This window comes from Ambystoma mexicanum, chromosome 6p (genome assembly GCF_040938575.1).
Source record: "Ambystoma mexicanum isolate Mex_15411 chromosome 6p, UKY_AmexF1_1, whole genome shotgun sequence".
Taxonomy (NCBI): Eukaryota; Metazoa; Chordata; class Amphibia; order Caudata; family Ambystomatidae; genus Ambystoma; species Ambystoma mexicanum.
In genome coordinates, this window is record NC_090935.1 from 176,989,147 (window position 1) to 177,565,862 (window position 576,716).

The following is a 576,716-nucleotide window of genomic DNA, read 5'->3' on the forward strand; positions in this document are numbered from 1 at the left end:
AGGATATGAGCAGTATTCAGGGTTTACACATTAGGACTACAATACTCATGGAACAAGGAAACACTGACCAAAGCTTTGTATCAAAAATAATATATATATATTTATTTTACACACTCTGATGTTCACACACAATTCACTATTATAAAAGCAAGTTATATCAGTCAAGAAAAGTATACACAACTCCCTATTTAAATTGTAGACAAGTTTGAGCAACAGTGAAAACTGAGCAAAACAGCACAGTGAAAACCAAGCAGAAATGGCACTCTATCAATTTCCCAAAAGGGAGGGAAAGGCCAAGTTATACCAGAATATACTCTTAAACACACCAGCAACACTTCCCAAGAAGATTGTGAACAAGTTAGGCCAGGCAGTACTTTAGCATGTGTAATACTGAGGTGAAAACCGAGCAAAATGGCACTTCACAAGTTTAAAAAGAGGGAAGGAAAAGGTGATTATAAGAGTTAGGTGCACCAACACATTTATAGGTGAGAAGCATTCTAGAGGAGGCAGATTTAGCCAGAGTCAATAGGCCTGTGCTAGAGTCAGTGGTACAGGGCAAAGGGCCCAGGAGCAAAATGTTCTTGTAGCTGCAGTCAAGTCTTTGTTAAATGATTCAAAAAGGTGGTTGCAGAAGGTGAAAGAGAATGTTAGATGATAGGGGCGGCCAACACAGTAGGTAGGTTAAGGATTGAAAGCACCTTTAGCAGTATCCAACGAAAAGGGAGGCCTGGCGGAAAAATGTACCTTAAAAAGTAGAAGAGGCTCCTGCGGTGGCGGTATTTCCTGGCAGTTCCTGCAGTTCGGGAGGTCCAGCAGAGGAAGAGAGGCTCTCGTCGTGGAGGAAGGTTCGAGTTACTGCACTGCCCAGGGATGAAACCAGCCACGATGCTGCCAAACAAAATAAAAGGTACACTCCTTTAAATTGCGGTCCGGGTAGACGAGTGCCTGGCTATCCGGTCTCCTAGTGCTTGGCACTGGCGATTCGACCAAGGCAGGTCCTGGAAGGCGATTGGCGACTGATTGGCCCCACCAGCTCAAGGGAAGAAGACTCTTGCAGGGGAAGATCTTCTCGAGTCGTTGGAGAAAAGTGGTGAGGATCTGCAGCAGGGCTGCGCCGGGGCTTCAGTCGCTGCAGATGTCTTTGGCTTCTCTCCTCTTTGGATTCTTAGTTCCAGTGGCAACGGCTTGTCCTCCAGTCCTCAGGACCCTGCTTTTATGCAGCAAGACCCCCATTCATACAGCCTAGCTGTCACTCACACAGTGGGGTAGCTCTCCTGGTGGGAGAACCCCCCAGCCTATCAGGGCAGAGTGCGACATGGGTTGCGTAGGCAACCCTGTCCAGGGTGCCTATCCCCGTCCCACACATTCGGTCTACCCCAGACTCAGTGACGCCGAGAGGAGGGCTTCTGTGCAGAAGCCCGCCAAAAGGACGAACAAAGGATCCCCGACCTTGGTTAGGACTATAGAGAAAGACACGAGAAAGAAATTAAATCAAAGTTCTGGCAATAAAAACCTACTTGAGTAAAGTTAATATTAAAATAAACTGACGGTATGTTAGAGGCTGTCAGTAAAAGTGGTAGCCTCGAACAATGGGAAAATCCCATAGGAAAATATTTGCGGTCGAATATTTTCAGTAGTAACCACTGCCACTAGCCAGAAACATTTGAGAGAGGGATTCGGTACTCCCTCGAAAATGAACACTAAGGAAAAACTATTAACCCTTCCCAGTACCTCCATAGTAAGATGGGTTGTACTAGTTTTGTTCATAAGATTTGACTAGTAAAGTCAATGGGGACTTTACATGCCCTGGGAGACAGTAGTCAGTCCCAGGGTATGGAGTCTATGTTTGGGGGTCACTACAACACCCCTGTAATATGGCACGGAGGGTGCTGTGTACCACACATGAAAAAGTGGATTCAATATGCGGGTGAGAAAATCCCCATAGACCATAAGCACACACTAGTAATCTGTCTAAGAGTGAGAAAAAAGAGTCTAACTCTTCGCAGGAGAAAAAAATAAACCCATCAAATCCTCAAATCCAGCAAAGCTGCTGGGGGACTCTATAGGTAAGGGAAATTAGCCATAGAAGAGAATTCTCCCTAACGACCTGCTAGCAATGTGCCCAGAAGAAATGTATACAAACCTGACCTATGTGTCGTAAGGCGAATGGAAGTCAGGTGACTTCCTGTTCAGAATAGACAATACACCTATAAGAACAGTTCATGTAGAGCGGGATGGGGAAACAGATAGCTTGGGATATGAGAATGTGGGGTCCCACAGAGGGGACGAGGAGTATTGGAGTGACTTTGATGACACAGAGGAAGATGGAGAGGGAGGGGCCGAACAGGCACCTCAAGCCACATCGAAATTAGAGAGCCTATGAGATGGAAGAATAAGAGAAATGTTCGGCAGAATAGCACTAGCACAGAAGAAGGGAAGCATAACCAAGAGCGGGAGAGGAAAGCCAAAAATACAAATGCCAATTATGCACAAGGGTGCAGGGTGACCACACTACGTACCGTGGGCAAAAATGGACAAAAACAACCTCCTCAAGGCACCTCCGCCACTGACAGTGGGGGTGGGAAAATAGATCTATACAATTGAGAACAACAAAGAGGGGGTACCCCTCGCAATAGGGGACATTAAGAGTTTCCTGGTAGCCACAGTGGGAGATCAAGCAGAGATGGTGTGGGTTAAAGCTGGGTACCCAGGAGTAACACTAAATAACGATGCCCATGATGGAGCATCATTCAACATGATCAAAGCGCGAGTATGGGATGCGCTGTGATGCACATTCCTAGACACCCCAGATTTACAATCAATAATGCAATGCACATTGGGGGATGAGCAAGATGCTGCACAGTATATTCTTAGGGTTCAAGCGATGCGGAGAGCAAAAACAGCCAGTGCTTGGGATCAATCGACATCGTTGTTTTATTTTATTGTAAAAAAGGGACTCCCCAAAGAAGTGCAGAAAGTGCTTGATAAGATAGTGGGGGTGGAAGCAAAGGGGTGGCCCGAGATTCAAAGTATCATAGTCCACCATTGTAGGAGGATCAAAGAGTGGGAGAAGTAAACTATTCAGAGGAGGCAGGCAGAGGAAGCGAAATTGGTTCAAAACAAACTAGTGACAGTAGCAGCAGTATTGACAGGTCCGCCCCAAGAGCAGATGAGAGAGGAGGGGTGCACCTCAATTGCAACACAGGCAGGAATAGCTGCAGTTTGGGCTGATGGTGGACAATGACAGTGGGGAGGAAACCAGCATTTTGTGGGACCCTAGTGGCAAGGAAGGCAACAGCAAGGATGAAGTGGGTTCTGAGGACTAAGGAGAGGTGGATTTGGAGGACAAGGACCAAGGGGTAGCGGTCCAGGACAGTGCTGGTAGAGAATTTTGCAGCAGGCAGTGAGGGAATTATAACTACAACCAACAACATAATGGGTACCCCCAAGGTAGCACTCAAGGGCCTGCTTAGGGAATGTCATTGATTCCGTACAAGATTCGCCAGGCCTATACTCAATTAACCTCATAGATCCCAGCCCTTACCACCCACCACACCAGCAGCAAGCCATGCAGCCACACCAGCCCCGCGCCAATCAGAAGCCCAGAGAGAACAGACACCCATTCACAACTGTGCCAAACAGAGCAGCTGCCCCATATCAGGGAGACACAGTAGTAGGGGGAAACCCGTTCTCGTTCCCTGGGACAGAAACATACCCCGACTAGGACAGCCCACAGAGAGCACTTGCATGTCCAGTCCTGCCAAGTACCTTACATCTAGAACAGGAACCACTGGTGGGGGCAGAGATAGGGAACAAACAATTCATCTTCATGCTGGACTCAGGAGCAGAGAAGTTGTGCATTAGTGAAGGTAACTTCCTGATTTCTGGAAAGACTCTCGACATGCAGGGATTCTATGGGGCTGTTTTAATGGTTCCTTACACAACAGATCTAGACTTCAAGGTGGGAGGGAAGGTTGTACAAGCCCTTCCTCCTCTATTCAGAGTGTTTTCCTATCAACCTACCAGGTAGGTATCTGCTTAGAAAATTGAACATGACCATCTTGTTTACGACAGAGAGATTGTCTGAACAACACCAGGCATGTGTTACCTAAGAGCAATGCTGGTAAGACATGCAGTGGTCAGTGAAGTGGCAGTGAGAGGCATCTCTGTCAATCCCAACATGTTTGTCTATGGCATCAAGGTACTGGCCTGAGCGGTCCCACTGATTACACGAAAAGAATGGATTGTGCCCACTGACATTATTTTCCGACCTGTAGTTCTCCCCGAGCTGGTTGTTGGAACCATTTTATCACTAGACTTGGAAGGGCTGCTTGTGTCTGTTAAAAGGATTGTAGTGCTGGGTACTGACCCCCATGGTTGCCAATGGTACATTGTGTTGTGCATCAACCCCAATGTGCCCTTAAGAGAATTTTCTGATGAAGATCTTTTTGAGGATGGCAACAATGATGGAGAAATAATACTCAAGATGTGTATACCTTGAGACATAATGGTCCAATACAGGAAAGTGCAGAGCCCCCACATGGCTGTTCTTAGTGGTCCACCCCCATTCAACGAGACAGATTTCCAATACGTCACCACACACTTATGGACAACTAACCCGCATGATGTTGGAATGTTGCAAGTGACCCCTGTAAAAATAACAAACATACCAGGAGCAATACTCCTGCGGGTCAAACAATACCTCCTGTCCAGAGAGGTGGAGGAGGGAATTCAGGAAACACTGCAGGCCCTATTATTACACCAAGGGATAATAGTGCCCTCCACCTCACCATGCAATATGGCTAAACCCCATTAAAAAGGTAAGGTGGGGGAGTTGGAGGATGATCCAGGTTTTGTGACCTCTTAATGATATTGTACAGAGTTTCCACGTGTTCCCAACACGGCATCCATTTTGTGTAGCATTCCCAAAGAGGCTACCCATTTCACTGTGGTCGATTTGAAAAATGCATTCTTCTCAGTACTCCTCCATCCAGACCCACAGTACCTTACAGCATTCACCTTTGGCGGAAAGCACTATGAACACTGTTGCTTGGCCCAGAGGTACTGTGAGAGCCCCAGTATTTTTAACAGGATATTACATGAAGATCTAGGGAACATTCTGGTGCCAAGCACAATCATTCCATACATAGATGACCTACTGGTCTGCAGTGACAGCAAGCAGAGCTGTAAAAGGGACTCCATTGCATTACTACAGTTGCTAGGAAGAAAATGGTACAAAGTGGACAATGCAAAACTTCAGTACTGTCAACTGGAAGTGCTTTACTTAGGGCAACTAATTTCCAAGGATGGTAAGCTGATAATTACTGATAGGGCAGCTACAGTACGTGCCACTCCCAAGCCATTCACAGCGAAAGCTATGCAAACATTCTTAGGATTATGCAACTATTGCAGGGCTTGGATCTTGGACTTCGCAGCATACACAAGGCTGCTCCTACAAGGCCTTAAGGACGCACAGAAAGATAGCAACAAAGTTGAATGGACACAAGGGATGACAACTAGTTTTAATGATTTTAAAGAAGTCATTTCAACAGCACCTGTCCTCCAGATTACACACAGGAATTTTACATTTTCTCACACTGAAATGGCACCCTCATTACAGCAGTACTCACACAGAAGAGCACAATGGGTCATAAACCACTGGCCTATTGCAGTGGCACAATAGATTCTGTCATGCAGGGACAATTTGCCGGTGAACAAGCTCTTGCTGTTGCATCCTTTGCTATTGAAAAGAGTTCCACAATTGCCATGGGCTGCTCAGTAACACTGTATGTGGAGTACTCACTTTTTGCTATCCTAGACCAGTCCAAGTCCACACTCACAGCACAAAGAGCGTCAACATGAGATCATATTATCTAGCCCCCACATCCAAGTTGTAAGATGCAAGACTGTAAACCGTGACACGTTTTTCACTCAGCCATGATTGGCTGAAGACTTACAGCTGCATGATTGTGCATCATATGAAGGGGAAGACAATGATATCCAGAAAGCAAACTATAAGCCCCCTACAAGAGGGAGAAGGGGTCTTCGTTGACCGGTCAGCATCAATTGATCAGGAAACAGGGGAAAGACATGTAAGGGCAACAGTGGTACGCCTGGAAGAGGGAGAATATGAAACAATGATCATGAAAAGACTACCCCTACATTATTATGACTCCCCAGTACAGCACTCTGCCTGCTTAACACATTGAGTTCCGCCCTCGGAAATACCTCTGTGGTGGCGGTCATCAAATGCGCAGCACATAACCACAACACAGAAAAAATATCACTGGTAAATGCAGCCGCCAAAGCAGCAGCGAAGGATGCAGCATACATCTCAGTACCAACATCCGCAGAACACATTGTGACCACAGCAAACATGAAGCCACACACAGATGTATAACAGCTCTCCCTATAGCACAAATCAACGAACTGCAGCTCAGGGCACCCCCACATGAACAGAACCAGTCGGTCAAATGTGGATAAATGAAACCACCCACAGATCTCTTGTGGAGACAGCAGAGCACAGGAAAGGTAGTAATGCAAGTGGAATTACTGCACACAGCCTTTGAGCAATTGCATTTCCCATCTCACATCTCTAAACAACACATTTCAGCAGACTGTCAAGAAGACTGGTTTGTCCCAAACTTACAGGAGCACCTACCTACAATGGTGGTCCAATGTACAACGTGTCAGGTGTTCAGTACAGGAATGCCACTAAGGACACTAAGGGGGACCCTGCCCCACCCCATTGGTCCATTCAGTGAGCTGCACATTGACTATGCATATATAGGATAGTGATGTAATGGGGCATGATACTTGATTGTGGTGGTGTGTCCATTCTCGCGGTGTGTTGAGACTGGTCCATGTGCCCACCCAAATGCCAAGTGTGCTGCAAAATTCCTCATCAGAGAGGTCCTCCCCTCTGGGGAGTATGTGATGTCTTAAGGTCACATACATATTTCTTTTATTGGCTTTTCAAAGAAATAACTACCCTGCTAGGAATTAAACATTGTATGTGTTCCATTCAACACCCACAAACCAACAGGGAGGTGGAGAAAATCAACACTCTCCTTAAAAGCAGACTTTCCAAATTATGCAACACCGTGAAAAAGAATTGGGTGTACTGCCTGCCACTGGCCCTGTTTCATTTGTGCACACAGGCCAGTAAGGACCACCACCTGTCCTCTCACGGAATAGTGACTTGCCGATGCATGCAAACACCACCGGTCACCATTACAAAGAGCATCAGAAGCTGTGATTCTAGGGGAGCAATTAAAACAATACCTGTCTCAAATGACAGACGCAATAATGAGTATTGCAAAAGCAATGGCTCCGTCACACACAGAAAACACACAAGCATCAACTGCCCCACAAACTGACACCGCCCCAGAGCAACCATGTTTTCCAGGGGAAATGGTCTATGTCAGAAGCTTTGTGCGAAAATGGAACAATCCCAGGTTCCATTGCCCCTACGAGGTTGTGTACTCTACCCCCCTTGAAATTAATGTGAAGGGGCTCAGGTATTGGATATACCTCTCAGACATTTGCATGGCACCACAAGTCGCAATGCCAAGTGCCCACAGTGATCAACAATCATCCACCTCAATATTCAAAATTGATTTCAAGGTTCAGTAGAAGGAATCAAATATAAGTTAAAAGAAAAGTAAAAGAAAAATGATTAAGAACTGTCTATCCAGTAATTAATTGAAGAAACATTAAAGTAACTTAAATAATCTTATCTGAAGAATCTTCTTAAAGGAGATGAACTGGAATTCATTGATGTAGTGAAAGTTCCTGAAATCAATTTCAAGTCCTCTAGGCCTCTTGCAGGGGACACACAGGTATAATAAGATACTGAGGGATAAGGGGTGTTGGTAGTAGACAAGTTTCTAATCTGTTTTAATGTTTTCATTTCCTACAGATTGGGGATTCGCTGAAGATAAAATCTGTGTTCCTTTTTTTTATTTTCTCCACATCCCCTTTCCCCCAAAGGAGTATGAAATACAGCTGTTTTTTAAATTCAGTTGTGAACCACACTTTTCTGGGGGACTGTGGGGTTCAGCAGCTTCCGCAGACAGAAGACACCAGGACCAGACAGACTCACTGTAACTCGCCTTGGTTGGTTGTACCCCTTCACCCTTTGCAGACTCCATGACCTGCTGTAACTCACCTTGGTTGGATGCACCCCTTCCGCCTTTGCAGAATCTATGACTTGTTGTAACTCACCCTGGTTGGTTGCACCCCTTCTCCCTTTGTGGACTCCATGACGCGCTGTAACTCACCTTGGTTGGTGGCACTCCTTCTCCCTTTGTGGACTCCATGACTCACTGTAACTCACCTTAAATGGTTGTCATCTATATGAGTATTGTGTGTGATGATTCATATCATTACATTTGTTTCTTTATTGTTTTGATTCCATATTTGTTTCATAATTTGCACCTGGCAATATATGTTTCTGTTGGCAATGTTTGCCACCACACCAATGTAAATAATAAAAAAATATTGTGATTGAGAAACACGCGAGATATTCTTTGTGACTTCCTTAGCACTTTATTAAATCTATTAATTAATTAGAATAGATACAACACATTACATTGTTTTGCATCGTGGTTATATATGTTGTTCCTCTGATTATATTTTGAGCCGAACCACGTTCGCCCACCGAGGGTCTCAGACACTTTTTTGTAATATTAGACCACAACTAGTCATCTATCTACCCAGCAGTAAAACCTTCCATGACTGTCAGAGACAAGACCACATCTATTCATCTACCTGGACTTAATGCCCTCCCCGACTGTCAGAGACTAGACCACAACTAGTCATCTAACTACCAGCACTAGAATCGACAATGACTGTCAGAGAGAAGACCACAACTAGTCATCTATCTATCTGGATCTAATGCCCTTCACGACTGTCAGAGACTAGACCACAACCAGTCATCTATTTACCCAGCATTAAAACCCTCCATGACTGTCAGATATAAGACCACAACTAGTCATGTATCTAACGGGAAAAACACCCTTCAATGGTAATGAATCACATTGGGATGCTCCTTTCTTTATTAAATGTGCCTTTATTTTTCTAGGTGACGAAACACTCTAAAGTAGCTGTAAATGAGAGTGAAATTCATAAATTAAAAACTAATATGATCTGTTTGAAGATATTTTAATCTTGCCCTGCTTGCTGTTGATCTGTCCTCCCACAGTCTTGCATTTATGGCACTTTAGTTGATTTCTGAAATGTGCTGAGGGCCTATCCTTCGCCTCTGTTCTCCTGTGCACAGCACTTAGGATTCCCAGCATACGCCTTCTAATTGTGAGCAGGCACCCCATTGCAAAACGGATGTCAGTGGACTCGCTGAACATTTCCACACATTCTCCCCAGCTAGGCAAGCCACCAGAATGGCCCCATAATTACATTTTGAAATTAGTTAACTCAAAATAGAAAAATGCTTACAAAACAAGTGAGTATTAGAGCATAATGCACCTGTAGTCTCTGGAGAAGATATTTGTCTGCAAGGATATCATTTTAGCAGATTCTGGTTATCATTGCAACAGACACAGAATCTTTTTCCCCGTGTATTCAATTTCAATGGCATTCCTTATAAATGTATAACAATCTCCCAACGCCATTTCTCTCCATCCTTTACCCTCTTGCCTGTCCCGCTCTCACTCTTCCTAATGTCTTGAACTAGTGCTCTTTGGCCATCAGTAAGTCAAATCCTTGAGGACTTCCAGTAACTCACACACTCACGTGGTTGGATGCATCATTTTGGAGAGCTCCAGATTCAGCTAATCATAGAGTGTGTCATGACACCCATGACCCAGTGTTTGGGGCTACCCTATGACTTTTACTAAGCTGCTAGGACTTGGCGCAAGTGCGTTCAGGTCGCTGGTGTTTCTGTGGTCAGCACCCTGAAGAGGAATAGTGCAGAAGCCTGGATTGAGACATGGGGACGGTGGTGCAATAGTTTCATCCACTGACACATAAAAGGGCAACATTGTAAGGGTAGTGGTAATCATAAAAAAACTTGTGGTATTTATAAAGTATCGCCTAACTATGAGTTGAGATAGCATTGGATATTTGGGGGGTAAATAACCGATATCTACACCATCCAGTATCTTTCTGCCACATTACCAAAAATATTCCATTCAATCCAAATTCATAATTAGTTGGTATTTTAATAATACGAGTTGTTTGAAATACCGCTTTTTAACCATTATCCCCATGAACAAAGGCCTTCAAGATAAGCCCCTGTTTATTTATGTATCTGTCTGCTTGTGATCTATAGCAAGCCATGTGTGAAACAGGTCACTTCTGTGAATCTGAAGGGGGGCAGCTGGAGGATCTGGGGTAAGAGGACATAGGTGGAGGGGTCCAGGGAGTCCAGAGAAGTACCATTCACAGTAAAGTCAACAGCACTTTCCTGGTTCCAAAGGGCAGGATGGTTAATCGCTTGGGGCAGTAAAGACAGGACTACCACTGTCAAGGCCTTCATGAATATTTGCAAGTTTTGTTGAGTGTTTAATTCTGATAAATGATCATCCAGAAATAACTATTGGTGAGTTGGTAGCAGCTGTCCCAGCAATTCTTTCATATGTGGCATGAGTTAACGCATCCTTTGGGCCGCTGAAGATCCGGGCGCTTTCATGAGCTGCGATGATTTGCTGCACATTTTTATAATTCCTAACTCTCATTGTGTACCAATTGCCCACAGTGCATCATTTGTATGGATTAATGTGTATTAAATGCATTCCTTACTCCTGAAATGGATGAAATATCACATCCTACATCCGTATGTGTTTTTCTTGTGGTTAACCTTGTACCTTATAGGTCTACAAATTACTTTTCACAAAGTGTTCTTCTGTTCATATTTCGACTGAGTAGAATTATGTGACATTTAGGCATGAATATACAGCCCAGCAGTCCAGCACTGGAAGCCAAGATTGCAAAGACCTCCACAGCCACCATGAACCTGCCCTTAGTGCTAAGGTAGGCTGGGATGAAGGAGACCCAGACGCTGCAGAAGACCAGCATGCTGAATGTGATGAGCTTGGCCTCATTGAATCTATTGGGCAGGTTTCTGGCTAGGAAAGCCACCATGAAGCTGGCAAAGGCCAACAGACCTATGTAACCAATCACAGCATAGAAGGCAGTGATAGATCCCGGGTCACACTGCAGGATCATCTTCCCATTCTCAGAATGAAAGTCTGTGTGAGGGTGAGGTGGAGTGGTGAGCAGCCAAGAGAGACATATGACTACTTCCCCCAGAGTGCAGATGATGACAATGGAGCCAGACACTCTGGACCCGAGCCACTTGCTCAGTCGACTCCCAGGTCGTGTGGCATTGAAGGCGATGATGACAGTGATGGTCTTTGCTAACACACAAGACACAGAGACAGTGAAAATAATCCCAAAGGCAGCCTGCTGGATCAGACAGGTCAATGTAGCCGGGCGTCCAATGAACAAGAGGGAGCAGAGAAAGGCCAACATCAGCGAGACGAGCAGCATGTAGCTGAGATCCCGGTTATTGGCCTTCACTATCGGTGTGTCCCGGTGTCGGAGAAATATCCCCAGCACTGCTGCTGTGGTTATGCAGAAGATAACAGCCATGGAGGCCAAACTCACACCAAGACCATCGCTGTATGAGAGGAAGACCACGTATTTGTAGAGGCAGCCGTCCTTCCTGTCATTGGGCCATTGGTCCTCAGGACATTTCAAGCAGTTTTCCATGTCTGCAAGAAACACATTGACAATAGTTAACAATGCACAGACATGAGAGATTGGAGAAGTACTGTAAGATGAGCATGAATCCCTAAGAATTGAATAGTTAAATACATGAAACCAATTCACTTTTGTGTTTCGACACAAGAATGAGCACTCTGAGGCCTGTGGGGAAACAGCGCTTTATGCAAATAAAGATAGATAGATAGATAGATAGATAGATAGATAGATAGATAGATAGATAGATAGATAGATAGATAGATAGATAGAATAGCATCAAAACATGTGCATAGAGATTCATAGAGATAGCATGCATGTTACATGGCATCACGCGTGTAATAGTATGCAATAGAGCACAGCTTGGAGACTTTCTGCAAGGCTCTTTCAAACGCTACCAAGCTCTAGAGTTATTCAGCCGCCCAGCTGGCCATCCTCCTCACTACAGTACAGATAAGGAAGGCTTTCTAGTCTTGTTCAAGCTGGATGGGTTTTCTGGGCGGAGAGAAGGTGAGCCAGAAGATCCTCTAGGATCAAATAAATCTATTAAATTGGTCATTAAGTTCATACTCTCAAATTGCACTAACAATAAAACCACTGGCTAGGATCATTGACACTTATCTCGAGATTGTCATCAATTAATTCCACAGCCTTCACACAATTGTTTTTCAAAATTCAAACTATATTGACATCCATATGACGAAATTAGACTTCATTTCGGATAACAACAGGCACATAATCAATAGAATGTTCACTCTCACTGAACCATTCCTTGGACATAAACAAATAACACAAGAGCTGTTTTCCAGATAAAAAATCCATCGAAGTTCAAAAACTCACATCGACAATAAATACATCCTGCACAATGAAGTTTAAAACGCATTACAAATAGAATTTCTCTTGTATATATACATCTAAAGTTTTACAACTAGCTGTGCAATTAAAATGTTTAAACCATAGATACTGTCAGTATTTGTATTTTAGTTTTTTTTAATTTATTGTATATAGCTGAATTAATCAACTTTTACAATTTCGTAATAGCATTATATAAGAAAAAGAAACAAATATCAAAAATTACAATGTTACACACTTTCATACAGATGAATCAAGATTAAAAAATAAAAATGAAATGAATTTAAATGAAGAACAAATCCAGTACAAGGAAAATGTAAAATAGAGCAAGACAAGTACTAAAAACCCATTTCATTCAGACAATTTTGAACATAGTACATTATAACTAAAATTGATCCACAGAAAAAATTGATCAAAACAATAAAAATAGTCTTGTTCATAATATCCTTTGTCGACAGCCATATCCCTTAATTAGCAACATTACTTGATTCATCACCGTAGAGATTGTTACTTATTTCATTCATATTAACTTGAACAAGTTTTAAAGCTCGCAAAAAATGTATTAGAGCAATTCGCAAAGACACCAAATTACCTGGGAATATCAATTCCCACATATGTTCAGGTGACAACTCTCTATACATCATTAGAGGTTTTTTAAAAAACTGTTTACGTTGGTTACTTACATTTTTACATGCTGTTACTATATGTTTTAAAGTTTCTATTTCACCTGTAAGGTTACAAAATCGGCAATAGGGCGTCGAGTTTGCCGTAAGTTTGCGTCTATGCAAAATCTGATTGGTTGGCCATATATTAAATCGCATGCGCATAAAATCTGCTCTATGATGAACTGACGGGGAACAATTCGGATATTTTTCTGGTTGACAGTATTTTTTCTGAGTAAAAGGATGACTGTAAAAATGATGATATTTCATACATTTATCTCTGGTCCGAATCCAATCTAATTGAAAAAGTAAAGCTTTTGCTTTAACTGGATTGCTTAATAAGGTGTCCAAAGATATGTTAGCATCTGTTAAAGCTCGTGTTGCTGTTAATCGCCATCTTCTGGCAAACAAATCATTAGATCTAAACATATGTCTTGATAACATGCCTATCAGCAAATGAGAATCAATTGCCAGCAGACACGTCCTGACAAGAGAAATTACTTGCCAGATGTAACACGCAAACAGTGAACTAATGCCCAATTCATGTCTAATTATAACACCTGGAACACATCCCGGTAGTTTGAGAACTCGTTTCCCAAATCAAAATTCCAAACTATTCCACTTTATTTCAGTGACATGGTTTTTTGTTTCTGCACCATATAAAATGATGGGGGTAGTTTTCTGTAGAAAAAAGGTCAAGGTAGACAGGACCGAGAATTTGCCATAAGTACCATTAATTATGGTCGCTTGCGACATAGATCGAATTAGTTTCAGCTCCAAACACTGTTAATGGGCTTTGTCATGTGCTTTACTTGTTATGGTTACACCTAGATACACATTATGTTGTACCTGTTCTAGGACTTCGCCCTGAAGCACCCACTGACATTTCTAACTACCCTGGCTTCTGTTCTTATGACAGATCATCACTTTAGTTTTTGTCAGATTTATGGACATACAGTTCTCCCTTACATAACTAGACAATGAGTTCAGTAACCTCTTTAGGCCTTCTGGTGACTTGGAAATTAAAAAAAGGTTGTCCGCATAGAGAATGGCCGCGATGATTTTTCCAGCCAACTTGGGAGAATCAGACAAGATGTTCACAAAGGCATCTCCAATATCAGAGATGAAGAAATTGAAGAGGGCAGAGGCTAGTATACAACCTTGCCTCATCCCTCTTCGTGTCTCGACAACTGCGGTCAGAGAGCCCGGTAAATCCAGTCTAACCTGCATTTTGGTGCCGGTATGTAGATCTTTTATTAACTGTACCAGGTGTGCCGGACATTGAGCCTCAATCAGTTTTTGTAACAGAAGTTCCCTGGAAACAGAATCAAACACTACTTTGAGGTCAACAAAAATAATGAAAAGTGACTGATTCAATGGGAGATAATGGGTCACCAGAGCCTTAAGAGTAAGCAAGTTAATGGATGTGCCCATGTCTGCTATAAAACCTGTTTGAAACGGGTCACGTTTAAGATGCGTTATTGACCATGCGTTAAATTCTCTCATAATAAATCGAGAGAATAACTTGCCCGGGGCGTCGAGCAGGGAGATCAGCCTGTAGTTGTCAGGGCACGACCAATCTCCCTTCGTGAATATTGGTATGACGATCGAGCAACTCCATGACTCAGTGACACAGTGTTACATTCAATTATTTTTTTGAACAGATTAAAGAGGATCTGAGTCCATTTTTATGGATGCTGCTTAAAGACCCAATTACTAAACCCATCAGGGCCTGGTGCCTGCGAGCTACTGGATTTATTTATGAAGAGCAATATGTCTTCCTTAGTAATTTGTAATTCACCATAACTGTGCTTAGGATAATTGTCAGTCTCAATCTGATTTCTAGGAGAAGCATACATCTGCGAAAAGTGATCTCTCCATTGTAGTTCTGTGACTCCGTTGACCTGTACCTGCAATTGTTTAGAAGCAATAGCATTGTTTAGCAGGACCCAAGTATCATTGTACAGTTTTATGGTCAGGGGTCTTGGGCTGGTCAGTACACTCAAATGGATGTGTCCTAGGCTTGGGAGTCCCCGGTTGCTATAACTTAAAGGTCAGTACTGGTGAAGGCTTAAAGCCTCTACACCCTTTCTCATGGGATAACTCTTCAAAGATCAACTCCTGCACTCTCTTGGACTTGAAGGGCAAATTCCTTGTGGGTTACATGTACTAATGGTAAGAGATAACGGAGAACTGTGTATTTCAAATCAATTAACCTTCTGCAGGGCTGTGAGCAGAAAATGCATGCACACCCTTCTAACCCTCGGGACTGGATTAAGCTTACTGCCATAGCTCTAACACTAGTCCTCGATTTCAAGATGGTGTCTAACTTGTAAAATGGAGTCTCGTTCAACACATACTGTTAGTATCAAACATTCACTATATTTCCACTACAATCCCGTTTCTATGGGTGGCCCACTCGATTCTCTTAGTTCCCTCACACCATCTCCTTATATAATCATCTCACCATAAATTGCTGAGGTGCTTGAGACTTCCTGTCCTGCTCCCCAACACTGCACCAATCACATAGGAGAAACACTGATTGTAAACAGCTGTAGGAGTGTGTCTGATCCACAGCATTGAGTTGAGGACTCCTAATAATAAGTGAAACATACAGTCAGAGTGTGCGGGTTGGAGATGGGCGAAGATGCAAGCAGAGGGTCTAAGAGGTTCATGGGTTAGGATGCACAATCCACACAACCTCTTGGCTTCTGTAGGGTATGTTGTATAAACGTGGGGCTTGGCAGTATTTTCTTAACGCCAAAAACAATGGTAATTTGACAGTGACTATTCCTTGCATTCAGATTGGGTTTGACTTTATAGTGGAATACATTTTGTTGGTGGTATTTTGGTGAGCACAATTTCTTTGTTTTATTTGTGGCCCCACCATACAAAACCCCTTTCTTTTGTTTATACTGTTCTTGTGATCTCTAGAGGCCTCAGACTTCTACATTATTCAGAAACACCACATTTTCATATGAAGTGCCACCTATGGCTGTTATCACTAATTTCTTTACATTAGTGAGACTATGTTTCCATGGAGTATTCACAATAACATGTGGTATTATCACTAATTTATGTACATTAGTGAAACTATGTTTCCATAGGGTATTCACAATAACATGTGGTATTATCACTAATTTATTTACATTAGTGAGACTATGTTTCCATAGGCCTCTCTCTGCTGATTCATATACGCTCAGCAGACTATTGCATTATATTCCACTCAGAAGCCACACACACATACCCTGAGTGGAATCACGCGCACAACTATTTATAATGGCTCATGACATTGCTTCATGTGTGTAAGAAACTTGTCACGTTAAACATCATTCCCTCCCCTACAGAGTATTTTCTTTTTTTTTATAGGCACCAAATGAGGAACAGAAGCAAGAATACTCTCAGGCAGACTGCGTGTTATCACAATTTTATTTCAAAATGATACATTACCATTCTGGTGAGACAATCCTTTCTGAAATAAACATAAGAGAAACAAATGCAATAATACCATGAATTTCATTTTACATTTTCAACAAGCAAAAGAGAGATTATATCATGTGCCTTGCAACATTATAACGTGGCAGTTGACACAGGAGAATTCCCTATCGCTGCACTGCCTGTCTAACAGTAGATCATTCGTCCGGCAGTCACAGCAATCTCACTCCATTTGTATATTTACCAGCTATTTGTAGCTTTTCAGCACGCAAAATCTCCTGGCTTGTCATCTTTGAGCAGTGACCCAGGGCTCTCTTTTTTTTTCTTTCTTTAAAGCACCCAGCAAGAACATGCAGTTCAATCTGCAATCTGCAGTTCTCAAGTCGGTGCCAAGTGACTAGAAAACCCTAGTCTCTGAAGGTCAGTGGTCCAGCTCCTCACAGCAGCAGAACAAAGGCGACCTCACTGCAACCCCGCAAAATGTCTTCTCCTTGTAATTCTGACAGAGACACTCCAAAAGACCTCTGTTACCGCCCCTAAATCTACGTAGATTATTGTCTCATCCTTCCTCAACAATTGCTCACTTTTACAGAAAGCAACTGTTTCTAACTGATTTCCTGGCATTCAAATTTTGCTTCCTGCAAAGACAGTGAACAGGGCAAAGAAAAATTGCCCGTTTAAAAATGAATCTCAGCCTGCTTCATTTTGCACATGGAGAGCACATTATAATGTTAAGTAGTTAGAATCGTGTTAGTATTTGTTAGTTAAGTTAATTAATCAAGTATCTAATGTGTCTCCTGTAAGTGAGGCATTTCAAGTGAAGAAAAAAAATAGTGTGCTTTTAAATAGGTATTGAGAAAAAATAATGAGAAAAAAATGGTGTGCTTTTAAAAATAGATAGCCTGTCTTCATATAGTGCTTTTAAAATAGATAGCCTGTCTTCATATACATGTCCATATGTTACCCTGGCAACACATGGATTGCTGTACCACAGCACAGTAATAATGTGATATCATGCAGTGGTGCTGCACTCCAAAACACGCTAAATTATACTACATATCCCCTCCTTTTTCTGAGAATTTGGCCATGGTCCAAGCTACAATTGGAAGAAACCCAACTTGCTCTCGTTCTTCTTTTAAAATGTATGCGTATCCAACAAAATGAATATTCATATGTAAAAAATGAAACTTGAAAAATCACTGTTCAATCATCATAATATCAAAATTCATCTCTGAGTCCATCAATTCTTATAAAATATTTTACATATATCTTCCCAATGGAAGTGTCCATAGTCCAGTGTCTTACTTTTATACTTGAAGTCAATCACAAAACAATAAAATAAAACAAATAGTTAAAATAAAGAATTAATATAACAGATTAAAATAATTAATTAAAATAATAAATATGTGGAACTCTATACTCCAGGACACTTGTCTGCCTCTGATATGTCCCGACCAGCGATGTCACATCATTTGGTTCATTTGGGTACTATTTCATCCTGGCACTCTTGGACCCTTTTTCCATAGGAGTCATCTCTTTTTGGCATTCCGGTTACTTTGTCTTGACCTCCACCCAGAGGCAGGCATCATTTGATCTTCATCCAGTGGACTCCAGGACTCCATCGTCTCCCGCATCCTACGGTCCCGGGACCTCCGACCCAAAATACGTTAGTATTCTAAATCAAAATAGAAAAGGAACAAATTAACTGGCCGATTCATGGAATTAATGTGCGCCGAAAATTCCCGCGCAGAGGTGCCAAAACGTGCGATTCGCAATAAAAGTGTGAAAATCGCAGTGCAACTGCGAAAATCGCAGGGAAACCAGCGCACATCGATTCATGGAAGTCCGTGCGCGAGAAAAACATTGGATGTGCGCTGAAAAAGTGCGCGGCGCACGCCTGCGCGCAGATCATCCAACGGCGTGAGCCACTGCCGCTGCAAATTCGCACATAGCGCGGCACACATTACAAAAGTAGGCGTAACACGGGGCGTAACAATCGGAATGGGGAACAACGCGTGGAAATATGGGCATCACAGGGAAGTACAGGAGGCAAGTGCGCGGAACGCCCACACGCTCGCCTACAACTCGTATTCATGGAATCCAATAGGGCAAACCAGCGCACGGTCAAAGACGCGCACAGGGCCAAACAAGTACACCCCAAGAAAGCAGGGGTTAGCGTCCCTGCGCCTGAAATAAATGTGCGCCAAAATGTGCGCTAACAAAAAGCACCCATATACAGCTATGATGAATGATCCATACAGTGGCCCTCTAGGACAAATGAGGTGCAAAGGGGTACCGACAAACACGGACACCCGCTGTGTGAAAAATAGCATGTGCGTGTATTACGGGGTTCGCGGAAGTTCCACACGCGATTGGCCTGGACACGTCTATTCCGGGGTGCGTGGGAAGTTTCACACGCAAATTTGCAGGGTACGTGTATTTCGGTGTGTGCGCGTGAAGTTCCACATGCAATTTCAGCAGGATACGTGCACTCCGGGTGCGCGGCAAATTCCACACGCGAATCCAGCAGCCTACGTGTATTTCGGGGGTGCCGGGGAGTCCCACACGTGAATTGGCCGTGTGGGTCCTCCCAGCTGTTCCCTCTACACCCTCCATGGCCCCAGTAGGCGGACCACACAACAGGGGATTACCCTAGACCCCTGCACATGTCCCGCAGGCAGCCCATCCACCATGGCCATGCCCCCCAGCCAACCCACATGTCACCTTGCACTACTGCCCACCAACGCATGTCTCCCAGCACCCCTACACCCCTGCATCCAGGGGCACACTCCACCAGGCGCCCACTCCTGTCTCCCTGCATCCCCACCCCCCTGCATCCAGAGGCACCCTCCACCAGGCCCCCACTCATGTCTCCCAGCACCCCCACCCCCCACCAGTCAGGGGCACCCTCCACCAGGCCCCCACTCATGTCCAACTCATGTCTCCCTGCACCCCCACCCCCCAGCACTGTGGGGCACCCTCCACCAGACCCCCACTCATGTCTCCCTGCACCCCCAGCCCTCAGCACTGCTCAGCACTGTGGGGCACCCTCCACCAGGCCCCCACTCATGTCTCCCTGCACCCCCACCCCCCTGCATCCAGGGGCACCCTCCACCAGGCCCCCACTCTTGTCTCCCTGCACCCCAACCCCCAGCACTGTGGGGCACCCTCCACCAGGCCTCCACTCATGTCTCCCTGCACCCCCACACCCCAGCAGTGTGGGGCACCCTCCACCAGGCCCCCACTCATGTCCCCCTGCACCCCACTCCCCTGCATCCAGGGGCACCCTCCACCAGGCCCCCACTCATGTCTTCCAGCACCCCCACCCCCCACCAGTCAGGGGCACCCTCCACCAGGCCCCCACTCATGTCCCCCTGCACCCCCACCCCCCTGCATCCAGGGGCACCCTCCACCAGGCCCACACTCATGTCTCCCTGTACCCCCACCCCCCAGCACTGTGGGGCACCCTCCACCAGGCCCACACTCATGTCTCCCAGCACCCCCACCCCCCACCAGTCAGGGGCACCCTCCACCAGGCCCCCACTCATGTCACCCTGCACCCCCACCCCCCTGCATCCAGGGGCACCCTCCACCAGGCCCCCACTCATGTCTCCCAGCACCCCCACCCCCCACCAGTCAGGGGCACCCTCCACCAGGCCCCCACTCATGTCACCCTGCACCTCCACCCCCCTGCATCCAGGGGCACCCTCCACCAGGCCCCCACTCATGTCTCCCAGCACCCCCACCCCCCACCAGTCAGGGGTACCCTCCACCAGGCCCCCACTCATGTCCAACCCATGTCTCCCTGCACCCCGACCCCCCAGCACTGTGGGTCACCCTCTACCAGGCCCCCACTCATGTCCCCCTGCACCCTCACCCCCCTGCATCCAGGGGCACCCTCCACCAGGCCCCCACTCATGTCTCCCTGCACCCCCACCCCCCAGCACTGTGGGGCACCCTCCACCAGGCCCCCACTCATGGCCAACTCATGTCTCCCAGCACCCCCACCCCCCAGCACTGTAGGGCACACTCCACCAGGCCCCCACTCCTGTCCCCCTGCACCCCGAACCCCCACCAGTCAGGGGCACCCTCCACCAGGCCCCCACCCATGTCCAACTCATGTCTCCCTGCGCCCCCACCCCCAGGCACTGTGGGGCGCCCTCCACCGGACCCCCACTCATGTCTCCCTGCACCCCCAGCCCTCAGCACAGCTCAGCACTGTGGGGCACCCTCCACCAGGCCCCCACTCATGTCGCCCAGCACCCCCACCCCACCACCAGTCAGGGGCACCCTCCACCAGGCTCCCACTCATGTCTCCCTGCACCCCCACCCCCCCAGCACTGTGGGGCACCCTCCACCAGGCCCCCACTCATGTCTCCCTGCACCCCCACCCGCCAGCACTGTGGGGCACCCTCCACCAGGCCTCCACTCATGTCCCCCTGCACCCCACTCCCCTGCATCCAGGGGCACCCTCCACCAGGCCCCCACTCATGTCTTCCAGCACCCCCACCCCCCACCAGTCAGGGGCACCTTCCACCAGGCCCCCACTCATGTCCCCCTGCACCCCCACCCCCCCTGAATCCAGGGGCACCCTCCACCAGGCCCCCACTCATGTCTCCCTGCACCCCCACCCCCCAGCACTGTGGGGCACCCTCCACCAGGCCCCCACTCATGTCTCCCAGCACCCCCAACCCCCACCAGTCAGGGGCACCCTCCACCAGGCCCCCACTCATGTCACCCTGCACCCCCACCCCCCTGCATCCAGGAGCACCCCCCACCAGGCCCCCACTCATGTCCCCCTGCACCCCCACCCCCCTGCATCCAGGGGCACCCTCCACCAGGCCCCCACTCATGTCTCCCAGGACCCCCACCCCCCACCAGTCAGGGGTACCCTCCACCAGGCCCCCACTCATGTCCAACTCATGTCTCCCTGCACCCCCACCCCCCAGCACTGTGGGGCACCTTCCACCAGGCCCCCACTCATGTCCCCCTGCACCCCCATCCCCCTGCATCCAGGGGCACCCTCCACCAGGCCCCCACTCCTGTCCCCCTGCACCCCCACCCCCCTGCATCCAGGGGCACCCTCCACCAGGCCCCCATTCATGTCACCCAGCACCCCCACCCCCAACAGTCAGGGGCACCCTCCACCAGGCCCCCACTCATGTGTCCCAGCACCCGCACCCCCCAACAGTCAGGGGCACCCTCCACCAGGCCCCCACTCATGTGTCCCTGCCCCCCACCCCCCAGCACTGTGGGGCACCCTCCACCAGGCCCCCACTCATGTCTCCCAGCACCCCCATCCCCCACTGCATCCAGGGGCACCCTCCACCAGGCCCCCACTCATGTCTCCCTGCACCCCAACCCCCCTGCACTGTGGGGTACACTCCACCAGGCCCCCACTCATGTCTCTCAGCACCCCCACACCCTACCAGTCAGGGGCACCCTCCACCAGGCCCCCACTCATGTCCAACTCATGTCTCCCTGCACCCCCACCCCCCAGCACTGTGGGGCACCCTCCACCAGGCCCCCACTCATGTCCCCCTGCACCCCCACCCCACTGCATCCAGGGGCACCCTCCACCAGGCCCCCACTCATGTCTCCCTTCTCCCCCACCCCCCAGCACTGTGGGGCACCCTCCACCAGGCCCCCACTCATGTCTCCCAGCACCCCCACCCCCCACCAGTCAGGGGCACCCTCCACCAGGCCCCCACTCATGTCCAACTCATGTCTCCCTGCACCCCCACCCCCCAGCACTGTGGGTACCCTCCACCAGGCCCCCACTCATGTCCCCCTGCACCCCCACCCCCCTGCATCCAGGGGCACCCTCCACCAGGCCCCCACTCATGTCTCCCAGCACCCCCACCCCCCCACCAGTCAGGGGCACCCTCCACCAGGCCCCCACTCATGTCCAACACATGTGTCCCTGCACCCCCACCCACCAGCACTGTTGGTACCCTCCACCAGGCCCCCACTCATGTCCCCCTGCACCCCCACCCCCCTGCATCCAGGGGCACCCTCCACCAGGCCCCCACTCATGTCTCCCTGCACCCCCATCCCCCAGCACTGTGGGGCACCCTCCACCAGGCCCCCACTCATGTCCTCCTGCACCCCCACCCCCCTGCAACCAGGGGCACCCTCCACCAGGCCCCCACTCATGTCTCCCTGCCCCCCCACCCCCCAGCACTGTGGGGCGCCCTCCACCAGGCCCCCACTAATGTCTCCCTGCACCCCCACCCCCTGCATCCAGGGGCACCCTCCACCAGGCCCCCACTCATGTCTCCCTGCACCCCCACTCCCCAGCACTGTGGGGCACCCTATACCAGACCCCCACTCATGTCCAACTCATGTCTCCCAGTACCCCCAGCACTGTAAGGCACCCTCCACCAGTCCCCCACTCCTGTCCCCCTGCACCCCCACCCCCCTGCATCCAGGGGCACCCTCCACCAGGCCCCCACTCATGTCTCCCAGCACCCCCACCCCCCTGCATCCGGGGGCACCCTCCACCAGGCCCCCACTCATGTCTCCCTGCACCCCCACCCCCCAGCACTGTGGGGCACCCTCCACCATGCCCCCACTCATGTCTCCCTGCACCCCCACCCCCCAGCACTGTGGGGCACCCTCCACCAGGCCCCCACTCATGTCCAACTTATGTCTCCCTGCACCCCCACCCCCCAGCACTGTGGGGCACCCTCCACCAGGCCCCCACTCCTGTCCCCCTGAACCCCCACCCCCCTGCATCCAGGGGCACCCTCCACCAGGCCCCCACTCATGTCTCCCAGCACCCCCAACCCCCAAAAGTCAGGAGCACCATCCACCAGGCCCCCACTCATGTCTCCCAGCACCCCCACCCCCCACCAGTCAGGGGCACCCTTCACCAGGCCCCCACTCATGTCTCCCTGCACCCCCACCCCCAGCACTGTGGGGCACCCTCCACCAGGCCCCCACTCATGTCCAACTCATGTCTCCCTGCACCCCCACCCCCCAGCACTGTGGGGCACCCTCCACCAGGCCCCCACTCATGTCCCCCTGCACCCCCACCCCCCACCAGTCAGGGGCACCTTCCACCAGGCCCCCACTCATGTCCAACTCATGTCTTCCTGCACCCCCACCCCCCAGCACTGTGGGGCACCCTCCACCAGGCCCCCACTCATGTACCCCTGCACCCTCACACCCCTGCATCCAGGGGCACCCTCCACCAGGCCCCCACTCATGTCTCCCTGCACCCCCACCCCCCAGCACTGTGGGGCACCCTCCACCAGGCCCCCACTCATGTCTCCCAGCACCCCCACCCCCCACCAGTCAGGGGCACCCTTCACCAGGCCCCCACTCATGTCTCCCTGCACCCCCACCCCCAGCATTGTGGGGCACCCTCCACCAGGCCCCCACTCATGTCCAACTCATGTCTCCCTGCACCCCCACCCCCCAGCACTGTGGGGCACCCTCCACAGGCCCCCACTCATGTCCAACTCATGTCTCCCTGCACCCCCACCCCCCAGCACTGTGGGGCACCCTCCACAGGCCTCCACTCCTGTCCCCCTGCACCCCCACCCCCCACCAGTCAGGGGCACCTTCCACCAGGCCCCCACTCATGTCTCCCAGCACCCCCACCCCCCACCAGTCAGGGGCACCCTCCACCAGGCCCCCACTCATGTCCAACTCATGTCTCCCTGAACCCCCACCCCCCAGCACTGTGGGGCACCCTCCACCAGGCCCCCACTCATGTCCCCCTGCACCCCCACCCCCCTGCATCCAGGGGCACCCTCCAACAGGCCCCCACTCATGTCTCCCAGCATCCCCACCCCCCAGCACTGTGTGGCACCCTCCACCAGGCCCCCACTCATGTCCAACTCATGTCTCCCTGCACCCCCACCCCCCAGCACTGTGGGGCACCCTCCACCAGGCCCCCACTCATGTCCCCCTGCACCCCCACCCCCCTGCATCCAGGGGCACCCTCCACCAGGCCCCCACTCATGTCTCCCAGCACCCCCACCCCCACCCCCCAGCAGTCAGGGGCACCCTCCACCAGGCCCCCACTCATGTCTCCCAGCACCCCCACCCCCCCACCAGTCAGGGGCACCCTCCACCAGGCCCCCACTCATGGCCAACTCATGTCTCCCTGCACCCCCACCCCCAGCACTGTGGGGCACCCTCCACCAGGCCCCCACTCATGTCCCCCTGCACCCCCACCCCCCACCAGTCAGGGGCACCCTCCACCAGGCCCCCACTCATGTCCAACTCATGTCTCCCTAAACCCCCACCCCCAGCACTGTGGGGCACCCTCCACCAGGCCCCCATGCATGTCTCCCAGCACACCCACCCCCCAGCCGTGCGATTTGCCTGGGTACGTGTATTTCGGGGTGCACGGGAAGTTTCACATGCAAATTTGCAGGGTACGTGTATTTCGGTATGTGCGCGTGAAGTTCCACACGCGACTGGGCCTGTGAGAGTGGGGTACGTGTATTCCTGGGGTGAGCGGGAAGATTTACATGGTCGCCTACAACGTGCCAAAAAATAAAAGGACCAATCCTGAAACACGTACGCCAGCAGGAAGCAGGCGCACATCCCGCGCAGCATAAAAGAGTGCGCAAACAACAAACAAGCTCAGACGCCAGGATGAATATACCGTTCCTAGCAGCAGTGGCCGTGGGATACCGCAGGAGGAGGAGAAGGATAGTCAGGGCCAGAATCTTCACACCCAGAACCAGCCTATTTGGTATGCCTGATGACCAGGTGTATGGGAGGTACAGGTTTCCACCACACATAATACTCGGCCTGGTCAGTGAGTGGGAGGATGACCTCACATCACCCACCCTGTGCTCCCAAGCACTCAGCCCCCTGGAGAAGGTCCTCAATGTACTGCACTTCTTGGCTACCGGATCATTTCAGCGGACAAGTGCCATAGTGGGGGGGGGTGTCACAGGCCACGCAGTCACGGTGCCTACACCAGGTTTTGGCCATCATCACTGCACGCTCATCAGTCAGCAGGCACATATACCTGCCCAGAACACCTGCAGAAAGGCAGTCTGTCAGCCAGGATTTCTACAGGGTGGCACAATTCCCCAAAGTGCTAGGTGCCATTGATTGCACCCATGTGGCTCTACGTCCCCCCAGGGCATCTGAGCACATCTATAGAAACCGCAAGCACTGGCATTCCATCAACATCCAGGTAGTATGTGATGCCAAGGGAATCATCACCTCAGTATATGCCAACTATCCAGGGTCCACCCACGACAGCTTAATTTACAGGATGTCAACCCTAAACCAGGACATGGAAGCTGGGCGGCATGGCGATGCATGGCTGCTTGGTGAGTAGAAATGCCACAGCACACGCCTGCATGACAGATACAGAGTATTGCCAATACCCCACTAATGCTCCCCATCACCACCTCCCCAGGGGACAGTGCCTACCCTCTGAGCACACACATGATGACGCCAATTCGGAACCCCATCACGCCTCCCGAAGTAAGATACAACACAGCCCATATTGCAACCCGGGGCATAGTGGAGCGCACATTCGGAGTGCTCAAGTCACGCTTTCGCTCCCTTGACCGTTCAGGCGGGCAGCTGTTATACGCTCCCCCAGTAGTGTGCAGGATCATAGTGGCAGCTTGTGTCCTGCACAATGTTGCAACACGCCGGGGCCTGGCTGTGGACATGGTGGTGCCCCCACATCCCCAACCACATGCACGCCCACTGCGCATGGGAGGGGAAAGGGCACGGGGTGAGGCAGCCCGTACGCAGCTGGTGGCTAATTACTTCACCTAGAAAGCACACCCCTGTGGAGTGCACACAGCCCTGGCACATACCATCTGACAATCAATGATGACTCAATCTGACAATTATGATGAACAAAGGGACAGTCAACTGTCAGAACCATAGCAGCCTGAGATTGTTCATCTGGAAGTGTCACAATGTGTGCATCCTTACCTACACAAACACCACCAATGCAGTGTCATCAAAAGACACACTTCCATGCAGCAAAAATGAATACCCACTTGCAAAATACAACATGAGAACAGTGGCATGTCACCCAACCCCTCCCCGGCACGGCCACACAACACACCATGGCATGTCATGCAATGTGAGAGCAAACAAATTAATCCCCACAACATGCCCCAAGTGTCACCAACTACAGTGTCACTAATGGAAACTGGCCACACACGAAATGCTCACAGTAATGCAGGACCAACAAAACACATTACCAAATACTTACCAAGAATACCAATCACCTACACAACCTCCAACCTACCATAAACATGACAGTACGGACTTAAAAAATTGGTAGCCTCACTACCTGATAATGGCAGCACTTCGAACACTTCCAAGTATACAGTGTTAGCGCCACGCAAGAGTGTAGGTGCACTGCTTACAACATGGACTCCAGTCCCAAAGTAGAAATGGACCTGCAAATTAGGAGGATGAGATGGAAGCAGAGCCACATATCAATATGCCATGCAGTGTACAATACAACAACAATATGCACTAGGAATGTATACACAGTATTGACTACAGACTGCCCACACATCAAATGGGAGTCCAACGTCACCGTGTAAGTCAATGTCACTTGTGCACACCCTTTGCAAGCCCATGGAAACGGGAAGCAGGAGGGGTGTGTGTCACACAAAAAATTCAGGACAAGCCTGCATGTGCCCAGCCACAATACAGCGTATGCGCACGGGAGCCACACAAGGCAACACACTCTCCAAAAAATTAAAATAAATAAAAATAAATAGAAATAAAAAATGGCCATTAATGTGCCCGGGGGTGGGGGGAGGGGAGGCTACCCAGGAGGTCCGAGGACAGGGTGCACACCAAAACCCACCTGTGTGGATCTTGCGGAAAAAAACACCTCCATGGGCTCATGGCCTGCACGGCTACCCTATTGTGGGAGAATCGCTGCTGTCGCTCTCCTCACCCTCTGCAGCTGCATCAGGAGGTGGTGGCACTATGGGAGACAGCCCACGCAAAGCCCTAGTCTGGTCCTCCATGGCAGCAAGCATGCGGGTGTGGAAGGTCTGGTTCTGGAGGATAATTGTGCGTAGGTCCCAGTGCAACAACTCACGGGATGCCCGGACCTCTGCCCTAGTTGCCTGCATCTCAGCTGAGAGCGTACGTGTGAGCCGCTCCAGCTGCTGTTCTGTCCTCGTGTTAGCTGAAGCCTCAAGCTCAACCAGAGTTGCCCATAGCTGACGGAGTTCCACCCTCAGGGCTTCCCTCTGGCCCTGGGACTCAATGGAAATGGCTTCCCGCAGAGTCTCCAGTGCCGCCCGCCTGTCCCTGTTGGACGCCAACATGTCCTCCCTGTGTGACTGGCTAATGGAGTCTGTTGCCTGCTGTAGTTGTTCAATTAGCCTTTCTTGGGGGACAATGGAAGTGGCCACCCTATCCATGGCCTGAGCCATCATCTCAGTTGATGCTGCCTGTTGGCTTGCCATACCGTATATGGATTGCTCCCATGCAGTATTGCCAGGTGGCGTACGGCCACCGCGTCGGCGGGTACCACACCTGTCTGGGGCAAGGCGAACTGCACCTTGCTGTGCCGGTACTGCCTGAGGCTGCAGGAATGCATTCCCCCTCTGATCTGCTGGCCCAGGAACAGGATCAGATGTAGCAGAGTGTGACCCTGCATCCGTAACCACCAAAGGCGGACCTACCAACACTGACATCCCCATTGAGGGTTCTACCCTTGGTGCAGGTGGGTTGGACAGTACAGAATCCCTCCCAGAAACACTTACCTGCGACGCAACATAGGTCTCATCATCCGAATCGACACCTGAATAGAGCTCGGGGGAGGTGCACCCAGAGACACCCCTTGAGATGACGGCCTGCAGCAAGTGTGGGTTCTCACCCACCACCACACCACGTCCCTCACTGGTGCCCGGTCGGGCCTGAGACCCCTCCTGGGTCTGCACCATCTCCACAACCCCAGCAGTATCAAGTGCGTCATCCCCTGGAAAGACATGAAAGAAAAGAAATGGGAACAGGCATTAGCAACATGGAACACAATTAGGGCTGAGAAGCAACAGAAACAGTACTTCATTGACACATGTACCACATGACTATAACCCTCCCATGCATGCACTGTCACTGCGTATGAAGGGGAGGCAAATGGCACACATTGATGACACCAAGATGGAAGACCAACAAATTTGCTGCATGCTGCCTAGCAGTGCCATCACACATTGGCCTGTGATTGGCATGTCCAATACACATACATGACACATGCCATCACACAGATGGCATGTACCCTAGCCATGTCACACATGTGACAATAGGACTGAGAAATGCCTAGTAAAAGTGGTGGAATGCAGACAATGAGCCTGAATGAACACAGAATAACATGCAACTATGTTGTGGCAAGATGACAATTCAAGGGCAACTGGTGTGAGGTTGGGCTGAATGTCTACTGTTGCCAGAAGGGATAATGCAACACCCAAATCCTGGTGCGCAGAATGTATTGGATGAAGCACATGGGTGACCCAAACCACTCAGGCACACACCCCCTCACCTGGCACTCAATCAGAAGCACTCACACACACACCATGCACATGGATGACACACACATGCATGTGCACTCACCGGACAATGCCTCGTAGTCTGGCAGGTCTCCCACGCCTTGGATATGTTCCTCCGTGACGTAGGTCCCAGCAACATACTCATGTGGAGTGAGTTCCATGTCCTCTGCCGGAGACCCACCTCCAGTCGCTAGAGTTGCGGCATGACTTGAGACCAGCTTTTTCTTTGCCCTGCGCTTAAGGTCATTCCAGCGCTTGTAGCAATCATTGGCTGTGCGCCTCACGAATCCAAGGGCACTTATGAGTTCCGCAATGGTCTGCCAGTGTGCCTGACGTTGTGCAGGTGTGGTCTTGCATCCTGCAGTAATCACCATTTCGCTGTCATGTGCGGACACATACTCCACAAGTGCATCAAGTTCGACCTGATTGAAGCTGGGCTTCCTTGGTGGGCCGTACTGTGTAGCCATGTCTGGGGCATCAGCCTGTACTGGACGAGCACTCTTCCTCTTCTGCTTGGAAGGTGGTGGTGATACTGAGTGTCCTACGCCACTCTGGGCACTAGGGGCAGGAGCCCCGGTGGACTGTGGACTAGGAGTGTGGGAATGAACACTCACCATGGGACTTGGTGCAGGCATTAGCTGAAGTGTGATGCAGTCAGAGGGAACGTCAGCAGGATGGAGTAGGACTGACACTGTCCTGGCTGGGACACTCAGAGCTGGGGTGGATGGAGCCGCAGCTGCCCCTGCAGCCTCCCCACCCTGCCTACTCGGGGCAGCAGATGACATAGCTGCCCCTGATCCACGTGGGCTGGTAACACCAACATGCACCGCCACACGTGGCCTACACCTGCTGACCTGGAAGTCAGCCATGGAGTCACCCAGTGCCAGGTCTGGTGCCACAATGGGCTGGTCCAACAAGGGCTGAGCAGGGATGGTGACAGCCACAATACCCTCAACCAAGGGGGGGTGGCATGGGTGTCCCTGACTGGTCACCCACACATGGGGGGCTAGGGGCACCCTGCAAGTCCTGGCCACGTCCCCTACCGTATCCACCACGGCCACCTCTTGTGGCTCGGCCACCTTTGCCAGCCTTACCGCGTGTTCACCTCCCAACCATGGCACTGATGTAGTTGTGCATATGGGAGTTGCAGTAAACTATTGTCCTGGGCAATTGGGGGTCAAAGGGGTAGGGTACTACATGGAATTCGTACCCTAGTGCTCTAGCAAGGCTGTATGTGACCCCTGGGGGAAGATGACGGGTCACGCAACGCACAGGCACCCCGAAAAAGGGAGATAATGTGCACGCAACCCCTCCTAGACCACGTGCGTGGAAAAAAAAACCTGCACTACGCTGTGGCACCCAGAAACACAAAAATGAACGTATGCGTGTCACACGCAGCCTAGATTGACCTCTGAAGGGGTAGGCAACACACGGGGCAAGCACAGATGTCAAATAAGTGCGCGACTCACCGTCTGCCAGGAAAAATCGTGTGTAAAATACGCGCATGTGCGCGTTGGCAACACCCCCGCCAAAAGAAGAATTGTACACTGTCTGAGGAGACAGGACAACAGGAGAAGTGAACGCTGTTTGAGGAAACAGGCCCAGGAAAAAGACAAGAAGGGAAAAAGCTGTCAGAGGTAACAGGGAGTACGAACTTGGCACGCCATGAAGTAAATCGCGTGTGAACCGACAAGAAGTACAGATTTCACCCACTCGCTCTCCACGAAAAGCACGTACAAGGAAATGGCATTCTACACGTACCTTTTAAACATGCCCACACGTCCAGCGTCACTTCTGCGTGTACGCGCTAAGGCCCCATCCTCCAATTACATGAGCTGACGCTCTGACGTGCAGTCATTTGACGTGTAACATGCACCCGTGTACAGAGAAACGCCCGCGCACGCACGTCACAGACGCGCATACGCGCTGTTGGCCTTTGGGCCAATGAATTTGCGTACGTGTGCTGATGCGCTTACGCGCTAAGGCCCTTTCCTCGAATTACACGCAGACGTGCTGGATTTTCACGTGCCAAATTACTCCGTATCAAGCTGGCCACGCGTAAGCACACGGAAGACCACGCTCCTGCCCAGAAGGCCGAATTACTGCCCCCCAGAGCTCCGAGCACGCTCCCACCTGCCATCTGCTGCTGCCTGATTGCCTGCTGCCCACATGCCCTGCCATTTGCTGCCTGCACATCAGCCAGGGGTGCAGTTGCTGTGACCACCCCTGCTGGAACCAAAGACTCCCGACTGGGATTCAATCGCTCCACAGCCCAGCCCCAGGACCGAGTTGCCCACCCACTCCTGCCTCTGGGGTTGTCATGTCGGGCACTGCAACATCTGGCACCACTGGCAACCCCCGGCCAGAGAGGCAGAGGGGCACCAGCTTCACTGCCACCGAAGTTGGTGTCCTGGTGGAGCAAGTCCTGGGGCAGTATGAAGCCCTTTTCGGAAGTTTGCGCGCCAAAAAGGAAGGACGGACTCGGATCTGGACGGACATCGTGACTGCCATCAACCCGGAGGGGGTGGCAGTCCGCGACTTCCAACATGTCAAGAAGCGCTGGGAGGACTTCAGGTCCAGGACCCTCAACAAGGCCCGGCACCTCTTGAAGGCAGCGGATTGTCGGGGGGGATTCTGCCGGGGTCGGCCGGGCCGTCCGCAGACCTCCGGGCAGGGAGGCCCCAACTCCTCCCGTGTATATCTCGGATCGAGACAGAGTATGAGGCACACACAAGGAGCAAGGCAACTTCTGTCGTTTATTATGCAAACGGCAGGGATGGGTCAAGGAGCGTACGCGTTCGTCCTGACACACACACAATAGTGGGGCTCGCAGGCCCTTTTTACTACATTATGACGCGCTACTTGCGTCATTCCAAAAAGTTACCAAAAGAACCTATCGCCACTCTTGATTGGTTGCTCGAGTGGTGGGGTTAGTATAGTACGCATATAGAGAATGATATTAGTGGTTAAGATGTAGTCAGGTGGTATATCTGGGTTGTCCCTACAATTAGATACATAAGAATTGTTACATGAAGACCCCTGAGGATTGGCTAACGTTACTGACGTCTGAGATAAGAACCTCATGTTCTGATTGGTGCATCCGTGAGCTCCCCAGCCTGGGACCACCGTTGTTCCCAGCACACGGTGCACCTGTGGTTGCAACAGTGTTTCAATATGGGTACGTGCAGGCAATGTGAGGATTTATTCATAGGTGGGAGACTGACCGTTCCCACTGTAGCAGGTGTCCATTGAGCCTTTCAAGTGTGTCGGCCTGCGTCTCGTAGCGAGGTACCCAGACGCCTTTTCTCTCCTGGGTTTTGGCATCTCGTCAGGTTCGGCTTGGTCACGTGGGGAGGGACCGTGTTTGAGGCATAATTCTGCACAATTAATATTGTTTTTCCACTGTATGTCCGGTTTAATTTGCAGATATGATTTTAACATTGGTACGTGGAGTGCGAGGTTGCAACATCGTGCCTTTAAAGATTTTTTTCTTGACTGTGGGTTTGCAACATTACGACCTTGGCTGGTTGCTCCACTGGGTTCTTTCTGCAGGCTCAGCAACCTGACTTTTGCTTTGTTAATGTCCACGGGAACTCTTGCTTGAGGCCTACTTGGGCCTGGTGCACGAGTAATCCATTTAGTGCATGGATGCTTTAGGTTATAGTGGCATACAGTTTCATGGCCAGTATCGTGTTTCCATTATATCTCTCATGATGGTAACGGGTTTCAAGAGAAGCGTGAGCAAGCGTTATAAATGAGCTCATGGTGCGTCTTGCGTTTCTGCATTCTGAAAGCCTATGTAAAAATAATAAAGATGCACGTCCGTGAATAAGCCTGTCGCCTACGTCAGAGCACTGAGTATGTTCTTCGTGTAGATTGGTGTGGAAATGTTCAGCGTGTATAATAGTTCAGCGGTGCTTCCCGTTATCTAGGTCGTCATGGCATCTCTAACGATGTGTAGATTTCAGTCTAGTTGGTCCGTGCCGCAGGTGTCGGCATGGCCAGTGCGGGCTGTTGGGCAGGCAGATGGACACATCCGTATGTTTCTGTACCAGGGTATTTGGTCATCTGGTAAATGGGCAAACTCTTCTCGTGGCGGGTGTCTGGGCCGCGACCCTCTAGGCCAAGCGCGAGAGGTGAAGGACGGGAGTCTGGTTTTCCATTCTCCCACTTCAGTCCCCCCTCTGGTCGACTTGTCGACCACAAACATATCCTTCTCGTTATCTCCTCTTACTCTCCATATCTTGGTTATCCCTCCGAGATGTCCATAATGGTTTACGTGATCTTCAAATGACCAATACATGTATTCGCATGTTCCTCCAGGAGTACAGTACACCCATCTTCCTATGTAGCTCCTAGGGTTCCTTGGGTTCTCGATCTTCACTGATGGTGGGTCTAGATGATTGGCGATGATTTGGGTGCGCAACTTCTCCCTTTCGTGTATTATCACACCTGTGTGCTGGCCGTCATCCGCTGGCATCAAGGGGTGCATTCCCACCATTTCCAGCAACTCATCAGTTGAGCGCGCCTTCCGGGCTTTCCAAAATCTAATTATTATCAGTGCAGCTCCAGCCAAAATAGCACATCCCACTATTATTTTCAGTCCATCTGACAGCCAAGATGGCATCCATGACCATAATAGTGAAAACCAGCTTTTATCCTTGTTTACGCCGTTACTTTCGTCCATCATTTTGGAGTGCATCTGGGCCAATTGTGAAACTGCTTCTGTTAGTGTACCATTGTCGGCATCGTTGGCAGGTATGAACGTGCAGCATGATTGTCCTATCTTTGCACAAACTCCTCCTTCCATTGCTGTGAGAAGGTCCAATACATATCTGTTCTGTAGTGCTACCATCCTTACAGCTCGCAGCTCCTCTTTAATTGCGTTAAACCCATTTACTGTCGAATTTATGGTCATCATTAGTTCCCATCTGGTTATTTGCAGCCATTTTGCGTTTGCGTATGCCTGCAGTCCCGGATGTATTATTGAGGAGAAGAACATTGCTGCTCTGCTGAATAGTCTGTGTTCTGGCGGTATTGATGTTAGTTCCGTTTCCGACCTTCCCCACAGATAATTTCCTGTTAATGGCTCTCCTTGTCTTTTTCTCCTGTTTAGGACAGTATCATTGCTGTTTGTCCTGTTTTCTTGCTCCTTCTGGAGTGGTGCAGATCTCTTTCTTCTCCTGTCTCCTTCATCCATTTTCGGAAATTTCGCCACATCGACATGCTTCTTAGGTACCACTAGTGATGGTACATTGACGTGTACCATTGTGCACACACCACTCCACAGGGGAGGCAGTGTATGATATGCCTTTTCTCCGCAGGCCCAATAATGGTCCATTATTACTGCTGTTCCCGCTCCCCCCTCAGGTAACTCCATCACACTTGCACAATTGGTGTTATATCCCACGTCCACCTCTCCTTTATGCTGGTAACATACTTTGGGCGCAGTCAATGGTAATATAGTTATCGGGTCTTCATCTTCTTCTACCCACGTGAGCATTGGTACATACTTGATCCATGTCGTCCAACATCGATGATTGTGTGTCTCGATGGTTGAGATAGTTTCTTTTGTTACCATGTTGCTGCCAACCACTCCTATCTCCCAGCTGGTACCCAGGAACACCTTTCCTGTTATCGTCAGTAATGGCCTCTCCCAGCATCCTTGTTTACCCGGAACTTCCGTGGCGTACCAATCACATGGTAGATACTGCAGTGTTACCTTCTTTGTTTCTCCTTTTTCAGGGCCACTTGTTATGTATCTGAATGCTTCAGCATGTAAACTGGTCTTGTGATAACTCAGATAGGTCTTGAGGAAGTTGTTTTCATATGGGTATGAGTCTCGTGTTTTCCATGTCATGTGCACTACTGTTCCTTGGAATCTTCCTTTCGTTTGGAACAGGGCCAAATATATTATGCACTGTGCTGTTTTTTCATCTATTTCTGTGGCAACAAATGTTCGTGAAGCGCTCATGGCGTATGGTATTAATGAGCAAACGTAACAGCTATCCTCAGTTGTCTGCTTACCAATGCGGGTCATGTGCTGGTACCATATGTTGTTTGTGACGTGTGCTGAATCTTGTACATAATTATCAATACCTTTATTGTCTGAGTATGTGCTGCGTTTAACTTTATTTCGCTTTTGTTCATTGTTACTGTTACCACCTGACGTAACACCTGTTGCAGCAGGGAGGTGGGGTACATTAGGTTTGGGTGCAGCAAAAAAACTCATAGCATAGCTGTACTGCCATACAGAGGCAGCCAAAACTCCGGTGATCATAAAAATCCCTATTATTTTTATTACATATGCTAACCTCACCGACATTTTTGCTCTTACCTTGCTGCAGTCCTGGCAGCGTATTCTTGCGACGTTAAAGTTGCCCGCCTAAAAATTCTCAAAAAGTGCTTGTTATTAAATGTTAGTTTTGTTTCATTAAGCTCTCCCTATCAAATAGTCATTCAGTGCCCAGGTGAAGAGTTGCTCCCACGCTACTCTAAGTGATCGGTCTCTCAAGACCGGCAAGTATGGGCGGAGGTGGGGCATGTAATTTTCTATGGCCAGGAGGAAGGCCGTGTAGTATACACGTACCCTTTTCTTTTTTAAGTATGTTGGCCTTTTTATTTCGTATACAAATTGGTGTGACAATTCTTCTGGGTAACTATCGTCTGGCAGCACCATCTACGCCTGCACACTGAATTTGTTAGATAACTTTTCTTAACAATACAATATTACGCAGCTCCTGTATGTGCGAGAGAAAAAGAGAACATTCACGTGTTTACATGTGTATTGGTGCAAGCGAAGTCCTTAGTTTTTATTACAATTGTATTTAGTAGTCAATGGGGGGGGGGTTTGCTCAGATGGCGGGAGCAGTTTTACTCTTTGAACGTGTGACCATGGGGTGGGCAGTGTGGGGATCACCCCCTTCTTCGTCCGTTATTCTCTCCGAGGGAACAATTGGGTCGTTGTCTGTGGTTGTGTTTTCTTCCGCTGCCGGGGATGTTGTTGGCGTTTTTCCAATGGACCTGTCGTTGGCGCTGGGGCGGGTCTGCAGTTTGTAGATTTTTACATCATGCAGGTGGTTCCACGCACGCTTATCCTTTAGTTTTACTGCTCTTGTTGATACGTCCTCTACTAAATGGGGGCCAGTGAACCTCTGCTGGTTCCACTTTCTATTAAAATTTCGAAGTAGTACGTGGTCACCTTTGGCAAGTTGGCACAAGTTCTCCTTTCCCAATTCTGTATTTTCGTCTATTTCTTGGTTGCTGGTGGACCCGCCCCGTGTGCGCTCGAGCTGTTGAGACACAAACACAACGCTAGTAATCAAAGAAGACACATATTGATACATTTCATCACCTAACACATTCGCAGAACTTTCTTGGTCGGTGAATGCCCTTGACGTTGGTGTTAGGGGAAGGCGCATTTGGCGTCCAGTAACCACCTCGTGTGGGGTGAGGTGGTGGTCGGACCCTGGCCTGTTTCTAAGTTCGAACAGTGCTAACGGAAGGCAATACAACCAACTTTTCTTTGTTGTTTGCTGTATTTTAGCAATTGCCTCCTTCAATAGGCCATTCAGGCGTTCACATACACCATTGGCCTGTGGGTGGTACGCACATGCAAATTTGTGTTTAATGTTCAGTAGGGATGTGATATGCTGGAACATTTCATTTGCGAAATGGGGTCCGTTGTCTGATCTTAACACCTCGCACACTCCCCACCTGGGGAATACCTCCCTTACTATAAATTTGGCTGCTCTAAACGCATCAGGGTGTGAACAGGGCCCTGCTTCGATCCACCTAGAAAATGGGCATACTACTACTATCATGTATCTATTGCCTTGACAAATGTTGATCATATCAACATAGTCAATGTGGAGGTGCCGAAAAGGTCCTTCTGGTCGGGGTATGGTACCTCTTATCACCTTTAAAGTATGACCGGCCGTGAACTGTTGACATGTAAGGCAATTGCTGATAAAATTTGACACATGGGATGTTAACTCGGGACAGAACCAATCTTCTCTAATTCGTGCTGCTATTATTTCTTTGCCTGTATGGGCAGGGTGATGTAATTGGTTCAAGGCGGTATTTAACAATGCCAATGGTATTACAACTTTCCCAGTGCCACCCTGGCGCCATAGTGCGTCGGTTGGTGACATTGTGCATCCTCTTTTCACCCATACTTCTTTTTCGGCCATTGGTGCAGCCGCTTGTAACTCCATAATCTGGGTGGCTGGGAGATGGGTGTACCCTTCTTTTATTAACATCTCCCTCGCTATTCCCCTCCCTCTCCCTCTCTGTGAGTCTGTGGGGTTCCATATCTCACCAAAATATGCAGCATATTTTGCATGTGCGTCTGCTGCTGCATTTCCTTTTGATATATAGTCTTCTCCATTGGTGTGTGCTGTGCATTTTACTAGGGCTAGTTCTTGGGGATCGTTTATTACTTCAATTAGTTCAGCCAACAAGAGGGCATGTTGTACTGGAGTGCCGTCAGCTCTCCTAAACCCTCTTCTTCTCCACTTTGATAGCCCTGAGTGGACAGTGGATGTAACATATGCACTGTCGGAATATATAGTAACTTTTTTATCAAAACTTTCCTTTAGTGCCAATATGAGTGCAACCAGTTCCGCCGCTTGAGCAGAGTAATGCTGTGGTAATTGTACACACTTAATAGCCACACACACTGGCGCTTCCATCATTTGTACTACTGCTGCCCCAGTCCTCCTTATCCCGTCTCCTTGATCAATAGTTGATGACCCATCAATAAACAAAAGCTCACCTCCCTCTAGTGCGTTTTCTTCAACTTTCCTAGTACATGAGTACATCTCAGTTACTTGGGTGCAGTCGTGGGCGTAATCTCCCTCTTCAATTACTTCTGCTAGGAACCTTGCAGGGTTAACCGTGCTACATCTAACAATTGCCAGTTCAGCTTTGGACAAAATAATCTCATAACCTGTTGCCCTCTGTGTCGTCAGTGTGGACTTAGGTTTATTCAATATCGCAAATAGTGCATGTTCTACAAATAGTGTAGTTGGACACCCCATAGTTATTGATGATGCTTTTTCTACTGCAAATGCAGCTGCAGCAAGACCTTGTTCGCAAGAGAATTGTCCTAACATTATTGGATCTAAGTGACCGCTGTAAAATGCTACTGGTTTATAGCCCATGCTAGTCTTTTGGGCCAATACTGCTTTCATTACTGCTGAGTCGCAATGTGAAAATATAAAAAATCGTCGCTCATAGTCTGGGGATGCTAGTACTGGAGCAGTTGATATTGCTTCTTTTAATTCATCAAATGCCTCCTTCATTTCCATAGTCCATCCCAACTTTTTCTCCCCTTTATTTGCTTCCTTCAAACCCTCAAGCAGGGGTCCTATGTAAGAGCTGTAATCAAATACCCATGCTCTACAGTAGTTGCACAGTCCCAGAAATTGCTGCAGTTCTCTTACAGTCTGTGGCACGGGAGTGCCTGATATTGCCTGTGCTCTTTGTGGTGCAATCCTTCTTCCATATTGTGATATCAGTTGGCCAATGTAAAGTACCTGTTCCTGACAGTATTGTATCTTTTCCATGTCTACCTTGTACCCCTTTTCAGCCAATATCGTCAACATTTTTAATGAGTCCTCTCTACATTTATCTTCATTTGTACTGCAAATTATTATGTCATCCACATACTGTAACACTGTGCTTTCCAACTCAACGTTACCCAAATCCATCTGTATTACCCTATTGAAAATTGAAGGTGATTCACAATATCCCTGTGGTAATCTGGTATGTTTCCACTTCCTATTTCGGTAAGTGAAGCTTGTCAAGTCTTGTGAGTCTGGGTGTAATGGTATTGAGAAAAAAGCATTTTTAAGGTCAATCACTGTAAACCGTGATGCTTCTGCTGGAATGCCACACAAAATTGTGGCCGGGTTTGCTGTTACTGGATACTCTGCTTCTACTATGTTGTTCAACGGTCTGAGGTCCTGTATGAACCGCCAAGACCCTCCTTTAGCCTTGCGCACCGGGTACACAGCTGTGTTGCATGGGGATTCTGAGGGGACCAATATGCCATTGTTTATAAGGGCTGTTATGGTTTCGTATATGCCCTCATCTGCCTCTCTTGACAATGGGTATTGTTTCACTCTTGGTAGTATGGCACCCTTTTTTAATTTTATCCTTACACCCCCTATGCTTTTAATGCATCCTACATCATAAGGGCTAATAGTCCATAATGATTTTGGCACCTTTGACATATCTTCTTTAAAAAATGGGACTGGTGTGCCAGCGGGTGCCTCAAGTGCCATTGCAATTTTCTGTGCCACTTGTTTGTGAGCCACTGTTAGCCACATTTCTACACTCATCATGAACACCATTTCATTTTCCTCCTTTTCTTCTGAAAACAACTCTTCATCTGACACCTGGGTCAGCCTACATCCTTCTGCTAGTGCTATCACCGCCCTCCATGCTCTCCCTTCTTTATCTTGGGCGTGCACAGCAACATAATCAGCTGTTGCAATAATGCTCTCAATGTCCACTGCAAGGACCTTCCCTTCCAGTTCATTAGCTGGTGTTTCTGGTCGGAATAGATAGGCTGCTGGTCTCCTCCATATTTTCCCTCCTATCCCTGGCATCCATGCAAATGCCATGTCTGTTCCGTACTGGAATAGCTCGCCGTCTACCGGCTCCGCCCTGATCGCTATCTGTCCACAGTATGCTTGCAAAATCTGTCGTGCTGCAAGCATGTTAATCCCTGGAGTAGAGCAAATTATGCCATCCTCTGTAAAGGAGATCGTCATATTTAATCTGTTCATTATGTCCCTCCCCAGTATGTTTACTGGTGAGGCACTATAATACAAAAGTGGTACTGACAGATCGTAATCTCCAATAGATAGCGGAACGTTATCAGTAAATGGAACCAACCCTTTAGCCCCAGAAAACCCTTGTGTGTTCATGGCTTCGCCTGACATCTTAAACTTACCTTCCCTTATGCAAGACCGGGTTGCCCCGGTGTCAACAAGGAATGATAATTTTTTGTCACCTATCGTTACCTCTATGCGTGGCTCCTCCGCACTATTAGGTGTTACTGACAGGATGGGACACACCAAGGCCGTCTGTGGGCTGTCCTATTGGGGGTACAATGACTGGCCATTCCCTGTGTAAGGGTTGTGCCCCAACACCGTCACCCCACCCAATTGCGTTCGTTCAGGTTGTGGTGGTGGTTGTATTAACGCTGCACCAGTTACTTGTGGCAGGTATTGTTTTATTTGTTGTTGTGGTAGGGAATAGTGTTGGTCACTCCCTTGTGGTGACATCTGCTGTGGTTGTATGCCCTGCTGTTCTTGTGATGTCCTATGTTGTGCTTGTTCGTTCCATGCTGGTGTTCCTGGCCTGACCCTGCATGTACGTGACATGTGTCCTAATAGTCCGCAGCTCCAACACACGGGTGGTTCCCTGTTTTGCCATGGGAAGTTCCCTGTGTTGTCCTGGTATACTGGTTGCCCTGTCTGGTAGTTATTTCTGAGTCCCCCAGCCTGTTGTTGGGTATTATATCCGTATCCTCTTCCCCTCATAAACCCTCCTCTCCCTCTATTATAATTATAATACCCAGCTCCTTGCATTGGGTACCCTCCTCCCACGTTCTGTGCGTGTGATTGCAGAGGCAGCACTTGCTCTATTACCTCTTGTGGGGGCGCTATTTGAGCTGGATTTTGTGCAGCCACTACTTGCGTTGGGCTTTGGGCCATTGGTGTTGGCGCAGTTATTAGTGCCCCTTCCATGGTATATTTAGTAAGTTTTTTCTGTACTAATTTGGCCTCTTCTGTTTTCCTGTCCTCTTCCTTTTGTTTCATTTTTCCTTGCCATGTTCTACAGTGATGTACTATAGTCAGTTGTATTTCCGGCCATGGTTTTGCTTCCATCCCCACTACTTTCTTTAATTGTCTCTGAACTCCTTCTGGGAGCCCTTGTACTAGTATATGATAAAATATGGCTGGTGTTTTGTCCCATTGTTCTCTAGTTTCCATGCGCCACTTCTCTTGAATATCCTGGATATAATCAACAGGATCCTCGTTCTCACCCATCTTACGGGAAGTAATGGCTCCTATGTCTGATGTGTCTGGGTACTGCACTCTTAGTGCCTGCCATAGCGCATGTCTGCAGTTTGCAAATGGTGCCCCATCATGCGATGTGTTTGTTATTGTTACCCCATGGAATCCCGCTCTTTTCCAAATGTCATCCGCTCTATCCCCTAATATTGATATTAACAGGCCCTTAACATCTCCCACTGCTAGTTTCTGTCCTGCGGTGTGTTTTTCCATTTCATATATCCATTTACCCGCACCTCCACTTAATGATGGGAGCCTACATTTTATGTTTTCCTTATCCGTATGTTTCCAAGGTACATATTGTGGTCTAACCCCTCCTCTCTCCAGCAGTGGCATTACATTCTGTCTTGTGTCATCCTTTATGCTCCATGATGTTAACTCTTCACACCCCTCCTCTTCCCCCATTCCTTTTACTACTTCAAATCCTTCCTTACTACCTCTTCTCCTACCTCCCTCTTCTTCCTTTCCCCTTTTTTCATCCTTTCCTGTGTTCAATATTGGCACGTCTGTTTGCCTGTCTTGCCTGCGACTAGGGAGGTCCCTAAGCCGACATGCATAAGGTGTAACTTCGTCCATGAAGGGTGCGAGCTTTATTCTGTGCAGAGAGCGTGCAGTTGTTGAACATGTGGGGTGTGGCGTTAGAGAGCGTGATGGTGATGTGGGTGGCGTGTGTTGGTTGGTGAGCGTCGGTGGCGTGTGTTCGTTAGTTTGTGTTTCTCCCATTCTTTTCACTTCCTCCTTACTTCTCTCCAGCTCCTCCCATCTTCTACTCACCCATGGCGAATCTATGTTTGTTCTAGTGAGGTATAGCTTATCTAAGCTTTCCCTTTCACTCTTCCTTCCATCCTCACTACAAAAATCATTCATAAATTGCGCCCCCCACTCTGCCTTTTTTCCTTTTATTGTTACAGTTTTTAAGTCTATTAGGTCTCCCTCTTCCTTTCCGTTGTTACCACCTGTTCCCCTTAGTGCTGACGTTGTTGCTACCTCTCTATTTTTATATACTTCTCCCCATCTTTCACTCTCCCTCTTACTCTCTTCTCTCTCCCCTTCACTCCTCTCCTCCATCTCCCTACTATTTTCCTCTCTTTTCCTTTTTAATTCCTCCATTACTTCGTTGCTCATCTGTTCCAATATCCTTTCATCCTCTCTCCTCCTTTCCCATTTCACCCTTTCTCTTTCTACTATACTCTCTATTACCTTCCCCTCTTCATATTTTTTAGCTGTCTCTGATATTATCCTCCTCCTCCATATTTCCATTTCTTTTTCATTTTCTTCTTCTTCCTTCTTCTTCTCCCTCATCACTACTCTTGATACCCTTTCTGCTGCTGCTTTTACCCTTACAGCTTCCCTCTTTCTCTCCTCACTTTGCTCCCTTAATTTTTCCAATTCGTCCTTACCTTCTTTCCTTTTCCTCACTCTCTCTCTTTCCTCCCCCTCAAGTTGTTTTATCAGTTCATTCTGCTCATCCCTTAGTTTAGCTAATCTTTCCTCCAAAATCTCTTCCTTCTGCCGTAGCAGCTCCTCTCCCCTCATTTCACTCTCTCTTTCACTATCCTCGTTTGTTCTCTTTACCGCCTCCCTTTCCTCTCCAGTTAGTGATCCTCGTAATTTCAACAATATCTGTGCAGCTACCCACTCATCGTTTCCTATCTCTACAGTCTGCTCTTCTCTCCTCCCGTCCCCCATTGGTATCTTTCCATGAGCCACATATGGTGGAGGGCTGTATGCCGGGTTTGAGTATCCTTCAGCCGCCCTTAACTGTCCTTTTATTTCTCCTAATTCTCTTAAAGGGTACAACCCTCCTCCCTCTGTTTTCACTCCCGGTGTTAAGGGTATCTCATTGCTCGGTTCCTGTTTTATGTCAGCTAATTTATCAACCTTTCCTCCACCCAGTTTTTCATTCCCCATATTCTTTGTTCCTTCACTCTCCTTTTCCCCATCCGTTCCTTCTTTCTTAATCTCCTTTTCTTCCGGTGTTTCCCCCATAGTGAACATTCCATTTGGTCCTGGTCTAGACCCCTGGAACATCCTCCATAAGTTAAACACCTCCACATGGTTTGCCAACTTCTTCCCCTTGTATGTATTGTGCAGATGGTTTAATAGTGAATGTTGGGCATATGGGTCAAAGCTACCATTAGGCGGCCATGGTGTCAACATTTTGTTGTCCGTCCCCTGGGTCCACTCTATGCTGTACTTAATTAACTTCTCCCTATGTGGTGGCAGTGTGGTGCATATATGTTGTAGTGGGGTAGTGAGGGTATTCCCCCACCCTCCCAACCCTCTCCCGTATGACATACTAGCGCACCCTTTCTTACCCTTCCCCTTGCTACCAGTTTGCAACATACAACCTTTTATTGCTTACCTTGCCCCGCAAGTGTGGGGACTTACGACAATCCTTTGACAAATTATGCAATGATAATAATCACAAAAAAAAAAAAAAAAAAAAAATTATAAAACAAATATATTTATGATGTTATATTATATTCCTTCCCCTACGGCCCCCTGCGGCCGAAGCGCACGCAGCCCCCTGCAGCTGCGTACCCCTTACGACGATCTTACACAGTCGTCCTTTTTCCCCGTTCTCCTCCCACCTTTACACTTGCCGTGGCCGGCGTTCTCCGTGCGCAGCCACGCCCCCTTCCCCTTCTCCTCTTTGATCCACTCGTTTATCGTTTATCTCCGTGTCCGCTCCTTTATCATGTTTCTCTTCCCCACCAATGTCAAACCCAAAGCTTCTTGTGTTCACGATATCTTACTAAATCCCTACTGGTGACGTCACCTATTTCTTCGAACTACTGGTATATTCGTGTTATGTTCTTTAAATTCAAAATACACTTGCAATCTACCCCGCTAACCCTACAGCTGTCTTCCTGTCTCTCCTGGAACAAGGTAATCTCATCAATACTATAACCGGACTGCGCACGCTGCGTCGCCTCGCGTGTGATACGCCCCTCAACAGGAGGGCTTAACCAGCCAATTATCTTCCGTTTTGGGCAACTACGTAACTAGCCACCGCCCACAGGGAAACGTCATCTACCTATCGAGTTTCTTGCTCGAACAATAGGGAACCTCATCTACCTATCGAGTTTCTTGCTCGAACAATAGGGAACCTCATCTACTCATTGAATGATAAATGTCAAATCGTAGGAAACCACACACACCCACCCTCACACGTAGTCGCGATTTAGGCCAATCAGTGTCTTTCGAGCGGCTGCACGTGATGTTTTCGTGCCCCGCCCCCCTCTTTCGCGTAACGTTAGCTTTTTGTTGCGAGCGTCTGCACGTGTTGTTCTCGTGCCCTGCCCCCCTCTTTCGCGTAACGTTAGCCGCCTTCTCTCGCACTCAATTCACTACCATTCATTCCATTATCATCACTCAATTAAACCTTCACCCCACCTTTTTACAATACCTCCCTCCTCCCTTATTTACTTCCGCCCCCTCCCTCACAATTTCGCATTGCTTGTTGTGCGTGTCATGCTCACCAAGTTCCCTCGATGCAGGGCCGCTCGACTGCGTGCACCCCTCCAAGCGGCTCGCCACCTCCCCTCGTCTGGACCACGTCTGGACACTCGCCGACCGCGGGCGGGATACTTCTCAACCGGCTCCCGAGGGCCAATATCCGGATTGCGCTGTCCGGTCCTCTCGCAGCTCCGCGATGGTCCTGTAGTCCTCAGAAGGGGGCAACGGCAGAGGGGGCCGCGCCGCCGGGCCTCCCCGCAACGGGAGTGCCTGGAAAAATAAAAAATAAAAGTCGATCTTAAACAGATCTCAGCAGTGCCTCCAACTTGTCGGGGGGGATTCTGCCGGGGTCGGCCGGGCCGTCCGCAGACCTCCGGGCAGGGAGGCCCCAACTCCTCCCGTGTATATCTCGGATCGAGACAGAGTATGAGGCACACACAAGGAGCAAGGCAACTTCTGTCGTTTATTATGCAAACGGCAGGGATGGGTCAAGGAGCGTACGCGTTCGTCCTGACACACACACAATAGTGGGGCTCGCAGGCCCTTTTTACTACATTATGACGCGCTACTTGCGTCATTCCAAAAAGTTACCAAAAGAACCTATCGCCACTCTTGATTGGTTGCTCGAGTGGTGGGGTTAGTATAGTACGCATATAGAGAATGATATTAGTGGTTAAGATGTAGTCAGGTGGTATATCTGGGTTGTCCCTACAATTAGATACATAAGAATTGTTACATGAAGACCCCTGAGGATTGGCTAACGTTACTGACGTCTGAGATAAGAACCTCATGTTCTGATTGGTGCATCCGTGAGCTCCCCAGCCTGGGACCACCGTTGTTCCCAGCACACGGTGCACCTGTGGTTGCAACAGTGTTTCAATATGGGTACGTGCAGGCAATGTGAGGATTTATTCATAGGTGGGAGACTGACCGTTCCCACTGTAGCAGGTGTCCATTGAGCCTTTCAAGTGTGTCGGCCTGCGTCTCGTAGCGAGGTACCCAGACGCCTTTTCTCTCCTGGGTTTTGGCATCTCGTCAGGTTCGGCTTGGTCACGTGGGGAGGGACCGTGTTTGAGGCATAATTCTGCACAATTAATATTGTTTTTCCACTGTATGTCTGGTTTAATTTGCAGATATGATTTTAACATTGGTACGTGGAGTGCGAGGTTGCAACATCGTGCCTTTAAAGATTTTTTTCTTGACTGTGGGTTTGCAACATTACGACCTTGGCTGGTTGCTCCACTGGGTTCTTTCTGCAGGCTCAGCAACCTGACTTTTGCTTTGTTAATGTCCACGGGAACTCTTGCTTGAGGCCTACTTGGGCCTGGTGCACGAGTAATCCATTTAGTGCATGGATGCTTTAGGTTATAGTGGCATACAGTTTCATGGCCAGTATCGTGTTTCCATTATATCTCTCATGATGGTAACGGGTTTCAAGAGAAGCGTGAGCAAGCGTTATAAATGAGCTCATGGTGCGTCTTGCGTTTCTGCATTCTGAAAGCCTATGTAAAAATAATAAAGATGCACGTCCGTGAATAAGCCTGTCGCCTACGTCAGAGCACTGAGTATGTTCTTCGTGTAGATTGGTGTGGAAATGTTCAGCGTGTATAATAGTTCAGCGGTGCTTCCCGTTATCTAGGTCGTCATGGCATCTCTAACGATGTGTAGATTTCAGTCTAGTTGGTCCGTGCCGCAGGTGTCGGCATGGCCAGTGCGGGCTGTTGGGCAGGCAGATGGACACATCCGTATGTTTCTGTACCAGGGTATTTGGTCATCTGGTAAATGGGCAAACTCTTCTCGTGGCGGGTGTCTGGGCCGCGACCCTCTAGGCCAAGCGCGAGAGGTGAAGGACGGGAGTCTGGTTTTCCATTCTCCCACTTCAGGATGCTAAGGGGCGCCGGGGCCACTTGTCGGACAATCAGATGAGGGTCCTGGAACGCATATCCCCAGCGCTCCACGTCCAGGTCCTTGAGAGGCAGATCTGTCTGGAGTCGAGCGGTAAGTGTACATGCATCATGATTGTAAGCTGTGCGTGTGGTGATGTGCCAGTAGTGTGCAGGTTGCACATGTGTTTGTATGGGGCCGAGTATGGGTGGGGGTGTACAGGGCCGTGAGGCTAACACATGCGAGGGCTGTCATGTGTGAGACATGGATGGTGCTTGTGTGTGTAGGCTTGCATGCCAAATGCAGTTGTGTGGGCACACATGTTTGGATGAATGTGTCTGTAAGTAGGCATGTTCGTGATGTCACACATGGATGTTGTTTTCAGCTGCATGTATCAGCACTGTGTACATGTGCATGTGTGTGTATTTGACAAGGGTGCAACAGTGATGCAACATGGATGCATGTGACAGCGTGATGTGGAGTCCTGATTGGCAGATGTGACATGGATGCCGATCTGAACACTGCGACAGTTGGCAGAGGTGTACACATACATGCAAGTGTGGTGGTGTGTGTGCATGTGTAGTGCACTCCGTGTGTTTCATGTGATGTCTGGCTCACCTTTGCCTGCTCATGCTGTTGTATGTGTATGGATGGTGCTGGCAGTTGCGATATGGCTGTGGTATGGCTCATGTGTGCAAGTTGAAATGACATGTGTGTTGGCGATTGTGATGCTATGTCTGAGGTTTGCCAATGCCACTCATGTACAACTGTCATGTGTGTATGTGTCCATTGTACAGTGCCCTGATGTCTGTGTTTTATTTCTCCCTGTCTGCAGCGTCAACGGATGAAGAGGGCGGAGAAGGTGCTGTGGAGCACAGCGGCGGGGATCGCACCGCCAGCCGGAGACGCAAGGCCCAGCTCCCCTCCCAGGTTGTGATCTCGTCGGGAGTGAGGAGTCCGGTGCCGCATCCCAGGCCGCAGCTGCGGTCCAAGAGGCGGTGGTCGGAGTTGGACTCCTCAGCAGCAGAAGGGGCAGCTGGGACCCCACAGAGCCCAACGGGGGAAGATGGCACGGAGTCATCCAGGTTGGTGGGGGGTTTAGTGGAGGAGGAGGCCGTGCAAGCAACAGGGACGGGGTCTGGAGGTGGGGATTCCACTGGTGCTAGTGGTGCAGTGCAGGACCAGGGACAGGAGGCAGCACAGGCCGCCGCGGAGGTGCCTGTGTGCAATCCTGTCCCTGATCCTGTCACTGCATCATCTTGCACCAGCAGGGATGCCTACGTCCAGACCCGTTTTCAGGCAGGGGATGAGCTCACAACAACTGGCCTTCCTCTGCCTGCAGACGTGGCTATCCGGGTCCGGGTTGAGCCTGTCCTGACTGGTGTGGCGTTGCGTCAACGGGCCATGCGATGTGACCTGCAGTCTTTTCATGAGGAGACTGCACGTCATCTCGAATGGCTCGTTGACCGCATCGGCCTACTGGGACAGGTCACCCAGGCCGGATTCCTCTGTTTGATGGGGCTTGCTCAGACCCCCTCCTCAACTGAACCCCCTATGCGCCAGTCGTCCTCCGTGCCATCTTCCCACCCATTAGTCACCTGGGTGCCCTGTGGAGCTGCCTCTGACGGTACGGCCAGGCTGGTGGAGGAGGCATCCCTGCCAGTCGGGAGTTGGACGTCCAGCAGGGGTGACCACATCAACGACTGCACCCCAGCCAGTGGAGGATGTGCAGGCAGCAGGAGCCAGGGCAGAGGCACAGCAGCAGCAGCAACGAGGTGGGAGCCATGATGGCTCGGGGCCTTCGACATCGGAGGGGCAGGCATCGACCGGAGGGCAGGAGGACCCAGGACGGGAAGTGTCTTCCGTGTGGCAGCGGTTGGGCTACGCCATAGATGCGGAGCGGCAGCGGGCGGAAGAGGCACGGCTCACGATGGTCAGGGCGGAGAACTCCATACAGGAGGGCCCTGAGGCGGGCCGAGTGCTTCAAGGCAATCCACAGGGAGTTGGAGGTGAACATGTCGACGGCCCTGCGGACCCTCTGGGCCATGGAGGAGGACCGCCTCTGGGACATTGAGCAGGAGTTCGATGATGCCCTTGCCCGGAACATCCCGAAGTGAGCCGTCGGACTTGCCCACTGCCCTTGTAAATAGTTCTGTAGTTAGTGTTAAGTTTCCTTTTGTTTTGCATTTTTTTTGGACCTTTTGTACAATGGGCCACATTTTTGTTTATAGTTTTTTTTTATTAGGTAGTGTTATTAGATAGGTTTCATTTCTTCTGTTGGCATCATGGACCCTGGATTGTTTATCTGTATATACTTGACTGTTGGATTTTCATTTTTTTTTGTTATGATTTACCCATGGAGCAATGGTTTTCGATTTTAATTTTCCATTGGATTTACTTTTGTGAACTGTGACTTTGGACATCTTTCCTTTGGATTATGATTTGTGGTTTTACATTATTTCACGGACATGCTGCTTTTTTTTTTTTAATTCCCATTTTTGTTTGTTTATTTTTGATTCAATTTATGTTGTTTTTAAAACATATTTTTTCTTCAAACTTCAATGTGTAGTATCATCTCATTGGTTTCGTGCATATCATGATATGGGTTTTGACATTCACTGACACCCATTGTGTGTATGTGAGGCACATGTGTTCATTTACACACTTGCAATTGGGGTTCTATCATGTAATTGCCATTTCTAAGTGGGTGGATGCAATACTCGGGTGGGTGTTTGGCATTTGGAGGCTGACCATAAGGGCCAGGGATCTAGATTGTGATGACATGTTGGCTGGGGGACATGTGTGGGGGCCTGGTGGAGGGTGCACCACAATGCTGGGGGGTGGGGGTGCAGGGAGACATGAGTGGGGGCCTGGTGGAGGGTGCCCCTGGATGCAGGGGGGTGGGGGTGCAGGGGGACATGAGTGGGGGTCTGGTGGAGGGTGCCCCACAGTGCTGGGGGGTGGTGGTGCAGGGAGACATGAGTGGGGGCCTGGTGGAGGGTGCCCCTGGATGCAGGGGGGTGGGGGTGCAGGGAGACATGAGTGGGGGGCCTGGTGGAGGGTACACCACAGTGCTGGGGGGTGGGGGTGCAGGGAGACATGAGTGGGGGCCTGGTGGAGGGTGCCCCTGGATGCAGGGGGGTGGGGGTACAGGGGGACATGAGTGGGGGCCTGGTGGAGGGTGCCCCACAGTGCTGGGGGGTGGGGGTGCAGGGAGACATGAGTGGGGGCCTGGTGGAGGGTGCCCCTGGATGCAGGAGAGTGGGGGTGCAGGGAGACATGAGTGGGGGCCTGGTGGAGGGTGCCCTACAGTGCTGGGGGGTGGGGGTGCTGGGAGACATGAGTTGGACATGAGTGGGGGCCTGGTGGAGGGTGGACCTGACTGGTGGGGGGTGGGGGTGCAGGGAGACATGAGTGGGGGCCTAGTGGAGGGTGCACCACCGTGCTGGGGGGTGGGGGGGCAGGGAGACATGAGTGGGGGCCTGGTGGAGGGTGCCCCTGGATGCAGGGGGCTGGCGGTGCAGGGGGACATGAGTGGGGGCCTGGTGGAGGGTGCCCCTGGATGCAGGGGGGTGGGGTGCAGGGAGACATGAGTGGGGTCCTGGTGGAGGGTGCCCCTGGATGCAGGGGGGTGGGGGTGCAGGGAGACATGAGTGGGGGCCTGGTGGAGGGTGTCCCAGACTGGTGGGGGGTAGGGGTGCAGGGAGACATGAGTGGGGGCCTGGGGGAGGGTGGGCCACAGTGCTGCGGGGTGGGGGTGCTGGGAGACATGAGTTGGACATGAGTGGGGGCTGGTGGAGGGTGCCCCTGGATGCAGGGGGGTGGGGGTGCTGGGAGACATGAGTGGGGGCCTGGTGGAGGGTGCCCCTGGATGCAGGGGGGTGGGGGTGCTGGGAGACATGAGTGGGGGCCTGGTGGAGGGTGCCCCTGGATGCAGGGGGGTGGGGGTGCAGGGGGACATGAGTGGGGGCCTGTTGGAGGGTGCCCCTGGTTGCAGGGGGGTGGGGGTGCTGGGAGACATGAGTGGGGGCCTGGGGGAGGGTGGCCCACAGTGCTGGGGGGTGGGGGTGCTGGGAGAAATGAGTTGGACATGAGTGGGGGCCTGGTGGTGGGTGCACCACAGTGCTGGGGGGTTGGGGTGCAGGGGGACATGCGTTGCTGGGCAGTAGTGCAAGGTGACATGTGGGTTGGCTGGGGGGCATGGGCATGGTGGATGGGCTGCCTGCGGGACATGTGCAGGGTAGTCCCCTGTGGTGTGGGCCGCCTGCAGGGGCCGTGGAGGGTGTCGAGTGAACAGCTGGGAGGACCCACACGGCCGATTCACGTGTAGGACTGCCCGGCACCCCCGGAATCCACGTAGGCTGCTGGATTCGCGTGTGGAATTTCACTTGCACCTTGGAATACACGTACCCTGCTGAAATCGCATGTGGAACTTCCAGCGCACCTTGGAATACACGTACCCTGCTGAAATCGCGTGTCAGACTACACACGCAACCCTGATATAAACGTACACAAGCGAATCGCACTGCTGGGGGGTGCGGGGGGTGGTAGGAAGGAGTGGGGGCCTGGTGGAGGGTGCCCCTGGATGCTGGGGGGTGGGGGTGCTGGGAGACATGAGTGTGGGCCTGGTGGAGGGTGCCCAACAGTGCTGGGGGGTGGGGGTGCAGGGGGACATGAGTTGGACATGTGTGGGGGCCTGCTGGCAGGTGCCCCACAGTGTAGGGGGGGTGAGGGAGACATGCCTTGTTGATCAGTAGTACAAGGTGACATGTGGCTTGGCTGGGGGGCATGGCCATGGTGGATGGGCTGCCTGCGGGACATGGGCAGGGGTGCAGGGTGGTCCCCTGTGGTGTGGGCTGGCTGCAGGGGCCGTGGAGGGTGTAGAGGGAACACCTGGGAGGACCCACATGGCCAATTCACGTGTAGTGCTCCCTGCGCACCCCTGAAATACACGTGCCCTGATGGAATCGCGTGTGATACTTCTTGGCGCATAGCCGTATCAGAAAATCTTTCTCTGCATGTTTATCGGCTGCATTTAATAACCTTAGAAGGCAGACCTGAATTATGCTGCCTTCTGCAAAAATGTTGTCTAGTTTTTCTTTCTGCACCTCACCATGAATGTGGTCATGCCATTCTTAGGCACTGTTCGATGACCACGTCCCATGTGCATATAACTTTGCCTCTAAATATTGCACTAGCTCTGGGAATGTGGCTTCCATTTGAGACGTTCTGAAATTCGTTTTTAGTGACACACTGTTATTATGAAATGGGTTCCCTTTAATGTACAGATGGCAGTGTGAGACACACTTGCCACGCCCAGTAGGTACTCTATGATCACTTTCCCGGCCTGCAACGCACCATAAATATGTAGGGTATTTTGTATAAACTTGGGGCTTGGCAGTATTTTCTTACCGCCAAAAACAATGGTAATTTGACAGTGACTATTCCTTGCATTCAGATTGGGTTTGGCTTTATAGTGGAATACATTTTGTTTGTGGTATTTTGGTAAGCATAATTTCTTTGTTTTATTTGCGGCCCCAACATACAAAACCCCTTTCTATTGTTTAGACTGTTCTTGTGATCTCGCAAAGCCTCAGACTTCCACATTATTCAGAAACACCACATTTTCATATGAAGTGCCACCTATGGCTGTTATCACTAATTTATTTACATTAGTGAGACTATGTTTCCATAGGCCTCTCTCTGCTGATTCATATTTTTTTTTTTTTTATTTATTTTTTTTTTTTATTTGTTTCGGCTTAAGCCTTTACAAAAGAGGAAGGCAATACAAAACAGTTTGCGTTAGGTACGAAGAAGACAAAACTTGTGTTAAAGTTTCTTACTGTCCACCAACCCTGCCAAGTTTTTTCTGGTCCTATAAATTACCTGCTTAGGTACCTCTATCCTTTGGATCGTTGTGTTAGATTGTCAAACCACTTTCTATTAGCACCTGGATTGCTGCAAACGTAAGTGCAGCATTTTTCCCTGAGATTATTCTGTCCCAGAGGAAGTCTGTAACTATGTCTTCCTCCCTCCGTACCAGATCTCTGAAGAATCTTAATCGCTGAAGCCAGGTGCCTTTGCAATCCATTAGGATATGTTTTAGCGTTTGTTTGGCAGGGTTTACGCAAATTGAGCATAATTTCATTGCCATGTGCCCTTGGTTACGTCTTGCCAGAACCGCCCCACAGTGGACGAGATTCAGTCTCATTCTGAGGAAGTCTGAACGCAATTTTCTATTTGGAGACTTCAGTAGGTAACATGAGAGTGATCCAAGTTTCTTTTCTCCCTTCAAAAATATATTTTGAGTTGGGTCCTCTCGTACTTTCTCCACTGTTTCAATCCAGTCCCGTTCTTCTAGTCTACACTTAACTTTAAGAGGGTTTAGAGCCAAAGTCTCTTCATTCAGATCCAGTTTTTTTAGCATTTCCAAAGTTTTCCGTTCCAACGAGATGAGAATAGCGGATTTTTTCAATAATGCTTCGTGTTTGAGGTCGCCATACAACGTCGAGTCCTTACTAAGTGTTATTTCCCTAAACAGTGAAATGAGCTTCCAATCAGCCATACAGTTTAGAGATTTTAGGCCTAATTCAAATCTTAGGCTTTTTAAGGTGGCGCAGTTTGGAAGACCCAAAACTCTTTTCCAGAGGCGGCCCTCATAGTTGTCCCAGTTTATGAACCAGAGATCCGGTTTTGCTTCTAGACCGTATAGAACAACTGGAACCACATTGGCGAGGTAGAATTTTACCAGAGGCAAAATAGAGAACTTGCAGAATTTATAATTTAACTTAATCATCTGTGATGTAAATTGTGTTATTTTAACTGCCACTTCATTTTCTACTTTGTATGTCGCTGGATGTGCATGGATGTTATAACCCAGATATTTTATGGTTTCTACTGTTTTGATCCGTTCTCCTCCCATGGTCCAATTTATGTTTTTTACTTTTGACAATGGATGTTTAAAAATCAAGATGTTTGATTTAGATGGATTAACTGTTAACTTGTTTCATCCTACGTATTCATTCAATTTGTCCAGTAGATGTTGTAACCCAATTGGTGTTCTGTCGAGGAGAACTATGTCATCCGCGTATGCCAACCAGCAGATTTTCCTCCCATTTAGTATTGGGCTTATCAAAGCAGATGTTTCTAGAAAGTGGCCCATATCTGCCAGGAACAAGTTGAAAAACAGAGGTGCCCCCAGACACCCTTGTCTTACACCTCTATTAACTTCAACTAGTCTGGACAGGTGACCCATTGCATCGAGCCGTATTCTTAGGTTGGTGTTTTTATGAAGTTCCACCAAAATTGACAGAAGAGATTCTGGTATTCCCCAGTTCCGGAGTTTATCCCACAGTAGGGTTCGTTCCACCTGATCAAAAGCTTTGGACAGATCTATCCAGGCTCCGTACAGCATTTGTTTTTTCCCCCCTCTCTCTTGCTCATTCAAGATGTTTAGAATCAGGCCGTTAATAGATGTTGAGTGGCCTTTGCGAAATCCTGTTTGGAAGCGTGATAGAATGTTGAAATCTTCGACCCATTTCGAGACATGAGTTAGTAATAGTCTCATGAAGACTTTGCTTTCAATGTCCAGCAATGCTATCGGTCTATAGTTCGTTGGATTACGACGATCCCGGATTTAAAAAAAGGAATTATAAGGGCCGTTTTCCAAGATGCAGGAAAGGTTCGTTGCTTTAGTATTTCTTTGAAGAGAGCGGATAATAACTTTGACCACAATAATGGTTCGCTTTTCAGTGCCTGATAGGTCAAACCGTTTAAACCCGAGGCTTTTGATGATGAGGAACTGGCTATAATTTCCTGTATATCTTCTTCACAGAAGTTAAGTTGCCAAGTAATATCTGGTTTGGATCTAAATTCGCGGGTTTCAACGCTCTTAAATGTCTCTGTCAGGTAGCTCACCCAGCCATCTTCTGACACTAGGTTACATAATGATTGTGCATGATCCCCTTCGAACTGGTTCATTACTTCCCAGAAGTTCTTGCTGTTTTTTTCTCTGAGTGTTTGGAGTATGTGCTCGCCATCTGTTTGCATACGAATTGTGTTATGCGAAATCGACCATGATTTGTAGTTGGCTTTTTGGGTTCTTATTTCAGTTTTCATCTCCTCCACTGAAAGTCCTGCCTTTTTGATGTCTCTTAACGTTTTCCTGTGCTCTCTTTTTCTTCTTTGTGTAGATTCGTCAAAGGAGTGCAGGTGTTTCTGTTTGGCTTCTCCCGCTAAGTATTTGGGTGCTAAAGTTGCCCATAGGAAGTTGGTAAATCGGTGTGGATCGCATTGTGATTTTCATATGTGTTCGGGAATCATTTTAAGTTTTCCATTTAAGTTAGTCCCCCCATCTTTATATTTTACAACTCTAAGTTTTCCTTTCTTCCCCTCTAGCATCTGTAATTCTCGTTCAGCTTCTGTAGTCAGAATGTTTTCGAGTGACAGCTCCAGTCTGCTGTGGTCACTTCCAGACTCCTGTATTATTTTTAATGTATAGGGCAAAGCAAGCAGAGTTTTTGAGACGAAAATATAGTCTAAGGCTGAGGAAGATTTACCTCTTCTCCAGGTCATGTATGGTTCTTTTACACCCTCCTGTAAGCCCACTACCATGTGGAGGTCCCATTGTTCCATAAAATCCTGCCATTGTTTTCCCAGAGTACTTTTTCTCTGGGTTGCTCGATCACAATTTCCTTTTGGGGGATAAAGGCAATTCGTGTTGAAATCTCCAGCTACCACGATCTTACTAGAAACTAGAGTTGTTTTTAGTAGTTCGAATAGAGATGCTAAATTCTCTAAAAAGCAGTCTAGTTTCGATGTTGCTGGGTTCCAGTAAATATTTACAAAGACCCAAGTTGTGGTGGTTTCTTGTGTAGATATTTCAGCTCTGCATGCCTGAATGCCCTGGGGATTATTCCATATTTCCTTTGCATTTTTAAAGACTTGGTTTTTTAATGCTATTAGTAAGCCTCCTGAGGGCCGGCCCAGTGGTTTTTGTGTGGCTGACAGACAATGGACCATATACCCTTCGATGTTTAGCGGATTGACCAACCAAGTTTCTTGTAAAAGAATTGCATCCCCTTGATTGAATAGGTGTGACCTTGCTTTTTTGCCTCTAATGACACTAGAGCCTCTTGTGTTCCAGCTAAAGATATTAACATGGTTCTTTCTAAAGTTGTTGTGTGCCCAGACCCAGCTTCTTCAGAACTTCTGACAGTATATCTGGTAAGAGCATAAGGGTGTTTTCTTTTGTTTTGAAGTCTTTTTCTAAGCTTCCTTGCTTTGTGAGGATTGCCTCATTTTGATATATTGTTTCTTTGTTTGGGCGTGGGGGAATGCAGTGTTTGGCCATGATGTTATTTCTCTTCTTGCAGTATGAGACTTCCAGTCCATAGGATTCCAACTCGATTGAGTTTCGCAAGATGTCATTTTTTGCGGTCTCTGAGGTCATAATAAGTTCAACCAAAAATGGATCGCATGACAATGGGAATTTCACGCTTTCAATGTCATTAGATGTTAAAGAGTGGAGGTCTCCTATTTTTTGTATTAAGTTCAAAATCACTCCCCGGTTCAAGGATTTGTAGTGGCCGTAGTTTGAACGCAGTCTCAGCCAAATCCTTCCATTTACATTTCCCATTGCTGTATTTTCGGATAGTTTGCCGCATATATCGGAGAGTGAGTGGGTACCTTCAGCGTTCCCCTCATGGTGCCTCTCAGTATCAAGTTTGACGAATTTCCCTTCTCCGTTTTTGGCTTGGTTAGCATTTATTTCAGGTGTATTTCCCCCCAGCCTGTTTGCTGGAGCAGTTGCATCTGAAGGGGTTATACTTAAGTCCTTGAAGGCCAACGGCTTCTTTGTTAGAAAGATGGGGGCAAGTTTCCTATTTTCCTGTTGATTTGTTGCAGTGACACTCCCACAAGATCTTTTTACTGCATACTGCCCTGTTTTTTGTGTGAAAATTGGAGCCCATTTGACTGCTTTGGCTATATTTTCTTTTTGAGGTTGAGCGGCTAGGTTTTTTTTTCTTGGTGTCTCCTCCGGACTTATCTGTTCTTTCAGGTCCTTTCCAATCTCTGTGCTTTTCTTTTTTAGATTGTTTTTTTGTCCTGTCAGCTCCTCTGTTTGTAAGCCAATGCTTGCTTTTGTTATTGGAGCTGTATCGTCCAATTGTTTGTCTTTGGTTAATTTGTTTTTTTTAGGGATGTCGATTTTGGCTTTCTGGTTTCCCTTTCCTGTTTTGAGTTTATTTTTTTTTGTGCCAATAAGAGGGGTTTTAGAGTCGCCCACAATGGTGTCCTGCTCCTCACTAGACATATCGGAATATATTTTTTCCTGGATCTTACCTTTTTCTTTTGCGATTTTGTTTTGCTTCAGCCCTTTGTTACGTTTGCTTTTATTTTTTGACTGTGAGGATTTGGAGCCCTTTCTCTTTGCTGAGCGGTTTCTCCTTTTTCTTCTGCCTCTTGATGTTTGTTCCCCTTGTTCTTGCCATTCCTGAGTTTTTTCTGCCAGTCTGGTTTTTTGGTTACCAGAATTGATTTCTTTTGTGCTTTTTCCAGTATCTGCCTCTTCCTCTAGTACTGTGGCTAGTCTTAAGAATTCTTCCAATATTGAGTCTGATAGTGGGGTATCCTCCAATGAGTAGTCCTGAGTTTTTTCTACAGTTTCTTCTCTTTGAACTGGGGGCAGTTGTCTTTTCAATATTGAGAAAATTTCTTTCAAAAGTGTGTTGTTTTGGTTTTCAATTTGATTTTTTTCTTTCAGCGATTTCTGGATGGAGGAGATGTCGAGTCCTTGTTTTGCAATCTCAATGTTCAGTGCCTGAATTGGGGTGCTCAGTTTTGTGTTCATGGCATTTGCCAGGCCCACTAGAGTAGAGTCACAAAGAGAAATTTCTTTAGTCATTTCTAGCAGTGTCCCATTTTGCGATTGGACCTCTCCTTTTAGCATCTCAAAGACTGAAACCAATGAGCTAAGAACAAAGTTCAGTGCTTTTAATGTGTCTGGATTTGGATTTGTTGTTGCTTCTTCTTCATCTTTTCTTTCTAGGTCCCTTTGTTCCAGCATTTGCTGCGCAACAGTCGATGAAGATTGTATGTTTTGTAGAGTTAGGGTGAATGCATTATCTTCCACAGGTAAGGTACAGATTTCTTCTTCCGGATGTACTGCAACAGTATGTATTTCTGTGCTAGAAGCGGGGGTTTGAGAGTGTCTTGGTTCTTCCCAAAGAATAAGGGATTCTCCTTCGATGTCACTGTGGCTTTTATGTCGCTTATTCCCGAAATGGTTTTCTATTTTACTTTGTATTTTTCTTGTTGAGATAGTGTATTCCAACCCTTTTTTCCAGTTGTTCATTATAGCAATATTTGGATTTTTCTCTGTCTGACTTGGTGTTGGGGTACTATGTTTTTCATCAGCATGTACCAAAACTTGGATTACGTGTCCATTCGACAGGTTGACATTCTCCTGGGCGAGTTGGGCAGTTGGTATGACCACTTCGCAGCTTTGATTTAAGTACGAACCATTCCCTGCCCCTTCCATGTCTTTGGTGCTGCGAAGTTTCATCAAGTTTTGGTGTAGTCGACACTCTGTGAAGTATTCACTGATTGTTGGTAACAAGTGGTAAACGGTATGTCTTACAGCATTAAATAGATCAAGGGTAGATGGTCAGCTTGTATCAAAAGTGCTTACTACCAAGGTTGAAGATGAGGTGCTAAATAGATTCTTTGGAAGTATCAGGTCCGAAAAAAAAGAAAAAAAAAAAATTACGAAACGACTTTTATCGTGCCGTAGTTGGACAATACAGCGCGATCAAAGGATATAGATTCCCGCAGTCTCACGCTGTGTGAACAAGTGTTATATACGATGTAGGCCTTACCTCAGGTTCGCCTCAGCTATTATTGGCAGCTGTTGATCTTATGCAGGACCCATATGATTATTTGCGCCAACTGCGCCCAACAGCCGCACAACAGTCACTGGGCTTTACTCCAGCCGGGCTTAACGCCACAAGGGTGGTTGCCTTGGTCCTTTGTAGGCGGCCGCGATCACGTGATCCAGTCACGTGTTGCTCCTGCCTCCTGCCCCGCCTCCTCCAGGAAGCACGCTGGTGCGAGGTACGAGCGGCAACACACAGTGCTGTTTCAAATGCACAACAAAATGCAGCTCTCTTCACGGGTGGGTTTCGCTGTGTTTTCGCAAAGTTATCAATGGGCGGGCGGCTGCCTTGGTCCTTTGTAGGCGGCCGCGATCACGTGATCCAGTCACGTGTTGCTCCTGCCTCCTGCCCCGCCTCCTCCAGGAAGCACGCTGGTGTGAGGGACGAGCGGCAACACACAGTGCTGGTTCAAATGCACAACAAAATGCAGCTCTCTTCACGGGTGGGTTTCGCTGTGTTTTCGCAAAGTTATCAATGGGCGGGCGGCTGCCTTGGTCCTTTGTAGGCGGCCGCGATCACGTGATCCAGTCACGTGTTGCTCCTGCCTCCTGCCCCGCCTCCTCCAGGAAGCACGCTGGTGCGAGGGACGAGCGGCAACACACAGTGCTGGTTCAAATGCACAACAAAATGCAGCTCTCTTCACGGGTGGGTTTCGCTGTGTTTTCGCAAAGTTATCAATGGGCGGGCGGCTGCCTTGGTCCTTTGTAGGCGGCCGCGATCACGTGATCCAGTCACGTGTTGCTCCTGCCTCCTGCCCCGCCTCCTCCAGGAAGCACGCTGGTGCGAGGGACGAGCGGCAACACACAGTGCTGGTTCAAATGCACAACAAAATGCAGCTCTCTTCACGGGTGGGTTTCGCTGTGTTTTCGCAAAGTTATCAATGGGCGGGCGGCTGCCTTGGTCCTTTGTAGGCGGCCGCGATCACGTGATCCAGTCACGTGTTGCTCCTGCCTCCTGCCCCGCCTCCTCCAGGAAGCACGCTGGTGCGAGGGACGAGCGGCAACACACAGTGCTGGTTCAAATGCACAACAAAATGCAGCTCTCTTCACGGGTGGGTTTCGCTGTGTTTTCGCAAAGTTATTCATATATGCTCAGCAGACTATTGCATTATATTCCACTCAGAAGCCACACACACATACCCTGAGTGGAATCAAGCGCACAACTATTTATAATGGCTCACGACATTGCTTCATCTGTATAAGAAACTTGTCACTTTAAACATCATTCCCTCCCCTACAGAGTATTTTCTTTTTTTATATAGGCACCAAATGAAGAACAGAAGCAAGAATACTCTCAGGCAGACTGCGTGTGTTAGGGAGAATTCTCTGTTTAGGCTGAATTTCCTAACCTAGTGAGTCCCCCAGCAGCTTTGCTTTTTTTCCATCCTGCCAAGAGTGAGACTCTTTTTCTCCCACTCTTGGACAGGAATGTGGTTAATTTCTTTGGATGTCAATGTGTTCTATGGGCTATGGGGTATTTTACTCCATAGGGTCTCATGTGTTTTGCTATGTGTGTTACACCGAACCCTCCGTGCCGTAACACTGGGGTGTCCTAGAGGATCCCCACCATAGACTCCATACCCTGGGGCAGACTACTGTCTCCCAGGGCATGTAAAGTCACCATTGGCTTTACTAGACCTAAATTTACTAACAGAACTAGTACAAACCATCCTATTGTGGACGTACTGGTAGGGGTAATTCGATTACCCCTGGGTCTGTTATTCGAGGGGGCACTGTCCCGTCCCCCCTCGTCGAGTTTTGGCTGGTGGCAGTGGAAACTACTTATTATATTCGACCCCGAATATAATTCTATGGGATTCTTCCCATTGTTGGGGGCTAATACTTTTTCCCGTTAGTCTCTAACATACCGGAGGTTTATTTGTCTTAAATAAATCTACCGGTTGGTATTTTCTGCCAGAACTCGGTTTTTAAAATGGCGTCTGTGTTCGCCTCTGTAACTCCGAACCAAAGGTTGAGCCCTTTGCTCCACTTTTGGCGGGCTTCTACACAGAAGCCCTCCAAAGTGGTGCCATTCTGTCTGGGTACCAGAGGGGGGTGTGGGAGGGAGTTTAGGCACCCTGGACTGAGTTGCCTTGCCAACTCAAGTCGCACTCTGGTGTGATTGGCCTAAGTGGTGAGCCATCCCGCTCTCCACTTAGCGTGTTTTGATTGACAGCTAGGCTGAATGAATGGGGGTTTTCTGCATAAAAGCAGGGCTTTTGGGACTGGATCTTCAGAAGTCGCCACAGGACCTAAGAATCTGACGAGGGTAAAGCTGAGCCGACCTGCAACAACGACACCTCCGGTGGAGCCCTGCTGAACCGACTCACCACTTCCCAACGACAGAGGAGATCTCCCTGCCGGAGCATCTTTTTCCCCTGATCGGTGTGAACAACCAGTCCCTTTGCTTTTTCTTCGCTTCCAGGACGTAGTGGTCGAATTGCCTGTGCTGAGCACCCCGGCAACCGGATAGCCACTAACCACTGTACCACGACCAAAAGAGCATCTCATCTCTTGGCAAAGCCCCGACTTGCATCCACCACCAGGAACAACTGCCCCCGCCGGAGCTGCCTCTGCACTTACAAGGTACTGTGTCCATCTGGCTGCCCTTGTGACAGTTAGCGTGAGGTGTCTTAATCCTTACCTTGCCCTTGGGTCGCCTCCAGACCTTCTTAACTTTCTGTTCTAAACTGGTCCAACCTTTCTGTTACAATTTGCTACAAAGACTCAAAGTGCATTTCCACTGTGATACTTCCTGGGACATATCGCCTTGCCTCTCTCCGAGTGGGCCTGGCCTCTGAACTTTGTGATCGACAGTAGACCCTGCCTTACTTGCCTTGCATTTGCTTCGAAAAAGTGTTGGTACCGAGTTGGTTTCATACCCTGCATTTTCTCTCCCGTTCTAACGAATATTAGAGTGCCATCTGGGTTAAAGCATTCACCTCTGTCTGCAAATAAGTGGTGCCATTGAACCTAGACTTGTCGAAATATTGTTAGAGGATTGAGATACTTTTACTAATCGTGATTGAAGTTGTTTGCCGTATTAGAGCCACTTTGTTTTCATAGATGTGTCTTTAAAAAATAAATAAGTATATATCTTTACACCCCAGCTCTGCTCCGCGTCTTCTTGTTTTACTGTGTAAATTGCCCTATTTTGTAGACTCCACATACTGCCTAACTTTTCTTGAGAGAAGTCTGACTGCTCAGGCACAGCTACCAGGTGAATCTGTGTGGTACAGACGGCTACCAAGTGGGTTTACTGCCAAACACCTGTAGGCCTAAATCTTTTGCAGTGGTCCCAGAGGGAACTGCACAGGTTTCCGCTTAACAGCGTGTTATCACAATTTCATTTCAAAATGATACATTACCATTCTGGTGAGAAAATCCTTTCTGAAATAAACGTAAGAGAAACAAATGCAATAATACCACAAATTTAATTTTACATTTTCAATAAGCAGAAGAGAGATTATATCATGTGTCTTGCAACATTATAACGTGGCAGTTAAACACAAAATTCCCTATCGCTACCCTGCCTGTCTAATAGTAGATCATTCATCCGGCAGTCAGAGCAATCTCACTCCATTTGTATATTTACCATCTATTTGTAGCTTTTCAGCACGCGAAATCTCCTGGTATGTCATCTTTGAGCAGTGACCCAGGGCTCTCTTTTTTTTTCTTTCTTTAAAGCACCCAGCGAGAACATGCAGTTCAATCTGCAATCTGCAGTTCTCAAGTTGGTGCCAAGTGACTAGGAAACCCCGGTCCCTGAAGGTCAGTGGTCCAGCTCCTCACAGCAGCAGAACGAAGGCGACCTCACTGCAACTCCGCAAAATGTCTTCTCCTTGTAATTCTGTCAGAGACACTCCAAAAAACCTATGTTACCTCCCGTAAGTCTATGTAGATTATTGCCTCCTCCTTCCTCAACAATAGCTCACTTTTACAAAAAGCAACTGTATCTGACTGATTTCCTGGCATTCAAATTGTGCTTCCTGCAAAGACAGTGAACAGGGCAAAGAAAAATAGCCCGTTTAAAAATGAATCTCAGCCTGCCTCATTTTGCACATGGAGAACACAATGGCCCTCATTACAACTGAGGTGCTAAGTGCACCAACTTTACCACCATGGTGTAAACTACGTTTACACCATGGTGGATGGCGGATTTACCGCCCCATTACAAGGTGAGTGGGGCGGTAAATACCCATTTCCCATTTTCCCTTCCCCATTCCCATTTTTGCCCCATAGGGCATAATGGGAGTGGGGAAGGCGCTAATTACGGCACCGTAAATTACGGTGCCGTAATTAGCACCAAGGTGCCTTAGCACCATGGAACTTAACGCCTGCAAAAAGCAGGCGTTAAGGTGGGAATCAGGCGTTAAGGGTTAACGGTGGCGTTAACCCTTAACGCCTGAGTTGTAATGAGGGCCAATATAATGTTAAGTAGTTAGAATCGTGTTAGTATTTGTTAGTTAAGTTAATTAATCAAGTATCTAATGTGTCTCCTGTAAGTGAGGCATTTCAAGTGAGAAAAAAAATGGTGTGCTTTTAAATAGGTATTGAGAAAAAATAATGAGAAAAAAATGGTGTGCTTTTAAAAATAGATAGCCTGTCTTCATATAGTGCTTTTAAAATAGATAGCCTGTCTTCATATACATGTCCATATGTTACCCTGGCAACACATGGCTTGCTGTACAAGAGCACAGTAATAATGTGATATCATGCAGTGGCGCTGCACTCCAAAACACGCTAAATTATACTACACTTCTAGACTGTCATATGTCCACCCATTTTCGCTTTAAATTGTCTGATTTCTCTCTTGACAGCAGATTTCCGGAATCAGAAGATCATCCACTATACAAGCTGCAAAAGATGCTGCTTAGGTCTAGAAGGAGTGCAGATTACTGAGGGAGTGTGTGTGCCACAGGGTGGCACCTGCAAAAGACGCTGTCACTGTCTAGAAGGAGTGCAAGTTACTGAGAGAATGTAAGTGCAACAGTGTGGCACCTGCAAAAGACGACGAAAAGTTCTCGAAGGAGTACAGGCTACTGAGGGAATGTGTCTGTCACAGGGTGGCACTTGCATAAGACGCTGCCAAGGTCTAGAAGGAGTGCAGGTTACTGAACGAATGTGTGTGGCACAGGGTGGCATGAGCTGCAAAAGACACTGAAATGGTCTAGAAGGAGTGTAGGTTATTGAGAGAATGTGTGTGGCACAGGGTGGCATGAGCTGCAAAAGACGCTGCCAAGGTCTAGAAGGAGTGATGTGTGTGGCACAGGGTGGCGCAAGCTACAAAAGACGCTGCCAAGGTCTAGAAGGAGTGCAGGTTACTGAGATAATGTGTGGCACAGGGTGGCACAAGCTGCAAAAGACGCTGCCAAGGTCTGGAAAGAGTGAAGGTTACTGAGCGAATGTTTGTGGCAGAGGGTGACACAAGCTGCAAAAGAAGCTGTCAGGGTACAGAAGGAGTGCATGTTACTGAGAGAATGTGTATGGCACAGTGTGGCACCTGCAAAAGATGCTGCCAAGGTCTAGAAGGAGTGCAGATTACTGAAAGAATGTGAGTGACACCTGCAAATGATGCTGCCAAGGTCTAGAAGAAGTGCAGATTGCTGGGAGAGTGTGTGTGCCACAGGGTGGCATATGCAAACGACGATGCCAAGGTCTAGGAGTGCAGATTACTGAGAGAACGTGTGTGGCACATGGTGGCTCCTGGAAAAGACGCTGACAAGGTCTAGAAGGAGGAAGATTACTGAGAGAAAGTGAATGCCACAGGATGGTTCCTTCAAAAGACGCTGCCAAGGTGTAGAAGGAGTGCATATTACTGAGAGAATGTGAGTGCAACAGTGTGGCACCTGCAAAAGATGATGGCAAGTTCTCGAAGTAGTGCAGGCTAATGAGAGAATGTGTGTGGCACAGGGCGACACAAAATACAAAAGACTCTGCCAAGGTCTGGAAGATGGACAGATTACTGAGAGAATATAAATGCCACAGGGTGGCACCTGCAAAAGACGCTGCCAAAGTCTAGAAGGAGTGAAGATTACTGAGAGAATTAGTGTGCACATGGTGGCACCTGCAATAGACACTGTCAAAGTATAGAAGGAGTGCAAATTACTGAGAGAATGTTTGTGCCAGAGGGTGGCACCTGCAAAAGACGCTGCCAAGTTCTGGAAGAATGGTAGATTACTGAGAGAATGTGTGTGGCACAGAGTGGCAGCTGCAAAAGACGCTCCCAGGGTCAAGAAGGAGTGCAGATTACTGAGAGAACGTGTGTGCTACAGGGTGGCACCTGCAAACGATCCTACCAAGGTCTAGAAGGAGTGCAGATTACTGAGAGAATGTGTGTGCCGCAGGGTGGCACCTGCAAAAGACGCTGACAAGGTCTACAACGAGTGCAGGTTACTGAGAGAAAGTGTGTGGCACAAGCTGCAAAAGACGCTGCCAAGGCCTGGAAGGAGTGCAGATTACTGAGAGAATGTGAGTGCAACAGGGTGGCAACTGCAAAAGATGCTGTCAAGGTGTAGAAGGAGTGCCGATTACTGAGAGAATGAGTGTGCCACAGAATGGCACATGCAAAAGATGCTGCAAAGGTCTAGAAGGAGTACAGGTTACTGAGAGAATGTTTATGCCACAGGGTGGCACCTGTAAAAGACGCTGCCAAGGTCCAGAAGGAGTGCAGATTTCTGAGAGAATGAGTGTGGCAGAGGGTGGCCCCTGCAAAAGACACTGCCAAGGTCTAGAAGGAGTGCAGATTACTAACAGAATGTGAGTGCCACAGGGTGGCAACTGCAAAAGACGCTGCCAAGGTCTAGAAGGAGTGCAGATTACTGAGAGAACGTGTGTGTTACAGGGTGGCACATGCAAAGCGTGCTACCAAGGTCTAGAAGAAGTGCAGATTACTCAGAGAATGTGTGTGCCACAGGGTGGCACCTGTAAAAGACGCTGACAAGGTCTAGAAGGAGTGCATTTTACTGAGAGAATGTGTGTAGCACAGGGTGACACAAAATGCAAAAGACTCTGCTAAGGTCTGGAAGATGGGCAGATTACTGAGAGAATATAAATGCCACAGGGTGGCACCTGCAAAAGACGCTGCCAAGGTCTAGAAGGAGTGAAGATTACTGAGAGAATTAGTGTGGCACAGGATGGCACCTGCAATAGACACTGTCAAAGTATAGAAGGAGTGCAAATTACTGAGAGATTGTGTGTGCCATAGGGTGGCACCTGCAAAAGACGCTGCCAAGATCTAGAAGGAGTGCAGGCTATTGAGAGAATGTGTGAAACACAGGGTGCCACATGTAATAGACGCTGCCAAGCTCTGGAAGAATGGTAGATTACTGAGAGAATGTGTGTGGCATAGAGTGGCAGCTGCAAAAGACGCTGCCAGGGTCAAGAAGGAGTGCAGGTTACTGAGAGAACGTGTGTGCTACAGGGTGGCACCTGCAAACGATCCTACCAAAGTCTAGAAGGAGTGCAGATTACTGACAGAATGTGTGTGCCGCAGGGTGGCACCTGCAAAAGATGCTGCCAATGTCTAGAAGGAGTACAGGTTACGGAGAGAATGTGTGTGCTACAGGGTTGCACCTGCAAAGCATGCTACCAAGGTCTAGAAGTAGTGCAGATTACTCAGAGAATGTGTGTGCCACAGGGTGCACAAGCTGCAAAAGACGCTGACAAGGTCTAGAAGGAGTGCAGGTTACTGAGAGAATGTGTGTGGCACAGGGTGGCACAAGCTGCAAAAGACGCTGCCAAGGTCTAGAATGATTGCAGATTACTGAGAAAATGTGTGTGGCACAGGACGGCACATGCAAAAGACGCTGCCAAGTCTGGAAGGAGAGCAGATTACTGAGAGAATGTGAGTGCAACAGGGTGGCAACTGCAAAAGACGCTACTAAGGTGTAGAAGGAGTGCCGATTACTGAGAGAATGATTGTGGCACAGAATGGAACATGCAAAATACGCTGCAAAAGTCTAGAAGGAGTGCAGGTTACTGAGAGAATGTGTATGCCACAGGGGGGCACCTGCAAAAGACGCTGCCAAGGTCCAGAAGGAGTGCAGATTTCTGAGAGAATGAGTGTGGCAGAGGGTGGCCCCTGCAAAAGACGCTGCCAAGGTCTAGAAGGAGTGCAGATTACTGACATAATGTGATTGCCACAGGGTGGCAACTGCAAAAGACTCTGCCAAGGTGTAGAAGGAGTGCCGATCACTGAGAGAATTTGTGTGCCACAAGGTGGCACTTGCAAAAGATGCTGCCCAGGTCTAGAAGGAGTGCAGGTTACTGGGAGAATGTGTATGCCACAGGGTGGCACCTGCAAAAGATGCTGCCAAGGTCTAGAAGGAGTGCATTTCATTGAGAGAATGTGTGTGGCACAGGGAAACACAAACTGCAAAAGACGCTGCCAAGTTCTGGAAGATGTGCAGATTACTGAGAGAATGTGTGTGGCACAGAGTGGCAGCTGCAAAAGATGCTGCCAAGGTCTAGAAGGAGTGCAGGTTACTGAGAGAACGTGTGTGCTACAGGGTGGCACCTGCAAACGATCCTACCAAGGTCTAGAAGGAGTGCAGATTACTGAGAGAATGTGTGTGCCGCATGGTGGCTCCTGTAAAAGATGCTGACAAGGTCTAGAAGGAGTGCATTTCACTGAGAGAATGTGTGTGGCACAGGGAGACACAAACTGCAAAAGACGCTGCCAAGTTCTGGAAGATGTGCAAATTACTGAGAGAATGTGTGTGGCACAGGACGGCATATGCAAAAGACGCTGCCAAGGTCTGGAAGGAGAGCAGATTACTGAGAGAATGTGAGTGCAACAGGGTAGCAACTGCAAAAGACGCTGATAAAGTGTAGAAGGAGTGCCGATTACTGAGAGAATGATTGTAGCACAGAATGGAACATGCAAAATACGCTGCAAAGGTCTAGAAGGAGTGCAGATTTCTGAGAGAATGAGTGTGGCAGAGGGTGGCCCCTGCAAAAGACACTGCCAAGGTCTAGAAGGAGTGCAGATTACTGACAGAATGTGAGTTCCACAGGGTGGCAACTGCAAAAGACTCTGCCAAGGTCTAGAAGGAGTGCCGATCACTGAGAGAATTTGTGTGGCACAAGGTGGCACTTGCAAAAGATGCTGTCCAGGTCTAGAAGGAGTGCAGGTTACTGGGAGAATTTGTATGCCACAGGGTGGCACCTGCAAAAGATGCTGCCAAGGTCTAGAAGGAGTGCATTTCACTGAGAGAATGTGTGTGGCACAGGGAAACACAAACTGCAAAAGACGCTGCCAAGTTCTGGAAGATGTGCAGATTACTGAGAGACTGTGTGTGGCACAGAGTGGCAGCTGCAAAAGATGCTGCCAAGGTCTAGAAAGAGTGCAGGTTACTGAGAGAACGTGTGTGCTACAGGGTGTCACCAGCAAACAATCCTACCAAGGTCTAGAAGGAGTGCAGATTACTGAGAGAATGTGTGTGCCGCATGGTGTCTCCTGCAAAAGATGCTGACAACGTCTAGAAGGAGTGCATTTCACTGAGAGAATGTGTGTGGCACAGGGAAACACAAACTGCAAAAGACGCTGCAAGTTCTGGAAGATGCGCAGATTACTGAGAGAATGTATGTGGCACAGAGTGGCAGCTGCAAAAGACGCTGCCAAGGTCTAGAAGGAGAGCAGATTACTGACAGAATGTGAGTGCTACAGGGTGGCACCTGCAAACGATCCTACCAAGGTCTAGAAGGAGTGCAGATTACTGAGAGAATGTGTGTGCCGCATGGTGGCTCCTGTAAAAGATGCTGACAAGGTCTAGAAGGAGTGCATTTCACTGAGAGAATGTGTGTGGCACAGGGAGACACAAACTGCAAAAGACGATGCCAAGTTCTGGAAGATGTGCAAATTACTGAGAGAATGTGTGTGGCACAGGACGGCATATGCAAAAGACGCTGCCAAGGTCTGGAAGGAGAGCAGATTACTGAGAGAATGTGAGTGCAACAGGGTAGCAACTGCAAAAGACGCTGATAAAGTGTAGAAGGAGTGCCGATTACTGAGAGAATGATTGTAGCACAGAATGGAACATGCAAAATATGCTGCAAAGGTCTAGAAGGAGTGCAGATTTCTGGGAGAATGAGTGTGGCAGAGGGTGGCCCCTGCAAAAGACACTGCCAAGGTCTAGAAGGAGTGCAGATTACTGACAGAATGTGAGTGCCACAGGGTGGCAACTGCAAAAGACTCTGCCAAGGTCTAGAAGGAGTGCCGATCACTGAGAGAATTTGTGTGCCACAAGGTGGCACTTGCAAAAGACGCTGCCCAGATCTAGAAGGAGTGCAGGTTACTGGGAGAATTTGTATGCCACAGGGTGGCACCTGCAAAAGATGCTGCCAAGGTCTAGAAGGAGTGCATTTCACTGGGAGAATGCGTGTGGCACAGGGAAACACAAACTGCAAAAGACGCTGCCAAGTTCTGGAAGATGTGCAGATTACTGAGAGAATGTGTGTGGCACAGAGTGGCAGCTGCAAAAGATGCTGCCAAGGTCTAGAAGGAGTGCAGGTTACTGAGAGAACGTGTGTGCTACAGGGTGTCACCTGCAAACAATCCTACCAAGGTCTAGAAGGAGTGCAGATTACTGAGAGAATGTGTGTGCCGCATGGTGTCTCCTGCAAAAGATGCTGACAATGTCTAGAAGGAGTGCATTTCACTGAGAGAATGTGTGTGGCACAGGGAAACACAAACTGCAAAAGACGCTGCCAAGTTCTGGAAGATGCGCAGATTACTGAGAGAATGTATGTGGCACAGAGTGGCAGCTGCAAAAGACGCTGCCAAGGTCTAGAAGGAGAGCAGATTACTGACAGAATGTGAGTGCAAAAGGGTGGCAACTGCAAAAGACTCTACCAAGGTCTAGAAGGAGTGCCAATCACTGAGATAATTTGTGTGCCACAAGGTGGCACTTGCAAAAGACGCTGGCAAGGTCTAGAAGGAGTGCAGGTTACTGGGAGAATGTGTATGTCACAGGGTGGCACCTGCAATAGACACTGGCATGGTCTAGAAGGAGTGCGGGTTACTGAGAGAACGTGTGTGCTACAGGTTGGCACCTGCAAAGGATGCTACCAAGGTCTAGAAGGAGTGCAGATTGCTGAGAGAATGTGTGTGCCGCAGGGTGGCACCTGCAAAAGACGCTGACAAGGTCTAGAAGGAGTGCAGGTTACTGAGAGAACATGTGTGCTACAGGGTGGCACCTGCAAAAGATGCTGCCAATGTCTAGAAGGAGTACAGGTTACGGAGAGAATGTGTGTGCTACAGGGTTGCACCTGCAAAGCATGCTACCAAGGTCTAGAAGTAGTGCAGATTACTCAGAGAATGTGTGTGCCACAGGGTGCACAAGCTGCAAAAGACGCTGACAAGGTCTAGAAGGAGTGCAGGTTACTGAGAGAATGTGTGTGGCACAGGGTGGCACAAGCTGCAAAAGACGCTGCCAAGGTCTAGAAGGATTGCAGATTACTGAGAAAATGTGTGTGGCACAGGACGGCACATGCAAAAGACGGTGCCAAGTTCTGGAAGGAGAGCAGATTACTGAGAGAATGTGAGTGCAACAGGGTGGCAACTGCAAAAGACGCTACCAAGGTGTAGAAGGAGTGCCGATTACTGAGAGAATGATTGTGGCACAGAATGGAACATGCAAAATACGCTGCAAGGGTCTAGAAGGAGTGCAGGTTACTGAGAGAATGTGTATGCCACAGGGTGGCACCTGCAAAAGACGCTGCCAAGGTCCAGAAGGAGTGCAGATTTCTGAGAGAATGAGTGTGGCAGAGGGTGGCCCCTGCAAAAGACGCTGCCAAGGTCTAGAAGGAGTAAAGATTACTGACATAATGTGATTGCCACAGGGTGGCAACTGCAAAAGACTCTGCCAAGGTGTAGAAGGAGTGCCGATCACTGAGAGAATTTGTGTGCCACAAGGTGGCACTTGCAAAAGATGCTGCCCAGGTCTAGAAGGAGTGCAGGTTACTGGGAGAATGTGTCTGCCACAGGGTGGCACCTGCAAAAGATGCTGCCAAGGTCTAGAAGGAGTGCATTTCATTGAGAGAATGTGTGTGGCACAGGGAAACACAAACTGCAAAAGACGCTGCCAAGTTCTGGAAGATGTGCAGATTACTGAGAGAATGTGTGTGGCACAGAGTGGCAGCTGCAAAAGATGCTGCCAAGGTCTAGAAGGAGTGCAGGTTACTGAGAGAACGTGTGTGCTACAGGGTGGCACCTGGCACCTACAAACGATCCTACCAAGGTCTAGAAGGAGTGCAGATTACTGAGAGAATGTGTGTGCCGCATGGTGGCTCCTGTAAAAGATGCTGACAAGGTCTAGAAGGAGTGCATTTCACTGAGAGAATGTGTGTGGCACAGGGAGACACAAACTGCAAAAGACGCTGCCAAGTTCTGGAAGATGTGCAAAGTACTGAGAGAATGTGTGTGGCAGAGGACGGCATATGCAAAAGACACTGCCAAGGTCTGGAAGGAGAGCAGATTACTGAGAGAATGTGAGTGCAACAGGGTAGCAACTGCAAAAGACGCTGATAAAGTGTAGAAGGAGTGCCGATTACTGAGAGAATGATTGTAGCACAGAATGGAACATGCAAAATACGCTGCAAAGGTCTAGAAGGAGTGCAGATTTCTGAGAGAATGAGTGTGGCAGAGGGTGGCCCCTGCAAAAGACACTGCCAAGGTCTAGAAGGAGTGCAGATTACTGACAGAATGTGAGTGCCACAGGGTGGCAACTGCAAAAGACTCTGCCAAGGTCTAGAAGGAGTGCCGATCACTGAGAGAATTTGTGTGCCACAAGGTGGCACTTGTAAAAGACGCTGTCCAGGTCTAGAAGGAGTGCAGGTTACTGGGAGAATTTGCATGCCACAGGGTGGCACCTGCAAAAGATGCTGCCAAGGTCTAGAAGGAGTGCATTTCACTGAGAGAATGTGTGTGGCACAGGGAAACACAAACTGCAAAAGACGCTGCCAAGTTCTGGAAGATGTGCAGATTACTGAGAGAATGTGTGTGGCACAGAGTGGCAGCTGCAAAAGATGCTGCCAAGGTCTAGAAAGAGTGGAGGTTACTGAGAGAACGTGTGTGCTACAGGGTGTCACCTGCAAACAATCCTACCAAGGTCTAGAAGGATTGCAGATTACTGAGAGAATGTGTGTGCCGCATGGTGTCTCCTGCAAAAGATGCTGACAAGGTCTAGAAGGAGTGCATTTCACTGAGAGAATGTGTGTGGCAAAGGGAAACACAAACTGCAAAAGACGCTGCAAGTTCTGGAAGATGCGCAGATTACTGAGAGAATGTATGTGGCACAGAGTGGCAGCTGCAAAAGACGCTGCCAAGGTCTAGAAGGAGAGCAGATTACTGACAGAATGTGAGTGCTACAGGGTGGCACCTGCAAACGATCCTACCAAGGTCTAGAAGGAGTGCAGATTACTGAGAGAATGTGTGTGCCGCATGGTGGCTCCTGTAAAAGATGCTGACAAGGTCTAGAAGGAGTGCATTTCACTGAGAGAATGTGTGTGGCACAGGGAGACACAAACTGCAAAAGACGATGCCAAGTTCTGGAAGATGTGCAAATTACTGAGAGAATGTGTGTGGCACAGGACGGCATATGCAAAAGACGCTGCCAAGGTCTGGAAGGAGAGCAGATTACTGAGAGAATGTGAGTGCAACAGGGTAGCAACTGCAAAAGACGCTGATAAAGTGTAGAAGGAGTGCCGATTACTGAGAGAATGATTGTAGCACAGAATGGAACATGCAAAATACGCTGCAAAGGTCTAGAAGGAGTGCAGATTTCTGAGAGAATGAGTGTGGCAGAGGGTGGCCCCTGCAAAAGACACTGCCAAGGTATAGAAGGAGTGCAGATTACTGACAGAATGTGAGTGCCACAGGGTGGCAACTGCAAAAGACTCTGCCAAGGTCTAGAAGGAGTGCCGATCACTGAGAGAATTTGTGTGCCACAAGGTGGCACTTGCAAAAGACGCTGCCCAGGTCTAGAAGGAGTGCAGGTTACTGGGAGAATTTGTATGCCACAGGGTGGCACCTGCAAAAGATGCTGCCAAGGTCTAGAAGGAGTGCATTTCACTGGGAGAATGTGTGTGGCACAGGGAAACACAAACTGCAAAAGACGCTGCCAAGTTCTGGAAGATGTGCATATTACTGAGAGAATGTGTGTGGCACAGAGTGGCAGCTGCAAAAGATGCTGCCAAGGTCTAGAAGGAGTGCAGGTTACTGAGAGAACGTGTGTGCTACAGGGTGTCACCTGCAAACAATCCTACCAAGGTCTAGAAGGAGTGCAGATTACTGAGAGAATGTGTGTGCTGCATGGTGTCTCCTGCAAAAGATGCTGACAAGGTCTAGAAGGAGTGCATTTCACTGAGAGAATGTGTGTGGCACAGGGAAACACAAACTGCAAAAGACGCTGCCAAGTTCTGGAAGATGCGCAGATTACTGAGAGAATGTATGTGGCACAGAGTGGCAGCTGCAAAAGACGCTGCCAAGGTCTAGAAAGAGAGCAGATTACTGACAGAATGTGAGTGCAAAAGGGTGGCAACTGCAAAAGACTCTACCAAGGTCTAGAAGGAGTGCTGATCACTGAGAGAATTTGTGTGCCACAAGGTGGCACTTGCAAAAGACGCTGCCAAGGTCTAGAAGGAGTGCAGGTTACTGGGAGAATGTGTATGCCACAGGGTGGCACCTGCAATAGACACTGGCATGGTCTAGAAGGAGTGCGGGTTACTGAGAGAACGTGTGTGCTACAGGTTGGCACCTGCAAAGGATGCTACCAAGGTCTAGAAGGAGTGCAGATTACTGAGAGAATGAGTGTGCCACAAGGTGGCACCTGCAAAAGACGCTGACAAGGTCTAAAAGGAGTGCATTTCACTGAGAGAATGTGTGTGGCACAGGGAGACACAAACTGCAAAAGATGCTGCCAAATTCTGGAAGATGTGCAGATTACTGAGAGAATGTGTGTGGCACAGAGTGGCAGCTGCAAAAGACGCTGCCAAGGTCTAGAAGGAGTGCAGGTTACTGAGAGAACGTGAGTGCTACAGGGTGGCACCTGCAAAGGATCCTACCAAGGTCTAGAAGGAGTGCAGAGAACTGAGAGAATGTGTGTGCCGCAGGGTGGCTCCTGCAAAAGACACTGACAAGGTCTAGAAAGAGTGCATTTCACTGAGAGAATGTGTGTGGCACAGGGAGACACAAACTGCAAAAGATGCTGCCAAATTCTGGAAGATGTGCAGATTACTGAGAGAATGTGTGTGGCACAGAGTGGCAGCTGCAAAAGACGCTGCCAAGGTCTAGAAGGAGTGCAGGTTATTGAGAGAACGTGAGTGCTACAGGGTGGCACCTGCAAACGATCCTACCAAGGTCTAGAAGGAGTGCCGAGAACTGAGAGAATGTGTGTGCCGCAGGGTGGCTCCTGCAAAAGACACTGACAAGGTCTAGAAAGAGTGCATTTCACTGAGAGAATGTGTGTGGCACAGGGAGACACAAACTGCAAAAGACGCTGCCAAGTTCTGGAAGATGTCCAGATTACTGAGAGAATGTGTGTGGCACAGAGTGGCAGCTGCAAAAGATGCTGCCAATGTCTAGAAGGAGTGCAGGTTACTGAGAGAACGTGTCTGCTACAGGGTGGCACCTGCAAAGGATCCTACCAAGGACTAGAGGGAGTGCAGATTACTGAGAGAATGTGTGTGCTGTAGGGTGGCTCCTGCAAAAGATGCTGCCAATGTCTAGAAGGAGTGCAGGTTACTGAGAGAACATGTGTGCTACAGGGTGGCACCTGCAAAGGATGCTACCAAGGTCTAGAAAGAGTACAGATTACTCAGAGAATGTGTGTGCCGCAGGGTGGCACCTGCAAAAGACGCTGACAAGGTCTAGAAGGAGTGCAGGTTACAGAGAGAATGTGTGTGGCAGAGGGTGGCACAAGCTGCCAAAGACACTGCTAAGGTCTAGAAGGAGTGCAGATTACTGAGAGAATGTGTGTGGCATAGGGCGGCACATGCAAAAGACGCTGCCAAGTTCTAGAAGGAGTGCAGATTACTGAGAGAATGTGAGTGCAACAGGGTGGCAACAGCAAACGATGCTGCCTAGGTCTAGAAGGAGTGCCGATTACTGAGAGAATTTGTGTGCCACAGGGTGTCACATGCAAAACACGCTGCCAAGGTCTAGAAGGAGTGCAGATTACAGAGAGAATGTGTGTGGCACAGAGTGGCATCTGCAAAAGATGCTGCCAATGTCTAGAAGGAGTGCAGATTACTGAGAGAACGCGTGTGGGACAGAGTGGCACATGCAAAAGACACTGCAAAGGTCTAGAAGGAGTGCAGGTTACTGAGAGAATGTGTATGCCACAGGGTGGCACCTGCAAAAGACGCTGCCAAGGTCCAGAAGGAGTACAGATTACTGAGAGAATGAGTTTGGCACAGGGTGGCACCTGCAAAAGACGCTGTCGAGGTCTAGAAGGAGTGCAGGTTACTGAGAGAATGTGTATGCCACTGGGTGGAACCTGCAAACGATGCTGCCAAGGTCTAGAGAAGTGCAGATTACTGAGAGAATGTGTGTGGCAGAGGGTGGCACCTGCAAAAGACGCTGCTATAGTCTAGAAGGAGTGCAGATTACTGAGAGAATGAGTGTGCCGCAGGGTGGCACCTGCAAAAAACACTGCCAAGCTCTACAAGGGGTGCAGAATACTGAGAGAATGAGTGTGGCACAGGGTGGCACCTGCAAAAGACGCTGCCAAGGTCTAGTGAAGTGCAGATTACTGAGAGAATGTGTGTGGCAGAGGGTGGCACCTGCAAAAGATGCTGCTATAGTCTAGAAGGAGAGCAGGTTACTGAGAGAATGTGTGTGGCACAGGGTGGCACCTGCAAAGGATGCTACCAAGGTCTAGAAGGAGTGCAGATTACTGAGAGAATGGGTGTGCTGCAGGGTGGCACCTGCAAAATATGCTGCCAAGATTTAGAAGGAGTGCAGGTTAATGAGAGAATGTGTGTGGCACAGAGTGACACTTGCAAAAGATGATGCCAAGGTCTAGAAGAAGTGCAGTTTACTGAGTGAATGTGTGTGGCACAGGATGGCACCTGCAAAAGATGATGCCAAGTTCTCGAAGTAGTGCAGGTTAATGAGAGAATGTGTGTGGCACAGAGTGGCACTTGCAAAAGATGCTGCCAAGGTCTAGAATCATTGCAGGTTACTGGGAGAATGTGTGTGGCACAGGGTGGCACCTGTAAAAGAAGCTGCTAAGGTCTCGAAGGAGTGCAGGTTATTGAGATTGTGTGAATGCCACAGGGTGGCACCTGCAAAGGATGCTGCCATGGTCTAGAAGGAGTGCAGATTACTGAGAGAATTAGTGTGGCACAGGGTGGCACCTGCAATAGACACTGCCAAAGTATGGAAGGAGTGCAAATTACTGAGATAATGTGAGCGCCAGATGGTGGCACCTCCAAAGATGCTGCCAAGGTCTAGAAGATGGTCAGTGAATGTGTGTGGCACAGAGTGGCAGCTGTAAAAGACGCTGCCAGGGTCAAGAAGGAGTGCAGGTTACTGAGAGAACGTGTGCGCCGCAGGGTGGCACCTGCAAAAGACCCTGACAAGGTCTAGAAGGAGTGCAGGTTACTGCGAGAATGTGTGAGGTACAGGGTGGCAACTGCAAAAGACGCTGCCAAGGTGTAGAAGGAGTGCCAATTACTGAGAGAATGAGTGTGGCACAGAATGGCACATGCAAAAGACGCTGCAAAGGACTAGAAGGAGTGCAAATTACTGAGAGAATGTGTGTGCCAGAGGGTGGCACCTGCTAAAGAAGCTGCCAAGGTCTAGAAGGAGTGCTGGCTATTGAGAGAATGTGTGAGACATAGGGAGCCACCTGTAAAGGACGCTGCCAAGTTCTGGAAGAATGGTAGATTACTGAGAGAATGTGTGTGGCACAGAGTGGGAGCTGGAAAAGACGCTGCCAAGGTCTAGAAGGAGTGCAAATTACTGAGAGAATGTGTGTGCCAGAGGGTGGCACCTGCAAAAGATGCTGCCAAGGTCTAGAAGGAGTGCAGGCTATTGAGAGAATGTGTGAGACATAGGGTGCCACCTGTAAAGGACACTGCCAAGTTCTGGAAGAATGGTAGATTACTGAGAGAATGTGTGTGGCACAGAGTGGAAGCTGCAAAAGACGCTGCCAGGGTCAAAAAGGTGTGCAGGTTACTGAGAGAACATGTGTGCTACAGTGTGGCACCTGCAAAGGATCCTACCAAGGTCTAGAAGGAGTGCAGATTACTGAAAGAATGTGTATGCCTCAGGGTCTCACCTGCAAAAGATGCTGCCAATGTCTAGAAGGAGTGCAGGCTACTGAGAGAATGTGTGTGTTACAGGGTGGCACCTGCAAAGCGTACTACCAAGGTCTAGAAGAAGTGCAGATTACTCAGAGAATGTGTGTGGCACAAGCTGCAAAAGATGCTGCCAATGTCTAGAAGGTGTGCAGATTACTGAGAAAATGTGAGTGGCACAGGGCGGCATATGCAAACGAAACTACCAAGGCCTGGAAGGAGTGCAGATTACTGAGAAAATGTGAGTGCAAAAGGGTGGCAACTGCAAAAGACACTGCCAAGGTCTTGAAGGAGTGCCTGTTACTGAGAGAACTTGTGTGCCACAGGGTGTCACCTGCAAAACACGATGCCAAGGTCTAGAAGGAGTACAGATTACTGAGAGAATGAGTGTGGCACAGAGTGGCACATGAAAAAGATGCTGCAAAGGTCTAGAAGAAGTGCAGGTTACTGAGAGAATGTGTATGCCACAGGGTGGCACCTGCAAAAGACGCTGCCGAAGTCCAGAAGGAATGCAGATTATTGACAGAATGAGTGTGGCAGAGGGTGGCCCCTGCAAAAGACGCTGCCCAGGTCTAGAAGGAGTGCAGATTACTGAGAGAATGTGAGTGCTACAGGGTGGCAACTGCAAAAGACTCTGCCAAGGTCTAGAAGGAGTGCCGATTACTGAGAGAATTTTTGTGCCACATGGAGGCACCTGCAAAAGACGCTGCCAAGGTCTAGAAGGAGTGCAGGCTACTGAGAGAATGTGTATGTCACAGGGTGGCACCTGCAAAAGATGCTGCCGAGGTCTAAAATGAGTGCAGGTTACTGAGAGAATGTGCGTGCTACAGGGTGGCACCTGCAAAGTATGCTACCAAGGTCTAGAAAGAGTGCAGATTACTGAGAGAATGTGTGTGCCGCAGAGTGGCACCTGCAAAAGACTCTGACAAGGTCTAGAAGGAGTGCATTTTACTGAGAGAATGTGTGTGGCACAGGGTGACACAAAATGCAAAAGACTCTGCCAAGAAGACTCTGCCCAGGTCTGGAAGATGGGCAGATTACTGAGAGAATATAAATGCCACAGGGTGGCACCTGCAAAAGACGCTGCCAAGGTCTAGAAGGAGTGCAGATTACCGAGAGAATTAGTGTGGCACAGGGTGGCACCTGCAATAGACACTGTCAAAGTATAGAAGGAGTGCAAATTACTGAGAGAATGTGTGTGCCAGAGGGTGGCACCTGCAAAAGATGCTGCCAAGGTCTAGAAGGAGTGCAGGCTATTGAGAGACTGTGTGAGACACAGGGTGCCACCTGTAAAAGACGCTGCCAAGTTCTGGAAGAATGGTAGATTACTGAGAGAATGTGTGTGGCACAGAGTGGCAGCTGCAAAAGACGCTGCCAGGTTCAAGAAGGAGTGCAGGTTATTGAGAGAACGTGTGTGCCGCAGGGTGGCACCTGCAAAAGGCCCTGACAAGGTCTAGAAGGAGTGCAGGTTACTGCGAGAACGTGTGTGCTACAGGGTGGCACCTGCAAAGGATCCTACCAAGGTCTAGAAGGAATGCAGATTACTGAGAGAATGTGTGTGCTGCAGGGCGGCTCCTGCAAAAGACACCGACAAGGTCTAGAAGGAGTGCATTTCACTGAGAGAATGTGTGTGGCACAGGGAGACAAAAACTGCAAAAGACGCTGCCAAGTTCTGGAAGATGTGCAGGTTACTGAGAGAACGTGTATGCTACAGGGTGGCACCTGCAAAGGATCCTACCAAGGTCTAGAAGGAGTGCAAATTAGTGAGAGAATGAGTGTGGCACAGAATGGCACATACAAAAGACGCTGCAAAGGTCTAGAAGGAGTGCAAATTACTGAGAGAATGTGTGTGCCAGAGGGTGGCACCTGCAAAAGACGCTGCCAAGGTCTAGAAGGAGTGCAGGCTATTGAGAGAATGTGTGAGACATAGGGTGCCACCTGTAAAGGTCGCTGCCAAGTTCTGGAAGAATGGTATATTACTGAGAGAATGTGTGTGGCACAGGGTGGCAACTGAAAAAGACGCTGCCAAGGTTTAGAAGGAGTGCCAATTACTGAGAGAATGAGTGTGGCACAGAATGGCACATACAAAAGACGCTGCAAAGGTCTAGAAGGAGTGCAAATTACTGAGAGAATGTGTGTGCCAGAGGGTGGCACCTGCAAAAGACGCTGCCAAGGTCTAGAAGGAGTGCAGGCTATTGAGAGAATGTGTGAGACATAGGGTGCCACCTTAAAGGTCGCTGCCAAGTTCTGGAAGAATGGTAGATTACTGAGAGAATGTGTGTGGCACAGAGTGGCAGCTGCAAAAGACGCTGCCAAGGTCTAGAAGGAGTGCAATTAGTGAGAGAATGTGTGTGCCAGAGGGTGGCACCTGCAAAAGATGCTTCCAAGGTCTAGAAGGAGTGCAGGCTATTGAGAGAATGTGTGAGACATAGGGTGCCACTTGTAAAGCACACTGCCAAGTTCTGGAAGAATGGTAGATTACTGAGAGAATGTGTGTGGCACAGAGTGGAAGCTGCAATAGACGCTGCCAGGGTCAAAAAGGTGTGCAGGTTACTGAGAGAACGTGTGTGCTACAGGGTGGCACCTGCAAAGCATGCTACCAAGGTCTAGAAGGAGTGCAGATTTCTCAGAGAATGTGTGCGGCACAGGGTGGCACAAGCTGCAAAAGACGCTGACAAGGTCTAGAAGGAGTGCAGGTTACTGCGAGAATGTGTGTGGCACAGGGTGGCACAAGCTGCAAAAGACGCTGCCAAGGTCTAGAAGGAGTGCAGATTACTGAGAAAATGTGTGTGGCACAGGATGGCACATGCAAAAGACGCTGCCAAGGTCTGGAAGGAGTGCAGATTACTGAGAGAATGTGAGTGCAACAGGGTGGCAAATGCAAAAGACGCTGCCAAGGTGTAGAATGAGTGCCAATTACTGAGAGAATGAGTGTGGCACAGAATGGCACATTCAAAAGACGCTGCAAAGGTCTAGAAGGAGTGCAGGTTACTGAGAGAATGTGTATGCCAGAGGGTGGCACCTGCAAAAGACGCTGCCAAGGTCCAGACGGAATGGCAATTTCTGAGAGAATGAGTGTGGCAGAGGGTGGCCCCTGCAAAAGATGCTGCCAAGGTCTAGAAGGAGTGCAGATTACTGACAGAATGTGTGTGCCACAGGGTGGCACAAGCTGCAAAAGACGCTGCCAAGGTCTAGAAGGAGTGCAGATTACTGAGAAAATGTGTGTGGCACAGGATGGCACATGCAAAAGACGCTGCCAAGGTCTGGAAGGAGTGCAGATTACTGAGAGAATGTGAGTGCAACAGGGTGGCACATGCAAAAGACGCTGCCAAGGTGTAGAATGAGTGCCAATTACTGAGAGAATGAGTGTGCCACAAGTTGGCACTTGCAAAAGACGCTGCCAAGGTCTAGAAGGAGTGCAGGTTACTGGGAGAATGTGTATGCCACAAGGTGGCACCTGCAAAAGATGCTGCCAAGGTCTAGAAGGAGTGCAGATTACTGAGAGAATTAGTGTGGCAAGGGCTGGGACCTGCAAAAGACGCTGACAAGGTCTAGAAGGATTGCATTTCACTGCGAGAATGTGTGTGGCATAGGGAGACACAAACTGCAAAAGACGCTGCCAAGTTCTGGAAGATGTGCAGATTACTGAGAGAATGTGTGTGCCACAGAGTGGCAGCTGCAAAAGACGGTGCCAAGGTCTAGAAGGAGTGCAGGTTACTGAGAGAACGTGTGTGCTACAGGGTGGCACCTGCAAAGGATCCTACCAAGTTCTAGAAGGAATGCAGATTACTGAGAGAATGTGTGTGCTGCAGGGCGGCTCCTGCAAAAGACGCCGACAAGGTCTAGAAGGAGTGCATTTCACTGAGAGAATATGTGTGGCACAGGGAGACACAAACTGCAAAAGACGCTGCCAAGTTCTGGAAGATGTGCAGATTACTGAGAGAATGTGTGTGGCACAGAGTGGCAGCTGCAAAAGACGCTGTCAAAGTCTAGAAGGAGTGCAGGTTACTGAGAGAACGTGTATGCTACAGGATGGCACCTTCAAAGGATCCTACCAAGGTCTAGAACGAGTGCAGATTACTGAGAGAATGTGTGTGCCGCAGGGTGTCTCCTGCAAAAGACGCTGCCAATGTCTAGAAGGAGTGCAGTTACTGCGAGAACCTGTGTGCTACAGGGTGGCGCCTGTAAAGGATGCTACCAAGGTCTAGAAAGAGCACAGATTACTCAGAGAATGTGTGTGCCACAGGGTGGCACCTGCAAAAGACGCTGACAAGGTCTAGAAGGAGTGCAGGTTACTGAGAGAATGTGTGTGGCACAGGATGGCACTAGCTGCAAAAGACACTGCTAAGGTCTAGAAGGAGTGCAGATTACTGAGAGAATGTGTGTGGCACAGGGCGGCACATGCAAAAGACATTCCAAGGTCTAGAAGGAGTGCAGGTTACTGAGAGAATGTGTATACCAGAGGGTGGCACCTGCAAAAGACGCTGCCAAGGTCCAGACGGAATGGCAATTTCTGAGAGAATGAGTGTGGCAGAGGGTGGCCCCTGCAAAAGATGCTGCCACGGTCTAGAAGGAGTGCAGATTACTGACAGAATGTGTGTGCCACAGGGTGGCAACTGCAAAAGACTCAGCCAAGGTCTAGAAGGAGTGCTGATCACTGAGAGAATTTGTGTGCCACAAGTTGGCACTTCCAAAAGACGCTGCCAAGGTCTAGAAGGAGTGCAGGTTACTGGGAGAATGTGGATGCCACAGGGTGGCACCTGCAAAAGATGCTGCCAAGGTCTAGAAGGAGTGCAGATTACTGAGAGAATTAGTGTGGCAAGGGCTGGCACCTGCAAAAGACGCTGACAAGGTCTGGAAGGATTGCATTTCACTGCGAGAATGTGTGTGGCATAGGGAGACACAAACTGCAAAAGACGCTGCCAAGTTCTGGAAGATGTGCAGATTACTGAGAGAATGTGTGTGCCACAGAGTGGCAGCTGCAAAAGACGCTGCCAAGGTCTAGAAGGAGTGCAGGTTACAGAGAGAACATGTGTGCTACAGGGTGGCACCTGCAAAGGATCCTACCAAGGTCTAGAAGGAATGCAGATTACTGAGAGAATGTGTGTGCTGCAGGGCGGCTCCTGCAAAAGACGCCGACAAGGTCTAGAAGGAGTGCATTTCACTGAGAGAATATGTGTGGCACAGGGAGACACAAACTGCAAAAGACGCTGCCAAGTTCTGGAAGATGTGCAGATTACTGAGAGAATGTGTGTGACACAGAGTGGCAGCTGCAAAAGACGCTGTCAAGGTCTAGAAGGAGTGCAGGTTACTGAGAGAACGTGTATGCTACAGGGTGGCACCTGCAAAGGATCCTACCAAGGTCTAGAAGGAGTGCAGATTACTGAGAGAATGTGTGTGCCGCAGGGCGGCTCCTGCAAAAGACGCCGACAAGGTCTAGAAGGAGTGCATTTCACTGAGAGAATGTGTGTGGCACAGGGAGACAAAAACTGCAAAAGACGCTGGCAAGTTCTGGAAGATGTGCAGATTACTGAGAGAACGTGTATGCTACAGGGTGGCACCTGCAAAGGATCCTACCAAGGTCTAGAAGGAGTGCAGGTTACTGCGAGAATGTGTGTGGTACAGGGTGGCAACTGCAAAAGACGCTGCCAAGATTTAGAAGGAGTGCCAATTACTGAGAGAATGAGTGTGGCACAGAATGGCACATACAAAAGACGCTGCAAAGGTCTAGAAGGAGTGCAAATTACTGAGAGAATGTGTGTGCCAGAGGGTGGCACCTGCAAAAGACGCTGCCAAGGTCTAGAAGGAGTGCAGGCTATTGAGAGAATGTGTGAGACATAGGGTGCCACCTGTAAAGGTCGCTGCCAAGTTCTGGAAGAATGGTAGATTACTGAGAGAATGTGTGTGGCACAGAGTGGCAGCTGCAAAAGACGCTGCCAAGGTCTAGAAGGAGTGCAAATTAGTGAGAGAATGTGTGTGCCAGAGGGTGGCACCTGCAAAAGATGCTGCCAAGGTCTAGAAGGAGTGCAGGCTATTGAGAGAATGTGTGAGACATAGGGTGCCACTTGTAAAGCACACTGCCAAGTTCTGGAAGAATGGTAGATTACTGAGAGAATGTGTGTGGCACAGAGTGGAAGCTGCAATAGACGCTGCCAGGGTCAAAAAGGTGTGCAGGTTACTGAGAGAACGTGTGTGCTACAGGGTGGCACCTGCAAAGCATGCTACCAAGGTCTAGAAGGAGTGCAGATTACTCAGAGAATGTGTGCGGCACAGGGTGGCACAAGCTGCAAAAGACGCTGACAAGGTCTAGAAGGAGTGCAGGTTACTGCGAGAATGTGTGTGGCACAGGGTGGCACAAGCTGCAAAAGACGCTGCCAAGGTCTAGAAGGAGTGCAGATTACTGAGAAAATGTGTGTGGCACAGGATGGCACATGCAAAAGACGCTGCCAAGGTCTGGAAGGAGTGCAGATTACTGAGAGAATGTGAGTGCAACAGGGTGGCAAATGCAAAAGACGCTGCCAAGGTGTAGAATGAGTGCCAATTACTGAGAGAATGAGTGTGGCACAGAATGGCACATTCAAAAGACGCTGCAAAGGTATAGAAGGAGTGCAGGTTACTGAGAGAATGTGTATGCCAGATGGTGGCCCCTGCAAAAGATGCTGCCAAGGTCTAGAAGGAGTGCAGATTACTGACAGAATGTGTGTGCCACAGGGTGGCACAATGTAACGCTCACCTGATTCTCGCAGAGGCGCCGGTCTTGACTGGGCGACTACCGTATCTTCAAAGGTGATGTGTAGCACCCGGTTGGCTCTTTGGGCTGGACCTCTGTGCACTGTATGCCTGACGTGTAGAGTAAGATGTCTTAGGTAAGTGAATGCCGAGCTCTCCATCTGCCTCGGGGCAGGGTGCTGTAACCAGTTTCTTCACTGGATAGGTAGCGCAGGCCTCTTGACTTCAGAGGACTGCTGTCCGTCGTTTACTGCACGAACGGTAAGTTTCGAGTCATTCAAATGTCTTTAAAGTCTTTAGTAATGATGTCTCTTGTTTTGCAGGGTTCCGGCGATGGCGGATGACGGGCTGAAGTGAGTTGAAGATGGAGCCCGTGTGATGAATAGAAGCGCCTGGAAGCACGTAAGTAAGCGCTTGTTGCCTGCTTCACTATGCGCTCTAACTGTCTTTTTATTTTGCAGGTACGAGTTCGGAGCGGCTGCAGGGTGCCGGAATACCCACTGGATTAGATGTGGAAAGGAGTAATGGCACGGGAGTATTAAAGTTCCCCAATGTCTTTAAACGCACCTTGTTTTGTCTTTCAGATGCGGGATGCAGCGCCGAAGGCCTCCGGAGCGTACGAAGAGTAGGTAAGCCTTTGCCTTTCAGATGCCGGAATGCTAACCTGTTCTTTCTTGTCTTTATAGGTGTTGCTGAAGACTGGATTCAGGATGGTAAGCCTTTGCCTTTCAGATGCCGGAATGCTAACCTGTTCTTTCTTGTCTTTATAGGTGTTGCTGAAGACTGGATTCAGGATGGTAAGCCTTTTTCCTTAGGCCCAGGACCGGATGCAGAAGACACGATGAGCGTTCTGCTGCAGAGGTTGCAGAATAACGCAAAGCAAGATTCATCCACCGGGTGTGGTTTAAATAGCCTCCTGTAGTGCTTAGGTGTCTCCTTCCACAGCCACGCCTAAGTAAGAAAAGAGTTCCTGGTAAGAAAAGAGTTCCTGCCTTCCAGAAGAGTTCCAGTGTTCTGAATCTAGGGAGTGGCTCCAGCCCCACCCAACAGGAAAAGCAGTTCCAAACAGAAGAGGATCAGAGGCTCAACTGGCAGGCAAGTAAGCAGCATGGTCTGCTGAAGGTAAGTCCTTCCAAGCATTATGAGCCCGGCGCTTCCAGCGCTGGGACTGGGCATATTTATGAGCCTGGTGCCACTGGCGCCAGGACTGGGTCCAAAAGGTCACTCGGAACCTGGGTTATGGATCTGCTTCCAAGGGAGTTGGGAAAACCCTGACCTTTTGGAAGCAGAGATCATGACACACAAGCTGCAAAAGACGCTGCCAAGGTCGAGAAGGAGTGCAGATTACTGATTACTGAGAAAATGTGTGTGGCACAGGATGGCACATGCAAAAGACGCTGCCAAGGTCTGGAAGGAGTGCAGATTACTGAGAGAATGTGAGTGCAACAGGGTGGCAAATGCAAAAGACGCTGCCAAGGTGTAGAATGAGTGCCAATTACTGAGAGAATGAGTGTGCCACAAGTTGGCACTTGCAAAAGACGCTGCCAAGGTCTAGAAGGAGTGCAGGTTACTGGGAGAATGTGTATGCCACAGGGTGGCACCTGCAAAAGATGCTGCCAAGGTCTAGAAGGAGTGCAGATTACTGAGAGAATTAGTGTGGCAAGGGCTGGGACCTGCAAAAGACGCTGACAAGGTCTAGAAGGATTGCATTTCACTGCGAGAATGTGTGTGGCATAGGGAGACACAAACTGCAAAAGACGCTGCCAAGTTCTGGAAGATGTGCAGATTACTGAGAGAATGTGTGTGCCACAGAGTGGCAGCTGCAAAAGACGCTGCCAAGGTCTAGAAGGAGTGCAAGTTACTGAGAGAACGTGTGTGCTACAGGGTGGCACCTGCAAAGGATCCTACCAAGGTCTAGAAGGAATGCAGATTACTGAGAGAATGTGTGTGCTGCAGGGCGGCTCCTGCAAAAGACGCCGACAAGGTCTAGAAGGAGTGCATTTCACTGAGAGAATATGTGTGGCACAGGGAGACACAAACTGCAAAAGACGCTGCCAAGTTCTGGAAGATGTGCAGATTACTGAGAGAATGTGTGTGGCACAGAGTGGCAGCTGCAAAAGACGCTGTCAAAGTCTAGAAGGAGTGCAGGTTACTGAGAGAACGTGTATGCTACAGGGTGGCACCTGCAAAGGATCCTACCAAGGTCTAGAAGGAATGCAGATTACTGAGAGAATGTGTGTGCCGCAGGGTGGCTCCTGCAAAAGACGCTGACAAGGTCTAGAAGGAGTGCATTTCACTGAGAGAATGTGTGCGGCACAGGGAGACACAAACTGCAAAAGATGCTGCCAACTTCTGGAAGATGTGCAGATTACTGAGAACATGTGTGTGACGCAGGGTGGCTCCTGCAAAAGACGCTGCCAATGTCTAGAAGGAGTGCAGGTTACTGAGAGAACATGTGTGCTACAGGGTGGCACCTGCAAAGGATGCTACCAAGGTCTAGAAAGAGTACATATTACTCAGAGAATGTGTGTGCCACAGGGTGGCACCTGCAAAAGACGCTGACAAGGTCTAGAAGGAGTGCCGGTTACTGAGAGAATGTGTGTGGCACAGGGTGGCACAAGCTGCAAAAGACACTGCTAAGGTCTAGAAGGAGTGCAGATTACTGAGAGAATGTGTGTGGCACAGGGCGGCACATGCAAAAGACACTGCCAAGTTCTGGAAGGAGTGCAGATTACTGAGAGAATGTGAGTGCAACAGGGTGGCAACTGCAAAATACGCTGCCAAGGTCTAGAAGGAGTGCCGATTACTGAGAGAATTTGTGTGCCACAGGGTGTCACATGCAAAACACGCTGCTAAGGTCTAGAAGGAGTGCAGATTACAGAGAGAATGTGTGTGGAACAGAGTGGCACCTGCAAAAGATGCTGCCAAGGTCCAGAAGGAGTGCATATTACTGAGAGAATGAGTGTGGCACAGGGTGGCACCAGCAAAAGACGCTGCCGATGTCTAAAAGGAGAGCAGGTTACTGAGAGAATGGGTGTGCCAGAGGGTGGCACCTGCAAAAGACGCTGCTATAGTCTAGAAGGAGTGCAGATTACTGAGAGTATGGGTGTGCCGCAGGGTGGAAACGCAAATAGACGCTGCCAAGCCCTAGAAGGGGTGCAGAATACTGAGAGAATGAGTGTGGCACAGGGTGGCACCTGCAAAAGACACTGCCAAGGTCTAGAGAAGTGCAGATTAGTGAGAGAATGTGTGTGGCAGAGGGTGGCACCTGCAGAAGACGCTGCTACAGTCTAGAAGGAGAGCAGGTTACTGAGAGAATGTGTGTGCCACAGGGTGGCACCTGCAAAGGATGCTACCAAGATCTAGAAGGAGTGCAGATTACTGAGAGAATGGGTGTGCCGCAGGGTGGCACCTGCAAAAGACGCTGCCAAGATCTAGAAGGAGTGCAAGTTACCGAGAGAATGTGTATGCCTCAGGGTGGCACCTGCAAAAGACGCTGACAAGCTTTAGAAGGAGTGCAGATTACTGAAAGAATTAGTGTGGCACAGGGCGGCACCTGCAATGGACACTGCCAAAGTATAGAAGGAGTGCAAATTACTGAGAGAATGTGTGTGCCAGAGGGTGACACCTGCAAATGATGCTGCCAAGGCCTCGAAGGAGTGCAGGCTATTGAGAGAAAGTGTGAGCCACAGGGTGCCACCTGCAAAAGACGCTGCCAAGTTCTGGAAGATGGGGAGATTACTGAGAGAATGTGTGTGGCACAGAGTGTCACCTGCAAAAGACGCTGACAAGCTCTAGAAGCAGGGCAGGTTACTGAGAGAATGTGTGTGGCACAGGGTGGCACAAGTTGCAATAGATGCTGCAAAGGTCTAGAAGGAGTGCAGATTAATGAGAGAATGTGTGTGGCACAGGGCGGCACATGCAAAAGACGCTGCCATGGTCTGGAAGGAGTGCAGATTACTGAGAGAATGTGAGTACAACAGGGTGGCAACTGCAAAAGATGCTGACAAGGTCTAGAAGGAGTGCCGATTACTGAGAGAATGTGTGTGCCACAGGGTGTCACCTGCAAAATACGCTGCCATGGTCTAGAAGGGGTGCAGATTACTGAGAGAATGTGTGTGGCACAGAGTGGGACCTGCAAAAGACTCTGTCAAGGTCTAGTAGGAGTGCCGATTACTGAGAGAATGCGTGTGCCACAGGGTGGCACCTGCAAAAGACGCTGCCAATGTCTAGAAGGAGTGCAGGTTACTGAGAGAATGTGTATGCCACAGGGTGGCACCAGCAAAAGATGCTGCCAAGCTCTAGAAGGAGTGCAGAATACTGAAAGAATGAGTGTGGCACAGGGTGGCATCTGCAAAAGACGCTGCCATGGTCTAGAAGGAGTGCAGGGTACTAAGAGAATGTGTGTGCCACAGGGTGGCACCTGCAAAGGATGCTACCAAGGTCTAGAAGGAGGGCAGATTAGTGAGAGAATGGGTGTGCCGCAGGGTGGCACTTGAAAACCACGCTGCCAAGATCTAGAAGGATTGCAGAATACTGAGAGAATTTGTGTGACAGAGGGTGGCACCTGCAAAAGACGCTGCTATAGTCTAGAAGGTGTGCAGGTTTGTTTGTTTGTTCATTTATTAAGCGCACCAGACTCGTAAGTAAAAGGGCGCAACGATAAGGAGATGCAAGGCTTACATAGTTACATACACATAGGTTACAGAATTTACATATCACAGGATGAACAATTTTGCATGACTTCAGGATATATACAATATGAACAATAGGTTACATATACACAGGCTGCAATATTTGCCATTTACAATATTTACAAAAGAAAGAATATAGCAGGATATACTGTTTCTCAATTGCAGGATAGTGTCCTCGGGGAGAGGGAGATGGGAGGCTAAGGGTTGGAGGCAGTGATGTGTTTTATTCAGTTTTTTCTGAAGAGTGGATATGGTTGGTCAGTTCTCAGCTCCTGGGGCAGTGAATTCCAGCTTTTGGCTGCCTTAACAGTGAAGCCATTACCCCTGATAGTAGTAAGTTTGTATTTGGGGATATTCAGGCAATTGGTGTTCTCACTTCTAGTTGGTCTGAGAGAGGTTCTTCTCTGAAGTTTGTCTATAAGGTAACTAGGGGCTGCATTGTTCAAGGCTTTATGCGTCAAGGAGAGTGTTTTTAGAAGTATTTTATTGGACGTGGAGAGCCATTTGTGTTGACGACTCAAGGCAGAAATGTGGGTTTTCTTGTTTATGCCAAGGGTTGCTCTTAAAGCGTTATTCTGTAACGTTTGGAGCTTTTGAATGGTAGATTTGTTAGCCCCAATGTAGAGGGCATTGCAATAGTAGATTCAAGAGAGTATGAGAGCTCTAGCCAGGATCAGACAACTATTGTCAGAGAGGAACGGTTTACCAGCTCTGAGAAGTTTGCATGTGTAAGCCGTTGCCGAGGTAAGGGATTTGACCTGCTTGTCAAAGGATAGTGTGGAATCCAAGTAAAATCCCTGGGTTTTTACTTCCTTGGAGACTTTAGGTTACTGAAAGAATGTGTGTGCCACAGCGTGGCACCTGCAAAGAATGCTTCTAAGGTGTAGAAGGAGTGCAGATTACTGAGAGAATGTGTGCGCCGCAGGGTGGCACCTGCAAAAGACACTGACAAGGTCTAGAAGGAGTGCAGGTTACTGAGAGAACGTGTGTGCTACAGGGTGGCACCTGCAAAGGATGCTACCAAGGTCTAGAAGGAGTGCGGATTACTGAGAGAATGTGTGTGCCGGAGGGTGGAATCTGCAAAAGACGCTGACAAGGTCTAGAAGGAGTGCAGGTTACTGAGAGAATGTGTGTGGCACAGGGTGACACAAGCTGCAAAAGACGCTGCCAAGGTCTGGAAGCTGCTGCAGATTACTGAGAGAATGTGAATGCCACATGGTGGCACCTGCAAAAGACGCTGCCAAGGTCTAGAAGGAGTGCAGGTTACTGAGAGATTTAGTGTGGCACAGGGCGGCACCTGCAATAGACACTGCCAAAGAACAGAAGGAGTGCAAATTACTGAGAGAATGTGTGTGCCAGAGGGTGGCAACTGCAAATGATGCTGCCAAGGTCTAGAAGGAGTGCAGGCTATTGAGTGAATGTGTGTGCCGCAGGGTGGCACCTGCAAAAGACACTGACAAGGTCTAGAAGGAGTGCAGGTTACTGAGAGAATGTGTGTGTCACTGGGTGGCACAAGCTGCAAAAGACGCTGCTAAAGTCTAGAAGGAGTGCAGATTACTGAGAGAATGTGTGTGGCACATGGCGGCACATGCAAAAGACGCTGCCAACGTCTGGAAGGAGTGAAGATTACTGAGAGAATGTGAGTGCAACAGGGTGGCAACTCCAAAAGATGCTGCCAAGGTCTAGAAGGAGTGCCGATTACTGAGAGAATTTGTGTTCCACAGCGTGTCACCTGCCAAACACGCTGCCAAGGTCTAGAAGGAGTGCAGATTACTGAGAGAATGTGTGTGGCACAGAGTGGCACGTGCAAAAGACGCTGCAAAAGGTCTAGAAGGAGTACAGATTACTGAGAGAATGTGAGTGCCACAGGGTGGCAACTGCAAAAGACTCTGCCAAGGTCTAGAAGGAGTACGGGTTACTGAGAGAATGTGTATGCCAAAGTGTTGCACCTGCAAAAGATGCTGCCAAGCTCTAGAAGGAGTGCAGAATAGTGAGAGAATGAGTGTGGCACAGGGTGGCACCTGCAAAAGACGCTGCCAAGGTCTAGAGAAGTGCAGATTACTGAGAGAATGTGTGTGCCAGTGGGAGGCACCTGCAACAGACGATGCTATAGTCTAGAAGGACTGCAGGTTACTTAGAGAATCGTTCTGCCTCAGGGTGGCACCTGCAAAAGACGCTGCCAAGGTCTAGAAGGAGTGCAGGTTACCGAGAGAACGTGTCTGCCTCAGGGTGGCACCTGCAAAAGACGCTGCCAAGGTCTAGAAGTAGTGCAGAATATTGAGAGAATGAGTGTGGCACAGGTTGGCACCTACGAAAGACGGTGCCAAGGTCTAGAAAAGTGCAGTTTACTGAGAGAATTTGTGTGCCAGAGGGTGGCACCTGGAAAAGACGCTGCTATAGTCCAGAAGGTGTACAGGTTACTGAGAGAATGTGTGTGTGCCACAGGGTGGCACCTGCAAAGAATGCTTCCAAGGTCTAGAAGGAGTGCAGGTTACTGAGAGAACATGTGTGTTACAGCGTGGTACCTGCAAAGGATACTACCAAGGTCTAGTAGGAGTTCAGATTACTGAGAGAATGTGTGTGCCGCAGGGTGGCACCTGCAAAAGATTCTGCCAAGGTCTAGAAGGAGTGCAGGTTACTGAGAGAACATGTGTGTTACAGCGTGGTACCTGCAAAGGATACTACCAAGGTCTAGAAGGAGTGCAGATTACTGAGAGAATGTGTGTGCCGCAGGGTGGCACCTGCAAAAGACGCTGACAAGGTCTAGAATGATTGCAGGTTACTGAGAGAATGTGTGTGCCACAGGGTGCCACCTGCAAAAGACGCAACCAAGGACTAGAAGGAGTACACACATTACTGATAGAACATGTATGGCTCAGAGTGGCAGCTGCAAAAGACGCTGCCAAGGTCTATAAGGTGTGCAGGTTATTGGGAGAATGTGTATGCCACAGGGTGGCCCCTGCAAAAGATGCTGCTAAGGTCTAGAAGGAGTGCAGATTACTGAGAGAATTAGTGTGGCACAGGGTGGCACCTGCAATGGACACTGCCACAGTCTAGAAGGAGTGCGGGTTACTGAGAGAACATGTGTGCTACAGGTTGGCACCTGCAAAGGATGCTACCAAGGTCTAGAAGGAGTGCAGATTGCTGAGAGAATGTGTGTGCCGCAGGGTGGCACCTGCAAAAGACGCTGACAAAGTCAAGAAGGATTGCATTTCACTGCGAGAATGTGTGTGGCACAGGGAGACACAAACTGCAAAAGACGCTGCCAAGTTCTGGAAGATGTGCAGATTACTGAGAGAGTGTGTGTGGCACAGAGTGGCAGCTGCAAAAGACGCTGTCAAGGTCTAGAAGGAGTGCAGGTTACTGAGAGAATGTGTATGCTACAGGGTGGCACCAGCAAAAGATGCTACCAAGGTCTAGAAGGAGTGCAGAATACTGAGTGAATGAGTGTGGCACAGGGTGGCACCTGCAAAAGACGCTGCCATGGTCTAGAAGGAGTGCAGGTTACTAAGAGAATGCGTGTGCCACAGGGTGGCACCTGCAAAGGATGCTACCAAGGTCTAGAAGGAGTGCAGATTACTGAGAGAATGGGTGTGCCGCAGGGTGGCACTTGAAAACCACGCTGCCAAGATCTAGAAGGATTGCAGGTTACCGAGAGAATGTGTATGCCTCAGGGTGGCAGCTTCAAAAGCTGCTGCCAAGGTCTAGAAGGAGTGCAAAATACTGAGGGAATGAGTGTGGCACAGGTTGGCACCTACGAAAGATGCTGCCAAGGTCTAGAGAAGTGCAGATTACTGAGAGAATTTGTGTGACAGAGGGTGGCACCTGCAAAAGATGCTGCTATAGTCTAGAAGGTGTGCAGGTTACTGAAAGAATGTGTGTGCTGCAGGGTGGCACCTGCAAAAGACGCTGACAAGGTCTAGAACGAGTGCAGGTTACTGAGAGAACGTGTGTGCTAAAGGGTGGCACCTGCAAAGGATGCTACCAAGGTCTAGAAGGAGTGCGGATTACTGAGAGAATGTGTGTGCCGCAGGATGGCATCTGCAAAAGACGCTGACAAGGTCTAGAAGGAGTGCAGGTTACTGAGAGAATGTATGTGGCATAGGGTGACACAAGCTGCAAAAGACGCTGCCAAGGTCTGGAAGATGGGCAGATTACTGAGAGAATGTGAATGCCACATGGTGGCACCTGCAAAAGACGCTGCCAAGGTCTAGAAGGAGTGCAGGTTACTGAGAGAATTTGTGTTCCACAGGGTGTCACCTGCAAAACACGCTGCCAAGGTCTAGAAGGCGTGCCGATTACTGAGAGAATGTGTGTGGCACAGAGTGGCACGTGCAAAAGATGCTGCAAAAGGTCTAGAAGGAGTACAGATTACTGAGAGAATGTGAGTGCCACAGGGTGGCAACTGCAAAAGACTCTGCCAAGGTCTAGAAGTAGTGCGGGTTAGTGAGAGAATGTGTATGCCAAAGTGTTGCACCTGCAAAAGATGCTGCCAAGCTCTAGAAGGAGTGCAGAATAGTGAGAGAATGAGTGTGGCACAGGGTGGCACCTGCAAAAGACGCTGCCAAGGTCTAGAGAAGTGCAGATTACTGAGAGAATGTGTGTGCCAGTGGGTGGCACATGCAACAGACGCTGCTATAGTCTAGAAAGAGTGCAGGTTACTTAGAGAATGTGTCTGCCTCAGGGTGGCACCTGCAAAAGACGCTGCCAAGGTCTAGAAGGAGTGCAGGTTACCGAGAGAATGTGTCTGCCTCAGGGTGGCACCTGCAAAAGACGCTGCCAAGGTCTAGAAGTAGTGTAGAATACTGAGAGAATGAGTGTGGCACAGGTTGGCACCTACGAAAGACGGTGCCAAGGTCTAGAGAAGTGCAGTTTACTGAGAGAATTTGTGTGCCAGAGGGTGGCACCTGGAAAAGACCCTGCTATAGTCCAGAAGGTGTACAGGTTACTGAGAGAATGTGTGTGCCACAGGGTGGCACCTGCAAAGAATGCTTCCAAGGTCTAGAAGGAGTGCAGGTTACTGAGAGAACATGTGTGTTACAGTGTGGTACCTGCAAAGGATATTACCAAGGTCTAGTAAGAGTGCAGATTAATGAGAGAATGTATGTGCCGCAGGGTGGCACCTGCAAAAGATGCTGCCAAGGTCTAGAAGGCGTGCAGGTTACTGAGAGAACATGTGTGTTACAGCGTGGTACCTGCAAAGGATACTACCAAGGTCTAGAAGTAGTGCAGATTACTGAGAGAATGTGTGTGCCGCAGGGTGGCCCCTGCAAAAGACGCTGACAAGGTCTAGAAGGATTGCAGGTTACTGAGAGAATGTGTGTGCCACAGGGTGTCACCTGCAAAAGACGCAACCAAGGACTAGAAGGAGTACACACATTACTGATAGAACATGTTTGGCTCAGAGTGGCAGCTGCAAAAGACGCTGCCAAGGTCTATAAGGTGTGCAGGTTATTGGGAGAATGTGTATGCCACAGGGTGGCCCCTGCAAAAGATGCTGCTAAGGTCTAGAAGGAGTGCAGATTACTGAGAGAATTAGTGTGGCACAGGGTGGCACCTGCAATGGACACTGCCACAGTCTAGAAGGAGTGCGGGTTACTGAGAGAAAATGTGTGCTACAGGTTGGCACCTGCAAAGGATGCTACCAAGGTCTAGAAGGAGTGCAGATTGCTGAGAGAATGTGTGTGCCGCAGGGTGGCACCTGCAAAAGACGCTGACAAGGTCTAGAAGGATTGCATTTCACTGTGAGAATGTGTGTGGCACAGGGAGACACAAACTGCAAAAGACGCTGCCAAGTTCTGGAAGACTTGCAGATTACTGAGAGAATGTGTGTGGCACAGAGTGGCAGCTGCAAAAGACGCTGCCAAGGTTTAGAAGTAGTGCAGGTTACTGAGAGAACGTGTGTGCTACAGGGTGGCACCTGCAAAGGATCCTACCAAGGTCTAGAAGGAGTGCAGATTACTGAGAGAATGTGTGTGCCGCAGGGTGGCTCCTGCAAAAGACGCTGCCAATGTCTAGAAGGATTGCCGGGTACTAAGAGAATGTGTGTGCCACAGGGTGGCACCTGCAAAGGATGCTACGAAGGTCTAGAAGGAGTGCATTTCACTGAGAGAATGTGTGCGGCACAGGGAGACACAAACTGCAAAAGACGCTGCCAACTTCTGGAAGATGTGCAGATTACTGAGAGAATGTGTGTGGCACAGAGTGGCAGCTGCAAAAGACGCTGCCAAGGTCTAGAAGGAGTGCAGGTTACTGAGAGAACGTGTATGCTACAGGGTGGCACCTGCAAAGGATCCTACGAAGGTCTAGAAGGAGGGCAGATTACTGACAGAATGGGTGTGCCGCAGGGTGGCACTTGAAAACCACGCTGCCAGGGTCTAGAAGGATTGCAGAATACTGTGGGAATGAGTGTGGCACAGGTTGGCACCTACGAAAGATGCTGCCAAGGACTAGAGAAGTGCAGATTACTGAGAGAATTTGTGTGACAGAGGGTGGCACCTGCAAATGACGCTGCTAAGGTCTACAAGGAGTGCAGATTACTGAGAGAATGTGTGTGGCACATGGTGGCACAGGCAAAAGACGCTGCCAACGTCTGGAAGGAGTGAAGATTACTGAGAGAATGTGAGTGCAACAGGGTGGCAACTCCAAAAGATGCTGCCAAGGTCTAGAAGGAGTGCCGATTACTGAGAGAATGTGTGTGGCACAGAGAGGCACGTGCAAAAGACGCTGCAAAAGGTCTAGAAGTAGTACAGATTACTGAGAGAATGTGAGTGCCACAGGGTGGCAACTGCAAAAGACTCTGCCAAGGTCTGGAAGGAGTGCGGGTTACTGAGAGAATGTGTATGCCAAAGTGTTGCACTTGCAAAAGATGCTGCCAAGCTCTAGAAGGAGTGCAGAATAGTGAGAGAATGAGTGTGGCATAGGGTGGCACCTGCAAAAGACGCTGCCAAGGTCTAGAGAAGTGCAGATTACTGAGAGAATGTCTGTGCCAGTGGGTGGCACCTGCAACAGACGCTGCTATAGTCTAGAAGGAGTGCAGGTTACTTAGAGAATGTGTCTGCCTCAGGGTGGCACCTGCAAAAGACGCTGCCAAGGTCTAGAAGGAGTGCAGGTTACCGAGAGAATGTGTCTGCCTCAGGGTGGCACCTGCAAAAGACGCTGCCAAGGTCTAGAAGTAGTGCAGAATACTGAGAGAATGAGTGTGGCACAGGTTGGCACCTACGAAAGACGGTGCCAAGGTCTAGAGAAGTGCAGTTTACTGAGAGAATTTGTGTGCCAGAGGGTGGCACCTGGAAAAGACGCTGCTATAGTCCAGAAGGTGTACAGGTTACTGAGAGAATGTGTGTGCCACAGGGTGGCATCTGCAAAGAATGCTTCCAAGGTCTAGAAGGAGTGCAGGTTACTGAGAGAACATGTGTGTTACAGCGTGGTACCTGCAAAGGATACTACCAAGGTCTAGAAGGAGTGCAGATTACTGAGAGAATGTGTGTGCCACAGGGTGGCACCTGCAAAAGACGCTGACAAGGTCTACAAGGATTGCAGGTTACTGAGAGAATGTGTGTGCCACAGGGTGCCACCTGAAAAAGACGCTGCCAAGGTCTAGAAGGAGTGCAGATTACTGAGAGAATTAGTGTGGCACAGGGTGGCACCTGCAATGGACACTGTCACAGTCTAGAAGGAGTGCGGGTTACTGAGAGAACATGTGTGCTACAGGTTGGCACCTGCAAAGGATGCTACCAAGGTCTAGAAGGAGTTCAGATTGCTGAGAGAATGTGTGTGCCGCAGGGTGGCACCTGCAAAAGACGCTGACAAGGTCTAGAAGGATTGCATTTCACTGCGAGAATGTGTGTGGCACAGGGAGACACAAACTGCAAAAGACGCTGCCAAGTTCTGGAAGATGTGCAGATTACTGAGAGAATGTGTGTGGCACAGAGTGGCAGCTGCAAAAGACGCTGCCAAGGTCTAGAAGGAGTGCAGGTTACTGAGAGAACATGTGTGCTACAGGGTGGCACCTGCAAAGGATCCTACCAAGGTCTAGAAGGAATGCAGATTACTGAGAGAATGTGTGTGCCGCAGGGTGGCTCCTGCAAAAGACGCTGACAAGTTCTAGAAGGAGTGCATTTCACTGAGAGAATGTGTGCGTCACAGGGAGACACAAACTGCAAAAGACGCTGCCAACTTCTCGAAGATGTGCAGATTACTGAGAGAATGTGTGTGGCACAGAGTGGCAGCTGCAAAAGACGCTGTCAAGGTCTAGAAGGAGTGCAGGTTACTGAGAGAACGTGTATGCTACAGGGTGGCACCTGCAAAGGATCCTACCCAGGTCTAGAAGGAGGGCAGATTACTGACAGAATGGGTGTGCCGCAGGGTGGCACTTGAAAACCACGCTGCCAGGATCTAGAAGGATTGCAGAATACTGTGGGAATGAGTGTGGCACAGGTTGGCACCTACGAAAGATGCTGCCAAGGACTAGAGAAGTGCAGATTACTGAGAGAATTTGTGTGACAGAGGGTGGCACCTGCAAAAGACGCTGCTAAGGTCTACAAGGAGTGCAGATTACTGAGAGAATGTGTGTGGCACATGGTGGCACAGGCAAAAGACGCTGCCAACGTCTGGAAGGAGTGAAGATTACTGAGAGAATGTGAGTGCAACAGGGTGGCAACTCCAAAAGATGCTGCCAAGGTCTAGAAGGAGTGCCGATTACTGAGAGAATGTGTGTGGCACAGAGTGGCACGTGCAAAAGACGCTGCAAAAGGTCTAGAAGTAGTACAGATTACTGAGAGAATGTGAGTGCCACAGGGTGGCAACTGCAAAAGACTCTGCCAAGGTCTAGAAGGAGTGCGGGTTACTGAGAGAATGTGTATGCCAAAGTGTTGCACTTGCAAAAGATGCTGCCAAGCTCTAGAAGGAGTGCAGAATAGTGAGAGAATGAGTGTGGCACAGGGTGGCACCTGCAAAAGACGCTGCCAAGGTCTAGAGAAGTGCAGATTACTGAGAGAATGTCTGTGCCAGTGGGTGGCACCTGCAACAGACGCTGCTATAGTCTAGAAGGAGTGCAGGTTACTTAGAGAATGTGTCTGCCTCAGGGTGGCACCTGCAAAAGACGCTGCCAAGGTCTAGAAGGAGTGCAGGTTACCGAGAGAATGTGTCTGCCTCAGGGTGGCACCTGCAAAAGACGCTGCCAAGGTCTAGAAGTAGTGCAGAATACTGAGAGAATGAGTGTGGCACAGGTTGGCACCTACGAAAGACGGTGCCAAGGTCTAGAGAAGTGCAGTTTACTGAGAGAATTTGTGTGCCAGAGGGTGGCACCTGGAAAAGACGCTGCTATAGTCCAGAAGGTGTACAGGTTACTGAGAGAATGTGTGTGCCACAGGGTGGCATCTGCAAAGAATGCTTCCAAGGTCTAGAAGGAGTGCAGGTTACTGAGAGAACATGTGTGTTACAGCGTGGTACCTGCAAAGGATACTACCAAGGTCTAGAAGGAGTGCAGATTACTGAGAGAATGTGTGTGCCACAGGGTGGCACCTGCAAAAGACGCTGACAAGGTCTACAAGGATTGCAGGTTACTGAGAGAATGTGTGTGCCACAGGGTGCCACCTGAAAAAGACGCTGCCAAGGTCTAGAAGGAGTGCAGATTACTGAGAGAATTAGTGTGGCACAGGGTGGCACCTGCAATGGACACTGTCACAGTCTAGAAGGAGTGCGGGTTACTGAGAGAACATGTGTGCTACAGGTTGGCACCTGCAAAGGATGCTACCAAGGTCTAGAAGGAGTTCAGATTGCTGAGAGAATGTGTGTGCCGCAGGGTGGCACCTGCAAAAGACGCTGACAAGGTCTAGAAGGATTGCATTTCACTGCGAGAATGTGTGTGGCACAGGGAGACACAAACTGCAAAAGACGCTGCCAAGTTCTGGAAGATGTGCAGATTACTGAGAGAATGTGTGTGGCACAGAGTGGCAGCTGCAAAAGACGCTGCCAAGGTCTAGAAGGAGTGCAGGTTACTGAGAGAACGTGTGTGCTACAGGGTGGCACCTGCAAAGGATCCTACCAAGGTCTAGAAGGAATGCAGATTACTGAGAGAATGTGTGTGCCGCAGGGTGGCTCCTGCAAAAGACGCTGACAAGTTCTAGAAGGAGTGCATTTCACTGAGAGAATGTGTGCGTCACAGGGAGACACAAACTGCAAAAGACGCTGCCAACTTCTCGAAGATGTGCAGATTACTGAGAGAATGTGTGTGGCACAGAGTGGCAGCTGCAAAAGACGCTGTCAAGGTCTAGAAGGAGTGCAGGTTACTGAGAGAACGTGTATGCTACAGGGTGGCACCTGCAAAGGATCCTACCCAGGTCTAGAAGGAGTGCAGATTACTGAGAGAATGAGTGTGCCGCAGGGTGGCTCCTGCAAAAGATGCTGCCAATGTCTAGAAGGAGTGCAGGTTACTGAGAGAACATGTGTGCTACAGGGTGGCACCTGCAAAGGATGCTACCAAGGTCTAGAAAGAGTACAGATTACTCAGAGAATGTGTGTGCCACAGGGTGGCACCTGCAAAAGACGCTGACAAGGTCTAGAAGGAGTGCAGGTTCCTGAGAGAATGTGTGTGGCAATGGGTGGCACAAGCTGCACAAGACACTGCTAAGGTCTAGAAGGAGTGCAGATTACTGAGAGAATGTGTGTGGCACAGGCCGGCACATGCAAAAGACACTGCCAAATTCTGGAAGGAGTGCAGATTACTGAGGGAATGTGAGTGCAACAGGGTGGCAACTGCAAAATACTCTGCCAAGGTGTAGAAGGAGTGCCGATTACTGAGAGAATTTGTGTGCCACAGGGTGTGACATGCAAAACACGCTGCTAAGGTCTAGAAGGAGTGCAGATTACAGAGAGAATGTGTGTGGAACAGAGTGGCACCGGCAAAAGACGCTGCCAAGGTCCAGAAGGAGTGCAGATTACTGAGAGAATGAGTGTGGCACAGGGTGGCACCTGCAAAAGACGCTGCCGAGGTCTAAAAGGAGTGCAGGTTACTGAGAGAATGTGAGTGCCAGAGGGTGGCACCTGCAAAAGATGCTACTATAGTCTAGAAGGAGTGCAGATTACTGAAAGAATTAGTGTGACACAGGGCGGCACATGCAATAGACACTGCCAAAATATAGAAGGAGTGCAAATTACTGAGAGAATGTGTGTGCCAGAGGGTGACATCTGCAAATGATGCTGCCACGGTCTAGAAGGATTGCAGGCTATTGAGAGAAAGTGTGAGCCACAGGGTGCCACCTGCAAAAGACACTGCCAAGTTCTGGAAGATGGGCAGATTACTGAGAGAATGTGTGTGGCTGTCAAAACTCACAAGGGAATAGGGGACTCAACCCCCTCTCCCGAACCACAGAAGCCAAATAGGTCGACCCTCCCACCGTGGTTGGTACGGGCGCCTGAATATAATATCACAGGGAACCATGTGGCAGCCAATGGGGGGAAGATGGAGTTAGGGAAAGGGGGTGGATTGACAAAGGAAAGGAGGGGGAAACATAACAAGAAAGTACATAGCAATAATAATACCTATTAGGTCAATACTCCTGAAACCTGTATCTTACTTCTATACCTGTATCCTAAACCTCACATACCTATAATTACCTTAGTACATTTGGTAGCAAGCTCTTTATATTTTTAGCAATGTCCTTATGAAACACCACCCTTGCGTACAACACAACAAATTAATGTTAGCAACTTAGACTTGACATAAGACTGAACCCCTTTTGAAAGCACTCTTGAAACATGGGGGTTGCAAACAAGCAGAATGGCACATACAAATGAATGTACGAGATTCATGGCCCAAGGGGCACATTGAAGCAACAAACATGGGTTCACAAATACTAAGCACATGTCCTCTGGTTGTTCTCTGAAATCATATTTAGCTCTAGGTGATTCTCTTGATGTAAAACGAATAATAGCCAGTGTTAGCAGTTAGCATATTCAGAAATTAGATGGCGTGTTTAAGCATTAGCTGTTCACACAAGAAATAGCGTGTTCCTTCACACGCTCTCTCTTTTCGTGGCATCACATCATTCAGGCAGTACGCTCATTAATATGAAAATAGCATGAGTAACTTAACTGACGGTCCGGACGCCTGATAGGACATCCGGACCCTGAAGATCAATGCCCAACACCAAGAACGAAGCCGTTCAACTCCTCAGCCGGGCTCTGTGGTTTGCAGTAGAGAAATGCACCGTTGCGGCCCGGGATACAGCTTCTCAGTCCTCCGGCGTTTGAGCGTTCCTGCATATCATCGCGTCCTCAGCTGCCACCGCCCGTGCAGACAATCTGTAATTACCTGCAATGAGGCACGGGCGGCGGCGTTTTTTTAAGCAAGCAGACCAGCCCACAAATCAGAAACAGCTGACGTGCCGCGCGAACGCTAAGGACTACATATTTCCCAAAGCATGCTGGGAAGTGAAGTTTTTAGCTACTTAGCGCCTTTTTGGATACAAAAAACGCCTTCCTTTGCCCCATATTTGATTCCTGAAAGTGGCACAGAGTGGCAGCTGAAAAAGACGCTGCCAATGTCTAGAAGGAGTGCAGATTACTCAGAGAATGTGTGTGCCACAGGGTGGCACCTGCAAAAGACGCTGACAAGCTCTAGAAGCAGTGCAGGTTACTGAGAGAATGTGTGTGGCACAGGGTGGCACAAGCTGCAATAGACGCTGCAAAGGTCTAGAAGGAGTGCAGATTACTGAGAGAATGTGTGTGGCACAGGGCGGCACATACAAAAGGCGCTGCCAAGGTCTGGAAGGAGTGCAGATTACTGAGAGAATGTGAGTACAACAGGGTGGCAACTGCAAAAGATGCTGCCAAGGTCTAGAAGGAGTGCCGATTACTGAGAGAATTTGTGTGCCACAGGGTGTCACCTGCAAAATACGCTGCCATGGTCTAGAAGGAGTGCAGATTACTGAGAGAATGTGTGTGGCACAGAGTGGCACATGCAAAGACGCTGCAAAGGTCTAGAAGGAGTACAGATTACTGAGAGAATGTGAGTGCCACAGGGTGGCAACTGCAAAAGACTCTGCCAAGGTCTAGTAGGAGTGCCGATTACTGAGAGAAAGCGTGTGCCACAGGGTGGCACCTGCAAAAGACGCTGCCAAGGTCTAGAAGGAGTGCAGGTTACTGAGAGAATGTGTGTGCCACAGGGTGGCACCAGCAAAAGATGCTGCCAAGGTCTAGAGAAGTGCAGATTACTGAGAGAATGTGTGTGGCAGAGGGTGGCACCTGGAGAAGACGCTGCTATAGTCTAGAAGGAGAGCAGGTTACTGAGAGAATGTGTGTGCCACAGGGTGGCACCTGCAAAGGATGCTACCAAGATCTAGAAGGAGTGCAGATTACTGAGAGAATGGGTGTGCCGCAGGGTGGCACCTGCAAAAGACGCTGCCAAGATCTAGAAGGAGTGCAAGTTACCGAGAGAATGTGTATGCCTCAGGGAGGCACCTGCAAAAGACGCTGACAAGCTTTAGAAGGAGTGCAGATTACTGAAAGAATTAGTGTGGCACAGGGCGGCACCTGCAATGGACACTGCCAAAGTATAGAAGGAGTGCAAATTACTGAGAGAATGTGTGTGCCAGAGGGTGACACCTGCAAATGATGCTGCCAAGGTCTCGAAGGAGTGCAGGCTATTGAGAGAAAGTGTGAGCCACAGGGTGCCACCTTCAAAAGACGCTGCCAAGTTCTGGAAGATGGGCAGATTACTGAGAGAATGTGTGTGGCACAGAGTGGCAGCTGAAAAAGATGCTGCCAATGTCTAGAAGGAGTGCAGATTACTCAGAGAATGTGTGTGCCACAGGGTGCCACCTGCAAAAGACGCTGACAAGCTCTAGAAGCAGGGCAGGTTACTGAGAGAATGTGTGTGGCACAGGGTGGCACAAGTTGCAATAGACGCTGCAAAGGTCTAGAAGGAGTGCAGATTAATGAGAGAATGTGTGTGGCACAGGGCGGCACATGCAAAAGATGCTGCCATGGTCTGGAAGGAGTGCAGATTACTGAGAGAATGTGAGTACAACAGGGTGGCAACTGCAAAAGATGCTGACAAGGTCTAGAAGGAGTGCTGATTACTGAGAGAATGTGTGTGCCACAGGGTGTCACCTGCAAAATACGCTGCCATGGTCTAGAAGGGGTGCAGATTACTGAGAGAATGTGTGTGGCACAGAGTGGGACGTGCAAAAGACTCTGTCAAGGTCTAGTAGGAGTGCCGATTACTGAGAGAATGCGTGTGCCACAGGGTGGCACCTGCAAAAGATGCTGCCAAGGTCTAGAAGGAGTGCAGGTTACTGAGAGAATGTGTATGCCACAGGGTGGCACCAGCAAAAGATGCTGCCAAGCTCTAGAAGGAGTGCAGAATACTGAAAGAATGGGTGTGGCACAGGGTGGCACCTACAAAAGACGCTGCCATGGTCTAGAAGGAGTGCACGGTACTAAGAGAAGGTGTGTGCCACAGGGTGGCACCTGCAAAGGATGCTACCAAGGTCTAGAAGGAGGGCAGATTAGTGAGAGAATGGGTGTGCCGCAGGGTGGCACTTGAAAACCACGCTGCCAAGATCTAGAAGGATTGCAGAATACTGAGAGAATTTGTGTGACAGAGGGTGGCACCTGCAAAAGACGCTGCTATAGTCTAGAAGGTGTGCAGGTTTGTTTGTTTGTTTGTTTGTTCATTTATTAAGCGCACCAGCCTCGTAAGTAAAAGGGCGCAACGACAAGGAGATGCAAGGCTTACATAGTTACATATACATAGGTTACAGAATTTACATATCACAGGATGAACAATTTTGCATGACTTCAGGATATATACAATATGAACAATAGGTTACATATACACAGGCTGCAATATTTGCCATTTACAATATTTACAAAACAAAGAATATAGCAGGATATACTGTTTCTCAATTGCAGGATAGTGTCCTCGGGGAGAGGGAGATGGGAGGCTAAGGGTTGGAGGCAGTGATGTGTTTTATTAAGTTTTTTCTGAAGAGTGGATATGGTTGGTCAGTTCTCAGCTCCTGGGGCAGTGAATTCCAGCTTTTGGCTGCCTTAACAGTGAAGCCATTACCCCTGATAGTAGTAAGTTTGTATTTGGGGATATTCAGGCAATTGGTGTTCTCACTTCTAGTTGGTCTGAGAGAGGTTCTTCTCTGAAGTTTGTCTATAAGGTAACTAGGGGCTGCATTGTTCAAGGCTTTATGCGTCAAGGAGAGTGTTTTTAGAAGTATTTTATTGGACGTGGAGAGCCATTTGTGTTGACGACTCAAGGCAGAAATGTGGGTTTTCTTGTTTATGCCAAGGGTTGCTCTTAAAGCGTTATTCTGTAACGTTTGGAGCTTTTGAATGGTAGATTTGTTAGCCCCAATGTAGAGGGCATTGCAATAGTAGATTCTAGAGAGTATGAGAGCTCTAGCCAGGATCAGACAACTATTGTCAGAGAGGAACGGTTTACCAGCTCTGAGAAGTTTGCATGTGTAAGCCGTTGCAGAGGTAAGGGATTTGACCTGCTTGTCAAAGGATAGTGTGGAATCCAAGTAAAATCCCTGGGTTTTTACTTCCTTGGAGACTTTAGGTTACTGAAAGAATGTGTGTGCCACAGGGTGGCACCTGCAAAGAATGCTTCTAAGGTGTAGAAGGAGTGCAGATTACTGAGAGAATGTGTGTGCCGCAGGGTGGCACCTGCAAAAGACACTGACAAGGTCTAGAAGGAGTGCAGGTTACTGAGAGAACGTGTGTGCTACAGGGTGGCACCTGCAAAGGATGCTACCAAGGTCTAGAAGGAGTGCGGATTACTGAGAGAATGTGTGTGCCGCAGGGTGGAATCTGCAAAAGACGCTGACAAGGTCTAGAAGGAGTGCAGGTTACTGAGAGAATGTGTGTGGCACAGGGTGACACAAGCTGCAAAAGACGCTGCCAAGGTCTGGAAGCTGCTGCAGATTACTGAGAGAATGTGAATGCCACATGGTGGCACCTGCAAAAGACGCTGCCAAGGTCTAGAAGGAGTGCAGGTTACTGAGAGATTTAGTGTGGCACAGGGCGGCACCTGCAATAGACACTGCCAAAGTACAGAAGGAGTGCAAATTACTGAGAGAATGTGTGTGCCAGACTGTGCCAGAGGGTGGCAACTGCAAATGATGCTGCCAAGGTCTAGAAGGAGTGCAGGCTATTGAGTGAATGTGTGTGCCGCAGGGTGGCACCTGCAAAAGACACTGACAAGGTCTAGAAGGAGTGCAGGTTACTGAGAGAATGTGTGTGTCACTGGGTGGCACAAGCTGCAAAAGACGCTGCTAAAGTCTAGAAGGAGTGCAGATTACTGAGAGAATGTGTGTGGCACATGGCGGCACATGCAAAAGACGCTGCCAACGTCTGGAAGGAGTGAAGATTACTGAGAGAATGTGAGTGCAACAGGGTGGCAACTCCAAAAGATGCTGCCAAGGTCTAGAAGGAGTGCCGATTACTGAGAGAATTTGTGTTCCACAGGGTGTCACCTGCAAAACACGCTGCCAAGGTCTAGAAGGAGTGCAGATTACTGAGAGAATGTGTTTGGCACAGAGTGGCACGTGCAAAAGACGCTGCAAAAGGTCTAGAAGGAGTACAGATTACTGAGAGAATGTGAGTGCCACAGGGTGGCAACTGCAAAAGACTCTGCCAAGGTCTAGAAGGAGTACGGGTTACTGAGAGAATGTGTATGCCAAAGTGTTGCACCTGCAAAAGGTGCTGCCAAGCTCTAGAAGGAGTGCAGAATAGTGAGAGAATGAGTGTGGCACAGGGAGGCACCTGCAAAAGACGCTGCCAAGGTCTAAAGAAGTGCAGATTACTGAGAGAATGTGTGTGCCAGTGGGAGGCACCTGCAACAGACGATGCTATAGTCTAGAAGGAGTGCAGGTTACTTAGAGAATCGTTCTGCCTCAGGGTGGCACCTGCAAAAGACGCTGCCAAGGTCTAGAAGGAGTGCAGGTTACCGAGAGAACATGTCTGCCTCAGGGTGGCACCTGCAAAAGACGCTGCCAAGGTCTAGAAGTAGTGCAGAATACTGAGAGAATGAGTGTGGCACAGGTTGGCACCTACGAAAGACGGTGCCAAGGTCTAGAAAAGTGCAGTTTACTGAGAGAATTTGTGTGCCAGAGGGTGGCACCTGGAAAAGACGCTGCTATAGTCCAGAAGGTGTACAGGTTACTGAGAGAATGTGTGTGCCACAGGGTGGCACCTGCAAAGAATGCTTCCAAGGTCTAGAAGGAGTGCAGGTTACTGAGAGAACATGTGTGTTACAGCGTGGTACCTGCAAAGGATACTACCAAGGTCTAGTAGGAGTTCAGATTACTGAGAGAATGTGTGTGCCGCAGGGTGGCACCTGCAAAAGATTCTGCCAAGGTCTAGAAGGCGTGCAGGTTACTGAGAGAACATGTGTGTTACAGCGTGGTACCTGCAAAGGATACTACCAAGGTCTAGAAGGAGTGCAGATTACTGAGAGAATGTGTGTGCCGCAGGGTGGCACCTGCAAAAGACGCTGACAAGGTCTAGAATGATTGCAGGTTACTGAGAGAATGTGTGTGCCACAGGGTGCCACCTGCAAAAGACGCAACCAAGGACTAGAAGGAGTACACACATTACTGATAGAACATGTATGGCTCAGAGTGGCAGCTGCAAAAGACGCTGCCAAGGTCTATAAGGTGTGCAGGTTACTGGGAGAATGTGTATGCCAAAGGGTGGCACCTGCAAAAGATGCTGCTAAGGTCTAGAAGGAGTGCAGATTACTGAGAGAATTAGTGTGGCACAGGGTGGCACCTGCAATGGACACTGCCACAGTCTAGAAGGAGTGCGGGTTACTGAGAGAACATGTGTGCTACAGGTTGGCACCTGCAAAGGATGCTACCAAGGTCTAGAAGGAGTGCAGATTGCTGAGAGAATGTGTGTGCCGCAGGGTGGCACCTGCAAAAGACGCTGACAAAGTCTAGAAGGATTGCATTTCACTGCGAGAATGTGTGTGGCACAGGGAGACACAAACTGCAAAAGACGCTGCCAAGTTCTGGAAGATGTGCAGATTACTGAGAGAGTGTGTGTGGCACAGAGTGGCAGCTGCAAAACACGCTGTCAAGGTCTAGAAGGAGTGCAGGTTACTGAGAGAACGTGTATGCTACAGGGTGGCACCTGCAAAGGATCCTACCAAGATCTAGAAGGAGTGCAGACTACTGAGAGAATGTGTGTGCCGCAGGGTGGCTCCTGCAAAAGACGCTGCCAATGTCTAGAAGGAGTGCAGGGTACTAAGAGAATGTGTGTGCCACAGGGTGGCACCTGCAAAGGATGCTACCAAGGTCTAGAAGGAGGGCAGATTACTGAGAGAATGGGTGTGCCGCAGGGTGGCACTTGAAAACCACGCTGCCAAGATCTAGAAGGATTGCAGAATACTGTGGGAATGAGTGTGGCACAGGTTGGCACCTACGAAAGATGCTGCCAAGGACTAGAGAAGTGCAGATTACTGAGAGAATTTGTGTGACACAGGGTGGCACCTGCAAAAGACGCTGCTAAGGTCTAGAAGGAGTGCAGATTACTGAGAGAATGTGTGTGGCACATGGCGGCACATGCAAAAGACGCTGCCAACGTCTGGAAGGAGTGAAGATTACTGAGAGAATGTGAGCGCAACAGGGTGGCAACTCCAAAAGATGCTGCCAAGGTCTAGAAGGAGTGCCGATTACTGAGAGAATTTGTGTTCCACAGGGTGTCACCTGCAAAACACGCTGCCAAGGTCTAGAAGGAGTGCAGATTACTGAGAGAATGTGTGTGGCACAGAGTGGCACGTGCAAAAGACGCTGCAAAAGGTCTAGAAGGAGTACAGATTACTGAGAGAATGTGTGTGCCGCAGGGTGGCACCTGCAAAAGAGGCTGACAAGGTCTAGAAGGATTGCATTTCACTGCGAGAATGTGTGTGGCACAGGGAGACACAAACTGCAAAAGACGCTGCAAAGTTCTGGAAGATGTGCAGATTACTGAGAGAATGTGTGTGGCACAGAGTGGCAGCTGCAAAAGACGCTGCCAAGGTCTAGAAGGAGTGCACGTTACTGAGAGAACGTGTGTGCTACAGGGTGGCACCTGCAAAAGATCCCACCAAGGTCTAGAAGGAGTGCATTTCACTGAGAGAATGTGTGCGGCACAGGGAGACACAAACTGCAAAAGACGTTGCCAACTTCTGGAAGATGTGCAGATTACTGAGAGAATGTGTGTGGCACAGAGTGGCAGCTGCAAAAGACGCTGTCAAGGTCTAGAAGGAGTGCAGGTTACTGAGAGAACGGTTATGCTACAGGGTGGCACCTGCAAAGGATCCTACCAAGGTCTAGAAGGAGTGCAGATTACTGAGAGAATGTGTGTGCCGCAGGATGGCTCCTGCAAAAGACGCTGCCAATGTCTAGAAGGAGTGCAGGTTACTGAGAGAACATGTGTGCTACAGGGTGGCACCTGCAAAGGATGCTACCAAGGTCTAGAAAGAGTACAGATTATTCAGAGAATGTGTGTGCCACAGGGTGGCACCTGCAAAAGACGCTGACAAGGTCTAGAATGAGTGCAGGTTCCAGAGAGAATGTGTGTGGCACAGGGTGGCACAAGCTGCAAAAGACACTGCTAAGGTCTAGAAGGAGTGCAGATTACTGAGAGAATGTGTGTGGCACAGGCCGGCACATGCAAAAGACACTGCCAAATTCTGGAAGGAGTGCAGATTACTGAGAGAATGTGAGTGCAACAGGGTGGCAACTGCAAAATATGCTTCCAAGGTCTAGAAGGAGTGCCGATTACTGAGAGAATTTGTGTGCCACAGGGTGTCACATGCAAAACACGCTGCTAAGGTCTAGAAGGAGTGCAGATTACAGGGAGAATGTGTGTGGAACAGAGTGGCACCTGCAAAAGACGCTGCCAAGGTCCAGAAGGAGTGCAGATTACTGAGAGAATGAGTGTGGCACAGGGTGGCAACTGCAAAAGACGCTGCCGAGGTCTAAAAGGAGTGCAGGTTACTGAGAGAATGTGTGTGCCAGAGGGTGGCACCTGCAAAAGACCCTGCTATAGTCTAGAAGGAGTGCAGATTACTGAGAGAATGGGTGTGCCGCAGGGTGGAAACTGCAACAGATGCTGCCAACCCCTAGAAGGGGTGCAGAATACTGAGAGTATGAGTGTGGCACAGGGTGGCACCTGCAAAAGACGCTGCCAAGGTCTAGAGAAGTGCAGATTACTAAGAGAATGTGTGTGGCAGAGGGTGGCACCTGAAAAAGATGCTGCTATAGTCTAGAAGGAGAGCAGGTTATTGAGAGAATGTGTGTGCCACAGGGTGGTACCTGCAATGGATGCTACCAAGATCTAGAAGGAGTGCAGATTACTGAGAGAATGGGTGTGCCGCAGGGTGGCACCTGCAAAAGACGCTGCCAAGATCTAGAAGGAGTGCAAGTTACCGAGAAGATGTGTATGCCTCAGGGTGACACCTGCAAATGACGCTGAAAAGTCCTAGAAGGAGTGCAGATTACGGAAAGAATTAGTGTGACACAGGGCGGCACCTGTAATAGACACTGCCAAAGTATAGAAGGAGTGCAAATTACTGAGAGAATGTGTGTGCCAGAGGGTGACATCTGCAAATGATGCTGCCACGGTCTAGAAGGAGTGCAGGCTATTGAGAGAAAGTGTGAGCCACAGGGTGCCACCTGCAAAAGATGCTGCCAAGTTCTGGAAGATGGGCAGATTACTGGGAGAATGTGTGTGGCTGTCAAAACTCACAAGGGAATAGGGAACTCAACCCCCTCGCCCGAACCACAGAAGCCGAATAGATCGACCCTCCCACCGTCGTTGGTACGGGCGCCTGAATATAATATCACAGGGAACCACGTGGCAGCCAATGGGGGGAAGATGGAGTTAGGGAAAGGGTGTGGATTGACAAAGGAAAGGAGGGGGAAACTTAACAAGAAAGTACATAGCAATAATAATACCTATTAGGTCAATACTCCTGAACCCTGTATCTTACTCCTATACCTGTATCCTAAACCTCACATACCTATAATGACCTTAGTACATTTCGTAGCAAGCTCTTTATATTTTTAGCAATGTCCTTATGAAACACCACCCTTGCGTACAACACAACAAATTAATGTTAGCAATTTAGACTTGACATAAGACTGAACCCCTTTTGAAAGCACTCTTGAAACATGGGGGTTGCAAACAAGCAGAATGGCACATACAAATGAATGTACGAGACTCATGGCCCAAGGGGCACATTGAAGCAACAAACATGGGTTCACAAATACTAAGCACATGTCCTCTGGTTGTTCTCTGAAATCATATTTAGCTCTAGGTGATTCTCTTGATGTAAAACGAATAATAGCCAGTGTTAGCAGTTAGCTTATTCAGAAATGAGATGGCGTGTTTAAGCATTAGCTGTTCACACAAGAAATAGCGTGTTCCTTCACACGCTCTCTCTTTTCGTGGCATCACATCATTCAGGCAGTACGCTCATTAATATGCAAATAGCATGAGTAACTTAACTGACGGTCCGGACGCCTGATAGGACATCCGGACCCTGAAGATCAATGCCCAACACCAAGAACGAAGCCGTTCAACTCCTCAGCCGGGCTCTGTGGTTTTCAGTAGAGAAATGCACCGTCGCGGCCCGGGATACAGCTTCTCAGTCCTCCGGCGTTTCAGCATTCCTGCATATCATCGCGTCCTCAGCTGCCACCGCCCGTGCAGACAATCTGTAATTACCTGCACTGAGGCACGGGCGGCGGCGTTTTTTTAAGCAAGCAGACCAGCTCATAAATCAGAACCAGCTGGCGTGCCGCGCGAATGCTAAGGACTACATATTTCCCAAAGCATGCTGGGAAGTGAAGTTTTTAGCTACTTAGCGCCTTTTTGGATACAAAAAATGCCTTCCTTTGCCCCATATTTCATTCCTGACACTGGCACAGAGTGGCAGCTGAAAAAGACGCTGCCAATGTCTAGAAGGAGTGCAGATTACTCAGAGAATGTGTGTGCCACAGGGTGGCACCTGCAAAAGACGCTGACAAGCTCTAGAAGCAGTGCAGGTTACTGAGAGAATGTGTGTGGCACAGGGTGGCACAAGCTGCAATAGACGCTGCAAAGGTCTAGAAGGAGTGCAGATTACTGAGAGAATGTGTGTGGCACAGGGCGGCACATGCAAAAGAAGCTGCCAAGGTCTGGAAGGAGTGCAGATTACTGAGAGAATGTGAGTACAACAGGGTGGCACCTGCAAAAGACGCTGCCAAGGTCTAGAAGGAGTGCAGTTTACTGAGAGAATGTGTATGCCACAGGGTGGCACCAGCAAAAGATGCTACCAAGCTCTAGAAGGAGTGCAGAATACTGAGAGAATGAGTGTGGCACAGGGTGGCACCTGCAAAAGACGCTGCCATGGTCTAGAAGGAGTGCAGGTTACTAAGAGAATGTGTGTGCCACAGGGTGGCACCTGCAAAGGATGCTACCAAGGTCTAGAAGGAGTGCAGATTACTGAGAGAATGGGTGTGCCGCAGGGTGGCACTTGAAAACCACGCTGCCAAGATCTAGAAGGATTGCAGGTTACCGAGAGAATGTGTATGCCTCAGGGTGGCACCTTCAAAAGCTGCTGCCAAGGTCTACAAGGAGTGCAAAATACTGAGGGAATGAGTGTGGCACAGGTTGGCACCTACGAAAGATGCTGCCAAGGTCTAGAGAAGTGCAGATTACTGAGAGAATTTGTGTGACAGAGGGTGGCACCTGCAAAAGATGCTGCTATAGTCTAGAAGGTGTGCAGGTTACTGAAAGAATGTGTGTGCCACAGGGTGGCACCTGCAAAGAATGCTTCTAAGGTCTAGAAGAAGTGCAGATTACTGAGAGAATGTGTGTGCTGCAGGGTGGCACCTGCAAAAGACGCTGACAAGGTCTAGAACGAGTGCAGGTTACTGAGAGAACGTGTGTGCTACAGGGTGGCACCTGCAAAGGATGCTACCAAGGTCTAGAAGGAGTGCGGATTACTGAGAGAATATGTGTGCCGCAGGATGGCATCTGCAAAAGACGCTGACAAGGTCTAGAAGGAGTGCAGGTTACTGAGAGAATGTATGTGGCACAGGGTGACACATGCTGCAAAAGACGCTGCCAAGGTCTGGAAGATGGGCAGATTACTGAGAGAATGTGAATGCCACATGGTGGCACCTGCAAAAGACGCTGCCAAGGTCTAGAAGGAGTGCAGGTTACTGAGAGAATTTGTGTTCCACAGGGTGTCACCTGCAAAACACGCTGCCAAGGTCTAGAAGGCGTGCAGATTACTGAGAGAATGTGTGTGGCACAGAGTGGCACGTGCAAAAGATGCTGCAAAAGGTCTAGAAGGAGTACAGATTACTGAGAGAATGTGAGTGCCACAGGGTGGCAACTGCAAAAGACTCTGCCAAGGTCTAGAAGTAGTGCGGGTTAGTGAGAGAATGTGTATGCCAAAGTGTTGCACCTGCAAAAGATGCTGCCAAGCTCTAGAAGGAGTGCAGAATAGTGAGAGAATGAGTGTGGCACAGGGTGGCACCTGCAAAAGACGCTGCCAAGGTCTAGAGAAGTGCAGATTACTGAGAGAATGTGTGTGCCAGTGGGTGGCACATGCAACAGACGCTGCTATAGTCTAGAAAGAGTGCAGGTTACTTAGAGAATGTGTCTGCCTCAGGGTGGCACCTGCAAAAGACGCTGCCAAGGTCTAGAAGGAGTGCAGGTTACCGAGAGAATGTGTCTGCCTCAGGGTGGCACCTGCAAAAGACGCTGCCAAGGTCTAGAAGTAGTGTAGAATACTGAGAGAATGAGTGTGGCACAGGTTGGCACCTAAGAAAGACGGTGCCAAGGTCTAGAGAAGTGCAGTTTACTGAGAGAATTTGTGTGCCAGAGGGTGGCACCTGGAAAAGACCCTGCTATAGTCCAGAAGGTGTACAGGTTACTGAGAGAATGTGTGTGCCACAGGGTGGCACCTGCAAAGAATGCTTCCAAGGTCTAGAAGGAGTGCAGGTTACTGAGAGAACATGTGTGTTACAGCGTGGTACCTGCAAAGGATATTACCAAGGTCTACTAAGAGTGCAGATTAATGAGAGAATGTATGTGTCGCAGGGTGGCACCTGCAAAAGATGCTGCCAAGGTCTAGAAGGCGTGCAGGTTACTGAGAGAACATGTGTGTTACAGCGTGGTACCTGCAAAGGATACTACCAAGGTCTAGAAGTAGTGCAGATTACTGAGAGAATGTGTGTGCCGCAGGGTGGCCCCTGCAAAAGACGCTGACAAGGTCTAGAAGGATTGCAGGTTACTGAGAGAATGTGTGTGCCACAGGGTGTCACCTGCAAAAGACGCAACCAAGGACTAGAAGGAGTACACACATTACTGATAGAACATGTTTGGCTCAGAGTGGCAGCTGCAAAAGACGCTGCCAAGGTCTACAAGGTGTGCAGGTTACTGGGAGAATGTGTATGCCAAAGGGTGGCACCTGCAAAAGATGCTGGTAAAGTCTAGAAGGAGTGCAGATTACTGAGAGAATTAGTGTGGCACAGGGTGGCACCTGCAATGGACACCTCCACAGTCTAGAAGGAGTGCGGGTTACTGAGAGAACATGTGTGCTACAGGTTGGCACCTGCAAAGGATGCTACCAAGGTCTAGAAGGAGTGCAGATTGCTGAGAGAATGTGTGTGCCGCAGGATGGCACCTGCAAAAGACGCTGACAAGGTCTAGAAGGATTGCATTTCACTGCGAGAATGTGTGTGGCACAGGGAGACACAAACTGCAAAAGACGCTGCCAAGTTCTGGAAGATGTGCAGATTACTGAGAGAATGTGTGTGGCACAGAGTGGCAGCTGCAAAAGACGCTGCCAAGGTCTAGAAGGAGTGCAGGTTACTGAGAGAACGTGTGTTCTACAGGGTGGCACCTGCAAAGGATCCTACCAAGGTCTAGAAGGAATGCAGATTACTGAGAGAATGTGTGTGCCGCAGGGTGGCTCCTGCAAAAGACGCTGACAAGGTCTAGAAGGAGTGCATTTCACTGAGAGAATGTGTGCGGCACAGGGAGACACAAACTGCAAAAGACGCTGCCAACTTCTGGAAGATGTGCAGATTACAGAGAGAATGTGTGTGGCACAGAGTGGCAGCTGCAAAAGACGCTGTCAAGGTCTAGAAGGAGTGCAGGTTACTGAGAGAACGTGTATGCTACAGGGTGGCACCTGCAAAGGATCCTACCAAGGTCTAGAAGGAGTGCAGATTACTGAGAGAATGTGTGTGCCGCAGGGTGGCTCCTGCAAAAGACGCTGCCAATGTCTAGAAGGATTGCAGGGTACTAAGAGAATGTGTGTGCCACAGGGTGGCACCTGCAAAGGATGCTACCAAGGTCTAGAAGGAGTGCATTTCACTGAGAGAATGTGTGCGGCACAGGGAGACACAAACTGCAAAAGACGCTGCCAACTTCTGGAAGATGTGCAAATTACTGAGAGAATGTGTGTGGCACAGAGTGGCAGCTGCAAAAGACGCTGACAAGGTCTAGAAGGAGTGCAGGTTACTGAGAGAACGTGTATGCTACAGGGTGGCACCTGCAAAGGATCCTACCAAGGTCTAGAAGGAGTGCAGATTACTGAGAGAATGTGCGTGCCGCAGGGTGGCTCCTGCAAAAGACACTGCCAATGTCTAGAAGGAGTGCAGGGTACTAAGAGAATGTGTGTGCCTCAGGGTGGCACCTGCAAAGGATGCTACCAAGGTCTAGAAGGAGGGCAGATTACTGAGAGAATGGGTGTGCCGCAGGGTGGCACTTGAAAACCAAGCTGCCAAGATCTAGAAGGATTGCAGAATACTGTGGGAATGAGTGTGGCACAGGTTGGCACCTACGAAAGATGCTGCCAAGGACTAGAGAAGTGCAGATTACTGAGAGAATTTGTGTGACAGAGGGTGGCACCTGCAAAAGACGCTGCTAAGGTCTACAAGGAGTGCAGATTACTGAGAGAATGTGTGTGGCACATGGCGGCACAGGCAAAAGACGCTGCCAACGTCTGGAAGGAGTGAAGATTACTGAGAGAATGTGAGTGCAACAGGGTGGCAACTCCAAAAGATGCTGCCAAGGTCTAGAAGGAGTGCCGATTACTGAGAGAATTTGTGTTCCACAGGGTGTCACCTGCAAAACACGCTGCCAAGGTCTAGAAGGCGTGCAGATTACTGAGAGAATGTGTGTGGCACAGAGTGGCATGTGCAAAAGAAGCTGCAAAAGGTCTAGAAGGAGTACAGATTACTGAGAGAATGTGAGTGCCACAGGGTGGCAACTGCAAAAGACTCTGCCAAGGTCTAGAAGGAGTGCGGGTTACTGAGAGAATGTGTATGCCAAAGTGTTGCACCTGCAAAAGATGCTGCCAAGCTCTAGAAGGAGTGCAGAATAGTGAGAGAATGAGTGTGGCACAGGGTGGCACCTGCAAAAGACGCTGCCAAGGTCTAGAGAAGTGCAGATTACTGAGAGAATGTGTGTGCCAGTGGGTGGCACCTGCAACAGACGCTGCTATAGTCTAGAAGGAGTGCAGGTTACTTAGAGAATGTGTCTGCCTCAGGGTGGAACCTGCAAAAGACGCTGCCAAGGTCTAGAAGGAGTGCAGGTTACCGAGAGAATGTGTCTGCCTCAGGGTGGCACCTGCAAAAGACGCTGCCAAGGTCTAGAAGTAATGCAGAATACTGAGAGAATGAGTGTGGCACAGGTTGGCACCTATAAAAGACGGTGCCAAGGTCTAGAGAAGTGCAGTTTACTGAGAGAATTTGTGTGCCAGAGGGTGGCACCTGGAAAAGACGCTGCTATAGTCCAGAAGGTGTACAGGTTACTGAGAGAATGTGTGTGCCACAGGGTGGCACCTGCAAAGAATGCTTCCAAGGTCTAGAAGGAGTGGAGGTTACTGAGAGAACATGTGTGTTACAGCGTGGTACCTGCAAAGGATACTACCAAGGTCTAGTAGGAGATTACTGAGAGAATGTATGTGCCGCAGGGTGGCACCTGCAAAAGATGCTGCCAACGTCTAGCAGGCGTGCAGGTTACTGAGAGAACATGTGTGTTACAGCGTGGTACCTGCAAAGGATACTACCAAGGTCTAGAAGTAGTGCAGATTACTGAGAGAATTTGTGTTCCACAGGGTGTCACCTGCAAAACACGCTGCCAAGGTCTAGAAGGCGTGCAGATTACTGAGAGAATGTGTGTGGCACAGAGTGGCATGTGCAAAAGAAGCTGCAAAAGGTCTAGAAGGAGTACAGATTACTGAGAGAATGTGAGTGCCACAGGGTGGCAACTGCAAAAGACTCTGCCAAGGTCTAGAAGGAGTGCCGATTACTGAGAGAATTTGTGTTCCACAGGGTGTCACCTGCAAAACACGCTGCCAAGGTCTAGAAGGCGTGCAGATTACTGAGAGAATGTGTGTGGCACAGAGTGGCATGTGCAAAAGAAGCTGCAAAAGGTCTAGAAGGAGTACAGATTACTGAGAGAATGTGAGTGCCACAGGGTGGCAACTGCAAAAGACTCTGCCAAGGTCTAGAAGGAGTGCGGGTTACTGAGAGAATGTGTATGCCAAAGTGTTGCACCTGCAAAAGATGCTGCCAAGCTCTAGAAGGAGTGCAGAATAGTGAGAGAATGAGTGTGGCACAGGGTGGCACCTGCAAAAGACGCTGCCAAGGTCTAGAGAAGTGCAGATTACTGAGAGAATGTGTGTGCCAGTGGGTGGCACCTGCAACAGACGCTGCTATAGTCTAGAAGGAGTGCAGGTTACTTAGAGAATGTGTCTGCCTCAGGGTGGAACCTGCAAAAGACGCTGCCAAGGTCTAGAAGGAGTGCAGGTTACCGAGAGAATGTGTCTGCCTCAGGGTGGCAACTGCAAAAGACGCTGCCAAGGTCTAGAAGTAATGCAGAATACTGAGAGAATGAGTGTGGCACAGGTTGGCACCTATAAAAGACGGTGCCAAGGTCTAGAGAAGTGCAGTTTACTGAGAGAATTTGTGTGCCAGAGGGTGGCACCTGGAAAAGACGCTGCTATAGTCCAGAAGGTGTACAGGTTACTGAGAGAATGTGTGTGCCACAGGGTGGCACCTGCAAAGAATGCTTCCAAGGTCTAGAAGGAGTGGAGGTTACTGAGAGAACATGTGTGTTACAGCGTGGTACCTGCAAAGGATACTACCAAGGTCTAGTAGGAGATTACTGAGAGAATGTATGTGCCGCAGGGTGGCACCTGCAAAAGATGCTGCCAACGTCTAGCAGGCGTGCAGGTTACTGAGAGAACATGTGTGTTACAGCGTGGTACCTGCAAAGGATACTACCAAGGTCTAGAAGTAGTGCAGATTACTGAGAGAATGTGTGTGCCGCAGGGTGGCACCTGCAGTAGACGCTGACAAGGTCTAGAAGGATTGCAGGTTACTGAGAGAATGTGTGTGCCACAGGGTGCCACCTGCAAAAGACGCAACCAAGGACCAGAAGGAGTACACACATTACTGATAGAACATGTTTGGCTCAGAGTGGCAGCTGCAAAAGACGCTGCCAAGGTCTACAAGGTGTGCAGGTTACTGGGAGAATGTGTATGCCACAGGGTGGCACCTGCAAAAGATGCTGCTAAAGTCTAGAAGGAGTGCAGATTGCTGAGAGAATTTGTGTGGCACAGGGTGGCACCTGCAATGGACACTGCCACAGTCTAGAAGGAGTGCGGGTTACTGAGAGAACATGTGTGCTACAGGTTGGCACCTGCAAAGGATGCTACCAAGGTCTAGAAGGAGTGCAGATTGCTGAGAGAATGTGTGTGCCGCAGGGTGGCACCTGCAAAAGACGCTGACAAGGTCTAGAAGGATTGCATTTCACTGCGAGAATGTGTGTGGCACAGGGAGACACAAACTGCAAAAGACGCTGCCAAGTTCTGGAAGATGTGCAGATTACTGAGAGAATGTGTGTGGCACAGAGTGGCAGCTGCAAAAGACGCTACCAAGGTCTAGAAGGAATGCAGGTTACTGAGAGAACGTGTGTGCTACAGGGTGGCACCTGCAAAGGATCCTACCAAGGTCTAGAAGGAATGCAGATTACTGAGAGAATGTGTGTGACGCAGGGTGGCTCCTGCAAAAGACGCTGACAAGGTCTAGAAGGAGTGCATTTCACTGAGAGAATGTGTGCGGCACAGGGAGACACAAACTGCAAAAGACGCTGCCAACTTCTGGAAGATGTGCAGATTACTGAGAGAATGTGTGTGGCACAGAGTGGCAGCTGCAAAAGACGCTGTCAAGGTCTAGAAGGAGTGCAGGTTACTGAGAGAACGTGTATGCTACAGGGTGGCACCTGCCAAGGATCCTACCAAGGTTTAGAAGGAGCGCAGATTACTGAGAGAATGTGTGTGCCGCAGGGTGGCTCCTGCAAAAGACGCTGCCAATGTCTAGAAGGAGTGCAAGGTACTAAGAGAATGTGTGTGCCACAGGGTGGCACCTGCAAAGGATGCTACCAAGGTCTAGAAGGAGGGCAGATTACTGAGAGAATGGGTGTGCCACAGGGTGGCACTTGAAAACCACGCTGCCAAGATCTCCAAAGATTTCAGAATACTGTGGGAATGAGTGTGCCACAGGGTGCCACCTGCAAAAGACACAACCAAGGACCAGAAGGAGTACACACATTACTGATAGAACATGTTTGGCTCAGAGTGGCAGCTGCAAAAGACGCTGCCAAGGTCTACAAGGTGTGCAGGTTACTGGGAGAATGTGTATGCCACAGGGTGGCACCTGCAAAAGATGCTGCTAAAGTCTAGAAGGAGTGCAGATTGCTGAGAGAATTTGTGTGGCACAGGGTGGCACCTGCAATGGACACTGCCACAGTCTAGAAGGAGTGCGGGTTACTGAGAGAACATGTGTGCTACAGGTTGGCACCTGCAAAGGATGCTACCAAGGTCTAGAAGGAGTGCAGATTGCTGAGAGAATGTGTGTGCCGCAGGGTGGCACCTGCAAAAGACGCTGACAAGGTCTAGAAGGATTGCATTTCACTGCGAGAATGTGTGTGGCACAGGGAGACACAAACTGCAAAAGACGCTGCCAAGTTCTGGAAGATGTGCAGATTACTGAGAGAATGTGTGTGGCACAGAGTGGCAGCTGCAAAAGACGCTACCAAGGTCTAGAAGGAATGCAGGTTACTGAGAGAACGTGTGTGCTACAGGGTGGCACCTGCAAAGGATCCTACCAAGGTCTAGAAGGAATGCAGATTACTGAGAGAATGTGTGTGACGCAGGGTGGCTCCTGCAAAAGACGCTGACAAGGTCTAGAAGGAGTGCATTTCACTGAGAGAATGTGTGCGGCACAGGGAGACACAAACTGCAAAAGACGCTGCCAACTTCTGGAAGATGTGCAGATTACTGAGAGAATGTGTGTGGCACAGAGTGGCAGCTGCAAAAGACGCTGTCAAGGTCTAGAAGGAGTGCAGGTTACTGAGAGAACGTGTATGCTACAGGTTGGCACCTGCAAAGGATCCTACCAAGGTTTAGAAGGAGCGCAGATTACTGAGAGAATGTGTGTGCCGCAGGGTGGCTCCTGCAAAAGACGCTGCCAATGTCTAGAAGGAGTGCAAGGTACTAAGAGAATGTGTGTGCCACAGGGTGGCACCTGCAAAGGATGCTACCAAGGTCTAGAAGGAGGGCAGATTACTGAGAGAATGGGTGTGCCACAGGGTGGCACTTGAAAACCACGCTGCCAAGATCTCCAAAGATTTCAGAATACTGTGGGAATGAGTGTGGCACAGGTTGGCACCTACGAAAGATGCTGCCAAGGACTAGAGAAGTGCAGATTACTGAGAGAATTTGTGTGACAGAGGGTGGCACCTGCAAAAGATGCTGCCAAGCTCTAGAAGGAGTGCAGAATAGTGAGAGAATGAGTGTGGCACAGGGTGGCACCTGCAAAAGACGCTGCCAAGGTCTAGAGAAGTGCAGATTACTGAGAGAATGTGTGTGCCAGTGGGTGGCACCTGCAACAGACGCTGCTATAGTCTAGAAGGAGTGCAGGTTACTTAGAGAATGTGTCTGCCTCAGGGTGGCACCTGCAAAAGACGCTGCCAAGGTCTAGAAGGAGTGCAGGTTACCGAGAGAATGTGTCTGCCTCAGGGTGGCACCTGCAAAAGACGCTGCCAAGGTCTAGAAGTAATGCAGAATACTGAGAGAATGAGTGTGGCACAGGTTGGCACCTACAAAAGACGGTGCCAAGGTCTAGAGAAGTGCAGTTTACTGAGAGAATTTGTGTGCCAGAGGTTGGCACCTGGAAAAGACGCTGCTATAGTCCAGAAGGTGTACAGGTTACTGAGAGAATGTGTGTGCCACAGGGTGGCACCTGCAAAGAATGCTTCCAAGGTCTAGAAGGAGTGGAGGTTACTGAGAGAACATGTGTGTTACAGCGTGGTACCTGCAAAGGATACTACCAAGGTCTAGTAGGAGATTACTGAGAGAATGTATGTGCCGCAGGGTGGCACCTGCAAAAGACGCTGACAAGGTCTAGAAGGATTGCATTTCACTGCAAGAATGTGTGTGGCACAGGGAGACACAAACTGCAAAAGACGCTGCCAAGTTCTGGAAGATGTGCAGATTACTGAGAGAATGTGTGTGGCACAGAGTGGCAGCTGCAAAAGACGCTGCCAAGGTCTAGAAGGAATGCAGGTTACTGAGAGAACGTGTGTGCTACAGGGTGGCACCTGCAAAGGATCCTACCAAGGTCTAGAAGGAATGCAGATTACTGAGAGAATGTGTGTGCCGCAGGGTGGCTCCTGCAAAAGACGCTGACAAGGTCTAGAATAAGTGCATTTCACTGAGAGAATGTGTGCGGCACAGGGAGACACAAACTGCAAAAGACGCTGCCAACTTCTGGAAGATGTGCAGATTACTGAGAGAATGTGTGTGGCACAGAGTGGCAGCTGCAAAAGACGCTGTCAAGGTCTAGAAGGAGTGCAGGTTACTGAGAGAACGTGTATGCTACAGGGTGGCACCTGCAAAGGATCCTACCAAGGTCTAGAAGGAGCACAGATTACTGAGAGAATGTGTGTGCCGCAGGGTGGCTCCTGCAAAAGACGCTGCCAATGTCTAGAAGGAGTGCAGGTTACTGAGAGAACGTGTATGCTACAGGGTGGCACCTGCAAAGGATCCTACCAAGGTCTAGAAGGAGGGCAGATTACTGAGAGAATGGGTGTGCCGCAGGGTGTCACTTGAAAACCACGCTGCCAAGATCTACAAAGATTTCAGAATACTGTGGGAATGAGTGTGGCACAGGTTGGCACCTACGAAAGATGCTGCCAAGGACTAGAGAAGTGCAGATTACTGAGAGAATTTGTGTGACAGAGGGTGGCACCTGCAAAAGACGCTGCTAAGGTCTAGAAGGAGTGCAGATTACTGAGAGAATGTGTGTGGCACATGGCGGCAAATGCAAAAGACGCTGCCAACGTCTGGAAGGAGTGAAGATTACTGAGAGAATGTGAGTGCAACAGGGTGGCAACTCCAAAAGATGCTGCCAAGGTCTAGAAGGAGTGCCGATTACTGAGAGAATTTGTGTTCCACAGGGTGTCACCTGCAAAACACGTTGCCAAGGTCTAGAAGGAGTGCAGATTACTGAGAGAATGTGTGTGGCACAGAGTGGCACGTGCAAAAGACGCTGCAAAAGGTCTAGAAGGAGTACAGATTACTGAGAGAATGTGAGTGCCACAGGGTGGCAACTGCAAAAGACGCTGCCAAGGTCTAGAGAAGTGCAGATTACTGAGAGAATGTGTGTGTCAGTGGGTGGCACCTGCAACAGACGCTGCTATAGTCTAGAAGGAGTGCAGGTTACTTAGAGAATGTGTCTGCCTCAAGGTGGCACCTGCAAAAGACGCTGCCAAGGTCTAGAAGGAGTGCAGGTTACCGAGAGAATGTGTCTGCCTCAGGGTGGCACCTGCAAAAGACGCTGCACGGTCTAGAAGTAGTGCAGAATACTGAGAGAATGAGTGTGGCACAGGTTGGCACCTACGAAAGAGGGTGCCAAGGTCTAGAGAAGTGCAGTTTACTGAGAGAATTTGTGTGCCAGAGGGTGGCACCTGGAAAAGATGCTGCTATAGTCCAGAAGGTGTACAGGTTACTGAGAGAATGTGTGTGCCACAGGGTGGCACCTACAAAGAATGCTTCCAAGGTCTAGAAGGAGTGCAGGTTACTGAGAGAACATGTGTGTTACAGCGTGGTACCTGCAAAGGATACTACCAAGGTCTAGTAGGAGTGCAGATTACTGATAGAATGTGTGTGCTGCAGGGTGGCACCTGCAAAAGATGCTGCCAAGGTCTAGAAGGCGTGCAGGTTACTGAGAGAACATGTGTGTTACAGCGTGGTACCTGCAAAGGATACTACCAAGGTCTAGAAGGAGTGCAGATTACTGAGAGAATGTGTGTGCCGTAGGGTGGCACCTGCAAAAGATGCTGACAAGGTCTACAAGGATTGCAGGTTACTGAGAGAATGTGTGTGCCACAGGGTGCCACCTGCAAAAGACGCAACCAAGGACTAGAAGGAGTACACACATTACTGATAGAACATGTTTGGCTCAGAGTGGCAGCTCCAAAAGACGCTGCCAAGGTCTACAAGGTGTGCAGGTTACTGGGAGAATGTGTATGCCACAGGGTGGCACCTGTAAAAGATGCTGCTAAGGTCTAGAAGGAGTGCAGATTACTGAGAGAATTAGTGTGGCACAGGGTGGCAACTGCAATGGACACTGCCACAGTCTAGAAGGAGTGCGGGTTACTGAGAGAACATGTGTGCTACAGGTTGGCACCTGCAAAGGATGCTACCAAGGTCTAGAAGGAGTGCAGATTGCTGAGAGAATGTGTGTGCCGCAGGGTGGCACCTGCAAAAGACGCTGACAAGGTCTAGAAGGATTGCATTTCACTGCGAGAATGTGTGTGGCACAGGGAGACACAAACTGCAAAAGACGCTGCCAAGTTCTGGAAGATGTGCAGATTACTGAGAGAATGTGTGTGGCACAGAGTGGCAGCTGCAAAAGACGCTGCCAAGGTCTAGAAGGAGTGCAGGTTACTGAGAGAATGTGTGTGCTACAGGGTGGCACCTGCAAAGGATCCTACCAAGGTCTAGAAGGAATGCAGATTACTGAGAGAATGTGTGTGCCGCAGGGTGGCTCCTGCAAAAGACTCTGACAAGGTCTAGAAGGAGAGCATTTCACTGAGAGAATGTGTGCGGCACAGGGAGACACAAACTGCAAAAGACGCTGCCAACTTCTGGAAGATGTGCAGATTACTGAGAGAATGTGTGTGGCACAGAGTGGCAGCTGCAAAAGATGCTGTCAAGGTCTAGAAGGAGTGCAGGTTACTGAGAGAACGTGTATGCTACAGGGTGGCACCTGCAAAGGATCCTACCAAGGTCTAGAAGGAGTGCAGATTACTGAGAGAACATGTGTGCTACAGGGTGGCACCTGCAAAGGATGCTACCAAGGTCTAGAAAGAGTACAAATTACTCAGAGAATGTGTGTGCCACAGGGTGGCACCTGCAAAAGACGCTGACAAGGTCTAGAAGGAGTGCAGGTTCCTGAGAGAATGTGTGTGGCACAGGGTGGCACAAGCTGCAATAGACACTGCAAAGGTCTAGAAGGAGTGCAGATTACTGAGAGAATGTGTGTGGCACAGAGCGGCACATGCAAAAGACGCTGCCAAGGTCTGGAAGGAGTGCAGATTACTGAGAGAATGTGAGTACAACAGGGTGGAAACTGCAAAAGATGCTGCCAAGGTCTAGAAGGAGTGCCGATTACTGAGAGATTTTGTGTGCCACAGGGTGTCACCTGCAAAATATGCTGCCATGGTCTAGAAGGAGTGCAGATTACTGAGAGAATGTGTGTGGCACAGGGTGGTACCTGCAAAAGACGCTGCAAATGTCTAGTAGGAGTGCCGATTACTGAGAGAAACCGTGTGCCACAGGGTGGCACCTGCAAAAGACGCTGCCAAGGTCTAGAAGAAGTGCAGGTTACAGAGAAAATGTGTATGCCACAGGGTGGCACAAGCAAAAGATGCTACCAAGCTCTAGAAGGAGTGCAGAATACTGAGAGAATGAGTGTGGCACAGGGTGGCACCTGCAAAAGACGCTGCCATGGTCTAGAAGGAGTGCAGGTTACTAAGAGAATGTTGGCGCCACAGGGTGGCACCTGCAAAGGATGCTACCAAGGTCTAAAAGGAGTGCAGGTTACCGAGAGAATGTGTATGCCTCAGGGTGGCACCTTCAAAAGCTGCTGCCAAGGTCTAGAAGGAGTGCAGAATACTGAGGGAATGAGTGTGGCACAGGTTGGCACCTACGAAAGATGCTGCCAAGGTCTAGAGAAGTGCAGATTACTGAGAGAATTTGTGTGACAGAGGGGGGCACCTGCAAAAGATGCTGCTATAGTCTAGAAGGTGTGCAGGTTACTGAAAGAATGTGTGTGCCACAGGGTTGCACCTGCAAAGTATGCTTCTAAGGTCTAGAAGAAGTGCAGATTACTGAGAGAATTTGTGTGCTGCAGTGTGGCACCTGCAAAAGACGCTGACAAGGTCTAGAAGGAGTGCAGGTTACTGAGAGAACGTGTGTGCTACAGGGTGGCACCTGCAAAGGATGCTCCAAAGGTCTAGAAGGAGTGCGGATTACTGAGAGAATGTGTGTGCCGCAGGGTGGCATATGCAAAAGACGCTGACATGGTCTAGAAGGAGTGCAGGTTACTGAGAGAATGTATGTGGCACAGGGTGACACAAGCTGCAAAAGACGCTGCCAAGGTCTGGAAGACGGGTAGATTACTGAGAGAATGTGAATGCCACATGGTGGCACCTGCAAAAGACGCTGCCAAGGTCTAGAAGGAGTGCAGGTTACTGAGAGATTTAGTGTGGCAGATGGCGGCACCTGCAATAGAGACTGCCAAAGTACAGAAGGAGTGCAAATTACTGAGAGAATGTATGTGCCAGAGGGTGGCAACTGCAAATGATGCTGCCAAGGTCTAGAAGGAGTGCAGGCTATTGAGTGAATGTGTGTGCCGCAGGGTGGCACCTGCAAAAGACACTGACAAGGTCTAGAAGGAGTGCAGGTTACTGAGAGAATGTGTGTGTCACTGGGTGGCACAAGCTGCAAAAGACGCTGCTAAGGTCTAGAAGGAGTGCAGATGACTGAGAGAATGTGTGTGGCACATGGCGGCACATGCAAAAGACGCTGACAACATCTCGAAGGAGTGCAGATTACTGAGAGAATGTGAGTGCAACAGGGTGGCAACTCCAAAAGATGCTGCCAAGGTCTAGAAGGAGTGCCGATTACTGAGAGAATGTGTGTGGCACAGAGTGGCACCTGCAAAAGACACTGCAAAAGCTCTAGAAGGAGTACAGATTACTGAGAGAATGTGAGTGCCACAGGGTGTCAACTGTAAAAAGAGGCTGTCAAGCTCTAGAAGGAGTGCAGAATAGTGAGAGAATGAGTGTGGCACAGGGTGGCACCTGCAAAAGACGCTGCCAAGGTCTAGAGAAGTGCATATTACTGAGAGAATGTGTGTGACAGTGGGTGGCACCTGCAACAGACGCTGCTATAGTCTAGAAGGAGTGCAGGTTACTTAGAGAATATGTCTGCCTCAGGGTGGCACCTGCAAAAGACGCTGTCAAGGTCTAGAAGGAGTGCAGGTTACCGAGAGAATGTGTCTGCCTCAGGGTGGCACCTGCAAAAGACGCTGCCAAGGTCTAGAAGTAGTGCAGAATACTGAGAGAATGAGTGTGGCACAGGTTGGCACCTACGAAAGACGGTGCCAAGGTCTAGAGAAGTGCAGTTTACTGAGAGAATTTGTGTGCCAGAGGGTGGCACCTGGAAAAGATGCTGCTATAGTCCAGAAGGTGTACAGATTACTGAGAAAATGTGTATGCCGCAGGGTGGCACCTGCAAAAGATGCTGCCAAGGTGTAGAAGGAGTGCAGATTACTGAGAGAATGTGTGTGCCACAGGGTGGCACCTGCAGAAGATGCTGCCAAGGTGTAGAAGGACTGCAGGTTACTGAGAGAACATGTGTGTTACAGCGTGGAACCTGCAAAAGACGCTGCAAATGTCTAGAAGGAGTGCAGATTACGGAGAGAACGTGTGTGGCACAGAGTGGCACATGCAAAGACGCTGCAAAGGTCTAGAAGGAGTACAGATTACTGAGAGAATGTGAGTGCCACAGGGTGGCAACTGCAAAAGACTCTGCCAAGGTCTAGTAGGAGTGCCGATTACTGAGAGAAAGCGTGTGCCACAGGGTGGCACCTGCAAAAGACGCTGCCAAGGTCTAGAAGAAGTGCAGGTTACTGAGAGAATGTGTATGCCACAGGGTGGCACCAGCATAAGATGCTACCAAGCTCTAGAAGGAGTGCAGAATACTGAGAGAATGAGTGTGGCACAGGGTGGCACCTGCAAAAGACGCTGCCATGGTCTAGAAGGAGTGCAGGTTACTAAGAGAATGTGTGTGCCACAGGGTGGCACCTGCAAAGGATGCTACCAAGGTCTAAAAGGAGTGCAGATTACTGAGAGAATGGGTGTGCCGCAGGGTGGCACTTGAAAACCACGCTGCCAAGATCTAGAAGGATTGCAGGTTACCGAGAGAATGTGTATGCCTCAGGCTGGCACCTTCAAAAGCTTCTGCCAAGGTCTAGAAGGAGTGCAGAATACTCAGGGAATGAGTGTGGCACAGGTTGGCACCTACGACAGATGCTGCCACGGTCTAGAGAAGTGCAGATTACTGAGAGAATTTGTGTGACAGAGGGTGGCACCTGCAAAAGATGCTGCTATAGTCTAGAAGGTGTGCAGGTTACTGAAAGAATGTGTGTGCCACAGGGTGGCACCTGCAAAGAATGCTTCTAAGGTCTAGAAGAAGTGCAGATTACTGAGAGAATGTGTGTGCTGCAGTGTGGCACCTGCAAAAGACGCTGACAAGGTCTAGAAGGAGTGCAGGTTACTGAGAGAATGTGTGTGCTACAGGGTGGCACCTGCAAAGGATGCTACCAAGGTCTAGAAGGAGTGCGGATTACTGAGAGAATGGGTGTGCCGCAGGGTGGCATCTGCAAAAGACGCTGACAAGGTCTAGAAGGAGTGCAGGTTACTGAGAGAATGTGTGTGCCACAGGGTGCCACCTGCAAAAGACGCAACCAAGGACTAGAAGGAGTACACACATTACTGATAGAACATGTTTGGCTCAGAGTGACAGCTGCAAAAGACGCTGCCAAGGTCTACAAGGTGTGCAGGTTACTGGGAGAATGTGTATGCCACAGGGTGGCACCTGCAAAAGATGCTGCTAAGGTCTAGAAGGAGTGCAGATTACTGAGAGAATTTGTGTGGCACATGGTGGCACCTGCAATGGACACTGCCACAGTCTAGAAGGAGTGCGGGTTACTGAGAGAACATGTGTGCTACAGGTTGGCACCTGCAAAGGATGCTACCAAGGTCTAGAAGGAGTGCAGATTGCTGAGAGAATGTGCGTGCCGCAGGGTGGCACCTGCAAAAGACGCTGACAAGGTCTAGAAGGATTGCATTTCACTGCGAGAATGTGTGTGGCACAGGGAGACACAAACTGCAAAAGACGCTGCCAAGTTCTGGAAGATGTGCAGATTACTGAGAGAATGTGTGTGGCACAGAGTGGCAGCTGCAAAAGACGCTGCCAAGGTCTAGAAGGAGTGCAGGTTACTGAGAGAATGTGTGTGCTACAGGGTGGCACCTGCAAAGGATCCTACCAAGGTCTAGAAGGAATGCAGATTACTGAGAGAATGTGTGTGCCGCAGGGTGGCTCCTGCAAAAGACTCTGACAAGGTCTAGACGGAGAGCATTTCACTGAGAGAATGTGTGCGGCACAGGGAGACACAAACTGCAAAAGACGCTGCCAACTTCTGGAAGATGTGCAGATTACTGAGAGAATGTGTGTGGCACAGAGTGGCAGCTGCAAAAGATGCTGTCAAGGTCTAGAAGGAGTGCAGGTTACTGAGAGAACGTGTATGCTACAGGGTGGCACCTGCAAAGGATCCTACCAAGGTCTAGAAGGAGTGCAGATTACTGAGAGAATGTGTGTGCCGCAGGGTGGCTCCTGCAAAAGACGCTGCCAATGTCTAGAAGGAGTGCAGGTTACTGAGAGAACATGTGTGCTACAGGGTGGCACCTGCAAAGGATGCTACCAAGGTCTAGAAAGAGTACAAATTACTCAGAGAATGTGTGTGCCACAGGGTGGCACCTGCAAAAGACGCTGACAAGGTCTAGAAGGAATGCAGGTTCCTGAGAGAATGTGTGTGGCACAGGGTGGCACAAGCTGCAATAGACGCTGCAAAGGTCTAGAAGGAGTGCAGATTACTGAGAGAATGTGTGTGGCACAGGGTGGCAACTGCAAAAGATGCTGCCAAGGTCTAGAAGGAGTGCCGATTACTGAGAGATTTTGTGTGCCACAGGGTGTCACCTGCAAAATATGCTGCCATGGTCTAGAAGGAGTGCAGATTACTGAGAGAATGTGTGTGGCACAGAGTGGCACCTGCAAAAGACGCTGCAAATGTCTAGAAGGAGTGCAGATTACGGAGAGAACGTGTGTGGCACAGAGTGGCACATGCAAAGACGCTGCAAAGGTCTAGAAGGAGTACAGATTACTGAGAGAATGTGAGTGCCACAGGGTGACAACTGCAAAAGTCTCTGCCAAGGTCTAGTAGGAGTGCCGATTACTGAGAGAAAGCGTGTGCCACAGGGTGGCACCTGCAAAAGACGCTGCCAAGGTCTAGAAGAAGTGCAGGTTACTGAGAGAATGTGTATGCCACAGGGTGGCACCAGCAAAAGATGCTACCAAGCTCTAGAAGGAGTGCAGGATACTGAGAGAATGAGTGTGGCACAGGGTGGCACCTGCAAAAGAGGCTGCCATGGTCTAGAAGGAGTGCAGGTTACTAAGAGAATGTGTGTGCCACAGGGTGGCACCTGCAAAGGATGCTACCAAGGTCTAAAAGGAGTGCAGGTTACCGAGAGAATGTGTATGCCTCAGGGTGGCACCTTCAAAAGCTGCTGCCAAGGTCTAGAAGGAGTGCAGAATACTGAGGGAATGAGTGTGGCACAGGTTGGCACCTACGAAAGATGCTGCCAAGGTCTAGAGAAGTGCAGATTACTGAGAGAATTTGTGTGACAGAGGGGGGCACCTGCAAAAGATGCTGCTATAGTCTAGAAGGTGTGCAGGTTACTGAAAGAATGTGTGTGCCACAGGGTGGCACCTGCAAAGAATGCTTCTAAGGTCTAGAAGAAGTGCAGATTACTGAGAAAATTTGTGTGCTGCAGTGTGGCACCTGCAAAAGACGCTGACAAGGTCTAGAAGGAGTGCAGGTTACTGAGAGAACGTGTGTGCTACAGTGTGGCACCTGCAAAGGATGCTACCAAGGTCTAGAAGGAGTGCGGATTACTGAGAGAATGTGTGTGCCGCAGGGTGGCATATGCAAAAGACGCTGACATGGTCTAGAAGGAGTGCAGGTTACTGAGAGAATGTATGTGGCACAGGGTGACACAAGCTGCAAAAGACGCTGCCAAGGTCTGGAAGATGGGTAGATTACTGAGAGAATGTGAATGCCACATGGTGGCACCTGCAAAAGACGCTGCCAAGGTCTAGAAGGAGTGCAGGTTACTGAGAGATTTAGTGTGGCAGAGGGCGGCACCTGCAATAGACACTGCCAAAGTACAGAAGGAGTGCTAATTACTGAGAGAATGTATGTGCCAGAGGGTGGCAACTGCAAATGATGCTGCCAAGGTCTAGAAGGAGTGCAGGCTATTGAGTGAATGTGTGTGCCGCAGGGTGGCACCTGCAAAAGACACTGACAAGGTCTAGAAGGAGTGCAGGTTACTGAGAGAATGTGTGTGTCACTGGGTGGCATAAGCTGCAAAAGACGCTGCTAAGGTCTAGAAGGAGTGCAGATGACTGAGAGAATGTGTGTGGCACATGGCGGCACATGCAAAAGACGCTGCCAACGTCTCGAAGGAGTGCAGATTACTGAGAGAATGTGAGTGCAACAGGGTGGCAACTCCAAAAGATGCTGCCAAGGTCTAGAAGGAGTGCCGATTACTGAGAGAATGTGTGTGGCACAGAGTGGCACCTGCAAAAGACACTGCAAAAGCTCTAGAAGGAGTACAGATTACTGAGAGAATGTGAGTGCCACAGGGTGTCAACTGTAAAAAGAGGCTGTCAAGCTCTAGAAGGAGTGCAGAATAGTGAGAGAATGAGTGTGGCACAGGGTGGCACCTGCAAAAGACGCTGCCAAGGTCTAGAGAAGTGCATATTACTGAGAGAATGTGTGTGACAGTGGGTGGCACCTGCAACAGACGCTGCTATAGTCTAGAAGGAGTGCAGGTTACTTAGAGAATGTGTCTGCCTCAGGGTGGCACCTGCAAAAGACGCTGTCAAGGTCTAGAAGGAGTGCAGGTTACCGAGAGAATGTGTCTGCCTCAGGGTGGCACCTGCAAAAGACGCTGCCAAGGTCTAGAAGTAGTGCAGAATACTGAGAGAATGAGTGTGGCACAGGTTGGCACCTACGAAAGACGGTGCCAAGGTCTAGAGAAGTGCAGTTTACTGAGAGAATTTGTGTGCCAGAGGGTGGCACCTGGAAAAGACGCTGCTATAGTCCAGAAGGTGTACAGGTTACTGGAAGAATGTGTGTGCCACAGGGTGGCACCTGCAAAGAATGCTTCCAAGGTCTAGAAGGAGTGCAGATTACTGAGAGAATGTGTGTGCCGCAGGGTGGCACCTGCAAAAGATGCTGCCAAGGTGTAGAAGGAGTGCAGATTACTGAGAGAATGTGTGTGCCACAGGGTGGCACCTGCAAAAGATGCTGCCAAGGTGTAGAAGGACTGCAGGTTACTGAGAGAACATGTGTGTTACAGCGTGGTACCTGCAAAAGACGCTGCAAATGTCTAGAAGGAGTGCAGATTACGGAGAGAACGTGTGTGGCACAAAGTGGCACATGCAAAGACGCTGCAAAGGTCTAGAAGGAGTACAGATTACTGAGAGAATGTGAGTGCCACAGGGTGGCAACTGCAAAAGACTCTGCCAAGGTCTAGTAGGAGTGCCGATTACTGAGAGAAAGCGTGTGCCACAGGGTGGCACCTGCAAAAGACGCTGCCAAGGTCTAGAAGAAGTGCAGGTTACTGAGAGAATGTGTATGCCACAGGGTGGCACCAGCAAAAGATGCTACCAAGCTCTAGAAGGAGTGCAGAATACTGAGAGAATGAGTGTGGCACAGGGTGGCACCTGCAAAAGACACTGCCATGGTCTTTAAAGAGTGCAGGTTACTAAGAGAATGTGTGTGCCACAGGGTGGCACCTGCAAAGGATGCTACCAAGGTCTAAAAGGAGTGCAGATTACTGAGAGAATGGGTGTGCCGCAGGGTGGCACTTGAAAACCACGCTGCTCGAGATCTAGAAGGATTGCAGGTTACCGAGAGAATGTGTATGCCTCAGGGTGGCACCTTCAAAAGCTTCTGCCAAGGTCTAGAAGGAGTGCAGAATACTCAGGGAATGAGTGTGGCACAGGTTGGCACCTACGACAGATGGTGCCAAGGTCTAGAGAAGTGCAGATTACTGAGAGAATTTGTGTGACAGAGGGTGGCACCTGCAAAAGATGCTGCTATAGTCTAGAAGGTGTGCAGGTTACTGAAAGAATGTGTGTGCCACAGGGTGGCACCTGCAAAGAATGCTTCTAAGGTCTAGAAGAAGTGCAGATTACTGAGAGAATGTGTGTGCTGCAGTGTGGCACCTGCAAAAGACGCTGACAAGGTCTAGAAGGAGTGCAGGTTACTGAGAGAACGTGTGTGCTACAGGGTGGCACCTGCAAAGGATGCTACCAAGGTCTAGAAGGAGTGCGGATTACTGAGAGAATGGGTGTGCCGCAGGGTGGCATCTGCAAAAGACGCTGACAAGGTCTAGAAGGAGTGCAGGTTACTGAGAGAATGTGTGTGCCACAGGGTGCCACCTGCAAAAGACGCAACCAAGGACTAGAAGGAGTACACACATTACTGATAGAACATGTTTGGCTCAGAGTGGCAGCTGCAAAAGACGCTGCCAAGGTCTACAAGGTGTGCAGGTTACTGGGAGAATGTGTATGCCACAGGGTGGCACCTGCAAAAGATGCTGCTAAGTTCTAGAAGGAGTGCAGATTACTGAGAGAATTAGTGTGGCACATGGTGGCACCTGCAATGGACACTGCCACAGTCTAGAAGGAGTGCAGGTTACTGAGAGAACGTGTGTGCTACAGGGTGGCACCTGCAAAGGATGCTCCAAAGGTCTAGAAGGAGTGCGGATTACTGAGAGAATGTGTGTGCCGCAGGGTGGCATATGCAAAAGACGCTGACATGGTCTAGAAGGAGTGCAGGTTACTGAGAGAATGTATGTGGCACAGGGTGACACAAGCTGCAAAAGACGCTGCCAAGGTCTGGAAGACGGGTAGATTACTGAGAGAATGTGAATGCCACATGGTGGCACCTGCAAAAGACGCTGCCAAGGTCTAGAAGGAGTGCAGGTTACTGAGAGATTTAGTGTGGCAGAGGGCGGCACCTGCAATAGAGACTGCCAAAGTACAGAAGGAGTGCAAATTACTGAGAGAATGTATGTGCCAGAGGGTGGCAACTGCAAATGATGCTGCCAAGGTCTAGAAGGAGTGCAGGCTATTGAGTGAATGTGTGTGCCGCAGGGTGGCACCTGCAAAAGACACTGACAAGGTCTAGAAGGAGTGCAGGTTACTGAGAGAATGTGTGTGTCACTGGGTGGCACAAGCTGCAAAAGACGCTGCTAAGGTCTAGAAGGAGTGCAGATGACTGAGAGAATGTGTGTGGCACATGGCGGCACATGCAAAAGACGCTGACAACATCTCGAAGGAGTGCAGATTACTGAGAGAATGTGAGTGCAACAGGGTGGCAACTCCAAAAGATGCTGCCAAGGTCTAGAAGGAGTGCCGATTACTGAGAGAATGTGTGTGGCACAGAGTGGCACCTGCAAAAGACACTGCAAAAGCTCTAGAAGGAGTACAGATTACTGAGAGAATGTGAGTGCCACAGGGTGTCAACTGTAAAAAGAGGCTGTCAAGCTCTAGAAGGAGTGCAGAATAGTGAGAGAATGAGTGTGGCACAGGGTGGCACCTGCAAAAGACGCTGCCAAGGTCTAGAGAAGTGCATATTACTGAGAGAATGTGTGTGACAGTGGGTGGCACCTGCAACAGACGCTGCTATAGTCTAGAAGGAGTGCAGGTTACTTAGAGAATATGTCTGCCTCAGGGTGGCACCTGCAAAAGACGCTGTCAAGGTCTAGAAGGAGTGCAGGTTACCGAGAGAATGTGTCTGCCTCAGGGTGGCACCTGCAAAAGACGCTGCCAAGGTCTAGAAGTAGTGCAGAATACTGAGAGAATGAGTGTGGCACAGGTTGGCACCTACGAAAGACGGTGCCAAGGTCTAGAGAAGTGCAGTTTACTGAGAGAATTTGTGTGCCAGAGGGTGGCACCTGGAAAAGATGCTGCTATAGTCCAGAAGGTGTACAGATTACTGAGAAAATGTGTATGCCGCAGGGTGGCACCTGCAAAAGATGCTGCCAAGGTGTAGAAGGAGTGCAGATTACTGAGAGAATGTGTGTGCCACAGGGTGGCACCTGCAGAAGATGCTGCCAAGGTGTAGAAGGACTGCAGGTTACTGAGAGAACATGTGTGTTACAGCGTGGAACCTGCAAAAGACGCTGCAAATGTCTAGAAGGAGTGCAGATTACGGAGAGAACGTGTGTGGCACAGAGTGGCACATGCAAAGACGCTGCAAAGGTCTAGAAGGAGTACAGATTACTGAGAGAATGTGAGTGCCACAGGGTGGCAACTGCAAAAGACTCTGCCAAGGTCTAGTAGGAGTGCCGATTACTGAGAGAAAGCGTGTGCCACAGGGTGGCACCTGCAAAAGACGCTGCCAAGGTCTAGAAGAAGTGCAGGTTACTGAGAGAATGTGTATGCCACAGGGTGGCACCAGCATAAGATGCTACCAAGCTCTAGAAGGAGTGCAGAATACTGAGAGAATGAGTGTGGCACAGGGTGGCACCTGCAAAAGACGCTGCCATGGTCTAGAAGGAGTGCAGGTTACTAAGAGAATGTGTGTGCCACAGGGTGGCACCTGCAAAGGATGCTACCAAGGTCTAAAAGGAGTGCAGATTACTGAGAGAATGGGTGTGCCGCAGGGTGGCACTTGAAAACCACGCTGCCAAGATCTAGAAGGATTGCAGGTTACCGAGAGAATGTGTATGCCTCAGGCTGGCACCTTCAAAAGCTTCTGCCAAGGTCTAGAAGGAGTGCAGAATACTCAGGGAATGAGTGTGGCACAGGTTGGCACCTACGACAGATGCTGCCACGGTCTAGAGAAGTGCAGATTACTGAGAGAATTTGTGTGACAGAGGGTGGCACCTGCAAAAGATGCTGCTATAGTCTAGAAGGTGTGCAGGTTACTGAAAGAATGTGTGTGCCACAGGGTGGCACCTGCAAAGAATGCTTCTAAGGTCTAGAAGAAGTGCAGATTACTGAGAGAATGTGTGTGCTGCAGTGTGGCACCTGCAAAAGACGCTGACAAGGTCTAGAAGGAGTGCAGGTTACTGAGAGAATGTGTGTGCTACAGGGTGGCACCTGCAAAGGATGCTACCAAGGTCTAGAAGGAGTGCGGATTACTGAGAGAATGGGTGTGCCGCAGGGTGGCATCTGCAAAAGACGCTGACAAGGTCTAGAAGGAGTGCAGGTTACTGAGAGAATGTGTGTGCCACAGGGTGCCACCTGCAAAAGACGCAACCAAGGACTAGAAGGAGTACACACATTACTGATAGAACATGTTTGGCTCAGAGTGACAGCTGCAAAAGACGCTGCCAAGGTCTACAAGGTGTGCAGGTTACTGGGAGAATGTGTATGCCACAGGGTGGCACCTGCAAAAGATGCTGCTAAGGTCTAGAAGGAGTGCAGATTACTGAGAGAATTTGTGTGGCACATGGTGGCACCTGCAATGGACACTGCCACAGTCTAGAAGGAGTGCGGGTTACTGAGAGAACATGTGTGCTACAGGTTGGCACCTGCAAAGGATGCTACCAAGGTCTAGAAGGAGTGCAGATTGCTGAGAGAATGTGCGTGCCGCAGGGTGGCACCTGCAAAAGACGCTGACAAGGTCTAGAAGGATTGCATTTCACTGCGAGAATGTGTGTGGCACAGGGAGACACAAACTGCAAAAGACGCTGCCAAGTTCTGGAAGATGTGCAGATTACTGAGAGAATGTGTGTGGCACAGAGTGGCAGCTGCAAAAGACGCTGCCAAGGTCTAGAAGGAGTGCAGGTTACTGAGAGAATGTGTGTGCTACAGGGTGGCACCTGCAAAGGATCCTACCAAGGTCTAGAAGGAATGCAGATTACTGAGAGAATGTGTGTGCCGCAGGGTGGCTCCTGCAAAAGACTCTGACAAGGTCTAGACGGAGAGCATTTCACTGAGAGAATGTGTGCGGCACAGGGAGACACAAACTGCAAAAGACGCTGCCAACTTCTGGAAGATGTGCAGATTACTGAGAGAATGTGTGTGGCACAGAGTGGCAGCTGCAAAAGATGCTGTCAAGGTCTAGAAGGAGTGCAGGTTACTGAGAGAACGTGTATGCTACAGGGTGGCACCTGCAAAGGATCCTACCAAGGTCTAGAAGGAGTGCAGATTACTGAGAGAATGTGTGTGCCGCAGGGTGGCTCCTGCAAAAGACGCTGCCAATGTCTAGAAGGAGTGCAGGTTACTGAGAGAACATGTGTGCTACAGGGTGGCACCTGCAAAGGATGCTACCAAGGTCTAGAAAGAGTACAAATTACTCAGAGAATGTGTGTGCCACAGGGTGGCACCTGCAAAAGACGCTGACAAGGTCTAGAAGGAATGCAGGTTCCTGAGAGAATGTGTGTGGCACAGGGTGGCACAAGCTGCAATAGACGCTGCAAAGGTCTAGAAGGAGTGCAGATTACTGAGAGAATGTGTGTGGCACAGGGTGGCAACTGCAAAAGATGCTGCCAAGGTCTAGAAGGAGTGCCGATTACTGAGAGATTTTGTGTGCCACAGGGTGTCACCTGCAAAATATGCTGCCATGGTCTAGAAGGAGTGCAGATTACTGAGAGAATGTGTGTGGCACAGAGTGGCACCTGCAAAAGACGCTGCAAATGTCTAGAAGGAGTGCAGATTACGGAGAGAACGTGTGTGGCACAGAGTGGCACATGCAAAGACGCTGCAAAGGTCTAGAAGGAGTACAGATTACTGAGAGAATGTGAGTGCCACAGGGTGACAACTGCAAAAGTCTCTGCCAAGGTCTAGTAGGAGTGCCGATTACTGAGAGAAAGCGTGTGCCACAGGGTGGCACCTGCAAAAGACGCTGCCAAGGTCTAGAAGAAGTGCAGGTTACTGAGAGAATGTGTATGCCACAGGGTGGCACCAGCAAAAGATGCTACCAAGCTCTAGAAGGAGTGCAGGATACTGAGAGAATGAGTGTGGCACAGGGTGGCACCTGCAAAAGAGGCTGCCATGGTCTAGAAGGAGTGCAGGTTACTAAGAGAATGTGTGTGCCACAGGGTGGCACCTGCAAAGGATGCTACCAAGGTCTAAAAGGAGTGCAGGTTACCGAGAGAATGTGTATGCCTCAGGGTGGCACCTTCAAAAGCTGCTGCCAAGGTCTAGAAGGAGTGCAGAATACTGAGGGAATGAGTGTGGCACAGGTTGGCACCTACGAAAGATGCTGCCAAGGTCTAGAGAAGTGCAGATTACTGAGAGAATTTGTGTGACAGAGGGGGGCACCTGCAAAAGATGCTGCTATAGTCTAGAAGGTGTGCAGGTTACTGAAAGAATGTGTGTGCCACAGGGTGGCACCTGCAAAGAATGCTTCTAAGGTCTAGAAGAAGTGCAGATTACTGAGAAAATTTGTGTGCTGCAGTGTGGCACCTGCAAAAGACGCTGACAAGGTCTAGAAGGAGTGCAGGTTACTGAGAGAACGTGTGTGCTACAGTGTGGCACCTGCAAAGGATGCTACCAAGGTCTAGAAGGAGTGCGGATTACTGAGAGAATGTGTGTGCCGCAGGGTGGCATATGCAAAAGACGCTGACATGGTCTAGAAGGAGTGCAGGTTACTGAGAGAATGTATGTGGCACAGGGTGACACAAGCTGCAAAAGACGCTGCCAAGGTCTGGAAGATGGGTAGATTACTGAGAGAATGTGAATGCCACATGGTGGCACCTGCAAAAGACGCTGCCAAGGTCTAGAAGGAGTGCAGGTTACTGAGAGATTTAGTGTGGCAGAGGGCGGCACCTGCAATAGACACTGCCAAAGTACAGAAGGAGTGCTAATTACTGAGAGAATGTATGTGCCAGAGGGTGGCAACTGCAAATGATGCTGCCAAGGTCTAGAAGGAGTGCAGGCTATTGAGTGAATGTGTGTGCCGCAGGGTGGCACCTGCAAAAGACACTGACAAGGTCTAGAAGGAGTGCAGGTTACTGAGAGAATGTGTGTGTCACTGGGTGGCATAAGCTGCAAAAGACGCTGCTAAGGTCTAGAAGGAGTGCAGATGACTGAGAGAATGTGTGTGGCACATGGCGGCACATGCAAAAGACGCTGCCAACGTCTCGAAGGAGTGCAGATTACTGAGAGAATGTGAGTGCAACAGGGTGGCAACTCCAAAAGATGCTGCCAAGGTCTAGAAGGAGTGCCGATTACTGAGAGAATGTGTGTGGCACAGAGTGGCACCTGCAAAAGACACTGCAAAAGCTCTAGAAGGAGTACAGATTACTGAGAGAATGTGAGTGCCACAGGGTGTCAACTGTAAAAAGAGGCTGTCAAGCTCTAGAAGGAGTGCAGAATAGTGAGAGAATGAGTGTGGCACAGGGTGGCACCTGCAAAAGACGCTGCCAAGGTCTAGAGAAGTGCATATTACTGAGAGAATGTGTGTGACAGTGGGTGGCACCTGCAACAGACGCTGCTATAGTCTAGAAGGAGTGCAGGTTACTTAGAGAATGTGTCTGCCTCAGGGTGGCACCTGCAAAAGACGCTGTCAAGGTCTAGAAGGAGTGCAGGTTACCGAGAGAATGTGTCTGCCTCAGGGTGGCACCTGCAAAAGACGCTGCCAAGGTCTAGAAGTAGTGCAGAATACTGAGAGAATGAGTGTGGCACAGGTTGGCACCTACGAAAGACGGTGCCAAGGTCTAGAGAAGTGCAGTTTACTGAGAGAATTTGTGTGCCAGAGGGTGGCACCTGGAAAAGACGCTGCTATAGTCCAGAAGGTGTACAGGTTACTGAAAGAATGTGTGTGCCACAGGGTGGCACCTGCAAAGAATGCTTCCAAGGTCTAGAAGGAGTGCAGATTACTGAGAGAATGTGTGTGCCGCAGGGTGGCACCTGCAAAAGATGCTGCCAAGGTGTAGAAGGAGTGCAGATTACTGAGAGAATGTGTGTGCCACAGGGTGGCACCTGCAAAAGATGCTGCCAAGGTGTAGAAGGACTGCAGGTTACTGAGAGAACATGTGTGTTACAGCGTGGTACCTGCAAAAGACGCTGCAAATGTCTAGAAGGAGTGCAGATTACGGAGAGAACGTGTGTGGCACAGAGTGGCACATGCAAAGACGCTGCAAAGGTCTAGAAGGAGTACAGATTACTGAGAGAATGTGAGTGCCACAGGGTGGCAACTGCAAAAGACTCTGCCAAGGTCTAGTAGGAGTGCCGATTACTGAGAGAAAGCGTGTGCCACAGGGTGGCACCTGCAAAAGACGCTGCCAAGGTCTAGAAGAAGTGCAGGTTACTGAGAGAATGTGTATGCCACAGGGTGGCACCAGCAAAAGATGCTACCAAGCTCTAGAAGGAGTGCAGAATACTGAGAGAATGAGTGTGGCACAGGGTGGCACCTGCAAAAGACGCTGCCATGGTCTTTAAAGAGTGCAGGTTACTAAGAGAATGTGTGTGCCACAGGGTGGCACCTGCAAAGGATGCTACCAAGGTCTAAAAGGAGTGCAGATTACTGAGAGAATGGGTGTGCCGCAGGGTGGCACTTGAAAACCACGCTGCTCGAGATCTAGAAGGATTGCAGGTTACCGAGAGAATGTGTATGCCTCAGGGTGGCACCTTCAAAAGCTTCTGCCAAGGTCTAGAAGGAGTGCAGAATACTCAGGGAATGAGTGTGGCACAGGTTGGCACCTACGACAGATGGTGCCAAGGTCTAGAGAAGTGCAGATTACTGAGAGAATTTGTGTGACAGAGGGTGGCACCTGCAAAAGATGCTGCTATAGTCTAGAAGGTGTGCAGGTTACTGAAAGAATGTGTGTGCCACAGGGTGGCACCTGCAAAGAATGCTTCTAAGGTCTAGAAGAAGTGCAGATTACTGAGAGAATGTGTGTGCTGCAGTGTGGCACCTGCAAAAGACGCTGACAAGGTCTAGAAGGAGTGCAGGTTACTGAGAGAACGTGTGTGCTACAGGGTGGCACCTGCAAAGGATGCTACCAAGGTCTAGAAGGAGTGCGGATTACTGAGAGAATGGGTGTGCCGCAGGGTGGCATCTGCAAAAGACGCTGACAAGGTCTAGAAGGAGTGCAGGTTACTGAGAGAATGTGTGTGCCACAGGGTGCCACCTGCAAAAGACGCAACCAAGGACTAGAAGGAGTACACACATTACTGATAGAACATGTTTGGCTCAGAGTGGCAGCTGCAAAAGACGCTGCCAAGGTCTACAAGGTGTGCAGGTTACTGGGAGAATGTGTATGCCACAGGGTGGCACCTGCAAAAGATGCTGCTAAGTTCTAGAAGGAGTGCAGATTACTGAGAGAATTAGTGTGGCACATGGTGGCACCTGCAATGGACACTGCCACAGTCTAGAAGGAGTGCGGGTTACTGAGAGAACATGTGTGCTACAGGTTGGCACCTGCAAAGGATGCTACCAAGGTCTAGAAGGAGTGCAGATTGCTGAGAGAATGTGCGTGCCGCAGGGTGGCACCTGCAAAAGACGCTGACAAGGTCTAGAAGGATTGCATTTCACTGCGAGAATGTGTGTAGCACAGGGAGACACAAACTGCAAAAGACGCTGCCAAGTTCTGGAAGATGTGCAGATTACTGAGAGAATGTGTGTGGCACAGAGTGGCAGCTGCAAAAGACGCTGCCAAGGTCTAGAAGGAGTGCAGGTTACTGAGAGAACGTGTATGCTACAGGGTGGCACCTGCAAAGGATCCTACCAAGGTCTAGAAGGAGTGCAGATTACTGAGAGAATGTGTGTGCCGCAGGGTGGCTCCTGCAAAAGACGCTGCCAATGTCTAGAAGGAGTGCAGGTTACTGAGAGAACATGTGTGCTACAGGGTGGCACCTGCAAAGGATGCTACCAAGGTCTAGAAAGAGTACAAATTACTCAGAGAATGTGTGTGCCACAGGGTGGCACCTGCAAAAGACGCCGACAAGGTCTAGAAGGAATGCAGGTTCCTGAGAGAATGAGTGTGGCACAGGGTGGCACCTGCAAAAGACGCTGCCATGGTCTAGAAGGCGTGCAGGTTACTAAGAGAATGTGTGTGCCACTCGGTGGCACCTGCAAAGGATGCTACCAAGGTCTAAAAGGAGTGCAGGTTACCGAGAGAATGTGTATGCCTCAGGGTGGCACCTTCAAAAGCTGCTGCCAAGGTCTAGAAGGAGTGCAGAATACTGAGGGAATGAGTGTGGCACAGGTTGGCACCTACGAAAGATGCTGCCAAGGTCTAGAGAAGTGCAGATTACTGAGAGAATTTGTGTGACAGAGGGGGGCACCTGCAAAAGATGCTGCTATAGTCTAGAAGGTGTGCAGGTTACTGAAAGAATGTGTGTGCCACAGGGTGGCACCTGCAAAGAATGCTTCTAAGGTCTAGAAGAAGTGCAGATTACTGAGAGAATTTATGTGCTGCAGTGTGGCACCTGCAAAAGACGCTGACAAGGTCTAGAAGGAGTGCAGGTTACTGAGAGAACGTGTGTGCTACAGGGTGGCACCTGCAAAGGATGCTACCAAGGTCTAGAAGGAGTGCGGATTACTGAGAGAATGTGTGTGCCGCAGGGTGGCATATGCAAAAGACGCTGACATGGTCTAGAAGGAGTGCAGGTTACTGAGAGAAGATGTGTGCTACAGGGTGGCACCTGCAAAGGATGCTACCAAGGTCTAGAAAGAGTACAAATTACTCAGAGAATGTGTGTGCCACAGGGTGGCACCTGCAAAAGACGCTGACAAGGTCTAGAAGGAATGCAGGTTCCTGAGAGAATGTGTGTGGCACAGGGTGGCACAAGCTGCAATAGACGCTGCAAAGGTCTAGAAGGAGTGCAGATTACTGAGAGAATGTGTGTGGCACATGGCGGCACATGCAAAAGACGCTGCCAAGGTCTGGAAGGAGTGCAGATTACTGAGAGAATGTGAGTACAACAGGGTGGCAACTGCAAAAGATGCTGCCAAGGTCTTGAAGGAGTGCCGATTACTGAGAGATTTTGTGTGCCACAGGGTGTCACCTGCAAAATATGCTGCCATGGTCTAGAAGGAGTGCAGATTACTGAGAGAATGTGTGTGGCACAGAGTGGCACCTGCAAAAGACGCTGCAAATGTCTAGAAGGAGTGCAGATTACGGAGAGAACGTGTGTGGCACAGAGTGTCACATGCAAAGACGCTGCAAAGGTCTAGAAGGAGTACAGATTACTGAGAGAATGTGAGTGCCACAGGGTGACAACTGCAAAAGTCTCTGCCAAGGTCTAGTAGGAGTGCCGATTACTGAGAGAAAGCGTGTGCCACAGGGTGGCACCTGCAAAAGACGCTGCCAAGGTCTAGAAGAAGTGCAGGTTACTGAGAGAATGTGTATGCCACAGGGTGGCACCAGCAAAAGATGCTACCAAGCTCTAGAAGGAGTGCAGAATACTAAGAGAATGAGTGTGGCACAGGGTGGCACCTGCAAAAGACGCTGCCATGGTCTAGAAGGAGTGCAGGTTACTAAGAGAATGTGTGTGCCACAGGGTGGCACCTGCAAATGATGCTACCAAGGTCTAAAAGGAGTGCAGGTTACCGAGAGAATGTGTATGCCTCAGGGTGGCACCTTCAAAAGCTGCTGCCAAGGTCTAGAAGGAGTGCAGAATACTGAGGGAATGAGTATGGCACAGGTTGGCACCTACGAAAGATGCTGCCAAGGTCTAGAGAAGTGCAGATTACTGAGAGAATTTGTGTGACAGAGGGGGGCACCTGCAAAAGATGCTGCTATAGTCTAGAAGGTGTGCAGGTTACTGAAAGAATGTGTGTGCCACAGGGTGGCACCTGCAAATAATGCTTCCAAGGTCTAGAAGGAGTGCAGATTACTGAGAGAATGTGTGTGCCGCAGGGTGGCACCTGCAAAAGACACTGCAAAAGGTCTAGAAGGAGTACAGATTACTGAGAGAATGTGAGTGCCACAGGGTGGCAACTGTAAAAAGAGGCTGCCAAGCTCTAGAAGGAGTTCAGAATAGTGAGACAATGAGTGTGGCACAGGGTGGCACCTGCAAAAGACGCTGCCAAGGTCTAGAGAAGTGCATATTACTGAGAGAATGTGTGTGACAGTGGGTGGCACCTGCAACAGACGCTGCTATAGTCTAGAAGGAGTGCAGGTTACTTAGAGAATGTGTCTGCCTCAGGGTGGCACCTGCAAAAGACGCTGTCAAGGTCTAGAAGGAGTGCAGGTTACCGAGAGAATGTGTCTGCCTCAGGGTGGCACCTGCAAAAGACGCTGCCAAGGTCTAGAAGTAGTGCAGAATACTGAGAGAATGAGTGTGGCACAGGTTGGCACCTACGAAAGACGGTGCCAAGGTCTAGAGAAGTGCAGTTTACTGAGAGAATTTGTGTGCCAGAGGGTGGCACCTGGAAAAGACGCTGCTATAGTCCAGAAGGTGTACAGGTTACTGAGAGAATGTGTGTGCCACAGGGTGGCACCTGCAAATAATGCTTCCAAGGTCTAGAAGGAGTGCAGATTACTGAGAGAATGTGTGTGCCGCAGGGTGGCACCTGCAAAAGATGCTGCCAAGGTGTAGAAGGACTGCAGGTTACTGAGAGAACATGTGTGTTACAGCGTGGTACCTGCAAAGGATACTACCAAGGTCTAGAAGGAGTGCAGATTACTGAAAGAATGTGTGTGCCACAGGGTGGCACCTGCAAAAAATGCTTCCAAGGTCTAGAAGGAGTGCAGATTACTGAGAGAATGTGTGTGCCGCAGGGTGGCACCTGCAAAAGACACTGCAAATGTCTAGAAGGAGTGCAGATTACGGAGAGAACGTGTGTGGCACAGAGTGGCACATGCAAAGACACTTCAAAGGTCTAGAAGGAGTACAGATTACTGAGAGAATGTGAGTGCGACAGGGTGGCAACTGCAAAAGACTCTGCCAAGGTCTAGTAGGAGTGCCGATTACTGAGAGAAAGCGTGTGCCACAGGGTGGCACCTGCAAAAGACGCTGCCAAGGTCTAGAAGAAGTGCAGGTTACTGAAAGAATGTGTATGCCACAGGGTGGCACCAGCAAAAGATGCTACCAAGCTCTAGAAGGCTTGCAGAATACTGAGAGAATGAGTGTGGCACAGGGTGGCACCTGCAAAAGACGCTGCCATGGTCTAGAAGGAGTGCAGATTACTGAGGGAATGAGTGTGGCACAGGGTGTCACCTGCAAAAGACGCAACCAAGGACTAGAAGGAGTACACACATTACTGATAGAACATGTTTGGCTCAGAGTGGCAGCTGCAAAAGACGCTGCCAAGGTCTACAAGGTGTGCAGGTTACTGGGAGAATGTGTATGCCACAGGGTGGCACCTGCAAAAGATGCTGCTAAGGTCTAGAAGGAGTGCAGATTACTGAGAGAATTAGTGTGGCACAGGGTGGCACCTGCAATGGACACTGCCACAGTCTAGAAGGAGTGCGGGTTACTGAGAGAACATGTGTGCTACAGGTTGGCACCTGCAAAGGATGCTACCAAGGTCTAGAAGGAGTGCAGATTGCTGAGAGAATGTGTGTGCCGCAGGGTGGCACCTGCAAAAGACGCTGACAAGGTCTAGAAGGATTGCATTTCACTGCGAGAATGTGTGTGGCACAGGGAGACACAAACTGCAAAAGACGCTGCCAAGTTCTGGAAGATGTGCAGATTACTGAGAGAATGTGTGTGGCACAGAGTGGCAGCTGCAAAAGACGCTGCCAAGGTCTAGAAGGAGTGCAGGTTACTGAGAGAACATGTATGCTACAGGGTGGCACCTGCAAAGGATCCTACCAAGGTCTAGAAGGAGTGCAGATTACTGAGAGAATGTGTGTGCCGCAGGGTGGCTCCTGCAAAAGACGCTGCCAATGTCTAGAAGGAGTGCAGGTTACTGAGAGAACATGTGTGCTACAGGGTGGCACCTGCAAAGGATGCTACCAAGGTCTAGAAAGAGTACAAATTACTCAGAGAATGTGTGTGCCACAGGGTGGCACCTGCAAAAGACGCTGACAAGGTCTAGAAGGAATGCAGGTTCCTGAGAGAATGTGTGTGGCACAGGGTGGCACAAGCTGCAATAGACGCTGCAAAGGTCTAGAAGGAGTGCAGATTACTGAGAGAATGTGTGTGGCACATGGCGGCACATGCAAAAGACGCTGCCAAGGTCTGGAAGGAGTGCAGATTACTGAGAGAATGTGAGTACAACAGGGTGGCAACTGCAAAAGATGCTGCCAAGGTCTAGAAGGAGTGCCGATTACTGAGAGATTTTGTGTGCCACAGGGTGTCACCTGCAAAATATGCTGCCATGGTCTAGAAGGAGTGCAGATTACTGAGAGAATGTGTGTGGCACAGAGTGGCACCTGCAAAAGACGCTGCAAATGTCTAGAAGGAGTGCAGATTACGGAGAGAACGTGTGTGGCACAGAGTGTCACATGCAAAGACGCTGCAAAGGTCTAGAAGGAGTACAGATTACTGAGAGAATGTGAGTGCCACAGGCTGACAACTGCAAAAGTCTCTGCCAAGTTCTAGTAGGAGTGCCGATTACTGAGAGAAAGCGTGTGCCACAGGGTGGCACCTGCAAAAGACGCTGCCAAGGTCTAGAAGAAGTGCAGGTTACTGAGAGAATGTGTATGCCACAGGGTGGCACCAGCAAAAGATGCTACCAAGCTCTAGAAGGAGTGCAGAATACTAAGAGAATCAGTGTGGCACAGGGTGGCACCTGCAAAAGACGCTGCCATGGTCTAGAAAGAGTGCAGGTTACTAAGAGAATGTGTGTGCCACAGGGTGGCACCTGCAAATGATGCTACCAAGGTCTAAAAGGAGTGCAGGTTACCGAGAGAATGTGTATGCCTCAGGGTGGCACCTTCAAAAGCTGCTGCCAAGGTCTAGAAGGAGTGCAGAATACTGAGGGAATGAGTATGGCACAGGTTGGCACCTACGAAAGATGCTGCCAAGGTCTAGAGAAGTTCAGATTACTGTGAGAATTTGTGTGACAGAGGGGGGCACCTGCAAAAGATGCTGCTATAATCTAGAAGGTGTGCAGGTTACTGAAAGAATGTGTGTGCCACAGGGTGGCACCTGCAAAGAATGCTTCTAAGGTCTAGAAGAAGTGCAGATTACTGAGAGAATTTGTGTGCTGCAGTGTGGCACCTGCAAAAGACGCTGACAAGGTCTAGAAGGAGTGCAGGTTACTGAGAGAACGTGTGTGCTACAGGGTGGCACCTGCAAAGGATGCTACCAAGGTCTAGAAGGAGTGCGGATTACTGAGAGAATGTGTGTGCCGCAGGGTGGCATATGCAAAAGACGCTGACATGGTCTAGAAGGAGTGCAGGTTACTGAGAGAATGTATGTGGCACAGGGTGACACAAGCTGCAAAAGACGCTGCCAAGGTCTGGAAGATGGGTAGATTACTGAGAGAATGTGAATGCCACATGGTGGCACCTGCAAAAGACGCTGCCAAGGTCTAGAAGGAGTGCAGGTTACTGAGAGATTTAGTGTGGCAGAGGGCGGCACCTGCAATAGACACTGCCAAAGTACAGAAGGAGTGCAAATTACTGAGAGAATGTATGTGCCAGAGGGTGGCAACTGCAAATGATGCTGCCAAGGTCTAGAAGGAGTGCAGGCTATTGAGTGAATGTGTGTGCCGCAGGGTGGCACCTGCAAAAGACACTGACAAGGTCTAGAAGGAGTGCAGGTTACTGAGAGAATGTGTGTGTCACTGGGTGGCACAAGCTGCAAAAGACGCTGCTAAGGTCTAGAAGGAGTGCAGATGACTGAGAGAATGTGTGTGGAACATGGCGGCACATGCAAAAGACGCTGCCAACGTCTGGAAGGAGTGCAGATTACTGAGAGAATGTGAGTGCAACAGGGTGGCAACTCCAAAAGATGCTGCCAAGGTCTAGAAGGAGTGCCGATTACTGAGAGAATTTGTGTTCCACAGGGTGTCACCTGCAAAACACGCTGCCAAGGTCTAGAAGGAGTGCAGATTACTGAGAGAATGTGTGTGGCACAGAGTGGCACCTGCAAAAGACACTGCAAAAGGTCTAGAAGGAGTACAGATTACTGAGGGAATGTGAGTGCCACAGGGTGGCAACTGTAAAAGGAGGTTGCCAAGCTCTAGAAGGAGTTCAGAATAGTGAGAGAATGAGTGTGGCACAGGGTGGCACCTGCAAAAGACGCTGCCAAGGTCTAGAGAAGTGCATATTACTGAGAGAATGTGTGTGACAGTGGGTGGCACCTGCAACAGACGCTGCTATAGTCTAGAAGGAGTGCAGGTTACTTAGAGAATGTGTCTGCCTCAGGGTGGCACCTGCAAAAGACGCTGTCAAGGTCTAGAAGGAGTGCAGGTTACCGAGAGAATGTGTCTGCCTCAGGGTGGCACCTGCAAAAGACGCTGCCAAGGTCTAGAAGTAGTGCAGAATACTGAGAGAATGAGTGTGGCACAGGTTGGCACCTACGAAAGACGGTGCCAAGGTCTACAGAAGTGCAGTTTACTGAGAGAATTTGTGTGCCAGAGGGTGGCACCTGGAAAAGACGCTGCTATAGTCCAGAAGGTGTACAGGTTACTGAGAGAATGTGTGTGCCACAGGGTGGCACCTGCAAATAATGCTTCCAAGGTCTAGAAGGAGTGCAGATTACTGAGAGAATGTGTGTGCCGCAGGGTGGCACCTGCAAAAGATGCTGCCAAGGTGTAGAAGGACTGCAGGTTACTGAGAGAACATGTGTGTTACAGCGTGGTACCTGCAAAGGATACTACCAAGGTCTAGAAGGAGTGCAGATTACTGAAAGAATGTGTGTGCCACAGGGTGGCACCTGCAAATAATGCTTCCAAGGTCTAGAAGGAGTGCAGATTACTGAGAGAATGTGTGTGCCGCAGGGTGGCACCTGCAAAAGACGCTGCAAATGTCTAGAAGGAGTGCAGATTACGGAGAGAACGTGTGTGGCACAGAGTGGCACATGCAAAGACGCTGCAAAGGTCTAGAAGGAGTACAGATTACTGAGAGAATGTGAGTGCCACAGGGTGGCAACTGCAAAAGACTCTGCCAAGGTCTAGTAGGAGTGCCGATTACTGAGAGAAAGCGTGTGCCACAGGGTGGCACCTGCAAAAGACGCTGCCAAGGTCTAGAAGAAGTGCAGGTTACTGAGAGAATGTGTATGCCACAGGGTGGCACCAGCAAAAGATGCTACCAAGCTCTAGAAGGCTTGCAGAATACTGAGAGAATGAGTGTGGCACAGGGTGGCACCTGCAAAAGACGCTGCCATGGTCTAGAAGGAGTGCAGGTTACTAAGAGAATGTGTGTGCCACAGGGTGGCACCTGCAAAGGATGCTACCAAGGTCAAAAAAGAGTGCAGATTACTGAGAGAATGGGTGTGCCGCAGGGTGGCACTTGAAAACCACGCTGCCAAGATCTAGAAGGATTGCAGGTTACCGAGAGAATGTGTATGCCTCAGGGTGGCACCTTCAAAAGCTGCTGCCAAGGTCTAGAAGGAGTGCAGAATACTGAGGGAATGAGTGTGGCACAGGTTGGCACCTACGAAAGATGCTGCCAAGGTCTAGAGAAGTGCAGATTACTGAGAGAATTTGTGTGACAGAGGGTGGCACCTGCAAAAGATGCTGCTATAGACTAGAAGGTGTGCAGGTTACTGAAAGAATGTGTGCCACAGGGTGGCACCTGCAAAGAATGCTTCTAAGGTCTAGAAGAAGTGCAGATTGCTGAGAGAATGTGTGTGCTGCAGTGTGGCACCTGCAAAAGACGCTGACAAGGTCTAGAAGGAGTGCAGGTTACTTCGAGAACGTGTGTGCTACAGGGTGGCACCTGCAAAGGATGCTACCAAGGTCTAGAAGGAGTGCGGATTACTGAGAGAATGGGTGTGCCGCAGGGTGGCATCTGCAAAAGACGCTGACAAGGTCTAGAAGGAGTGCAGGTTACTGAGAGAATGTATGTGGCACAGGGTGACACAAGCTACAAAAGACGCTGCCAAGGTCTGGAAGATGGGCAGATTACTTAGAGAATGTGAATGCCACATGGTGGCACCTGCAACAGACGCTGCCAAGGTCTAGAAGGAGTGCAGGTTACTGAGAGATTTAGTGTGGCACAGGGCGGCACCTGCAATAGACACTGCCAAAGTACAGAAGGAGTGCAAATTACTGAGAGAATGTATGTGCCAGAGGGTGGCAACTGCAAATGATGCTGCCAAGGTCTAGAAGGAGTGCAGGCTATTGAGTGAATGTGTGTGCCGCAGGGTGGCACCTGCAAAATACACTGACAAGGTCTAGAAGGAGTGCAGGTTACTGAGAGAATGTGTGTGTCACTGGGTGGCACAAGCTGCAAAAGACGCTGCTAAGGTCTAGAAGGAGTGCAGATGACTGAGAGAATGTGTGTGGCACAAATGGCGGCACATGCAAAAGACGCTGCCAACGTCTGGAAGGAGTGCAGATTACTGAGAGAATGTGTGTGGCACAGAGTGGCACCTGCAAAAGACACTGCAAAAGGTCTAGAAGGAGTACAGATTACTGAGAGAATGTGAGTGCCACAGGGTGGCAACTGTAAAAAGAGGCTGCCAAGCTCTAGAAGGAGTTCAGAATAGTGAGAGAATGAGTGTGGCACAGGGTGGCACCTGCAACAGACGCTGCCAAGGTCTAGAGAAGTGCATATTACTGAGAGAATGTGTGTGACAGTGGGTGGCACCTGCAACAGACGCTGCTATAGTCTAGAAGGAGTGCATGTTACTTAGAGAATGTGTCTGCCTCAGGGTGGCACCTGCAAAAGACGCTGTCAAGGTCTAGAAGGAGTGCAGGTTACCGAGAGAATGTGTCTGCCTCAGGGTGGCACCTGCAAAAGACGCTGCCAAGGTCTAGAAGTAGTGCAGAATACTGAGAGAATGAGTGTGGCACAGGTTGGCACCTACGAAAGACGGTGCCAAGGTCTAGAGAAGTGCAGTTTACTGAGAGAATTTGTGTGCCAGATGGTGGCATCTGGAAAAGACGCTGCTATAGTCCAGAAGGTGTACAGGTTACTGAGAGAATGTGTGTGCCACAGGGTGGCACCTGCAAATAATGCTTCCAAGGTCTAGAAGGAGTGCAGATTACTGAGAGAATGTGTGTGCCGCAGGGTGGCACCTGCAAAAGATGCTGCCAAGGTGTAGAAGGACTGCAGGTTACTGAGAGAACATGTGTGTTACAGTGTGGTACCTGCAAAGGATACTACCAAGGTCTAGAAGGAGTGCAGATTACTGAAAGAATGTGTGTGCCACAGGGTGGCACCTGCAAATAATGCTTCCAAGGTCTAGAAGGAGTGCAGATTACTGAGAGAATGTGTGTGCCGCAGGGTGGCACCTGCAAAAGACGCTGCAAATGTCTAGAAGGAGTGCAGATTACGGAGAGAACGTGTGTGGCACAGAGTGGCACATGCAAAGACGCTGCAAAGGTCTAGAAGGAGTACAGATTACTGAGAGAATGTGAGTGCCACAGGGTGGCAACTGCAAAAGACTCTGCCAAGGTCTAGTAGGAGTGCCGATTACTGAGAGAAAGCGTGTGCCACAGGGTGGCACCTGCAAAAGACGCTGCCAAGGTCTAGAAGAAGTGCAGGTTACTGAGAGAATGTGTATGCCACAGGGTGGCACCAGCAAAAGATGCTACCAAGCTCTAGAAGGCTTGCAGAATACTGAGAGAATGAGTGTGGCACAGGGTGGCACCTGCAAAAGACGCTGCCATGGTCTAGAAGGAGTGCAGGTTACTAAGAGAATGTGTGTGCCACAGGGTGGCACCTGCAAAGGATGCTACCAAGGTCAAAAAGGAGTGCAGATTACTGAGAGAATGGGTGTGCCCCAGGGTGGCACTTGAAAACCACGCTGCCAAGATCTAGAAGGATTGCAGGTTACCGAGAGAATGTGTATGCCTCAGGGTGGCACCTTCAAAAGCTGCTGCCAAGGTCTAGAAGGAGTGCAGAATACTGAGGGAATGAGTGTGGCACAGGTTGGCACCTACGAAAGATGCTGCCAAGGTCTAGAGAAGTGCAGATTACTGAGAGAATTTGTGTGACAGAGGGTGGCACCTGCAAAAGATGCTGCTATAGTCTAGAAGGTGTGCAGGTTACTGAAAGAATGTGTGTGCCACAGGGTGGCACCTGCAAAGAATGCTTCTAAGGTCTAGAAGAAGTGCAGATTGCTGAGAGAATGTGTGTGCTGCAGTGTGGCACCTGCAAAAGACGCTGACAAGGTCTAGAAGGAGTGCAGGTTACTTCGAGAACGTGTGTGCTACAGGGTGGCACCTGCAAAGGATGCTAACAAGGTCTAGAAGGAGTGCGGATTACTGAGAGAATGGGTGTGCCGCAGGGTGGCATCTGCAAAAGACGCTGACAAGGTCTAGAAGGAGTGCAGGTTACTGAGAGAATGTATGTGGCACAGGGTGACACAAGCTGCAAAAGACGCTGCCAAGGTCTGGAAGATGGGCAGATTACTTAGAGAATGTGAATGCCACATGGTGGCACCTGCAACAGACGCTGCCAAGGTCTAGAAGGAGTGCAGGTTACTGAGAGATTTAGTGTGGCACAGGGCGGCACCTGCAATAGACACTGCCAAAGTACAGAAGGAGTGCAAATTACTGAGAGAATGTATGTGCCAGAGGGTGGCAACTGCAAATGATGCTGCCAAGGTCTAGAAGGAGTGCAGGCTATTGAGTGAATGTGTGTGCCGCAGGGTGGCACCTGCAAAATACACTGACAAGGTCTAGAAGGAGTGCAGGTTACTGAGAGAATGTGTGTGTCACTGGGTGGCACAAGCTGCAAAAGACGCTGCTAAGGTCTAGAAGGAGTGCAGATGACTGAGAGAATGTGCGTGGCACATGGCGGCACATGCAAAAGACGCTGCCAACGTCTGGAAGGAGTGCAGATTACTGAGAGAATGTGAGTGCAACAGGGTGGCAACTCCAAAAGATGCTGCCAAGGTCTAGAAGGAGTGCCGATTACTGAGAGAATTTGTGTTCCACAGGGTGTCACCTGCAAAACACACTGCCAAGGTCTAGAAGGAGTGCAGATTACTGAGAGAATGTGTGTGGCACAGAGTGGCACCTGCAAAAGACACTGCAAAAGGTTTAGAAGGAGTACAGATTACTGAGAGAATGTGAGTGCCACAGGGTGGCAACTGTAAAAAGAGGCTGCCAAGCTCTAGAAGGAGTGCAGAATAGTGAGAGAATGAGTGTGGCACAGGGTGGCACCTGCAAAAGACGCTGCCAAGGTCTAGAGAAGTGCAGATTACTGAGAGAATGTGTGTGACAGTGGGTGGCACCTGCAACAGACGCTGCTATAGTCTAGAAGGAGTGCAGGTTACTTAGAGAATGTGTCTGCCTCAGGGTGGCACCTGCAAAAGACGCTGTCAAGGTATAGAAGGAGTGCAGGTTACCGAGAGAATGTGTCTGCCTCAGGGTGGCACCTGCAAAAGACGCTGCCAAGGTCTAGAAGTAGTGCAGAATACTGAGAGAATGAGTGTGGCACAGGTTGGCACCTACGAAAGACAGTGCCAAGGTCTAGAGAAGTGCAGTTTACTGAGAGAATTTGTGTGCCAGAGGGTGGCACCTGGAAAAGACGCTGCTATAGTCCAGAAGGTGTATAGGTTACTGAGAGAATGTGTGTGCCACAGGGTGGCACCTGCAGAGAATGCTTCCAAGGTCTAGAAGGAGTGCAGATTACTGAGAGAATGTGTGTGCCGCAGGGTGGCACCTGCAAAAGATGCTGCCAAGGTGTAGAAGGACTGCAGGTTACTGAGAGAACATGTGTGTTACAGCGTGGTACCTGCAAAGGATACTACCAAGGTCTAGAAGGAGTGCAGATTACTGAGAGAATGTGTGTGCCGCAGGGTGGCACCTGCAAAAGACGCTGACAAGGTCTAGAAGGATTGCAGGTTACTGAGAGAATGTATGTGGCACAGGGTGGCACCTGCAAAAGATGCAGCCAAGGTCTAGAAGGTTTGCAGGTTACTGAGAGAATGTGTGTGCCACAGCGTGCCACCTGCAAAAGACGCAACCAAGGGCTAGAAGGAGTACACACATTACTGATAGAACATGTTTGGCTCAGAGTGGCAGCTGCAAAAGACGCTGCCAAGGTCTACAAGGTGTGCAGGTTACTGAGGGGACATGTGTACATAGGGTGGCACCTGCATAGGACGCTACCAAAGTCTAAATGTAGTGCAGATTACTTGAGGGAATGTTTGTGCCACAGGGTGGCACCTTCAAAGGTCACTGCCAAGGTCTAGAAGGAGTTCAGGTTACCGAGAAAATGTGTGTGCCGCAGGGTGGTACCTGAAAAAGACACTGCCAAGGTTTAGAAGGAATGCAGGCTACTGAGAGAATGGTTTTGGCACAGTTTGGCACCTGCAAAAGACATTGCTAAGGTCTAGAATGAGTGCAGGTTACTGAGTGAATGTGTGTGCCACAGGGTGGCACATGCAAATGACTCTGCCAAGGTCTAGAAGGAGTGCATTTTACTGGGAGAATGTTTGTGGCTCAGAGTGGCAGTTGCAAAAGACGCTGCCAAGATCTACAAGGAGAGCAGGTTACTGAGAGGACGTGTGGCCACAGGGTGCCACCTACATAGGATGCTACCAAAGTCTAAAAGGAGTGCAGATTACTGAGAGAATGTTTGTGCTGCAGGGTGGCACCTGCAAAAGATGCTATCAAGATCTAGAAGTGTAGGTTACCGACAGAATGTGTGTGCCGCAGGGTGTAACCTGCAAAAGACACTGCCAAGGTTTAGAAGGAGTGCAGTTACAGAGAGAATGTGTTTGGCACAGGGTGGCACCTGCAAAGGACGCTACCAACGTCTAGAAGGAGTGCAGATTACTGAGAGAATGTGTGTGCCAGAGGGTGGCACCTGCAAAAGATGTTGCCAAGGCCTAGTAGGAGTGCAGGTTACTGAGAGAATGTGTGTGCCACAGAATTTCACCTGCAAAAGAGACAGCCAAGGTCTAGAAGGATTGCAGGTTACTGAGAGAATGTGTGTGCCACAGGTTGCCACCTGCAAAAGGCGCAACCAAGGACTAGAATGAGTGCACATTACTGATAGACCATGTTTGGCCCAGAGTGGCAGCTGCAAAAGACGCTGCCAAGGTCTACAACGTGTGCAGGTTACTGAGAGGACATTTGTGCATAAGGTGGCACCTGCATAGGACGCTACCAAAGTCTAAAAGTAGTGCAGATTACTGAGAGAGTGTTTGTGCCACAGGGTGGCAATTTCAATAGTCACTGCCAAGGTCAAGAAGTAGTGCAGGTTACCGAGAAAATGTGTGTGCCGCAGGGTGGTACCTGCAAAAGACACTGCCAAGGTTTAGGAGTGCAGGTTACTGAGAGAATGTGTGTGCCACAGGGTGCCACCTGCAAAAGACGCAACCAAGGACTAGAAGGAGTGCAGATTACTGAGAGAATGACGCTATCAAGGTCTAGAAGGAGTGCAGGTTACCGAGAGAATGTGTGTGCCACAGGGGGGCACCTGCAAAAGACGCTGCCGAGGTCTAGAAGGAGTGCAGGTTACTGAGCGAATGTTTTTGGCACAGGGTGGCACCTGCAAAAGACGCTGCCAAGGTCTACAACGAGTGCAGGTTACTGAGAGAATGTGTGTGCCTGTCACACCTTTCACATCACGTCCCCATAGCTTAGCCCCACCCCTACACCCAGGTACCCCAGGCAACCCCTCTATCTTGAGTCCTCCTGTGTGCACCCAGCAGCGGCATATTGTGGTCAGGCATTATGTTTTTCCCGTTTCAGACAGCCTCTTTTCACGCTGTATTCGATGCCAGTGGCGCCTATGGCCGCAATGGAGAATGCGGTTACCATTGGGACGGGGCACAAACCACTGCAACGCATCACATGATTGGAACGGGACGTTCATAAGGAAGTCCCTCACTCACAACTTTGCTTATCAGCTGTTCCCAGTTTGGGTTTGTTGAACTAATGCAAGGTTATTTGATCATGGACTGCTTATCGGATTGCCTCAGCCTAGCCCTCATTACTATTGCTATCGCAAGGAGCCTCTGTTTCTCTCTGCAGGGACCCTGGCACGGCTCCTTTCGTCCTACGCCTCCTGGCAGCCTTCTTGTGTCCCTTGGAACAACAGAACTTTTGTTCTACATGTCGACATAGATCTACCGCTGCTGGATCCACCTTCCTGTTCCCTACTTTCCCCTGTCTTTCCATAGCTCCCCCTCAGGTGTAGAGACAGAACATCTTTACAGCATATCACCACCCTCATTAGGTAGGTGTTCATTGTCTTGTGGTATACTGTTGTTTGCAATATATTATTAGTAGTTAATCACTGCCTTTCTTTGCAGTGGTCCGGGATCCTGTGTTCCTGCTCTCACCTACCTGTGGCCCTAATAACCGGTCAGCAAGTTTAATATAATCTCTCTGGCTGGTGCTTCGGGACAGAGGTTTTCATAATCCACGTTGTTACAGTTCCTTACAGACTGATAAGCCTCTACTCAGGTCAATGTGGAAGCCATTTATTATTTGTAGAGTCGGAGTCACAGGTTTTTGAGAGTTGTTTCATAGGGGCATTATGCGGGAATGCCATCCAAAGAGAAAGACATGCCCTGCTCGCAGACCCGGAATTTGGGGATCCACAACCAACCCCTAGTGCTCCCTGTGGTCCCAGTCCGCCAACTCCTGCCTATGTCCTTATCCCATTCCCCTTGGCAGCTCCCGAGAAACTCCAGGGACATCCCCGAAAGTTTGGTACTTTTATCAATCAATGCAAGCTACACTTCCTCTGTCACCCTCAAGCATTCCCGGACTCCACTACCAAGGCTGCCTTCCCCCTCTCCCATTTAAGTGGAATATCTGCCACCTGGGCCAACCACCTGCTTGAAGGCGACAGCCCTGTACTTTATGACTCTGATAGATTGGTTACCGAAATGACATGTGCATTCGACACCTGTCACAAAGCACAAGCCTGCGACCTTGAACTAGTTTAGTTGATTATATGACCCGTTTCAATCCACCATCGATTGAGACTTCCTGGCCTGAGAGCAAAAACGCTGTAGTGTTTTACCGACGTCTGAGTGACCACATGAAAGATGCTCTAGTAGTAGTTCCCTTTTTGCCCACTCAATATCCAGAGTTAGTTGATTTGGCTCTACAAGTAGACGCCCAACGCACTGAGTGTAAATTCGGAACTGGTAGGGGTTCTGGTTGGTTTACTTTCCCTGCCCTAGTATCTGTCCCTGCAGCAAGTGAACCTATGCAAATTAGGGGCACCAGAAGCACCATCACTGCCACGGAAAGGGAGAGACGCCGGAGTTCCAATTCTTGCTTCTACTGCGGACTGCAGGGACATTATGTTAGGGAATGCCCAAGACGCCCACGTCTCAAACCGCAGGATTTTCAGAAGGCTCGTCGTTAGTTCCAGGGGCACGGACAAGCCCATGGCAAGCCCCTGTTTTCTTCCGGTATAACAAAACCCATAGTAATTACTGCTCTCCTTGTGTCCCCTGACAATCTTACACACTCAGTTCAATTGGTTGTATATTCAGGGGCTACCGGCAACTATGTTGAAATTACAATAGCAGCTTCTTTGAATCTGCCCCTGAAAATAGGAAAAAACCTGAATACGTGCAGGCAGTAGGCGGTACCACGCTTGTGTCTGGCCCCATCCTGCAACACACAGCCCCGTTGACCCTAATCATTCAGGACACTCATAAGGAAACAGTATCTTTTGACCTCATCACTACACCTCAATTCGGCATGATATTGGGCATCCCTTGGCTGCGTATTCATAACCCATCCATCGAATGGTCAAGTGAGAAGATATTCTTTGAGTCCCCTTACTGCCAGGAACATTGTCTTACGATTTCGGATACCGTGACATCTCCATCCCAGGTTCTGGGTGCCCTGGCTCGATTGACTGTAGGGGTTGATGATTCCCAATCTTTGGGCTCTGACTCTCCTTATCACATGATTGGGGCCTTGGTGCCCTGCATCCCCATAGAGTATCAAGAGTACTCAGAGGTGGGGCCTGGCCAGCAGCAGCGCAATGCGGACGTGAGCCCTCGGAGCTCCCGTAACCGCCACAGAAATCCTGACAAAATAGCCTGCCATCCGTTGCTAGAGTGACCCAAAAAAGTCTGTACCGAAAGATAATGAGCCTTAACATGCCTGGACGAAAGCTGGTCCTGCATTTCGCCCGATCTGGGGCAAACGACGGTGAAGAATCTCCTCTGTGCGTGCTGGTAGAAACTATTCCAAAATTGCAGCAGTGGTATGAAACAACACTAAGCCCGGCGGCGGAGGTGGAGAGTCTGCATGCGACGGTGAACCCGAGGAGCTAAAAACTGTAGGCGAGCCCTGCCAAACCCACATAGGCAAAGAGGAGCGGAGGATAGCAGGAGTGAACCGTGTGTGCGGACCGGACTGGGGAACATCTCGCAACACGGAAGAGAGGGAGGTGCGTAGCTTAAACCAAGACGCACTCCGTAACACGGCCTCGGAGGGGTGACAATCAGCTCCAGCAAGCTAAATTGCTACGCATGTTGGAAAGAGAGGCAGCCCCAGACACAAGCCACAGGGAGACCTGATCTACAGTCCCACCCCAGGCGCTGCTGAGCTACACATACCTGGTTGAGCCACGGCACGGACATAGCGTGCAGAATGGCAGTGAGCACTGGCAGTGAGAGGGGCTGGCAGTGGAGGAGGACAACCTGCCCTTGCTTCCACTGCTGAAGATCTGCTGAATATATACTGTGGTCCTGTGGCGGCATAAAACAGAGAGCGGGAGGGGTGAACACTACTCCGCAGTGCCGGTGAGAGACAAACAGTGCGGCCAAATCTGCAGAAAGGAACACAATTTTACCGACCTGGCAAGCTGGTAGACAGCCCGTAATCCTACCCGCTGGAAGGCAAGTAAGTGGGGAAGGAAACAAAGATACAGCCTGTGCCATGAGCCACAAACCTGTGGGTGTGTGTACGGGACTGGGAGCGGGCACTGCTGAGCAAAACACAGGCACATTCGGAAGCATTGACCACCAGGAGCCTGAGTCAGCCCCAATTACTGAAGCCCGCAGGAGACCCAGTAACCACTTTAGTTCAGGCAATTATGGTCCTGCGGGCAGATATGTCAGCTGCCAGGGCAGCCATACACCAAAGATTGGATACCATCCAAAGAGAAAGATATGCCCTGCCCGCAGACCCGGAATTTGGGAATCCACAACCAACCCCTAGTGCTCCCAGTGGTCCCAGTTAGCCAACTCCTGTCTATGTCCCTACCACATTCCCCTTGGCAACTACCGAGAAACTCCAGAGAGATCCCCGAAAGTTCTGTACCTTTATCAATCAATGCAAGCTACACTTCCTCTGTCACACTCAAGCATTCCCGGACTCCACTACCAAGTCTGCCTTCACCCTCTCCCATTTAAGTGGAATAGCTGCCACCTGGGCCAACCCCCTGCTTGAAGGCGACAGCCCTGTACTTTATGACTTTGATAGATTGGTTACCGAAATGACATGTGTATTCGACACCCCTCACAAAGCACAAGACATAGCGTGCAGACTGGCGGTGAGCACTGTCAGTGAGAGGGGCTGGCAGTAGAGGAGGACAACCTGCCCTTGCTTCCACTGCTGAAGATCTGCCGAATTGATGCTGGACCCGGGGCAGCATCAAACGGAGAGCGGGAGGGGTGACCACTTTTCCGCAGTGCCGGTGAGAGACAAACAGTGCGGCCAAATCCGTGGAAAGGAACACAATTCTACGGACCTGGCAAGCTGGTAGACAGCCCGTAATCCCCCCCGCTGGAAGGCAAGTAAGTGGGGAAGGAAACAAAGATACAGCCTGTGCCGTGAGCCACAAACCCGTGGGTGTGTGTACGGGACTGGCAGTGGGCACTGCTGAGCGAAACACAGGCACATTCGGAAGCATTGACCACCAGGAGCCTGAGTCAGCCCCAATTACTGAAGCCCACTGACTGCGGCGGGTGCATTGTTCCCCCCCTATAGCGGGCCTTGGCTCAGATCTGTGGGAAACAACTGTGGGGGGTGGCAGTGTCCATCCAAAGCCTCGCATTGACCAACACTACTGGGGAAAAACAAGCAGCGAACTTGCATAGAAAAATGCTATTAAAGGATAGTTCCGGGACTTTTTTTTTATTGTCCCTACGGTTCGGCCATGTGTTTTTAAGCATAAATCGGTAGATCGTAGAAAACTTTCCTATGGACCTTACCCGACTTTTCATCTATTTACGCACTCGAAATCAGCCGCCATTTTCTGATAATCCTATCATTTCCCCCCATCGACCTGGCTCACCTGCTTTTGCGGCACTAAATCAAATCCCCCGCCCCTGAAACAGACTTTATCAAAACATTCATATTCCCTGCCTCTATCCGTGACGTGACTGTGCTGCGTAGGCAAACGCGCCCAGGCGTCTTCTACGCGACTCCACACAGAACCCGGAAACCAACACAGATCAGCTCACAACACAGCGCGCCACAATTCGGAATATGAAACTGTACTTTTAAATCAAACCGCAAGATTGTAAATTTGGTAAAGTACATTTATTTGACATCAAATGTTTAGAGAATATTCAGCGATTTGCATTTTTCTTTGCTCTCGAGCCAAAATAGTTCGTCTTGAGACAAGCGATGTTCCTTTGCTGTACACAGGGTCTTAGATCATCTCACAATACAGCGCCACAATTCGGAATATGAATCTGTGGTTTAAAAGCAAACGGCAAGATTGTACATTTGGCAAAGTACATTTATTGGACATCAAATGTTTAGAGAATATTCAGCGATTTGCATTTTTCTTTGCTCTCGATCCAAAATAGTTCGTCTTGAGGCAAGCGATGTTCGTGTGCAGTACACAGGGTGTTGGTTTACGATAAAATAAGCTCTTCGGTCGCACGGATAATCGCATGGCTGTTCCAACAACGAGGCACTAGGCCACTACAACGGTCTGTATGTTGCATCTAGCCGTTAGTACCGCGTAAGGGCATACTTGTACTTGGCGATGGTCCCATAAAATGGTCAGGGTGGTAACGTTGTTCACGCGGAGAAGCAACTGGCGGTTGAAAAAGCCATCCGCCGGTGTCTGGTACTCGTGACACATACAATAATGAAGGATGTACCTGTTTTAAAAACATAAAAAATGAAATGAGTCTCACCATCAGATCTTTATTAAAATTATTCATTTTATATATTAGGTCGGAAATTATTTCATAGCTAGGACAGTGCAACTGGGTATTATACGTCAAGGGGGGGCTGTAGGATACTGAGACAGTCCTGCAGTGCAGGGGTTGACAGGGAGGCAGTGCAGGTAGAGAGTGGAAGGGCCCAGGACCGAGGTCGCAGACAGTGGACCAGTTGTAGCAGGGGAGAGGAAGAGAGAAAGCAGAAGCAAAGAGGAAGGTTTTGAGGTGCTTCCGTAAAAGGAGATGGTTCTCCTCAAGATAGTGCGCGGTACAAAACAATATGCCACATAGAACGAACAAGTACAACTTAACCCGTCTTTAAAGCTACTGTATAGTAATTAAATTGCAGTATAAACTCATCTAAAGAGTTACTTACATTATATTTGCATTTTCCATTGTGTCTGTGCGTAGGGCAGCCCCGAAATACCACTCCTTCTATGCCGACGTTATTTCTTCTAATGAACGAACATTAAATGGCTTTCGTTTCTGAAATTATATTCATTATCGTTTCTTACGTTATTGCCCCACACCCCCAAAAAGAAGTCTTTCGGGATGGTCCCGGCCTGTCAAGGTCAAATAACAATAGAACCTTATACTGAGTCGTGGGCCATTCCAGCACCCGAGCAAAAAATCAAATCAAAGCAGCTGACCTTCACTTTGAACGAGCACACATTCCTAGTTAGCTACATTCAGTGTAAGGCCATCTCACAGGACTTGAAATTTACACTCCATCTTTGCATTTTGTCTGCGTGCATTTGCAGCCCCAGCGAACCATAAATACGGAGACATTCTATATATTACTGTTTGGTTTAATTTAATTCGCAAATGAACAAGGGTGGAGAGACACATTGCATGTACACTGAGCAATCACTTTTATTTACACAATACATAGCTACACATATTCAATGGGCCTGCGACATGAGGAGACTCGAGAGAACAGACAATCAAATTACAATCATTTAAACCGTGATGTGTATTTCTCAATGAGCTCTGCTTTAGGTGGACATGGAACAGAGGCAATGTTGGGTGGCAATGCAGTTGTCCCCTGCACAGGTTCGTTCACAACTCCATGTATGTGCCTATCTAGGACATCAACAATAAGTCTCTCAATAAACTCATATTGCATATCCTCAAACACTGGTTTGATCACCCATTGTTTACTTCTTTTAGTGAAGGCCTTATTGTAGCGAAGCGTCCCTAAATTTCCGGTCGTCCTACTTTGTTGACGGCCAACTTTATGGTTATGTGCCAAGACCGCTAGAAGAGTCCGATTTATCATGCCCTCCATGCCAAAATGCAATCGTTTTGGCCTGTACTTTAGGCACATATTGTGGAACACCTCCAAATCTCCTGTGTGGCAGAATTCCGTGAGTCCCCTCAAATCTCTTGTTATAGTTTTATCAAATACAATCTTTTCAATGGCTTTGTGAGTGGGTGATGAAGGAATCAACCACTTCTTCTTCCGTGCCTCCTCTGTGGACAAATGGCCATGTTCACAATTGTGGAAATGTTGGTTTGTGGTCCAGCGGTGAACGTTGCTACAGTGTAGCATTACTGACCGCCATTTTTCCAGTAGAATTTCCAACAACCCTCCACATGTTTTTGAGCTCCACCAAAGATGGTTGCTGATTGACTTGGACCACTGTGAAATACCTTGCATATCTTTTTTACCTGCAGCCGACATTTTTTTATTGATTGTTTTTGCAAGATGCCAAACGTCAAATTGGTGATTTATATTTTTGTACTCTTCTCTCATTGTCTTGGCAATTGAAACGTGTCTGTCCGTGGCTATCAGGTCGATCACCATTCCCCGCGATTGTAGTTCTTGCAATGATGCTACAAAGCCAACTTTCTCCATGGCCACTGAGGATGTACTTTGTGACACCTGCACGACAACCGAACTCACAATTTTCTTACTTTCCATGTCCTGAAAGTGGTAGGTGCAGTACTTGGCTGAAAATCCTGGGCTGTCGCACTGTCCATCACCGGCTAGCCTGAACCGTTTGCCCGCGAATGTACTATCAATAGACATTTTTTCCATTCTCCAAGCTTCGCTAATGGCTGGAAATAGATAATCGGTTTAGTATTTGTAGAACTGAGTTTTCGCAATGAAATGGATTCCCACAAACTGAAAGAAAGACTCTAACTTTTTAAAACTTGAACCACTAAAAAGTGCAGCCGCTGCACAAAGTAGATTGCCTGCTGGAAGTTGCCCCAGCATGGGTTGTGCAGACCATGAGAAAGGATGATATTTTGTACAGGTGGCATGTATTTTAAGGTTAGTGCCTCGAATTGCACGAGTCACATTAATCAATGGCTCCCCACATACTTCCCCACCAACCGAATGCCCACATTTCATCCGAATAATAATATCAATCAAACAACTATCGAATACAATGAATTTGGCCTCTTTCCTTATACTGTCACTCTGCATCCCAGCTGGTTCGGCCTGTAACGTTGAGGACATGTCACTCACATGAAAGGTAGAATCTCTGATATCATCTTCCGCTATATTCAGTGATATTGATGGTGTTTCATTGTCGTCCACTTCATTCTCTTCCATTGCAACATCTGTTCCTTCTCCGGCGATGGGTGAATAAAACAATTTCTTCAACTTTCTCGCGGTCTTACTTTTTGCGGGTGTGGATTCTGTAAATTGATCTCCGACTGCATCCGAACTACCAGGAGGACATTCACTATCAATGGCTGGTGGTGGTATAGCTCCGTTGTCAATCACTTCATATTCTCCCCATTGGCACGATGCATCTCCAGTCTCAAGTCCCTGCCAAAAGGTTTGACAAGCAACATCTCTCGTTCGCTTCACTGTCTGTGTAGATCTAGTTCGTACACCCACTCGCAACTAGAGGACAGATTGGAAAAGGGATGTTCAGTTTGAACACAACTTACAGTATTGAACTATTAACAGTGAAAAACAACATAATATAGTGACCAGGACACTAACCTTCTTTTGCTTTCTTTTCTTTGAAACTTTCTTGCCTCGAACTTCAACATCAGGACGCTGTTGCTCCGACTCGTGTGTGCATGTCTCCACTTCCTCTTGCGCTGCAACGACTATATTTTCATGATAAGCACATCCATCACGCACTGACGCTCCATCGACTCCCTGAAACATAGAACTTTCATTAGTATGTATAATAATATTGAAAACACAAAATGTACTTGGGGACCAATACCCACGTACATCTCAATAGCAAAACACGAATGAACACATTGTGTAGAACATTCAAACGACAATTATTCACGCATAGTTGATCTAGTTAGATGGAACTGTCAAGATCCATACCTCGGGCTCCTCATTGACTTCCATTGATGATATTATTGAAGATGATGCTTCAGTAACTCCCTGAAACACAGCAACTGCATTAGTATGGTTTTCTATTTTGTTAAAAAAGAACATAAACTTTGTGCAGGCGTCAACGGCTCATCTAAATAGACCTGCACAAAAGATCAGTTGTCTAAAATAAATAATGGATATATAAATATGATTCGATTTGCTCGATCGTTGGAAGTGTCACCACCCAGAGATCTGCATCAACTACTAGGGGTGATGTTCTTGTAGAAGAAGCTCCGTCATCTCCCTGAAACATAGTACTTGCGTTAATAAAGAAGGAAGTATAGCGGATGTAATCATGTCATATGATTTCGCTTGATCGAACTGTCAGTATCCATACCTCGAAATGCATAAGAACATCAAGGGACGATGTAACTGCGGTGCACACTTCTGCAAGCTGTTGCGCCGACCCGTAACTGCATGCTCCCCCTTCTTCTGGGACTAATGCTCCATCGACTCCCTGAAACATAGGACTTTCATTAGTAATGAACACAATATTGAAAAAAGAAGACACATAGGAGGGCGACGACAGAAGGACATATCAATGGCTAAAAACGAAAGAAACATTGTGTGTAGCAATCACGCTACAAGAATGCAAGATCTGATGATCTCCATCGATGGAACTGTCCGGAAACGTACCTCGAGCATCTGAGTGACATCAACGGTTGTCGTCAATACGTTGGACTCCTCAGCATCTCCCTGAAAGACAGTACTTGCATTATTTTGGATAACAATAATTAGAACTGAAAACAAAGACTAGAGGACGAGTACAAGGGTGTACCATTAGGTAAAATAATTACAGGATAAATTAAAACTATTGATTTACATGCCTAAAACAAGTCAGTGGCAGAATAGCTAAGTAAGATTACCCGATAGGCGCTTGAAGTGGCTGATGACTGCAATAACGACACGGATGGAGAATCTTCCGCCTTCATATTGAGTGGATACATAAATGGGGAAATTATTGTTAGCTAATGCTACACACTACCGCAAGGCCGAGAGATAAATACGTAAACTTGACTCACCAGTGGAGGGATGTGGACGGATAGAGTGGGAATAGCGGTTGAGAGCAATTTTCGCCTCGCTCGCGGTGTGTTCTTCTTTATTAGCAATGATGTGGAGTACATGTCTGAGCTAAAGTGCCTGCTGCAGATGCGGTATCGATCACCCCTCTTGTCCGCAAAGACTTCTAGGACTCTACTTTCAAGCTCAGACGGTGGATATCCGCAATATCGGACCCATTCTCTTATCTGATCTATTGTCTTAGGGAAAACATGCATTATAGTACCTTCAGATTTATTATGGGTCTTCGAAGGGCAACCGCCAATGGAACAGGCAGGCATTGTGGAAAGTTCTGAAAAGTAAAGATCAACAATTCTCTATGAATACCAATGTGTTAAAAAATTAAATGACACATAAAAGGTTCGATGCAAGGTTCGTTTTGGTTCTTGGAACTATACACGTTATTCACATGCGGATATGTTTTTGAATAATTTTAAAAAAATAGAAAAATAATTTGACTAAACTCAGAACATGTGACTAGTTCCTGGCATGTACTGTCTTGAACGAAAAGAAATTGGACGCAAAATGATTATGGTACATGGCCTTACCTTGACGAACAAACAGTTAGATGCAGGGATCAGAGTAGTTTCTTGTCGTAGAACAGGGAGCAGTTCACAGGTTGCAAACTGACGAGTTTCCTCGAAGTGGTCACGGAAGTTCACAGAGACGAAGAGCAGATAACCAGCACCATCACGGGTTGACTAGCAAAGCGCAAAGAAGTTCTCATTAGAAATATGAAGTGGGTTATAAAGAATTCGAAACAGGGGTGTGTTTGTGAATGAATGACGTGTATATGTCGTGGCATTATGCGGTTTGCAGGGGGCCGTCCAGCGTGAGGGGGGATGCTTGGCAGGAGACACGGGGTCTGGAGGTAGACATGGGAACAACAACCCATGCTCTATAGACCACTTTGAAGTGTACATGGTCTTTGGCACCTCTTGGCCTTTATCGCTCCCTGACAGCTCCACTTGCCAGCACAAGTACCCCGGTGCGAACTGCCTTTGATAGGGCGGGGGGTGGATTGGGGCGGTGGTCATGCAGACAAGACACAGGAAGACTCGTGAATGGAGACACACTTATGTGGATTGCAGGGGGGCGTCCAGCGTGAGGGGGGATGCTTGGCAGGAGACACAGGGTCTGGAGGTAGACATGGGAACAACAACCCATGCTCTATAGACCACTTTGAAGTGTACATGGTCTTTGGCACCTCTTGGCCTTTATCGCTCCCTGACAGCTCCACTTGCCAGCACAAGTACCCCGGTGCGAACTGCCTTTGATAGGGCGGGGGGTGGATTGGGGCGGTGGTCGTGCAGACAAGACACAGGAAGACTCGTGAATGGAGACACACTTATGTGGGTTGCAGGGGGGTGTCCAGCGTGAGGGGGGATGCTTGGCAGGAGACACGGGGTCTGGAGGTAGACATGTGTTAGGGAGAATTCTCTGTTTAGGCTGAATTTCCTAACCTAGTGAGTCCCCCAGCAGCTTTGCTGGATTTTCGAGGTTTTATTTTTTTCTCCTGCCAAGAGTGAGACACTTTTACCCTCACTCTTGAACATGATTTGAGAGTGTTACTGTGACTTGCTATGTGCTTATGGGCTAGGGGGTATTTTTTCCCCATAGGCTATCATTGGTTTTTGAATGTGTGTTACACAGCACCCTCAGTGCAGTAACACAGGGGTATCATAGAGACCCCCAAACATAGACTCCACACCCTGGGACTGACTACTGTCTCCCTGGGTCTGTAAAGTTGCCATTGACTTTACTAGTCTTAATTTAGGAACTTAACCAGTACAAACCATTTTACTGTGGAAGTACTGGTAGGGGCAATTAGATTGTCCCTGGGTCTGTTGTCGAGGGGGTACTGTCCCGTCCCCCCTCGCTGAGTTTCTGGCTGGTGGCAGTGGATACCACAGAAATATTCCACCGGAATATTTCCCAATGGGATTTCCCATTGATTTTAATGCACCACTTTTTGGTGCAATGTTAAAGATACCGCCGGTTTATTTATTTAATATAAATTCACCGGTTGGGATTTTTTGCCAGAACTCGCCGCCAAAATGGCGTCCAGGTTCACTTCAGTAACCCTGAACCCGAGTCGAGCCTTTGTTCCACTTTTGGCGGGCTTCTGCACAGAAGCCCTCCAAAATGGTGCCATTCTGTCTGGGTACCACAGGGGGTGTGGGAGGGGGTTTAGGCACCCTGGACTGAGTTGCCTTGCCAACTCATGTCGCACTCTAGTGTGATTGGCCCAAGTGGTGAGCCACCCCGCTCACCACTTAGCATGTTTGAGTGACAGCTAGGCTGTATAAATGGGGGTTTGCTGCATAAAAGCAGGGGTTTTGGGACTGGTTCTTGAGAAGTCGCCACAGGACCTAAGAAGCCGAAGAGGGAGAAGCCGAGACGACCTGCCAAGACGACACCACCGGTGAAGCCCTGCGGAACCGTCTCACCACTTTTTCCGACGACAGAGGAGATCTCCCTCCAGAGAGTCTCCTTCCCTTAACTGGTGGGGACAACCAGTTGCTGCCTTCTTTTCGCCGTCCCGAAGCATCTCGTGGCTGCCTTGCCTGTGCCAAGCACCCCGGCAACCGGGATACCACTTTTTACCTCAACCGCGAAAGAGGGGTAAACTCCTTTGTGACCGGAAAACTCCACGGCTGGCCTCATCCCTGGTAGTGCAACGACCTGCAGCTTTCCTCCACGTCGAGCTAACCTCTTCCCCTGGACGACGCCGCAACTTGCACCCACTACCAGGAACGACTACCACTGCTGGAGGATCCTTTCCACTTTTAAAGGTACTGTGATCCGCCCGGCCTCCCTTGCCACCGATTGTACGGGGTAGATTTAGCCCTCGGCTCTCGAACCTGGGTAGGTCGGGGACACCCTAACTAAACTTTTCAGAACCGTAGTAAAACCTTTTCTACTTACCTGCAAAGACTTGCGACATTGTGTGATCTTGGGCATATTTTTACCTGGCTCTCTCTGAAGCGGGCCCCGAACGAATTCTCCTTGTTCCACCATTGACTGTCTTTGCTAACCTTCTGTGAAAAGTGTTTTACCTTACTGCTCTCATTATTTCTGCTTTTCCCTCCCTTTTCTAATAACTTGTTGGAGTGCCATCTGACGTTAAGCGCTCACCTCTGTTTGGAAATAAGTGGTGTTAACTTAGACTTGTCCAACAAATGACTAGGGATGTACATATAAGTAATAGTGACTGTGTTTTGACTTACTTACCTTTTTTTCTGTGCTAGTGTAATTTTAGGAGTGTGCCTTTAAAATAAATAAGTATATACGTTTACACCTAGCTCTGGTCAGTGTTTGTTTGTACTACTGTGACTCTGTACCTATCCTGTATCCTCTATATACTGCCTAACTCTTCTTGAGGGAAGTCTGACTGCTCAGCCACAGCTACCACAGTGAATCTGTGTGGTACAGACTGCTACCAAGTGGGTTTACTGCCAACACCTGTAATCTTAAATCTTTAGCAGTGGTCCCAGAGGGAACTGCACAGGTGTCTGCTTAACACTGGTGGCAGTGGTGGGATTTGTATTGAGTATACACTTTAGTGTACTTTTGAGATACCTTAGTGCAAACTAACCACAAAGAAAGGAAAAAGTCATTTTCTATCCTGTCTACTATGGAAAGTTATAGTCAAGAATCCCTTGCTACAAAAACTGCTGATTGTCTAAGACTTCTCTGTAAGCATAAGAATCTCATGACTAAAGGAAAGAAAATGGAGCTAATAGAAAGGTTGTTAGAAAACCAAAGTCTGGATGATGGTTCAGAGGAACCTATCACTCCAGCAAATGTAGAGAACAGCAATGATAATGATATTGAACAAAGTATTGATGATCTTGGGTCAGAACCAGAAGAGGAGGATGAAACTGTTATAAATGTTCCCCCTAGGCCTCTGTCTGCTCTACCAGCTGTACCAACTGGGCCTTTGCCAGGTCCCACATTCAACCCTCAATACTTTGAACTAGAGAGAATGAAAATTGAATTAGAGTACAAGAAACTTACTGCTCAAACTGAAAAAGAACTAAGGCTAAGAGAAATGGAGCTCAAGTATGAGCTAGAATTGAAGAAATTGTCTGTTGAAAATGCTTCTCTCTCTGGCTCCTCTAGAAGTTCCAGTCCTAAAAGACCCAGGATGCCTAAGGAATTGATTGGTATGTATGAGCCTAAGTTGGATGTGTTGGATTGGTTGTCTATGTTTGAGTATAATCATGGGCTCCAGAACATCACAGGTAATGAGTTACTCACCTGGTTGTTCTCTAGGCTTCCCCCTGTTGCAACTGATGCGGTAATGGAGTTGGGGGAGGAGGATAGGAAAGAGTATGAATGTGTGAAACTAGCTTTGATAGCTAGATTTGGGAAGACCCCTTCCCAGTATCTTAAGAGGTTTAGGAGCCTCAAAAAGCATGATGGTACCCCTTGGGCTACATGGTGTGTGAAGGGCTGAAAAACTTAGAGGGATGGATTAAGGGTTACAAAGTGAACACTTATGAAGGAATGAGGAATCTTGTAATGATGGAGTCAATTTATGATGCCTGCTCTCCTGAGCTCAGACAGCACTTGGCTGATTCACGGGAATTAGACCCTAGGAAACTAGCTAAGGCTGCTGACTTGTGGGTTGCCAACAGGGCTACTCACAAGGATTCTGGGGTAACTCAGAAGAAGGATGAGGGAAGACAGCTTAAGAAAGACTCCAAAGAGAATTCTAATAACTCCAATTCCAAAGAGGGCCCCAAACCAAACCATAAGGGTAAGCCACCTGGGAAACCACAGCAGAGTAGTATACCTTCTGGTGCTAAACCAGAAGGAGGTCAGAACAAGCCTCCATTCCAAAGGACCTTTGGGGCCTGTTATGTTTGTAAGGCTACTGACCATGTGAAAGGAGATCCAGATGTAAGGGTAAACCTTCAGGGGTCCAACTTGTCTCCTTAGCCTTTGCTCCAGAGGAGGAAGTCACTATGGCAAGTGGAAACTTTCTACAACTGGCTGATGAACCCACTGGAGTCTCAGCCAGTGTTTCTTTAGTCTCTCTGGGGTTATGGGAACAACAGAATTTAGATGTGTATAATTCTATCCCAGATAATACTAAAGAGTATTATAAGGACAGTGTCCAAGTGAATGGTCAGGAGACTCCTGCCACCAGGGACACTGGGGCCAGCATAACTGTGGTGGATGAATCATTTTTCAAGGCAGAGGATGTTGCTAAGGCACCCAAATGCCTCACCAAGTTAGCTGGAGGGCCTGTGCAGATGTGTCCCCAGTTACCAGTTCTCATCCAGTGTAATGATATGGCCGTGAAGATACCTGTCAGTATACAATGTGAAGTACCAGGAAGGGTCCTGTTGGGAAATGACCTGAAAGCTCTTGGAGTTGTGTCACATACCCCCAGGCCTCCTAGTAAAAGGTTACAGGAGCTCACCAAACCTGCAAGAGAGAAAACCCTGCGAGGTTTATCTCAGGAGATGATGACAGAAATCACTCCTCTCCCACTGGAGCAACTTACTGCAGTAACTACCAGATCAGGAGCAAAGGGGCAACCCAAGACTCGTAGGAAAAAGCCTACAGCAAGCACTCCAGTGCATCCAACGAGGACTTCCCCGAGGTTGTCCAAAGTTGCACCTGTAACTCCACCTCCAGCTGAGGCTGAGAGGGAGGTACAACCCTGTCTGGTTGAACTAGACTCTGAAGAAGAGCTAGTAGGAGGCCCAGAACTTATTGGAGACCTGGACCCGGCTGACCATCCTGAGCTGCAGTCTTTACTGGCAGAAGGTGGACCCAGCAGGACAGCTTTTCGTAAGGGACAAAGAGAATGTCCAACTCTGGAGGGTCTCCACCAACAGGCTGCTTCTCAGGCTGATGGGCAAGAGCCTGAGAAGTATAGGTTACACTGGGAAGATGGCCTCTTCTACAGTGAACCCACTGAATCTGAACCTGGAGCCTACCAACGCCTGGTAGTGCCCCAAGAGAACAGACAACAGTTCTTGCAACTAGCCCACGAGATTCCTTTGGCTGGTCACTTGAGTTTCAAGAAGACCAAGGAAAGGCTCTCCCTCTACTTTTATTGGCCAAAGATGGGGGCTGAAGTAGATAGATATTGCAGGAGCTGCCATACCTGCCAGACGTCTGGTAAGGTTGGTTCCAAGAATGTGGCACCTTTAGTGCCTCTCCCAGTTGTGGGAGTCCCATTTGAGAGGGTAGGGATTGACATTGTTGGTCCCCTTGATCCTCCAACCTCCTCAGGCAACAGGTTTATCCTTGTTGTAGTAGACCATGCTACTAGGTACCCTGAGGCAATTCCTATGAGGACTGTTACAGCTCAGGCTGTGGCTAAGGCCCTCCTTGGTATCTTTACCAGGGTTGGGTTTCCTAAGGAGGTGATTTCTGACAGGGGGTCAAATTTTATGTCCCACTACATGAAAGCCATGTGGAAAACCTGCGGAGTCACCTACAAGTTCTCAACCGCCTACCACCCTCAGACAAACGGGTTGGTAGAAAGGTTTAACAGAACTATGAAGAGCATGATAGGTGCTTTAGAAGAACCCCTTAAGAAGAAGTGGGACCTTCTACTGCCATGCCTTCTATTTGCTTATAGGGAAGTCCCTCAGGAGGGAGTAGGTTATTCTCCCTTTGAACTTCTCTATGGCCATCCAGTCAGAGGCCCCTTGGCCCTGATTAAGGAGGGGTTGGAGAGTGCTCCTTCCCCCAAGCCAGTCAGAGTGACTGACTATGTGATAGGTCTCCGAAGGAGAATGTCACACATGATGGCAGAAGCAAGTGACAACTTGAAAGCTGGCCAAGGTCTGATCAAACATTGGCATGATCAGAAAGCTAACATGGTTGAGTTTACTCAAGACCAGCTAGTTCTAGTTATGCTTCCAACAAGGCAGAGGGCCTTGCAAGACAAATGGATGGGACCCTTCAAGGTTGTGGGAAAACTTGGAGAGGTCAACTATCTGGTGGATCTGGGCAACCCCAGGGAAGCTCCCCGAGTCTTCCACACCAACCGCCTCAAAGCCTATATCTCTAGACCAGAAGTAGAAGCCTTGCTTCTAGCTTCATCAGGAGAGGAGGAGGAGAGTGAAGCTCTACCTGACCTCCTAAGAGGCTTACCTTTGGACGAAAAGGTTGAAGGAGTTAATCTCTCTTCAGATCTGACCCCTGAGCAACAGGAGGAGTGCAAAGCGATGTTAAATCAGTTTGCCCCCCTGTTCTCTCTTTCACCAGGCTTGACCCCTTGGGGACAGCATGATATACTCACTGGTGACTGTCTGCCAGTCAAAAGCAGAGGATATAGAATGTCAGATCATATCAGAACCCACATCAAAGGGGAGGTCAAGAAGATGCTTGATCTCGGGGTAATAGAGCCCTCTACTAGTCCATGGTCTAGCCCAGTGGTGTTAGTACCAAAGGCAGGATCCAAAGAGTTGAGATTCTGTGTGGACTATAGAGCTCTTAATGCAGTCACCAAGACTGATGCCCACCCTTTGCCAAGGACAGATGAGTTGGTGGATAAACTTGGTGCAGCCAAGTACCTCAGCACACTGGACCTTACGTCAGGCTATTGGCAAATAGCCCTGACAGACCATGCCAAGGAGAAAACTGCATTTTCTACCCCAGTTGGCCTATACCAATTCAAGGTTATGCCTTTTGGACTAAAAAATGCACCTGCAACATTCCAAAGGATGGTGAACCAAGTTCTAGCTGGGATGGAAGACTTCTGCATGGCATACTTGGATGACATTGCAGTCTTCAGCCACTCCTGGGAGGAACATGTGTCCCACTTAGGGCATGTTTTGCAGGCTCTTGAGCAGGCCCATCTGACCATAAAGGCCACCAAATGCCAAATTGGACAGAGTAAAGTGGTCTACCTTGGACATGAGGTAGGAGGTGGAGAAATAAGGCCTTTGCTCAGCAAGATTGAAACTGTGCAAAATTGGACAACACCTACTACTCAGACCCAGGTGAGAGCCTTCTTAGGCCTCACTGGGTACTACAGGAATTTCATTGAGAACTATGGGACCATAGCTTCTCCTCTGAATGTGATCTCCTCTCCAAAATTCCCTAAAAAGGTCAAATGGAATGAGGAATGCAATCAGGCCTTTGAAAACCTGAAGAAAGCCCTTTGCCAAGCTCCAGTACTCAGAGCTCCTGACTACCACCAAACTTTCATTGTACAAACTGATGCTTCCAATGTAGGTATAGGTGCAGTTCTTAGCCAACTGGATGAGAAGGGTAGGGAACACCCCATTTGCTTCATCAGTAGAAAACTGAAGGATCCTGAAACAAGGTGGGCAACAATTGAAAGAGAATGTTTTGCTATTGTGTGGGCACTGAAGAAGTTTAGGCCATACTTGTATGGTTCTACTTTTGTCATTCAGACTGACCACCAACCCTTGAGATGGTTAATGCAAATGAAAGGGGAAAATCCAAAACTATTGAGATGGTCAATCTGCCTCCAAGGGTTTGATTTCACCATTGAGCACAGGTCAGGGTGTCACCATCAAAATGCTGATGGACTCTCTAGGATGTATGTCATCGACTAGAGGTATGAGGTTCATCCAGGAGTGGATTAAATCCTCCTGTCCCTTAGTCTGGGGGGGGCGAGTGTTAGGGAGAATTCTCTGTTTAGGCTGAATTTCCTAACCTAGTGAGTCCCCCAGCAGCTTTGCTGGATTTTCGAGGTTTTATTTTTTTCTCCTGCCAAGAGTGAGACACTTTTACCCTCACTCTTGGACATGATTTGAGAGTGTTACTGTGACTTGCTATGTGCTTATGGGGTAGGGGGTATTTTTTCCCCATAGGCTATCATTGGTTTTTGAATGTGTGTTACACAGCACCCTCAGTGCAGTAACACAGGGGTATCATAGAGACCCCCAAACATAGACTCCACACCCTGGGACTGACTACTGTCTCCCTGGGTCTGTAAAGTTGCCATTGACTTTACTAGTCTTAATTTAGGAACTTAACCAGTACAAACCATCTTACTGTGGAAGTACTGGTAGGGGCAATTAGATTGCCCCTGGGTCTGTTGTCGAGGGGGTACTGTCCCGTTCCCCCTCGCCGAGTTTCTGGCTGGTGGCAGTGGATACCACAGAAATATTCCACCAGAATATTTCCCAATGGGATTTCCCATTGATTTTAATGCACCACTTTTTGGTGCAATGTTAAAGATACCGCCGGTTTATTTATTTAATATAAATTCACCGGTTGGGATTTTTTGCCAGAACTCGCCGCCAAAATGGCGTCTAGGTTCACTTCAGTAACCCTGAACCCGAGTCGAGCCTTTGTTCCACTTTTGGCGGGCTTCTGCACAGAAGCCCTCCAAAATGGTGCCATTCTGTCTGGGTACCACAGGGGGTGTGGGAGGGGGTTTAGGCACCCTGGACTGAGTTGCCTTGCCAACTCATGTCGCACTCTAGTGTGATTGGCCCAAGTGGTGAGCCACCCCGCTCACCACTTAGCATGTTTGAGTGACAGCTAGGCTGTATGAATGGGGGTTTGCTGCATAAAAGCAGGGGTTTTGGGACTGGTTCTTGAAAAGTCGCCACAGGACCTAAGAAGCCGAAGAGGGAGAAGCCGAGACGACCTGCCAAGACGACACCACCGGTGAAGCCCTGCGGAACCGTCTCACCACTTTTTCCGACGACAGAGGAGATCTCCCTCCAGAGAGTCTCCTTCCCTTAACTGGTGGGGACAACCAGTTGCTGCCTTCTTTTCGCCGTCCCGAAGCATCTCGTGGCCGCCTTGCCTGTGCCAAGCACCCCGGCAACCGGGATACCACTTTTTACCTCAACTGCGAAAGAGGGGTAAACTCCTTTGTGACCGGAAAACTCCACGGCTGGCCTCATCCCTGGTAGTGCAACGACCTGCAGCTTTCCTCCACGTCGAGCTCACCTCTTCCCCTGGACGACGCCGCAACTTGCACCCACTACCAGGAACGACTACCACCGCTGGAGGATCCTTTCCACTTTTAAAGGTACTGTGATCCGCCCGGCCTCCCTTGCCACCGATTGTACGGGGTAGATTTAGCCCTCGGCTCTCGAACCTGGGTAGGTCGGGGACACCCTAACTAAACTTTTCAGAACCGTAGTAAAACCTTTTCTACTTACCTGCAAAGACTTGCGACATTGTGTGATCTTGGGCATATTTTTACCTGGCTCTCTCTGAAGCGGGCCCCGAACGAATTCTCCTTGTTCCACCATTGACTGTCTTTGCTAACCTTCTGTGAAAAGTGTTTTACCTTACTGCTCTCATTATTTCTGCTTTTCCCTCCCTTTTCTAATAACTTGTTGGAGTGCCATCTGACGTTAAGCGCTCACCTCTGTTTGGAAATAAGTGGTGTTAACTTAGACTTGTCCAACAAATGACTAGGGATGTACATATAAGTAATAGTGACTGTGTTTTGACTTACTTACCTTTTTTCTGTGCTAGTGTAATTTTATGAGTGTGCCTTTAAAATAAATAAGTATATACTTTTACACCTAGCTCTGGTCAGTGTTTGTTTGTACTACTGTGACTCTGTACCTATCCTGTATCCTCTATATACTGCCTAACTCTTCTTGAGGGAAGTCTGACTGCTCAGCCACAGCTACCACAGTGAATCTGTGTGGTACAGACTGCTACCAAGTGGGTTTACTGCCAACACCTGTAATCTTAAATCTTTTGCAGTGGTCCCAGAGGGAACTGCACAGGTTTCTGCTTAACAACATGGGAACAACAACCCATGCTCTATAGACCACTTTGAAGTGTACATGGTCTTTGGCACCTCTTGGCCTTTATCGCTCCCTGACAGCTCCACTTGCCAGCACAAGTACCCCGGTGCGAACTGCCTTTGATAGGGCGGGGGGTGGATTGGGGCGGTGGTCATGCAGACAAGACACAGAAAGACTCGTGAATGGAGACACACTTATGTGGATTGCAGGGGGGCGTCCAGCGTGAGGGGGGATGCTTGGCAGGAGACACAGGGTCTGGAGGTAGACATGGGAACAACAACCCATGCTCTATAGACCACTTTGAAGTGTACATGGTCTTTGGCACCTCTTGGCCTTTATCGCTCCCTGACAGCTCCACTTGCCAGCGCAAGTACCCCGGTGCGAACTGCCTTTGATAGGGCGGGGGGGTGGATTGGGGCGGTGGTCGTGCAGACAAGACTCGTTTGCCGCAGGGCCTCACCAAGGAGAGGCCATCTAACTGCATGTAAGAGGCAGGCTGCAGGATCTAGTACATGGAAGGCAGGGGGGTGAGTTTATAAATACCTCACCCTCCCAGGAGAATATATGGGTGCAGTTCACCCTGGAGACCCTGGATGCCCAGGCAGTTAGTCAGCAGCAGGCTGGCCTGTGGTGGCAAGGCGGCACGGGCCAGAGGGGGTCATCTCTGTACCCGGTGCCCAAAAGGATGATTTATTATGATCAACCATATTGATTATTTACCTATAACCATGTTTTGTATCAATAAAATCCAACAGCCTTTTATTGCCAACGCTTGAACAAAGTGGTGTGGTAAGTATTTTTGGGGGAGGAGGCAAGGCCAACCCGCAAAATAACATATGTATGTCTGCTGCATATGGGTTCAATGGTTATGTGGATTGAAGGTGGGCGGCCAGCGTGAGGGAGGATGCTGGCCGGAGACATGTGGTGTGACAAGACAAGGCACAGGAAGACTATTCAATGGAGACACACTAGATTCATTTAAAAACTCAAAACAACCATTGTTAAAATATATGTTGGGTTTTATTTTAGATCTTAATTTCAATTGAACATAAATAATAAACATTACACATTGTAAAGTTCCGGTTGCAGCACATCCAGGGAAAATCCGCGGTATTGTCCACTGTCGCTGGGGAAATGTTGTCTAATGGCAAGTACCGCACAGGCAGGTATTACACTCCGAACACGGTGTCCGAGCCTCCCGTGAAGCCACCAAGTGAAGCAACGATAGGCCACCAGCCTGTACCACCTGTGAAAATGAAAGATGCAAACTGTATTAAAATGACAAAACTTTCTTATCACTGTCGATTCAGGTAAAAAATGTCATTCTGCTTTGAAAAAAATTCTATCTAGAAAATGCACAATATGGAACCAATTTACATGCATTCGAATGATATGTAGATGTAATTTTATATGTGGGAGACGACCATGAAATAGTAGTGGCATCACTGACATCACAACCAGAGTATACTTACTCGTTACTCGGATTACGCGGACGAACAGTGCCGCGAAGTTCGTGCATAAGCACCATCATCATCCTCAACACGGTCCGTGAGAGGCAAGCTTCCCTGAACTCTGGCAGCTCGGTGATGCATTGCGGACTTGGCTCGCCTTCCGAAATGTAGGCCAAGCACCCAGAATTTTCACGGCAGCAGCAGTTCTCCTCCTCAGTTGGCATTAGCTCGCACCGATTGCACGTGCACCAGGTGGAGACGCCGTCCATGCGACATGGTCCAGGCTCTTCATCCGTTGACTGGTCCTCCCAACTGCCGTCAGAATCCCCATCGTTTTCGCATGCTTGCCTTTCCAGTAGTTCCTCCTCGGTGTACTCGGGCTCGTACATATACGGCATTATTGTAGCCATTGTGTGGTAAAGAAAGTAAAATAATTTACAGAGATGGTACAGGTGTTCACAAGGCCTAGAAGCGGCGAAGGTAGCTGACCAGAGCACAGAAACGAGTCACAGAATACTCAAAGTAACACAGAGAGAGGAATGGAATCGAAAATCTGCTGCTGTGTGTTGTGAAACGGTGTGTTTATACTTATTGAGGAAAGAGGCGTCCTGCCATTTCCATGGCGACACTTCATTAGCTGAGGCGCAGCGATTGTTGACACGAAACGTGCTTTGGCGTTGGGAAATGGGCGGTACGCGTCTGCTGATGTCAGGCTCAGGGGCGGGGGATTTGATTTAGTGCCGCAAAAGCAGGTGAGCCAGGTCGATGGGGGGAAATGATAGGATTATCAGAAAATGGCGGCTGATTTCGAGTGCGTTAATGGACGAAAAGTCGGGTAAGGTCCATAGGAAAGTTTTCTACGATCTACCGATTTATGCTTAAAAACACATGGCCGAACCGTAGGGACAATAAAAAAAAAGTCCCGGAACTATCCTTTAAGGCCCAAGGATAAAGCTGCATAACAGAGCCCGGCGTGGAATCAGTCCCCGAAGCGCAGGAACCGTGGACCAGCACGGTTAACTTCAGAGCCCCGGCGACAAGATGGGCCCAAAGCATACTTAACCTCGGAGCCCATTCTGCATGGATGATAAGCTGTAAAGAGACATAGGCTTGATGCCCAATCTGGCCCACTGAGTCCAGCAAAACAACGTATCCCTGCCCTGAGTGGCAGCACTTACGCCGGAGACGCTCAACGGCAAGAAACACAAATAAACTATTGCAGAACCATTTGCCACTGAAGAGCAACAGCGGACAAGCGGACCGCCTCCCGGTGCGCCTAAAGAAGGTGCGAACGGCAAAAGCACAACCCAGCGCCACATAATACTAGCATGGGCAAAGACAGAGGGAAAAAGCCAGGCACCTAGAGCAAAATAGATCAGTTTACCACACCCATGACATCCACGACACCCGAACAGCATCATCCAGTGGTCATGGCGGAGGTGGGGGAAGTAATATCCCTAAAAGATGTTATGGCAGCAAAAGCTGAATCGCGGGCGTCCATGGAGCAGAAGATGGACGGTATCAGCATGGACGTCTCACTGCTGCGACACGACCTCCAAAAACTGACGTCTCGTACAGGGGAGGCAGAAGAACGAATTTCAGGTGCAGAACATGGGCTGAGACACCTGGAACAGCAGCTCAATAGAGTTACAACGTGTCTGAAGGTAATGGAAGGGAGAGTGGATGAGGGAGAGGGCAGATCAAGACGGAACAATGTTCGGATACTGGGACTGCCGGTAAAAATGGAAGGACCAAGTGTAGAACTGTTCCTCGAACAATGGCTGGCGGCCATTTTTGATCCGAAAGTGTTCTCTAAATTCTTCTCGATCGAGAGAGCGTATCATGTGCCAACTGGTCGAGTGGTACCAGGCGCCCCACCACGCACGGTAATAGCAAAATTCTTAAACTATAGAGACCGTGATGCGCTGCTCCAGATGGCATGTACCAAAGGCACGATAACCTACAACGGATCTAGAATCGCATTTTTCCCAGACTACACCAGGGAGGTAAAGAAGGCAAGGCAGTCTTTTGACCATCTCAAGCAGCAGCTACATGCCCTGAATGTTAAATATGGTCTTGTGTTCTTGTGTTCCAGGTGCAATTGAAAATCTATAATAGAAAGGCACATCTGTCCACTTTACGGACCCAAAAGAAGCCTGGATATGGGCAGAACAACACATTGAGGGTGACTGGAGTGGAAGCCGAAACAACAGAAATGGGAACCAAAGAGCCTGGCAGCGCAAGACCCGCCCGAATGAGACCCACAGAGACGAGAAGGAGACGCACCACTGCCGATAGAGGATGACTGAAACAGTGGAGGGCGTTATATGGCATTACCCGTATCCATGGTGCAATAGATGCGCCGTGGAGTTCTCATATGAAGGCTCAGAATGTATCAAGAAGCAGCAAAGATGAACACAAAATGTGCGGTAGGTCGGGACGGAGAAACTTTCCCGTTCCCCTCCCCAACCCACTAAGACTGGTAGTTTACTAGTTAATTGCATTGTAAGTTAGGTTGTAATTATGTTCGGGCAACATGTACTTCGTGTTGAGGTGGAGTATGGGGGTGGGGGAAAGGGATAGTTTATGTTGTTTTTGTATTGATCCTAAGTTACGGTGCATTCACAGGGTTAATGAATCATACCAATCAGCACATGCCATCATATGCTACCCCCAGATGGCAGCACACCCCCTCTGTGACCAACCCCTGCATAATGCCCCTATGAAACAACTCTCAAAAACCTGTGAATCCGGCTCTACAAATAATAAATGGCACCCACATTGACCTATGCACTATCTCCTGAGCGACCCAAATCCTTCAAACTGATAACATGGAACGTGAACGGGCTAGGCTCCGGAATGAAGAGACGTCTTGTGATGCAATTCTTGAACAGACACTCCCCAGATATTGCCCTAATTAATTAAACACACTTAGCCGGAACTAACTGCACCTTCTTTCGGAGAACCAACTACCGAGTGGCATTACATGCGGGATATACTATGGGATCCAGAGGGACACTCATACTGATACACAAAGGCCTTCCATTCGAGACATTGACAGTAGAACGGGATCCCAAGGGTCGCTATGTGGTGGCCATTGGAACGCTAGGGGAGGAAACATTAGCCATTGTATCAGTGTACTCTCCACCGGGGCTCGTGGAGGAGCTACTAAAAGACCTGGTTATCCTCATGGCAAAACACCAACCCGACATGTGGGTCTTGGGGGGTGACTTTAATGACGTCATGTGCAACAGTAAGGATCGCACTCACATCAGGGACCGCAATTCGAACACCTCCACTAATTTAGCCAAATTTGCATCAGCCTGGGGCCTCCGAGATGTGTGGCGACATCTTCACCCTGACACCGAGGCTTACTTGTTCCACTCGGGTGCACATGGCTCCTTGTCCAGATTGGACTACATCCTCCTCCCAAGTACCGACATACACAGTGCGATGGCTGCGGATCTGCTCTCCCGTGGCATCTCAGACCACTCACCCTTGATAATGGTGTTGTGCATGTCGGGCATGGCTCACCTCAAGTCATGGAGATTGAACAGCTATTATCTGGGCTTCCCTGATTTTGTCGACCGACTCACTGAAGCAAGCAACTAATATTTTGAAAATAATCCCACCACAGTGAATAGCCCTGTTATTATTTGGGAAGCGTATAAAACAGTGCTGAGGGGGGAGATAATCTCCTGGACGGCAAACAAAAAGAAGGAACGGCTTTGGGAACTAGTGAAGGCAGAAGCCGACATGAGTGACTGCAAAGCCAAATACGTTCTTGACCCAAACTCTGAGATCTCAGATCCTTTAAGGGCGCTAGAGAGAAGCTTCGTAACCTCGAACTAGACAACGCTAAACACGCCCATCGAGAGTCCAGAGCAAGGGTCGGTGAACAGGGGGACAAAGCTGGGAAAATGCTGCCCTGGCTAGAAAGGAGAGACGAGGGTCAACGCCATGTCAGAGAAATTATAACCTGCAAGATGTAGAATGCCACTCAGACCGCGAAATAGCAATGGCTTTCGCGGACTTCTATGCCACTCTGTACGGCACCCCGGTATCTCCATTGAACCACTCCCTTCTAGATGACATTACTCTGCCCCAGCTGTCGGAACAGCAAAAAGCACAACTGGACTCAGGTCTTACCGAAGCAGAGATATCTGAGGCTATAGCCCAATTACAGTCCGGGAAAACACCAGGCCCCAATGGATTCCCGGTTGAGACCTGGAAGAAGCTGGGTGGGGAAAAGCTAGCACCGTACCACCACAAAATGTTCCTTAGGGCTCGAGACCATGGTGCTCTCCCGCCGGATTTGCGCAAAGCCACGATTATTGTCAGCCCCAAGCCAGGTAAACCACCTGAGCAATGTGCCTCCTATAGGCACATCTCATTACTTAATACTGAAACCAAAGTCCTTGCCAAACTCCTAGCTAACCGGCTACAATTGATCATTACCTCCTTGGTCCACCCAGACTAATGGAGGTTTATGCCACATAAATCAACACGTATGAATATACGACGCCTCCACCTACTATTAGAAAGAGGCCCAGTTATAGACAAACCACTTGCATTACTAGCCATAGATTTTGAGAAGGCATTTGATTCAGTCCGCTGGGACAGCCTTTGGGAAACTATGCAGAGAATGGGCTTTGGGGACATTTTCCTGGGATGGGTACAACTCCTCTATACAGATCCACATGCGGAGGTGAGGGTAAACGGTTGGCCCTCAGAGCCCTTTCCCCTTGGTAAAGGCACACGGCTGGGATGCCCCCTTTCCCCCTCTCCTCTTTGCTCTTGCAATCGAGACACTCGCCTTATGGCTCCGCCAGAGCGAGGATTGGATAGAATTTAGATGGCCGGAGGGACATGAGGACAGGGCGTCTTTGTATGCTGACGACCTCTTGATCTATCTGGGCGACCCGATACGAACCTGCCCCATAGTGACGCAGATGCCTTTCCGCTTTGGTGAATTCAGTGGGCTGAGAATCAACTGGAGCAAGTCTATCCTTTTTCCGGTGAAGGGCGGTGCACAAGCCATCCCCCAGGATTGCCCATACATGGTGGAACATAGCAGATTTCGATATCTGGGGATTTGGGTATCAGAGGACCCGACACGCTACACAACCCACAATCTCCAACTAATCATGGACCGTTTTAGAGATGATGTCTGCCACTGGAAACTTCTCCCCCTGACACTTATGGTCAGAGCCGCCCTCTTTAAGATGATAACCCTGTCAATGTCTATGTATTGCAAAATGCCCCGCTTGAGATTCAGTATCCCAAATTCGACCGCCTCGATAATCTCCTTAGAGAACTCATATGGGGGGTCAGCCCCGCATAGCACTGGCCACGCTTCAGAGATCGATCTGGAAGGGAGGAATCAGCGTGCCCCGCCTTCGGGCGTACTATTGGGCCTCCCAGCTAGCGGTGGTCAACGACCTACTACACGGGGCTGGGAATTACCACACATAAGGGCTGAAATAGCAGCCTTGCATGACATAGATCCACTACACCTGCTCTAGCAGCCCCTCCGCAGACCCCCTCCACAAACAATGGCAGCACATGTTACTATGGTCTGGAAACGGGCACACGCTTTTGTGGGTTGGAAAGATAAGATCACCACCGCACAAGCCTTGTGGCACAATGGTAACCTAACGGAACTTGGAAAACTTAAACCATGGTCCAGATGGGAGGAAGCCGGTATCACTCAGATCGGGGATGTCCTGGAGGGCGGGGAACTCGCCTCATTCGAAGCACTGCGACTAAAATTCCAGCTCCCACAACTGAACAATATCATTATACTCAGCTGGCTCACGACCTACGAACACATATTCAGACAGGCTCTGCCATTCCCGAGAACACACCCATAGAACGCAACATATTCCCGGTATACATTCCTGCTAAATTCACCTCCATATTATATAACGCCATGTCCTCCTTCGCCACTCCGGAACTCCCTCACCTTAAATCCAAATGGGAGGAGGATGTGGGTACCATAGATCTGGAGGACTGGATCCAGATCCTAATTCATTGTAGGGAAATCGCTATCTCTTCCAGGCTCCGTCTGGTGCAACTGAAAATCCTACATTGTATATATTATCTTAGAACTATGATACACAAATGGATGCGTGCCCCAAACCCGTATTGCCTCCGATTTGAGAGAGAAACTGGATCAGCCATACATATCCTGTGGGAATGCCCCCGAATCCAGACCTTCTCGGGTGAATGCTGCAGGGAATTGTCTGGAATATTAGGTCGCAACATAGCACTAGACCCGAAAATACTGTTACTGGGTAAACCCGACAAAAACATTGCGAACAAATGGGAGGGATTGCTGCTGGCAACGGCCGCAGGACTGATGAAGTGAAATATTGCACAGAAATCCGGCGATCCGGAATCACTGAAACTGGATCAGTGGGCAGATGATATGGAAACATGTGCAATGTTGGAACACAGAGTCTACAAGGCAAGGGGCTGTCCCACTAAAGCTTCCAAAATGTGAGGGAAATGGGAGGAATGTGACTCCCCGTAATCTTTGACACCTCGAAAGAATACGCTTTATGTACACATGGAGGTAGCTATAGATGGGAATCCTCGGACTTTAACCATACTTTATTATTGATTCACTCTTTGAATGCATATGTTTTGTTTTGATTTTGTTTTTTTGTTTTCTTGTTGATTGTGATTGTTGTGAAAATAAATAAATATATTATTTTTAAAAAAGAGTACTCAGAGGTTTTTGACAAGAAATGTGCTGAACACCTTCCACCACACCGTCCCTATGACTGCCCTATCGATTTGGTCCCAGATGCAGTTATTCCCACAAGTCGGATATACTCGCTGTCTCCCTCCGAAGACCAGACCCTTAGGGAGTATATACAGCATGCCGTCAGTATTGGACACATCAGGCCCTCTCGTTCATCTGCATCCAGTCCTATCTTCTTTGTGCCAAAGAGAGAAGGGGACCTCCGTCTCTGTGTGGACCACCGGCGGCTTAACCAGGCGACCATAAAGAACCAGAACCCGATCCCACTTATCAACCCCCTTCTGGACTGTTTAAACAACGCTACGGATTTCACAAAACTCGACCTCCGAGGTGCCTATAATTTGATTTGCATTCGGAGGAGCGATGAATGGAAAACCGCATTTTATACCCAACACAGGCCCTAGGAATACACTGTAATGCCTTTCGGACTATGTAACGCCCCTGCCACTTTCCAGCGGTTTATGGATGATGTATTTCATGATCTCATGGACAACTTTGTCATCGTCTATTTAGATGAAATTTTGATTTTCTCGACTTCCATCAGTGAACACTTGCTACACGTCCGGGAAGTTCTAGCCCGACTCCAAGCCCATGCATTATACGCCAAGCCTGAAAAGTGTCTTTTTCATGTAACAGAAGTAGACTTTCTAGGGTTCTGCATTTCTTCGAGTGGGTTATCCAAGCACTCTTCCAAAGTCAAGGGAGTCCTTGATTGACCTGTTCCCACCACTGTAAAACAGCTTCAGTCTTTCCTTGGCTTTTCCCAATTTTTATCAGCGTGTTATTCCAGGATTTTCCTCCATAGTTACCCCCCCCTAACCGCTCTTACCAGTCCCAATACGCCGTTATTAGGGTCCTCTGTACACCAAGAAGCATTCACCACACTAAAGACTGCCTTCACTACAGCACCTATTCTTCAGCACCCCAATGAAGACCTACCTTTCATTGTCGAGGCTGATACCTCCTCTTATGCTTTGGGTGCTGTTCTATCCCAATCTTGTCCCACCACAGGTATTCTTCATCCAGTAGCTTTTCATTCTCTTAAATTTACTACAGCGGAATCTGACTATACAATGACTGAAAAAGAATTACTGGCCATCAAACATGCTTTTCAAGCATGGCGACATCATCTATTGGGCGCCAGACACCAAATCACTGTATATACAGATGAAAGAAATCTGCAGGATCTGGCTACCTTTAGATGTGTCAACAGTCGACAGGTACGGAGGCATCTTTTATTCTCTGCCTAAGATTTCGGTGTGCGACATCACCCTGGTGCTATCCACGGCAAAGCAGATGCCCTGCCACGTCTACCTGGTGGCGACTCCCTTCCAGTTTTTCCTGAATCCCTTCTAGGCAAACACCATGTCATTTGTTTGTGTGCCCCTCCAGATCCCTACTAGATTCCATCAAACAATGGATGTCCTGTAATCCTGACCAAATATTGGATTGGAACTTGGTAATCCACAACGAGTTACCCTTTTTGCATGACAAGCTTTATTTGCCCACTCATAACATTCGTCTTCGTGCACTGGAATGGTCACATGACGCCCCTATTAATGGACACCCCGGTCAGAGGCGAACCCTGGCTTTATTACAAGGGTGGTGTTGGTGGCCCTCTATGTGCAAGGACGTGTGTACTTATGTCAATGGCTGTCCCGTCTGTGCCCAGTGTAAAAACAGGAGGGACAAACCCCTGGGTTTACTCCAACCATTACCCCTCCGGCTCCGTCCCTGGCATACGGTATCCATGGATTTTGCGACAAATCTACCCAAAGTGCAGGGTTACAACACCATTTGGGTCGTGGTCGACTCCTTTACCAAAATGGCCCATTTTATTCCCTGTACTGAGGTGCCCTCTGCTCGCACCTTGGCTGATTTGTTTTTTCGTTCTGTTTTTTTGCCTGTTTGGTCTCGCCTCTGTCTTCATTTCCGATGGGGGTTCCCAGTTTACTTCACGCTTTTGGCGATCCCTCACTAAATTCACTGGCATTGATGCTCGATTTTCCTCTTCCTATCATCCGGAATCCGATGGCCAAACTGAACGTGTCAACCAATCACTCGAACAATACTTACGTTGCCTGTCCTTGCAGTTCCAGCATTCATGGCATCGTGTGTTGCACATTGCTGAGTTTGCATACAATAACGCCCCCACTCATCCACTGGTTTCTCCCCCTTTTACGTTTTGTGCGGTCAACATCCTCGCACTCTGCCTTTACCTGAACTTCCTTTCTCAGGCACCCCTGCCGCCGATGCCTATCTCTCTGGAACCTTTCCGCCATTCATAGCCAGACACTGTCCCATCTCCGGGAATCACAGACCCTTATGTGTTGGGCCGCTGACAGGCACCGGACTTCGGCTCCTTCATACCATGTTGGTGACAAGGTCTGGTTATTGACTAGGCATTTGGGCATTCCTGGTTGTAAGAAGTTGTTGCCACGTTTTTTGGGCCTCTATAGGATCTCTAGAGTGATCAATCCGGTGGCTTATCGCTTATCGGTTCCCGGCACCTGGAAGATCCACTCGGTTTTTCAAACTTCCCTTCTGAAACCTTTTCTCCCCGCTACTCGGGCAGTTTTGCCAAAATCTCAGGCCTCTCCATATGCTCCCGGGGAATTTGAGGACAGCGCTATCCTTGGCTCTCGACTCATTAGGGGTTGCCTGTTTTACTTCGTGGACTGGTAGGGGTTTGGTCCCGAGGAGAGGTCTTGGGAGCCTTCTGGGAACGTTCATGTCCTGCTTTTGGTTTCCCGTTTTCACAGGGACAATCCGTCCAGCCCACGGGGTCATGGGCCTTTTCTGGGGGGCTCTGTCATGCCTTTCACATCATGTCCCCATAGCATAGCCCCACCCCTACACCCAGGTACCCAAGGCAACCCCTCTACCTTGAGTCCTCCTGTGTGCACCCAGCGGCGGCATATTGTGGTCAGGCGTTCTGTTTTTCCCATTTCAGACAGCCTGTTTTCACTCCGTATTGGGTGCCTATGGCCGCAATGGAGAATGCGGTTACCATGGGGACAGGGCACCAACCACTGCCGTGCAACGCAGAACCAATCACGTGACCATGCAAATCCCGATCACGTGATTGGAACGGGATGCTCATAAGGAAGTCCCTCACCCTTAACTTTTCTTATCAGCTGTTCCCAACAGTTGCTACGTGGCTCCTCGACCTTGTTACTTGGATCTATTTTGGTTTCTGGAATCTTGCTTCGTCCCCAGACTGCATCTGCATCACGTTTGGATATGCTAACGACTACGCTTTTGATTACGGGACTGCACTTGGATCACATTTGGGTTTGTTGAACTCCTGCAAGGTTATTTGATCACGGACTGCTTATCGGATTGCCTCAGCCTAGCCCTCATTACTGCTGCTATCACAAGCAGACTCTGTCTCTCTGCAGGGACCCTGCCATGGCTCCTTTCCTCCGACGCCTCCTGGCAGCCCTCTTGCGTCCCTTGTAACAACAGAACTTTTGTTCTACATGCCAAAATAGATCTGCTGCTGCTGGATCCATCTTCCTGTTCCCTACTTTCCCCTGGCTTTCCATAGCTCCCCCTCAGGTGTAGAGACAGAACATCTTTACAGCACATCACCACCCTCATTAGGTAGGTGTTCATGGTCTAGTTTGTGGTTTACTGTTGTTTGCAATATATTATTAGTAGTTAATCACTGCCTTTCTTTGCAGTGGTCTGGGGTCCTGTGTTCCTGCTCTCACCTACCTGTGGCCCTAATAACAGGTCAGCAAGTTTATTATAATCTCTCTGACTGGTGCTTCGGGACGGAGGTTTTCATAGTCCACGTGCTTGCACTTCCTGACAGAGCCACAGGGTGGCACCTGCAAAAGACGCTGCCAAGGATGGAACCTTGTCATGATCACAGACCTTAATTCTATGGGCCTGGTCTCTTGCCCCCGCCTTAGGGCTCCAAAGTACCATCAGAAGAACCATGGGTGGCCCCGGGTGAGGTTACAAGCAGGGGCAAGGTGGGCTAAAGCATGGCAGGATTGGTGACATACCAGAAGTACTCGAGCATGGCAGTATTGGTGGCATACCAGAAGTACTTAAGTGAACTGGTGATGGGCATTCATGGGTTAATACTTTCAGGGGTTAATAGAATCACGTTGGGTAAAGCCTGTGCCTTTCAGGCCCTTCAAGATGGAGGCATTACTTTTGCTGGCATCCTTAGCTGCAGGCCAGTCTTCTGGGCGTGGCTGGGGCTGGCTTACTATAAATAGCCATGCCCAAACCAAGATCCTCGCTTCGCGTCGTTCTGCTGATGCAGCGTGACCCTCCCGGGATTGTTCCTGCAAGGGAAAAATAAAACAACAATTAAAGTCTGCAAGTGCAGGGTCCTCCGATCCCCAGCAACTGTTACCTGCATTCCATCCTCACAGCGACGCCTTCCAGGAACCTCTGTCTTCTCGAGATCAGCTGCAGCCTCCAGGATTCCCTCCGGCTCCTCAAACATCGCTCTGCTCATCAGCTGTTGCAGCCGCATGCCGCGTTCTTCTTCCAGTGAGCGGCTTCTCCACGGCGGAATGTCAGCTGTTTAACAGCGCTCCTAGCAACAAGGAAAAACAAACAAGAAAGGTCAGTGAGCAACAAGGGATACCGCGTGAGCTCCCTACACCAAGTTCACCATCAATGCCTAGAACAAAAGACAACAAAGCACTTTGAAGACATTATGAACAAAATGCACTGTAATTAGCAAAAGGAATAATAAGCGCCACAGCTGAAGGCGTAAGGCACGCATTGGGACAATAAGGGGTCACAAGGCTCCTAAAACACAGCATCGTCATAGTGGCGCCAGGACTATACCAAAGGCGTTAGCACCACGGATCTAAAGACTATTTACAAGAGAACTGTCACGTGGGCATTTGCACCAACCTGATAGAATTCTTCAATAAAGAACTTCACGCCGCAGCAGGTCTGGGTGGAACTCCAACAGCCAGTGAAGTAACTGGCTGCGTCTAAAAGCGCCCCTGTTGAGATATAGCAGGATGGAGAGTTTCCTGTAACATTAAAACAGGTGAGAGAGGACCCCAGAGGTTGAGTATTGGGTGGTGGCTCCTTCCTGCACACCGCATCAGCTAAAATTCCTGTACATTCCCTTTCAGATACACGTTTCACAGTCCAGTACTCCAGCACATACCAGAAAAGGCAGTAGTGGAGGATTCCAGGTGCCCCTGTAGAGCTAAGGTGAGCATTACAGGACGCAAAGCCTCTTACTGAACCTCTGCCTGGGCATCATGGAAACCTCAGACACGGACCAATTAGTGCAGTTGCTAGGGGAACTCCGAGCAAAGGTACACGCAGCCCGCCAGGAATCTACAGCCCTACGGAGGGAAGTAGTGGTAAACAAAGACTGTACCGAGGAGCTGTCCAGACAGCTCCTCGCTAGTCAGGCCAGTCAATCCCCATTACCACAGAGCCAACCTCAGCCTCCGGTGCAGGTCGTATTCCCTGGTTCTGTTCCTCTAGCCCCACCGGAACGGTTCCTAGGGGACCCGAGGAAGTTTTCTACCTTTGTCAGCCAATGTTGCCTACACTTCTTATGCAGGCCAGGGGTGTTCCTGAATGATCAGTCCAAGGTAGCTTTTGTTTTGTCTTATTTGGGGGGAAGCGCGGCCGACTGGTCTGTTCCCTTAGTGAACCGGGATGATCCCGTGCTACAAGACTTTGCAGGATTCCAGAGGGAATTAGAGAAGCTGTTTGCTCACCACACTAGGGGACACGCCTTGGATAATGAACTATTGTCACTCCGGCAAGGCAGTCAAGACCTGCTCGCGTATATAGTCACATTTAACCGATTAGTTGCTGAGACCAACAGGCCAGAGGAAAAGAGGACTACCCTGTTCTATCAGGGTCTGCGGGGGGAGCTAAAAGATGTACTAGCCCAGGTGGTGAACTCGCCTGACGTGTGTGCCGAGTACATGGACCTTGCGGTACAACTAGACCATAGACTACAGGATAGACGAGCGGATAGGGCACGGGCCGAGGGGGAGAACAACCTACTTACGACCTAAGCAGAATCTATCCTGTCCACCTGAGAACCAACCTGAGCCCATGCAACTCGGAGGAATTAGGGGGCCTCTTATCAGAACAGAGAGAGAAAGGAGAAGACAACAGCAACTCTGTTTGTACTGTGGGAAGGCAGCCCACTTTTTACGCAAATGTCCAGTAAAACCGCCCTGGAAAACTGTAGGTGCCTTGGAAAGAGAAGAAACCAGCCCTGACTCGAAAACTCCAACGCTCGACAAGCGTAGGGGTCCGCTCGCCAAGCAAGGTGAAGGAATCACAGACCTCCCATTTCGCCATGCCGGTAGTTCTAATTAACCAACAACAGCCTTCTAAAATGCACGCCCTACAGGCCTTCATAGACAGCGGAGCAGTAGGAAATTACATAGACCAGAATCTGCAAACGCGGATTGGCCTACCTATATGTCCAAAAGTCGCAACGGAGAGCATTACTACCGTCGATGGTTCTCCACTGTCTTCCGGATTAGTAACCCACACCAGCGATGTGGTAACACTCCTTTGCCAAAATGGCCATAGGGAAGGCATCACCTTCGATTTAATAAGTGCTCCACAGTTTCAGTTGATTCTGGGGATTCCTTGGTTGGAGGCTCACAATCCGCGCATCGACTGGCGTGCCAGTGAGCTGTCCTTCTCCAGCGAGTGTGCACAATCCTGATAAGCGGACCAAGCACACTCTCCAGTTGAATCAGTCCATGCAGTTCCAAGGAGCGAATCAACATTAGGACTAACGGGTGTATTACCCGGTTTATTCTGCCTATCAGGATGTGTTTCAAAAGGAAAAGGCAGAAACATTACCTCTGCACAGGGTATATGACTGCCAGATTGACCTTATACCAGATGCTCAAGTGCCTTGCAGTCGTATCTATGCACTAACGGAACAGGAAAACCAGCACCTAAAGAAGTACCTTGATCAGTATTTGGCAAACGGGTTCATCCGGCCAGCCAAGTTCCCAGCTGCCTCTCCCCTCTTCTTCGTCCCTAAGAAGGAGGGAGACCTTAGGGCATGTATCAATTATAGATCGTTGAGCCAAGTAACGGTCAAGAACAGGTATCCCTTGCCCCTGATCCCAGAATTATTGGACCAAGTGAAAAGTGCCCAAATATACACCAAGCTGGACCTCAGGGGGGCCTATCACCTGGTATGTGTAAAAAGCGGCGATGAATGGAAAACGGCTTTCAGAACTAAGTACGGGCTTTACGAGTATCAGGTGAGTCCCTTTGGGCTCTGCAACGCTCCAGCGGCATTTCAAGGTTTTATGAACAATGTGCCGAGAGATCTGTTGCATATTTGTGCGATCGTCTACATTGACAACATTCTGGTCTATTCTTCCACCGAACAAGTGCCGAGAGATCTGTTGCATATTTGTGCGATCGTCTACATTGACTACATTCTGGTCTATTCTTCCACCGAACAAGAACACATCGGACATGTGCAAGCAGTACTAGAAAGGTTAAGCAAACACCGGTTGTACGCCAAACTGGAGAAATGTTCCTTCCATGTCAACGAAGTTGAGTTTTTAGGATTTGTTCTTACTCCTCATGGCATCAGGATGGACAGTTGCACAGTGGATGCGATACTCAACTGGCCTTCACCAACCTCTGTAAAGGGAGTGCAAAGTTTCCTAGGTTTTGTGAACTTTTATCGCCATTTCATCCCTGGTTTCTCACTAATTGTGCATCCCATCACAACACTGTTACGAAAGAACCAACGCTTTGTCTGGACCAGTGAAGCTGAAAAGGCCTTCCAGGACCTTAAGCAGTTATTTACATCAGCACTGGTTTTACAACATCCCAGGCCTGATCTTCCATACATAGTAGAAACCGATGCTTTCAATGTTGCCATGGGGGCTGTTCTCTCGCAAAGAAACCCTGAAACTGGGCATCTACATCCCGTAGCCGTCTGGTCCAAGAAACTATCCCCAGCGGAAAGAAACTACACCATCACGGACAAGGAGCTTTTGGCAATAAAGGCAACTTTCAAAGAATGGAGCCACTACCTCCTAGGGGCCAGACACACAGTTACAGTAATCACAGACCATAGTAATTTACAATACCTCCATTCTGCCAAGGCCCAGTCATCATGTCAGTTACGATGGGCCTTGTTCTTTGCAGAATATGATTATGTAATTACCTTCAGAACAGGAGTCCGGAATGGCAAAGCGGACGCACTGTTTTGTCTAGGAGAAGGAGATAATGCGTACATTGCACCAGAACCAATCTCCATTATACCCACCGATAAGATCTTGAGCGTGGTGACCGCATCTCCATCAAACGAGTTGAGAAATCGTATACAAGACCAGTTAAGTTCTAAAGCCTTACAGGAATGGGTCTCGACCAGTGCCAGTCATACAGTTGAGGATGGGTTACCATTCTATATGGATCGCCTCTATTTACCACAGAAAGCTCAACAGGAACTAATCATTGCTAATTACCATGACTCTACTCTGGAAGGGCATCCAGGGTTAACCAAGATAAATGGCCAAGATTAAACAGGGTTATTGGTGGCCGACTTGGCGGAAGGACATCATTCAATACGTTACGACTTGTGGAATCTGTGCACAAAGCAAGAATACTAAGCAGAAACCTGCAGGACTTCTACGGCCATTAATGGTATCCCCAGACCCCTGGCACATGCTGAGTCTGGATTTTATCACAGACCTACCCCCCTGTGGCGGGTACAATACCATTCTAGTGGTGGTCGACATATTCACAAAGATCACGCATTTAATCGCCATGAAGGGACTACCTACGGCAAGCACTTTGGTGAAAGTTTTCCTGGAACAAATCGTGAGGCTATATGGGTTGCCATCGGTATTGGTATCAGACCGTGGGAGCGAATTTATTTCCAAGTTTTGGAAGGAATGCTGTTCTGCCTTACAAATAGATGTACGATTATCCACTAGCCACCACCCCTAAATGGATGGTCAGACCGAGCGGACCAACCAGATGCTTGAACAGTACTTAAGATGCCTGCTCCACCAATCGGAAGGCACATGGAAGGAACTGTTGTGGGTTGCGGAATACGCATACAACAATTCACATCACACAGCAACTGGGCAAACACCGTTTTACATTCTATTTGGCCAGCATCCACGAACTTCTGACTTTGATGTTTCAAGGGAATTAGGAATGCCCGCTGTCAAGACCCTGCATACCAGAATCCATACAGCATTCAAAGAAGCATGCAAGCACCTTACCTTTGCAAAGGAAAGACAGACGAAATTTGCGGACCAACGCCGTCAGGAAGCCCCTGCATAAAAGGTTGGAGATTCCGTATGGCTAGCTTCAAAACACATATCCACGAGAGGACCGAGAGCATTTTGTCCCCGATACCTGGGCCCGTATACCATTAAGGCAATAGTTAATCCTGTCGCCATGAAACTGGATTTACACACAAGCATGCGCATCCACTCCGTGTTTCCCGTCTCCTCTTAAAACCTGTGAAGTCAGGGACTCGCTTAACAACGCCCCCAGCTCCAGTACTCATAGACGGAGAACCTGAATATGAAGTGAAAAAGATATTGGACTCATTGCATTATCTGGTGGATTGGGCTGGGTATGGGCCACAGGATAGGTCCTGGGAACCCAGTGATCAGGTACACGCACCAAGATTAGTCAGGAGATTCCCTTGCAAGCATCCGACTAAGCCTGCCCCTGTGATATCAGGTTCATTCTTGACAGGGGCCTTAGGGGGGAATGCTGTCACGATCACAGACCTTAATTCCATGGGCCTGGTCTCTTACCACTGCCTTAGGGCTTCAAAGCACCATCCGAAGCACCATGGGTGGCCCCGGGTCGGGTTACAAGCAGGGGCAAGGTGGGCTAAAGCATGGCAGGATTGGCGACATACCAGAAGTACTTGAGCATGGCAGGATTGGCGGCATACCAGAAGTACTTGAGTGAACTGGTTATGGGCATTTATGGGTAAATATAGGAGGCTGGGACAGACTTTCAGGGGTTAATAGAATCACGTTGGGTACATCCTGTGCCTGTCAGGCCCTTCAAGATGGAGGCATTACTTTTGCTGGCATCCTTAGCTGCAGGTCAGTCTTCTGGGCGTGGGTGGGGCTTGGTTACTGTAATAGCCAGGCATTGTTCCTGCAAGGGAAAAAGAAAAGAACAATTAAAGTGTGCAAGTGCACGGTCCTCCGGTCCCCAGCAGCTGGTACCTGCATTCGAACCTCGCAGCGACGCCTTCCAGGAACCTCCGTCTTCTCGAGATCAGCTGCAGCCTCCAGGATTCCCTCCGGCTCCTCGAACATCGTTCCGCTCGTCAGCTGTTGCAGCCGTATGCCGCGTTCTTCTTCCAGTGAGCGGTTTCTCCATGGAAGAATGTCGGCGGTTTAACAGCGCTCCTAGCCACAAGGAAAAACAAACAAGAAAGGTCATTGAGCAACAAGGGATACCGCGTGCGCTCCCTACACCAAGTTCACCATCAGTGCCTAGAACAAAAAACAACAAAGCGCTTTGAAGACATTATGAACAAAAGGCGCTGTAATTAGCAAAAGGAATAATAAGCGCCACAGCTGAAGGTGTAAGGCAAGCATTGGGACAATAAGGGGGCACAAGACTCCTAAAACACAGCATCGTCATAGTGGCGCAAGGACTATACCAAAGGCGTTCGCACCACGGATCTAAAGACAATTTAGAACTGTCATGTGGACATTTGCACCAACCTGATAGAATTCTTCAATAAAGAACTTCACGCCGCAGCAGGTCTGGGCGGAACTCCAACAGCCAGTGAAGTAACTGGCTGCGTCTAAAAGAGCCCCTGTTGAGATATAGCAGGATGGAGAGCTTCCTGTAACATTAAAACAGGTGAGAGAGGACCCCAGAGGTTGGGTATTGGGTGGTACTGGGTGGTGGCTCCTTCCTGCACACCGCATCAGCTGACATTCCTGTACATTCCCTTTCAGTTACATGTTTCACAGTCCAGTACTCCAGCTCATACCAGAAAAGGCAGTAGTGGAGGATTCCAGGTGCCCCTGCAGAGATTAGCTGACCATTACAGAACTGCAAAAACGCTATCAAGGTCTAGAAGAAGTGCAGGTTACCGAGAGAATGTGTGTGCCACAGGGTGACACCTGCAAAAGACTCTGCCAAGGTCTAGAAGGAGTGCAGGTTACTGAGAGAATGTGTGTGCCACAGGGTGCCTCCTGCAAAAGACGCAACCAAGGCCTAGAAGGAGTGCAGATTACTGAGAGAACGTGTGTGGCTCAGAGTGGCAGCTGCAAAAGACGCTGCCAAGATCTACAAGGAATGCAGGTTACTGAGAGGACGTGTGTGCCACAGGGTGGCAACTGCATAGGATGCTAACAAAGTCTAGAAGGAGTTCAGATTACTGAGAGAACGTGTGTGGCTCAGAGTGGCAGCTGCAAAAGACGCTGCCAAGATCTACAAGGAATGCAGGTTACTGAGAGGACGTGTGTGCCATAGGGTGGCACCTGAAAAAGTTGCTGCCAAGGTCTAGAAGGAGTGCAGGTTACTGAGAGAATGTGTGTGCCTCAGGGTGGCACCTGCAAAAGACACTGCCAAGGTTTAGAAGGAGTGCAGGTTACAGAGAGAATGTGTTTGGCACAGGGTGGCACCTGCAAAAGATGCTGCCAAGGTCTAGGAGTGCAGATTAATGAGTGAATGTGTGAGCCACAGGGAGGCACCTGCAAAAGACACTGCCAAGGTCTAGAAGGAGTGCAGGTTACTGAGAGAATGTGTGTGCCGCTGCACCTGCAAAAGACACTGCCATGGTTTAGAAGGAGTGCAGGTTACAGAAAGAATGTGTTTGGCACAGGGTAGCACCTGCAAAAGATGCTGCAATGGTCTAGAACAAGTGCAGATTACTGAGTGAATGTGTGAGCCACAGGGTGGCACCTGCAAAAGATGCTGCCAAGGTCTAGAAGGAGTGCAGGTTACTGAGAGAATGTGTGTGGCTCAGAGTGACAGCTGCAAAAGACGCTGCCAAGGTCTCCAAGGAGTGCAGGTTACTGCTAGGACGTGTGTACCATAGGGTGGCACCTGCAAACAAAGCTACCAAAGTCTAGAAGGAGTGCAGATTACTGAGATAATGTGTGTACCACAGGGGAGCACCTGCAAAAGACACTGCCAAGGTCTAGAAGGCGTGCAGGTTACTGAGAGAATGTGTGTGCCGCGGGGTGGCACCTGAAAAAGGTGCTGCCGAGGTCAGAAGAAGTGCAGGTTACCGAGAGAATGTGTATGCCACAGGGTGGCACCTGCAAAAGATGCTGCCAAGGGCTAGAAGGAGTGCAGGTTACTGAGAGAATGTGTGTGGCTCAGAGTGGCAGCTGCAAAAGATGCTGCCATGGTCTACAAGGAATACAGGTTACTGAGAGGACAATTGTGCCATAGGGTGGCACCTGCAAAAGTCACTGCCAAGGTCTGGAACGAGTGCAGATTACTGAGTGAATGTGTGTGCCACAGGGTGGCACCTGCAAAAGACGCTGCCAAGGTCTAGAAGGAGTGCATGTTACTGAGAGAACGTGGGTGGCTCAGAGTGACAGCTGCAAAAGACGCTGCCAAGGTCTACAAGTAGTGCAGGTTACTGCGAGGACATGTGTGCCATAGGGTGGCACCTGCAAAGGACGCTACCAAGACTAGAAGGAGTGCAGATTACTGAGAGAGTGTGTGGGCCACAGGGGGCACCTGCAAAAGACACTGCCAAGGTCTCGAAGGAGTGCAAGTTACTGAGAGAATGTGTTTGCCGCAGGGTGGCACTTGAAAAAGATGCTGGCGATGTCTAGAAGGAGTGGAGATTACTGAGAGAATGTGTGTGCCACAGGGTGCCTCCTGCAAAAGACGTAACCAAGGACTAGAAGGAGTGCAGATTACTGAGAGAACGTGTGTGGCTCAGAGTGGCAGCTGCAAAAGAGGCTGCCAAGGTCTACAAGGAGTGCAGGTTACTGAGAGGACGTGTGTGACACAGGGTGGCACCTGCATAGGACGCTACCAAAGTCAGAAGGAGTGCAGATTACTGAGAGAATGTGTGTGCCATAGGGTGGCACCTGCAAAAGTCACTGCCAAGGTCTAGAAGGAGTTCAGGTTACTGAGAGAATGTTTGTGCCGCAGGGTTTCACGTGCACAAGACACTGCCAAGGTTTAGAAAGAGTGCAGGTTACAGATAGAATGTGTTTGGCACAGGGTGGCACCAGCAAAAGACGCTGCCAAGGTCTAGAATGAGTGCAGGTTACTGAGAGAATGTGTGTGCCACAGGGAGGCACCTGCAAAAGACGCTTTCAATGTCTAGAAGGAGTGCAGGTTACTGAGAGAATGTGTGTGCCATAGGGTGGTACCTGCAAAAGACACTGCAAGGTCTAGAAGGAGTGCAGGTTACTGAAAGATTGCGTGTGCCGCAGGGTGGCACATGCAAAAACCACTTCCAAGGTTTAGAAGGAGTGCAGGTTACAGAGAGAATGTGTTTGGCACAGGGTGGCACCTGCAAAAGACGCTGCCAAGGTCTAGAACGAGTGCATATTACTGAGTGAATGTGTGTGCCACAGTGTGGCACCTACAAAAGACGCTGCCAAGGTCTAGAAGGAGTGCAGGTTACTGAGAGAACGTGTGTGGCTCAGAGTGGCAGCTGCAAAAGACGCTGCCGAGCTCTGAAAGGAGTGCAGGTTACTGAGATAATGTTTTCGGCACAGGGTGGCACCTGCAAAAGACACTGCCAAGGTCTAGAAGGAGTGCAGGGTACTGAGAGAATGTGTGTGCCACAGGGTGGCACCTGCAAAAGACGCTATCAAGGTCTTGACAGAGTGCAGGTTACAGAGAGAATGTGTTTGGCACAGGGTGGCACCTGCAAAAGACGCTGCCAAGGTCTAGAAGGAGTGCAGGTTACTGTGAGAACGTGTGTGGCTCAGAGTGAGAGCTGCAAAAGATGCTGCTGAGGTCTACAAGGAGTGCAGGTTACTGTTAGTACGTGTGTACCATAGGGTGGAACCAGCAAAGGACGCTACCAAAGTCTAGAAGGGGTGCAGATTACTTAGAGAATGTGTGTGCCACAGGGTTCCTCCTGCAAAAGACACAACCAGGGAATAGAAGGAATGCAGATTACTGAGAGAACATGTGTGCCACAGGATGGCACCTGCAAAAGACTGTCAAGGTCTAGAAGGAGTGCAGGTTACTAAGAGAATGTGTGTGCCACAGGGTGCCTCTTGCAAAAGACACAACCAAGGACTAGAAGGAATGGAGATTACTAAGAGAACGTGCGTGCCACAGGGTGGCACCTGCAAAAGACGCTGCCAAAGTCTAGAAGGAGTGCAGGTTACTGAGAGAACGTGTGTGGCTCAGAGTGACAGCTGCAAAAGACGCTGCTGAGGTCTATAAGGAGTGCAGGTTACTGAGAGAATGTGTGTGCCACAGGGTGGCACCTGCAAGAGATGCTGCCGAGGTGTAGAAGGAGTGCAGGTTACTGAGAGAATGTGTGTGCCACAGGGTGCCTCCTGTAAAAGACACAACCAAGGACTAGAAGGAATGCAGATTACTGAGAGAACGTGTTTGCCACAGGGTGGCACCTGCAAAAGACGCTATCAAGGTCTTGACGGAGTGTAGGTTACAGAGAGAATGTGTTTGGCACATGGTGGCACCTGCAAAAGACGCTGCCAAGGTCTAGAAGGAGTGCAGGTTACTGTGAGAACATGTGTGGCTCAGAGTGAGAGCTGCAAAAGATTCTGCTGAGGTCTACAAGGAGTGCAGGTTACTGTTAGTACGTGTGTACCATAGGGTGGAACCAGCAAAGGACGCTACCAAAGTCTAGAAGGGGTGCAGATTACTGAGAGAACGTGTGTGCCACAGGGTGGCACCTGCAAAAGACGCAGCCAAGATCTACAAGGAGTGCAGGTTACTGAGAGGACGTGTGTGCCACAGGGTGGCACCTGCATAGGACGCTACCAAAGTCTAGAAGGAGTGCAGAGTACTGTGAGAATGTGTGTGCCATAGGGTGGCACCTGCAAAAGACACTGCCAAGGTTTAGAAGGAGTGCAGGTTACAGAGTGAATGTGTTTTGCACAGGGTGGAGCTGCCAAAGATGCTGCCTAGGTCTAGAACGAGTGCAGGTTACTGAGTGAATGTGTGTGCCACAGGGTGGCACCATCAAAATACACTGCCAAGGTCTAAAATGCATGCAGATTACTGAGAGCATGTGTGTGCCACACAGTGGCATCTGTAAAAGATGATTCCAATGTCTAGAAGAAGTGCAGGTTACTGAGAGAATGTGTGTGCCACAGGGTGGCACATGCAAAAGATGCTATCAAGGTCTGGAAGGAGTGCAGTTTATCGAGACAATGTGTGTGCCACAGGGTGGCACCTGCAAAAGACACTGCCAAGGTCTAGAAGGAGTGCAGGTTACTGAGAGAATGTGTGTGTCACAGGGTGCCTCCTGCAAAAGACGGAACCAAGGACTAGAAGGAGTTCAGATTACTGAGAGAACAAGTATGGCTCAGAGTGGCAGCTGCCAAAGACGCTGCCAAGGTCTACAAGGAGTGCAGGTTACTGAGAGGACATGTGTGCCACAGGGTGGCACCTGCATAGGACATTATCAAAGTCTAGAAGGAGAGCAGATAACTGAGAGAATGTGTGTGCCACAGGGTGGTACCTGCAAAAGTCACTGCCAAGGTCTTGAAGGAGTGCAGGTTACTGAGAGAATGTGTTTGGCACAGGGAGGCACCTGCAAAAGATGCTACCAAGGTCTACAAGGAGTGCAGGCTACTGAGAGGACGTGTGTATCATAGGGTGGCACCTGCAAAGGACGCTACCAAAGTCTAAAATGAGTCCAGATTACTGAGAGAATGTGTATACCACAGGGGGGCACCTGCAAAATACGCTGCCAAAGTCTAGAAGGAGTGCAGGTTACTGAGAGAACGTGTGTGGCTCAGAGTGACAGCTGCAAAAGACGCTGCTGAGGTCTACAAGGAGTGCAGGTTACTGAGAGAATGTGTGTGCCGCAGGGTGGCACCTTCAAGAGATGCTACCGAGGTCTAGAAGGAGTGCAGGTTAGTGAGAGAATGTGTGTGCCACAGGGTGCCTCCTGTAAAAGACACATCCAAGGACTAGACGGAATGCAGATTACTGAGAGAACGTGTGTGCCACAGGATGGCACCAGCAAAAGACGCTATCAAGATCTTGACGGAGTGCAGGTTACAGAGAGAATTTGTTTGGCACAGGGTGGCACCTGCAAAAGACGCTACCAAGGTCTAGAAGGAGTGCAGGTTACTGTGAGAACGTGTGTGGCTCAGAGTGAGAGCTGAAAAAGATGCTGCTGAGGTCTACAAGGAGTGCAGGTTACTGTTAGTACGTGTGTACCATAGGGTGGAACCAGCAAAGGACGCTACCAAAGTCTAGAAGGGGTGCAGATTACTTAGAGAATGTGTGTGCCACAGGGTTCCTCCTGCAAAAGACACAACCAAGGAATAGAAGGAATGCAGATTACTGAGAGAACATGTGTGCCACAGGGTGGCACCTGCAAAAGACGCTGCCAAGGTCTAGAAGGAGTGCAGGTTACTGAGAGAATGTGTGTGCCACAGGGTGCCTCCTGCAAAAGACACAACCAAGGACTAGAAGGAATACAGATTACTGAGAGAACGTGCGTGCCACAGGGTGGCACCTGCAAAAGACGCTGCCAAAGTCTAGGAGTGCAGGTTACTGAGAGAACGTGTGTGGCTCAGAGTGACAGCTGCAAAAGACGCTAGTGAGATCTACAAGGAGTGCAGGTTACTGAGAGAATGTGTGTGCCGCAGGGTGGCACCTGCAAGAGATGCTGCCGAAGTCTAGAAGGAGTGCAGGTTACTGAGAGAATGTGTTTGCCACAGGGTGCCTCCTGTAAAAGACACAACCAAGGACTAGAAGGAATGCAGATTACTGAGAGAACGTGTGTGCCACAGGGTGGCACCTGCAAAAGATGCAGCCAAGATCTACAAGGAGTGCAGGTTACTGAGAGGGCGTGTTTGCCACAGGGTGGCACCTGCATAGGACGCTACCAAAGTCTAGAAGGAGTGCAGATTACTGTGAGAATGTGTGTGCCATAGGGTGCAACCTGCAAAAGTCACAGCCAAGGTCTAGAAGGAGTGCAGGTTACTGAGAGAATGTGTGTGCCGCAGGGTGACACCTGCAAAAGACACTGCCAAGGTTTAGAAGGAGTGTAGGTTACAGAGTGAATGTGTGTGCCACAGGGTGGCACCAGCAAAATACACTGCCAAGGTCTAAAAGGCATGCAGATTACTGAGAGCATGTGTGTGCCACACAGTGACATCTGTAAAAGATGGTTCCAATGTCTATAAGAAGTGCAGGTTACTGAGAGAATGTGTGTGCCACAGGGTGGCACCTGCAAAAGACGCTGCCAAGGTCTAGATGGAGTGCAGGTTACTGCGAGAATGTGTGTGCTACAGGGTGGCACCTGCAAAAGATGCTATCAAGGTCTGGAAGGAGTGCAGTTTATCGAGACAATGTGTGTGCCAAAGGGTGGCACCTGCAAAAGACACTGCCAAGGTCTAGAAGGAGTGCTGGTTACTGAGAGAATGTGTGTGTCACAGGGTGCCTCCTGCAAAAGACGGAACCAAGGACTAGAAGGAGTGCAGATTACTGAGAGAACATGTGTGGCTCAGAGTGGCAGCTGCAAAAGACGCTGCCAAGGTCTACAAGGAGTGCAGGTCACTGAGAGGACATGTGTGCCACAGGATGGCACCTGCATAGGACGTTATCAAAGTCTAGAAGGAGAGCAGATTACTGAGAGAATGTGTGTGCCACAGGGTGGCACCTGCAAAAGTCACTGCCAAGGTCTTGAAGGAGTGCAGGTTACTGCGAGAACGTGTGTGCTACAGGGTGGCACTTGCAAAAGATGCTATCAAGGTCTGGAAGGAGTGCAGTTTATCGAGACAATGTGTGTGCCACAGGGTGGCACCTGCAAAAGACACTGCCAAGGTCTAGAAGGAGTGCAGGTTACTGAGAGAATGTGTGTGTCACAGGGTGCCTCCTGCAAAAGACGGAACCAAGGACTATAAGGAGTGCAGATTACTGAGAGAACATGTGTGGCTCAGAGTGGCAGCTGCAAAAGACGCTACCAAGGTCTACAAGGAGTGCAGGTTACTGAGAGGACATGTGTGCCACAGGGTGGCACCTGCATAGGACGCTATCACAGTCTAGAAGGAGAGCAGATTACTGAGAGAATGTGTGTGCCACAGGGTGGCACCTGCAAAAGTCACTGCCAAGGTCTTGAAGGAGTGCAGGTTTCTGAGAGAATGTGTTTGGCACAGGGCGGCACCTGCAAAAGATGCTACCAAGGTCTACAAGGAGTGCAGGTTACTGAGAAGACGTGTGTATCATAGGGTGGCACCTGCAAAGGACGCTACCAAAGTCTAAAATGAGTCCAGATTACTGAGAGAATGTGTATGCCACAGGGGGGCACCTGCAAAAGACGCTGCCAAGGTCTAGAAGGAGTGCCGGTTACTCAGAGAATGTGTGTGCCATAGGGTGGCACCTGCAAAAGTCACTGCTAAAGTCTTGAAGGAGTGCATTTTACTGAGAGAATGTGTTTGGCACAGGGTGGCACCTGCAAAAGACGCTTCCATGGTCTAGAACAAGTGCAGGTTACTAGGTGAATGTAGGGTGGCAACTGCAAAAGACGCTGCCAAGGTCCCGAAGGAGTGCAGGTTACTGAGAGAACGTGTGTGCCTCAGAGTGACAGCTGCAAAAGACGCTGCTAACGTCTACAAGGAGTGTATGTTACTGAGCGGACGTGTGTACCATAGGTTGGCACCTGCAAAGGATGCTACCAAAGTCTAGAAGGAGTGCAGATTACTTCAAGAATGTGTGTGCCACAGGGGAGCACCTGCAAAAGACGCTGCCAAGGTCTAGAAGGAGTGCAGGTTACTGAGAGAATGTGTGTGCCGCAGGGTGGCATCTGCAAAAGACGCTGCCGAGGTCTAGAAGGAGTGCAGGTTACTGAGAGAATGTGTGTGCCTCAGAGTGCCTCCTGCAAAACACGCAACCAAGGACTAGAAGGAGTGCAGATTACTGAGAGAACGTGTGTGGCTCAGAGTGGCAGCTGCAAAAGACGCAGCCAAGATCTACAAGGAGTGCAGCTTACTGAGAGGATGTGTGTGCCACAGGGTGCCTCCTGCAAAAGACACAACCAAGGACTAGAAGGAATACAGATTACTGAGAGAACGTGCGTGCCACAGGGTGGCACCTGCAAAAGACGCTGCCAAAGTCTAGAAGGAGTGCAGGTTACTGAGAGAACGTGTGTGGCTCAGAGTGACAGCTGCAAAAGACGCTGCTGAGATCTACAAGGAGTGCAGGTTACTGAGAGAATGTGTGTGCCGCAGGGTGGCACCTGCAAGAGATGCTGCCGAAGTCTAGAAGGAGTGCAGGTTACTGAGAGAATGTGTGTGCCACAGGGTGCCTCCTGTAAAAGACACAACCAAGATCTACAAGGAGTGCAGGTTACTGAGAGGGCGTGTGTGCCACAGGGTGGCACCTGCATAGGACGCTACCAAAGTCTAGAAGGAGTGCAGATTACTGTGAGAATGTGTGTGCCATAGGGTGCAACCTGCAAAAGTCACAGCCAAGGTCTAGAAGGAGTGCAGGTTACTGAGAGAATGTGTGTGCCGCAGGGTGGCACCTGCAAAAGACACTGCCAAGGTTTAGAAGGAGTGTAGGTTACAGAGTGAATGTGTGTGCCACAGGGTGGCACCAGCAAAATACACTGCCAAGGTCTAAAAGGCATGCAGATTACTGAGAGCATGTGTGTGCCACACAGTGACATCTGTAAAAGATGGTTCCAATGTCTATAAGAAGTGCAGGTTACTGAGAGAATGTGTGTGCCACAGGGTGGCACCTGCAAAAGACGCTGCCAAGGTCTAGATGGAGTGCAGGTTACTGCGAGAATGTGTGTGCTACAGGGTGGCACCTGCAAAAGATGCTATCAAGGTCTGGAAGGAGTGCAGTTTATCGAGACAATGTGTGTGCCAAAGGGTGGCACCTGCAAAAGACACTGCCAAGGTCTAGAAGGAGTGCTGGTTACTGAGAGAATGTGTGTGTCACAGGGTGCCTCCTGCAAAAGACGGAACCAAGGACTAGAAGGAGTGCAGATTACTGAGAGAACATGTGTGGCTCAGAGTGGCAGCTGCAAAAGACGCTGCCAAGGTCTACAAGGAGTGCAGGTCACTGAGAGGACATGTGTGCCACAGGATGGCACCTGCATAGGACGTTATCAAAGTCTAGAAGGAGAGCAGATTACTGAGAGAATGTGTGTGCCACAGGGTGGCACCTGCAAAAGTCACTGCCAAGGTCTTGAAGGAGTGCAGGTTACTGCGAGAACGTGTGTGATACAGGGTGGCACTTGCAAAAGATGCTATCAAGGTCTGGAAGGAGTGCAGTTTATCGAGACAATGTGTGTGCCACAGGGTGGCACCTGCAAAAGACACTGCCAAGGTCTAGAAGGAGTGCAGGTTACTGAGAGAATGTGTGTGTCACAGGGTGCCTCCTGCAAAAGACGGAACCAAGGACTAGAAGGAGTGCAGATTACTGAGAGAACATGTGTGGCTCAGAGTGGCAGCTGCAAAAGACGCTACCAAGGTCTACAAGGAGTGCAGGTTACTGAGAGGACATGTGTGCCACAGGGTGGCACCTGCATAGGACGCTATCACAGTCTAGAAGGAGAGCAGATTACTGAGAGAATGTGTGTGCCACAGGGTGGCACCTGCAAAAGTCACTGCCAAGGTCTTGAAGGAGTGCAGGTTTCTGAGAGAATGTGTTTGGCACAGGGCGGCACCTGCAAAAGATGCTACCAAGGTCTACAAGGAGTGCAGGTTACTGAGAAGACGTGTGTATCATAGGGTGGCACCTGCAAAGGACGCTACCAAAGTCTAAAATGAGTCCAGATTACTGAGAGAATGTGTATGCCACAGGGGGGCACCTGCAAAAGACGCTGCCAAGGTCTAGAAGGAGTGCCGGTTACTCAGAGAATGTGTGTGCCATAGGGTGGCACCTGCAAAAGTCACTGCTAAAGTCTTGAAAGAATGCATTTTACTGAGAGAATGTGTTTGGCACAGGGTGGCACCTGCAAAAGACGCTTCCATGGTCTAGAACAAGTGCAGGTTACTAGGTGAATGTAGGGTGGCAACTGCAAAAGACGCTGCCAAGGTCCCGAAGGAGTGCAGGTTACTGAGAGAACGTGTGTGCCTCAGAGTGACAGCTGCAAAAGACGCTGCTAACGTCTACAAGGAGTGTATGTTACTGAGCGGACGTGTGTACCATAGGTTGGCACCTGCAAAGGATGCTACCAAAGTCTAGAAGGAGTGCAGATTACTTCAAGAATGTGTGTGCCACAGGGGAGCACCTGCAAAAGACGCTGCCAAGGTCTAGAAGGAGTGCAGGTTACTGAGAGAATGTGTGTGCCGCAGGGTGGCATCTGCAAAAGACGCTGCCGAGGTCTAGAAGGAGTGCAGGTTACTGAGAGAATGTGTGTGCCTCAGAGTGCCTCCTGCAAAACACGCAACCAAGGACTAGAAGGAGTGCAGATTACTGAGAGAACGTGTGTGGCTCAGAGTGGCAGCTGCAAAAGACGCAGCCAAGATCTACAAGGAGTGCAGCTTACTGAGAGGACGTGTGTGCCGCAGGGTGGCACCTGCAAGAGATGCTGCCGAGGTCTAGAAGGAGTGCAGGTTACTGAGAGAATGTGTGTGCCACAGGGTGCCTCCTGTAAAAGACACAACCAAGGACTAGAAGGAATGCAGATTACTGTGCCACAGGGTGCCTCCTGTAAAAGACACAACCAAGGACTAGAAGGAATGCAGATTACTGAGAGAACGTGTGTGCCACAGGGTGGCACCTGCAAAAGATGCAGCCAAGATCTACAAGGAGTGCAGGTTACTGAGAGGGCGTGTGTGCCACAGGATGGCACCTGCATAGGACGCTACCAAAGTCTAGAAGGAGTGCAGATTACTGTGAGAATGTGTGTGCCATAGGGTGCAACCTGCAAAAGTCACAGCCAAGGTCTAAAAGGCATGCAGATTACTGAGAGAATGTGTGTGACACTGGGAGGCACCTGCAAAAGACGCTATCAAGGTCTAGAAGGAGTGCAGGTTACCGAGAGAATGTGTGTGCCAAAGGGTGGTACCTGCAAAAGACGCTGCAAGGTCTAGAAGGAGTGCAGGTTACTGAAAGATTGCGTGTGCCACAGGGTGCCTCCTGCAAAAGACACAACCAAGGACTAGAAGGCATGCAGATTACTGAGAGAACGTGCGTGCCACAGGGTGGCACCTGCAAAAGACGCTGCCAAAGTCTAGAAGGAGTGCAGGTTAATGAGAGAACGTGTGTGGCACAGAGTGACAGCTGCAAAAGACGCTGCTGAGGTCTACAAGGAGTGCAGGTTACTGAGAGAATGTGTGTGCCGCAGGGTGGCACCTGCAAAAGATGCTGCCGAAGTCTAGAAGGAGTGCAGGTTACTGAGAGAATGTGTGTGCCACAGGGTGCCTCCTGTAAAAGACACAACCAAGGACTAGAAGGAATGCAGATTACTGAGAGAACATGTGTGCCACAGGGTGGCACCTGCAAAAGACACAGCCAAGATCTACAAGGAGTGCAGGTTACTGAGAGGACGTGTGTGCCACAGGGTGGCACCTGCATAGGACGCTACCAAAGTCTAGAAGGAGTGCAGATTACTGTGAGAATGTGTGTGCCATAGGTTGCAACCTGCAAAAGTCACTGCCAAGGTCTAGAAGGAGTGCAGGTTACTGAGAGAATGTGTGTGCCGCAGGGTGGCACCTGCAAAAGACACTGCCAAGGTTTAGAAGGAGTGCACGTTACAGAGTGAATGTGTTTGCACAGGGTGGAGCTGCAAAAGATGCTGCCTAGGTCTAGAACGAGTGCAGGTTACTGAGTGAATGTGTGTGCCACAGGGTGGCACCAGCAAAATACACTGCCAAGGTCTAAAAGACATGCAGATTACTGAGAGCATGTGTGTGCCACACAGTAGCATCTGTAAAAGACGGTTCCAATGTCTAGAAGAAGTGCAGGTTACTGAGAGAATGTGTGTGCAACAGGGTGGCACCTGCAAAAGATGCTGCCACGGTCTAGAAGGAGTGCAGGTTACTGCGAGAACGTGTGTGCTACAGGGTGGCACCTGCAAAAGATGCTATCAATGTCTGGTAGCCGTGCAGTTTATCGAGACAATGTGTGTGCCACAGGGTGGCACCTGTAAAAGACACTGCCAAGGTCTAGAAGGAGTGCAGGTTACTGAGAGAATGTGTGTGTCACAGGGTGCCTCCTGCAAAAGACGCAACCAAGGACTAGAAGGAGTGCAGATTACTGAGAGAACATGTGTGGCTCAGAGTGGCAGCTGCGAAAGACGCTGCCAAGGTCTACAAGGAGTACAGGTTACTGAGAGGACATGTGTGCCACAGAGTGGCACCTGCACAGGACGCTATCAAAGTCTAGAAGGAGAGCAGATTACTGAGAGAATGTGTGTGCCACAGGGTGCCACCTGCAAAAGTCGCTGCCAAGGTCTTCAAGGAGTGCAGGTTACTGAGAGAATGTGTTTGGCACAGGGTGGCACCTGCAAAAGATGCTACCAAGGTCTACAAGGAGTGCAGGTTACTGAGCGGACATGTGTACCATAGGTTAGCACCTGCGAAGGATGCTACCAAAGTCTAGAAGGAGTGCAGATTACTTCGAGAATGTGTGTGCCACAGGGGAGCACCTGCAAAAGACGCTGCCAAGGTCTAGAAGGAGTGCAGGTTACTGAGAGAATGTGTGTGCCGCAGGGTGGCATCTGCAAAAGACGCTGCCGAGGTCTAGAAGGAGTGCAGGTTACTGAGAGAATGTGTGTGCCTCAGGGTGCCTCCTGCAAAACACGCAACCAAGGACTAGAAGGAGTGCAGATTACTGAGAGAACGTGTGTGACTCAGAGTGGCAGCTGCAAAAGACGCAGCCAAGATCTACTAGGAGTGCAGCTTACTGAGAGGACGTGTGTGCCACAGGATGGCACCTGCATAGGACGCTACCAAAGTCTAGAATGAGTGCAGATTACTGAGAGAATGTGTGTGCCATAGGGTGGCACCTGCAAAAGTCGCTGCCAAGGTCTAGAAGGAGTGCAGATTACTGAGAGAATGTGTGGGCATAGGGTGGCACCTGCAAAAGTCGCTGCCAAGGTCTAGAAGGAGTTCAGGTTACTGAGAGAATGTTTGTGCCGCAGGTTGGCACCTGCACAAGACACTGCCAAGGTTTAGAAAGAGTGCAGGTTACAGATAGAATGTGTTTGGCACAGGGTGGCACCTGCAAAAGACGCTGCCAAGGTCTAGAATGAGTGCAGGTTACTGAGAGAATGTGTGTGCCACTGGGAGGCACCTGCAAAAGACGCTATCAAGGTCTAGAAGGAGTGCAGGTTACCGAGAGAATGTGTGTGCCAAAGGGTGGTACCTGCAAAAGACGCTGCAAGGTCTAGAAGGAGTGCAGGTTACTGAAAGATTGCGTGTGCCACAGGGTGCCTCCTGCAAAAGACACAACCAAGGACTAGAAGGCATGCAGATTACTGAGAGAACGTGCGTGCCACAGGGTGGCACCTGCAAAAGAAGCTGCCAAAGTCTAGAAGGAATGCAGGTTAATGAGAGAACGTGTGTGGCTCAGAGTGACAGCTGCAAAAGACGCTGCTGAGGTCTACAAGGAGTGCAGGTTACTGAGAGAATGTGTGTGCCGCAGGGTGGCACCTGCAAAAGATGCTGCCGAGGTCTAGAAGGAGTGCAGGTTACTGAGAGAATGTGTGTGCCACAGGGTGCCTCCTGTAAAAGACACAACCAAGGACTAGAAGGAATGCAGATTACTGAGAGAACGTGTGTGCCACAGGGTGGCACCTGCAAAAGACACAGCCAAGATCTACAAGGAGTGCAGGTTACTGAGAGGACGTGTGTGCCACAGGGTGGCACCTGCATAGGACGCTACCAAAGTCTAGAAGGAGTGCAGATTACTGTGAGAATGTGTGTGCCATAGGTTGCAACCTGCAAAAGTCACTGCCAAGGTCTAGAAGGAGTGCAGGTTACTGAGAGAATGTGTGCCGCAGGGTGGCACCTGCAAAAGACACTGCCAAGGTTTAGAAGGAGTGCAGGTTACAGAGTGAATGTGTTTGCACAGGGTGGAGCTGCAAAAGATGCTGCCTAGGTCTAGAACGAGTGCAGGTTACTGAGTCAATGTGTGTGCCACAGGGTGGCACCAGCAAAATACACTGCCAAGGTCTAAAAGACATGCAGATTACTGAGAGCATGTGTGTGCCACACAGTAGCATCTGTAAGAGACGGTTCCAATGTCTAGAAGAAGTGCAGGTTACTGAGAGAATGTGTGTGCCACAGGGTGGCACCTGCAAAAGATGCTGCCAAGGTCTAGAAGGAGTGCAGGTTACTGCGAGAAAGTGTGTGCTACAGGGTGGCACCTGCAAAAGATGCTATCAAGGTCTGGTAGCCGTGCAGTTTATCGAGACAATGTGTGTGCCACAGGGTGGCACCTGCAAAAGACACTGCCAAGGTCTAGAAGGAGTGCAGGTTACTGAGTGAATGTGTGTGTCACATGGTGCCTCCTGCAAAAGACGCAACCAAGGACTAGAAGGAGTGCAGATTACTGAGAGAACATGTGTGGCTCAGAGTGGCAGCTGCAAAAGACGCTGCCAAGGTCTACAAGGAGTGCAGGTTACTGAGAGAATGTGTGTGCCTCAGGGTGGCATCTGCAAAAGACGCTGCCGAGGTCTAGAAGGAGTGCAGGTTACTGAGAGAATGTGTGTGCCTCAGGGTGCCTCCTGCAAAACACGCAACCAAGGACTAGAAGGAGTGCAGATTACTGAGAGAACGTGTGTGACTCAGAGTGGCAGCTGCAAAAGACGCAGCCAAGATCTACAAGGAGTGCAGCTTACTGAGAGGACGTGTGTGCCACAGGGTGGCACCTGCATAGGACGCTACCAAAGTCTAGAATGAGTGCAGATTACTGAGAGAATGTGTGTGCCATAGGGTGGCACCTGCAAAAGTCGCTGCCAAGGTCTAGAAGGAGTGCAGATTACTGAGAGAATGTGTGGGCATAGGGTGGCACCTGCAAAAGTCGCTGCCAAGGTCTAGAAGGAGTTCAGGTTACTGAGAGAATGTTTGTGCCGCAGGTTGGCACCTGCACAAGACACTGCCAAGGTTTAGAAAGAGTGCAGGTTACAGATAGAATGTGTTTGGCACAGGGTGGCACCTGCAAAAGACGCTGCCAAGGTCTAGAATGAGTGCAGGTTACTGAGAGAATGTGCGTGCCACTGGGAGGCACCTGCAAAAGACGCTATCAAGGTCTAGAAGGAGTGCAGGTTACCGAGAGAATGTGTGTGCCAAAGGGTGGTACCTGCAAAAGACGCTGCAAGGTCTAGAAGGAGTGCAGGTTACTGAAAGATTGCATGTGCCACAGGGTGCCTCCTGCAAAAGACACAACCAAGGACTAGAAGGCATGCAGATTACTGAGAGAACGTGCGTGGCTCAGAGTGACAGCTGCAAAAGACGCTGCTGAGGTCTACAAGGAGTGCAGGTTGCTGAGAGAATGTGTGTGCCGCAGGGTGGCACCTGCAAAAGATGCTGCCGAGGTCTAGAAGGAGTGCAGGTTACTGAGAGAAAGTGTGTGCCACAGGGTGCCTCCTGTAAAAGACACAACCAAGGACTAGAAGGAATGCAGATTACTGAGAGAACGTGTGTGCCACAGGGTGGCACCTGCAAAAGACACAGCCTAGCCAAGATCTACAAGGAGTGCAGGTTACTGAGAGGACGTGTGTGCCACAGGGTGGCACCTGCATAGGACGCTACCAAAGTCTAGAAGGAGTGCAGACTACTGTGAGAATGTGTGTGCCATAGGTTGCAACCTGCAAAAGTCACTGCCAAGGTCTAGAAGGAGTGCAGGTTACTGAGAGAATGTGTGCCGCAGGGTGGCACCTGCAAAAGACACTGCCAAGGTTTAGAAGGAGTGCAGGTTACAGAGTGAATGTGTTTGCACAGGGTGGAGCTGCAAAAGATGCTGCCTAGGTCTAGAACGAGTGCAGGTTACTGAGTGAATGTGTGTGCCACAGGGTGGCACCAGCAAAATACACTGCCAAGGTCTAAAAGACATGCAGATTACTGAGAGCATGTGTGTGCCACACAGTAGCATCTGTAAGAGACGGTTCCAATGTCTAGAAGAAGTGCAGGTTACTGAGAGAATGTGTGTGCCACAGGGTGGCACCTGCAAAAGATGCTGCCAAGGTCTAGAAGGAGTGCAGGTTACTGCGAGAAAGTGTGTGCTACAGGGTGGCACCTGCAAAAGATGCTATCAAGTTCTGGTAGCCGTGCAGTTTATCGAGACAATGTGTGTGCCACAGGGTGGCACCTGTAAAAGACACTGCCAAGGTCTAGAAGGAGTGCAGGTTACTGAGAGAATGTGTGTGTCACATGGTGCCTCCTGCAAAAGACGCAACCAAGGACTAGAAGGAGTGCAGATTACTGAGAGAACATGTGTGGCTCAGAGTGGCAGCTGCAAAAGACGCTGCCAAGGTCTACAAGGAGTGCAGGTTACTGAGAGGACATGTGTGCCACAGAGTGGCACCTGCATAGGACGCTATCAAAGTCTAGAAGGAGAGCAGATTACTGAGAGAATGTGTGTGCCACAGGGTGCCAAATGCAAAAGTCGCTGCCAAGGTCTTCAAGGAGTGCAGGTTACTGAGAGAATGTGTTTGGCACAGGGTGGCACCTGCAAAAGATGCTACCAAGGTCTACACGGAGTGCAGGTTACTGAGAGGACGTGTGTATCATAGGGTGGCACCTGCAAAGGAAGCTACCAAAGTCTAAAACGAGTCCAGATTACTGAAAGATTGTGTATGCCACAGGGGGGCACCTGCAAAAGACGCTGCCAAGGTCTAGAAGGAGTGCCGGTTACTGAGAGAATGTGTGTGCCATAGGGTGGCACCTGAAAAAGTCTCTGCCAAAGTCTTGAAGGAGTGCATGTTACTGAGAGAATGTGTTTGGCACAGGGTGGCACCTGCAAAAGACGCTTCCATGGCCTAGAACGAGTGCAGGTTACTAGGTGAATGTAGGGTGGCAACTGCAAAAGACGCTAACAAGGTCTAGAAGGAGTGCAGGTTACTGAGAGAACGTGTGTGCCTCAGAGTGACAGCTGCAAATGACGCTGCTAAGGTCTACAAGGAATGCATGTTACTGAGCGGATGTGTGTACCATAGGTTGGCACCTGCAAAGGACGCTAACAAAGTCTAGAAGGAGTGAAGATTACTTCGAGAATGTGTGTGCCACAGGGGAGCACCTGCAAAAGACGATGTCAAGGTCTAGAAGGAGTGCAGGTTACTGAGAGAATGTGTGTGCTGCAGGGTGGCACCTGCAAAAGACGCTGCCAAGTTCTAGAAGGAGGGCAGGTTACTGAGAGAATGAGTGTTCCACAGGGTGCCTCCTGCAAAACACGCAACCAAGGACTAGAAGGAGTGCAGATTACTGAGAGAACGTGTGTGGCTCAGAGTGGCAGCTGCAAAAGACGCAGCCAAGATCTACAAGGAGTGCAGCTTACTGAGAGGACGTGTGTGCCAGAGGGTGGCACCTGCATAGGATGCTACCAAAGTCTAGAAGGCGTGCAGATTACTGAGAGAATGTGTGTGCCATAGGGTGGAACCTGCAAAAGTCACTGCCAAGGTCTAGAAGAAGTGCAGGTTACTGAGAGAATGTGTGGCACCTGCAGAAGACACTGCCAAGGTTTAGAAGGAGTGCAGGTTACAGAGAGAATGTGGGTGCCACACAGTGGCCTCTGTAAAAGACGGTTCCAAGGTCTAGAAGAAGTGCAGGTTACTGAGAGAATGTGTGTGCCACAGGGTGGCACCTGCAAAATATGCTGCCAAGGTCTAGAAGGAGTGCAGGTTAAAGAGAAAATGCGTGTGCTAGAGGGTGGCACCTGCAAAAGATGCTATCAAGGTTTAGAAGGAGTGCAGTTTACTGAGAGAATGTGTGTGCCACAGGGTGGCGCCTGCAAAAGACCCTGCCAAGGTCTAGAGGGAGCGCTGGTTACTGAGAGAATGTGTTTGGCACAGGGTGGCACCTGCAAAATACACTGCCAAGGTCTGAAAGGCATGCAGATTACTGAGAGAATGTGTGTGCCACACAGTGGCCTCTGTAAAAGACGGTTCCAAGGTCTGGAAGAAGTGCAGATTATTGAGAGAATGTGTGTGCCACAGGGTGGCACCAGCAAAAGACTCTGTCAAGGTCTAGAAGGAGTGCAGGTTAAAGAGAGAATGCGTGTGCTACAGGGTGGCACCTGCAAAAGACGCTATCAAGGTCTAGAAGGAGTGCAGTTTACCGAGAGAATGTGTGTGCCACAGGGTGGCGCCTGCAAAAGACACTGACAAGGTCTAGAAGGAGTGCAGGTTACTGAGAGAATGTGTGTGCCACAGGGTGCCTCTTGCAAAATACGCAACCAAGGACTAGAAGGAGTGCAGATTACTGAGAGGATGTGTGTGGCTCAGATTGGCAGCTGCAAAAGACGCTGCCAAGGTCTACAAGGAGTGCAGGTTACTGCGAGGACGTGTATGCCAGAGGGTGGCACCTGCATAGGAAGCTACCAAAGTCTAGAAGCAGTGCAGAGTACTGAGAGTATGTGTGTGCCACAGGGTGACAACTGCAAAAGTCGCTGCCAAGGTCTTGAAGGAGTTCAGGTTACTGAGAGAATGTGTTTGGCACAGGGTGGCACCTGAAAAAGACGCTACCAAGTTCTAGAACAAGTGCAGGTTATGGAGAGAAGTGTGTGCCACAGGGTGGCACCTGCAAAAGGCGCTATCAAGGTCTAGAAGGAGTGCAGGTTACTGAGAGAATGTGTGTGCCACAGTGTGCCTCCTGCAAAAGACGCAACCAAGGGCTAGAAGGAGTGCAGATTACTGAGAGAACGTGTGTGGCTCAGAGTCGTTGCTGCAAAAGACGCTGCCAAGGTCTACAAGGAGTGCAGGTTACTGAGAGGACGTGTGTACCACAGGGTGGCACCTGAAAAGGACGCTACCAAAGTCTAGAAGGAGACCAGATTACTGAGAGAATGTGTATGCCACAGGGGGGCACCTGCAAAAGATGCTGCCAAGGTCTAGAAGGAGTCAAGGTTACTGAGAAAATGTATTTTTCACAGGGTGGCACCTGCAAAAGACACTGCCAAGGTCTAGAATAAGTACAGGTTACTGAGAGAATGTGTGTGCCACAGGGTGGCACCTGAAAAATTTGCTGCCAAAGTCTTGAAGGAGTGCAGGTTACTGAGAGAATGTGTGTGCCACAGGGTGCCTCCTGCAAAACACGCAACCAAGGACTAGAAGGAGTGCAGATTACTGAGAGAATGTGTGTGACTCAGAGTGGCAGCTGCAAAAGATGCAGCCAAGATCTACAAGGAATGCAGGTTACTGAGAGGACGTGTGTGCCATAGGGTGGAACCTACAAAAGTCACTGCCAAGGTCTAGAAGAAGTGCAGGTTACTGAGAGAATGTGTGTGCCACAGGGTGGCCATGCAAAAGATGCTGCCAAGGTCTAGAAGAAATGCAGGCTACTGAGAGAATGTGTGTGCCACAGGGTGGCACCTGCAAAAGACGCTGCCAAGGTCTAGAAGGAGTGCAGGTTAAAGAGAGAATGCGTGTGCTAGAGGGTGGGACCTGCAAAGACGCTATCAAGGTCTAGAAGGAGTGCAGTTTACCGAGAGAATGTATGTGCCACAGGGTGGCGCCTGCAAAAGACCCTGCCAAGGTCTAGAAGGAGTGCAGGTTACTGAGAGAATGTGTTTGGCACAGGGTGGCATCTGTAAAATACACTGCCAAGGTCTGAAAGGCATGCAGATTACAGAGAGAATGTGTGTGCCACACACTGGCCTCTGTAAAAGGCAGTTCCAAGGTCTAGAAGAAGTGCAGGTTACTGAGAGAATGTGTGTGCCACAGGGTGGCACCTGCAAAAGATGCTGCCAAGGTCTAGAAGGAGTGCAGGTTAAAGAGAGAATGCGTGTGCTACAGGTTGGCACCTGCAAAAGACGCTATCAAGGGCTAGAAGGAGTGCAGTTTACCAAGAGAATGTGTATTCCACACGGTGCCTCCTGCAAAAGACGCAACCAAGGACTAGAGGGAGTGCAGATTACTGAGCGAACGTGTGTGGCTCAGAGTGGCAGCTGCAAAAGACGCTGCCAAGGTCTACAAGGAGTGCAGGTTACTGAGAGGACGTGTGTGCCACAGGGTGGCACCTGCATAGGAAGCTACCAAAGTCTAGAAGGAGTGCAGATTACTTAGAGAATGTGTGTGCCACAGGGTGGCACCTGCAAAAGACGCTATCAAGGTCTAGAGGAGTGCAGTTTACAGAGAGAATGTGTGTTACACAGGGTGGCACCTGCAAAAGACACTGCCAAGTTCTAGAAGGAGTGCAGGTTACTGAGAGAATGTGTGTGCCACAGTGTGCCTCCTGCAAAAGATGCAACCAAGCACTAGAAGGAGTGCAGATTACTGAGAGAACGTGTGTGGCTCAGAGTGGCAGCTGTAAAAGACGCTGCCAAGGTCTACAAGGAGTGCAGGTTACTGAGAGAATGTGTATGCCACAGAGGGGCACCTGCAAAAGACGCTGCAAAGGTCTAGAAGGAGTCCAGGTTACTGAGAGAATGTATTTGGCACAGGCTGGCACCTGCAAAAAGACGCTGCCAAGGTCTAGAACAAGTGCAGGTTAATGAGAGAATGTGTGTGCCACAGGGTGGCACCTGCAAAAGTCACTGCCAAAGTCTTGAAGGAGTGCAGGTTACTGAGAGAATGTGTGTGCCACAGGGTGCACCCTGCAAAACACGCAACCAAGAACTAGGATGAGTGCAGATTACTGAGAGAACGTGTGTGGCTCAGAGTGGCAGGTGCAAAAGACGCAGCCAAGATCCTACAAGGAGTGCAGGTTACTGAGAGGACGTGTGTGCCATAGGGTGGAACCTGCAAAAGTCACTGCCAAGGAGTGCAGGTTGCTGAGAGAATGAGTGTGCCGCAGGGTGGCACCTGCAAAAGACACTGCCAAGGTTTAGAAGGATTGCAGGTTACAGAGAGAATGTGTTTGGCACAGGGTGGCCCTGCAAAAGATGCTGCCAAGTTCTATAATGAGTGTAGGTTACTGAGAGAATGTGTGTGCCACAGATTGGCACCTGCAAAAGATGCTACTAAGGTCTAGAAGGAGTGCAGGTTACTGAGAGAATGTGTTTGGCCCAGGGTGGCACCTGAAAAATACACTGCCAAGGTCTGAAAGGCATGCAGATTACTGAGAGAATGTGTGTGCCACACAGTGGCCTCTGTAAAAGACGCTTCCAATGTCTAGAAGAAGTGCAGGTTACTGAGAGAATGTGTGTGCCACAGGGTGGTACCTGCAAAAGACGCTGCCAAGGTCTAGAAGGAGTGCAGGTTAAAGAGAGAATGCGTTTACTACATGGTGGCACCTGCAAAAGACACTATCAAGGTCTAGAAGGAGTGCAGTTTACCGAGAGAATGTGTGTGCCACAGGGTGGCGCCTGCAAAAGACACTGACAAGGTCTAGAAGGAGTGCAGGTTACTGAGAGAATGTGTCTGCCACAGGTTGCCTCCTGCAAAAGACGGATCGAGGACTAGAAGGAGTGCAGATTACTGAGAGAACGTGTGTGGCTCAGAGTGGCAGCTGCAAAAGACGCTGCCAAGGTCTACAAGGAGTGCAGGTTACTGTGAGAACCTGTGTGGCTCAGAGTGACAGCTGCAGAGGATGCTGCTGAGGTCTACAAGGAGTGCATGTTACTGCGAGGACGAGTGTACCATAGGGTGGCACCTGCAAAGGAAGCTACCAAATTCTAGAATGAGTGCATATTACTGAGAGAATGTGTGTGCCGAAGGGTGGCACCTGCAAAAGACGCTGCCGAGGTCTAGAACAAGTGCAGGTTACTGAGAAAATGTGTGTGCCACAGGGTGGCACCTGCAAAGAACGCTGCCAAGGTCTAGAAGGAGTGCAAGTTACTGAGAGAATGTGTGTGCCACAGGGTGGCACCTGCAAAAGACGCTATCAAGGTCGGTCTAGAAGGAGTGCAGGTTACAGAGAGAATGTGTGTGCCACAGGGTGGCACCTGCAAAAGATGCTGCCAAGGTCTAGAAGGAGTACAGGTTACTAGGTGAATGTAGGGTGGCAACTGCAAAAGACGCTAACAAGGTCTAGAAGGAGTGCAGGTTACTGAGAGAACGTGTTTGCCTCAGAGTGACAGCTGCAAACGACGCTGCTTAGGTCTACAAGGAGTGCATGTTACTGAGCGGATGTGTGTACAATAGGTTGGCACCTGCAAAGGACGCTTACAAAGTCTAGAAGGAGTGCAGATTACTTCAAGAATGTGTGTGCCACAGGGGAGCACCTGCAAAAGACGATGTCAAGGTCTAGAAGGAGTGCAGGTTACTGAGAGAATGTGTGTGCTGCAGGGTGGCACCTGCAAAAGACCCTGCCAAGTTCTAGAAGGAGGGCAGGTTACTGAGAGAATGAGTGTTCCACAGGGTGCCTCCTGCAAAACACGCAACCAAGGACTAGAAGGAGTGCAGATTACTGAGAGAACGTGTGTGGCTCAGAGTGGCAGCTGCAAAAGACGCAGCCAAGATCTACAAGGAGTGCAGCTTACTGAGAGGACGTGTGTGCCACAGGGTGGAACCTGCAAAAGTCACTGCCAAGGTCTAGAAGAAGTGCAGGTTACTGAGAGCATGTGTGGCACCTGCAAAAGACACTGCCAAGGTTTAAAAGGAGTGCAGGTTACAGAGAGAATGTGTTTGGCACAGGGTGGCCCTGCAAAAGACGCTGCCAAGGTCTGAAAGGCGTGCAGATTACTGAGAGAATGTGGGCGCCACACAGTGGCCTCTGTAAAAGACGGTTCCAATTTCTAGAAGAAGTGCAGGTTACTGAGAGAATGTGTGTGCCACAGGGTGGCACCTGCAAAATATGCTGCCAAGGTCTAGAAGGAGTGCAGGTTAAAGAGAGAATGCGTGTGCTAGAGGGTGGCACCTGCAAAAGATGCTATCAAGGTCTAGAAGGAGTGCAATTTACTGAGAGAATGTGTGTGCCACAGGGTGGCGCCTGCAAAAGACCCTGCCAAGGTCTAGAGGGAGCGCTGGTTACTGAGAGAATGTGTTTGGCACAGGGTGGCACCTGCAAAATACACTGCCAAGGTCTGAAAGGCATGCAGATTACTGAGAGAATGTGTGTGCCACAGGGTGGCACCAGCGAAAGACTCTGTCAAGGTCTAGAAGGAGTGCAGGTTAAAGAGAGAATGCGTGTGCTACAGGGTGGCACCTGCAAAAGACGCTATCAAGGTCTAGAAGGAGTGCAGGTTACTGAGAGAATGGGTGTGCCACAGGGTGCCTCTTGCAAAATACGCAACCAAGGACTAGAAGGAGTGCAGATTACTGAGAGGATGTGTGTGGCTCAGATTGGCAGCTGCAAAAGACGCTGCCAAGGTCTACAAGGAGTGCAGGTTAGTGCGAGGACGTGTATGCCACAGGGTGGCACCTGCATAGGAAGCTACCAAAGTCTAGAAGCAGTGCAGATTACTGAGAGTATGTGTGTGCCACAGGGTGGAACCTGCAAAAGTCGCTGCCAAGGTCTTGAAGGAGTTCAGGTTACTGAGAGAAAGTGTTTGGCACAGGGTGGCACCTGAAAAAGATGCTACCAAGTTCTAGAACAAGTGCAGGTTACGGAGAGAAGTGTGTGCCACAGGGTGGCACCTGCAAAAGGCGCTATCAAGGTCTAGAAGGAGTGCAGTTTACAGAGAGAATATGTGTTCCACAGGGTGGCACCTGCAAAAGACACTGCCAAGGTCTCGAAGGAGTGCAGGTTACTGAGAGAATGTGTGTGCCATAGTGTGCCTCCTGCAAAAGACGCAACCAAGGGCTAGAAGGAGTGCAGATTACTGAGAGAACGTGTGTGGCTCAGGGTGCCTCCTGCAAAACATGCAACCAAGGACTAGAAGGAGTGCAGATTACTGAGAGAACGTGTGTGGCTCAGAGTGGCAGCTGCAAAAGACGCAGCCAAGATCTACAAGGAGTGCAGCTTACTGAGAGGACGTGTGTGCCACAGGGTGGAACCTGCAAAAGTCACTGCCAAGGTCTAGAAGAAGTGCAGGTTACTGAGAGAATGTGTGGCACCTGCAAAAGACACTGCCAAGGTTTAGAAGGAGTGCAGGTTACAGAGAGAATGTGTTTGGCACATGGTGGCCCTGCAAAAGACGCTGCCAAGGTCTGAAAGGCGTGCAGATTACTGAGAGAATGTGGGTGCCACACAGTGGCCTCTGTAAAAGACGGTTCCAATTTCTAGAAGAAGTGCAGGTTACTGAGAGAATGTGTGTGCCACAGGGTGGCACCTGCAAAATATGCTGCCAAGGTCTAGAAGGAGTGCAGGTTAAAGAGAGAATGCGTGTGCTAGAGGGTGGCACCTGCAAAAGATGCAATCAAGGTCTAGAAGGAGTGCAATTTACTGAGAGAATGTGTGTGCCACAGGGTGGCGCCTGCAAAAGACCCTGCCAAGGTCTAGAGGGAGCGCTGGTTACTGAGAGAATGTGTTTGGCACAGGGTGGCACCTGCAAAATACACTGCCAAGGTCTGAAAGGCATGCAGATTACTGAGAGAATGTGTGTGCCACACAGTGGCCTCTGTAAAAGACGGTTCCAAGGTCTAGAAGAAGTGCAGATTACTGAGAGAATGTGTGTGCCACAGGGTGGCACCAGCGAAAGACTCTGTCAAGGTCTAGAAGGAGTGCAGGTTAAAGAGAGAATGCGTGTGCTACAGGGTGGCACCTGCAAAAGACGCTATCAAGGTCTAGAAGGAGTGCAGTTTACCGAGAGAATGTGTGTGCCACAGGGTGGCGCCTGCAAAAGACACTGACAAGGTCTAGAAGGAGTGCAGGTTACTGAGAGAATGTGTGTGCCACAGGGTGCCTCTTGCAAAATACGCAACCAAGGACTAGAAGGAGTGCAGATTACTGAGAGGATGTGTGTGGCTCAGATTGGCAGCTGCAAAAGACGCTGCCAAGGTCTACAAGGAGTGCAGGTTAGTGCGAGGACGTGTATGCCACAGGGTGGCACCTGCATAGGAAGCTACCAAAGTCTAGAAGCAGTGCAGATTACTGAGAGTATGTGTGTGCCACAGGGTGGAACCTGCAAAAGTCGCTGCCAAGGTCTTGAAGGAGTTCAGGTTACTGAGAGAAAGTATTTGGCACAGGGTGGCACCTGAAAAAGATGCTACCAAGTTCTAGAACAAGTGCAGGTTACGGAGAGAAGTGTGTGCCACAGGGTGGCACCTGCAAAAGGCGCAACCAAGGTCTAGAAGGAGTGCAGATTACTGAGAGAATATGTGTTCCACAGGGTGGCACCTGCAAAAGACACTGCCAAGGTCTCGAAGGAGTGCAGGTTACTGAGAGAATGTGTGTGCCATAGTGTGCCTCCTGCAAAAGACGCAACCAAGGGCTAGAAGGAGTGCAGATTACTGAGAGAACGTGTGTGGCTCAGAGTCGTTGCTGCAAAAGACGCTGCCAAGGTCTACAAGGAGTGCAGGTTACTGAGAGGATGTGTGTACCATAGGGTGGCACCTGCAAAGGACGCTACCAAAGTCTAGAAGGAGTCCAGATTACTGAGAGAATGTGTATGCCACAGGGGGGCACCTGCAAAAGACGCTGCCAAGGTCTAGAAGGAGTCCAGGTTACTGAGAAAATGTATTTTTCACAGGGTGGCACCTGCAAAAGACGCTGCCAAGATCTAGAATAAGTGCAGGTTACTGAGAGAATGTGTGTGCCACAGGGTGGCACCTGCAAAATTCGCTGCCAAAGTCTTGAAGGAGTGCAGGTTACTGAGAGAATGTGTGTGCCACAGGGTGCCTCCTGCAAAACACGCAACCAAGGACTAGAAGGAGTGCAGATTACTGAGAGAACGTGTGTGACTCAGAGTGGCACCTGCAAAAGACACTGCCAAGGTCTAGAAGAAGTGCAGGTTACTGAGAGAATGTGTGTGCCACAGGGTGGCACCTGCAAAAGACACTGCCAAGGTTTAGAAGGAGTGCAGGTTACAGAAAGAATGTGTTTGGCACAGGGTGGCCATGCAAAAGATGCTGACAAGGTCTAGATGGAGTGCAGATTACTGAGAGAATGTGTTTGGCACAGGGTGGCACCTGCAAAATACACTGCCAAGGTCTGAAAGGCGTGCAGATTACTGAGAGAATGTGTGTGCCACACAGTGGCCTCTGTAAAAGACGGTTCCAAGGTCTAGAAGAAATGCAGGCTACTGAGAGAATGTGTGTGCCACAGGGTGGCTCCTGCAAAAGACGCTGCCAAGGTCTAGAAGGAGTGCAGGTTAAAGAGAGAATGCGTGTGCTAGAGGGTGGCACCTGCAAAGACGCTATCAAGGTCTAGAAGGAGTGCAGTTTACCGAGAGAATGTGTGTGCCACAGGGTGGCGCCTGCAAAAGACCCTGCCAAGGTCTAGAAGGAGTGCAGGTTACTGAGAGAATGTGTTTGGCACAGGGTGGCATCTGTAAAATACACTGCCAAGGTCTGAAAGGCATGCAGATTACAGAGAGAATGTGTGTGCCACACAGTGGCCTCTGTAAAAGACGGTTCCAAGGTCTAGAAGAAGTGCAGGTTACTGAGAGAATGTGTGTGCCACAGGGTGGCACCTGCAAAAGACGCTGCCAAGGTCTAGAAGGAGTGCAGGTTAAAGAGAGAATGCGTGTGCTACAGGTTGGCACCTGCAAAAGACGCTATCAAGGGCTAGAAGGAGTGCAGTTTACCAAGAGAATGTGTATGCCACACGGTGCCTCCTGCAAAAGACGCAACCAAGGACTAGAAGGAGTGCAGATTACTGAGAGAACGTGTGTGGCTCAGAGTGGCAGCTGCAAAAGACGCTGCCAAGGTCTACAAGGAGTGCAGGTTACTGAGAGGACGTGTGTGCCACAGGGTGGCACCTGCATAGGAAGCTACCAAAGTCTAGAAATAGTGCAGATTACTGAGAGAATGTGTGTGCCACAGGGTTGCACCTGCAAAAGACGCTATCAAGGTCTAGAGGAGTGCAGTTTACAGAGAGAATGTGTGTTCCTCAGGGTGGCACCTGCAAAAGACACTGCCAAGTTCTAGAAGGAGTGCAGGTTACTGGGAGAATGTGTGTGCCACAGTGTGCCTCCTGCAAAAGACGCAACCAAGGACTAGAAGGAGTGCAGATTACTGAGAGAACGTGTGTGGCTCAGAGTGGCAGCTGTAAAAGACACTGCCAAGGTCTACAAGGAGTGCAGGTTACTGAGAGAATGTGTATGCCACAGAGGGGCACCTGCAAAAGACGCTGCAAAGGTCTAGAAGGAGTCCAGGTTACTGAGAGAATGTATTTGGCACAGGGTGGCACCTGCAAAAAGACGCTGCCAAGGTCTAGAACAAGTGCAGGTTAATGAAAGAATGTGTGTGCCACAGGGTGGCACCTGCAAAAGTCACTGCCAAAGTCTTGAAGGAGTGCAGGTTACTGAGAGAATGTGTGTGCCACAGTGTGCCTCCTGCAAAACACGCAACCAAGAACTAGGATGAGTGCAGATTACTGAGAGAAAGTGTGTGGCTCAGAGTGGCAGGTGCAAAAGATGCAGTCAAGATCCTACAAGGAGTGCAGGTTACTGAGAGGACGTGTGTGCCATAGGGTGGAACCTGCAAAAGTCACTGCCAAGGTCTAGAAGGAGTGCAGGTTACTGAGAGAATGTGTGTGCCACAGGGTGGCACCTGCAAAAGACACTGCCAAGATTTAGAATGAGTGCAGGTTACAGAGAGAATGTGTTTGGCACAGGGTGGCCCTGCAAAAGATGCTGCCAAGTTCTATAATGAGTGTAGGTTACTGAGAGAATGTGTGTGCCACAGGTTGGCACCTGCAAAAGACGCTACTAAGGTCTAGAAGGAGTGCAGGTTACTGAGAGAATGTGTTTGGCACAGGGTGGCACCTGAAAAATACACTGCCAAGGTCTGAAAGGCATGCAGATTACTGAGAGAATGTGTGTGCCACACAGTGGCCTCTGTAAAAGACGCTTCCAATGTCTAGAAGAAGTGCATGTTACTGAGAGAATGTGTGTGCCACAGGGTGGCACCTGCAAAAGACGCTGCCAAGGTCTAGAAGGAGTGCAGGTTAAAGAGAGAATGCGTTTACTACATGGTGGCAACTGCAAAAGACGCTATCAAGGTCTAGAAGGAGTGCAGTTTACTGAGAGAATGTGTGTGCCACAGGGTGGCGCCTGCAAAAGACACTGACAAGGTCTAGAAGGAGTGCAGGTTACTGAGAGAATGTGTGTGCCACAGGTTGCCTCCTGCAAAAGACGGATCGAGGACTAGAAGGAGTGCAGATTACTGAGAGAACGTGTGTGGCTCAGAGTGGCAGCTGCAAAAGACGCTGCCAAGGTCTACAAGGAGTGCAGGTTACTGTGAGAACCTGTGTGGCTCAGAGTGACAGCTGCAGAAGATGCTGCTGAGGTCTACAAGGAGTGCATGTTACTGCGAGGACGAGAGTACCATAGGGTGGCACCTGCAAAGGACGCTACCAAATTCTAGAATGAGTGCATATTACTGAGAGAATGTGTGTGCCGAAGGGTGGCACCTGCAAAAGACGCTGCCGAGGTCTAGAACGAGTGCAGGTTACTGAGAAAATGTGTGTGCCACAGGGTGGCACTTGCAAAAAACGCTGCTGAGGTCTAGAAGGAGTGCAAGTTACTGAGAGAATGTGTGTGCCACAGGGTGGCACCTGCAAAAGACGCTATCAAGGTCGGTCTAGAAGGAATGCAGGTTACAGAGAGAATGTGTGTGCCACAGGGTGGCACCTGCAAAAGATGCTGCCAAGGTCTAGAAGGAGTACAGGTTACTAGGTGAATGTAGGGTGGCAACTGCAAAAGACGCTAACAAGGTCTAGAAGGAGTGCAGGTTACTGAGAGAACGTGTGTGCCTCAGAGTGACAGCTGCAAACAACGCTGCTAAGGTCTACAAGGAGTGCATGTTACTGAGCGGATGTGTGTACCATAGGTTGGCACCTGCAAAGGACGCTAACAAAGTCTAGAAGGAGTGCAGATTACTTCGAGAATGTGTGTGCCACAGGGGAGCACCTGCAAAAGACGATGCCAAGGTCTAGAAGGAGTGCAGGTTACTGAGAGAATGTGTGTGCTGCAGGGTGGCACCTGCAAAAGACGCTGCCAAGTTCTAGAAGGAGGGCAGGTTACTGAGAGAATGAGTGTTCCACAGGGTGCCTCCTGCAAAACACGCAACCAAGGACTAGAAGGAGTGCAGATTACTGAGAGAACGTGTGTGGCTCAGAGTGGCAGCTGCAAAAGACGCAGCCAAGATCTACAAGGAGTGCAGCTTACTGAGAGGACGTGTGTGCCACAGGGTGGAACCTGCAAAAGTCACTGCCAAGGTCTAGAAGAAGTGCAGGTTACTGAGAGAATGTGTGGCACCTGCAAAACACACTGCCAAGGTTTAGAAGGAGTGCAGGTTACAGAGAGAATGTGTTTGGCACAGGGTGGCCCTGCAAAAGACGCTGCCAAGGTCTGAAAGGCGTGCAGATTACTGAGAGAATGTGTGTGCCACACAGTGGCCTCTGTAAAAGACGGTTCCAAGGTCTAGAAGAAGTGCAGGTTACTGAGAGAATGTGTGTGCCACAGGGTGGCACCTGCAAAATATGCTGGCAAGGTCTAGAAGGAGTGCAGGTTAAAGAGAGAATGCGTGTGCTAGAGGGTGGCACCTGCAAAAGATGCTATCAAGGTCTAGAAGGAGTGTAGTTTACTGAGAGAATGTGTGTGCCACAGGGTGGCGCCTGCAAAAGACCCTGCCAAGGTCTAGAGGGAGCGCTGGTTACTGAGAGAATGTGTTTGGCACAGGGTGGCACCTGCAAAATACACTGCCAAGGTCTGAAAGGCATGCAGATTACTGAGAGAATGTGTGTGCCACACAGTGGCCTCTGTAAAAGACGGTTCCAAGGTCTAGAAGAAGTGCAGATTACTGAGAGAATGTGTGTGCCACAGGGTGGCACCAGCAAAAGACTCTGTGAAGGTCTAGAAGGAGTGCAGGTTAAAGAGAGAATGCGTGTGCTACAGGGTGGCACCTGCAAAAGACGCTATCAAGGTCTAGAAGGAGTGCAGTTTACCAAGAGAATGTGTGTGCCACAGGGTGGCGCCTGCAAAAGACACTGACAAGGTCTAGAAGGAGTGCAGGTTACTGAGAGAATGTGTGTGCCACAGGGTGCCTCTTGCAAAATACGCAACCAAGGACTAGAAGGAGTGCAGATTACTGAGAGGATGTGTGTGGCTCAGATTGGCAGCGGCAAAAGACGCTGCCAAGGTCTACAAGGAGTGCAGGTTACTGCGAGGACGTGTATGCCACAGGGTGGCACCTGCATAGGAAGCTACCAAAGTCTAGAAGCAGTGCAGATTACTGAGAGTATGTGTGTACCACAGGGTGGAATCTGCAAAAGTCGCTGCCAAGGTCTTGAAGGAGTTCAGGTTACCGAGAGAATGTGTTTGGCACAGGGTGGCACCTGAAAAAGACGCTACCAAGTTCTAGAACAAGTGCAGGTTACGGAGAGAAGTGTGTGCCACAGGGTGGCACCTGCAAAAGGCGCTATCAAGTTCTAGAAGGAATGCAGTTTACAGAGAGAATATGTGTTCCACAGGGTGGCACCTGCAAAAGACACTGAGTGCAGGTTACTGAGAGAATGTGTGTGCCACAGTGTGCCTCCTGCAAAAGACGCAACCAAGGGCTAGAAGGAGTGCAGATTACTGAGAGAACGTGTGTGGCTCAGAGTCGCAGCTGCAAAAGACGCTGCCAAGGTCTACAAGGAGTGCAGGTTACTGAGAGGACGTGTGTACCATAGGGTGGCACCTGCAAAGGACGCTACCAAAGTCTAGAAGGAGTCCAGATTACTGAGAGAATGTGTATGCCACAGGGGGGCACCTGCAAAAGACGCTGCCAAGGTCTAGAAGGAGTCCAGGTTACTGAGAAAATGTATTTTTCACAGAGTGGCACCTGCAAAAGACGCTGCCAAGGTCTAGAATAAGTGCAGGTTACTGAGAGAATGTGTGTGCCACAGGGTGGCACCTGCAAAAGTCGCTGCCAAAGTCTTGAAGGAGTGCAGGTTACTGAGAGAATGTGTGTGCCACAGGGTGCCTCCTGCAAAACACGCAACCAAGGACTAGAAGTAGTGCAGATTACTGAGAAAACGTGTGTGACTCAGAGTGGCAGCTGCAAAAGATGCACCTAAGATCTACAAGGAGTGCAGGTTACTGAGAGGATGTGTGTGCCATAGGGTGGAACCTGCAAAAGTCACTGCCAAGGTCTAGAAGAAGTGCAGGTTACTGAGAGAATGTGTGTGCCACAGGGTGGCACCTGCAAAAGACACTGCCAAGGTTTAGAAGGAGTGCAGGTTACAGAAAGAATGTGTTTGGCACAGGGTGGCCATGCAAAAGACGCTGTCAAGGTCTAGATGGAGTGCAGTTTACTGAGAGAATGTGTTTGGCACAGGGTGGCACCTGCAAAATACACTGCCAAGGTCTGAAAGGCGTGCAGATTACTGAGAAAATGTGTGTGCCACACAGTGGCCTCTGTAAAAGACGGTTCCAAGGTCTAGAAGAAATGCAGGCTACTGAGAGACTGTGTTTGCAACAGGGTGGCACCTGCAAAAGACACTGCGAAGGTCTAGAAGGAGTGCAGGTTAAAGAGAGAATGCGTGTGCTAGAGGGTGGCACCTGCAAAAGACGCTATCAAGGTCTAGAAGGAGTGCAGTTTACCGAGAGAATGTGTGTGCTACAGGGTGGTGCCTGCAAAAGACCCTGCCAAGGTCTAGAAGGAGTGCAGGTTACTGAGAGAATGTGTTTGGCACAGGGTGACATCTGTAAAATACACTGCCAAGGTCTGAAAGGCATGCAGATTACAGAGAGAATGTGTGTGCCACACAGTGGCCTCTGTAAAAGACGGTTCCAAGGTCTAGAAGAAGTGCAGGTTAAAGAGAGAATGCGTGTGCTACAGGTTGGCACCTGCAAAAGACGCTATCAAGGGCTAGAAGGAGTGCAGTTTACCAAGAGAATGTGTATGCCACACGGTGCCTCCTGCAAAAGACGCAACCAAGGACTAGAAGGAGTGCAGATTACTGAGAGAACGTGTGTGGCTCAGAGTGGCAGCTGCAAAAGACGCTGCCAAGGTCTACAAGGAGTGCAGGTTACTGAGAGGACGTGTGTGCCACAGGGTGGCACCTGCATAGGAAGCTACCAAAGTCTAGATGGAGTGCAGATTACTGAGAGAATGTGTGTGCCACAGGGTGGCACCTGCAAAAGACGCTATCAAGGTCTAGAAGGAGTGCAGATTACTGAGAGAACGTGTGTGGCTCAGAGTGGCAGCTGTAAAAGACACTGCCAAGGTCTACAAGGAGTGCAGGTTACTGAGAGAATGTGTATGCCACAGAGGGGCACCTGCAAAAGACGCTGCAAAGGTCTAGAAGGAGTCCAGGTTACTGAGAGAATGTATTTGGCACAGGGTGGCACCTGCAAAAAGACGCTGCCAAGGTCTAGAACAAGTGCAGGTTAATGAGAGAATGTGTGTGCCACAGAGTGCCACCTGCAAAAGTCACTGCCAAAGTCTTGAAGGAGTGCAGGTTACTGAGAGAATGTGTGTGCCACAGGGTGCACCCTGCAAAACACACAACCAAGAACTAGGATGAGTGCAGATTACTGAGAGAAAGTGTGTGGCTCAGAGTGGCAGGTGCAAAAGATGCAGCCAAGATCCTACAGGGAGTGCAGGTTACTGAGAGGACGTGTGTGCCATTGGGTGGAACCTGCAAAAGTCACTGCCAAGGTCTAGAAGGAGTGCAGGTTACTGAGAGAATGTGTGTGCCGCAGGGTGGCACCTGCAAAAGACACTGCCAAGGTTTAGAAGGAGTGCAGGTTACAGAGAGAATGTGTTTGGCACAGGGTGGCCCTGCAAAAGATGCTGCCAAGTTCTATAATGAGTGTAGGTTACTGAGAGAATGTGTGTGCCACAGGTTGGCACCTGCAAAAGACACTACTAAGGTCTAGAAGGAGTGCAGGTTACTGAGAGAATGTGTTTGGCACAGGGTGGCACCTGAAAAATACACTGCCAAGGTCTGAAAGGCATGCAGATTACTGAGAGAATGTGTGTGCCACACAGTGGCCTCTGAAAAAGACGCTTCCAATGTCTAGAAGAAGTGCAGGTTACTGAGAGAATGTGTGTGCCACAGGGTGGCACCTGCAAAAGACGCTGCCAAGGTCTAGAAGGAGTGCAGGTTAAAGAGAGAATGCGTTTACTACATGGTGGCACCTGCAAAAGACGCTATCAAGGTCTAGAAGGAGTGCAGTTTACCGAGAGAATGTGTGTGCCACAGGGTGGCGCCTGCAAAAGACACTGACAAGGTCTAGAAGGAGTGCAGGTTACTGAGAGAATGTGTGTGCCACAGGTTGCCTCCTGCAAAAGACGGATCGAGGACTAGAAGGAGTGCAGATTACTGAGAGAACGTGTGTGGCTCAGAGTGGCAGCTGCAAAAGACGCTGCCAAGGTCTACAAGGAGTGCAGGTTACTGTGAGAACCTGTGTGGCTCAGAGTGACAGCTGCAGAAGATGCTGCTGAGGTCTACAAGGAGTGCATGTTACTGCGAGGACGAGAGTACCATAGGGTGGCACCTGCAAAGGACGCTACCAAATTCTAGAATGAGTGCATATTACTGAGAGAATGTGTGTGCCGAAGGGTGGCACCTGCAAAAGACGCTGCCGAGGTCTAGAACGAGTGCAGGTTACTGAGAAAATGTGTGTGCCACAGGGTGGCACCTGCAAAAAACGCTGCTGAGGTCTAGAAGGAGTGCAAGTTACTGAGAGAATGTGTGTGCCACAGGGTGGCACCTGCAAAAGACGCTATCAAGGTCGGTCTAGAAGGAGTGCAGGTTACAGAGAGAATGTGTGTGCCACAGGGTGGCACCTGCAAAAGATGCTGCCAAGGTCTAGAAGGAGTACAGGTTACTAGGTGAATGTAGGGTGGCAACTGCAAAAGACGCTAACAAGGTCTAGAAGGAGTGCAGGTTACTGAGAGAATGTGTGTGCCTCAGAGTGACAGCTGCAAACAATGCTGCTAAGGTCTACAAGGAGTGCATGTTACTGAGCGGATGTGTGTACCATAGGTTGGCACCTGCAAAGGACGCTAACAAAGTCTAGAAGGAGTGCAGATTACTTCGAGAATGTGTGTGCCACAGGGGAGCACCTGCAAAAGACGATGCCAAGGTCTAGAAGGAGTGCAGGTTACTGAGAGAATGTGTGTGCTGCAGGGTGGCACCTGCAAAAGACGCTGCCAAGTTCTAGAAGGAGGGCAGGTTACTGAGAGAATGAGTGTTCCTCAGGGTGCCTCCTGCAAAACACGCAACCAAGGACTAGAAGGAGTGCAGATTACTGAGAGAACGTGTGTGGCTCAGAGTGGCAGCTGCAAAAGACGCAGCCAAGATCTACAAGGAGTGCAGCTTACTGAGAGGACGTGTGTGCCACAGGGTGGAACCTGCAAAAGTCACTGCCAAGGTCTAGAAGAAGTGCAGGTTACTGAGAGAATGTGTGGCACCTGCAAAACACACTGCCAAGGTTTAGAAGGAGTGCAGGTTACAGAGAGAATGTGTTTGGCACAGGGTGGCTCTGCAAAAGACGCTGCCAAGGTCTGAAAGGCGTGCAGATTACTGAGAGAATGTGTGTGCCACACAGTGACCTCTGTAAAAGACGGTTCCAAGGTCTAGAAGAAGTGCAGGTTACTGAGAGAATGTGTGTGCCACAGGGTGGCACCTGCAAAATATGCTGGCAAGGTCTAGAAGGAGTGCAGGTTAAAGAGAGAATGCGTGTGCTAGAGGGTGGCACCTGCAAAAGATGCTATCAAGGTCTAGAAGGAGTGCAGTTTACTGAGAGAATGTGTGTGCCACAGGGTGGCGCCTGCAAAAGACCCTGCCAAGGTCTAGAGGGAGCGCTGGTTACTGAGAGAATGTGTTTGGCACAGGGTGGCACCTGCAAAATACACTGCCAAGGTCTGAAAGGCATGCAGATTACTGAGAGAATGTGTGTGCCACACAGTGGCCTCTGTAAAAGACGGTTCCAAGGTCTAGAAGAAGTGCAGATTACTGAGAGAATGTGTGTGCCACAGGGTGGCACCAGCAAAAGACTCTGTGAAGGTCTAGAAGGAGTGCAGGTTAAAGAGAGAATGCGTGTGCTACAGGGTGGCACCTGCAAAAGATGCAGCCAAGATCCTACAGGGAGTGCAGGTTACTGAGAGGACGTGTGTGCCATAGGGTGGAACCTGCAAAAGTCACTGCCAAGGTCTAGAAGGAGTGCAGGTTACTGAGAGAATGTGTGTGCCGCAGGGTGGCACCTGCAAAAGACACTGCCAAGGTTTAGAAGGAGTGCAGGTTACAGAGAGAATGTGTTTGGCACAGGGTGGCCCTGCAAAAGATGCTGCCAAGTTCTATAATGAGTGTAGGTTACTGAGAGAATGTGTGTGCCACAGGTTGGCACCTGCAAAAGACACTATTAAGGTCTAGAAGGAGTGCAGGTTACTGAGAGAATGTGTTTGGCACAGGGTGGCACCTGAAAAATACACTGCCAAGTTCTGAAAGGCATGCAGATTACTGAGAGAATGTGTGTGCCACACAGTGGCCTCTGAAAAAGACGCTTCCAATGTCTAGAAGAAGTGCAGGTTACTGAGAGAATGTGTGTGCCACAGGGTGGCACCTGTAAAAGACGCTATCAAGGTCTAGAAGGAGTGCAGTTTACCGAGAGAATGTGTGTGCCACAGGGTGGCGCCTGCAAAAGACACTGACAAGGTCTAGAAGGAGTGCAGGTTACTGAGAGAATGTGTGTGCCACAGGTTGCCTCCTGCAAAAGACGGATCGAGGACTAGAAGGAGTGCAGATTACTGAGAGAACGTGTGTGGCTCAGAGTGGCAGCTGCAAAAGACGCTGCCAAGGTCTACAAGGAGTGCAGGTTACTGTGAGAACCTGTGTGGCTCAGAGTGACAGCTGCAGAAGATGCTGCTGAGGTCTACAAGGAGTGCATGTTACTGCGAGGACGAGAGTACCATAGGGTGGCACCTGCAAAGGACGCTACCAAATTCTAGAATGAGTGCATATTACTGAGAGGATGTGTGTGCCGAAGGGTGGCACCTGCAAAAGACGCTGCCGAGGTCTAGAACGAGTGCAGGTTACTGAGAAAATGTGTGTGCCACAGGGTGGCACCTGCAAAAAACGCTGCTGAGGTCTAGAAGGAGTGCAAGTTACTGAGAGAATGTGTGTGCCACAGGGTGGCACCTGCAAAAGACGCTATCAAGGTCGGTCTAGAAGGAGTGCAGGTTACAGAGAGAATGTGTGTGCCACAGGGTGGCACCTGCAAAAGATGCTGCCAAGGTCTAGAGGAGTACAGGTTACTAGGTGAATGTAGGGTGGCAACTGCAAAAGACGCTAACAAGGTCTAGAAGGAGTGCAGGTTACTGAGAGAACGTGTGTGCCTCAGAGTGACAGCTGCAAACAACGCTGCTAAGGTCTACAAGGAGTCCATGTTACTGAGCGGATGGGTGTACCATAGGTTGGCACCTGCAAAGGACGCTAACAAAGTCTAGAAGGAGTGCAGATTACTTCGAGAATGTGTGTGCCACAGGGGAGCACCTGCAAAAGACGATGCCAAGGTCTAGAAGGAGTGCAGGTTACTGAGAGAATGTGTGTGCTGCAGGGTGGCACCTGCAAAAGACGCTGCCAAGTTCTAGAAGGAGGGCAGGTTACTGAGAGAATGAGTGTTCCACAGGGTGCCTCCTGCAAAACACGCAACCAAGGACTAGAAGGAGTGCAGATTACTGAGAGAACGTGTGTGGCTCAGAGTGGCAGCTGCAAAAGACGCAGCCAAGATCTACAAGGAGTGCAGCTTACTGAGAGGACGTGTGTGCCACAGGGTGGAACCTGCAAAAGTCACTGCCAAGGTCTAGAAGAAGTGCAGGTTACTGAGAGAATGTGTGGCACCTGCAAAACACACTGCCAAGGTTTAGAAGGAGTGCAGGTTACAGAGAGAATGTGTTTGGCACAGGGTGGCCCTGTAAAAGACGCTGCCAAGGTCTGAAAGGTGTGCAGATTACTGAGAGAATGTGTGTGCCACACAGTGGCCTCTGTAAAAGACGGTTCCAAGGTCTAGAAGAAGTGCAGGTTACTGAGAGAATGTGTGTGCCACAGGGTGGCACCTGCAAAATATGCTGGCAAGGTCTAGAAGGAGTGCAGGTTAAAGAGAGAATGCGTGTGCTAGAGTGTGGCACCTGCAAAAGATGCTATCAAGGTCTAGAAGGAGTGCAGTTTACTGAGAGAATGTGTGTGCCACAGGGTGGCGCCTGCAAAAGACCCTGCCAAGGTCTAGAGGGAACGCTGGTTACTGAGAGAATGTGTTTGGCACAGGGTGGCACCTGCAAAATACACTGCCAAGGTCTGAAAGGCATGCAGATTACTGAGAATTTGTGTGTGCCACACAGTGGCCTCTGTAAAAGACGGTTCCAAGGTCTAGAAGAAGTGCAGATTACTGAGAGAATGTGTGTGCCACAGGGTGGCACCAGCAAAAGACTCTGTGAAGGTCTAGAAGGAGTGCAGGTTAAAGAGAGAATGCGTGTGCTACAGGGTGGCACCTGCAAAAGAGGCTATCAAGGTCTAGAAGGAGTGCAGTTTACCAAGAGAATGTGTGTGCCACAGGGTGGCGCCTGCAAAAGACACTGACAAGGTCTAGAAGGAGTGCAGGTTACTGAGAGAATGTGTGTGCCACAGGGTGCCTCTTGCAAAATACGCAACCAAGGACTAGAAGGAGTGCAGATTACTGAGAGGATGTGTGTGGCTCAGATTGAAAGCTGCAAAAGACGCTGCCAAGGTCTACAAGGAGTGCAGGTTACTCCGAGGACGTGTATGCCACAGGGTGGCACCTGCATAGGAAGCTACCAAAGTCTAGAAGCAGTGCAGATTACTGAGAGTATGTGTGTGCCACAGGGTGGAACCTGCAAAAGTCGCTGCCAAGGTCTTGAAGGAGTTCAGGTTACTGAGAGAATGTGTTTGGCACAGGGTGGCACCTGAAAAAGACGCTACCAAGTTCTAGAACAAGTGCAGGTTACGGAGAGAAGTGTGTGCCACAGGGTGGCACCTGCAAAAGGCGCTATCAAGGTCTAGAAGGAGTGCAGTTTACAGAGAGAATATGTGTTCCACAGGGTGGCACCTGCAAAAGACACTGAGTGCAGGTTACTGAGAGAATGTGTGTGCCACAGTGTGCCTCCTGCAAAAGACGCAACCAAGGGCTAGAAGGAGTGCAGATTACTGAGAGAACGTGTGTGGCTCAGAGTCGCAGCTGCAAAAGACGCTGCCAAGGTCTACAAGGAGTGCAGGTTACTGAGAGGACGTGTGTACCATAGGGTGGCACCTGCAAAGGACGCTACCAAAGTCTAGAAGGAGTCCAGATTACTGAGAGAATGTGTATGCCACAGGGGGGCACCTGCAAAAGACGCTGCCAAGGTCTAGAAGGAGTCCAGGTTACTGAGAAAATGTATTTTTCACAGAGTGGCACCTGCAAAAGACGCTGCCAAGGTCTAGAATAAGTGCAGGTTACTGAGAGAATGTGTGTGCCACAGGGTGGCACCTGCAAAAGTCGCTGCCAAAGTCTTGAAGGAGTGCAGGTTACTGAGAGAATGTGTGTGCCACAGGGTGCCTCCTGCAAAACACGCAACCAAGGACTAGAAGTAGTGCAGATTACTGAGAAAACGTGTGTGACTCAGAGTGGCAGCTGCAAAAGATGCAGCTAAGATCTACAAGGAGTGCAGGTTACTGAGAGGATGTGTGTGCCATAGGGTGGAACCTGCAAAAGTCACTGCCAAGGTCTAGAAGAAGTGCAGGTTACTGAGAGAATGTGTGTGCCACAGGGTGGCACCTGCAAAAGACACTGCCAAGGTTTAGAAGGAGTGCAGGTTACAGAAAGAATGTGTTTGGCACAGGGTGGCCATGCAAAAGATGCTGCCAAGGTCTAGATGGAGTGCAGGTTACTGAGAGAATGTGTTTGGCACAGGGTGGCACCTGCAAAATACACTGCCAAGGTCTGAAAGGCGTGCAGATTACTGAGAAAATGTGTGTGCCACACAGTGGCCTCTGTAAAAGACGGTTCCAAGGTCTAGAAGAAATGCAGGCTACTGAGAGACTGTTTGCAACAGGGTGGCACCTGCAAAAGACGCTGCGAAGGTCTAGAAGGAGTGCAGGTTAAAGAGAGAATGCGTGTGCTAGAGGGTGGCACTTGCAAAAGACGCTATCAAGGTCTAGAAGGAGTGCAGTTTACCGAGAGAATGTGTGTGCTACAGGGTGGTGCCTGCAAAAGACCCTGCCAAGGTCTAGAAGGAGTGCAGGTTACTGAGAGAATGTGTTTGGCACAGGGTGGCATCTGTAAAATACACTGCCAAGGTCTGAAAGGCATGCAGATTACAGAGAGAATGTGTGTGCCACACAGTGGCCTCTGTAAAAGACGGTTCCAAGGTCTAGAAGAAGTGCAGGTTACTGAGAGAATGTGTGTGCCACAGGGTGGCACCTGCAAAAGACGCTGCCAAGGTCTAGAAGGAGTGCAGGTTAAAGAGAGAATGCGTGTGCTACAGGTTGGCACCTGCAAAAGACGCTATCAAGGGCTAGAAGGAGTGCAGTTTACCAAGAGAATGTGTATGCCACACGGTGCCTCCTGCAAAAGACGCAACCAAGGACTAGAAGGAGTGCAGATTACTGAGAGAACGTGTGTGGCTCAGAGTGGCAGCTGCAAAAGACGCTGCCAAGGTCTACAAGGAGTGCAGGTTACTGAGAGGACGTGTGTGCCACAGGATGGCACCTGCATAGGAAGCTACCAAAGTCTAGATGGAGTGCAGATTACTGAGAGAATGTGTGTGCCACAGGGTGGCACCTGCAAAAGACGCTATCAAGGTCTAGAAGGAGTGCAGTTTACAGAGAGAATGTGTGTTCCACAGGGTGACACCTGGAAAAGACACTGCCAAGTTCTAGAAGGAGTGCAGGTTACTGAGAGAATGTGTGTGGCACAGTGTGCCTCCTGCAAAAGACGCAACCAAGGACTAGAAGGAGTGCAGATTATTGAGAGAACGTGTGTGGCTCAGAGTGGCAGCTGTAAAAGACGCTGCCAAGGTCTACAAGGAGTGCAGGTTACTGAGAGAATGTGTATGCCACAGAGGGGCACCTGCAAAAGACGCTGCAAAGGTCTAGAAGGAGTCCAGGTTACTGAGAGAATGTATTTGGCACAGGGTGGCACCTGCAAAAAGACGCTGCCAAGGTCTAGAACAAGTGCAGGTTAATGAGAAAATGTGTGTGCCACAGGGTGGCACCTGCAAAAGTCACTGCCAAAGTCTTGAAGGAGTGCAGGTTACTGAGAGAGTGTGTGTGCAACAGGGTGCGCCCTGCAAAACACGCAACCAAGAACTAAGATGAGTGGAGATTACTGAGAGAACGTGTGTGGCTCAGAGTGGCAGGTGCAAAAGAAGCAGCCAAGATCTACAAGGAGTGCAGGTTACTGAGAGGACGTGTGTGCCAGAGGGTGGAACCTGCAAAAGTCACTGCCAAGGTCTAGAAGGAGTGCATGTTACTGAGAGAATGTGTGTGCCGCAGGGTGGCACCTGCAAAAGACACTGCCAAGGTTTAGAAGGAGTGCAGGTTACAGAGAGAATGTGTTTGGCACAGGGTGGCCCTTCAAAAGATACTGCCAAGTTCTATAATGAGTGCAGGTTACTGCGAGAATGTGTGTGCCACAGGGTGGCACCTGCAAAAGACGCTACTAAGATATAGAAGGAGTGCAGGTTACTGAGAGAATGTGTTTGGCACAGGGTGGCACCTGAAAAATACACTGCCAAGGTCTGAAAGGCATGCAGATTACTGAGAGAATGTGTCTGCCACACAGTGGCCTCTGTAAAAGACGCTTCCAATGTCTAGAAGAAGTGCAGGTTAATGAGAGAATGTGTGTGCCACAGGGTGGCACCTGCAAAAGACGCTGCCAAGGTCTAGAAGGAGTGCAGGTTAAAGAGAGAATGCGTTTACTACATGGTGGCACCTGCAAAAGACGCTATCAAGGTCGGTCTAAAAGGAGTGCAGGTTACAGAGAGAATGTGTGTGCCACAGGGTGGCACCTGCAAAAGATGCTGCCAAGGTCTAGAAGGAGTACAGGTTACTGAGAGAAAGTGTTTGGAATAGGGTGGCACCTGCAAAAGAGACTTCCAAGATCTAAAAGGTGTGCAGATTACTGAGAGAAGGTGTGTGCCACACAGTGTTATCTGTAAAAGACAGTTCCAAGGTTTAGAAGGAGTGCAGGTTACTGAGAGAATGTGTGTGTGGCACAGGGTGGCACAAGCTGCAATAGATGTTGCCACGGTCTAAAAGGAGGGCAGGTTACTGAGAGAATGTATGTGCCAGAGGGTGGCACCTGCAAAAGACACTGCAAAGGTCTAGAAGAAGTGCAGGTTACTGAGAGAATGTGTGTGGCACAGGGTGGCATCTGCAAAAAAATGCTGCCAATGTCTAAAAGGAGTGCATATTACTCAGAGAATGTGTGCGGCACAGTTTGATACAAGCTGAAAAAGACGCTGGTAAGGTCTAGAAGGAGTGCTGGTTACTCAGAGCAGGTGTGTGCACAGGGTGGCACCTGTAAAAGACCCTGCCAAGGTCTAGAAGGAGTGCATGTTACTCAGAGAATGTGTGTGGCACATGCATGTACCTTCAAAGACGCTGCCAAGTTCTCGAAGGGGTGCAGGTTACTGAGAGAAAGTGTTTCACAGGTAGGCACCTGCAAAAGACGCTGCCAAGGTCTGGAAGGATTGTAGATTACTGTGAGAATGTTGGTGGCACTTGGTTGCACAAGCTGCAAAACACCCGGCCAAGGTTTAGAAGGAGTGCAGGTTACTGAGATAATGTGTGTGGCACAGAGTGGCACCTGCAAAAGATGCTGCCAAGGTCTAGAAGGAGTGCAGGTTACTGAGAGAATGTGTGTGGCACAGGGTGGCACAAGCTGCAAAACACTCTGCTAAGGTTTAGAAGGAGTGCAGGTTACACAGAGCATGTGTTTGCACAGGGTGGCACCTGCAAAAGATGCTGCGAAGGTCTAGAAGGAGTGCAGGTTACTGAGAGAAAGTGTTTGGCATAGGGTGGCACCTGCAAAAGACACTGCCAAGGTCTAAAATGCATGCAGATTACTGAGAGAATGTGTGTGCCACACGGTGTCATCTGTAAAAGACGGTTCCAAGATCTAGAAGGAGTGCAGGTTACTGAGAGAATGTGTCTGGCACAGGGTGGCACAAGCTGCAATAGATGTTGCCAAGGTCTATAAGTAGTGCAGATTACTCAGAGAATGTGTGTGGCACAGGGTGGCACAAGCTGCAAAAGACGCTGCCAAGGTCTCGAAGGAGTGCAGATTACTGTGAGCATGTGTGTGGCACTTGGTGGCACAATCTGCAAAACAGAGTGGAATAACTCTATTATGACTAGTGCTCTCAGTTTGCCCTTATAGTAGGGACCTTCCAATTTCTTGCTGCAATTACTGTATTTACATAAAAATTCAACATAGACATAGTCCGTCGTTTTCTCAAAATAATTTAATATTTATTGCACATCGATTAATGTTCTTATCACTTCTGAATATTCATTCTCATATTCAAAGTGGATGGGCTTAAAGATAATGACTATAATATTGTGTTCGTTAGCCAATGCATTTCATTTAATTTAACCTTCGTCAGGGCCATACAATGATTTTGATATGCCCAATCTATCGCCGTTACAAAACAATAATTCAACATAATGCAGGAACAGTCATTGCACAATCAATTCAAAATCAAACGTATATGATCACACATACCAATTCCAAGATTCGTTCCAACGGTATAGTAGTAGTTGTAAGAGTGGAAAGAAAAAGAAACAAGAAACACAATCAGAGATTTGCAATAGGACTGTTATAGATGTCCTTAGTGTAGCGTGTAATCAATCAAATGTACCTTATAATCCATAGGACACTAATGTTCGTTATGGACCAGTCCAGTCTGAGTAATCAATCCTGTTAAAGTTATGTGAAAAAGGTATCAGAATGCAGTCAATCTTTAAACCTGCTCTGATCTCGAACGTGAAAAAATCTGCTTACCGTTACTCTGCAGAAATGATCCTACAATGTCAAACGCTGCCGCAGGAGTGCGAGCGCGATTGACAAGAGCGGTATTTATTGGTTACCATGGTGATACCAAGGCGTTGCTTGGATGCACGTACGCCAAAAAAGGTCCCGCCTCTGTGCAAGCACAGGAGGCGGGACTGTCACCATGATTACTAGACGCTTGTTAACGTAGTGTCGGGTTATTCAAGAACATACGCTCAGTGCGTTAAGGGAAAGCTTAGTATCTGTGGAATGAGAATGTCTCGCCTGTGTTGGCAGAGAAGCCTATTGTTTACGTGATAGGTGGCAAAAAGGCCATGCTGGGTGGAAAGTGAGTGTGAGGTATTTAAAGAGATACACGACTAAAAAATACGGGTACAAGTTGCACTCGAGCCTCACAAAGGCGAGCAATGAAAACCGTTGTTTAAGAGGAACATGGTGTTTGTGAAGTGCTTAATATCATGCACATACTCATTTATCTGTGGTATGGATGTCTGAGTACATTGTGTTGTCGCATGTACAAATCAACTGGGGTAGATTTTACGTGCGTAAGGACCCCCACCCAAGGTAGCAGCTCCTGAAGAAGATCCCAAATACATTCTAAAATAATGGGAAAAAATAAAAAATGAAAGAAAATTCAACAACAGTCAAAATTCTAAATTCTAATTTTCAAAAGGTGGTTTCACTCATAAGAAGCACATATAGTTTATTTCTTCATTCAATCCCCAGGGTCTCAGAGAGCTGAGATGATCTATCCAAAATGTTTCTCGTTGGTCGAGTCTTTTTTGTAGATTTTCATACTTGTTGTATTTCTGGACCACTTCCAAAATTATGAATCTGATCTGTGCCAAATTGTGGTGTTTCTCTTGCCAATGTCTAGCCACCGCTGAAGTCGCTGTGTTATTCCTTATGCATGAACAGTGTTCATTCCATCGAATTTTTGCAGTCCGTTGTGTCTGGCAAACATAGTATAGCCCATAGGGGCATTTTATGGCATAAATAATGTTTTGTGTGTCACAAGTAGCATAATCTTTCAACTTGATCTTCGTTCCCGAATGTGGATGATTTATGCTTGTTCCTTTGATGATGTAGTTGCTATCATGCCTAGTGCATGCTTTCAGCACTGCCCTGGGAACACGCCATGCCACTGCTTGAACCATCTGCGAATAGCATGCTATCATGCTTATTGCATGCTTTCAGCCCTGCCCTAGGAAGCCGACATGCCACTGAGTGAACCATCTGGGCATAGCATGCTATCATGCCTGGTGCATGCTTTCAGCAGTGCCCTCGGAACCCACTTTGCCACTGAGTGAACCATCTGGGCATAGCATGCTATCATGCTTAGTGCATGCCATCAACTCTGCCCTGGGAACCCGCCATGCCACTGCTTGAATCATTGGGCATAGCATACCATCATGCTTAGTGCATGCTTTCATTCCCGCTCTGGGAACCTCCCATGCCACTGCTTGTACCTTCTGGGCATAGCATACTATCATTCTTAGTGCATGCGTTCAGTCCCGCCCTGGGAACCCGCCATGCCACTGCTTGTAACATCTGCAATATTTTGAGAGATCCTTCAGGGAGCAAATGTTCCCCACTGTCCGGACGTTAGGGCAAAAAGTTGATGCACGCTTTGTCCTAGTGAGAGGCCTCTGTGTAATACCCATCAGGAATAATTGTCTATTGATTTAATGGAATAAGGGCAGGCCTTTTTCTCTCAACCCTTTTGTTGACCCGAGGTTACCTACGTTGAATTCAAACAAGATACCTGTCGGACCTGTATGTTTAGTTCTAAAGGTTGTTGACCTTTTCTTGAAGGTGGTCCAGCACAGGCTTTTCTTCCCTCTTTACCTCCTCAGTGTTATTGGTATCGAGTACGGTTGATTAACCGTGAGGTGTTATTTACCTTTCTCTAGCCAATTGGGATGGCACTAGGAGGGTCCGAGTTTGTATGGTTCCCGTCACGTCATTATCACTTTGCTGCTAGGATTCTCCCAAAATGGCACTAGAACGGTACTTGAGCTATGACGAAAATTATGTAAAAGAACTGCTTGAGAAAGCCTCAGGATTAGGCGGTTCACCCGAGGCTACTAGTAACATCACGAACTGGGATGAACTCAGCCAACTCAAAAAACGACTAATAAGGTCCGAGCTACACGGCTCAATTATGCTGGAATACCTGAAGAAAGGGACCTTACCACAAGGATTAGTTGTTAGAAATGAACCCAGGTTATTCTTAGACAATAAAAACTTCATATTACAGTGGAGTTATATCGCTAATAAATGCGGCAGGGACTGGGTGATTCTGATCATCGATACTGCATCTGAGACAACGGAGAACATCTTAGTTGATCTCAAAACACTGGAGGAGGAGATTCAAAAATTGGTTCCCCTCGATACTTACAAAAAAAGAATTGACACCTTATTGGCAGAAATGACAGCCTTTAAAGAGAGTACCTTAACTGAACGAGTTTGGAGGATGAATAAAGATCTTACCAATTTTTCCCACGAAAAAGCGTTCAGATATACACAGGATAACTATTTCCAGACCATAGCCAGAGGAAACTCTCCACAAGGGGCAGAGAAAAAAGTCCAATTCAGGAACACTTTTTTCAGCTCGAGCAACGGCAGCTCCAATGGAGATCCAACCCCTAGACAAGGTCAATCAAACCGTAGACCTAGGAATTCAAAAAACAACTACCGTGGGAAGAATAACTCAAACCGTGGTGCTCCCCAGAATAAAAGTAGAGCCCCTCCAACAGCACAGCCTTTTTTAGAGAGCAACCCAGAGGACTGGGATGTGGAACCGAGGATTACTCGGAGCATGCAAGCATTATGGTGAATCTCTCGAAGTATACACCTACCGAGGATGAGATTAAGGTAATTGAAAAGGGGTTGGGATTTGGACCCACCAACAAACATGACCCCTTCAATTTCCGACAGGAATTTTTTAGCTTTATGAGAAAAATCCACCTCTTCCAATTTTTTGATGGCATTGACTCTGAACCTGACAATTCGGATTCCAAACTTCACAATAAGTCCACTTTTTGTGTCCCGACTCAAGCACAAACCGCAGAGGCCAATGTATTTCAGAAATGTGTCCTCCATGACTTAGAGCAACTGGAGAAAAAAACCAAGAACAAGAAAACGTTTATGAATATGACCACACGGGAAAAGGACGCAATGAGAGCTCTACTTACGAATGACCAAATGGTTATTCGAAAGGCGGACAAGGGGGTGCAATTGTATTACAAGATAAAGATAAATACAAAAGGGAATGCAATAGACAATTGCTCGATTTGGACAACTATCGGCATCTCGACCATGACCCCACTGACAAACTTAAGGAATTAATTGCGCAAAAAGTTGAAAAAGCTAAACAGAGGGAGTTGATTACACCGAAGGAAGTGGATTTTCTCATCAAAACCAAACCTCGGATCCCCCAGTTCTACACGTTGCCCAAAATTCATAAGTCTCTATCAGATCCGCCAGGTAGACCGATTGTGTCGGGTGTGGAATCAGTGCTTGAACCCTTGTCTAGGTCCACTGATACTTTCCTTCAGCCTTTGGTTCGAAAGATGGCATCTAACATACAACACACTACTCAAATGATCAAACTAGTAGAAAATTTACCTTTCGATCCAGAAACAGAAATCCTTTTAGGATTAGATGTAGTGGCACTCTATACGAGCATTCCACAGAGAGAATCGATCGATATGTTGGAAGAGAAATTATTGAATGACCACACAGTGAGTAATACCCCCATCTCTTTCATCCTGTGGTGCGCTGGGATGAGCCTCCAGGAAAACTATTTCCACTTTGATGGCGATTTTTTTCAACAAATCCAAGGAACAGCCATGGGCGCTACATTAGCCCCCAGTATCGCCAATCTTTATATGGAATCGTTTGAGCTCTCTAAAATCTTTCATGCCACCAATCCATTTTTGAAGAACATTTCCGAATGGAAAAGATATATAGATGACATATTTGTCATCTGGAAGGGTTCCATCATAGATCTTCAACATTTTCTCACTTGGATCAATACTCAAAATCGGTTTCTCAAATTTACTTCAAACTTCAGCAAGGAAAAACTCAACTTTCTAGATATCACAACAACATCAGATATTCAGTCAAAAACCTTGTATGTCAGATCATATAATAAACCAACTGACCGCAATTCTATGCTCCATTATGAGAGCTTTCACCCGAAACATGTTCGGGACAATTTACCTCTGAGCCAGTTTTTAAGACTGAAAAGAAACAGCTCTACCAAAGAAGATTTTCAAGCAAGTGCGACTAATATGAAAAACAACTTGCAACAAAGGGGTTATCCCAAACAAATAACAACACAGGCTTTGAAAAGGACTAGAAATAATCATCGGGAATCCTTGTTGTAATACAGAGAACACAACCAACGGAAAAACCAAGACAGGAAACTAGTATTTGTAAACACCTACAGTGACAGATCCAACCAAATCAAGAAAATTGTACTAAAAAATTGGCATGTCCTGAGTAAAAGCGAGACACCAGTCCCTAGACCTGTGGTTGCGTTCAAACATAGCAAAAACATCAAAGACTACATAACTAGGAATCACATTACCACCAGAATTAAACAGCAAAAAAGCATCACAGAGACATGGAATATGCCCCCAGCAATTGGTCGTTTTCCTTGTGGTCACTGTACCTACTGCAATTCCACTAAGAGAAGCACAGAGTTAGATTTGGGTCTTGATTCACTGTGGAAACAAACCAAGCTCACCAACTGTAACACAAGTATGGTCATTTATACCATCTGGTGTCCCTGTAGAAAAATCTACATTGGCAAAACAGACTGAAAGGTGAAATTGAGGATAGGGGAGCACAAGAGCTGCCTCAGAAATAGAACTGCCAATGCTCCACTGGTCAACCATTGGATCGAGTTTGGACATAAAGTCGAAGATCTACAATGGACAGTAATATACAAACTTACACCCAGCTCCGACACTAATGGAGACAAGCGTCTACTTCTCCGTAAAGAACAAGAATTAATTTTCTTAACCAAAAGTGCCACCACAGGTCTGAATGATAAAATCGACTAGCTTAATATTTGATCTCGAGTTGGTATGAGGGTTGAGATTGGTGGGTCATATTGGACTCCACTTTCTTTTTCCACACCCTCTCCCTCTTGTCATACTTACCCCCTGTGGTTTATATTCTTCTCTCCCCACCCGTGATGGCTGATATTTCTTGCCTTACTCCCCAGCACTGCAGATGCTGGTGAGTTGTTTATGGGCGGCACGCGCCTGGTAGGGCCGATGCCGAGTATGGCTTGTGTACAGTTCAGGATGTTTCGTACTCATGGTACGTTATAGCGCGATTACGTTCACTAAGTTACCACTGTTGTGTACGTAAACAAGCAGGGACATTGACGTCACATGAAATAGCACATGACACTAGATACGCGATAGGAATCGAATTGGGTTTTCGTGCGGATACATCCAAGAATGTCACATGACTGAACGTAGAGCACAGGCGCTCCAATCATAATGCTCCGTCAATTTCCACTTTCTGCATAACGGACGGCGTAGGGCGGATAGATGAGCAATTCCCGCCACGCCCACGTGACATACCGGAAGACGGAACTGTACGGAAAGAAGCCCGACTGCAACCAGGTAAAAAACAGTGGCTAGTCTTAAGTGTTTTCATTAATGAGCACCCGCGAGGTCTAGACTCACCCACATCTCTCTCTTTTTCTCCTTCCCCATGTGTTTCTCTTCTTGTTTCTCTGCTAGTGTCTACACGTGTTAGACCCTGCATTAAGAAGCATGCTGTAGGAAATTTGGATTCCAAGGCTTCTCGTTCCCCCTTTTTCCTCATTAGACAACTCTACCTATTTATGGATGGAATTCTGCTTACAAAGGTAATTGTCATGCGACCCGGATTGCAGAAGGATTACGTTAGAGTTTACCTTTTTCTTCTCCCTATTGCTTTGGGAAATAGACCTATTGAGGTCCACTTATGTGTTGTGTGTTTCCACCTTGTTACAGAAGAGAATAGATGTGTGATGCACAAGCAAATTCTGGTTGAGAATATCCCGCAGCAGAGGATCTCTACGCCTGGTGTGTATTCCATTCGGTCAAACTGCCCACGTGAGAGTGCAGTTGAGCCTCCTGGACCATCCTTTGGATGGTAAGCACCTGCCCCACACAAGTGATGTACTAGCTGGGACACAGGAACAGAGGCATATTTATAGGAATAGTTACCCGGGGTGGTAGCGGTAGTGATGGGCACCCACTGTAGACTCGGACCTCGGTGTTGTACTGATGTCGGCTGGTGGTGTTGATTGGTGAACACTTTTCTCTTTTTTTGCTTTTAGCCAAATTGAGTTCTTTTTGTAAAAAAATAGAAAAAAACTCGCAACTGGTAAATTATATACTGGTTAGTTTGGTAGGGCATTTGGACCATGTTCTAATTGTCCTTCTTGTTTTTCTTTTTCCGTAGGTAACTTATCGTTTCAACAAGGGGTTGTGGCTGTGGATATACACCCTATAGGAATACTAGAGTGGCGCATTGTTCTTATGCCATTATTTGGACTTTTATATAGGCACTGATAGGATTGTATCACGAGAGAATCAATTAATGTGTGTGTTCTTGTGTTTTACTTAGTGCACAAATGACCGACATAGACGTGACAGTTCCCTGACGAATTTCCTTTCATTTTTTGTTTATACCCCCTCTTTTTGTTGAGTGGTTGACGGAAAGAAATATGTTGGATAATTGTATGTTGAGAAGGGTGTGTATGAGATATGTTGAACGAGAGAATGCTGTGTATGTTTGAGAAAACCCGGTGTTACTTTGCTTACATTTTTGCGTAATTGCACTTGCACATGACACTTTATGTGCATAATACCTCAAACTTGTAGGAGAGCTATTATGCTCTGTCCTGTACACCCTAGACTGACGGTTTTATCTATGTCATTGCACTGATGTTCGTCTTTTTTCTTGTCCATTATTGCTAACACTGAAGAAACAAGGAGGGTTAATTTGACAATCAGCAAACTATATTGTTATCCCTCCCTGAACTACTCAATGTCAGTACAACCTCTTCAAATGTACTGCTATACTCTTCAGTGAGTGTATTATCTTTGTATAGATTCTTATGATCATTTGTTGTGAATATTAATAAAATTGTATATTTTTCTACAAATTGCCTATTGATTTAATGGAATAAGGGCAGGCCTTTTTCTCTCAAGCCTTTTGTTGACCCGAGGTTACCTACGTTGAATTCAAACAAGATACCTGTCGGACCTATTTGTTTAGTTCTAAAGGTTGTTGACCTTTTCTTGAGGGTGGTCCAGCACAGGCTTTTCTTCCCTCTTTACCTCGTCAGTGTTATTGGGGTCCCAGGCCAGGGTAGAAGCATGCACTAAGGAATACAGCATGCTAAACCCAGATGGCACAAGCAGTGGCATGGAGATCCGAGGGCAGTGCTGAAAGCATGCACTAAGCATGATAGCATGTTATGCCCAGATGGCTCATGCAGTGTCATGGTGGGTACCCAGGGCGTGGCTGAACGCATGCACTAAGCAATAAAGCATGCTATGCCCAGATGATACAAGCAGTGGCATGGCGGGTTCCGAGGGCAGTGCTGAAAGCATGCACTAAGCATGATAGCATGCTATGCCCAGATGGCTCAAGTAGTGTCATGGCGGGTTCCCAGGGCGTGGCTGAACGCATGCACTAACGATTATAGCATGCTATTCCCAAATGGTGCGCTCATTCGCAAGGCAAGTTCCCAGGGTTGGGTTGAACGCATGCACTAAGCATGACAGCATGATATGCCCAGATGGATCAAGCAGTGTCATGGCGGGTTAGGTTGAACGCATGCACTAAGCATGACAGCATGATATGCCAAGATGGATCAAGCAGTGTCATGGCGGGTTCCCAGGGCAGGGCTGAATCATGCACTAATCAATAAAGCATGCTACGCCCAGATGATACAAGCAGTGGCATGGCAGGTTCCCAGGGCAGTGCTGAAAGCATGCACTAAGCATGATAGCATGATATGCCCAGATGGCTCAAGCAGTGTCATGGCGGGTACCCAGGGGGTGGCGGAACGCGTGCACTAACCATTATAGCATGCTATTCCCAAATGGTGCGCTCATTGGCATGGCAGGTTCCCAGGGTTGGGTTGAACGCATGCACTAAGCATGACAGCATGATATGCCCAGATGGATCAAGCAGGGTCATGGCGGGTTCCCAGGGCAGGGCTGAAGCATGCACTAAGCAATAAAGCATGCTACGCCCAGATGATACAAGCAGTGGCATGGCGGGTACCGAGGGCAGTGCTGAAAGCATGCACTAAGCATGATAGCATGCTATGCCCATATGGCTCAAGCAGTGTCATGGCGGGTACCCAGGGTGTGGCTGAAAGCATGCACTAAGCAATACAGCATGCTAAGCCCAGTTGGAACAAGCAGTGGCATGGCTTGGTCCCAGGGCGGGGATGAAAGCATGCACTAAGCATGATAGCATGCGATGCCCTGATGGTTCAAGCAGTGGCATGGCAGGTTCCCTTGGCAGAGCTGAGAGCATGCACTTAGCATGATAGCTTGCTATGCCCACATGGTTCACTCAGTGGTATGGTGGGTTCCCAATGAAGTGCTGAAAGCATCACTAGGCATGATAGCATGCTATGCCCAGATGATTCACTCACTGGCATGGCGGCTTCCCAGGGCATGGCTGAAAGCATGCACTAGGTAAGATTGCATGCTATGTCCAGATGGTTCACTCAGTGGCATGGCAGGTTCCAAGAGCAAGGCTGAACATATGCTCTATGCCTAATAGCATGCTATGCCCAGATGGTTCACTCTGTTGCATGGTGGGGTCCCAGGTCAGTGATGAAATCATGCACTAAGCATGATAGCCTGCTATTCACAGATGGATCAAGTAGTGGCATGGCGGGTTACCAGGGCGTGGCTGAATGCATGCCCTAAGCATGATTGCATGCTATGCCCAGATGGTTCACTCTGTTGCATGGTGGGGTCCCAGGTCAGTGCTGAAATCTTCCACTAAGCATGATAGCCTGCTATGCACAGATGGATCAAGCAATGGCATGGCGGGTTACCAGGGCGTGGCTGAATGCATGCCCTAAGCATGATTGCATGCTATTCCCAGATGGTGCGCTGAGTGGCATGGCGGTTTCCCAGGGTGGGACTGAATGCATGCACTAAGCATGACAGCATGCTATGCCCAGATGGATCAAGCAGTGTCATGGCGGGTACCCAGGGAGTGGCTGAATGCATGCACTAAGCATGATAGCATGCTATTCCCAAATGATGCGCTCATTGGCATGGCGGGTTTCCAGGGTTGGTTTGAATGCATGCACTAAGCATGACAGCATGATATGCTGAGATTGATCAAGCAGTGACATGGCATGTACCCATGGCAGGGCTGAAAGAATACACAAAGCAATACAGCATGCTAAGCACAGATGGTACAAGCAGTGGCATGGTGTGTTCCCAGGGCAGTGCTGAAAGCATGCACTAGGTATGATAGCATGCTATGCACAGATGGTTCATTCAGTGTCATGGCAGCATCCCAGGGTAGGGCTGAAAGCATGTATTAAGCATGATAGCATGCTATGTCCAGATGGTTCACTCAGTGGCATGGCAGGTTCCAAGAACAGGGCTAAATGCATGCACTAAGCATGATAGCATGCTATGCCCAGATGGTTCACTCCGTGGCATGATGGGTTCACAGGGCAGTGCTGTAAGCATGCACTAGGCATGATAGCATGCTATGCCCAGATAGTTCACTCAGTGGCATGGCGGCTTCCCAGGGCAGGGCTGAAAGCATGCACTAAGCATGATAGCATGCTGTGCCCTGATGGTTCAAGCAGTGGCATGGCGGGTTACCAGGAAAGTGCTGAAAGCATGCACTAGGAATGATAGCATGCTATGTCCAGATGGTTCACTCAGTGGCATGGCAGGTTCCAAGAGCAGGGCTGAACACAAGCTCTAAGCATCATAGCATGCTATGCCCAGATGGTTCACTCTGTGGCATGGTGGGGTCCCAGGACAGTGCTGAAAGCATCTTATCAGCATGATAGCATGCTATGCCCAGATGGTCCACTCTGTGGCATGGTTTGTTCCCAGGGCAGTGCTGAAATCATGCACTGAGCATGATAGCCTGCTATGCACAGATGGATCAAGCTGTGGCAGGAGTGAATTTAGAAGTGTGCCTTATAGCATGCCCTTGGTTTACCTTAGAAGTGTGCTCATTAGCGCGCCTTAGTTGAATATCCTCACTGTGCAAATTTAAATTTGGTTGCCTAATATCATCCCCATTGCAAAGTTGTTTTGGTTGCCTATTATCCTCTTTCTGCAAAGCTGAATATAGAAGTGTGCCTATTATCCTCTTTGTGCAAAGTTGAAGTTAGAAGTGTGCCTAATAGCGTGCCTTGGTTGAATTTAGAAGTGTGCCTGATATCGTGTCCTGGTTGTGCTTAGAAGTGTGCCCATTAGCGTGCCTTAGTTGAATATCCTCTCTGTGCAAATTTAAATTTGGTTGCCTAATATCATCCCCATTGCAAAGTTGTTTTGGTTGCATATTATCCTCTTTCTGCAAAGCTGAATATAGAAGTGTGCCTATTATCCTCTTTGTGCAAAGTTGAAGTTAGAAGTGTGCCTAATAGCGTGCCTTGGTTGAATTTAGAAGTGTGCCTGATAGCGCGCCCTGGTGGTACTTAGAAGTGTGCCTATTAGCGTGCCTTGGCTGATTTTAAAAGTGTGCCTAATATCCTCTCACTACAAAGATGATTCTAGAAGTGTATATAACAACACCACTCTGATATAGCAGGATTTGACTGTGTCCCCAATAATGTCACTGTGCCAAAGTCTAGAAAGTCTGCCCTATATCGGGTGAGCGGGTGAAGTGGATGCCCTATATCGGATGAAGTATGTGGATGGAACGGGTGAAGTATGTGGACGGAAAGGGTGAAGTATGTGGACGGAAAGGGTGAAGTATCTGGACGGAACGGGTGAAGTGTGTGGACAGAACGGGTGAAGTATGTGGATGGAACGGGTGAAGTATGTGGATGGAACAGGTGAAGTATGAGGATGGAACGGATGAACTGATGTAGAATGGGTGAAGTGGGTAGAATGGGTGAAATGGTAGAACGGATGAAGTAGGTGAATGAATGGGTGATGTGCTTGGAACCGGCAAAGTGGGCGGAACTAATGAAGTGCATGGAACGAGTGAAATGGGTGTAATTAGTTAAGTGAATGGAACGTGTGAAGATGACGTATGTGGATGGATGATGCATGGAGTAAGGATAACATGGGTAGAACGAATGAAAGGAGCAGTGTGAAGATGACGTATGTGTATGGATGATGCATGGAGAAAGGATAACATGGGTAGAACGAATTAAAGGAGTAGTGCATAAAATGGTTGAAGGACATTGAACAGATGGGAGTGCATGGAATGGATGGGAGTGCATGGAACCGATGGGAGTGCATGGAACCGATGGGAGTGCATGGAACGGGTTGGAGTGCATGGAACAAATGCGAGTGCATGGAACGGGTTGGAGTGCACAGAATGGCGTGACATACATGGAATGGTTTGGAGGGCATGGAACGTCTGAAAGAGCTCTGATAGGAACGGTCTGAGTGCCTGAAACGGTCGTAATGCATGGAACAATCAGAGTACACAGAACGGATGAAGTTCATGGATCTATTGGAGTGGGCGCGATCTCAAGCACCTTCAGTAAACCACCATATTCACATCTCCACGCTTACTCTCTTCTTTACACCAGCACTCAAATAGAACACAGCGATACTATGACACCATTCGGTATAGCTGTTCCCATACCAACATCTGTCTCATACTCCCCATCACTCTAACTAAACACTGCTGGTTACACACCCCCCAGCCAGGCGTTCTCCTCAGGCCTAATGCAGCCACAATCGGTCTGGATAAATCCTGCCAGAACGAACACATACTATTGACCTCTCAACCACCACACCTACCGCTATGAAGCAGCTATTTCACGAATGCCACACCAGCTGCACACATATCCGGTGCTCACACGCACCTTTGACTCTCTCTACTCTCTCTACTGACTTGAAATTCGGTTCCCAAGGGCGTTCAACCTACCAGCGCCTTCAGACCATACCAATTGTACATAAGGCGCTATATAAATGCAAAGTAACATAACATAACATAACATAACTAAGCATGACAGCATGCTATGCCCAGATGGCTCAAGCAGTGCCATGGCGGTTTGCCAGGGCAGGGCTGAAAGCATGCACTAAGCATGATAGCATGCTATGCTCAGATGGTTCAAGCAGTGGCTTATCGGTTTCCCAGGGCAGGGCTGAGAGCATTCACTAAGCATGGCAGCATGCTAATCCCAGATGTTTCACTCAGTGACATGGCGGGTTCCAGGGAAGTGCTGAAAGCATGCACTAAACATAATAGCATGCTATGCCCATATTGTTCAAGCAGTGACATGGCTGGTTCCCAGGGCAGTGCTGAAAGCATGCACTAAGCATGACAGCAAGCTAAGCCAAGATGGTACAAGCAGTGGCATGGCGGGTTCCCAGGGCAGGGCTGAAAGCATGCACTAAGCATGAAAGCATGCTATGTCCAGATGGATCAAGCGTTGGGTTCCCAGGGCAGTGCTAAAAGCATGCACTAAGCATGAAAGCAAGCTAAGCCAAGATGGTACAAGCAGCGGCATGGCGGGTTCCCAGGCAGGGCTGAAAGCATGCACTAAGCATGATACCACGCTATGTCCAGATGGATCAAGCATTGGCATGGCAGGTTCCCAGAGTGGGGCTGAAAGCATGCACTATGCATGATTGCATGCTATGCCAAGATAGTACAAGCAGTGGCATGACAGGTTCCCAGGGCAGGGCTAAACGTATGCACTAAGCATGATAGCATGATATACCCAGATGGTTCAAGCAGTGGCTTTGTTGGTTCCCAGGGAGGGCTGAAAGCAGGCACTAAGCATGATAGCATGCTATGCCCAGATGGTTCACTCAGTGGCAGGGCGGATTCCCAGGGCCTGGATGAAATCATGCACTAAGCAGCATAGCATGCTTGCCCAGATGGTGTACTCATTAGCATGACGGGTTCCCAGGGCAGGGCTGAAAGCATGCACTAAGCATGGTAACATGCTATGCCCAGATGGTTCAAGCAGTGGCATGGTGGGTTCCCAGGGCAGTGCTGTCAGCATGCACTAAGCATGATAGCATGCTATGCCCAGATGGTTCACTCAGTGGCATGACAGGTTCCCAGGGGAGGGCTGAAAGCATCTTACAAGGATGATAGCATGCTATGCCCAGATGGGCCACAGAATGGCATGGTGGGTTCCCAGGGCAGGGCTAAATGCATGCACTGAGCATGATAGCATGCTGTGCCCAGATGGTTCAAGCAGTGGCATGGTGGGTTCCCAGGGCAGTTCTGAAAGCAACTTACACGCATGATAGCATGCTATGCCCAGATGGTCCACTCCATGGCATGGTGTGTTCCCAGGGCAGTGCTGAAAACATGCCCTAAGCATGATAGCATGCTATGCCCAGATGGTTCGGTATCAGGTAATATAATCGCAGCAAAAATGTTGAGGTAAAAAACTATTGCGGCAAAGATGCCGCCGTTGGACCCCTTAAAAGTGTGCCCCATTATACCATTTAAGTGGAGCAGGGGTTGCGGGGGTGTCCCCCGCTCCCCTTAAATGGTATAATGTGTCCAGGGGTTGGGGGGTGTCCCCTGCATGTTTTACATGGACTGCGGCACAAAAACGGCAGCATTTTTGCCACGATATTTTGTTACCACAGCAATTTTTGCCGCGATTATATCACATGGAACCGATGGTTCGCTCTGTGGCATGACTGTTTCCCAGGACAGTGCTGACAGCATCTTATAAGCATGCTATGCCCAGATAGTACAAGCAGTCGCATGGCAGGTTCCCAGGGCAGGGCTAAACGTATGCTCTAAGCATGATAGCATGATATGCACAGATGGTTCAATAAGTGGCTTTGTTGGTTCCCTGGGTGGGGCTGAAAGCATGCACTAAGCATGATAGCATGCTATGCCCAGATGGTTCAAGCAGTGGCATGGTGGGTTCCCAGGGCAGTGCTGTCAGCATGCACTAAGCATGATAGCATGCTATGCCCAGATGGTTCAAGCAGTGGCATGGTGGGTTCCCAGGGCAGTGCTGTCAGCATGCACTAAGCATGATAGCATGCTATGCCCAGATGGTTCACTCAGTGGCATGACAGGTTCCCAGGGGAGGGCTGAAAGCATCTTACAAGGATGATAGCATGCTATGCCCAGATGAGCCACAGAATGGCATGGTGGGTTCCCAGGGCAGTGCTGTCAGCATGCACTGAGCATGATAGCATGCTATGCCCAGATGGTTCACACTGTGGCATGGTTGGTTCCCAGGGCAGTTCTGAAAGCATCTTACAAGCATGATAGCATTTATGCCCAGATGGTCCAATCCATGGTATGGTGTGTTCCCAGGGTAGTGCTGAAAGCATGCACTAAGCATGATAGCATGCTATGTCCAGATGGTTCACTCAGTGGCATGGTAGGTTCCAAGAACAGGGCTAAATGCATGCACTAAGCATGATAGCATGCTATGCCCAGATGGTACTCTCAGTGGCATGGCGGCTTCCCAGGGCAGGGCTGAAAGCATGCACTAAGCACGATAGCATGCTGTGCCCTGATGGTTCAAGCAGTGGCATGGCGGGTTCCCAAGGCAGTGCTGAAAGCATGCACTAGGAATGATAGCATGCTATGTCCAGATGGTTCACTCTGTGGCATGACAGGTTCCAATAGCAGGGCTGAACACAAGCTCTAAGAATCATAGCATGCTATGCACAGATGGATCAAGCTGTGGCATGGTGGGTTCCCAGGGAGTGGCTGAATGCATGCACTAATAATGATTGCATGCTATGCCCAGATGGTGCGCTCAGTGGCATGGAGGGTTCCCAGGATGAGACTTAACGCATGCACTAAGCATGACAGCATGCTATGCCCAGATGGCTCAAACAGTGGCATGGCAGGTTCCCAGGGAAGTGCTGAAAGCATGTACTGAGCATGATAGCATGCTATGCCCATATGGTTCAAGCAGTGGCATGGCGGGTTCCCAGGGCACTTCTGAAAGCATGCACTAAGCATGACAGCAAGCTAAGCCAAGATGGTACAAGCAGTGGCATGGCGGGTTCCCAGGGCAGGGCTGAAAGCATGCACTAAGCACGATAGCATGCTATGTCCAGATGGATCAAGCATTGGCATGGCAGGTTCCCAGAGTGGGGCTGAAAGCATGCACTATGCATGATAGCATGCTATGCCCAGATGGTCCACTCCATGGCATGGTGTGTTCCCAGGGCAGTGCTGAAAGCATGCCCTAAGGATGATAGCAAGCTATGCCCAGATGGTTCACTCCGTGGCAGGATGGGTTCACAGGGCAGTGCTGTAAGCATGCACTAGGCATGATAGCATGCTATGCCCAGATGGTTCACTCAGTGGCATGGTGACTTCCCAGGGCAGGGCTGAAAGCATGCACTAAGCATGATAGCCTGCTATGCACAGATGGCTCAAGCAGTGGAATGGTGGGTTCCCAGGGACGTGCTGAAAGCATGTACTAAGCATGATAGCATGCTATGCCCATATGGTTCAAGCAGTGGCATGGCGGGTTCCCAGGGTACTGCTGAAAGAATGCACTAAGCATGACAGCAAACTAAGCTAAGATGGTACAAGCAGTGGCATGGCGGGTTCCCAGGGCAGGGCTGAAAGCATGCACTAAGCATGATAGCATGCTATGTCTAGATGGATCAAGCATTGGCATGGCAGGTTCCCAGAGTGGGGCTGAAAGCAGGCACTATGCATGACAGCATGCTATGCAAAGATAGTACAAGCAGGGGCATGGCAGGTTCCCAGGGCAGGGCTAAATGTATGCACTAAGCATGATAGCATGATATGCCCAGATGGTTCAAGCAGTGGCTTTGTTGGTTCCCAGGGAGGGCTGAAAGCAGCCACTAAGCATGATAGCATGCTGTACCCAGATGGTTCAAGCAGTGGCATGGCGGGTTCCCAGGGCACTGCTGAAAGCATGCACTAAGCATGATAGCATGCTATGCCCAGTTGGGCCACTGAATGGCATGGTGGGTTCCCAGGGCCTGGATGAATGCATGCACTACGCATCATAGCATGCTTGCCCAGATGGTGTACTCAGTGGCATGACGGGTTCCCAGGGCAGGGCTGAAAGCATGCACTAAGCTTGATAGCATGCTATGTCCAGATGGTTCACTCATTGGCATGGCGGATTCCCAGGCGGAGCTGGAAGCATGCACTAAGCATGATAACATGCTATGCTCAGGTGGATCAAGCAGTGGCATGGCTAGTTCCCATGGCATGACTGAAAGCATGCACTAAGCATGATAGCATGCTATGCCTAGATGGTTCACTCCGTGGCATGACGGTTTCCCAGGACAGTACTGATAGCATTTTATAAGCATGATAGCATGCTATGCCCAGATAGTACAAGCAGTGGCATGGCATATTTCCAGGGCAGGGCTAAACGTATGCACTAAGCATGATAGCATGATATGCCCAGATGGTTCAAGAAGTGGCTTTGTTGGTTCCCTGGGCGGGGCTGAAAGCATGCACTAAGCATGATAGCATACTATGCACAGATGGATCAAGCAGTAGCATGGGGGTTCCCAGGGCGGGGCTGAAAGCATGCACTAAGCATGATAGCATGCTATGCCCAGATGGTTCAAGCAGTGGCATGGTGGGTTCCCAGGGCAGTGCTGTCAGCATGCACTAAGCATGATAGCATGCTATGCCCAGATGGTTCAAGCAGTGGCATGGTGGGTTCCCAGGGCAGTGCTGTCAGCATGCACTAAGCATGATAGCATGCTATGCCCAGATGGTTCACTCAGTGGCATGACAGGTTCCCAGGGGAGGGCTGAAAGCATCTTACAAGGATGATAGCATGCTATGCCCAGATGGGCCACAGAATGGCATGGTGGGTTCCCAGGGCAGTGCTGTCAGCATGCACTGAGCATGATAGCATGCTATGCTCAGATGGTTCACACTGTGGCATGGTTGGTTCCCAGGGCAGTTCTGAAAGCATCTTACAAGCATGATAGCATGTTATGCCCAGATGGTCCAATCCATGGCATGGTGTGTTCCCAGGGTAGTGCTGAAAGCATGCACTAAGCATGATAGCATGCTATGTCCAGATGGTTCACTCAGTGGCATGGTAGGTTCCAAGAACAGGGCTAAATGCATGCACTATGCATGATAGCATACTATGCACAGATGGATCAAGCAGTAGCATGGGGGTTCCCAGGCGGGGCTGAAAGCATGCACTAAGCATGATAGCATGCTATGCCCAGATGGTTCACTCAGCGGCAGGACAGGTTCCCAGGGGAGGGCTGAAAGCATCTTATAAGCATGATAGCATGATATGCCCAGATGGGCCACTGAGTGGCATGGTGGGTTCCCAGGGCAGGGATGAACGCATGCACTACGCATGATAGCCTTCTATGCCCAGATGGTGTACTCAGTGGCATAACGGGTGCCATGGCAGTGCTAAAAGCATGCACTAAGCATGATAGCATGCTATGCCCAGGTAGTTCACTCAGTGGCATGACAGGTTCCCAGGGCAGGGTTGAAAGCATCTTATAAACATGATAGCATGCTATGCCCAGATGGGCCACTGAGTGGCATATTGGGTTCCCAGGGCATGGATGAACGCATGCACTAAGCATCATAGCATGCTATTCCCAGATGGTGTACTCAGTGGCATGACGGGTTCCCATGGCAGGGCTTAAAGCATGCACTAAGCATGATAGCATGCTATGCCCAGATGGTTCACTCCATGGCATGACAGGTTCCCAGGACAGTGCTGACAGCATCTTATAAGCATGATAGCATGCTATGCCCAGAGGGTTCACTCAGTGGCATGATGTGTTCCCAGGGTGGTGCTGAACGCAAGTACTAGGCACTATTGCATGCTTTGGCCCGATAGTTACCTCAGGGTCATGGCGGCTTCCCAGGGCAGTGCTGAAAGCATGCACTAAGCATGACAGCATGCAATGCCCAGATGGTTCAAGCAGTGGCATGGCGTGTTCCAAGGAGGGGAAAGCATGCACTAGCATTATAGCATGCTATGTCCAGATGGTACAAGCAGTGGCAAGGCGGGTTCCCAGGGCAGTTTTGCAAGCATGCACTAAGCATGATAGTAAGCTATGCCCATATGGTTTAAGCAGGGGCATGGCGGGTTCCCATGGCAGTGCTGAAAGCATGCACTAACCATGATAGCATGCTATGCGCAGATGGTTCACACAGTGGCACAATGGGTTCCCAGGGCAGTGCTGAAAGCATGCACTCTATGGCCAGATGGTACAAACAGTGGCATGGCGGGTTCCCAGGGCAGTGCGGAAAGCATCATAACATGCTATGCCCAGATGGATCAAGCAGTCACATGGCGGGTTCCCATGGCAGTGCTAAACACATTCACTAAGCATGATAGCATGCTATGCCCAGAGGGATCGCTCAGTGGCATGGCAGATTCCCTTGGCAGTGCTGAAAGCATGTACTAAGCATGATAGCATGCTATTCCCATATGTTTCAAGCAGTGGCATGACAGTTCCCAGGGCAATGCTGAAAGCATGCACTAAGCATGATAGAATGCTATGCCCAGATGGTACAAGCAGTGGCACGGTGTGTTCCCAGGGAAGGGATGAATTTATGCACTCACCATGATAGCATTCTATGTCCTGATGGCTCAAGCAGTGGCATGGCGGCTACCCAGGGTAGGGCTGAAAGCATGCACTAAGCATGATAGCATGCTATGCCCATATGGTTCAAGCAGTGGCATGGTGGTTTCCCAGGGCAGGGCTGAAAGTATGCACTAAGCATGGTAACATGCGATGCCCAGATGGTTCAAGCAGTGGCATGGTGGGTTCCCAGGGTGGGGCTGAACGCATTCACTAAGCATGATAGCATGTATGCCCAAATGGATCACTCAGTGGCATGGTGGGTTCCCAGGGCAGTGCTGAAAGCATGCACTAAGCATGATATCATGCTTTGCCCAGGTGGATCAAGCAGTGGCATGGCTAGTTCCCATGGCATGACTGAAAGCATGCACTAAGCATGATAGCATGCTATGCCTAGATGGTTCACTCCGTGGCATGACGGTTTCCCAGGACAGTACTGATAGCATTTTATAAGCATGATAGCATGCTATGCCCAGATAGTACAAGCAGTGGCATGGCATATTTCCAGGGCAGGGCTAAACGTATGCACTAAGCATGATAGCATGATATGCCCAGATGGTTCAAGAAGTGGCTTTGTTGGTTCCCTGGGCGGGGCTGAAAGCATGCACTAAGCATGATAGCATACTATGCACAGATGGATCAAGCAGTAGCATGGGGGTTCCCAGGGCGGGGCTGAAAGCATGCACTAAGCATGATAGCATGCTATGCCCAGATGGTTCAAGCAGTGGCATGGTGGGTTCCCAGGGCAGTGCTGTCAGCATGCACTAAGCATGATAGCATGCTATGCCCAGATGGTTCAAGCAGTGGCATGGTGGGTTCCCAGGGCAGTGCTGTCAGCATGCACTAAGCATGATAGCATGCTATGCCCAGATGGTTCACTCAGTGGCATGACAGGTTCCCAGGGGAGGGCTGAAAGCATCTTACAAGGATGATAGCATGCTATGCCCAGATGGGCCACAGAATGGCATGGTGGGTTCCCAGGGCAGTGCTGTCAGCATGCACTGAGCATGATAGCATGCTATGCTCAGATGGTTCACACTGTGGCATGGTTGGTTCCCAGGGCAGTTCTGAAAGCATCTTACAAGCATGATAGCATGTTATGCCCAGATGGTCCAATCCATGGCATGGTGTGTTCCCAGGGTAGTGCTGAAAGCATGCACTAAGCATGATAGCATGCTATGTCCAGATGGTTCACTCAGTGGCATGGTAGGTTCCAAGAACAGGGCTAAATGCATGCACTATGCATGATAGCATACTATGCACAGATGGATCAAGCAGTAGCATGGGGGTTCCCAGGCGGGGCTGAAAGCATGCACTAAGCATGATAGCATGCTATGCCCAGATGGTTCACTCAGCGGCAGGACAGGTTCCCAGGGGAGGGCTGAAAGCATCTTATAAGCATGATAGCATGATATGCCCAGATGGGCCACTGAGTGGCATGGTGGGTTCCCAGGGCAGGGATGAACGCATGCACTACGCATGATAGCCTTCTATGCCCAGATGGTGTACTCAGTGGCATAACGGGTGCCATGGCAGTGCTAAAAGCATGCACTAAGCATGATAGCATGCTATGCCCAGGTAGTTCACTCAGTGGCATGACAGGTTCCCAGGGCAGGGTTGAAAGCATCTTATAAACATGATAGCATGCTATGCCCAGATGGGCCACTGAGTGGCATATTGGGTTCCCAGGGCATGGATGAACGCATGCACTAAGCATCATAGCATGCTATTCCCAGATGGTGTACTCAGTGGCATGACGGGTTCCCATGGCAGGGCTTAAAGCATGCACTAAGCATGATAGCATGCTATGCCCAGATGGTTCACTCCATGGCATGACAGGTTCCCAGGACAGTGCTGACAGCATCTTATAAGCATGATAGCATGCTATGCCCAGAGGGTTCACTCAGTGGCATGATGTGTTCCCAGGGTGGTGCTGAACGCAAGTACTAGGCACTATTGCATGCTTTGGCCCGATAGTTACCTCAGGGTCATGGCGGCTTCCCAGGGCAGTGCTGAAAGCATGCACTAAGCATGACAGCATGCAATGCCCAGATGGTTCAAGCAGTGGCATGGCGTGTTCCAAGGAGGGGAAAGCATGCACTAGCATTATAGCATGCTATGTCCAGATGGTACAAGCAGTGGCAAGGCGGGTTCCCAGGGCAGTTTTGCAAGCATGCACTAAGCATGATAGTAAGCTATGCCCATATGGTTTAAGCAGGGGCATGGCGGGTTCCCATGGCAGTGCTGAAAGCATGCACTAACCATGATAGCATGCTATGCGCAGATGGTTCACACAGTGGCACAATGGGTTCCCAGGGCAGTGCTGAAAGCATGCACTCTATGGCCAGATGGTACAAACAGTGGCATGGCGGGTTCCCAGGGCAGTGCGGAAAGCATCATAACATGCTATGCCCAGATGGATCAAGCAGTCACATGGCGGGTTCCCATGGCAGTGCTAAACACATTCACTAAGCATGATAGCATGCTATGCCCAGAGGGATCGCTCAGTGGCATGGCAGATTCCCTTGGCAGTGCTGAAAGCATGTACTAAGCATGATAGCATGCTATTCCCATATGTTTCAAGCAGTGGCATGACAGTTCCCAGGGCAATGCTGAAAGCATGCACTAAGCATGATAGAATGCTATGCCCAGATGGTACAAGCAGTGGCACGGTGTGTTCCCAGGGAAGGGATGAATTTATGCACTCACCATGATAGCATTCTATGTCCTGATGGCTCAAGCAGTGGCATGGCGGCTACCCAGGGTAGGGCTGAAAGCATGCACTAAGCATGATAGCATGCTATGCCCATATGGTTCAAGCAGTGGCATGGTGGTTTCCCAGGGCAGGGCTGAAAGTATGCACTAAGCATGGTAACATGCGATGCCCAGATGGTTCAAGCAGTGGCATGGTGGGTTCCCAGGGTGGGGCTGAACGCATTCACTAAGCATGATAGCATGTATGCCCAAATGGATCACTCAGTGGCATGGTGGGTTCCCAGGGCAGTGCTGAAAGCATGCACTAAGCATGATATCATGCTTTGCCCAGATGGTCAGTTCAGTGGCAAGGCATGTTCACAGGGCAGTGCTGAAAGCATGTACTAGACATGATAGCCTGCTATGCTCAGATGGTCCACTTAGTGGCATGGCGGGTTCCTAGGGTGGATCTGAATGCATGCACTAAGCATGATAACATGCTATGCCGAGATGGTACAAGCAGTGGCATGGCGGGTCCACAGGATAGGGCTGAAAGTATGCACTAAGCATGGTAACATGCGATGCCCAGATGTTTCAAGCAGTGGCATGGCGGGTTCCCAGGGCGGGCTGAACGCATTCACTAAGCATGAATGCATGCTATGCCCAGATGGATTGTTCAGTGGCATGGTGGGCTCCTAGGGCAGTGCTGAAAGCATTCACTATGCATGATATCATGCTTTGCCCAGATGGTCCGTTCAGTGGCAAGGCATGTTCACAGGGCAGTGCTGAAATCATGTACTAAGCATGATAGCATGCTATGCCCAAATGGTTCAAGCAGTGGCATGGGGGCTCCCAGGCCTGTGCTGAAAGCATGCACTAAGCATGATAGCATGCTATGCCCAGATGGTGCACCAGTGGCATGGCGGGTTGCCAGGGAATTGCTGAAAGAATGCACTAAGCATGATAGCATGCTATGCCCATATGGTTCATGCAGTGGCATGGCGGGTTCCCAGGGCAGGGGTGAGAGCATGCACTAAGCACGATAGTAAACTGAGTCACCTCAGCCTTTTAAGATGAGTACCAATATCCTGGAGATGGATGGGGTTGCAGATTCTATTCATACATCAATAATCAAGATGACTCAGGATGTTTGGCAAAAGGGAGTCTGTTTTAATATCAATTGTCTAAACAGGGAGTACTACGAACATCCGCATTTGCTCTATACTCTTACTCAACAAACCTTACAAAGAAACTGAGGTTTTATTAGGCACATTGGCCATCAGTGACATGTCAACCTGCGTCACTACCTATGTGGCAAACTACAAAAACCTATTTGAGGGAGTGATAGGCTCTAAGTGAATGTCTAAGTACAAGTTCCATATCAGTATAGAACCGTGAACGAAAGTGTTAGGATACTTAACATCAGGTGAGGCAACTAAGTCCTCCCATCAAAATGGCCACTATGAACGTCACTAAATACACAACGTTCCATTGCCTACACAAACTATAGGACCCTTAATTGTGTGGCCCTCTATAATTGGTTGGCTTCTAACCCCCGTCAGTACTTTTCCACCTACGTCTATCAGCATTCAGACTGAACATCCAAGTGCTAGTGGGCTCATCTTAACACTAGCTTCCCACCAATTAATATATCAATCCATCATCACCTCAATGATCCTTTGTCAATTAGTGCTTTGAAATTTGGCCTTGAGTTTGTACTGTGCTCTGAGACTTGTTAAGGAGAGTAGACACAGCCTGCCCTTGTGCGTAGGTGTGACCACCTCGATCGTCCAACTTCCTCCTTCCACGTGACTGGACACCATGAAATCGAGCCTTTTCGTGTATTTAATATTATATTGTAATAGTCCTTTGACGGATTAAGTTTTGCTCGAGCTTTCTGAACAAGAGTCACTGTTCTTTCACACAATTTGTATCCAATGTCTGCCAATTCCTGTTTAATAAGACCTTGGCTTCTTGGCTAATTCAACTCCTTCTGCTGAGATTTCATTTGTAATTTAATTTGCTTTTAACTGCAAAATACTGAAGTGACGCTTCTTGTTAATGTTCAGCACTGCTTTATAATGCGGAGTGGAAACATCCATCTTTTATTTGGCCATATACATCTATTTATATTGGCGCTTGCCGCAATCTATTTGCTATGCAGCTTGAGATTAGCTTTCAAGATGACTTTGCTGCTTGCATTTCTGTTGCATCTGTACACGTTTAAACTAGCTTAATATATACATCTATTTCTGTGGCATAAGCTTTTTCACCTTAATCCAAGATGTCACTTATCCTTGGTACCTTCTTGATGCCTTATAGACTATCTACATTCTCTGGTCTCTGCATCTCTTCTGTGTGTGTCCTTTCTCTCTCTGTGACGTAACCATTCATCCTTGCCTTTCATCTGCTCAGTTTCTTCAGGAATCTCCTTCAAATGGCCATCATATTGTCTTGCATAAAGGTACGATTTTATCAATGGGTAACTTGCCTCCCAGATTCATGTAGGTGCTGGCACTCTTATAGGTACTGCACAGAGTCCACGCTCTGCTCTTTGTTGGTTCAATTGTTCAGCGGTTCCCACTCTATAGGTAAAAGAGGCAGGCCAGTCGGAGTAGGGGTACTTTGCTCCTTCTCTACATTAGCATGCTATGACCAGATGGTCCACTCCGTAGCATGGAGGGTTCCCTGGGCAGGGCTGAAAGCATCTTATAAGGAAGATTGCATGCTATGCCCAGATGGATCGAGCAGTGGCATGGCGGGTTCCCACGGCGGGGCTGAGAGCATGCACTAAGCATGATAACATGCTATGCCCATATGGTTCAAGCAGTGGCATGCCGTTTTCCCAGGGCGGGGTTGAACACATCCACTAAGCATGATAGCATGCTATGTCCAGATGGTACGCTCAGTGGCATGGTGGGTTCCCAGGGCAGTGCTGAAAGCATGTACTAAGCATGATAGCATGCTATGCCCATATGGTTCAAGCATTGGCATGGTGGTTTCCCAGGGCAGTGCAGAAAGCGTGCACTAAGCATGATAGCATGCTATGCCCAGATGGTTCGCTCAGTGGCATGGTGGGTTCCCAGGGTAGTGCTAAAAGCATGCACTAAGAATGTTAGCATTCTATTCCCACTTGGTATGCTCTGTGGCATCGCAGATTCCCTGGGCAGTGCTGAAAGCATGTACTAAGCATGATAGCATGCTATGCCAAAATGGTTCAAGCAGAGGCATGGCGGGTTCCCAGGGCAGGGCTGGTTGCATGCCCTAACCATGATAGCATGCTATGGGTTGATGGCCCAAGTAGTGGCATGGCAGCTACCCAGGGTAGGGCTGAAAGTATGCACTAAGCGTGATAGCATGCTATGCGCATATGATACAAGCAGTGGCATGGTGGGTTCCCAGGGCAGGGCTGAACGCATGCACTAATGATGATAGCATGCTATGCCCAGATGGTGCACCAGTGGCATGGCGGGTTGCCAGGGAATTGCTGAAAGAATGCACTAAGCATGATAGCATGCTACGCCCAGATGGTTCGCTCAGTGGCATGGCATGTTCCCAGAGTAGCACTGAAAGCACGCACTATGCATGATAGCATGCTTTGCCCAGATGGATCAAGCAGTGGCATGGTGGGTTCCCTGGGTAGTGCTGAAAGCATGCACTAAGCATGATAGCATGCTATGCCCAGATGGTACACGCAGTGGCATGGGGGTTCTCAGGGCAGGGCTGAACGCATGCACTAACCAAGATAGCATGCAATGTCCAGATGGCTCAAGCAGAGGCATGGCGGCTTCCCAGGGAAGGGCTGAAAGCATGCACAAAGCATGATAGCATGCTATTCCCAAATGGTACAAGCAGTGGCATGGCAGGTTCCCAGGGCAGGGCTGAATGTATGCACTAAGCATGATAGCATGCTATGCCCAGATGGTGCACCAGTGGCATGGCGTGTTCCCAGGTCATTGCTGAAAGCATGCACTAAGCATGATATCATGCTATGCCCAAATGGATCAAGCAGTGGTATGGTGGGTTCCCCGGGTAGTGCTGAAAGCATGCACTAAGCATTGATATCATGCTATGCCCAGGTGGTTCAAGCAGTAGCATGGCGAGTTCCCAGGTTAGTGCTGGAAACATCTTATAAGCATGATAGCCTGCTATTCCCAGATGCTTCACATGGTATTATTGTGGGTTCTCAGGGCAGTGCTGAAAGTATGCGCTAAGCATGATAGCATTCTATGCCCAGCTATTACAAGCAGTGGCATGGTGGGTTCCCAGGGCAGGGCTGAACGCATCTTATATGAATGATAGCATGCTACGCCCAGATGGATCAAGCAGTGGCATGGCGGGTTCCCATGGCAGTGCTGAAAGCATGCACAAAGCATGATAGAATGCTATGCCCAGATGGTGCACTCAGTGGCATGGCGGTTTCCCAGGGCATTGCTGAAAGCACCTTATAAGCATGATAACATGCTATGCCCAGATGGATCAAGCAGTGGCATGGCGGGTTCCCATGGCAGTGCTGAAAGCATGCACTATGCATGATAGAATGTTATGCCCAGATGGTACAAGCAGTGGCATGGCGGGTTCCCAGGGCAGGGATGAAAACATGCACTAAGCATGATAGCATGCTATGTCCCGATGGCTCAAGCAGTAGCATGGTGGGTTGCCAGGGCAGGGCTGAAAGTATGCACTAAGCATGATAGCATGCTATGCACACATGGTGCACTCAGTGGCATGGCGGGTTCCCAGGGCATTGCTGAAAGCATGCACTAAGCATGATTGCATGCTATGCCCAGATGGTAAAAAGCAGTGGCATGGTGGGTTCCCAGGGCAGGGCTGAACGCATGCACTAAGCATGATAGCATGCTATGCCCAGATGGAGCGAGCAGTGGCATGTGGGTTCCCAGGGTAGTGCTGAAAGCATGCACTAAGCATTATAGCATGTTATGCCTAGATAGTTCGCTCAGTGGCATGGTGGGTTACCAGTGTAGTAATGAAAGCATGCACTAAGCATGATAGCATGCTAGGCCCAGATGGTTTAAGCAGTGGTGTGGCGGGTTCCCAGGACAGTGCTGAAAACATCTTATAAGCATGATAGCATGCTATGCCTGATGGTTCAAGCAGTTGCATAGCGGGTTCTCAGGCCAGGGCTGAGCACATCTTATAAGCATGATAGCATGCTATGCCCAGATGGTTTAAGCAGTGGTGTGGCGGGTTCCCAGGACAGTGCTGAAAACATCATATAAGCATGATAGCATGCTATGCCTGATGGTTCAAGCAGTTGCATAGCGGGTTCGCAGGCCAGGGCTGAGCACATCTTATAAGCATGATAGCATGCTATGCCCAGATGGTTCAAGCAGTGGCATGGCGGGTTCTTAGGTCAGGGATGAAAGCATGCACTAAGTATGATAGCATGCTATGCCCAGATTGTTCGTTCAGTGGCATGGCGGGTTCCCAGGGTGGGGCTGAACACATGGACTAAGCATGATAGCATGCTATACCCATATGGGTCAAGCAGTGGCATGACGGGTTCCCAGGGCTGGGATGAACGCATGCACTGAGCATGATAGCATGCTATGCCCAGATGGTTCAAGCAGTGGAATGGTGGGTTCCCAGGGTAGGACTGAACGCATCTTATAAGCATGATAGCATGCTTTGCCCAGAGGGTACATTCAGTGGCATTACGGGATCCCAGGGCAGGGCTGAACGCATGCACTAAGCATGATAGCATGCTATTCCCAGATGGTTCACTCAATGGAATGGCGGGTTCCCAGGTGGGGCTGAAAGCATGCACTAAGCATGATAGCATGCTATGTCCAGATTGTTCACTCTGTGGCATGGCGGGTTCCCAGGACGGGGCTCAATGCATGCACTAAGCACTACAGCATGCTATGGCCCAATGGTTCCCTCAGTGGCATGGTGGGTTCCCGGGGCAGTGCTTAAATCATGCACTAAGCATGATAGCATGCTATGCCCAGATGGTCCACTCCGTGGCATTGTGGGTTCCCATGGCAGCGTTTTCCCAATAAGCTCATGAAATGGCCTTAGTGTGTCCATGGATGGGCATAAGGTGGGTCCACTGAAGGTTGGGAATCAGAATACGGCATTATAAAACGTGAAAGTAAGGACTGTGATGTGGAAGTGTAGACTTAGCATGCATCGAGATGAGCTGTGATTCGGGCGTGTGTAGGGAGCTCACATGGCACACAGCGGTGCACGTGTGATCGCCAAGACACTGCTCCATTAGAGTAGAATGAATGGATCCGGGTCACCCAGGGAAGTGTGAAGAGGTGCTTCATCCTGGCATGGCCGTATCTACTCACCCAGGGCTGCCATGCCCAAGGCTGGCCAACAGACCCAGAGTCGAGCAATAGAGGACCTGTGTGGCCCCTGCGAGTTTGGAGCACCCATGGTGTTCGGGTCAACAGCAAGTGAACAAAAGAAGAGTTCCTATTGGTAATAGGAACTCCCGTCCCCTGCACACCATACACATGGAAAAAAGTATTCCAATCAAAATTCAATTAAAGTTTTCCTTGGCTTAATGATTTAAGTATTCAAATTTGAAAGAAATTGAAGTATGTACCACCAGTACATTAGTCAATACACCAAAGCTTAATGTTTATAATTAGTCTATTATTTGTATACACTCTTATTTATATAACCAAATATACCACACAATTTTGTTGTGTCAAAGAGTTCAATTTACTCAAAATGTATAATACTGGAAAATAGTGATTTTTTTATATACAAAACGTGTTGAGAAAAACATCACATAATTAAATACAGAGCTCTACGCGTTTCGAGAGTTAAGTACTCTCTTCTTCAGGAGCAGAAAATATTTCTACATGTTCAAAAAAAGTAATTTTCTTCAAATGACTTGATACAAATACATTTTTTGAGTTAAACTCTGTTAGAAGTGCAATATCGTTGTGAGTTCATGGGAACATCATCTGTTGGTGTCAATGTTCATTCGGAATTGATCGGTAAATTATATTGTATAATTTAGTGCTGAGAGTATAAATATGGTGTTACATGTTATAATAGAAGAATTGTAATAATGTCCTATGACCATACGGTCTGTACCTGAATGCTGAAAAGATTTCTCACAATTGTAAGAGAGGGTCTTCCGGATTTCACGTTGTGAGAAGGATGAAAATGTCACCATTGAATTCTACATCTGTGTGACCTAAAATTACAAGAGTTGCTCTACTTGGTGTGTGTGGTTTACAATCACCTTTCTGTACTATCTTTTTAGCTAATCAAAAATGGTGAGTGTACTCACCATTCAGATGTTTTGCATGATTCCCAACCATAGTATTGCTCGTAATTCTGGTCAGTATGCCAATCCGTCTGTAAAGATCGGAGTGGTGTTAGAGAGGTAAAGTATACTTCAAACGGTGAAAAATGTCAAGACATTTCATAGTGCTTACCTAGCTAATTCAAGGAGTAGTAAAAGGACTAGCCGCATTTCCTCACGTCAATGCCAGGAAAGCCTGTTGCTTAGTGACTGTTCTTTTACATAATCAAATGTCTCAGGAACCGCGATCATATGATCTGAGGTGCTTCTGGGAATAGTAGTTCCCAATCATGAAAATACGTATTGTTAACTTTAACTTTGGTCTTGCTCTATAGCTCTAGTGTTGCCGACCTAACGTATCAGCTGGATTAGGTTCCCAAGTGCCAAATTAAATACTTACATGTATGAAAGATTAATGTAATTAATTCGCCGTTACCTTAAATCATAGCGTGGTTGTGAAAAGCCGCTGGGAGTCGTAGTTACTGGTCCTAAAGATGCTCAAACTCCCGGGTGAATTATATATTTATCAATAATGCTAATGATGCCAAGCTTCTGTTATCACTAGATCAAGTTCATAAGGCCCATTAGTTACTTTAGTGCTAATTGCACTAATGTCTTTCTATGGTCGAGGTTTGCTAAGAATTCTGGGAGTTGTAGTGCCAGAAAAACAATGTCAGATTGTTTATACTGTTGCAGCCTAAAGCTACAAGTTTATTGGCTGACATGTTGAAGTAATAATATGCCAAGAGATTTATATTCAACAACTCATTCTGAATTACTTGTATAGAGCAAGAAGATTAATTAGGTTCCAAAGAAATGATTTGTAAATTAAGCAACATTACACAACTTGTGATGTCTGGTTGGAATCAGATGGTTATTCCATTAATTCACACCGTTATTTTCAGTTCACGGTAATGTGGTATTACCTCTGCAACCTTGTACATCCGGTTAACAATGCATTACCTCCACGTCCACTCTTCCTCGTCCCAGTACTTACTTCATGAGGCCCCTGCCTCCGACACAGGACCTTCTTCTATTTCTTTAAATTCCTATAACTCCTCCCCCACATCCACGTCACTTAGTGTAATTTTTCCTGCCTCCGGCAGGTTGGACTTTTTCTTCCCGGTGCGGGGCACTGGGGAGCACCGATTGCTGGCCCCCTGGGGGGGGGGGGGCTGTGTGGCGGGGCCCTCGGCTCCCTCAGGTGCGGCGCTGCTCCTGGGCCACCTGCGGGGCTTGGGGTCACAGTTGAGCGGGATTGCCTCGCTCGGTTCTTTGCTGGGCTCCGGACCGCAGCGTGAGCATTGTGTCCCGGGTCCTGCATGGCCCGGGGGAAGGTAAGGAGAGGGGAGGACTGGGCTTGATGTTTTTCCCCTCTCCTCCTGTTTTGGCCATCTTGATTCGACAGGCCTTTTCCTCGTGCTCTGTGTACACATCTTTATTAGAAATGATGGCAAGCACTTGGCAGTATGGGCTAGCCTTCCCTTTTGTTGTGTGGCCTCTCTGCTTCTTGTCGTGGGGTGACAGTGGCAGAGAGTCTTTGAAAGTGCGGGGGCTCTGTTCTGTCGCAGGCATGTCACATACCACCCGCTCCTCAGACACACACAGCACAGGATGCACCGGATGTTAGCTGCATTCTCTGGGGGAAGGTAAGGAGAGGGGTGTCGGTTGCTGGCAACCTGAACAGAAAAAAACTTTTTTCACTACAGCTACCAGAATCCTTTGAGTCTAATTAGACACACCTGCTTAACAGCCTCCCTGATGATTATTTGAGATAAGAAAGCGCTAGGAGGAGAACAACCACAGACCACAGAACTGCAGCTGAGGGATCTAACCCTGTTAATACTGACTACCTGATTTGCAGCAAGGGATTTAACCCTGTTAATACTGACTACCTGATTTGCAGCAAGGGATCTAACCCTGTTAATACTGAGTACCTGATTTTCAGCAGAAGGGATCTAACCCTGTGAATATTTGTCCATTTTGGGATGTGACCCAGCTACCTATTTTTTGCAACAGGTTTAATTGACCAGGACCGGGAGTGCGCGCCTCACCCACCTTCTTTTTTGTACTGAATGCTATGGGAGTCCCGGGCTCCAGAGGCAGCGCCACGGGGTGACTGTGCCCCATTTTGGAGAATCATAAAGATGGTTCTCTCCCCTCCCCCAAATTTGGGAAGGACTTGTGCTTTGGAGGGGTGTCGGTTGCTGGCAACCTGAACAGAAAAAAACTTTTTTCACTACAGCTACCAGAATCCTTTGAGTCTAATTAGACACACCTGCTTAACAGCCTCCCTGATGATTATTTGAGATAAGAAAGCGCTAGGAGGAGAACAACCACAGACCACAGAACTGCAGCTGAGGGATCTAACCCTGTTAATACTGACTACCTGATTTGCAGCAAGGGATTTAACCCTGTTAATACTGACTACCTGATTTGCAGCAAGGGATCTAACCCTGTTAATACTGAGTACCTGATTTTCAGCAGAAGGGATCTAACCCTGTGAATATTTGTCCATTTTGGGATGTGACCCAGCTACCTATTTTTTGCAACAGGTTTAATTGACCAGGACCGGGAGTGCGCGCCTCACCCACCTTCTTTTTTGTACTGAATGCTATGGGAGTCCCGGGCTCCAGAGGCAGCGCCACGGGGTGACTGTGCCCCACTTTGGAGAATCATAAAGATGGTTCTCTCCCCTCCCCCAAATTTGGGAAGGACTTGTGCTTTGGAGGGGTGTCGGTTGCTGGCAACCTGAACAGAAAAAAACTTTTTTCACTACAGCTACCAGAATCCTTTGAGTCTAATTAGACACACCTGCTTAACAGCCTCCCTGATGATTATTTGAGATAAGAAAGCGCTAGGAGGAGAACAACCACAGACCACAGAACTGCAGCTGAGGGATCTAACCCTGTTAATACTGACTACCTGATTTGCAGCAAGGGATCTAACCCTGTTAATACTGAGTACCTGATTTTCAGCAGAAGGGATCTAACCCTGTGAATATTTGTCCATTTTGGGATGTGACCCAGCTACCTATTTTTTGCAACAGGTTTAATTGACCAGGACCGGGAGTGCGCGCCTCACCCACCTTCTTTTTTGTACTGAATGCTATGGGAGTCCCGGGCTCCAGAGGCAGCGCCACGGGGTGACTGTGCCACACTTTGGAGAATCATAAAGATGGTTCTCTCCCCTCCCCCAAATTTGGGAAGGACTTGTGCTTTGGAGGGGTGTCGGTTGCTGGCAACCTGAACAGAAAAAAACTTTTTTCACTACAGCTACCAGAATCCTTTGAGTCTAATTAGACACACCTTCTTAACAGCCTCCCTGATGATTATTTGAGATAAGAAAGCGCTAGGAGGAGAACAACCACAGACCACAGAACTGCAGCTGAGGGATCTAACCCTGTTAATACTGACTACCTGATTTGCAGCAAGGGATTTAACCCTGTTAATACTGACTACCTGATTTGCAGCAAGGGATCTAACCCTGTTAATACTGAGTACCTGATTTTCAGCAGAAGGGATCTAACCCTGTGAATATTTGTCCATTTTGGGATGTGACCCAGCTACCTATTTTTTGCAACAGGTTTAATTGACCAGGACCGGGAGTGCGCGCCTCACCCACCTTCTTTTTTGTACTGAATGCTATGGGAGTCCCGGGCTCCAGAGGCAGCGCCACGGGGTGACTGTGCCCCACTTTGGAGAATCATAAAGATGGTTCTCTCCCCTCCCCCAAATTTGGGAAGGACTTGTGCTTTGGAGGGGTGTCGGTTGCTGGCAACCTGAACAGAAAAAAACTTTTTTCACTACAGCTACCAGAATCCTTTGAGTCTAATTAGACACACCTGCTTAACAGCCTCCCTGATGATTATTTGAGATAAGAAAGCGCTAGGAGGAGAACAACCACAGACCACAGAACTGCAGCTGAGGGATCTAACCCTGTTAATACTGACTACCTGATTTGCAGCAAGGGATTTAACCCTGTTAATACTGACTACCTGATTTGCAGCAAGGGATCTAACCCTGTTAATACTGAGTACCTGATTTTCAGCAGAAGGGATCTAACCCTGTGAATATTTGTCCATTTTGGGATGTGACCCAGCTACCTATTTTTTGCAACAGGTTTAATTGACCAGGACCGGGAGTGCGCGCCTCACCCACCTTCTTTTTTGTACTTAAGGAGGACTGTGCTTGATATTTTTCCCCTCTCCTGCTGGTATGGCCATCTTGACTCCTTCAACATGCCGTTTCCTCGTGCTCTGTATACACATCTTTATTGGAAATAATGGCAAGCACTTGGCAGTATGGCCTAGCCTTCCCTTTTTGTTGTGAGGCCTCTCTGCTTCTTGTCGTGGGGTGACAGTGGCAGAGAGTTTTTGAAAGTGCTGGGGCTCTGTTCTGTCACAGGCATGTCACATATTACCCGCTCCTCAGACACACGCAGCCCAGGATGCACCGGATGTTGGCTGCATTCTTTGCGTGCAGCCTGTGAAACGGCGCAGATTTGGACGCGTCTGCAACGGCCTGAAGGGTACCGGCCTGGCATAGTCTACACTTTGGGTTCGAGTCTCTGCGGTGCTGACTCAGCATTTCATCCTTCCTAGACGGATGCATTGGAACGATTTAGAGCTTGGGGCTACCAGCTACTGGATACAGGGCTCAAGCCACCTCTCAGTAATGTGGCGAGTTAGTGGTGTGTTTGGGTCTGTGCTAGCTATGGACGCAGACTCCTTGTCCTGTCCTCTTCCTCTGAACTGCACGAGGGAAGGTCAAAGGAGATGATTTTCTTTTCCCTTGTCCGGCGTGGAATTATAGAAAATGCATCATGGAAGTAATGGCCATTCAGACGGTTCCCAGTGTCTCTTCTTTTAGGGCCTAGGTCCTCCTGTGCTGACGTGTTGCTTTCACGCCTCCTCTCAGACTTGTGGGAAGTGATATGGCACATGGTGGCACATGTCTGTGCTTAGAGGGGTTCTCAGAGCCCCTGGTGCCGGTGGAGGGGGATGTCACTTCAGTGGGTTTTTCCAATGTAGGAATACCACAGGTGGGGGGTTGCCTTTGATGTCTGCTATCCGGGATGGATTGCTTTGCCCTGCTTTGTGACAGTACTCTGCCCTTTTGACACCAGCCTGGTGGCTCCTCTGTCGGCTGGGGGGGCCCTGGTCTGCTGGACTTCTGGGCTGTCCTGTATCTTCCTTTTGATAAGTCGGATCTTTTTGTGGGCTGACAAGCATGCTGTTATATTGTGGCGCAGGCATGCTTCAACGTCCTGTGATTTTCCTCTGGTGCAAGTGCAGTGACTGGCGGTTTTCCCTGGCTCCTCGTCTCTATCTTCTCTGAGGTGTATGGGACCGGTGGGGTTCGGCTTCCTGGGTAATGGGCTCCTTCCGGAGGGGGGTATCGGTTGCAGTTCTTGTCTCCTCCTGTCCAGGTTTGCATGGTTAGGACTTTGGTACCCAGCTCACGGTCCAAGTAGTTACCGTCTTGCCCGTTCCTCTCCCTGTTCAGGCTCAAGTTTTCTACTTGCGGGTGTTCCTGGTCCCTATGCCTTCTAGGATGTGTCAACTGCTTATGGGTCTCAAGACCCTGCACTGCTTGTCTGGACGTCTGGGGAGAGTGTACTCTGGATGTTGTGCAGGGGGGGCGCTTGCTGGCTGGTCTGCGCTGGGTTCTCAGAAGGCAGTGTGTCTAGGCTTGCCTGTTGCTGAAGTTACGGGGCACGTGGCGTCTTGCGTTTTTCGGTTCCTTGAGCCTGTCTTCGGTTATGTCCCCTGGTGTCTTATACTCTCTCCCACTGGTTTCCGACGTCTCGGCTTTCGTAGTTGTGTTTTCGATGTCCCCAGCGCTGCGAGTCTCCCCGCTGTGGTAGCGTGGGGTTTCAGGTCTACAGGCTGAGGTGTGCATGGTCCATCCTCCTGTGGCCTCTCTTACTACCAACGCCAGCAGAAAGGGTCTACATTGGGGGTCCTCTCAGCTCAAGGGTTGTGTGATCTGGGGAGAGCCGGCGATCATCCAATTGGCAAGAGTTGTGCCATTGTCCAAGCTCTGGTGTACTACAAGGAGTTGCTGGACGGTCGGCGGTTTTGATCTGATCGGACAATACGACGGCCTTGGCATATGTCAACTGCAAAAGGGGTTCCAGCTGTTCCTTGCATGCTCTGGCAGCGCTGATAGGCACCTGGGAGAAATCTCATCTGGTGTCTCTGGTGGCCTCACGTATCAGAAGGGTGGACAATGTTCAAGCGGATCTTCTCAGATGCTGGTTTTCACTCCTCAGCGGAACTGGTCCTGTTGGCCCAGGTCTTTGCAGTGACTTGTGTCAGATTAGGGTCCCCGGTTCTAGACCTGTTTGCATCCCCGGCCTCAGCAGAAGTTCGCCTCTTCTGCTCTCGGTTTCAGGCCGGGGGGATTGGGGAATGGACGCCCTCTCTGTACAGTGGCCTTGGGGTTTTCCTTTATGCCTTTCCACCTATTCCCCTTCTGCCCCGCATGGTTTGGCGCATCAGAGTGTCCAGGGTGACTGTGTTGTCGTTAGCTCAGTTCTGGTCCCGCCGGAGTTGGCTCCCCTCTCTGTTGGAGCTTCGGTCCTAGGAACCTTGGCTGATTCTGAGGTGGCCGTGTCCCCTTCAAGGGGATCTGCGGGTGGAATTCCACTGGATGCAATGGGCAGTGTGGCTATTGCTCAGTCTAGGTTGATATCTCGGGGTTCTCAGATCCTGTAGTTGAGTACATAATGGATGCTCTTAGACCCTCCACTCTGAAGGTGTTCTGATAAAGGGCTTCCCCCTTGGCATCTCCCTCTTGTATTACGGTTCATTCAAGGGCCTCCTTTTGAGCCCTTTTCCGAGATTGATATCAAACATCTTACACTGAAATCTGCTTTTCTTATTGCCTTTGCTTCTGCCCGTAGGCTTGGGGAGATTGGGGCTCTCTTATGTCACCCTCCTTTCCTGAGGGTGCTGCCAGACTCGGTGCTGCTGAGGTGTGGCCCGAAGTTCCTCCCTTAAATTGTATCTCGGTTTTCATACCTCTCAGGATCTGGTTCTCCCTGACTTCTTTCATGATCCGAGAATGCATGAGGAGGTGGCTTGGCTTAACATTATGTCCGGCGGGACTTGTTGGAGTATTTGGCTAGGTTTGCTTTTTCCCACCAATCTGATAGTCTTCTGATTGCTTGTGGTCCGGCTGGGGCTGGGCAAAACGCATCTGTGGTTTTCCATTTTCCGATGGTTCCGGGTTGTGATCCCAGTGCCTATATGGCTTTTGGCCTGCCTGTGCCTGCGCACGATCAGGGGCTGTCCGCCAGGGGTTTGGCGGCTTCCTGGGCCGATGCAAGGAGGGTTTTTCTCTGTTTCTCATTGGGACCTTTTCCCGTTGCTGCTTTGGTATACCTCATGAAGTAAGTACTGGGACGAGGAAGAGTGGACGTGGAGGTAATGCTCTGATTACTTACCGGTAATCTTCATTACTCCTAGTCCTACTCTTCCTCGTCACAGTACTGACGACCCTCCTCACCCTCCCTGTGGGGAAGGTCCCATGCTCTGGCTTGGTAATATGAAACTGAGTGACGTGGATGTGGGGGAGGAGTTATAGGAATTTAAAGAAATAGAAGAAGGTCCTGTGTCGGAGGCAGGGGCCTCATGAAGTAAGTACTGTGACGAGGAAGAGTAGGACTAGGAGTAATGAAGATTACCGGTAAGTAATCAGAGCATTCACATCCGTCATTTTAGAGGTAGATTAAGCGATTACCTTATCGTTGTAAAACAATAGTAAGTAATGAATAATCAATTGCAAAAACATAATCAAACTTCATTATTTATCATTGTGTTGTGTTAGGCAGAATCCTGTGCAGTGCCCTTAGGGACCACTACACTCCATTAAGACTACAGGTGGCAATACAAGTTTTACCTTTGGTACAAGCCTGTACTACTATGTCAGAGTGGTAGCAGTGGCACAGCAGCCAGGATTATCTCAACAGTATATGAGCAGTAGCAGAGATTACACAAAGGGACCACAATTACTGTGACTCAAGCAAACACTGACTCAAGGTTTCAGGTAGAAAAATATAAGTACATTTATTTTTAAACCATTTGTTATAAACACAACACTTCTATTAAACTCAAACACAAACCACACGTAAAATATACTACAACTAACCAATTCACTTTGTACAGTAAATCTCAAGGTATGGACCGGTGTTATGAACAAAACACGTTACCGTGAATACGATTGCGATCAATTTTTGACAGTTCGGTCTACTAAATAAACGCGTATCCGTGACATGAAATGCTACCGGGGCAAAAACACACTTAGCACCTGAGATACCCAGAGGGAGTTGGACGCAAAAATCACAGGCAATATTTTGGTTAGGCAGACAGAATCGAGAAACACTCAGAGACAAGAGTTCAAGAGTCAAAGGGCCGGAGCCAGGGTAAAGTGACACGGAGTCCTGTTGCCGAAGATCACACTGTCAGACAGTTCACGATTCAACGTAGCCAAGATTACTTCAATATTGTCAATGCTCGGAAGCAAAAGTTATAAGAAGGAGGGAAGACAAGGGCAAGCTGTGAAGATGAAGAAAAGGGGTTCACCGAGTTTCCTCAAGCAGAACACAGTACCTTATTCCAATGGTGCAGCTGGTGCCCTGGCAGTTGTTCCTGTTGGTTTCCCGCAGATCCACGGTTCCTGGTGCTTCGTTGTGAAGGAGGATGTCTGAAGGGGGTCTGCACCACACAGGGATGAGGACGGCAGCAGCGACAAGGAATAAAAGGTGCCCTCCTTAAAAACAGGAGAGGCTCTTCAGATGGCTATCCGGACGACTACAGCAGTGTGCAGCGATTTCGACCAAGGAAGAGGATCCTCAGGCTATGGAAGATGAGCTGGTTATCCCCACCAGGCTCAAGGGAAGAAGACTCTGGAACGGATCTTCTCTAGTCGTTGAAGAGTAGATAGCTCAGGACTGCAGCAGGGCTTCACCGGGACGGGGTAGCAGACGTCATTCTCTCTGCTTCTCTTTAGTTCCTTGTAGTTCCAGTGGCGACTCTGACTTCTAGCCCAAGACACCTGCCTTTTATGCGCAAAACCCCCATTCACACAGCCTGGCTGTCAATCACCCAGCAGGGGGGTGTCCAGCCTGGGCAACCATCTCAGCCATTCATGACAAAGTGCAACTTGGGTTTCCTAAGTTTACCCTGTGCAGGGGGTGACTACACCCCTCCCTCACAATCAGCCCACCTAGACACCCAGGCGCTTGGTGGAGGACTTCTGAGCAGAAGCCTGCCAAAAGACGGTGAACAAATAAGGCAAACCTAGTTTGCCGTGCAAAGTAAAACACAAGAAGGACTTTAACAAAAAGAAATGGCGAATAAACCCAACCGGAGCCAAGAGAAAGACAATTTGGTCAAGCAGGTTTATGTTCGAGGCTGATATAATAGCCAAGAACAATACCACATTTATCTAATATAATTGCGGTAGAAAAGTTAGGGTAGATACCACTGCCACCAGCCAAGTCTAAATGTTAAAAGAGAGAAACAATGCTCTAGGAGGTACAGATAAAAAGGGATACGAATTAACCCTTTCCAGTACTCCATGGAAGATGGGGTGTACTGGATCTGTGGTAGATTGACTAGGTAAATTTAATGGTAACTTTACCCTTTTATGGGGGACTGTAGTCAGCCTCAGAAATGGAGTTGGGGGAAGTCTCAAAGACAACCCTGTGTCACTGCACTGACGGTGCTGTGTGACATACATAAGAAGGGGGCTACTAAAGTGGTGTACTCCAGAGTCCACAATCACAAAAAAAAGAGAAATATACTTGCCAAAACACAGGTTGGAGTGGGTGAAAAGCTCACACTCTTACCAAGTGGAAAAAAATAAACTCCAGAAGTTCAGCAAAGCTGCTGGGGGACTCAATAGGTGAGGGAAATTATCCATAAATGAGAATTCTCCCTAACTGTTGCCCCCCCCAGACTAAGGGACAGGAGGATTTAATCCACTCCTGGATGGACCTCATACCTCTAGTCGGTTACAAACATCCTAGAGCGACCATCAGCATTTTGCTGGTGACTTCCTGCTCTGTGCTCAATGGAAAAATCAAATCCTTGCAGGCAGATTGACCATCTGAGTAACTTGTGTTTTCCCCTTTCATTTGCATTAGCCATCTCAAGGGTTGATGGTCAGTCTGAATGGTGAAGGTAGATCCATACAAGTATGGTCTAAACCTCTTCAGTGACCACACAATAGCAAAGCATTCGCTTTCTATTGTTGCCCACCTTGTCTCAGGGTCCTTTAACGTCCTGCTGATGAAACAAATGGGGTGTTCCCTACCTTTCTCATCCAGTTGACTAAGGACTGCACCTATACCTATATTAGAAGCATCCGTCTGTACAATGAAGGGTTGGTGATAGTCAGGAGCTCTTAGGACTGGAGCTTGACAAAGGGCTTTCTTTAGGCATTCAAAGGCTTGATTGAACTCCTCATTCCACCTGATCTTTTTAGGAAATTTGGGAGAGGAGATGACATTCAAGGGAGAAGCTATGGTCCCATAGTTCTCTATGAAGTTCCTATAGTACCCAGTGAGACCTAGGAAGGCTCTGACCTGGGTTTGAGTAGTAGGGGTGACCCAGTTTTGTACAGCCTGTACTTTGCTAGGCAATGGCCTTATTTCACCTCGTCCTACCTCATGCCCAAGGTAGACCACTGAACTCTGACCAATTTGACATTTGCTTGCCTTTATGGTCAGATGGGCCTGTTCAAGAGCTTGCAATACGTAACCTAGGTGTTCAACATGTTCTTTCCATGTAGGGCTGAACACTGAAATGTCATCGAAGTATCCCATGCAGAGGTCCTCCATCCCATTCAGTACTTGATCGACCATCTTCTGAAATGTAGCAGGTGCATTCTTTATTCCAAAAGGCAGTACCTTGAATTGGTAGAGGCCAACTGCGGTGGAGAATGCAGTTTGTTTTCTCCTTGGTATGGTCTGTCAGGGCTATTTGCCAATAGCCTGACGTTAGGTCAAATGTGCTGAGGTACTTGGCTGTGCCAAGTTTGTCCACCAGCTCATCTGTCCTAGGCAAAGGATGGGCATCAGTCGTTATGACTGCATTTAGAGCTCTATAGTCCATGCAGAATCTCAATTATTTGGATCCTGCCTTTGGTACAAGCACAACTGGGCTAGACCATGGGCTAGTAGAGGGCTCTATAACCCTGAGTTCAAGCATCTTGTTGACCTCATTCCTTATGTGGGATCTGATATTTTCTGACATTCTGTACCCCCTGCTTTCGACAGGCAAACAGTCACCAGTTTGTATGTCATGCTGGCCCCAAGGGGTCAAGCCTGGTGAAAGTGAGAACAGGGAGGCAAACTGATTTAACAGCAACTTGCACTCACCCTGCTGGTCAGATGTAAGAGTGGAAGAGAGATTGACTCCTTCCACTTGCTCATCTAAAGATAAGCCTCTGAGGAGGTCAGGCAGAGGTTCACTATCCTCCTCCTCCTGAGCTGAAGCTAGAAGCAGAGCTCCTATGTCAGGTCTAGAGACATACACCTTTAAACGGTTGGTGTGAAAGACTCTGGGAGCCTCCTTAGGATTGCCTAAGTCCACCAGATAGTTCACCTCTCCAAGTTTACCCACAGCCTTGAAGAGTCCTATCCATTTGTCCTGCAAGGCCCTCTTCCTTGTTGGGACCATAACAAGAACAAGCTGGTCTTGAGTAAACTCAACCATGTTAGCCTTCTGGTCATGCCAATATTTGCCCAGAGCTTGACCAGCCCTCAAGTTATCACTTGCCTCTGCCATCATGTGTGACATTCTCCTCCGAGACCTATCATATAGTCAGTCACTCTGACTGGCTTGGGGGAAGGAGCTCTCTCCAACCCCTACTTAATCAGGGCCAATGGACCTCTGACTGGATGGCCATAGAGAAGTTCGAAGGGACTGAATCCTACTCCCGTCTGAGGGACTTCTCTATATGCAAAGAGAAGACATGGCAGTAGAAGGTCCCGCTTTCTTCTAAGGGGTTCTTCTAAAGCACCTATCATGCTCTTCATAGTTCTGTTAAATATCTCTACCAACCCATTGGTTTGGGGATGGTAGGCAGTTGAGAACTTGTAGGTGACTCCACAGGTTTTCCACATGGTTTGCATGTAGTGGGACATACAATTTGATCCCCTGTCAGATATCACCTCCTTAGGAAAACCTACCCTGGTAAAAATACCAAGTAGGGCCTTAGCCACAGCTGCAGCCATAACAGTCCTCATAGGTATGGCTTCAAGAAATCTACTGGCATGGTCCACTACAACCAGGATGAACCTGTTGCCTGAAGATGTGGGAGGGTAAAGAGGACCAACAATGTCATTCCCCACCCTATCAAAAGGAACTCCCACCACTGGGAGAGGCACTAAGGGTGCCACATTCTTGGATCCACTCTTGCCAGAGGTTTGGCAAGTGTGGCAGCTTCTGCAGAATGTGTCTACTTCTGTACCCATCTTAGGCCAGTAGAAGTACAGAGAGAGCCTTTCTTTGGTCTTCTCAAAACTTAAGTGACCAGCCAAAGGTACCCCATGGGCTAACTGCAGAAACTGGAGTCTGTTCACTAGAGGTACTGCAAGTCTTTTGTAGTCTCCAGGAGTTGACTCAGTTGGTTCACTGTAGAAGAGGCCATCCTCCCAGTGTAACCTACACTTCCCGGGCTCAGTCCCATTGAGCTGAGAAGTGGCCTGTTGGCGAAGACCTTCCAAGATAGGACACTCTCTTTGTCCCTTACTGAAATCTTCCCTGTTGGGTCCACCTTCTGCCAGTAAAGACTGCAGCTCAAGATGGTCAACAGGGTCAAGATCTCCTTCCAAGGTAAAATCCTCTTCTAGATCTGATTCCTCAGTATCTAGTTTAACAATACAGGGTTGAAGCTCACACTCAGCCTCAGCTGATGTGGGAGTCACAGGTGTGACTTTGTACAGTCTCGGAGATGTCCTTCTGGGCACAGGAGTGCTTGCTGGTTTCTTGCTGGCAGACGTTGGTTTCCCCTTTGTCTTTTCTTGTCCGGCAATGGCAGTAAGTAAGTCCTGTGGACTTGGGGTGATAGCTTCCTCTATCATGTCCCCAGGAGAGCCTCTTAAGGTTCTCTCACATGCAGACCTTGTGAGCTCCTGCTTCCTTCTGCTGGGGACCTGGGGGTATTAGACACAACTCCAAGAGTTTTAAGGTCATTACCCAGCAGGACCCTCCCAGGTACGTTAGGTTGCACACTTACAGGTATCCTGACAGTCATGTCATTACACTGGATGAGAGCTGGTAACTGGGGAACCATTTGCACAGGGCCTCCAGCTAACTTGGTTAGGTGTTTGGGTGCCTTAGCAACAACCCCCACCTTTAAAACACATTCATCAACCACAGTTATGCTGGCTCCAGTGTCTCTGATGGCAGGGGTTTCCTGACCATTCTCAAGTACACTATCTTTGTAATACTCTTTAGTATTATCTGAGATTGAGTTGTAGACATATAAGTTCTATTGTTCCCAAAGACCCAAGGACACTATAGAAACACTAGCTGAGACACCCATGGGCTCATCAGCTAGTAGTTTCTAAGTTTCCACTGGCTATAGGTACTTCATCCACCTGGGAGAAGGCTAAGGAGACACTGTTGATCCCTGAAGATTTACTCTTACACTTGGGATCTCCTTTCACATGGCCAGGTAACCCACAAACAAAGCATTTCCCAACTGCTCTCTGTAATGTGGGTTTGCTCTGACCTACATCTGGTGTGGAACCAGATGGTACACTAGCCTGATTCGGTTTACCTTGTGGCTTACCCTGGTTATGTTTGGGGCCCTCTTTTGGATTGGAATTCTTGGAATTCTCTTTGTTGTCTTTCTTTGGCTGGTTCTCCTCATACTTCTTCTGAGTAGACCCAGAATCCTTGTGAGTAGCCCTGTTGGCAACCTCTAAGTCAGCAGCCTTAGCTAGTTTATTAGGATCTATCTCCTTTGAGTCAGCCAAGTGCTGTCTAAGCTCAGGAGAGAAGAGATCAAAAATAGACTCCAACATTACAAGATTCCTCAAACCTTCATAAGTGTTCACTTTGTAACCCTTAACCCAACCATCTAAGTTTTTCAAACATTCACACACCCAGGTAGCCCAATGGGTACCATCATGCTTTTTGAGGGTTCTAAACCTCTTAAGATACTGGGAAGGGGTCTTCCCAAATGTAGCTATTAATGCTAGTTTCACACACTCATAATCCTGTTTATCCTCCTCCCCCAACTCCATTACAGCATCACATGCAACAGGGAGGAGCCTAGAGAAAAGCCAAGGAATCAACTGATTCCCTGAGATACCTTGAATCCCATGATTGTACTCGATCATTGCTAACCAATCCAAAATATCAAGTTTAGTCTCATACATACCAATCATTTCCTTTGGCATACGGGGTCTCTTACAGCTGGAAGACCTAGAAGACTCTGGGAGAGAAGCATTTTCTAGAGAGAGTTTCTTCATTTCTAGTTCATGGTTCAGCCTTAACTCTTGATGCTTAATGGCAGTTTGTGCATCAATACATTTCACTTCCAATTCAAGTCTCATTTTCTGAAGTGCAATAAACTCAGGAGTAAGTTTAGGACTTGTGGGGGATCCCTGTGGACAGAGGTTGTGCATTCTGAGCGGGAAAAGGAGTTGTAGGGTTTCCTAACAAGGACTCATCTACTTCTTCACAATTAACACTCTCAGAATCATCAGAAACATCAAAATCCACATTTGCTGGAGTGGTAGGCCCTTCTGTCCCACTCTCCAGACTTTTTCCCATTAACTTTGCAACCAGTTCAGATTTATTTCCTTTCCCAGAGAGATTCTTATCCCTACTCATGGTTCTCAGAACCTCAGCAGCATAGAGTAAAAGATTCTATTCAGTGTAGCTTTCCATATTTGACATGATTTCTTCAGTTAAATAGAATTAGTGGTGTTAGCCTTGTGGTTAGTTGAACCCAAGCAACGGCAGCACTCTAAGTGTAATCACTCTACTTCCAAATCCTCACCGCTGTACACCAGTGTTAGGCAGAATCCTGTGCAGTGCCCTTAGGGACCACTACACACAATTAAGACTACAGGTGGCAATACAAGTTGTACCTTTGGTACAAGCCTGTACTACTATGTCAGAGTGGTAGCAGTGGCGGAGCAGCCAGGCTTATCTCAAGAGTATATGAGCAGTATCTGAGATTACACAAAGGGACCACAATTACTGTGACACAAGCAAACACTGACTAAAGGTTTCAGGTAGAAAAATATAAGTACATTTATTTTTAAACCATTTCTTATAAACACAACACTTCTATTAAACTCAAACACAAACCACACGTAAAATATACTACAACTAACCAATTCACTGTACAGTAAATCTCAAGGTAAGTACCCTGTGTTTAAATGGACCGGTGTTATGAACAAAACACGTTACCGTGAATACGATTGCGATCACTTTTTGACAGTTCGGTCTACTAAATAAATGCGTATCCGTGACATGAAATGCTACCGGGGCAAAAACACACTTAGCACCTGAGATACGCAGAGGGAGTTGGACGCAAAAATCACAGGCAATATTTTGGTTAGGCAGACAGAATCGAGAAACACTCAGAGGCAAGAGTTCAAGAGTCAAAGGGCCGGAGCCAGGGTTAAGTGACACCGGAGTCCTGTTGCCGAAGATCACACAATCAGACAGTTCACGATTCAACGTAGCCAAGAGTACTTCGATATTGTCAATGTTCGGAAGCAAAAGTTATAAGAAGGAGGGAAGAAAAGGGCAAGCCTTGAAGATGAAGAAAAGGGGTTCACCCAGTTTCCTCAAGCAGAACACAGTACCTTATTCCAATGGTGCAGCTAGTGCCCTGCCAGTTGTTAGAGTTGGTTTCCCGAAGACCCACGGTTCCTGGAGCTTCGTTGTGAAGGAGGACATCTGAAGGGGGTCTGCACTACACAGAGATGAGGCCGGCAGCAGCGACAAGGAATAAAAGGTGCCCTCCTTAAAAACAGGAGAGGCTCTTCAGATGGCTATCCGGACCACTACAGCTGTGTGCAGCGATTTCGAACAAGGAAGAGGATCCTTTGGCTGTGGAAGATGAGCTGGTTATCCCCACCAGGCTCAAGGGAAGAAGACTCCGGACAGGATCTTCTCTAGTCGTTGAAGGGTAGATAGCTCAGGACTGCAGCAGGGCTTCACCGGGACGGAGTAGTTGCAGCAGTCGTCGTTCTCTCCTCTTCTCTTCGGTTTCTTGTAGTTCCAGTGGCGACTCTGACTTCTAGCCCAAGAGACCTGCCTTTTATGCACAAAACCCCCATTCACACAGCCTGGCTGTCAATCACCCAGCAGAGGGGTTGTCCAGCCTGGACAACCACCTCAGCCAATCATGGCAAAGTGTGACTTGGGTTTCCTAGGATACCCCGTGCAGGGGGTGACTACACCCCTCTCTCACATTCAGCCCACCTAGACACCTAGGTGCCTGGTGGAGGCTTTCTGAGCAGAAGCCCGCCAAAAGACGGTGAACAAATAAGGCAAACCTAGTTTGCCGCGCAAAGTAAAACACAAGAAGGACTTTAACAAAAAGAAATGGCGAATAAACCCAACCGGAGCCAAGAGAAAGACAATTTGGTCAAGCGGGTTTATGTTTGAGGCTAACATAATAGCCAAGAACAATACCACGTTTATCTAATATAATCGCGGTAGAAAAGTTGGGATAGATACCACTGCCACCAGCCAAGTCTAAATGTTAAAAGAGCAATCAATGCTCTAGGAGATTCAGATAAAAAGGGATACAAATTAACCCTTTCCAGTACTCCATGTAAGATGGGGTGTACTGGATCTGTGGTAGATTGACTAGGTAAAGATAATGGTAATTTTACCCTTTTCTGGGGGACTGTAGTCAGCCTCAAAAATGGAGTCGGGTGGAAGTCTCAAAGACAACCCTGTGTCACTGCACTGACGGTGCTGTGTGACACACAAAAGAAGGGGGCTACTGAAGTGGTGTAGTCCAGAATCACAAAAACCAAAGAAATATATTTACCAAAACACAGGTTGGAGTGGGGGAAAAGCTCACACTCTTACCAAGTGGAAAGAAATAAACTCCAGAAGTCCAGCAAAGCTGCTGGGGGACTCACTAGGTGAGGGAAATTAGCCATAATGTGAGGAGAATTCTCCCTAACATGTTGCAACAGTGTGTAGTTATTTTGTGCATTAGTCATTTACGAAAACATGATCATATTTATGCATAATCATTCTTCAAAGTTCAAAAATCTATAGGCTCATGTTTACTCAATCACATGTTCAGCTTCAAAGGTTGGCTTTTAACTAGTGCATTTATAGAAAAACATTCCATGAAAACTCCTCATTCATTCCTCTGGGTTCTAATGCTTCTCGTTTATGTACCCAAAATATCTCCCTTCTTGATAGTATCTGCTGTAAATTGCCTCCCCTTGGTGGTCTTGTCACTGTTTCAAGAACTACAAATCTTAATTGTGAGATTGTGTGATGTTGTTCTTTGAAATGTCTGGTAACTGGTGATTTCATGTTTGAGGTTCTTATGTTGGATTTGTGTTCTGTAATACGATCTTTCACTCGTCTAGTTGTCTGGCCAATGTAGTATTTCCCACATGGGCAGATTAGACCATATACTACACATTTGCTTTCGCATGTGGCGTAGTGTCGTAGGTTTATCTTTTGTCCTGTATACGGATGTCTTATGAGCTGGCCTTTCTGTACATTATTGCAGTGACAGCAAGTCAAGCGGGGGAAAATTCCTTTCTTTGGCTTTGAGAGAAATTTCTGTTTGGCTGTTTTCACTCTTTCAGCTTTCACTAAAGAGTCCCCTAGATTTCTCCCTCTGTTGTAGGCCATTAGCTTCATGTGCACTTCTGGAGTGTGCCCTTGTTAGCCTGACCCCCGGACACCAGTGGTATTTTCCTGTGCCCCCTCTACAGCTCCTGTCCTTGCTTTTGCTGCCTGCTTAGAGGGTCTCCTTCTGCCCCCCCTATTTATTGCTTCTGTTCTTCCTCACATTGCAGTCAGAGCGCTGCCAAGCTGTGGCCTTCTCCTCCTGCCTCACATCGCATAAGATGAGCACACGCGGTGCGTGATGCATCTTGACATGCAGTCAGGCTGTGCTCGGCCACCAGACACCCCACACGTCAGAGAAGGCCCAGTGTCTCTTGTACAGTCACTGCCACAGGAAGAGGCTGAGCTAGTCCTGGACGTTAGTGTCCAAATCCAGGAGACGGCCTCATTACATGATCTGCTCAGCAAAGTGCAGTGTCTTTTCCTTAGAAAAGGCTCTGCTATGTTTAATATAAATTCACAAAACGGCTGATGTCCATTGCAGAGCAAGCAAGGGGCTTATTTATATGCATGACAGTGAATGGCGCATGACAGAGAGTTGGAGGAACCTGGACAGGCACATGTAGTTACATGAGCAAGACTGGGACCAGCATTATGCGGTTCCAGGAAGGCTCATGACCCTCACCACCCCAGCTAGGATACAGCAGTGAGAGGTGTCCTGCCATACCTGCCTCGTGTCTCAAGGATGGCTGCAGTGCGCTGTGGGATGTATTTACCCATGCATCCGAGCCCTACCTCAAAACTGTGCAGTACTGACATGGAAAACATCATGATGGCCAGAGCTTCCCAGAAAATGCACAGGGAAATGCATGAAGAATAGGCTGCCATTCATTTTTGCCGATGTTAGGGGCACAGAAGGAAACTGCCTAAAACCACCATTGGACTACCACACAGTAGTCTGAAACCATTGGGAATGGAAATGCTGATTGCCAAATGCAACCTAGAATTGTGGGGAATTCATTTCTTAAATCCCAAAAATGGGTGCAGTACCAGTACTCACCACTATCCAAAAGCCGGCGTTTTAAAACCACTCTGTTTCCCTGAAGGCAAGCCAAAGTGCCTATTTCAAACATTGCAATATGTGCAAAATATTCACTGAACACCAGCAGACATTTGGTAGAATGGAGTTTTGTGTGCCTACAAAATCTGGGAAATGAAGAGCCCAGAACAATGCTTATAACAAAACTGGCTGAGCTATGGAGTCAGCAGTTTAAGTTGCACTGGATTTAAAGACACTAAAATCTAAATGTTTAAATTGACTGAGTGACCTACTTTTGAGTATCACATAGGTTGCAATTGTTTAAATGTCATAGTTTTAAACTTAGAATCAGCCTTCTAGCTGCATATGTGAAAATGTTTAGTTTTATTTGAATGCAGGAACTGGGGAACAAAAAGTGACATTTTATCTGAAACCTGGCTATTGGAACTGAATTCTGCCTGGCAACTACCCCCATCAGAAGGGAAACTTGAGTCACAGCTGTGTTCCCAGGCCATCTGCCCTTTTGCTGCTCACACAAAGGATATGCCATCTATCTGATAATTGAATTACCTGTGCTCTGCAGGAGAGTGAACAAAGCCCTCTTCACTCAGGCAAAGGTTTTTATTACCGCAGTCGTAAAATGTAGCTTCCTCTTGGCAGGAGCTGGGAGGGGCACTGCCTGTGAGAGCAAGCTGGCTTGGCAGAACTGGATTAACCAGTATTTCTACCTTGTGCTGAGAGAAAACCACACCCCTTTGTAGCCAGAATATTGTTTAGAAAAAGATTAATAACTCATGGTGCGGACATGTGAAAATTTTATAAATGATACCATAATTCTTGTGATTTTTCTGCCCACATTTTAAGAGGTTTTTCGACCCGGTGGCGTGTTCAGGGGGGTTTTAGCGGAAAAGTGGATATTACTCTAAATGTATGCATGTTAAAAATCTGAAACTTCATCAGTTAATGTCCCTACTCCCTGCGCACATGTATGTAAAGTTGGGTCAATGTCAGAAATTGAAAAATCAGTTAAAAAGTGAAATATGTGCCATTTCTGAATGCAAGCTCCCAGGAAGAGCAGAGTTTGAACAGGGGATACCTCCTGTAATGCATGATGAGTGCATATGATTTTAAAACAATATGTACCTCTGCAAACATGTATTTGTTTCAAATCTAGATTTGTGTGTAAGTTGACAGGAGGAGTGGACTTTCTGCAGGCTGTAAAATGACATCACTCTGACTCACAGTTCATTCCCCAATCAAATGATAAATGGAAGTTTGACCAATTAGAAGCTGAGAGAGAGGTAGGGTCAGTGATGCTAGAACACACCCACATTCTAAACACATAAAAGCAGACAGACAGGACAGATAGGGACCTTCAAATTCCATCTGCAGCGGGACGCTCTGCCGGAAAAATCCATACTTTACCTCCATCAAACCTCCAGAGAGCCAAACTAGAGACTTCAATCTATCCAGAACTAAGAGACCCAGACCAGCAGAGAGAGCTGACCCAGATCACTGTGAAGTGCAGAGGCCAGACCAGACCAGACCAGAGTCCAGTTTAAAACCCTGACCAGATCCATGGCGAGGCCCATTTCACTCAAGAATATAGTGTGAGTACCCAGCTGAACTGTGTAGAACCAATCTCTTAGTTTAAATTCATCTAATTCAACCTATTTTAATCTAAGTAGAACTGTCACCTGTCATTTGTAAAGCTGTCACTTGTCATTTCCGAGTTGCAAGTTGCACTTGTCATTTTGAACTTTAAAATTTCAAATCTGAAAAACGACCTTTATTTAATCGCTCATATCTCCGCAACCGTTTGTGCTAGAGACTTGCAGTAACTTTCATTTGGAAGATGAGATCCTAGGCTTTCCTAGGACCCCAAAACGATAGAGATAGTCCTTGTGGTTCTCCTGTGAGAGCGCTCGGCGCATCCGCGAATTTTACCGCGATTTGCAAATTTCTTCACATGTAAAAACTGCTGCTGCTTGCCTTCCATTTGCCAGAAATTTGTTTAACCTGCTAACTATCCCTGCCCCATTGCTAGTGTTAGCCTGGACTAATATTAACTAGATACCACTCACCCTGAACCTCTGAAAGGGAATTAAAAAGCATTTCCAGCATATTTCTCATCCATTGCTAGCACATATCAAAGCATTTGGGCCTGTGTTTTCAAAACTCCTATCTGTGTTTTAAACTTCTGTTGTCTAAGCTTGGGGGGGATTGAACTGATTACATTGATTGCATTTCTGAGAACTGTGTGCTTTCCTCCCATTTCCTTGCATTGCATAAAGAGGGGGGGAGTGAATAGCCAGAGAAAAGTGATTACATTGTTTTGTTGAAATCATATTGAGTATTTTCTATACTGCATTTCATTCATTCAACCTTGCATTTCCTTGAACCCTATAAAGCATTCTCTACCACATTATACTTCTGTACCTATTTACCAGTGTGCTACCTTATCCATTTCATCTCAACTCATTAGTGATTATAAGAAGTGTGCTAGTGCCAGATTCTCCGTTGTTGATCTTTATCATATCAGATTAAGTGTGCTATTCAATTATTAATTTATTATAAAGTGTGATATATATATATATTTTAAATTATCAAATAAACATTTTAAACTTGCAAAACAGAACTAGTTCTTGGCTCAGTGGGGTCAGGGGGATTCCAAGAGAGGGGTGTTATATAGGGGTAGTCATCCAGAACGCATGAACTGGACATAAAGATATATCAATAAGGGTTTTCATTCAGTATTATAGACTAGGCGTTGACTTAGCTGTAGTGTTGAATTGAATCCTCTTACAAATTGGGGGCTCGTCCGGGACGTTTGGGTTAGAATACCACTTGTGCAGCTTAATACAGTGTGCTAACTGACGGGATACATACATCCGGTCGGATCACCACGCTGCATTACGCTGTGAAGCATTCCTCAAAAGGGACACTCGAAGAAAAGTTCTGTTCTGCAAAAATAAAATACTAACTTCTGTAAGTCAGGACAGAGACCAATCTCTAGAATGACGACCTTAGTAGACATGAAAATAGCCAGAGAGCACCTCTTGCATAAGCTATTTGTGAGAGGTGAATGGACCGAACAGGGCCAGGATGCCTGGTTGCAGGCCATCACGCGACAGGCCACTGAAACAGGGTCAGACCTATGGAGAGATCAGGGTCCATTACATGTGGCCCTGAGTGAACTATATATGGCTCCTAAGGCCAAAGATGAACACGACAAGATTGTTAGGATAGCGGCATATTTATATTTATATATGGGAGCCATACAGAATAAATGTGCTGAAGGCCATGATCTGGCAAAAAGGCAACAGATGGCGTTAGAGAAGGCCCAATCTGATCTGGACTCTTCTGAGCAAAGGCTGCACAGAAGCCAGGAGTCAGAAAATGAGACCAGACAGTACATCACTAAAATAAAGGAGGATATGGATGTGCTGCAAAAGGAAAAGTCAGAACAGGATACCAGATTTCTGGCCTTGCAGAAGGAGTACCAAGAATGTTTGGACTCCCTACTGCAAAGCCAGAAAAAGCTGGAGCAACAGCTAGACTTTAACAGGGCATGTGCTGAGCAGGTAGTCACCCTGCAAGGCCACCTAGATAGGGAAAAGGCAGAAAGCAATAAACTGATTCTGAAAGACCTGGATACCCAGGCAGAGTTTGATGAAGAGCGCCGGAAAGCTGGTGCCCTTCAAAGGCAGAGGGATGACCTGGCGGCACAGATGCAGGCTCTTACTCAGGAAAGGGACACCTTAGGCCAGGAAGTCTGCCAGTTAAAAAGAAAAATGGAAGAAAATCACCTGGCCCACCAGGGACTGGGTGATCTCCAAAAAGAACACCAGGACTTGTTAGAGCACACCAGGAGGGTGGAGGATGCTCTAGCAAGAAAGGAGCAGGCCAATAGGGACACAGCTCAGGAGGTAACCCTCCTGCAGCAAAGACTGTCCCAGTTCTCCAGGACCAATCAGGAAGCACAGAGGGAAAACGAGGCCCTCTGTGAACACAATGATAGGCTCCAACAACAGGTAGCGATGCAGGAGAGACTGATAGAGTCCAGTAAGGCCTTAACTGAGGAACTGAAGGCACAAATGCAGGCTCTTGCATTGCAACAGGGAGCAGGGGCGGATAGAGAAGAGGTTCGCTGGGAAAGGGAAACTCCGGAGCATAACCTCAGGAGCCCTAGTACCAGAGGCCCTCATACCTCTCAGTCCCTGGACTCTGCCACCCCCATGTTCCCTGGCGCACATGAGCACAGGGCCACAGGGATGGCAGATTACTATCCAGCTAAGAGTATGGGGCTCATAGGCCACCCAGGAATGGAGGGGTGGGCATCCGGGTATGGGCACCCAAGTACAGTACAGTTCAAGGGGGAACCCCAGGAGAGTAGGCCCATTAAGGGCATCCTGAAAACCTCTGCCCAGTTAGGTCAGTGGAGGGGGTACCCATCAAATCCTGGCAGCAAGGAGGAATCTGAAGACTCCTCTGAACTGCGCAGGACACAGGAGACCAGGTCCCCACATTCTGCCAGCCATTCCCAGGCTTGCAGAATCCGGGAAAACCTGGAAGAGCAGACGGGAACCTCTGGGAGCAGTGCCTCTGAGTCCGAGGAGGAATGGACAAGGGTTACCCGAACCAAAAAGGCCAATAAGGCAAAAAGGGCCTTGCTTAAGGACCCCTTAAAGCAGATTAAGGCGATCAGGAGCGTCATCACGCCTTACCATAAGAACGCTAAGTATTCTGTTTGGGAGCACTTAGAGTTGTTTGAACAAATGATGGAGACTTTCCATTTGAAGGACAGCCAAAGCTGTATTCAATATGTAAAGTGGACCTTCTCCCCGGAATACTCCAGTTTCTTTGCGGGGCTGGAGGACCAAAATCATTTAAGATGGTCCACCTATAAGGCGGCCATCTTGAAACATTTTTCTGTTCACAGAAATCCTCAAGAGGCTCGCAAGGCAGCCTACAATTTGCAATGTGGGGAGGATCAGGCCCCACAAGAATTTGTGCAGGAGTTAAAGCGTGCTTTTGCACAGACCACAAGAAGGGTGCGCACAGATAGTAGAGAGTTCATAAATACGTTTTTCCATGCCTTGCCCAAATACATCATGACCCAGCTCGTGAGGGATTTTCACGAGAAAAGATCCTTAGATTGGGTCATTGAACAGGCTACCCGGATCTATGAGGTGCAGAAACCGATAGATAGCAAAAGTAATGCCCAGAAAAACCCCAAAGCCAACAGCACCCCTGCTGCTGCCAAGGTGGCAGAGGTAAAGGTCACCCCCGTTTTGGATTTGGAGATGGGGGGGCCTAAAAACCTACCTGCACCTAATAATGCTAGGCCCAGAAGGTCTTCGGGCCAGTCACAGACAGGGAGCCAAGGAGGCAGCCCCACAAATGGGGTCCCTCGCTCTCCTGATTATGTAAGTCCCCGTTACAAGGGAAATCGACCCATCCTGGGTTATGTGTGGACTCCTCCAGCCCAAGGGGGGGGATCCAGCCAAGCACCTAACCCAGGGAACTTCCCTCCAAACTTCCCACAGGAGGGCAGAAATTTACCAAACCCTGGGCAGAACTTTTTCCTCAGATATCCACCCGACTTTCAGCCCCAAAACCATCCATCCTTCTTTCCCCAATTCCCTGAGCCCAGACCACTGAATCCGGGAGAGGGGAGGCCAAGGGTGGAGAGGTACCCAAATCTTCCCAACCAGGGGTACTACCAGAGGAGGGACAGCTACCCTTCCCGGGATCAGCCCAGGGGAGAAAACAGGGCCCCGTATCAGCCTGAGCGGGTTTCCCAGTTAGAGAGCCAGGTTCAAAACATGGCGCGGGATATGGGTCATATACTGAGGGCGCAGCAGAACCCTCAGATCAGCATGCCGGCGCAGAACGCACCCAACTCTGGACCTGGTGCTCCAGAACAATGACGGGGGCAGCACCCCGATAACTCACTGGTTCCCAGGGAGGAGGCACAAGGGGAAGGGGGGTGTAAAGCCTTGGAGGAAGCTTCCTTCCTCACTTGTAAACAGCCCCTGGAAACCCAGGAACCGGAAACAAAATCTCTTGCCCCTGAAAGTCTGCCTCCTAAGGAGCAGAGGGGGGGTAGGAGAAACAAAAGACCCAAACAGACTCAGTTTGAGGAGGAGGTACAGATCTTCCAATTTGAGGGAGAGGGATCCTCAGAGGATCCTGAGAAAAGGATCTTCTCCTTCAGAGAGGGGGGAACTCCTCCCAAAGAAAAATGGGTCCCTAGGGATGCAAATCCAGACTGGGGAGATGTGGAGACTGAGCTACCGCCGCCCACCATGTCATCCCAGAACCAACAGCAAGAAAATCCCCTGGTTCAAACCCATCCTGGTGACTGCCTCCAAAAAGGGGGGGGCGGCCCAGAACCGGAGCCAGGGGAACCCACAAAGGCTCTGATCTCCAGTTGCAAAATTTTTCTTTCAGATTCCCAAGGCTCTCCACAGAATTCTGCCCAAATCTCTTCGCTAGCGATGTCCAAAACTAGAAAGTTAGCCCACCAGTTGTCCAAAAATGTGCATTATCTGTGCCCCCTTGAGGAGAAGGAGGGAAGATATTATGCCCCGGTACAAGTACAGGGGCAGGGTACAATCTCGGCACTGGTGGACACGGGATCTCAAGCTACCCTTCTGTCCAGAAGGGCCTTTGACGAACTGAATGCAGGAAGGGGAGAGAATTATCAAATTCCTCTCACCTCTCTTCCTGGGCAACTCCAGAACTTTGACGGGAAGGAAATTCCCGTCGAGGGGACAGCAGACTTGGACATTAAGATCGGGCGACACAAGTTGAAACACCCGGTCATAGTTGTGACTCCAGAGGGCACCCCTTGTTTACTAGGGAATGACCTCCTGAGAAGGTTGTCACCCCTAATAGATTGCGTAAACAAGGTCCTCTGGACCCAGACTAGCCGACCGATAAAATTAAAACAGAGTGTCAACCATGTTAGTTTAAACGGCACCTGCCACATGGTTGAACAAAAATCTGACCAAGTAGAATTTCACTTCCAGAATAGCCAAATTCCAGACGTGACAGTAATAGCAGTAGGACAACAGACTGGTGATGGGGGGTCCTCTCTATTTCTGAAAATCAACCTTCCTTCCAGTCTAAAGTGGTATTCCACGCTGGAAGGAAACACTCTGAAATTCTATACCAATCCACAACCTGAAACTCCCACTCCTATAGTCCAGAAAGATGTGAAATCAGCTCAGAGCCTGGCTGATATTCAGCAAATTGGAGAGCAGTTGTTCATCCCTGTTCAGTTAAATGATGGGAAGGACTCTGTTCTCGCTCGAGTGTGTGTGAACAACGGTAAGAGCTTCATCAGCGAAGCCATGTTCCGCCAACTCCCAAAAGATCCAGCCCTTCCCACCTTCAAACTGATAGACAAATGGGAAATGGACCTGGAAGCACCTAATTCCAAACATCTCCTGCCAAGCAGGTGTATGCTCAAAATCTCCATTGGCAACAAGAGCATAGTCTACAATTGTTGGGTCGTGCGAGACGTCCCTGCCGCCTTTTACTTAGGCAGTGACATTCTCAATCGCTTTGCCATTAGTTTGGACCTAATAAACTTCAAAGCTTGGTCCCGATTAGCGGATAATCCCATGGGCTTTGATGATCCAGAAAAAGCATTTAGGTCAGCTCAATTGCTACCTTATGCAGTTGAAATTCAGGTTAAAGAGGAAGTCACCATCCCAGAAAGGACCCGACAATTCTCCCTGGAAGTGAAAGTTAAAAGGGGACAAGAGTTGAAAAACCCTGATGCTTACATACATCTAAATGCTTCTTTCCAACAGCAAGGGTTGGGGGTAAACCCAACTCCATTAGTCAACATAGAACATGACACCATTCTAATAGAGGTGGATAACAGCGACTTAAAGAGTATTACTCTAGCCGCGGGCACCATTATTGGAATGGCGGTTGATGACCGACATTTCTCCATTGATCTTGTAAATGAACTGTTAGGACCAATCCCCAAGGACTGTGTTGACAGTGACAGTGAGGACAATACAACACCAGACAGGATTTTCACCCGGCATGGGGGGAACTTCCTGGTGTACACTTCCTGCCCCTATGGTAAGGAAGATGTGACGTGTGACTTCAGGAGGGATGAGGTGATTTTCCAGGTACATGAGGGCTGCCTTTCCCACCTGAAGCCTCCGGTCCAAATCAGCACTCTGACCAGGGACTTCTCCACCCAGCTGGAGGAGGCCGCGGAAATAGCCAAACCAGAAGTCTTTCCAGGCTTCAGGCAGATGGTGGAAGAGAGAGTCAACCTAGCTGATGCCTGTGTGACTCTGGAACAAAAGCAAAAGTTGAAACAAGTTTTCTTGGATTTCCAAGATCTCTTTGCGGTAGACTCATATGACTGTGGTCGCACTGACATCCACACAACAACAATCCCCACGGACCCTGGCATGACTCCTGTGTTTGTGAAGCAATATCGCTTGCCTCTCGCATCAATGGAGTCCCTTACGGAAATAATTAAGAACCTTGAGTCCCGGGGAATAATCCGTCCAGTCCACAGCACCTTCAATAATCCGGTGCTGGGAATATTGAAGCCAAACGGCCAGTGGAGACTCTGCGCCGACCTTAGGGAGCTCAACAAACGGGTCCATACTTCCCGATGGCCTCTGCCCTACATTGACCAAGGGCTGGCCCAGATCCAGGGGTCACAGGTATTCACTGCAATAGACCTGACCAATGGATACTGGACTGTGCCTGTCAGTAGGGAGGACCAATACAAGCTGGCGTTTACCTTTGGGGGCCAGCAGTACACCTGGACCCGGACTCCCTTCGGATACCTCAACTCCGGCAATGAATTCAACATTTTTCTACACAAGGCCATGCCTGACTTGGGTGCAAGGGGTAACCTGGCTTATGTAGATGATGTCCTCATCAAAAGTTCATCTGTGGAGGAACACATAGCGGAGATCCGTTATGTTCTGACACAGTTGAGGGCCGCCGGAGCAAAACTTTCCTTTCAGAAAGCACAGTGGTGTAAAACCCGTGTTAACTTCTTGGGGCATGAGATTACTCCTCAGGGTCTCTGTCCCCAGGAAAAGAAAGTGGAAGCACTTCAGAAACTGAAAGACCCCACAACTCTGCGGGAACTAAGGAGCCTCCTTGGACTGACTAATTACAGCAGAAAGTTCATTGAGGGCTACGCAGAGATCACCAGACCCCTGATTCATCTCCTGAAGGGGGGGGTCAAGTGGGAATGGGGTCCAGAACAAGCCGAGGCAGTAAAACAACTCAAAAGAAGCCTCTCACAAGCGCCTTGCCTAGCTTACCCGGTCAGAAACAAGGAGTTCTTCCTGGAGACAGGGTTCTCTGATACGTGCTTGACGGCAGTATTATATCAAAAGCATGACAAGGTCAATAAAGTAATCTCCTATGCGAGCAAAACTTTATCCTCTGTGGAGGAAAAATTCAACGATTGTGAGAAGGCACTCCTGGCAACGGTGTGGGCATTGAAGAATTACCGCCCGTTTATCCAGGGGGAACACATCATAGTGGAGACTCCACACCAGCCTCTGCAATATCTCCAAAGTGACAGAATCCGGGCCGGAAATGTGAGTAATTCCCGAATTACTTCCTGGATTCTGTCAATGCAAGGCTTTCCTGTGGAGGTCAGATATGGCCAAAACAAGAAGAGTCCCCTCGCGCAAGGTCTGGCTGACTTGCATGACTGTGCCAGAGAAAACTGTCTCGAGGACGAAAGTCTAAAAATAAAGGACAACATGGAGGCATACCTTAATTCCCCACACAAAGTCTTTGAAGAGGACAAGTGTGAGGGAATGCCCACTGTCTATGTGGATGGATGCTCTTACCATGTTGACAACAACGGGGAGAAAGAACTGGTGGCCGGCGTAGGGAATGCATGGGTAAATGAGTCCCCAGAACCCTCCGCTGGATACAAAATTGGTCCCCGAAGTAGTCAGGTGGCAGAATTGATGGCTGTGCATCAGGCCATCCTCACTGCTGTCCAGCATCAACTCCACGAACTGGTCATAATCACAGATTCGGATTATGTACGGAACGGGTTCGTGGAGCACCTGGTTAATTGGAAAACCAGAGGCATGTTATGTGCTAACAACAAACCCTTGAAACATGGGAAGTTGATCCAAAACATTGATGATCTGGTCACCTCGAATGAGATGACCATCTATTGGAAAAAGATCAAGGGTCATTCCAAAGTAGAGGGACCAGACAAAACTGGAAATGACTTAGCTGATCAGCTGGCCAAAACCGGGGCCATCCAAGGGGATCTAATTGAGATTGAGTCCCTGTTGGGGGAAATCCAGGTCACTGCCATCACTAGGTCCCAGACAAATGCTCACAACGACCTTTCAATTGCACAATGGAGTAAGGAGACCCCTGATGCTGATTTGATTACTGCTCAGAGGGGGATCCAATAATTGGTAAATTTTACCAGCACCTTGAGGACCCTGAGAACTTTCCTCTGACGGATACCGATTACATTGGGAAAGAGGACCTAAGAGTGTTGATGAAATGTCCAAAAATGTTCCGGATCCAAGACGGTTTGTTGGTAAGGAAATCCAAAGCTGGCCACGACCAGTGGGTGGTTCCTACCTCATTCCGAAGCCTGATGTTAAGTCACGCCCATGATGCGGCCACCGCCGGTCATAGGGGGTTTCACACAACATTGGAAACCTTAAGAGAGGTTGCATACTGGCCACACATGGGCCAGGACCTCAACCAATATTTGAAGGGTTGTCTTGTGTGTGCACAATTTCAGCCGACATCCCTCACACACCGGGCGCCTTTACAAAAGAGGGGGATGACACTGCCATGGTCAGATTTACAAATCGACTTTGTAGGCCCTGTGATTCGCTCGGCTAGGGGGAATAAGTACATGTTGACTGTGACATGCTTGTTTACCAAGTGGGTGGAATGTCTCCCAGCCCCAAACTGCAAGGCAGAAACGGCAGCTGCCTTGATGATTAACCACATCTTTTCCCGTTTTGGTCTACCTCAAAGGATTGAGTCAGACAGAGGTAGCCACTTCACCAGTGAAGTAATGACAAAGATGTGGGAGATACTGGGGGTCAAAAGGAAGTTGCATATTGCTTATCGGCCAGCTTCTTCTGGGGCAGTAGAGAGATATAACCGGACAATTGTGAGCATATTAAAGAAGTTTGTGGCAGATTCTGGGCCAAGTTGGGATATCCGATTACCTCTGGTCCTAATGGCTATCAGATCTACCCCTTCATCTGCAACCAAAATGTCACCATTTGAGTTGATGACTGGGCGCAAGATGGTGCTTCCTCAGCATTTGCTCTATAGGACCCAAGAGCAGACACTGATAAATGCCTCCACTACTCATGAGTATGTGGAGAATTTAAGGAAACACCTCCAACATGCTTTTGCTTATGCTCAGCGGAATCTAGAAAGATCAGCTGATAGCATGAAGACCCATTATGACCTGAAAACTTCCAGGAAGGAATATCAGGTGGGAGACCGGGTCTATCTATACAACTTCCAAAGGAACCAGGCCAAGCAGCGCAAATTTTTGCCTACATGGAAAGGACCCTTTGAGATCATCGACAAGATCTCCCCTGTGGCCTACAAGATCCGCATCCCCAAAGGCGGTTCGGCAGAGGGGGAAGACAAGTGGGTCCACATAAACCAGTTGAAGTGTTGCCATCCCAGGCACACTCTGCAACAACTGGAGGAATCCTCTGGAATCCTAGCGGGTACTGTCTCAGACTAATTCAGTTCCAATCATAAAACATACCACATCTAGTCTCTAAAAATACTGTGATTTGCATGAAACTGTCTCTTAGTTATACTGTTTTTTATCAAAATAAGAATGTAATGTTTCGCTATGATAAAATGCATATGCTGCCCCACTATCTCGACAGTGGTGGGAAAAAAAAAAAAAAAAAATCGTCTATGAGTAGATATTGCCGCTTTTGCTTTATCATCCTAGGAGAGATGAAACCATGAAGAATAACCAAGAAGGACGATCCGGAGACCGGGAACGAAGATCCAATGGGCCCAGTGGACCGCCCAATACTCCCATCAGGACTGGCGAGGAGAACCGATCGATCAGTACCGGATGGAGAAGAAGATGATGAACTGTGCCATCTATTGGAAGAAGATGAGGAAACATCCCAGGTCTTGCGAGTCCCATTCGTGAAATAGAATGGCCATCGCAAGAGGGGGGCTTGTGGGATGTATTTACCCATGCATCCGAGCCCTACCTCAAAACTGTGCAGTACTGACATGGAAAACATCATGATGGCCAGAGCTTCCCAGAAAATGCACAGGGAAATGCATGAAGAATAGGCTGCCATTCATTTTTGCCGATGTTAGGGGCACAGAAGGAAACTGCCTAAAACCACCATTGGACTACCACACAGTAGTCTGAAACCATTGGGAATGGAAATGCTGATTGCCAAATGCAACCTAGAATTGTGGGGAATTCATTTCTTAAATCCCAAAAATGGGTGCAGTACCAGTACTCACCACTATCCAAAAGCCGGCGTTTTAAAACCACTCTGTTTCCCTGAAGGCAAGCCAAAGTGCCTATTTCAAACATTGCAATATGTGCAAAATATTCACTGAACACCAGCAGACATTTGGTAGAATGGAGTTTTGTGTGCCTACAAAATCTGGGAAATGAAGAGCCCAGAACAATGCTTATAACAAAACTGGCTGAGCTATGGAGTCAGCAGTTTAAGTTGCACTGGATTTAAAGACACTAAAATCTAAATGTTTAAATTGACTGAGTGACCTACTTTTGAGTATCACATAGGTTGTAATTGTTTAAATGTCATAGTTTTAAACTTAGAATCAGCCTTCTAGCTGCATATGTGAAAATGTTTAGTTTTATTTGAATGCAGGAACTGGGGAACAAAAAGTGACATTTTATCTGAAACCTGGCTTAAGGAACTGAATTCTGCCTGGCAACTACCCCCATCAGAAGGGAAACTTGAGTCACAGCTGTGTTCCCAGGCCATCTGCCCTTTTGCTGCTCACACAAAGGATATGCCATCTATCTGATAATTGAATTACCTGTGCTCTGCAGGAGAGTGAACAAAGCCCTCTTCACTCAGGCAAAGGTTTTTATTACCGCAGTCGTAAAATGTAGCTTCCTCTTGGCAGGAGCTGGGAGGGGCACTGCCTGTGAGAGCAAGCTGGCTTGGCAGAACTGGATTAACCAGTATTTCTACCTTGTGCTGAGAGAAAACCACACCCCTTTGTAGCCAGAATATTGTTTAGAAAAAGATTAATAACTCATGGTGCGGACATGTGAAAATTTTATAAATGATACCATAATTCTTGTGATTTTTCTGCCCACATTTTAAGAGGTTTTTCGACCCGGTGGCGTGTTCAGGGGGGTTTTAGCGGAAAAGTGGATATTACTCTAAATGTATGCATGTTAAAAATCTGAAACTTCATCAGTTAATGTCCCTACTCCCTGCGCACATGTATGTAAAGTTGGGTCAATGTCAGAAATTGAAAAATCAGTTAAAAAGTGAAATATGTGCCATTTCTGAATGCAAGCTCCCAGGAAGAGCAGAGTTTGAACAGGGGATACCTCCTGTAATGCATGATGAGTGCATATGATTTTAAAACAATATGTACCTCTGCAAACATGTATTTGTTTCAAATCTAGATTTGTGTGTAAGTTGACAGGAGGAGTGGACTTTCTGCAGGCTGTAAAATGACATCACTCTGACTCACAGTTCATTCCCCAATCAAATGATAAATGGAAGTTTGACCAATTAGAAGCTGAGAGAGAGGTAGGGTCAGTGATGCTAGAACACACCCACATTCTAAACACATAAAAGCAGACAGACAGGACAGATAGGGACCTTCAAATTCCATCTGCAGCGGGACGCTCTGCCGGAAAAATCCATACTTTACCTCCATCAAACCTCCAGAGAGCCAAACTAGAGACTTCAATCTATCCAGAACTAAGAGACCCAGACCAGCAGAGAGAGCTGACCCAGATCACTGTGAAGTGCAGAGGCCAGACCAGACCAGACCAGAGTCCAGTTTAAAACCCTGACCAGATCCATGGCGAGGCCCATTTCACTCAAGAATATAGTGTGAGTACCCAGCTGAACTGTGTAGAACCAATCTCTTAGTTTAAATTCATCTAATTCAACCTATTTTAATCTAAGTAGAACTGTCTCCTAACTGTCACCTGTCATTTGTAAAGCTGTCACTTGTCATTTCCGAGTTGCAAGTTGCACTTGTCATTTTGAACTTTAAAATTTCAAATCTGAAAAACGACCTTTATTTAATCGCTCATATCTCCGCAACCGTTTGTGCTAGAGACTTGCAGTAACTTTCATTTGGAAGATGAGATCCTAGGCTTTCCTAGGCCCCCAAAACGATAGAGATAGTCCTTGTGGTTCTCCTGTGATAGCGCTCGGCGCATCCGCGAATTTTACCGCGATTTGCAAATTTCTTCACATATAAAAACTGCTGCTGCTTGCCTTCCATTTGCCAGAAATTCGTTTAACCTGCTAACTATCCCTGCCCCATTGCTAGTGTGAGCCTGGACTAATATTAACTAGATACCACTCACCCTGAACCTCTGAAAGGGAATTAAAAAGCATTTCCAGCATATTTCTCATCCATTGCTAGCACATATCAAAGCATTTGGGCCTGTGTTTTCAAAACTCCTATCTGTGTTTTAAACTTCTGTTGTCTAAGCTTGGGGGGGATTGAACTGATTACATTGATTGCATTTCTGAGAACTGTGTGCTTTCCTCCCATTTCCTTGCATTGCATAAAGAGGGGGGGAGTGAATAGCCAGAGAAAAGTGATTACATTGTTTTGTTGAAATCATATTGAGTATTTTCTATACTGCATTTCATTCATTCAACCTTGCATTTCCTTGAACCCTATAAAGCATTCTCTACCACATTATACTTCTGTACCTATTTACCAGTGTGCTACCTTATCCATTTCATCTCAACTCATTAGTGATTATAAGAAGTGTGCTAGTGCCAGATTCTCCGTTGTTGATCTTTATCATATCAGATTAAGTGTGCTATTCAATTATTAATTTATTATAAAGTGTGATATATATATTTTAAATTATCAAATAAACCTTTTAAACTTGCAAAACAGAACTACTTCTTGGCTCAGTGGGGTCAGGGGGATTCCAAGAGAGGGGTGTTATATAGGGGTAGTCATCCAGAACGCATGAACTGGACATAAAGATATATCAATAAGGGTTTTCATTCAGTATTATAGACTAGGCGTTGACTTAGCTGTAGTGTTGAATTGAATCCTCTTACAGCGCCTTCAGGGGCCGGGAAATATGCAGAAAGTCTGGGTGCAGAGCGGGCATGTGCCAGTCACACGCTAACAGGATCTGCTTGTGTGTCTGAAACCATCAACCTCTATGACCCTCCACTCGCCTGTCCCCAATCTCCAAGCACCCATCCTCTTTGACTGCATGTGGCGCCTTCTATCAGATGCCCATCTCTCAATGCCGGGGATCAGGGGGGTGTTAGGCAAAATTGCATGCAGTACCCTCTGGGACCACCACATACAATTAGGACTACAGGTGTAAGCAAAAAACAACCTTTGCTATAAGTCTGTACCACACAGTTTTGTGGCAGCATGCTGAGCAGCCAGGCTTATCTCTAGAGGGAATGTGAGCAGTACAAGAGATTACACAAAGGTCTTACAATCACAGGGTTTCAAGTAGACACTTACACTCAAGGTTTTTTGCTAAAACACTTGTTAATTTATTACACAATCACTTAGAAAACATTCACTAGAAGAAGGCAACTTAATATTGTACACAAACACACTCCAAAAGCAAACCAATACGTTTCTGAACAAATTAGGCTCTGCTGAAATAGGAGCAAAATGGCATTTCAGTTCATTTCAATGGGAGCAAAAAGGCACAAGCAGAATAGATCACAAATACTTTCTTAGGCTGTGCAAATAGTTAAAGTTCACTAGAGGACTCGATTCAGTTCAATAGGCATAGGCCAAAGTCAATGGACTTGTGTCTTGGATAGGAAAGAGCAGTTCTTGAAGTAAAGAGTAAAGTCTTTGCCAAAGTTCTCAAAAGTAGTTTGTACGAAAAAGAATCATATGTTAGATCACAAGCTGATTAGGCCTGCAAGTTGGGAAAGTTCTACAAACATTCACAGCAAGAGAAGTGTTCTCTCAATCGGGTTGGCACAGTACCTGAGTATGAAGCAAAAAATGCAGCTGAAGATGTTGGTTCCTGGCAGTTCCTGCAGATCTCACTGTTCCTGAGCCTCATTTGTGGGGACTAGAGGGAGGACGTCGGTGGACTCCTGCACTGCACGGGATCATCAGAAAACACTGACAAAATGGAGACACTTCAGTTCCAGTAGCTGTTCATCAAGCATACAAGCTGGTGTCCTTCCCCCTGGTTAATCCTAACCAGCTTCGAGAATGGTATCCAGGTGGCTTACAAGTTGATAGGTCCCACCAACTCAAAGGGAGAAGTCGTCCTTGAAGGGGCTTCTCTGTCGAGATGAACTTGGTCATTCGGACCTTTAGCTGGGCTTCACCAGGCAAACCAACGGTCCAGGAGTAGCAGCAGCCGTCCTCTTCCAGCTCATCTTCGGTTCTTTCGTTCCAGTGGTCGACTCTGCTTTCCAGTCCAGGAGACTCACCTTTTAAACAGTTTTCTCCCATTCATTCCAGCTTAGCTGCCACTCACCCAGCAGGTTTGCTGTCCTTGCCAGACAGTCAGCCAGCCAATCATGTCAGAGTACATTTGGGTCTCCTAGGAGACTAAGCACACAGAGTTTCGGACACCTCCCTCACTTCCTGCCCACCCCAGACACTCAGACACCAGAGGCGGTCTTCAGTCCTGCAGCCCACCAAAGGCATGGAAACAAAGGGACCATACCTGGGTTGGCGCGCAGAGACAAACACTAGAAGGACCTTTCAAAAAAGAAATGATGAAAAAAGAAGACCGGGAACTGTTTAAACAAAGGGATTTAAGGTGCCATTTTAGCACCCGCGATTTTTAGCTACCGGTGTTCGCGGTCGGGAAAAATCATGGTAGTTTGTTCTGAAACCACTGCCACCAGCCATTTCGATAGAAAAGGGTAGCATTTGACTGCTACATGAGTTTCTAGCCACAGGGGATACTAGGTAAACCTTCAGCCCTCTATAGGGAGATAGTGTGTGCTGGGTCTAGGAATTTAAAAAGACTAGTATAGTCAATTTAACCTTACATTGTCTGGGAAACAGAAGTTTATCCCAGAGAAGGTATTTAAACCTTTGGGAAGTCTTGTCACTGCACTGAGGGTGCTGTGTAATGCACATGAAAAGATGCCTATGGAGTTATATTAAAACTCTCTAATCCAAGAACATAAGAATAAAACATTCATCAACATACATGAAAGATTTTGAGAATTCTCCCTAACAGGGGGTCTGCAGCTCTGCATCGTCAGTGCTTCTCCTGTGTGCTTGCTGCAGGTGGAGCGGTGCAGGGAACTCATCTCCACTCGAGCACCCTACACTGCATGCAGCATCTTGTAATGCCCGATGCGGGGCTCACCAGGGGCTGGGTGCTCTGCGGTCATGGACACTCATAACATGTTCTGAGTGTGGAGGGTCATTCTCAGGGGATAAAATGTTACTCGGTGCTAGAAGATATTCCTTAAGTGCTCATAGCTTCAGTGTGGGCGATGCAGTGATCTCCTGCCACCAGAGCACCGGGATGCGCTTCATGCCCACACTGTGTCCAGCATTGCACAGCAGACGGGGGCTTCCACCCCCCTCGGTTCTCCCTACTCACACATTAAGGGTCTGAGATACTGCTCGAGGAGTGAGGAGCTTTGCTACCAGGGCTCTTTTGCCATTGAGTTCCTTGCCACTAGAAATCAAATATTTGACTAATGTTTGTTTCTTTCATCAATCTTTGAACACCTGGTGTTACTACATTTTTCACTTATATTGTGCTGTTTTCCTCGGTCTCTGATTGCATTGGCTGCTCCTCTTACAATTTATTTTGCAGTGTGTGTATTACACGTATATGTTATTATTGTCAATTACCCCTATTGAAGAATGTTCTGTGTGACCGCGAGTAGAAGTCAAGGCGACACACATTCATATCTTTGGCCTCTATCGTGGCGGTAACCAATACTGCTCTGCCAGAACACGACTTGGTGCAAATACCGCTGATTGAAAAACCTGCCAGCGCTATTACAGCGCTGTAATAGCACCGGCTGAAATAGCGCTGACAACACAAAGCGCAATTACAACTATATCACAAATCAGCGGTATTCACTCTGTAAACTGATGCTAATACTGCAGAGATTTACCTCCAGCCTCTACTGCTTTCGACATGGTAAACCACAACATCCTAATCACCCTTCTCCCTGATACCCTGGGCATCACAGATCAGGCCCGGGCATTGCTCGCGTCCTTTCTCTCTGACCGGTCCTCTCAGGTGGAACTTGGGTCCTTTCTCTCTGCTATCACTCTCTCTCTACTTGTGGTATTCCCCAGGAATCTAACCTATCCCCCTAGTTCTTCAATGTCTACATGGACCCTTATGCCCACATAATCTCATCTTTCACATTCAATTTTTGCGGATTACACACAGCTCTCTTTCAGGTTAACCTCGGCCTCCGCCTCCTCACTCATCCGTGACTGTCTGTCCACAATTCAGTCCTGATGTGATGCTAACGATCTATGCCTGAATGCCAGTAAGACAGAGATTGTTGTTAGGACTGATTTTCTATACTCTGGCCTGTTGGATAAATGCATAGAAGGCCAACCTATTTTGTGACAGGAACAACTTTGGTACGCTGTAGCCAAACCAGTTTAGGTAGCAGTGACAGGCGGTCTAGGCTAAGTTCTTCAGAGGGGGCGCGCTTGTAAAGGGCCCACAATGAGGTCACACAATGGGGATCACAGATTACACTTAGATAGGATGTATAAAATACAGTTATTTATTTATGGCCAAAACACCCTATAGAATAATGACTACTAGCAGGTAGACTTACACACAACACTATCAAACTAAATACATATATACATTCACTTTGGTATAGGGCATAATGCACATCAGAATCTCCTGCAAAGCAAACGTTGAACAAGCATTATGCACCGTTGGTCCACAGAGATGATCCCTAACTAGAATTGTCCAGCCCTATATTGCCTGGGGTCTTGTGCCCAATAGTTCACGTTCAAGTTCCACGGAAGTTAGGAGGCAAGGGCTCCTCTTCTTATCCTAAAAGCCAGGTAAGAGCTGAAACTCACACTAGCAAAGAGAGGACAAGCCCACACACACACACCCCAGCAGTGCGCCAATCAGGACCACTGGTGTGAACATTCATGCATACCACTCAGACACACTGAAAGCAGTTTGTGGATTGGGGTCAGGCAGACCCAGCCCACATCCAGCCTGCAAACACATGCAACCCTCCAGTAGCCCACCAAAAGCCTCTGCTTTCCCAGGCACGTCCGAAAAGTCTGAATATCAGCTGCACTTCCTCAGAGGCATTCTACCTTTTCTCACCTTCCCCCAGAGGCTCATCATCTGCAGAGCCTTGGTCCTCTCCAGACTGGATTACTGCAACAGTCTTTTTGTCAATCTTCCTACTTCTATCCTCCGACCTATTCATCTAATCCAGAAAAGAACCGCAGGACTTATCCTTGGCCTCAAGCCCATGGATCGCATCTCTCAGGCACTGAAATCCCTCCACTGGCTCCACATGGCTGAAAGGATCAAGTTAAAATCCCTAATCTTTGATGCATAGTCCACAAGGCTTTCTGGGGCCAGTGCTCTATCTATCTACAATGCTCACTTCCAAAATACTCTCCTGTTAGAGCCCTCTGTTCAGCCTCCTCCAACACTCTGTGGGTGAGCTGTTTTTCCAAACAGAGATTTGGGGTAGATCCTTATCCTATGCAGGTGCCTCCCTCTGGAACAGCATCCCTCCCTCTCTCTGTCTTGAGCCGGACCTCCTCAACTTCCGTGATACTACTCAAGACTTTCCTCTTCTCTTCCTCTTTCTCTCTCCTTCTACCCTGCTAACCTCATTTCTATTCTCTCCTGCTTCCCTCCTTCTTTATCTTACTGAACTTGCTCATTTCACAGTTCCAGTCTCCCCCCCCAGTCCTTGACTTACCTACGGCCCGCTGCACTATGCATGGCACTACTGCACCCGCAATCCGTTCCATGAGGGGGACAACCACTCTGCACTTAACCCAGGCCCGTGCTGGATTGGGCGCACTTGTCCCCCACCCCTTGTGTCTGCGCACTTGCACAACCTTGAATGTACTAGGCCTAGTAATTTTGTCTGTCCTGTCCTCCCTCTGTCTCCCTTTCCCAGCTTGGTGGTGCCTGAAATACTATGCTTTCGCGCATTAGATGACCAACCACCAATCAATCTGAAACGTCGCCAGGGCTAGTATTGTAGTTTATTGTTCTGTATGTCCTTACCCTCTCCCCCCCTTCTCTCCCCACTCTCTGTCATGCACTTACACTGGTAGATATGCCTCTGGCCTAGTATGCTAGTTATTTTTGTTAGATCTTTCACAATCTTCAAGGCCTAAGAATGACGACTGTATTTCCCTTGTTCCCTTCCCGCCTTGAAGCTCTATGAAGCACTTCACTTGTGTATAAGTGCTTTACAAATTTACAATTACACAGGGCAGCAGGAGTCATGCCATTCATGATGGTCTTGGCCTCTTCTCCTGACCCCCAGAAACCGGTGACAGTGTGCGCAGCTGGTGCAGGGACCGCCGTCTAGGTTGCTCTGATGCAAATCCTATGTTGATGTGGTTGACGTAGATGGTATTGAAGCTGCCCCCTGCAGCTGATGCCGTTGGAGGGCATTGCTCTCCCAGATTTGTTCTGCAAGGGCTGTGACACCCTCACACAACTCACGCACCCTTTGCCCGAACCCAATCAATGAAGCGGTGCATACTCTGACACTTCACCTTGTCCGTGCATTGTCACACGCCATCGTCCCTGTGGCCCATGGATGGTGTCACAGATGGCCTGCATGTGTACACTGTGTGCATTGGAAATGTCCTCCATCTGCCTCTGCCTTGCTTCCATGTCATTGAGTCTTTTCATGAACATGCCCAAAGTGGCTGTAGGCTGTGATGGAGAGGGGATGTGTTATCTGCATGTGCTGTCAACAGGAGAGCCAGAGGTGGGGGTGTCTGTGTCAGGTTTGGGGGTGTGTGTGCACCAGCAGCATGGTGGGCTATGTGGGCTCTGGCTGTGCTCTCTCAGATGAGCTGGGCCCTCGAGTGTGGTGGGTGGTTGAGGGTGCAGACTGCGGCCTGGGGTTGGGGGCACTGCTGCATGGGGCTGTCACCACTGCTGTTCTCCCATTGTACCTCCAGAGACATCGTTTGCAGTGGTGTATCCTCTCTGGCGTTGTGCAATGCCACAGTGGTGTCATCAGTAGCAACTTGTGTGCTCTGTCGGTCTGGGCTGGGGGTCTAGGAGAGCCCCTGCTGTGGCAGGGTGTGGTGGGCTGCCTCTTGCGCAGAGGAGTTGCATATCGCTCCCTTTGTGGGTTGGTGGTGGTGCGGGAGGGGCGCATGTGCAGACAGCCCTGCTGCATCCTCGTCCTCTGACGCCTCTTGAGATGCTTGTGTGCCTGTAGGGGAAAAAGGAGATGCATGAGAACACATTATCCCACGTGTTTTCGCATACACAACAGTAAAAACATGGTGATGGGTGTGGCAACAAGCTATAGGACTGATGCATGGGCCTGGTCTGGTTGCATTTGGTAGTGGATTGGCAACGATGGATACATGTGCTAGAAGGGGGCGGGTTCATTGCAGGATTGAATTTGGCCATGGCGGCATGGCAGGGGTACACTGCTGGCCTAGCTGGTGATTGACTTGCATGCATCTGTTCACCATGCACCAAATCTGTAGACACAAGTGGTAATTGAGGGGTGGGGGGCTGGTACTTGTCACTGTCAGGTCCCATGTCTGCGTGGTGCATGGTGCTTGGTTGTGTCCCTTGGTTGCCCTCGACACTGCTCTGACTCATAGGGGTGACCTTGGTGTGCTGGCATATGGGTGCTGCAGTAGGTGCCTGTTGTGGTGCTCACACACTGCCCCCAGTCGCAGTGTCTGGCTCATGGGCCATTCCATTGGGGGATGCTGTGCTAGGCTGTTGTGGTCACAAGCAAATGTGGGGGGGTTGACTCACCTTCTGCCTCCTGACCACCACCACCTGCCTGGGCACCTTCGATACCCTTGATACCCTCTATGTCAAGGACCGAGCTGCACTTTTCATCCACTACGTGAGGTCGAGTTCCGGTGATGTCCTTCCCTTTGAGGCCACGTTGTCCTGTCTGTGCTTGGCCAGCATTCAATTTCTGGCAGTCTTCCCAGTCCCGTGGGAGGCTACCGACTACAGAAACCTTCCTGCTCACCACCTGCAGATTTGGGTGTGCCGCTGGCAGGAGGTTTTGCACTGTCTTGTGCGATAGAGTTCATCATGGTGCGCCACAAAGTCATCCACCAGCACCACCTGCTCACCCTCTTTAAATGTGGGGGTACGCAGGTGATCTCTTAGGCTGCCTTGCCCCTAACCTTCTCCTGTGACATTTCTGCAACTCAGGGAGTGTGGATGGCTGTTAGGGGCTCTGATTTCTTATATATTGTGATTTTCAAAATGGCCGCCACAGTGTTTCATATTCGGCTGTGATGCGTTTCCCGCCAGAACCATTAGCGTGCGCTAATTTCGCCAGCGCTAATAATGCTGGCAGCAGTAGAGCTAATAGCGCTGGGATTTTGGGCGGTAGCCCACTATCCGGTGCTGTTTCCACCGGGCACAATGAGCGTTTATACCAGGCCCATGTGCACGCATACATGTGATTTGTCGCTATTTGCGCCACAGGTCCCTGTGGTAACGCTATTTCTGCTCGGCGGAAATAGCGACTGTTTACCGGCCAACTCGTGATGAAGCCTTTTGTCACTTACCCTTTCCTAACCTGGTATTGGGTGACCATTAATAGAATTCAAGAAGAAACACTTTCACATATTTGTCACCTACCTGTTCCAAATAATGTACTGGATGACCATGAGTAGAAGTGAAGAAGACAAGAAATTAAACCTTAAGCACTTTAACCTTGATAACAATGCACTGTGGGACAGTGAATAGAATTCAAGAAGGCAGTCTTTCACATCTTCGTGACCAACCCATTCCGTACAGAGTGACTATGAGTAGATGTCAATAAGACATACTTTCAAATGTTTGTCACGTACTGTTTCCTACCAATGTAGTGGCCATCCATGGGTTGAAGTCAAGAAAACAGACTCTCACATCTTTGCACCTTAGCCATTCCTAACAATGTTCTGGGTGACCATGAGTAAAAGTCATGAAGACAGACTTTCACATGTTTGTCACCCTCTCCTACCAATCTAATGGGTAACGATGATTGGTAGTGAAGAAGACAGACTTTCACATCCGAATCACTTAAATAATGATAACAATGCACTGTATGACCATGAGTAAAAGTCAAGGAGACAAACTTTCACATCTTTGTCCCATACCCACTCCTACCAATCTACTGTGCAACCATGATTAGAAGACAAGAAGAAAGGCTTTCACATATGTATCACCAACTAGTTACTAACAATGTACAGGGAGACTATGAGTAGCAGTCAAGAAGACAAACATGCGCATCGTTGACATTTATATGGCCGAACAATGTATTTGGTGACCATGTGTAGAAGTCAAAAAGACAGATGTTCACATTGTTGTCACTTAATCTCTCCTAACAATGTACAGGGTGACCATGAGCAGTCAAGAAGGCAGACTTTCACATCTTTCTCATTTACCCTCTCCTAAAAATCTACACAAAGCACTCAGGAGCAGAACAGCTTTAGATCTAGCAACCTTGTACTTGTCGGATTGTATATCCTTCTGGAAACCCTCTGAATCCCCACTCAACCCTCTGAATCCCCACTCAAGCCTCTGAATCCCACTCAACCCTCTGAATCCCCACTCAGCCCTGTGAATCCCCACGCAACCCTCTGAATCCCTACTCAACCATCTGAATCCCCACACAAATCTCTGAATTCCCACTCACCCACTGAATCCCCAACCAACCCTCTCAATCCCCACTCAATGCTCTCAATACCCACATAACCCTCTCAATCCCCACTCAACCTCTGTATCCCCACTCAATCCTCTCAATCCCCACTCAAAACTTCCAATCCCCACTCAGCCCTCTGAATCCCCACTCAGCCCTCTGAATTCCCACTCAGCATTCTGAATCCCCATTCAACCCTATGAATCCCCACTCAACTCTGTTAATCCCTACTCAACCCTCTGAATAACCACCCAACCCTCTGAATAACCACCCAACCCTCTGAATCCCCACTCAAACCTCTCAATCCCCACTCAACCCGCTCAATCCCCACTCAATGCTCTCAATCCACACCCAGCCCTCTGAATCCAAACTCAAACCTCTGAATACCCAATTCAACCCTCTGAATCCCCCCTCAACCTCTCTGAATCCCCACCCAATCCTCTGAATTCCCACTCAGCCTTCTGAATTCCCACTCAGCCCTCTGAATCCCCACCCAACTCTCTGAATCCCCATTCAACCCTCTGAATCCGAATTTAACTCACTGAATTCCCACTCAGCCATCGGAATTCCCACACTTTGAATTCCCACTCAGCCCTCTGAATACCCACTTAAGCCTCTAAATTCCCACTCAGCCCCCTTAATCCACAATCAGCCCTCTGAATCCCCACTCAGCCCTCTGAATCCCCACTCAACCCTCTGAATGCCCACTTTACCCTTTGAATACCCACTCAACCCTGTGAACCCCACTCAGATCTCTGAATCCCCGCTCAACCCACCGAATCCCCACTCAACCCTCTGAATTCCAATCACCCCTCTGAATTCCTACTCAGCCCTCTGAATCCGCACTCAACCCTCTGAATCCCAACTTAACCCTCTGAATCCCCACTCAACCCTCTTAATCTCCACTCAGTCCTGTGAATACCCACTCAACCCTCTGAATCCCCACTCAACCCTCTGAATTCCAACTCACTCTCTGAATCATCACTCAACACTCTGAATCCCCACTCAACCCTCTGAATCCCCACACAAACCTATGAATCCCCACTCAACTCTCTGAATTCCCACTCAACCCTCTGAATCCCCAACCAACCCTCTCAATCCCCACTCAATGCTCACAATACCCACCCAACCCTCTGAATCTGCACTCAGCCCTGTGAATACCCACTAAATCCTCTGAATCCCCACTCAACCCTCTGAATTCCAACTATCTCTCTGAATTATCACTCAGCCCTCTGAATTCCCACTCAGCACTCTGCATTCCCACTAAACCCTCCGAATCCCCAACCAACCCTCTCAATCCCCATTCAATGCTCTCAATACCCACCCAACCGTCTGAATCCCCACTCAACCTCTCTCAATCCCCACTCAGTCCTCTCAATCACCACTCAAAATTCCCAATCCCCACTCAGCCCTCTGAATCCCCATTCAACTCTCTGAATCCCCACTCAACCCTGTTAATCCCTACTCAGCCCTCTGAATCCCCACTCAGCCCTCTGAATCCCCACTCAGCCCTGTGAATCCCTACTCAACCCTTTGAATCCCTACTCAACCCTATGAATACCCACCCAACCCTCTGAATCCCCACTCAACCCTCTCAATCCCCACCCAACCCTCTCAATGCTCTCAATCCACACCCGGCCCTCTGAATCCATATAAAACCCTCTGAATCCCCACTCAACCCTCTCAATCCAAACACAAACCTCTGAATCCCAATTCAATCCTCTGAATTCCCACTCAACCTGTCTGAACTCCCACCCAACCCTCTGAATCCCCCCTCTACCTCTCTGAATCCCCACCCAACCCTTTCAATTGCCTCTCAATGCTCTCAATCCCCACTCAATCCTCGTAATCCCCAACTCAGCCCTCTGAATTCCCACTCACCCTTCAGAATTCCCACTCAGCCCTCTGAATCCCTACCCAACTCTCTGAATCCCCATTCAACCCTCTGAATCCCCATTTAACTCGCTGAATCCCCACACAGCCCTCTGAATTCTCACTCATCACTCTGAATACCCACTCAACCCTCTGAATACCCACTCAATGCTCTCAATCCTCTGAATCCCCACTCAGCCTTCTGAATTCCCACTCAACCTTCTGAATCCCCACCCAACTTTCTGAATCCCCATTCAACCCTCTGAATCACCACTCAACGTGCTGAATTCCCACTCAGCCCTCTGAATTACCATCCTCTGAATACCCACTCAGGCCTCTGAATTCGCACTTAACCGTCTGAATACACCCTCAACCCTCTTAATCCCCACTCAGCCCTCTGAATCCCCACTCAACCCTCTGAATCCCCACTAAACCCTCTGAATCCCCAGTTAACCCTCTGAATCCCAACTCAGCCCTCTGAATCCCAACTCAGCCCTCTGAATCCCCACTCAACCCACTGAATCCCCACTCAACCCTCTGAATCCCCACACAACCCTCTGAATTCCAACTCACCCCTCTGAATTCCTACTCAGCACTCTGAATCCACACTCAACCCTCTAAATCCCCACCAAAACCCCTGAATTCCCACGTAACCTTCTGAATACCCACTCAACCCTCTGTATCTCCACTCAACCCTTTGCATTCCCACTCACCCCTCTGAATTCCCACTCACCGCTCTAAATCCCCACTCAGCCCTCTAAATCCACACTCAACCCTCCAAATCCACACTCAACCCTATGAATTTCCACTCACCCCTCTGAATTCCCACTCAGCCCTCCGAATCCCTACTCAACCCTATGAATCCCCACCCAGCAATCTGGATTCCAACTCAGCCCTCTGAATCCCTTTCAAACCTCTGAATACCCACTCAACCTTCTTAATCGCCACTCAGACCTCTTAGTCCCCACTCAACTCTCTCAATCCCCACTCAACTCTCTCAATCCACACTCAATGCTCTCAATCCACACCCAGCCCTCTCAATCCCCACTCAACCCTCTCAATCCCCACTCAACCCTCTGAATCCCCACACAAACCTATGAATCCCCACTCAACTCTCTGAATTCTCACTCAACCCTCTGAATCCCCAACCAACCCTCTCAATCCCCACTCAATGCTCTCAATACCCACCCAACCCTCTGAATCTGCACTCAGCCCTGTGAATACCCACTCAACCCTCTGAATCCCCACACAAACCTATGAATCCCCACTCAACTCTCTGAAGTCTCACTCAACCCTCTGAATCCCAAACCAACCCTCTCAATCCCCACTCAATCCTCTGAATCCCCACTCAACCCTCTGAATTCCAACTCACTCTCTGAATTATCACTCAGCCCTCTGAATTCCCACTCAACAATCTGAATTCCCACTCAACCCTCCGAATCTCCAACAAACCCTCTCAATCCCCACTCAATGCGCTCAATACCCACCCAACCATCTGAATCCCCACTCAACCTCTCTCAATTCCCACTCAACCTCTCTCAATTCCCACTCAATCCTCCCAATCCCCACTCAGCCCTCTGAATCCCCACTCAACCCTCTGAATCCCCACTCAACCCTGTTAATCCCTACTCAGCCCTCTGAATCCCCACTCAGCCCTCTGAATCCCCACTCAGCCCTCTCAATCCCCACCCAACCCTCTCAATCCCCACTCAATGCTCTCAATCCACACCCAGCCCTCTGAATCCATATAAAACCCTCTGAATCCCAACTCAACCCTCTCAATCCAAACACACACCTCTGAATCCCCAATACAATCCTCTGAATTCCCACTCAACGTGTCTGAATTACCACCCAACCCTCTGAATCCCCCCTCAACCTCTCTGAATCCCCACCCAACCCTCTCAATTACCTCTTGATGCTCTCACTCCCCACTCAATCCTCTTAATCCCCAACTCAACCCTCTGAATCCCAACTCAGCCCTCTGAATTCCCACTCACCCTTCAGAATTCCCACTCAGCCCTCTGAATCCCCATTTAACTCGCTGAATACCCACACACCCCTCTGAATTCTCACTCACCACTCTGAATACTCACTCAATCCTCTGAATACCCACTCAATGCTCTCAATCCTCTGAATCCCCACTCAGCCTTCTGAATTCCCACTCAACCTTCTGAATCCCCACCCAACTTTCTGAATCCCCAATCAACCCTCTGAATCACCACTCAACGCGCTGAATTCCCACTCATACCTCTGAATTACCACCCTCTGAATACCCACTCAGGCCTCTGAATTCGCACTTAACCGTCTATATACACACTCAGCCCTCGTAATCCCCACTCAGCCCTCTGAATCCCCACTCAACCCTCTGAATCCCCACTTAACCCTCTGAATACCCACTCAGCCCTCTGAATTCCAACTCAGCCCTCTGAATCCCCACTCAACCCACTGAATCCCCACTCAACCCTCTGAATCCACACCCAACCCCCTCAATCCCCACTCACCCCTCTGAATTCCCACTCAGCACTTTGAATCCGTACTCAACCCTCTAAATCCCCACTCAACCCTCTGCCTCCCCACTCAACCCTATGAATTTCCACTTACCCCTCTGAATTCCCACTCAGCCCTCCGAATCCCTACTCAACCCTTTGAATCCCCACCCAGCAGTCTGGATTCCCACTCAGCCCTCTGAATCCCTTTCAACCCCATGAATACCCACTCAACCTTCTTAATCCCCACTCAGACATCTGAATCCACACCCAACCCCCTTAATCTACACTCAACCCTCTGAATCCACACCCAACCCTCTTAATCCCCACTCAACTCTCTCAATCCCCACTCAACTCTCTCAATCCACACTCAATGCTCTCAACCCACACCCAGCCCTCTCAATCCCCACCCAGCCCTCTCAATCCCCACTCAACCCTCTCAATCCAAACTCAAACCTCTGAATCCCCAATTCAAACCTCTGAATCCCCAATTCAAGCCTCTGAATCCCCACTCACCCCCCTGAATCCCCACTCAACCCATTGAATTCCCACTCACCCCTCTGAATTCCAACTCACCCCTCTGAATTCCCACTCAGCCCTCTGATTCAACACTCAACGCTCCAAATACTGACTCAACCCTCTGAATCCCAAATCAACCCTCTGAATAACCACTCACCCCTCTGAATAACCACTCAGCCCTCTGAATACCCACTCAACCCTCTGAATCCCAAACCAGCCGTCTGAATTCCCACTGAGCCCTCTGAATCCCCATTCAAAGCTACGAATCACCACTCAACCCTCTTAATCCCCACTCAACCCTCTGAATCCACACCCAACCCCCTCAATCCCCACTCACCCCTCTGAATTCCCACTCAGCACTTTGAATCCATACTCAACCCTCTGAATCCCTACAAAATACCCTGAATACCCACGTAACCCTCTTACTACCCACACAACCCTCTGAATACCCACTCAGCTCTCCGAATCCCCACTCAACCCTCTGAATCTCCACTCAACCCTTTGAATTCCCACTCACCCTGCTGTATTCCCACTCACTGCTCTGAATTCCCACTCAGCCCTCTAAATCCACACTCAACCCTCAAAATCCCCACTCAACCGTCTGAATTTCCACTAACCCCTCTGAATTCCCACTCAGCCCTCTGACTCCCTAATCAACGCTCAGAATCCGCACAAAGCCGTCTGGATTCCCACTCAGCCCTCTGAATCCCCATTCAACCACCTGAATCCCCACTCACCCTTCTTAATCCGCACTCAGACTTCTGAATCCACACCCAACCCCCTTAATCCCCACTCACCCCTCTGAATCCTCACCTAACCCTCTTAATCCCCACTCAACTCTCTCAATCCCCACGCAATGCTCTCAATCCACACCCAGCCCTCTGAATCCATATAAAACCCTCTGAATCCCCACTCAACCCTCTCAATCCAAACACAAACCTCTGAATCCCAATTCAATCCTCTGAATTCCCACTCAACCTGTCTGAATTCCCACCCAACCCTCTGAATCCCCCCTCTACCTCTCTGAATCCCCACCCAACCCTTTCAATTGCCTCTCAATGCACTCAATCCCCACTCAATCCTCGTAATCCCCAACTCAGCCCTCTGAATTCCCACTCACCCTTCAGAATTCCCACTCAGCCCTCTGAATCCCTACCCAACTCTCTGAATCCCCATTCAACCTCTCTGAATCCCCACCCAACCCTCTCAAATACCTCTCAATTCTCTCACTCCCCACTCAATCCTCTTAATCCCAAACTCAACCCTCTGAATCCCAACTCAGCCCTCTGAATTCCCACTCACCCTTCAGAATTCCCACTCAGCCCTCTGAATCCCCATTTAACTCGCTGAATCCCCACACACCCCTCTGAATTCTCACTCACCACTCTGAATACTCACTCAATCCTCTGAATACCCACTCAATGCTCTCAATCCTCTGAATCCCCACTCAGCCTTCTGAATTCCCACTCAACCTTCTGAATCCCCACCCAACTTTCTGAATCCCCAATCAACCCTCTGAATCACCACTCAACGCGCTGAATTCCCACTCATACCTCTGAATTACCACCCTCTGAATACCCACTCAGGCCTCTGAATTCGCACTTAACCATCTATATACACACTCAGCCCTCGTAATCCCCACTCAGCCCTCTGAATCCCCACTCAACCCTCTGAATCCCCAGTTAACCCTCTGAATCCCCAGTTAACCCTCTGAATACCCACTCAGCCCTCTGAATTCCAACTCAGCCCTCTGAATCCCCACTCAACCCACTGAATCCCCACACAACCCTCTGAATTCCAACTCACTCCTCTGAATTCCCACTCAGCACTCTGAATCCACACTCAAACCCCTAAATCCCCACCAAAACCCCTGAATACCCAAGTAACCCTCTGAATACCCACTCAACCCTCTGAATCTCCACTCAACCCTTTGAATTCCCACTCACCCCTCTGAATTCCCACTCACCGCTCTGATTTCCCACTCAGCCCTCTAAATCCACGCTCAACCATCCAAATCCCCACTCAACCCTCTGACTCCCCACTCAACCCTATGAATTTCCAATTACCCCTCTGAATTCCCACTCAGCCCTCCGAATCCCTACTCAACCCTTTGAATCCCCACCCAGCAGTCTGGATTCCCACTCAGCCCTCTGAATCCCTTTCAACCACATGAATACCCACTCAACCTTCTTAATCCCCATTTAACTCGCTGAATCCCCACACAGCCCTCTGAATTCTCACTCATCACTCTGAATACCCACTCAACCCTCTGAATACCCACTCAATGCTCTCAATCCTCTGAATCCCCACTCAGCCTTCTGAATTCCCACTCAACCTTCTGAATCCCCACCCAACTTTCTGAATCCCCATTCAACCATCTGAATCACCACTCAACGTGCTGAATTCCGACTCAGCCCTCTGAATTACCATCATCTGAATACCCACTCAGGCCTCTGAATTCACACTTAACGGTCTGAATACACCCTCAGCCCTCTTAATCCCCACTCAACCCTCTGAATCCCCACTCAACCCTCTGAATCCCCACTCAACCCTCTGAATCCCCACTCAGCCCTCTGAATCCCCACTCAGCCCTCTGAATACCCACTCAGCCCTCTGAATCCCAACTCAGCCCTCTGAATCCCCACTCAACCCTCTGAATCCCCACACAACCCTCTGAATTCCAACTCACCCCTCTGAATTCCTACTCAGCACTCTGAATCCACACTCAACCCTCTAAATCCCCACCAAAACCCCTGAATTCCCACGTAACCTTCTGAATACCCACTCAACCCTCTGTATCTCCACTCAACCCTTTGCATTCCCACTCACCCCTCTGAATTCCCACTCACCGCTCTGAATCCCCACTCAGCCCTCTAAATCCACACTCAACCCTCCAAATCCCCACTCAACCCTCTGACTCCCCACTCAACCCTATGAATTTCCACTCACCCCTCTGAATTCCCACTCAGCCCTCCGAATCCCTACTCAACCCTATGAATCCCCACCCAGCAATCTGGATTCCCACTCAGCCCTCTGAATCCCTTTCAAACCTCTGAATACCCACTCAACCTTCTTAATCCCCACTCAGACATCTGAATCCACACCCAACCCCCTTAATCTACACTCAACCCTCTGAATCCACACCCAACTCTCTCAATCCCCACTCAACTCTCTCAATCCCCACTCAACTCTCTCAATCCACACTCAATGCTCTCAATCCACACCCAGCGCTCTCAATCCCCACTCAATCCTCTCAATCCCCACTCAACCCACTGAATCCGAACTCAAACCTCTGAATCCCCAATTCAAGCCTCTGAATACCCACTCAAACCTCTGAATCCCCACTCACCCCCCTGAATCCCCACTCAACCCATTGAATTCCCACTCACCCCTCTGAATTCCAACTCACCCCTCTGAATTTCCACTCACCCCTCTGAATTCCCACTCAGCCCTCTGACTCCCTACTCAACGCTCAGAATCCGCACAAAGCCGTCTGGATTCCCACTCAGCCCTCTGCATCCACACCCAACCCCCTTAATCCCCACTCACCCCTCTGAATCCTCACCTAACCCTCTTAATCCCCACTCAACTCTCTCAATCCCCACTCAACACTCTCAATCCCCACTGAATGCTCTAAATCCACACCCAGCTCTTTCAATCCCCACTCAACCCTCTCAATACACACTCAACCCTCTGAATCCCCACTCAACCCTCTGAATAACCACCCAACCCTCTGAATCCCCACTCAAACCTCTCAATCCCCACTCAACCCTCTCAATAACCACTCAATGCTTTCATTCCACATCCAGCCCTCTGAATCCAAACTCAAACCTCTGAATCCCCAATTCAAGCCTCTGAATCCCCCCTCAACATCTCTGAATCCCCACCCAATCCTCTGAATCCCCTCTCAATCCCCATCCAGCCCTCTGAACCCCCAATCAGCCCTCTGAATCCCCACTCAGCCCTCTGAATTCCCACTCAGCCTTCCGATTCCCACTCAGCCCTCTGAATTCCCACCCAACTCTCTGAATACCCATTCAACCCTCTGAATCCGAATTTAACTCACTGAATTCCCACTCAGCTCTCGGAATTCCCACCCTTTGAATTTCCCATACAGCCCTCTGAATACCCACTTAAGCCTCTAAATTCCCACTCAGCCCCCTTAATCCACATTCAGCCCTCTGAATCCCCACTCAGCCCTTTCAATCCCTACTCAACCCTCTGAATCCCCACTTTACCCTTTGAATACCCACTAAACCCTGTGAATCCCCACTCAGATCTCTGAATCCCTGCTTAACCCACCAAATCCCCACTCAACCCTCTGAATTCCAATCACCCCTCTGAATTCCCACTCAGCCCTCTGAATCCGCACTCAACCCTCTGAATCCCAACTTAACCCTCTGAATCCCCACTCAAAACTATGAATCTCCACTCAGCCCTGTAAATACCCACTCAACCCTCTGAATCCCCACTCAGCCCTCTGAATCCCCACACAAACCTATGAATCCCCACTCAACTCTCTGAATTCCCACTCAACCCTCTGAATCCCCAACCAACCCTCTCAATCCCCACTCAATGCTCTCAATACCCACCCAACCCTCTGAATCTGCACTCAGCCCTGTGAATACCCACTCAATCCTCTGAATCCCCACTCAACCCTCTGAATTCCAACTCACTCTCTGAATTATCACTCAGCCATCTTAATTCCCACTCAACCATCTGAATTCCCACTCAACCCTCCGAATCCCCAACCAACCCTCTCAATCCCCACTCAATGCTCTCAATACCCACCCAACCATCTGAATCCCCACTCAACCTCTCTCAATCCCCACTCAATCCTCTCAATACCCCCTCAAAACTCCCAATCCCCACTCAGCCCTCTGAATCCCCACTAAGCCCTCTGAATTCCCACTCAGCCCTCTGAATCCCCATTCAACCCTCTGAATCCCCACTCAACCCTGTTAATCCCTACTGAACCCTCTGAATCCCCACTCAGCCCTCTGAATCCCCACTCAGCCCTCTGAATGCCCGCTCAACCCTTTGAATCCCTACTCAACCCTATGAATCCCCACCCAACCCTCTGAATCCCCACTCAACCCTCTCAATCCCCACCCAACCCTCTCAATCCCACCTCAATGCTCTCAATCCACACCCAGCCCTCAGAATCCATATAAAACCCTCTGAATCCATACTCAACCCTCTCAATCCAAACACAAACCTCTGAATCCCCAATTCAATCCTCTGAATTCCCACCCAACCCTCTGAATCCCCCCTCAACCTCTCTGAATCCCCACCCAACCCTCTCAATCCCCTCCCAATGCTCTCAATCCCCACTCAATCCTCTTAATCCCCAACTCAGTGCTCTGAATCCCAACTCAGCCCTTTGAATTCCCACTCACCCTTCAGAATTCCCACTCAGCCCTCTGAATCCCCACCCAACTCTCTGAATCCCCACACAGCCCTCTGAATTCTCACTCATCACTCTGAATACCCACTCAACACTCTGAATACCCACTCAATGCTCTCAATCCTCTGAATCCCCTCTCAGCCTTCTGAATTCCCCCTCAATCTTCTGAATCCCCATCCAACTTTCTGAATCCCCATTCAACCCTCTGAATCACCACTCAACGCACTGAATTCCCACTCAGCCCTCTGAATTACCACCCTCTGAATACCCACTCAGGCCTCTGAATTTGCACTTAACCGTCTGACTACCCCCTCAGCCTTCTTAATCCCCACTCAGCCCTCTGAATCCCCACTCAACCCTCTGAATCTCCACTCAGCCCTGTGAATACCCATTCAACCCTCTGAATCCCCACTCAACCCTCGAGATTCCAACACACTCTCTGTATTATCACTCAACCCTCTGAATCCCCACACAAACCTATGAATCCCCACTCAACCCTCTGAATTCCCAACCAACCCTCTCAATCCCCACTCAATGCTCTCAATACCCACCCAACCCTATGAATCTGCACTCAGCCCTGTGAATACCCACTCAATCCTCTGAATCCCCACTCAACCCTCTGAATTCCACCTCACTCTCTGAATTATCACTCAGCCATCTGAATTCCCACTCAACCCTCTGAATTCCCTCTCAACCCTCCGAATCCCCAACCAACCCTCTCAATCCCATCTCAATCCTCTCAATACCCACCCAACCGTCTAAATCCCCACTCAACCTCTTTCAATCCCCACTCAATCCTCTCAATCCCCCCTCAAAACTCCCAATCCCCACTCAGCCCTCTGAATCCCCACCTGAATCCCCACTAAGCCCTCTGAATTCCCACTCAACCCTCTAAATCCCCACTCAACCCTGGCAATCCCTACTGAACCCTCTGAATCCCCACTCAGCCCTCTGAATACCCACTCAGCCCTCTGAATCCCCACTCAACCCTTTGAATCCCCACTCAACCCTATGAATATCCACCCAACCTTGTGAATCCCCACTAAACCCTCTCAATCCCCACCCAACCCTCTCAATCCCCACTCAATGCTCTCAATCCACACCCAGTCCTCTGAATCCATATAAAACCCTCTGAATCCCTACTCAACCCTCTCAATCCAAACACAAACCTCTGAATCCCCAATTCAATCCTCTGAATTCCCACCCAACCCTCTCAATCCCCCCTCAACCTCTCTGAATCCCCACCTAACCCTCTCAATCCCCTCTCAATGGTCTCAATCCCAACTCAATCCTCTTAATCCCCAACTCAGCGCCCTGAATCCCAACTCAGCCCTCTGAATTCCCACTCCTTCAGAATTCCACTCAGCCCTCTGAATCCCCACCCAACTCTCTGAATCCCCATTCAACCCTCTGAATCCCCATTTAACTCGCTGAATCCCCACTCAGCCCTCTGAATTCTCACTCATCCCTCTGAATACCCACTCAACCCTCTGAATACCCACTCAATGCTCTCAATCCTTTGAATCCCCACTCAGCCTTCGGAATTCCCACTCAACCTTCTGAATCCCCACCCAACTTTCTGAATCACCATTCAACCCTCTGAATCACCACTCAACGTGCTGAATTCGACTCAGCCCTCTGAATTACCACCCTCTGAATACCCACTCAACCCTCGAATCCCCACTCAGCCCTGTGAATCCCCACGCAACCCTCTGAATCCCTACTCAACCCTCTGAATCCCCACACAAATCTCTGAATTCCTACTCACCCACTTCATCCCCAACCAACCCTCAATCCCCACTCAATGCTCTCAATACCCACCCAACCCTCTGAATCCCCACTCAACCTCTCTGTACCCCCACTCAATCCTCTCAATCCCCACTCAAAACTTCCAATCCCTACTCAGCCCTCTGAATTCCCACTCAGCCCTCTGAATTCCCACTCAGCATTCTGAATACCCACTCAATCCTCTGAATCCCCACTCAACCCTCTGAATTCCACCTCACTCTCTGAATTATCACTCAGCCATCTGAATTCCCACTCAACCCTCTGAATTCCCACTCAACCCTCCGAATCCCCAACCAACCCTCTCAATCCCATCTCAATCCTCTCAATACCCACCCAACCGTCTAAATCCCCACTCAACCTCTTTCAATCGCCACTCAATCCTCTCAATCCCCCCTCAAGACTCCCAATCCCCACTCAGCCCTCTGAATCCCCACTAAGCCCTCTGAATTCCCACTCAGCCCTCTGAATCCCCATTCAACCCTCTAAATCCCCACTCAACCCTGTCAATCCCCACTCAGCCCTCTGAATCCCCACTCAGCCCTCTGAATCCCCACTCAGCCCTCTGAATCCCCACTCAACCCTTTGAATCCCCACTCAACCCTATGAATATCCACCCAACCTTGTGAATCCCCACTCAACCCTCTCAATCCCCACCCAACCCTCTCAATCCCCACTCAATGCTCTCAATCCACACCCAGCCCTCTGAATCCATATAAAACCCTCTGAATCCCTACTCAACCCTCTCAATCCAAACACAAACCTCTGAATCCCCAATTCAATCCTCTGAATTCCCACCCAACCCTCTGAATCCCCCCTCAACCTCTCTGAATCCCCACCCAACCCTCTCAATCCCCTCTCAATGCTCTCAATCCCCACTCAATCCTCTTATCCCCCAACTCAGCGCCCTGAATCCCAACTCAGCCCACTGAATTCCCACTCATCCTTCAGAATTCCACTCAGCCCTCTGAATCCCCACCCAACTCTCTGAATCCCCATTCAACCCTCTGAATCCCCATTTAACTCGCTGAATCCCCACTCAGCCCTCTGAATTCTCACTCATCCCTCTGAATACCCACTCAACCCTCTGAATACCCACTCAATGCTCTCAATCCTTTGAATCCCCACTCAGCCTTCTGAATTCCCACCCAACCTTCTGAATCCCCACCCAACTTTCTGAATCCCCACTCAACCCACTGAATCCCCACACAACCCTCTGAATTCCAACTCACTCCTCTGAATTCCCACTCAGCACTCTGAATCCACACTCAAACCCCTAAATCCCCACCAAAACCCCTGAATACCCAAGTAACCCTCTGAATACCCACTCAACCCTCTGAATCTCCACTCAACCCTTTGAATTCCCACTCACCCCTCAAAATTCCCACTCACCGCTCTGATTTCCCACTCAGCCCTCTAAATCCACGCTCAACCATCCAAATCCCCACTCAACCCTCTGACTCCCCACTCAACCCTATGAATTTCCAATTACCCCTCTGAATTCCCACTCAGCCCTCCGAATCCCTACTCAACCCTTTGAATCCCCACCCAGCAGTCTGGATTCCCACTCAGCCCTCTGAATCCCTTTCAACCACATGAATACCCACTCAACCTTCTTAATCCCCATTTAACTCGCTGAATCCCCACACAGCCCTCTGAATTCTCACTCATCACTCTGAATACCCACTCAACCCTCTGAATACCCACTCAATGCTCTCAATCCTCTGAATCCCCACTCAGCCTTCTGAATTCCCACTCAACCTTCTGAATCCCCACCCAACTTTCTGAATCCCCAATCACCCTTCAGAATTCCCACTCAGCCCTCCGAATCCCTACCCAACTCTCTGAATCCCCATTCAACCCTCTGAATCCCCATTTAACTCGCTGAATCCCCACACAGCCCTCTGAATTCTCACTCATCACTCTGAATACCCACTCAACCCTCTGAATACCCACTCAATGCTCTCAATCCTCTGAATCCCCACTCAGCCTTCTGAATTCCCACTCAACCTTCTGAATCCCCACCCAACTTTCTGAATCCCCATTCAACCATCTGAATCACCACTCAACGTGCTGAATTCCGACTCAGCCCTCTGAATTACCATCATCTGAATACCCACTCAGGCCTCTGAATTCACACTTAACGGTCTGAATACACCCTCAGCCCTCTTAATCCCCACTCAACCCTCTGAATCCCCACTCAACCCTCTGAATCCCCACTCAACCCTCTGAATCCCCACTCAGCCCTCTGAATCCCCACTCAGCCCTCTGAATACCCACTCAGCCCTCTGAATCCCAACTCAGCCCTCTGAATCCCCACTCAACCCTCTGAATCCCCACACAACCCTCTGAATTCCAACTCACCCCTCTGAATTCCTACTCAGCACTCTGAATCCACACTCAACCCTCTAAATCCCCACCAAAACCCCTGAATTCCCACGTAACCTTCTGAATACCCACTCAACCCTCTGTATCTCCACTCAACCCTTTGCATTCCCACTCACCCCTCTGAATTCCCACTCACCGCTCTGAATCCCCACTCAGCCCTCTAAATCCACACTCAACCCTCCAAATCCCCACTCAACCCTCTGACTCCCCACTCAACCCTATGAATTTCCACTCACCCCTCTGAATTCCCACTCAGCCCTCCGAATCCCTACTCAACCCTATGAATCCCCACCCAGCAATCTGGATTCCCACTCAGCCCTCTGAATCCCTTTCAAACCTCTGAATACCCACTCAACCTTCTTAATCCCCACTCAGACATCTGAATCCACACCCAACCCCCTTAATCTACACTCAACCCTCTGAATCCACACCCAACTCTCTCAATCCCCACTCAACTCTCTCAATCCCCACTCAACTCTCTCAATCCACACTCAATGCTCTCAATCCACACCCAGCGCTCTCAATCCCCACTCAATCCTCTCAATCCCCACTCAACCCACTGAATCCGAACTCAAACCTCTGAATCCCCAATTCAAGCCTCTGAATACCCACTCAAACCTCTGAATCCCCACTCACCCCCCTGAATCCCCACTCAACCCATTGAATTCCCACTCACCCCTCTGAATTCCAACTCACCCCTCTGAATTTCCACTCACCCCTCTGAATTCCCACTCAGCCCTCTGACTCCCTACTCAACGCTCAGAATCCGCACAAAGCCGTCTGGATTCCCACTCAGCCCTCTGCATCCACACCCAACCCCCTTAATCCCCACTCACCCCTCTGAATCCTCACCTAACCCTCTTAATCCCCACTCAACTCTCTCAATCCCCACTCAACACTCTCAATCCCCACTGAATGCTCTAAATCCACACCCAGCTCTTTCAATCCCCACTCAACCCTCTCAATACACACTCAACCCTCTGAATCCCCACTCAACCCTCTGAATAACCACCCAACCCTCTGAATCCCCACTCAAACCTCTCAATCCCCACTCAACCCTCTCAATAACCACTCAATGCTTTCATTCCACATCCAGCCCTCTGAATCCAAACTCAAACCTCTGAATCCCCAATTCAAGCCTCTGAATCCCCCCTCAACATCTCTGAATCCCCACCCAATCCTCTGAATCCCCTCTCAATCCCCATCCAGCCCTCTGAACCCCCAATCAGCCCTCTGAATCCCCACTCAGCCCTCTGAATTCCCACTCAGCCTTCCGATTCCCACTCAGCCCTCTGAATTCCCACCCAACTCTCTGAATACCCATTCAACCCTCTGAATCCGAATTTAACTCACTGAATTCCCACTCAGCTCTCGGAATTCCCACCCTTTGAATTTCCCATACAGCCCTCTGAATACCCACTTAAGCCTCTAAATTCCCACTCAGCCCCCTTAATCCACATTCAGCCCTCTGAATCCCCACTCAGCCCTTTCAATCCCTACTCAACCCTCTGAATCCCCACTTTACCCTTTGAATACCCACTAAACCCTGTGAATCCCCACTCAGATCTCTGAATCCCTGCTTAACCCACCAAATCCCCACTCAACCCTCTGAATTCCAATCACCCCTCTGAATTCCCACTCAGCCCTCTGAATCCGCACTCAACCCTCTGAATCCCAACTGAACCCTCTGAATCCCCACTCAAAACTATGAATCTCCACTCAGCCCTGTAAATACCCACTCAACCCTCTGAATCCCCACTCAGCCCTATGAATCCCCACACAAACCTATGAATCCCCACTCAACTCTCTGAATTCCCACTCAACCCTCTGAATCCCCAACCAACCCTCTCAATCCCCACTCAATGCTCTCAATACCCACCCAACCCTCTGAATCTGCACTCAGCCCTGTGAATACCCACTCAATCCTCTGAATCCCCACTCAACCCTCTGAATTCCAACTCACTCTCTGAATTATCACTCAGCCATCTTAATTCCCACTCAACCATCTGAATTCCCACTCAACCCTCCGAATCCCCAACCAACCCTCTCAATCCCCACTCAATGCACTCAATACCCACCCAACCATCTGAATCCCCACTCAACCTCTCTCTCAATCCCCACTCAATCCTCTTAATACCCCCTCAAAACTCCCAATCCCCACTCAGCCCTCTGAATCCCCACTAAGCCCTCTGAATTCCCACTCAGCCCTCTGAATCCCCATTCAACCCTCTGAATCCCCACTCAACCCTGTTAATCCCTACTGAACCCTCTGAATCCCCACTCAGCCCTCTGAATCCCCACTCAGCCCTCTGAATGCCCGCTCAACCCTTTGAATCCCTACTCAACCCTATGAATCCCCACCCAACCCTCTGAATCCCCACTCAACCCTCTCAATCCCCACCCAACCCTCTCAATCCCACCTCAATGCTCTCAATCCACACCCAGCCCTCAGAATCCATATAAAACCCTCTGAATCCATACTCAACCCTCTCAATCCAAACACAAACCTCTGAATCCCCAATTCAATCCTCTGAATTCCCACCCAACCCTCTGAATCCCCCCTCAACCTCTCTGAATCCCCACCCAACCCTCTCAATCCCCTCCCAATGCTCTCAATCCCCACTCAATCCTCTTAATCCCCAACTCAGTGCTCTGAATCCCAACTCAGCCCTTTGAATTCCCACTCACCCTTCAGAATTCCCACTCAGCCCTCTGAATCCCCACCCAACTCTCTGAATCCCCACACAGCCCTCTGAATTCTCACTCATCACTCTGAATACCCACTCAGCACTCTGAATACCCACTCAATGCTCTCAATCCTCTGAATCCCCTCTCAGCCTTCTGAATTCCCACTCAATCTTCTGAATCCCCATCCAACTTTCTGAATCCCCATTCAACCCTCTGAATCACCACTCAACGCACTGAATTCCCACTCAGCCCTCTGAATTACCACCCTCTGAATACCCACTCAGGCCTCTGAATTTGCACTTAACCGTCTGACTACCCCCTCAGCCTTCTTAATCCCCACTCAGCCCTCTGAATCCCCACTCAACCCTCTGAATCTCCACTCAGCCCTGTGAATACCCATTCAACCCTCTGAATCCCCACTCAACCCTCGAGATTCCAACACACTCTCTGTATTATCACTCAACCCTCTGAATCCCCACACAAACCTATGAATCCCCACTCAACCCTCTGAATTCCCAACCAACCCTCTCAATCCCCACTCAATGCTCTCAATACCCACCCAACCCTATGAATCTGCACTCAGCCCTGTGAATACCCACTCAATCCTCTGAATCCCCACTCAACCCTCTGAATTCCACCTCACTCTCTGAATTATCACTCAGCCATCTGAATTCCCACTCAACCCTCTGAATTCCCTCTCAACCCTCCGAATCCCCAACCAACCCTCTCAATCCCATCTCAATCCTCTCAATACCCACCCAACTGTCTAAATCCCCACTCAACCTCTTTCAATCCCCACTCAATCCTCTCAATCCCCCCTCAAAACTCCCAATCCCCACTCAGCCCTCTGAATCCCCACCTGAATCCCCACTAAGCCCTCTGAATTCCCACTCAACCCTCTAAATCCCCACTCAACCCTGGCAATCCCTACTGAACCCTCTGAATCCCCACTCAGCCCTCTGAATCCCCACTCAGCCCTCTGAATCCCCACTCAACCCTTTGAATCCCCACTCAACCCTATGAATATCCACCCAACCTTGTGAATCCCCACTCAACGCTCTCAATCCCCACCCAACCCTCTCAATCCCCACTCAATGCTCTCAATCCACACCCAGTCCTCTGAATCCATATAAAACCCTCTGAATCCCTACTCAACCCTCTCAATCCAAACACAAACCTCTGAATCCCCAATTCAATCCTCTGAATTCCCACCCAACCCTCTCAATCCCCCCTCAACCTCTCTGAATCCCCACCTAACCCTCTCAATCCCCTCTCAATGGTCTCAATCCCAACTCAATCCTCTTAATCCCCAACTCAGCGCCCTGAATCCCAACTCAGCCCTCTGAATTCCCACTCCTTCAGAATTCCACTCAGCCCTCTGAATCCCCACCCAACTCTCTGAATCCCCATTCAACCCTCTGAATCCCCATTTAACTCGCTGAATCCCCACTCAGCCCTCTGAATTCTCACTCATCCCTCTGAATACCCACTCAACCCTCTGAATACCCACTCAATGCTCTCAATCCTTTGAATCCCCACTCAGCCTTCGGAATTCCCACTCAACCTTCTGAATCCCCACCCAACTTTCTGAATCACCATTCAACCCTCTGAATCACCACTCAACGTGCTGAATTCGACTCAGCCCTCTGAATTACCACCCTCTGAATACCCACTCAACCCTCGAATCCCCACTCACTCTCTGAATTATCACTCAGCCATCTTAATTCCCACTCAACCATCTGAATTCCCACTCAACCCTCCGAATCCCCAACCAACCCTCTCAATCCCCACTCAATGCACTCAATACCCACCCAACCATCTGAATCCCCACTCAACCTCTCTCTCAATCCCCACTCAATCCTCTTAATACCCCCTCAAAACTCCCAATCCCCACTCAGCCCTCTGAATCCCCACTAAGCCCTCTGAATTCCCACTCAGCCCTCTGAATCCCCATTCAACCCTCTGAATCCCCACTCAACCCTGTTAATCCCTACTGAACCCTCTGAATCCCCACTCAGCCCTCTGAATCCCCACTCAGCCCTCTGAATGCCCGCTCAACCCTTTGAATCCCTACTCAACCCTATGAATCCCCACCCAACCCTCTGAATCCCCACTCAACCCTCTCAATCCCCACCCAACCCTCTCAATCCCACCTCAATGCTCTCAATCCACACCCAGCCCTCAGAATCCATATAAAACCCTCTGAATCCATACTCAACCCTCTCAATCCAAACACAAACCTCTGAATCCCCAATTCAATCCTCTGAATTCCCACCCAACCCTCTGAATCCCCCCTCAACCTCTCTGAATCCCCACCCAACCCTCTCAATCCCCTCCCAATGCTCTCAATCCCCACTCAATCCTCTTAATCCCCAACTCAGTGCTCTGAATCCCAACTCAGCCCTTTGAATTCCCACTCACCCTTCAGAATTCCCACTCAGCCCTCTGAATCCCCACCCAACTCTCTGAATCCCCACACAGCCCTCTGAATTCTCACTCATCACTCTGAATACCCACTCAGCACTCTGAATACCCACTCAATGCTCTCAATCCTCTGAATCCCCTCTCAGCCTTCTGAATTCCCACTCAATCTTCTGAATCCCCATCCAACTTTCTGAATCCCCATTCAACCCTCTGAATCACCACTCAACGCACTGAATTCCCACTCAGCCCTCTGAATTACCACCCTCTGAATACCCACTCAGGCCTCTGAATTTGCACTTAACCGTCTGACTACCCCCTCAGCCTTCTTAATCCCCACTCAGCCCTCTGAATCCCCACTCAACCCTCTGAATCTCCACTCAGCCCTGTGAATACCCATTCAACCCTCTGAATCCCCACTCAACCCTCGAGATTCCAACACACTCTCTGTATTATCACTCAACCCTCTGAATCCCCACACAAACCTATGAATCCCCACTCAACCCTCTGAATTCCCAACCAACCCTCTCAATCCCCACTCAATGCTCTCAATACCCACCCAACCCTATGAATCTGCACTCAGCCCTGTGAATACCCACTCAATCCTCTGAATCCCCACTCAACCCTCTGAATTCCACCTCACTCTCTGAATTATCACTCAGCCATCTGAATTCCCACTCAACCCTCTGAATTCCCTCTCAACCCTCCGAATCCCCAACCAACCCTCTCAATCCCATCTCAATCCTCTCAATACCCACCCAACTGTCTAAATCCCCACTCAACCTCTTTCAATCCCCACTCAATCCTCTCAATCCCCCCTCAAAACTCCCAATCCCCACTCAGCCCTCTGAATCCCCACCTGAATCCCCACTAAGCCCTCTGAATTCCCACTCAACCCTCTAAATCCCCACTCAACCCTGGCAATCCCTACTGAACCCTCTGAATCCCCACTCAGCCCTCTGAATACCCACTCAGCCCTCTGAATCCCCACTCAACCCTTTGAATCCCCACTCAACCCTATGAATATCCACCCAACCTTGTGAATCCCCACTCAACGCTCTCAATCCCCACCCAACCCTCTCAATCCCCACTCAATGCTCTCAATCCACACCCAGTCCTCTGAATCCATATAAAACCCTCTGAATCCCTACTCAACCCTCTCAATCCAAACACAAACCTCTGAATCCCCAATTCAATCCTCTGAATTCCCACCCAACCCTCTCAATCCCCCCTCAACCTCTCTGAATCCCCACCTAACCCTCTCAATCCCCTCTCAATGGTCTCAATCCCAACTCAATCCTCTTAATCCCCAACTCAGCGCCCTGAATCCCAACTCAGCCCTCTGAATTCCCACTCCTTCAGAATTCCACTCAGCCCTCTGAATCCCCACCCAACTCTCTGAATCCCCATTCAACCCTCTGAATCCCCATTTAACTCGCTGAATCCCCACTCAGCCCTCTGAATTCTCACTCATCCCTCTGAATACCCACTCAACCCTCTGAATACCCACTCAATGCTCTCAATCCTTTGAATCCCCACTCAGCCTTCGGAATTCCCACTCAACCTTCTGAATCCCCACCCAACTTTCTGAATCACCATTCAACCCTCTGAATCACCACTCAACGTGCTGAATTCGACTCAGCCCTCTGAATTACCACCCTCTGAATACCCACTCAACCCTCGAATCCCCACTCAGCCCTGTGAATCCCCACGCAACCCTCTGAATCCCTACTCAACCCTCTGAATCCCCACACAAATCTCTGAATTCCTACTCACCCACTTCATCCCCAACCAACCCTCAATCCCCACTCAATGCTCTCAATACCCACCCAACCCTCTGAATCCCCACTCAACCTCTCTGTACCCCCACTCAATCCTCTCAATCCCCACTCAAAACTTCCAATCCCTACTCAGCCCTCTGAATTCCCACTCAGCCCTCTGAATTCCCACTCAGCATTCTGAATACCCACTCAATCCTCTGAATCCCCACTCAACCCTCTGAATTCCACCTCACTCTCTGAATTATCACTCAGCCATCTGAATTCCCACTCAACCCTCTGAATTCCCACTCAACCCTCCGAATCCCCAACCAACCCTCTCAATCCCATCTCAATCCTCTCAATACCCACCCAACCGTCTAAATCCCCACTCAACCTCTTTCAATCGCCACTCAATCCTCTCAATCCCCCCTCAAGACTCCCAATCCCCACTCAGCCCTCTGAATCCCCACTAAGCCCTCTGAATTCCCACTCAGCCCTCTGAATCCCCATTCAACCCTCTAAATCCCCACTCAACCCTGTCAATCCCCACTCAGCCCTCTGAATCCCCACTCAGCCCTCTGAATCCCCACTCAGCCCTCTGAATCCCCACTCAACCCTTTGAATCCCCACTCAACCCTATGAATATCCACCCAACCTTGTGAATCCCCACTCAACCCTCTCAATCCCCACCCAACCCTCTCAATCCCCACTCAATGCTCTCAATCCACACCCAGCCCTCTGAATCCATATAAAACCCTCTGAATCCCTACTCAACCCTCTCAATCCAAACACAAACCTCTGAATCCCCAATTCAATCCTCTGAATTCCCACCCAACCCTCTGAATCCCCCCTCAACCTCTCTGAATCCCCACCCAACCCTCTCAATCCCCTCTCAATGCTCTCAATCCCCACTCAATCCTCTTATCCCCCAACTCAGCGCCCTGAATCCCAACTCAGCCCACTGAATTCCCACTCATCCTTCAGAATTCCACTCAGCCCTCTGAATCCCCACCCAACTCTCTGAATCCCCATTCAACCCTCTGAATCCCCATTTAACTCGCTGAATCCCCACTCAGCCCTCTGAATTCTCACTCATCCCTCTGAATACCCACTCAACCCTCTGAATACCCACTCAATGCTCTCAATCCTTTGAATCCCCACTCAGCCTTCTGAATTCCCACCCAACCTTCTGAATCCCCACCCAACTTTCTGAATCACCATTCAACCCTCTGAATCACCACTCAACGTGCTGAATTCGACTCAGCCCTCTGAATTACCACCCTCTGAATACCCACTCAACCCTCGAATCCCCACTCAGCCCTGTGAATCCCCACGCAACCCTCTGAATCCCTACTCAACCCTCTGAATCCCCACACAAATCTCTGAATTCCTACTCACCCACTTCATCCCCAACCAACCCTCTCAATCCCCACTCAATGCTCTCAATATCCACCCAACCCTCTGAATCCCCACTCAACCTCTCTGTATCCCCACTCAATCCTCTCAATCCCCACTCAGCCCTCTGAATTCCCACTCAGCATTCTGAATCCCCATTCAACCCTCTGAATCCCCACTCAGCACTCTGAATCCCCACTCAAACCTCTGAATAACCACCAGCCCTCTGAATCCCTACTCAAACCTCTCAATCCCCACTCAACTGTTAGGGTTGGCTCCTGTGCTTGCATGTATGCTGCGCCAGGATATGCTGTGCCAGGATCGATGACATCATTAGAATGTAGGCTGTGAGTGTGAGGTTAGAATGTTTAGAGTTGAATTAGTTCTAACCCAGGCAGTTACAAGATGTGAGCCTGGGTGGTGGGAGCCAGTGGGCTCTTGTCCCTGATCCTCTTTGTATCTCAATGACTTGATGACATCTGATCCTGTAACCTAAGAAAGCAATAAAGTAACCGCTAAGAGTACCTGGCCTGAGCATCTTGAGTGTCCTTTGGAGTGAACCCTATGACCAAGAGCTGGACATAACATCAACCCTCTCAATCCCCACTCAATGCTCTCAATCCACACCCAGTCCTCTGAATCCAAACTCAAACCTCTGAATCCCCAATTCAACCCTCGGAATCCCCCCTCAACCACTCTGAATCCCCACCCAATCCTCTGAATTCCCACTCAGCCTTCTGAATTCCCACTCAGCCCTCTGAATCACCACCCAACTCTCTGAATCCCCATTCAACCCTCTGAATGCGAATTTAACTCACTGAATTCCCACTCAGCCCTCGGAATTCCCACCCTTTGAATCCCCACTCAGCCCTCTGAATCCCCACTCAACTCTCTGAATGCCCACTTTACCCTTTTGAATCCCCGCTCAACCCACCGAATCCCCACTCAACCCTCTGAATTCCAATCACCCCTCTGAATTCCTACTCAGCCCTCTGAATTCGCACTCAACCCTCTGAATCCCAACTTAACCCTCTGAATCCCCACTCAACCCTCTGAATCTCCACTCAGCCCTGTGAATACCCACTCAACCCTCTGAATCTCCAATCAATCCTCTGAATTCCAACTCACTCTCTGAATTATCACTCAACCCTCTGAATCCCCACTCAACCCTCTGAATCCCCACACAAACCTATGAATCCCCACTCAACTCTCTGAATTCCCACTCAACCCTCTGAATCCCCAACCAACCCTCTCAATCCCCACTCAATGCTCTCAATACCCACCCAACCCTCTGAATCTGCACTCAGCCCTGTGAATACCCACTCAATCCTCTAAATCCCCACTCAACCCTCTGAATTCCAACTCACTCTCTGAATTATCAATCAGCCCTCTGAATTCCCACTCAACCCTCTGAATTCCCACTCAACCCTCTGAATCCCAAACCATCCCTCTCAATCCCCACTCAATGCTCTTAATACCCACCAAACCGTCTGAATCCCCACTCAACCTCTCTCAATCCCCACTCAAACCTCTCGATCCCCACTCAAAACTCCCAATCCCCACTCAGCCCTCTGAATCCCCATTCAATCCTCTGAATCCCCACTCAAACCTGTTAATCCCTACTCAACCCTCTGAATCCCCACTCAGCCCTCTGAATCCCCACTCAGCCCTCTGAATCCCCACTCAACACTTTGAATCCCTTCTCAACCCTATGAATACCCACCCAACCCTCTGAATCCCAACTCAACCCTCTCAATCCCCACCCAACCCTCTGAATCCATATAAAACCCTCTGAATCCCCACTCGACCCTCTCAATCCAAACACAAACCTCTGAATCCCCAATTCAATCCTCTGAATTTCCACTCAACCTGTCTGAATTCCCACCCAACCCTCTGAATCCCCCCTCAACATCTCTGAATCCCCACCCATCCCTCTCAATTGCCTCTCAATGCTCTCAATCCCCACTCAATCCTCTTAATCCCCAACTCAGCCCTCTGAATCCCGACTCAGCCCTCTGAATTCCCACTCACCCTTCAGAATTCCCACTCAGCCCTCTGAATCCCCACCCAACTCTCCGAATCCCCATTCAACCCTCTGAATGCCCATTTAACTCACTGAATCCCCACACAGCCCTCTGAATTCTCACTCATCACTCTGAATACCCACTCAATCTACTGAATACCCACTCAATGATCTCAATCCTCTGAATCCCCACTCAGCCTTCTGAATTCCCACTCCACCTTCTTAATCCCCACCCAACTTTCTGAATCCCCAGTTAACCCTCTGAATCCCAACTCAGCCCTCTGAATCCCAACTCAGCCCTCTGAATCCCCACTCAACCCACTGAATCCCCACTCAACCCTCTGAATCCCCACACAACCCTCTGAATTCCAACTCACCCCTCTGAATTCCCACTCAGCACTCTGCATCCACACTCAACCCTCTAAATCCCCACCAAAACCCCTGAATACCCACGTAACCCTCTGAATACCCACTCAACCCTCTGAATCTCCACTCAACCCTTTGAATTCCCACTCACCCCTCTGAATTCCCATTCACCGCTCTGAATTCCCACTCAGCCCTCTAAATCCACACTCAACCCTCCAAATCCCCACTCAACCTTCTGACTCCCGACTCAACCCTATAAATTTCCACTCACCCCTTTGAATCCCCACCCAGCAGTCGGGATTCCCACTCAGCCCTCTGAATCCCTTTCAACCCTCTGAATACCCACTCAACCTTCTTAATCCCCACTCAGACCTCTGAATCCACACCCAACCCCCTTAATCTACACTCAACCCTCTGAATCCGCACCCAACCCTCTTAATGCCCACTCAACTCTCTCAATCCCCACTCAACGCTCTCAATCCACACTCAATGCTCTCAATCCACACCCAGCCCTCTCAATCCCCACTCAACCCTCTCAATCCCCACTCAACCCACTGAATCCAAACACAAACCTCTGAATCCCCAATTCAAGCCTCTGAATACCCACTCAAACCTCTGAATCCCCACTCACCCCCCTGAATCCCCATTCAACCCATTGAATTCCTACTCACCCCTCTGAATTCCAACTCACCCCTCTGAATTCCCACTCAGCCCTCTGATTCAACACTCAACGCTCCAAATACTGACTGAACCCTCTGAATCCCAAATCAACCCTCTGAATTCCCACTCACCCCTCTGAATAACCACTCAGCCCTCTGAATCCCCACTCAACCCTCTGAATCCCAAACCAACCGTATGAATTCCCACTGAGCCCTCTGAATCCCCATTCAAACCTACGAATCCTCACTCAACCCTCTTAATCCCCACTCAACCCTCTGAATCCACACCCAACCCCCTCAATCCCCACTCACCCCTCTGAATTCCCACTCAGCACTTTGAATCCGTACTCAACCCTCTGAATCCCCACAAAATACCCTGAATACCCACGTAACCCTCTGACTACCCACTCAATCCTCTGAATACCCACTCAGCTCTCCGAATCTCCACTCAACCCTTTGAATTCCCACTCACCCCTCTGAATTCCCACTCAGCCCTCTGAATCCCTACTCAACCCTCAGAATCCCCATAAAGCCGTCTGGATTCCCACTCAGCCCTCTGAATCCCCATTCAACCCCATGAATCCCCACTCAACCTTCTTAATCCGCACTTAGACCTCTGAATCCAGACCCAACCCCCTTAATCCCCACTCACCCCTCTGAATCCTCACCCAACCCTCTTAATCCCCACTCAACTCTCTCAATCCCCACTCAACCCTCTCAATCCCCACTCAATGCTCTTAATCCCCACCCAGCCCTCTCAATCCCCACTCAACCCTCTCAATACCCACTCAACCCTCTGAATCCCCACTCAACCCTCTGAATAACCACCCAACCCTCTGAATCCCCACTCAAACCTCTCAATCCCCACTCAACCCTCTCAATACCCACTCAATGCTCTCAATCCACATCCAGCCCTCTGAATCCAAACTCAAACCTATCAATCCCCATCCAGCCCTCTGAATTCCCACTCAGCCTTCTGAATCCCCATTCAACCCTCTGAATCCGAATTTAATTCACTGAATTCCCACTCAGCTCTCGGAATTCCCACCCTTTGAATTCCCATTCAGCCGTCTGAATACCCACTTAAGCCTCTAAGTTCTCACTCAGCCCCCTTAATCCACAATCAGCCCTCTGAATCCCCACTCAGCCCTCTGAATCCCCACACAACCCTCTGAATCCCCACTTTACCCTTTGAATACCCACTCAACCCTGTGAATCCCCACTCAGATCTCTGAATCCCTGCTCAACCCACCAAATCCCCACTCAACCCTCTGAATTCCAATCACCCCTCTGAATTCCCACTCAGCCCTCTGAATCCGCACTCAACCCTCTGAATCCCAACTTAACCCTCTGAATCCCCACTCAACTCTCTGAATCTCCACTCAGCCCTGTGAATACCCACTCAACCCTCTGAATCCCCACTCAACCCTCTGAATTCCAACTCACTCTCTGAATTATCACTCAACCCTCTGAATCCCCACTCAACCCTCTGAATCCCCACACAAACCTATGGATCCCCACTCAACTCTCTGAACTCCCACTCAACCCTCTGAATCCCCAACCAACCCTCTCAATCCCCACTAATGCTCTCAATACCCACCCAACCCACTGAATCTGCACTCAGCCCTGTGAATACCCACTCAATCCTCTGAATCCCCACTGAACCCTCTGAATTCCAACTCACTCTCTGAATTATCACTCAGCCATCTGAATTCCCACTCAACCCTCTGAATTCCCACTCAACCCTCCGAATCCCCAACCAACCCTCTCAATCCCCACTCAATGCTCTCAATACCCACCCAACCATCTGAATCCCCACTCAACCTCTCTCAATCCCCACTCAATCCTCTCAATCCCCCCTCAAAACTCCCAATCCCCACTCGGCCCTCTGAATCCCCACTAAGCCCTCTGAATTCCCACTCAGCTCTCTGAATCCCCATTCAACCCTCTGAATCCCCACTCAACCCTGTTAATCCCTACTCAACCCTCTGAATCCCCACTCAGCCCTCTGAATCCCCACTCAGCCCTCTGAATCCCCACTCAACCCTTTGAATCCCTTCTCAACCCTATGAATACCCACCCACCCCTCTGAATCCCAACTCGACCCTCTCAATCCCCACTCAATGCTCTCAATCCACACCTAGCCCTCTGAATCCATATAAAACCCTCTGAATCCCCACTCAACCCTCTCAATCCAAACACACACCTCTGAATCCCCAATTCATTTCTCTGAATTCCCATCCAACCCTCTGAATCCCCCCTAAACCTCTCTGAATCCCCACCAACCCTCTCAATCCCCTCTGAATTCTCTCAATCCCCACTCAATCCTCTTAATCCCCAACTAAGCGCTCTGAATCCCAACTCAGCCCTCTGAAATCCCACTCACCCTTCAGAATTTCCACTCAGCCGTCTGAATCCCCACCCAACTCTCTGAATCCCCATTCAACCCTCTGAATCCCCTTTTAACTCACTGAATCCCCACTCAGCCCTCTGAATTCTCACTCACCCCTCTGAATACCCACTCAACCCTCTGAATACCCACTCAATGCTCTCAATCCTCTGAATCCCCACTCAGCCTTCTGAATTCCCACTCAACCTTCTGAATCCCCACCCAACTTTCTGAATCACCATTCAACCCTCTGAATCACCACTCAACATGCTGAATTCGACTCAGCCCTCTTAATTACCACCCTATGAATACCCACACAACCCTCGAATCCCCACTCAGCCCTGTGAATCCCCACGCAACCCTCTGAATCCCTACTCAACCCTCTGAATCCCCACACAATCTCTGAATTCCTACTCACCCACTTAATCCCCAACCAACCCTCTCAATCCCCACTCAATGCTCTCAATACCCACCCAACCCTCTGAATCCCCACTCAACCTCTCTGTATCCCCACTCAATCCTCTCAATCCCCTCTCAAAACTTCCAATCCCCACTCAGCCCTCTGAATCCCCACAAGCCCTCTGAATTCCCACTCAGCATTCTGAATCCCCATTCAACCTCTCTGTATCCCCACTCAATCCTCTCAATCCCCACTCAAAACTTCCAATCCCCACTCAGCCCTCTGAATCCCCACAAGCACTCTGAATCCCCACTCAAACCTCTGAATAACCACCAGTCCTCTGAATCCCCACTCAAACCTCTCAATCCCCACTCAACCCTCTCAATCCCCACTCAATGCTCTCAATCCACACCCAGTCCTCTGAATCCAAACTCAAACCTCTGAATCCCCAATTCAACCCTCGGAATCCCCCCTCAACCACTCTGAATCCCCACCCAATCCTCTGAATTCCCACTCAGCCTTCTGAATTCCCACTCAGCCCTATGAATCCCCACCCAACTCTCTGAATCCCCATTCAACCCTCTGAATCCGAATTTAACTCACTGAATTCCCACTCAGCCCTCGGAATTCCCACCCTTTGAATCCCCACTCAGCCCTCTGAATCCCCACTCAACTCTCTGAATGCCCACTTTACCCTTTGAATACCCACTCAACCCTGTGAATCCCCACTCAGATCTCTGAATCCCCGCTCAACCCACCGAATCCCCACTCAACCCTCTGAATTCCAATCACCCCTCTGAATTCCTACTCAGCCCTCTGAATCCGCACTCAACCCTCTGAATCTCCACTCAGCCCTGTGCATACCCACTCAACCCTCTGAATCCCCAATCAACCCTCTGAATTCCAACTCACTCTCTGAATTATCACTCAACCCTCTGAATCCCCACTCAACCCTCTGAATCCCCACACAAACCTATGAATCCCCACTCAACTCTCTGAATTCCCACTCAACCCTCTGAATCCCCAACCAACCCTCTCAATCCCCACTCAATGTTCTCAATACCCACCCAACCCTCTGAATCTGCACTCAGCCCTGTGAATACCCACTCAATCCTCTGAATCCCCACTCAACCCTCTGAATTCCAACTCACTCTCTGAATTATCACTCAGCTCTCTGAAATCCCACTCAACCCTCTGATTTCCCACTCAACCCTCCGAATCCCAAACCAACCCTCTCAATCCCCACTCAATGCTCTTAATACCCACCAAACCGTCTGAATCCCCACTCAACCTCTCTCAATCCCCACTCAATCCTCTCAATCCCCACTCAAAACTCCCAATCCCCACTCAGCCCTCTGAATCCCCATTCAACCCTCTGAATCCCCACTCAACCCTGTTAATCCCCACTCAGCCCTCTGAATCCCCACTCAGCCCTCTGAATCCCTACTCAACCCTTTGAATCCTTTCTCAACCCTATGAATACCCACTCAACCCTCTGAATCCCAACTCAACCCTCTCAATCCCCACCCAACCCTCTCAATCCCCACTCAATGCTCTCAATCCACACCCAGCCCTCTGAATCCATATAAAACCCTCTGAATCCCCACTCAACCCTCTCAATCCAAACACAAACCTCTGAATCCCCAATTCAATCCTCTGAATTTCCACTCAACCTGTCTGAATTCCCACCCAACCCTCTGAATCCCCCCTCAACATCTCTGAATCCCCACCCATCCCTCTCAATTGCCTCTCAATGCTCTCAATCCCCACTCAATCCTCTTAATCCCCAACTCAGCCCTCTGAATCCCACCTTAGCCCTCTGAATTCCCACTCACCCTTCAGAATTCCCACTCAGCCCTCTGAATCCCCACCCAACTCTCCGAATCCCCATTCAACCCTCTGAATGCCCATTTAACTCGCTGAATCCCCACACAGCCCTCTGAGAATTCTCACTCATCACTCTGAATACCCACTCAACCCTCTGAATACCCACTCAATGATCTCAATCCTCTGAATCCCCACTCAGCCTTCTGAATTCCCACTCAACCTTCTTAATCCCCACCCAACTTTCTGAATCCCCATTCAACCCTCTGAATCACCACTCAACCCTCTGAATCCCCAGTTAACCCTCTGAATACCCACTCAGCCCTCTGAATCCCAACTCAGCCCTCTGAATCCCCACTCAACCCACTGAATCCCCACTCAACCCTCTGAATCCCCACTCAACCCTCTGAATCTCCAGTTAACCCTCTGAATACCCACTCAGCCCTCTGAATCCCAACTCAGCCCTCTGAATCCCCACTCAACCCACTGAATCCCCACTCAACCCTCTGAATCCCCACACAACCCTCTGAATTCCAACTCACCCCTCTGAATTCCCACTCAGCACTCTGCATCCACACTCAACCCTCTAAATCCCCACCAAAACCCCTGAATATCCACTCAACCCTCTGAATCTCCACTCAACCCTTTGAATTCCCACTCACCCCTCTGAATTCCCATTCACCGCTCTGAATTCCCACTCAGCCCTCTAAATCCACACTCAACCCTCCAAATCCCCACTCAACCTTCTGACTCCCCACTCAACCCTATAAATTTCCACTCACCCCTTTGAATCCCCACCCAGCAGTCTGGATTCCCACTCAGCCCTCTGAATCCCTTTCAACCCTCTGAATACCCACTCAACCTTCTTAATCCCCACTCAGACCTCTGAATCCACACCCAACCCCCTTAATCTACACTCAACCCTCTGAATCCAAACCCAACCCTCTTAATGCCCATTCAACTCTCTCAATCCCCACTCAATGCTCTCAATCCACACCCAGCCCTCAAACCTCTGAATCCCCACTCACCCCCCTGAATCCCCACTCAACCCATTGAATTCCCACTCACCCCTCTGAATTCCAACTCACCCCTCTGAATTCCCACTCAGCCCTCTGATTCAACACTCAACGCTCCAAATACTGACTCAACCCTCTGAATCCCAAATCAACCGTATGAATTCCCACTGAGCCCTCTGAATCCCCATTCAAACCTACGAATCCCCACTCAACCCTCTTAATCCCCACTCAACCCTCTGAATCCACACCCAACCCCCTCAATCCCCACTCACCCCTCTGAATTCCCACTCAGCACTTTGAATCCGTACTCAACCCTCTGAATCCACACAAAATACCCTGAATACCCACGTAACCCTCTGACTACCCACTCAACCCTCTGAATACCCACTCAGCTCTCCGAATCTCCACTCAACCCTTTGAATTCCCACTCACCGCTCTGAATTTCCACTCAGCCCTCTAAATCCACACTCAACTTTCAAAATCCCCACTCAACCCTCTGACTCCCCAACTCAACCATCTGAATTTCCACTCACCCCTCTGAATTCTCACTCAGCCCTCTGAATCCCTACTCAACCCTCAGAATCCCCACAAAGTCGTCTGGATTCCCACTCAGCCCTCTGAATCCCCATTCAACCCCATGAATCCTCACTCAACCTTCTTAATCCGCACTCAGACCTCTGAATCCACACCCAACTCCCTTAATCCCCACTCACCCCTCTGAATCCTCACCCAACCCTCTTAATCCCCACTCAACTCTCTCAATCCCCACTCAACCCTCTCAATCCCCACTCAATGGTCTTAATCCCCACCCAGCCCTCTCAATCCCCACTCAACCCTCTCAATACCCTCTCAACCCTCTGAATCCCCACTCAACCCTCTGAATAACCACCCAACCCTCTGAATCCCCACTCAAACCTCTCAATCCCCACTCAACCCTCTCAATACCCACTCAATGCTCTCAATCCACATCCAGCCCTCTGAATCCAAACTCAAACCTCTGAATCCCCAATTCAAGCCTCTGAATCCCCCCTCAACATCTCTGAATCCCCACCCAATCCTCTGAATCCCCTCTAAATGCTCTCAATCCCCATCCAGCCCTCTGAATCCCCTCTCAGCCCTCTGAATCCCCACTCAGCCCTCTGAATTCCCACTCAGCCTTCTGAATCCCCATTCAACCCTCTGAATCCGAATTTAATTCACTGAATTCCCACTCAGCTCTCGGAATTCCCACCCTTTGAATTCCCATTCAGCCCTCTGAATACCCACTTAAGCCTCTAAATTCCCACTCAGCCCCCTTAATCCACAATCAGCCCTCTGAATCCCCACTCAGCCCTCTGAATCCCCACTCAACCCTCTGAATCCTCACTTTACGCTTTGAATACCCACTCAACCCTGTGAATCCCCACTCAGATCTCTGAATCCCTGCTCAACCCACCAAATCCCCACTCAACCCTCTGAATTCCAATCACCCCTCTGAATTCCCACTCAGCCCTCTTAATCCGCACTCAACCCTCTGAATCCCAACTTAACCCTCTGAATCCCCAGACAAACCTATGAATCCCCACTCAACTCTCTGAACTCCCACTCAACCCTCTGAATCCCCAACCAACCCTCTCAATCCCCACTAATGCTCTCAATACCCACCCAACCCACTGAATCTGCACTCAGCCCTGTGAATACCCACTCAATCCTCTGAATCCCCACTGAACCCTCTGAATTCCAACTCACTCTCTGAATTATCACTCAGCCATCTGAATTCCCACTCAACCCTCTGAATTCCCACTCAACCCTCCGAATCCCCAACCAACCCTCTCAATCCCCACTCAATGCTCTCAATACCCACCCAACCATCTGAATCCCCACTCAACCTCTCTCAATCCCCACTCAATCCTCTCAATCCCCCCTCAAAACTCCCAATCCCCACTCGGCCCTCTGAATCCCCACTAAGCCCTCTGAATTCCCACTCAGCCCTCTGAATCCCCATTCAACCCTCTGAATCCCCACTCAACCCTGTTAATCCCTACTGAACCCTCTGAATCCCCACTCAGCCCTCTGAATCCCCACTCAACCCTTTGAATCCCTACTCAACCCTATGAATACCCACCCAACCCTCTGAATCCCCACTCAACCCTCTCAATCCCCACACAACCCTCTCAATCCCCACTCAATGCTCTCAATACACACCCAGCCCTCTGAACCATATAAAACCCTCTGAATCCCCACTCAACCCTCTCAATGCTCTCAATCCCCACTCAATCCTCTTAATCCCGAACTAAGCGCTCTGAATCCCAACTCAGCCCTCTGAAATCCCACTCACCCTTCAGAATTCACACTCAGCCCTCTGAATCCCCACACAACTCTCTGAATCCCCATTCAACCCTCTGAATCCCCATTTAACTCACTGAATCCCCACTCAGCCTTCTGAATTCTCACTCATCCCTCTGAATACCCACTCAACCCTATGAATACCCACTCAATGCTCTCAATCCTCTTAATCCCCACTCAGCCTTCTGAATTCCCACTCAACCTTCTGAATCCCCACCCAACTTTCTGAATCACCATTCAACCCTCTGAATCACCACTCAACGTGCTGAATTCGACTCAGCCCTCTGAATTACCACCCTCTGAATACCCACTCAACCCTCGAATCCCCACTCAGCCCTGTGAATCCCACTGCAACCCTCTGAATCCCTACTCAACCCTCTGAATCCCCACACAAATCTCTGAATTCCTACTCACCCACTTAATCCCCACCCAACCCTCTCAATCCCCACTCAACCTCTCTGTATCCCCACTCAATCCTCTCAATCCCCACTCAAAACTTCCAATCCCCACTCAGCCCTCTGAATCCCCACTCAGCCCTCTGAATTCCCACTCAGGATTCTGAATCCCCATTCAACCCTCTGAATCCCCACTCAACTCTGTTAATTCCTACTCAACCCTCTAAATCCCCACTCAGCACTCTGAATACCCACTCAAACCTCTGAATAACCACCAGCCCTCTGAATCCCCACTCAAACCTCTCAATCCCCTCAACCCTCTCAATCCCCACTCAATGCTCTCAATCCACACCCAGTCCTTTGAATCCAAACTCAAACCTCTGAATCCCCAATTCAACCCTCGGAATCCCCCCTCAACCACTCTGAATCCCCACCCAATCCTCTGAATTCCCACTCAGCCTTCTGAATTCCCACTCAGCCCTCTGAATCCCCACCCAACTCTCTGAACCCCCATTCAACCCTCTGAATCCGAATTTAACTCACTGAATTCCCACTCAGCCCTCGGAATTCCCACCCTTTGAATCCCCACTCAGCCCTCTGAATCCCCACTCAACTCTCTGAATGCCCACTTTACCCTTTGAATACCCACTCAACCCTGTGAATCCCCACTCAACCCTCTGAATTCCAATCACCCCTCTGAATTCCTACTAAGCCCTCTGAATCCACACTCAACCCTCTGAATCCCAATTTAACCCTCTGAATCCCCACTCAACCCTCTGAATCTCCACTCAGCCCTGTGCATACCCACTCAACCCTCTGAATCCCCAATCAACCCTCTGAATTCCAACTCACTCTCTGAATTATCACTCAACCCTCTGAATCCCCACTCAACCCTCTGAATCCCCACACAAACCTATGAATCCCCACTCAACTCTCTGAATTCCCACTCAACCCTCTGAATCCCCAACCAACCCTCTCAATCCCCACTCAATGCTCTCAATACCCACCCAACCCTCTGAATATGCACTCAGCCCTGTGAATACCCACTCAATCCTCTGAATCCCCACTCAAGCCTCTGAATTCCAACTCACTCTCTGAATTATCACTCAGCCCTCTGAATTCCCACTCAACCCTCTGAATTCCCACTCAACCCTCCGAATCCCAAACCAACCCTCTGAATCCCCACTCAACCCTGTTAATCCCTACTCAACACTCTGAATCCCCACTCAGCCCTCTGAATCCCCACTCAGCCCTCTGAATCCCCACTCAACCCTTTGAATCCCTTCTCAACCCCATGAATACCCACCCAACCCTCTGAATCCCAACTCAACCCTCTCAATCCCCACCCAACCCTCTCAATCCCCACTCAATGCTCTCAATCCACACCCAGCCCTCTGAATCCATATAAAACTCTCTGAATCCCCACTCAACCCTCTCAATCCAAACACAAACCTCTGAATCCCCAATTCAATCCTCTGAATTTCCACTCAACCTGTCTAAATTCCCACCCAACCCTCTGAATCCCCCCTCAACATCTCTGAATCCCCACCCATCCCTCTCAATTGCCTCTCAATGCTCTCAATCCCCACTCAATCCTCTTAATCCCCAGCTCAGCCCTCTGAATCCCAACTCAGCCCTCTGAATTCCCACTCACCCTTCAGAATTCCCACTCAGCCCTCTGAATCCCCACCCAACTCTCCAAATCCCCATTCAACCCTCTGAATACCCACTCAATGATCTCAATCCTCTGAATCCCCACTCAGCCTTCTGAATTCCCACTCAACCTTCTTAATCCCCACCCAACTTTCTGAATCCACATTCAACCCTCTGAATCACCACTCAACCCTCTGAATCCCCAGTTAACCCTCTGAATACCCACTCAGCCCTCTGAATCCCAACTCAGCCCACTGAATCCCCACTCAACCCACTGAATCCCCACTCAACCCTCTGAATCCCAACTCAACCCTCTGAATCCCCAGTTAACCCTCTGAATACCCACTCAGCCCTCTGAATCCCAACTCAGCCCTCTGAATCCCCACTCAACCCACTGAATCCCCACTCAACCCTCTGAATCCCCACACAACCCTCTGAATTCCAACTCACCCCTCTGAATTCCCACTCAGCACTCTGCATCCACACTCAACCCTCTAAATCCCCACCAAAACCCCTGAATACCCACGTAACCCTCTGAATACCCACTCAACCCTCTGAATCTCCACTCAACCCTTTGAATTCCCACTCACCCCTTTGAATCCCCACCCAGCAGTCTGGATTCCCACTCAGCCCTCTGAATCCCTTTCAACCCTCTCAATACCCACTCAACTTTCTTAATCCCCACTCAGACCTCTGAATCCACACTCAACCCCCTTAATCTACACTCAACCCTCTGAATCCGCACCCAACCCTCTTAATGCCCACTCAACTCTCTCAATCCCCACTCAACGCTCTCAATCCACACTCAATGCTCTCAATCCACACCCAGCCCTCTCAATCCCCACTCAACCCTCTCAATCCCCACTCAACCCACTGAATCCAAACACAAACCTCTGAATCCCCAATTCAAGCCTCTGAATACCCACTCAAACCTCTGAATCCCCACTCACCCCCCTGAATCCCCACTCAACCCATTGAATTCCCACTCACCCCTCTGAATTCCAACTCAACCCTCTGAATTCCCACTCAGCCCTCTGATTCAACACTCAACGCTCCAAATACTGACTCAACCCTCTGAATCCCAAATCAACCCTCTGAATTCCCACTCACCCCTCTGAATAACCACTCAGCCCTCTGAATCCCCACTCAACCCTCTGAATCCCAAACCAACCGTATGAATTCCCACTGAGCCCTCTGAATCCCCATTAAAACCTACGATTCCCCACTCAACGCTCTTAATCTCCACTCAACCCTCTGAATCCACACCCAACCCCCTCAATCCCCACTCACCCCTCTGAATTCCCACTCAGCACTTTGAATCCGTACTCAACCCTCTGAATCCCCACAAAAATACCCTGAATACCCACGTAACCCTCTGACTACACACTCAACCCTCTGAATACTCACTCAGCTCTCCGAATCTCCACTCAACCCTTTGAATTCCCACTCACCCCTCTGAATTCCCACTCACCACTCTGAATTTCCACTCAGCCCTCTAAATCCACACTCAACTTTCAAAATCCCCACTCAACCCTCTGACTCCCCAACTCAACCATCTGAATTTCCACTCACCCCTCTGAATTCCCACTCAGCCCTCTGAATCCCTACTCAACCCTCAGAATCCCCACTCAACCTTCTTAATCCGCACTCAGACCTCTGAATCCACACCCAACCCCCTTAATCCCCACTCACCCCTCTGAATCCTCACCCAACCCTCTTAATCCCCACTCAACTCTCTCAATACCCACTCAACCCTCTCAATACCCACTCAATGCTCTCAATCCACATCCAGCCCTCTGAATCCAAACTCAAACCTCTGAATCCCCAATTCAAGCCTCTGAATCCCCCCTCAACATCTCTGAATCCCCACCCAATCCTCTGAATCCCCTCTAAATGCTCTCAATCCCCATCCAGCCCTCTGAATCCCCACTCAGCCCTCTGAATCCCCACTCAGCCCTCTGAATTCCCACTCAGCCTTCTGAATCCCCATTCAACCCTCTGAATCCGAATTTAATTCACTGAATTCCCACTCAGCTCTCGGAATTCCCACTCTTTGAATTCCCATTCAGCCCTCTGAATACCCACTTAAGCCTCTAAGTTCCCACTCAGCCCCCTTAATCCACAATCAGCCCTCTGAATCCCCACTCAGCCCTCTGAATCCCAACTTAACCCTCTGAATCCCCACTCAACTCTCCGAATCTCCACTCAGCCCTGTGAATACCCACTCAACCCTCTGAATCCCCACTCAACCCTCTGAATTCCAACTCACTCTCTGAATTATCACTCAACCCTCTGAATCCCCACTCAACCCTCTGAATCCCCACACAAACCTATGGATCCCCACTCAACTCTCTGAACTCCCACTCAACCCTCTGAATCCCCAACCAACCCTCTCAATCCCCACTAATGCTCTCAATACCCACCCAACCCACTGAATCTGCACTCAGCCCTGTGAATACCCACTCAATCCTCTGAATCCCCACTGAACCCTCTGAATTCCAACTCACTCTCTGAATTATCACTCAACCCTCTGAATCCCCACTCAACCCTCTGAATCCCCACACAAACCTATGGATCCCCACTCAACTCTCTGAACTCCCACTCAACCCTCTGAATCCCCAACCAACCCTCTCAATCCCCACTAATGCTCTCAATACCCACCCAACCCACTGAATCTGCACTCAGCCCTGTGAATACCCAATCAATCCTCTGAATCCCCACTCAACCCTCTGAATTCCCACTCAACCCTCCGAATCCCCAACCAACCCTCTCAATCCCCACTCAATGCTCTCAATACCCACCCAACCATCTGAATCTCCACTCAACCTCTCTCAATCCCCACTCAATCCTCTCAATCCCCCCTCAAAACTCCCAATCCCCACTCGGCCCTCTGAATCCCCACTAAGCCCTCTGAATTCCCACTCAGCCCTCTGAATCCCCATTCAACCCTCTGAATCCCCACTCAACCCTGTTAATCCCTACTGAACCCTCTGAATCCCCACTCAGCCCTCTGAATCCCCACTCAGCCCTCTGAATTCCCACTCAACCCTATGAATACCGACCCAACCCTCTCAATCCCCACCCAACCCTCTCAATCCCCACTCAAAGCTCTCAATACACACCCAGCCCTCTGAACCATATAAAACCCTCTGAATCCCCACTCAACCCTCTCAATCCAAACACAAACCTCTGAATCCCCAATTCAATCCTCTGAATTCCCACCCAACCCTCTGAATCCCCCTCAACCTCTCTGAATCCCCACCCAACCCTCTCAATCCCCTCTCAATGCTCTCAATCCCCACTCAATCCTCTTAATCCCCAACTAAGCGCTCTGAATCCCAACTCAGCCCTCTGAAATCCCACTCACCCTTCAGAATTCCCACTCAGCCCTCTGAATCCCCACCCAACTCTCTGAATCCCCATTCTACCCTCTGAATCCCCATTTAACTCACTGAATCCCCACTCAGCCCTCTGAATCCACACCCAACCCCCTTAATCTACACTCAACCCTCTGAATCTGCACCCAACCCTCTTAATCCCCACTCAACTCTCTCAATCCCCACTCAACTCTCTCAATCCATACTCAATGCTCTCAATCCACACCCAGCCCTCTCAATCCCCACTCAACCCTCTCAATCCCCACTCAACCCACTGAATCCAAACTCAAACCTCTGAATCCCCAATTCAAGCCTCTGAATACCCACTCAAACCTCTGAATCCCCACTCACCCCCCTAAATCCCCACTCAACCCATTGAATTCCCACTCACCCCTCTGAATTCCAACTCACCCCTCTGAATTCCCACTCAGCCCTCTGAATCAACACTCAACACTCCAAATACTGACTCAACCCTCTGAATCCCAACTCAACCCTCTGAATTCCCACTCACCACTCTGAATAACCACTCAGCCCTCTGAATCCCCACTCAACCCTCTGAATCCCAAACCAGCCGTCTGAATTCCCACTGAGCCCTCTGAATCCCCATTCAAACCTCTGAATCCCCACTCAACCCTCTTAATCCAAACTCAACCCTCTGAATCCACAGCCAACCCCCTCAATCCCCACTCACATCTCTGAATTCCCACTCAGCACTTTGAATCCGTACTCAACCCTCTGAATCCCCACAAAATACCTTGAATACCCACTTAACCATCTGACTACCCACTCAGCTCTCCGAATCCCCACTCAACCCTCTGAATCTCCACTCAACCCTCTGAATTCCCACTCACCCCTCTGAATTCCCACTCACCGCTCTGAATTCACACTCACCGCTCTGAATTCCCACTCAGCCCTCTGAATCCACACTCAACCCTCAAAATCCCCACTCAACCCTCTGACTCCCCAACTCAACCATCTGAATTTCCACTCACCCCTCTGAATCCCAACTCAGCCCTCTGAAATCCCACTCACCCTTCAGAATTCCCACTCAGCCCTCTGAATCCCCACCCAACTCTCTGAATCCCCATTCTACCCTCTGAATCCCCATTTAACTCACTGAATCCCCACTCAGCCCTCTGAATCCACACCCAACCCCCTTAATCTACACTCAACCCTCTGAATCTGCACCCAACCCTCTTAATCCCCACTCAACTCTCTCAATCCCCACTCAACTCTCTCAATCCATACTCAATGCTCTCAATCCACACCCAGCCCTCTCAATCCCCACTCAACCCTCTCAATCCCCACTCAACCCACTGAATCCAAACTCAAACCTCTGAATCCCCAATTCAAGCCTCTGAATACCCACTCAAACCTCTGAATCCCCACTCACCCCCCTAATTCCCCACTCAACCCATTGAATTCCCACTCACCCCTCTGAATTCCAACTCACCCCTCTGAATTCCCACTCAGCCCTCTGAATCAACACTCAACGCTCCAAATACTGACTCAATCCTCTGAATCCCAACTCAACCCTCTGAATCCCAAACCAGCCGTCTGAATTCCCACTGAGCCCTCTGAATCCCCATTCAAACCTCTGAATCCCCACTCAACCCTCTTAATCCAAACTCAACCCTCTGAATCCACAGCCAACCCCCTCAATCCCCACTCACATCTCTGAATTCCCACTCAGCACTTTGAATCCGTACTCAACCCTCTGAATCCCCACAAAATACCTTGAATACCCACTTAACCATCTGACTACCCACTCAGCTCTCCGAATCCCCACTCAACCCTCTGAATCTCCACTCAACCCTTTGAATTCCCACTCACCCCTCTGAATTCCCACTCACCGTTCTGAATTCCCACTCAGCCCTCTGAATCCACACTCAACCCTCAAAATCCCCACTCAACCCTCTGACTCCCCAACTCAACCATCTGAATTTCCACTCACCCCTCTGAATTCCCACTCAGCCCTCTGAATCCCTACTCAACCCTCAGAATCCCCACAAAGCCGTCTGGATTCCCACTCAGCCCTCAGAATCCCCATTCAACCTCCTGAATCCCCACTCAACCTTCTTAATCCACACTCAGACCTCTGAATCCACACCCAACCCCCTTAATTCCCACTCACCCCTCTGAATCCTCACCCAACCCACTCAACTCTCTCAATCCCCATTCAACCCTCTCAATCCCCACTCAACCCTCTCAATCCCCACTCAACCCTCTGAATCCAAACTCAAACCTCTGAATCCCAAATTCAAGCCTCTGAATACCCAATCAACCCTCAGAATCCCCACTCACCCCTCTGAGACCCCACTCAAAGCATTGAATTCCCACTCACCCCTCTGAATACCACCTCTCCCCTCTGAATTCCCACTCAGCCCTCTGAATCAACACTCAACGCTCCAAATCCTGACTCAACCGTCTGAATCCCAACTTAACCCTCTGAATTCCCACTCACCCCTCTGAATAACCACTCAGCCCTCTGAATCCCCACTCAACCCTCTGAATCCCAACCCAGCTGTCTGGATTCCCACTCAGTCCTCTGAATCCCCATTCAAACCTCTGAATCCCCACTCAACCCTTTTAATCCCCACTCAACCCTCTGATTCCACACCCAACCCCATCAATCCCCACTCACCCCTCTGAATTCCCACTCAGCACTTTGAATCCATACTCAACCCTCTGAATCCCCACAGAATATCCTGAATGCCCTCGTAACCCTCTGACTACCCACTCAACCCTCTGAATCCCCACTCAGCTCTCCGAATCCCCACTCAACCCTTTGAATCTCCACTCAAACATTTGAATTCCCACTCACCCCTCTGAATTCCCTCTCACTGCTCTGAATTCCCACTCAGCCGTCTAAATCCACACTCAACCCTCCAAATCCCCAATCAACCCTCTGACTCCCCACTCAACCATCTGAATTTCCACTCACGCCCCTCTGAATCCCAACTCAGCCCTCTGAATCCCCACTCAACCCACTGAATTCCCACTCAACCCTCTGAATCCCCACCAAAACCCCTGAATCCCCACGTAAGCCTCTGAATCCCCACTCAACTCTCTGAATCCCCACTCAGCTCTCAGAATCCCCACTCAACCCTCTGAATCTCCACTCAACCCTTTGAATTCCCACTCACCCCTCTGTATCCCCACTCAGCCCTCTGAATCCCCAGTTAACCCTCTGAATACCCACTCAGTTAACCCTCTGAATACCCACTCAGCCCTCTGAATCCCAACTCAGCCCTCTGAATCCCCACTCAACCCACTGAATTCCCACTCAACCCTGAATTCCCAGAACTTCTGAATTCCAACTCACCCCTCTGAATTCCCACTCAGCACTCTGCACTCTAAATCCACACTCAACCCTCTGAATCCCCACCAAAACCCCTGAATACCCACATAACCCTCTGAATACCCACACAAACATAACCCACACATAAACCTCTGAATACCTCCTCAACCGTCTGAATCCCCACTCAGCTCTCAGAATCCCCACTGAACCCTCTGAATCTCCACTCAACCCTTTGAATTCCCATTCACCCCTCTGAATTCCCACTAACCGCTCTGAATTCCCACTCAGCCCTCTAAATCCACACTCAACCCTCCAAATCCCCACTCAACCCTCTGACTCCCAAATCAACCCTCTGAATTTCCACTCCCCCCTCTGAATTCCCACTCAGACCTCTGAATCCCTACTCAACCCTCTGAATCCCCACCCAGCAGTCTGGATTCCCACTCAGCCCTATGAATCCCCATGCAACCCTATCAATCCCCACTCAACCCTCTCAAACCCCACTCAACCCTCTGAATCCAAACTCAACCCTCTGAATCCCCAATTCATGCCTCTGAATACCCAATCAACCCTCAGAATCCCCACTCACTCCTATGAGACCCCACTCAACCCATTGAATTCCCACTCACCACTCTAAATTACAACTCACCCCTCTGAATTCCCACTCAGCCCTCTGAATAACCACTTATCCCTCTGAATCAATACTCAACGCTCCAAATCCTGACTAAACCCTCTGAATCCCAACTCAACCCTCTGAATTGCCACTCATCCCTCTGAATAACCACTCAGCCCTCTGAATCCCCACTCAACCCTCTGAATCCCAACCCAGCCGTCTGAATTCCCACTCAGCCCTCTGAATCCCCATTCAACCCTCTGAATCCCCACTCAACCTTCTTAATCCCCACTCAGACCTCTGAATCCACACCCGACCCCCACAATCCCCACTCAACCCTCTGAATCCGCACCCAACCCTCTTAATCCCCACTCAACTCTCGCAATCCCCACTCAACCCTCTCAATCCCCACTCAATGCTCTTAATCCACACCAAGCCCTCTCAATCCCCACTCAACCCTCTCAATCCCCACTCAACACTCTGAATCCAAACTCAAACCTCTGAATCCCCAATTCAAGCCTCTGAATACCCACTCAACCCTCTGAATCCACACTCACCCCTCTGAATCCCCACTCAACCCATTGAATTCCCACTCACCCCTCTGAATTCCAACTCAACCCTCTGAATTCCCACTCAGCCCTCTGAATCAACAGTCAACGCTCCAAATCCTGACTCAACACTCTGAATCCCAACTCAACCCTCTGAATTCCCACTCACCCCTCTGAATAACCACTCATCCCTCTGAATCAATACTCAACACTCCAAAACCTGACTCAACACTCTGATTCCCAACTCAAACCTCTGAATTGCCACTCATCCCTCTGAATAACCACTCAGCCCTCTGAATCCCCACTCAACCCTCTGAATCCCAACCCAGTCGTCTGAATTCCCACTCAGCCCTCTGAATCCCCATTCAACCCTCTGAATCCCCACTCAACCTTCTTAATCCCCACTCAGACCTCTGAATACACACCCAACCCCCACAATCCGCACCCAACCCTCTTAATCCCCACTCAACTCTCGCAATCCCCACTCAACCCTCTCAATCCCCACTCAATGCTCTTAATCCACACCCAGCCCTCTCAATCCCCACTCAACCCTCTCAATCCCCACTCAACACTCTGAATCCAAACTCAAACCTCTAACCCCCCAATTCAAGCCTATGAATACCCACTCAACCCTCTGAATCCCCACTCACCCCTCTGAATCCCCAATCAACCCATTGAATTCCCACTCACCCCTCTGAATTCCAGCTCACCCCTCTGAATTCCCACTCAGCCCTCTGAATCAACACTCAACACTCCAAATCTTGACTCAACACTCTGAATCCCAACTCAACCCTCTGAATTCCCACTCACCCCTCTGAATAACCACTCAGCCCTCTGAATCCCCACTCAACCCTCTGAATCCCAACCCAGCCGTCTGAATTCCCACTCAGCCCTCTGAATCCCCATTCAACCCTCTGAATCCCCACTCAACCTTCTTAATCCCCACTCAGAACTCTGAATCCACACCCAACACCCACAATCCCCACTCAACCCTCTGAATCCGCACCCAACCCTCTTAATCCCCACTCAACTCTCGCAATCCCCACTCAACCCTCTCAATCCCCACTCAATGCTCTTAATCCACACCAAGCCCTCTCAATCCCCACTCAACCCTCTCAATCCCCACTGAACACTCTGAATCCAAACTCAAACCTCTAAATCCCCAATTCAAGCCTCTGAATACCCACTCAACCCTCTGAATCCACACTCACCCCTCTGAATCCCCAATCAACCCATTGAATTCCCACTCACCCCTCTGAATTCCAACTCACCCCTCTGAATCAACACTCAACACTCCAAATCCTGACTCAACACTCTGAATCCCAACTCAACCCTCTGAATTCCCACTCACCCCTCTGGATAACCACTCAGCCCTCTGAATCAATACTCAACGCTCCAAATCCTGACTCAACCCTCTGAATCCCAACTCAACCCTCTGAATTGCCACTCATCCCTCTGAATAACCACTCAGCCCTCTGAATCCCCACTCAACCCTCTGAATCCCAACCCAGCCGTTTGACTTCCCACTCAGCCCTCTGAATCCCCATTCAACCCTCTGAATCCCCACTCAACCCTCTTAATCCCCACTGTTTGGGAGAATTCTCTGTTAAGGCTAATTTCTCAAACCTAGTGAGTCCCCTAGCAGCTTTGTTGGATTTTTAGGGTTTATTTTTTTTTCTCCTGCAAAGAGTGAGACTCTTTTTCTCCCACTCTTAGACATGATTTGAGATATCCTTTGACTTTGTATTGCGTTTTATGGGCTATGGGGTCTTTTACTCCATAGGGTTTTATGTGGTTTTGGTAAGTGTGTTACACAGCACCCTAAGTGCAGTAACATAGGGGTGTCATAGTGACCCCCAAACATAGACTCCATATCCTGGGACTGACTACTGTCTCCCAGGGCATGTAAAGTCACAATTGACTTTACTAGTCTTAAATTGTGGACAGAACCAGTACAAACCATCATATTGTGGAAGTACTGGTAGGGGTAATTAGATTGCCCCTGAGTCTGTTTTTCGAGGGGGCACTGTGCAGTCCCCCCTTGTCGTGTTTCTGGCTGGTGGCAGTGGTTACCACACAAAATATTCAACCAGAATATTTCCTATGGGATTTTCCCATTCATTTTAAACGCACCACTTTTTTGGTGCAATGTTAAAGATACCGCCGGGTTATTTATTTAATATTTATTCCCCGGTTGGGTCTTTTTGCCAGGACTCGGTTTTTAAATGGCGTTTGTGCTCGCCTCTGTAACTCCAACCCAAGTCGACCCCTTTGTTCCACTGTTTGGCGGGCTTCTGCACAGAAGCCTCCAAAGGTGCTCCCACTCAGTCTGGGTCTATAGGATGTGTGGGAGGGGGGTTTAGGCACCCTGGACTGAGTTGCCTTGGCAACTCAAGTCGCACTCTTGTGTGATTGGCCCAGTGGTGAGCCGCCTGGCCGCCCGGCTCACCACTTAGCATGTTTGAGTGACAGCTAGGACTGATGAATGGGGGTTTTCTGCATAAAAGCAGGGCTTTGGGGACTGGAACTTCAGAAGCCGCCACAGGACCAAAGAATCCGAAGAAGGAGAAGCTGAGCCAACCTGCAACGACGACACCACCGGTGGAACCCTGCTGAACCACTTCCCAACGACAGAGAAGATCTTCATTCCGGAGAGTCTTCTTCCTCTGAACTGGTGGGGATAACCAGTTCGCCCCATTTTCACCTTCCTGGATCGTCTCATGGTCGAATTGCCCGTGCCAAGCACCCCGGCGGCCGGATAGCCACGCTTCACCACTACTGCGAATAAAAGGGTAGTACCTTTTAACCGGGAAACTCTGCGGCTCGTTTCTTCCCTGGCAGTGCAACGACCTCCAGCTTTCCTCCACGTCGAGATATTCTCTTCCCCTGGATGATGCACTGACTTGCACCCGCTGCCAGGAATAACTGCCCCCGCTGGAGCTTCCTCACTGTTAGGAAAGATTTTGTAATTGTAGGTAATTTTCCTTCCATGTGGCAACCCCTAAACTTTTTGCTGTTGTTTTTCACCTTGTTCTTGACTTTGCCAGAGAAGTGCAGCCTTCTGCCGCACTCCTCTGGGCTTTCGCTCCTTTCTTATGGGGAAACTGACATGCCCTTAAGACAGTCAGTACCGGGGAACGCTGTTTCCCGTAGTTTCTTTTATCATGTTGCGGCTTTAGTGCAACATGACACAAGAGGGCACTGTAAGCTAAGTTACAGCTCTCTTGGGTCTCTAGCCTTCTACAGGCCCTAGATACTCGTTTAGGATTGTATTTGATCGGTGCAAGTCATTCAGGGACTGGAATGGTGGCAGCAATTGTTTTGTGTATTTTGAGCTCCTTTTGGCGTTCTGAGCGCGTTTTTCGCGCTGAACCCAAAATGGTGGCCTGGCTCCCAAAATGGCCAGACCACGAGGCTCCTTTGTCCTGTCCACTGACCGTCTTGCTCCCTTCACCTTCCCCAGGTCGAGCGACCCGGGGCCTTCCTTATTTGGGCATGTGCTTTCCCGCGAAACACGGATGCTTTCGCGGGCTTCTACATGTCTTTTGTGTGCCTCCAGGGTGTGGGCTGGGATGTCTGGTCCCAATACACATCCTGGGTGCCAGAGAGTCTAGGGTGGTGTGAATGCCTGGGACCACCGTGGTCCGTGATTGGTCCACGAATGGTGTGTGTGTTGATGAGCGGATCTTCCATTGGGTCCCCTCCATTTTGGCGCGAAGGGAACCGTGGATAAGAGGGGGCTGGAAACACCACTACCATGTCGATCTCCTGAGTTCTCACGAACGAAGGAATACAGGAGCCAAGTATCCTGCAACCAAGAGGCTGGACCGAGGAATCGCTGGTGACCCGCTGAAGGACTCCTCCTTTGCACTGCTGTCGTCCTGTGAAACCCTTTCCTCCTTTGATCGAACCAGAAGGCCTGTACTGGTGCTTCGACCTTTGGAATAGCAGGAACAGCTATTCTCGGCGACTTCATCTCCTGCCAGTAAGCCTTCGGAAGCGTCTCTGGGCCATCCAGTTGACTGACCAGCTTACACGGGAGTCCTGCTCTGTAACCGCCGCCAGGTTGTGTTGTATTTCACACGCTTAGTACACTTGGCGTTCCCAAGTCTGAAGTGAGTAGTGTACATTTGGCTCAGATACACACGGCCGCTCCGTTGCCCTGCTGTGGTGACAAAACTGTGCAGGTTTCTTCGATTGGGACGTCTTTTTTCTCTACACGACGACGAGGCATTCCCGGCTCTTCTGAACCTGCCAGCTGCTGAAACTAACGTTGAGAAGCCTGGGTCTGCTTGCATCGGGGACCGGTGAGTAGTATAGCTAGGATCTGGTCGCCCTCCTGCAGTAGCCCATTGCTTTTCCCCGCTGTGTAAAAACAGCACCCTTTTGTCCGTACTCGCGCTCTGCTTCTGCTCACTGTGGAGGCTGCGCTTGAGTCGCGGAACCTGTTCTTCTTCTGTTGTGCACTAACCCGAACTGCCTGACTTCCTCCGAAGAGCTTCTCCTTTTGCCCGTTGGCACCAGCGTGTGCAGGTACTTTGAGCACAAGGCTCCACTCTTCGCAGGGCTCGGACTTCCATCTAGTTAGGTGCCTCTGAAGGCGAACTGAGTCTAAAGCATTATCGCACTGCCTGTTTTCCTTCCCTTGCAGGTGGACTACACATTTCGTGCATATAACGCTTGCGACTGTCGTATTTGTATATATATTGTGTTGATATGGTATGTGTTGGCTTAATATTGTGATATTGTGATTTTCTCGCTACGGTCATTATTTTAAAGGCCTTAAAATAAATGTGTATATATTTTTGATATAACAACTGTTTGGAGTAGTTTGTAAGCGCTCTTGCTTTGTGTGCTCATTGCGGGCTTTCAGTCACCCTCACCCCTCTTGAGACCTAGTCTTGACCGCCGCGATCGCTACCTTGATTGGTCTGGCTCGTCCAGAGGTTACCCTGTTCCAAGTAATTAGGTTGGCCTTCTGAACTTCTGCGCCACCAGGACAGAGTTCAGAAATCCGTCTTAACAAATTGGTGTACAGCGGTGGGATACGACTGAAGGTATCCAGTGTTGCGCACGAACTAAGGCATTTCAGGTTATTCCAAACAGGACACGTAGTGAATTGTTGTAGTATAACTTTAAAAAGGCCATAGTCCTATCTAACAGTATGAAAACAAATACCTTGTTAACTTTAAATGCTTCCAAATCAGAAACATTGAAGAAGATGTGTGCGGAGAGAGGTGTTTCCTCTCAAGGCACGAAATTGGAAATGATCCAAAGAATCGTGGCGTGGCAAGAAGCGCAGCTTGACGCTATAATTTCTGAGGACAGTGCAGCAGGTGGTGGGGCTGCTCTCACTGGTAGAACTGACGGTTCTGCCGCTGCACTGATCCATCGCGACCACGAGGACAGGGAGGATGTGATGTCTAATGTTTCCTCTGCCAGTGCTGATGGGGAGGCTATGCTTGAATTCAAGAAGCAAGAGCTTCGGTTTAGGCAGCAGGAGCTTGAATTCAGCATAGCCAAACTGAAAATCGAACAGGCAGAAAAACAAAAAGACAGGGATCACCAGTTGGAACTGGCCAAGCTTCAGTTTGCAAATGGGTCCAAGGGTCCTGGACATGGGTCTGGGGCCTCCTCTCATCCACGGTTTCCGAAAGATCTGCTCAGTGTGTATGAGGAAAGGAATGACATTACGGACTGGCTGAATGCGTTTGAGTATGCATGCGAAGTTCAACAAGTTGACAATGCTGATAAGATTGCATGGTTACTCAGCAGACTGCCCCATTCTGGCTGTAGTGCCATTATGGAAATGTCGAAGGCTGAGCGAGCTGATTTCGCAATGTTAAAGCAAACTCTCATTTTAAAGTTTGGGAAGACTCCGGCCCAATATTTGAAACGTTTCAGAGAGTATAAGAAAAAGGAAGGTGGTACTTGGGTATCTTATGTCACTGAATCCTTGAAAAACTTAACTGGCTGGGTTGAAGGTTATAAGGTTTCTACCTTCGAAGGCATGATAAATCTTGTCATGCTGGAACACATTTTTGCTTCTTCTTCCTTCTTCCTTCTAGCTTAAGCAGCATTTGGCCGATTCGAAGGAGATAGATCCTAAGAAGCTGGCCATTGCAGCCGACTTATGGGTGTCACATCGAGTGTCCCATAAGGACAAAACTCATCCTGGTAAGCAGGAGGAAGGGAAAAAGTCCAAAGATATGGAGGGTGGAGAATCTGATAAATCTTCTTCTCATAAGGGCCACAAAAAGAAAAATAAGGGTAAGATACAAGAGAACTCACAGGGTAGTGGAGGTGCGCCTCCGAAACAGAACTCTGGTTACAATAAGCCTCCCTATGTAAACAGACCCAATGGATCTTGTTTTGCTTGTGGAGCAACTGACCACGTGAAGGGGGATCCCCGTTGTAAGGTTAGACCTTTGGGGGTCCACTCCGCTAATCTGGCCTTCTCCTCCTACGAGGAAGAAGAGATTACAGGAGCATCCTTCTCCTCAGACTCATTTCCCAGCGGGATAGAGGCTCAGGTAGTTTTAGTGTCCCTGGGTTCCTGGGAGCCTAAAGTCGCAGAGGATTATGCTAGGATTCCGGATAATACCAAGCACTACTTTAAAGACAGTGTGCTGATCAATGGAGTAGATACTCCAGCTCTTAGGGATAGTGGGTGCAGTCGCACTGTAGTGGATTCTACCTTGGTAGACTCAGAGGAAGTTGCCAGAGCTACTCTGATGCCCACTAAGTTGGCTGACGGCCCCCTCCGTATGTTTCCCGTAATACCTGTAAATCTTACTTTAAATGGTACAGCAGTCAGGATTCCAGTGAGCATTCAGAGAAACGTCCCGGGAAAGGTCTTGTTAGGTAATGATCTCAGAGCTTTAGGGCTCGTAGGAGACACTGCCGAAAGACCCTACACACGGTCTCAAGCACGGGCAGCATTGGCCAAGTCCAATACGCCGCCCCAGCCGAAGGGGAAACCCAAGGCGAAAGGAGTCGACAAGTCAAGACGAGGGAAAGAGAATATTCCCCCGAACTCGCCTACCACTGCGGTGGAGGAAGTTGGTCAATCGCCCGGGCCTGACGAGGAGGTGGCGATGCCTGAAGTATTCGACCCCAACGATCATCCTGAACTAAAATACTTGTTAGTTGAAGGAGGTCCTGATAGGGATGAATTCAGTAAAGGCCAACGTGAGTGCCCATCTCTGGAAGGCCTAATGACAGGCCTGCTCCCAGCTTGAGGGTGAACCTCCTGGGATGCATAGGATTTATTGGGAAGGTGGACTCCTGTATAGCGAGCCCACAGAGTCTACAGAAGGAGACCATAGGAGGTTGGTGGTTCCCCTTGCTGTTAGGCCCTTCCTCCTGCAGTTGGCGCATGAAGTTCCCCTTGCTGGTCACCTTGGTATGAAGAGGACCAAGCAAAGGTTGTCCATGCACTTCTACTGGCCCAAGATGGGGGTGCAAGTAGAAAGTCACTGCAGGAGTTGTACCTCCTGCCAGTTGTCTGGTAAGGTTGGCGCGACAATCCAAGCTCCGTTGGTACCGCTCCCAGTTGTGGGGGTACCATTTGAAAGGGTAGGGATCGACATCGTTGGTCCCCTTGACCTGCAAACACCCTCAGGCAATAGGTTTATCCTGGTGCTGGTCGACCATGCAACCAGATATCCTGAGGCCATCCCATTGAAAACTGTAACTGCCAAGTCAGTTGCAGAAGCTTTACTCGGCATATTTACTAGGGTTGGCTTCCCTAAAGAAGTTGTGTCGGATCATGGCAGCAACTTTATGTCGAAGTATAGGCAGGCTATGTGGAAAGAATGTGGGGTCACCTACAGGTTCTCTTCTGCATACCACCCCCAGACCAATGGTCTAGGGGGGGCGTTTCAACAGGACGTTATAGAGCATGATTGGGGCTCTGGAGGAGCCTCAGAGAAGAAAATGGGATCTTCTTGTTTCATGCTTACTGTTTGCCTACCGAGAGGTACCACAGGAGGGTGTTGGTTTCAGCCCCTTCGAACTTCTGTTCGGTCATCCCGTACGGGGACCCTTAGCCATCGTCAAGGAGGGATGGGAGATGCTCACTCCCCCTGTTACTACCAACGTAGTTGATTATGTGCTAGGGCTCAGAAAACGGATGGTACTTCTTATGGGCTTGGCTAGTGATAAATTGAAGGCAGGGCAAGCGCTGGTGAAACATTGGTACGACCAGAAAGCTTCCCTCATCAACTTTACACTTGGTCAGCAAGTCCTGATCATGAATCTCATAAGGCCTCGAGCTTTCCAGGACAAATGGTCAGGCCCTTACCCAGCGGTGGAGCCCCTGGGTGAGGTTAACTATTCAGTGGACCTTGGAATGCCTGAACAGGCTCCAAAAGTGTTTCACGTGAATAGGCTGAAGGCTTTCGTCCAAAGCGTCGAAATCGCAGCACTGCTACTGGCTTCAGATGTTGAGGAAGAGGAGTCTGAACCTCTCCCCGACCTGTTCCCAAGCAGTCCTTCAGATAGCTCTTTTGAGGGTGTCCGAGTGGCCCCTCACCAAAATGGACAAGGCTCAGTGGTTTACATTGGACATGAAGTAGGTGGAGGGAGGATACAGCCTCTACCCAGTAAAGTACAAGCAGTACAAGACTGGCCTACCCCCACTACGCAAACCCAAGTGAGAGCCTTCTTAGGACTCACGGGGTATTACCGCAATTTTGTGGCAGACTATGGCACCATAGCTGCTCCTTTGACTGCCCTCACCACTCCGAAGAAACCCAAGAAGGTAACTTGGACCGACGAGTGTGAGAAGGCCTTCAATGGCTTAAAAGACTCCTTGTGCCAGGCCCCTGTCCCCAGGGCCCCTGATTATCAAAGACCTTTTATCGTGCAGACGGACGCCTCTGACACTGGGATAGGAGCTGTACTATCACAAGTAGATGAGAAGGGTAAGGAACACCCTATCGGTTTTATTAGTCGCCAGCTTAAGGACAGAGAGCTCAGATGGTCCACGGTAGAGAAAGAATGTTTCTCTGTTGTGTGGGCCCTAAGGAAGCTGAGGCCCTACCTCTATGGGACCCACTTCACTGTGCAGACTGACCATAAGCCGTTAAAGTGGCTAATGAACATGAAGGGGGAGAATCCAAAGTTGCTTAGGTGGTCCATAAGTCTACAAGGCTTCGACTTCACTATTGAGCATAGGCCAGGTGTCCAACATAGCAATGCTGATGGGTTGTCCAGAATGTTTAACCGACCTGAACAAGAGACTCATCCAGGGGTGGATTAGTTCCCCCTGTCCATAGTCTGGGAGGGGCGAGTGTTAGGAAAGATTTCGTAATTGTAGGTAATTTTCCTTCCATGTGGCAACCCCTAAACTTTTTGCTGTTGTTTTTCACCTTGTTCTTGACTTTGCCAGAGAAGTGCAGCCTTCTGCCGCACTCCTCTGGGCTTTCGCTCCTTTCTTATGGGGAAACTGACATGCCCTTAAGACAGTCAGTACCGGGGAACGCTGTTTCCCGTAGTTTCTTTTATCATGTTGCGGCTTTAGTGCAACATGACACAAGAGGGCACTGTAAGCTAAGTTACAGCTCTCTTGGGTCTCTAGCCTTCTACAGGCCCTAGATACTCGTTTAGGATTGTATTTGATCGGTGCAAGTCATTCAGGGACTGGAATGGTGGCAGCGATTGTTTTGTGTATTTTGAGCTCCTTTTGGCGTTCTGAGCGCGTTTTTCGCGCTGAACCCAAAATGGTGGCCTGGCTCCCAAAATGGCCAGACCACGAGGCTCCTTTGTCCTGTCCACTGACCGTCTTGCTCCCTTCACCTTCCCCAGGTCAAGCGACCCGGGGCCTTCCTTATTTGGGCATGTGCTTTCCCGCGAAACACGGATGCTTTCGCGGGCTTCTACATGTCTTTTGTGTGCCTCCAGGGTGTGGGCTGGGATGTCTGGTCCCAATACACATCCTGGGTGCCAGAGAGTCTAGGGTGGTGTGAATGCCTGGGACCACCGTGGTCCGTGATTGGTCCACGAATGGTGTGTGTGTTGATGAGCGGATCTCCCATTGGGTCCCCTCCATTTTGGCGCGAAGGGAACCGTGGATAAGAGGGGGCTGGAAACACCACTACCATGTCGATCTCCTGAGTTCTCACGAACGAAGGAATACAGGAGCCAAGTATCCTGCAACCAAGAGGCTGGACCGAGGAATCGCTGGTGACCCGCTGAAGGACTCCTCCTTTGCACTGCTGTCGTCCTGTGAAACCCTTTCCTCCTTTGATCGAACCAGAAGGCCTGTACTGGTGCTTCGACCTTTGGAATAGCAGGAACAGCTATTCTCGGCGACTTCATCATCTCCTGCCAGTAAGCCTTCGGAAGCGTCTCTGGGCCATCCAGTTGACTGACCAGCTTACACGGGAGTCCTGCTCTGTAACCGCCGCCAGGTTGTGTTGTATTTCGAGTCCTTGTCACTCTCACACGCTTAGTACACTTGGCGTTCCCAAGTCTGAAGTGAGTAGTGTACATTTGGCTCAGATACACACGGCCGCTCCGTTGCCCTGCTGTGGTGACAAAACTGTGCAGGTTTCTTCGATTGGGACGTCTTTTTTCTCTACACGACGACGAGGCATTCCCGGCTCTTCTGAACCTGCCAGCTGCTGAAACTAACGTGGAGAAGCCTGGGTCTGCTTGCATTGGGGACCGGTGAGTAGTATAGCTAGGATCTGGTCGCCCTCCTGCAGTAGCCCATTGCTTTTCCCCGCTGTGTAAAAACAGCACCCTTTTGTCCGTACTCGCGCTCTGCTTCTGCTCACTGTGGAGGCTGCGCTTGAGTCGCGGAACCTGTTCTTCTTCTGTTGTGCACTAACCCGAACTGCCTGACTTCCTCCGAAGAGCTTCTCCTTTTGCCCGTTGGCACCAGCGTGTGCAGGTACTTTGAGCACAAGGCTCCACTCTTCGCAGGGCTCGGACTTCCATCTAGTTAGGTGCCTCTGAAGGCGAACTGAGTCTAAAGCATTATCGCACTGCCTGTTTTCCTTCCCTTGCAGGTGGACTACACATTTCGTGCATATAACGCTTGCGACTGTCGTATTTGTATATATATTGTGTTGATATGGTATGTGTTGGCTTAATATTGTGATATTGTGATTTTCTCGCTACGGTCATTATTTTAAAGGCCTTAAAATAAATGTGTATATATTTTTGATATAACAACTGTTTGGAGTAGTTTGTAAGCGCTCTTGCTTTGTGTGCTCATTGCGGGCTTTCAGTCACCCTCACCCCTCTTGAGACCTAGTCTTGACCGCCGCGATCGCTACCTTGATTGGTCTGGCTCGTCCAGAGGTTACCCTGTTCCAAGTAATTAGGTTGGCCTTCTGAACTTCTGCGCCACCAGGACAGAGTTCAGAAATCCGTCTTAACAAATTGGTGTACAGCGGTGGGATACGACTGAAGGTATCCAGTGTTGCGCACGAACTAAGGCATTTCAGGTTATTCCAACCAGGACACGTAGTGAATTGTTGTAGTATAACTTTAAAAAGGCCATAGTCCTATCTAACAGTATGAAAACAAATACCTTGTTAACTTTAAATGCTTCCAAATCAGAAACATTGAAGAAGATGTGTGCGGAGAGAGGTGTTTCCTCTCAAGGCACGAAATTGGAAATGATCCAAAGAATCGTGGCGTGGCAAGAAGCGCAGCTTGACGCTATAATTTCTGAGGACAGTGCAGCAGGTGGTGGGGCTGCTCTCACTGGTAGAACTGACGGTTCTGCCGCTGCACTGATCCATCGCGACCACGAGGACAGGGAGGATGTGATGTCTAATGTTTCCTCTGCCAGTGCTGATGGGGAGGCTATGCTTGAATTCAAGAAGCAAGAGCTTCGGTTTAGGCAGCAGGAGCTTGAATTCAGCATAGCCAAACTGAAAATCGAACAGGCAGAAAAACAAAAAGACAGGGATCACCAGTTGGAACTGGCCAAGCTTCAGTTTGCAAATGGGTCCAAGGGTCCTGGACATGGGTCTGGGGCCTCCTCTCATCCACGGTTTCCGAAAGATCTGCTCAGTGTGTATGAGGAAAGGAATGACATTACGGACTGGCTGAATGCGTTTGAGTATGCATGCGAAGTTCAACAAGTTGACAATGCTGATAAGATTGCATGGTTACTCAGCAGACTGCCCCATTCTGGCTGTAGTGCCATTATGGAAATGTCGAAGGCTGAGCGAGCTGATTTCGCAATGTTAAAGCAAACTCTCATTTTAAAGTTTGGGAAGACTCCGGCCCAATATTTGAAACGTTTCAGAGAGTATAAGAAAAAGGAAGGTGGTACTTGGGTATCTTATGTCACTGAATCCTTGAAATACTTAACTGGCTGGGTTGAAGGTTATAAGGTTTCTACCTTCGAAGGCATGATAAATCTTGTCATGCTGGAACACATTTTTGCTTCTTCTTCCTTCTTCCTTCTAGCTTAAGCAGCATTTGGCCGATTCGAAGGAGATAGATCCTAAGAAGCTGGCCATTGCAGCCGACTTATGGGTGTCACATCGAGTGTCCCATAAGGACAAAACTCATCCTGGTAAGCAGGAGGAAGGGAAAAAGTCCAAAGATATGGAGGGTGGAGAATCTGATAAATCTTCTTCTCATAAGGGCCACAAAAAGAAAAATAAGGGTAAGACACAAGAGAACTCACAGGGTAGTGGAGGTGCGCCTCCGAAACAGAACTCTGGTTACAATAAGCCTCCCTATGTAAACAGACCCAATGGATCTTGTTTTGCTTGTGGAGCAACTGACCACGTGAAGGGGGATCCCCGTTGTAAGGTTAGACCTTTGGGGGTCCACTCCACTAATCTGGCCTTCTCCTCCTACGAGGAAGAAGAGATTACAGGAGCATCCTTCTCCTCAGACTCATTTCCCAGCGGGATAGAGGCTGAGGTAGTTTTAGTGTCCCTGGGTTCCTGGGAGCCTAAAGTCGCAGAGGATTATGCTAGGATTCCGGATAATACCAAGCACTACTTTAAAGACAGTGTGCTGATCAATGGAGTAGATACTCCAGCTCTTAGGGATAGTGGGTGCAGTCGCACTGTAGTGGATTCTACCTTGGTAGACTCAGAGGAAGTTGCCAGAGCTACTCTGATGCCCACTAAGTTGGCTGACAGCCCCCTCCGTATGTTTCCCGTAATACCTGCAAATCTTACTTTAAATGGTACAGCAGTCAGGATTCCAGTGAGCATTCAGAGAAACGTCCCGGGAAAGGTCTTGTTAGGTAATGATCTCAGAGCTTTAGGGCTCGTAGGAGACACTGCCGAAAGACCCTACACACGGTCTCAAGCACGGGCAGCATTGGCCAAGTCCAATACGCCGCCCCAGCCGAAGGGGAAACCCAAGGCGAAAGGAGTCGACAAGTCAAGACGAGGGAAAGAGAATATTCCCCCGAACTCGCCTACCACTGCGGTGGAGGAAGTTGGTCAATCGCCCGGGCCTGACGAGGAGGTGGCGATGCCTGAAGTATTCGACCCCAACGATCATCCTGAACTAAAAGACTTGTTAGTTGAAGGAGGTCCTGATAGGGACGAATTCAGTAAAGGCCAACGTGAGTGCCCATCTCTGGAAGGCCTAATGACAGGCCTGCTCCCAGCTTGAGGGTGAACCTCCTGGGATGCATAGGATTTATTGGGAAGGTGGACTCCTGTATAGCGAGCCCACAGAGTCTACAGAAGGAGACCATAGGAGGTTGGTGGTTCCCCTTGCTGTTAGGCCCTTCCTCCTGCAGTTGGCGCATGAAGTTCCCCTTGCTGGTCACCTTGGTATGAAGAGGACCAAGCAAAGGTTATCCATGCACTTCTACTGGCCCAAGATGGGGGTGCAAGTAGAAAGTCACTGCAGGAGTTGTACCTCCTGCCAGTTGTCTGGTAAGGTTGGCGCGACAATCCAAGCTCCGTTGGTACCGCTCCCAGTTGTGGGGGTACCATTTGAAAGGGTAGGGATCGACATCGTTGGTCCCCTTGACCCGCAAACATCCTCAGGCAATAGGTTTATCCTGGTGCTGGTCGACCATGCAACCAGATATCCTGAGGCCATCCCATTGAAAACTGTAACTGCCAAGTCAGTTGCAGAAGCTTTACTCGGCATATTTACTAGGGTTGGCTTCCCTAAAGAAGTTGTGTCGGATCATGGCAGCAACTTTATGTCGAAGTATAGGCAGGCTATGTGGAAAGAATGTGGGGTCACCTACAGGTTCTCTTCTGCATACCACCCCCAGACCAATGGTCTAGGGGGGGGCGTTTCAACAGGACGTTATAGAGCATGATTGGGGCTCTGGAGGAGCCTCAGAGAAGAAAATGGGATCTTCTTGTTTCATGCTTACTGTTTGCCTACCGAGAGGTACCACAGGAGGGTGTTGGTTTCAGCCCCTTCGAACTTCTGTTCGGTCATCCCGTACGGGGACCCTTAGCCATCGTCAAGGAGGGATGGGAGATGCTCACTCCCCCTGTTACTACCAACGTAGTTGATTATGTGCTAGGGCTCAGAAAACGGATGGTACTTCTTATGGGCTTGGCTAGTGATAAATTGAAGGCAGGGCAAGCGCTGGTGAAACATTGGTACGACCAGAAAGCTTCCCTCATCAACTTTACACTTGGTCAGCAAGTCCTGATCATGAATCTCATAAGGCCTCGAGCTTTCCAGGACAAATGGTCAGGCCCTTACCAAAGCGGTGGAGCCCCTGGGTGAGGTTAACTATTCAGTGGACCTTGGAAGGCCTGAACAGGCTCCAAAAGTGTTTCACGTGAATAGGCTGAAGGCTTTCGTCCAAAGCGTCGAAATCGCAGCACTGCTACTGGCTTCAGATGTTGAGGAAGAGGAGTCTGAACCTCTCCCCGACCTGTTCCCAAGCAGTCCTTCAGATAGCTCTTTTGAGGGTGTCCGAGTGGCCCCTCACCAAAATGGACAAGGCTCAGTGGTTTACATTGGACATGAAGTAGGTGGAGGGAGGATACAGCCTCTACCCAGTAAAGTACAAGCAGTACAGGACTGGCCTACCCCCACTACGCAAACCCAAGTGAGAGCCTTCTTAGGACTCACGGGGTATTACCGCAATTTTGTGGCAGACTATGGCACCATAGCTGCTCCTTTGACTGCCCTCACCACTCCGAAGAAACCCAAGAAGGTAACTTGGACCGACGAGTGTGAGAAGGCCTTCAATGGCTTAAAAGACTCCTTGTGCCAGGCCCCTGTCCCCAGGGCCCCTGATTATCAAAGACCTTTTATCGTGCAGACGGACGCCTCTGACACTGGGATAGGAGCTGTACTATCACAAGTAGATGAGAAGGGTAAGGAACACCCTATCGGTTTTATTAGTCGCCAGCTTAAGGACAGAGAGCTCAGATGGTCCACGGTAGAGAAAGAATGTTTCTCTGTTGTGTGGGCCCTAAGGAAGCTGAGGCCCTACCTCTATGGGACCCACTTCACTGTGCAGACTGACCATAAGCCGTTAAAGTGGCTAATGAACATGAAGGGGGAGAATCCAAAGTTGCTTAGGTGGTCCATAAGTCTACAAGGCTTCGACTTCACTATTGAGCATAGGCCAGGTGTCCAACATAGCAATGCTGATGGGTTGTCCAGAATGTTTAACCGACCTGAACAAGAGACTCATCCAGGGGTGGATTAGTTCCCCCTGTCCATAGTCTGGGAGGGGCGAGTGTTAGGAAAGATTTCGTAATTGTAGGTAATTTTCCTTTCATGTGGCAACCCCTAAACTTTTTGCTGTTGTTTTTCACCTTGTTCTTGACTTTGCCAGAGAAGTGCAGCCTTCTGCAGCACTCCTCTGGGCTTTCGCTCCTTTCTTATGGGGAAACTGACATGCCCTTAAGACAGTCAGTACCGGGGAACGCTGTTTCCCGTAGTTTCTTTTATCATGTTGCGGCTTTAGTGCAACATGACACAAGAGGGCACTGTAAGCTAAGTTACAGCTCTCTTGGGTCTCTAGCCTTCTACAGGCCCTAGATACTCGTTTAGGATTGTATTTGATCGGTGCAAGTCATTCAGGGACTGGAATGGTGGCAGCGATTGTTTTGTGTATTTTGAGCTCCTTTTGGCGTTCTGAGCGCGTTTTTCGCGCTGAACCCAAAATGGTGGCCTGGCTCCCAAAATGGCCAGACCACGAGGCTCCTTTGTCCTGTCCACTGACCGTCTTGCTCCCTTCACCTTCCCCAGGTCAAGCGACCCGGGGCCTTCCTTATTTGGGCATGTGCTTTCCCGCGAAACACGGATGCTTTCGCGGGCTTCTACATGTCTTTTGTGTGCCTCCAGGGTGTGGGCTGGGATGTCTGGTCCCAATACACATCCTGGGTGCCAGAGAGTCTAGGGTGGTGTGAATGCCTGGGACCACCGTGGTCCGTGATTGGTCCACGAATGGTGTGTGTGTTGATGAGCGGATCTCCCATTGGGTCCCCTCCATTTTGGCGCGAAGGGAACCGTGGATAAGAGGGGGCTGGAAACAACACTACCATGTCGATCTCCTGAGTTCTCACGAACGAAGGAATACAGGAGCCAAGTATCCTGCAACCAAGAGGCTGGACCGAGGAATCGCTGGTGACCCGCTGAAGGACTCCTCCTTTGCACTGCTGTCGTCCTGTGAAACCCTTTCCTCCTTTGATCGAACCAGAAGGCCTGTACTGGTGCTTCGACCTTTGGAATAGCAGGAACAGCTATTTTCGGCGACTTCATCATCTCCTGCCAGTAAGCCTTCGGAAGCGTCTCTGGGCCATCCAGTTGACTGACCAGCTTACACGGGAGTCCTGCTCTGTAACCGCCGCCAGGTTGTGTTGTATTTCGAGTCCTTGTCACTCTCACACGCTTAGTACACTTGGCGTTCCCAAGTCTGAAGTGAGTAGTGTACATTTGGCTCAGATACACACGGCCGCTCCGTTGCCCTGCTGTGGTGACAAAACTGTGCAGGTTTCTTCGATTGGGACGTCTTTTTTCTCTACACGACGACGAGGCATTCCCGGCTCTTCTGAACCTGCCAGCTGCTGAAACTAACGTGGAGAAGCCTGGGTCTGCTTGCATTGGGGACCGGTGAGTAGTATAGCTAGGATCTGGTCGCCCTCCTGCAGTAGCCCATTGCTTTTCCCCGCTGTGTAAAAACAGCACCCTTTTGTCCGTACTCGCGCTCTGCTTCTGCTCACTGTGGAGGCTGCGCTTGAGTCGCGGAACCTGTTCTTCTTCTGTTGTGCACTAACCCGAACTGCCTGACTTCCTCCGAAGAGCTTCTCCTTTTGCCCGTTGGCACCAGCGTGTGCAGGTACTTTGAGCACAAGGCTCCACTCTTCGCAGGGCTCGGACTTCCATCTAGTTAGGTGCCTCTGAAGGCGAACTGAGTCTAAAGCATTATCGCACTGCCTGTTTTCCTTCCCTTGCAGGTGGACTACACATTTCGTGCATATAACGCTTGCGACTGTCGTATTTGTATATATATTGTGTTGATATGGTATGTGTTGGCTTAATATTGTGATATTGTGATTTTCTCGCTACGGTCATTATTTTAAAGGCCTTAAAATAAATGTGTATATATTTTTGATATAACAACTGTTTGGAGTAGTTTGTAAGCGCTCTTGCTTTGTGTGCTCATTGCGGGCTTTCAGTCACCCTCACCCCTCTTGAGACCTAGTCTTGACCGCCGCGATCGCTACCTTGATTGGTCTGGCTCGTCCAGAGGTTACCCTGTTCCAAGTAATTAGGTTGGCCTTCTGAACTTCTGCGCCACCAGGACAGAGTTCAGAAATCCGTCTTAACACTCACCATTTCAGGTACTGTGTCCCGCCTGATCTCCCTTGCAACAGACTGTTCAAGGTGTCCCGTAACTCCTTGACTCTCTATCCTGGCGTGACTTGGGACCTGCTAACTAACTTTTTCTGAACTGATCCAACCCTTTTTGAACTATCTGCAAAGACGTTTTAAAGTATTATCCAACTGTGTGATCTTGGACACATTCTGCATTGCTCTCTCCAAGAGTGAGCCTGGGCTATGAACTTTCTTGCTCTAACAGTAGACTCTGCCTTTCTGACTTGTGGTGGTTCTTTTTAAAGTGTTGGTATTGTGTACTTTCCTAATTCTGCCTTTTCCCCCCCTTTTTAATCAACTTATTGGAGTGCCATCTTAGGTTGAGCACTCACCTCTGTCTGCAAATAAGTGGTGTTTTAACTAAGACTTGTTCAATTAGTAATCAGGGATGTATATATATTGATAGTGACAGTGTTTGAACTTGCTTGCCATATTAGTGTTAGTGTATTTTGCAAGTGTGTTTTTAAATAAATAATGATATACTTTTATACCAAAGCTCTGGTCAGTGTTTGCTTTTGGTACTGTATCTCTGTACCTATTTTGTATACTCTATATACTGTCTAACTCTTCTTGAGAGAGGTCTGGCTGCTCAGCCACAGTTACCAGGTAAATCTGGGTGGTACAGACTGCTACCAATTGGGTTTACTGCCAACACCTGTAGTCCTAAGTCTTTTGCAGGGGTCCCTAAGGGAACTGCACAGGATTCTGCCTAACACTGGTGTACAGCGGTGAGATTTGTATTGAGTATACATTTTAGTGTGCTTATAGATACCTTAGTGCAACTAACCACAAAGCTTAGCACTAAAAAGTTTTTTTTCTAACCTGTCATCTATGGAAAGTTATAGTCAAGAGTCCCTTGCTACAAAAACTGCTGATTGTTTAAGAGTTCTCTGTAAGCATAAGAATCTCCTGACTAAAGGCAAGAAAATGGAGCTAATAGAAAGATTGTTAGCAAACCAAAGTCTGGATGGTGGTTCAGAGGAACCTACCACTCCAGCAAATGTAGATAACAGTAATGATATTGATATTGATCAAATTATTGATAACCTTGGGTCAGAACCAGAAGAGGAGGGTGAGGATGATGTAATTGTCCCCCCAAGGCCTCTACCTGCTCTGCCAGCTGTACCTACTGGACCTTTGCCAGGTCCCACAATTAGACCTCAATGTCTTGAACTAGAGAAAATTAAACTTGAATTGGAGTTTAAGAGACTTACTGCTCAAACAGAACAAAGGGAATTAACCATTGATACTGGCGAGGCTGGTACTGATGGTTTTACGCGTGAACCGTCAGTCTCCCAGTTTAATTTTCATTCAATCACAGAAAGTGAGTTGTTAAAAATCATAGAGCATATGAAACCATCGCAATGCAGAGGCGATGCTTGCTCTTCTATGATTATAAAAACATGTCCTGCGCAGCTCATCAATGCCATCTGTAATTTTATAAATGCCTCCCTTAAGGCAGGTAGTGTTCCTAACGAATTAAAAGCAACCATGGTTACCACTATTCTAAAAATAACGGGACTGCCAATGGATAATCCTTTAAATTTCCGACCTATTTCCAACACACCCTTCTTACTTAAGATTCTGGATAGAGTGGCTTACAGTCAACTTGCAGAGCACTTAGACCTGCATTACATCCTCCATCCCAATCAGTCAGGTTTTAGGAAAAAATATGGGACGGAAACTTCACTATTGGAATTGAAATCAAAATTAATGAGGGAAATGGATAAAAGCGGACTATATCTGATAATCTCATTAGATTAGTCTGCGGCCTTTGATTTGGTTGAGCACTCTATCTTAATTCCAAGGCTACAGGAGGTGGCTAATCTCTCAGAGTCAGCAGCCCTGTGGATCACCTCTTTTTTGGAGAACAGAATAAGTAGAGTCTGCTCGACTACTGCTGAAGCTGACCCACTTTCTGTTCTTTATGGGGTCCCACAAGGGTCAAGCTTGTCCCCTTGCCTGTACACTTTGTTCATGGCCCTTTTCTTCTTTATGTTACAGGAGGAGGGGGTAGTGTTCTCTAATTATGCAGACGACACTCAATGTGTTATTAAGTTGTCGGGACACCACAGAAAGGATTAGGCAGAGGTGAATAGAGATTTTGCACTTATTGAAAAATGGATGCTGAATAATTTTCTATCTCTTAATCGCAGTAAGACCGAGATGCTGATAGTCGGCAGTTCCAAGGCGATTGGCAAGTTAAGTCAAGATTACAGCTCCTTCAAATTGGGGGAGGACATTATTACTCCTTTAGTTTTACTTCAGGAAACTTGGTTGACCACTGATCCCATTTGGGATGCTCATGATGTGATCTTCCTGGCGGCCAACAAAGGCTTGAGTGGCAGACCATTTGGTGGGCTTCTAACTGCAATTCAAGCAGATAATAATACTAGTATTTATCCGTGGGCCTCACCCAGTGCTTTTATTCAAATGTCAAGACTTAAATTATCCTTGACATTATATGCCATTATTAACCTTTACTGGAATCCAGTGGGGATTACGGTTGAATGCTTCTTGAAGGCCTTAAATGATATGCTGAACGCAATCCTATTGGATGGTTCGGCTCAAAAACTTTTCATTGCAGGAGATTTCAATCTGGATTGCATCAATTCGACTAAACAAAACAATTCCATTCGTATAAAACAATGGGAACAATTTAGTAAACATCATAATCTCATAAGGCTGAACGGAGTATTCCATTCCGATATTCCTCCATCCTCAACATGGTCCCGGGGCTCATCGTCATCTATCATTGATTATATGTATACGAATGTGTCCCTGTTCCATGATGTTGTGGATTTCAAAATTGTGCAATCGGAGCTGAGTGATCACAAACAACTTACAGCTGTTTGGCAGCATAGTAACAGCTGTAATATGCATAGAGACAGAATTCTGCAAAGTCAATTTTGTGTTAACAATGCCGGTAATAGACTGCGATGGACAGAGAAGTCAGTAGATGCTTTTCATTTCTATTTGACACAGGCAGTAGCAGTTACAGCCCTCACTACTAATTCCCCAAATGTTTGTTATTCTGATATGCTACAAGTGTTTTGGTCTCAAGTCCTTAGTTTCTCATCAAAACGTTCTATCTGTGCTCAATTTTTTCACATTTTTGATTTAGAAACTAGAGATCGCAATCGCCAATTTCGACAACAGAAGAGAGATGTATTGAATCTTCCAGCTAATATTCGGCACAAACATCTATCCAACCTTAAAACAAAGTATAGAAATTGGGTGAAGGCAAGTCGTGCAAAGCTTTACCACACTGATAGTCAGCTACTTTTGGCTGCAGTCCAATGTAAGAATATCTCTAAAACCTGGACCTATCTTAATCAAGTAACTTCTGGTACTCAAGCAATAATCCAAGCAAATGAAGTTTCAGAGAATGCCTGGATCGCTTATTTTTCTAATCTTTACAAACTGCCTGTTAATGACGCATCTCTAGACAGTTTTCATTCTTTGTCTAAATTCCATTTAGAATTTGATCTTGAAGATATTCTTTTGTATATCAAGAAAGTGAGCAATTCAGGCGCTTGCGGTCCAGATGGTCTGTCCAACAAGATGTTCAAAGCCTATCCACAAGTGTGGAGCCGTATTCTGTTCACCATCTTTAGACTCATCTTGAAGTCTCAAAAATTACCGTCGTCCTGGACTCATTCCATCATTGTTCCTATTTATAAAAAAGGAGACAGGAAAGATCCGTGCAGTTATCGGCCTATTGCACTATTAGATGCGCCAGGAAAGATCTTTTATCGTTTGATCTTAAGAGACTTCAAGAAGTGGATTTCGCAGGTCCATCTTAATGACCATTTTCAATCAGGTTTTGTGACTGGACTAGGTACCATCCCTAACATCATCACGCTACAAATGCTCCTTTCTGATTATGCAGCCCAAAGGCAGACCTTGTATCTAGCATTCGTAGATTTCCAGGTCGCTTTCGACTCAATCGATCGATCACTGTTACAGCATAAGTTGATCAAACATAATTGTCCATCCTCTCTATTATCCTTAATCACTCTATTACATTCTAATACTACCATGCAGGTTCGACTCAATCTAAGTGGTGACTTGACCTCGAAATTTCAAACATTCAGAGGGCTGAAACAAGGTTGTATCTTGGCTTCTTCCATCTTCAATTTTTTCATTTACGACTTGGGCGTAACTCTGAGTCAAATTGTGAGTGACTCTCCCCGCTTAGGATGGCACAATGTTCCTTATTTGTTTTATGCCGATGATTTGATTCTTTTTTCAAAAACCCATACTGGTCTTCAGAAACTTTTGCATGGCCTTGAAACATACGTAGATATGAACCATTTGAAGATTAATATTAATAAAACCCAAATAATGGTTTGTAAGAATGAAAGTTGTAAAGTTAAAACTTTTTGTTGGCGATTACACAATGTTCCATTAGAACAGGTAGCCAACTATAAGTATCTGGGCACTCTTATAGTGGATACTTTACCAAGCCTTGACCCTGACATGGAGATCCAGGGCAAATTATGGTCTTTAATTTCACAAGCAAAGATACTTTATTATCAAATTTGGCAAATTTACGTGTAAACATATTCTCACCTTCTTTTTTCAGAAGCTGATGCCAATCTTGACCTATGGGTCTGAGGCTCGCAGTCCTAAACCCGTGGAGTGGTGGGATAGAATTGATTCCTTGTTTTGGAAAAAAGTACTACATTTACCAGCTTGCACACCTTTACCTTTGATTCGATTTGAATTGGGTTCACTCTCAATGTTCTCGTTTGTAATTTGGAAATATTGTGCCTTTTTCCGTAAATGTCTATTGTCTTTAGAGCGATCAGACATTTTGGAAAAGGTGGCCTGTCATCTTTTAGAGCAAAATCAGGCTTTTTCAAAACAATGGTGTATCTTTACTATGAATGCAATGGCTGATGCCTCAGTTGATTTAGAGTTACTTTTGAACAATGAAGCTCGTGCCAAAATGAAAGTCCAGCAACATGATTGGATTCTGACCCAAAATAAATGTCTCAATTATAAGGATTTTGATCGAGCGCTATTTGGGCACAAGCAATGTAGAACAATGTCTGATTATTTGGCCAAATTTCCTTGTTCAAAGACTCGCCAGAAGTTTCTCCGCTTTCGGTTGAACCTTTTGCCGACTTTAGATGTTCAGGCTCGCATAAATCAAATTATGCAATCAGAAAATGTATGTCGATTTTGTAAGAATGTAGGCAAAAAAGAAACGCTGGAACATTGTTTAGTGTATTGTACAAATCTAGCCAGTATCCGGAAAAAATGCTACGGAAATTTTTTTGAAGACCAAAATGCACATATTCAAAAGAACTTGTGGCATTGTATTTTTTCATCAACTGCCTTAAGGACCAAAATAGCTATTGTACGCTTTTTGGATGAAATATTTAGTGCATACTCATAATTAGCGTAATTGAGTCAAACTAATTTCAAATTTTAATTGTGGTGAATGAACAAATTGTAAATTTGCCTTTATGAATTGTATTGCTTTGATATTGTGGTATCTTTTGATATTTGAAAGGTTGATTTTATTAACCATATAAATAAAAAAAAAAACAAAATTGCTCCTTTATCTAAGACAAACATTTTAGGAGTGATCTTGGACTCGACATTAAGCATGAAAGCCCATGTTTCATCAGTGGTGGCAGGGGTAGTCTATTATATCAGACTTTTAGCTCATCTGAAGCCCATGATTTCGCAGGAAAGTGCGGAGACCATAGCCAGGGCAATTATAGGTGCCAAATTGGACTATTGTTGCAGCTTCCTGCTGGGCATTAATCAAAAAGAGCTGCATAGACTGCAGGTAGCCCAGAATTGGGCGGTTAGAGTGGTTTTTAGACTTCCACGGCATAGCCATGTAGCGGTGGCCAGACGCTCTCTACACTGGCTACCTATTGAAGCCAGGATTCATTTTAGAGTACTGGTTTTTGTTTTTAAATGCCGGCTTCAAGTAATGCCTGAGTATTTACAGCAGTATATAATTTCTAAGAGTAATGTACGTTCTCTGAGATCTGATTTCTCTAATCAAATTATACAGCCAAGATGTAAAACAACAAAGGCCGAAAAGGAAGCATTTGAGGTGAGGGCCTCCTCGCTCCGGAACAACCTTCCTTCAAGTTTGAGGAGTTACTCCTCTCTTGCATCGTTCAAGAAGGAACTGAAGACATATTTATTTGTCTGATCTTGGGAACATAAGGATGTTTCCAAATAGGGGATAGTGGAATAACCTGCTGAGGAGTCTTATGATCTTTCATCTCTAAGCCTGCCCTCTTTTGTGCTATATGTCTTTTTGTTTGTCAGCGCCTTTATGCCTAAGGGTCAATGGTGCGCTTAACAAATGTAATGTAATGTAATGTAATGTAACTGAGGCTCAGAGAAATGGAGCTCAGGCATGAGTTAGAGATGAAGAAATTGTCTGTTCACTTGCTCCTGGAAGCCTCGTTTTAACAAAAGGAACTTTTACCTGCTCTCAGCTCCAGCCACAGCACTGCGAGCTAAGGGAAGCTCTTGCTGTGCCCAGACCGCTTCCTGGAGGAGGCAGAGTCTATCGCTGTCACGTGACTCGTCACGTGATTCCAACTGGGCTTTAGCCAGCCCCCAGCCGCCCGAGCGGGGTGTTCACTTGCTCCTGGAAGCCTCGTTTTAACAAAATGAACTTTTACCTGCTCTCAGCTCCTGCCACAGCACTGCGAGCTAAGGGAAGCTCTTGCTGTGCCCAGACCGCTTCCTGGAGGAGGCGGAGTCTATCGCCGTCACGTGACTCATCACGTGATTCCAACTGGGCTTTTAGCCAGCCCCCAGCCGCCCGAGCGGGGGGTTCACTTGCTCCTCGAAGCCTCGTTTTAACAAAAGGAACTTTTACCTGCTCTCAGCTCCTGCCACAGCACTGCGAGCTAAGGGAAGCTCTTGCTGTGCCCAGACCGCTTCCTGGAGGAGGCGGAGTCTATCGCCGTCACGTGACTCGTCACGTGATTCCAACTGGACTTTTAGCCAGCCCCCAGCCACCCTTGCGGCGTTAAGCACGACGATGTCAAGGGCGCTGACTGTTTTATGGCTGTTTGGTGCTGGGGTGCCATATAATTTAGCTACACTGGGCCCTATACAATCAAACCGAAACACTACGAACTTCAGTGGAGGTAAGGGCTGTGAAGCTGAATTTTACTATTCCATGAAATAGTGCTAAGTAAGCAAACATACGTGTGATCAGGAGACTGCGGAGGTGTTAACCTCTTTGATCCTGGTTACCTTTTAATCATTCAAATTGCTCAAAATGGTTAAACCTAAAACTTCCAAAACCCGCTACAACTTGATGAGGGGTAACGGTGCCAAGGACGATCATACACCTACTGTTAAAGACAATAAGATTGTGCATGAGGGGGAGAAGCCTGATAAAGGCACTATACCTGTTATTCCAAAAAGTCATCCCTAAAAAAAAAAAATTGGGCTCTGACCTTTTAGGTGATTCCCATGAATCTAATCACAATGGGAGTCAACCATTGGATGTTTCTAACTATGAGGATATTGATAACAACTCGCTGTTGAATCTTTGTCTGTCCATACAAAAATCTATGACCCCTCTCCCAGGAGGTGGAAATCCTGCCACCAATGGTGGCCAGACAGTTGAAGCGCAGGTTTTGCGTGCGACAGATGCATTGGCAGCATCATTCGCTGAGCCTCAAGACCTGATACCAACTGGTGGCACTATCCCTAGCAGAGTTGAAGACCTACAATCACCTCTCCCCGATATCCCATCATCTACCTCGGATAGGGACCGCCTTTCGGCCTCACCTAATCTGTATATCGACCTGGAAGGGTCAGCCGGTGCCGATGAGATCAGGGGAAACGATAACTCCCATTCCCAAGCAACATCAATTGCTGAACTCCAAACTTCGATGGGCACCATGCAATTTGCCCTAAAAATTCTACTCAAACTTTGTGGCAGAATTCATGTTAATACAGTCCTCTATCTGGGTCTACCCGACCCTCGAATCCTGCAAGACACCCCCCATCTGGAACTTGCGAGTCTCAAAGAAATCTCTACAACTGAGGCTCCTTCTATTAATGAAGAAAGGGCATCTGCTTTAATGGAAGGGGAGGTGGCTCCTATATCCAAGAAGCAACAGAGACTGACCAGACGGTTAAAGAACCAAAAGGTTCCTGTGATTATAGCCTCCCCACTCCCAGCAACAGCACCCGTGCCAATAAAATCTAGGAAAGCACGGAAAAGAGCCAGCAGATCAAAGAAGCGCCTGAGTGCACAAGCAGGCAAACTAACTAGCTTGTTACTGCCTGATAAACCTAATGAGATCTCGTATGTCAGTAGCAATGATCAGGAGCCAGGATCACCAATCTATTCAGAGGAAGAATCCAATGTATATTCTACTCCACGCAGGAAAGATAAATATCCACAGAAATCTTCATCAGCCGTGAAACAAAACGATAAACCTAACAATACTCTATTGAAAATATGCTACATCAAAAATTTGAATCAAAGGAATGCAAATAAATGGCTGAACAGATCTCAAGTGCTGGCCAAACTTCATCTAATCCCACAACTGCGGGTTATACCGTCTGAAGATTTCTCCTTTGTGCAACCTTTGAAAGTACCCAACCCCAATGTAACTGCGCTACACTGTGAGGTACATGAAATGATCGAGCTAATTCGTGCTCATAAATCTAGTCTAGCACAGGTGGGATTGGGGGTTGATGCAAACAAAGAAGAAGAGGACCCATTAATACCAAGCATAGATAGTACCAGGAAGATCAGTCAGGCCATAATGCCTAACCTCCCTACTAACAAGAAGGTACAACTAAGTGATATTCAAAACACCTTGAAATGGCTGACTGACTAACTCCCTATGGTCCTCCAAAAGCAATTAACTTGTTCTCTTTTGTCTTGAAATACACGAGGCTTCACTCATCTTCTTACCTCTCAGGGTTCTCTTCCGCTTATTGGTACTCAAGATTTTTTCCTACTCCAGGAGACTTGGCTCATGTCACCACTTCTCATGGATGGTTATGCTATACACTACTGTCCAGCTAAAAAAGGACCCAGGGGCCGCCCATTTGGTGGATTATTGATTGGAGTGAAGAATACCATCCCTAATATCAGGCTATCCACAACCTATGAGGACTATATCTGTGCAATTGAAGCAGTACTAGGGATGGATGTCACAGCGATAAAAGTGCTCATAATCAATGTCTACAACCCCCCGGGTGCTAAGCATCGAGAACTAATACAAGAAGCACTCCACGATTTAATTGGCAAATGGAGAATGAACACCGGGTCTAACCACATTATTTTTGCCGGCGACTTGAATTGTCATATTATTGGGGCCCGGGGATCTGTTCACACTAATGGCCTACACCAAGACAGCAGAATGGAGACTGCATTAGAGGATACTGAGGGTGAATGCTGGCGTCTATTCTTCAAATGTTGGGACTTGGAGATAATGAATGGTCGTACCCAGAGTGATAGACCAGGAAACAGTACCTGGCATCAGGGATTGTACCAGAGTACAATCGACTATATTTACACCAGTACCGAAGTGGCAACTAAGGTCCTCGATATGTCAGTAACCCAGAGCCCTTGGAGTGATCATAATCCGCTTATTTTGACCATAGATACTATTCTTTCCATTCCTCTGAATATCCATAGCGGTGAATTAATTGTAAACTATCCAGCAAACCGAATTATCTGGTCTGACAATAACATTATTAAGGCCTCTAGGGTTACTGACCAGTGGAACTTAGACTATGCAACAAAACTAGGTGCCATGTCGCCCGATGAAATTGAAAACTGGATAACCAGTTTCTCGGGAGAACATGCGATATGCAGACGCCCATTGGCACTGAAGGAAATGTCCTCGAATCCCCCATTTGATAAGATAATTTGCAATGCAAAACGTAAACTTAGGGGAGATATAAGGAAACTCAGAACCACTAACCATTCTTTAAATCTAATTGCCCTCAATACTCGAAAATTAAAACATAAATACCATACGTGGTTAAAACACTATAAAAAGAATCTGAAATTGGGCAACTGGTGTAAAACAGTAAATGTGCTTTTCTCCAGAAATTCCTGTAATGTTTGGCCAATCCTAGGGGGAGCAAAGAGTCAAGGGAGAATCCCAATGCTGAACCCAATAGGTGCCCAGGAATGGGTTTCCTTTCTTGAAATGCGTAATGGAAGTGGCGCTGGGTTCCAAGAGTCATCTGGTTATATCTCCCTAATACCTTTCCCCTTTACAGTCACTATTAATGATCTATTAAGTAACATCAAAAACTTAAAAGCTTCTCGTGCCCCAGGACCCAATGGACTTTCCAACATAGTCTTAAAGAGTAATCCCCTATTTTGGGCACACTTAATGAAGTTACTGTTCGAGAAAGTAATAGCTGACGGTAGAGTGCCGACCACATGGCAAAGGGCCATTCTGATACCAATTCTTAAAAAGGGTAACAGACTGGACCCTTCTAATTATCGACTCTTCTCAATGCTAGATAGCACTGGAAAATTATTTGCTTCGTTCCTACTAAAAAAGCTACAAGCATGGGTGGAAAAAACAGGGATCTTAGACCATTTTCAGAGCGGCTTTAGACCTGGTTCCTCAACGTCACACAATTTGTTAGTCATGGATTCATTTAGGAACAAGGCATTACAGCCCAATAGTCCACCTTTATATGCTCTTTATGTCGACTTTAGGGCAGCTTTCGACACAGTCAATAGAGCTCTACTCTGGCACAAACTTAAAAGTTGGTCTTGTCCTCCAGCTCTCATTTACTATTTAGAGTTACTTCACACAAACACCTTGGTACAGCTACGCTTAGATAGTACAAGTAATTTAACATGCCCAGTTACACAGTTAAGGGGTGTTAAGCAGGGCTGCGTTACTGCTCCCCTGCTTTACAACCTCTTTGTCTCAGACATACCTGAATACCTTCGGGGCATATGGAAGTGTCCCCCAAAAGTGGGTAAAACCCAGTGTACTATCTTGACCTACGCCGACGATGTTGTGATTTTTGATCACACATTCAGTGGACTTCAGGGATCAGCGGTTAGGCTGTGGCAATACGCAGAGGTGAATGAATTGACCATCAATCAGAATAAAACCGAAGTACTTCTATATACTGCAGGTAAAGTAGCACGCCCCACTATGTATGTTGGCAGGCTTGAAATTAATTACACAAACTCCTATAAATATCTAGGAGTGGAGTTTGATAATAGAGGTAACTATACACTCTGTATCCAGGCAAGAAAGATAAAAGTAGCTCAATTTACAGCTTTAATATGTAGGTTTACCCAGGATCAGAGTGGCTATTCAATCTGGGGTGCAAGACAACTTTATGTGCAGTGTTTCATACCTATGGTCACCTATGGGCTAGAATCATTGACTAACATGAATCTAGACTGGCTTCAGCTCTTGGAGGGGAAATTCTGGAGACGTATACTTGGTCTCCCCCAATGCATCCCGGTGGCAATATTACGTTTAGAACTAGGGCTTCTTTCCCTTAAATATGTTGTATTGCGTAAGAGAGCTAAGCTTTACATTAAGATTAAGAACAATCCAACTAACCCCTTATTGAAATATGTAAAAGATCTTTTGGGAGGCTGTAAACAGTCTAAATTGGAGCAAGATATGTTGGCGCTGAGTGAGGCAAGCGGCTGGTCCCCATGTTGGGGCCAAGATAACCAAAAGATGTTTTACTGTCTGCAGAAGTCCATCGCACTTTGGGACTGGCAGGAGAATTATGTGCATTTGGCTACCTTGAAAAGTTATAGTTTTGTGACTTGTGTCCTCTATACTTTCAAGAAGAGTCAATTATATCTCAATCTCTGCCCTTCCCCGGCGTTGAGACGTTTTATCTTGCTCCTGTGCATCAATTATCTACCCACATTAGTAAATAGACCTTGGGTTCATGTGTCTCGACAATCTATAAAAAATTGCAGAGTTTGTGGTATTTCATCCAACTCTGAAACAGCAAGGCATGTGTTAATACAGTGCCCATCGATGAGTCACCAGTATTCCAAGTATTTCAGAACTTATGTACACAAAATGGATCATCTGGGATCTCATGAGTTCTGGAATTATTGTATTAACACTCTAAACTCTAGGCTCCATATCGCACTATTTTACATCTGGTTAATTGCCGAAAAACAAATGAGTAGTTGTAATCAGTAAGAGGTATCATTCTTCACTCTGATCTTAATGACCTGATCTAAGATCTGATTAATTTACACACCCACTTCAGGGAAATTTGCTTATTAAGTGTGTTACTAAGGTTTTCTTCTGTCAATATACATATTAAGTATATGTATTTATACGAGAAAGTCCAATGAATTGATTGACATTTGATGTACTGATGTATTAATTATTAAGCAAGTATTCTAAATTTCTTGTGCCTTCCTTTAAATTTGTGTTAAATGTGTAAAGTTTTAATTTCTTTAAAACTGTAACACATTACAATAAATAAAATAAATAAATACATTGTCTGTTGAAAATGCTTCTCTCTCCGGATCTTCTAGGAGTTCCAGTCCCAAAAGACCCCAGATGCCTACAGAGCTTGTGGGTATGTATGAACCTAATTTGGATGTGTTGGATTGGTTGAGTTTGTTTGAGTATAATCATGGGCTCCAGAACATCACAGGAAATTAGTTACTTTCCTGGTTGTTCTCTAGGCTCCCCCCTGTTGCAACTGATGTGGTAATGGAGATGGGGGAGGAGGATAAGAAGGATTATGAATGTGTGAAGCTAGCTTTGATAGCTAGATTTGGGAAGACCCCTTCCCAGTACCTTGAGAGGTTTAGGACCCTCAAAAAGAATGATGGTACCCCTTGGGCTACCTGGGTGAGTGAAAGTTTGAAAAACGTAGAGGGATGGATTAAGGGTTACAAGGTGAACACTTATGAGGGAATGAGAAATCTTGTTATGTTGGAGTCAATTTATGATGCCTGCTCTCCTGAGCTCAGACAGCACATGGCTCATTCAAATGAATTAGATTCCAGGAAGCTAGCTAAGGCTGCTGACTTGTGGGTTGCCAACAGGGCCACTCACAAGGATTCAGGGGTCACTCAGAAAAAGGACGAGGGAAAGCAGCCAACTAAAGGGAACCAAGAGATTTCCCATACCTCCCAAACCAAAGAGGGCCCCAAACAACAAAATAACCAGGGTAAGTCCCAGGGTAAACCACAACAGGCTAGTGTACCTTCTGGGCAACAACCAGAAGGAGGTCAGAACAAGCCAACCTTTCAGAGAGCATTTGGAGTATGATATGTCTGTAAGGCAACTGACCATATCAAAGGAGATCCCAGATGTAAGGGTAAACCTGCAGGGATCAGCACAGTCTCCTTAGCCTTCTCTCCTGAGGAGGAAGTCCAAATGGCTAGTGCTCACTTTGAAGTCTTTGCTGAAGAACCTTTGGGTCTTCAAGCAAGTGTAACAGTAGAGTCCATGAGTCTGGTTAGTGATCAGAATAGGAGTGTGTACAACTCCATACCAGAAAACTCTAAAGTTTATTATATGGACAGTGTTCTTGTCAATGGCCAGGATACTCCTGACAGGAGAGACTCTGGGGCCAGCAGAACAGTAGTGGATGAAAGCTTTTTCAGTCCTGAGGATGTTGCTAAGGCACCCACAGGTCCCACTAAGATGTCTGGATGCCTTGTCCAAATGGTTCCAATTCTACCAGCCCTCATTCAGTGTAATAACATGACGGTGAGGATTCCTGTCAGTGTTCAGACTGAGTTGCCTGGGAAAGTCCTGTTGGGAATGATCTAAGCACTCTAGGAGTAGCATCAAGTACCCCCAGGCCTCCCAGTATGGAGACCCAGAACCAAACCAAATTGGCTAGAAGGGGCCACCTTAAGGGACCACTCTAAGCCTGTGGGAACCTCTACTGAGAATCCCACTCCAAGCCCTGGTGTTGGTAAGTTGACCTCTGACCCAGGCAAATTTCAGGCTAAAATGTTAGGGAAATGGGAGCCCGAACCAAGCTCCATCATTCTTCGCCCAGTTTTAGAGTCTGTAACTCCCCCTGCTTCTGAGGAAGAGGGGGATAGACCAACTGGACCCCTAACTAGGCCTAAGAGAACTGGTAATTCTTCATGCTGGTGGAAAACCAGAAAAGAAAAGTCTAAGGCCAAAAACCTTCAGACTGTTGGACCTTCTACTGAAGACTCCAACCCAAATCCTAACCTTGGGAGTGAAACTCCTAAAGTAGGTAAGGATAGATCTAAGAGGAAGGAGAAGCATGTACCTTGCTTATCTCCATCCCCTCCAACCAAGAGGCCTAAGACCCAACCTTCTCCCAACAGAGAAGTGGTGAGAGCCTCTGGAGGCCCCTCTAGATCTAAGGGAATCCTTTATAAGGACCCCTTGAAAAAGCCTATCACAGTTTCAGAAGTTGTACCAACTTCTGAGGGACTGGTCAACCAGATCCCCTATAGTTTTAAAAAGACTGATGTTCCTCAAAGGGTTTGTAGGTCATATAGCTTACAAAGGAAAACCTTTGTTTTGACCATAGAACATAGGTCAAGGTGTCACCACCAAAATGCTAGGGTGTTTATAACCGACCAGAGGTATGAGATTCATCCAGGAGTGGATTAAATCCTCCTGTCCCTTAGTCTGGGGGGGGGGGGGCGAGTGTTAGGGAGATTTCTCTGTTAAGGCTAATTTCTCAAACCTAGTGAGTCCCCCATCAGCTTTGCTGGATTTTTGGGGTTTATTATTTTTTTCTCCTGCTAAGAGTGAGACTCTTTTTTTCCCACTCTTAGACATGATTTGAGATATCCTTTGACTTTGTAATGTATTTTATGGGCTCTGGGGACTTTTACTCCATGGGGTTTCATGTGGTTTTGGTAAGTGTGTTACACAGCACCCTAAGTGCAGCAACACAGGGTGTCTTAGTGACCCCCAAACATAGACTCCATACCCTAGGACTGACTACTGTCTCCCAGGTCATGTAAAGTCATCATTCACTTTACTAGTCTAAAATTGTCAACAGAACCAGTACAAACCATCATATTGTCGAAGTACTGGTAGGGGTAATTAGATTGCCCCTGAGTCTGTTTTTCGAGGGGGCACTGTTTCTGGCTGGTGGCAGTGGTTACCACACAAAATATTCTTTTTTTTTTTTTTTTTTTTATTGTGATATAACCGCATTTGGGTTTTTTTTCACATTCAAAAGTAAAACATATATACATACAAAATATCATATTTATAAATTGTATCTGGATAACATTTAAAACTAATTCGTCACAATCCTTTAAAATTAGCATATTAAAATTGAATTCATCACACCAATATCTAGTTTACCTATAAAACAGTTTTTCCCCTTATTTCGACAATCAATCAACAGTATTCTGACGATATAAAACCTGTCAGTTGCAAGACCCTTAAAATATTTAGGGTCAATTTTGTTTCATGGCCCGCAATCATTCTTTCCCAGAAGGAATCGGAGGATAGTTTATCCAATGACCCAACTGAATTCCCTAGATGTTCCACCCTAGTTTTCCAAGTGCCTTTGCAGAATCTTAGTAGGTGCTCTAGCGTTTGTTTACTTAAATCTGAGCATTCCGTGCATAGACTCCGAGCCCCCTCAGTGATTCCCCATTTGGTTAATACTGACCCAGTTTCAATCAAATTTAACCGTACCCTCATAAAATGTTGTCTTCCTTTTGGGTTAGGGAACTTCATCAAGTATCTTGGTACTATACCCTGTTTTTTCCCGTACTTAAAAAACCCTTTGGGAATAGAGGATGATCTCACCATGTCCCCTGTAGAGATCCAGTCTCTCAAAGATAAGGACTTCTTAACTTTCAGCTGGTTCGAACTCAGTGTTAGTTTATCTGATTCACAGTAAGCCAGCAAATTTTCTGCTGTCTTTTTCAGTTCTGTCAAAGTTAGTGAGGAATCTAGATTCATGTTTTCTAGGAGATTTTCATATAGTGTATTTGTCGTTGGTACCGTAATTAACCTATACAAGGACAGAAGTTTCCAATCTACTGCGTGTTTTAAAGATTTTAATCCCAGCTCGTATCTAAGGGTTATCGTATGTAGTCCTTTAGGCAATCCTAATACCTGTTTCCAAATGTAACCTTCTATTTTTTGCCAGTCTATTGACCACAACAAAGGTTTGGATTCGATTCCGTATAATAGTACCGGGATTACTTTGGCAACATAGAAGTTTATAATAGGCATAATCGAAAATTTACCATAAAGGCTGGCAATCTTTTTCATCTGGGCTATTAGTTGTGTCCCTTTAGCCAGGATTTCACCATACTGTTTCCCAACTGTAGGGGTCGCATACATAGTGATGCCCAGGTACATTACTTCTTTTGCCACCGGTATCTGGTTACTGCCAATTGACCACCGATGTTTTGTTTCTTTGCAACCTTTCTGCTCAAAAATTACAATCTTTGATTGATCAGGGTTTACAACCGGGTCATTTAATTTCATGTACTTGTCGAGGGCATTCAACAATCTTTGTAGACCGATAGGAGTCCTATCTAGAAGGACTATATCGTCCGCATACATAAGCCATCTTACGGCCAAGGACCCCACCTTAGGGCTTATTAGTGATGAGGATTCTAGAGCGGCTCCAAAATCTCCCAGATAAAACTTAAAGAGAAATGGAGCAACCATACAACCCTGTCTGACCCCCCTATCTATACTTATATGTTCTGACAAATGTCCATCCATATTTAATCTTACTCTGGCTGTATTTCCTTCGTGAAGTCTTACTAGTATGTTAATTAGAGTTTTAGGAGCCCCTTGTTGTTCCAGTTTGGTCCATAGTTTATCTCGATTTACCATGTCGAAAGCACTTGACAGATCGATAAATGCTCCATAAAGTCTTCCTTTATTATTTTTATCTTTCAGATTTGATAATGAAGCTAATATTATACCATTCAATGAAGTTGAATGGCCTCTTCTAAATCCGGTCTGCAGTTTAGGGATTATGTTATTTAGTTTCGCCCATGTTTCAAGTTCTCTTAGTATCAGACTAGTGAACAACTTGCTTTCTACGTCAAGCAATGTAATTGGCCTGTAACTAATAGGGTTTTTACGATCCCCCTTCTTGAAAATCGGGATTATAATTGCAGTCTTCCAAGAAGATGGGATTATTCTATTTGCAATCACTTTCTTGTACAAGGTATATAGGATTTCAGCCCACAATGTCCCATTTCCTTTAAGGACTTGATAGGTAAGGCCGTTTGGGCCCGCGGATCGCGACGCCGAGGAGTTTGTGATCAAATCCAAAATATCTTCTTTGTCAAAATGTAAACCCCAATTTCCATTGTCACTTATATATTTTTGTCCTCCCACTGGTTCCTGATATTTTACGCCAAAGTAGTTTAACCAACTTGCTTCCGACACATTATTCGTCTGAGCAATGGTTTGAGGTATTTGGGCAGCATTTATTAGTGACCAGAAGTTTCGCGAGGAATTATTTTGTAATGCCCGCAGCATCTCTTCCCCATCTTTCTGCCATAGTTTTCCTCTGTGTTGTCTAGACCAACTCTTCAAGTCATTTTTAATTTTTTTTTATTCTATCTCTAGCTCTAGTAAACTTTTAGCCCGTTTCTTAGCGAGTCTTAGTTGTTTTTGCGTCTCGCGTTTTTTTGCCCAAACTGCTTCGTCAAAAAAGTGTTTGTGTGGTCGCTGCAAGCCCTTTTGGGTACTTGACGGGGGATCAATTGACCACAGGAATTCATGAAACCGTAATGGGTGACAGTGCTGGTGCAAAGTATTTTGTTCTACCCAGTTGTCAAATCCCTCCAGGGCTTTGGTTAACCGCTCTCCTTCCCTCTTGTATTTTATCAACCGATTTTTCTGTACATTAACTTCTACTCTCTGGTCCCAGATCTCTGTTTTTTCCTCACTACACCAATTGAGATGGGCAACTAATCTCTTATGGTCACTTGTTCCACCATCGGCCACTGAGAAATGTATACAAGTGTCGAAGCACTCTGTTGATAAGAGCATATAATACAATGTCGATTCTGATGAACCCCTCTCCCACGTTGTGGTCGATGGAACATCACCTTCTATAGAGCCATTTAGGAATTTTAAATTCCAATCCTCAAAGAAGTTCGACCATTTTCTCCCGTTATTCGTTGCTTCTTTCATTTTCCCTGTGTGGCATTTGGAATTGATACATTGCAAATTTAGATCTCCTGCAACCAATATATGTGCCCCAGGGTACGTATATTAATGTCACAAAGGGTTACCGCAATTGATTCTAGAAACTCTGAGAGTTTTTCCCTCACGGGGTTCCAATACAGGTTCACAATTATTATCTCCTTAGCTGGAGAGCTTTTGGGGGGAGAGACCACTCTCACCGCCAGTATTCCTTCCTGTTTACAAGATAACATTGTTATTTCTTTAAATAGAATTCTTCTACAGGCGATCAGCAAACCTCCCGTCGGTCTTCCCTTGGCTTTGCAGTTAGCTGGTTGTGCTATCAGTGCAAAGCCTTTGAGTTCCGGGGTGTTTACTAACCATGTTTCCTGTAGAAGGATCAAATCGTTTCCCCCAAATAACAACGTACTCATTTTATTATTTTTAAGTGAACTGGATCCCCGAGAGTTCCAACTGGTGATTCTCAATTTGTCATTACTAAAAAGATCTTTGTGATACACCCAACTTCTGGCATACTTGCATAATTATCTCTGGTAACATTGACCAAGATGATGTTTGTGACCCTTCATTGTTGATATTTTCGTTTTTTCCTCGGTGGGTTTCATGCAGTGAGGAAATGTTTCCCTGGTTTAACTCATGTTCCTCTGTTTCAATCATTTCTATTGCGTGAGATGGCAATTGCTCATACACTTCCAAACCCACCTCCCTTAATCTTTCTTGTAAATTTAAAAAACTTTTACCCCCAATTTAGAAACAAATCCAACTTCGACTAAGCTGATACATTCTGGTTTAGGAAAACGAACATATTCAATGTCTTTTGTTGAAAATAAATATAATTCTGGAAGTTTTTTAACCAGTGATAAAATCGAACTCCTATTCAGGGGTTTACCGGACTTTCGATTTTCCTCATTAGTGAACCACAGTCTCGGAATTGCATATGGATTTGGGTCATCTTGGGGATTTGTTATTCTTTCAAGTACCATTTCAGAGGATGAATTTCTCACCGGGGCGTTCGTAGTCTCTTCTTTTCCTACCTCTTTAGTTTGATCAAGATAATACGTATTCGATGTTAATGTTTGGTTACATATTGTATCTTCTGCGTGACCCATCCTAGAATTTTGGGTGATCACCAAATCTCCAGTCTTTGTTTTTGTTTGATTGAATATTGGAGCAATTCTTAAACCAATCTGGGTGTGCATTGGTACTTTGAAAACATTTTTCCGTTTTTGAAGAAATATAGGAGCTATTTTTAAAATCTTCCCTGTAGTCTCTGATCTAATCGAGTCCTCTCGTGATTGATTTCTATCCAAGTCCGCCATTTTTCCTTCTGTTTGAGTACTTGTTGTTTTTTTTACCATGTGTACATCCCCCTCTGCTTTGGGAATTCTGTCCGTCTCGAGTTTTTTCCTTGGTTGTTTTTTGGGTTTATTTACCCTGACAGTTCTTTCTTGTTGTGGAGAATCATTACCTTTGGTTCTACCATCTTTGTCCGAGATATTTTGATTCTCGATGATTTTTGCAGGATCTGAAATCCCCTTGATGATGCCATTTATCTGTGATTTTTTTGATCCAGTATTCTTCACATTTTTTGTTTTCTTTTCTTGTCGACCTCGTAACTTTGAATCTGTACTATTTTGCTTTTGGTTCTTCCGCCTTTCTCTTCTCCTTCTCTTATAGGATTGTTGCGAGCTCTTCTTCCACATATGGTTGTTTTCTGTCTCCACTTCATAATTCTCAATAACTTCCCGTCGATCTTCCGCCTGCTGTTCCACCGTTGACTCAGCAATCTGTGCCAATCGGCAGAATTCTTCCATTATTGATTCGGATAAGGGAGTATCATCCCCAAGGGTATTCAATTCAGGGACTAAGACTTTTGTTTTAATTGCTAGATCTTGATTTAATGAAGAAGTCGATACATTTCTTTCATTCATTTGCAATAACAAATCCTTGATCTCCTTATTCTCACTCGTGAGGGATGTCATTTGGTGCTTAATTTCCGTTAAGTCTCCACTATGCTTTATGAGGCCATCTTCCATCTTTATCATCAAGGGTAGAACTGAGCAGTTTATTACATTGTTTTGGCCTACGACTGAAAATTCAAGTTGTTCAATATCCTTTGTCATTTCCATTAAAATCCCTGTGTGAGTCTGCACATCTTTTTTTAGAAGGTCAAACACCTTCACCAAGGAATTTAGAACAAAATTTAAAGCCAAAAGAGAGGAGAACCAGAATATTTCCTATGGGACTTTCCCATTCATTTTAAACGCACCACTTTTTTTATGCAATGTTAAAGATACCGCTGGGTTATTTATTTAATATTTATTCCCCGGTTGGGTCTTTTTGCCAGGACTCAGTTTTAAAATGGCGGTTGTGCTCGCCTCTGTAACTCCAAACCAAGTCGAGCCCTTTGTTCCACTTTTTGGCGGACTTCTGCACAGAAGCCTCCAAAAGTGGTGCCACTCTGTCTGGGTCTACAGGATGTGTGGGAGGGGGGTTTAGGCACCCTGGACTGAGTTGCCTTGGCAACTCAAGTCGCACTCTTGTGTGATTGGCCCAGTGGTAAGCCGCCCGGCTCACCACTTAGCATGTTTGAGTGACAGCTAGGACTGATGAATGGGGGTTTTCTGCATAAAAGCAGGGTTTGGGGACGGGAACTTCAGAAGTCACCACAGGGCCAAAGAATCCGAAGAGACAGAAGGTGACCCGACCTGCAACGACGACACCACCGGTGGAGCCCTGCTGAACCGTCTCCCCACTTCCCAACGACAGAGAAGATCTTCATTCCCGAGAGTCTTCTTCCTCTGAACTGGTGGAAAAAAACAGTTTGCCCTCTTTTCGCCTTCCTGGATCGTCTCGTGGTCGAATCGCCCGTGCCAAGCACCCCGGAGGCCGGATAGCCACGCTTCACCACTACCGCAAATAAAAGGGTAGTACCTTTTAACCGGGAAAGTCTGCGGCTGCTTTCTTCCCTGGCAGTGCAACGACCTCCAGCTTTCCTCTACGTCAAGATCTTCTCTTCCCCTGGACTAAGCACCGACTTGAACCCGCTGCCAGGAACAACTGCCCCCGCTGGAGCTTTCTCACCATTTCAGGTACTGTGTCCCGCCTGGTCTCCCTTGCAACAGACTGTTCAAGGTGTCCCGTAAATCCTTGACTCTCTATCCTGGGGTGACTTGGGACCTGCTAACTAACTTTTTCTGAACTGATCCAACCCTTTTTTAACTATCTGCAAAGATGTTTTAAAGTATTATCCAACTGTGTGACCTTGGACACATTCTGCCTTGCTCTCTCCAAGAGTGGGGCTGGCCTATGAACCTTCTTGCTCTAACAGTAGACTCTGCCTTTCTGACTTGTGGTGGTTCTTTTTAAAGTGCTGGTATTGTGTACTTTCCTAATTCTGCCTTTTTCCCCCTCCCTTTTAACCAACTTATTGGAGTGCCAATTTAGGTTAAGCGCTCACCTCTGTCTGCAAATAAGTGGTGTTTTAACTAAGACTTGTTCAATAAGTAATCAGGGATGTATATATATATGGATAGTGACAGTGTTTCAACTTGCTTGCCATATTAGTGTTAGTGTATTTTGCAAGTGTGTTTTTAAATAAATAATTATATACTTTTATACCAAAGCTCTGGTCAGTGTTTGCTTTTGGTACTGTATCTCTGTACCTATTTTGTATACTCTATATACTGCCTAACTCTTCTTGAGAGAAGTCTGGCTGCTCGGCCACAGCTACCAGGTAAATCTGGGTGGTACAGACTGCTACCAATTGGGTTTACTGCCAACACCTGTAGTCCTAAGCCTTTTTCAGTGGTCCCTAAGGGAACTGCACAGGTTTCTGCCTAACACTCACGCAACCCTCTGAATCCACACCCAACCCCCTCAATCCCCACTCAACGCTTTGAATCCCAACTCAACCCTTTGAATCCCCACTCAACCCTCTGAATCCCCAGCCAACCCTCTCAATCCCCACTCAATGCTCTCAATCCACACCCAGCCCTCTGAACCCCATTCAACCCTTTCAATCCCCACTCAACCCTCTGAATCCAAACTCAAACTTCCGAATCCCCAATTCAACCCTCTGAATTCCCACTCAAACTCTCTGAATTCCCACCCAACCCTCTGAATCCCCCCTCAACCTCTCTAAATCCCCACACAACCCCTTAATCTCCACTCAATGCTCTGTATCCCCACTCAATCCCCTGAATCCACATTCAGCCCACTGAATCACCATTCAACCCTATGAATCCCCATCTAGATGTCTGGATTTCCACTCAGCCTTCTGAATCCCCATTCAACCACCTGAATCGCCACTCAACCTTCTTAATCCCCACTCAACCCCCGAATCTGCACCCAACCCTCTTAATCCCCACACAACTCTCTCAATCCACACTCAAAACTCTCAATCCCCACTTAACCCTCTGAATCCAAACTCAAACCTCTGAATCCCCAATTCAAGCCTCAGAATCCCCACTCACCCCTCTGAATCGCCACTCAACCCATTGAATTCCCACTCACACCTCTGAATTCCAACTCACCCCATGAATTCCCACTCAGCCCTCTGAATCAACACTCAACGCTCCAAATCCCAACTCAACCCTCTGAATCCCAACTCAACCATCTGAATAACCACTCAGCCCTCTGAATCCCCACTCAACCCTCTGAATCCCAACCCAGCTGTCTGAATTCCCACTCAGCCCTCTGAATCCCCATTCAACACTCTGAATCCCCACTCAACACTCTTAATCCCCACTCAGCCCTCTGAATCCACACCCAACCCCCTCAATCCCCACTCAACCCTTGGAATCCCCACTCAACACTTTGAATCCCCACTGAATCCTCAGCCAACCCTCTCAATCCCGACTCAACCCTCTCAATCCCCACTCAACCCTCTCAATACCCACTCAACCCTCTCAATCCCCACTCAAAGCTCTCAATCCACCCCAGCCCTCTGAATCCCCATTCATCCCTTTCAATACCCACTCAACCCTCTGAATTCCCACTCAAAATCTCTGAATTCACATCCAACCCTCAGAATCCCTTCTCAACCTATCTAAATCCCCACACAACCCCTCAATCTCCACTCAATGCCCTGAATCCCCACTCAATCCCCTGAATCCCCACTCAGCCCTCTGAATCACCTTTCAGTCCTCTGAATTCACACTCAGCCTTCTGAATTCCCACTCAGCCCTCTGAATCCCCACCCAACTCTCTGAATCCACATTCAACACTCTGAATCCCACCTCAACCCGCTGAATTTCCACTCAGTCTTCGGTATTCCTGCCCTCTGAATCCCCACTTAGCCCTCTGAATTCCCATTAACACACTGAATCCCCACTCAGCCCTCTGTATCCCCACTTAACCCTCCGAATCACTACTCAACCCTCTGAAGCCCCACTAAACCCTCTGAATTACAACTCACCCCTCTGAATTGCCTCTCAGTCCTCTGAATCTGCACTCAACCCTCTGAATCCCCACCAAATCCCCTGAATCCCCACTTAACCCTCTGAATCCACACTTAACCCTCTGAATTCTCACTTAACCCTCTGAATGCCCACTCAACCCTCTAAATCCCCACTCAATGCTCTGACTCCCCATTCAACCCTCTGAATTTCCACTCACCCCTCTGAATTCCCACTCAGCCCTCTGACTCCCTAGTGAACCCTCTGAATCCCCACCCAGCCGTCTGGATACCCACTCAGCCCTCTGAATCCCCATTCAACCCTCTGAATCCCCACTCAACCTTCTTAATCCCCACTCAGACCTCTGAATCCACACCCAACCCCCACAATCCCCACTCAACCCTCTGAATCCGAACCCAAACCTCTTAATCCCCACTCAACTCTCTCAATCCCCACTCAACTCTCTCAATCCCCACTCAACCCTCTCAAACCCTGCTCAATGCTCATAATCCACACCCAGCCCTCTTAATCCCCTCTCAACCCTCTCAATCCCCACTCAACACTCTGAATCCAAACTCAAACTTCTGAATCCCCAATTCAAGCCTCTGAATACCCACTCAACCCTCTGAATCCCCACTCACCCCTTTGAATTCCCAATCAAGCCATTGAATTCCCACTGACCCCTCTGAATTCCAACTCACCCCTCTGAATTTCCACTCAGCCCTCTGAATCAACACTCACCGCCCAAATCCTGACTCAACACTCTGAATCCCAACTCAACCCTCTGAATTCCAACTCATCCCTCTGAATAACCACTCCGCCCTCTGAATCCCTACTCAACCCTCTGAATCCCAACCCAGCCGTCTGAATTCTCACTCAGCCCTCTGAATCCCCATTCCACCCTCTGAATCCGCACTCAACCCTCTTAATCCCCACTCAACCCTCTGAATCCAAACGGAACCCCCTCAACCCCCACTCAGCCCTCTGAATCCCCACCCAACTCTCTGAATCCCCATTCAACCTTCTGAATCCCACCTTAACCCGGTGAATTTCCACTCAGTCCTCGGTATTCCTGCCCTCTCAATCCTTACTCAGCCCTCTGAATTCCCATTAACACTCTAAATCCCCACTCAGCCCTCTGTATCCCCACTCAACTCTCCGAATCACCACTCAACCCTCTGAAGCCCCACTATACCCTCTGAATTACAACTTACCCCTCTGAATTGCCACTTTGCCCTCTGAATCTGCACTAAACCCTCTGAATCCCTACCAAATCCCCTGAATCCCCACTTAACCCTCTGAATCCCCACTTAACCCTCTGAATTCCCACTTAACCTTCTGAATCCCCACTCAACCCTCTAAATCCCCACTCAATGCTCTGAATCCCCACTCAGCCCTCTAAATACCCACTCAGCCTTCTGAATTCCCGCTCAACCCTCTAAATACCCACTCTGCCCTCTGAATTCCCACTTAACCTTCTGAATTCCCACTCATCCCTCTGAATTCCCACTCAACCAGCTGAATTCCCACTCAGCCCTTTGAATTCCCACCCTCTGAATCCCCACTCAAACTCTCTGAATTCCAACCAAACCCTTTGAATCCCCCCTCAACCGCTCTAAATCCCCACACAACCCCCTCAATCTCCACTCAACGCTCTGAATTCCCACTCAATCGCCTGAATCCCCACTCAACCCTCTGAATCACCATTCATTCCTCTGAATTCCCATTTAGCCTTCTGAATTCTCACTCAGCCCTCTGAATCCCCACTCAACACTCTGAATCCCCACTCAACCTTCTTAATCCCCACTCAGATCTCTTAATCCACACCCAATCCCCACAATCCCCACTGAACCCTCTGAATCCGCACCCAACCCTCTTAATCCCAACTCAACTCTCTCAATCCCCTCTCAACCCACTCAATCCCCACTCAACACTCTGAAACCAAACTCAAACCTCTGAATCCCCAATTCAAGCCTCTGAATACCCACTCAACCCTCTGAATCCCCACTCACCCCTCTGAATCCTCAATCAACCCATTGAATTCCCACTCACCCCTCTGAATTCCAACTCACCCCTCTGAATTCCCACTCAGCCCTCTGAATCCAAACTCAAACCTCTGAATCCCCAATTCAAGCCTCAGAATCCCCACTCACCCCTCTGAATCGCCATTCAACCCATTGAATTCCCACTCACACCTCTGAATTCCAACTCACCCCATGAATTCCCACTCAGCACTCTGAATCAACACTCAAAGCTCCAAATCCTGACTCAACCCTCTGAATCCCAACTCAACCATCTGAATAACCACTCAGCACTCTGAATCCCCACTCAACCCTCTGAATCCCCACTCACCCCTCTGAATCCTCAATCAACCCATTGAATTCCCACTCAGCCCTCTGAATCCCCATTCAACACTCTGAATCCCCACTCAACACTCTTAATCCCCACTGAGCCCTCTGAATCCACACCCAACCCCCTTAATCCCCACTCAACCCTTGGAATCCCCACTCAACACTTTGAATCCCCACTCAACCCTCTGAATCCCCAGCCAACCCTCTCAATCCCGACTCAACCCTCTCAATCGCCACTCAACCCTCTCAATCCCCACTCAACCCTCTCAATCCGCACTCAAAGCTCTCAATACACCCCCAGCCCTCTGAATCCCCCTTCATCCCTTTCAGTCCCCACTCAACCCTCTGAATTCCCACTCAAAATCTCTGAATTCACATCCAACCCGCAGAATCCCTTCTCAACCTCTCTAAATCCCCACACAACCCCCTCAATCTCCACTCAATGCTCTGAATACCCACTCAATCCCCTGAATCCCCACTCAGCCCTCTGAATCACCATTCAGTCCTCTGAATTCCCACTCAGCCTTCTGAAGCCCCACTCAGCCCTCTGAATCCCCACCCTACTCTCTGAAACCCCATTCAACCCTCTGAATCCCTACTCAACCCACTGAATTCCCACTCAGCGCTCGGAATTCCCACCCTCTGAATCCCCACTCTGCCCTCTGAATTCCTATTAACACTCTGAATACCCACTCAGCCATCTTAATCCCCACTCATCCCTCTGAATCCCCACTCAATCCTCTGAATCCCCACTCAGCACTTTGAATCTGCAGTAAACCCTCTGAATCCCCACCAAATCCCTGGAATACCCACTTAACAGTCTGCCTACCTACTGAACCCTTTGAATTCCCACTCAACCCTCTGAATTCCCACTCAAAGCTCTGAATTCCCACTCAGCCCTCTAAATCCACACTCAACCCTCCAAATCCACACTCAACCCTCTGATTCCCCACTCAACCCTCTGAATTTCCACTCACCCCTCTGAATTCCCACTCAGCCCTCTGAATCCCTACTGAACCCTCTGAATCCCCACCCAGCTGTCTGGATACTCACTCAGCCCTCTGAATCCCCATTCAACCCTCTGAATCCCCACTCAACCTTCTTAATCCCCACTCAGACCTCTGAATCCACACCTAACCCCCACAACCCCCACTCAACCCTCTGATTCCGCACTCAACCCTCTTAATCCCCACTCAACTCTCTCAATCCCCACTCAACCCTCCCAATCCCCACTCAATGCTCTTAATACACACCCAGCCCTCTCAATCCCCTCTCAACACTCTCAATCGCCACTCAACACTCTGAATTCCCACTCAGCCCTCTGAATCCCCACCCAACTCTCTGAAACCCCATTCAACCCTCTGAATCCCTACTCAACCCGCTGAATTCCCACTCAGCCCTCGAAATTCCCGCCCTCTGAATCCAAACTCAGCCCTCTGAATCCCCACTCAATCCTCTGAATCCCCACTCAATCCTCTGAATCCCCAGGTAACCCTCTGAATACCCACTCAGCCCTTTCAATCCCAACTCAGCCCTCTGAATCCATACTCAACCCACATTAATCCAGACACAACCCTCTGAATCCCCAGAAAACCCTCTGAATTCCAGCTCACCCCTCTGAATTCCCACTCAGCACTCTGAATCCACACTAAACCCTCTGAATCCCCACCAAATCCCCGGAATACCCACTTAACACTCTGCCTAACTACTCAACCCTTTGAATTCCCACTCAACCCTCTGAATTCCCACTCACCACTCTGAATTCCGACTCAGCCCTCTAAATCCACACTCAAACCTCCAAATCCCCACTCAACCCTCTGACTCCCCACTCAACCCTCTGAATTTCCAATCACCCCTCTGAATTCCCACTCAGCCCTCTGAATCCCTACTGAACACTCTGAATCCCCACCCAGCCGTCTGGATACCCACTCAGCCTTCTGAATCCCCAGTCAACTCTCTGAATCCCCACTCAACCTTCTTAATCCCAACTCAGACCTCTGAATCCACACCCAACCCCCACAATCCCCACTCAACCCTCTGAATCCGAACCCAAACCTCTTAATCCCCACTCAACTCTCTCAATCCGCACTCAACTCTATCAATCCCCACTCAACCCTCTCAATCCCCGCTCAATGCTCTTAATCCACACCCAGCCCTCTTAATCCCCTCTCAACCCTCTCAATCCCCACTCAACACTCTGAATCCAAACTCAAACCTCTGAATCCCCAATTCAAGCCTCTGAATACCCACTCAACCCTCTGAATCCCCACTCACCCCTCTGAATCCCCAATCAAGCCATTGAATTCCCACTGACCCCTCTGAATTCCAACTCGACCCTCTGAATTCCCACTCAGCTCTCTGAATCAACACTCACCGCTCCAAATCCTGACTCAACACTCTGAATCCCAACTCAACCCTCTGAATTCCCACTCACCCCTCTGAATTCCCACTCAGCCCTCTGAATCAACACTCAACGCTCCAAATCCTGACTCAACCCTTTGAATCTCAACTCAACCCTCTGAATTCCAACTCATCCCTCTGAATAACCACTCTGCCCTATGAATCCCCACTCAAACCTCTGAATCGCAACCCAGCCGTCTAAATTCCCACTCAGCCCTCTGAATCCCCATTCAACCCTCTGAATCCGCACTCAACCCTTTTAATCCCCACTCAACCCTCTAAATCCACACCCAACCCCCTCAAACCCACTCAACCCTTTGAATCCCCACTCAACCCTTTGAATCCCCACTCAACCCTCGGAATCCCAAGCCAACCATCTCAATCCCCACTCAATGCTTTCAATCCACACCCAGCCCTCTGAATCCCCATTCAACCCTTTCAATCCCCACTCAACCCTCTGAATCCAAACTCAAACCTCCGAATCCCCAATTCAACCCTCTGAATTCCCACTCAAACTCTCTGAATTCCCATCCAACCCTCAGAATCCCCCCTCAACCTCTCTGAATCCCCACAAAACCCCCTTAATCTCCACTCAATGCTCTGAATCCCCACTCAATCCCCTGAATCCCCACTCAGCCCTCTGAATCACTATTCAGTCCTCTGAATTCACACTCAGCCTTCTGAATTCCCACTCAGCCCTCTGAATCCCCACCCAACTCTCTGAATCCCCATTCAACACTCTGAATCCCACCTCAACACGCTGAATTTCCACTCAGTCCTCGGTATTCCTGCCCTCTGAATCCCCACTTGGCCCTCTGAATTCCCATTAACACACTGAATCCCCACTCAGCCCTCTGTATCCCCACTTAACCCTCCGAATCACCACTCAACCCTCTGAAGCCCCACTAAACCCTCTGAATTACAACTCACCCCTCTGAATTGCCTCTCAGTCCTCTGAATCTGCACTCAACCCTCTGAATCCCCACCAAATCCCCTGAATCCCCACTTAACCCTCTGAATCCACACTTAACCCTCTGAATTCCCACTTAACCCTCTGAATCCCCACTCAACCCTCTAAATCCCCACTCAATGCTCTGACTCCCCATTCAACCCTCTGAATTTCCACGCACCCCTCTGAATTCCCACTTAGCCCTCTGACTCCCTAGTGAACCCTCTGAATCCCCACCCAGCCGTCTGGATACCCACTCAGCCCTCTGAATCCCCATTCAACCCTCTGAATCCCCACTCAACCTTCTTAATCCCCACTCAGACCTCTGAATCCACACCCAATCCCCACAATCCCCACTCAACCCTCTGAATCCGAACCCAAACCTCTTAATCCCCACTCAACTCTCTCAATCCCCACTCAACTCTCTCAATCCCCACTCAACCCTCTCAATCCCCGCTCAATGCTCATAATCCACACCCAGCCCTCTTAATCCCCTCTCAACCCTCTCAATCCCCACTCAACACTCTGAAATCAAACTCAAACCTCTGAATCCCCAATTCAAGCCTCTGAATACCCACTCAACCCTCTGAATCCACACTCACCCCTCTGAATCCCCAATCAAGCCATTGAATTCCCACTGACCCCTCTGAATTCCAACTCTCCCCTCTGAATTCCCACTCAGCCCTCTGAATCAACACTCACCGCTCCAAATCCTGACTCAACCCTCTGAATCCCAACTCAACCCTCTGAATTCCAACTCATCCCTCTGAATAACCACTCCGCCCTCTGAATCCCTACTCAACCCTCTGAATCCCAACCCAGCCGTCTGAATTCCCACTCAGCCCTCTGAATCCCCATTCCACCCTCTGAATCCGCACTCAACCCTCTTAATCCCCACTCAACCCTCTGAATCCACACCCAACCCCCTCAACCCCCACTCAGCCCTCTGAATCCCCACCCAACTCTCTGAAACCCCATTCAACCCTCTGAATCCCTACTCAACCCGCTGAATTCCCACTCAGCGCTCAGAATTCCCGCCCTCTCAATCCTTACTCAGCCCTCTGAATTCCCATTAACACTCTAAATCCCCACTCAGCCCTCTGCATCCCCACTCAACTCTCCGAATCACCACTCAACCCTCTGAAGCCCCACTATACCCTCTGAATTACAACTCACCCCTCTGAATTGCCACTTAGCCCTCTGAATCTGCACTAAACCCTCTGAATCCCTACCAAATCCCCTGAATCCCCACTTAACCCTCTGAATCCCCACTTAACCCTCTGAATTCCAACTTAACCTTCTAAATCCCCACTCAACCCTCTAAATCCCCACTCAATGCTCTGAATCCCCACTCAGCCCTCTAAATACCCACTCAGCCTTCTGAATTCCCGCTCAACCCTCTAAATACCCACTCTGACCTCTGAATTCCCACTTAACCTTCTGAATTCCCACTCATCCCTCTGAATTCCCACTCAGCCCTTTGAATTCCCACCCTCTGAATCCCCACTCAAACTCTCTGAATTCCAACCCAACCCTCTGAATCCCCCCTCAACCGCTCTAAATCCCCACACAACCCCCTCAATCTCCACTCAACGCTCTGAATTCCTACTCAATCGCCTGAATCCCCACTCAGCCCTCTGAATCACCATTCATTCCTCTGAATTCCCACTTAGCCTTCTGAATTCTCACTCAGCCCTCTGAATCCCCATTCAACACTCTGAATCATCACTCAACCTTCTTAATCCCCACTCAGATCTCTGAATCAACACCCAACCCCCACAATCCCCACTGAACCCTCTAAATCCGCACCCAACCCTCTTAATCCCAACTCAACTCTCTCAATCCTCACTCAACCCTCTCAATCCTCAATCAATGCTCTTAATCCACACCCAGCCCTCTCAATCCCCTCTCAACCCACTCAATCCCCACTCAACACTCTGAATCCAAACTCAAACCTCTGAATCCCCAATTCAAGCCTCTGAATACCCACTCAACCCTCTGAGGATTCAGAGGGGTGAGTGGGGATTCAATCAACCCATTGAATTCCCACTCACCCCTCTGAATTCCCACTCAGCCCTCTGAATCAACACTCAACGCTCCAAATCCTGACTCAACCCTTTGAATCTCAACTCAACCCTCTGAATTCCAACTCATCCCTCTGAATAACCACTCTGCCCTATGAATCCCCACTCAAACCTCTGAATCGCAACCCAGCCGTCTAAATTCCCACTCAGCCCTCTGAATCCCCATTCAACCCTCTGAATCCGCACTCAACCCTTTTAATCCCCACTCAACCCTCTAAATCCACACCCAACCCCCTCAAACCCACTCAACCCTTTGAATCCCCACTCAACCCTTTGAATCCCCACTCAACCCTCAGAATCCCAAGCCAACCATCTCAATCCCCACTCAATGCTTTCAATCCACACCCAGCCCTCTGAATCCCCATTCAACCCTTTCAATCCCCACTCAACCCTCTGAATCCAAACTCAAACCTCCGAATCCCCAATTCAACCCTCTGAATTCCCACTCAAACTCTCTGAATTCCCATCCAACCCTCAGAATCCCCCCTCAACCTCTCTGAATCCCCACAAAACCCCCTTAATCTCCACTCAATGCTCTGAATCCCCACTCAATCCCCTGAATCCCCACTCAGCCCTCTGAATCACTATTCAGTCCTCTGAATTCACACTCAGCCTTCTGAATTCCCACTCAGCCCTCTGAATCCCCACCCAACTCTCTGAATCCCCATTCAACACTCTGAATCCCACCTCAACACGCTGAATTTCCACTCAGTCCTCGGTATTCCTGCCCTCTGAATCCCCACTTGGCCCTCTGAATTCCCATTAACACACTGAATCCCCACTCAGCCCTCTGTATCCCCACTTAACCCTCCGAATCACCACTCAACCCTCTGAAGCCCCACTAAACCCTCTGAATTACAACTCACCCCTCTGAATTGCCTCTCAGTCCTCTGAATCTGCACTCAACCCTCTGAATCCCCACCAAATCCCCTGAATCCCCACTTAACCCTCTGAATCCACACTTAACCCTCTGAATTCCCACTTAACCCTCTGAATCCCCACTCAACCCTCTAAATCCCCACTCAATGCTCTGACTCCCCATTCAACCCTCTGAATTTCCACGCACCCCTCTGAATTCCCACTTAGCCCTCTGACTCCCTAGTGAACCCTCTGAATCCCCACCCAGCCGTCTGGATACCCACTCAGCCCTCTGAATCCCCATTCAACCCTCTGAATCCCCACTCAACCTTCTTAATCCCCACTCAGACCTCTGAATCCACACCCAATCCCCACAATCCCCACTCAACCCTCTGAATCCGAACCCAAACCTCTTAATCCCCACTCAACTCTCTCAATCCCCACTCAACTCTCTCAATCCCCACTCAACCCTCTCAATCCCCGCTCAATGCTCATAATCCACACCCAGCCCTCTTAATCCCCTCTCAACCCTCTCAATCCCCACTCAACACTCTGAAATCAAACTCAAACCTCTGAATCCCCAATTCAAGCCTCTGAATACCCACTCAACCCTCTGAATCCACACTCACCCCTCTGAATCCCCAATCAAGCCATTGAATTCCCACTGACCCCTCTGAATTCCAACTCTCCCCTCTGAATTCCCACTCAGCCCTCTGAATCAACACTCACCGCTCCAAATCCTGACTCAACCCTCTGAATCCCAACTCAACCCTCTGAATTCCAACTCATCCCTCTGAATAACCACTCCGCCCTCTGAATCCCTACTCAACCCTCTGAATCCCAACCCAGCCGTCTGAATTCCCACTCAGCCCTCTGAATCCCCATTCCACCCTCTGAATCCGCACTCAACCCTCTTAATCCCCACTCAACCCTCTGAATCCACACCCAACCCCCTTAACCCCCACTCAGCCCTCTGAATCCCCACCCAACTCTCTGAAACCCCATTCAACCCTCTGAATCCCTACTCAACCCGCTGAATTCCCACTCAGCGCTCAGAATTCCCGCCCTCTCAATCCTTACTCAGCCCTCTGAATTCCCATTAACACTCTAAATCCCCACTCAGCCCTCTGCATCCCCACTCAACTCTCCGAATCACCACTCAACCCTCTGAAGCCCCACTATACCCTCTGAATTACAACTCACCCCTCTGAATTGCCACTTAGCCCTCTGAATCTGCACTAAACCCTCTGAATCCCTACCAAATCCCCTGAATCCCCACTTAACCCTCTGAATCCCCACTTAACCCTCTGAATTCCAACTTAACCTTCTAAATCCCCACTCAACCCTCTAAATCCCCACTCAATGCTCTGAATCCCCACTCAGCCCTCTAAATACCCACTCAGCCTTCTGAATTCCCGCTCAACCCTCTAAATACCCACTCTGACCTCTGAATTCCCACTTAACCTTCTGAATTCCCACTCATCCCTCTGAATTCCCACTCAGCCCTTTGAATTCCCACCCTCTGAATCCCCACTCAAACTCTCTGAATTCCAACCCAACCCTCTGAATCCCCCCTCAACCGCTCTAAATCCCCACACAACCCCCTCAATCTCCACTCAACGCTCTGAATTCCTACTCAATCGCCTGAATCCCCACTCAGCCCTCTGAATCACCATTCATTCCTCTGAATTCCCACTTAGCCTTCTGAATTCTCACTCAGCCCTCTGAATCCCCATTCAACACTCTGAATCCCCACTCAACCTTCTTAATCCCCACTCAGATCTCTGAATCAACACCCAACCCCCACAATCCCCACTGAACCCTCTAAATCCGCACCCAACCCTCTTAATCCCAACTCAACTCTCTCAATCCTCACTCAACCCTCTCAATCCTCAATCAATGCTCTTAATCCACACCCAGCCCTCTCAATCCCCTCTCAACCCACTCAATCCCCACTCAACACTCTGAATCCAAACTCAAACCTCTGAATCCCCAATTCAAGCCTCTGAATACCCACTCAACCCTCTGAGGATTCAGAGGGGTGAGTGGGGATTCAATCAACCCATTGAATTCCCACTCACCCCTCTGAATTCCAACTCACCCCTCTGAATTCCCATTCAGCCCTCTGAATCAACACTCAACGCTCCAAATCCTGACTCAACACTCTGAATCCCAACTCGACCCTCTGAATTCCCACTAACCCCTCTGAATTCCCACTCAGCCCTCTGAATCAACACTCAACGCTCCAAATCCTGACTCAACCCTCTGAATCCCAACTCAACCCTCTGAATTCCATCTCATCGCTCTGAATAACCACTCAGCCCTCTCAATCCCCACTCAACCCTCTCAATCCCCACTCAACCCTCTAAATCCCCACTCAAAGCTCTCAATCCACCCCCAGCCCTCTGAATCCCCATTCATCCCTTTCAATCCCCACTCAAACCTCTGAATTCCCACTCAAAATCTCTGAATTCACATCCAACCCTCAGAATTCCTTCTCAACCTCTCTAAATCCCCACACAACCCCCTCAATCTCCACTCAATTCTCTGAATCCCCACTCAATCCCCTGAATCCCCACTCAGTCCTCTGAATCACCATTCAGTCCTCTGAATTCCCACTCAGCCTTCTGAATTCCCACTCAGCCCTCTGAATCCGCACCCAACTCTCTGAAACCCCATTCAACCCTCTGAATCCCTACTCAACCCGCTGAATTCCCACTCAGCGCTCAGAATTCCCGCCCTCTGAATCCCCACTCTGCCCTCTGAATTCCTATTAACACTCTGAATACCCACTCAGCCGTCTTAATCCCCACTCAGCCCTCTGAATCCCCACTCAATCCTCTGAATCCCCACTCAACCCTCTGAATCCCCAGTTAACCCTCTGAATACTGTTGGGGAGGAAATTCTGCCGGGGTCGGCCGGGCCGTCCGTAGACCCCCGGGCAGGGAGGCCCCAACTCCTCCCGTATATCCCAAAAGAGATAGAGTATGAGACACACGCAAGAAGCAAGGTGACTCTTCTGTTTATTAGACAAAACGGCAGGGATGGGTCAAGGATCGTACGCGTCCGTCCTGACACACACACACTCGTGGGGCTCGCAGGCCCTTTTTACCTTAGTATGACGCGCTACTTGCGTCACCTTAGAAAGTTTAGCAAAAAACCTATTTCCACTCTGGATTGGTTACTCGAGTGGTAGGGTTAGTATAGCATACATATAGAGAACGGTGTTAGTGGTTGAGGGTTAGTCAGGTGGTATACTTGGGCTGTCCCTTCAATTTGATACATGAAAATTGTTACATGAAGACCTCTGAGGATTGGTCAATGTTAATGGCGTCAGTGATAAGAGCCCCATGTTCTGATTGGTCCGCTCGCGAGCCTCCCAGTCTGAGATTATCGCTGTTCCCAGCTCGCGGTGCACCTGTCATTTGCAACAATGTTTTACTACGGGTAGGTGTAACCAATGTGTGGATTTATTCATATGTTGGGAGGTCGACTACTCCCACTGCTGCAGATGTCCAATGAGTCTTTTAATTGTATCTGCCTGTGTCTTGAAACGTGGGATTCAGGCGTCTCCTTCCTCCTGGGCTTGGCATCCTGTCAGGTTTGGCTTTGTCACGTGAGGTGGGACCGTGTTTGAGGCAAAGTTCAGCACAATTAATATTGTTTTTCCCACTGTGTGCCTGGTTTATCTTGCAGGTGCGACCTTGGCGTCGGCTTGCGGCGTGCGAGATTGCAACATCGTGCCCTTGGCGGTGTGCTTTCGCCGGGCTCATTCTGCAGGGTCAGCAACCGAGCTCTTGCTCATTCAATGTTCATGGAAGCTTTTGCTTGCGGCCTACTTGGGCCTGGTGCATAGGTGGAACCGTTTGATGCAGAGCGCTTTAGATTACGGTATCATATTGCTCTATCCTCAGTATCGTGTCTCCGTTATATTCTTCATTATGGTACATGGTTCTTAGAAGAAGCGTGAGCAAGCCTTTTTAGATAAATTCATTATGCGTCTTGCGTTTCTGCATTTTGAGAGCCTATGTGGAAAATAATAAAGATGCACGTCCGTGGGTATGTCTGTCGCCTACGTCATAGCACTGAGTATGTTCTTCGTGTGGATTGGTGTGGGAGTGCATGTTTGCACAGGTGTGCTGACCGTTGGCTAGGTCGTCATGGCATTTCTAACGACGTGTAGGTTTAGTCGAGTTGATCCATGCCGCAGGTGTCGGCATGGACAGGGCGGGCTGCTGGGCAGGTAGGTGGGCACATCCGTATGTTCCTGTACCAGGGTATTTGGTCGTCTGGTAGATAGGCAAACTCCTCTCGTGGCGGGTGTCTAGGCCGTGATCCTCTAGGCCAAGCGCGAGAGGGGAAGGGCGGGAGCCTGTTTTTCCATTCTCCCACTTCAGTCCCCCCTCTGGTCAACTTGTCGACCACAAACATATCCTTTTCTTTATCTCCTCTTACTCTCCATATTTTAGTTATTCCTCCCAAATGTCCATAGTGGTTAACATGGTCTTCAAATGACCAATACATATATGCGCAGGTTCCTCCAGGAGTGCAGTATACCCATTTCCCTATGTAGCTCCTTGGGTTTCTTGGGTTCAGGTGGTTGGTGATGATCTGGTTGCGCAACTTCTCTCTCTCTTTTATGATTGTGCCTGTGTGTTTGCCGTCATCTGTTGGCATCAAGAGGTGCATCCCAATCATTTTGATTATTTCGTCTGTGGTGCGTGCCTTCCGGGCCTTCCAAAATCTTATTATGATCAGTGTAGCTCCAGCCAAAATAGTACATTCAACTATAATCTTCAGTCCATCTGACAGCCAAGATGGCATCCATGACCATAATATTGAAAACCAGCTCTCATCCTTTTTTACACCTTTACTTTCATCCATCATTTTTGAGTGCATCTGGGCCAATTGTAAAACTGCTTCTGTCAGTGTACCATTGTCAGCATCGTTGGCAGGGATGAATGTGCAGCATGATTGTCCTATTTTAGCGCAAACTCCTCCTTCCATTGCTGTGAGGAGGTCCAGTACATATCTGTTCTGAAGTGCTACCCTCCTCACAGCTCGCAGTTCCTCTTTTATTGCATTGAATCCATTTACCGTAGAATTAATAGTCATCATTAGTTCCCATCGAGTTATCTGGAGCCATTTTGCGTTTGCGTAAGCCTGTAGTCCTGGATGTATGCTGAATAGTCTGTGGTCTGGTGGAATTGAAGTGAGTGCTGTTTCCGACCTTCCCCATAGGTAATTTCCTGTCAGAGGTTCTCCTTGTCTTTTCTTTCTATTCAGGACAGTATTATTGCCATCGGTTTTGCTCTCTGGCCCCTTCTGAGGTTGTACAGATCTCTTCTTCCTTTTGTTCCCTTCATCCATTTTGGGGAAGTTCGCCATATTGACATGTTTCTGGGGTACCACTAGTGATGGTACATTAACGTGCACCATTGTGCATATACCATTCCACAGAGGGGGCAGTGTGTGGTATGCCTTTTTTCCACAGGCCCAGTAATGGTCCATTACTACTGCTGTTCCTGCTCCCCCCTCAGGTAACTCCATCACGCTTTCACAGTTGGTGTTGTATCCTACGTCCACCTCCCCTTTATGTTGGTAGCATACCTTGGGCGCAGTTAGCGGCAGTATTGTTATTGGGTCTTCATCCTTCTCCATCCACGTGAGCATGGGTATGTACTTGACCCAAGTCATCCAACATCTATGGTTGTGTCCATCAATAGTTGAAATATTTTCTCTTGTTACCATGTTGCTGCCAACCACTCCTATGTCCCATTTGTTGTTCATGTAAACCTTCCCTGTTATTATCACCAGTGGTCTTTCCCAACATCCGTTTTTACCAGGGACTTCAGTGGCGTACCAATCACATGGTAGGTACTGTAGTGTTACTTTCTTTGTTTCTCCTTTTTCAGGACCACTTGTTATGTATCTGAATCCTTCAGCATGTAAACTGCTCTTGTGGTAACTCAAATAAGTCTTGAGGAAGTTGTTTTCATATGAATATGTATCTCGTGTTTTCCACACCAGTTGCACCACTGTCCCTTGAAATCTTCCTTTCGTCTGGAACAGTGCCAGGTATATTATACATCGTGCTATTTTTTCATCTATCTCCGTGGCAACAAATGTTCGAGAAGCGCTCATGGCGTATGGGATTAATGAGCAAACGTAGCAGCTGTCTTCTGTTGTCTGTTTACCTATGTGGGTCATGTGTTGGTACCATATGTTGTTTGAGATGTGTGCTGAATCTTGTATGTAGTTGTCAATACCTTTATTATCTGAGTATGTGCTGCGTTTAACTCTATTTTCCTTGTGTGGGATTTTACTAGTATCACCTGACGTAACACCTGTTGCAGCTGGGGGTGGGGGTGTATTAGGTTTGGGTACAGCAATAATATCGATAGCATAGCTGTACTGCCATACAGAGGCAGCCAAGAACCCGGGTGATCATTAAAATCCCTATCAATTTTATTACAGATGCTAATTTCACCGGCATTTTGCTCTTACCTTGCTGCAGTCCGGCAGCTTATTCTTGCGACGTTACAGTTGCCCGCCTGAAAATTCTTAATATGCTTGTTATTAGTGTTAGTTGTCATTTTTAAGCTCTCCCTATCAAGTAGTCATTCAGTGCCCAGGCGAAGAGCTGTTCCCACGCCAATCTAAGCAATCTATCTCTTAGGGCAGGCAAGTATGGTTGGAGGTGGGGCATTGAATGTTCTATGGCCAAGAGGAATGCTGTGTAGTAGACACGTACCCTCCTTCTTTTCAGGTACGTTGGCCTTTTTATTTCATATACAAATTGGTGTGACAATTCTTCGAGGTAATTATCGTCTGAGGGTACCATCTACTCCTGGGCAGTGAATTGGTTAGTTATCTACTTTCTTAGTAGTACAATAATACGCTGTACCTGCATGTGCGAGAGAAAAGAAAGAGAACATTCAGGTGTTTACATGTGTATATGTGCAAGACAATGTCCTTCAGTTCAGTTATTACTACAGTGGGTAGGGGGTCAATGGGCAGAGGGTTTGGGGCTCAACTGGCGGAAGTCTCTTTACTCTTTAATCGTGTAACCATGGGGTGGGCGGTATGGGGATCACCCTTTTCTTTTCTAGTAGTTGTCTCTGGGGAATCTGAGGGGTGGCAGGGTATGGGGACACTTAGGCCGTTAGTTGTGGTAGAAGTTTCTTCCTCCGTTGGTGACGCTGTTGTTGTTCTTCCAGTGGCCCTGTCGGTGGCGCTGGGGCGGGTCTGGAGTTTGTAGATCTTTACGTCGTGTAGGTGGTTCCAGGCACGTTTGTCATGTAGCTTTACTGCTCTCGTTGATACCTCCTCTACCAGATGGGGGCCAGTGAAGCGTGGGCTGTTAAACTTTCTGTTGAAATTGCGAATTAGTACGTGGTCACCTTTAGCAACTTTGCACAGTCTTTCCTTTTCCAATTCTTTATCCGCGTCTTCTTGTTGATCGCTGTTAGACCCGCCCTGCGTGCGCTCGAGCTGTTGAGACACAAACACTACACTAGTAATCAAAGAAGACACATATTGGTACATTTCATCACCAAGGACATTTGCAGTACTCTCGTGGTCGGTAAATGCTCTTGATGTTGGCGTTAGGGGAAGGCGCATTTGACGTCCGGTAACCACCTCGTGAGGGGTGAGGTGGTGGTCGGAACCTGGTCTATTCCTTAGCTCAAATAGGGCTAGTGGAAGGCAATACAACCAACTCTTCTTTGTTGTTTGCTGTATTTTTGCAATTGCCTCCTTTAATAGGCCATTCAGGCGTTCACATATACCGTTGGCCTGTGGGTGGTATGCACATGCAAATGTATGCTTGATGTTCAGTAAGGATGTGATGTGCTGGAACATTTTGTTTGCGAAATGTGGGCCATTATCTGACCGCAGTACCTCGCACACTCCCCACCTTGGGAAGACCTCCCTCACTAGAAATTTAGCTGCTCTGAATGCATCTGGGTGTGAACAGGGCCCTACTTCAATCCACCTCGAGAATGGGCATACTACTACAATCATATACCTATTTCCTTGACATACGTTGATCATATCAACATAGTCAATATGGAGATGTCGGAAGGGTCCCTCTGGCCGGGGTATAGTACCTCTTATCACCTTCAGAGTGTGACCGGCCGTAAACTGTTGACATGTGAGACAATTGCTGATAAAATTTGACACATGAGAATTTAACTCGGGGCAGGACCAGTCTTCCCTAATTCGTGCTGCAATTACTTCCTTGCCTGTGTGGGCTGGGTGGTGTAGTTGGCTCAGGGCGGTGTTCAATAGTGCCAGTGGTATTACAATCTTTCCAGTGTCACCCTGGCGCCATAGTGCGTCAGTTGGTGACATTGTGCATCCTCTTTTTACCCATATTTCTTTTTCTGCCATTGGTGCAGCCGCTTGTAGCTCCATTATCTGTGTGGCTGGGAGATGGGTGTACCCTTCTCTTATCAACATCTCCTTAGCAATTCCCCTCCCTCTCCCTCTCTTTGACTCTGGGGGGTTCCATATCTCACCAAAATATGCAGCATACTTCGCATGTGCGTCTGCTGCTGCATTCCCTTTTGAAATGTGGTCTTCACCATTGGTGTGTGCGGTGCATTTGACCAAAGCTAATTCTTGGGGGTCATTTATTGCTTCAATTAGTTCAGCCAATAGGAGGGCATGTTGCACTGGAGTGCCATCAGCTCTCCTAAACCCTCTTCTTCTCCATTTCGACAGCCCTGAGTGGACAGTGGACGTAACATATGCGTTGTCGGAATATATGGTCACTCGTTTGTCAAAGCTTTCCTTCAACGCCAAGATTAGTGCAATTAATTCTGCTGCTTGAGCGGAATAATGCTGTGGTAGTTGTACACATTTCATTGCCACACACACCGGTACCTCCATCATTTTTTACCACTGCTGCCCCAGTCCTCCTTATACCATCCCTTTGGTCGATAGTTGATGACCCATCAATGAACAGGAGCTCACCTCCCTCTAGTGCGTTTTCTTCAATCTTTCTAGTACATGAGTACATTTCAGTTATTTGCGTACAATCGTGGGCATAATCTCCTTCCTCAATTACTTCTGCTAGGAACCTTGCGGGGTTGACCGTGCTACATCTAACAATTGATAGTTCAGCTCTGGATAAGATGATCTCATAACCTGATGCCCTTTGCGTGGTTAGGGTGGACTTAGGTTTATTCAATATTGCAAATAGTGCATGTTCCACAAACAGTGTAGTTGGGCACCCCATGGTGATTGCTGATGCTTTCTCTACCGCAAAAGCAGCTGCGGCGAGACCTTGTTCGCAAGGGAAATGACCTAACATCACAGGATCTAAGTGGCCGCTGTAAAATGCTACTGGTTTGTAGCCCATGCTTGTTTTTTGAGCCAACACTGCTTTCATTACTGCTGAGTCGCAATGTGAAAATATAAAGAATTGTCGCTCATAGTCTGGGGTTGCCAGTACCGGAGCAGTTGATATTGCATCTTTCAGTTCATCAAAAGCCTCTTTCATTTCCATTGTCCACCCCAACTTTTTCTCCCCTTTATTAGCTTCCTTTAACGCCTCAAGCAGGGGTCCTATGTATGAGCTGTAATCAAATACCCATGCTCTACAGTAGTTGCACAGACCCAGGAACTGCTGCAGTTCCCTCACTGTTTGTGGCACTGGCGTTTTTGAAATGGCCTGTGCTCTTTGTGGTGCAATCTTTCTTCCATGTTGGGATATGAGCTGACCAATGTAAAGTACCTGTTCTTGACAGTACTGTAACTTTTCCATGTCTACCTTGTAACCTTTTTCAGCCAATATTGTCAGCATCTTTAATGAGTCCTCTCTGCACGTTCTTTCGTTTGTACTGCAAATTATTATGTCGTCGACATACTGCAACACTGTGCTTTCCACTTCAATGTTACCCAAATCCATCTGTATTACTCTGTTGAAGATTGAGGGTGATTCGCAGTACCCTTGTGGCAATCTGGTGTGTTTCCACTTTGTGTTTCTGTAAGTGAAGCTTGTCAGATCTTGTGAGTCTGGGTGCAATGGTATTGAGAAAAAAGCATTTTTAAGGTCGATCACTGTAAATCGTGATGCTTCTGCTGGAACACCACACAATATTGTGGCCGGGTTTGCGGCTATGAGGTATTCTGCTTCTACTATGTTGTTCAAGGGCCTGAGATCCTGTATGAAGCGCCAAGACCCCCCTCTAGCCTTGCGCACTGGGTATACAGCCGTGTTACATGGTGATTCTGAGGGGACCAATATGCCATTATCTATAAGGGCCGTTATGGTTTCATATATGCCCTCATCTGCCTCTTTTGATAGTGGGTACTGTTTCACTCTGGGGAGTATTGCACCTTTTTTCAATTTTATCCTTAATCCCCCTATACTTTTTATGCACCCCACGTCATAGGTGCTAGTAGTCCATAATGATGTGGGTACTTTTGTCATATCCTCCTCAAAGAAGGGAACTGGGGTGGATGTGGGTGCCTCAAGTGCCATTGCAATTTTCTGTGCCACTTGTTTGTACGCCACTCTTAGCCATATTTCCACACTCATCATAAACACCATTTCACCTTCCTCCTTTTCTTCTGAAAACAGCTCTTCGTCTGACACCTGGGTGAGTCTACATCCTTCTGCTAGTGCTATCACTGCCCTCCATGCTCTTCCTTCTCTGTCTTGGGCATGTACAGCAATGTAATCAGCTGTTGCTATAATGCTCTCAATGTCTACTGGAACCACCTTTCCTTCTGGTTCATTGACTGGTGTTTCTGGTCTGAACAAATAGGCTGCTGGCCTCCTCCAGATCTTTCCCTCTATCCCTGGCATCCATGCAAATGCCATGTCTGTCCCGTACTGGAAGAGTTCGCCATCTACTGGCTCAGCCCTAATCGCTGTCTGTCCGCAGTATGCTTGCATAATCTGTCGTGCTGTGAGCATGTTAATTCCTGGAGTAGAGCAAATTATGCCGTCCTCCGTAAAGGAGATCGTCATATTCAACCTGTTCATGATGTCTCTCCCCAGTATATTTACTGGTGAGGCACTATAATATAAAAGTGATACTGACATGTCATAATCTCCTATAGATAAGGGAATGTTATCAGTAAAAGGAACCAACCCTCTAGCCCCAGAGAATCCTTGGGTGTTCATGGCTTCGCCCGACATCTTAAATTTACCTTCCCTTATGCAAGACCGGGTCGCCCCGGTGTCAACAAGGAATGATAATTTTTGTCACCTATTGTTACCTCTATGCGTGGTTCCTCCGCACTATTAGGCGTTACCGACAGGATGGGACACACCAAGGCCGTCTGTGGGCTGTCAACGATTGACCATTTCCTGTGTAAGGGTTGTGTCCCAGGACCGTCACCCTACCCAGTTGTGTTTGTTGTGCTTGGGGTTGTTGTGTTATCGCTACCTGTTGTTGTGGCAGTGAATATGTCTGTGGCTGTTGTTGTGTTATTAGTTGTTGCTGTTCATTTCCCTGTTGCAACGTCTGCTGTTGCTGTATGCCCTGCTGTTCCTGTGTGGGCCTTGGTTGTCCCTGTTCGCTCCATGATGGTGTTCCTGGTCTTACTCTACACGTGCGTGACATGTGCCCTACTAATCCACAACTCCAACACACCGGTGGTTCCCTACTCTGCCATGAAAGCTTCCTGTGTTGTCCTGGTATACTGGTTGCCCGGTGGGGTAGGAATTTCTAAGTCCTCCGACCTGCTGTTGTGTGTTATATCCGTATCCTCTCCCTCTCATAATTCCTCCTCTTCCCCTGTAGTAATTATAATACCCAGCTCCTGGCATTGAGTATCCTCCTCCCATGTTGGTCGTGTATGGTTGGAGTGGCGGCACCTGTTGTGTTATAGTCTGTGAGGGTGGTATTTGGGAGGGATCTTGTGCAGCCACTACTTGTGTGGGGCTTTGGGTCATTGTTGTAGGTGTAGTCATAAGTGCCCCTTCCATTGTGTATTTAGTAAGTTTTTTCTGTACTAGTTTAGCCTCTTCCGTTTTCCTGTCCTCTTCCTTTTGTTTCATTTTTCCTTGCCATGTCCTGCAATGATGCACTATTGTCAGTTGTATTTCTGGCCATGCTTTTGCTTCCATTCCCACTACTTTTTTCAAATGTTTCTGAACTCCTTCTGGGAGCCCTTTACTAGTATATGATAAAATATTGCTGGTGTTTTGTCCCATTGTTCTCTAGTTTCCATGCGCCACTTCTCTTGGATTTCCTGGATATAATCAACAGGATCTTCGTTCTCACGCATCTTGCGTGAGGTAATTGCTCCTATGTCTGCTGTTTCTGGGTCCTGTACCCTCAGTGCCTGCCATAGTGCATGTCTGCAGTTTGCGAAAGGTGCCCCATTGTGCGATGTGTTTGCTATTGTTACCCCAGGGAATCCCGCTCTCTTCCAAATGTCATCCGCTGCATCCCCTAATATCGATATTAGAAGGCCCTTTACATCTCCCACTGCCAGTTTCTGTCCTGCGGTGTGTTTTTCCATTTCATATATCCATTTACCAGCACCTCCACTTAATGATGGGAGCCTGCACTTTATATTCTCTTTGTCTGTATGCTTCCAAGGGACGTACTGTGGTCTAACCCCTCCCCTCTCCAGAAGTGGCATTAAGTTGTGTCTCGTTTTACCCCTTGGGTTCCATAAAATCGAGTCCTCACACCCCTCCTCTTCTTCCCTCTCTCCTACATCGTCAATTTCGTCCGTATTTCCCCTGCTCGTAACTCTTTCTTCTCCATCTTTTCCCCTTCTTCCATCATTTCCTGTATTTAATGTGGGCGTGTGTATTCGTCCTTCCTGCCTGCGTCTATGGAGGTCTCTAAGCCTACCTGCATAGGGTGTCAGTTCGTTTGTGAAGGGCGCAAGTTTGATTGTACGTAATGAGCGTGAGGTGGTTGAGCATGTAGGGTGGGATGGGAGAGGGTGTGATGGTGACGGTGTGGCTTCATGTGTCTGTCTTTCCGCTTTCCGCTATTCCTTGCTCTTCCTCCTCACTTCTCTCCAGTTCATCCTTTCTCCTACAGATCCATGGTGAGTCTGTATTGGTCCGGGTGGTGTATAGTTTATCTAGGCTTTCCCTTTCACTGTTTCTTCCTTCCTTCTCCATTCCTTCTTCTTCCTCACTACAAAAGTCATTCATAAACGGTAGCCCCCACTCTGTCTTTTTCCCCTTGATTGTTACTGTTTTTAAGTCTATTAGGTCCGGTTCTCCCTTTTCTTCTTTACCAACCGCTCCCCTTTGCGCTGATGTTGTTGCTACTTCTGTGTCTCTATATACATACCCCCTTACTTCACTCTCCCTTCTCCTATCTTCTCTTTCCCCTTCATTTCTCTCCTCCATCTCTCTACCAATTTCCTCCCTTTTCCTTTTTAATTCCTCCATTACTTCACTACTCACCTTTTCCAATATCCTTTCATCCTCTTTCTTCCTTTCCCATCTCACCCTCTCCCTTTCTAATATACTCTCTATCACCCTCCCTTCTTTGTATTTCTTAGTCGTTTCTGATAGTAATCTCTTCTTCCACATTGACATTTCTTTTTCTTTCTCTTCTTCTTCCCTTTTCCTCTCTCGTAGCACTACTCTTGATACCCTTTCTGCTGCTGCTTTTACCCTTTCAGCTTCTCTCCTTTGCTCCTCAGTTCGTTCCCTTATTTTTTCCAATTCGTTCTTACCTTCTTTCCTTTCCCTCGCTCTCTCTCTTTCCTCCCTCTCGAGCTGTTTGATCAGTTCATTCTGCTCATCCCTTAACTCTGCTAGTCGTTCCTCCAAAATCTCTTCCTTTTGTCGTAACAGCTCTTCCCCTCTCATTCCACTCTCCCTGGTATTATCCTCGTCTATTTTCCTTATTACCTCCTTCTCTTCTCCTGTTAATGAACCTCGTAATTTTAATAGTATCTGCGCAGCTACCCACTCATCGTGTCCTATTTCCACAGTTTGTTCTTCTCCAGTCCTCCCCTTCCTTGCTGGCATCTTCCTATGAGCCACATATGGTGGCGGGCTGTATGCCGGGTTCGAGTACCCCTCAGCCGCCCTTAACTGTCCTCTTTCTATTTCTCCTAATTTTCTTAAAGGGTACAACCCCCCTCCCTCTGTTTTCACTACCTTTGCTAGGGGTATATCGTTGCTCTGTTCCTTTTTTATTTCATTTTCTTTTGAGTTATTATTCTTTTCTCCTCCCTCTTGTCCGTTCCCCGTGTTCTTTGGGTCTTCACTCCCCTTTTTCCCATTCTCTCCTTCCTCCTTAATCTCTTTTTTTTCCGGTATTTCCCCCACAGTGAACATTCCATTTGGTCCTGGTCGGGACCCCTGGAACATCCTCCATAAGTTAAACACCTCCACGTGGTGTGTCAACTTCTTCCCTTTGTATGTATTATGCAGATGGTTTAATAGTGAATGTTGGGTATATGGATCGAAGCTACCATTAGGCGGCCATGGTGTTATCATTTTGTTGTCCGTCCCCTGTGTCCATTCTATGCTATACTTGATCAGTTTCTCCCTAGGGGTGACAGTGTTGTACATATGTGTTGTAGTGGGGTAGTGAGGGTGTTCCCCCACCCTCCCGATCCTGTCCCGTATGACATAGTAGCGCTTCACTTGTTATCCTTCCCCTATTTGGTAGCTATTATCTTACTAACACTTACAATACACAGCCTTATACCTTTACCTGGCCCCGTAAGTTTGGGGACTTGCGATAGTCCGCTAAGGAAAATTATTAAAATATAGTATTTACATTTTTATATTTTCTTCTTTCTTTCTTCCTTTACACAACACCCTTACGGCCCCCTGCGGCCGAGGCGCAATTAGCCCCCTGCGGCTGCGTACCCCTTGTGATGTTCTTATACAGTCGTCCTATTTTCATTTGCTCCTCCTCCTTCTTCTACACTTGCCATGGCCGGCGTTCTCCGTGCGCAGCCACGTCCCCCGTTTCGCCTTTCCCCGATCAACTCATTACCGTTTATCTCCATTTCCACTCCCTTACCACAGTTCTCTTCCCCACCACTCTCAGAAAGAAAGATGCCTTGTGCTCGGGATATCCTATGAAAGCCCTACTGGTGACGTCACCGATCTCTTCGAACTACTGGTAAGTTCTTCATATATTCTTTAAGTCCAAAATACACTTGCAATCTACCCCCGTTAATCCTCACAGCTGTCTTCCTGTCACTCCTGGAACAAGGTAATCAATAATATAATCGGACTGCGCACGCTGCGTCGCCTCGCGTGTGATACGCCCCTCGACAGGAGGGCTTAACCAGCCAATGATCTTCCGTATTGGGCAACTAACTAGCTACCGCCTACAGGGAAACGTCATCTACCTATCGAGTTTCTTGCTCGAACAATAGGGATCCTCATCTACTCATTGATCAATAAATGCCAAATCGTAGGAAACCACACACACACACCCTTACACATAGTCGCGACCTAGGCCAATCAGTGTCTATGAGTGGCCGCACGTGATGTTTTCGTGCTCCACCTCCCTCTCTCGCGTAACGTAGCCGACTGCTCTCGCACTCGTTCGGCTACCATTCATTTCATTGCCTACACTAAATTGTCAAACCTTCGCCGCGCACCTGTACAACACCTCCCACCTCCCGTATTTAATTCCTCCGCCCTCCCTCACAATTTCACATTGCTTGTTGTGCGTGGCATGCTCACCAAGTTCTCTTGATGCGGGGCCGCTCGACTGCGTGCACCCCTCCAAGCGGCTCGCCACCTCCCCTCGTCTGGACCACGTCTGGACACTCACCAACCGCGGGCGGGATACTTCTCAACCGGCTCCCGAAGGCCAATATCCGGATTGCACTGTCCGGTCTTCTCGCAGTTCCGCGATGGTCCTGTAGTCCTCAGAAGGGGGCAAAGGCAGAGGGGGCCGCGCCGCCGGGCCTCCTCGCAACGGGAGTACCTGGAAAAAATAAAAATAAAAAAGCAGATCTTAAACAGATCTCAGCAGTGCCTCCAACTTGTCGGGGGGGAAATTCTGCCGGGGTCGGCCGGGCCGTCCGTAGACCTCCGGGCAGGGAGGCCCCAACTCCTCCTGTATATCCCAAAAGAGATAGAGTATGAGACACACGCAAGAAGCAAGGTGACTCTGCTGTTTATTAGACAAAACGGCAGGGATGGGTCAAGGATCGTACGCGTCCGTCCTGACACACACACACTCGTGGGGCTCGCAGACCCTTTTTACCTTAGTATGACGCGCTACTTGCGTCACCTTAGAAAGTTTAGCAAAAAACCTATTTCCACTCTGGATTGGTTACTCGAGTGGTAGGGTTAGTATAGCATACATATAGAGAACGGTGTTAGTGGTTGAGGGTTAGTCAGGTGGTATACTTGGGCTGTCCCTTCAATTTGATACATGAAAACTGTTACATGAAGACCTCTGAGGATTGGTCAATGTTAATGGCGTCAGTGATAAGAGCCCCATGTTCTGATTGGTCCGCTCGCGAGCCTCCCAGTCTGAGACTATCGCTGTTCCCAGCTCGCGGTGCACCTGTCATTTGCAACAATGTTTTACTATGGGTAGGTGTAAACAATGTGAGGATTTATTCATATGTTGGGAGGTCGACTACTCCCACTGCTGCAGATGTCCAATGAGTCTTTTAATTGCATCTGCCTGTGTCTTGAAACGTGGAATTCAGGCGTCTCCTTCCTCCTGGGCTTGGCATCCTGTCAGGTTTGGCTTTGTCACGTGAGGTGGGACCGTGTTTGAGGCAAAATTCAGCACAATTAATATTGTTTTTCCCACTGTGTGCCTGGTTTATCTTGCAGGTGCGACCTTGGCGTCGGCTTGCGGCGTGCGAGATTGCAACATCGTGCCCTTGGCGGTGTGCTTTCGCCGGGCTCATTCTGCAGGGTCAGCAACCGAGCTCTTGCTCATTCAATGTTCATGGAAGCTTTTGCTTGCGGCCTACTTGGGCCTGGTGCATAGGTGGAGCCGTTTGACGCAGAGCGCTTTAGATTACGGTATCATATTGCTCTATCCTCAGTATCGTGTCTCCGTTATATTCTTCATTATGGTACATGGTTCTTAGAAGAAGCGTGAGCAAGCCTTTTTAGATAAGTTCATTATGCATCTTGCGTTTCTGCATTTTGAGAGCCTATGTGGAAAATAATAAAGATGCACGTCCGTGGGTATGTCTGTCGCCTACGTCATAGCACTGAGTATGTTCTTCGTGTGGATTGGTGTGGGAGTGTCCGGTGTGCATGTTTGCACAGGTGTGCTGACCGTTGGCTAGGTCGTCATGGCATCTCTAACGACGTGTAGGTTTAGTCGAGTTGATCCATGCCGCAGGTGTCAGCATGGACAGGGCGGGCTGCTGGGCAGGTAGGTGGGCACATCCGTATGTTCCTGTACCAGGGTATTTGGTCGTCTGGTAGATAGGCAAACTCCTCTCGTGGCGGGTGTCTAGGCCGTGATCCTCTAGGCCAAGCGTGAGAGGGGAAGGGCGGGAGCCTGTTCTTCCATTCTCCCACTTCAATACCCACTCACCCCTCTCAATCTCAACTCAGCCCTCTGAAATCACACTCAACCCACTGAATCCCGAGACAACACTCTGAATCCCCACAAAACCCTCTGAATTCCAACTCACCCCTCTGAATTCCCACTCAGCACTTTGAATCCGCACTAAACCCTCTGAATCCCCTCAAAATCCCTGGAATACCCACTTAACACTCTGCCTACCTACTCAACCCTTTGAATTCCCACTCAACCCTCTGAATTCCCACTCACCGCTCTGAATTCCCACTCAGCCCTCTAAATCCACACTCAACCCTCCAAATCCACACTCAACCCTCTGATTCCCCACTCAACCCTCTGAATTTCCACTCACCCCTCTGAATTCCCACTCAGCCCTCTGAATCCTTACTGAACCCTCTGAATCCCAACCCAGCTGTCTGGATACCCACTCAGCCCTCTGAATCCCCATTCAACCCTCTGAATCCCCACTCAACCTTCTTAATCCCCACTCAGACCTCTGAATCCACACCCAACCCCCACAATCCCCACTAAACCCTCTGAATCCGCACCCAACCCTCTTAATCCCCACTCAACTCTCTCAATCCCCACTCAACCCTCTCAATCCCACTCAATGCTCTTAATACACACCCAGCCCTCTCAATCCCCTCTCAACACTCTCAATCGCCACTCAACACTCTGAATTCCCACTCAGCCCTCTGAATCCCCACCCAGCTCTCTGAAACCCCATTCAACCCTCTGAATCCCTACTCAACCTGCTGAATTCCCACTCAGCCCTCGAAATTCCCACCCTGTGAATCCCCACTCTGCCCTCTGAATTCCCATTAACACTCTAAATACCCACTCAGCCGTCTTAATCCCCACTCAGCCCTCTGAATCCCCACTCAATCCTCTGAATCCCCACTCAACCCTCTGAATCCCCAGTTAACCCTCTGAATACCCACACAGCCCTTTCAATCCCAACTCAGCCCTCTGAATCCACACTCAACCCACATTAATCCCGACACAACCCTCTGAATCCCCACAAAACCCTCTGAATTCCAACTCACCCCTCTGAATTCCCACTCAGCACTTTGAATCCACATTAAACCCTCTGAATCCCCACCAAATCCCCGGAATACCCACTTAACACTCTACCTAACTACTCAACCCTTTGAATTCCCAATCAACCCTCTGAATTCCCACTCACCACTCTGAATTCCCACTCAGCCCTCTAAATCCACACTCAAACCTCCAAATCCCCACTCAACCTTCTGACTCCCCACTCAACCCTCTGAATTTCCAATCACCCCTCTGAATTCCCACTCAGCCCTCTGAATCCCTACTGAACCCTCTGAATCCCCACCCAGCTGTCTGGATACCCACTCAGCCCTCTGAATCCCCACTCAGCCCTCTAAATCCCCACTCAGCCCTCTGAATCCCCACCCAACTCTCTGAAACCCCATTCAACCCTCTGAATCCCTACTCAACCTGCTGAATTCCCACTCAGCCCTCGAAATTCCCACCCTGTGAATCCCCACTCTGCCCTCTGAATTCCCATTAACACTCTGAATACCCACTCAGCCGTCTTAATCCCCACTCAGCCCTCTGAATCCCCACTCAATCCTCTGAATCCCCACTCAACCCTCTGAATCCCCAGTTAACCCTCTGAATACCCACACAGCCCTTTCAATCCCAACTCAGCCCTCTGAATCCACACTCAACCCACATTAATCCCGACACAACCCTCTGAATCCCCACAAAACCCTCTGAATTCCAACTCACCCCTCTGAATTCCCACTCAGCACTTTGAATCCACATTAAACCCTCTGAATCCCCACCAAATCCCCGGAATACCCATTTAACACTCTACCTAACTACTCAACCCTTTGAATTCCCAATCAACCCTCTGAATTCCCACTCACCACTCTGAATTCCCACTCAGCCCTCTAAATCCACACTCAAACCTCCAAATCCCCACTCAACCTTCTGACTCCCCACTCAACCCTCTGAATTTCCAATCACCCCTCTGAATTCCCACTCAGCCCTCTGAATCCCTACTGAACCCTCTGAATCCCCACCCAGCTGTCTGGATACCCACTCAGCCCTCTGAATCCCCAGGCAACCCTCTGAATCCCCACTCAACCTTCTTAATCCCCACTCAGACCTCTGAATCCACACCCAACCCCCACTCAACCCTCTGAATCCGAACCCAAACCTCTTAATCCCCACTCAACTCTCTCAATCCCCACTCAACTCTCTCAATCCCCACTCAACCCTCTCAATCCCCGCTCAATGCTCTTAATCCACACCCAGCCCTCTTAATCCCCTCTCAACACTCTCAATCCCCACTCAACACTCTGAATCCAAACTGAAACCTCTGAATCCCCAATTCAAGCCTCTGAATACCCACTCAAGCCTCTGAATCCCCACTCACCCCTCTGAATCCCCAATCAAGCCATTGAATTCCGACTGAATCCCCCCTCAACCTCTCTGAATCCCCACACAACCCCCTTAATCTCCAGTCAATGCTCTGAATCCCCACTCAATCCCCTAAATCCCCACTCAGCCCTCTGAATCACCATTCAGCCCTCTGTATCCCCACTTAACCCTCCGAATCACCACTCAACCCTCTGAAGCCCCACTAAACCCTCTGAATTACAACTCACCCCTCTGAATTGCCTCTCAGCCCTCTGAATCTGCACTCAACCCTCTGAATCCCCACCAAATACCCTGATTCCCCACTTAACCCTCTGAATCCACACTTAACCCTCTGAATTCCCACTTAACCCTCTGAATCCCCACTCAGCTCTTGACTCCCTAGTGAACCCTCTGAATCCCCACCCAGCTGTCTGGATACCCACTCAGCCCTCTGAATCCCCATTCAACCCTCTGAATCCCCACTCAACCTTCTTGATCCCCACTCAGACCTCTGAATCCACACCCAACCCCCACAATCCCCACTCAACCCTCTGAATCCGCACCCAACCCTCTTAATCCCCACTCAACTCTCTCAATCCCCACTCAACCCTCTCAATCCCCACTCAATGCTCTTAATCCACACCCAGCCCTCTCAATCCCCACTCAACCCTCTCAATCCCCACTCAACATCTGAATCCAAACGCAAACCTATGAATCCTCAATTCAAGCCTCTGAATACCCACTCAACCCTCTGAATCCCCACGCACCCCTCTGAATCCCCAATCAACCCATTGAATTCCCACTCACTCCTCTGAATTCCAACTCACCCCTCTGAATTCCCACTCAGCCCTCTGAACTAACACTCAACGCTCCAAATCCTGACTCAACACTCTGAATCCCAACTCAACCATCTGAATTCCCACTCACCCCTCTGAATTCCCACTCAGCCCTCTGAACTAACACTCAACGCTCCAAATCCTGACTCAACCCTCCGAATCCCAACTCCACCCTCTGAATCCCCATTCCACCCTCTGAATCCGCACTCAACCCTCTTAATCCCCACTCAACCCTCTGAATCCACACCCAACCCCCTCAACCCCCACTCAACCCTCTCAATCCCCACTCAACATCTGAATCCAAACGCAAACCTTTGAATCCCCACTCAACCCTTTTAATCCCCACTCAACCCTCTGAATCCCCAGCCAACCCTCTCAATCCCCACTCAATGCTCTCAATCCACACCCAGCCCTCTGAATCCCCATTCATCCATTTCAATCCCCACTCAACCCTCTGAATCCAAACTCAAACTTCCGAATCCCCAATCCAACCCTCTGAATTCCCACTCAAACTCTCTGAATTCCCACTCAACCCTCTGAATCCCCCCTCAACCTCTCTAAATCCCCACACAGCCCCCTTAATCTCCACTCAATGCTCTGAATCCCCACTCAATCGCCTGAATCCCCACTCAGCCCTCTGAATCACCATTCAGTCCTCTGAATTCACACTCAGCCTTCTGAATTCACACTCAGCCCTCTGAATCCCCACCCAACTCTCTGAATCCCCATTCAACCTTCTGAATCCCACCTTAACCCGCTGAATTTCCACTCAGTCTTCGGTATTCCCGCCCTCTGAATCCTTACTCAGCCCTCTGAATTCCCATTAACACTCTAAATCCCCACTCAGCCCTCTGTATCCCCACTCAACTCTCCAAATCACCACTCAACCCTCTGAAGCCGCACTAAACCCTCTGAATGACAACTCATCCCTCTGAATTGCCACTCAGCCCTCTGAATCTGCACTCAACCCTCTGAATCCCCACCAAATCCCCTGAATTCCCACTTAACCCTCTGAATCCCCACTTAACCCTCTGAATTCCCACTTAACCTTCTGAATCCCCACTCAAGCCTCTAAATCCCCACTCAGTGCTCTGAATCCCCACTCAGCCCTCTAAATACCCACTCAGCCTTCTGAATTCCCGCTCAACCCTCTAAATACCCACTCAGCCCTCTGAATTCCCACTTAACCTTCTAAATTCCCACTCATCCCTCTGAATGCCCACTCAACCAGCTGAATTCCCACTCAGCCCTTTGAATTCCCACCCTCTGAATCCCCACTCAAACTCTCTGAATTCCAACCCAACCCTCTGAATCCCCCCTCAACCGCTCTAAATCCCCACACAACCCCCTCAATCTCCACTCAACACTCTGAATTCCCACTCAATTGCCTGAATCCCCACTCAGCCCTCTGAATCACCATTCATTCCTCTGAATTCCAACTTAGCCTTCTGAATTCTCACTCAACCCTCTGAATTCCCACTCAGCCCTCTGAATCCCTACCCAACTCTCTGAATCCCCATTCAACCTTCTGAATCCCACCTTAACCCGCTGAATTTCCACTCAGTCTTCGGTATTCCCGCCCTCTGAATCCTTACTCAGCCCTCTGAATTCCCATTAACACTCTAAATCCCCACTCAGCCCTCTGTATCCCCACTCAACTCTCCAAATCACCACTCAACCCTCTGAAGCCCCACTAAACCCTCTGAATTACAACTCACCCCTCTGAATTGCCACTCAGCCCTCTGAATCTGCACTCAACCCTCTGAATCCCCACCAAATCCCCTGAATCCCGACTTAACCCTCTCAATCCCCACTTAACCCTCTGAATTCCCACTTAACCTTCTGAATCCCCACTCAACCCTCTAAATCCCCACTCAATGCTCTGAATCCCCACTCAGCCCTCTAAATACCCACTCAGCCTTCTGAATTCCCGCTCAACCCTCTAAATACCCACTCAGCCCTCTGAATTCCCACTTAACCTTCTGAATTCCCACTCATCCCTCTGAATCTCCACTCAACCAGCTGAATTCCCACTCTGCCCTTTGAATTCCCACCCTCTGAATCCCCACTCAAACTCTCTGAATTCCAACCCAACCCTCTGAATCCCCCCTCAACTGCTCTAAATCCCCTCACAAACCCCTCAATCTCCACTCAACGCTCTGAATTCCCACTCATCCCTCTGAATTCCCACTCAATCGCCTGAATCCCCACTCAGCCCTCTGAATCACCATTCATTCCTCTGAATTCCCACTTAGCCTTCTGAATTCTCACTCAGCCCTCTGAATCCCCATTCAACACTCTGAATCCCCACTCAACCTTCTTAATCCCCACTCAGATCTCTGAATCCACACCCAACCCCCACAATCCCCACTGAACCCTCTGAATCCGCACCCAACCCTCTTAATCCCCACTCAACTCTCTCAATCCCCACTCAACCCTCTCAATCCCCAATCAATGCTCTTAATCCACACCCAGCCCTCTCAATACCCTCTCAACCCACTCAATCCCCACTCAACACTCTGAATCCAAACTCAAACCTCTGAATCCCCAATTCAAGCCTCTGAATACCCACCTCAACCCTCTGAATCCCCACTCACCCCTCTGAATCCCCAAACAACCCATTGAATTCCCACTCACCCCTCTGAATTCCAACTCACCCCTCTGAATTCCCACTCAGCCCTCTGAATCAACACTCAACGCTCCAAATCCTGACTCAACACTCTGAATCCCAACTTAACCCTCTGAATTCCCACTCACCCCTCTGAATTCCCACTCAGCCCTCTGAATCAACACTCAACGCTCCAAATCCTGACTCAACCCTCTGAATCCCAACTCAACCCTCTGAATTCCAACTCATCCCTCTGAATAACCACTCAGCCCTCTGAATCCCCACTCAACCCTCTGAATCCCAACCCAGCCGTCTAAATTCCCACTCAGCCCTCTGAATCCCCATTCAACCCTCTGAATCCGCACTCAACCCTCTTAATCCCCACTCAACCCTCTGAATCCACACCCAACCCCCCCAAAACCACTCAACCCTTTGAATCCCCACTCAACACTTTGAATCCCCACTCAACCCTCGGAATCCCAAGCCAACCCTCTCAATCCCTACTCAATGCTCTCAATCCACACCCAGCCCTCTGAATCCCCATTCATCCCTTTCAATCCCCACTCAACCCTCTGAATCCAAACTCAAACTTCCGAATCCCCAATTCAGCCCTCTGAATTCCCACTCAAACTCTCTGAATTCCCACCCAACCCTCTGAATCCCCCCTCAACCTCTCTAAATCCCCACACAACCCCCTTAATCTCCACTCAATGCTCTGAATCCCCACTCAATCCCCTGAATCCCCACTCAGCCCTCTTAATCACCATTCAGTCCTCTCAATTCCCACTCAGCCCTCTGAATCCCCACCCAACTCTCTGAATCCCCATTCAACCCTCTGAATCTCACCTCAACCCGCTGAATTTCCACTAAGTCCTCGGTATTCCCACCCTCTGAATCCCCACTCAGCCCTCTGAATTCCCATTAACACTCTGAATCCCCACTTAGCCCGCTGTATCCCCACTTAACCCTCCGAATCACCACTCAACTCTCTGAAGCCCAACTAAACCCTCGGAATTACAACTCACCCCTCTGAATTGCCATTCAGCCCTCTGAATATGCACTGAACCCTCTGAATCCCCATCAAATCCCCTGAATCCCCACTTAACCCTCTGAATCCCCACTTAACCTTCTGAATTCCCACTTAAACCTCTGAATCCCCACTCAACCCTCTAAATCCCCACTTAATGCTCTGACTCCCCACTCAACCCTCTGAATTTCCACTCACCCCTCTGAATTCCCACTCAGCCCTCTGACTCCCTAGTGAACCCTCTGAATGCCCACCCAGCCATCTGGATACCCTCTCAGCCCTCTGAATCCCCATTCAACCCTCTGAATCCCCACTCAACCTTCTTAATCCCCACTCAGACCTCTGAATCCACACCCAGCCCCCACAATCCCCACTTAACCCTCTGAATCCCCACTTAACCCTCTGAATCCCCAGTCAACCCTCCGAATCCCCACTCAATGCTCTGAATCCCCACTCAGCCCTCTGAATCCTCACTCAGCCCTCTGAATTCCCATTCATCCTTCTGAATTCCCACTCAGCCCTCTGAATCCCCACACAACTCTCTGAATTCCCATTCAACCCTCTGAATCCCCACTCAGCCCTCTGAATTCCCACTTAACCCTCTGAATACCCACTCAGCCCTCTTAATCCCCACTCATCCCTCTGAATCCCAACTCACCCCTCTGAATTCCCACTCAGCCCTCTGAATCAACACTCAACACTCCAAATCCTGACTCAACACTCTGAATCCCAACTCAAGTCTCTGAATTCCCACTCACCCCTCTGAATCCCCACTCAACCCTCTGAATCCCAACCCAGCCGTCTGAATTCCCACTCAGCCCTCTGAATCCCCATTCAACCCTCTGAATCCGCACTCAACCCTCTGAATCCCCACTCAACCCTCTGAATCCACACCCAACCCCCTCAATCCCCACTCAACCCTTTGAATCCCCACTCAACCCTTTGAATCCCCACTCAACCTATCTGAATCCCCAGCCAACCCTCTCAATCCCCACTCAATGCTCTCAATCCACACCCAGCCCTCTGAATCCCCATTCAACCCTTTCAATCCCCACTCAACCCTCTGAATTCCCACCCAAACCTCTGAATCCCCACACAGCCCCCTTAATCTCCACTCAATGCTCTGAATACCCACTCAATCCCCTGAATCCCCACTCAGCCCTCTGAATCACCATTCAGTCCTCTGAATTCACACTCAGCCTTCTGAATTTCCACTCAGCCCTCTGAATCCCCACCCAACTCTCTGAATCCCCATTCAACCCTCTGAATCCCACCTCAACCCGCTGAATTTCCACTCAGTCCTCGGTATTCCCGCATTCTGAATCCCCACTCAGCCCTCTGAAATCCCATTAAGACTCTAAATCCCCACTCAGCCCTCTGTATCCACACTCAACCCTCCGAATCACCACTCAACCCTCTGAAGCCCCACTACACCCTCTGAATTACAACTCACCCCTCTGAATTGCCACTCAGCCCTCTGAATCTGCACTAAACCCTCTGAATCCCCACCCAATCCCCTGAATCCCCACTTAACCCTCTGAATCCCCACTTAACCCTCTGAATTCCCACTTAACCTTCTGAATCCCCACTCAACCCTCTAAATCCCCACTCAATGCTCTGAATCCCCACTCAGCCCTCTGAATTCCCACTCAACCCTATAAATACCCACTCAGCCCTCTGAATTCCCACTCAACCTTCTGAATTCCCACTCATCCCTCTGAATCCCCACTCAACCCGCTGAATTCCCACTCAGCCCTTTGAATTCCCACCCTCTGTATCCCCACTCAAACTCTCTGAATTCCAACCCAACCCTCTGAATCCCCCCTCAGCCACTCTAAATCCCCACACAACCCCCTCAATCTCCACTCAACGCTCTGAATTCCCACTCAATCGCCTGAATCCCCACTCACCCCTCTGAATCACCATTCATTCCTCTGAATTCCCACTTAGCCTTCTGAATTCCCACTCAGCCCTCTGAATCCCCACCCAACTCTCTGAATCCCCATTCAATCCTCTGAATCCCTACTCAACCCGCTGAATTCCCACTCAGCCCTCCGAATTCCACCCTCTGAATCCCCACTCAACCTCTCTGAATCCCCGCCCAACCCACTCAATCCCCACTCAATGCTCTCAATCCCCATTCAATCCTCTGAATCCCCACTCAGCCCTCTCAATCCCCACTCAGCCCTCTCAATCCCCACTCAGCCCTCTGTCTTCCCACCCAGCCCTCTGAATTCCCACTCAGCCCTCTGAATCCCCATACAACTCTCTGAATACCCATTCAACCCTCTGAATCCCCACTCTACCCGCTGAATTCCCACTCAGCCCTCTGAATTCCCACTCAGCCGTCTGAATTCCCACTTAACCCTCTGAATCCCCACTCAACCCTCTGAATCTCCACTCAACCCTCTGAATCCCCATTGAACCCTCTGAGTACCCACTCAACGCTCAGACTCCACACTCAGCCCCCTGAATCTCCACTCAACCCTCCGAATCCCCACTGAACCCTCTGAATCCCCACTCACCTCTCTGAATTCCAACTCACCCCTCTGAATTCCCACTCAGCCCACCGAATCCCAGTCAACCCTCTGAATCTCCACCCAACCCTTTCAATTCCCACTCACCGCTCTGCTTTCCCACTCACCCCTATGAATTCCCACTCAGCCCTCTGAATCCACACTCAACCCTCCAAATCCCCACTCAACCCTCTGAATCCCCACTCAACACTTTGCATTTCGACTGACCCCTCTGAATAACCACTCAGCCCTCTGAATCCCCACTCAACCCTCTGAAAACCCACCCAGCTGTCTGAATTCCCACTCAGCCGTCTGAATTCCCACTTAACCCTCTGAATACCCACTCAGCCCTCTGAATACCCACTCAGCCCACTCAATCGCCACTCAACCCTCTAAATCCCCTCCCAGCACAGCATTCCAAGTGTACCCCTGATATTTTGAACTGTATCCATACTATTGTACCATATAACTGTACCACTTGGTTGTACCAGACTCACAACTAGGTATACGCTTCATCAAAAGCAGCACAGACATACTTAAAGAATGCTTTGGGTGAGTAGAAGTGAAACAGTGCAAGTAGATAATTAGGTGCTTTCTTCATGATTACTAACGGAAAATGCGAACAAGGCTTTGAGCAGGTCCTGGTGCAGGACTTTTTAAATATTATTTCATAAGCAATATTTTAAATAGTTTCGTTTTAGATACATCAAAAGTGACCAAGTGGCAGTCAAGCTGAACTTTTTATTGGATCTTAAGTCCTGCAGAACATGTCAGAAGATCACAAGATTTGGATGTAAGTATGTACATGTAGGGTTTCATTAAAGAAAACCTAGCTGCCATGTAACTGAGCGCTATAGGAGTTTGCAGGGTATTGTCCAAAGCATAGAGCTTTTATTTCTGTACCTAACATACAGATGAACTTTAGAGTTGAGAAAAATAAGCACAGCATCCTGAGAGTTTATAAGACTTGTCAATGATGCTGAGGGTTTTAAGCAGGACATGAATAATAACTGTACAGCAACAAAGGCATCAATATCTCTTTAACAGCCAATATCTCGGAGAGTTTAAGACAAAGTACATCACTTTAAAAAAGACAGGTTACAATTTGATGTTACTCTTCTTTGTCCTAGAACCTCATGGATGCTGCCAGTGGTAGAGTTTTACTCACCAGTGCTGTTAGAAAACTCGCCTTCTGAGCAGGTCACACAGGAATAGCAACAGCTGGGCTGCCCAGTTATCAGAACCTTCCGGTAGCCAGGGAAGCAGCTTGGGCTGCAGACAGAGCGAGGGATCTGGGGAGAATAAGAAAGAGCAAATGAACATTAGGACAAATTCTGGCATAACGAGATAGTGATATGTGACACACAAACCCTACAATGATACCTGTGTCAATGCATGTAAGAAACCAAGGGATGCTCGGCTGAGACTGCGTGGTGGTTCAGCCGCACATGTGACACACAGGCCATAACTGGACAATGATACCTGTGTCAGGGCATCAAAGACACCAAGGGATGCATGGATGAGACTGAGTGGTGGCTCACCCGCACATGTGACACACAGGCTTAAGCCGTACAATGATACCTGTGTCAGTGCATGTAAGAAACCAAGGGATGGTCGGCTGAGACTGAGAGGTGCCTCAGCCATACAGGTGATACACAGGCCCTAAATGTACAGTGATACATGGGTCATTGCATCTAAGATGCCAAGGGATGCTCGGCGGAGACTGCGTGGTGGCTCAGCCACACATGTGACACACAGGCACAAACGGTACAATGATACGTGTGTCAGTGCACCTAAGATGCCCGTGGATTCATGGCCGAGACTGCATGGTTGCTCAGCAGGACATGTGACACTCAGGCACTAACCGTACAAAATACCTGTGTTAGTGCATCTAAGACACCAAGAGATGCTCTGCTGAGACTGTGTGCTGTCTCAGCAGCACATGTGACGCACAGGCACTAACTGTTCAATGATTGTATTGTAGGGACCTTTGTAGATCGCAAATGAAGACCAGAAAGCATCAAGGCACTGAGGAGAGTGAGGAAGATACAAACCCAAGGGATTAGAACATATACGTTTTCAGATGATTTCGAAAGGGAAGGTAGTCAGGAGTATTGTGCAGATCAGAAGGCAGGGCATTCCAGAGCATAGGGGCAAGTGACTGGTTGGCTGAGTTAATGAGCCTGCTAGGTTTGTGGAGTATAAAACTGGATTGAATAAACTCGGCTCCAGCATTATGAGTGGCTCGATGGACAATGCAGAGAGTTTTAAAGTTAACTCGGCTCCTGACAGGGATCCAATGAAGGCGACATAGAAGATGTGAGGATGAGCAAGTCTAGGGGCTCCCAGGGCAAGGGGAGCCACTGCACTTTGGAGGATCTGCAGTTGTTGTAGTAAGGCCTTAGGTTGACCTAGATAGATACAATTACAGTAGTCTAGGGAGCCCATAATGGATGCAGTCACAATCTTAGTCCTGGATTCAGGTGTAAGAAACAGAAGAACTTTTTCAATATTTTGACCTTTGTAAGCCATATTGGCAGACAGCCGACATTTGGGCTTCTCTGGAGTTTTCAGGGCATGGTCCAAATGAGGTGGGCCAATACTCATGGGTCCATTGCTATCCTGTGTTGTTGAGTCCGACCAATAAGACCTCTGTTTTGTCTCCATTAAGTTTAAGGCAGTTATTGGCCATCCAGTCACAAACTACAGAAAGACAATCTTTCAGTTTCTGGGGGGACTGGGTTCAGACAAGTGGACTTTGAGTTGGAAGAGAATCTGTGTATAATCAGCATGGGAAAAAAGTGTACCCCATGACTGGTGATCAGATTGGCCAAGGCCCACATATCTAGATGAAATAGAAGGGGGGGATAAGGCAGACCGCTGAGAAACCCCACAATTCAGAGCTGTAGGGTGAGAGGTGAAAGGGGGAAAGGAAACAGTTTGAAGCCGGTTGGTGAGAAAGGATGAAAATCAATTCAGGGGGATACCATAGATTCCAGACTCCAGGAGACAGTGAAGCAGCTTCTGGTGGTCAACAGCCTCAAAGGCCGTGGAGAGATCAAGGAGATTAAGGGCCCCAGCCTCTCTGTGGTCTTGAAGCACGGCAATGTCGTCCATAAGAGCTACCATCACAGACTTGGTTCCCCTTCCGGGCGAAAGCCGTCTTGAAAAGGGTAGAGAAGGTGGTTGGTATCCAGAAAAGCAGAGGGCAGAGGGGTTTTGCAATAGATTCTAACACTTTCATGATGACAGGAAGCAGAGATATAGGGCAATAATTCTCAACAGTAGCCGGATCAAGTCGTGTATTTTTCTGTAAGGGAGAGATAACAGCGAAGATACCTGTGTCAGTGCATCTAAGAGGCAAAGAGATGCATAGCTGAGACTGTGTGGTGGCTCAGCAGCACATGTGACACACATGCCATAACTGTACAATGATACCCGTGTCAGTCCACCTAAGACACCAAGGGATGCTCCGCTGACACTGTGTGGTGGCTCAGCCGCACATGTGACACACATGCCATAACTGTACAATGATACCCGTGTCAGTCCACCTAAGACACCAAGGGATGCTCCGCTGACACTGTGTGGTGGCTCAGCCGCACATTTGACACACAAACTCTAACTGTACAATGATACCTTGGTCAGTGCATCTAATAGGGCAAGGCATGCAGAGCCGAGACTGCATGGTGGTTCAGCAGCACACCTGACACACAGGCCCTAACCAAACAATGATTCCTGTGTCAGTCCATCTAAGACACCAAGGGATGCATGGCTGAGACTGTGTGGTGGCTCAGCCTCACATGTGACACACAGGAACTAGCCGCACCATGACACCTGTATCAGTGCATCTAAGAGGCCAGGGGATGCTTGGCAGAGACAGTGTGGTTTCTCAGCCAGACATGTGACACACAGACATTAATGGTACAATGATAACTGTGTTTGTGCATTTAAGACACAAAGGGCTGCACAGATGAGACTGCGGGTTGAATCAACCGGACATATGACACACAGACCCTAACTGTACAATGATACTAGTGCCACTCACCACCAAAGAGCTCCAGTACTTAAAGATAGTGACAATCTTGTTTAGAACCTGAGGGACTTCCCTGTCGATTACCAGTTGCAGCATCCTCTTCTGCCCACAGAGTGCTGTGACGATGTGGACAAGGATGTGTCTGGTTAACATGATTACCTAGGCTGCAGTCACAGATGCCATGTCCGTGGCTGATATTGTTGCAGCCACGTGCAGAGATGAGGGCCTGCTTGGGCTCCTAGTCCAGCAGCAGGCCCCGCAATGGAAGTCATTCCTGGCCTCTATCCTTCACTGGACACCGACAGCATAGGTGGACGGTGGGCAGCAGGTTGTCAGTAGGCCTAGAATGAGTACTCCTTAGGGGTGTAAACATGGTGATCTCTCTTGAGCTGCAGCAGCGGGTACTGGTCTTGGCTATGTGGGTCATCAGGAGGCAAGTAAACCCAAGGCATGCCTCAGGGAGAAATTATGGTTCCCTGACCTGTAGGCCAAGGTGGACAGTACCCTGGAGAGGTGTGTTTAGTGGCAGGAGGCAAGACCCACAGCCAATGCACCTCCCATTGAGTCCCCAGGGAAGAGCCACAAAGTCTTGGAAAGCTCCAAGCCTGGATTTCGGGACAATACAGCAGTTGAGGCATTTCATTTTGGTGTTGGACGAGTTCTCCTGATATCTCATGGCATCCACAGCAGCATTTGTTACTTGCCTTGCTGGCATATGCAACAGGGCACTTGTCACCTTACGGGTAAATCTGCTAAAGAATTGCCCCGAGTCCCACTCGACTGCCAATCGATCACCAGCTCTGTGGCATGTGATGGGTTGAAGTATGCCATCCATGTTCTGCCGCTATGGCCACCTTCGTGTTGTTGAATGCCTCCTTCTCCGACTTGCCCCACTTCCAGTCTTGATCCTTTTTCATGAGTATCCAGAAAGGCTCTGTCGGTGTGACCAGGTTTGCAATGACGCGACAACAGAAGTTCACCATGCCTAAAAAACTCTGCACCTCCGTTTTGGACACCGAGCCACCGCCTTCCTGATGTCCTGAACCTTAGCAGGGTGCCATGAAATATGAAGCCAACAAAATCCACACTTGACTAGAGGAAACAACACGTTTTAGCAGTCTGTTTTTGTGCAAGACGTCGAAGTACTGCCACCAACCCAACCATGTGCTCCTTCTGTGATGCTGCGAAGATCAGGACGTTGTCGCCGACGTTCAGGATAAGATGGATCCCCACCAGCACTCCTCTGATTGAGTACTGAAACACCTCTGATGCAGAGGACACCACAAACGGAGCCAGTTAAAGCAAAACAGCCTGACGTGAGATGAAAATATAGTAATAGGCAGGAGTTCTTGTGAAGTGGCAACTGGTGGTATACAGGCTTAAGGTCTATCATTGAAAAGATCTTCGCACCTTGCAGATTGGCCAGGATGTCATTCAGGGTAGGTGTGGGGTAACATCTGTGAGATTGGCAAGGTATCAAGAGAGACACGGACTCAAGAGTTTTCATTTTCAAAACCTTTATTTACCAAGGTTCCTGGGGTGGTGGAATGCCTGAGTGGCCCTAACTCTAAAAGGATGGTTCCCTTAACTGATGTTTCTAATGGCCATTGTCATCTAATAGTCCAAAATGAAAATCTGTCTTTGTCTAAACATATCCTTGCCCTCACGCTGTACAAAAATCTGATGGGAAGTTTCTTTGAAAGGAAAAAGTGTGGTTCAACAAAAAATGGCAAACCCAGAGTTGGATTCAGGTGGTTTTCGCGCTAGGTGTAATTTGGTCAATGTCACAAAGAGGGGTTCACTCACCAAGGCTGTTCGTACAATCTTCTTCACATAGCCCTTGTAGAGAATTCAGACACTTCCAATTGGGCCTCATTACGACCCCGGCGCTAAACCATGGTGCTATTAGCACCATGGTCCATGCCGGGGTCCGCCATGGTGAATGGCGGAATTACCGCACCATTCCAAGGTTGGCGGCGCGGTAATTCCCCATTCACCATGGGCCCTTCCCCATTCCCATTTTTGACCCATAGGGCTCAATGGGAATGGGGAAGGCGCTAAGTACAGTGCCGCAAATTGCGGCACCGTACTTAGCACCAAGGGCCCTTTGCGGGTCCCTACTTTAACAGCTGGTAAAACCAGCCGTTAAGGTCGGGTCCCGCAAAGGGACCTCGTAATTAGGCGCTAATAGGTTAACGGCGCCGCAGCCTTTTACGGCGCTGTTAACCCATTAGCGCCTGGGTCGTAATGAGGCCCAATGTCTTTAAGTTCCTTGGGGTTCCTTTCCCAAAGCTTTAACTTGTTCACTTTCAGCTTTCAATGCAAAACACAAAGTCAGTTCCTTCATTAGGCCCCTCAGGGTTCCCTTCCCCAAGCACAGGCCTCATCTGGCTTTCAAAACACAAAACACAAAGGGCCTCATTACGACCCTGGCGGAAATCGTGGTGCAATATGCACCATGGAGCACGGCAGAAAGCTGCCGATAGCGCCATGGGGGTTGGCGGATTTACCGCCCCATTCCGACCTTGGCGGGGCGGTAAATCCCCATTCCCCATTTTACCCTTCCCCATTCCCATTTTTGCCCTATAGGGTATAATGGGAGTGGGGAAGGCGTTAATTACGCCACCGTAAAATACGGTGGCGTAATTAACAACAAGGTCCCGTAGCGCCATGGATTTCTCCGCCCGGAAAAACCAGGCGGAAAACGCTCCATGGCGCTACGGGAACTCGTAGTAGGGCGGACGGGTCCGCCGCGAATACCGCTGGCGTAAACCCACTCCGCCAGGGTCGTAATGAGGCCCAAAGTCAGTTCTTTCAATAGGTCTCTTAGGGTTCCATTTCCCCAGCTCAGGCCTCTTCTAGATTTTAAAATACAAAGCAGCTGGTCAGATGTGCCTTTTCTCATGGACAAACTGTTCCTGCATATCATCATCTTGTGGGATAGAATTAGAGGATTTAAAAAATGCTGGCCTCTTTACTTTTCCCTAGCGCGACCACTGTGAAACTTTGCCCCTCTCTTGGTTTGTTACTTTCACTTCTTTTAAACATTCTAACTTCAGGTGCTTCATGCACAATGTTCCTATGTTCCTTGGCCTTTTCCATGAACACTTGCACTGACCTTTCTTCCTTATCTTGCTTGTACCTCTTGCATGCTTCTGCACACTGTTGCACTTGCTTCTTACTTTTTGAGCTCCTCGCACCCTTTTGACACTGTCCTTTTGCACTTTCTCTGTGGGCTTCTGGCACTCTCTCATTCGTCTTGTTTCATAGTCCAACACACACGGGCGCGTCAAGCCCTTACACTGATACACTGTTACTTATATCTTTGGTGGAGATTTCCCGTCAGCTTCAATGAACACCTATTCAAACAACATATGTTGTTACCTTTTATCGTGCTCTTCACAACCCAGCTCGTCAAAGCTTTCCGGCTCACCGGCCTGACTTCTGCGATGCTGCTTCAATGTGACTCTTCGTTCCGAGGTCTGGGTCTCACCACCTGCACCTAGGACACTCCTGGGCTGTTTCACTGACCCAGGGGAACGAGCACTAACATAAACATGTTCTGTGGGGCACCAGCATGCCTTTCACCTCCCGTGTACAGACTCTTCTTGGCTCCCTGGAGACACGGCTTCCTCGCCATGCTCCTGCCCTATTGCACTGCAGTTCCTCAGCGTCTATGCATCCCAGTCGCTGGCCTCTGGTCCCGGAAAAAATTCTGGTGGGTTTGCTCTCCTTCCAACTCATTCTGCTGCTGGCTCTTCTACTCGCTCATACACCTGTGTCAGACCACCCCTTTTATAGCAAAAAGACCAGTCATGTGGAGTCAGGTGTGAATGTTTACTATTGAATGCCTGACTCTGCCTGACTCTATTAGTGCGGAAACTTGAGTCCTTTCATGGTAGGTTTCCCATACTTTCCCCATGTCATTCCTATGGGTAATCTTTACTGATCCTAGTTGTCTCCTCTTCGCCTCAGTATTTGTTGTAAATGGGGAGGGTGAGATGGGGTGAGATGGGATTTGACATTGGTGGGCTAGGTTATTACAAGGTGATTGGTAAAGACTAGAGGAAGGCAACTTGGCCCTACTTTGGCAAACAAGAGATGAATCCCTTGGTATTAACTTATTGCTTATTAGACTCTGTTTTTGTCTCACCTTGCTTCCTCCTTTCCATACAGGTGTTATGGGAAAATCTGGCTGTCTCTTTCTTGAGTTAGGGATGATGGGGCCTGAATACCCCACAAAGGCTTCTGGGATTTCTCCACCTATTGTCCCATTGGAATATCACTTCTCCCTTAGGGTATTCTCTTGAGAGCAGCCCTGGGTTCCCCAACCCAGGTGATCCTCCCTCGCTTGTCCACCCCAAGGGCTGGGATCCAAAAGTGATGGCCCTTCCCTGGCCACCTGAATAGAGGATTCTCAGGGCCTACATGGGAGAATACCCTTAGGTTTCTCAATACCCTTCCCCAAGAACACCGGCTACCCGCTTTAGGGCTACTGGTAATAGAGAGGTCCTTTGGACTGTTCTGGGTTACTGTAAACCACGTTCAGACATTGGAATCAGGATAAAAAGGTTGCTTTTTCCAATGTTGGGGGCAGAAAAATGGTGAGCCAGCATGTTCTGCATGAGGGAGAAAAACTCGGGAAAATCCCGACCAATGATAGACTCCTCTGGAAAGCCTGGTATTACCACTGATGGAATGATCTTATAAGTGTCCCTAATCCAAATGGGAACAGGTACCCAGGGATAGATGTCTTGATCTCCATGCACACAGGTAATTCAAACCTTCTTAGCTTGTTTAAGGTTATCAAAGGGGACTAGGTCTGCTCAGATGGTTGTCTATTTGTTCCCTGAACCTATGCTGGCCTGTAGTGAGATCCCATTCACGATAGCAGACTCATGAAAGGACGAAGTTGGCATATTACAATAACAGGCACTTAGTCTCAATATTCTCATCATGTTCTACCCATTCTTCAACTATTAGGCACCCTATTTCCATTGGCTGCTCCTTTGATTTTGGGGACAATTTGTAGCCAAGTGCTTGCGTTCTTTACAGGAAAAGCAAAAAATGGTCATGGGTCCACTAGGTTTGCTTTCCTCTCACCTCGATTCCTCCAACACCTTAACTTGGGGCCATTTATCGGATCTCTCCTGAACATAAGGTTCTTTAGTTTTTATAGCGGTCTTTAAATTATCTGATTGAGAGGAAAAAGGACAAGTAGGTGCTTGCTTATCCCTTCATTCATCACTTTGATGTGAGAAGTGGAAATGTTTATTGGCCTCTGCATGATTGCGAGTTGTTTCAATTGCCAAGGGGAGAGTAGGTTTGTTTAATTGTAATACCACTTTTTGGAGAATCAGCGGTAGTGAGTTTATAAACTGGTCCATGGTTAGTTCTTAAAGAACTTTGGGTAAGGTTTTGCCTTGCAACCATAGAATGAAGGTGTTTTTAATTGTCTCCCCCAATTCAATAGGTGTCTCTCATGGATTTAATTTTAAGTTACTAACTTGTGGCGATAGAAGCTACTAGTTTTACTAGTTTGCAAGAGGCCTTCCTTAATCTCCATAAAGGAGGCTGTTCCAGGAAGGTTGAGGAGTTGGTAGGATGTCTGAAGTTCACCTTTCAGAGGGGCTCCTAAGTAACAAAGCTTCAGCTCATCACTTCATTGGAACTGGGTTGCTAACTGGTCAAAATTAAGAAATAAACCCCTTAAGTCCTCTCCCTCCTTGTATGGTTGTAGGACTCCGTGGGGAATACTGGGTTTTACCAGTATTGCTATCAGTTTCTCCAGTCCAGCTTAAAACCTGTTCTCTGTTTCAATCTGATGGTCTGCTAGGCGGGTCAGAACTTCTTCAAGGGCTGCCATGGTCACAAATCGCTCCTCTTACTCTTAGAAGTTGTGGCTTGATTGAAACCGCCATTGAAGTGCCATCATGCTCAGGATTACAACATTTGTTGCTTGTCTAGTGTTTTTTCCTTCATGGCATCGCTGGCAGCATTTATACTTCTGCACAATGCAGGTCCTTGCCTTGCAACCCTTATAATTTCTGCCCAGTGTAAGATACTAGTTTACGTTCTTGATTGCTCTCTCTTTGCCTGCCTGTTGCTTGTCTCAGCCAGCACATTTCTCCTTGCTTACCTCCTCGCTGCTTCTTCCAATGCGCTCAGATTTCCCTACTTCTCCTTTTTCTTTTGCTTGTACTTTCTCAGCCCTCCTGTTCTGGGAGTGCTTCATTGTTCCCGCTCTGCTCGCAACCTCCGCCCCATGGACCGGTGAGCCAATTCTTCCTCAAAGGATCTTTTCAGCTTTTGCCACATTCCATGAACCTTCTGGGAAGCCTCATGAAACATTTCCTGCCAGATACGACCAGCTTCAGTATTGTACAACACACCGTAATAAAGACTGCATAGTGTTTAGTGGTCTTCTGGGTTTTTTTCTGTCACATTGGCTTTTACCCCATGTTGGGCTACCCGAAGGGGTACCCCACGCTTCAGCTTGTTCCTTAAGCTGGGCATAGTGGCTTCCTCTCGGGGTAGACCCTTCCTCTCTGAAGGGCGGAGATGTTCCCGAAGAAGGAACACAGGTGTTACATCGGAACGGCATTCCTCCATGTCTGCTACAGGTGAATAAGGTGAGGAGAATTCCACTGTTGGTGAGAGATTGCCACACCTGAAGATAAACATGGCTACATCAGAACAGATCCAGGAACTGGTATCTGCAGTCTAGACTCTTCCACTGGAGGTCCAAGGATTGAAGACAGAAGATGTGGTTCTCAGATAGTTAGTCATTGCAGGAGACACTCTGCAGACAGATGTTCCTCCATTATTGCTAGCCTCGGGCAAGTTCGACGGATCAACTAAAAGACTGAGCAAATTCCTTGACGCCTGTGTGGTTTATTTTACTTTCTGCACTACCGCCTTTGCCTCAGACAGAGCACTAAAAGGCTTCAAGATATCCAATATGGTGGGTATTGCTTTACCCTGGGCCACTTCTTTTGTAACAGCTGCCAATCTCATGCTGCAGGACTATTCAGCTTTTCTTGCCCTTCTTAAAAACTCCTTCAAAAGGCTGGAGGTGGTATAAACAGCTTGTGAAATACTGATCTCTTGTCCTTCATTATGAAGTTTAATCATACTACCACTGAAGTAGGGTGCCCTAAATCTGCACAGTATACAGTATTTTGATGAGGACTGCATGAGGATATAAAGAATGAGCGTGCTCGTACAAACCCACTTGCTACGTTGGTGGACTTGATTAGTTTAGCCCTCCAGATAGACTATCGCTGTCATAGAGGAATGCTGAACAAAGGAAAGTAAGGGGACCACACATTCCAAAAGTGCCTTTGGCCAACCTCTTTCCCCCTGTGAAAGGGACTGTTAAATATGAACCCATGCAGATAGAAGCTGTTCGAGGATCGTTAACAGCATCAGAGAGAAAGAGAAGAAGAGACTTTGGGTTGTGTTTGTACTGTGGTGTCGGTACACATCTGCTCCGAGATTGGAGGTTCCTCCAAGGAGACAGGGAAACGGCAAACACCGGTCTTAGGAGGGACCACTAGCCAGGGTTCTCTGCAAGGTCCCAGTGTTCCTACTGTTCCTGACTCAGACAATCGATTGATGGTTGTTCGAGTTTACCTCAGTAATCCTGGGAGGATGATTCTGGAAGTACCGGCCTTGATTAATAGCAGGGCCACAGGAACCTTCATGGACATTTTATGGGCTGCCAAGGAAGGGATCCCTAGACAAGAACACAGAGTGGATCAGACAGTTGAAGGAGTAGACGGCCAGCCGCTTTGTTTTGGTCCTATCACGCACATCGCCAGACCTATGTCTGTAACCATGTTTAAACACTAGGAAGTCTTGTGTTTTGACCTTATGAGAGCAGCCCATTTCCCACTTATTTTGGGTATACCATGGCTTCGACTCCATAACCCTCACATCGCTGGAAGAAGAACACTCACAGTTTTATGTCGGAGTACTGTGCTTCTCATGGTGTCTACCCAAGATTGGAAGATGAACAGTCTTCTTCCATATCGTATGCCATGACAAAGTCCACCACCATCGGAGTCTGTTGTGTTCCAGAAAAATATTTGGAATTCCTCAATATTCTAGGAGCAGATCCCCAAGGAGCTACCACCGCACCGACCAGAGGATGGTTCCATAGACATTATACCTTTGGGCGAATATATTCCCTTTCTCTACCTGAAAAGAAAGCCCTTAGGGAGTATTTGGACTGCAATTTACAGAATTAAATTATTAGACTATCTAAATATCCCACTGGGGCATCCCTTTTCTTCATTCCTAAGAAGGATTCCAAGGGCTTAAGGCCCTCTAAATACTTCCGGGGTTTCACTGTGTTACCATCAGAGACAGATATCCCATTGCACTCATAATGGATATCCTACAGGCAGTCCAGGGGGCTGTTATGTTCACGAAGCTGGACCTCCATGGGGCTTATCATCTTCTCAGGATCCACAATGGAGATGAATGGAAGACAGCATTTTGAACTCTGTATGGGCATCATGAGTATCAGGTCATGCCCTATGGCCTGGTCAATGCCCCAGCCATATTCCAACGATTTATGGACAGGCTATTCTCAGACCTACTTTTTCATTCAGTCATAGTCTACCTTGATGGCCTTCTTGTATTTTCCTCTTTGAAGGACACACACCAGAAACATCTTGCTGATGTTTTGCACTGGCTTTTCAAGCATGATCTTCTAGTCGAACCAGATACATTCATTTTTGAAGTTCCTTCCGTGCCCTATCTAGGATTTGTTCTATCAGATAAGGATGTGGAAACAGACCAGTGAAAGACCTTGGCCATTCTTCAATGGCCTTCTCCATCCTCTGGTCAAGGAGACACAACATTTTCTTGGTCTATCCAATTTCTACCGTAAATTCATTAAGAACGCCTCTGGTGTTGTTCTTCCCATAACAGCCTTACTCAAGAAGAATACTCCATTTCTGTGCACCTCACAAGCAGAAGAGGCCTTTCTAAGGGTTAACAATCAGTTTTGTTCCACTCTGATTCTCAAACAACCCGATCAAACCCTTTCCTTTATAGTGGAGGTAGACGCCTCCGAAGGGGCCATCGGAGCAGGGCTTAAACAGTCAGTTAACCACCAAGAACATCCAATCACATACTTCTCTAAGACATTGAGCCCTGGCAATAGACACTACTCAGTCACTGAAAAGGAACTACTCATCACTGAAAAGGAACTACTCACCATAAGACATGACTGTACCAAATGGCGGCCTTCCTATAAGATGACACACATCCTTTCGTGGAGCATACTGATAATAAGACACTCAGGGTCCTATTACGCATGGCAAGCCCACTGGGCATACTTCTTTGCCCAATTTGACTTTCTGCTCACATAGATACCCGGCAGTGAAAACACCATGGCAGAAGACTTATCTAGATACCATGCAGTTCTCACCAACCTCCACGTTCTGTCAGAACAGATCATTCAGGACGAGAAGATCATGCTTCTGGTTTTTACGTTTCTCCTGGAAGTTCGAGATGCATCTTCCGGTATTGACCCCTAGTCCAGATAAAGACCGACAAACCATGGATTCAGGAGGAAGTTCTACTGTTTTTAGGAGACCAATTGCTAATTCCCACACGCCCTCTCCAACTGAAGATAATGACTGTATGTCACGATTCCAGATGTTCTGAGACACAAGGGAGTTTCGGGCACTTTAGATTACTCGATCATTCTGTTGGCCTACTGGCCGCCAGGACGTCCAGACCTACGTAGAAACCTGTCCCACTTTTGTGCAAGGCAAGTACAGTACATCAAAACCACTCAGACTACTCAAACAGGGAATAACCCATAGCAGACCTTGGAGTAATCTTTCTAGGGACTTTGTTGTCGATCTGCCACCTTCTCAGGGATCATATCTGAGACAACGTCAAATTTCCCATAAAAATCCTTTATTTTATTTCACTTCTTTCTATTTACTAATAGCAGATCAAGTCTAATTTCATCAATACATGTCACACATCATGTTATAACATAGACAGATTATATAAATTCACATCACCTAAAATGTGTTTACCAATACACAAACCACAAGAACAATATTTGTTTAAAAAACAACAACTGTAATCACAATTAGTTAGGAGCAGGTACTATTTGCTCTTCATTCCCATCTAAATGTTTTAAAAAAAATAATAATGGTATAGTCTAGGCTTATTTCTTTTATGCTTTCATAGTCGTCAATAGGATCAATCTAACAATCTTTCAGAAAACATAATTTTTCCGTATTACACTTTTTCTGTCCCATCATCAAGCAACCATTTACAACAAGACTTCTCCAAACATTTAGTCTTCTAGGATCGTCGACATGTTTCAGCCTTTTATCTAATGAGATACCATCCCTGGTATCACTTTCGAGTTGTTATGCTGGCCATCTTCAGGAGAATTAAATGTTTATGTTGTATTGTATACATCTTCTATAGCCCCTTAGTATAATCAATTTCACACTAAAAAAATGATAAAAACAATCCGTCACATATTTATGATTCATGGTGTAATTTGAAATGTACAAATCAATGATGTGGGTAATCTCTCACGCAAGCCTAATAAGTTTTTGCATTTTTTTAATATAAAAATAACATGGACAAGAGCACACCATCCGAAGTGCCCTGGACCTGTTCTGTGGCTGACCAGCTTTGTTTTTGCCGGCATCACTGTACCCAGTTTCGGCTTGAAAATTGCGGAATGCTCATCTGGCCCTACGAGACTACCTCCTGCAAAATGTCCACTTTAGTGAAGCTATTGTAGTCAGAGCTGTATGAATGGTGATTTACAGAACATTTGGCTGACCTAGTGGACACACCATATGCTATTTGTTGTTGCTTCCTGAAGTGTGTCTGCTTTGGAGTTTAATTAACCAACAACATGCATAACATTATTCCAATTATGGTGGTCCCCAAAACATAAACATATAAATAAAATGAATAACAGAGACATCTATATCTGTCCCATTTCTATTTTTTTAGATGGCTAGCATTGGTTAATAATTGAGTTTTGTTTCCCAATCTAAGATGACAGTTATTCAGTACTTTGTGATGTACAAATCACGTGATCTCATCTATACACAAATACAGAGCGGAAACGGATTGATAAGATGTGCGTGTGAGAACGTTTAGACCAAAAGATGTACACACTGGGTGCTCCACAGAGAAAGTAAGTACTCCCGTCCCCTTGGTCAACGTGATGGTGTTTACCTCACCGGCTATACATGCTGACAATCGCTTAAAACATGAATACCGTCACAATAGGTATACAGATTTATGCTGATACCCCTCCATGTTTCTACCTCAGAGAGTCAGCAATCATAAGAATTCTTGACATTCGGCCACCTTTGTGAGGTTGATCATACACCTTTCTGACTCCAGTAACAAAGTCTTACACTAAATGGAAGGACTGGTTGCATTATGATTTTATCAAATTAATTTACAGTGAGTACAGAGTTTGGTCTCAAGCCTCTTTGTGATGTAGATAATCTTTGGTCCAATCTTCAAGACTAATCAATATTGCTAGAAGTGGAAGTATGATTGTAGCAGTTTTGAGCTGAATGGCCCTGCTATACACCCAATGACAGACATATACTTTGCCACTCTCTGTTATAACTGATGAGCATTGTTGTTGCCCTACAGATCTTCAATGAGGGTCATCTACACTCTTGACACCCTTGTGACGGCCGAATGTTCTACCTATTGACAACGTCTGACTCTTTGGCTATTTGCTCCAGCTCTTACTCAAGACGAATTAAGAAACCCTACGTAAATTGACTAACAATCTCAAAATCCCATGTGAGTGTTACCCAGATGGAACAGCTGATATCCGGGTTGTAATTTAGTAACCACACATGGACTACTGTTACTTTAACTAGTAGGGGGAAGCTGTTGTGGCGGATTGATACGCCTACACTCCTACTAGCCATGTAATTTGGTACAAGTGGTAAGTTAGTGAAGATTCTTTGAAATCGATTGAGCCACTCTTCCGAGTAAAACTGTTTTTGGCAATGACTCACCATTTGCCCATAAGCAACCATTAATAAGTTGCTTTCTCCCCTTTTGTTATCCATATTGCAGAATACCACATAGCTGGACAGAACAACAATTTTTGCTCAGTAGGAACAGTAAAGGCAACGCTACACAGACATAAACCACTGAAGAATTTCCCTATAATGATGTGAATATGGGAAAGAAACATGCCGGTAATTTCTGAGCTTTATTAATAATGCTCTTTCATTTTCTATGATATGTTTTTCCTTATGTTTATTTGTTTTCATGTTTTGTAATTGTAATGTCTCGTGTTCCTTGCTCTCTAGATCAATGTTGAGCTTGATGAATTTGTTGATTACTTTTTCTCTATTAAGTGGCATGTCTCTCTCTCTTTTTTAACCACAACAGTGTACAATATATTTGTATACTCAGTGTGAAATCCATCTGTCATTTTGGTTCTTAGATTTGATACTATTTTGAGTGATAACTCTGTGAATTAAATATGAAATGTTACTACCTTTTAAGCGTGACTATTGACTTCATAGTTACCATTTAAATCTTGTTCTTGTTCGGTCCATGTGCTCTTTTTGCTATCTGGATTAACTTCAGCAACCGGTCTCTTTATATTGTCTGTCTACATTTGCTCCCAAGATTGACCGGTTTGCTCCTTTTCCCTTGAGTTCCCCTTTGTAAACTGTAAGCAACACAGTTCACCTAGATGTGAGAAATTGCAAAGCAATACAAATCGCCAAGATGTGAGAGTAGACTAAGCAACACAGTTAACCTAGATGTGAGAGTAGGCTAAGCAACACAGACAGATCACCTAGATGTCAGAGTAGTCTAAGCAACACCAGTGCACCTAGACTTGAGAAATGGCTAAGCAACACAGATCACCTAGATGTGAGAAAAAGCTAAGCAATACAATTCGCCTAGATGTGCGAGTAGACTAAGCAACATAATTCACCTAGATGTCAGAGTAGTCTAAGCAATACAGTTCACTTAGATGTGAGAAAAGGCTAAGCAATACAAATCGCCAAGAGGTGGGAGTAGACTAAGCAACACAGATCACCTAGATGTGTGAAAAGACTAAGCAATACACTTCGCCAAAATGTGGGCGTATTCTAAACAACACAGTTAGCTTGGATGTGAGAGTAGGCTAAGCAATACAGAATACCTAGATGTGAGAGTAATATAAGCAACAAAGTAAATTTATTTATTTATTTATTTTTACATTTATAGCAGCACGCAAAGTCCATGGGGATCTAAGCGCCAGTTACAATGAGCAAGTCATAGTGCAGTGAAAAAGGAAAGAGGGGAGGAAGGAATGACAGCTGAAGAACAACGTTTTGAGCTGCTTTCTGAAGCATTGTAGGAGCGTATGTCTCTCAAGTGTGGGGGTAGTTTGTTCCATACTGTTGGTGCACAGACTGTGAAGCTGGATCCCACAGCTTTTGAGCGCTTGAACCTAGGCGTGATAAGGCAATGTTTGTAGGAGGATATTGTATGTCTTGCTGAGGCGTGTTAAGTTTATCTGCTAGATAGTGTGGTGCATCATTCGAGAGACATTGGTGGGTAAGGGACAGTATTTTTAAATTAATTCTGTCCTCGACTGGCAGCCAGTGGGTGGCTTTTCTGGCATCTGAGATATGGTCCTGTTTGCCAATTGTGAGTGCAGCTCTGAGAGCATTGTTCTGGGTTGTTTGTAGTTCGCAGAGGATCTTTTCAGAGGTTCTATCAGAGCAAGGAGTTACAGTAGTCGAGTTTCGAACCTACTAGTGCCAAAGCTACTTCGAGGTGGTTAGCGGTAGAGAGGAACGGTTTACTGGCGTTTATCAGCTTGCTAGCATTTCCTGATGCAGAAGCAATGTGGTTGAACTGGCGGGACATGGTCAGTGAAGAGTCGAGGCAGACGCCCAGGGTTTTGATGGAAGAGGCAACAGTAATATTGTGGCCATCAATGATGAAGGATTTATATGCCTTGGGTAGTCTGTTCAGGCGGGCATAGGGCCCGATGAGGAAGTGTTATGTTTTTTCATCATTGAGGCATAGACTATGTATGGCCATCCAGGATTGTATGGTTTCACAGAGGTTGTTGATTTTTAGAGTGTCTTTTGGGTAGTCGCCAGTAAGGGGGGTGAGAATTTGGGTGTCGTCTGCATAGTTTGTTTATGAAATTCCAAGGACGTCAAGGTGGTCGAACAATGGTTTAGTGTACACAAGGTGGGGGACACACATGAACCTTGGGTGTGGCAGTAGCCTCCCCAGCAAATACTCTTGAGGATCTGTCAGACAGGAATGAGGCAATCCATTTAGTGACTTCAGAGGAGAAGTGGGCTGCAGAGGTCAGGGCTTAGCAGAGGATCTCATGGACTACGAGATCGAATGCTGCTGAGAGGTGAAGAAGTAGGAACAGCGCAGGGTGCCCATATCATTGGCGTGATCAAGCTGTTTATTTAGGTCAAGAGGGCTGTCTCAGTCCCATACTCAGGGCGTAAACCTGACTGCTGGGAACCTAGAATGTGGTGGTGTTCTAAGAATGCTTATATTTTTTGATAGGCTACTCTGTCCATAATTGTCAGGACGAAAGGGACTGTTGTGATGGGGCAGTAGTTGGGGCAGGCTGGGTCGAGGGTACGTTTTTTGAGGAGCAGTGATGTGAGAGTAGTCTAAGCATCAACTTTCACCTAGATTTAAGAGCAGTCGTGGCAACACAGTTCACCTAGATGTGAAAAATGGCTAAGCAATACAATTAAACTAGATGTGAGAAAAGGCTAAGCAATACAAGTCACCTAGATGTGAGAAACGGCTACACAATATGATTCACCTAGATATGAGAGCAGACTAAGCAACACAGTTCACCTAGATTTAAGAAATGGCTAAGCAACACAGTTCACCTAGATTTGAGACATGGCTAAGCAATACAATTCGCCTAGATGTGGGAGTAGACTAAGCAATACAATTCACCTAGATGTGAGAAAAGGCTAAGCAATACAAATCACCAAGATGTGGGAGTAGACTAAGCAACATAGATCACTTAGATGTGAGAAAAGATTTAGCAATATAATTTGCCTAGATGTGGGAGTAGATTAAGCAACACAGTTCACCTAGATGTGAGAAATGGCTAAGCAATACAACTCACCTAGATGTGAGAAAAGGCTAAGCAAAACAAATCGGCAAGATGTGGGAGTAGACTAAGCAACACAGAGCACCTACATGTGAGAAAAGACTAATCAAAATAATTTGCCTAGATGTGAGCACAGATTATGCAACACAGTTCACCTAGATTTAAGAAATGGCTAAATAACACATGATGACGTGGGATTTACGAAACCAGACAGACACGAAGCAAAACAGCCTGTTGATTAACTTGCCTTCATATATACCAACTAAGGATGAAATGACTGTATTGGAGAAAGGGTTCCAGTTTCTTCCCACTTCAATTTATGACAGCTTTAATTCCTGTCTCGAAATTCAACAACTTTTCCGGAATATTCACCTAAAACAATACTTTAAAGATAACCCTTTCAAGATGGAATCAAGTAATAGTGGTCTCCATAACCCATTGAACTTATGCCCGCATGTAGCCAGCCACAGTCCTGAATCAACTGTATTTGAATGGAGAGCACTATCTGAACTGGATGTATTAGAGAAGATGAATAGTGATCGAGTCTTCCGGAATTGCCCCAGGTTGCAACGACAAGCTAATTCCACACTCAAGAATAACTAATCTATAGTCACTAGGAGTGCAGACAAAGGTGGTGCGATTGTACTCCAGGATCGTTCGGACTATATTACAGAGTGTGATAGACAACTAGCGGAGACAACTTTCTACAAATTATTAGATGGTGACCCTATCACCATCTTAAATCCCTATAACAAATAAAGTAGAAAAAGTTAGGGACGGGAATTGGATAACCAAAAGTAAGCAGAATACCTGGTGAAAATTGATCCCAATTCTACAAAATTCTCTTTACTTGTCATGGTCATGAAGTCAGGGGCACAGGCATGCAGGGTTTGCATGCACCAGAGACCTGGGTGGACACTGTCCTGGTGCCTTTGGCGCCAGGCTCATGAACAAAAGTAAACAAGAACATCCATTTAACACCAAAGGGCTTTTATTGTGGACATAGCACTTCAGATGCATTCACCTTGAACATACCATCAATTAAGGAGGATGCATTAACCTTGAACATTCCATCCATTAAGCCCCAAGTGTTTTCTTCGTTGTGGCTGCAAATGGATTGCCTTTGCATGTGCTCACTCTCTAGGAGTGGCAAGGTGTGGCTGGTAAGCCGGCCCTGAAGGGCATTCCCACGATCTCAGCTATATAAGTTGCCCCGATCCTCAAGACAGACGCTTCACGTTATTCTGCACTTGCAAGCAGCATAACACTCACCGTCACCTGAGGTCAGACTTACCTTTGCAGATCCTGCTTCCTGGACATCCTGCTTCCTGCCAGCATACTTACCAACTGGGGGAAGCTATTTGTACCTGTACATCTCCTCGGCGAACCAAGTATTAATCTTTACACTTTCTGGAACGCCGAAATCTTCAGCTTGGCACATCAGCGCAACACGCTCCATCGTCGACAGCAGCGCCTGCAAGGAAAAACAGTAGAATAGGTTAGACATCGAAAAAACAGTCACTTTAAGGTTGCGGTTTGCCATACTTTGCGCTTTTCCTTAAACCATCACTTACCTGCTGTCGAACATTGCGGTAGCGTCCATCTTCCATCCATCCGTGTCTCACAGCTGCATTGAGGCCGCATTTCCATCTAAGGGAAGAAAGCAGAAGAGAGACATTATTGCGGGCATAAATAGGAGCAACATATAAAGACATTAAATCAACAAACAGCATCTCAAGAGCTCAAGAAAGACTTACCAATCCTAAAGAGAAGTATGGTCGCAGCTGGACTGGATTAATCCTTATCAGGGACCAGTGAAAGAACTAGATCCCATTTGACGCGCCCCTGCCAGAAGTAGCTGGACGGAGAGCTTATCTTCCATAATTCACAGGTGAGCTTTATGGGCTGGCGTATGCTCACAGAAACCATACTTTGGGGTGAAGGGTTCGAGAGGTACAACAATCACAGATTGGCACACTCACACACTCTTATCTCCACGCAGGAGCAGTATCACCACGTACCACCACTCACAGCTTTATTACTGAGGGAGATGCCTGAAGGGGGTGATTCTAGTTCAGGAAGGGCTGCAACCGTACCCCAATGCCTCCGCAGAGACCACGTGACCGTAACAATACTACCAAGTGCATAAAACCTTGGTTAATCCACCCGGGCGACCCATATTTTCAGGGACCAACTCAATGTTGGAACCATTGGCAAAGTTTGCTGATCACTTTCTCAAAGCTTATGTGAAGGACATGGGGACATATGTACAAGATTCCACCAGTGTTATTAATTTCATTAAGAATTTTTCGTTCAACGACTTACATGATATATTGTGACTCGTGTCTCCTTATATACGAAGATCCCACAGATGGCTACCCTGGAGATGATAGAGGAATTGTTACTTAATAAAAGGAAGGTGTGTTTGACACCAAACTCTTTTTTACTATGGTGCACAACCATGTCATTGATGGATAACTGCTTCATGTTTAACAACAAGTTCTACCAACAGATCCATGGCACTGCCATGGGGTCAGCGGAGGCACCGACATTAGCCAACCTCTATGTTGATTATATTGAATAGAGCAGGATTTTTAATAACATCAATCCGTTTCTACATCATCAGACCTTTCTGAAGAGGTACATCGATGATGTGCTGATGAGTTGGCATGTAGATGAAAAAGAGTTAGTATCCTTCTTTGATTGGTTGAATGCGATCAATCCATTCTTAAAGTTCACCATCACTCACAGTAAAACCCAGATTGATTTTCTGGACTTAACTATCTTTGTGAACACAGATATGAACATTCTGGAGGTTAAACCATTCCATAAATCCACAGATCGAAACTCTTTGCTCATGTATGATAGCTTCCATCTTAAAGCCTTACGAGATAATTTGCCCTTTGGGCAGTTCTTAAGGCTTAAACAGAACAGTACCAGCAAGAATGTTTTTTTGAAAGAATCAGAGACATAGAGCGATAATTTCATTTGCAGAGGGTACCCGAGAAAAGTTGTGAAACAATCATTAAAACGGGCCTCAAATAATCATTGTGGAGCCCTGTTGGAATACAAGAGGATAATACCGACAGATGAAACAAACAGTTTAGTTTTTGTCAGTACTTACAGCCCTTTATCTAACAAAATGAATAAGATCATTAAAGTAAATTGGCACATCCTTTCTAAAAGTACAAACGTGGTTCCGATCCCCAGATGTGCCTTCAAGAGAGGGAAACACTTGAAGGAATTACTGACCACCAATGATATTTCTAATGCATCCACTCAACAGCTCACGATTACGGAAAAATGGGATCTAAAAAAAACAGAGGGGCATGACCCATGTGGCATGTGTAGATGTTGCCCCCAGATCCTTAGAACCACAAGTGTAGACATTGGTTTAGCAAAGGCATGGCAACCAAATGTGTTCACAAATTGCAACACCAGTGGGGTAGTTTATGCAATTTGGTGTCCCTGCCGGAAGCTATACATAGGGAAAACAGAATGAAAAATAAAAATTTGAATCAGTGAGCATAAAAGCTGCATTAGAAATAAAGTGATGACAACTCCTGTGGTTGAGCATTTTGTCTCCAATGACCACAAATGTGATGGACTCATTTGGTCAGTATTGAAAAAAGTCAGCACTAGTAACGATACCAACACAGATAGGAAAACACTAATTAAGGAAGAGATGAGGCTAATATTTTTAACTAGAAGCCATCTCACAGTTCTCAATGAGCAGCTAGGTTGACAAATTGATGCCAGCTGAATTAGAAGGCTCAATGTGATGATCACTCGTATCTCTGGAATCAGGATAATATGGTGGCTACCAATTTGGGTTTGCCACTCTCGTTAACTTTGATTGAAAATTGAAATGATGAGGAAGCCTTGGGGCATTATATTAGTTGTAGAAAATGACTTATAGCCTTTTTGATATTCCTGAAATGGGCAAAGTGACTGAAGTGAAGTTCCTCTCTTGAAGATATGGTTACCATTTGCTGACTATCATATAAGATCCTCAAGGAGTGGCATAAGTATAATGCGTATTGTTGAAGGCATTTAAGATGGCCGCCGTGGATTGCATCTAATCAGCAGAAGCCATGTTGAGAGAGGAAGGACTACTATTAAAAATGGATTGGAAGACCGCCCTCTATGGTTTGGTGGAGAGTATTATTAAGAGCAGGCGTGCTGACAAATGCTGTTGAGTATACTAGAAGTGAGTGCTGCCGATGGTCGGCCTCCATGCGGAATTACTTTTATGTGTGAAGGTTGTGACCAATGCGGTTCACCAATTCAGTGGCGTATAATCACTGGCGGACTGAATTCTTGTAGCCTGAGTGTAAAATTATCTTGTGACCGGAGGTTTAGTACACGCGTGTCGGAGAGCACAATAGTAGCACTAAAGTCGCAACTGTGCTGAATAGTAGCATCATATAATAGTAGCATCATATAATGCGGCTAAGCTATTAGACACTAATAAGGCTCCATGACACTCCACCATCACTGAGGGAGCATGAATGTAGTCCAAAATGAGCATAACGAGTGACCCAATTGGGTGTCTATATATGACGAGAGGGTTTATAGTCAGGACATTTATTCCTGAGGAGTAGTCATTACACAAATGTTAGCCATTTAAACAATGTATTGCTTAAACCTTGTGTTTGATGAGTTCATGTAGAATGAACTTGACTGATTCAATGTTTGCGCATGACAGTCCTCATTTTTGTTGAATTGAGCCCAGAAGAGAAGATCTATTATCTCTTCTGCGAGAGTTGGGAGCTACTGAGATGGTTTCTTTACCCCAGGAGACATAACAATAAGTAATCATTTTCTAATATGATATTAGTGATGTTATATTGCAGAGGTGATACTGACCTTATGGGATTGGATTACTGGATTGACAGATGTCTGATTCCCTTGTATTTGTAGGACTAGCTGGACACAGATATATACTCGTGATGGTTGATGACCTCACCAGTTCATACTGGGGTGTGTGTACGCTGAACCTCATGGGATCTGAATTAATGAATACAGTTTCACCTGTGGCGATTGAGGTGTAAGTAACTGTTTGAAAGATTTGATCATAGAACATGTTGAGTTGTCTTGAGGCATCTATAAAACAGAATTGCCCTTGTAAACTTCCTAATAATTTCTTCCTCTTGCCTTTTCTCCTGTTTTGCCCTGTTTTGTTCCTCTATGTTCCTTCTTGTCTCTTGGTTTCTGTGACACAGTCCCGACCTAATAAGGAAATTGATGAAGAAATTGATATTCCTGCTAAATTGCCTTGATTGATTAATTGATTGTCAATAGGGTAAGTGTGAGTCTCTTCTACTTGGTCTAATTTTTACTGATCTGTATGTGACTCATGTATTATGTCACATCTAGTAGTTTGAACTATGAATGATACAAGTTCAGCAATTATGTGCATCGTTATGTGTAGGCAAACTCAAGGAGCACGACTCTGCCACTGAATAATTGTTATGAAGTGTCATACCAGCAAGACCACCAGCACTATTAAATCTCTGAAGAATTTCCATATAGCAGAATACTTTGGCTTAATGGAAATTAACATGTTGAGATCTTATGGGTCCTATTTAGTATGACCAGGCTATGTACACCAGCTAGACATTGCTAGTTTGGTAGTAATCTCATTTAACAGTTTTCAAATTATTTGTCATTTTTATGTTTTTTATTTTCTATTTCATAGTGTAAAATAGGTGAATTTGATTATTGGCGTCATTTATTTCTTATGTGTTTTTTATGTATGTTATACACTTGTTGAGGTGTGTTCAGTTTATTTGTACTGAATGTTTAATTTAGTTGAGGGTAGTTTTCTCTGCTATGCTTATCACTCATGAATTGTTTTGGTGAACTTTTTTGAATTTTTCTGCATTTTTTGAATTTTAGGAAGGTTCTGAATTTCTTTTTAATTTAAATTGAGAAATTGGTGATTGATATTGTTAAGGTGCATAAAGAGGGTGACACGATAGTAGCAGTTATGCTTTTATTTTGAAGCTAATAACATGAAAGACCCCCAGCTGCCCATACAAAGCCTGATCTCCCTCAAGAGCCCATCAACTAAACTCAAATGGAATCTTTCCAAAAGTAAACACGTATCATATTGGATTGGCAGAACTCTCATGACCCAAGACTCCACCTGACATCACAAGTATCCTTTAAGCCACATCATAACACATCTCCCCCCTTTTATATATCACATATTAACAAATCACACATTAATAAAACATCCCTGCACTTCATCTCTCCTCCATTCGCTCACACACCACTTCTCCTGACCACTGCAACTCTATTGTTGTTCCATACCTGACCACCCGCAACATGAATGGCCCCGTTCAACACCACAACTACCCTCAGAGGGTAAGAATACAACAGATCCCCTTTCCTTTTTATCACAGACTTTCTTATTCGCACCATGTCACCACATTTTACCCTCAGCTACTTTTTGTTTTCCACAATTCTACTTTGTTGGTGGCCCTCTCCACCACCTTTATTGCGTCCACTAAGCTCTTCGTTGGCCTGACCCCACTTCCTGATACCTCATGGCCCAAATATTCCACCTGATTCACGCCAAACAAATCCTCAACACTTCATTCAGTATGGCATCATGTTATTCAACAATTCACCGCAGATCAACATGTCATCTTGAAAACAGAACATGCCCTTTACGCCAGTGAACATCCTGTCCATGAGTATTTGAAACACTGACGATGCTGACACCGCCCAAAGGGCATCCTTTTTAACTGAAAAACCCCTTCATGGATAACAAAAGCAGTCAGTTTCCGACACCCTTCATCAAGCTCCACTTGATGGTAGGCTGACGCCATGTCAAGTTTCGAGAACACTTTCCCACGGCCAACCCTCGCTGACATCTCTCCCATATTAGGGAATGGATGCCGGTCTACCAATACACATCTGTCGAGTTTGCGCAAGTCTACACATAGTCTGATCTCTCCCGAACCCTTCTTCACCACCACCACTGGGGATGTTCACTCCACACCCCCAGCCCTTTCGATGATATCCATCTGCAACAATTTTTATATTTCTCTCTTGACACCTTCTCTTAACATCATGGGTACGGGTCTCAACTAAGCCACCACAGGTTTACTACCCTTTCTCAAAATGATTTGATGTTGGACCCCTTTTATCTTCCCAACACCCTTCTTAAAAACACGAGAATGCTTCTCAGCTATCACGCTACCCACATGAAGTACCTGCTCCTCTTCATTAGGGTCTAACCTTATTTTTAACTTCCTCTTTTCTCTCCATCCTAACAACGTCAGGCCTTTCTTTGACACATGAATTTTTCCTTCACACCGGCGACCCTTGAACTCAAATTGACCGACACAGTAACCCAACAATTCAATTTTATCTTGGTTGTATCCACCAGTGTTTATGTCCGGTTTGGCCAGTAACCTAACGTCTCCCTTCACATCTCTTTCAAACACCTCCCTGGACACCAATGTGATTTTTGGAACAGTCATCATAATCACATCCTGATCATTCACACTGATGCACGCATATGGATGCTCGCTATCATCGTCATCGTCATCATCACCAATAATATTTATCATGCCAACAGTTATGTTCTCAACATATGACGATTCCTCATCTTCTGAAGATCTTCTATCTGACTCCTCATTGACGTACAGTACTCTCCTTTGGTTCAACTGTCCAGACTGATAATTCTTGCAACAATTAGGGAAATGCCCCGTCCTCCTGCATTTAGAACACGTGACTCTCCTTCCAGGGCATCCCAGAAATTCTGCAAAGTGGCTTCTGCTGGTGCAGCAAAAACACAAACGGTCCTCTCTCTTCTTTCCTTCTTTCTTTTCTCCCTTTTGGGTAGATCCTTGTGTAGGTTTCGTCTCACCTCCTCCTCGACCACCTTGCTTGGGCTTATACCTCTTCTTGACTTTGGTCTCATTTACTGCCAAAACCTCAGGTTTCTGATCTTTATATGTATTGCTCTCATTCTTCGACAATTTAGCCACACATGCCAACGAATGCTCCACTCTACGCGCCATGGTCAATACTTCATGCAAAGACGGCTCGTCTCTTAACCATAATTCCTCCCTAATCTTGTTGGAGCAACAGTGAGTCATAAATTGGTCCCTTATGTGTTCATCAAAGGCATCATTGAACTTGCAGGACCTAGCCAAGTGGCGTAGTGCAGTGACGTAGTCCTCCACAGATTCATTTGGCTCTTGCATGCGCATACGAAAATTGAAGCGCTCTAGTATTGTGCTTGTTTTGGGATTGAAGTGTCGATCAAGTCTCAAGAGAGCACCTTCTAGTTCATTTGGAGCATCACCTGTTCCATCCTCCTGGATCTGGGGTAATGTTTCAAATATTCTATGTCCCTCATATCCAAGAAAATGCATGAGTAACGTAATTTTCCTGTCATTGGGGTATGGGTTTCCGGAAGCTGCTTTCAGGTAGTGTAGGAAGCTATTCTTCTATTGCGACCACGCAATAATGGGGTTTCCTGGAGTAGGCATGAACGTTGATGGCCCGTTTATTCCTGATATTGTCATCTCGAGATTGATGTGCATTGAACCATTTACTGGTATGCACACCTCCTCTCCCTCTACCCCACCTTTCACAGTTGATCACAGATGATTACCCGCTGGTAATTCTGCTTGTGTCTTGAAGTGGACCGTACCTTAGGCCAGACTTCCTTATTCTCCTTTATTATTGCTGCACTTTCACTTTGCACCGTGGGCTTGACATATGATACATAACACTGTTGTTAAATGAACTGTCTCTGAACAAATAACGTTGCAGCACTCTTATATTGCAGTGGGGCCTCTGGAAAGCACTGAAGTCTCCTCTCTTATTGGTAATACGGTAACACTGTTCATTTGGCTCCTCTCCTATGGACAATACGGTGTCATGGCCACTAACCAAGGGCCCTTATTTCCTCCTTCCTGTCCTGGTGCCTTTGGTGCCAGGCTCATAAGAAAGTATGCTCTGCACACTTGGGGTCCAAGGCATGTGTATCCAGGCCAGGTGTGGCCATTAGAAAGCATTGGAAGGCACGTGCAATCATCCATGGGAGTGGTGAGGTGGGGCCATAAAGTGGAGCTAAAGGGGAGTGGCTAGGACCAGACTATTTAAGCCGGCCACACCCGCATGTTGAGGCTTCACGTTAATCTGATGTATGCAGCGTAACGTTTATAGGCGTCTGAAGCTCTTACTGTCTCCAGCTCTGCATCTTCTGATTCCAGCTTTAAATCTTCGGCGCGCACCTACCTGATTCCAACTTTACATCGTCAACGCGCACCTTACCTGGATCCAGCTATACCATCGCTCGGAGCGCATCCAATCTTGATCCGGCATCCGCAGTGCGCACCTTACCTGAAGAAAGCCATACCACCGCTTGAAGCACTACTAGCTTCACACCAGTATCTTCAGCACACACCTTACCTGTCTCCTCGAATCCATCTTCTGTTGGGTGCCTCTTCCTCACCTGTCAGAGTCTTCATTCATGCAGAAGTCTTCTTCTCGTCAGGCGTTCTCGCGGTTATTCCATCTCGCAGCCGCAAACAGCTTCCCGGATAGCTACTCTCCATCTTATGACGCCAGGCCGTCCCTGCAAGAAATAAAGACAGCATAAGGTTAGAAACCGCATAAACATTTAACGCTTGGCCACACAACACCTAAGTCTTGCATTTCATTTAGAAACCCTTTGTACCCTCTAGTGCGGTCTGCTCCATCCCTTTCGGATACCGCGTGGGTCCACTGTCAGCAACGTGACTCAGCGAAGCAATCTTCAACACCTATTAGGGGAAAAGAAAGACATTATTAAGAATACGGACAATAATCATTGGGAAAGACTTTACAGAACCATACGGGCAATAATCATTGGGAAAGACTTTACAGAAGCATACGGACAATAATCATTGTTATCAACACTTACCTCACACGAGGATTGGTCGCAGCCATTCTGGGCCATTACGCATAAAGACCAGTGAAGCAACTGGGTCTGTCTATAGCTCCCCTGCTGAAAATAAGCAGGACAGAGAGGTCATCTTTTCAAATAATAAGTGAGAGCCTACGGGAAAACGTTTGCGCATCTCATTCTGGCACAAGGGGTTTGAGGGGGCTCGCAGTTCAGTCGCAGCATTCTCACTGCCTCTTACCTTTCCCCAAGGGCATTGCCAGCAACCTGACTAGACCAAATCGCTGCAGCTGGGGGTAAAGCAAGATCCAGGGAAGCTAAATCCAGGCAGGGCCCCAACCGTGCCGCAATGTCCCGCAGAGACCAGGTGAGCTTAACAGAGGGCAACATTGAGCTGCTCCTCTCTTATGGGCAATACGGTGATGCTGTGTTACAGGGTGCCTCCCTCCTTTCCTTTCCTCGCAGCTGCTTTCCTTTCCTCGCAGCTGCTTGCTGGAGGGGCGGGACACGCCACTGTCGAGAGACGCATCTTCGGGGCAGAGGTCACCACCTCTCTCTGCGTCTCCTGACCGGGATGGCGATGGTGCTGCAGGTGTGTTTTGGGCCAGCATTCACTTACCTGGTTGTGTGAGTGTCATCACGAATACATGATCCCATGATGGCCGCTGCAACGCTGTAAGCGGAGCGGCGTGGGCCACTGCTCATAGACAGAGGAGCTGACTATCCGTTGAGTGGCCCGGCACCTGTTTGTCACTGCTGGAGGTCGTTTCTCTTTCGTTCTTTGCAGATCCTCGTCGCCAATGTTAAGGTGTACAAAGAGGGTGACACGATAGTAGCAGTTATGCATTTATTTTGAAGCTAATAACATGAAAGACCCCCAGCTGCCCATACGCAGCTGGATCTCCCTCAAGAGCCCATCAACTGAACTCAAATGGAATCTTTCCAAAAGTAAACACGTATCATATTGGATAGACAGAACACGCATGACCCAAAACTCCACCTGACATCACAAGTATCCCTTAAACCACATAATAACAGATATACATATTTTTAAAGATTACTGTTGAATCAATATAATTTGTAATGCTTCATCTTAATATTGATTTTTTAATATTCCATTGATGGATTTTTTTAGTACAATAAAATTATAAGAATATGATGTACTGGATGCAAAATTAATTTTTCCTGTCCCAAAAAAGTTTTCAAAATATTATGGTTTGAATATTTATTTATTTGCATTTTTAAAGCGCTCACAAAGCCCGCAGGCATCGAGGCGCTGCTACAGGATTTTTTCTTTTTTTAGTTGCGTAATTATTTTTTTTTGTTTGTCTTAGTTGCGTATTTGTAATGCGCTTAAATCCCTAGAGGTTTCTAAGCATGGACCGGGGGATTGAACCTGTGTTGCTTCATGTTGTCTTGCTTCCAAGGCGAACACATTGCTGCTGAGCTATCCTCCCGGGACTATTGTAACGGTGGTGGAGATTTTTGTTCACTTGCATCGCCTACACAGATGCACTTTTACTCCGGTCCTCTCTTTTTTGTCTTTATGTTTATTGAAATTAAACAGGTATGGCTGGAGTTTTATATACCTGGTGACCCTGTGAATCTTTGTGTTTTGATAAGCAACACAGTTTACCTGGATTTAAGAAATGGCTAAGCAACACAGTTCACCTAGATTTGAGAAATGGCTAAGCAACACAGTTTACCTAGATATGTTAATGTTATTGTTAATGTTAAAGGACATTTGTACCGCGCACTATCACCACCGGAGTGGTCCCCTGGTGCTCTGGTGGCTCTGAAAGAAGAGGGGAGGTTGAGTTAGTGGGAGGAAGCAGGAAAAGTCCAAGAGAGCATTGATGTGCTGTTGGTGGCCTCAGCCCGGTGGGTCCGGTGGCTGGGCCTGGGGTGTTTGCGGACGGTAGTCGTTGTGTACTGTTGTGCAAGGCTATGTGTGTTTTTGTTTTGTTGTTGCAATGTAGTGAAGTTTGTGCGGTTTGTTGTGCTGTAGGTGTTGGTTGTGTTTGGTTTGGAGTGTGAGAGGTGTATGCAGAAAGGAAAATTGTTAATAGGGTTGGTTAGTTTGCGTCTCTATCCTGAATTGAGGCGCTCGGTTTGCATAGTCTCCCCTAATGCAGCTCTGTCCTGATCTGGGTCCGACTGGCATACAGTTTCCTTACTCCTCTGGCCCACACCTCTAACATGCTCTCTCATAGCTCCCCTTACCCTCCCTTCATACTCCTGTGGCCAGTGCACTTGCCAATGTCAACCTCTCGGGTAGTGTAGAGATTGCCAATATCTCGATAATTCCAAACCACTGTGGTACCTGGCGGTAACTAAGGGGCGGGCGATACTGTTGGTGGGATTGTCTGGGGTAGTTGACTTAGTTTCCGTGCGTGCCGCCTATGTTCCAATCTATCCGGTGTCACCTGTCCAGGTGCCGTGGGAGTTACTCCCTCAGGTCTGGGATGTCCGTTTTGGTTAGTCATACTTTTTCTGGTTTTGGTTTCCAGGTTTAGTGTGTGGTGTTGTAGAGCCAGGTTTTTAGTGATTTCCTGAATTTTAGGTGATCTTCAGTGTTTCTTATTTCTTTTGGGATGTTGTTCCAGGTTTTTTACGGCTAAGTGGTAGAAGGAGGTGCCTCTAAGTTTTTTCTTAAGGTATGGTTTGAGTTCCAGGCGGATTTCGTTGCTTGATCGGAGGGGTCTCATTGGTTTGTAGACTTATTTTCTTTTGTAGGAATTCTGCTCCTTGTCCGCTGATTGCCATGTGCATTATGCACATTGTTTTGAAGGTGATGCAATGTTTTACTGGGAGCCAGTGTAGTGTTTTTAGCGCTGGAGTGATGTGGTCTCTTCTGGATAGTTTGAGTAGTCTTGCAGCTGAATTTTGGATCTGTTGCAGTTTCTTCAGGAGGTATTCTGGTATTCCGAGGAAGAGGCTGTTTGCATAGTCGATTTTTGACATGATTAGGGCGACGATAGTGAGTGTTTTGTGCGTGAAGTAGAGGAAAGGTAGAATTCTTCTTGCCGTGTGGAGGAGGAAAAAGCATGTCTTCACTGTTGCATTTATTTGTGGTTCTAGGGTTAGGTTGTTGTCCATTAGGACTCCCAGATTTTTTACTACCTTCGATGGTGTTAGTGCGTTTCCCATTTCCGTAGGCCATGGGATGGTGGTTTCGTTCTCTTGGTCTTTGGATACAATCATGATTTCTGTCTTTCCTGGGTTGATTTTCAGGTTGTTGGCATCCATCCAGTTGAAGACATCTTTTAGACAGTCGGTTAGGGTTGAATGGTCGGCATCAGTGTCTTTGATTTTGTAGATCTGAGTGCCATCTACGTAGTTGTAACATGTAATGGTGTATTTTTTGAAGATTCTGTTGACCGGAGTCTGATAGATGTTGAAATATAGTGGAGATAGTGAGGATCCTTGTGGCACTCCACAGTCGTTAACTCATGGAGTGGATTTGAAAAGGTTTATCCATACGGTTTCTGTTCTGTCTGCTAGGAATGATTTGGTCCAGCGTAGTGCTGTGTCTGTTATGCCTATGTCTTCTAGTCTTTTGGTCAGGGTGTCTCGTGGCTAACTGTGTCAAAGGCTGTGGAGAGGTTGAGCAGAATAAGGGCTGACGTCGTTTTTGAGTCTGCATTACTTTTGAGGTCGTCCCAGAAGGATAGTAGTGCTGTTTCCGTTCCTCTCGCTGGTCTGAAACAGATTTGAGCTTGGTCCAGCAGGTGGTGTTTTTCTACTTGTTCTTGGGTTAGTGTATATATGTAGGTTTCTAAAAGTTTTTGAAGGGTAGGGGATGTTCGAGATCGGCCTGTAGTTGGAAAGGTCATCTACTTCACCACTTGTGTTTTTCAAGAGTAGCTTGATGTATGCTGATTTGAAGATCTTCGGTACAGTCCCTGTTTATAGTGATAGATTTAGAAGGTTTCTGTAGTGTTCTGCTGGCGATCCTTGCGGGAGGATTGATTTGTAGATGTCTGTGAGACAGGGGTCCATGGGTGATCCCGCTTTCTTGCTTGGTTTTACCAGCATTGCGAATGCCTCTGCTGATATTTCAGGGAAGCTTCTGAGTTTGTGCTGTGGTTCCGTATTAGGTTTGTTGGGTTGTATTTTGTGGTTGGTCGCTTTTGTATGGTTTGACGGATGTCATCAATTTTTTTTTAAGAGGTCTGCCAGGTCGTTGCATAGTTTTTCTGAGGGGGTTGGGGTGTTATCGCAGCCTGGTGAGTTTCTCATTTCTTCAATGATGCTACACATTTCTTTTTGTGTGTTGGTGGCATTGTTGATTCTGTCATCGTAATGTCTTCTCTTTGCCTTTTGAATTTCCTTCTTGTATGCACCGATTTGTTTCTGGTACAGTGTTTTTTTCCCTGGGTTGTATTCTTTCCTCCATTCCAATTCCATCTTTTTGTTTTCCTTTTTCATGTCATTTAATAGTGTGGTGAACCATTTTGCCATTGCTCTATTTTTTGTTGGGGTGAACGTTTTTTCTGGGGCGATCTTGTCTATTGTATATGCGATCCATTTGTGCAGTATCTCTGCTTTCCTGTCTAGGTCAGCTAGCTCCAGTTCTGTAGTTGAGGGTTTCGTTAATTCCAGTTGTTCGAATAGGTTGCTTTCCTTGACATGTTTCCAGTTTCTTTTGGTGGTGGTTGTGAGTTTCGGATGTTGAATGTAGGCTTGGGTAGGCAGAGGGATCACCAATGGGATGATGAGATGGTCGCTCCACAGTATTTGTATCGGCGGTGCCGTGGTGATCTTTTTTTCTTTGGCGAAAATGTCATCTAGGGTGTGTCCTGCCGAGTGCGTTTGACTCCTTTGACTAGTTGTCGTAGTTTCATGGTGCTGTGTTGTTCAATTAGTAAGTTTTGCGAGTTGGCGTGGCTGTCTTCAAACCAGATGTTGAAGTCCCTCAGGATGACTAGGTGTTTGTGGTTGATGGCTAAGTTGGTGATGGCTTCTATGAAGTCATCGACAAATGTTGCATCATATGTTGGCGGTCTGTATACCAGGATGAATGTGATGTTGGTTTTTGGGCTTGCTGTTAGGTGTATTACCATGGTTTCGCAGTTGAGGATGTTGAGTGGTTTTTCAGTTTTTATTTTCAGGTGTTCTTTGAATGCTATAGCGATGCCTCCACCTGTTTTTTCTGTTTATTTGTAGGAATTTGAAGTCAGTCGGAAGGCAGCCTTGGAGTGTGATTTTGTAGTTGTCCAGCCATGTTTCTGTGATGAACAGGATGTCAATGCCGTTGTCGTCGAGTAGGTCGAAGATCTCTGTTGAGCGTTTTGACATTATCTTGCGTTTATTAGATTGCAGTGAAGTTTGGAGGTGTTGTTTGGTTTGGGCTTTGTCTTCCGCTCGGTGTGGAGGTTTCCTTCCTGGTCGGTCACTTGTTGGGCTGGTGGATTCGGGTGTCAGCATCTTTGAAGAGTTCTTCTAGGTTTTCCCTTGGGTTTTTCGTGTTTTCATCGTGTTCGTCTTCCGGGAGTTGTGGTTGTTGATTGGAAGTTCCTCTTGCTTTGGTGATGTAGGGGGTTATTGGGTCGGTCGCCTGTTGTTTGTGTTAGTCATCCTTCTTCTACTTGCTTGTGTTAGGTTGTTTGATGTTGCTGCTTCTAATGTTGGGTTGGATTGCCGTGGTGGCCAGTTGTCTGCGAGGTATGGAGTTAGGTAGAGGGATTTTTCTCTTCTCTCAGAGTTCCTTCGGTTTGTGTTCCTGTCTGTGGGGGTCCAGTCTATGGTTGCTGTTCTAAGTTGCTGTTCTGGAGTGTTTCATCACTTTGTCTTTTCCTTGGAATGGGTCGCTTGTGCGGCATTGTAGAGATTGAGAGTTGTTTAGTCTCTGTTTGGTGACGTCTAGTTGGTCCTGCTTTGGTCTGGTTGTCTTGTGGTCTTGTGGTGTAGTGGCGGGTGAGGGAGTGTCTGCTACTAGTTTGGGCTCCGTCTGTGGGTGGTATTCTGGCTGGAGTTGGTGACTCATTCAGTCGCTGTCCTAGGAGGGGAAGGGGGGTGGTAAGGGTTATTAAGTTGGGTGTTATCGGTGGCTCTCTTTACTATCCGTCTCCCAGAGCGCGGTTCACCATGGTGAGCAGGCTGTGTGGGTTGGGAAGGGCATCTGCTGGTTGGAGGGTGGCTTGGACGGGCGCAACTTGGACTTTCGCCTTGTGATGCGAGAGGCCCTAGTCAGAGTGACCCACCACCGTAATTCACTGGTGGCTTCTGTCTCAGATCAGACAATGCAATTTGGGCACAGAGGTTTGCTAAATTTGAGACACCTGTATAGAGCCGCCCTTGGCGTTGGGGCCCTTAGCCGCAGGGCTGCACGGGCAGAGGGAGGGTGAGAGGGCCAATGAGAACGCACCTAGGCGGGTCGGGAGGCAGGAGGGAGGGGAAAGCGGGAAGGCTGGGATACAGAGAGGGGGAGCTGGGTAAGTGGTGGCGAGCTGGGGGGGAGCGGGCCTGGTCGCAGGTGTTTCTGTCCTTGTTGGGGGGGCCTAGGGGCTGCGGGGCCATACCTGGGTAGCTGGGTGGAATGAGCCGATTGGCTCACGCAGGTCTCTGGCCTGGACACACACGGAGCTAAGCTTCAATCAGGGCTCGGGGCAGGACGGGAGGCGGGAGGGCTGGGATGCAGGAAGGGGGAGCTGGGTAAGGGGTGGCGAGCTGGGGGGAGCAGCCCTTGCCGCGGGTGTCTGCCCTTGTTGGGGGGGCCTGGGGGCTGCGGGGCCTTACCTGCGTAGCTGGGTGGAATGAGCCGAGTCGAGTTGCAGCAGGCGTCTCTTCCAAGTTTTTGTTTGGATTCCTTCGTCCAGTGGTCGACTTTGCCTTCCAAGCTAAAAAGCCTTGCCTTTTATGCAGGGGTCTCCCATTCATTCCAGCCTACCTGTCAATCACACAGCAGGGTGGATGTCCTCCAAGGACAGCCATCCGGCCAATCACCTTTGCTGTAACCAAGGGGATTATGCACAGGGACTTTTGGGAACCTCCCTCACTTCCTGCTCCTGCCAGATCTACTGGAGCCAGAGGTGGGCTTCACTCGTGAATCCCGCCAAAGAAAAAAAAATGAACAAAGGGACCAATCCTGTTTTGGCATGCAGAGAAGTTCTCAAGAACCTTTGACTAGAAATGGCGAAAAAACAAGACTAGTGCCATTTTAACAAAATGGGGACCCATGGGTGCCTTACTGCAGCTGCGAATGCAGCCCACTGTAAAAACACAATGGCAGTTAAGTAAACCACTGCCACCAGCCATTAATTGAACAAAGGGTAACAAAAATGCTACATGAGAAACTAGACAAAGTGGATACTAAGTATCCTCTATAGTAAAATAGTGTGTGTTGGATCTAGAAAGCTGCAAAATGTAAGTAAAGTCAATTTCACTTCACTGCTCTTGGAAACAGTTTCACCAAGAGAAGGTATTTAAACCTTTGGGAAATCTAAGACTTCCCTGTGTCACTGCACTGAAGGTGCTGTGTGTCACAATGTAAAGATGATGCCTATGGAGTTTGTCAGACTCCAAAGTCAAAAGAAACAGTTCAAATCACAGAAAAATACAGGAGTGGGGAAAAAAAGGTCTCTACAGGTTAGAAATTAAAAGTCCTAAAGTCCAGTAAAAGTACTGGGGGTCTCAGGTAGAAGGGAATTAGCATGTTTCTGAGAATTCTCTTTAATAGATTTGCCACTTCCCATGTCCCCCGGTGAAGGCCCATCAAACCGACAGCTGAGCAGTCTGATTGAGAAAGACCTTTGCCCTGCGCGGAATGTGAGAAATAAAATGCACCTATGAGTAGATTGGCCTTGGGGGAAGACCCCATCGAAAGATCACTGCCTACTTTCCCGGGGGATATATGCCCACGTGGAAGCAGGGTCAAATGACCCAGTTCAAATCCTGGAGTGACACCCTGGCTAGTGAAGCCAATACAGATATGGATTATTCCAGGCGCGAATACGAAGAAGAGGAGCCATACAGAAAGGTATGATGCGTTGGATCCAAAGGAAATTTCAGTTGACCGAGTCTACTCCGGCCTTTCGTCTGCCGCTTTGTCTCCTGGCATGGTCACAGTGTATAGACCAAGGAGTGGAGTATTTTGGGGCCAATACTCAACCACTGGTGTTGGAGGAACTAGATCAAGTACTGGGTGTTTTAGTGACAACCTGGGACTACAAAACAAGCTAAAGGACTTCCGGGCCAATCATTTAATTATTCAAAAATCTATTGCAGATTCTCCACACCTGGATCTCCACAAGAAAGTGCTATGAGATTGGAATGTTCACAGAAGCCTGGCCCTGTTCCAAGTCAAAATGACAGCCTGCACATTGAAGGCGGTGCAACACATGCAGGGTGAAGTAATTTAGAATCCTTGATACAAGTGAGACCCCTCTAGTGCAGGAGGTTCCGTATCCAATGAAGATCTGCAGACCTTAGTTGACTAAATTACATCTGATGACTCTACGAATCTGTCAGAGGAGCAGAGGCTTCAAAATACATCCCCAAAAAGAGCAACTAAGAAACAAGCAGAAAAAGAAAACCACCACTAAATCTCAACTCTTACTCAGAGGCACAACGTTCCAAACTGGTAAGTAAGGAATCGCTTAAACAACCTTCACTGACATTAAGAACTCTCACATATCAGCCATCAGTAATTGTGGGACTCAGAAATAAGCAGCCTCCCAAATGACAAACAAAAACAGAAAAGGGTACTGTTATGCTAACTAGCTTTCAAAGAATGAATACGACTAAAAGTAATGGGTTGAGTTCAGATGGATTCTAAACTGCCCTGGTGGGCAGAAGTTCAGGAGGTTTAGATATGTGAAATGGCTAAGCAATACAATTCACCTAGATGTGAGAAAAGGCTAAGCAATACAAATTGCCTAGATGTGAGAGTAGATTAAGCAACACAGTACACCTATATTTTGAGAGATGGCTAAGCAACACTGTTCACCTAGATGTGAGAAAAAGCTAAGCAGTGCAATTCACCTGGATATGCGAGTAGACTAAGCAACACAGTTCACCTAGATGTGAGAAATGGCCAAACAGTACAATTTGACTAGATGTGAGAAAAGGCTAAGCAATACCATTCACCTAGATGTGAGGGTAGACTAAGCAACAGACTTAACGATAGTGTGAGAGATTGAAAAACAGTACAAATCACCTAGGTATGGAAAGCTAACACATATGGTCTGTATGAGAGGTGTGGTTGTGATATGATTTTGTGAGCATGCATTGGATTATAGGCGTATGGGTGGTGAGGTAAGAGATATAAGAATACTAAGAGAGGTGGGGCAGTTTGGTGGGGTGCAGTGATTGCTGCCGCCCTGTCCACGCTGCACTTACTTTATCAGTCAAAGCAGGTGGCTGCAGGCTTCCTGTCATCTGGAGATGCTTCTGTAGGAGCTGCCCTTTGCATGGGGGTCCTGAGCTGAGGGCTGCCCAGGCAACACAGCCATGGCAGGGCCTTTGAAATACTGCTGTTAAAGTTAGAGGTGTGGCACAGACCAATGAGATTCAAATGGGCAGACAGACACCTGACGGTTTCTGCCAATTTCAACGGGGAGGGTGGGGAGAGTAAGAAATCCAAGAACAAACAAAGGACTACACCACAGAGACTGCACACCCTAGATGCAGACCAGCTCAGAAAACGGCGTGAGAGTCCAAACAAACACAAGATAAACCCTACAGAAAACCACAAAGTAGGCAGAAAACGATTGCAAAAAGCACACAAGGCCCCTACACAAAAACACCTAAAACAGGCCAAAAATGGATTGAAATCAATGTAAAACTACTCTCTGAGAAACAACCAGACCCTAAAACTGCTTTTCAAGTGGTCTCCTTGCAGGATGCTTCACTTGAAAGGACATTGTCTGAAAGGGCATTGGGGTTTGTGATGCTGCAAGCCTCTTCACATGATTATGTGAAAGAAGGCAGCAAGAGGAGGAATGGGAAGTGATGTGGGTGGGGGAAGGAGGGGAACAGCGGGATCAGTGTGGAAATTAGTTAGAGGTAGGACAGTAATGAAGAACGTGATCTTCCCCAGGTGTCTGCGTCTTCTTTAGAGAGGAGGTGCTGTGCAGGTATGTGAGTAGCAGAGTCCCTGCTGCACACCCAGGATTACATGATCCGTGGAGATCCCTCTAAACGTCGCACTGGCAATGAGGATGGGATCGGCACACAAAGTACAGAGTTCACCCGCCATGGAAGGCTGTACACAGAACAGAATAAGGATCAGGGTGTCGCACCACAACATGCCAGCAAAGCAGGAGGCATGGGTGCAGTGGTGTGAAAATACAAAACATGAGAAAACCCTACAGAGCAAAGCCAGTCCTGATAAATTGATCTTTCAATTGGAAAAACTTATCAGATGAGAAATCTCGCAGAAACTTCAAGCGACAACACTTGTAGAATAATACAAATCACATAAAATCCAGAGAGGCCTTCGGGTTTACTTCAGATCGACCCTGTGTAGCGAGAATAAGGCATTTGTAGCCAAATGGGACCAAATCCTTAATATGTTTTCATTGGACCTCATTTTATTAAGAATTGAAGAGCTCTACCAAATCCTTGACAACCACAGACACTGAAATTGATACCCTGAGAACACAACTATCAGAATTCAAGTCAACACAAGAACTGACAAAACTTCTAGAGAAGATCAACGACAAACTCAGTTGCTATAAAACGGATATCGAACAAAGGAAACTTAGGAAATTTAAACACGATACATTTGATTATTTGAACGATATTGTATACAGTTGGCAGGAGTTCTATAATCACTGCAACCTGAACAGAAGCAGACCCCAACATCGAAACTCACTAAATTCTGGAAGTGACAGCAGCAGTAGCAGTATAGGTGAACCTATTAGACCAGATAGAACACAACACCACCCCAACAACCAAGGGGAGACATCAGGAATCCCTACTGAAAGACCTGGTGAATCACAAGCAGAAGCCATGTCGAATATCACAGGTGTTTTTCTAGGGCTAAGAGACAAACAAAAAGAAAAACAAGGCGAGGGAAAAAGACCTCAAAAAGGAAAGAACAAAAAAGTAAAAACCTTGTTATTGACATCTTGAGAAAAATTATCTCTAGTGGCCAACTTGATATGTTGAATCGTGGACTTTCATTTGTCCCTACTTGTAACACTTCATTATTTGGGGAAAAGGTGTGTCTACACAGGTTGCTGAGGAAACTCAGATTGAAATTTTCTTTTAGACTAAACCAGTAAGAGAATCTACTAACCCTGAGGATGAGAGTCTGGAGCTATGCCCTAAGAGTTGTTTTGATCCCCAGAGCCAACATTCTATCTTGGATCTATTCAAAACAAGTGTACTGAATGACCTCAAGAGAATCAACTATCAGAGAACCTCCCAGTTGAACATTAAGAACAGCCAACTAGAACACGTAGAGACACTATCGAAGGATGAAGACCTCACAATCAAACAAGCCGATAAAAGTGGAGCTATCACTATAATGGACACAGCATATTATACGAATGAATGCCTGGAACTACTGAATGATGACACCACCGACAGTGTGTTCGACCCGCTTGCAATCTATGTGGATCGACCACTGCAACCACTAATACCGAAAATTCCAATGTATCTTAAGGATACAAACAGATTTTTTAAATTGCTTGGAGGATATCTCGGCTTTGAGCCCTGAATGCATTTTGTTTACTTTGTAGTTTGTAGTTTGTATACGTCAATTACTCATGACAAGGGTATACTATGGTTGCTCTCAAATTCATCCCACGTAAGAAGCAACAAGGAGTTTATTGCGGAACTGCTAGAACCAATACTGTCTAACAGCTACTTTCACTTCCAAGGAAAGTACTTTTTCCAGGTGACAGGAACATCTATGGGGTCAGAAATGCCCCCAGTATACACAAACACCTACATGTACAAGTTTGAACAAACCTATGTACTGGACCACCCTTTTTGGTCATCGAAAATCCTTAGATGGAAGTGATTCATCGACAATGTTTTTTGGATCTGGTTGGATCAAGAGAAGAACTCAGTACATCAGAAAATTAAATTCACTATGGAGATTGGAAAACCTTCCTTATATTTCCTGGATGTGAACCTTGAAAGCAAGGAAAGAGGTACTGCAACAACCATATACCACAAACCCACGGATACCAATAACCTTCTGCATTATACCAGCTTTCACCCTAAACCCATGCAAAATAATTTACCCTACAGCCAATTGCTGAGGCTGAAAAGAATCATCTTGGACCCAGCGGGACTGGACTCAAAATGTTCTTTTATAGTTGATCAATTTGAGACCAGGGGATACCCCGAAAGCATACTGGAAGCAGCTATAGATAGAACAAATACCAAGAATAAGGAGAACATTTTAACAACTAAAGATAAAGACAAAGAAACTCCTTTACTTTACATATCCAAATATTCACAAAGTTTCCAAATCAGCAGGGCTATTAGGAAACACTGGAGCATTCTCCACAATGACCCCACCTTGTTGAGACTATTCCCGAAAGAACCATTGAGGGCTTTTAAAACAAGACGAAACCTGAAAGCTAGACTGGTAAGAGCAGAAAGACCGGCAAAAGAAAAACAACCTTTGTTGAAGACCAAGAAAAAGGTTACATTTCCCTGCTTAAACTGCACACATTGAAATAAGGTGACGAGGGGGGACACGATATCCCACCCCAGACAGGTACAAAGATCAACATAAGAGATTTCGCAACTTTCCTCTCTGAGGGCATCATTTATTCCATCAAATGTCTGGATGGGAAGCTTTATATAGGCCAAACTACAAGACTTGTTAAAGACAGGTGTTCTGAATACAAATCCACCATCAGATGCAAGAATTCAAGACCACCTGTAGCAAGACACTTTGTGGAAAAACAACACAAAATACCTCAGATAAAATTCCAAGTCATAGAAGTGGTCAAGCAACCCCAAAGGAGTGGTGATTACCAATCCCTTTTGTCCTGAAGAGAGAAATATTGGATTGACCTTCTGGACACCTTGCACCCAAGGGGGCTCAATGAGGAATTTTCTTTAAATTGTTTTATATAGGTACAAACCAGATCATGTGGCTCCATACTAGTTGCCGATTTATGGAATTGTTAACTATTCATGGAGCGCATGTACCAGACCATTCATAAAATTGAGGCTTCTGACCTCGTCATTATACAATTATTGCGAAACCACAATGTGTGGTAAGGTGCTCAAGGAACTATTTTGATCTGCATGTGAATGCTTAATACTGATATGTCTTTGAATATTTTCACTGCACCCTAAGTGGAACTGCTGTTTCTTGCTGTACCTCCATCATTACCTGTGTCCCGTACAGGACTAAAAGAGAGGGGTAGTCAATCTGTACTTCCTATATTTCTCTCTCCTAGACTTTCCCTTCTAAAAGATCTGACCCCCCGTGAACAAAAAATTAGGGAATACCCATTTAGTGAAACCTCCATCATTTAGTAGATTAACTTGCAATGCACTTTTTGGTGTATCCTAAAGAATATTTATCTCATTGGTTTGTTACTGCAGAACTTCGGATGTATATATCCATAAGAGTATGCATTATATCAACTTTGCATTTTAATACATCCAAGTGTATCACACTGATGTTAAACATATGCTTGACACATCGCACTGCAGAAGGCAGCACAACATTAATTGTACAAATAACAAGATTTCTTTTGCTAACTTTCAGTTATAAGCCATATGCCCACTGATGTTTATATCCCATTGCATTACACATCTCATTGACCGCGATATATGTGTTTTCATCTTCCACTAAGATGAACTTCAAGCTTTCTCCTAGGCTTCTCTGCACTCCAAGATGGATGTTCCACTACTTCTCTGTATGAAAAGTCAATTTTCTCTGTCACCTAAGAGGAAAGTCCTTATGACTTGCATAGGATGGCACTTCACTTTCACCCTCACCTTTGTTTCCTTAGTTATGGACGCGTAAAGGAATGATCACAGCATAAACCTATCAGGTATAGACTGTTACAGTGCTCTGAGTTCCTCGGTACAGCACTTTGATATTAGATTCTTTGACCTGATTAGACACGCCATCATGTAAAGAGAGGCTGTTTTTCAATCACTTGGTAGCTTAGCCCTGATTCTTCAGCGCGATACGCCCAGATGACAGGGACTGCTGTTTCCCAGGTTACTGACACCGTGTCTATCCTTGAATCTATGGACTGGACAAGGCTCTAGATTCTAAGGTACACATCTTGTCTTTTACTCTGCCCGTCTGTGTTGTCACGATAGTTTTAGAACTAGCTTGTCCTCACTTTGATCATCTGCTATATTTTTTTAACTATAGGGAGCGTAGATTGATGTGTTTGCCATTTTCCCAGCCACAAGTTGAAAACAATGCCATACCGAAACCTCACCACTCGCTAATGACAGCGTCTGTTGCTCTGGGCATATGAGGGTGAGTGTTTCTTACCCCTTGACTTGTTAACTGATAGAATCATCTGACTCGGCTGTTAAACAGCGTGTGGATATACTTGATATTTTATATTTTTTATTTTCTTTATAAGGGACCAGGATGTGTTTTTCGAACAGTCATATTTCTCACAACCAGATTTTGGATATTCTACGCGGCACTTGGGGTTCCATGCGCGCGTTTAGAATGAGATATCGCACCGATTGGTGAATGTTTTCTTTATCAAAAACACCAGGCAACATTATTGGATGTACACAGCTTGATTCTCCATTTAAGACTTCTTCAGCGACTTTGATATTACCCAATACGTTGACAGGGTTGTTGTCATTTACACCCACCATCTCTATTCCTCATACAACCTCCAAAAAGAATGGAATGAGTAGATTCCGAGGCACCAACACTGATTGACCGTGGGCAACTATATGAAATATTGCTCTCTGAAATTATGTACCTATGTAACTCACAAGGGAATCTTTTGTATGACTCACAGCGTGTAGGCTGTCATGTGAAGCAATTTTGAACATTCTGATCATATTTGGACTATACTATATTTGCCTGATGGATATGCTGTATTTGAAGGTAAATGCTCAAACTCCTATGGGTGGGTTATAACATAAGACATTGTTTTTTCTTTATGTATGACATCTATCAACAGTCCTATTAGGCTCTGGAAGAAGAGGAATTGACACAAAACATCTCAGCCATTGACATTGGACTATTGGATGTGCTTTGCTTATATAGTTCTACATGGTTAAATGTCTATTTTTTGGAATATCTGTATGTATTCTTGATTGAACTGGCACATTGAAATAATGTATCTATTAATAATTGCTTACGATTGTCTTAAATTGATGATTAACCAAGGCCCAAGAAAACAAGACCATCTCCTGTCCTCAGCCTGTCACCAGCCGTCCTGCCGCTTGCCAGACCCCCTGGCCATTGTGGACCACTTTTCGCCGGCGACATATCCAAAAAGGTTACTTTTATACCCTTTGCTCTACGGCTCTCCACCCCTCTGCAGAAACGTGCTGCTATCAAAGTTTTATACCTCCCATCTCGACTTAGAACAACCATATAACTTCATATTGCTCACGGGTTTAAAAATCTGCATGCAAATACCCCTGGACCTCTCAACACGTGTCTCCCGACCTATCCACTCTAACTCTAATCTCCCCAAACCGAATTCAAACGTTTATTGCTAAGACCTGACGACACCATTCATTTAACCTACCTTGTCTGCACTGCCTTCTCTCGCGTCGGAACAGCTCAGCACAGCCCTCCTGCTTACTGTGAACACTATTGTAGGAATAAAAAGTATATTGTGCCTCCTATTGTAATAAATATATTAATATTGGCCTACGCCAAGCTGCTCGAAAGTCACTTGCGAGATCTGTGTTGCAAGGTCCTGACCTTTAATCCATGTAGGCCACCATTTTAGGTCAAACCGCCAGTTTAGGATTTATGTGGAAAAGTCACCCTGTGAGCTAAAATGGTGGACGATGTCATTGCAAAATACAACATGGCCGTCTTGACCTCTGTACATCGCTAATGTGTAATCTGCCTGCAGGCTACTTGTTGAGGTCATGAACTAAGACCTCGTCCTACATTGACCTGTGTGTAAAAGGATTACTCTTTCAATGAAACCAATCCACGAGTGTATATTATGATAATGTATTTACACATTAGACAAAGAACATCTGTTTTACTATATTGTATTAGTGTTTAAGAAGACCTGCAATACGAAACTTAGAATACACAGTTAATGCATACGCTTATTTTTACATGTAATAAAGAACAAACCAGTTAGATACAGTTATTTGAGACTCGGCAACGAACCCTAGAATTGGTGATGTATAAAGTAGAATATTAACCCGAAGAGGGGTTGGCCATAACACTCACGAAATGTATAAAAAGCGAATGCATTCTAAAGTACAGTCTCTCACTGAACACACTGAACCACGCTGGAGTTCGTTGTGTTGTACTGAGGGTCGATAGCTATTTGACTTTGCACTGTTTTGTAATTGAGTTCGATAGAGAATAAAAGTACTTTGTATGTTCCTTTGAAACCTGTGTTTGGTGTATTTCCTTTTGGGGTACTCAGCCTCGATATTTTGTTTCTCTTTTCACAGCTGGCGCCCTAATAGGGACCCTCAAGATTGATGCCGGATTGTCACTGACACTTGCTATCGGACCAGGATCGGGTGGTGTACAAAAGTAAGGGGCCCCTGGATGAGACGCGACACCTCAGCAGCGCTGCACAATCCGATCCCTGGATGACTAGCCTGTGGTCTGAGACGGCATCTTGACGAGGGTCCACTTATCGAGGCTGGCAGATTTGCCAAAATCACCATACACAAGGTAAGATTCTTAGAAGTACCGATCGGTCCTCCTTAGGTTTGGCCAGGTGAGTCGTGACCCGACTCTTAATTTAACCCTGGCAATTTGAATTTTGGCGCATTGTATCTGCAGACACTATTATTGACCAGGTAACACCAAGAACTTGAGATATGCCTGGGAAATTGTCTACATGCTTTAAGGCATTATTCCGCGGTGATAGACAATCTTTGGAATTTAGCCATCCGGCACCACAGGAGGGGTCGCCGGCATGTACTGTGTACTGTAAGCATGGCATTGGAAGTATAGTATTTAAAGATATTTGGCACAGACAAACGAGACAAATGCTTCCGAACTTCAGTGGCCAATCAATGGTAGTTTCGAGATCCCTCGCATTGAATATTTGGAGTCAGTATTGTTAAAGAAAAAGGCTAGACCTGCAGCATTTGATGTTTTACAGAATTGGAAAAAAGAAGCGTTACAACAGCTTAAGAGTAGAGAAAAACATGCGCGCCGTCATAAGACGGTGCCGAAAAAGCATTATTATATGATCAGGATAAACAGTCTGAGTCGGCTAAAAATATGGAAAGGGCTTTCTCACTTGGTATCCAGAAAATCTATCCTTCCAAAGATCTTCATGATTCTGATGAGTTTTTTGAGAAAATATTGAATGAACAAAGGCCTGGTGCCTCTGCACCACCTCTGTATGGTCCTCTTCCTGCTGCTGTACATTTTCCTGCTGTTATTCCTACTCTTCCTTCTCAACCTGTTGTTCTTATTCCTTTGACTGTTGTTCTTTCACCTGCTCCTCCGCCACTTCCTGTCGCACCAGTTATAGCTCCTCCATCGAATTTGCCTATCCCCTCTCTTCCAAGTGGTCTTGGTCCGCTTGTAATTGATCATGGTGCGGGCTCGAAGATTGTCACTCGCAGTGCTGTTCCACCGGAGAAGAAACGTGAGTTAATTGCATGGTCCAAACATTGTTGGAGAAGGATGATCAGGCTAGTGTTTTTTCCACACTTTCTAATACGGATCATTTTCCTGAGAAAAACGTTTTTATTGAAGGTTTGGGGATTCAGTTATGTATAATGTGGGGAAGATTAAATAATATGGATGTTCTGCAAGAGTTAAGGGATCTAAATACTTTAGCACTTCCAGAGATACTGTGGAGAAGGTAAATGAGCATGCAGAATATAGAAAGGAGTTAGAAAGGATAGGGAATGAGGATGATAAAGAGGAAAGTATGTATGTACAGAAACGGTACCTTCCGTGTCGTAAACCGATGTCGGAGGAAATGCGAATTTGTAAGAAAGATGCGATTAGATGGATTTCAGACATATCGATAACTCCAGTTGAGGTATATGACACATATAGTCAATATGCGTTGGAAATGCAGAGATAAGTGATACAGGTAATGGTAGAGTACCTGCAAGATGAATGTGTAAAGAGGAAGATTAGTTGTCCCACAGAGTTATTGAATATTTATAAGAGAGCTTTTTCGTTTGACACTTCTTCGACTGCTTTAGTGCTCGATTTGGCTCTGTTGCTTAGTAAGCGTTCGGAGTTGCCTACATCTCAGTTGCCTATGAGAGAGGTTCCTCCGACATTTGTCCCGAAGCATGAGGTTGCGGCCGATGCTGCACGAGGTATAGCCGCTGTGGACATTCCTGCACATTATGTATCACAGTTTGTTCATGTCCCGTTTTCACGACAGGAAGTGAACACCATTAGAAGGTCCATTCCTGATATTAGGAAAAATCCGACAGGGTTCTATTAAGAGATGGAATCCATTTTGCAATCCTCAGTGTTCACCTTGGGTGACATTGATTTGTTGTTTCCAGTACTCCTGCCCGTAGATTTGTGGAAACAAGTTAGAAATATTGACGATGTACCCAGGTTGGGAGATACATGGGCAAATTTAACTAGATTCGATGGGGAAAGGCCAGCTGTTGAAAGACCACAACAGGTGATATTAACCTTGCCTGATAGAATCATTGCTAAATTAAAAACCATAATTCCCGAAAAAAGAATTATATGGGACATGCTTACGGCCTGCATCCAAGGAATGTCTGAGGGTGCTACCGAGTTCTTTAATAGGTTCAAACAGGTATTTTTAGATTTCAGTGGACAAGACTTAGGCACAGAGTTTGGGACAAGGTTATTTGTGTACACATTTGTACGTGGATTGCTGCCTGACATCCAGTCACAGATTATGTCCTCTGAGAGCACTTAGCAGGCGAAATCGCAATCAGAAGTACTGCATATGGCTCAGTATTATGAAAATCATGTCAACAATGAAAAAGATAGGATTGAAAAACGGAAAGGTGATTTAAAAACATAGGTGCTATTGCAGCAAATTGTTAGAGGCCGCAGGGGGGGTAACTCTCAGGTTAGAGGTCAGTATGTCCCACAGGGGAATGTGCCCTTGGGTCCTGTGAATATTAATCAATGTGCTTATTGTCGACGAGAGGGTCATTGGTGAGCACAATGCCCCGCCCTTCAACAGAGGTCAAATAATAATATGGGTAGCCGATCTAGAGGTCGCCCGGGCATAGGGGGCCCTGGTCAAGGTCAGTTTACACAGGACCCTCAACAGCCTTTTTCACAGGACAATCAGACTCCGAGTGTGGATACTAGGAACATATTTGATCATCCTTCCGCTGCATATTTATCTGAAGAGCTTCCTTTTGACAATATTCTGTTTCGTTAGGATTGCCCGAAGCAGGGTTTGGAACCTACACCTATTCCCGTCAATCAGAAAGGTCCCTACGTTGAAATGATAGTGGGAAATAGGAAACATCAGTTTTTGATAGACACTGGAGAGCAGACGTGTTCCATTGATCGTTCACGGGTTCCAAACGTTCCACTGTCAGGGCAAACCAATATTTCTGTAGGGTTTTCTGGTACTCCAGTTATTTGTCCGGTCTCTATACCAGTACCTATTTCTTTGGGTCCTTTTACGGACCAGTGTCCTTTTCTATTGACCTCGGATTGCGGGGAAAACTTGCTGGGATTGAACTTGTTAAAAGAATTAAATGCAGTGATTTATTGTTCTTCTGATGGAGTACGCTTGACAATTTCACCTCAGCAATCTTCCGCCTCGCAATTTCTGACTAGACCTTTGCCTCCAGAATTCATTGATGTACCAGAGAGCTTATGGGCTGTTGACGACAATGATGTCGGTGTTCTGCAGATTGAGCCTGTTAAGATAGTTTTGAAACATGGAATTGAGCTGCCACGCATTCCTCAGTATAAGATTCCGGTTGAGGGCGAGCAAGCTTTGAAATGTATTGTTTCCAATTTTGTGCCCCGTGGTGTGATTGAAGAAATCTCAGGAAGTTTGTGTAATAGTCCGATTTTACCAGTGTACAAGAAAGGCGATAATGTAATTCCATTTCGTTTTATGATTGATTTACGTGCCATTAATAAAGTTGTGGCAAAGCAATTTCCAATTGTGCCTGATGTGACGACGATCCTAACCATGATTCCAGCTGCAGCTACTTACTTTAGTGTTGTGGACCTAAAGAATGCGTTGTTTAGTATTCCTATACACAAGGATAGTAGATATTTGTTTGCGTTCACCTTAAGGGGAACGCTCGTTTACATTTACTCGTGCACCGCAAGGGTACACAGAGAGTCCTAGTTTTTATAGTAGGGCTTTGAAAGAGCAACTTGATACCCTTGAATTGCCCTCTACCTGTAGTTTGCTTCAGTACGTTGACGATTTGCTTCTGGCTGCAGACTCTGAGAGTGCCTGTAAGGAGGGCACCGTGTTACTACTTATTCATCTAGCTAAGCATGGTCACAAAGCTTTGCTTAAGAAATTTCAATATTGTTGCCAGGAGGTCGCCTATTTAGGCTATCTCCTGTCAAAGGAGGGAAGAAGATTGACACCTGAAAGAATAAAACACATTTCTGGCATGTCTGTCCCAAATACGCAGAAGGAAGTTAGGGCCTTGATAGGTATGGCTTCTTACGGTAGGTTGTGGATCACAAATTTTTCACTAGTGATAAAACCGATGTTGGCCTTGATGAAGAAGGGCATTTCTTCGCCGTTGCCATGGACTTCGGAACACCAGCAATCGTTTGACTTGCTTAAGACTGCACTATGCTCTGCACTAGTTTTGGGCACACCAAACTATGAAAGGCCTCCGTATTGTTTGTGCATGAACGTGATGGATGTGCTTTGGCTGTATTAACGGAGGAGCATGGAGGGAAGAATAGGCCGTGCGGTTACTATTCCTCCGCCCTTGCCCCTGTAGCATGCGCTTTGCCAAGATGTTTGTGCGCTGTCGCTGCTGCTGCTGCGTCTGTAAAGCAGAGTGAGGGAATGGTCCTAGGCCATGATTTGACCCTGATGGTGCCTCACTCTGTAGATGTTCTATTGAAACGAACTCAAACGCAACACCTCACTTCCGCACGGTTGATGAGATACAAATTGATCTTGTTTGCCCCTCACATTCAAATTAAGAGGTGTTGTGTTCTCAATCCGCTGAACTCCTAACTTTCCCTCAAGATATTACTTGCGGCGATGAAGACTCACATGATTGTTTGTATATGACCGAGCAAGAAACAAAGGGCATGATTGTCTTGAAAGATACCCCTTTGGATAATCCACAAGGAGAGTTGTTTTGTGACGGCTCCTGTTTTAAACTTCCGGATGGTACATCCACAGCCGCTTATGCAATCACTACCTTGAGCACGGTTGTGGAAACTAAGAGAATTACGCATAATTCTGCGCAGGCCGCAGAGATTTTTGCCTTAAACCCGAGCTTGTGAACTTTCCAAAGGGCTTGCAGTGAATATATATACTGATAGTCAGTATGCCTTTGGGGTGGTTCACAACTTTGGGAGACTTTGGTCGGAAAGAGGATTCCTAACTTCGCATGGCACCAAGATCCAACATGGCACCCTAATAGTGCAACTTCTCTCAGCACTTGCGCTCCATACTCAGTTAGCAGTTGTAAAATGTGCAGCACATCGCAAGATTGTAGATAACATTGGAAAAGGGAATGCTTTCGCTGATCAAATAGCTAGACAAACTGCCACTGATCTCTTTACTGAGATATATGTTTCTAGGGAGACTGAAAATGCTCATGTGATGGATGAGAATGTGGGGTCTGTACGGGATATCCAAGCCGATGCCACAGTAGAAGAAACCAAGAGGTGGGCTGAGGGTATGGGAAAACTTGATGACGATGGGTGTTGGGTGGACACGGTGGATGGGAAACGGTTACTCCCCGATGCGTACGTGCTTATGATGGTTGTAATGGCACACGGTCCTACACATGTGTGTGTGTGCTCAACTGATGACGAAAATGTTAGAAAGAGTGTGGGTAAACGACAACATTTCAAAAATTGCTCAGCACTATGTCCAGAATTGTATGATTTGCCTACAAAATAATATGGGAAAGGGGACAGCAACCCAGAGGGGAAGTTTTGGGCCACCCTCTGTCCCATTTGAAGTAATTCACTTTGATTTCATTGAAATGGAGCGATGCAATAATTTAAAATATGTATTGGTAGTCATTTGTGCCTTTAGTAAGTGGGTTGAGGCTTTTCCTGTTAAAGATGCCACAGCTATGACCAGTGCGAAAACTATGTTAGAGGAGTATTTTCCCCGGTTCGGTTTGCCGAGAGTTATCTGGTCGGACAATGGTCCACATTTTGTCGCCGCTGTAATCCGACAGATATGTACAGCGTTACAAATTGACAAACGGTTCCATTCGGCCAGACATCCTCAAAGCGCTGGACTAGTAGAAAGACACATCGGTATCATCAAGAACAAACTCGCTAAAATGTGTGCCGGCACCAAACTAAAATGGCTGGACGCCTTACCGATCGTGTTACTAGCCATGCGTACAACCCCTCAAACTAAGACTGGGCTCTCTCCATTTGAGGTGGCAATGGGGAGACCTCCAATATCTGGAATTTGCCAAAATGTCGAAAGTTAAGAGATATTGAAAATGTATTACTTTCAGATTATTGTAGCCAATTTACTAAAAACCTATATTTGATTTACCACCAGGTACGAGAGGCCTTACCTGTGCGGTACGAAGGCCCGGGCCACGGAATACGACCTGGAAGCTGGATGCTCACTAAATCATTTGAGCGCACTTCCTGCCTCGCGCCTCGCTGGCGTGGGCCGTTGCTGGTCTTGTTGGTCACCCAAACAGCGGTGCGGGTAGCTGGCCGAAAGAATTGGATCCACGCGTCACAATCAAAAGACTTCCTCACCCTGTGCCACACGTTACAGAAGAAGCAGAACCCCTTGCTGATACTGCAACCAACGATCCTAGAGCAGTAAACAGCACCGAGAGTGTGTCGAAGAATATCTCTTAGGCCGAGAGGCTTGGGGAAGCTTCCATTTTGTTTCCACACTCTCCACCGATTTTGCACCCGGGAACGGCTGTTTCAAACGCAGCCCCTTCGTTTGTCCCGGATACGTTGCTTCCAACGGAAGTGACGACACATTGCTTCCGGATCAATCAGTACCAGGAAAAATCAGATATCACTTGCGTCCGAGAAAATAGACATACGGCACAGTTCAACTGTGCATTCAAGGAAGAAAAAGAATCATCGAGGGCTTACTTTTGCCCAGATTTGAGTAAGGGGATTCTATTGGCTAGGGTTTTGGAAGGACACAGAAATCGCGCGACCGGGGGGTCGCCAGCAACGAACATTGGGGTTTCCATTTTGAAGACTGCAATGCCTGCTACGGCCGCCGCTCGTATTGGACTTGTAGATAAGGGGGTGACCAACCAGGACAATGGACAAAATGCCTGGGCCCTGAAAATGTACTGCTGTATTTTTGTAATAATATTTGGTTTTATAATAGGCACTGTTCTAGGCCTTTGGTATTTAGAAGAAGCTTATCCTTTAGAGTTTTCGGTACCGACTGTAAATGTACCCATTGTTCATACACCTTTTGTGCATTCACATACTTTGTCCCCTAGAGATTCCCAGCACAGAGAAAAGTATCATAATAATACTCTGTTACTTATAATGAACGCTACGCATGCCATTTTTAATAGATCCAATAGTTGGGTCTGTTCACATTTACCGCAACACGGGGATAAGGGGCTAGGTTGGTATATTCATCCTTTACCATTAACAACTGCTTGCTATGCTTCTCTTAGAGCACTGTTCTTTGGCCGATGGAATGATAGCGTCTCAGGGAACTTTGATGGCACCAATTTGAATAGTTTTGAGAAACGTGTTTTGACTCCCCTGGGATGCTCTCTTTTTGCAAATAGGAGTAGACCGAATGTTGCTTCTATTAGGCCTTCTGATAGACTGTCTCGTCCTTTTCAATCTTTACTTTCCTTTAAAATGGCTCTGATAGGCAATAAGGATGCCATGCCTCCTTCTTACACTGTTAACCATAGCCCCGATTCAGTTTCTTTCTGCACACAGAGGAATGGCACGCGGTCAATGGGAGATTTTAAAGCTTGTGCCAATGTTGCAAATTTGACTGGGGAAGACAGACCTTTGTATGTAGGCAAATCTGTCTATTTTGTTTGCGGTAATATAGTGTTTCCATTGTTGCCCAGGAATTGGCAGGGAACCTGTTATTTAGGGACCCTTTTACCTGGGGTGTTCATAGCGAGTACTAAAGAAGTTTCGAAGGCTCGTCCCCGGCACAAGTATTAGGAGACATAGCAAAATCAGTTGTGCCATTTTGGGGGCAGATAGCGAATTCAGAAGATATCAGGAGACTAGCGAGAGTACTGGAGAGAACCATCAACCGGACCACAGATATACTTTATAATATGACATTAGAGCAGAAAGCAATAAGATTAATAGCACTCCAAAATAGAATGGCATTAGATGACATTCTAGCTGAGCGTGGCCGAGTATGCAAATTAGTGGGGTCCGCTTGCTGTGCTTTTGTACCAGATTCCTCCCAACTGTCTTTAAGGCAATACAAAATCTGCACGTCTTTAGTTCTGAAGTGCATGTTCCCGAGGGAAACTGGGATCTAAGCGCTTGGTTCTGGGACTTCTTGCGATCTTGGGGTTGGAAGGTACTTTTGGTTTTCTTAACTATTTTAGGAGTTCTGTTGTTCCTTTGTTGCTGTATTCAGTGTCTGCCTGGTATGTGTTCGATGCTAGGGGAATTTTGTGCACAAGCGATAAATTCGATAGGACATGAGGTGTAAGCCTCGGATAAAACTTCCAAATAATATGTGTTAAAAGATATATTAGTAAAAGACCTAATGGCAATAGATATTTCAGATAGTGATTCAGGGTACATGGATACTGATGCATGGAGTTATTCGTAAGGAGACCCAAAATAGTTTTTTAGCACTTGGCATATGCCAAAAGGAGGGTTTGTCGGAATAAAAAGTATATCATGCCTCCTATTGTAATAAATATATTAATATTGGCCTACGTCAAGCTGCTCGAAAGTCACTTGCGAGATCTGTGTTGCAAGGTCCTGACCTTTAATCCATGTAGGCTGCCATTTTAGGTTAAACCGCCATTTTAGGATTTATGTGGAAAAGTCACCCTGTGAGCTGAAATGGTGGACGATGTCATTGCAAAATACAACATGGCCGTCTTGACCTCTGTACATCACTAATGTGTAATCTGCCTGCGGGCTACTTGTTGAGGTCATGAACTAAGACCTCGTCCTACATTGACCTGTGTGTAAAAGGATTACTCTCGCAATGAAACCAATCCACGAGTGTATATTATGATAATGTATTTACACATTAGACAAAGAACATCTGTTTTACTATATTGTATTAGTGTTTAAGAAGACCTGCAATATGAAACTTAGAATACACAGTTAATACATACGCTTATTGTTACATGTAATAAAGAACAAACCAGTTAGATGCGGTTATTTGGGACTCGGCAACGAACCCTAGAATTGGTGATGTATAAAGTAGAATATTAACCCGAAGAGGGGATGACCATAACACTCACAAAATGTATAAAAAGTGAATGCATTCTAATGTACAGTCTCTCACTGAACACACTGAACCACGCTGGAGTTCGTTGTGTTGTACTGAGGGCCGATAGCTATTTGACTTTGCACTGTTTTGTAATTGTATTCGATAGAGAATAAAAGTACTTTGTATGTTCCTTTGAAACCTGTGTTTGGTGTATTTCCTTTTGGGGTACTCAGCCTCAATATTTTGTTTCTCTTTTCACACTATGACAGCCTACCTTTATCTATGTACAACACCTAAAGATGCAAACCTAACCATTGTATATCTATCCAATGCTAATGTGTCTGATTGCTTTGTACCCTGCATTGCTGGTTCTACTGGCCCATAGTACCACCACCTTGGCACTTTCTTCTTACAAAGCCATAAGCACTATATTCCTAGTACCTGCCACTCTATTGCATCATTAGCATGGCCTTGCCGATTGCTTAGCCCTCCACTAGACTCCTATTGGATGCCACATCATATTGATCGAAACTATACTACCACTAAGTGTCCAGTGCCATACACATGGTAGTCACCTGCTACGTGCGGTCCTATACTACCCTGATGTACGTTACCGACACATATACTGTGCTTAGTTATTCGCGCGCATTGAGGATTGCTCCCATTTGCATAACCGTTTCTAAACAGCATCCTGGGCCTATTAATCATAGGCTCTTTGGTTCTTGCATATATATCAGCTCTGCCCTTATATGTATGATTGTATGCAGACATGATTTTGTAACCAACTGCTCCTATGCAATGTGACTATATTTGTATGCGTTTGAGTACTGCCCATGCAGCCCACACCTTAGTGCCCATTGATCACGTACACTGAGATCAGCATCTTGCATCTATTGAAGCACTGGCTCATTTGCATGATCGTAGGCGTACAGTTTTTTGTAGCCATTTGCTATCTATGCTTCTGAGTACCATCCCTAATTGTAGGATCTCTTGCTGATCACATTCTACTGCCTTTGAGCCCATACACTGTGTCTACATAACCAGGCCTCATAGCACTGCGCCCACCTGTAGATTTGGGCCTAAACTGTACTATAATCACTATCTCTAGCTATCCCACCTTCCGTCCCTAATTCAGTGCCAGGACACTCCTGCCCTCACTGAACCTTCACCACTTTACCAGACTTTGACCAAATGATAGTACACTATCTGTATTCTTCCACCTATCATTATCACCAACTTTCAAAAATAACCTCCTAAGAATGATCCCTTGTCTCCAGCCTTTATACCTTAATTAGCCTGCCACCTATTCTAGTCACATATTCCATTGAATGTTTGTCTTTACTACTTACTATCATGTTCCCCACAGCTACTAGCCTGACTGTCTACATCACAGTCCTTATACAAAGCATTACACTCTATAACATGATATTCCACACATCAACCCCTGGGTTCCCACCCACCTTGATGTCCTCCCTATCTCAAATAATACTACTCCTAAACTGTGCACAGATATGAAAGACCCTAAAAACCCCATACCTAGCAACCCCTGCACAACTACGGCTAGGAACCTACGCCTTAGAGCGAGGTTAGCCAAAATCTATGAGCCTCCTGCCAGCTCTCTCCCTACCACCTTAAGAATAAGGATTCCTAAAATTCTGGTGACTCCTAAAATTCTGCCCACCCATTCGACCACAAGTACGAACCCAGCTGTCAACTGGGGCCCTAGGTCAACAAACAGTACAGTCAAACTTAGTAAACCTAAACCCCAAGCCCTCCCATCAACAGTAACTGTCACGAGCCCTCAGATCAAAGGAGCTCTAATAAACTCCAGATCCCTAGTAGCCCACGCCACTGAAATTGCCGACCTGATCCAGAAAGATGACTTAGATTTCATTGCCATCACTGAGACTTGGCTAAACCCCGCTGTTGGGCCTATGCATATGCTAGCAGTCCCTGATGGCTACTCCATTCTGAGGCAAGATAGAACTAAATCCAGAGGCAGAGGCATCGCTATTATCCACAAATGTAGCATCTCTGAGATTAGCCACCTCGATCGATATCCATTCATGCAAATTACTATCAGTTAAAGTACCTCTTACCAATGCCCAAACTCTCAATATCCACTTGATATACTGCCCCCCGGGGCCCTGGAACTTTTGAGGAAGATATTAATACTATCCTGTCTAGCAATCTTAAAAGTTCAACACAAGTACTTCTCTTTTAATATGGGTTTTAATGATCCATCAGGCCTGCCTGCCCTAACCATAGCTAACACCCTCTCAGAGCATGGGTTCACCCAAAGGAGTAAAACCTCCACTCACAACAAAGGTAGGATACTGGATTGGGTGGCAGACCACAACTGTCAGGCAACATCTTATCCACTGTACCACTAGCTTGGACTGACCATCACCTTGTGTCATTTATACTTTCCACTAACAGACCCCCACCTCCACCCGCCCTCAAAGCCCCACCCACACTAACCAGAAACAAAAAAAACATTACTGTGGATAGGCTCATCCCCGCCTTACTCCCCACCCTCAACCGCTCCCAGACAACACTGATCCTGAAAGCCTGGTTGAGGAATACAACAAAATTATGACCACCTCTTTGGACCAGATTGCCCCCCTCAAACTTAGACCAAGCAAGTTGAAAACTCACCTGAATAAATGGTTCACACCTTTCCTAAAAAACCTAAGGCAACACAAAAGAAATAGTGAGGCTGCCTGGAAAAAACTTCCAACTGAGCCAACAAGCTTAAACTCACCAAATTATCTTCCCTCTACAAAATAGAAATATGTCTAGCCAAACGAATATCCTTCGACACGCGCATCTCCCAAGCCAAGTCAAATATGAAGGAATTATTCAACATTCTTAAAGAAATAGATACCACCATAACAGTACCTGACACTTGTACTAAAGATAAAAAATGGTGTTCAGACATCCAACATGCATTAGCCAATAAAATATCCACCTTACAAAATAAAATCTCCCGTAAAAAAGTGTCTCTAAACAACCGTCCTCCATCCATAACAACTAGGAATAACAATGCTGACAAATCAACCCGATTCAATTTCACCAAAGTATCTTTTCCCAAAGTGGAAAAAATCAATTTATCTCTCAAACCCTCTAACTGTCAGGGTAATCTCTGCCCTGCCCAGCTCATTAAGGATGCAGCCCAAGACCTATCACCCTTCATAACAAAACTCATCAATGCGTCCTTCTCTACTGGTATCATCCCAACTAACCTCAAACAATCCTGGGTACTCCCACTCTTAAAAAAACCCACTCTTGACCCATCCATTCCAACCAACTATGGGCCAATCACGACAGTGCACTTCCTTCACAAAATTCTGGACAAGGTAGCCTATATACAAATCCAAAAACACCTGGAATTACACCATCTCCTTGGTGCCAGACAATCAGGCTTCCGTCCCTAGCATGGAACGGAGACAGCCCTTATCAATCTTAAGACCCAAGTTGATGAGATTAGAGATAGTGGCAAATCAGCCCATCTCCTTCTCCTAGACCTCTCAGCTGCGTTCGACCTGGTCGACCATACTATTCTATGCCACAACCTTGATACAGCAGCAAACTTTTCTGAGGTGAGTGTATTGAATCTCCAGACCCTGCTGGGCCTTGCAATCATTTAATTTTGCCCAGTATAATCGAGCCCCAGCTCTGTTGCGCGGCCTCTGTTTCCCCGACCCCTCTTCCTGGTTCCTTCCCCTCTCCCCGCCTCCCATCCTACCCACCATGCCCTGATTGGTGCCCTGCTCATGTCCTTGCAGGCCTATCGCCTGCACTAGCTCCTGCTCCCTCGCTTTGACGGCATCTGCTGAGGTGAGTGTATTGAATCTCCAGACCCTACTGGGCCTTGCCATCGTTTAATTTTGCCCAGTATAATCGAGCCCCAGCTCTGTTGCACGGCCTCTGTTTCCCTGACCCCTCTTTCTGGTTCCTTCCCCTCTCCCCGCCTCCCGTCCCGCCCACCTTGCCCTGATTGGTGCCCTGCTCGTCTCCTTGCAGGCCTACCGCCCGCACTAGCTCCTGCTCCCTCGCTTTCACGGCATTTGCTGAGGTGAGTGTATTGAATCTCCAGACCCTACTGGGCCTTGCCATCGTTTAATTTTGCCCAGTATAATCGAGCCCCAGCTCCGTTGCGCGGCCTCTGTTTCCCCGACCCCTCTTCCTGGTTCCTTCCCCTCTCCCCGCCTCCCGTCCCGCCCACCGTGCCCTGACTGGTGGCCTGCTCGCGTCCTTGCAGGCCTACTGCCCGCACTAGCTCCCGCTCCATCACTTTCACGGCATCTGCTGAGGTGAGTGTATTGAAACTCCAGAACCTACTGGGCCTTGCCATCATTTAATTTTGCGCAGTATAATCGAGCCCCAGCTCTGTTGCGCGGCCTCTTTTTCCCCGACCCCTCTTCCTGGTTCCTTCCCCTCTCCCCGCCTCCCGTCCCACCCACTGTGCCCTGATTGGGTATCTGACTATGTTACTCTACCCATTACTGCCCTTCCCAGAGAAGCCCTCTGCCCGTGCAGCCCCTGTGGCTAAGGACCTGAGGCAAAGGACGGCTCTTACGAAAACAGCTCCAGGTCGTGTCTGCAGGTATCCGCAGGAGAAGCAAGAAGCCAAAAACAATTAAGTGTGGCAAGGGCGGGGCAAGAAGCAAGTACTTCAGGCCATACTACCCTACCAATCATCTAACAAAACATGTAAATTCATTATATCTGCAGGATATTTTCATTAGGAAACTCTGTTCTATACATGTAAAAGTTGCATTTAGAAGTGTACCCAATAGCCTATGTGTGTATTTAGAAGTAGTGCCCAATAGCCTCACTGAGAAAAGTTGCATTTAGAAGTGTACCCTATAGCCTATGTGTGTATTTAGAAGTTGTGCCCAATAGCCTCGCTGAGAAATGTTGCATTTATAAGTGTACCCAATGGCCTATGTGTGTATTTAGAGGTTGTGCCCAATACACTCGCTGAGAAAAGCTGCATTTAGAAGTTGTGCCCAATAGCCTCTCTGAGAAAAGCTGCTTTTAGAAGTTGTGCCCAATAGCCTATGTGTGTATTTAGAAGTTGTGACCAATAGCCTCGCTGAGAAAAGCTGCATTTAGAAGTTGTGCCCAATAGCCTCTCTGAGAAAAGCTGCTTTTAGAAGTTGTGCCCAATAGCCTATGTGTGTATTTAGAAGTTGTGCCCAACAGCCTTGCTGAGAAAAGATGCATTTAGAAGTTGTGCTCAATAGCCTCTCTGAGAAAAGTTACAATTAGAAGTTGTGCCCAATAGCCTCTCTGAGAAAAGTTGCATTTAGAAGTGTACCCAATAGCCTCTCTGAGAAAAGTTACATTTAGAAGTGTACCCAATAGCCTATGTGTGTATTTAGAAGTTGTGCCCAATAGCCTCTCTGAGAAAAGCTGCATTTAGAAGTTGTGCCCAATAGCCTCTCTGAGAAAAGCTGCTTTTAGAAGTGTACCCAATAGCCGATGTGTGTATTTAGAAGTTGTGCCAAATAGCCTCGCTGAGAAATGCTGCATTTAGAAGTTGTGCACAATAGCCTCTCTGAGTAAAAGTTGCATTTAGAAGTTGTGCCCAATAGCCTCTCTGAGAAAAGTTAGATTTAGAAGTTGTACCCAATAGCCTCTCTGAGAAAAGCTGCATTTAGAAGTTGTGCCCAATAGCCTCTCTGAGAAAAGTTACATTTAGAAGTGAACCCAATAGCCTATGTGTGTATTTAGAAGTTGTGCCCAATAGCCTCTCTGAGAAAATCTGCATTTAGAGGTTGTGCCCAATAGCCTCTCTGAGAAAAGCTGCTTTTAGAAGTTGTGCCCAATAGCCTATATGTGTATTTAGAAGTTGTGCCCAACAGCCTTGCTGAGAAAAGATGCATTTAGAAGTTGTGCTCAATAGCCTCTCTGAGAAAAGTTACAATTAGAAGTTGTGCCCAATAGCCTCTCTGAGAAAAGTTGCATTTAGAAGTGTACCCAATAGCCTCTCTGAGAAAAGTTACATTTAGAAGTGTACCCAATAGCCTATGTGTGTATTTAGAAGTTGTGCCCAATAGCCTCTCTGAGAAAAGCTGCATTTAGAAGTTGTGCCCAATAGCCTCTCTGAGAAAAGCTGCTTTTAGAAGTGTACCCAATAGCCGATGTGTGTATTTAGAAGTTGTGCCAAATAGCCTCGCTGAGAAATGCTGCATTTAGAAGTTGTGCACAATAGCCTCTCTGAGTAAAAGTTGCATTTAGAAGTTGTGCCCAATAGCCTCTCTGAGAAAAGTTAGATTTAGAAGTTGTACCCAATAGCCTCTCTGAGAAAAGCTGCATTTAGAAGTTGTGCCCAATAGCCTCTCTGAGAAAAGCTGCTTTTAGAAGTGTATCCAATAGCCTATGTGTGTATTTAGAAGTTGTGCCAAGTAGCCTCGCTGAGAAAAGCTGCATTTAGAAGTTGTGCCCAATAGCCTCTGTGAGAAAAGCTGCTTTTAGAAGTGTATCCAATAGCCTATGTGTGTATTTAGAAGTTGTGCCAAATAGCCTCTCTCAGAAAAGTTACATTTAGAAGTTGTGCCAAATAGCCTCTCTGAGAAAAGTTGCATTTAGAAGTTGTGCCCAATAGCCTCTCTGAGAAAAGCTGCATTTAGAAGTTGTGCCCAATAGCCTCTCTGAGAAAAGCTGCTTTTAGAAGTGTATCCAATAGCCTATGTGTGTATTTAGAAGTTGTGCCAAATAGCCTCGCTGAGAAATGCTGCATTTAGAGGTTGTGCTCAATAGACTCTCTGAGTAAAAGTTGCATTTAGAAGTTGTGCCCAATAGCCTCTCTCAGAAAAGTTACATTTAGAAGTTGTGCCAAATAGCCTCTCTGAGAAAAGTTGCATTTGGAAGTATTGCCCAATAGCCTCTCTGAGAAAAGTTACATTTAGAAGTGAACCCAATAGCCTATGTGTGTATTTAGAAGTTGTGCCCAATAGCCTCTCTGAGAAAAGCTGCATTTAGAAGTTGTGCCCAATAGCCTCTCTGAGAAAAGCTGCTTTTAGAAGTTGTGCCCAATAGCCTATGTGTGTATTTAGAAGTTGTGCCCAACAGCCTTGCTGAGAAAAGATGCATTTAGAAGTTGTGCTCAATAGCCTCTCTGAGAAAAGTTACAATTAGAAGTTGTGCCCAATAGCCTCTCTGAGAAAAGTTGCATTTAGAAGTGTACCCAACAGCCTCTCTGAGAAAAGTTACATTTAGAAGTGTACCCAATAGCCTATGTGTGTATTTAGAAGTTGTGCCCAATAGCCTCTCTGAGAAAAGCTGCATTTAGAAGTTGTACCCAATAGCCTCTCTGAGAAAAGCTGCTTTTAGAAGTGTACCCAATAGCCGATGTGTGTATTTAGAAGTTGTGCCAAATAGCCTCGCTGAGAAATGCTGCATTTAGAAGTTGTGCACAATAGCCTCTCTGAGTAAAAGTTGCATTTAGAAGTTGTGCCCAATAGCCTCTCTGAGAAAAGTTAGATTTAGAAGTTGTACCCAATAGCCTCTCTGAGAAAAGCTGCATTTAGAAGTTGTGCCCAATAGCCTCTCTGAGAAAAGCTGCTTTTAGAAGTGTATCCAATAGCCTATGTGTGTATTTAGAAGTTGTGCCAAATAGCCTCTCTCAGAAAAGTTACATTTAGAAGTTGTGCCAAATAGCCTCTCTGAGAAAATTGCATTTAGAAGTTGTGCCCAATAGCCTATCTGAGAAAGTTGCACTTAGAAGTTTACTCAATAGCCTATGTGTGTATTTAGAAGTTGTGTCCAATAGACTCTCAGAGAAAAATTGCATTTAGAAGTGCATTTTGAAGTGTCCCGATAGCCTCTATGAGAAAAGTTGCATTTAGAAGTTGTGCCCAATAGCCTCTCTGAGAAAAGCTGCATTTAGAAGTTGTGCCCAATAGCCTCTCCTAGAAAAGCTGCATTTAGAAGTTGTGCCCAATAGCCTCTCTGAGAAAAAGTTGCATTTAGAGGTTGTGCCCAATAGCCTCTCTGAGAAAAAGTTGCATTTAAAAGTGTACCCAATAGCCTGTGTGTATTTAGAAGTTGTACCCGATACCCTCTCTGAGAAAAGTTGCATTTAGAAGTTGTGCCCTATGGCCTCTCTGAGAAAAGCTGCATTTAGAAGTTGTGCCCAATAGCCTCTCTGAGAAAGTTGCACTTAGAAGTGTACTCAATAGCCTATGTGTGTATTTAGAAGTTGTGCCCAATAGCCTCTCTGAGAAAAGTTACATTTAGAAGTCGTGCCCAATAGCCTCTCTGAGAAAGTTGCACTTAGAAGTGTACTCAATAGCCTATGTGTGTATTTAGAAGTTGTGCCCAATAGCCACAGAGATAAAATTGCATTTAGAAGTGCATTTTGAAGTGTCCCGATAGCCTCTCTGAGAAAAGTTGCATTTAGAAGTTGTGCCCTATGGCCTCTCTGAGAAAAGCTGCATTTAGAAGTTGTGCCCAATAGCCTCTCTGAGAAAGTTGCACTTAAAAGTGTACTCAATAGCCTATGTGTGTATTTAGAAGTTGTGCCCAATAGCCTCTCAGAGAAAAATTGCATTTAGAAGTGCATTTAGAAGTGTCCCGATAGCCTCTCTGAGAAAAGTTGCATTTAGAAGTTGTGCCCAATAGCCTCTCTGAGAAAAGCTGTATTTAGAAGTTGTGCCCAATAGCCTCTCTTAGAAAAGCTGCATTTAGAAGTTGTGCCCAATAGTCTCTCTGAGAAAAGCTGCTTTTAGAAGTTGTGCCCAATAGCCTATGTGTGTATTTAGAAGTTGTGACCAATAGCCTCGCTGAGAAAAGCTGCATTTAGAAGTTGTGCCCAATAGCCTCTCTGAGAAAAGTTGCATTTAGAAGTTGTGCCCAATAGCCTCTCTGTGAAAAGTTACATTTAGAAGTGAACCCTATAGCCTCTCTGAGAAAAGCTGCATTTAGAAGTTGTGCCCAATAGCCTATGTGTGTATTTAGAAGTTGTCCCCAATAGCCTCTCTGAGAAAAGTTGCATTTAGAAGTTGTGCCCAATAGCCTCTCTGAGAAAAGTTACATTTAGAAGTGAACCCAATAGCCTATGTGTGTATTTAGAAGTTGTGCCCAATAGCCTCTCTCAGAAAAGCTGCATTTAGAAGTTGTGCCCAATAGCCTCTCTGAGAAAAGCTGCTTTTAGAAGTTGTGCCCAATAGCCTATGTGTGTATTTAGAAGTTGTGCCCAACAGCCTTGCTGAGAAAAGATGCATTTAGAAGTTGTGCTCAATAGCCTCTCTGAGAAAAGTTACAATTAGAAGTTGTGCCCAATAGCCTCTCTGAGAAAAGTTGCATTTAGAAGTGTACCCAATAGCCTCTCTGAGAAAAGTTACATTTAGAAGTGTACCCAATAGCCTATGTGTGTATTTAGAAGTTGTGCCCAATAGCCTCTCTGAGAAAAGCTGCATTTAGAAGTTGTGCCCAATAGCCTCGCTGAGAAAAGCTGCTTTTAGAAGTGTACCCAATAGCCGATGTGTGTATTTAGAAGTTGTGCCAAATAGCCTCGCTGAGAAATGCTGCATTTAGAAGTTGTGCACAATAGCCTCTCTGAGTAAAAGTTGCATTTAGAAGTTGTGCCCAATAGCCTCTCTGAGAAAAGTTAGATTTAGAAGTTGTACCCAATAGCCTCTCTGAGAAAAGCTGCATTTAGAAGTTGTGCCCAATAGCCTCTCTGAGAAAAGTTACATTTAGAAGTGAACCCAATAGCCTATGTGTGTATTTAGAAGTTGTGCCCAATAGCCTCTCTGAGAAAATCTGCATTTAGAAGTTGTGCCCAATAGCCTCTCTGAGAAAAGCTGCTTTTAGAAGTTGTGCCCAATAGCCTATATGTGTATTTAGAAGTTGTGCCCAACAGCCTTGCTGAGAAAAGATGCATTTAGAAGTTGTGCTCAATAGCCTCTCTGAGAAAAGTTACAATTAGAAGTTGTGCCCAATAGCCTCTCTGAGAAAAGTTGCATTTAGAAGTGTACCCAATAGCCTCTCTGAGAAAAGTTACATTTAGAAGTGTACCCAATAGCCTATGTGTGTATTTAGAAGTTGTGCCCAATAGCCTCTCTGAGAAAAGCTGCATTTAGAAGTTGTGCCCAATAGCCTCTCTGAGAAAAGCTGCTTTTAGAAGTGTACCCAATAGCCGATGTGTGTATTTAGAAGTTGTGCCAAATAGCCTCGCTGAGAAATGCTGCATTTAGAAGTTGTGCACAATAGCCTCTCTGAGTAAAAGTTGCATTTAGAAGTTGTGCCCAATAGCCTCTCTGAGAAAAGTTAGATTTAGAAGTTGTACCCAATAGCCTCTCTGAGAAAAGCTGCATTTAGAAGTTGTGCCCAATAGCCTCTCTGAGAAAAGCTGCTTTTAGAAGTGTATCCAATAGCCTATGTGTGTATTTAGAAGTTGTGCCAAGTAGCCTCGCTGAGAAAAGCTGCATTTAGAAGTTGTGCCCAATAGCCTCTCTGAGAAAAGCTGCTTTTAGAAGTGTATCCAATAGCCTATGTGTGTATTTAGAAGTTGTGCCAAATAGCCTCTCTCAGAAAAGTTACATTTAGAAGTTGTGCCAAATAGCCTCTCTGAGAAAAGTTGCATTTAGAAGTTGTGCCCAATAGCCTCACTGAGAAAAGCTGCATTTAGAAGTTGTGCCCAATAGCCTCTCTGAGAAAAGCTGCTTTTAGAAGTGTATCCAATAGCCTATGTGTGTATTTAGAAGTTGTGCCAAATAGCCTCGCTGAGAAATGCTGCATTTAGAGGTTGTGCTCAATAGACTCTCTGAGTAAAAGTTGCATTTAGAAGTTGTGCCCAATAGCCTCTCTCAGAAAAGTTACATTTAGAAGTTGTGCCAAAGAGCCTCTCTGAGAAAAGTTGCATTTGGAAGTATTGCCCAATAGCCTCTCTGAGAAAAGTTACATTTAGAAGTGAACCCAATAGCCTATGTGTGTATTTAGAAGTTGTGCCCAATAGCCTCTCTGAGAAAAGCTGCATTTAGAAGTTGTGCCCAATAGCCTCTCTGAGAAAAGCTGCTTTTAGAAGTTGTGCCCAATAGCCTATGTGTGTATTTAGAAGTTGTGCCCAACAGCCTTGCTGAGAAAAGATGCATTTAGAAGTTGTGCTCAATAGCCTCTCTGAGAAAAGTTACAATTAGAAGTTGTGCCCAATAGCCTCTCTGAGAAAAGTTGCATTTAGAAGTGTACCCAACAGCCTCTCTGAGAAAAGTTACATTTAGAAGTGTACCCAATAGCCTATGTGTGTATTTAGAAGTTGTGCCCAATAGCCTCTCTGAGAAAAGCTGCATTTAGAAGTTGTACCCAATAGCCTCTCTGAGAAAAGCTGCTTTTAGAAGTGTACCCAATAGCCGATGTGTGTATTTAGAAGTTGTGCCAAATAGCCTCGCTGAGAAATGCTGCATTTAGAAGTTGTGCACAATAGCCTCTCTGAGTAAAAGTTGCATTTAGAAGTTGTGCCCAATAGCCTCTCTGAGAAAAGTTAGATTTAGAAGTTGTACCCAATAGCCTCTCTGAGAAAAGCTGCATTTAGAAGTTGTGCCCAATAGCCTCTCTGAGAAAAGCTGCTTTTAGAAGTGTATCCAATAGCCTATGTGTGTATTTAGAAGTTGTGCCAAATAGCCTCTCTCAGAAAAGTTACATTTAGAAGTTGTGCCAAATAGCCTCTCTGAGAAAAGTTGCATTTAGAAGTTGTGCCCAATAGCCTATCTGAGAAAGTTGCACTTAGAAGTTTACTCAATAGCCTATGTGTGTATTTAGAAGTTGTGTCCAATAGACTCTCAGAGAAAAATTGCATTTAGAAGTGCATTTCGAAGTGTCCCGATAGCCTCTATGAGAAAAGTTGCATTTAGAAGTTGTGCCCAATAGCCTCTCTGAGAAAAGCTGCATTTAGAAGTTGTGCCCAATAGCCTCTCCTAGAAAAGCTGCATTTAGAAGTTGTGCCCAATAGCCTCTCTGAGAAAAAGTTGCATTTAGAGGTTGTGCCCAATAGCCTCTCTGAGAAAAAGTTGCATTTAAAAGTGTACCCAATAGCCTGTGTGTATTTAGAAGTTGTACCCGATACCCTCTCTGAGAAAAGTTGCATTTAGAAGTTGTGCCCTATGGCCTCTCTGAGAAAAGCTGCATTTAGAAGTTGTGCCCAATAGCCTCTCTGAGAAAGTTGCACTTAGAAGTGTACTCAATAGCCTATGTGTGTATTTAGAAGTTGTGCCCAATAGCCTCTCTGAGAAAAGTTACATTTAGAAGTCGTGCCCAATAGCCTCTCTGAGAAAGTTGCACTTAGAAGTGTACTCAATAGCCTATGTGTGTATTTAGAAGTTGTGCCCAATAGCCTCTCAGAGATAAAATTGCATTTAGAAGTGCATTTTGAAGTGTCCCGATAGCCTCTCTGAGAAAAGTTGCATTTAGAAGTTGTGCCCTATGGCCTCTGTGAGAAAAGCTGCATTTAGAAGTTGTGCCCAATAGCCTCTCTGAGAAAGTTGCACTTAGAAGTCTACTCAATAGCCTATGTGTGTATTTAGAAGTTGTGCCCAATAGCCTCTCTGAGAAAAGTTACATCTAGAAGTTGTGCCCAATAGCCTCTCTGAGAAAGTTGCACTTAAAAGTGTACTCAATAGCCTATGTGTGTATTTAGAAGTTGTGCCCAATAGCCTCTCAGAGAAAAATTGCATTTAGAAGTGCATTTAGACATGTCCCGATAGCCTCTCTGAGAAAAGATGCATTTAGAAGTTGTGCCCAATAGCCTCTCTGAGAAAAGCTGCATTTAGAAGTTGTGCCCAATAGCCTCTCTTAGAAAAGCTGCATTTAGAAGTTGTGTCCAATAGCCTATCTGAGAAAAAGTTTCATTTAGAGGTTGTGCCCAATAGCCTCTCTGAGAAAAAGTTGCATTTAAAAGTGTACCCAATAGCCTGTGTGTATTTAGAAGTTGTGCCCAATAGCCTCTCTGAGAAAAGTTACATTTAGAAGTTGTGCCCAATAGCCTCTCTGAGAAAGTTGCACTTAGACGTGTACTCAATAGCCTATGTGTGTATTGAGAAGTTGTGCCCAATAGCCTCTCAGAGAAAAAATTGCATTTAGAAGTGCATTTAGAAGTGTCCCGATAGCCTCTATGAGAAAAGTTGCATTTAGAAGTTGTGCCCTATGGCAAATCTGAGAAAAGCTGCATTTAGAAGTTGTGCCCAATAGCCTCTCTGAGAAAGTTGCACTTAGAAGTGTACTCAATAGCCTATGTGTGTATTTAGAAGTTGTGCCCAATAGCCTCTCTGAGAAAAGTTACATTTAGAAGTCGTGCCCAATAGCCTCTCTGAGAAAAATTGCACTTAGAAGTGTACTCAATAGCCTATGTGTGTATTTAGAAGTTGTGCCCAATAGCCTCTCTGAGAAAAGTTACATTTAGAAGTTGTGCCCAATAGCCTCTCTGAGAAAGTTGCACTTAGAAGTGTACTCAATAGCCTATGTGTGTATTTAGAAGTTGTGCCCAATAGCCTCTCAGAGATAAAATTGCATTTAGAAGTGCATTTTGAAGTGTCCCGATAGCCTCTCTGAGAAAAGTTGCATTTAGAAGTTGTGCCCTATGGCCTCTGTGAGAAAAGCTGCATTTAGAAGTTGTGCCCAATAGCCTCTCTGAGAAAGTTGCACTTAGAAGTCTACTCAATAGCCTATGTGTGTATTTAGAAGTTGTGCCCAATAGCCTCTCTGAGAAAAGTTACATTTAGAAGTTGTGCCCAATAGCCTCTCTGAGAAAGTTGCACTTAAAAGTGTACTCAATAGCCTATGTGTGTATTTAGAAGTTGTGCCCAATAGCCTCTCAGAGAAAAAATGCATTTAGAAGTGCATTTAGACATATCCCGATAGCCTCTCTGAGAAAAGATGCATTTAGAAGTTGTGCCCAATAGCCACTCTGAGAAAAGCTGCATTTAGAAGTTGTGCCCAATAGCCTCTCTTAGAAAAGCTGCATTTAGAAGTTGTGTCCAATAGCCTCTCTGAGAAAAAGTTGCATTTAGAGTTTGTGCCCAATAGCCTCTCTGAGAAAATGTTGCATTTAAAAGTGTACCCAATAGCCTGTGTGTATTTAGAAGTTGTGCCCAATAGCCTCTCTGAGAAAAGTTACATTTAGAAGTTGTGCCCAATAGCCTCTCTGAGAAAGTTGCACTTAGACGTGTACTCAATAGCCTATGTGTGTATTTAGAAGTTGTGCCCAATAGCCTCTCAGAGAAAAAATTGCATTTAGAAGTGCATTTAGAAGTGTCCCGATAGCCTCTATGAGAAAAGTTGCATTTAGAAGTTGTGCCCTATGGCCTATCTGAGAAAAGCTGCATTTAGAGGTCGTGCCCAATAACCTCTCTGAGAAAGTTGCACTTAGAAGTGTACTCAATAGCCTATGTGTGTATTTAGAAGTTGTGCCCAATAGCCTCTCTGAGAAAAGTTACATTTAGAAGTTGTTCCCAATAGCCTCTCTGAGAAAGTTGCACTTAGAAGTGTACTCAATAGCCTATGTGTGTATTTAGAAGTTGTGCCCAATAGCCTCTCAGAGAAAAAAACGCATTTAGAAGTACATTTAGAAGTGTCCCGATAGCCTCTCTGAGAAAAGTTGCATTTAGAAGTTGTGCCCAATAGCCTCTCTGAGAAAAGCTGCATTAAGAAGTGTGCCCAATAGCCTCTCTGAGAAAGATGCACTTAGAAGTGTACTCAATAGCCTATGTGTGTATTTAGAAGTTGTGCCCAATAGCCTCTCTGAGAAAAGTTACATTTAGAAGTTGTTCCCAATAGCCTCTCTGAGAAAGTTGCACTTAGAAGTGTACTCAATAGCCTATGTGTGTATTTAGAAGTTGTGCCCAATAGCCTCTCAGAGAAAAAAACGCATTTAGAAGTACATTTAGAAGTGTCCCGATAGCCTCTCTGAGAAAAGTTGCATTTAGAAGTTGTGCCCAATAGCCTCTCTGAGAAAAGCTGCATTTAGAAGTTGTGCCCAATAGCCTCTCTTAGAAAAGCTGCATTTAGAAGTTGTGCCCAATAGCCTCTCTGAGAAAAAGTTGCATTTAGAGGTTGTTCCCAATAGCCTCTCTGAGAAAAGCTACATTTAGAAGTTGTGCCCAATAGCCTCTCTGAGAAAGTTGCACTTAGAAGTGTACTCAATAGCCTATGTGTGTATTTAGAAGTTGTGCCCAATAGCCTCTCTGAGAAAAGTTACATTTAGAAGTTGTGCCCAATAGCCTCTCTGAGAAAGTTGCACTTAGAAGTGTACTCAATAGCTGTCATGATCTCTGCTTCCAAAAGGTCAGGGTTTTCCCAACTCCCTTGGAAGCAGATCCATAACCCAGGTTCCGAGTGCCAACCAGTCCCAATTGGGACCTTTTGGACCCAGTCCTGGCGCCAGTGGCACCAGGCTCATAAATATGCCCAGTCCCAGCGCTGGAAGCGCTGGGCTCATAATGCTTGGGTGGACTTACCTTCAGCAGACCATGCTGCTTACTTGCCTGCCAGTTGAGCCTCTGATCCTCTTCTGTTTGGAACTACTTTTCCTGTTGGGTGGGGCTGGAGCCACTCCCTAGATTCAGAACACTGGAACTCTTCTGGAAGGCAGGAACTCTTTTCTTACCAGGAACTCTTTTCTTACTTAGGCGTGGCTGTGGAAGGAGACACCTAAGCACTACAGGAGGCTATTTAAACCACACCCGGTGGATGAATCTTGCTTTGCGTTATTCTGCAACCTCTGCAGCAGAACGCTCATCGTGTCTTCTGCATCCGGTCCTGGGCCTAAGGAAAAAGGCTTACCATCCTGAATCCAGTCTTCAGCAACACCTATAAAGACAAGAAAGAACAGGTTAGCATTCCGGCATCTGAAAGGCAAAGGCTTACCATCCTGAATCCAGTCTTCAGCAACACCTATAAAGACAAGAAAGAACAGGTTAGCATTCCGGCATCTGAAAGGCAAAGGCTTACCTACTCTTCGTGCGCTCCGGAGGTCTTCACACTGCATTCCGGCATCTGAAAGACAAAAGTTTACCAACTCTTCGCACGCTCCGGAGGCCTTCGGCGCTGCATCCCGCATCTGAAAGACAAAACAAGGTGCGTTTAAAGACATTGGGAAACTTTAATACTCACGTGCCATTACTCCTTTCCACATCTAATCCAGTGGGTATTCCGGCACCCTGCAGCCGCTCCGAACTCGTACCTGCAAAATAAAAAGACAGTTAGAGCGCATAGTGAAGCAGGCAACAAGCGCTTACTTACGTGCTTCCAGGCGCTTCTATTCATCACACGGGCTCCATCTTCAACTCACTTCAGCCCGTCATCCGCCATCGCCGGAACCCTGCAAAACAAGAGACATCATTACTAAAGACTTTAAAGACATTTGAATGACTCGAAACTTACCGTTCGTGCAGTAAACGACGGACAGCAGTCCTCTGAAGTCAAGAGGCCTGCGCTACCTATCCAGTGAAGAAACTGGTTACAGCACCCTGCCCCGAGGCAGATGGAGAGCTCGGCATTCACTTACCTAAGGTGAGAGCGTTAACCTTTGGGGGTCTACAGGAGAGGAGAAGAGGAAAGAGATAGGGACACCCCAATAACCCCAGTTCATTAACCCCATATTTTCTATCTGCAGACATCTTACTCTACACGTCAGGCATACAGTGCACAGAGGTCCAGCCCAAAGAGCCAACCGGGTGCTACACATCACCTTTGAAGATACGGTAGTCGCCCAGTCAAGACCGGCGCCTCTGCGAGAATCAGGTGAGCGTTACAGAACGCAAAGCCTACCGCAAAACTCTCGCCCAGGCGCTATGGAAACCTCGGATACTGACCCACTAGCCCGGTTACTTGGGGAACTAAGGGCAGAAGTGCATGCAGCTCGTCAGGAAACGAATGCTCTAAGAAGGGCACTAATTATTTCCAAGGAGAGAACAGACAATCTTGCTAGACAAGTGCTACAGTCACAAGCCGGACAGACCCCGTTACCCGCATCAGGGGCAAATCTTCCTTCAACATCCTCTATGAATCCAGTGCAGATCAACCTACCTGGGAATGTACCTCTGGCTCCGCCCGAACGATTTTCTGGTGACCCAAAGAGGTTTGCAGTATTTATCAATCAGTGCCGGTTGCACTTCTTATGCCGGCCAGCAGCCTTTCCAACTGATCAAGCAAAAGTAGCTTTTGTACTTTCGTACCTTAGTGGCAATGCGGCAGACTGGTCGATCCCTCTAGTTAATTAAGATGATCCGGTTCTCCATGATTTTCAAGCCTTTCAGCTTAGTATGGAAAAACTGTTCGCAAGACATTCACAGGGGCAGGCCTTGGACAATGAGCTTCTTTCGTTGCGACAGGGTAATCAAGACCTTTTGGCTTATATTGCATCTTTCAATAGACTAATAGTGGAAACTCAATGGCCTGAGGACAAAAGGATTACGCTGTTTTATAGAGGTCTACGTGGAGAGCTCAAAGACGTTTTAGCCCAAGTAGTGAATCCCCCACAAGACTGTTCGGATTATATAGACTTGGTCGTTCAAATAGATCACAGGCTGCAGAACAGGAAGGCCGATCGTTCCAAGTTTGATGCTCGAGTATTTTCCAAACCGCCAACTCCTTCCAAAGGAGTAGACTCCGGGGAACCCATGCAAATAGGGGGTCTGAAAGGTCCTCTAACACAAAGGGAGCGGGAAAGGAGAAAACAGTTGCAATTATGCCTATATTGCGGAAACTCAGGGCACTTTCTTCGAGACTGTCTGGTGAAACCTGCCAAGAAGGCAGTAGGACCTGCAGTTACCAAAGTTACAAACTCTGAGCAGGGAAACGACCTCGCCCGACAAGAATAGAGGTCCTCTTGCCGAGCGTGAAAACCAGTTCCGTGACCTCGCATTTCGTGATACCTATGGTCCTCATTAGCCCTGATAATCCGGATCGATTACATGCAATTGAAGCTTACGTCGACAGCGGTGCCATCGGCAATTATGTGGATCATGAAATGGTTTTGAGGATGAATCTAACTCTTTGTCCCAAGGCTGTAAAGGACGTCATTACTACGGTGGATGGTACGGAGATAGCCTCCGGGCCAGTAACGCATACCACTCAAGAGGTGACGCTAGTAAGTCAAGATGGACACCATGAGAAGATCGTGTTCGATGTGATCAAGGCCCCTCAGTTTCAGATTATTCTAGGAATACCTTGGTTAGAGAAACACAATCCTCTGATCGATTGGCGAGCAAGAACGGTCCAGTTTCCAGAATGTGTCTCTACTTGTCACCCTCCACCTGGTGTTGCACTGACCGCAATTTCTTCAGAGACTCCCCAGTTACCTCCCGAATACCTAGAATACCAAGATGTTTTCCGGAAGGATCAGGCTAACTCTCTACCTCCTCATAGGTCTTATGACTGCCAGATAGACCTGATACCTGGATCTACTCCTCCTTGTAGTAGAATTTATGCCCTCACCGAGCCTGAGAACCTTCACCTTCGACAATACCTGGATCAATACCTGGCAAATGGGTTTATTCGTCCTTCCAAGTCCCCTGCTTCTTCAGCTTTGTTCTTCGTTCCAAAAAAGGAAGGAGACCTTAGAACCTGTATCGATTATCGCTCCCTGAACCAGATCACCGTTAAGAATAGATATCCGTTACCTTTGATCCCTGAAGTCCTGGACCAAGTCAGAAAAGCATGCATATATACAAAGGTGGATCTTAGAGGAGCTTACCACTTGGTACGAGTAAAAGAGGGCGATGAATGGAAGACGGCCTTCCGCACCAAGTATGGGCTATTTGAATATCAGGTCATGCCCTTCGGACTTTGCAATGCCCCGGCCGCCTTTCAATATTTTATGAACGATGTCCTCAGAGAGCTCATAGATGTATGTGTTGTTGTTTACATTGACGACATCCTCGTTTATTCTTCATCGGAATCTGAACATCGGAAACACGTGAAAATGGTCCTCGAAAGATTGCGTCAACACAAACTTTTCGCTAAGTTGGAAAAATGTGTTTTCAACGTGACTGAAGTTGAATTCTTGGGATTCATATTATCACCTGGCGGAGTGCGTATGGATTCAAAGAAGGTCGATGCAGTTCTCAAATGGCCATCACCATCCTCCGTAAAAGGTGTGCAAAGCATGTTAGGCTTCGCTAACTTTTACCGCAGGTTTATCCCCGAATTCTCTCGAATAGTCCAGCCCATCACTGCCTTGTTAAAGAAAAACAAACGTTTTGAATGGTCTACCGAGGCGGAACAAGCTTTCCAGGATTTGAAGACTAAATTTATCTCTGCACCAATCTTAAAACACCCTCACCCCGAACTCCCCTACATCGTGGAAACTGATGCTTCAAGCCTTGCCATGGGGGCAGTTCTATCACAAAAGGACCCGGTAACCAATCAGTTGCATCCCGTGGCATTTTGGTCCCGCAAATTCTCGCCTCCTGAAATCAATTACACGATTACTGACAAGGAACTTCTGGCTATCAAGTCTGCCTTTAAGGCTTGGCGGCATTATCTGCTGGGGGCCCGACACACTGTTACTGTGATTACGGATCACCGAAACCTGCAATATTTGAAGACCGCAAAAGCCCAATCCTCTAGACAACTCCGTTGGGCATTATTCTTTGCCGAGTTTGACTTCATAATTACCTATCGACCTGGTACAAAGAACGGTAAAGCCGATGCCCTTTCTCGGATGGGAGTGGAAGAACACTTGGTCAACCCTAAACCTGTACCAATCATTCCCGAACAAAGAATTCTGGGTGTAATCGCCACAGAATCCATAGAGGAAGTTAAGGATAAAGCCAGGCAACTTGTAACTCCAGCAGACATACAGAATTGGCATCTGCAGGGAAAGGACTTTGCAGTAAAGGACAACTTATTGTATTTCCAAGAACGATTATACCTACCCAGCACAGATTTACAGAAAAAAGTAATCTCTTGTTAGCACGACTCTTTAATGGAAGGTCATCCAGGTATAGCCAAGACCTCAGAAAAGATCAAGCGCTACTTCTGGTGGCCGTCTTGGAAAAAAGATATCAGAGACTTTATAATGTCCTGTGGAGTATGCGCCCAAAACAAGAGTCAAAAGGAAAGACCAGCAGGCCTCTTACACCCTATTGACATCCCACCTCGCCCTTGGCATACGCTTTCTATGGACTTCATCACCGATCTACCTCCATGCTCCGGATACAATACGATTCTAGTAATCGTGGACTTATTCTCCAAGATGGCGCATTTCATTCCGCTCAAAGGCTTGCCAACAGCAGCAACTCTGGCCCGAGAATTTCTCGAAAACATCGTCCGACTGCACAGTTTTCCTTCGGTTCTAATTTCGGATCGAGGTAGTCAATTTATTTCTCATTTTTGGCGAAGTTGCTGTCGGTCGGCTCAAATTGATGTGAGACTATCGACCAGTCACCACCCTCAGACCGACGGACAAACCGAGAGGACCAATCAAACTCTGGAACAGTATTTACGCTGCATGCTGCAACAAACTGAAAAAACTTGGAAAGATATCCTTTGGGTAGCCGAGTATGCCTACAATAACTCTGTCCATTCGGGAACTGGGAAAACCCCGTTTTTTCTTTTGTACGGCAGTCACCCTCGAACCTCGGAGTTGGATCCCCTCCAAGATCTTGAAACACCAGCAGTAGACTACCTGCATTCTACAATCACCCAAGCCTTTAAGGAAGCTGTTTCTCACCTTCAAAGGGCTAAAGAACAATACAAGAAAGGAGCAGATCAACATCGGAAGGAAGCCCCTCACTATCAAGTAGGGGATCAAGTCTGGTTATCCACCAAATATCTATCTCTAAAAGGGCCACGCACATTCAACCCAAGATACCTTGGTCCCTATTCCATCACTACCATAGTAAACCCAGTAGCGGTCAAGTTGGACTTGCCCCCGCACATGAAGATACATACGGTCTTCCACGTCTCTCTATTAAAACCCGTGCAACCTCAAACCCGACTAACCAAATCTCCAAAACCTATCCTAGTGGATGGAGAACTCGAGTTTGAAGTCAAAAGCATTCTGGACTCCAAGATCTCCAAATCTAAACTATTCTACCTAATTGACTGGAAAGGCTACGGCCCCCAAGAGAGATCATGGGAACCTGCTGAATATGTCCACGCTCCTCGCCTAATCAAAAGATTTCACCGAACATTTCCTGACAAGCCAAAACCCCCGGAGAAGCCCGGTTTGGGAGGGGCCTTGAGGGGGGGTACTGTCATGATCTCTGCTTCCAAAAGGTCAGGGTTTTCCCAACTCCCTTGGAAGCAGATCCATAACCCAGGTTCCGAGTGCCAACCAGTCCCAATTGGGACCTTTTGGACCCAGTCCTGGCGCTAGTGGCACCAGGCTCATAAATATGCCCAGTCCCAGCGCTGGAAGCGCCGGGCTCATAATGCTTGGGTGGACTTACCTTCAGCAGACCATGCTGCTTACTTGCCTGCCAGTTGAGCCTCTGATCCTCTTCTGTTTGGAACTACTTTTCCTGTTGGGTGGGGCTGGAGCCACTCCCTAGATTCAGAACACTGGAACTCTTCTGGAAGGCAGGAACTCTTTTCTTACCAGGAACTCTTTTCTTACTTAGGCGTGGCTGTGGAAGGAGACACCTAAGCACTACAGGAGGCTATTTAAACCACACCCGGTGGATGAATCTTGCTTTGCGTTATTCTGCAACCTCTGCAGCAGAACGCTCATCGTGTCTTCTGCATCCGGTCCTGGGCCTAAGGAAAAAGGCTTACCATCCTGAATCCAGTCTTCAGCAACACCTATAAAGACAAGAAAGAACAGGTTAGCATTCCGGCATCTGAAAGGCAAAGGCTTACCATCCTGAATCCAGTCTTCAGCAACACCTATAAAGACAAGAAAGAACAGGTTAGCATTCCGGCATCTGAAAGGCAAAGGCTTACCTACTCTTCGTGCGCTCCGGAGGTCTTCACACTGCATTCCGGCATCTGAAAGACAAAAGTTTACCAACTCTTCGCACACTCCGGAGGCCTTCGGCGCTGCATCCCGCATCTGAAAGACAAAACAAGGTGCGTTTAAAGACATTGGGAAACTTTAATACTCACGTGCCATTACTCCTTTCCACATCTAATCCAGTGGGTATTCCGGCACCCTGCAGCCGCTCCGAACTCGTACCTGCAAAATAAAAAGACAGTTAGAGCGCATAGTGAAGCAGGCAACAAGCGCTTACTTACGTGCTTCCAGGCGCTTCTATTCATCACACGGGCTCCATCTTCAACTCACTTCAGCCCGTCATCCGCCATCGCCGGAACCCTGCAAAACAAGAGACATCATTACTAAAGACTTTAAAGACATTTGAATGACTCGAAACTTACCGTTCGTGCAGTAAACGACGGACAGCAGTCCTCTGAAGTCAAGAGGCCTGCGCTACCTATCCAGTGAAGAAACTGGTTACAGCACCCTGCCCCGAGGCAGATGGAGAGCTCGGCATTCACTTACCTAAGGTGAGAGCGTTAACCTTTGGGGGTCTACAGGAGAGGAGAAGAGGCAAGAGATAGGGACACCCCAATAACCCCAGTTCATTAACCCCATGTTTTCTATCTGCAGACATCTTACTCTACACGTCAGGCATACAGTGCACAGAGGTCCAGCCCAAAGAGCCAACCGGGTGCTACACATAACCTTTCAAGATACGGTAGTCGCCCAGTCAAGACCGGCGCCTCTGCGAGAATCAGGTGAGCGTTACAATAGCCTATGTGTGTATTTAGAAGTTGTGCCCAATAGCCTCTCAGAGAAAAAATTGCATTTAGAAGTGCATTTAGAAGTGTCCCGATAGCCTCTCTGAGAAAAGTTGGATTTAGAAGTTGTACCCTATGGCCTCTCTGAGAAAAGCTGCATTTAGAAGTTGTGCCCAATAGCCTCTCTGAGAAAGTTACACTTAGAAGTGTACTCAATAGCCTGTGTGTGTATTTAGAAGTTGTGCCCAATAGCCTCTCTGAGAAAAGTTACATTTAGAAGTTGTTCCCAATAGCCTCTCTGAGAAAGTTGCACTTAGAAGTGTACTCAATAGCCTATGTGTGTATTTAGAAGTTGTGCCCAATAGCCTCTCAGAGAAAAAAACGCATTTAGAAGTACATTTAGAAGTGTCCCGATAGCCTCTCTGAGAAAAGTTGCATTTAGAAGTTGTGCCCAATAGCCTCTCTGAGAAAAGCTGCATTAAGAAGTGTGCCCAATAGCCTCTCTGAGAAAGATGCACTTAGAAGTGTACTCAATAGCCTATGTGTGTATTTAGAAGTTGTGCCCAATAGCCTCTCTTAGAAAAGTTGCATTTAGAAGTTGTTCCCAATAGCCTCTCTGAGAAAGTTGCACTTAGAAGTGTACTCAATAGCCTATGTGTGTATTTAGAAGTTGTGCCCAATAGCCTCTCAGAGAAAAAAACGCATTTAGAAGTACATTTAGAAGTGTCCCGATAGCCTCTCTGAGAAAAGTTGCATTTAGAAGTTGTGCCCAATAGCCTCTTTGAGAAAAGCTGCATTTAGAAGTTGTGCCCAATAGCCTCTCTTAGAAAAGCTGCATTTAGAAGTTGTGCCCAATAGCCTCTCTGAGAAAAAGTTGCATTTAGAGGTTGTTCCCAATAGCCTCTCTGAGAAAAGCTACATTTAGAAGTTGTGCCCAATAGCCTCTCTGAGAAAGTTCCACTTAGACGTGTACTCAATAGCCTATGTGTGTATTTAGAAGTTGTGCCCAATAGCCTCTCAGAGAAAAAATTGCATTTAGAAGTGCATTTAAAAGTTTCCCAATAGCCTCTCTGAGAAAAGTTGCATTTAGAAGTTGTGCCCTATGGCCTCTCTGAGAAAAGTTGCATTTAGAAGTTGTGCCCAATTGCCTCTCTGAGAAAGTTGTACTTACAAGTGTACTCAAAAGCCTATGTGTGTATTTAGAAGTTGTGCCCAATAGCCTCTCTGAGAAAAGTTACATTTAGAAGTCGTGCCCAATAGCCTCTCTGAGAAAGTTGCACTTAGAAGTGTACTCAATAGCCTATGTGTGTATTTAGAAGTTGTGCCCAATAGCCTCTCTGAGAAAAGTTACATTTAGAAGTTGTGCCCAATAGCCTCTCTGAGAAAGTTGCACTTAGAAGTGTACTCAATAGCTGTCATGATCTCTGCTTCCAAAAGGTCAGGGTTTTCCCAACTCCCTTGGAAGCAGATCCATAACCCAGGTTCCGAGTGCCAACCAGTCCCAATTGGGACCTTTTGGACCCAGTCCTGGCGCCAGTGGCACCAGGCTCATAAATATGCCCAGTCCCAGCGCTGGAAGCGCCGGGCTCATAATGCTTGGGTGGACTTACCTTCAGCAGACCATGCTGCTTACTTGCCTGCCAGTTGAGCCTCTGATCCTCTTCTGTTTGGAACTACTTTTCCTGTTGGGTGGGGCTTGAGCCACTCCCTAGATTCAGAACACTGGAACTCTTCTGGAAGGCAGGAACTCTTTTCTTACCAGGAACTCTTTTCTTACTTAGGCGTGGCTGTGGAAGGAGACACCTAAGCACTACAGGAGGCTATTTAAACCACACCCGGTGGATGAATCTTGCTTTGCGTTATTCTGCAACCTCTGCAGCAGAACGCTCATCGTGTCTTCTGCATCCGGTCCTGGGCCTAAGGAAAAAGGCTTACCATCCTGAATCCAGTCTTCAGCAACACCTATAAAGACAAGAAAGAACAGGTTAGCATTTCGGCATCTGAAAGGCAAAGGCTTACCATCCTGAATCCAGTCTTCAGCAACACCTATAAAGACAAGAAAGAACAGGTTAGCATTCCGGCATCTGAAAGGCAAAGGCTTACCTACTCTTCGTGCGCTCCGTAGGTCTTCACACTGCATTCCGGCATCTGAAAGACAAAAGTTTACCAACTCTTCGCACGCTCCGGAGGCCTTCGGCGCTGCATCCCGCATCTGAAAGACAAAACAAGGTGCGTTTAAAGACATTGGGAAACTTTAATACTCACATGCCATTACTCCTTTCCACATCTAATCCAGTGGGTATTCCGGCACCCTGCAGCCGCTCCGAACTCGTACCTGCAAAATAAAAAGACAGTTAGAGCGCATAGTGAAGCAGGCAACAAGCGCTTACTTACGTGCTTCCAGGCGCTTCTATTCATCACACGGGCTCCATCTTCAACTCACCTCAGCCCGTCATCCGCCATCGCCGGAACCCTGCAAAACAAGAGACATCATTACTAAAGACTTTAAAGACATTTGAATGACTCGAAACTTACCGTTCGTGCAGTAAACGACGGACAGCAGTCCTCTGAAGTCAAGAGGCCTGCGCTACCTATCCAGTGAAGAAACTGGTTACAGCACCCTGCCCCGAGGCAGATGGAGAGCTCGGCATTCACTTACCTAAGGTGAGAGCGTTAACCTTTGGGGGTCTACAGGAGAGGAGAAGAGGAAAGAGATAGGGACACCCCAATAACCCCAGTTCATTAACCCCATATTTTCTATCTGCAGACATCTTACTCTACACGTCAGGCATACAGTGCACAGAGGTCCAGCCCAAAGAGCCAACCGGGTGCTACACATCACCTTTGAAGATACGGTAGTCGCCCAGTCAAGACCGGCGCCTCTGCGAGAATCAGGTGAGCGTTACAGAACGCAAAGCCTACCGCAAAACTCTCGCCCAGGCGCTATGGAAACCTCGGATACTGACCCCCTAGCCCGGTTACTTGGGGAACTAAGGGCAGAAGTGCATGCAGCTCGTCAGGAAACGAATGCTCTAAGAAGGGAACTAATTATTTCCAAGGAGAGAACAGACAATCTTGCTAGACAAGTGCTACAGTCACAAGCCGGACAGACCCCGTTACCCGCATCAGGGGCAAATCTTCCTTCAACATCCTCTATGAATCCAGTGCAGATCAACCTACCTGGGAATGTACCTCTGGCTCCGCCCGAACGATTTTCTGGTGACCCAAAGAGGTTTGCAGTATTTATCAATCAGTGCCGGTTGCACTTCTTATGCCGGCCAGCAGCCTTTCCAACTGATCAAGCAAAAGTAGCTTTTGTACTTTCGTACCTTAGTGGCAATGCGGCAGACTGGTCGATCCCTCTAGTTAATCAAGATGATCCGGTTCTCCATGATTTTCAAGCCTTTCAGCTTAGTATGGAAAAACTGTTCGCAAGACATTCACAGGGGCAGGCCTTGGACAATGAGCTTCTTTCGTTGCGACAGGGTAATCAAGACCTTTTTTGCATATATTGCATCTTTCAATAGACTAATAGTGGAAACTCAATGGCCTGAGGACAAAAGGATTACGCTGTTTTATAGAGGTCTACGTGGAGAGCTCAAAGACGTTTTAGCCCAAGTAGTGAATCCCCCACAAGACTGTTCGGATTATATAGACTTGGTCGTTCAAATAGATCACAGGCTGCAGAACAGGAAGGCCGATCGTTCCAAGTTTGATGCTCGAGTATTTTCCAAACCGCCAACTCCTTCCAAAGGAGTAGACTCCGGGGAACCCATGCAAATAGGGGGTCTGAAAGGTCCTCTAACACAAAGGGAGCGGGAAAGGAGAAAACAGTTGCAATTATGCCTATATTGCGGAAACTCAGGGCACTTTCTTCGAGACTTTCTGGTGAAACCTGCCAAGAAGGCAGTAGGAGCTGCAGTTACCAAAGTTACAAACTCTGAGCAGGGAAACGACCTCGCCCGACAAGAATAGAGGTCCTCTTGCCGAGCGTGAAAACCAGTTCCGTGACCTCGCATTTCGTGATACCTATGGTCCTCATTAGCCCTGATAATCCGGATCGATTACATGCAATTGAAGCTTACGTCGACAGCGGTGCCATCGGCAATTATGTGGATCATGAAATGGTTTTGAGGATGAATCTAACTCTTTGTCCCAAGGCTGTAAAGGACGTCATTACTACGGTGGATGGTACGGAGATAGCCTCCGGGCCAGTAACGCATACCACTCAAGAGGTGACGCTAGTAAGTCAAGATGGACACCATGAGAAGATCGTGTTCGATGTGATCAAGGCCCCTCAGTTTCAGATTATTCTAGGAATACCTTGGTTAGAGAAACACAATCCTCTGATCGATTGGCGAGCAAGAACGGTCCAGTTTCCAGAATGTGTCTCTACTTGTCACCCTCCACCTGGTGTTGCACTGACCGCAATTTCTTCAGAGACTCCCCAGTTACCTCCCGAATACCTAGAATACCAAGATGTTTTCCGGAAGGATCAGGCTAACTCTCTACCTCCTCATAGGTCTTATGACTGCCAGATAGACCTGATACCTGGATCTACTCCTCCTTGTAGTAGAATTTATGCCCTCACCGAGCCTGAGAACCTTCACCTTCGACAATACCTGGATCAATACCTGGCAAATGGGTTTATTCGTCCTTCCAAGTCCCCTGCTTCTTCAGCTTTGTTCTTCGTTCCAAAAAAGGAAGGAGACCTTAGAACTTGTATCGATTATCGCTCCCTGAACCAGATCACCGTTAAGAATAGATATCCGTTACCTTTGATCCCTGAACTCCTGGACCAAGTCAGAAAAGCATGCATATATACAAAGCTGGATCTTAGAGGAGCTTACCACTTGGTACGAGTAAAAGAGGGCGATGAATGGAAGACGGCCTTCCGCACCAAGTATGGGCTATTTGAATATCAGGTCATGCCCTTCGGACTTTGCAATGCCCCGGCCGCCTTTCAATATTTTATGAACGATGTCCTCAGAGAGCTCATAGATGTATGTGTTGTTGTTTACATTGACGACATCCTCGTTTATTCTTCATCGGAATCTGAACATCGGAAACACGTGAAAATGGTCCTCGAAAGATTGCGTCAACACAAACTTTTCGCTAAGTTGGAAAAATGTGTTTTCAACGTGACTGAAGTTGAATTCTTGGGATTCATATTATCACCTGGCGGAGTGCGTATGGATTCAAAGAAGGTCGATGCAGTTCTCAAATGGCCATCACCATCCTCCGTAAAAGGTGTGCAAAGCATGTTAGGCTTCGCTAACTTTTACCGCAGGTTTATCCCCGAATTCTCTCGAATAGTCCAGCCCATCACTGCCTTGTTAAAGAAAAACAAACGTTTTGAATGGTCTACCGAGGCGGAACAAGCTTTCCAGGATTTGAAGACTAAATTTATCTCTGCACCAATCTTAAAACACCCTCGCCCCGAACTCCCCTACATCGTGGAAACTGATGCTTCAAGCCTTGCCATGGGGGCAGTTCTATCACAAAAGGACCCGGTAACCAATCAGTTGCATCCCGTGGCATTTTGGTCCCGCAAATTCTCGCCTCCTGAAATCAATTACACGATTACTGACAAGGAACTTCTGGCTATCAAGTCTGCCTTTAAGGCTTGGCGGCATTATCTGCTGGGGGCCCGACACACCGTTACTGTGATTACGGATCACCGAAACCTGCAATATTTGAAGACCGCAAAAGCCCAATCCTCTAGACAACTCCGTTGGGCATTATTCTTTGCCGAGTTTGACTTCATAATTACCTATCGACCTGGTACAAAGAACGGTAAAGCCGATGCCCTTTCTCGGATGGGAGTGGAAGAACACTTGGTCAACCCTAAACCTGTACCAATCATTCCCGAACAAAGAATTCTGGGTGTAATCGCCACAGAATCCATAGAGGAAGTTAAGGATAAAGCCAGGCAACTTGTAACTCCAGCAGACATACAGAATTGGCATCTGCAGGGAAAGGACTTTGCAGTAAAGGACAACTTATTGTATTTCCAAGAACGATTATACCTAGCCAGCACAGATTTACAGAAAAAAGTAATCTCTTGTTATCACGACTCTTTAATGGAAGGTCATCCCGGTATAGCCAAGACCTCAGAAAAGATCAAGCGCTACTTCTGGTGGCCGTCTTGGAAAAAAGATATCAGAGACTTTATAATGTCCTGTGGAGTATGCGCCCAAAACAAGAGTCAAAAGGAAAGACCAGCAGGCCTCTTACGCCCTATTGACATCCCACCTCGCCCTTGGCATACGCTTTCTATGGACTTCATCACCGATCTACCTCCATGCTCCGGATACAATACGATTCTAGTAATCGTGGACTTATTCTCCAAGATGGCGCATTTCATTCCGCTCAAAGGCTTGCCAACAGCAGCAACTCTGGCCCGAGAATTTCTCGAAAACATCGTCCGACTGCACGGTTTTCCTTCGGTTCTAATTTCGGATCGAGGTAGTCAATTTATTTCTCATTTTTGGCGAAGTTGCTGTCGGTCGGCTCAAATTGATGTGAGACTATCGACCAGTCACCACCCTCAGACCGACGGACAAACCGAGAGGACCAATCAAACTCTGGAACAGTATTTACGCTGCATGCTGCAACAAACTGAAAAAACTTGGAAAGATATCCTTTGGGTAGCCGAGTATGCCTACAATAACTCTGTCCATTCGGGAACTGGGAAAACCCCGTTTTTTCTTTTGTACGGCAGTCACCCTCGAACCTCGGAGTTGGATCCCCTCCAAGATCTTGAAACACCAGCAGTAGACTACCTGCATTCTACAATCACCCAAGCCTTTAAGGAAGCTGTTTCTCACCTTCAAAGGGCTAAAGAACAATACAAGAAAGGAGCAGATCAACATCGGAAGGAAGCCCCTCACTATCAAGTAGGGGATCAAGTCTGGTTATCCACCAAATATCTATCTCTAAAAGGGCCACGCACATTCAACCCAAGATACCTTGGTCCCTATTCCATCACTACCATAGTAAACCCAGTAGCGGTCAAGTTGGACTTGCCCCTGCACATGAAGATACATCCGGTCTTCCACGTCTCTCTATTAAAACCCGTGCAACCTCAAACCCGACTAACCAAATCTCCAAAACCTATCCTAGTGGATGGAGAACCCGAGTTTGAAGTCAAAAGCATTCTGGACTCCAAGATCTCCAAATCTAAACTATTCTACCTAATTGACTGGAAAGGCTACGGCCCCCAAGAGAGATCCTCGGAACCTGCTGAATATGTCCACGCTCCTCGCCTAATCAAAAGATTTCACCGAACATTTCCTGACAAGCCAAAACCCCCGGTGAAGCCCGGTTTGGGAGGGGCCTTGAGGGGGGGTACTGTCATGATCTCTGCTTCCAAAAGGTCAGGGTTTTCCCAACTCCCTTGGAAGCAGATCCATAACCCAGGTTCCGAGTGCCAACCAGTCCCAATTGGGACCTTTTGGACCCAGTCCTGGCGCCAGTGGCACCAGGCTCATAAATATGCCCAGTCCCAGCGCTGGAAGCGCCGGGCTCATAATGCTTGGGTGGACTTACCTTCAGCAGACCATGCTGCTTACTTGCCTGCCAGTTGAGCCTCTGATCCTCTTCTGTTTGGAACTACTTTTCCTGTTGGGTGGGGCTGGAGCCACTCCCTAGATTCAGAACACTGGAACTCTTCTGGAAGGCAGGAACTCTTTTCTTACCAGGAACTCTTTTCTTACTTAGGCGTGGCTGTGGAAGGAGACACCTAAGCACTACAGGAGGCTATTTAAACCACACCCGGTGGATGAATCTTGCTTTGCGTTATTCTGCAACCTCTGCAGCAGAACGCTCATCGTGTCTTCTGCATCCGGTCCTGGGCCTAAGGAAAAAGGCTTACCATCCTGAATCCAGTCTTCAGCAACACCTATAAAGACAAGAAAGAACAGGTTAGCATTCCGGCATCTGAAAGGCAAAGGCTTACCATCCTGAATCCAGTCTTCAGCAACACCTATAAAGACAAGAAAGAACAGGTTAGCATTCCGGCATCTGAAAGGCAAAGGCTTACCTACTCTTCGTGCGCTCCGGAGGTCTTCACACTGCATTCCGGCATCTGAAAGACAAAAGTTTACCAACTCTTCGCACACTCCGGAGGCCTTCGGCGCTGCATCCCGCATCTGAAAGACAAAACAAGGTGCGTTTAAAGACATTGGGAAACTTTAATACTCACGTGCCATTACTCCTTTCCACATCTAATCCAGTGGGTATTCCGGCACCCTGCAGCCGCTCCGAACTCGTACCTGCAAAATAAAAAGACAGTTAGAGCGCATAGTGAAGCAGGCAACAAGCGCTTACTTACGTGCTTCCAGGCGCTTCTATTCATCACACGGGCTCCATCTTCAACTCACTTCAGCCCGTCATCCGCCATCGCCGGAACCCTGCAAAACAAGAGACATCATTACTAAAGACTTTAAAGACATTTGAATGACTCGAAACTTACCGTTCGTGCAGTAAACGACGGACAGCAGTCCTCTGAAGTCAAGAGGCCTGCGCTACCTATCCAGTGAAGAAACTGGTTACAGCACTCTGCCCCGAGGCAGATGGAGAGCTCGGCATTCACTTACCTAAGGTGAGAGCGTTAACCTTTGGGGGTCTACAGGAGAGGAGAAGAGGAAAGAGATAGGGACACCCCAATAACCCCAGTTCATTAACCCCATATTTTCTATCTGCAGACATCTTACTCTACACGTCAGGCATACAGTGCACAGAGGTCCAGCCCAAAGAGCCAACCGGGTGCTACACATCACCTTTGAAGATACGGTAGTCGCCCAGTCAAGACCGGCGCCTCTGCGAGAATCAGGTGAGCGTTACAATAGCCTATGTGTGTATTTAGAAGTTGTGCCCAATAGCCTCTCAGAGAGAAAATTGCATTTAGAAGTGCATTTAGAAGTGTCCCGATAGCCTCTCTGAGAAAAGTTGCATTTAGAAGTTGTACCCTATGGCCTCTCTGAGAAAAGCTGCATTTAGAAGTTGTGCCCAATAGCCTCTCTGAGAAAGTTACACTTAGAAGTGTACTCAATAGCCTGTGTGTGTATTTAGAAGTTGTGCCCAATAGCCTCTCTGAGAAAAGTTACATTTAGAAGTTGTGCCCAATAGCCTCTCTGAGAAAGTTGCACTTAGAAGTGTACTCAATAGCCTATGTGTGTATTTAGAAGTTGCGCCCAATAGCCTCTCAGAGAAAAATTGCATTTAGAAGTGCATTTAGAAGTGTCCCGATAGCCTCTCTGAGAAAAGTTGCATTTAGAAGTTGTGCCCAATAGCCTCTCTGAGAAAAGCTGCATTTAGAAGTTGTGCCCAATAGCCTCTCTTAGAAAAGCTGCATTTAGAAGTTGTGCCCAATAGCCTCTCTGAGAAAAAGTTGCATTTAGAGGTTGTGCCCAATAGCCTCTCTGAGAAAAAGTTGCATTTAAAAGTGTACCCAATAGCCTGTGTGTATTTAGAAGTTGTGCCCAATAGCCTCTCTGAGAAAAGTTACATTTAGAAGTTGTTCCCAATAGCCTCTCTGAGAAAGTTGCACTTAGACGTGTACTCAATAGCATATGTGTGTATTTAGAAGTTGTGCCCAATAGCCTCTCAGAGAAAAAATTGCATTTAGAAGTGCATTTACAAGTGTCCTGATAGCCTCTATGAGAAAAATTGCATTTAGAAGTTGTGCCCTATGGCCTCTCTGAGAAAAGCTGCATTTAGAGGTCGTGGCCAATAGCCTCTCTGAGAAAGTTGCACTTAGAAGTGTACTCAATAGCCTATGTGTGTATTTAGAAGTTGTGCCCAATAGCCTCTCTGAGAAAAGTTACATTTAGAAGTTGTGCCCAATAGCCTCTCTGAGAAAGTTGCACTTAGAAGTGTACTCAATAGCCTATGTGTGTATTTAGAAGTCGTGCCCAATAGCCTCTCAGAGAAATAAATGCATTTAGAAGTGCATTTAGAAGTGTCCCGATAGCCTCTCTGAGAAAAGTTGCATTTAGAAGTTGTGCCCAATAGCCTCTCTGAGAAAAGCTGCATTTAGAAGTGTGCCCAATAGCCTATCTGAGGAAAGTTGCATTTAGAAGTTGTACCCAATAGCCTCTCTAAAAAGTTTGATTTAGAAGTTGTGCCCAATAGCCTCTCTGAGAAAAAGTTGCATTTAGAGGTTGTGCCCAATAGCCTCTCTGAGAAAAAGTTGCATTTAAAAGTGTACCCAATAGCCTGTGTGTATTTAGAAGTTGTGCCCAATAGCCTCTCTGAGAAAAGTTACATTTAGAAGTTGTGCCCAATAGCCTCTCTGAGAAAGTTGCACTTAGACGTGTACTCAATAGCCTATGTGTGTATTTAGAAGTTGTGCCCAATAGCCTCCCAGGGAAAAAATTGCATTTAGAAGTGCATTTAGAAGTGTCCCGATAGCCTCTATGAGAAAAGTTGCATTTAGAAGTTGTGCCCTATCGCCTCTCTGAGAAAAGCTGCATTTAGAGGTTGTGGCCAATAGCCTCTATGAGAAAGTTGCACTTAGAAGTGTACTCAATAGCCTATGTGTGTATTTAGAAGTTGTGCCCAATAGCCTCTCAGAGAAAAAAATGCATTTAGAAGTGCATTTAGAAGTGTCCCGATAGCCTCTCTGAGAAAAGATGCATTTAGAAGTGTGCCCAATAGCCTCTCTGAGAAAAGTTGAATTTAGAATTGTACCCAACATCCTAATAGTCTAATATCATCTGCATAATGTAGAATCTAGAACTTTGCCTAATAGTCTAAAATCCCTTCTATACAAAACTGAATCTAGAGGTAGACCTAATACCACCCCCAATACCACCTCCCGGGTACAGTCAAATCTAGAATTGTGCCTAATAGTACCTAATACCCTAGAAGTGTATTAATACCCTAATATCATCTCTGTATACAGTTGAAGCTAGACGTGCACCTAATAGTCGAATAGCATCTCTGTTCAAATTGAACTTGGAAGTGTGCCTAATTGCGGGCTTCTACTGAATTTAGAACTACAATTAGCTGCTACATTCAACTTCTCCTTAAATAGCTTACCTATCTTCCAGCTTACTAGAGGAAAGACCTATCTTCCAGCTTACTAGAAGAAAGTCTACCAACAACATAGCAGTGCTGTAGCTACAACTAAATAGACTACCTAACTAGCATATCGTAGGGTCTAGCTACACCTCAAAACGGCCTAATATCTGCAAACTACTACAACCCTGAAACCAAGACGACTCACAACAGTGATATAGTCTAACATATAAAGCCCAATAAACTTAAGTTTCAACTCGGACCACACCTAACAGCTCGTACTAAGCATGAGTGCACCCACTCCAACAGAGTCTGTCGAAAACGACCACCGTGGTCCGCCCTCATCTCCCGGTGTGCCGTCCGTCCCGTACCCCCCTTCCCAAATCACCCCACCCTCCTTTGCACTTCCTACCATTCTCCTCTCCAAACACCAAGTCAGAGGGGCACGATGGCGAGCCAAACACCCTAAGACCACTCCTCCCCCGAACCCCACCACCGGCCATCCCACACTAACCATGCCAGCTCCCCTCCCTATCACAGTGAGCACACCTTGTCCTGCAAGCATCCACCCCCACGACTTGCCCACAAACACCCACCACCTTCCCCCCGAACACACCCTTTCCCGTCCCTAAAAACTGGACACCTAGCCCTAGCAAGAACCGAAGCCCATCCCTCTCCCCCTCTGACCCTCCCTCCCTCTCTCACACGCCAATCGCAACAAAGAAACTAAAAGGGAATCGCACCTGGTCCCCTTCAATCTCTCAGCACTCCTCGCCTCCCTTGTCTCGACCCACCTCCACTTTCGCCCAATCACCTCCGTCCCCCGTAGCTTCACCTTTTCTGAAACCCATCTCCCTAGACTTCTCATCAACTGAAATTGAAACTCTTAACCGTGCATACCCCACCCTCAATTCCCCCGAGCCAAACCAGATCATCCGAACACACGCAGCCACCCAATCCCGCCCGAAGCCCGCCATTTCCTCTGCTCGCCCACTATTCCCACCGATCACCACCCACCCTCTCCCTCTCCAGCTTCCTCTCTCTCCGCCACTTCCCCCTCCCGCTCCAGCCCCGAGACCATCCTCTCCTGTCGATGTGAACTGCATCCTATTTAATGCCCGATCCGTAGCAAAAAACAGATTCTCCATCTTTGACCTCCTCGCCTCCCAAAAACCAGACCTGGTCTTCATCACCGAAACTTGGTTCTCTGACGACTTCGCTCCAATTGCCAGTGAAGCCTTTCCCCCTGACTACTCCCTCATACCACTGAACTGTCCCTCTAGAGGAGGTGAAGATGCATTCGTCTTCAAGTCTCTCTTCCACGCCTCAATCATCGACAACCAACCCTCCATTCCTTTCTGCAAATCACTCCTCGTTAAACTATCCCTCTCCCCGTCGCTCTTGCACAGCTTCCTAATAATCTACAGGCCCCCAAGCTACGATAGACAATTCGCAAACAACCTCTGCGACTCAATTGCCACCCTTCAACTAAACCATCCCAACCTCACCCTTCTTGGAGATTTCAACATATGGCTTGACATCCCCACCAACCCTATGACACACTCTCTGGTTGACGGTTTAGACGCAATTACCTTCCAACCCCACATAAATGGCCCGACTCACTATAAATGACACACTCTTGATGCTATCTTTAGCTCCAACACCCTGATTCATTTAAACCACCCCGCCCCCATCATCTGGTCCGATCACTTCATTCTCTCTTTCGTCATTCGCTCACCCGACCCCACTCCCGTACTCGAATCTGAACCACCTAATCTACGCAAATGCTGGAAAAAACTAATAATCGCCCCGGACCTAGCCGACGCACACCTCCAATCTCCACCACCTACCAGCCATCTCATTAAACAACTAAATCCTGATGCCTTTGACTCATGGCTCAACGAATCTCTGAAGCGGCTCACACCCCCTTGCAAACCATCAACCCGCAGTGGCATTTTTCCCAGAGGGTTCTCCCCTGAGTTGAAGACCACTAAACAACTATATAAATACCTAGAACGAAATGGCAGAAAGACAAAACCAAAGAGAACAGGGTCACCTTGGCCCGACACCTCTATCAGTACATGGCCGAAATCCGGAAAGCAAAAAAAGCCCACTACAACTCCCGAATACTAAACTGCAAAAACCCAAGCAAGGAACTCCACAAAATCATCTCTGAATTCACTAAACCGGCTTGCACCACGACCGTCCCAACCCCTCACAATCACAGTGCGACTCACTCTCCCTCCACTTTTACACCATGGTCCTCGAAAGAACAAACACTCTAGCCACCAAACTGGCTCTCTTACATCCACCAGGCAATATTCCCCCCATAGCGGCCAGCCCACCAGCTGCGACCACTATGCAACCAAAGTTCGAATCCTTTAGTCCAATATCACCAGAGCAATTTCTCGAACTTCCATCTGTCCGCAAACCATCTGGCTCCCCTCTGGACCTTTGCCCAGCCACAACCCTCAAAGAAATGTTTGCTTCCACCTGCGCAGGCGAACACGCAAGATCCATCATAAATACCTCCCTTTCCTCTGGTATCTTTCCCGACGCATTCAAAACGGTTCATGGCAAACCGCTAATTACAAAACCTACCCTTGACCCTCTACAGCCCAATAACTACCGACCCATCTCGAACACCAGATTCCCTGCCAAACTCATTGACCGAACCGCTTACTCCCAACTAAATGCCTTTGTCGAAGCCAACAATCTCCTAGACCCTGCACAATCAGGTTTCAGTACCCGTCACAGAACCGAAACCACCCTGACATCAATCTGGGATGACCTTAAAATGATGGCAGACTCCGCGGGATGCGCTGCACTAATCCTTCTTGACCTATCTGCCGCCCTTGACACAATTAATCACTCAATCCTCCTAGACCGCCTCCACTCCCTAGGAATTTGTGGAACCGCTCTTAAATGGATAGCTTCATTCCTCAAAGATAGGTACCAAATAACGATACTCTCCACCTATACCTCCCAAGCCCAACCAGTCGACACGGGATTCCCACAAGGAGCATGCCTATCCGCCCTCCTGTTCAATCTCTACTTGATCACCCTCCCACCAATAATTCATTCAAACAACATCCTGTGTTACAACTACGCCGATGACACTCAACTAATTCTAAAACTAATGAACTCAAATCCCAACTCCCGACCTGACCTGTCCTCCTGCCTCCTCGACATAGAACTCTGGATGACCCAAAGTCACCTCTTGTTAAACCCCTCCAAAGCGGAAATCATGGTATGTGGCAACTCCGAGCTTCTTCCGCAACCACTACCATGGCCATCCGCCATGGGCAGCTCACCGAACCCCTGCAACTCAGTGAAAAATCTTGGGTGCATCCTTGACTCTTACCTAACACTCTCGCGCCAAGTCAACAACGTCTCTAAATCCTGCCACTACCACCTTAAAACCCTTAGGCGCATTTTTCCATATCTCTCCTTTCCTAACAAACTCTCCGCGGTCCAATCAATCGTTATGCCAAGACTGGACTATGCAAACCCCCTATACCTCGGAATCCACGCGTACCAACTGAATAAACTCCAAAGGGCACAAAACGCAGCAGCCAAATTGCTACTTGCGCTTGGCGCCAAGAGACCACATCTCCCCAGCCCTTAAGATGCTGCACTGGCTTCCAGTAGCCCAAAGGGTGACTTTCAAAACCTATGCATCTCCCATCGAGCGCTGCATAAAACCGGACCTCAATATCTTCAAGACAAACTAATACTCTATCACCCTCCTCGCACCCTAAGATCAAACTCAGCCGGCCTCCTAGTCATTCCTAAAACAAACTCAGTCAGATTAGGCGGATCAGCATTCTCAGCCTTGGCCCCACCCTGTGGAATTCACTCCCGCCCCACATCCGCCTAACTGAGGATTTAACATCTTTCCGCAAACTGCTGAAAACCTGGCTCTTCCCCTAAAACCAACTGGTAACCAAACTAACCCAAACGAACAATCAGCATCTCAACGACACCAACCCAACAAACTACCTGAGGCGAAAATTGACAGCTAATGACCCCGAATATAAACTAGAAAGACAAACAGAATTAAGCGAATAAAGTAGATCAAAACAGTGAAGCGGATATTAAGAGTAAATAATAGGGACACTGTAATGAGATGTAAACTGCTGAAATGCACATATGCATGAAGAAGGAACGAAATGAATGGCGTTGATGAAACAGTTAGAAAAGATGAAGCGTGTTGAACAGATGAATGCACTGAGTGAAAGAATGCATGAGTGGAAGAACTGATGACTATATAGATTGAAGAAGTGTGTAAATTGAATGAGTATGTACATCGGATAAGTGTATAGAATGGATGAACGTGTTAAGCGTTTGAGTGTGTAGAGAGGCTGAGTATAAACAGTTGAATGCACTGAGTGGAAGAATGCATGAATGGAAGAACAAATGACTACATTGAGTGTGTAAATTGAATGAGTATGTAGATCGGATGAAGGTATAGAATGGATGAACATGTTAAGCGGATGAGCGTCTGGAGTGGATGAGCGTCTAGAGTGGTTGGGTGTGTAGAGCGGACGAGCATGTATGGCGGATGAGTGCATAAATACAGAGAAGCAAATGTAGAACTGAAGAATGTACAGAGCGTGTAGAGTGGGGGAGCGTGTAGAACGGGGGAGCGTGTAGAGCGGAAGAGCGTGTAGAGCAGAAGAGTATGGAGAGCGGAAGAGTATGTAGAGCGGAAGAGTACGTAGAGCGGAAGAGTATGGAAATGCGGTTATGCGTATAGCACGGATGATCGTATAAGAGCGGATGACGAGTGTTTAAAGCCGATAAGTAAATAGAACTGATGAGGGTATAGAGAGGATGAGGTCACAGAGTGGATGAGGTCACAGAGCGGACGAGGTCACAGAGCGGACGAGGTCACAGAGCGGACGAGGTCACAGAGCGGATGAGGTCACAGAGCGGACGAGGTCACAGAGCGGATGAGGTTACAGACCAGGATTACTGCGGATTACCGAATGACTCTAAGGGGGTGATGAGTGCATATTATTGTTGAACGCGGGGAAAGCAGGAGTGCATAGAGAGGATGAGTGCATAGAGCGGATGAGTGTGCAGAGCGGATGAGTGCGGGGAGCAGATGAGCTGAATGCATGGAAAACACAAATGTATTGAGCGGATGAGTACGGAGGGTAGATGAGTACAGGGAGTGGATGAGTACAGGGAATGGATGAGTACGTGGAGCGAATGAGTACGGGGAGCGAATGAGTACTGGGAGCGGATGAATATGGGGAACTGATGAGCGCCAGGAGCGGATGAATGTAGTGAGCGAATGAGTGCAGGGAGCAGATGAGTTAAATGCGTGGAAAGCACGAGTGCATTGAGCAGATGAGTACATAGAGCGGATGAGTGCATAGAGCGGAGAAGTGAGGAGAGCTGAGGAGTGAGGGAACAGATGAGTGCAGGGGAGCAGATGAGTGTGGGGAGCTGGTGAGTGCGGGGAGCTGGTGAGTGCGGGGAACGGATAGGTGCGGAGAGCAGATGAGTGCCGGGAACGCGTGAGTGCTGGAGCGGATGAATGCGGGGAGTGGGCAACTGCGTAGGGTGGCTGAATACGAAATACAGGGGCAGACAGGACTGCATGCATGGGGCAGAGAGGAGTGCATGCATGGGGCAGACTGGAGCGTGCAGGGCGGACTTGAGCGTACGGGGCGGACTGCAGTGCATGAGTGCGTCGAGCAGACCGGAGTGTCTCGCACACACGGGGATGCATGTAATGAATAAAAGTACATAGAACGGACTGGAGTGCATAGAACTGCGCGACGTACATGGTATGTTCTGGAATGCAGGGAACGTTTGGAAGAGCATGTAACCCATCATATCACACCCCATGCTTACTCTCTTCTTTACACCACCACTCAACTAGAACACAAAGATACTTTGACACCATTCGGTATAACTGTTCTCATACTAACATCTCCCTCTAACTCCCCAATATTCTAAGTAAACACTGTAGGTTATACACCCCTCAGCCAGGCGTTCACCTCAGGCCTAACGCAGCCACAGTCGGTCTGGATAAATCCTGCCAGAACAAACACATACCCCTGATCTCAACCATCACACCTACCGCTAAGAAGCAGCTATTTCACGAGTACTGCACCAGCTGCACACATACCTGGTGCGCACACGCACCGTTGACTCTCCCTACTCTCTCGACTGACCTGAACTTCGGTTCCCAAGGGCGTTCAACCTATCACCGCCTTCAGACCATACCAATGGCATATAAGGCGCTATATAAATGCAAAATAACATAACATAACAACACTATCACCTGAATAAGATCCTTCTTAAATGGCAGAACTATGAGAGTCTTCTCGCCTCTAGCAGCTGCTGACCCCATACCCATCACCTGTGGTGTGCCACAGGGATATTGTGTCTTGCCCACACTCTACAACATTTTTACTAAGCTCCTTTTCGATGTTCTGGATCATCTCAGTATCACTTACACTAACTATGCAGATGATACCCAGATCCTCCTCCCGCTTTCAGGGGATTATGGAAAGGATTTGGCCTTGGTGAATAGAGTGTACATCATCATCCAGGCATGGATGGCCACGCATGGTCTATGCCTGAATGACGATAAAACTGAACTCATCATCCTGGGCACCCTCCTCAACCTAAAAAACTAGGATCCGACTATTCCTCATACACTATTGATGGCAATAGTATTAAAGTAGAACATGAGGTAAAAACACTAGGCTTTTATCTCGATTCAAACCTCTCATTCGCCAAACAGGTCAACTCCTTAGCTTCATCTACAGCCTACCGGTGCAAACTGATCGCACCGGTAAGCCATTTCTCTCTGGCACTAGCTGCACCATCCTGGCCAGAGCCCTTATCCTATCCCGCCTGGACTACTGAAATTCCCTTTATTTAGGATCAACTAAAGCTACCATTAGAAAAATCCAAACACTACAAAATAATGCCCTCAGAGCGGCATTTCCAGAAGAGAGCACATCTCCGAGAGTAGCCGACAAAATAACTGGCTCCCAGCCAAAGACAAAATCCATTTAAAACTCTGCCATTCACCCACAAATCCCTCAACAACGCTGCCCCCATCTACTTGGCCAAGTGATTCCACAAACAGACCTCACTTAGACCTCTTAGATCAGCTAACAGAGATTGCCTCTCCATACCTAATTTCAAATGGTCTACCATAGGAGGCAACAGCTTCCCCGTGAAAGCAGCCAAACTGTGAAATTCCCTGAGAATAGACCAATCCTACCAAAAATGTAGATCCATCACCATTATGTGGTTGAAATCTAATAACCACCAAACGAATATTCCTGCTCAGCTACCAGTTAGGACACACTGCTGCATTACCTTAAGCCTGTATGGAGCCTATTCCTTCGAGCTTTTCTCGACCTGCTAGCTTGTGGTAATTAATTACCTGTATACTCGTAGTGATCCTCCTCATCTGTGCATAGCTACACTGCCTTTGTAAATCGTCTGCTTCTGTCTATACCCTTGTCTCCCAAACCCGTAATCTGGGTACCTCTTGTATATATCTCCTTTGTATATATCTCCTTTGTAATAACATTTATGTAAATCGTATATAGTTATTTTCTATAGTAACCAAGCTTTGCATATACTTGTAACAGCTGTGCACTGTTACCCCCGGCTATGAGGCGCATTATAAATAATAAAACAAACAAACAAACAAACAAACCGCCACTTGGGCGGATTTAGATAGTGTGCAGGGGACGGTAGGATTCCAAGTCTGGATACTTTTCCTTTTCTCTTGTGTATAGTAGGGCCTTGTGCCAAGGCCTCAATTCTTCCCCTGCACCTTTAAAATTTGAAAACCAGCAGTGCTGGACCCTGAAACACTAAGGGCCTCATTACGATTTTGGAGGTAGCCATACCCTTAATTAGGGCATGGCTGCCTCCAAACTCGGCCCCGGGTCTGGGTTCCCTGAATGGGGAAATACTGGGCCATTTTGACTTTGGAGGACCCAGTATTTCCTCCTTCAGGGAACCCAGACCCAGACCTTCCCCATTCCCATTCGAGCCCCCATAGGGCTCAATGGGAATGTGGAGGGAGCTAACAACGGGCCTGTTAATAACCCATTCCGCCCGCCTCGTAATGAGGCCCTAAGTCTTGTTTGCCTTAAACATTGATGTGCATCCATTACCCCATTTTTGCACTTTAAAACAACCTTCACAGATTACCCCACACACAAATTTCAACTATGAAAGGCATGTGTTCCACACCACAAAGCAGAGGTGAGACGATGGATGCATGTGTGATACGATTAAGGGGACAACTTAAACACTGTGTATTTCAGAATTACTCTAACAAGGAGAACTTGCAGTTTCAAATCATGGCAGGGTGCAAGTCCACGAATTTCAGATAAAAGCTATTACAAAAAGCAAGGTCGTTGGAAGAGAACCTGATGCTGGGTCGCTCATATATGGAGGTGGAACTCCAAGTAGAATCAAGGAGAAAGCAAAAAATGCACCCGACGCCCAGACATAGTAAACACCATTTCTTTTCAACCACCTCAAGCCCAATCAGAGCAACTCTGCTTTCAATACAGATACGACTTCCCACATGAGAGAACGTGTCCGTCCATTGGCCAGATGTGCTCAGCGTGTGGAGGGGAGAATCATTCCAAAATGGTATGTCGGATAGCCCAGAACAGACCGAAAACAGTCAAGCAAGGTCCACCTCTCAAGCGGACCAAAGAGATTGTCAGTGTCTTTGCTTTCTTCTCATCTGCAGAAGAGCATACACAAACACCACAGAAAGTGATACAGGAAGGAAGAGATAACTCTTCCTTCCTGTATCACTTTGTCCCTGGAGGACCAAAATCCACAGGAAAGAAGGACACCTGTCCATTGTTAACAAGTCACCCTAGGAGGTTGAGGAACCATATCTGATATCTGGTTTTCCAATCACCATCAGTGAGTGAATCGAGCTCCTCTCTGGAAGACAAGAAACGAAAAAAGGCTACCTATATGTTTTAGGGAATCAACAAGCAATAGACCACAGACCAACACTACTACTGCAAATTAACAATCTACAAGCAGAGTTTCTGGTGGGCAGAGGGACCACAGTCAATGTGATCTGTGAAGAGATCTACAAGAATATCCCGAAAGCCCCCTCCCTTCGGCCATCAGAACTGGACATATACCCCTATGGATCCAAAGCATCACGGACATGCAAGGGATTCATTGAGGCCACATGCATCTACAAAGTACAGTCAAAGAAACTGTAGATACATGTATGAGAAGCTGCGGCTGACAGTGGTAGAATCCTGAGCTTTAAATCTGCACTACTCATGGCTTGATACATGTGCTATACAAAGGGATGGCACACAAGTACACAGACACTGTTGAAAGAATGGAACAGTAATTCCCATCATTATTCGAAGGACTGGGCACGTTAGAAAACAAGCAAATAGTCAAACAGTATCGGGGCATACCAGTAAATATACAGCGACAGGTTGAAGACGAGCCACACAACTTCTACACTCCTTTTCGGTCTCTTCGATCTAAAACTCAGTTTCGACTGGCAGTTCCAGCCTCTCCTTGTGCACAATCACACTTTCGCACATTTGCACACCTTGCTCCTTTGCACTGGAATCGCCTTCCTCTTTCTATCTGCTCTATCACCTCTTACTCTTTATTTCGCAAAAAGCATTGAAATTACATCTGACCCATTCTGGCTGATTCCATGCATCTAATGTCAATTTTCACCTGTTTAATATTGTACTGTTTTTACTAATTTGCTATGTAAAAGCGCTTTGGATTAAGGCGCTATAAAATACCAAATACATACAAGTTACTCAAACATGATATCATCGAACCCGCCTCAGATCCACCCCATGGAATCCCGAATTGTACCTGTACTTAGAAAGGAGTCAGATACCATCTGACTATGTGTGGACATGAGACGCCCCAACCAAGCTATCCTAAGAGACGACACCAAACCCCATGCATCAAGGCCATGATATATCTACTGAATGAGGCAAAGATATTCTCCAAATTAGAGCTTAATAAAGTCTATCATCAACTCGAGCGGGCTCTGGCACCGCGACACATCACCAACTTTGTAACACACTTGGGCCTATATTGTTCCAAACGTCTAAGCTTTGGGGAGTGATTGGCAGCTGAGCTATTTCAAGCAAAAATACACAATGTCATGAAACACATTCCAAACTGTCTGAATTACAGTGACGACATCTTGCTGTTTGGAATGGATACAGAAACACGTCAACAAAGAAAAATGCAAATTCCAAAAAGGCACACTCAGGTTCTTCGGTCACATGTTTTTCGCACAAGGCATGACACCTGAGCTGGTAAAATTGCCAGCACTGAACAAGGCCCATCAACCCACGAATATAGCAGAGCTGCGGTCATTCCTAGGCCTTGCCAGCTACTAAACAGATGCAAAAGGGACTTTCCGATGGTGAGTGCTCTCATGAGAGCACTTTATGAAACAACAGGTCGCATTCCAGGGGTACAAGGCATGTCAGAAGGCATTTGCACTCATATGTGAGAGAATTTCAGCTGCAGAGAACATGGCCAATTGTAACACTGACAGGCTCACGGAACTAATGGTGGATGCCAGCCCAGTAGGCCTCTGTGCCATTCTCGTGCAAGTTGACTCAGAATTACCCCAAAGGTGGAACATACTGTTGTATGCCAACAGGAGCCTTCCCACAACAGAGAAAGCATATTCACAAGCAGAAAAGGAAGGTCTGGCTGTGGTGTGGGCATGTGAACATTCCCACTTCTTTTCAAACAGACAACCTTTCACCATTGAAACTGACCACCAGGTATTGCTTTTCATATATGGGAATGCTCAAGCATGGATGCCACTGAGAATTGCCAGGGGGCCCTCAGGCTACAAGACTATCAGCTTCATTACATGTTGGCCAGTCAGGTGCCGGTAATAACGTATGCCAGCACATTCCCTGACTGGCTAAATACAAGTCTGCCGGTAGGGGCTGTGATCTAGCGGCAGGCCTGACCTGCTGGTAGAGCAGGCCCCTACTGGTATATAATTGCTACAATCAAAGGTACCAGTATTACCAGCACCTGTGATTGTGGCAACCCATTCCCATGGAGACCTATGGGAATGGAGAGTTACTGGTGTCTCGGCCGCCATGCATATCCCAGTGACAACAGGATATGAGGTGGCAGAGATCGTATAGTAGTTCCCCGGTATCCTGCCGGAATTACCAGTGGGATACCGGGGATCTTATAATGAGCCTCTATGCCTTCGGCATAATCCATCATCCCGGTTGGCACATGCCAAAGAAACCGCAACCTCAGAGCCATCAAATGCAATTATATGGTGCATCAAGTGACACCCAAATGAGTGGATATGTTACTGTTACAACAAGAGGCATGACAGGGAGATGGAAACAAGCTAGGAATACAGGAATGCAGAGTCTCCAACCACTCAAACCGATGTCAAGAACCTACTATTGGTCAAGGAAGAACTAGCCATGTTCAAAGATGGACTACTACTCAAAGGAACACAATTGGTTGTAGCCGCAACCCTTAAATGCCAGGTGGTGGATCTAGCAATCAAAGGACACAGGGGCATTGTGTTAACGAAGTGCTTACTATGACAGAAAGTGTGGTTTCCGCATCTTGATGCACAGGTGGAAGAACCTCTCAAACACGGTCCCACTTGCTCTGTCATAAAAATGCAAACATGACAGGAGCCTGCTCAGATGACACAACTACCAGTAGGCATGTGGGAAGAGGTGGCTTCGGGCCAATGGACGGTGGTCACTATCTGATAGTAGCTATGGATGAGTACTCAAGGTTCCTGGAAGTACAGGGAGTGATGTCTACATCAGCCTATCCTGTCATAACAATGCAAACATGCCAGGAGCCTCCTCAGATGACACAACTACCAGTAGTAGTGTGGGAAGAGGTGGCCAATGGACGGTGGTTACTATCTGTTAGTAGCTATGGATGAGTACTCAAGGTTCCTGGAAGTACAGAGAGCGATGTCCACCTCAGCCTATCCTGTCATATCTGCTATTGACTGAATATTCATGGACTATGGCATCCCTAGAACAGTTCAATGCAACAATTGAATCCCATTCATGAGTTAAGACATCGTAGTCTTTGCTGAATATGTGGGTTTCATTCATCGTCGAGAAACACCTATTTGGCCCCAAGCAAATGGAACTGTGGAACGGTTCATGAGCAATTAAGAGAGAGTATTTCAGATTGCATATCTCACGCGCAAACCACTGGAGCAGGTACTAGACCAGCTACTGCAGTGTTATTGTAGCACGCCCACAGCACCACCGTGAAATGCCTATCAGAACTGATGTTAGGGTGAGACATAAGAACCTGAATACCTTATGTCATTACAATTGTCTCTCCAAGGCTTTCCAGGTATGTGGCTGGTGATTCCCTTGAGGTCAATCAGAGCAAAAGCATTCCTTGGTGGGTGAGAGCATTGACGTCTATGGAAAAATGTTGTGTGTTGGGAGGGTGGACACATGTCAAAGGTGGGTGACACCCTCAAATGTGGGTGAGTTGAGAGGTATGTGTAATGTGTATAAAGACACATTATAATAGTAAGTCATTGTCTGTTGAATCTTTTTGTGAAGTCGATTGTGTTGGCTGTGATATCTCAGAATGTGAGAAAGCAGCTGCATAGGAGGGGCAGCATGGAGACCACATTTGGCACCACAGACCTTTGGCCTTTTGGGCAGTAAGCGAGTAAGGTGAATTTCCACCAATCGCTGTACCATGTGGTGGGTAGAGCCACATCCCTCAAGACAGCATCCCTGTGCCAACTGGACTATGGCTGGCACAGAGCTGGCACTGCTTCCCTCATACCAGCCATAAAAATACACATCTTGATGTATGCAGCAACGACCAAGGAAGTATTGAAACTCCAAACAAATAGCTTGCTTTTGACGAATTATGAATGCATTATTGCATGATACATGCAAATGACACTGACAAGCACACAGGGAATAAAAGAAACACAGCTGCAACTGTATAGCATTATATGTATTATTGCATGGACCATGCATAGGGCACAGATGAGAACATGAAATAATGGAAACGCAGGTGTACCTGTCTAGAATTGCATGCATTATAGCATGAAGCATGTATAGGGCACTGATGAGAACACAAGGAATAATGAAAACGCAAGTGTACCTGTCTAGCATTGCATGTATTATTGCATGGGACATGCATATGACACTGATGAGAACACAGGGAATAATGGCAACACAGGTGTACTTGTTTAGCATTGCATGTATTGTTTCATGGAGCATGCATATGGCATTAATGAGAACACATGGAATAATGGAAATGCAGGTGTAACTGTCTAGAATTGCATGCATTATTGCATGGGGCATGCATATGGCACTGATGAGAACACAGGGAATAATGGAAACAGAGATGTACCTGTCTGGAATTGGATGCATTATTGCATGGAGCATGCATAGGACACTAATGAGACCATGGGGGAAAATGGAAACACAGGTGTATCTTTCAAGCATTACACACATTATTGTATGGAGCATGCATAGGGCATGGATGAGAACACGGAATAATGGAAATGCAGGTGTACCTGTCTAGCATTGCATGCATTATAGCATGGAGCATGCATATGGTACTGATGAGAACACATGGAATAATAGAAACACAGCTGCAACTGTATATCATTATATGTGTTATTGCATGGAACATGCATAGGACACTGATGAGAACACAGAATAATGGAAACACATGTGTACCTGTCTATAATTGCATGCATTATAGCATGGAGCATGCATAGGGCACTGATGAGAACACAGGGAATAATGGAAATGTAGGTGTACCTGTCTAGCATTACATGCATTATTGCATGGAGCATGCATAGGGGACTGTCAAGCATACAGGTAATCATGGCAACGCAGGTGTACCTGTCTAGCATTGCATGTATTATTTCATGGAGCATGCATATGGCACTGATGAGAAGACAGGGAATAATGGAAACACAGGTGTACTTGTCTAGCATTGCATGCATTATTGCATGGGGCATGCACATGGCACTGATGAGAACACAGGGAATAATGGAAACGTAGGTGTACCTGTCTAGAATGACATGCATTATTGCATGGAGCATGCATAGGGCAATGATGAGAACACAGAGACTAATGGGAACGCAAGTGTATCTGTCCAGCATTACATGCATTATTGCATGGAACATGCATATGGCACTGATTAGAACATAGGGAATAATGGAAACGCAGGTGTCTCTGTCTAGCATTACATGCATTATTGCAGGGAGCATGCATAGGGCACTGATGAGAACACAGGGAATAATGGAACGCAGGTGTATCTGCCTAGCATTACATGCATTATTGCATGGAGCATGCATAGGGCACTGATGAGAAGACATGGAATAATGGAAACACAGGTGCACCTGTCTAGCATTCCATGCATTATAGCATGGATCATGCATATGGCACTGGTGAGAACACAGGGAATAATGGAAACGCAGGTGAACCTGTCTAGCATTACATGCATTATTTCATGGAACATCCATATGGCACTGATGAGAACACAGAGAGTAATGGAAATGCAGGTGTAACTGTCTAGCATTACATGCATTATTGCATGGAGCATGCATAGGGCACTGATGAGAACACAGGGAATAATGGAACGCAGGTGTATCTGTCTAGCATTACATGCATTATTGCATGCAGCATGCATAGGGCACTGATGAGAAGACATGGAATAATGGAAACACAGGTGCACCTGTCTAGCATTCCATGCATTATAGCATGGATCATGCATATGGCACTGGTGAGAACACAGGGAATAATGGAAACGCAGGTGAACCTGTCTAGCATTACATGCATTATTTCATGGAACATCCATATGGCACTGATGAGAACACAGAGAGTAATGGAAATGCAGGTGTACCTGTCTAGAATTGCATGCATTATAGCATGGAGCATGCATATGGCACTGATGAGAACGCAGAGAATAATGGAAACACAGCTGCAACTGTATAGCATTATACGTGTTATTGCATGGAACATGCATAGGGCACTGATGAGAACACAGAATAATAGAAACACAGGTGTACCTGTCTAGAATTGCATGCATTATAGCATGGAGCATGCATAGGGCACTGTCGAGCACACAGGGAATAATGGCAACGCAGGTGTACCTGTCTAGCATTACATGCATTATTGCATGGAGCATGCATATGGCACTGTGAAGCACACAGGGAATAATGGCAAAACAGGTGTACCTGTCTAGCATTGCATGCATTATAGCATGGAGCATGCATATGGCACTGATGAGAACACAGGGAATAATGGAAACACAGCTGCATATCATTGTATGTGTTATTGCATGGGACATGCATAGGGCACTGATGAGAACACAGAATAATGGAAACACAGGTGTACCAGTCTAGAATTGCATGCATTATAGCATGGAGCATGCATAGGGTACTGATGAGAACACAGGGAATAATGGAAATGCAGGTGTACCTGTGTAGTATTGCATGCAGTTTAGCTTGGAGCATGCATAGGGCACTGTCGAGCACACAGGGAATAATGGCAACACAGGTGTACCTGTCTAGCATTACATGCATTATTGTATGGAAGATGCTTAGGGCACTGTCAAGCACACAGGAAACAATGGAAATGCAGGTGTACCTGTCTAGCATTGCATGTATTATTGCATGGTGCATTCATATGGCACTGATGAGAACACAGGGAATAATAGAAACACAGGTGTACCTGTCTAGCATTGCATGCATTATAGCATGGTAAATGCATATGGCACTGATGAGAACACAGGGAATAATGGAAATACAGATCTATTGAATTGAATTGAATTGATATTTTATTTCTATTGCGCTCATAAACAAGTGTTTCAGAATGTGACAAGGCAAAGCAGGGGAAACAGGGGAGAACAAAACAACAATCCTACTAGGCCCAGTGACATTGAGAACACACAAGTGCATGGAGCAGGGGGACAGGTGAAGGGAAAAGTGCAAGGAGGGGGGAGAAAGTGGAAAGTGCAGAGCAAAAGGAGAACAGAATAAATACAAAAAGAGAAATAAATAAATAGATAATACAAGCAAACAAAAGTGGTACTGCAGCCAGCAAGTGGCAACTGCTGCGTTTAAGGCAGCAGACAGAGTAGGTCAGAAAAATGCAAAAAGGGGGGAATGTATGGGTACAGATACAGGCCCCAGTGCAAGGGGTGGCCCAGATGCAGTGATGGAGGGTGGCAGGGTGAGCACGAACCTGGGCCCTAAGGACAGAGGGTGGCTAGGTGCCGTGCCAGGAGAGAACAGATCAGCAGGGGAGAAGGTGGGTGAGGGCAGAAGCAGAGAGGAAGGTCATGAGGTGCTTCCGGAACCAGAGATGGTTCTCCTCAAGTTTAAATGGCAGGGAGGATGTTCCAGGGGGAGGCCCCAGCCAAAGAGAGAGATCTACCCCGAGCTTGTTTCTTCGAAAAACGCCTGCCCTGAGGGAGTTAGAGGTAGAGGAGCGAAAAGCGAGAGGGGAGGTATTTGTGGAGTGATAGCTGAAGGTATTTTGTATCCAGGCCCGAAAAAGCCTTGTGACCTGCCTAGCATTGCATGCATTATAGCATGAAGCATGAATGTGGCACTGCAGAGCACACAGGGAATAATGGAAATGCAGGTGAACCTGTCTAACATTGCATGCATTATAGCATGGAGCATGCATGTGCACTGAAGAGAACACAGGGAATATTGGAAACACAGGTGTACCTGTCCAGTATCACATGAATTATTGCAAAGAGCATGCATATGGCACTGATGAGAACACAGGGAATAATGTAAACACAGGTGTACCTGTCTAGCATTGCATGCATTATTGTATGGAACATGCATAGGGCACTGCCAAGCACACAGGGAATCATGGAAATGCAGGTGTACCTGTCTAGCACTGCATGCATTATTGCATGGAGCATTCATATGGCACTGATGAGTAAACAGGGATTAATGGAAATGCAGGTGTACTTGTCTAGCATTACATGCATTATTTTAAGGAGTTTGCATAGGGCCCTGATGAGAACACAGGGCATAATGTAAACGCAGGTGTACCTGTCTAGCATTGCATGCATTATTGTATGAACATGCATAGGGCACTGTCAAGCACACAGGGAATCATGGAAATGCAGGTGTACCTGTCTAGCATTGCATGCATTATTGCATGGAGCATTCATATGCCACTGATGAGAACACCGGGAATAATAGAAATGCAGGTGTACCTGTCTAGCATTGCATGCATCATAGCATGGGACATGCATATGGCACTGACGAGAACACAGGGAATAATGGAAACGCAGGTGTATTGAACCGAATTTAATTGATATTTTATTTCTATCGCGCTCATACACACTTGTTTCAGAGTGCGACAAGGGAAGGGAGGGGAAACAGTGGAGAACAAAACAAAGATCTTACTAGTCCCAGTGACATTGAGAACGCACATGGGCCTGGGGGAGGGGAGGGGAAAAGTGCAAGGAGGAGGGAGAAAGTGGAAAGTGCAGAGCAAAAGGAGAACAGAATAAATACTAAAGAAAAAGAAATAAATAGATAATAAAAGCAAACAAACGTGGTAGTGCAGCCAGCAAGTGGCAAGTGCTGCGTTTAAGGTAGCAGACAGAGTAGGTCAGATAAGTGTAAAAAGGGGGGACTGTATGGGTACAGATACAGGCACCAGTGCAAGAGGTGGCTGGAGGCAGTGAGAGAGGGTGGCAGGGTTTGCAGGAACCTGGGCCCAGAGGACAGAGGGTGGTCAGGTGCACTGTGCCGGGAGAGAACAGATCAGCAGGGGAGAAGGTGGGTGAGGGCAGAAGACGAGAGGAAGGTCATGAGGTGCTTCCGGAACCAGAGATGGTTCTCCTCAAGTTTAAGTGGCAGGGAGGATGTTCCAGGGGGAGGCCCCAGCCAAAGACAGAGATCTACCCCCAGCTTGTTTCTTTGAAAAACAACTGACCCCGAGGGAGTTAGAGGTAGAGGAGCGAAGAGCTCGAGAGCGGAGGTATTTGCAGAGGGATAACTAAAGGTATTTTGGACCAAGGCCCAGAAAGTCTTGTGACCTGTCTAGCACTGCATGCATTATAGCATGGTCATGCATAAGGCACTGGCGAGCACACAGGGAATAATGGAAACACAGGTGTATCTGTCTAGCATCACATGCATTATTGCATGGAGCATGCATATGGCACTGATGAGAACACAGGGAATAATGGCAACACAGGTGTACTTGTTTAGCATTGCATGTATTATTTCATGGAGCATGCATATGGCATTAATGAGAACACAGGGAATAATGGAAATGCAGGTGTAACTGTCTAGAATTGCATGCATTATTGCATGGGGCATGCATATGGCACTGATGAGAACACAGGGAATAATGGAAACAGAGATGTACCTGTCTGGAATTGCATGCATTATTGCATGGAGCATGCATAGGACACTAATGAGACCATGGGGGAAAATGGAAACACAGGTGTATCTTTCAAGCATTACACACATTATTGTATGGAGCATGCATAGGGCATGGATGAGAACACGGAATAATGGAAATGCAGGTGTACCTGTCTAGCATTGCATGCATTATAGCATGGAGCATGCATATGGTACTGATGAGAACACATGGAATAATAGAAACACAGCTGCAACTGTATATCATTATATGTGTTATTGCATGGAACATGCATATGACACTGATGAGAACACAGAATAATGGAAACACATGTGTACCTGTCTATAATTGCATGCATTATAGCATGGAGCATGCATAGGGCACTGATGAGAACACAGGGAATAATGGAAATGTAGGTGTACCTGTGTAGCATTGCATGCATTATAGCTTGGAGCAGGCATAGGGCACTGTCGAGCACACAGGGAATAATGGCAATGCAGGTGTACCTGTCTAGCATTACATGCATTATTGCATGGAGCATGCATAGGGCACTGTCAAGCATACAGGTAATCATGGCAACGCAGGTGTACCTGTCTAGCATTGCATGTATTATTTCATGGAGCATGCATATGGCACTGATGAGAAGACAGGGAATAATGGAAACACAGGTGTACTTGTCTAGCATTGCATGCATTATTGCATGGGGCATTACATGGCACTGATGAGAACACAGGGAATAATGGAAACGTAGGTGTACCTGTCTAGAATTACATGCATTATTGCATGGAGCATGCATAGGGCAATGAGAACACAGAGAATAATGGGAACGCAAGTGTATCTGTCCAGCATTACATGCATTATTGCATGGAACATGCATATGGCACTGATGAGAACACAGGGAATAATGGAAATGCAGGTGTCTCTGTCTAGCATTACATGCATTATTGCAGGGAGCATGCATAGGGCACTGATGAGAACACAGGGAATAATGGAACGCAGGTGTATCTGTCTAGCATTCCATGCATTATAGCATGGATCATGCATATGGCACTGGTGAGAACACAGGGAATAATGGAAACGCAGGTGAACCTGTCTAGCATTACATGCATTATTTCATGGAACATCCATATGGCACTGATGAGAACACAGAGAGTAATGGAAATGCAGGTGTACCTGTCTAGAATTGCATGCATTATAGCATGGAGCATGCATATGGCACTGATGAGAACGCAGAGAATAATGGAAACACAGCTGCAACTGTATAGCATTATATGTGTTATTGCATGGAACATGCATAGGGCACTGTGAAGCACACAGGGAATAATGGCAACGCAGGTGTACCTGTCTAGCATTACATGCATTATTGCATGGAGCATGCATATGGCACTGTGAAGCACCCACGGAATAATGGCAAAACAGGTGTACCTGTCTAGCATTGCATGCATTATAGCATGGAGCATGCATATGGCACTGATGAGAACACAGGGAATAATGGAAACACAGCTGCATATCATTGTATGTGTTATTGCATGGGACATGCATAGGGCACTGATGAGAACACAGAATAATGGAAACACAGGTGTACCAGTCTAGAATTGCATGCATTATAGCATGGAGCATGCATAGGGTACTGATGAGAACACAGGGAATAATGGAAATGCAGGTGTACCTGTGTAGTATTGCATGCATTATTGTATGGAAGATGCTTAGGGCACTGTCAAGCACACAGGAAACAATGGAAATGCAGGTGTACCTGTCTAGCATTGCATGTATTATTGCATGGTGCATTCATATGGCACTGATGAGAACACAGGGAATAATAGAAACACAGGTGTACCTGTCTAGCATTGCATGCATTATAGCATGGTAAATGCATATGGCACTGATGAGAACACAGGGAATAATGGAAATATAGATCTATTGAATTGAATTGAATTGATATTTTATTTCTATTGCGCTCATAAACAAGTGTTTCAGAATGTGACAAGGCAAAGCAGGGGAAACAGGGGAGAACAAAACAACAATATTGAGAACACACAAGTGCATGGAGCAGGGGGACAGGTGAAGGGAAAAGTGCAAGGAGGGGGGAGAAAGTGGAAAGTGCAGAGCAAAAGGAGAACAGAATAAATACAAAAAGAGAAATAAATAAATAGATAATACAAGCAAACAAAAGTGGTACTGCAGCCAGCAAGTGGCAACTGCTGCGTTTAAGGCAGCAGACAGAGTAGGTCAGAAAAATGCAAAAAGGGGGGAATGTATGGGTACAGATACAGGCCCCAGTGCAAGGGGTGGCCCAGATGCAGTGATGGAGGGTGGCAGGGTGAGCACGAACCTGGGCCCTAAGGACAGAGGGTGGCTAGGTGCCGGTGCCAGGAGAGAACAGATCAGCAGGGGAGAAGGTGGGTGAGGGCAGAAGCAGAGAGGAAGGTCATGAGGTGCTTCCGGAACCAGAGATGGTTCTCCTCAAGTTTAAGTGGCAGGGAGGATGTTCCAGGGGGAGGCCCCAGCCAAAGAGAGAGATCTACCCCGAGCTTGTTTCTTCGAAAAACGCCTGCCCTGAGGGAGTTAGAGGTAGAGGAGCGAAACGCGAGAGGGGAGGTATTTGTGGAGTGATAGCTGAAGGTATTTTGTATCCAGGCCCGAAAAAGCCTTGTGACCTGCCTAGCATTGCATGCATTATAGCATGAAGCATGAATGTGGCACTGCAGAGCACACAGGGAATAATGGAAATGCAGGTGAACCTGTCTAACATTGCATGCATTATAGCATGGAGCATGCATGTGCACTGAAGAGAACACAGGGAATATTGGAAACACAGGTGTACCTGTCCAGAATCACATGAATTATTGCAAAGAGCATGCATATGGCACTGATGAGAACACAGGGAATAATTTAAACACAGGTGTACCTGTCTAGCATTGCATGCATTATTGTATGGAACATGCATAGGGCACTGCCAAGCACACAGGGAATCATGGAAATGCAGGTGTACCTGTCTAGCACTGCATGCATTATTGCATGGAGCATTCATATGGCACTGATGAGTATACAGGGATTAATGGAAACGCAGGTGTACTTGTCTAGCATTACATGCATTATTTTACGGAGTTTGCATAGGGCCCTGATGAGAACACAGGGCATAATGTAAACGCAGGTGTACCTGTCTAGCATTGCATGCATTATTGTATGAACATGCATAGGGCACTGTCAAGCACACAGGGAATCATGGAAATGCAGGTGTACCTGTCTAGCATTGCATGCATTATTGCATGGAGCATTCATATGCCACTGATGAGAACACAGGGAATAATAGAAATGCAGGTGTACCTGTTTAGCATTGCATGCATCATAGCATGGGACATGCATATGGCACTGACGAGAACACAGGGAATAATGGAAACGCAGGTGTATTGAACCGAATTTAATTGATATTTTATTTCTATCGCGCTCATACACACTTGTTTCAGAGTGCGACAAGGGAAGGGAGGGGAAACAGGGGAGAACAAAACAAAGATCTTACTAGTCCCAGTGACATTGAGAACGCACATGGTCCTGGGGGAGGGGAGGGGAAAAGTGCAAGGAGAAGGGAGAAAGTGGAAAGTGCAGAGCAAAAGGAGAACAGAATAAATACTAAAGAAAAAGAAATAAATAGATAATAAAAGCAAACAAACGTGGTAGTGCAGCCAGCAAGTGGCAAGTGCTGCGTTTAAGGTAGCAGACAGAGTAGGTCAGATAAGTGTAAAAAGGGGGGACTGTATGGGTACAGATACAGGCACCAGTGCAAGAGGTGGCTGGAGGCAGTGAGAGAGGGTGGCAGGGTTTGCAGGAACCTGGGCCCAGAGGACAGAGGGTGGTCAGGTGCACTGTGCCGGGAGAGAACAGATCAGCAGGGGAGAAGGTGGGTGAGGGCAGAAGACGAGAGGAAGGTCATGAGGTGCTTCCGGAACCAGAGATGGTTCTCCTCAAGTTTAAGTGGCAGGGAGGATGTTCCAGGGGGAGGCCCCAGCCAAAGACAGAGATCTACCCCCAGCTTGTTTCTTTGAAAAACAACTGACCCCGAGGGAGTTAGAGGTAGAGGAGCGAAGAGCTCGAGAGCGGAGGTATTTGCGGAGGGATAACTAAAGGTATTTTGGACCAAGGCCCAGAAAGTCTTGTGACCTGTCTAGCACTGCATGCATTATAGCATGGTCATGCATAAGGCACTGGCGAGCACACAGGGAATAATGGAAACGCAGGTGTACCTGTCTAGCATCACATGCATTATTGCATGGAGCATACATAGGGCACTGTCGAGCACACAGGGAATACTGGCAACACAGGTGTACCTGTCTAGCATTACATGCATTATTGAATGGAGCATGCATATGGCACTGATGAGAACACAGGGAATCATGGAAATGCAGGTGTACCTGTCTAGCATTGCATGCATTATTGCATGGAGCATTCATATGCCACTGATGAGAACACAGGGAATAATAGAAATGCAGGTGTACCTGTTTAGCATTGCATGCATCATAGCATGGGACATGCATATGGCACTGACGAGAACACAGGGAATAATGGAAACGCAGGTGTATTGAACCGAATTTAATTGATATTTTATTTCTATCGCGCTCATACACACTTGTTTCAGAGTGCGACAAGGGAAGGGAGGGGAAACAGTGGAGAACAAAACAAAGATCTTACTAGTCCCAGTGACATTGAGAACGCACATGGTCCTGGGGGAGGGGAGGGGAAAAGTGCAAGGAGAAGGGAGAAAGTGGAAAGTGCAGAGCAAAAGGAGAACAGAATAAATACTAAAGAAAAAGAAATAAATAGATAATAAAAGCAAACAAACGTGGTAGTGCAGCCAGCAAGTGGCAAGTGCTGCGTTTAAGGTAGCAGACATGGTAGGTCAGATAAGTGTAAAAAGGGGGGACTGTATGGGTACAGATACAGGCACCAGTGCAAGAGGTGGCTGGAGGCAGTGAGAGAGGGTGGCAGGGTTTGCAGGAACCTGGGCCCAGAGGACAGAGGGTGGTCAGGTGCACTGTGCCGGGAGAGAACAGATCAGCAGGGGAGAAGGTGGGTGAGGGCAGAAGACGAGAGGAAGGTCATGAGGTGCTTCCGGAACCAGAGATGGTTCTCCTCAAGTTTAAGTGGCAGGGAGGATGTTCCAGGGGGAGGCCCCAGCCAAAGACAGAGATCTACCCCCAGCTTGTTTCTTTGAAAAACAACTGACCCCGAGGGAGTTAGAGGTAGAGGAGCGAAGAGCTCGAGAGCGGAGGTATTTGCGGAGGGATAACTAAAGGTATTTTGGACCAAGGCCCAGAAAGTCTTGTGACCTGTCTAGCACTGCATGCATTATAGCATGGTCATGCATAAGGCACTGGCGAGCACACAGGGAATAATGGAAACGCAGGTGTACCTGTCTAGCATCACATGCATTATTGCATGGAGCATACATAGGGCACTGTCGAGCACACAGGGAATACTGGCAACACAGGTGTACCTTTCTAGCATTACATGCATTATTGAATGGAGCATGCATATGGCACTGATGAGAACACAGGGAATAATGGAAAAGCAGGTGTACCTGACAAGCATTGCATGCATTATAGCATTATAGCATGGAACATGCATATGGCACTAATGAGACCACACGGAATGATGGAAATGCAGATGTACCTGTCTAGCATTACATGCATTATTGCATGGATCAAGCATATGGCACTGATGAGAACACAGGGAATAATGGAAACGCAGGTGTACCTGTCTAGAATGTCATACATTATTGCAAGGAGCATGCATAGGGCACTGATGAGAACACAGGGAATAATGGTAATGGAAACGCAGGTGTACATGTCTAGCATTGCATGCATTATAGCATGGTCATGCATAAGGCACTGGCGAGCACACAGGGAATAATGGAAATGCAGGTGTACCTGTCTAGCATCACATGCATTATTGCATGGAGCATACATAGGGCACTGTCGAGCACACAGGGAATACTGGCAACACAGGTGTACCTGTCTAGCATTACATGCATTATTGAATGGAGCATGCATATGGCACTGATGAGAACACAGGGAATAATGGAAAAGCAGGTGTACCTGACAAGCATTGCATGCATTATAGCATTATAGCATGGAACATGCATATGGCACTAATGAGACCACACGGAATGATGGAAATGCAGATGTACCTGTCTAGCATTACATGCATTATAGCATGGATCATGCATATGGCACTGGTGAGAACACAGGGAATAATGGAAACGCAGGTGAACCTGTCTAGCATTACATGCATTATTTCATGGAACATCCATATGGCACTGATGAGAACACAGAGAGTAATGGAAATGCAGGTGTAACTGTCTAGCATTACATGCATTATTGCATGGAGCATGCATAGGGCACTGATGAGAACACAGGGAATAATGGAACGCAGGTGTATCTGTCTAGCATTACATGCATTATTGCATGCAGCATGCATAGGGCACTGATGAGAAGACAGGGAATAATGGAAACACAGGTGCACCTGTCTAGCATTCCATGCATTATAGCATGGATCATGCATATGGCACTGGTGAGAACACAGGGAATAATGGAAACGCAGGAGTACCTGTCTAGAATTCCATGCATTATAGCATGGAGCATGCATATGGCACTGATGAGAACGCAGAGAATAATGGAAACACAGCAGCAACTGTATAGCATTATACGTGTTATTGCATGGAACATGCATAGGGCACTGATGAGAACACAGAATAATAGAAACACAGGTGTACCTGTCTAGAATTGCATGCATTATAGCATGGAGCATGCATAGGGCACTGTCGAGCACACAGGGAATAATGGCAACGCAGGTGTACCTGTCTAGCATTACATGCATTATTGCATGGAGCATGCATATGGCACTGTGAAGCACACAGGGAATAATGGCAAAACAGGTGTACCTGTCTAGCATTGCATGCATTATAGCATGGAGCATGCATATGGCACTGATGAGAACACAGGGAATAATGGAAACACAGCTGCATATCATTGTATGTGTTATTGCATGGGACATGCATAGGGCACTGATGAGAACACAGAATAATGGAAACACAGGTGTACCAGTCTAGAATTGCATGCATTATAGCATGGAGCATGCATAGGGTACTGATGAGAACACAGGGAATAATGGAAATGCAGGTGTACCTGTGTAGTATTGCATGCAGTTTAGCTTGGAGCATGCATAGGGCACTGTCGAGCACACAGGGAATAATGACAACACAGGTGTACCTGTCTAGCATTACATGCATTATTGTATGGAAGATGCTTAGGGCACTGTCAAGCACACAGGAAACAATGGAAATGCAGGTGTACCTGTCTAGCATTGCATGTATTATTGCATGGTGCATTCATATGGCACTGATGAGAACACAGGGAATAATAGAAACACAGGTGTACCTGTCTAGCATTGCATGCATTATAGCATGGTAAATGCATATGGCACTGATGAGAACACAGGGAATAATGGAAACACAGATCTATTGAATTGAATTGAATTGATATTTTATTTCTATTGCGCTCATAAACAAGTGTTTCAGAATGTGACAAGGCAAAGCAGGGGAAACAGGGGAGAACAAAACAACAATCCTACTAGACCCAGTGACATTGAGAACACACAAGTGCATGGAGCAGGGGGACAGGTGAAGGGAAAAGTGCAGAGCAAAAGGATAACAGAATAAATACAAAAAGAGAAATAAATAAATAGATAATACAAGCAAACAAAAGTGGTACTGCAGCCAGCAAGTGGCAACTGCTGCGTTTAAGGCAGCAGACAGAGTAGGTCAGAAAAATGCAAAAAGGGGGGAATGTATGGGTACAGATACAGGCCCCAGTGCAAGGGGTGGCCCAGATGCAGTGATGGAGGGTGGCAGGGTGAGCACGAACCTGGGCCCTAAGGACAGAGGGTGGCTAGGTGCCGGTGCCAGGAGAGAACAGATCAGCAGGGGAGAAGGTGGGTGAGGGCAGAAGCAGAGAGGAAGGTCATGAGGTGCTTCCGGAACCAGAGATGGTTCTCCTCAAGTTTAAGTGGCAGGGAGGATGTTCCAGGGGGAGGCCCCAGCCAAAGAGAGAGATCTACCCCGAGCTTGTTTCTTCGAAAAACGCCTGCCCTGAGGGAGTTAGAGGTAGAGGAGCGAAAAGCGAGAGGGGAGGTATTTGTGGAGTGATAGCTGAAGGTATTTTGGATCCAGGCCCGAAAAAGCCTTGTGACCTGCCTAGCATTGCATGCATTATAGCATGAAGCATGAATGCGGCACTGCAGAGCACACAGGGAATAATGGAAATGCAGGTGAACCTGTCTAACATTGCATGCATTATAGCATGGAGCATGCATGTGCACTGAAGAGAACACAGGGAATATTGGAAACACAGGTGTACCTGTCCAGAATCACATGAATTATTGCAAAGAGCATGCATATGGCACTGATGACAACACAGGGAATAATGTAAACACAGGTGTACCTGTCTAGCATTGCATGCATTATTGTATGGAACATGCCTAGGGCACTGCCAAGCACACAGGGAATCATGGAAATGCAGGTTTACCTGTCTAGCACTGCATGCATTATTGCATGGAGCATTCATATGGCACTGATGAGTAAACAGGGATTAATGGAAACGCAGGTGTACTTGTCTAGCATTACATGCAGTATTTTACGGAGTTTGCATAGGGCCCTGATGAGAACACAGGGCATAATGTAAACGCAGGTGTACCTGTCTAGCATTGCATGCATTATTGTATGGAACATGCATAGGGCACTGTCAAGCACACAGGGAATCATGGAAATGCAGGTGTACCTGTCTAGCATTGCATGCATTATTTCATGGAGCATTCATATGCCACTGATGAGAACACAGGGAATAATAGAAATGCAGGTGTACCTGTCTAGCATTGCATGCATCATAGCATGGGACATGCATATGGCACTGACGAGAACACAGGGAATAATGGAAACGCAGGTGTATTGAACCAAATTTAATTGATATTTTATTTCTATCGCGCTCATACGCACTTGTTTCAGAGTGCGACAAGGGAAGGGAGGGGAAACAGTGGAGAACAAAACAAAGATCTTACTAGTCCCAGTGACATTGAGAACGCACATGGGCCTGGGGGAGGGGAGGGGAAAAGTGCAAGGAGGAGGGAGAAAGTGGAAAGTGCAGAGCAAAAGGAGAACAGAATAAATACTAAAGAAAAAGAAATAAATAGATAATAAAAGCAAACAAACGTGGTAGTGCAGCCAGCAAGTGGCAAGTGCTGCGTTTAAGGTAGCAGACAGAGTAGGTCAGATAAGTGTAAAAAGGGGGGACTGTATGGGTACAGATACAGGCACCAGTGCAAGAGGTGGCTGGAGGCAGTGAGAGAGGGTGGCAGGGTTTGCAGGAACCTGGGCCCAGAGGACAGAGGGTGGTCAGGTGCACTGTGCCGGGAGAGAACAGATCAGCAGGGGAGAAGGTGGGTGAGAGCAGAAGACGAGAGGAAGGTCATGAGGTGCTTCCGGAACCAGAGATGGTTCTCCTCAAGTTTAAGTGGCAGGGAGGATGTTCCAGGGGGAGGCCCCAGCCAAAAACAGAGATCTACCCCCAGCTTGTTTCTTTGAAAAACAACTGACCCCGAGGGAGTTAGAGGTAGAGGAGCGAAGAGCTCGAGAGCGGAGGTATTTGCGGAGGGATAACTAAAGGTATTTTGGACCAAGGCCCAGAAAGTCTTGTGACCTGTCTAGCACTGCATGCATTATAGCATGGTCATGCATAAGGCACTGGCGAGCACACAGGGAATAATGGAAACGCAGGTGTACCTGTCTAGCATCACATGCATTATTGCATGGAGCATACATAGGGCACTGTCGAGCACACAGAGAATACTGGCAACACAGGTGTACCTGTCTAGCATTACATGCATTATTGAATGGAGCATGCATATGGCACTGATGAGAACACAGGGAATAATGGAAAAGCAGGTGTACCTGACAAGCATTGCATGCATTATAGCATTATAGCATGGAACATGCATATGGCACTAATGAGACCACACGAAATGATGGAACTGCAGATGTACCTGTCTAGCATTACATGCATTATTGCATGGATCAAGCATATGGCACTGATGAGAACACAGGGAATAATGGAAACACAGGTGTACCTGTCTAGAATGTCATACATTATTGCAAGGAGCATGCATAGGGCACTGATGAGAACACAGGGAATAATGGTAATGGAAACGCAGGTGTACATGTCTAGCATTGCATGCATTATAGCATGGTCATGCATAAGGCACTGGCGAGCACACAGGGAATAATGGAAATGCAGGTGTACCTGTCTAGCATCACATGCATTATTGCATGGAGCATACATAGGGCACTGTCGAGCACACAGGGAATACTGGCAACACAGGTGTACCTGTCTAGCATTACATGCATTATTGAATGGAGCATGCATATGGCATTGATGAGAACACAGGGAATAATGGAAAAGCAGGTGTACCTGACAAGCATTGCATGCATTATAGCATTATAGCATGGAACATGCATATGGCACTAATGAGACCACACGGAATGATGGAAATGCAGATGTACCTGTCTAGCATTACATGCATTATAGCATGGATCATGCATATGGCACTGGTGAGAACACAGGGAATAATGGAAACGCAGGTGAACCTGTCTAGCATTACATGCATTATTTCATGGAACATCCATATGGCACTGATGAGAACACAGAGAGTAATGGAAATGCAGGTGTAACTGTCCAGCATTACATGCATTATTGCATGGAGCATGCATAGGGCACTGATGAGAACACAGGGAATAATGGAACGCAGGTGTATCTGTCTAGCATTACATGCATTATTGCATGCAGCATGCATAGGGCACTGATGAGAAGACAGGGAATAATGGAAACACAGGTGCACCTGTCTAGCATTCCATGCATTATAGCATGGATCATGCATATGGCACTGGTGAGAACACAGGGAATAATGGAAACGCAGGTGAACCTGTCTAGCATTACATGCATTATTTCATGGAACATCCATATGGCACTGATGAGAACACAGAGAGTAATGGAAATGCAGGAGTACCTGTCTAGAATTCCATGCATTATAGCATGGAGCATGCATATGGCACTGATGAGAACGCAGAGAATAATGGCAACACAGCTGCAACTGTATAGCATTATTCGTGTTATTGCCTGGAACATGCATAGGGCACTGATGAGAACACAGAATAATAGAAACACAGGTGTACCTGTCTAGAATTGCATGCATTATAGCATGGAGCATGCATAGGGCACTGTCGAGCACACAGGGAATAATGGCAACGCAGGTGTACCTGTCTAGCATTACATGCATTATTGCATGGAGCATGCATATGGCACTGTGAAGCACACAGGGAATAATGGCAAAACAGGTGTACCTGTCTAGCATTGCATGCATTATAGCATGGAGCATGCATATGGCACTGATGAGAACACAGGGAATAATGGAAACACAGCTGCATATCATTGTATGTGTTATTGCATGGGACATGCATAGGGCACTGATGAGAACACAGAATAATGGAAACACAGGTGTACCAGTCTAGAATTGCATGCATTATAGCATGGAGCATGCATAGGGTACTGATGAGAACACAGGGAATAATGGAAATGCAGGTGTACCTGTGTAGTATTGCATGCAGTTTAGCTTGGAGCATGCATAGGGCACTGTCGAGCACACAGGGAATAATGGCAACACAGGTGTGCCTGTCTAGCATTACATGCATTATTGTATGGAAGATGCTTAGGGCACTGTCAAGCACACAGGAAACAATGGAAATGCAGGTGTACCTGTCTAGCATTGCATGTATTATTGCATGGTGCATTCATATGGCACTGATGAGAACACAGGGAATAATAGAAACACAGGTGTACCTGTCTAGCATTGCATGCATTATTGTATGGAAGATGCTTAGGGCACTGTCAAGCACACAGGAAACAATGGAAATGCAGGTGTACCTGTCTAGCATTGCATGTATTATTGCATGGTGCATTCATATGGCACTGATGAGAACACAGAGAATAATAGAAACACAGGTGTACCTGTCTAGCATTGCATGCATTATAGCATGGTAAATGCATATGGCACTGATGAGAACACAGGGAATAATGGAAACACAGATCTATTGAATTGAATTGAATTGAATTGATATTTTATTTCTATTGCGCTCATAAACAAGTGTTTCAGAATGTGACAAGGCAAAGCAGGGGAAACAGGGGAGAACAAAACAACAATCCTACTAGGCCCAGTGACATTGAGAACACACAAGTGCATGGAGCAGGGGGACAGGTGAAGGGAAAAGTGCAAGGAGGGGGGAGAAAGTGGAAAGTGCAGAGCAAAAGGAGAACAGAATAAATACAAAAAGAGAAATAAATAAATAGATAATACAAGCAAACAAAAGTGGTACTGCAGCCAGCAAGTGGCAACTGCTGTGTTTAAGGCAGCAGACAGAGTAGGTCAGAAAAATGCAAAAAGGGGGGAATGTATGGGTACAGATACAGGCCCCAGTGCAAGGGGTGGCCCAGATGCAGTGATGGAGGGTGGCAGGGTGAGCACGAACCTGGGCCCTAAGGACAGAGGGTGGCTAGGTGCCGGTGCCAGGAGAGAACAGATCAGCAGGGGAGAAGGTGGGTGAGGGCAGAAGCAGAGAGGAAGGTCATGAGGTGCTTCCGGAACCAGAGATGGTTCTCCTCAAGTTTAAGTGGCAGGGAGGATGTTCCAGGGGGAGGCCCCAGCCAAAAACAGAGATCTACCCCCAGCTTGTTTCTTTGAAAAACAACTGACCCCGAGGGAGTTAGAGGTAGAGGAGCGAAGAGCTCGAGAGCGGAGGTATTTGCGGAGGGATAACTAAAGGTATTTTGGACCAAGGCCCAGAAAGTCTTGTGACCTGTCTAGCACTGCATGCATTATAGCATGGTCATGCATAAGGCACTGGCGAGCACACAGGGAATAATGGAAACGCAGGTGTACCTGTCTAGCATCACATGCATTATTGCATGGAGCATACATAGGGCACTGTCGAGCACACAGAGAATACTGGCAACACAGGTGTACCTGTCTAGCATTACATGCATTATTGAATGGAGCATGCATATGGCACTGATGAGAACACAGGGAATAATGGAAAAGCAGGTGTACCTGACAAGCATTGCATGCATTATAGCATTATAGCATGGAACATGCATATGGCACTAATGAGACCACACGGAATGATGGAACTGCAGATGTACCTGTCTAGCATTACATGCATTATTGCATGGATCAAGCATATGGCACTGATGAGAACACAGGGAATAATGGAAACGCAGGTGTACCTGTCTAGAATGTCATACATTATTGCAAGGAGCATGCATAGGGCACTGATGAGAACACAGGGAATAATGGTAATGGAAACGCAGGTGTACATGTCTAGCATTGCATGCATTATAGCATGGTCATGCATAAGGCACTGGCGAGCACACAGGGAATAATGGAAATGCAGGTGTACCTGTCTAGCATCACATGCATTATTGCATGGAGCATACATAGGGCACTGTCGAGCACACAGGGAATACTGGCAACACAGGTGTACCTGTCTAGCATTACATGCATTATTGAATGGAGCATGCATATGGCACTGATGAGAACACAGGGAATAATGGAAAAGCAGGTGTACCTGACAAGCATTGCATGCATTATAGCATTATAGCATGGAACATGCATATGGCACTAATGAGACCACACGGAATGATGGAAATGCAGATGTACCTGTCTAGCATTACATGCATTATTGCATGGATCAAGCATATGGCACTGATGAGAACACAGGGAATAATGGAAACGCAGGTGTACCTGTCTAAAATGTCATACATTATTGCATGGAGCATGCATAGGGCACTGATGAGAACACAGGGAATAATGGTAATGGAAACGCAGGTGTACATGTCTAGCATTGCATGCATTATAGCATGGAGCATGCATATGGCACGCATGAGAACACAGGGAATAATGGAAATGCAGGTGTACCTGTCTAGCATTACATGCATTACTGTATGGAACATGCCTAGGGCACTGTCAAGCACACAGGGAAAAATGGAAATGTAGGTGTACCTGTCTAGCATTGCATTCATTATTGAATGGAGCATGCATATGGCACTGATGAGAACACAGGGAATAATGGAAACATAGGTGTATTGAATTGAATTGATATTTTATTTCTATCTTGCTCATATACAAGTGTTTCAGAGCGCGACAAGGCAAGGGTGGGGAAACATGGAAGAATAAAACAACAATCTTACTAGGCCCAGTGACATTGAGAATGTGCAAGTGCATGGGGGAAGGAGGAGGGTAAAAGTGCAAGGGGGGGGGAGTGGAAAGTTCAGAGCAAAAGGAGAACAGAATAAATACTAAAGAAAAATAAATAAATAGATAATAAAAGCAAACAAAAGTGGTAGTGCAGCCAGCAAGTGGCAAGTGCTGTGTTTAAGGCAGCAGACAAATTAGGTCAGATAAGTGCAAAAAGGGGTGACTGATTGGGTACAGATACAGACACCAGTATAAGGGTTGGCCCGGAGGCAGTGAGGGAGGGTGGCATGGTGGACAGAAACCTGGGCCCGGAGGACAGAGGGTGGCCAGGTGCACAGTGCCAGGAAAGATCAGCAGGGGACAGGGGGTGGGGCGAAGGCAGAACCAAAGAGCAAGGTCTTGTGGTGCTTACAGAACCGGAGATTGTTCTCCTCATGTTTTAGAGTGGCGGGGAGGCTGTTCCAGAGGAAGGCCCCAGCCGAAGAAGAGATCTACCCCCAGCTCTTTTCTTTGAAAAACGACTGACCCTGAGGGAGCTAGAGGTAGAGGAGCGAAGAGCTTGAGAGGGGACGTATTTGCAGAGGGATAGCTGAAGATATTTTGGACCCAGGCCACAGAAAGCCTTGTGACCTGTCTAGCATTTCATGCATTATAGCATAAACATGCATATGACACTGTTGAGCATTCAGGGAATAATGGAAATGCATGTGTTCCTTTCTGGCATTACATGCCTTCTTGCATGTAGCATGCATAGGGCACTGTCGAGCACACAGGGAATAATGGAAACACATTAGAAACTGTCTAGCATCACATGGATATTTGCATGGAACGTTTATTTATTTTATTTATTTATTTATTGGTTATTTGTAATGCACACTATATAAGAAAAACTGTGTTTAAAGGTGCATCAATACAAGGTGGAAAGGGATAAAACTAAAACAAAAACTTTCGTAAAAAGTCTTGAAACATTCAGAACGTGCAAGTGCCAACGTATTGAGAACAGAGGAGAGTGGGAGGAGATGAAGTGCAGGAAGGGATGAAAACAAACAAACAAACAAACAAAACAAACAAAAACCGTTCCTACTAGATTGTGAGACAATTCAGGTCATGCAAGTGCTGAACAAAAATGGGGAGGAGAGGGGGAAGGGCAGGAGAGGAAGAGGAGAGAGGTACATTACATTCATACTGTCTAGCATTACATGCATTTTTAAATGCAAGATGCATTGTGCACTGACGAGCACAGAGGGAATAATGGAAACACATGTGTAACAGTCTACCACCACATGCATCATTAAATGCAAGATGCATAGGGCACTGACGAGCACAGATGGAATAATGAAACACATGTGCAACAGTCTTCCATCACATGCATTATTGAATGCAAGATCCATAGGGCACTGACAAGCACAGAGGGAATACTGTAACACATGTGCAACAGTCTAGGATCACATGCATGGAACATGCAAAGGCACTGACAAGCACTCAGGGAATCATTGAAACACATGTGCAAAAGCCTAACATCACATGCATTGTTGCATGGAACATGCAAAGGACACTGGTGAGCACTCAGTGAATAATTGAAACACACATGCAACTGTCTAGCATTACATGCATTATTGCAAGGAACATGCATAGGACACTGACAAGCACACTAGTAAAAATGGAAATGCAAGTGTACCAGTCTAGCATTGCATGCATTATGACATGGAACATATGTAGGGCACTGGCAAGCACACAGTGAATAATCGAAACGAAGGTGTACCTGTCTAGAATTACATGCATTATTAAATGCAAGATGCATAGTGCACATGACGAGCACAGAGGGAATAATGGAAACACATGTGTAACAGTCTACCATCACATGCATTATTAAATGCAAGATGCATAGGGCACTGACGAGCACAGAGGGAATAATGAAAAACATGTGCAACAGTCTACCATCACATGCATTATTGAATGCAATATGCATAGGGCACTGACGAGCACAGAGGGAATAATGCAACACATGTGCAACAGCCTAGGATCACATGCATTATTGCATGGAACTTGCAAAGGAGCTGACGAGCACTCAGGGAATAATTGAAACACAAGTGCAACAGTCTAGCATCACATACATTATTGCATGGAACATGCAAAAGGCACTGACAAGCACTCAGGGAATTACTGAAACACATGTGCAACAGTCTAGCATTGCATGCATTATGACATGGAACATATGTAGGGCACTAGCAAGCACACAGTGAATAATCGAAATGCAGGTGTACCTGTCTAGCATTAAATGCATTATTAAATGCAAGATGTTAGTGCACTGATGAGCACAAAGGCAATAATGGAAACACATGTTTAACAGTCTACCATCACATGCATTATTAAATGCAAGATGCATACAGCACTGACAAGCAAAGAGGGAATAATGGGAACGCATGTGCAACAGTCTACCATCACATGCATTATTGAATGCAAGATGAATAGGGCAGAGACGAGCACAGAGGGAATAATGCAACACATGTGCAACAGTCTAGGATCACATGCATTATTGCATGGAACATGCAAAGGGCACTGAAGAGCACTCAGAAAATAATTGAAACACAAGTGCAACCGTCTAGCAACACATGCATTATTGCATGGAACATGCGTAGGACACAGACAAGCACACTGGGAAAATGGAAATGCAAGTGTACCTGTCTAGCTGTCTAGCATTGCATGCATATGACATGGAACATATGTAGGGCACTGAGGAGCACACAGAGAATAAAGGAAACACAGATGCAACTGTGTAGCATCAAATGCCTTATTGCACAGAACATGCATTCTGATGAGCACATCAGGAATATTGGAAATGCATTTGAAACTGTCTAGCTTTACATGCATTATTGCATAGAGCATGCATAGGGCACTATGAGAACACAGGGAATAAAGGACATGCATGTGCAACTGTTTATCATCATTGGCATTATTGTATGGAACATGCATAGGGCACTGTCAAGCACACAGGGAGTAATGGAATGTAGGAGTACCTGTCTAGCATTACATGCTGTATTGCATGGAACATGCATAGGGCTCTGTTGAGCACAATTGGAATAATGGTAACACAGGTGAAATAGTCTATAATCACATGCATTATTGCACGGAACATGCATAGGAGACTGATAAATACAGAGGGAATGAAGGAAACGCATGTGCAACTGTCTGTCATCACATGCATTATTGCATGGAACATGCATATTGCACTTTCAAGCACACAGGGAATAATGGAAACACACATGCAACTGTCTAACACCACATGCATTTTTGTATGGAGAATGCCTAGGGGACTGTCGAGCACACAGGGAATAATGGAAACACAGTTGCAAATGTCTAATATCACATGCATTTTTGCATGGAACATGCATATGGAACTGTCAAGCACACAGGGAATAAAGGAAAGGCATGTGCAACAGCCCGACATCACATGCATTATTGCATGGAACATGCATAGGGCACTGTCGAGCACAAAGGGAATAATGGAAACACACATGCAGCTGTCTAACATCACATGCATTTTTGCATGGAGCGTGCATAGGGGATTGTCGAGCACACAGTGAATAATGGAAATACACGTGCAACTGTCTAACACCACATGCATTATTGCATGGAACATGCATAGGGCACTGTCAAGCACACAGGGAATAATGGACCCACACGTGCAGTTGTCTACCATCACATGCATTTTTGCATGGAGCATGCATAGGAGACTGTCAAGCACACAGGGAATAATGAATACACGCATGCAACTGTCTAACATCACATACATTTTTGCATGGAGCATGCATAGGGGACTATCAAGCACACCGGAAATAATAAAAACACACGTTCACCTGTCTAACATCACATGCATTTTTGCATGGAGCATGCATAGGGGACTAGCAAGCACAAAGGGAATAATAGAAACACAGGCTCACCTGTCTAACATCACATGCATTTTTGCATGGAACATGCGTAGAGCACTGTCGACCACACAGGGAATAATGGAAATGCAGGTGCCCCTGCGATGATCCTGTTCACTCACCTCATTAAAGTCTGATGTTTTGGAATGCCACAGGATTGAGTCATGGTCAATGAGAAGCTGACGGCCCGGTGGAGCCAACGGGTTAAAACTTCCAACTTGAAAGCTTGTGATGGTACCATTAGGAAAGGACACCCAGTTCAAAATATCGTATTTGGGTGGAAAATCCCCCTTGTCATCAAAAGCAACCTCGTATCCTGCAGGAGTCTCAAATGACATCTTTTGGAGAAAATGGTTGAGCTAATAAAAAGAACCAAATGCATCATAATTAGGTGACGTAGCTCCTAAAGTCATAGAAATGTACAGTGTGCAAACGCTCCGCTCAAAAGCATAAGGGCATCCTCAATGAAATGGCACCTAAAATAAGTCAAAAGACAACATAGATGGTAATCTGCCCTCATAAAGATGGCATCCAGGGTCAGGTGCGAAATAAGAGACACATTGTTCAGCAGCTTCCCACACAAAGATGCTCGCAATGGTCAGGCTGTGGAAAGCAGACACACTTAGATGCCCTTCAGGCCATCTTAAGCACTTTTGGAGCCTGTCACAGCCCCCATCCATCGAACCAAAGGAATTAAGGGATCGCAGTGATCAAAATAGGCATGTGCACTCCCTTTCTGTCCCCCTAACCTCTTCATTCTTGCTGCAATCAGAATGATAAACAAGTAGCATTTAAAGGCCAACATTAGCCGTCCATGAATAGAGTACGAGTATTCTAGCGTTGGTGTACAACACTTTTCATCAGCCACGTGGAAAGTGCACAGGATCACAATTTATCTGAAGTGGTTATGCACTTTACCACTTTCTTTTTTCAGTTCTTACCATGAACTAAAATAATACAATGTTAAACAACTGACTTGGAAAGTGCACGAATCACATAACCAAACATGACCATTTTTCAAGGGGAAATATTATAGGAGCAAATGATGCAAAATGGGAATGAATATTATTGTCTCCATCAACAGGTGAGGTATATAAGTACCAGCACTAACTGATGTCATCGCAAAAGTTTTCATCTGGGTTTAACAACTGTCAATAAGTCGAAAACACAGGCTTATGAAATTGCTATTAATAAACATGCAGAAAAACCTTTTAGATTGTACAAAACAAATCAAACCGTGTTTTTTGCCAATGAGCAGAACTTTAAAAGTGCTTGCCAGAGGACTTCAATATCTGTCCTACTCTCTTCTGTCTAGACCTTCATCCACTTAAGTGGCCTACACAAAAAGAAAGATCAGATAATGAGCTAAACAATGTCACTGGCATGTGAGAAAGCAAACCTTTTCACAGAAGACAACAGAATAATGTCAGTGCTATAAAACGATTTATCCAGGGTCACTGTATTGTGTGCTGGTAAAAGCAGGATACAAACATGAACGGTTTCGTTCCACAGTCTTGAATTTGGATACCTAAACACCTCTCAGACTAACACTTTATTCTCATCATTGGAGGTGTTCGCGTAGGTTATACAACTCCTCATATGAACAAATCCATTTCTAGACCTTCACCATACTGATATGTTAGTTTCAATAGCAACCACCATCTGGTCCACATACATTGGTAATAATGGCACCTGTTGAGCTACAAAACAAAGTACATACAGATGCAGGTTTACTGGAAGCATTGAGATATCACATCTCATCATATAGGAAGGGTCTCGGATTTGGTATTTGAAGGAGTGATATATCACATCTCCTGCTATAGGAAGGGTCTCAGGTTTGGAAAGGAAGGAGTTGGATATCACATCTCATGGTATAGGAAGGTTCTCAGGATTGGAATGGGAAGGACTTGGATATCACATCGCATGCGATAGGAAGGGTCTCGGGTTTGGTATTGGAAGGAGTTGGATATCAAATCTCATCCGATAGGAAGGGTCTCGTGTTTGATATTGGAAGGAGTGAGATATTACATCTCAGGCTATAGGGTTGGTCTCAGGTTTGAATGGGAAGGAGTTGGATATCACATCTCATGCCACAGGAAGGGTCTCAGGTTTGGTATTGGAAGGAGTGAGATATGACATATCATGCTATAGAAAGGGTTGCAGGTTTGGTATTGGAAGGAGTGAGATATCACATCCCATCCTATAGGAAGGGTCTCGTGTTTGTAATAGGAAGGAGTTTGATATTACATTTCATGCTATAGGATTGGTCTCAGGTTTGGAATGGGAAGGAGTTGGATATCACATCTCATGCCACAGGAAGGGTCTCAGGTTTGGTATTGGAAGTAGTGAGATATAACATATCATGCTATAGAAAGGGTCTCAGGTTTGGAATGGGAAGGTGTCAAATATCAAATCTCATGCGATAGGAAGGGTCTCAGGTTTGATATTGGAAGAAGTGAGATATCACATATCAGGCTATAAGATTGGTCTAAGGCTTTGAATGTGAAGAAGTGGGATAACACATCACACGATATAGGAAGGGTCTCAGGTTTGGAATGGGAAGGAGTTGGATATCACATCTCATGCTATAGGAAGGGTTGCAGGTTTGGTATTGCAAGGAGTGAGATATCACATCTCATCCTATAGGAAGGGTCTCGTGTTTGGAATAGGAAGGAGTTTGATATTACATTTCATGCTATAGGACTGGTCTCAGGATTGGAATGGGAAGGACTTGGATATCACAGCTCGTGCCACAGGAAGGGTCTCAGGTTTGCTATTGGAAGGAGTGGAATATAAAATCTCATCCTATTGGTAGGGTCTTGTTTTTGATATTAGAAGCATTGATGTCACATCCAATCCTATAGGAAGTGTCTCAGGTTTGGTACTTGAATGAGCGAGATATCACATCTCATCCTATAGGAAGAGTCTTAGGATTGGAATGGGAAGGAGTTGGATATCACATCTCATGCTAATAGAAGGTTCTCAGGGTTGGTACTGGAAGCATTGAGATATCACATCTCATCCTATAGGAAGGCTCTCTAGTTGGGTATTGGAAGGAGTGAGATATCAAATATCCTCCTATTGGAAGGGTCTTGGGTTTGGTATTAGAAGCATTGAGATATCATATCTCATGCTACAGGAAGGATCTCAGTATTGGAATGGGAAGGAGTTGGATATCATATTGCATGCTAATAGAAGGTTCTCATGATTGGTAATGAAAGCATTGAGATATCAAATCTCATCCTATAGGAAGGGTCTCAGGTTTGGTATTGGAAGGAGTGAGATATCACATCTCATTCTATAGGACGGGTTTCCGGATTGTATAGGGAAGGAGTGGATATCACATCTCATGGTAATAGAAGGGTCTCAGGATTGGTACTGGAAGCATTGAGATATCACATCTCATCCTATAGGAAGGGTCTTGGGTTTGGTATTGGAAGGAGTGAGATATCACAACTCAGGCTATAGAAATTGTCTCATGTTTGGAATGGGAAGGAGTTGGATATCACATCTCATGCTATAGGAAGGGTCTCGGGTTTGGTATTGGAAGGAGTGAGATATCACATCTCATCCGATAGGAAGGCTCTCGTGTCTGATATTGGAAGGAGCAATATATCACATCTCAGGCTATAGGATTGGTCTCAGGTTTGGAATGGGAAGGAGTTGGATATCACATCTCATGCTATATGAAGGGTCACAGGTTTGGTATTGGAAGGAGTGAGATATCACATCTCATCCTATAGCAAGTGTCTCAGGTTTTGTATTAGACGCATTGAGTTATCACATCTCATGCTATACGAAGAGTTTTGGGATAGGAAAGGGAAGGGGTTGGATATCACATCTCATGGTAATAGAAGGTTCTCAGGATTGGTACTGGAAGCATTGAGATATCACATCTCATCCTCTAGGAAGGGTCTCTAGTTTGGTATTGCAAGGAGTGACATATCAAATCTCATCCTATTGGAAGGGTCTTGGGTTTGGTATTAGAAGCATTGCAATATCACATCTCATCCTATAGGAAGGGTTTCAGGTTTGGTATTGGAAGGAGTGAGATATCACATCTCACCCTATTGGAAGGGTCTCCAGATTGTATTGGGAAGGAGTTGTAAATCACATCTCATGCTAATAGAAGGTTCTCAGGATTGATACTGGAAGCATTGAGATATCACATCTCATCCGATAGGAAGGCTCTCGTGTTTGATATTGGTAGGAGTGAGCTATCACATCTCAGGTTCTAGGATTGGTCTCAGGTTTGGAATGGGAAGGAGTGAGATATCACATCTCATCCTATAGGAAGGGTCTCGGGTTTGGAGTGGGAAAGAGTTGGATATCAAATCTCATGCTATAGGACTGGTCTCAGTATTGGAATGGGAAGGACTTGGATATCTCATCTCATGCTATAGGAAGAATCTCAGGTTTGGTGTTTGCAGGAGTGAGATATCACATCTCATCCTATAGGAAGGGTCTCGGGTTTGGAGTGGGAAAGAGTTGGATATCAAATCTCATGCTATAGGACTGGTCTCAGGATTGGAATGGGAAGGACTTGGATATCACATCTCATGCAATAGAAAGGGTCTCGGGTTTGGTATTGGAAGGAGTTGGATATCACATCTCATTCTATAGCAAGGGTCTCGGGTATTGTATTAGACACATTGAGATATCACATCTCATGCTATTGGAAGTGTCTCAGGTTTGGTATTTGAAGGAGTGAGATATCACATCATATCTGATAGGAAGAGTTTTAGGATTGGAATGGGAAGGAGTTGGATATCACATCTCATGCCAATAGAAGGTTATCAGGAATGGTACTGGAAGTATTGAGATATCACATCTCATCCTATAGGAAGGGTCTCTAGTTTGGTTTTGGAAGGAGTGAAATATCACATCTCAGGCTTTAGGATTGGTCTCAGGTTTGGAATGGGAAGGAGTTGGATATCACATCTCATCATATAGGAAGAGTCTCAGGTTTGTTATTTGAAGGAGTGAGATATCACATCTCATCCTATAGTAAGTGTCTCAGGATTGGAATGGGAAGGACTTGGATATCACATCTCATGCGATAGGAAGGGTGTCAGATTTGGTATTGGAAGGAGTGGGATATCACATCTCGTTCTATAGCAAGGGTCTCGGGTTTTGTATTAAACACATTGAGAATCACATCTCATGCTATAGGAAGAGTCTCAGTTCTGGAATGGGAAGGAGTTGGATATCACATCTCATGCTATAGGAAGGGTCTCAGGTTTAGTATTTGAAGGAGTGAGATATCACATCTCATCCTATAGGAAGAATTTTGGGATTGGAAAGGGAAGGAGTTGAATATCACATCTCATGCTAATAGAAGGTTCTCATGATTGCTACTGGAAGCATTGAGATATCACATTTCATCCTATAGGAAGGGTATCTAGTTTGGTATTGGAAAGAGTAAAATATCAAATCTCATCCTATTGGAAGGGTCTTGGGTTTGGCACTAGAAGCATTGAGATATCACATCTCAACCTATAGGAAGGGTCTCAGGTTTGGTATTGGAAGGAGTGAGACACCACATCTCATCCTATAGGAAGGATCTCCGGATTGTATTGGGAAGGAGTTGGATATCACATCTCATGCTAATAAAAGGTTCTCAGGATTGGTACTGGAAGCATTGAGATATCACATCTCATCCGATAGGAAGGCTCTCGTGTTTGATATAGGTAGACGTGAGATATCACATCTCAGGCTATAGGATTGGTCTCAGGTTTCGAATGGGAAGGAGTTGGATATCACATTTCATGCTATATGAATGGTCACAGGTTTGGTATTGGAAGTAGTGAGATATCACATCTCATCCTATAGGAAGGGTCTCGGGTTTGGAGTGGGAAGTAATGGGATATCAAATATCATGCTATAGGACTGGTCTCAGTATTGGAATAAGAAGAACTTGGATATCTCATCTCATGCTATAGGAAGGATCTCATGTTTGGTATTTGAAGGAGTGAGATATCACACCTCATCCTATATGAAGGTTCTCAGGATTGGAATGGGAAGGACTTGGATATCACATATCATGAGATAGAAAGGGTCTCAGGTTTGGTATTGGAAGGAGTGGGATATCACATCTCGTTCTATAGCAAGGGTCTCGGGTTTTGTATTAGACGCATTGAGATATCACATCTCATGCTATAGGAAGGTTCTCAGGATTGGAATGGGAAGGACTTGGATATCACATATCATGAGATAGAAAGGGTCTCGGGTTTGGTATTGGAAGGAGTGGGATATCACATCTCGTTCTATAGCAAGGGTCTCGGGTTTTGTATTAGATGCATTGCGATATCACATCTCATGCTATACGAAGGGTCTCACGTCTGGAATGGGAAGGAGTTGAATTCACATCTCATGCTATAAGAAGGGTCTCAAGTTTGGTAATTAGAGGAGTGAGATATCACATCTCATCCTATAGGAAGAGCTTTGGGATTGGAATGTGAAGGGGTTGGATATCACATCTCATGCTAATAGAAGGTTCTCAGGATTGGTACTGGAAGCATTGCATCTTTCCTGCGAAACACAACGCTTTTGCGGGCTTCTGCATGCCTTGTTTGTGCCTCCAGGATGTGGGCTGGGATGTCTGTTCCCAATACACATCCTGGGTTCAAGAGAGTCTAGAGTGTCCTGAATGCCTGGGACCACCGTGGTCCGTGATAGGTCCACATATGGTGTGAGTGTTTGTGAGCGGATCTCCCATTGGGCTCTCTCTGTTTTGGCGCGAAGGGAACTCTGGATAAGAGGAGGCTGAAAACCCCACTATCATGTCGATCTCCTGAGTTCTCACGAACAAAGGGTAAGGAGCCAAGTATCCTGCAACTAAGAAGTTGAGTCGAGGAATCGCTGGTGACCCGCTGAAGATTTGGCACCCTGCACTGCTGTCGTCCTGTGAGACCACTCGGCCTCTGATCGAACGAGAAGGTCTGCAAAGGCGCTTCGACCCTTTAGAATAGTGCGAACAACTATTCTCGGCATCTTCACCAAATCCTGTACGTAAGCCTTCGGAAGCATTCCTGAGCCATCCAGTGGACTGACCAGCCTACACAGGAACCTTGCTCTGTCACCACCGTCTGGTTTACTGCTAATCCCGTGTCCTTGGCACTCTCACACAATTCGTACACTTGGCGTTCCCAGGTCTGAATTGAGACGTTTGCTTTGGGACCGGAATACACGCGGTTGCCAAATTGCCCTGCTGTGGTAACAATCTGTGCGTGTTCGCTGCATTTGGGACATCCTCGACCCTGACTCCTGCTGTCGTGGAATCTACACGGCGTTGTGACATCCTGCTGATCGCATCTGAACCTGCCAGTACCGAAACAGAACCGGAGAAGCCTGGGTCTGCCGGCATCGGGGACCGGTGAGTAGTCAATACCCTAACCGATCGCCCTCCCGCAGGAGCCTGTGGCTTTGCATTGCTGTCGTAAACAGCAACCTTTTTCCACACTCGTGCCCTGCTTCTGCCCACAAGTAAGTGGAGGCCGTGCTTGAGTAGCAGAGATCTGTTCATCATCGTTTTGTTCACCTCTCTGAACTGCCTGATTTCCCTGAAGAGACTCCCCTTTGCCCGTTGGCATCCGCGTGTGCAGGTACTTTTGAGCACAAGGCTCCACTCTTCGTAGGGCTCGGACTTCCTTCTAGTTAGGTGGCCTCTGATGTCGAACTGGGTCTAACAATCTCTTGCACTGCATGTTTTCCTCGCCATCTAGGTGGTCTGCATATTTCATGCTTCTAATGCCTTAGACCCCTTGGTCTTGTATATATATTGTATTGCTTGTGATGTGTTGGTTTATTGGAGTTTTACCTTGATTCTTTACTATGGTCGATGTTACAAAGGCCTTGTAATAAATGTGTCTATATTTTTAATATAACACCTGTCTGTAGTAATTTGTAAGCGTCCTTGCTTTGTGTGCTCATTGCAGGCTTTCAGTCACCCTCAACCCTCTTGAGACCTGGTCGTGACCGCCGCCATCGCTACCCTGATTGGTCTGGCTTGTCCAGAGGTTACCCTGTTCCAAGAAACTAAGCTGGCCCTCTGAACCTCTGCCCCTTCAGGTCAGAGTTCAGAAAACCATCTTAAAAGAAGGAGTGAGATATCACATCTCAGGCTATAAGATTGGTCTCAGGCTTGGAATGGGAATTAGTTGGATATCACATCTCCTGCTGTAAGAACGGTCTCTGGTTTGGTATTAGAAGCAATGAGATATCACATCTAAAGCAATAGGGAGGGTCTCAGAATTGGAATGGGAAGGACTTGGATATATCTCATGCTATAGGAAGGGTTTCAGATTGTGAATGGGAATTAGTTGGATATCACTGTCATGATCTCTGCTTCCAAAAGGTCAGGGTTTTCCCAACTCCCTTGGAAGCAGATCCATAACCCAGGTTTCAAGTGCCAACCAGTCCCCATTGGTACCTTTTGGACCCAGTCCTGGTGCCAGTGGCACCAGGCTCATAAATATGCCCAGTCCTAGCGCTGGAAGCGCCGGGCTCATAATGCTTGGGTGGACTTACCTGCAGCAGACCATGCTGCTTACTTGCCTGCCAGTTGAGTCTCTGATCCTCTTCTGTTTGGAACTACTTTTCCTGTTGGGTGGGGCAGGAGCCACTCCCTAGATTCAGAACACTGGAACTCTTCTGGAAAGCAGGAACTCTTTTCTTACCTAGGCGTGGCTGTGGAAGGAGACACCTAAGCACTACAGGAGGCTATTTAAACCACACCCGATGGATGAATCTTGCTTTGCGTTATTCTGCATCCTCAGCAGCAGAACGCTCATCGTGTCTTCTGCATCTGATCCTGGGCCTAAGGAAAAAGGCTTACCATTCTGAATCCAGTCTTCAGCAACACCTATAAAGACAAGAAAGAACAGGTTAGCATTACGGTCTTCAGTGACAGCTCTTCACTTACCTGGTCCATCGGCTGTCACCAACGCCTCGCGCTGCATTCCGGCATCTGAAAGACAAAGGTTTACCTACTCTTCGTGCGCTCCGGAGGTCTTCACACTGCATTCCGGAATCTGAAAGACAAAAGCTTACCAACTCTTCGCACGCTCCGGAGGCCTTCGGCGCTGCATCCCGCATCTGAAAGACAAAACAAGGTGCGTTTAAAGACATTGGGGAACTTTAATACTCACGTGCCATTACTCCTTTCCACATCTAACCCAGTGGGTATTCCGGCACCCTGCAGCCGCCCCGAACTTGTACCTGCAAAATAAAAAGACAGTTAGAGCGCATCGTGAAGCAGGCAACAAGCGCTTACTTACGTGCTTCCAAGCGCTTCTATTCTTCACACGGGCTCCATCTTCAACTCACTTCAGCCCGCCATCCGCCATCGCCGGAACCCTGCAAAACAAGAGACATCATTACTAAAGACTTTAAAGACATTAGAATTACTCGAAACTTACCGTTCGTGCAGTAAACGACGGACAGCAGTCCTCTGAAGTCAAGAGGCCTGCTCCCCTTATCCAGTGAAGAAACTGGTTACAGCACCCTGCCTCGAGGCAGATGGAGAGCACGGCGTTCACTTACCTAAGGTGAGAGCGTTAACCTTTGGGGTTCTACAGGAGAAGAGAAAGGGAAGAAGAGAGAGACATTCAATAACCCAGTTCATTAATCCCACATTTTCTATCTGCAGACATCTTACCCTTCGAGCCAGACATACAGTGCACAGAGGTCCAGCCCAAAGAGCCAGCCGTGTGTTACACATCACCTTTGAAGATACGGGTTACGCCCAGTCAAGACCGGCGCCTCTACGGGAATCAGGTGAGCGTTACAGAACGCAAAGCCTACCACAAAACTCCCGTCCAGGCGCTATGGAAACCTCGGATACCGACCAGCTAGCCCAGTTACTTGGGGAACCCATGCAAATAGGGGGTCTGAAAGGTCCTCTAACACAAAAGGAGCGGGAAAGGAGAAAACAGTTGCAATTATGCCTCTATTGCGGAAACTCAGGGCACTTTCTTCGAGACTGTCCGGTGAAACCTGCCAAGAAGGCAGTAGGAGCTGCAGTTACCAAAGTTACAAACTCTGAGCAGGGAAACGACCTCGCCCGACAAGAATAGAGGTCCTCTTGCCGAGCGTGAAAACCAGTTCCGTGACCTCGCATTTCGTGATACCTATGGTCCTCATTAGCCCTGATAATCCGGATCGATTACATGCAATTGAAGCTTACGTCGACAGCGGTGCCATCGGCAATTATGTGGATCATAAAATGGTTTTGAGGATGAATCTAACTCTTTGTCCCAAGGCTGTAAAGGACGTCATTACTACGGTGGATGGTACGGAGATAGCCTCCGGGCCAGTAACGCATACCACTCAAGAAGTGACGCTAGTAAGTCAAGATGGACACTATGAGAAGATCGTGTTCGATGTGATCAAGGCCCCTCAGTTTCAGATTATTCTAGGAATACCTTGGTTAGAGAAACACAATCCTCTGATCGATTGGCGAGCAAGAACGGTCCAGTTTCCAGAATGTGTCTCTACTTGTCACCCTCCACCTGGTGTTGCACTGGCAGCAATTTCTTCAGAGACTCCCCAGTTACCTCCCGAATACCTAGAATACCAAGATGTTTTCCGGAAGGATCAGGCTAACTCTCTACCTCCTCATAGGTCTTATGACTGCCAGATCGACCTGATACCTGGATCTACTCCTCGTTGTAGTAGAATTTATGCCCTCACCGAGCCTGAGAACCTTCACCTTCGACAATACCTGGATCAATACCTAGCAAATGGGTTTATTCGTCCTTCCAAGTCCCCTGCTTCTTCAGCTTTGTTCTTCGTTCCAAAAAAGGAAGGAGACCTTAGAACTTGTATAGATTATCGCTCCCTGAACCAGATCACCGTTAAGAATAGATATCCGTTACCTTTGATCCCTGAACTCCTGGACCAAGTCAGAAAAGCATGCATATATACAAAGCTGGATCTTAGAGGAACTTACTACTTGGTACGAGTAAAAGAGGGCGATGAATGGAAGACGGCCTTCCACACCAAGTTTGGGCTATTTGAATATCAGGTCATGCCCTTCGGACTTTGTAATGCCCCGGCCGCCTTTCAATATTTTATGAACGATGTCCTCAGAGAGCTCATAGATGTGTGTGTTGTTGTTTACATTGACGACATCCTCGTTTATTCTTCATCGGAATCTGAACATCGGAAACACGTGAAAATGGTCCTCGAAAGATTGCGTCAACACAAACTTTTCGCTAAGTTGGAAAAATGTGTTTTCAACGTGACTGAAGTTGAATTCTTGGGATTCATATTATCACCTGGCGGAGTGCGTATGGATTCAAAGAAGGTCGATGCAGTTCTCAAATGGCCATCACCATCCTCCGTAAAAGGTGTGCAAAGCATGTTAGGCTTCGCTAACTTTTACCGCAGGTTTATCCCCGAATTCTCTCGAATAGTCCAGCCCATCACTGCCTTGTTAAAGAAAAACAAACGTTTTGAATGGTCTACCGAGGCGGAACAAGCTTTCCAGGATTTGAAGACTAAATTTATCTCTGCACCAATCTTAAAACACCCTCGTCCCGAACTCCCCTACATCGTGGAAACTGATGCTTCAAGCCTTGCCATGGGGGCAGTTCTATCACAAAAGGACCCGGTAACCAATCAGTTGCATCCCGTGGCATTTTGGTCCCGCAAATTCTCGCCTCCTGAAATCAATTACACGATTACTGACAAGGAACTTCTGGCTATCAAGTCTGCCTTTAAGGCTTGGCGGCATTATCTGCTGGGGGCCCGACACACCGTTACTGTGATTACGGATCACCGAAACCTGCAATATTTGAAAACCGCAAAAGCCCAATCCTCTAGACAACTCCGTTGGGCATTATTCTTTGCCGAGTTTGACTTCATAATTACCTATTGACCTGGTACAAAAAACGGTAAAGCTGATGCCCTTTCTCGGATGGTAGTGGAAGAACTCTTGATCAACCCTAAACCTGTACCAATCATTCCCGAACAAAGAATTCTGGGTGTAATCGCCACAGAATCCATAGAGGAAGTTAAGGATAAAGCCAGGCAACTTGTAACTCCAGCAGACATACAGAATTGGCATCTGCAGGGAAAGGACTTTGCAGTAAAGGACAACTTATTGTATTTTCAAGAACGATTATACCTACCCAGCACAGATTTACAGAAAAAAGTAATCTCTTGTTATCACGATTCTTTAATGGAAGGACATCCCGGTATGGCCAAGACCTCAGAAAAGATCAAGCGCTACTTCTGGTGGCCGTCTTGGAAAAAAGATATCAGAGACTTTATAATATCCTGTGGAGTATGCGCCCAAAACAAGAGTCAAAAGGAAAGACCAGCAGGCCTCTTACGCCCTATTGACATCCCACCTCGCCCTTGGCATACGCTTTCTATGGACTTCATCACCGATCTACCTCCATGCTCCGGATACAATACGATTCTAGTAATCGTGGACTTATTCTCCAAGATGGCGCATTTCATTCCGCTCAAAGGCTTGCCAACAGCAGCAACTCTGGCCCGAGAATTTCTCGAAAACATTGTCCGACTGCACGGTTTTCCTTCGGTTCTAATTTCGGATCGAGGTAGTCAATTTATTTCTCATTTTTGGCGAAGTTGCTGTCGGTCGGCTCAAATTGATGACTATCGACCAGTCACCACCCTCAGACCGACGGACAAACCGAGAGGACCAATCAAACTCTGGAACAGTATTTATGCTGCATGCTGCAGCAAACTGAAAAAACTTGGAAAGACATCCTTTGGATAGCCGAATATGCCTACAATAACTCTGTCCATTCGGGAACTGGGAAAACCCCGTTTTTTCTTTTGTACGGCAGTCACCCTCGAACCTCGGAGTTGGATCCCCTCCAAGATCTTGAAACACCAGCAGTAGACTACCTGCATTCTACAATCACCCAAGCCTTTAAGGAAGCTGTTTCTCACCTTCAAAGGGCTAAAGAACAATACAAGAAAGGAGCAGATCAACATCGGAAGGAAGCCCCTCAATATCAAGTAGGGGATCAAGTCTGGTTATCCACCAAATATCTACCTCTAAAAGGGCCACGCACATTCAACCCAAGATACCTTGGTCCCTATTCCATAACTACCATAGTAAACCCAGTAGCGGTCAAGTTGGACTTGCCCCCGCACATGAAGATACATCCAGTCTTCCACGTCTCTCTATTAAAACCCGTGCAACCTCAAACCCGACTAACCAAATCTCCAAAACCTATCCTAGTTGATGGAGAACTCGAGTTTGAAGTCAAAAGCATTCTGGACTCCAAGATCTCCAAATCTAAACTATTCTACCTAATTGACTGGAAAGGCTACGGCCCCCAAGAGAGATCCTGGGAACCTGCTGAATATGTCCACGCTCCTCGCCTAATCAAAAGATTTCACCGAACATTTCCTGACAAGCCAAAACCCCCGGAGAAGCCCGGTTTGGGAGGGGCCTTGAGGGGGGGTACTGTCATGATCTCTGCTTCCAAAAGGTCAGGGTTTTCCCAACTCCCTTGGAAGCAGATCCATAACCCAGGTTCCGAGTGCCAACCAGTCCCAATTGGGACCTTTTGGACCCAGTCCTGGCGCCAGTGGCACCAGACTCATAAATATGCCCAGTCCCAGCGCTGGAAGCGCGGGGCTCATAATGCTTGGGTGGACTTACTTGCAGCAGACCATGCTGCTTACTTGCCTGCCAGTTGAGTCTCTGATCCTCTTCTGTTTGGAACTACTTTTCCTGTTGGGTGGGGCAGGAGCCACTCCCTAGATTCAGAACACTGGAACTCTTCTGGAAAGCAGGAACTCTTTTCTTACCTAGGCGTGGCTGTGGAAGGAGACACCTAAGCACTACAGGAGGCTATTTAAACCACACCCGATGGATGAATCTTGCTTTGCGTTATTCTGCATCCTCAGCAGCAGAACGCTCATCGTGTCTTCTGCATCTGATCCTGGGCCTAAGGAAAAAGGCTTACCATTCTGAATCCAGTCTTCAGCAAAACCTATAAAGACAAGAAAGAACAGGTTAGCATTACGGTCTTCAGTGACAGCACTTCACTTACCTGGTCCATCGGCTGTCACCAACGCCTCGCGCTGCATTCCGGCATCTGAAAGACAAAGGCTTACCTACTCTTCGTGCGCTCCGGAGGTCTTCACACTGCATTCCGGCATCTGAAAGACAAAAGCTTACCAACTCTTTGCACGCTCCGGAGGCCTTCGGCGCTGCATCCCGCATCTGAAAGACAAAACAAGGTGCGTTTAAAGACATTGGGGAACTTTAATACTCACATGCCATTACTCCTTTCCACATCTAACCCAGTGGGTATTCCGGCACCCTGCAGCCGCCCCGAACTTGTACCTGCAAAATAAAAAGACAGTTAGAGCGCATCGTGAAGCAGGCAACAAGCGCTTACTTACGTGCTTCCAAGCGCTTCTATTCATCACACGGGCTCCATCTTCAACTCACTTCAGCCCGCCATCCGCCATCGCCGGAGCCCTGCAAAACAAGAGACATCATTACTAAAGACTTTAAAGACATTAGAATTACTCGAAACTTACCGTTCGTGCAGTAAACGACGGACAGCAGTCCTCTGAAGTCAAGAGGCCTGCTCCCCTTATCCAGTGAAGAAACTGGTTACAGCACCCTGCCTCGAGGCAGATGGAGAGCACGGCGTTCACTTACCTAAGGTGAGAGCGTTAACCTTTGGGGTTCTACAGGAGAAGAGAAAGGGAAGAAGAGAGAGACATTCAATAACCCAGTTCATTAATCCCACATTTTCTATCTGCAGACATCTTACCCTTCGAGCCAGACATACAGTGCACAGAGGTCCAGCCCAAAGAGCCAGCCGTGTGTTACACATCACCTTTGAAGATACGGTATACGCCCAGTCAAGACCGGCGCCTCTACGGGAATCAGGTGAGCGTTACAATCACATCTCATGCTAAAGGAAGGGTCTCAAGTTTGGTATTAGAAGAAGTGAAATATCACATCTCATCCTAGAGGAAGGCTCTCATGTTTGATATTGGAAGGATTGAGATATCACATCCCATCTTATAGGATGGATCTCGGGTTTAGAATGGGAAGGAGTTGGATGCCACATCTCATGCCAAAAGCAAAACAAAAGAGGTGATGGTTGGAAGGTTTAGAATAAATCTCAACCTCTGGCATTGCTCTGGGCAACCCTCCAGACCATCGTTCTTCGCCTGCCAAGCCATTACAAAAGGGGAAAGACCACATGCAAATCAAGCTTGGTCCCACCCCCAAAGAGGTAGTCCAGCCCGAACTGCTAGGTCACAACATCTCATGCCAAAGGCAGGGTCTCAGGTTTGGTATTGGAAGAAGTGAAATATCACATCTCATCCTATAGGAAGTGTCTCAGGATTGGAATGGGAAGGAGTTGGATAGCACATCTCTTGTTATAAGAAGAGGCTCGTGTTTGATATTATAAGCATTGAGATATCAGATCTCATGTGGTACGAAGGGTCTGAGGTTTGGTATTGGAAAGAGTGAGGCATCACATCTCATGCTATATGGAGGGTCTCAGGATTGGAATGGGAAGGATTTGGATATCACATCTCATGCTATAGGAAGGGTCTCATGATTGGAACGGGAAGGACTTGGAAATTCCATTTCATGCTCATAGAAGGTTTTCAGGATTGATGCTGGAAGCATTGAGATATCACATCTCATCCTATTGGAAGGGTCTCGGGTCTGATATTAGAAGCATAGATATATGACATCTCATGCTTCAGGAAGGATTGTGGGTTTGTTATTGGAAGGAGTTGGATATCACGTCTCATGCTATAGGAAATGTCTAAGGATTGGGAATGACTTGGATATCACAACTCATGCTATAGCAAGGGTCTCAGGATTGGAATGGGAAGGACTTGGATATCACATCTCATGCCATAGGAAGGGTCTTGGGTTTGATATCGGAAGGAGTGAGATATCAGATCTTATCTTATAGGAAGGGTCTCGGGTTTGGTATTGGAAGGAATGAGTTATCACATCTTATGCAATAGGAATGGGTCAGGTTTGGAATAGGAAGGAGTTATATATCACATCTCATTCTATAAGAAGGTTCTCGGGTTTGGTGTTGGAAGGAGTTGGAAATCACATCTCTTGCTACAGGAAGGGTCTCATGTTTGGAATGGTAACGAGTTTGATATCAAATTTCAGGCTATTGGAATGGTGTCAGGATTGTAATTGGAAAGAGTTAGATATCACATTTAATTCTATAGGAAGGGTCTCTGGTTTGTTGTTGGAAGGAGTTGGATATCACATCTCATGCTACAGGAAGGGTCTCAGATGTGGAATGAGAAGGAGTTGGACATCACATCTCATGCTATAGGAAGGACCTCTGGCTTTGTATTAGAAGCATTGATATATCACATCTCATGCTACAGCAAGGGTCTCAGGTTTGGAATGGGAAGGAGATGGATATCACATCTCAGGCTATAGGAAGGTTCTCAGGATTGGAACGGGAAGGACTTGGAAAACACATCTCATGCTATAGGAAGGGTCTCAGGATTGGAACGGGAAGGACTTGGAAACAACATTTCATGCTCATAGAAAGTTTTCAGGATTGATGCTGGAAGCATTGTGATATCACATCTCATCCTATTGGAAGGGTCTCGGGTTTGATATTAGAAGCATAGATATATGACATCTCATGCTTCAGGAAAAATCTTGGGTTTGGTATTGGAAGGAGCTGGATATCACATCTCATGCTAATAGAAGGATCTCAGGATTGGTACTGGAAGCATTGCGACATCACATCTTTCCTGCGAAACACAACGCTTTTGCGGGCTTCTGCATGCCTTGTGTGTGCCTCCAGGATGTGGGCTGGGATGTCTGTTCCCAATACACATCGTGGGTTCCAGAGAGTCTAGAGTGTCCTGAATGCCTGGGACCACCGTGGTCCGTGATAGGTCCACGTATGGTGTGAGTGTTTGTGAGCGGATCTCCCATTGGGCTCTCTCTGTTTTGGCGCGAAGGGAACTCTGGAGAAGAGGAGGCTGAAAACCCCACTATCATGTCGATCTCCTGAGTTCTCACGAACAAAGGGTAAGGAGCCAAGTATCCTGCAACTAAGACGCTGAGTCGAGGAATCGCTGGTGACCCGCTGAAGGTTTGGCACCCTGCACTGCTGTCGTCCTGCGAGACCACTCGGCCTCTGATCAAACGAGAAGGTCTGCAAAGGCGCTTCGACCCTTTAGAATAGTGCGAACAACTATTCTCGGCATCTTCACCAAATCCTGTACGTAAGCCTTCGGAAGCATTCCTGAGCCATCCAGTGGACTGACCAGCCTACACAGGAACCTTGCTCTGTCACCACCGTCTGGCTTACTGCTAATCCCGTGTACTTGGCACTCTCACACAATTCGTACACTTGGCGTTCCCAGGTCTGAATTGAGACGTGTGCTTTGGGACCGGAATACACGCGGTTGCCAAATTGCCCTGCTGTGGTAACAATCTGTGCGTGTTCGCTGCATTTGGGACATCCTCGATCCTGACTCCTGCTGTCGTGGAATCTACACGGCGTTGTGACATCCTGCTGATCGCATCTGAACCTGCCAGTACCGAAACAGAACCGGAGAAGCCTGGGTCTGCCTGCATCGGGGACCGGTGAGTAGTCAATACCCTAACCGGTCGCCCTCCCGCAGGAGTCTGTGGCTTTGCATTGCTGTCGTAAACAGCAACCGTTTTCCACACTAGTGCCCTGCTTCTGCCCACAAGTAAGTGGAGGCCACGCTTGAGTAGCAGAGATCTGTTCATCATCGTTTTGTTCACCTCTCTGAACTGCCTGATTTCCCTGAAGAGACTCCCCTTTGCCCGTTGGCATCCGCGTGTGCAGGTACTTTTGAGCACAAGGCTCCACTCTTCGAAGGGCTCGGACTTCCTTCTAGTTAGGTGGCCTCTGATGTCGAACTGGGTCTAACGATCACTTGCACTGCCTGTTTTCCTCCCCATCTAGGTGGTCTGCATATGTCGTGCTTCTAATGCCTTAGACCCCTTGGTCTTGTATATATATTGTATTGCTTGTGATGTGTTGGTTTATTGGAGTTTTACCGTGATTCTTTACTATGGTCGATGTTACAAAGGCCTTGTAATAAATTTGTCTATATTTTTAATATAACACCTATCTGGAGTAATTTGTAAGCGTCCTTGCTTTGTGTGCTCATTGCAGGCTTTCAGTCACCCTCACCCCTCTTGAGACCTGGTCGTGACCGCCGCCATCGCTACCCTGATTGGTCTGGCTTGTCCAGAGGTTACCCTGTTCCAAGAAACTAGGCTGGCCCTCTGAACCTCTGCCACTTCAGGTCAGAGTTCAGAAATCCATCTTAACAGAAGGAGTGAGATATCACATCTCAGGCTATAAGATTGGTCTCAGGCTTGGAATGGGAATGAGTTGGATATCACATCTCCTGCTGTAAGAACGGTCTCTGGTTTGGTATTAGAAGCATTGAGATATCACATCTAAAGCAATAGGGAGGGTCTCAGAATTGGAATGGGAAGGACTTGGATATATCTCATGCTATAGGAAGGGTTTCAGATTGTGAATGGGAATTAGTTGGATATCATATCTCATGCTAAAGGAAGGGTCTCAAGTTTGGTATTAGAAGGAGTGAGATATCACATCTCATCCTAGAGGAAGGCTCTCATGTTTGATATTGGAAGGATTGAGATATCACATCCCATCTTATAGGATGGGTCTCTGGTTTAGAATGGGAAGGAGTTGGATGCCACATCTCATGCCACAGGCAGGGTCTCAGGTTTGCTATTGGAAGGAGTGAAATATCACATCTCATCCTATAGGAAGTGTCTCAGGATTGGAATGGGAAGGAGTTGGATAGCACATCTCTTGTTATAAGAAGAGGCTCGTGTTTGATATTATAAGCATTGAGATATCAGATCCCATGTGGTACGAAGGGTCTGAGGTTGGTATTGGAAAGAGTGAGGCATCACATCTCATGCTATATGGAGGGTCTCAGGATTGGAATGGGAAGGATTTGGATATCACATCTCGTGCTATAGGAAGGGTCTCATGATTGTAACGGGAAGGACTTGGAAATTCCATTTCATGCTCATAGAAGGTTTTCAGGATTGATGCTGGAAGCATTGAGATATCACATCTCATCCTATTGGAAGGGTCTCGGGTCTGATATTAGAAGCATAGATATATGACATCTCATGCTTCAGAAAGGATTGTGGGTTTGTTATTGGAAGGAGTTGGATATCACGTCTCATGCTATAGGAAAGGTCTAAGGATTGGGAATGACTTGGATATCACAACTCATGCTATAGCAAGGGTCTCAGGATTGGAATGGGAAGGACTTGGATATCACATCTCATGCCATAGGAAGGGTCTTGGGTTTGATATTGGAAGGAGTGAGATATCAGATCTTATCTTATAGGAAGGGTCTCGGGTTTGGTATTGGAAGGAATGAGTTATCACATCTCATGCAATAGGAATGGGTCAGGTTTGGAATAGGAAGGAGTTATATATCACATCTCATTCTATAGGAAGGTTCTCGGGTTTGGTGTTGGAAGGAGTTGGAAATCACATCTCTTGCTACAGGAAGGGTCTCATGTTTGGAATGGTAACGAGTTTGATATCAAATTTCAGGCTATTGGAATGGTGTCAGGATTGTAATTGGAAAGAGTTAGATATCACATTTAATTCTATAGGAAGGGTCTCGGGTTTGTTGTTGGAAGGAGTTGGATATAACATTTCATGCTACAGGAAGGGTCTCAGATTTGGAATGAGAAGGAGTTGGACATCACATCTCATGCTATAGGAAGGACCTCTGGCTTTGTATTAGAAGCATTGATATATCACATCTCATGCTACAGCAAGGGTCTCAGGTTTGGAATGGGAAGGAGATGGATATCACATCTCAGGCTATAGGAAGGGTCTCAGGATTGGAACGGGAAGGACTTGGAAACAACATTTCATGCTGATAGAAAGTTTTCAGGATTGATGTTGGGAGCATTGTGATATCACATCTCATCCTATTGGAAGGGTCTTGGGTTTGATATTAGAAGCATAGATATATGACATCTCATGCTTCAGGAAAAATCTTTGGTTTGGTATTGGAAGGAGTTGGATATCACATCTCATGCTATAGGAAGGGTCTCAGGATTGGAATCGGAATGACTTGGATATCACAACTCATGCTATAGCAAGGGTCTCAGGATTGAAATGGAAACGACTTGGATATCACATCTCATGCCATAGGAAGGGTCTCGGGTTTGATATTGGAAGGAGTGAGATATCACATATCATCTTATAGGAAGGGTCTCGGGTTTGGTATTGGAAGGAATGTGTTATCACATCTCATGCTATAGGAATGGGTCAGGTTTGGAATAGGAAGGAGTTATATATCACATCTCATTCTATAGGAAGGGTCTCGGGTTTGGTGTTGGAACAAGTTGGAAATCACATCTCTTGCTACAGAAAGGGTCTCATGTTTGCAATGGTAACAAGTTTGATATCACATTTCAGGCTATTGGAATGGTGTCAGGTTTGTAATTGGAAAGAGTTAGATATCACATTTCATTCTATAGGAAGGGTCTCGGGTTTGTTGTTGGAAGGAGTTGGATATCACATCTCATGCTTATGGAAGGGTCTCAGGTTTGCAATGGGAAGGAGTTGGACAGCACATCTCATGCTGTATGAAGGAGCTTGGGTTTTGTATTAGAAGCATTGATATATCACATCTCATGCTACAGGAAGGGTATCAGGTTTGGAAGGGGAAGGAGATGAATATCACATCTCAGGCTATAGGAAGTTTTTCCGGTTTGGTATTAGTACCACTGAGATATAACATCACCTGCTACAGGAAGGATCTCAGGTTTGGAATCGGAAGGAGTTGGATATCACATCTCATGCGACAGGAAGGTTCTCAGCTTTGTAATGCATGTTGGGGATAGAAGCACGGTAAGCCAGTTGCATCAATTGCTTTCTAATCTAAAGCCATGTTCACAAATCTCAGATAAGACATCTTTGCAGAGCTGAGTGCAAGCATAAGACCAATACCTTCGAGGGCTTGAAATCCGTCAATGGGCTCCCAGCAGAAGGGTGCTACTCAGATCTAGATTCTGATTCCAGCAAATCATGTACGACGTGTGCCAATGCGTATACTGCTGTGTACACACTGAAGGCAAATCGAAAGTTCAAGACGTCATAGATGACTGGGGAAACACTTCGTAAGGTCTCATCTCCTCTGCAATATTCTAGAATCTCTATTGTTTCATTTGTCCAATATTTTGCACATCTCATGCTAACAGAAGGTTCTCAGGATTGGTACTGGAAGCATTGAGATATCACATCTCATCCTATAGGAAGGCTCTCGTGATTGATATTAGTAGGAATGATATATCACACCTCAGGCTATAGGATTGGTCTCAAGTTTGGAATGGGAAGGAGTTGATTATCACATCTCATGCTATATGAAGGGTCACAGGTTTGGTATTGGAAGGAGTGAGATATCACCTCTTATCCTATAGGAAGGGTCTCGGGTTTGGAGTGGGAAGGGGTTGGATATCAAATCCCATGCTATAGGACTGGTCTCAGTATTGGAATGGGAAGGACTTCGATATCTCATCTCATGCTATATGAAGGATCTCAGGTTTGGTATTTGAAGGAGTGAGATATCACATCTCATCCTATAGGAAGGGTCTCTAGTTTGCTATTGGAAGGAGTGAAATATCAAATCTCATCCTATTGGAAGGGTCTCGGGTTTGGTATTAGACGCATTGAGATATCACATCTCATGCTAATAGAAGGTTCTCAGGATTGGTACTGGAAGCATTGAGACATCACATCTCATCCTATAGGAAGGGTCTCTAGTTTGCTATTGGAAGGAGTGAAATATCAAATCTCATCCTATTGGAAGGGTCTTGGGTTTGGTATTAGAAGCATTGAGATATCACATCTCATCCTATAGGAAGGGTCTCCGGATTGTATTGGGAAGTAGTTGGATATCAGATCTCATGCTAATAGAAGGTTCTGAGGATTGTTACTGGAAGCATAGAGATATCACATCTCATCCGATAGGAAGGCTCTCTCAGGCTATAGGATTGGTCTCAGGTTTGGAATGGGAAGGAGTTGGATATCACACCTCATGCTATAGGAAGGGTCTCGGGTTTGGTATTGGAAGGAGTGAGATATCACATTTCATCCGATCGGACGGCCCTCATGTCTGATATTGGAAGGAGTGAGATATCACAAATCAGGCTATAGAATTGGTCTCAGGTTTGGAATGGGAAGGAGATGGATATCACATCTCATGATATATGAAGGGTCACAGGTTTGGTATAGGAAGGAGTGAGATATCAAATCGCTTCCTATACGAAGGGTCTCAGGATTGGAATGGGAAGGAGTTGGATATCATATCTCATGCTATAAGACTGGTCTCAGTATTGGAATGGGAAGGACTTGGATATCTTATCTCTTGCTATTAGAAGGGTCGCAGGTTTGGTATTGGAAGGAGTGAGATATCACATCTCATCCTATAGGAAGTGTCTCGGGTTTGGAATGGGAAGGAGTAGGATATCACATCTCATGCTATATGAAGGGTCACTTGTTTGTTATTGGAAGGAGTGAGATATCACAACTCATCCTATAGGAAGGGTCTCGGGTTTGGAATGGGAAGGAGTTGCATATCAAATCTCATGCTATAGGACTGGTCTCAGTATTGGAATGGGAAGGACTTGGATATCTTATCTCTTGCTGTTAGAAGGGTCGCAGGTTTGGTATTGGAAGGAGTGAGATGTCACATCTCATCCTACAGGAAGTGTCTCGGGTTTGGAATGGGAAGGAGTTGGATTTCTCATCTCATGACACAGAAAGTGTCTTAGGTTTGGTAATGGATGGAGTGAGATATAA

General features: G+C 47.7%; 1 protein-coding gene across 1 annotated transcript; it reads right to left on the reverse strand.

Annotated features, from left to right (window-relative positions):
- Positions 1 to 10,842: 10,842 nt before the first annotated feature.
- Positions 10,843 to 430,299, reverse strand: LOC138510708 (vomeronasal type-2 receptor 26-like). Its single transcript, XM_069626474.1, has 3 exons — positions 430,237 to 430,299; positions 429,824 to 429,947; positions 10,843 to 11,735 (listed from the first exon to the last, which is right to left on the reverse strand). Exons 1-3 carry the CDS (start codon positions 430,297 to 430,299, stop codon positions 10,843 to 10,845), a joined length of 1,080 nt encoding a protein of 359 aa, XP_069482575.1.
- Between the last annotated feature and the right edge of the window lie 146,417 nt (positions 430,300 to 576,716).

What these genes read in the sequence shown, in the direction of transcription:
- LOC138510708 (XM_069626474.1), bottom strand. Translation starts at nt 430,299, where the DNA reads ATGGCTGAGGCACCTCTCAGTCTCAGCCGACCATCCCTTGGTTTCTTA. An exon ending in TCTTACATGCACTGACACAG is followed by an intron (nt 429,948 to 430,236) that starts GTATCATTGTAC and finishes TATTCTCCCCAG; the next exon opens with ATCCCTCGCTCTGTCTGCAG. An exon ending in CGAGTTTTCTAACAGCACTG is followed by an intron (nt 11,736 to 429,823) that starts GTGAGTAAAACT and finishes TGTTTCTTGCAG; the next exon opens with ACATGGAAAACTGCTTGAAA.